The sequence below is a fragment of the Phyllobates terribilis genome, unplaced genomic scaffold, assembly GCF_046119375.1.
Source record: "Phyllobates terribilis strain yellow unplaced genomic scaffold, ASM4611937v1 Scaffold_2__4_contigs__length_985480577, whole genome shotgun sequence".
NCBI classification, from domain to species: Eukaryota; Metazoa; Chordata; class Amphibia; order Anura; family Dendrobatidae; genus Phyllobates; species Phyllobates terribilis.
Genome location: NW_027362762.1, coordinates 829,516,208 through 830,003,794, shown reverse-complemented (window position 1 = coordinate 830,003,794; position 487,587 = coordinate 829,516,208). Strand labels below are relative to the sequence as shown.

The 487,587-nt window shown below is 43.6% G+C and overlaps 2 protein-coding genes and 1 long non-coding RNA gene across 8 annotated transcripts; 2 read left to right on the top strand and 1 right to left on the bottom strand.

Annotated features, from left to right (window-relative positions):
- The first annotated feature begins 886 nt into the window (after positions 1 to 886).
- On the top strand, positions 887 to 217,991 carry LOC141231989 (3 beta-hydroxysteroid dehydrogenase type 7-like). Of its 5 annotated transcripts, none has more exons than XM_073667767.1 (8): positions 901 to 1,003; positions 17,864 to 17,960; positions 74,041 to 74,207; positions 81,118 to 81,273; positions 111,063 to 111,171; positions 140,290 to 140,389; positions 141,792 to 141,954; positions 215,432 to 217,991. In XM_073667767.1, the coding sequence occupies exons 3-8, from the start codon at positions 74,060 to 74,062 to the stop codon at positions 215,854 to 215,856; spliced, it is 1,101 nt and encodes a 366-aa protein (XP_073523868.1). In that variant the 5' UTR covers positions 901 to 1,003; positions 17,864 to 17,960; positions 74,041 to 74,059; the 3' UTR covers positions 215,857 to 217,991. The 5 variants fall into 5 exon arrangements, with proteins under 5 accessions (XP_073523866.1, XP_073523868.1, XP_073523867.1 ...); XM_073667768.1 differs by lacking the exons at positions 901 to 1,003; positions 17,864 to 17,960 and adding exons at positions 18,472 to 18,488; positions 31,835 to 31,915; XM_073667765.1 differs by lacking the exon at positions 17,864 to 17,960 and having other exon boundaries at positions 887 to 1,003.
- A 15,179-nt stretch (positions 217,992 to 233,170) lies between these two features.
- Positions 233,171 to 277,356, bottom strand: ORAI2 (ORAI calcium release-activated calcium modulator 2). Of its 2 annotated transcripts, none has more exons than XM_073670765.1 (3): positions 277,034 to 277,356; positions 243,630 to 243,868; positions 233,171 to 234,538 (listed from the first exon to the last, which is right to left on the bottom strand). In XM_073670765.1, exons 2-3 carry the CDS (start codon positions 243,852 to 243,854, stop codon positions 233,990 to 233,992), a joined length of 774 nt encoding a protein of 257 aa, XP_073526866.1. In that variant the 5' UTR covers positions 243,855 to 243,868; positions 277,034 to 277,356; the 3' UTR covers positions 233,171 to 233,989. The 2 variants fall into 2 exon arrangements, with proteins under 2 accessions (XP_073526866.1, XP_073526867.1); XM_073670766.1 differs by lacking the exon at positions 277,034 to 277,356 and adding an exon at positions 240,570 to 240,632 and having other exon boundaries at positions 243,630 to 243,742.
- A 52,096-nt stretch (positions 277,357 to 329,452) lies between these two features.
- LOC141253012 (uncharacterized) lies at positions 329,453 to 333,853 on the top strand. Its single transcript, XR_012314193.1, has 3 exons — positions 329,453 to 329,590; positions 331,004 to 331,162; positions 332,961 to 333,853. It is a non-coding gene; the product is annotated as an uncharacterized lncRNA (long non-coding RNA).
- Positions 333,854 to 487,587: the final 153,734 nt, after the last annotated feature.

Genomic DNA, 487,587 nt, shown 5'->3' with positions numbered 1-487,587 from the left:
TATCCAAATAATCAGGATTAAAATTTAAAAAAAATTAGCCATGGCCCCTGATACAGTATCTGGGGCTATGTCTACGGATATCTGTAACAGCAGAATCAGCCAGAACGTGCAATGGACCCTCTTGTGCTGAATACACTGCCACAAACCCTGCCTGCCTGCCTAACTCCTGCTATCACCACTGAATATATGCAGCTGGATTAGTCCTCAGAAGGATTGTTAGTTCAGATGGATATATATATACTCCTGGAGTACCACTACCTATATCTATTACACCGTCAATTCTGTCCCTAACACAGCAGCACCTCTCTCTACTCTGCCTGTTTCAGGATAGACTGTGACAAGCCTAGCGTCACCAGGTCTTATATAGATCCGATAACACTATGCGGCCAGTCAATCACTGTAATGCCACAACCAATATGGCTATGGCATTACAGTGCGTGGCAAGCAATCCCTGCATGTTCATTGGGTCTCTAAAGAGCGGCAAACAAGCATGGTGGGGACCTGAGTTCCCGCCCGAGCAACCCGGAAATACTCGCCGAGCTTGTCGAGCACCATGATGCTTGGGCGATTACCGAGCAGTGGCGAGTACGCTCGCTCATCACTAATCTTGACCTAAATTTACCACTTAAATGAAAGTTATTGCCACATAAAGTGGAAAAATGTCAGTTTGAAAAATGTTCCCTGGTCTGCAAAGCCAAAACTGGCTGCAGCGGGAAGGCTTTAAATCTCTGTTTATTCTGCACTTTGAAACTGCATAAGTGATTGACATTATCTGTGTATGAGTGTATTCAGCAAGGATGAGCATACTAAATAGATTACCATGTGCTGTTGACATTTTTACACAATTCCCCAGGGTGTTTAAAGTGCAAATAGATAAAAAAATAAAAATAAAAATGGAATCCTCCTTGTGTCAGCAGCATGCCCACAGACTGTCAGGAGAAGATAAATAAGCAGCCAGTCACATCTCTTATTCCCACTGTCTTATAGCAGAGATCAGCTATCGGTAAGTGATGTTTCCAGGAGCGTGATTAACTCCTGATTGCTACAGATTACAAACTTTGGCCACGGCCCCACTATCAGTATTTGGTCAGTATTCGGGCAGTATTTTTTCTCAGGAGTGGGAGCCCAAACCAGGAGTGGGTGATAAATTCAGAATTGGTGACTTGTTTCTATTATACCTTTTCTCTGATTGTTTCTCACCTGGTTTTGGCTCCCACTTCTAAGAAAAAATACTGATCGAATACTGACCAAATACTGATAGTGCGGCCGTGGCCTTTTTTTGCGGGATCCTTGCATGTCTTATAAAGTTTCTCCATTTTGCAGCAGCTTCCAGACAATCTAGGAGGGTTAGAAAGTACAGTAATGTGCTGTCTGACTATGAGACATATGTCACATTACGTTTTCCCTAGCACCTGTTTTCAAACCGTTTTCAAGAGCAAACTATTCTTTCCACAATGGTAACAGTGAAGCGGGTAACAATTCTAGTGGAAATGGTCATCAGAGCTTGTTACCTGACCCATCAGAAGGGAAGGAGGGTGCATTGGGGGTCCAATTACATTAGTTTCTGACCTATTGCTTTACATGGGGGCTGAAGGTTCATATGGGGGGCGCCATTGTCTTCATCTGCCTATGGCATCAAAATACCTTTCCCGACCCTGTGTGTATGAGATTGTGTATATATGTTTGAGTGTGCGAGTATTTGTATGTGTGTGACGCGCTGTAAGCCCTACCCTGGGAGATGGGGGACTCAGAGCCGGGTCCTATGTTGTCGATGGGGTGCAGCCGTCTCCCGGACCCGCTCCGTGCCCAGGGCCATCACATTAAAAAGGATGGTACAGGCTTATCCGGGTTGAGTGGCTGATCTCGACTACGCCACCTGTGGCACCTGGTGAAGGCCACCAGCGCTGCTGCAGTCCGCTGAGGCAGGGTGTTATGGCAGCCGTGGTTGGTACTACTCCCCACAGGCGGAGCAGGGCCTCAGGGCAGAGAGACAAGGATGGAGGGGGTTGTAGTGTAGGAGGCCTGGTGCTAGGTAATGCGGTGTAGTTCAGAATAAAGAGTCCGGAGGCCATAGGGGTTAACTTCAAGGGTTTTTACTCACGGTGGAGAGTGCAGTTGAAAGGCTTCTCCCTGCTCCTCGCGGAGTTCTGTGGTCACCAGAGACGGGGGGGTCCGACAACCTCCGAGTAAGTCCAGTGTTCAATCAGGACCCCGCACCACAGTGTGTTCCTAGACTTCAGACCGGGTCCTGTCTGTGTATGTGTAGATAGGCTGGGTCGCCCTCTGAACTTCACTCAGAAAAAGGGTACGGGTGGCAGCTCCGCTCCTTCCGTTACTCGGTGGGATCCTCAGGGCCTACCGGGCTTCCCTGACCAGGACATAGAGTAGCAAGGTCAAGTGTCGGGGGCTGGTACCCCTTTTTGCAGCCGGAATCCCTCTGAATAGATCATCTTGGCGAGGACAGGTGGCGTATACCGCTTCGTCTGCATCCCCCCCCGGGATCCATTTGCGGTGGAGCTACACTCCTGAGCTCCGGGCTTTCTTGGTCATGGTCTTTGACCGGGCTGTGACATGCATTATCTGCAACCTGCCCCTCGATCCAAGGCCAGGGTACGAGGGCCGTGTCTCCATCCGCTGCAGGTCCACACAGGATCCACGTTCAGGGTGGGAGATCACGATCAAAAGACGACCAAGAACCAAGATGGCTGTGTATTAAATATTAAATTTAAAGTGTCACTAAAATGTGAATCCTCCACCCTCACCCACTAGTTGGTTCCCCTATCTCTTGGTTCCCCAGTCTCCCAATTTCCAGTAGGGGCAGCACCTAGTGCCTATTGTGTGGTGTTGGATGTGAAGGTAGGGTCCTGACCATCGCGCTGTTCTTACCTCAGAGGAGGAACACTACACTCCATTAAAGAGGTGTAGCATCCCTGTGGCGGTCGAACCCTCAGGGGCGCCACATATGAGTATATATATATATGTGTATGAGTATATATGTATATGTTTGTATGAGTGTGAGTGTGTATGTAGATGTATGTGTACATAAGTGTGTATATGTATGTGTACATATATGGATGTGTGTATATGTTTGTGTTTGTGAATGTATAAATGTGTCTATAATTGTAAAGAGTAGGAGAATCAATCTGGCCCATACGAAAACTCGACCAGTCACATCCACAAATTGCAGAGGTGACTGGCTGTGTGTGCTTATTCGGGTTCGGACTGGCCCAAAGGAGAACAGGTGAATCTCCCTGATTTACTATGTACAGACCAAGACACTATCTTATCATTCATTCATTTATTCATTCATTCAATAATCTACCCAGTTTATTATTATATCGAAGCATACTATAGGCACTCCAGTCCAACACTGTGCTTATCTACATAGAGGACGGGTGCAGGAGCTGCCCGTTATTGATATGCAGACCAGACTAGTCCATGCTGCGATCCGTATGAAAAATCGCACACAGGACACTGGTTCTTATTGGATCTGTGCACTGTCTGTTGAGTACACTGACAGCACACTAATTTACAATAAGTGCATTTGAATGATCCCTTAGGCTCAGAGGCCTCTGTTTACCGTCTATACCAGGATGCATATGACGCGCCCCCTGGGCCAGTGTTGTTTGGGGGATACCCGGAGCCGGATCAGATGGGGGTTGTAGTCTCCGAGTGGCGGTGACCCGGTCCGTGCCCAGGGTGTCAAGCTCAGTGTGTGGCAGTCCTACAGATGTTGCTGGATGTTCTTTAGTGTCGACTACGCCACCCGTTGATTTGCGGTCAATACGGCCGCCGCTGCAGCAGGGTCCGCTGAGGCTGGTGGTGTGTGTGCAGCTTCTGGTAGTATAACCCCCAACGGGAGGGGTATAGCCTCAGGGGGTCAGTTGTAGAGGGTGGTGGTTGTGGTGGTGCAGTGAGGATGGTATTAAGACTCGGAGTCGGGCTGTGCAGTTCAGGGTGTTTACTTACTGCTGTTGTTCTGGTCACTCCGGCCTTGAGTGACCGCCCGAGCCGTGCTGCGTCCACCAGGTCCTGGACTCGGCCAACCCCCAGGTAATTCTGGAGCGTGATCCTGAGCTCCCTTTCTGACGTTCCTTTTCTCTGGCCTTCCCCACCAGGGATCCACCTATGTCCGGCTCCCTCGGGTCTCTTGGTGGGTACACCTCCTCTGGGTTCCCTGACCCTATACTTGGTCTGCCTTCCTGGTGGATATAGTGGGGGGTCGTGGCAGATCCTGCCCACAACCTCCGGTCTCTGGCTGAGGATTAGTGCCCTCCACCAGCTTGGGATCCGGTACCCTTGTGCCAACCCTTCACCCTGTTGCTTGTATTTGGGCTCTTGGGGTTCCCTCTTCTTCCCCTCTGGGTCCTTCTGACTCCTCTCTCTCTTCTTTCAGGACTGCTTGACCCTCTACAACAGACTGACTAGTAGCTGTCTGCCTGTCTGACCCTGATCTAAGATGGTTCCCACCTTATATACTCCCTCTATGTGTGAGCTCAGGTGACCAGCACCCAATGAGCTCCTAGCATTACCCAGACTGCTCCCCCTATCTGCCCCTACACTACTGGGATGTTCCACCCCCCTCCCACTCCAGCCAGGGACAGACACTATCGTACCTGCACATAAACTGGTGGGAGTACCGTCGATCTGTCCCCCGGAAATGGGATGTATGTAGTGTATGCAGCCTACTGAGCTCAGTTCCACACTCCATCCTTACCCGGGAGTGGAATACCACACCTCTGGCTTGAGGTGTAATACCCCTGTAGCAGCCGAATCCTCAGGGTGCTACATTCCCCCCTGGTAAATCACAGCACGTCCTCGGGCTGTAAGAGAATAAACATCCAAAACATACAATTTTTTTCATAAAACATAAACATATAAAACAATATATATATCAGCATAAACTTTTCATAAATAACATTCTTGTTCCTCCGGCCACGGTGCAACTTGTGACCGGGTAAAGTGCGACAGTCTCTTCAAGAAAAACAACAGTTTCCTATAAAACCGGTAGGGGGCGCCTTAGGAAGCGCAACTATATACAAGGGAAGGTATGGCCGCTCTCAGTCCTCGGCCAGTGGGGAAAAGGAAGGAATGACCGCTCTCAGTCCTCGGTCAGTTGGATTAAGGGAAACACAGGTTAACAGTTTACACTTGTCCCAACGGGGACATATTTAAAGCAGCAACAGTTCACTGTACCCCGACAGGTAACTATTTACAGTCTCTTTACCGTACTTTAACGACGGCGTCCTCCTGCTCCTTCTTTATCTTCAAACCCGTCCGGGTCCTCTTGCTCCTCCTCACACCGCAGCTCCTCCTCCGTCAGGCGATGCACATGGAGGGCGTAGGGTCCTTTGGCACACTTGTGCCGGGTGAACGTGACCTCGTCCCCTACGTACAGGTCACGACCTCTGTGTCCCTCTGGCAGATGGCTTTCTACGTCTCTGCGGGTTACAAAGACGTCGCCGGGGGTATGATGGTCTTTTATGAAGCCCCACCCATGCTGCAGGTTGAATTTAATCACAGTCCCGGTGGTACGGGGACCATGAGCTGCACGGGGGTTCCTCCTGGTCCGGCTCTTCTGCCCTGCGCTCTGTTCCTGCAGCCGCTGCTCTCGGATCCGCCTCTCTTTCCGCTCTTGCTCAAAGGCTGCCAACTGCTGGCGGCAGCACTCCACTCGCTCTGCTGCAGCTGCCCGCGTTTCTTGAGTGAACCCCATGAGGTCTCCTCCGGTGGGGTCCCACTCGAATTGTGCTTCTTCTAGCGGGAGCGGGGTTCTCCTGACGGGCTTCGGAGCCGGAATCAGGGGCTCGCACAGGGGCCTTGCTCTTTGGAGTTCCAGTTGGTAGTACTCCTGGGGCCATACAAAGGGCTGCCCATCCGGGCACGTGTGCTGGGCAAATAGATCTTCGCCCAGGTGCGGCACTCGAGATGTTGAGGGCGCGGTGGTGGAAGCGGCGCCCGGATTGACCAGGCCTTGCGACCAGGCCTGGGGCACCCTAAAGGTAAAGGGCACCGTAAGGACGGCGGTGCCCGGGGGTACTCGGCCCTGCGACCAGGCCGGTGGCTCCGCGGAGGTAGGGGGCGCTGTTGGAATTGCGGCGCCCGGAGGTACTAGACCTTGCGACCAGGCCGATGGTATTTCCTGTTTGGTCGCGCTCAGGGTCGAGGCGTGTGACGTCACAGGGGTCGCGGCCGCGGCTTCTGTTTGAGGCCTAGTCTGGCACGGTGACGATGCAGCGACGGGCACGGCAGGGGGAATTTCGGGCTCTGCGACGGGGAGCTGGGACAGGTACACGGTTTCTCGGCTCGGGGTAGAGACGTCCCCTTTACCTGCCTTCGTCCGTTCAGCTCCCTTCTCGGCGCCGTCTCCGGCCTTCACTCCTCCTGAACCATCCTCAGAGGCGGTCTGTCTCCTCGTCTCGGGTGGCGTGCTCCGCTGACGGGTTCCGGTCTGCTGGGCCATCTCACGGCTCCACTCCGCCAGCGTGTCTTGCTGCACCTGGGCCATCCTCCGTGCGAGGCCCTCCAGCGCGGTCTGTGCACACTCCCGGTCTCGGGGGAGCTGTGCCAAGATCTCCACTAAGCCTAGTGGGGTTGTTGCTTGCAACAGGCTCCTGACCACTGGGTCGGTGCTGCCTGCCTCTCCCTCCATCTCCGGGTACGACTTCTCCGGAGTCCTCTCCAGACTTCTTGTCTCCGGGTGCGCTCTCTCCAGACTCCCCCAGGCTGCACCCATCTTCGTTCTTTTGTTCAGTCTCCGCCCACATTGAAGGTGGTCCCGGGGCAACTTTGTGATTGTCAGTTCCAGGGGCAGTTCTCTCACGCTGATGGACACTTCCAGCATCACAGTCTCTGTTGGTGGGCGCGGTTTCCGCTTTTGGCGCCATTCTTCGACCTGGCCCACGATGGGAGGTGACCTCTTGCCACCCTCTGGCACGCCCATAATGGCGTCCGCTCTTCCAAGGCGGGAAATCTTTGGAAATGGCGGGAATCGTCTCCCAGTGGCGGGAAACTCCATGGATGGCGGGAAAAAGCTGCAAATGGCGGACAACCGGCGGGAAACGACCTGTGATGGGGTCCGTTGGTGGGGACCCTCCGAAACCGGCGGGAGACTCCTTTTTGAGGTAACGGTGAACTTTTCTTCAGGCACGCAGTACCCGGTTGTTGCGGGCACGTAATCCTGCCGACTACGCCAAAGTTGACGCGCCCCCTGGGCCAGTGTTGTTTGGGGGATACCCGGAGCCGGATCAGATGGGGGTTGTAGTCTCCGAGTGGCGGTGACCCGGTCCGTGCCCAGGGTGTCAAGCTCAGTGTGTGGCAGTCCTACAGATGTTTCTGGATGTTCTTTAGTGTCGACTACACCACCCGTTGATTTGCGGTCAATATGGCCGCCGCTGCAGCAGGGTCCGCTGAGGCTGGTGGTGTGTGTGCAGCTTCTGGTAGTATAACCCCCAACGGGAGGGGTATAGCCTCAGGGGGTCAGTTGTAGAGGGTGGTGGTTGTGGTGGTGCAGTGAGGATGGTATTAAGACTCGGAGTCGGGCTGTGCAGTTCAGGGTGTTTACTTACTGCTGTTGTTCTGGTCACTCCGGCCTTGAGTGACCGCCCGAGCCGTGCTGCGTCCACCAGGTCCTGGACTCGGCCAACCCCCAGGTAATTCTGGAGCGTGATCCTGAGCTCCCTTTCTGACGTTCCTTTTCTCTGGCCTTCCCCACCAGGGATCCACCTATGTCCGGCTCCCTCGGGTCTCTTGGTGGGTACACCTCCTCTGGGTTCCCTGACCCTATACTCGGTCTGCCTTCCTGGTGGATATAGTGGGGGGTCGTGGCAGATCCTGCCCACAACCTCCGGTCTCTGGCTGAGGATTAGTGCCCTCCACCAGCTTGGGATCCGGTACCCTTGTGCCAACCCTTCACCCTGTTGCTTGTATTTGGGCTCTTGGGGTTCCCTCTTCTTCCCCTCTGGGTCCTTCTGACTCCTCTCTCTCTTCTTTCAGGACTGCTTGACCCTCTACAACAGACTGACTAGTAGCTGTCTGCCTGTCTGACCCTGATCTAAGATGGTTCCCACCTTATATACTCCCTCTATGTGTGAGCTCAGGTGACCAGCACCCAATGAGCTCCTAGCATTACCCAGACTGCTCCCCCTATCTGCCCCTACACTACTGGGATGTTCCATCCCCCTCCCACTCCAGCCAGGGACAGACACTATCGTACCTGCACATAAACTGGTGGGAGTACCGTCGATCTGTCCCCCGGAAATGGGATGTATGTAGTGTATGCAGCCTACTGAGCTCAGTTCCACACTCCATCCTTACCCGGGAGTGGAATACCACACCTCTGGCTTGAGGTGTAATACCCCTGTAGCAGCCGAATCCTCAGGGTGCTACACATACATACAGATATAAATTAATCAGTTACTTCCTTAGGTTGCCATACAGTGGCTTCTGTCACCAATTGTAAAAAAAATAGTAAATGTTGTGTGCAGTAGTGCAATCTACTAGCCTTTTCTATACTATTATTTCTGATATACGATCAGATACCAGACACAGAGGACACATTTAGTGCTTGTTCAGACTGCCATATTTTCAGATTGCTTTCCATGTGCTCAAAGTGGTGCACACTGATCCAATAGTAACCTGTGCATCCCAATGATTTGTGCATGGGCAAAAAATTACAGCATGTACTGGTCAGTTAAATTTACGGACCAGACTAGTGCACGTCAATAACAGGCACCTCCTCGTTGTATCCTTCGACATCCTTAAAGGGAATCTTACAGCACAAAACGGCCGTATAAACCAATCACAGCACCTTATAGGAGACGCTGTTTTTGCTACTTGTTTTCCATCTATTTCTGCCCCCTCTTATTTAAAGGGGTATTGTCCATTTTGGAAGTAAGCCCTATTTGTAAGATATGGATTAACTTTCACATCACTCGGCGGCTTACCACTGGGACCCCCGCCAATACCAAGAACTGCGATTCTGCACACTATTGCTCCATTCATTGTAATGTGACTGCTGGAGATAGCCGAGCGTTGCCCTGAACTTAGCTGGTCTGCGGCACTGCCATACTAATGAATGGATCAACAACGAGCATGATCGGCCACATGGCTCTTCAGAGCCCTGGTTCTCGGGATCAGTGGTGAGGGTCCCAGCAATCAGGAAGTTGTCCCCTATTCCATGGATAAGGGATTAATTCCAAACTTGATAATATCCCTTTTATTGATTGTTCTGGCTTTACTGAAGTGAAAGGAGGGAAGAGATACTGTAGATGTTGAACGAGTAGGTGGAAAAGTGCACTGAACTGCCCAGTCATGCCAAGGATGCACCGAGCGACTCACTGGCGTTTTTGAATTAAAAATTATTTTTGGCAAAGTCAGCAAAGCATTTGGTATGATTTTTGTTAAGGCCTTAAGGCCGTGTCCCCTACAAGGTGCTGTGCTTGGTTTGTACAGTCACTTTATGGTCCTTTAATTTCTTTAGCGAAAGAGTAAATATCTAAACGGCTTGTCCCATGACTAACATTTATCACCTAATCACAGTATAGATGATAAATGTTTGACCACTGGGGGTCCAGTAACACGAACATCACTGAAATAAGTGGTGGGGTGAGGTAGAGGGTGTAGATTTGTTGCTGAGCTTTCAGAACTCTCATTTTTACTTGAGGAAGAGGTAAAATGGGAGACTAAGGCAGGCAGGATGCCTGAATTTATTTAAGAGGGGGGTAAGCTTGGTGTAATAATTTATTATTTAAAAAAATCAAACAAATTACAGTAAATATTCTAATAAAGAAGTAATGTATAATCATAGTGTAAGCACACATTACAGTTGGTTTGCATACTTTGGTAGTGGAAGTGGGGAAGTGGAGGGGGTGTCATTTGCCTTATCTGTGTAGGGCACCAAATGACCTTGTTCTGGCCCTGGATATGTTTTGATTGCTTCTTATTGCATTTTTTTGTGGTGACACAATTTATTTTCTCACTATCTTGTTTACCAATCGGGTTTATTTAATTTTAGATTTTGCTAGATTGCACTTTTACAGATGCAGTGATACGAAATAAGTTTATTTTTTTATCTCTACTTTTAATGTAGGAAAAGGAGATTAAAAAAAACATTTTTTTTTTAATTTTTTCATATTTCCATTGTTTTTCTCATTTTAGACCCCTTAGGGGATTTAAACCTGCAAATTCTGTCTGATCACTTCTACTACTGTATATATATTTGCACTATATATACAGTTGAATCCAGAAGTTTACATACACTATATAATAAGACACATATGCATGTTTTTTCTCAATATCTGACATGAAATCAGAATAAACCTTTCCCGTTTTAGGTCAATTAGGATTACCATCATTTTTAATATTTGCCAAATGCCAGAATAATGAGAGAGAATGTTTAAAGGCATTTTTATTACTTACTGCAAAGTCAAAAGTTTACATACATTTCATTAGTATTTGGTACTGACGCGCCCCCTGGGCCAGTGCTGTAGGGGATACCCGGAGCCGGATCTCGATGGGGGTAGTAGTCCTTGTGGCGGTGACCCGGTCCGTGCCCAGGGTGTCAAACTAAGTGGCAGTCTATGGCAGTAGATGTTACTTTGATTGTCGACTACGCCACCCGTTGAGTGCGGCTTTGACGCCGCCGCTGCAGAGCAGTCCGCTGAGGCCGGTGGTATATGTGCAGCAGTGATGGTATAACCCCCAACGGGAGGGGTATGGCCTCAGGGCAGCAGGTGTGGATGATGGGGGTTGTGATGATGCAGAAAGAGGACTCAGAGTCAGGAGATGCAGTTCAGGGTTTTTACTTACTGGTGTTCTTTTGGTCACTCTGGCCTTGAGTGACCACCCGAGCCGTGCTGCGTTCACCAGGTCCTGGACTCGGCCAACCCCCAGGCAATTCTGGAGCGTGGTCCTGATCTCCTTTCTGACTTTCCCTTTCTGCTGGCTGTTCCCACCAGGGATCCACTTATGTCCGGCTCCCTCGGGTCTCTTGTTGGTTGCACCTTTTCTGGGTTCCCTGACCCTATGCTTGGTGTGCCTTTCTAGTGGACTTGGTGAGGGTCGTGGCAGATCCTGACCACGACCTCCGGTTCCTGGCTAAGGTGTGCTTTGGCCTCTGCCAGCTTGGGTTCCGGTACCCTGGTCCGCCAACCCTTCACCCTTCTGTCTGTATTCTGGGGTCTTGGGGTTCTTTCTTCTTTCCTCTCTGGGTCCTTCTGACTCCTCTCTCTCTCTCTCAGCAGGCCTTGCTCTGGAGCTGGGCCCAGCCGGAGCCACAGCTCCCTGTCAGCCCTTCTGGCTGAGCTCCTCTGCTCTGCTCCTCAGGCTAAACTCTGACTGACTGACCCTGTTCTAAGATGGTGCCCACCTTATATACTCCCTCTATGTGTGAGCTCAGGTGACCAGCACCCAATGAGCTCCTATCTTTACCCAGACTACTCCCCCTATCTGCCCCTACACTACTGGGATGTTCCACCCCCCTCCCACTCCAGCCAGGGACAGACGCTGTCGTACCTGCACATAAACTGGTGGGAGTACCGTCGTTCTGTCCCCCGGAAATGGGATGTATGTAGTGCATGCAGCCTACTGAGCTCAGTCCCACACTCCATCCTTACCCGGGAGTGGAATACCACACCTCTGGAGTGAGGTGCAATACCCCTGTAGCAGCCGAATCCTCAGGGTGCTACATTCCCCCCTGGTAAATCACAGCACGTCCTCGGGCTGTAAAAGAATAAAAACATCCACAAACATACAATATTTTTCCATAAAACATAAACATAGAAAACATATAAAACATTATATATATCATCAGCATAAAACTTTTCATATAAAACTTTTCATAGTAAACATTCTTGTTCCTCCGGCCACGGTGCAACTTGTGACCGGGTAAAGTGCAACAGTCTCTTCAAGAAAAAAGTTTTCCCATAAAACCAGTAGGGGGCGCCTTAGAAAGCGCAACTATATACAAGGAAAATGGCCGCTCTCAGTCCTCGGCCAGATATTAGGAAAGGATGACCGCTCTCAGTCCTCGGTCAGTGGGAATAAGGGATATACGGGTAACAGTTTACACTTGTCCCAACGGGGAACATATTTTAAACGGCAGCAGTTCTTGTACCCCGACGGGTAACTATTTTACAGTTTCACTATACCGTACTCTAATGACGGCGTCCTCCTGCTCCTTCTCGCAAGTAGGCTTCAGACCCGTCCGGGTCCTCTTGCTCCTCCTCACACCGCAGCTCCTCCTCCGTCAGCCGGTGTACATGGAGGGCGTAGGGTCCTTTGGCACATTGGTGCCGGGTGAAGGTGACCTCATCCCCTACGTATAGGTCACGACCTCTGTGTCCCTCCGGTAGGTGGGACTCGACGTCTCTTCTGGTCACGAAGACGTCGCCGGGGGTGTGGTGATCTCTTATGAAGCCCCACCCGTGCTGCATTTGGAATTTAATCACAGTCCCGGTGGCACGGGGACCATGAGCTGCACGGGGGTTCCTCCGGGTCCGGCTCTTCTGCTCTGCGCTCTGTATCTGCAGCCGCTGCTCACGGACCCGCCTCTCTCTCCGTTCCCGGTCGAAGACCTCTAATTGCTGCCGGCAGCACTCCGCACGCTCAGCTGCGGCCGCCCGAGTTTCTTGGGTGAACCCCATGAGATCTCCTCCAGTGGGGTCCCACTCAAACTGTGTCTCCTCCAATGAGAGCGGGGTCCTCTTGACGGGCTTCGGAGCCGGAATCAGGGGCTCGCACAGGGGCCTTTCTTTTTGGGGCTCAAGTTGGTAATACTCCGGTGGCCATATAAAGGGCTGCCCATCCGGGCAAGTGTGCTGGGCAAACAAGTCTTCACCCAGGTGCGGCACTCTAGATGTTGAGGGCGCGGTGGTGGAAGCGGCGCCCGGATTGACCAGGCCTTGCGACCAGGCCTGGGGCACCCTAAAAGTCAAGGGCACCATAAGAACGGCGGCGCCCGGGGTTACTCGGCCCTGCGACCAGGCCGGTGGTGTTTCCTGCTTGGCCGCGCTCAGGACTGAAGCGCGTGACGTCACAGGGGTCGCGGCCGCGGCTTCTGTTTGAGGCCTAGTCTGGAGCGGTGACGGTGCAGCGACGGGCACGGCAGGGGGAATTTCGGGCTCTGCGACGGGAAGCTGGGGCAGGCACGCGGTTCCTCGGCTCGGGGTAGTAGCGTCCCCTTTACCTGCCTCCGTCTCTCCAGCTCCCTCCTCGGCGTCGTCTCCGGCCTTCACTCCTCCTGCACCATCCTCAGAGGCGGTCTGTCTCCTCGTCTCGGGTGGCGTGCTTCGCTGGCGGGTTCCAGCCTGCTGGGCCATCTCTCTGCTCCACTCCGCCAGCGTTTCTCGCTGCACCTGGGCCATCCTCCGTGCGAGGCCCTCCAGCGCCGTCTGCGCACACTCCCGGTCTCGGGGGAGCTGTGCCAGGATCTCCACCAGGCCTAGTGGGGTTGTCGCTTGCAACAGGCTCCTGACCACTGGGTCGGTGCTGCCTGCCTCTCCCTCCATCTCCGGGTACGGCTTCTCCAGACTCCTCCAGGCTGCTCCCATCTTCTCTCTTTTGTTCTGTCTCCGCCCACATTGAGGGTGGTCCCGGGGCAACTTTGTGATTGTCAGTTCCAGGGGCAGTTCCCTCACGCTGATGGACACTTCTATCATCACAGTCTCTGCTGGTGGGGGCGGTTTCCACTTTTGGCGCCATTCCTTGACCTGGCCCACGATGGGAGGTGGCCTCTTGCCACCCTCTGGCACGCCCATAATGGCGTCTGCTCTTCCAAGGCGGGAAATCTTCTCAAAATGGCGGGAATCGTCTCCCAGTGGCGGGAAACTCTGTGGATGGCGGGAAAAGACTGCAGATGGCGGGCAAATGGCGGGAAACGATCCGAGATGGCGTCCGATGGCGGGGACCCTCCGGAATTGGCGGGAGACTTCTTTTTGAGGTAAATGTGAACTTTTCTTCAGGCACGCAGTACCCGGTGGTTGCGGGCACGTGATCCTGCCGACTATGCCAAAAGTTGACGCGCCCCCTGGGCCAGTGCTGTAGGGGATACCCGGAGCCGGATCTCGATGGGGGTAGTAGTCCTTGTGGCGGTGACCCGGTCCGTGCCCAGGGTGTCAAACTAAGTGGCAGTCTATGGCAGTAGATGTTACTTTGATTGTCGACTACGCCACCCGTTGAGTGCGGCTTTGACGCCGCCGCTGCAGAGCAGTCCGCTGAGGCCGGTGGTATATGTGCAGCAGTGATGGTATAACCCCCAACGGGAGGGGTATGGCCTCAGGGCAGCAGGTGTGGATGATGGGGGTTGTGATGATGCAGAAAGAGGACTCAGAGTCAGGAGATGCAGTTCAGGGTTTTTACTTACTGGTGTTCTTTTGGTCACTCTGGCCTTGAGTGACCACCCGAGCCGTGCTGCGTTCACCAGGTCCTGGACTCGGCCAACCCCCAGGCAATTCTGGAGCGTGGTCCTGAGCTCCTTTCTGACTTTCCCTTTCTACTGGCCGTTCCCACCAGGGATCCACTTATGTCCGGCTCCCTCGGGTCTCTTGTTGGTTGCACCTTTTCTGGGTTCCCTGACCCTATGCTTGGTGTGCCTTTCTAGTGGACTTGGTGAGGGTCGTGGCAGATCCTGACCACGACCTCCGGTTCCTGGCTAAGGTGTGCTTTGGCCTCTGCCAGCTTGGGTTCCGGTACCCTGGTCCGCCAACCCTTCACCCTTCTGTCTGTATTCTGGGGTCTTGGGGTTCTTTCTTCTTTCCTCTCTGGGTCCTTCTGACTCCTCTCTCTCTCTCTCAGCAGGCCTTGCTCTGGAGCTGGGCCCAGCCGGAGCCACAGCTCCCTGTCAGCCCTTCTGGCTGAGCTCCTCTGCTCTGCTCCTCAGGCTAAACTCTGACTGACTGACCCTGTTCTAAGATGGTGCCCACCTTATATACTCCCTCTATGTGTGAGCTCAGGTGACCAGCACCCAATGAGCTCCTATCTTTACCCAGACTACTCCCCCTATCTGCCCCTACACTACTGGGATGTTCCACCCCCCTCCCACTCCAGCCAGGGACAGACGCTGTCGTACCTGCACATAAACTGGTGGGAGTACCGTCGTTCTGTCCCCCGGAAATGGGATGTATGTAGTGCATGCAGCCTACTGAGCTCAGTCCCACACTCCATCCTTACCCGGGAGTGGAATACCACACCTCTGGAGTGAGGTGCAATACCCCTGTAGCAGCCGAATCCTCAGGGTGCTACATTACCATCACCCTTAAACTGAATGACTTGGGTCACACGTTTGGGATATCCTTCCACAAGCTTCTCACAATAGTTGGTCGGAATTTGGACCCATTCCTCCTGACAAAACTGGTGTAACTGATACAGGTTTGTAGGTTGTCTTGCTTGCACCTGCCTTTTCAGCTTTGCCCATAAATTTTCAATAGGATTGAGATCAGGGCTTTGTGATGGCCACTACAAAACATTGACTTTGCTTTCCTTAAGCCACTTTGTTACCATTTTGGCTGTAAGCTTTAGGTCATTGTGTGGCACCCCAGGGGGTCTGGTTGCCACAGTGGTAGTAATACCATGTCTGGGAGCAAAACAGGAGTTTCCGGTCAGGGAGCACACTACATGCAACACCTCCTGCTCCAGACCAGAAAAGGGGAGGATCCTGCCCAATATAACTGGATCTGGAGGCAGGGTTAGCGAGTCTAGTGAGAGACAGAGTCTAGACAGTGTCAGGAGTCTGATAGGACACAGAAGCAAGGAGCTGAGGACTGGAGCTGGCAGAGCTCGTCCTAGCCAGAGTTCGTACAGAGAACCGGACACTGGAGTCCGAGGCTGTGGGACCCTTCAAGCCCAGCAGCAGAAACCGCACGGCAAGAGATTGTAGGTCTCCTGGCCAACAGAAGCCCGGAGGCTCAGCCACACGAAAGGACCAGTACCGCCACAGAGGAGTGAGGAATACACGGGATCCGAGTCGCCAGCCATACGGGTGAACAGCACGTCACACTCAGGGACATGGGCTACAACACGACTATAAGCGGGATAGCCAAAGAGTACGGTCAGAACGGCAGGCCTACAACTCCACCTGGCCAGGGGAATTCTAGGAATGCTCCCAGACTGACCAGGCCCTCATCCCTAGCGAGTACTCCCGTTGGGGCCTATATAATTACCACCAGTAAAGACCCCAGGACCACACTGCAAAGACTCCGTGTTATTATTACTGATCCAGGCACTATCACCACCATCATCCATACACGCTGCCCTGAAGCTACACTCTTCCTGTGGGGAGTTACACTACCTTGCTGCATATATCACCAGCTTCAGTAGACTGCTCCGCAGCGGCGGTTCCCAATAACCGCACTCCACAGGTGGCGTAGTCAGACTATACTGATACACATAAACTACCCTGGTTTGACCGCCCTGGGTCACGGACCGGGTTGCCGCCACGGCGACTACAACCCCCAGCATCCACGATGCCCAGCTCCGGGTATCCCCACGGCCCAGGGGGCGCGTCAATTGTCCATTTGGATGACTCATTTGCGCCCAAGCTTTAACTTCCTGACTCATGTATTGAGATGTTACTTCAGTATTGCTACATAATCTTCTTTTCTCATCTATTTTGTGAAGTGCACCAGTCCCTCCTTCAGCAAAACAAGCCCACAACATGATGCTGCCACCCCCGTGTTTCACAGTTGAGATGGTGTTCTTAGGTTTCCAAGCTTCTCCCTTTTTCATCCAAACGTAACGATGGTCATTGTGCCCAAAAAGTTCAATTTTAGTTTCATCAGACCGCAGGACATGTCTCTAAAAATTAATCATTTGAAAACATTTGTAAACATTAATCTGGCTTTTTATGTTTCTTTTGGAGTAATGGCTACTTCCTGGCAGAGTGGCCTTTCAGCCCATGTTGATACAGTACTCGTTTCACTGTGGATATTGACACAATCTTACCAGCTTCCGCCATCATTTTCATAAGGTCTTTCGTCCTTGGGTTGATATGCACGTCGGATCAAAGCATGTTCACCTCTGGGGCACAGAATCCGTCTCCTTCCTGAGTGGTATGATGGCTGGACATTTCCATCTTGTTTGTACTTGCATATAATTCTTTGTACAGATGAACGAGGCACCTTCAGGTATCTTGAAATTGTACCCAAGGATGAGCCACACTTGTGCAAGTCCACAATTCTCTTCCTAATATCTTGGCTGATTTCTTAAGACTTTCCCATGATGCTACACAAAGAAGCAGTGTATTTCAGGTGTGCATTAAAATACATCCACAGGTGTGTCTCTAATTAACTCAGATTTTGCCAAAAAATCAGAAGCTTCCAAACACATGACATCATCATATGGGCAGTCCAGAATTGTTTAAAGGCATAGTAATCTTAGTGTATGTAAACTTTTGACTTTGCAGTACGGGAAAGGTTTATTCTGATTTCATGTCAGATATTGAGAAAAACATGCATATATGTCTTTTTATACAGTATATGTAAACTTCTGGTTTCAAATGTGTATATATACAGATTGCCATAATAACCCATCGTTTCCCCATCATGTTGCGGATAGCCGGTGACCACATGCACTCCAGCCGTTGTAGTTACATACAGATGCCAGCTGTATATTACAGCTGGCACCTTCCTGGTATGATGTGACTTCAGCTCCTGAGCATACGCCATACGCGGGAACCTGACATAAGACGTACTATTACGTCTTGTTTCGTGCACAGGTTAAAGTTGGCCTCCTAACTCTCCCCCCAACAGTTTTACATTTGCTTTATTTAGGGGTTAATCATGTTTTAAATAATAAAAACATGCATAAAACCTCATCAAGACTGCATATTATAACATGTGGTTTTGCAATACTGTTATTCGCTTCACAGATTTTATGAATTAACAGGTTCCTCTTGAAATTGATGACACAGCACCTCCACTGATCTGCTGTTATTAGCTTCGGCCCAGTGTAAACATCAAACCAAGGTGAAAATTCAATGACTCCATTCAATGGGTAGCAGCCACTGCTGAGTAATGCAGATCAGCTCCTTTTCTTGTGTACGTAGTATGATATATGGACTGGTCACGGGTCTTCTGACCCAAACTCAGCTGCCTCATAGACAAATATGAATCTGCTGAATTTGGATCAGGAGATTCTCAGCCAGTCTGGACATTGTGGTCCACACTCAGAATGTGGAAGACACATGTGCAAACCTGGCTGTAGGAAGTTTTTGATCAGATTTTTGATACAGTTATCGTTAATAAAACCAGGTGTAGATCAGTCACATGACAGCTATTCCTACACTTTTCCATAGTAAGCACTGTGTTTCATGTAAATAAACCTATGGCCCAGCTTCAGTTCAATAACACTTAGGTTGAAGAACTTTGACTGGAGAATTGTTGCAAAATGCATATCAGTTCTCTGAAGAGCTGGAATCTGGAACTGTATTACCAGACAGGGAGCAGTCAGACTTTGATCACTGCTGATCTCATGCCAACCACTGACTAGACCAGGTAAGGATACTGTATATGCTGTTACTACCAAATATATTAGTTTGTGTTAATTTTGTTATTCATGTCATGATTCGTTGTTAGTGCTGCAATCCATTGTTCCTCCAGCTGCTTACATGTATATCTGGCATCAGCTGCGGCTATGTGATCTGATAGTTATATAGACTAAATAATGCTTAACCCCTGTACCACATCACTGACTGCGGTGGAACAAATAATAAAATATAACTTTTAATGATATATAAAATTGCAATACACTCAATCCACCGTGCTTTTGTGCAGTCTACCCAAGTGTGCCCGCAAAGGCAGGAAACACCATGGATATTAATAGACCTAAAAAGGACAACTATGGCTATGTGCCCACGTTGCATTTATGAAGCAGAAAATTTCTGCTGCATAAATGCAAGTCCTCTCCCGGAAAAACGCATGCGGAATTCCGCACGCGTTTATCGCGCATTTTTCGCGCGTTTATCACGCGTTTTCCACATGCGGAATTGCCTTGCGTTTTTTATGCATTAGACAAAGGCAATTCTGCTTGCGGAAACGCAAAATTAAATGACATGCTGCGGATTTTTGAACGCGGCATAAACGCTGCGGAAAAATCCGCAGCATGTGCATAGAACTTGCGGAATCCCATTGGGGAACATGGGGTGCGGATATACATGCGTTTTTCAAGCGTTTACGCTGCGGAAATTCCGCAGCATATACGCTTGAAAAATGCTACGTGGGCACACAGCCTAAGTGTCCAGCATCAGCTCATAGTATATAGAGGTGCTAAACTCACTAATGTCACCTTCTATTTAAAATCCCCAGCTGAAGAGAGAGGGCATAGAAAAAGGGAGAAAGGCTAAACCAAAAGGGGAAGAACACCCCCCTTCATAAAGTGCAATCAGTTGTATATTGCACAGTAGCCCAAATACCTATCCTAGAGCCTTATCACAGAGCTCTCTGTTATAACCCTTATTCATCTAGAGCACCTTAAAGTTTACTGCAGGGGAGCACATTCATATCACACCTCGACGCGTTTCATCCCTTTTTGTTACTCATAGGCATACATCAGGAGGCTTGTTAGAGTATGGTGCATTTATGTGTGCTTCAAATGTAACGGCCACAATATGAGCCCATATGTGCATGAATGAGCTCCCCTGCTATGAATGAAGCAGTGTGAGTTACACTAGTATACACTGGCTACCAATGAAGCAGTGAAATAAAAGATCTAATATTATCTTCCAGGCAGTAACCTCTGTTATAGACTATAATATTTGAGGGAGTCACCTGCAGTAAACTTTAAGGTGCTCTGGATGAATGAGCGTTATAACAGAGAGCTCTGTGATAAGGCTCTAGAATAGGTATTTGGGCAATTGTGCAATATACAACTGATTGCACTTTATGAAGGGGGTGTTCTTCCCCTTTGATTTAGCCTTTCCCCCTTTTTCTATGCCCTCTCTCTTCAGCTGGGGATTTTAAATAGAAGGTGACATTAGTGAGTTTAGCACCTCTATATACTATGAGCTGATGTGTGGCACCCCAGGGGTCTGGTTTCCACAGTAATGTAATGTTATGTCTGAGAGCAGGTGGGAGGTCCTTTGGTCAGGGATCCTGTGCATGCCACACCTCCTGCCCAGTCTTGGGAGGGGAAGAACTTCCCCTATATAAACCCGGGGCTGAGGCAGGGTTAGGAGTAGAGAAGAAGCAGAGACAAGAAACAGTCATGGGAAGAAACAGCAGAAGCTCAGTGGGAGCAATACTACTACAAGTCAGGGGCTGGCAGCTGCAGAGCTCGCCCTGACTGAGAAGCTTTCTTACCGGACCCGGCGTCCGAGGCTGTGGGGACTAACTCTTACCCAGCAGCAGAAGCCGACCGGCAGGGGATTTCAGGTCCTCAGGCCCAGAAACCCGAAGGCACGGTCACACGCGTGGGACCAGCACCGCCATCGTGGAGCGGAAGCCATTAGAAGGCCCCGAGTCACCGGCCATACGGGTGAGCACCACACGGTACACTCAGGGACGTGGGCTACTTATATCCGCTTCTAGCAAGGTAGCCAGAAGAGTACAGTCAGTTTGGGAGGCCTACAACTCCGCCTGGCCAGGGGAGATCCCATCTGCTCAAGGACTGACCAGGCCCCGTTCGCTAGCAAGTACTCCGGGAGGGTCTATCGTTGTTACCAGTAAAGACCCTGAATTACACCGCACCGTCTCTGAGTGGTTCCTGCTACCCCCATCTTCCACGTCGGCTGCCCTGAGGCCATACCCCTCCCGTTGGGGGTTATACTATCATGCTGCACAATTCTACATCGGCCTCAGCGGTCTGCCCTGCAGCGGCAGCTCCATAGCTGCAAATCAACGGGTGGCGTAGTCGACACTCAAATAACACCTATCAAGACTGCCACACACTGAGTTTGACTCCCTGGGCACGGACCGGGTCCCCGCCACTCGGAGACTACAACCCTCATCTGATCCGGTTCCGGGTAAGCCCCCGAGCGCGAGACGCTGCGCGACACAGCAGGCCCAGGGGCGCGTCAGATGCTGGACACTTAGTTGTCCTTTTTAGGTCTATTAATATCTATGGTGTTTCCTGCCTTTGCGGGCACACTTGGGTAGACTGCACAAAAGCACGGTGGATTGAGTATATTGCAATTTTATATATCATTAAAAGTTATATTTTATTATTTGCTCCACCACAGTCAGTGATGTATTATTATATTTGGTGGTAAATTTTGAATCGATAGGTCCTCTTTCAGTGATTACTTTAACCCCTTTACCACCAAAGGTGGTTTGCACGTTAATGACCAGGTCAATTTTTACAATTATGACCACTGTCACTTTGTTAGGTAATAACTCTGGAATGCTTTTTTTTCGTGACATGTTATACTTCATGATAGTGGTAAAATTTATTCGATATGACTCGTTTATTTGTAAAAAAAATCTGAAATTTGGCCAAAATTTTGAAAATTTTGCAATTTTCAAAATTTGAATTTTTTTTTAAAGAAGTTATAAGGCTGTGTGCCCACGTAGCATTTTTCAAGCGTATATGCTGCGGAATTTCCGCAGCGTAAACGCTTGAAAAACGCATGTATATCCGCACCCCATGGTCCCCAATGGGATTCCGCAACTTCTATGCACATGCTGCGGATTTTTCCGCAGCGTTTATGCCGCGTTCAAAAATCCGCAGCATGTCATTTAATTTTGCGTTTCCGCAAGCAGAATTGCCTTAGTCCAATGCATAAAAAAAGCAAGGCAATTCCGCATGTGGAAAACGCGTGATAAACGCGCGAAAAATGCGCGATAAACGCGTGTGGAATTCCGCATGCGTTTTTCCGGGAGAGGACTTGCATTTATGCAGCAGAAATTTTCTGCTTCATAAATGCAACGTGGGCACATAGCCTAAGGGTTAAAATTAGACCAGCAATTTGTCATTTTTACAACAAAATTTACAAAACCATTTTTTTTAGGGACCACACCACATTTGAAGTAATTTTGAGGGGTTTATATGACAGAAAATACCCAAAAGTGACACCGTTCTAAAAACTGCACTCCTCAAGGTGCCCAAAACCACATTCAAGAAGTTTATTATCCCTTAAAGTGCTTCACAGCAGTTAATTGAATCTGAAAGGAAAAAATGAACATTTAACTTTTTTCACTAAAATTTAACTTTAGACTCCAATTTTTTTATTTTCACAAAGGTAACAGGAGAAATTGGACCCCAAAAGTTGTTGTGTAATTTCTCCTGAGTACGCTGATATGTGGGGGAAAGCCATTGTTTGGGCGCCTTCAGGGCTCGGAAGGGAAGAAGCACCATTTGACTTTTTGAATGTAAAATTTGCTTGAATAATTAGGGGACGTCATGTCGCATTTGGGGACCCCCTGATGTGCCTAAACAGTGGGAACCCCCCACATTGCCATCTGTACGAAGTGCACGGTCAGCTTCTCGTACCACACCCTGGCCTTTCTCAAAGCACTGTATGGCTGGAGGACTTGATCAGAGAGATCAATGCCCCCATGTACTTGTTGAACCCCACTATACAGTCTGGTTTGACGACCTGTGTAGAGGAACCTCATACAGTCCTGGGGGTGCTGCCATCACCATGTATGGTGGTCAAGAGAAGGACATCCCTTATCCTTGTACTTGACCACCAGCAGGTGGTCGCTACATTGGCCTCTGCTCTGACCCCTTCTGAGCATTTGCCCAATTAGCGTATTCGAGAGGCCTCTCTGATTTTTGCGGACAGTACCGCAGGCTGCGGTACCTCACACATAGAAAGGGACATGAACAGTGGGATGCTGGTATAAAAGTTATCCACATAGAGGTGATAACCTTTATCCAGCAGTGGGTGCACCAAATTCCACACAATTTTCCCACTCACTCCCAGGGCAGGGTGGCATTCAGGGGGTTCAATCTGGAAGTCCTTCCCTTCATAAACTCTAAACTTGTGAGTGTACCCTGAGGTACTCTCCCAAAGTTTGTACAGCTTAATTCCATACCTGGCCCTTTTACTGAGCAGGTACTGCCGGAATTCAAGCCTCCCCTTAAAACGAATTAGGGACTCATCCACTTTAGGGCACGTACACTTCAGCAAACTTGTTGTTGAAGTGCTCGATGACCGGCCGAACTTTGAAAAGACGATCAAAGTTGGGGTCATCTCTTGCATTATCATCGTAATGCAAGAACTTGTGGAAGGCCTAAAAACATGTTCGGGTCATGACCATTCGGAACACTAGAGAGTTATACAAAACGTCAACACTCTAGTATTGCCGAGCTTCTGGCTTCTTCAGGATCCCCATGTGAAGGACCAGGCCAGAAAACGTTATCATTTGTACTGCGTCTACAGGACACCAGTTAGAAAATTATGAAGAGCGTTTTTCTACCAAAAATTGTTGAGCGTACAAATTAGTTCCTGTGAGGCCAGTGGTGACAAACTGGATTTCTGATTCCGCTACAAAATCAGGAATCAGTGGCTCATAATTTTCGGGAGGCGAGGTCCATACGGGGTCAGTAATGGGGAGTACTGGTTCAGCTTCTGTCCTGGGGCATCTTTGTGGTGGTTCCGCATCATCTGAGAAGGAAGAGGAGGAGGATCACGACGAGGAGTCAGAAAAATAAAGAAAGGTGGGATCCTCTCCCTCGCTGTCAGTGTTGGAGGCAATGAAAGCATATGTCTCCTCCACGGTGCACGGTGCAAGATCGGACAGCGTGACCATACTGTACAAAAGAAAGTCAGTGGAAAAAAAAAGTGTAAAACAACTAGTACGAGTGCTGATCAGTTATTTGAGTCAACGCTCGGCGGTTGATGAATGCATGCACGGAGGTGGTGCAAAGTGGGGGGCGAGAAAAAATGGACAGGGACAAAAAAAAGTCCTGGAAAACAGTGAGCATGGACGTGGAGCAGTGATTTGCATCACTGATCAGCGCTCGGCTGCTGCAGGACGCACTAAAAAATAAAACTGCTAAAAATCGAGCTATCAAGTACTGATCAGTGATAAAGTACTGAACAGCGCTCAGTGGCAGAAAGGGGGAGTGGGGAGGGGGGTAAAAAGAGGGGGGAAGAGGGGAGAGGGGATTGTGGTGGATGAGGAGAGATCAGAGATCTACTTACTAGTGTTGAGCGAGCACTAAAATGCTCGGGTGCTCAAAGCTCGGGCCGAGCTCACCGTGATACTCGGGTGCTCGACCCGAGCAACGAGCCCAATGTAAGTCTATGGGAGACCAGAGCATTTTTGCGGCGACACCCCCGGCAGTCTGTAGAAAGCCTAAAAAGTGCCCAAAACGATAGTGACAGTGTTCAAATGACATGGGGGCAGCACGGGGATAGCCCCAGGAAGCATTTCTCACCCCCTGATCACTGCTGTCAACGTGGTCAGAGGTATTAAGCCACTTTTACGGGCTCACAATAAAACATTCAAAAACGAAACTGAAACGTTTTTCCTGTGAAATATGTTAAGGAATTTCCTTTCCAGGGTAAAGACTTGTGTATAAGGTAAAATAAATAACCAAAAAGAAAAATACTCCTCCACACCTTGGGCTATGTTCACAAGTAGCATTTTTCATGTATTTTTGCACTTTTCTATTGCTTTCAACTGTGACAAATGCATTCACCGGGAAATGTCATTTTAACATTTTAGAACCATATCTGGCCATGTGCTGTGTGACACAAGCATACATGGGAACAGCATGGGGAAGACCCCTGGAAGCATCTCTGACTCCCAGGTCACTGCCTAAAAGTGTGCCCATCAGAAGTGATCCTTGCCGCATCAGAACATGCAGACTTGCAACTATCCCCGTGCAAGTCCTTGTCCCAGGGCAGTGTTCAATTGTACCTCCCCCCATTCCTTGCAATGGAAGCGCAAATATGCAGCCAAACACACACCCACCCGCAGGCTGCAATACCATACTTCTAGCTTTCACTTGAAATGGGGCCTTTTAGTTTGGAGGAGGCCGAAGCTGGCCAATACCTCATGGCTGCTTCGGCAGCGAGGTATCCATACTCAGTTCCCAGCCGCCCGGCGGCCGGGTGTCCACGCTCGGTTCCCAGCCGCCAGGTGTTCATACTCGGTCCCCCAGCCCCCCGCGGCCGGGTGTCCACACACGGTCCCCAGCCGCCTGGGGGTGGCCGGGTGTCCATAAACGGTCCACAGTCGCCCCTATTTCTCCTGTCACCTTCCCACACACTTTTCTTAGCCTGGCCTGCTTTAGGGCAACATTGGACGAGCACACCAGAGAACCAGACTCCTCCAGTGGGCCCTGGCTTCTCCATCAGGGGAGTTGAGAGTGCTAAGGTGAGGAGCATGATGATGATGATAGAAGTTAGCATCTACTTTGTTTTCTTGGAATGCAAGCGCATGTATGTAGTAGCGGCTAGGCCTGAGGTGGTCAGCGTTTTGCCGCATATCCTACCTCCTCCGAGGATTGCTGGATGTTTTCCTGCTTCTATCCCAGTTCTATGACGTTAAAACAAAGCTTCAGGTGATAAATGATGGATGAGGTAGTGGCAAAGGAGAAAGAGCAGGAGGAACAGGGACCATTCACATCAATATCAGGCCAGTCAGCCACATATGTCTTGTAGGATATGTTTCTATAACAAAAGGAGCAGTTCGGCTACACAGTTATAGGGCATACAGTGAGTGCAATGCCTACCAAAAATTTCGAGGCACTCCAATGCCCCTTGGAAATGACATGGAGATCAGAGGGCCTTAACTAAACCATTTTTTCCATTTATAGCAACTGGGTCTCCTGTACACTGTTGGCCTAAGCAGTGAATGGAAAGCTTTCTAAAAATTATGAGGCACTGCAATGCCCCTTGAAACAGACGTGGATTAAAGCATACTAAAAACCTTCTACCCATTATTGGTGAGTGGGTCTCACTTAGTTTTCGCCTTTGCAATGAAAAGCAAAAGCTGACTAAAATTAGGAGGAAATGTATTGACCGTTCGAAGAGTCGTGGAGGTTAGAGTTAATTAAAAACAACATTTCAATGCCCCTTGGAAGAGCTGTGGAGTTCAAAGTGGTATAACAAGACGCTTCTAATGCCCCTCGGAAGAAACGTGGAGGTCGTCGTAGCTTAACAAGGCGGTTTTAATGCCCCTTGGAAAAGTGGTGGAGGTCGCAGTAGCTTAACAAGACGGTTTTAATGCCCCTCAGAAGAGACGTGGAGGTCCCAGTAGCTTAACAAGACGGTTTTAATGCCCCTTGGAAAAGTGGTGGAGGTCGCAGTAGCTTAACAAGATGGTTTTAATGCCCCTTACAAGATCCATACAGTACAGCATCTTAAAAATATTATTCCCATTATTGGGGAGTGGGTCTCCCACAGTCTTTGCTTATGCCTTCCAAGCAAAAGCTGACAAAAATAAGGACGGGGGAACTTTTAATAATTGCAACACGGACCACGGTCACCCTGGTGGTATAGTGGTGGTGGAGGCTGAGGATAAGGAGAAGAACATAAAACAGCCGAAATGAGGAAGCGTATACCCATGTGTGGGTGTGAAGCGGTGCATGTGAATACACCTCCCGAAATAACACAGTGGATTTGACTTTATGTTACTCAGCTGTCATTTGGTGGTGATGAGAAGTCTGGCCCATTCCAGCCTTTGTTCATTTTGATAAGGGTCAGCTTGTCAGCATTGTCAGTTGACAGGCGAGTGCGCTTATCAGTTATAATTCCCTCAGCGGCACTAAAAACACGCTCCGATAATACGCTAGCGGCAGGGCAGGCCAGGACCTCCAAGGCGTACAGAGCGAGTTCATTCCAAGTGTCCAGCTTGGATACCCAATAATTAAAAGGCACAGAGGAATCACGGAGGACGCTGGTACGGTCGGCAAGGTACTCCCTCACCATCTTTTGAAACTTTCCACTCCTTGTGAGAGTACCCCGCGCCTCAGGGCCTGTAAGCTGGGTGGGTGTCAGAAAACTGTCCCTGAACGTTGACAGTGTTCCCCTGCCTCTGCTGGATTGGAGTTGCATCTCTCTCGCCTGTACGCCTTGGTTGGGCAACGAACTGTGACCTCTGCCGCTAGCGTGTTCAGATGGGAATTTTTTTAACAGTTCTGCAGAAATGGCCTTCTGGTACTGCCCCATTTTTGTAGACGTCTCCACCTCAGGAATAAAAGAGTGAAAGTTCTCCTTGTAGTGGGGGTCTAAAAGTGTCACCAACCAGTAATGACTGTCACCCAACATTTTGACAACGCGAGGGTCACGGTTAAGGCAGCGTGCGTGCCAGACTGGTAACGGGCAAGACTTCCGTGTCCTCACCAAGATGACGACTGACCATGCTCTCCACCTCCTCCTCCTCCTCCCCCCTGTCCTCAGGCCACCCATGCTGAACCGACGGTATGACAGTTGTACAGGTACTACCGTCTACAGCGCATGATACAAGCTCCTGTTCTTCCTCCTCCTCCTCCTCTCCCTCATTGTCCCCCAATGCACATTGGGATGAGATGAGGCTGGGCTGTGTGTATTCGACCGCTACGGCTTCTTGATCCATCTCATCATACTCTGGCTGCAATGACTCTTCTTTAATTCTCTGCAGAGAGCGTTGCAAAAGACAGACTAGTGGAATGCTGACACTAATGATGGCGTCATCGCCACTCACCATCTTGGTGGACTCCTCAAAGTTTGTCAAGATGGTACATATGTCAGACATCCAGGTCCACTCCTGAAGTCTTATGTGTGGAGTCTGACCTGAATATCAACGGCCTTGTTGCAGCTGGTACTCCACAACTGCTCTCTTCTGCTCACAAATCCTTTGCAACATGTGGAGGGTAGAGTTCCAATGTGTGGGGACATCACACACCAGTCGGTGTGACGGAAGCTGCAAACACTGCTGCAACACAGCAAGGGTGGCGGAAGCTGTAGCCGACTTGCGAAAATGAGCTGACAGGTGGCGTACTTTGACGAGCAGATCTGGCAACTCGGGGTACGATTTAAGAAACCACTGAACCACGAGGTTAAGCACATAAGCCAGGCATGGTACGTGTGTGATCTCGCCTCGCCTCAGAGCCGCCACCAGGTTACGTCCATTGTCACACACGACCATGCCTGGATGTACGTTCAGCGGTGTCAGCCACAGATCTGCCTGCTCTTTCACAGCTGTCCACAACTCACAAGCAGTGTGAGGTTTCTCACCTAAGCTTATGAGTTTCAGCACAGCCTGTTGCCGCTTGGCGGAGACAGTACTGAAGTGCTTCCAGCTTGTAACTGATGTGGTGATATCTGAGATGGAGGCTGAACATGAGGAGGAGGAGGAGGATGATGCGCAGGAGCTGTACACTGTGGGGGCAACTCTGACTGACATAGGGCCCGCAATCCTCGGTGTGGGGAGGATGTGTTCAATCCCAAGGTCCGACTGGGTCCTGGCTTCCACTATGTTTACCCAGTGTGCCGTCAGGGAGATGTACCGTCCCTGGCCACAAGCACTTGTCCACGTGTCCGTTGTCAGGTGGACTCTCCCAGTAACTGCGTTGTTGAGGGCATGGCAGATGTTTTGGGACACGTGCTTGTGTAGTGCGGGGATGGCACATCGGGCAAAATAGTGTTGGCTGGGGACCAAGTACCGAGATACGGCCACCACCATAAGGTTGCGGAAGGATTCCGTCTCCCCCAGCCCAAAAGGCAGGATTTCCAACACAAGCAGTGCGAATTTAGGACTGTGGCCCGTGGGGCGTTAGCTGCGAATTTACGCTTTCGTTCAAAGGTCTGGGATTTGGACAATTGAACGCTGCGGTGGGACGTGGACGTGGACGTTGATGCCTTTTCTTGAGAAGCTGCCATAACAAGTGAAGACTGAGAGGAGGGGGCATCTTTGCATGCAGTATGGACAGGGGATTGCCTTGCTCACACAACAGGGGGTTCTATTGCACGCACAACAGCTGAAGAAGCAGTGGTGACACCCGCTGACACTGGTCGTGGACCCTGGAGTTCGCCCCACAAAGTCGGGTGCTTTGCTGACATGTGCCTGATCATGCTGGTGGTGGTCAGGCTGGTAGTTTTGTCACCCCTGCTGATGCTGGCATGGCAGGTGGTACAAATGGCCTTTTTGGGGTTTTCAGCAGAGTCTTTAAAAAAAATTCCAGACTCTGGAAGACCTACAGGTTGAACTGGCAACGTCCCTCGTGTTGGTGTTACGGGGAACTGTTGCCTGCCTTCTGTGTGCGGCCACCACACTGCTTCTTCCTGCCTGTTGGGGTACTCTGCCTCCCTCCCCCTGTGTGCTGCTGGCCTCGCTCTGCATGTCCTCCTGCCACGTTGGGTCAGTTACTAGATCATCCACCACCTCCTCCTCTTCCACTTGCGCACCACGATCCTCCTCCTCACTCCCTGGCAATTGTGTCTCGTCATCGTCCACTTCTTGTGACAAATTGCCTGCGTCGACTTCCTGTGGCCGTGGCTGTTCAAATATTTGAGCATCGCTACATGGGATCTCCTCTTCCACCACTTCAAGCGGAGCAGGCGAGGGGCACAAATCTGGAAATGGACCAGTGAGCAGCTCTTCAGAGTGTCCAAGTGTGGGATCAGTTGCTGTCTGACGACACTCAGCATGGTGGGAGGAAGGAGCATCAGGGTGAGGAGGAGTATGCGGTCGAGACTCACGGCTACTAAGATTTGACCGTGTGAAAGACAGACCGGAAGTTGTGGTGCCCAGGTAACTGGAAGTATTATCTGCTATCCAATTAATAACCTGTTCAGACTGATCAGTTCGCAATACTGGTGTTGTTCTGTGCTTCCCTAGTAATGCGGTCAAGAAGTGGGAGCGAGAAGATGTGGCTGTTGGTTGTGGCACATTTTCACCTTGGCCACGGCCCCGTTCTCTGCACGCACCATCAACAGAACGTCCAGTTCCACGTCCCTTGCCACGCACCTTGCCCATTGTAAAGGAAGTAAAATAGCTTACACTTGCACTATCAATGGGAAAAGGGTAATAAAAAGTACATTAGAACCGTGGAAGAGGAAAACCACAGTTCTATTTCTCTGGCTTACACCCGACTCTTTTAAACAATCTGAACAATCAGGGAGAAACTATTACTGTTTTTCTTTACGGAAAAAATGCCAAAAGCTGAATAATAGAGATTTTTTACCGTGCAATGGTAAAACCACAGTTATTGTTTACTGGGGTATACCAGACAATTTTAAATAGATATATTTGCGGCTGAACAGTGAGCGACACACTCAAACTGTTTTTTTTTAGGTAAAAATGGCCCAAAAGTGGATAATAGAGGTTTGAACCGTGGAACTGCAAAACCATACTTCTATTTCTCTGGCCTTCACCAGACTATTTTCAACAGATATATTTGTGTCTGAACAATCAGGAGACACTATTACTGTTTTTCTTTATGGCAAAAAATGGCAAAAGCAGGATAATACAGAGGTATGACCCGTGGAACTGCAAAACCACACTTCTATTTCTCGGGCCTACACCAGCCTATTTTCAACAGATATATTTGTGTCTGAACAATCAGGAGACACTATTACTGTTTTTTTTTAAGGCAAAAAATGACAAATGCAGGATAATAGAGATTTTTTACCTTGGAACGGCAAAACCACAGTTATAATTTACTGGTGTATACCAGACTTTTTGAAATATATTTATTTGCGGCTGAACAGTGAGCGTCACACTCAAACTGTTTTTTTTTAGGTACAAATGGCCCAAAAGTGGATAATACAGAGGTTTGAACCGTGGAACTGCAAAACCACACTTCAGTTTCTCTGTCCTACACCAGACTATTTTAAACTGTCACAGACACACTTTTTTTTTGTGGGGGGGGGGACACCAAAAGGTTAATAAGACGGGTATTTGTACAGTGTGAAGGAGGAAAAAAAAGAGGATTTAGATGAAAAAAAAGGATTTTTCCTGGCCCCCCAGGACCTGGAGCTAAGTCCAGAAATTTCAGCAACAGGAGCACACAGGACTGTAATGCAGCGTTTGCTGGTATAACCACTGCGTCTCCTATACAGCCTGCCTGCCTGATATTTGGGATGGATATTAGTCCTGAGAAGGACTGTTTGTTTGATTTGACAGCCTTTACAGACCCTACACTAACTATTTCGCAGTATAAATCTCTCCCTAGCTCAGCAGCGCTTTCCCTACACTAGCTGATCTGGAGCGACTGTGTCCAAGATGGTGGCGCCCGGTTTTAAATACTCGAGGTGACGCTGTGTGGCCAGCCAATCAATGTAATGCCCACAACCAACATGGCTGCGGCATTACAGTGACTGGCTGGAAATCCCTGCATGTTCATTGGCTTTGTAAAGAGCGCCAAACATGCAGGGCGGGGACCCGAGCTCCGGCCCGAGTAACCCGGAAATGCTCGGTGCTCGCCGAACATCCCGAGTAGCGTGATGCTCGGGTGAGTACCGAGCAGTGTCGAGCGTGTTCGCTCAACACTACTACTTACTAGTGTTGAGCGAGTATGTTCTGTCCGGGTATGCTCGGGCCGAGCTCCGAGTATTTATAGCTGCTCGGTGATAAGGTTAAATTGCTCCCGTGTGCATGATTTGCAACTGTTTGACAGTTTTATTACATGTGAGGAATGTCTATTTCTTACACATTCCTCACATGTAATAAAGCTGTCAAACAGTTGCAAATCATGCACACATAGCGATTTAACCTTACCACTGAGCAGCTATAAATACTCGGAGCTCGGCCCGAGCATACTCGGACAGAACATACTCGCTCAACCTTACTCACATGTAATAAAACTGTCAAACAGTCGCTAATCATGCACACGGGAGCGATTCAACCATATCACCGAGCAGCTATAAATACTCGGAGCTCGGCCCAAGCATACTCGGCGAAAGGGTTAATAGAACATACTCGCTCAACACTACTACTTACCGATATCTTCTCTCTTCTTCTTGCAGGAGCAGCAGGGATTGTGGTGTCACAGGCTTTTGTGGCACCACAATGCCCAGCACAGCGCAGATCATGCAGGGCAGTCACAGGTGGGTCATAGGTCAGACACCACTCGGTCACAGGGCGGTCACCGCCCGGGTACAGCGCGGTCACGCTCTCTGATTGGTGCGATGAATGTCATTGTCAGTCGCACCAATCAGAGCAGGCTGGGGCCAGGCCTGGTGTTGCCAGTCACCAGCCTAGGATCAGTGCTCTTAGAGCATCGATCCCAGGCTGGACATCAGTGTTTCAGGCAATCTGATTGCCTGAAACACTGAGAAATGCTGTGATTGGCTGTTCAGAATTGAACAGCCAATCATTGCGATCATGGTTGCGGGGGGGCGGCGACATCCCCAAGGATGACAACGCCATCTACTCTGAGGTAAGATGGCGCAGGAACTTTAATGCAATCACTGCGACTCCGGTCGTGGTGCCTCATTAAACGTGAGGCGTGATAATACGTACCTGGTCATTAAGGCCCATGGCGCAGATACGTATTAGTACGCCTCACATCAGAAAGGTGTTAAAGGGGTTTTAAAGCTTATATTAGAATAGGTATAAAATAAAGAAATCACAACTACTTATGCCTTGAATCTTCTACCACTCCAGAAAAAATGCACTGGTGGCTCCTACCAGTCCTGTAACAATAATGTCCTGTCCACAATCAGCTGATTGCTGTAGGTGATCACTGGATTTTGCTGTGATGTTTGCATATTTGGCAAGGATGGGTCATTCACAAACAAGCAGTCACAATGAGCCAGCTCCTTAATACTGTATGTATGATAGGAGCCGGCAACCCACTTCTACTCTAGAGTAGTTTTCACTGGGGGTAAAACTATGCTGACCGGCTACAGGGTACGACCAAAACTCCATGCAGCAAAGTTGCTCATGGTGTTTCAACCCCATAACATAGTAACATTGTAACGTAGGTTGAATAAAGACCTAGATCCATGAAGTTCAACCTTCCTCCTCTAATTGTACATTTTGTATAATTTAACTGTAACCCACAATGTTGCTGCTACTTGACATTGAGTACTGCTGCTCAGCTTACTTGTGACCAGAATACCCAAGTCCTTCTCCTGTTCTGTATTCCCGAGTATACTCCTATTTAATGTATATGCAGCAATAGGATTACTCCGTCCTAGGTGTATTACTCTACATTTGTCTACATTAAACCTCATCTGCCAAGTGTTTGCCCATTCAATCATCTTATCCAGATCGTTCTGCAATATCGTAGTCAAGATTAGAGATGAGCGAACCTCTCAAGGTTTAATTCGTTTCAGATCGATGAACTTCCCTATGTTCTCCGAACAATTCGTCGAACAGTTCGATGAACATATCCGAATCCCATTGCATTCAATGGGAGGCAAACCCAAAAGCATACACAACACCTTCAAAGGGGCCCAAAAGCTGCCAAAACTGCTCAAATTAGGACCACACACCAGGAAAATTGGCATCAATTGACCCACAGTACAAATTTTATAATGGTACAGCAGCAATCAGCCATGGGTCATGCATGAGGTATCAGGGTCTGGGCCAGCTCTTACAGCTTTCAATTTAACTTCAAATTAAGATGAGGTGGGTGAAGGATCGGTGTAGGCCTGCTGTGCTGGGTGCCCTGATACCACATGCAACAGCTCAAGCTGCTTTTCTGTTCTTCCATATTCAGGTGGCACGAACATCAGTTTCATAGAGTATTATTGTTACAAAAATGTAAGGATAGTAACACAGGTAGTTGACTGAAAGTAACTGGAGGCCTGCTGGTCTGGGAGCCCTACTGCTACAGGCAACACATATGAAGGAGACCCAATCAGGAGTCTCCACATTTCCAAAAATTAGGGGCAGGCACCACCAAAGTGGCATCAATTTCACTAGAGTAGATATAGTATAATGGGGAACGACACCTCTTCCACTACAGCAAACCCAGCAGATGGAGACCCAATCAGGAGTCCCCACATTTCCAAAAATTAGGGGCAGACACTACCAAAGTGACCTAAATTTCACCAGAGTAGAAATAGTATAATGGGGACCAACACCTCTTCCACTACAGCCAACCAACAGATGGAGACCCAATCAGTAGTCTCTACATTTCCAAAAATCAGGGGCAGACACCAGCAAAAAGGCATCAATTTCACTAGAGTAGAAATAGTATAATGGGGGCCAACACCTCTTTCACTACAGCCAACACACCAGATGGAGACCTAATCAGAAGTCTCCACTAGTGTTGAGCGAGTGTGCTCGCTACTGCTCGGTTCTAGACCGAGTCTCTCAGTGCTCAAGATGCTCAGCGCTTGGCAAGTATTTCCGGGATGTTCGGACGAGAGCTCGGGTCCCCGTCCTGCATGTTTGGCGCTCTTAAGAGAGCCAATGAACATGCAGGGATTGCTTGCCATGCACTGTAATGCCGTAGCCATGTTGGTTGTGGCATTACAGTGATTGGCTGGCCGCATAGCGTCATCAGGTCTATGTAAGACCTGGTGACGCTAGGCTCATCACAGTCAAACCTTCAGACAGGCAGAGTAGGGAGAGGTGCTACTGTGTGAGGGACAAAATTGGCGGTGTAATAGTTAGATATAGGTACTATGACTCGCCCCCTGGGCCAGTGCTGTAGTGCGGCGCGCGTGCGCGCGGGGATACCCGGAGCCGGATCCGATGGGGGTAGTAGTCTTCTTGTGGCGGTGACCCGGTCCGTGCCCAGGGTGTCAAACTAAGTGGCAGTTATTGGTGTGATGGTATTAGTGTCCGACTACGCCACCCGTTGAATGCGGCTATGAAACCGCCGCTGCAGGGCAGACCGCTGAGGCCGGTGGTATAGGTGTGCAGCAATGTTGATATAACCCCCAATGGGAGAGGTATGGCCTCAGGGCAGCGGATGTGGGTGATGTTGGGAGTGATGGTGTGGATATCCCGGCACTAACGGTGCGACAAGGAAGCACGGAGACGCGAGGGTACAGTTCAGGGCCTTTACTGATGGTACAAGGCAAATTCCCCCGGGAGTACTGGCTAGTAGTTGGGGCCTGGTTAGTCTGCGAGTAAGCCGGAGTTCCCCTGGCCAGGTGGAGTTGTAGGCCTTCCCGTTAGTCTGTACCCTTCCTGGCTACCCTGCTTTCAGCGGTTACAAGTAGCCCACGTCCCTGGGTATACCGTGTGGTGCTCACCCGTATGGCTGGTGACCTGGGGCCTCCTGTTAGCCTCCGCTCCGGGATGGCGGTGCTGGTCCCTTCGTTGTGACTGAGCCTCCGGGCTTTTATGGCCAGAGGACCTGGAATCCCCTGCCGGATGGATTCTGCTGCTGGGTATATCTTAGTCCCCACAGCCTCGGACTCCTGTGTCCGGTTTTAGTACCTTCTCCCAGGGCGAGCTCTGCACAGCTCCAGCCCCTGGCGCTTCTCCTTGGCTCCTACAGAGCTCCTGATGTCTATCTGTCCCTGTTTCTGCGTGTCCAGACCAGACTCCGTCTCTGTCTGGAACTCCTCTCTCTCACCCTGCCTCAGCCCCAGTTTATGTAGGGGAAGTTCTTCCCCTCCCAGGACTGGGCAGGAGGTGTGGCATGCTTAGGATTCCTGCCCAGGAGACCTCCCACCTGCTCACAGACGTAATACTGCTATTACTGTGGAAACCAGACCCCTGGGGTGCCACAACTACAGGAGTATATATATATATATATATATATATCCATCTGAACTAACAGTCTTTCTGAGGACTAATCCAGCTGCATATACTCAGTGGTGATAGCAGGAGTTAGGCAGCAGGAAGGGTTTGTGGCAGTGTATACAGCACAAGAGAGTCCATTGCACGTTCTGTCTGCTCCTACTGTTACAGATATCCGTAGACATAGCCCCAAATATCAGGGGCCAAGGCTATTTTTTTTTTATCTTAATCCTGATTATTTTCTAAAAAAGTAGTAATGTCCAACATTTTACTGCTCCATTTGCTTGTTAGCACTGCAGAATATAGCCAGATCTTTTCCATCATCAGACGTGATCCCATATTACAGCGATAAAAATCCAGAAATTTGTAGTAAACGTGGAAAATATTATCCTTTATTTACTGTTTGGCAGCAGTGTGTCAGTGAAGCTATTCACATGTGGTCGCTGTGAATAATAGGAAACTACAAGCCGCTATTTAAAACCGTGGGCACCGTCAGACGTATCACATATAACTGCGGTACAAATCCAGCCATTTGTAGCGACTGTGGAAAATATTGTCCTCCATTTACAGTTTGTAGCAGTGTGTCAGTGAAGTTATTCACACGTGGTCGCTGTGAATAATAGAAAACTGCAAGCCCACTATTTAAAACCGTGGGCGTCCGCCAGACGTATCACATATAGCTGCAGTACAAATCCAGCCATTTCTAGTGACCGTGGAAAATATTGTCCTCCATTTACAGTTTATAGCAGTGTGTCAGGGAAGCTATTCACAAGTGGTTGCTGTGAATAATAGGAAACTGCAAGCCCGCTATTTAAAACCGTGGGCGTCTGTAAGACATATCACATATAACTACAGTACAAATCCAGCCATTTGTAGCAACCGTGGAAAATATTGTCCTCCATTTACAGTTTATAGCAGTGTGTCAGTGAAGCTATTCACGCGTGGTCGCTGTGAATAATAGGAAACTACAAGCCCACTATTTAAAACCGTGGGTGTCCATCAGGCATATCACATATAACTGCGGTACAAATTCAGCCAAAATATTATTCTGAAATTAAAATGGGAAGGCATGTGTCACGGGACGGGGAAGTGGATGTGATGGTGATGGTGTATGCAGAGGTCGAAACCGAGGTTGTGGGCAAGCTGAAATTGTGCCACAACAAACACCCACATCTGTCACCCGACCTTCCTGTCCCAATTACTAGAGGACCGCAGAACACCACTATTGAACCCAGAGCAGCGTCAAAAGGTTGTTGGTTGGATAGCAGATAATGCTTCCAGTCACTTTGCCACCACCACCACCCTGTCTTTCACACTGTCAGGTCTCAGTAGCCGTGAGTCTGGACCGCATATTCCTCACCCTGATCCTCCTTCCTCCCACCATGCCAAGTGAATGGAGACAACTGATCCCACACTTGGACACTCTGAAGAGCTGTTCACTTTTCCATTTATAGATTATTCTGGCCTCTCGCCCAATCAGCTTCAAACAGGGCAAGAGGAGATCGCATGTAGCGATGCCCAAATATTTGAACAGCCACGGTCACATGAAAGCGACGGTGGGAAAATGCAATTACTGTCACAAGAGGTGGATGATGATGAGACACAATTGCTAGAAAGTTAGGAGGAGGACCAGGGTGCGAAAGTGTAAGACAAGGTGGTGGACGATGAAGTCACTAACCCAACCTGGCAAGGTAACATGCAAAGCGAGGACAGAAGCACACAGGGGGAGGGAGGTGTAGCACCACAACAGGCAGGAACAAGCAGTGTGGTGGCCACAGACACAAGGCGGGCAACTGTTCCCCAGAACCCCAACACGACGGAAGTTGCCTGTACAACTGTTAGGTCTTCCTTAGTCTGGCTCCTTTTTAAAGACTCTGCAGATAGAGTGCAAATGGCCTTTTTGGGGTTATCTGCCAGGCCAGAATCAGCAGAGGTTGCAAAACTAGCAGCCTGACCACCCCCAGCATGCTCAGGCACATGACAGCAAAGCACCCGGCTAGGTGGGCGAAACGCCAGAGTCCAGAAACAGTATCTGCGAGTGACACCACTGTTTGTTCCGCTGTTGTGCGTACACGCCAATCCCCTGTCCATGGCACATGCCAAGATGCCTCAGGCCCTGCACCTATCATTGCATACTCGCAAATACCACCATCAGTGTCCAAGTCCACATCCTTGTCCCAGAGCAGCGTTCAGTAGTCCCTACCCCAGTCCTTGGTGCACAAGCGCAAATGCACAGCCAATGCCCCACAGGCCACATTACTAAACTCACACATTTTGTGAATGCTTGTGCTCAAAATGTTGCCTTTTAGGCTCGTGGAGATGGAAGCTTTCCGCAACCTGATGGCGGTGGCCGTCCCTCGGTACTCGGTTGCCAGTCGCCACTATTTCTCCTGGTGTGCCATCCCTGCATTACACAAGCACATGTCCCACAACATTAGCCATGCCCTCAACAATGCAGTTACTGGGAAGGTCCACCTAACCACGGACACGTGGACAAGTGGACAGGGACGGTACATCTCGCTGACAGCACACTGGGTTAACATAGCGGAAGTCGGAACCCAGTTGGACCTTGGGACGGAACACGTCCTCCTGTCGCCGAGGATTGCGGGCCCTGGGTCAGTCAGGGTTGCCCCCACATTCTATAGCTCCTGCACCTCCTTCTCCTCATCTTCAGCCTCCATCTCCGAAATGACCACATCAGTCACAAGCTGGAAATACTGCAGCACTGCCTTGGCCAAGCTGCTACAGGCTGTGCTGAAGCTAATATGTTTAGGTGACAAACTGCACACTTCTGAAGAGTTTTGGACAGCTGTCACCGCTGAACCTACAGCCAGGCATGGTCGTGTGTGACAATGGCCAGAACCTGGTGGCGGCTCTGAAGCGAGTCGAGCTCACACAAGTACCATGTCTGGCCCATGTGCTCAACCTCGTGGTTCAGTGGTTTCTCAAAATCTACCTGGATCTGCTGCATCTGCTTGTCAAAGTACTCTGCATGTGTGTCCATTTTAGAAAGTCAGCTACAGCCTCCGCCGCCCTTGCCGTGCTTCAGCAACGTTTGCAGCTTCCAGCTTACCAACTGATGTGCGATGTCCCCACACATTGGAACTCAACGTTGCAGATGTTGGGAAGGATTTGTGAGCAGCACAGGACAGTTGTTGAGTACAGCTTCAAAACGTCCGTCGGTATTCAGGTCAGCCTCCGTACATAAGACCTCAAGAGTGGGCAAGGATGTCAGACTTCTGTGCCTTCATCCAAAACTTTGAGGACTCCACCAAGATGTTGAGCGGCTATAACATCATAATTAGGGTCACCATCCCGCTTCTCTGTCTTCTGAAACAATTGCTGCTCACAATTAAAGAGGAGGCATTGCAAGCGGAGCACGATGAGATGGAGCAAGGAACCATACAGGGTCATTCCACACAGCCCAGCCTCATCTCATCCCAACATGGATTGTGTGACAATGAGAAGGAGGAGGAAGAACAGAAGCTAGTTTCCTGCGCTATAGATGGTACTACCCACACAACAGTCATAAACTTCTGTGAAGCACCTGGGGGTGCAAGGTGCTCACCACACATATAGATAAGTTCCCTAAGGGGTCTAGTTTCCAAAATGGTGTCACTTGTGGGGGGTTTCCACTGTTTAGGCACATCAGGGGCTCCCCAAATGCAACATGGCGTCCGCTAATTATTCAAGCAAATTTTACATTCAAAAAGACAAATGGCGCTCCTTCCCTTCCAAACCCTGCCGTGAGCCCAAACAGTGGTTTGCCTCCACATATGGGGTATCGGCGTGTTCAGGAGAAATTTCACAACAAATTTCATGGTGCAAATTATCCTATTACCCTTATGATAATGCAAAATTAAGGGATGAAAAACGTTTTTGTGGGAAAAATGTGAAAATTTTATTTTTACAGCTCAATATTATAAACTTCTGTGAATCACCTTGGGGTTCAAGGTGCCCACCACACATCTAGATAAGTTCCCTAAGGGGTCTAGTTTCCAAAATGGTGTCACTTGTGGGGGGTTTCCAATGTTTAGGCACATCAGGAGCTCTCCAAACGCAACATGGCGTCTGCTAATTATTCAAACAAATTTTACATTCAAAAAGTCAAATGGCGCTCCTTCCGTTCCAAACCATGCAGTGCGCCCAAACAGTGGTTTTCCCTCACATATTGGGTATCAGCGCGCTCATGAGAAATTGCACTACAAATTGTGTATTCCATTTTTTCCTGTTACCCTTGTGAAAATAAAAAAATTGGGTCTAAAGTAACATTTTTGTGAAAAAAAGTTAAATGTTCATTGTTTTCTTCCACATTCCAAAAATTCCCGTGAAACACCTGAAGGGTTAATAAACTTCTTGAATGTGGTTTTGAGCACCTTGAGGGGTGAAGTTTTTAGAATGGTGTCACTTTGGGGTATTTTCTGTCATAAAGGCCCCTCAAAGTCACTTCAAATAAGATGTGGTCCCTAAAAAAATGTTTTTGTAAATTATGTTGGAAAAATGGGAAATCGCTGGTCAACTTTTAACCCTTATAGCTTCCTAACAAAAAAAAATTTTGGTTCCAAAATTGTGCTGATGTAAAGTAGACATGTGGAAAATATTATTTATTAACTATTTTGTGTGACATATCTCTCTGATTTAAGGGCATGACAATTCAAAGTTTGAAAATTGCAAAATTTTCAAAATTTTCGCCAAATTTCCGATTTTTTCACAAATAAATGCAAGTGATATCGAAGAAATTTTACCACTATCATGAAGTACAATATGTCATGAAAAAACAGTCTCAGAATCAGGGGAATCCGTTGAAGCGTTCCAGAGTAATTACTTCATAAATTGACAGTGGTCAGAATTGAAAAAATTGGCCCGGTCACGAAGGCAAAAACAGGCTCTGGCGCGAAGTGGTTAAGGAAGAAAAAGCCTGGAGAAAGGCCTTCGACAATTTGGAAAAATCAGACCCCTTCTTAGTCATGTTAGTAAGGGGTTTCACAATTACAGAGTAATTTTGGATGAATTTCTGGTAAAAATTAGTACATAGTAACATAGTTTGTAAAGCCGAATAAAGACTTGCGTCCATCAAGTTCGACCTGTTAGTTCTGTAATTGCTAAAGTTGATCCAGAGGAGGGCAAAAACCCCAAATGATTTGGCCAATCTTCACCTGAGGAAAAATTCCCTCCCGACTCTGAAACCAGCAGTCAGAATAAATCCCTGTATCAACCTACTATTTTATTTTATTTTTAAGTATATGCTGAAATCTGCCTGGTATCTAGAAATGCATCCAGTCCCCGCTTGAACTGGTGTAGTGAATCCGACATTACCGTCTCCTCACTCAGTGAATTCCATATTCTCACTGCTCTTACCGTAAAGAACCCCTTCCTATGCTGGTGCTGAAACCTTTTCTCTTCCAGTCTTAGTGAGTGCCCTCTTGTTACCGTAATATCCCTCCTTTTGAACAAATCTCGGGCAAGATCTCTATTCTGTCCCCTAACATATTTGTACACATTTATTATGTCCCCCCTCAACCTTCTCTTTTCCAAGCTGAATAGTCCTAGTTTTGCCAACCTCTCTGGGTATTGCAGTCCCTCCATTCCCTTTATTAATTTTGTTGCCCTCCTTTGTACCTTTTCAAGCTCATTTATATCCTTTCTATATATTGGGGCCCATAACTGAGCACAGTATTCCAAGTGTGGTCTGACCAGTGCTTTGTACAGTGGAAGAACAATGTTCTCATCCTTTGCAGCTATACCTCTTCTGATACATCCCATTACCCTGTTTGCCCTTACAGCAGCGGCCTGACTATGGGCACTCCAATTTAGTTTGCTATCAATCAAGATGCCCAAGTCCTTCTCCATCTCTGAATTCCCCAATGATTTCCCATTCAGTGAGTACTGGTGACTTCCATTTTTCCTTCCCATATGTATGACCTTACATTTCTCCTCGTTAAACCTCATTTGCCATTTAATGCTCCACCTACCCAGCTTATCCAAATCCCTCTGTAGGTCTGCACTGTCCTCTTTTGTATTAATTGTTTTACATAACTTTGTGTCATCTGCAAATATTGATATTTTACTATTTATCCCGTTGACTATGTCGTTAATAAAGATATTAAATAACATTGGGCCTAGTACAGACCCCTGTGGTACCCCACTAGTGACGCTTACCCAATCTGAGTATATTCCATTTATAACCACCCTCTGCCTTCTATCCTTTAGCCAGTTAGCTACCCACTTGCAGACATTTTCCCCCAGCCCCATCATTCTCATTTTGTATACCAACCTATTATGTGGCACGCTATCGAACGCTTTTGAGAAGTCGAGATACACGACATCCACTGGTTCCCCCTGATCTACTCGAGAGCTAACCTCCTCGTAGAAGTCAATCAGGTTTGTTTGGCAGGAGCGATTCCTCATGAATCCATGTTGGTTCGGGATTAAAAGATTATTAGCATCAAGATGCTCCGTAATTGCCTCTTTAATGAAGCTTTCAAAAATTTTGCCCACAACGGACGTCAGACTCACCGGCCGATAGTTTCCAGCGTCACTTTTCGCTCCCTTTTTGAATATTGGCACTACATTCGCCTGTCGCCAATCAAGTGGCACAGACCCAGTCTCAACAGAGTCCTTAAATATAAGATATAACGGTCTGTCTATCACATTACTTAGTTCCCTTAGTACCCGTGGGTGTATGCCATCAGGTCCTGGTGATTTGTTTATTTTAATGTTACTGAGGCGTTTCTGTACCCCAGCTTGGGTTAGATTTGTCATACTTAGTGGAGGATTAAGTTTGTCACTTCTCATTTCTCCTGTTAGTTCGATTTCCTTTGTGAAAGTTGTCGAAAAAAAATTATTTAATAGATTAGCTTTATCCTCATCTTTCTCTATGATTTTGCCTTCCTCACTTTTTATCGGTCCAATATTATCTGATTTAATCCTTTTACTATTTATATACGTAAAGAACAGTTTGGGATTTGATCTACTTTCCCTAGCAATACGTCTCTCTGTTTCCTCCTTCGCTATTTTTATTTGTTTTTTACAGGTTCTCGTTTTTTCCTTGTAACACATTAGTGCTTCCTTACTGTTTTCCTGTTTTAATCTCTTGAATGCCTCTTTTTTGCTATTTAACGCCCCTTTTACGTTCTTGTTCAACCATATTGGTTTCCTCTTATTTCTGGCCCTTTTATTCCCATACGGTATATATCTCTCGCACTGAGTATTCAGAATTCTTTTGAAGGTTTCCCATTTACTATTCGTATTCCTTTGATTAAGAACTTTGTCCCAGTCAATAAGTTGAAGGCTTTCTTTCAGCTGATCAAACTTCGCCCTCCTAAAGTTTAATGTTTTTGTTGTTCCCTTATTGATAACCCTACTGAAGGGCATTTTGAAGTCGATAATATTATGGTTGCTATTACCTAGGTGCCCCCCTATCTGTACCTCAGTTATTCTATCAGGCCTATTAGTCAATATTAAGTCCAACACGGCCTTCCCTCTCGTTGGTTCCTGCACTAGTTGGGAGAGATAATTATCCTTAATATTTGTCAAGAACCTTTTACCTTTCTGAGATCTACAGGTTTCTGTTTCCCAGTCAATATCCGGGTAGATGAAATCCCCCATTACAATCACTTCATTATGTTTTGCTACTTTGTCTATTTGTCCTAATAGCAGATTTTCATTCTCCTCTGTTATATTTGGTGGCTTATAGCAGACCCCCAGTAATATTTTATTATTATTTTTAGTTCCCTCTATCTCTACCCACATGGACTCGACCCCCTCTTCTCCCTCTCCTATATCTTCCCTTAGTCTGGGTTTTAGACATGACTTTACATATAAGCAGACTCCTCCGCCTTTCCCCTGTTTCCGGTCCCTTCTAAATAAACTATAATCTAATAAATTTACCGCCCAGTCGTAGCTATCGTCTAGCCAAGTCTCTGTTATACCTACGATGTCATACCTCTCCTCCGATATAAGCGCCTGCAGCTCATCCGCCTTATTGGTCAGGCTTCTTGCGTTGGTCAGCATGCAAGATAAAACTTTGGGGTTATTTAGCATCCTATTCTTCTCTAACGATCTAACTGTACTATCCCCACCCCCCTCTCCACCCTCATTATATTCACTTCTCCCCTTCCCCCTTGCTTGCCTCACATCCCACCTATTTCCTTGGTTTCCCCCCCCTTCTCTAGTTTAAAAACTCCTCCAACCTATTAGCCATCTTCTTCCCCAGCACCGCTGCACCCTCCCCATTGAGGTGCAGCCCGTCCCTACGGTAGAGCCTGTAGCCGACCGCGAAGTCGGCCCAGTTCTCCATGAACCCAAACCCTTCTGCCTTGCACCAACTCTTTAGCCACTTATTCACCTCCCTAACTTCCCGTTGGCGCTCCTGTGTGGCTCGCGGGATTGGTAGTATTTCTGAGAAAACTACCTTGGAGGTCCTTGCCCTAAGCTTCCTACCTAGGTCCCTGAAATCATTTTTAAGGACCCTCCATCTACCACTCACTTTGTCATTGGTGCCGATGTGGACCATGACCGCTGTGTCTTCGCCAGCCCCACCCAGTAACCTGTCAACCCGATCCGCGATGTGCCGGACTCGAGCGCCAGGGAGGCAGCACACCGTTCGGCGATCCCGGTCTTTGTGACAGATTGCCCTGTCTGTCCCCCTAATAATAGAGTCACCCACTACCAGAACCTGTCTTGCCTGCCCTACACTTCCCCCCTCCCCCTCATTACTGGAGCATACACTCCCCCGGCGGTCAGAGGATCTGTCGTGCTCCAATAATGCCAGTTCTGAACCAGCCTTCCTATACTTCTTCCCTCTATCCCTCCTAACTGTTATCCAGCTCCCTGCCTGTTCAGCCTGCACTTCCCCTCTATGCTCCACCCCCAGTATTGACCCATTGAGTGTCTGCTCGGTGAGCAGCAAACTCCGTTCCATGTTGTCGATGCTCCTCAGTACCGCTATCTGAGCACTTAGATCCAGAATTTGGGCTTCCAAGTGCACGATATGCTCACATCTCTCGCAGTAGTATGGATCCTCGAGCGGTTGCTCACGGAATGCATACATTGCGCATGATGTACACTGCTCGGCTCCGGCCAACATGGACGTCATTCTAAATATGGGGATACAGTCAGTATATATATACAAGTACAAAACACAATTATTTATATATAGGTGTATGGACGGGGATCAATTAGGGATGTGCAAGTGTATCAATTAGATATCGGCGGGGGATCAGTTAAGTATCAAGTATGGACGGGGGAATCAGATAAGTAGGTCAGGTGGATTAATTAAGTAACCCCAGAAAACGTTGTAGAGCCTTCAGGTTCTCAGAACGGTCCCAATCAAGGACTAAACGGATCTTTTCCGTATCCACCCGAAAACCCGAAGATGACAAGTACCCCAAAAACTACACCTCCTGAACAACGAAAACACATTTTTCCAGTTTAGTACAGAGTCTGTTATCCTTTTAATATTTGGAGCATCTGTTTAACTTGCCCCCGATGTGTCTCAAAATCAGGTGAGTAAATCAAAGTATCGTCCAGATAGACCACAACAAACCTCCCCACCAAATGATGGAAAATATCATTTATGAAATGCTAGAATACCGCAGGTGCGTTGGTCAAACCGAAAGGCATAACCAGACTCTTGAAATGTCCTTCAGGGGTTTTGAACTCTGTTTTCCATTCGTTCCCTTCTCTGATTCTAACCAGATTGTAGGCTCCCCTTAAATCCAACTTGGAGAATACCTTAGCTCCTACAACCTGGCTGAACAAATCAGGAATCAGAGGAAGAGGGTATGGATCTTGGATGGTAATTTGATTTAATTCCGGGAAAGCAAAACAGGGACATAGACCGTCATCTTTTTTCTTCACAAAGAAGAACCCTCAGGTGAAGATGTCGCCACCACAGGTGAAGATGAGGGCTTAATGTGTCCCTTCTCCAGACTTTCCATAATGAAATCCTTCATGGCTTGTCTCTCAGGGCCAGAAAGATTATACAGTCTGGACTTCGCTAGTTTAGCTCCAGGAGTCAGGTTAATAGGACAGTCATATGCATGATGAGGAAGCAATTCTTGACACCCCCTCTCAGAAAAAATGTCCTCAAAACCAGACAGAAAAGCAGGTAATATTTCCTTAGAGACAGTAGCAAGGGAAATATCTAAACAGTTCTCATGGCAGTAATCTCCCCATTCAATGATCTCCATGGCTTGCCAATCCAACGGATTATGTTTCACCAGCCAGGGAAGACCCAAAACGATTGGAGTGGGAACACTGTCCAGGACATAGTATAGGATTATTTCACAATGAACCGATCCCACCCTCAGTTTTACATTATGTACAATCTGAGTAAATGCTTTCTGTGCAAGTGGCGCCGAGTTAATGGTGAAGATGGAAATAGGTTTAGCTAAAGTACAGCAAGCAAGACCATGAGTTTTCACAAACTCAACATCAACCATGCTGACTCCGGCTCCACTGTCAACAAACACAGAAATTTTCTCGGTTTTTCTCTCTAGCACCACCTCTGCTGTCAGGACAAACCGGGAATCGCAGGTAGGCAACAAAAGGTCCCAAAAAAAAGGTACCTTTTTCCCACAAAAAAACATATACCTTTTTTCTTGTGAATCTCGGAGAAATGTATGATGTAAAGGTCCCCCCCTAACTGCATAGGTTTCTCAACCTCCCCCAGTACTGGTTCACCGCGAGACCGCTCCCCCGTCAGAAGTACAAAACACCAATAAAAAGGCCCCAGAGAAGTTGGTGTCACCCGTCTATCCTGAAGGCATCTATCAAGACGTATGGCCAATGACATGGCAGCCTCCAAGGACTGAGGGGGTTTCATATACTGCCAAGGCATATTTCAACCTTTCTGTAAGACCCTCACAAAATTGGCTTCCTAAGGGCTGAGTCATTCCAGTTAGAATCCATTGCCCATCTACGGAATTCAGAACTGACCGATTCCCCTGCTCAAGGCGAGTTGCCTTGTCTCAGCCAAGGAGACTCAGTCAGGGTCATCATAGATGAGGGCCAGAGCCCCGAAAAACCCCTCCACAGATTGGAGACAAACCTAATCCTGCGGTAAAGCAAACGCCCACGACTGAGGATCTCCCTGCAGTAGAGAGATCAGAATTTCAACCTGTTGCTCCTCATTTCCAGAGGAGTGAGGATGAAGTTTAAAATACAGTTTGTAGGCTTCCTTGAAGACAAAAAACTTGTCCCTACCTCCTAAAAACCGGGAGGGCAACATTGAGTTCAGGCTGGACAGACTGACCTGCAGAGACCCCCACATTAGCGACCTGTAGCCACTGATGCTGTTGCTGAACCTCACAGCGGAGGTCATTCACCTCCAGAGACAGACTGCACAGCCGCTCTGCGGGCTCTGCAACTGAACTCATACCAAGGGAGAAAAGAAAAAAAAAGTCCACACCCAAAAAACACACGCAAAAAAACCCAAAGTGTCAGTTATTTTTTTTTTTTTTGCCTTTTCAAAATGTGCACGGCTGGCGATAATATCACGCAAGGTGTAGGCCATGGCTAGGGAAAGGAGGGGATGAGCGCTAGTCGATCCCCACTAACAACTAAATACAACAAGGGAGAATAAACAAGGGAAGGTAGCTTAGCTTTAGTCGACTTCAGAGAGATGAACACACGTTTTCTTAGCACCAAAGAGGAAGAAGTACTGCACTTGCTCCAAGCCTTCACAAGGGGTCATGTGAGTATCGCCGGCACCTCCCTTTAGCAAACTGCAAGTATTTATACACCCAGGCCAAGGTGTTAATTAGCAAGCGGAAGGTAGCCGCTGGGTCCTAGAAAGACAGCTTCTAAAGAAGGTGTTTGTAATGCCAAAAAAAGAGATTTCCTGCAACCAACTGCAGGGCTACTGTCTGTCACTTCTGACACACCCGTGACACAAGGAGTACAGGCGTGAGAGACACAGATACTATCCAGCAGAGGCAGGGGAACACTGTCAAGTGTCTGAGAGAGTTTTCTCAGACCCTCCCATCGCACAGGCCCTGATGCGTGGGGTAGTCTCACAAGGAGAGATAATTTTACGAAGATGCTGAAGAAGTACCTTGCCGACCATACCAATGTCCTCTGTGATTCCTCTGTGCCTTATAACTATTGGGTATCCAAGCTGGACACATGGCATGAACTGGCTCTCTATGCCTTGGAGGTCCTGGCCTGTCCTGCCGCTAATGTTTTGTCAGAGCAGGTTTTTAGTGCCGCCGGGGGAATTATAACTGAAAATGCTGACAGGCTGACTGTTATAAAAATTAGCAAGGGCTGGATTGGGCCAGACTTCTCAATACCACCGAATGATAGCAGAGGAATAGAAACTCAAATCCAGTGCCTTTTTTTGAGAGGTCTATTCCCATGCCCCTCTTCACACCCAGACATGGGTATACACTTCCTGATTTTGTCTATTTGCTGTTGTCCTCCTCCTTCTCCTCATCCTCATCCTCCACCACCATATCACCAGGGTGACCGTGATGCAACACCCACATAATTTTTTTAAGGGTGTTTATGATGCCAGTAGGAAATGTTTGTTATACAGTATGCTCATGAATACCCCCAGAGGTAAATTGTAACGGGTCTGGGAGGCGGAACCTCTGAGCAACTATACAAGGGGGCGGTCCTTGTAAGGAAGCGGGTGGCTCCCAGGGAAGATGGGCAGGTAGTCACGGCAAGTGACAGGGACAGTCTCTGGGTAGAAGGGCAGGTAGTCACGGCAAGTGACAGGGACAGTCTCTGGGTAGAAGGGCAGGTAGTCACGGCAAGTGACAGGGACAGTCTCTGAGTAGAAGGACAGGTACTCACGGCAAGTGACACGGTCCTTGTAAGGAAGCGGGTGGCTCCCAGGGAAGATGGGCAGGTAGTCACGGCAAGTGACAGGGACAGTCTCTGGGTAGAAGGGCAGGTAGTCACGGCAAGTGACAGGGACAGTCTCTGGGTAGAAGGGCAGGAAGTCACGGCAAGTGACAGGGACAGTCTCTGGGTAGAAGGACAGCAGGCAGGTGGCTGGTGAGCGCTCCCAGGTGAGCGGGCGAGAGTCTTTGGACAGGCAGGTGGTCACGGCAAGTGACGGCAGAGCCTCCAGGTAGGCTAGCAGGCAGGTAGCAGGTGAGCGCTCCCAGGTGAGCGGGCAAGAGTCTCTGGACGGGCAGGTGGTCACGGCAAGTGACGGCAGAGCCTCCAGGTAGGCTAGCAGACAGGTAGCAGGTGAGCGCTCCCAGGTGAGCAGGCAGGAGTCTCTGGACAGGCAGGTGGTCACGGCAAGTGACGGCAGAGCCTCCAGGTAGGCTAGCAGACAGGTAGCAGGTGAGCGCTCCCAGGTGAGCGGGCAAGCTGGTCCATAGACAGACTGACAGGTGTCGGAAGGCAGACCATCGGACCGCAGGCTTGCAAGCAGGTAGACGGATATCAGGCAGGTATCAAGCAGGAATCTGGCAGGTGACTGGCAGGTAGCAGGCAGGAATCTGGCAGGTGACTGGCAGGTAACAAGCAGGAATCTGGTAGGTGACTGGCAGGTAACAGGCAGGAATCTTGCAGGTGACTGGCAGGTAAATGGTAACGGGACCTGAGGGCTGAAGCAGAGTGAAGGCTTTGCAACAACATTGCTCGGGCACCTCCATTTTGGAGGAGGTGCCTTATATATGGTGAGGTCCTCCGGCCATTGGCCGGGGACTCCTTAGGACGGTTCGCGCGGCCCCTTTAAGAGAGGGGGAGCGCGCGCGCCCTAAGCACAGTGGCCGGGAAGCAGCGCGCGCTGCCAGCAGAGCGGGAGGAGGACGCCGGGCACGGAGTGGAGAGGTGAGGGGAACAGCGTCCCTGCCTAGCAGGAGGCAGGGACGCCGACGCTACATAAATGTTTTTCAGCCCATACACTTAGTGCATGGGCATTACAAGTATAGGAGACCCGCTCCTTTATAAAGGGAAATGTTTTTTAATGAGGCTGTCCTCTACGTCTTTTCCAAGGGGCATTAAATTGCGTCCAAAATTTTGGCAGCCCTTGCAGTTACTGCATACGCAAGAACAGTATAAGAGACCAGCTCCTTTATAAAGGGAACATTTTTTTAATGAGGCCCTCCTCTACGTCTCTTCCAAGGTGCATTGGAGTGCGTCCAAATTTTTGGCAGCCCTTGCAGTCACTGCATATGCAAGAACAGTATAGGAGACCTGCTCCTTTATAATGGGAACATTTTGTTACTGAGGCCCACCTCTATGTGTCTTCACATTGGTATTGAGTTATTTCCAAAATTTAGGCAGCCGTTGTAGTCACTGCATACGCAATAACTGTATGGTAGAACCGCTCCTTTCTAAAGGGAACATCTTGTTACTGAGGCCCACCTCTATGTGCCTTTAAATTTGTATTGGGGTTTTTCCTACATTTAGGCAGCCGTTGCAGTCACTGCATACGCAATAACTGTATAGCAGAACTGCTCCTTTCTAATGGGAACATGTCGTTACTGAGGCCCACCTCTATGTGTCTTCAAATTGGTATTGGGGTATTTCACTAATTTAGGCAGCCCTTGCAGTCACTTCATGGGCATTACCACTATAGGAGACCCATTTCTTTATAATGGGGACTTTTTTTTACTGAGGCCCTCCTCTGTCTCTTCAAAGTAGAATTGGGGTGCGTCCAAATTTTTGGCAACCCTTGAAGTCACTGCATACGCAATAACAGTATAGGAGACCCACTCTTTAATAATGGGAATAACAAAGCATAGCCGGCTGATGGCCCTCTAACAATATTGAGGGCCAACTGCTGGCCCTTTAAGAATAGGAAGGGCCGCCTGATGGCCCTATAAAAATAGGCTTTGTGACTTTCAGAGTCCCTCCTTCATAAATGAAACAAGATGCGTCTGATCATTTGTCACACACCACATGGGAAGATAAGGTAGTAAAATATTAAAATGACATTTACCGGTGAATGTATTATTCACCATTAAAAGCAATGCAAAAGTACAAAAATGCATCAAAAATGCTACGTGTGAACATAGCCCAAGGTGTGGAGGATCATTTTTGTTTTTGGTTATTTATTTTGCCTTATATACAAGTCATTACCCTGGAAAGGATGTTCCTTAACATTTTTCCCAGGAAAATCCATTTTGGTTTAGTTTTTGTATGCTTTATTGTGAACTCATAAAAGTGGCATAATACTCTGACAACATTGTTCACAGCAGTGAGCTGGGAGTCAGAGATGCTTCCAGGGGTCATCCCCATGCTGTTTCCATGTCATTTCAGCACTCTTCCCATCGATGTCGGCAATTTTTAGGCCCCCTGCAGACCTCCTGGGGGGGAGGGACAGCCGGAAAAATGCTTGAGTTTCCCATTGACTTACATTGGGCTCGTTGCTCGGGTCGAGCATTCCAATTCGCTCAACTCAAGCAACGATTACCTGAGCATTTTAAGGCTCGCTCATCGCTAGTCTCCACATTTCCCTAAGTTAGGGGCAGACACCACCAAAGTGGCATCAATTTCACTAGAGTAGAAATGGTATAATGGGGACCAACACCTCTTCCACTACAGCCAATCCACCAGATGGAGACCCAATCAGTGTCGCAGAGTGCATCTTCTTACAGTCACCGCTGTACTTACGAGAGCTTCAATCAGCAAGATATCTTGAGTAAACAGTATTTACTTCATACTGGATAAACATGAGATACAATTCAGTGTCACACAGTCCGTGTGCTGCTGACATAACACATTCAGGAAAGGAAAAGAAAAACACAGGAAGTAAGAACAACCAACAATTGAGAGCTTTCTCCCACATTTACAGCAAGCATATAACTATACACACTATCGCCATCTGCTGTCTGGTTAGTATAAAGTCCTCCTTTCACTTATAATAAGTTCTAATCTGTTGCATATGCCAACACCCTTTCTCAACAGTAAGGACTTATTCAATCAAACCCAACTTTTTTATTAGTCTCTAGTGTTTATCAGCATTCAACGCCTTTGTGAAGATGTCTGCTGTCATTTCTTCAGTAGGACAATACTCTAACTTCAAGACTCCTTGTTCCTGATGATCTCTCAAGAAATGATATTTCACATCAATATGCTTGGTTCTTAGATTGACTCTTTCCATCTGAGCAAGAACAAGACAAGACGTCCTCTTTCAGTTTTGTTGGTTCCCACTGTGGTTGTCCTAATTCTGTCAACAATTGTCTTAACCACAGTACTTCTTGACTCGCATGTGCTGCGGAAACATATTCTGCTTCTGTTGAAGACAGTGTCACAATTGACTGTTTCTTACTTGTACAGCTTATTGGTCCACCTGAGAGAAAAAAAATATGTCCACTGGTAGATCTTCTGTCAGTTGGATCTCCAGCCCAATCTACATTAACATATCCTGTTAAAATGCAATTATCACTTGTGGGTAATTTCAGCTTAACATTGCTAGTTCCTTTCAAATAACGCACTACTCTCTTCACGGCATTCCAATCAGCTTTATTTGGTTTTGATACCTTTCTACTCAGGATTCCTACTGCTGCTGCGATGTCTGGTCTTGTAACGGTTGCTAGATACAGTAGTTTTCCTATTGCTGTTCTGTATTCTTCATTATTTGGTAGAATATTTTTTTCACTGTTCATCTTTTTGAGATAATTAGTTTCCATTGGAGACTTTACTGTTTTTGCATCCTTTAATCCAAATTTTTCTGTTATGTCTTGAATCATGCGATTTTGATTCAGTAGGAAACTTCCGTCTTCTTTTCTTTCTACCTGTATTCCTAGGTACTGTTTTACATTTCCCAAGTCTTTGATTTCGAAATGTTGCTTCAGGATTTCTAGAATGTTTTCTTTATCCCTTTCTTGTTTAAAACAAATCAAAATGTCGTCTACATATATGAGTACATAAATCCATCTATTAATCATCCTTTTTGTGTATAAGCAAGGATCAGCTTTGCTTCTTTGAAATTTTTCATTTGTAAGTACTTCCGTGATTTTGTCATTCCACGCTTTAGCTGCTTCCTTTAAACCATATATGCTTTTCTGTAGTTTGCAAACTTTGTTTGGATTTCTTTCATCTTTGAATCCTGGAGGTTGTTCCATGTAAATGTCTTCTGTTAAATCTCCATTCAGAAAAGCTGTCTTTACACCCAGATGACTCAGTTCCATCTGTTTCATTGCTACAACTGTAAGTAAAGTTCTTATTGTAGTGTGTTTGACAACTGGAGCAAATGTCTCATCATAGTCTTCTCCATATTTTTGAGAATACCCTTTAGCTACGAGTCTTGCTCGGTATCTTTCAGCTGTGCCATCTGTTTTGTATTTTACTTTAAAAATCCATTTACATCCTATGGCTTTTTTTCCTTCTGGTAAATCTGTTAGTGTCCATGTATTTGAATCATGCATGGATTTAATTTCTGTTTCTGTTGCTTCTATCCATTTATTAGCTTCTTCTTCAGGAAGTTTAGATATGTCTTCCCAAGAGGTAGGCTCATAGATTTTTCTTATGCTTGTCTTGTATGAGAGACGTTTTGGTGGTTTTCCTTTGTTCTATCTCATTGAACGTCTTGGTTCTGTGTCTGTTTGTAGTTGTGATTCTTCACTTTCAGTATTTTGTTCTTCATTAATTTCTACTTCTTTCTCATCAGATATTTCTTCAGTTATATCACTATTGTTTTTCTCATTTTTTGTTTCAACTGAAATCATAATGTCTTCATTTAAATCTTCAATGAATGTCACACTGTTACTCACCGTAACTCTGTCTGTTTTGGGATCTAGGATTCTATATCCTTTGCAATTTTCACTATATCCAACAAATATTCCTTCCATGGATCTGTTTTGAAGTTTGGAACGTTTTTCTGTTGGAATGAATATAAAACTTTACATCCAAAAACTTTTAAATGATTGACACTTGGTTTCATACCTTGCCACAGTTCATATGGAGTTTTCGTCAGTTTTCTGGAAAAAAGTCGGTTCTGTAGATATGTAGCTGTCATTGCTGCCTCACCCCAATATTTCTCTGGTAGTTTGGAATCCGTCAGCATACATCTTATCATTTCTGTTAGAGTTCTGTTTTTCCTTTCTGCTACTCCATTTTGTTCAGGTGTATATGGATCAGTTTTCTGGTGTTCTATTCCATTTTGTCTTAAGTAGTCTTCTATTCTGTGACTGTAAATTCACCTCCATTATCACTTCTGATGACAATTGGCTTCCTTTGAAATGTGTTACTTGATCTTGTTACATAGTCTACAAGTTTATCAAAAACTTCACTTTTGTTCTTAATCAAGTATGTGACTGTGTATCTTGAGTAGTCGTCTATAAAAGTCAACATGCATCTATTGCCTCCTGATGTAGTCACTTTCATGGGTCCACATACGTCAGTATGCACCAAATCAAGTGGTCTTTCGCTTTTCATCTCACTTTCTTTTGGAATAGATATCCTTGTGGCTTTGGATTTTATACAACATTCACATCTTAACTGGCAAGTCGATGACCTGAGGGGTGCGAATGGCGGAAGTGAGCACACAGCTTCCGTGCTTTCTGTAGCAGCACATCCAGGCCGGGATAGTAGGAGAGAAATTGCTGTACCACCAGGTTGAGGATGTGAGCCATGCAAGGCACGTGTGTGAGCTTGCCCCGGCATAGGGCCACCACCAGGTTCACACCGTTATCGCACATGGCCTTCCCTGGCTCCAGGTTGAGCAGAGACAGCCATTGCTCAAACTCGGCCTGGATAGCTGTCCACAACTCTTCAGCTGTATAACTGCGATCTCTAAGGCATATTAATTTTAACACAGCCTGTTTGCAGTGAGCCCTGACTGTGCAGTACGGAGGTGGTGGGGTTTCCCTCTGCTCAGTTGGAATGCATGTCTCATTAAGGCAGAGGTTGAGGGAGCAGGTGGAGGCCCTAGAAGAGGTGGATGAGGCTGAAGCAGTGGAGGAAGTGTTAAATACAGAGCTTTGTCCTGCAAGCCTTGGGGATTACAAGATGTGTGGAGCAGCCTGCCCCCACAGCCACCAGAGTCACCCAGTGCCCAGTCAACAGGATGTAACACCATTGGTCATGCTTACTCGTCCAGGTGTCAGTGGTGAAATTCACCCTAGCAGACAAAGATTTTGACAAGGAACGGGTGATGTTGTCTACAACATGCTGATGTAGCACAGACACAGCTTTCTTAGAGAAGTAATGGTGATTGGGCAACTGGTACTGGTGGACTGCGATGGCCATCAGTTTTCGGAAAGTGTCTGTGACGCGCCCCCTGGGACATATTCCTTTTTGAGGGGAATACCCGGCACCGGATCAGATGGGGGGTTGTAGTCTCCGAGCGGCTGTGACCCGGCCCCTTGCCCAGGGCGTCAAGCTCAGTGTATGTGGCAGTCCTACAGATGTTATTAAGCTCTTAATGTCGACTACGCCACCCGTTGTGTTGCGGTCACTGTGGCCGCCGCTGCAGCAGGGTCCGCTGAGGCTGATGGTGGGTGCGCAGCTTGATGGGATAACCCCCAACGGGAGGGGTATAGCCTCAGAGGGGACAGGCGCAGAGGATGGGGGTTGTGGTGGTGTAGTGCAGACGGCAGTGAAGACAGAGTCGGGTTGTGCAGTTAAGGGTGTTTACTTACTGCAGATGTTGTACTGGTCACTCCAGCTGCTAGTGACCACCCGAGCCGTGCTGCGTCCACCAGGTCCTGGATCCAGCCAACCCCCAAACAAGTCCGGAGCGTGGCCCTGAGCTCTCTTTCTGTCCCGTTCTCTGGCCGTCCCCACCAGTGATCCACCTAGGTCCAGCTCCCTCGGGCCTTCTGTTGGGACACCCTTGGCCCTGGGTTCCCTGACCCTTCATGTGGTGTGCCTTCGGGGTGGATGTGATGGGTGACCGTGACAAACGCTGCCCACGGTCTCCGGTCTCTGGCTGGGGTGTGTTTTCTGCCCCCACCAGCTTGGGATCCGGTACCCTGTTGCCGACTCTTCACCCGGGGATTTAAGTTGGGATCTTGGGTCCTCTCTGTTTTCCCCTCTGGGTCTCTCTCTTCTCCTCTCTCACTCTGGGTCTTTCTTCTCCTCTGCTCCTGACTTTCTCTCTGCATCTGACTTGTTCTCTGCATCTGACTTGTTCTCTGCATCTGACTTGTTCTCTGCATCTGACCCTGATCTTAGTTGGTGCCCACCTTATATACACCCTCTATGTGTGAGCTCAGGTGACCAGCACCCAATGAGCTCCTATCTTTACCCAGGCTGCTCCCCCTATCTGCCCCTACACTACTTGGGATGTACCACCCCCCTCCCACTCCAGCCAGGAACAGACTCGGTCGTACCTGCACATTTCTAAGTGGGAGTACCGTCGGCCTGTTCCTCGGAAATGGGATGTGTGTAGTGCATGCAGCCTACCGAGCTCAGATCCACACTCCATCCTTACCCGGGAGTGGAATATCACACCTCTGGGTTGAGGTGCAATACCCCTGTAGCAGCCGAATCCTCAGGGTGCTACATTCCCCCCTGGTAAATCACAGCACGCCCTCGGGCTGTAAAGACAAAAACACCAAAACATACATTTTTTTTTTTTCATAAACATAAACATATAAAACATCATATAAAACTTTTCATATAAACATTCTCGTAGTCGTTTCTTGTTTCAGGTTCCTCCTCCGGACACTGTGCAACGTGTGTCCGGGAAAAGTGCGACAGTCTCTTAGAAAAACTGGTTTTCCTATAAAACCGGTAGGGGGCGCTTTAGGAAGCGCAACTATATACAGGGGAAAGTTGGCCGCTCTCAGTCCTCGGCCAGGTAGAGGGAAGGGAATGGCTGCTTACAGTCCTCAGCCTGTGGGATTAAGGGGTTAACGGGTAAACAGTTCACACTTGCTGGTCCCAACGGGGACTATATATATGTATCAACAGTTTCTTTGGTACCCGGTCGGGTAACTATTTACATCACTTGCTCTGCCGCACTCAACGGCGTCTTCCTCCTGCTCTTTGAACTTCAGACCCGTCCGGGTCCTCTTGCTCCTCCTCCTCGCACCGCAACTCCTCCTCCGTCAGGCGGTGTACGTGGAGGGCGTAAGGTCCTTTGGCACACTTGTGCCGGGTGAAGGTGACCTCGTCTCCGATGTAGAGGTCACGACCTCTGTGCCCCTCCGGCAGATGGGATTCCACGTCTCTGCGCGTGACAAAGACGTCGCCGAGGGTGTTGTTGTCTCTGATAAAGCCCCACCCGTGCTGCTGGTTAAACTTGATTACAGTCCCGGTGGTACGGGGACTGTGCGCTGCACGGGGGTCCCTCCTGGTCCGGCTCTTTTGCTCGGCGCTCCTTATTTGGGCCTGTTGTTCCCGGACCCGCCTCTCTCTCCGCTCCCTCGCGAACTCTTCGAGCTGCTGTCGGCAACACTCAGCGCGCTCTGCTGCAGCTGCCCTAGTTTCCTGAGTGAACCCCATTAGATCTTCTCCGGTGGGGTCCCACTCAAACTGTGCTTCCGCTAGCGGGGGCGAGATCCGTGCCACGGGCTTCGGAGCCGGAATCAGGGGTTCATCCAGGGGTCTTAGTTTCTGCTGCCGTTCCAGCTCATGGTATCCTTCGGGCCAGATGAAGGGCCGCCCGTCCGGCCATGTGAGCTGGCTGAACAAGTCCTTCCCCAGGTGTGGCACCCTTGGTTTTACGGGCGCGGGCGCGGTGGTGGTGGCGCCCGGGATGCCCAGGCCTTGCGGCCAGGCCTGGGGCACCTGGAAGGTGAAGGGCACCGTTAGGACGGCGGCACCCTGGGCTACCTGGCCTTGCGGCCAGGCCGGAGGCTCCGCGGAGGTAGGGGGCGCTGTTGGTGATGCGGCGCCCGGGGGTACTAGGCCTTGCGACCAGGCTGGTGGTATTTCCTGCTTTGTCACGCTCCGGGTCGAGGCGCGTGACGTCACAGGGGTCGCTGCGGCGGCTTCCGGTCGGGGCCTAGTCCATAGCGGTGACATGGCGGCTACGGGCACAGCAGGGGGACTTTCGGGCTCTGCGACGGGGAGCTGGGGCAGGTGGGCGGTTTCTCGGCTTGGGGTATAGGCGTCCCCTTTACCTGCCTCCATGCGTTCGGCTCCCTTCTCGGCGCCGTCTCCGGCCTTGGGTCCTCCCGCGCCACCCTCAGAGGCGGTCTGCTTCCTCTTCCAGGGTAGCGTGCTCCGTTGACTGGTCTCAGCTTGCTGGGTCATCTCCCGGCTCCACTCCGCCAGTATCTCGCGCTGTACCCGGGCCATCCTCCGTGCGAGGCCCTCCAGGGCAGTCTGTGCACACTCCCGGTCTCGGGGGAGCTGTGCAAGGACCTCCACTAGGCCTAGTGGGGTCGTGGTGTCCAGCAGGCTCCTGACCAACGGGTCGGTGCTGCTCTGCTCTTCTTCCAGCAGGCTCCTGGCCAGCGGGCCGGTGCTGCTCTGCTCTCCTTCCTCGGTCTTTAGCAGACTCCTGGCCAGCGGGCCGGTGCTGTTCTGCTTTTTCTCCATATCCGGGTAAGCTTCTCCGCTACTCCTCGTTAGACTTCTTGCCTCCGGGTGCGCTCGCTCCAGACTGCTCCAGGCGGCACCCATCTTCGTTCTTTTCTTTCGTCTCCTCCCACTTCGACGGCGGTCCCGGGGCAACTCGGTGACTGTCAGCTCCAGGGGTAGTTCTTTCACGCTGACAGACACCTCCAGCATCACAGTCTCTGTTGGTGGGGGCGGTTTCCACTTTTGGCGCCATTTTCTGTCCTGGCCCACGATGGGAGGTGGCCTCTTGCCCTCCTTTGGCACGCCCATAATGGCGTCCGCTGCTCTTCCAAGGCGGGAAATCTGCGGTTTTGGCGGGAAGCGTCGCCCAGTGGCGGGAAACTCTGCAGATGGCGGGAACAAGTTGGAAATGGCGGACAATCGGCGGGAAACGACTGGTGATGGAGTCCGATGGCGTGGACCCTCCGGAACCGGCGGGAGACTTCTTTCTGAGGTAAACTTGCACTTTTCTTCAGGCACGCAGTACCCGGGTGTTGCGGGCACGTAATCCTGCCGACTACGCCAAAGTTGACGCGCCCCCTGGGACATATTCCTTTTTGAGGGGAATACCCGGCACCGGATCAGATGGGGGGTTGTAGTCTCCGAGCGGCTGTGACCCGGCCCCGTGCCCAGGGCGTCAAGCTCAGTGTATGTGGCAGTCCTACAGATGTTATTAAGTTCTTAATGTCGACTACGCCACCCGTTGTGTTGCGGTCACTGTGGCCGCCGCTGCAGCAGGGTCCGCTGAGGCTGATGGTGGGTGCGCAGCTTGATGGGATAACCCCCAACGGGAGGGGTATAGCCTCAGAGGGGACAGGCGCAGAGGATGGGGGTTGTGGTGGTGTAGTGCAGACGGCAGTGAAGACAGAGTCGGGTTGTGCAGTTAAGGGTGTTTACTTACTGCAGATGTTGTACTGGTCACTCCAGCTGCTAGTGACCACCCGAGCCGTGCTGCGTCCACCAGGTCCTGGATCCAGCCAACCCCCAAACAAGTCCGGAGCGTGGCCCTGAGCTCTCTTTCTGTCCCGTTCTCTGGCCGTCCCCACCAGTGATCCACCTAGGTCCAGCTCCCTCGGGCCTTCTGTTGGGACACCCTTGGCCCTGGGTTCCCTGACCCTTCATGTGGTGTGCCTTCGGGGTGGATGTGATGGGTGACCGTGACAAACGCTGCCCACGGTCTCCGGTCTCTGGCTGGGGTGTGTTTTCTGCCCCCACCAGCTTGGGATCCGGTACCCTGTTGCCGACTCTTCACCCGGGGATTTAAGTTGGGATCTTGGGTCCTCTCTGTTTTCCCCTCTGGGTCTCTCTCTTCTCCTCTCTCACTCTGGGTCTTTCTTCTCCTCTGCTCCTGACTTTCTCTCTGCATCTGACTTGTTCTCTGCATCTGACTTGTTCTCTGCATCTGACTTGTTCTCTGCATCTGACCCTGATCTTAGTTGGTGCCCACCTTATATACACCCTCTATGTGTGAGCTCAGGTGACCAGCACCCAATGAGCTCCTATCTTTACCCAGGCTGCTCCCCCTATCTGCCCCTACACTACTTGGGATGTACCACCCCCCTCCCACTCCAGCCAGGAACAGACTCGGTCGTACCTGCACATTTCTAAGTGGGAGTACCGTCGGCCTGTTCCTCGGAAATGGGATGTGTGTAGTGCATGCAGCCTACCGAGCTCAGATCCACACTCCATCCTTACCCGGGAGTGGAATATCACACCTCTGGGTTGAGGTGCAATACCCCTGTAGCAGCCGAATCCTCAGGGTGCTACATCTGTATCCACCAGGCAGAAAGGCAGCATGTCTGTGGTCAACAGATTGGACATGGTAGAATTCAACTTCTCAGCTTTGTCATGTGTAGGAGGAATAATCTTTTACGTGACCACAACTGCAGGATTGATGGCTGGCTGCGGTGCTGAGAGAGGGCGGAGTAGTGTGAACACAACAAACTGGTGGACCGTGAGTGAGGTGCAGACGGAGATGTTATGGTGAATTGAGAAAGATGTGGAGTGCTCAATAAAGCAAAAACAGCAGGCATGTCCACTTCCATTACAGCTGACGGGCTCTCACTCAGCCTGACTGGAGTGGATAAACAAGTAGAGGCTCTGCGGTTATAGACCTGCGTGACAACACTTGGCACAGTGACACAGGAGGAGGAAGAAGCAGCAGATGTGGTTGCCCCGGATAGACAACCCTTGCCACCCCTGTGAGCTGCAGACCCGCGATCGCTGCTGGCCACAGCCACAGTTCTGGCTAAGAATGCAGTGCTCATCGTAGTTTTAAAATTCTGTGTCTGTGTCTGTGCAGTAGGCCGCAACGTAACCTCCTCGTCTTCCTCCTCCTCCACCTCCTCAGATGAGCTACTCAGCTGCGTGACTCTGGGTTCACACCAAGTGGGATCTACAACATCATCTTCATCCATCGTTCTCCCATTCCTCGGTCTGAAAGTCACCCTGCTCCTCTCCCTGCCCTGAAAGCACAGTAGTCTGCTCAGACCCTACTTCATTCTGCCTCGGATCCAACCTAACAAAAATTTGGGCATCGGCAGATGCTTTCCTCTTCTTAAGTCTGTGAATCTTTGGAGCAGACCTCTGATGCCCATGGCATAAAATGTGTGAACAGCTCAGCAGAGTCACCCATCTGTGGTTCCCTACAGTCAGCTGGGCGGTTGGAGAGTTGTTACACGGGGGGAAAAAATCGTAATTGAGATTCCACCTCTGAGGACTGTACTGTGTGTGATGTTGAGGTGGAGAAAGAGGAGGAGAGGCCACTTGATGAAGAGCTTGCCATCCACTGGAGCTGTGCAGCTGCCAAAGAAAGTGAGTGGAGTAGCCCGTCCATTAACAGAAGTTGTCAGTTGTCTTTGGATAGGACGTGACGGTGTTGGTTCACTAGAGCCCCACATACACCATGAATACCAAGCCTATTCTCCCTTCCACCATGACCTTGCTTTTTCCCACTCATGTTGCTCAGATAGTGTGGCTGGTGCATGTTATTAGTAACAAAAAATTAGATTTTTTACCGTGGAAAAGGCCTGTATACAGCAAAATATATCTGCCAAAAAATTTCAAGCTGAGATGTGACCTGCTGTATCATGTTAGTAACAGAATAAACTAAATTTTTTTACTTTGGAAGAGGCCTGGATACAGTAGAATATATATGTGTAAGAAAATTACAAGCTGAGATGTGGCCTGCTGTATCACGTTGGTAACAGAAGAAATTCGATTTTTTTTTACTGTGGAAGAGGCCTGGATACCACCATGACCTTGCTTTTTCCCACTCATGTTGCTCAGATAGTATGGTTGGAGCACGCTATTAGCAACAAAAAATTAGATTTTTTTACCGTGGAAAAGGCCTGTATACAGCAAAATATATCTGCCAAAAAAAATCAAGCTGAGATGTGGCCTGCTGTATCACGTTAGTAACAGAATAAACTACATTTTTTACTGTGGATAAGGCCTGGATACAGTAGAATATATGCACCAGAAAATTACAAGCAGAGATGTGTCCTGCTGTATCACGTTAGTAACAGAAGAAATTAGATTTTTTAATGTGGAAGAGGCCTGTATACAGTAGAATATATGTGCCAAAAAATTTCAAGCTGAGATGTGACCTGCTGTATCACATTAGTACCAGAAGGAATTAGATTTTTTTACTGTGGAAGAGGCCTGTATACAGTAGAACATATGCGCCAAAAAATTTCAAGCTGAGATGTGGCCTGCTGTATCACGTTAGTAACATAGGAAGTTAGATTTTTTACTGTGGAAGAGGTCTGGATACAGTAGAATATATGCGCAAGTATATTATAAGCTGATATGTGGACCGCTGTATCACGTTAGTAATAGAAAAAAATCTATTTTTTACTGTGGAAGAGGCCTGGATACAATAGAATGCATGCGCCAGAAAATTACAAGCTGAGATGCGACCTGCTGCATGTAACACGATAGTAACAGAAAAAATTAGATTTTTTTACTGTGGAGCCCTACATACAGCTGAATCTCAGAGAAAAAGAATTACAAGGTCAGATATGGCTTGCTTAATGTAGCATGGTAGGAACAGAAAAAATTAGAGCTTCAAAGGTGCTTTCATGGAGCACAATATAAGCAAGTCACAACAGTGTTCTATGCTGAAATGTGGCCTGCTGTCTCTGTCTGGACCTCACTAATAGCAAAAAACGATTGATCTGCTGGAAGGTCGATTTCCCAGCCACACAGGATCCTATCTATCTAAACTATCTGACTTAGAAGCAACCGCCTAGCTAACTATTTAACATCTCTCAGTATCCAGGACCAGGACAGCATCAGGAGCATCCTCTCTGCTCTGTTATATTAACAAAGTGGCACTAAAACAACTTGTCCACTCTTTATATGGAGAGGGACATGTGATTTCAGCAGCTAATGACAGAAGCCCTTGTGTTTGGACATTGTGGATGGTTCCTGTGCCCTGATTGGCTTGCCGGAATCTGCACACATTAAGTTAAGGAAAAAAATTAGATTAACAGCACGCCGCTCCTCTGACCTCTCCTAACCCCTTCCCCTCATCAAAGGTGTACTCCCCACTCATCATACAGCACCACTATCCTAGCCAAATTGATAAAAAATACTGTAGTGGAAACACAATAATTTCCCACACTTTTACAGATTTTTGCAGATTTTAAGGAAAACCGCTTGGGTGTCTGATCACGAATCCGAATGTGCAACGTTCATGCGGAATTTGAAATTGGAGAATGTTTTTTGAACATGTTCGCTCATCTCTAGTGATTTTAATATCCTACATAGTTTGGTGTAGTCAGCAAAGACTGACACTTTACTCTCAATCCCATCCACAAGGTCATTAATAAAGAGGTCAAAATAATCAGTCCTAGCACAGATCTCTGCAGTACCCCACTGATGACTTTATCCCATTTAGAGAACGTGCCATTTATGACGACTCTTTGTTTCCTATCATTTAGCCAATTCCCTACCCAGCTGCATATAGTTCCCCCAAGTCCTTGCTTCTGTAGCGTCAGCATAAGGCTGTTATGTGGTACAGTATCAAATGCCTATGCAAAGTCCAGATAAATCACATCAGCCGCATTACCAACATCCAGATTTGCACTTACCTCCTCAAAGAACCCCGACATGTTGGTTAGACACAACCTATTTTTCATGAATCCGTGCTGATTATCTTTTATTATATTATTCTCTGTGATATAACTCTGCAGGCCATCTCTTATGATGCCCTCAAAAACTTTGCACACTGCCGATGTCAGACTTACTGGATCCACCTTCTTACTTTTCTTAAATATCGGTACCATATCAGCTATCCTCCAATCCTATGGCACTACCCCTGTTACAAGAGAGTCTAAGAATATGAGATACAGCAGTATGTCAATTAATGAGCTCAATTCCCTCAGTATCCATGGAAGAATGCCATCTGGGACGGGAGATTTGTCAATGTTTAATTTGCTCAGACGCAAGTATACCACTTTTTGTGTTAAACTACTTATATCAGATGGTTAACTTTGATTTTTGCCCTGTTGAAAGATCCCTGGAACAGAGGGTTCGTTGGTGAACATGGATGAAAAGTGCCTGTTGAATATATCAGCCTTTTCTTTGTCCTCTATAATTATCTTGTTATTATCATTTTTTTAGGAGTCAATACCATCTGATCTTTTCTTTTTGGCATTGATGCATTTATTAAAAATTTTGAGATCTATTTTAATGTTGCTGGTGATTTGTTGTTCTGTAGATCATTTTGCTAGCTTTGTTTTGCTTTGCTTCTTTTTTACGTTTCTTATTTAGATCTTTATAGTCCTGAAATGCTATTTCTGTATTCGCGACCTTCAAGATTTTGAATACCCTTTGTTTTTGTCTTATTAAACTGTCTTATTTATCCATAATGGTTTCTTTTTATTCCTGGACATTTTATTACTAGAGTGTATAAATTTTCTACAGAATTCCAGCAGTATTTCCTTAAACATACCCCACTTACGTTCAGTATCCCCAGCTACCATGACATGGTCCCTGTTATGATCTGCAAAAGAACTAAGGAAAGATAGGGGAAAGCTGTCCCTACAGTAAGACTAAGCTGAATCCCTACGATGTAGTGGGCTGCCTGTTCCTAGTGAACAGACCCGCCTTCGTCCTCGGCTAGTCTGAACGAAGACCTATAGAATTAAGGGAGGGGTCCCTAAAAGAACTAAGGACTGGGACAAAAACAGGACACCTCCTAAACAGAATTTGTTGTAGAACACAAAAGACAAACTGACAAAAAGTACTAGAGGTCCCAGAGGACCAAGCAAACTGACAGAGAAAGGCACCGAAACACCAGGCTAGCAAAACAGTCAAACAACACTGAAGTCCAGCAAAGCCAGAAGGGCGGAGCTGGAATATATAGGCAGATGGTTACGTGACCGCAAAACACAAGATAGAAAAAACTAACAGGAGGGTTCTAACAGTCCCAGTCTACACGATTAAGCTCTTCCCTTAATTTGTTGAAATCAGCTTTCCTAAAGTTCCAGGTTTTTGCATTTCTTTTTTAAAATGTTTTATTGAATATAACATTGAAACATACCATATTATGGTCACTGCTTCCCAAATGCTCCCGGACCTGTAAATCTGAAATTGTATCTGGTCTATTTCACATAACCAGATCTGGCAGATTACCTCCCCTGGTTGGTTCATCTACCAGCTGAGAGAGCTAGTTGTACTGAACTGTGGATAAGAACTTGCAGCTTCTAGCACAACTGGACGATTCTGTGTCCCATTGAAGGTCTGTATAGTTAAAATCACCCATAATAAGGACCCTATTATTATTTGCTGCATTTTTAATTTGTTGCAGCATTTCATCCTTTACCTGTTAAAATACTGGATAATTTTATAGTTTACCATGCGTAAACTGTTTAATAGGGAGCTATTTGGGATCCAAAAGAACCAGCTCATTTTGGTAGCTGAGCCAAATTATTCTGATCACCAAAAAGATCCAAAATTACCATCACTAATGTTTGGAAGAACTCTAGAGAGGGTCAAAAGCACACAAAATAGAGCAGTACCATCTATAAAGACTGAAGGGGTGGTTGCGCTCATCTGTTGGTGTTGTGTGAATGCACACCTTTTTAAGCATGAATATCCGTTGCTGTCTCGTGGGTGGAGGAGATATCTTCCAGATGTGTATTTACCAGAATGGAGATAATCACGTTAGGTGAGCTGCGCTGTGGGAAGTGAGGAGCCTTGGATCTTCAGATAAGGTTTTTTATTAGTAACAATGCATTTTGGAGTCGTACCAGCGCCTCTCACAAGTTCAGAAAACAATCACTTTGATTATGGTTGGTTTACCTTATGAAAGAAACCTGTCCGGCGCCGAAACACGTTGATACTAATAAAAACATTATCTGAAGCTCCAAGGCTCCTCATTTCCCTCAGCACAGCCCACCTAACATCACTGATGTTTGATATATGATTGTTGATTAGCTGCAGTGGTCAGGTGACTGCAGAATCAACAGGAACCACCGTAGCTGTGGTTCTGGAACGACACGGAATTCAGTAGGAAATGTATTTAATTTCTTTATTTTATAACAATTCTTACTTCAGGGCACATTTTGTAATTTTAGGTTATTCTCCAATGGGGCATTTATCATAGTACAAATGTCGCAGTGAAGTCAGCAGAGATAAATACTGCTGATGATATCATTGTTAAATGGTGTGGTTAGGTCTCACACTTTTCTTTTTGCAACATATACATTTTACCCAACCCTTGCACTAGCGCTATTTCAATTATATTGATCATTATTATGTTCCAGGAGCGCTGCAGCCAATCAGTGGCCATTAATGAGTTTTCACATATCCACTGAATTTCCAAGAGGAAAGCCCCCTTTGCAGACATTTTGGTGTTGCTGGAATCCATCTAACACAGATCTGGGCATTTTACAGCCCTCAAGCCATATCCAGCCCTTTAGCTGTGTAGACGGGAGCACACAGGGTCGCTACCATCACGCTGTGTGCCGGAACTATCTTTTTTTCGTCCAATACCCTCTCTACTATTAAGGACTGAGACCAGAGTGTGTGCTGCAATGGAGGACTTGCTGTACTCACTGATACACTGTTCATGGAACCAACACTAACTTCAAGCAAGACAGATCGTATTTCCGGGTTAACAGACTCACTTTTACTGTGCAATTCTTCCATAACTCTCCAACCCCTCTTGACTCGAAGTCTTCATCACCCAGCAGCCGCCTACATGCCCCCACTACAGAACTTTGTCGTCCCCGACCATCCTACTTACTTGGTCGTCCCCGACCATCTGTCATGCAAGGTGTGGGAAAGACTTAGTGCAACACAGAGAGAAGAGGAAAAGGGAGCCCAGACACTAGACCTCCTGCTCTGGTCTAGTGTCACCCTGTCTCAATTACCATCCCTATATTGGCTCTTCAATCACCGCACGAGTGCACGATTTCTTAGCTTTAGAAGACTCCAGACAAATGCGCACATGGCCACAAGCTCCAGAGAGGACGAAGTACTTCTCTTGCTAAAGCCTCAAAAGTAGTAATGAATATCACCGCCACCTCCGTCTCAGACACACCAGGTATTTATACACCCAAGCCAGGGAGCTAATTAGCCAGAGGGAGGTAGTCGCTAGGTCCTAGAGACAGCCAGCCTCTAAAAATAAGTCTGTAATGTCAAATGTAGAGATCTCCTGCAACCAACTGCAGGGCACCTGTCTGTCACCTCTGACACACCCATGACACCATCCTACTTATATGAACATACTATTAAACTTTTTTTTTTTCTAAACTTATCCAAACCTCTTCTCCCATGAATGACATCCTGGTCTCTTAGAACATAGTGGACTATTACAGAATAGCCCGACTGCAGTGCCCACTGTTCGTGTGGAGAATACAGTGTCCTTGGCAGCAGGGCAACAAGCCTCCAGGTGGTATAATGCTGCAAGTGGCAACGGCCACTCAGGGAAAACAGGAACACTGTCCCGGACAGTAGAAGTGGAGGCTTGTAGCTTAGACTGGCCTCAAACTCGGCCACATGGAACGGCTTCCGGAAAATAAAAACAAAACTCACTTCCTCAGTCATCTGAAGTAGTCCTTCTGGAGCAGCCGGACCCAGGTGTTAGGAGAGGGAGGACAATCCCACTTCCACGGGGCATCGATGTATCTCTGTCTCCCTTTGTCTACTTCTTGGAAGTCAGTCCCGGTCATTACCACATTCGTGGCGTTTTTAATGTAGACACTTGAGACGGCCACTGGGGGTGCTGCTGATGCTGAAGCTCCAGCCTCCCGGGGTTGAGTTGAGGCCGGAGTGAAAGTTCCTGGTTCTGTGGTATGGGTGCCCCGTCTCCACGGTCCGAGATGGCTTCTGGGTATCAGAGGGCTGGTGTAGACGGGGGTAGATGCTGCCACTGGTGACGTTGCGCCCACTCAAATGCTGCCTCCTCTTCCCAGCGAGCGGTCTCCCATCACACCCACCGCATACCAGCCCTTCCTACACCAGACCTTCATACGGCAAGGTGTCTCTCTTAACCGTAGTGCAGTTCACATATACGTCATCGCCTGTTCCTTGCTCTTTTATAAAGCCGAATCCTCTTATCATGTTGAAATCCACCACCCTCCCCTCGATGCACTGCTCTTCGAACTGAGCTTGCCTCGGCCCGACAGCCATTCCCTCGCAAGTGCGTCAGCCTGCATGCACTCCTCCACCACGTCCGGTAGCTCCTGTGGCCAGCGGAAGCTGAGGGGGGAAGACCATAGGCAGGTAGGGGGGTCCCAGCGCCTATTATCTCAGTCAAACTCATTGGGCGTGGACCATGGTTGAGACTCGGGTTTTGGCAGCGGGATAGGAGCAGGCCGAGCTGTAGGGGCAGGCCGTGGAACGGGGACTGGCAGCGTGATGGGAGCTCTCAGGGGAAGCAAGGAGGGAGGGGGAAGCTCCTCTTCCTCTTCGGCCATCTATGGGGATGCAGGTGGCCCAGGGGGAGTGCACCGACCTGACTCTCTGATCCACTCTAATGGCGGAATCCTGTCCTCCCCGTCTATCTTGGTCCAGTAGGTCACACTGATCTCGTGCTGCAACAGACCCAGCTCCGGTCACGGTATGGCCTCCCAGTGTGCTGCGGCCAACATTGGGACCTCTTCCTCCTCTTCCAGTAAAACGTTCCTGGCTGCGGTCCAAGGGATTGTCAAGTAGATGAACTCCTCATCCGAGGTACAATCCATGTTCTCAGATCCCTTAGTAAAACACACGGTGCGACTCATGGTGTGTAGCGATGGCAGCTCCAACAACACGCCAACACGCTTGCTGTGCTGGAAGCAGAATGTCACTTCCGGTGCGTCTCCCGCTCGATAAACTCCACCTTTGCGGCGGTCTCCTCCTCTCGCTGCACCCACTGATCTCGTCGTCTCTTACCAGGTGAGGCTTCTCTCCTCCTAGTGCTCGCCTTCTTCCGTATGGATCCACCTCTCCTGGGCTGGATCTTGGTTCTGGAATACCTTGTGAGGGGAGGTCGTCTGGTGGGTCATACTCACCATCTTCGCGCCCTTGGTCTCTTAACACGCCCACGATGGGTTGAATCTCTCCTCGGACACACAGTCGTCGCCATCTTGGGAACCACGTTGCTGTCCGCCATTTTGGGAAACACACCACCACCCACCATTCTGGCCCTTACGTCACTATTCACTTTTAAGGTACTGAATTCTTCTTTTCTGTCGTTTAACTTCCCACCATCCACCATTCTGGAATCGCCAGCCACCATTCTGGGGTTTTTCATCTTTTCCTTCACCTGCACGGCACTTTTTTCTTTCTTTTTACTTGGTTTCCCCGCTTTCTTTATTTTCTTAATTTCCTTCCATTTCTTTACTTTCCACGGCCTCGTACCCTGCTCGCAGCGCCACTTATAGAGGGGAGCACCTAGGGCCACTACCATCATACTGTGTGCCAGAACTATCTTTTCTTCACCCAATGCCCCCTCTATAATTAAGTGTGCAAAATGAAGTGGTCAGTGGGGCGCCAGAAACTGAATAAGGCACACTGTTCACTTTTCCCGTTGAGAGTTGTGGCTCGGGGCTTAGGAGATCTGGATATATCTTTAGCTGCAGGACCTGCGATGATGTCACCACCCACGTGATCCGTTCCTGGAACCACGTGATTGGAAGTTCCGTCTGCTAACCCAGAGGACACGCTGAAGGCATCGTGGCAGCGCTATCAGCGCAAGTGGCTATTTAACCTGGGTTGTGCAATCTGCACAACCCACCGAGGTGAGCAGACCACTATATCTGTGCGCACACTCCATCTTCATACAGGTTCACACAAGCACTGCGCTTTTCCACCCTACCCCTTTTGTCCCTCTATAATTAAGGACTGAGACCGGAGTGTGTGCTGCAATGGAGGACTTGCTGTACTCACTGATACACAGTTCATGGAACCAACACCGACTTCAAGCAAGACAGGAGATCGTAGATACAGGTTAACAGACTCACTTTTACTGTGCAATTCTTCCATACATGGCTGCAGTATACAGATCAAGAAAAGTTCTTTGGTTAGTGAAGTACCCTTGGTAATGTGCCTTTCCAGTGTTTGCTCTCGTCCCTTCCTGAGACCCAACATAATCCGCTTCTTCTGCAACCTAGCTGAGAATCTCCTCTTTAGGGATATAGAGGCCTCGCCTTGAGCACCTCTGACAGGCTGTAAGCCTAGGACTGTGCCAGCATCTAGATTCAGTCTCAAATGTGTCCTCATTCTGTTCTGACAGCTTGCACTATTAAAACACTCCTTCACTGCTGCTACTGTTGATGGAGTCTGTTTCCCTCTCTGCTCAGTCTTCTTCCACACTCCGACTCTCTCTGTACATGGGACAGAACCTACACCAGTCTTGTACAATCGGATCTTGAACTCAGGAATGAGGTGGCCTGACACAGGCCTCCCCTAATGGCAGTCTCACTCTGCCTACTGCTCCTCACTACTCACTAGACTAGACTAGGCTAGATTTGACTGTCTGTAACCCAGAAATAGTTTTCTATAAAACAACTCTAAACCCCTCCCAGTTGATGATGTAAACCCCAGTATTAACTACCTAGTGTCTAAGCAGTGTAGTGCAACTGAATCCCTTACCTATTGTATGGTTCCCCTCCGGGCAGACCTCCCGCATCTCAGGGATGGCCTTAGGCAAAGCCTATGGAGAACCGGCATACAATAACGGCCATAGCGATTTCACACAAGAAACACTTTTATAAAATAAAGATCGATATAAAAATACAACATAACTCTACAACCCCTCTTGACTCGACGTCTTCATCACCCAGCAGCCCCCTACTGCTGTCCATGAGCAGCTATAGATCAAGGGCATCAGAGTCTCAAGTCCATGTTTTTTTTTAAAGTTTATTTCCTATTCCATCTTAGTGCATGGCACATACAGTTTTGCAGTAAACAGCCCAGTGGCATGTACAGTGGGTACGGAATGTTTTCAGACCCCTTTAAATTTTTCACTCTTTGTTTCATTGCAGCCATTTGGTAAATTCTAAAAACTTTATTTTTTTTCTCATTAAAGTACACTCTGCACCCCATCTTCATTGAAAAAAAACATAAATGTGGAAATTTTTGCAAATTTATTAAAAAAGAAAAACTGAAATATCACATGGTCATAAGTATTCAGACCCTTTGCTTAGTATTGAGTAGAAGCACCCTTTTGAGCTAGTACAGCCATGAGTCTTCTTGGGAATGATGCAACAAGTTTTTCACACCTGGATTTGGGGATCCTCTGCCATTTTTCCTTGCAGATCCTCTCCAGTTCCATCAGGTTGGATGGTGAACATTGCTGGACACCCATTTTCTGGTCTCTCCAGAGACGCTCAATTGGGTTTAGGTCAGGGCTCTGGCTGGGCCAGTCAAGAATGGTTACAGAGTTGTTCTGAAGCCACTCCTTTGTTATTTTAGCTGTGTGCTTAGGGTCACTGTCTTGTTGGAAGGTGAACCTTCGGCCAAGTCTGAGGTCCAGAGCACTCTGGAAGAGGTTTTCATCCAGGATATCTCTGTACTTAGCCGCATTCATGTTTCCTTCAATTGCAACCAGTCATCCTGTACTTGCAGCTGAAAAACACCCCCATAGCATGATGCTGCCACCACCATGTTTCACTGTTGGGATTGTATTGGGCAGGTGATGAGCAGTGCCTGGTTTTCTCCACACCGCTTAGAATTATCACCAAAAAGTTCTCTCTTCGTCTCATCAGACCAGAGAATCTTATTTCTCATAGTCTGGGAGTCCTTCATGTGTTTTTGAGCAAACTCTATGGGGCTTTCATATGTCTTGCACTGAGGAGAGGCTTACATCGGGCCACTCTGCCATAAAGGCCTGACTGGTGGAGGGCTGCAGTGATAGTTGACTTTGTGGAACTTTCTCCCATCTCCCTACTGCATCTCTGGAGCTCAGCCACAGTGATCTTGGGGTTCTTCTTTACCTCTCTCACCAAGGCTCTTCTCCCACGATCGCTCAGTTTGGCTGGACGGCCAGGTCTAGGAAGACTTCGAGTGGTCCCAAACTTCTTCCATTTAAGGATTATGGAGGCCATTGTGCTCTTAGGAACCTTGAGTAGTGCAGAAATTCTTTTGTAACCTTGGCCAGATCTGTGCCTTGCCACAATTCTGTCTCTGAGTTCCTTGGGCAGTTTCTTTGTGCTCATGATTCTCATTTGGTCTCACATGCACTGTGAGCTGTGAGGTCTTATATAGACAGGTGTGTGCCTTTCCAAATCAAGTCCTATCAGTTTAATTAAACACAGCTGGACTCCAATGAAGGAGTAGAACCATCTCAAGGAGGATCACAAGGAAATGGACAGCATGTGACTTAAATATGAGTGTCTGAGCAAAGGGTCTGAATACTTATGACCATGTGATATTTCAGTTTTTCTTTTTTAATAAATTTGTAAAAATTTCTACATTTCTGTTTTTTTTCAGTCAAGATGGGGTACAGAGTGTACTTTAAAAAGTTCATTTTTTTTCTTATTAGAGTTTACCAAATGGCTGCAATGAAACAAAAAGTGATACATTTAAAGGGGTCTGAATACTTTCCGTACCCACTGTACCCCTGCATAGCTCCTTCTCCTGGCTTTGCAGTCTCATTCAATGTGGCGGAGCCTTGAGTTGGCGCTGACCTGTCAGTGAGTTTTTGATGAGTTTTTGCTGCTGAGTCTTACAGTTTCAGCAAAGTGGACGGGATTTGTAAAAGTCTCATGCCAATTTCGCTTTTTTTTCCTGCAGCATTAACTGACCTGCAATGCATGTTTGATTGCTGCCACATGACAATGTAGCACCCTGAGGACTCGGCTGCTACAGGGGTATTGCACCTCAAACCAGAGGTGTGGTATTCCACTCCCGGGTAAGGATGGAGTGTGGGACTGAGCTCAGCTAGCTGCATGCACTACACTCACCCCATTTCCGGGGGACAGAACAACGGTACTCCCACCAAATAGATGTGCAGGTACGATAGCGTCTGTCCCTGGCTGGAGTGGGGGGGGGGAGGAACATCCCAGTAGTGTAGGGGCAGATAGGGGAGGGGCTCTGGGCATAGAAGTAGGAGCCCATTGGGTGCTAGTCACCTGGGCTCACACATAGAGGGAGTATATAAGGTGGGCACCATCTTAGGACAGGGTTCAGTCCAGGTCTGTTCAGAGAGGAGCTCAGCCAGAGAGGGCTGACAGGGAGCTGTGGCTCCGGCTGGGCCCAGCTCCAGGGCCAGGCCTGTAGTGGAGAGGAGGAGGAAGAAAGGCCCAGAGACGCAGGACAAGAGGGAACCCTGAGATCCCACAAGTTGACGGGTGAAGGGTTGGCAGAAAAGGGTACCGGATCCCAAACTGGCAGAGGCAAGATATCCTTAACCAGGAACCGGAGGTCGTGGTCAAGCTTTGGCACGACCCTCACCACACCCACCAGGAAGGCATACCACGAATAGGGTCAGGAAAGCCAGAGAAGGTTTTACCACCAAGAGGCCCGAGGGAGCCGGACAAAGGTGGGTCCCTGGTGGGAACGGCCAGTAGGAAGGAAGAGAGGGGAGCTCAGGACCACGCTCTGGAACTGCCTGGGAGTTGGCCGAGTCCCATACCTGGTGGACGCAGCACGACTCGGGTGGTCACTCAAGGCCGGAGTGACCGGGACAACACCTGTGAGTAAAAACCCTGAAACTGCATCACATGTCTCTGAGCTTTCTTGCTGCACCATCGCTACCACCATCATCCACACTTGCTGCCCTGAGGCCGTACCCCTCCCGTTGGGGGTTATACCATCTACGCTGCACAACCATATCACCGGCCTCAGCGGACTGTCCTGCAGCAGCAGCCCTAAAGCTGCATTCAACGGGTGGCGTAGTCGTACAACACCCTACTATTCAAGACACTGCCGCTCAGCTTGACTCCCTGGGCACGGACCGGGTCACCGCCACGAGACTACTACCCCCATCTGATCCGGATCCGGGTAAGCCCCCCCGTGCGCGCGATGCCGCGCGACGCAGAAGACCCAGGGGCGCGTCAACAACGTCTCTTCCAGGTAGCTAAGATGTGAAAAGTCTGCAGCTAAAAAATTAATATGCCTTATTATGCCTTTACAATGCAGAAACGCACTAGAAACACATTTAATCTGACTGTATCAATACAATTTTCTCAAAGCCAAATACTAGGAAGCATCAAAAGCAAAGAAACCTCTATTTAAAACATGACATATCAAAAAGAGTCAAAAACACAATAAAAAGGCATGTAAAATCACACTCAAAAGGTTAGTAAGAAAAGTAACCTAATTTAGCTAATGGATGCAGAAATGCTGCAGAAGAGTCATAGAGTCATTCATCAGGACTGGCGTGCGCCTCCTAAAGAATTTAGTGAATCTTTCAACTCCCATGCGCCACCACGAAAAATGAACTCCAGTCGGGGTCTGGCATACATTTCTGTTGTATTTATTGTGGCCTAAAATATAATGAATTTTCAGGCATGCTTGGTCACACCCTATCCCTCCCTAGTTCCTGGCTGGGACGGGTGTAAAAATGGCAAAAGTGAAAGGTGATTATTCATGCTTTATTGTCTGTAGATCTTTAATTTGATAGTGTATAAATCTGTCATTTTAATATATTCCATAGTTCATAAACTCTGGTTAGTATGGCGAAGGATCTGGTGTATCTGATCACAGGTGGATGCGGCTTTATTGGAGAATGGATTGTAAAACTTGTGCTCAAGGAAGATTATGTGAAGGAGGTTAAAGTTTTTGATCTCAATGAAAGTGAAGCTATTAAACATCTAGGAACAGGTAAATACAATAAATTACTACTCAAGATCAAAAGCCAAAAGGAAATCAATCTCATGCTTGTTTATTTTTCAACCCCTGCAAAGTGTACTGCTTGACTTTGATACTATACAACGTTGCAGGGGCGGACACTGACAGCTTGGGACCCCTGTGTAAGAAATGTGTCTGGGCCCCCCCTCCTTTTATGGCAACAAAGCTACAGATATATATAGCCACATATAAATATACAGTACAGACCAAAAGTTTGGACACACCTTCTCATTTTAAGATTTTTCTGTATTTTCATGACTATGAAAATTGTACACTCACACTGAAAGCATCAAAACTATGAATTAACACATGTGGAATTATATACTTAACAAAAAAGTGTGAAACATCTGAAAATATGTCTTATATTCTAAGTTCTTCAAAGTAGCCACCTTTTGCTTTGATGACTGCTTTGCACACTCTTGGCGTTCTCTTGATGAGCTTCAAGAGGTAGTCACCGGAAATGGTTTTCACTTCACAGGTGTGCCCTGTCAGGTTTAATAAGTGGGATTTCTTGCCTTATAAATGGGGTTGGGACCATCAGTTGTGTTGTGCAGAAGTCTGGTGGATACACAGCTGATAGTACTACTGAATAGACTGTTAGAATTTGTATTATGGCAAGAAAAAAGCAGCTAAGTAAAGAAAAACGAGTGGCCATCATTACTTTAAGAAATTAAGGTCAGTCAGTGCGAAAAATTGGGAAAACTTTGAAAGTGTCCCCAAGTGCAGTTGCAAAAACCATCAAGCGCTACAAAGAAACTGGCTCACATGAGGACCGCCCCAGGAAAGGAAGACCAAGAGTCACCTCTGCTTCTGAGGATAAGTTTATCCGAGTCACCAGCCTCAGAAATCGCAGGTTAACAGCAGCTCAGATTAGAGACCAAGTCAATGCCACACAGAGTTCTAGCAGCTGACACATCTCTACAACGACTGTTAAGAGGATACTTTGTGCAGCAGGCCTTCATGGTAAAATAGCTGCTAGGAAACCACTGCTAAGGACAGGCAACAAGCAGAAGAGACTTGTTTGGGCTAAAGAACACAAGGAATAGACATTAGACCAGTGGAAAACTGTGCTTTGGTCTGACGAGTCCAAATTTGAGATCTTTGGTTCCAACCACTGTGTCTTTGTGCGACGCAGAAAAGATGAATGGATGGACTCTACATGCCTGGTTCCCACCGTAAAGCATGGAGGAGGAGGTGTGATGGTGTGGGGTGCTTTGCTGGTGACACTGTTGGGGATTTATTCAAAATTGAAGGCATACTGAACCAGCATGGCTACAACAGCATCTTGCAGCGGCATGCTATTCCATCCGGTTTGCGTTTAGTTGGACCATCATTTATTTTTCAACAGGAGAATGACCCTAAACATACCTCCAGGCTGTGTAAGGGCTATTTGACAAAGAAGGAGAGTGATGGGGTGCTACACCAGATGACCTGGCCTCCACAGCCACCAGACCTGAACCCAGTCGAGATGGTTTGGGGTGAGCTGGACCGCAGAGTGAAGGCAAAAGGACCAACAAGTGCTAAGCATCTCTGGGAACTCCTTCAAGATTGTTGGAAGACCATTTCCGGTGACTACCTCTTGAAGCTCATCAAGAGAATGTCAAGAGTGTGCAGAGCAGTCATCAAAGCAAAAGGTGGCTACTTTGAAGAACCTAAAATATAAGACATATTTTCAGTTCTTTCACACTTTTTTGTTAACTATATAATTCCACATGTGTTATTTCATAGTTTTGATGCCTTCAGTGTGAATGTACAATTTTCATAATCATGAAAAAAGCAGAAAAATCTTTAAATGAGGAGGTGTGTCCAAACTTTTGGTCTGTGCTGTATATATCTTTCATAGTCTCCTTTATTGTATATATTGCCAACCCTTATTACACAGTACCCTCTCTTGTTATGTGCAGCACTGTCCCTTACATATCGGATAATATAGCACCCTGTTTTTTATTACATACCATCCTCTTTTGTTAGATATATAATGCAATGATGGCTGATGAAGCATGGGAAAGCTTCTTTTCTGATGGAGGTGACTGATGGACTGGTCTTCTGGTCCATCAGCAGTCACTTTATATCTAACATGAGACGACTATGTAATAAAAGAGAGCGCTGTGACTGACAAAAATAACAAGATTACGCTATGTAAGGGACAGCACTGTACATAACACCAGTGGAAGCTATTTAATAAGAGATGGCACCATATATAACTAGAGAGGATGGTACGTAATAAGGAAGGGTGTTATACATAATAAAAGTGGAAACTATGTAACTAAGGACAGCGCTATACATAATAAGTGAGTACACTATATACTAAGGGACTGTGCTATACATAATAAGGCTACATTCCTGCATCCGTGTGCAGTGTCTGTGTGCTGCCCGCTTTTACAGACACATTGAGAATGTCCTCAAAATTGGATCAGAACAAGACATTCTCTGGTCCATTCACGGGTGTGTGAATGAACCTAGAAAACTCTTCGAGTTCGTGTGCCGTCCAATAAGAAAATCTGGCAGCACATGGACATTTCACACAAATGTGAGAATGCAGCCTAAGTTATTTTACAGATAAGATTATCACTCCAAGTCACACAGTGCAGATACAGAATAATATTCACATCCAGGCACTTACTGCTGATGTCACATCTGATTAGAGTCGGTTTCTGCTGCTTCTCCATATGGTCAGACCTTCATGTTGACATCTCCTAGCCACGAGTCATCTTGTCACAATGATCACCGCAGCCCTGAAAATAGAAAGTTCACATATATTGTATACATACATGTGTCTCCCCCGCACTGCGCCCCTGAATACAGATATGTACACCACCATTGTTATACTATTAGCGACGCACCAATCAAAATATATCCATCAGTGTCCTCTCTCCCACCTCCATCATTGTCCTCTCCCCCACCTCCATCAATGTCATCTCCTCCAGCTCCATCATTGTCCTCTCCTCCACCTCCATCATTGTCCTCTCCACCACCTCCATCAATGTAATCTCCCACACCTCCATCATTGTTCTCCACCACCTACATCATTGTCCTCTCCCCCACCTCCATCATTGTCCTCTCCCCCACCTCCATCAATGTCATCTCCTCCACCTCCATCATTGTCCTCTGCCCTCCTCCATCATTGTTCTCCCCCACCTCTATCATTGTCCTCTTCCCCACCTCATCAATGTAATCTCCCACACCTCCATCATTGTTCTCCGCCACCTCCATCATTGTTCTCTCCCCCACCTCCATCATTGTCCTCTCCCCACCTCCATCAATGTCATCTCCCCACCTCCATCATTATTTTCCCGCACCTCCATCATTGTCATCTCCCTCACTTCCATCATTGTCTTCTCCCCCACCTCCATCATTGCCCTCTCCCCCACCTCCAACATTGTCCTTTCTCCCAAATCCATCATTGTCATCTCCTCTATCTCCATCATTGCTCTCTCCACCTTCATCATTGCTCTCCCCATCCCCATCACTGTCATTTCCCCCATCTCCATCACTGGCATCTCTCCCACCTCCATCATTATCATCTCCCTCACCTCCATCATTGCTCTCCCCACCTTCATCATTGTCCTCTCCCCCACCTCCATCATTGTCATCTCCCCCATCACCATCATGGTCATCTTCTCCACCTCCACCATTGCTCTCCCACACCTCCATCATTGTCATCTCCCCATCCCCATCACTGCTTTCCCCTATCCCCATCACTGTCATCTCCCCCACCTCCATCATTGCTCTCCGCCACCTCCATCATTGTCATCTTCCCCACCTCCATCATTGCTCTCCATTCCCATCATTGTCATCTTACCCACCTCCATCAATGCTGTCCCCCACCTCCATCATTGTTCTCTCCATCCCAATTATTACTCTCCCCCATCTCCATCAATGCTCTCCCCACCTCCATCATTGCTCTCCCCCATCTCCATCATTGTTCTCCCGCATGCCCATCATTGTCCTCTCCCCCACCTTCATCATTGCTCTCACCCACCCCCATAATTGTCCTCTCCCAATCTTCATTATTGTCTCCTGTACCCCCATCATTGTCATCTCCCCTATCTCCATCATCATTGTCCTCCCCATCTCCATCATTGTCATCTCCCCCACCTCGATCATTGTCATCTCCCCCACCTCGATCATTGTTCTTCCCCACCTCCATCATTGTTCTCCACACCTCCATCATTGTTCTCCCCACCTGCATCATTGTTCTGCCCCACCTCCATCATTGTTTCCCCCACCACCCCTCATTTTCCTGGCCTTCTCCCCAGTGTAGTAGTAAAAAAGTAAACAAAAAAAACAACACTTACCTATCTGCCCGTTCCCTCGCAGCATCGTCATTGTCAGCAACTTTATCCCTGACACAGGCCCGCACTGCATGCTGATGTCTTCAAGCCGCATGAGCCTGTGTCAGAGAGAAAGCGCCGGGCAGAGGACGGATTCCTGCAGCTCTGCTGCCATTTTCTCCTGTAGGCAGCGGAGCTGGAGAGACCGCTCCCTGCCCGCCACGTATAATGAGGGCAACCTGGCCCCCTGGAGTCTTGGACTCTGAGAAACAGGCCAGATTGCCCTCAGTATTAGCCGCCCTGCAAGGGACCCCGTCCACCTCCGGGCCCCGGTGTAACTGCACCGGCTGCACAGACAGTATGTCCACCCCTGCTACATTGGTAATGACAAAGCTTATTGTATCAAACAGAGAAATTTTCTAAGCAAAATCCACTAATTCTGGCCTAATGTGCACCAAAAAAGCCTGTCATACAGCATATGTATTAAGTTATGTTCCCATAATATGCTTTTGGTGAGTCTTTGACACTGAGTGCTTTCACTGCATTAAAAACGCAGCATCTTAAAGTTCCAGCAACGATGATGGGATGTCTAGAAATCACTGTGCTATTTTTTTAAGTAGCGGAAACTGACCTGCGGTGCGTGTTTAAAATCCACAACGTCAATTTTTCTTGCAAGTACGTTGAGTTTTATGTGAAGAATTCTCTCAAAGAATTGCATTAGATCTGGAAAATCTGCAGGTAAATGCGCAAATGCATTATTAGTGCCTTTACCCTGTGGAAACGCACTAAAAACGCATGTAATCCACACAAGACTATACCGATAAAGTTTTGTCAAAGCCAAATCCCAGGAAGTATCAAAAACAAAGCAGCTTTATTTAAAGCATGACACACTAAGAATAGACAAAAACGTCAGTGTCAAAAGCATAATAAAAACACATGTAAAAAAAACGCTAATTTATAAATTAGGTGCACAAATGCTGCAAAAAATCTGCAACATCAAAAACTCACCAAAAGCTCATCATAGGAATACAGCCTTAGGCCTTCTTCACACATCCTGATATTTCCAGTACTGGAAAAAACAGTTCTGGTGCTATTCGTTTCTGTGTGTACAATCCGTGTGCCATCTGTGTGTTATCCGTGTGTCCATATGTACCATACATGTGGCATCCGTGTGCCATCCGTGTGCACCATCAGTGTGACATATACTGGAATAGAATGTAGAATATAAATGACAGATGATTAGGTGTTAAATGTGCAAAGATATAGATAGATAGACATACAGATAGATAGAAAGATGTCCATGAGATACATAATTGGTCCAGTGTGTGTAGTTTACTATACATGTTTTTAGCTAGAAAGTAAATAAGTGAAAAAAATGGCATTGGTCCCCCTATTTTTAATAACCAGCTAAGGGAAAGCAGACAGCTGTGAGATGGTCTTATTAAGCTGGAAAGGGCCCAATAATGATTGAACTTGGAGAGTTGTCTGTCAGAAACCTCCATTACTAACCCCATACTCAAAAGAAATAAACACACGCACACAAAAGTCCTTTATTTGTAAAAGTCACTCCCCGATAATTTCCCTCACTAATTTATTTAAAAAAAAATAATTCACACCGGTCCGCAGTATTCCAAATGGAGGTCCCACGACGATCCCTGTCTTCTTCATCCAGCGTATGGAGCCCCATTCAGAGAATGAAGATCCACAGACTGGAGCAGCAGCCACTGCCGGTTCTCACGCTGCACTCCTCGAGAAACCAGCTGCTGTGATGAGCGGTGACGTCAGTAAGGTTGCCACATTTTACAGCATCCTGTTCACACAGAGGGCAGTGCGAGAGCTGGAATGATGAGCAACACCACTCATCATCCTGGTTCTCACGCTGCCCAGTGTGAGACCCGGTGGCTGTGAACTGTAACCTTATGGACATGTGCATGGCCCCATAGATTTAAATGGGTCTATGTGTGTAAGTGTCTCCAGTATGTGTGAAAACTGTCACCATATGTACTGGAGACACTGACCTGTGAAGGAGGCCTTATATGTTTTAGACACTTTTTCAGACGAGGCACAGCTTAATGGGAAAGGATGCATGATCTGAAATGCAACACTGTGGGTTAAAGCCGGCCCAAAATTTGGTTCAAACTATTGAGGCAAATTCTGAAAATCAATAAAAAATATATATATTGAGCTCACCAAGTTACTCGATTTTCAGGGCTGAGAAGACTGTCACCGGTGGGTGCTGATACTGCTGGTGAATCCAGCATTCAACGTAGACAAAAATAGGGTGATCTTCAGCACAACCATCCAGTAAGATCACCCTATTTTTGTCTAATATGTAAACCAATAGATGGTGTAAAAAGTCTGAAGATGCACCAAATTTATCAAACAGCATGAAACACTGATAAATTTTGCCCAAGTGTAGACTGTCCAGTTTAAGTATAATATGTGAAATATTCTTTCGTACACTATTTATTATGATATTTAATTGACTTATGTCAAATGTCCTTATTTTAGCTTATGTATCCTAAATAAAACAGTAATTCCTTTGTATTACAGTTGCCTTGAACGCTTTTTCATCCCCTACTTCACTGTCTTTCATTTCATGTTTGTAGCATCTACCACGGTTACTTTTATTAAAGGAGATATCACAGACTTTAATCAGATATTGTCAGCTGTTAAAGGCGTTGATGTCGTCATACACACTGCTGCCCTTGTGGACTATTTAGATATCTTTCCTTTAAAGAAACTAGAAGCTATAAATGTTGGAGGTAAGTTGGTGATTTGATATTGTTAAATTAAATTGACCTTGGGAACTGCTAATGGAGGGGTTCCAAATTATTGGGCTGTTAAAAATCAACACTAAAGTACAATTCTACCAAGCACTATACGAAAACATGATGTGTTATCCATTACTACATACAATACATTCCATATTTACACTGTCAGTATCTTCATTTCACACAGACAGACCTTAACATTCTCATTAGCAACTGGAAGAAAACATGTACAGTACTGTGCAAAAGTTTTAGGAAAATGTGGAAAAAATGCTACAAAAACAAGAATGCATTAATAAAAACATAGAAGTGTTAATTGTTTGTTTCCATCAATTAACAAAATGCAAACTGAATGAACAAATGAAAAATCTAAAGCAAGTCAATATTTGGTGTGACCACTCTCTGCCTTCAAAACAGCATCAATTCTTCAAGGTACACTTACACACAGTTATTGAAGGAACTCAGCAGAGAAGATCTTGGAGAACTAACCACAGATCTTCTGTGGATGTCGCTTGTGCAAATCCTTCTGTCTCTTCATGTAATCCCAGACAGACTTAATGATGTTGAGATCAGGGATTTGTGGGGACATATCATCACTTCCAGGACTCTTTATTATTTTTTATACTGAAGATAGTTTTATAGGACATTGACCGTATGTTTAGGGTAGTTCTCCTGCTTCAGAATAAATTTGGAGCCATTCAGATGCTTCCCCAGTGTTATTGCATGTTGGATAATTATCTGTCTTTATTTATCAGCATTGAGGACACCAATAACCCTGACCAAATCCCCAACTCAATTTGCTGATATGCAGCCCCAAACCTGCAAGGACCCTCCACCATGCTTCACTGTTGTCTGCAGGTGTCATTATTGTACCGCTCTCCAGCCCAGTCAAACAAACTGCCTTCTGTTATAGCCAAATATTTAAAATTTTGACTTATCAGTCCAAAGCACCTGCTGCCATTTTTTCTGTGCCCCAATTCCTATGTTTTTTTTCACATATTTGAGTAATTTTGGCCTTGTTTCCATGTTGTAAGTATGGTTTTTGGCCTCAATTTTTCCACAAAAAACACTTCTGGCTAGACTACTCTGAACAGTAGATGGGTGTAGCTGGGTTTCACTGGTTGCTGCCAGTTCTTACCTACAATCCTATCTAGAAAAAAAGAAGTATAAATGCCAATAAAAACATTAATATTTATTTCAATTCATTAAAACAATGAGTGTTGAAAAACAGTATTAAAGGAAGGAGAAGCAAATGGAAGGATCCCACAGACAGTCGATTGAGAATATCACAAGGGGTATAGGCAAAATGAGCAAGTATCAGCACATACGGTGAATATATTAAGGCACAATGATGTAAAAGGCCTGTCAACAGAGTCAGCAAAAGTCTATAAAATGTAGCATGCGGAAAATAATAAAGGGTAAGGCAAAATTTAGTAATATCAATGTAGAGACTCATGTTATAGGGTCATACAAGTGCTGTAAGTAAACTCAACGGTATAAAAACCTGTCAGGAATATAAAAATTCAGCACAAGCCTATAAAGTGTTGCATGCAATAAATAAAGACAAGACAAAGTCCATAGTTGATATATAGGGACTCATAAGATATGTATATGACAATGGGCTGAATAAAATGCAAACCTCAAATATGATAACACTTCAACAGGGACCCTAAAAAAACAGGAGTTATGACAAAAAACATATGGACAGTATAGAAGAATACTGAGTAAAAGTAAAGACTAGTGTCAAAGAAGTCAATTCAGCACAACATATCAAACAGTACATGAGAGGTAATAACACCACAGGTATAAGGAGAATGGAAGAAAGAGACAATACAACCTGGTGACTGTGAGGATGAGGACAACCCCAACACGCATTTCGCGTTCCGCTTCTTCGGGGGGGAAGGGTACATAGGGGGTAAAGAAGTTCTCTTATATAGGACTGTGCTCAGTAAACTCACATGTGGCTGCATCGGCGCTGCCGGAAGCTGCGGCGGAACAGAAGCTGCAGCATCAGCGTACCACGTCACCAGGCCCCACCCACCGGCCGACGCATCAGCCTGGGAGGAGGAGAGAAGTGATGGAGATTAGTTCTTACCTGATGGCATTGCTGGATATTTTTTCATTTTGAAGGGAAGAAAGCATAATGTGTCTTTCATCATCTCCATTTAGTTTCCTTGGCCAAACACTATGTTTATGGTCCTAAGCGTTGCCCATATCGTGGTGTCCTCAATGCTGAGAAATACACAATGGCACTTTTCCATCATGGAATTTTTTTTTCCAATTTTCCAGTACATTGTATGTTACAATAAATGATGTCATTCAAAGCTCCAACTTTGAAAAAAAAGACAAGCACTCATACTGCTATGTAGACAGAAAAAGATATGGCTCTTTGTGGAAGAAGGGGAGTTAAAAACAAAATCACAAACACGAAAATCAGAGTTTTAGGCAAAAGCAGATCACAAAACTATAGCTTTGCTATAGAGGATAAAGTCGAATACGACTTGTATCCAACTTAAAGGCTTGCAAAATCATTATTCATACCAGGTTCTTTCCACCAAGATTCAAATATACCTACATATCCACATATAGATATAAATCCACATATTTCCATAAACGACATTATACACATTATAATGCCAATCGACCCTTGAACATGTATCATTTATTTGAATAATACGTGTAAGTGATTGAACTTGCTAACAATAGCTGCTGTACACTGTGTGCAGAATTATTAGGCATGTGAGTATTTTGACCATATCATTTTTATGCATTTTTAACTTGAATGCTTATTGGATGAAATATATAAGGTGATGTGTATTTATGCAATTGAGGAAGGTGCGGCCTAAGGATACAACACCCTTTATCAAGGTGTGCAGAATTATTAGGCAGTTTGTTTTCCTCAGGCAGAATGGGCCAAAAAAGAGATTTAATTGACTCTGAAAAATCTAAAATTGTTGAGACAGATGGAGTCACTTTGGACTCCGCCTGGTCTTTTTCTGCGTTTTCTCATCATTTTAGGCATCATTTTAGCGTACAAGTGTGGTCGACCACAGTTGCGTACATGCCTAAAAGGATAGATACCACAGGAACAGATGCCAAACGGAGTCCAAAATGTCTCCATCTTCCTCATTATAGTGAGTGGTTCCATCAGGCGTATCATCTAAATTGCATTTTTGCAGGATTTGCACAGAAACCCCATCTTAAGTGCTCAGCGTAGAACACAAGAATGTAATCCTAGCCATATTTTGAAAGAGAGCAAAAAGTTTTTTGTACCCAAAAATGTTACTAATAAAAATCCTAACCTATCCCACACAAAACAAGTCACCACTCAGTTCCATCATATGTCATTGGAAATATAGGGGTTTTCAACATTGCTGGTAAAACAAAGATTCTGAAAATGCAACATGGCTCCCACCCCCTCAAACAAAATCCAGTGAAATCTGCACTCTCAAATCCAAATGCTTCTCTCCTTCTGAGCCCCACTGTGCCTAAACCGAGGTAAGCGGCCACATGTTTGGCATTACTGTAGCGGGGAGAGCCCAATTAACAATTTATGGGGTGTGTGGCTCCAGAAGAACAAACTGGGCACAATGTATAGGCACTAAACTATATTTGTAATTCTCCAGAAAAAAAGCATGGAGTGGATGCTATAAAGTGAAAACATCTGTAAGACCAAAGTAGTCACTGCAGCCATAGATGAATTCATTGAGAGGTGTAATTTCTAAAATAAAGTCACATTTAGGGTTTTTCTGCTGTTCTGGCACTTTAGGGGCCCCACAAATGTTATGTCACCCCCAAACTAGCCTAGCAATATCTGTACTCCAAAATCCAAATAGCTTGTCTTACTACTAAGCTCTGCCATCTGCCTAAGCATTTGGGAGAAATTTCGCAACTGGGGTCCAGTTTCATCTATTAACCTATGTGTAAAAATTTGCAACTAATAAAAAAATTACATTTTTACTTTTGTTATATTTCGACATCCCAATGTTATAAAATTCTGTTATTTACCAGTGGGTTCAACATACTCACTATACTCCTAGGTGAATTCCTTAAAGGGGTTGTGCCACCATAAAGAATACTTTTAACCTAGCAGAAAATGTGAAAATAAATGCTTTTGTAATTGACATTTCTTAAAAAATGATGCCGTTTTCAATAAATACCAAGCTTTTATCTGCTGAGGTATGCCCCCTAGCGCCCCCTTGCATTATTCATTTCCATCCTCGTAGTGGGCTATTAGCTGATCAAGTTTGCGCAGTTCTTGTCCTCATAAAAGGTCCCATCAACTCCCCACCCCCAGTGTGCACAATGTAGTCTCCCTCATACAAGTCTGACAGTGCAGGGAGCAGATTGCTATGGAAGCGTGTGAATGAGTCTTCCCAACCCCCCTCTGGGTAGGATTGTTCTGCTTGATAGAGCTGTGTGTGTCTCTCTGCAATCACGCTCACAGCTCTGTAAAACAGAACAACCTCACCCAGAGGGGGGTTGGGAAGACTAAGGCTATGTGCCCACGATGCGGAAAGGCTCCGGATTTTTTCCTGAGCGTTTCTGCATCTCCCTGGCAGAAAAAACGCATGCGGATTGTACATGCGGATTGTACATGCGTTTTTCCTGTCAGGGACATGCGGATGTGAAGCGTTCTTCACATGCATTTCCGCATGCGGGTTGACAAGCGCTTTCCAAGGGATTTTAGCATCACTTGGAAAGTGCTTGACAACTTGGTCACACTATATAAATCCATGCAAACGGCATGGATTTACAGTACAGACCAAAAGTTTGGACACACCTTCTCATTTAAAGATTTTTCTGTATTTTCATGACTATGAAAATTGTACATTCACACTGAAGGCATCAAACCTATGAATTAACACATGTGGAATTATATACTTAACAAAAAAGTGTGAAACAACTGAAAATATGTCTTATATTCTAGGTTCCTCAAAGTAGCCACCTTTTGCTTTGATGACTGCTTTGCACACTCTTGGCATTCTCTTGATGAGCTTCAAGAGTAGAGATGAGCGTTGTTCTACTCGAACTGTTCGCCAATCTCAAATTCGAGCTGTTTTGGGCGGTGTTCGAGCCGTTTGGCGAACACGAACAATTTGAGAAAAATTCGGCTGTTCGAGGTTATGTTTGATAACTGTTCGTGCACCAAAATCATAACTGGATTTTTTCTCAGTAATGATGAAAATTAATGTTAATGCGCAGTTTGAGTGTACAGCGGGGCGGGGGGAGGGGCAGGGGATGGATCTCTGCAGGAACAATGAAGATCTCCATTTTTTTTTTTCTCTTTCCCGCATTTACAGTGGGGAGGTGCAATCTGTCAGCCTATCAGCAGCGCACACACGGAGCGAAGTGCTTTTTTTCACACAAGCAAGGGCATGTGTCATTGGCAGTGTATGTCACATGTCCTTGCCCTATAAGACCAAGCCATTTTCCCCGTCGCCACCATTTTCTCACTGCTGCAGCTGCGTGTTAGACGGCACCGCTGTTGCTGTGTGCGCTATACCTTGTTAATTTCAAGCCAATTTTCGCACAAATCTACAGATAGCTTGGGAGTAGGGAATAGTTGTGATTGCAGTCCTTTTAAGGACTAGGTTACAGCATTTCCTATGACTTTTATCAGGCAGGTCTGTGCTCTTAAATAGATAGGTTGTGGGAGTAAAGACTAATTGTAATTGGAGTCCTTTTCAGGACTAGGTTACATCAGTTCCTATCAGTTTTTGCCAGGCAGGTCTGTGCCAGTGCTGTGCAAGTTTTTTTCACAGCATTTGGCTGAATCTAGCAAAGCTAATCCTTTTTGGCCTATTGCAGAGTGTGTTAGTCAGTGGAGTAGCCTATCTGTGTTGCAAGATATACCACCTGTGTATAGAATACCAATTTTTTTACTGCACCTAGTGAAGTAAAATCTTTTGGGCATAGCATCATTCTATTAGTCCATCTATACTGACCTCCATCAGGTTGCAAATTGAATATCATTTTTTTCTGCATCTAGCTCTGAAAAAATATTGGGCTTCTAGCTGTGTGTGGGACTTGTTGTATTAGTCCATCTATACTGACCTCCATCAGGTTGCAAACTGAATATATTTTTTTCTGCATCTACCTCTGAAAAAATATTGGGCTTCTAGCTGTGTGTGGGACTTGTTCTATTAATCCATCTATACAGACCTCCATCAGGTTGCAAACTGAATATATTTTTTTCTGCATCTACCTCTGAAAAAATATTGGGCTTCTAGCTGTGTGTGGGACTTGTTCTATTAGTCCATCTATACTGACCTCCATCAGGTTGCAAATTGAATATAATTTTTATCTGCATCTAGCTCTGAAAAAATATTTGGCCTTCTAGCAGTGTGTGGGACTTTCTCTATTAGTCCATCTATACTGACCTCCATCAGGTTGCAAATTAAAAATAATTTTTATCTGCATCTACCTCTGAAAAAATATTTGGGCTTCTAGCTGTGTGTGGGACTTGTTCTATTAATCCATCTATACAGACCTCCATCAGGTTGCAAACTGAATATATTTTTTTCTGCATCTACCTCTGAAAAAATATTGGGCTTCTAGCTGTGTGTGGGACTTGTTGTATTAGTCCATCTATACTGACCTCCATCAGGTTGCAAACTGAATATATTTTTTTCTGCATCTACCTCTGAAAAAATATTGGGCTTCTAGCTGTGTGTGGGACTTGTTCTATTAATCCATCTATACAGACCTCCATCAGGTTGCAAACTGAATATATTTTTTTCTGCATCTACCTCTGAAAAAATATGTGGCCTTCTAGCAGTGTGTGGGACTTTCTCTATTTGTCCATCTATACTGACCTCCATCAGGTTGCAAACTGAATATAATTTTTTTCTGCATCTAGCTCTGAAAAAATATTTGGCCTTCTAGCAGTGTGTGGGACTTTCTCTATTAGTCCATCTATACTGACCTCCATCAGGTTGCAAATTCAAAATAATTTTTTGTCTGCATCTAGCTCTGAAAAAATATTGGGCTTCTAGCTGTGTGTGGGACTTGTTGTATTAGTCCATCTATACTGACCTCCATCAGGTTGCAAATTAAAAATAATTTTTATCTGCATCTACAGTACCTCTGAAAAAATATTTGGGCTTCTAGCTGTGTGTGGGACTTGTTCTATTAGTCCATCTATACTGACCTCCATCAGGTTGCAAATTGAATATAATTTTTATCTGCATCTAGCTCTGAAAAAATATTTGGCCTTCTAGCAGTGTGTGGGACTTTCTCTATTAGTCCATCTATACTGACCTCCATCAGGTTGTAAATTAAAAATAATTTTTATCTGCATCTACCTCTGAAAAAATATTTGGGCTTCTAGCTGTGTGTGGGACTTGTTCTATTAGTCCATCTATACTGACCTCCATCAGGTTGCAAATTGAATATAATTTTTATCTGCATCTAGCTCTGAAAAAATATTTGGCCTTCTAGCAGTGTGTGGGACTTTCTCTATTAGTCCATCTATACTGACCTCCATCAGGTTGCAAATTAAAAACAATTTTTATCTGCATCTACCTCTGAAAAAATATTTGGGCTTCTAGCTGTGTGTGGGACTTGTTCTATTAGTCCATCTATACTGACCTCCATCAGGTTGCAAATTGAATATAATTTTTATCTGCATCTAGCTCTGAAAAAATATTTGGCCTTCTAGCAGTGTGTGGGACTTTCTCTATTAGTCCATCTATACTGACCTCCATCAGGTTGCAAATTAAAAATAATTTTTATCTGCATCTACCTCTGAAAAAATATTTGGGCTTCTAGCTGTGTGTGGGACTTGTTCTATTAGTCCATCTATACTGACCTCCATCAGGTTGCAAATTGAATATAATTTTTATCTGCATCTACCTCTGAAAAAATATTTGGGCTTCTAGCTGTGTGTGGGACTTGTTCTATTAGTCCATCTATACTGACCTCCATCAGGTTGCAAATTGAATATAATTTTTATCTGCATCTAGCTCTGAAAAAATATTTGGCCTTCTAGCAGTGTGTGGGACTTTCTCTATTAGTCCATCTATACTGACCTCCATCAGGTTCCAAATTGAATATAATTTTTATCTGCATCTAGCTCTGAAAAAATATTTGGCCTTCTAGCAGTGTGTGGGACTTTCTCTATTAGTCCATCTATACTGACCTCCATCAGGTTGCAAATTAAAAATAATTTTTATCTGCATCTACCTCTGAAAAAATATTTGGGCTTCTAGCAGTGTGTGGGACTCATTGTATTAGGCCATCTATACCAAGCTCCACCAGCTTTGAAATTAATAATAATTTTTAGCTGCATCTAGCCCTGAAAATAATTTTTCCCAATAGTGGTAGCAATAGAAATATGGGGCGCGCGCCTGGCTAACAAAAATATACGCTTCATAACACAATACACCAGCCTAGCGCACTGCATTAATAAGATGGCATCATCGTCTCTCCCAGTGCTAGGCCTACTACGCAGGCTAGTATTCCTGTGCCTAAAACACAATGTATGGGTCCGCGCTAGCCACTATGCTGAGGGGTATAAAGCTGCTGCTAACGCTTTATAACAATTCAATTGGCAGATTTTCACAGAGCTCTTCCACAACGCCCACCCATCGGGCAACAGTTGCCCACCCTCCCTATGGGATCTAGTGGCGAATAGTTGATGCCATTAATCAGAGCGTCAGTTGCCCCGTTAACGTGGCAAGCATACGGTAAGGCATGGGAAGAGTGGACACGACTAGTAGCAGGCAGACGGGTTGACCAATGTGAACAAGCCAGATCACAAGTCACCATAGAATTTCTCCACCAGCTAATGATGAGGGGCATATCAGGGGCGTCAGCGCAGCGGTGTCTGACCGGAGTAGCATTTCACTTCCAACTACTGAATTGGGGAGATGTGACAAAGATTCATCATCAGACAATCCATAAAAGGGTGGAAAAGGGGTCAGCCAAATCAGGAATGTAGACGTCCCGTCCCGTGTCACTAAAACTGATTTCTCACATCTTATCCCTAACACCATTAACATGACACTCACAATTTGAAGCAACACTAATGTCTACTGCATTTGTGATCGCCTTCTTCGGGGCGCTATGTATAAGCGAATTAGTCCCTCAATCCAAAATTACCACCAGTGGACGCTTATTACACCAGGAAGTAGTCATAGCCAATAATGCAATACGTGTACGCATACACCAATCGAAAACGGTTCCAGCGGGCAGGGGTACTTGGGTACTTCTACAACCCACAAACGGTACACTAAGTCGGGTAACAATAGTAAAAACATATCTAACCATCAGATCACAAAGTAATTTCTTCGTATCACACATTGATGGAACGCCATTATCAAGATACCTGTTCCAAGCTATATTTAATAAATGCATAACATCGGCAGGGAACCACCCCAAAGATTACGGGACACAGTCATTCCGCATAGGTGCGGCCACGGAAGCAGCAAGAGCAGGACTGTCAGAAATAGTGTTGAGCCACCCCCGTAGTGTTCGAGTTCGGTTCGGTTCGTCGAACACCCGTGTGTTCGCCGAACTGTTCGTCGAACTGTTCGTCGAACACCTTCGAACACCGTTAAAACCAATGGCAGGCAAACAAAAACACATAGAAACACATAGAAAACACCTTCAAAGGTGTCCAAAAGCTGACAAACTGCTCAGAAGACATAACTAACACATGGAAAAGTGACAAGTACATATAGTCATGCGAAAATAAAAGAGGTGGAGGAGTAAAAGGAGGGGGAGACACAGATATAGGCATGTCATGCCCTTCTAAAATCCAAAAAGTGAGAAGCCGACACGGCCAGTCCGCTCCTGCCCGTGCCACCTCCGTGTCGCCGGGTTTGTGCCAGAGCCGCGGTGAACCCTGACGGCCAGCCCCCCTCTCCCAATACTGGTGCCTGTCCGCTGGTGGGTCGAGCGAGCCCCCCTGTGGTGGAGGCAGCTCTAAGCTTTTTAATTTAAATTGTCTCTCTAATTTGAATGAATACACTTTAAATCCATTTACAAGGATCTATTGGAGGGCAAGTCTCATACCAGCAGCCGCGGTAATTCCAGCTCCAGTAGCGTCCACTAAAGCTGCTGCAGTTAAAAAGCTATTATAAGGATCGAGCTCGGCTGTCCACCGCAAGGCATCCTACTGCCAGTCCCAGCCCCTATGCCTTGGGGTGCCTCCTGATGCTCTTCACTAAGTATCCCATGGTCCCGAAGCATTTCCTTTGAAAAAATTAAGTGTCTAAACTACAGGTGGTGTAGCTTGCTTAACAGCCGGGATAATCCGCTTACTAGCAGACACTGCTACTAGGCACAAAGTATTTCCTGGGCTAGATGCAGTTAAAAATTTGTAATTAGATACTCTCGTTGGATGCTGAGAAAGCATTCCATAGAGTCTCCTGGCACGCCATATATGATTCTCTTAAAAAGCTTGGGGTAGGGGTCTAGGGGACCCTTTTATAGCCAAAATCACGGCCCTGTATCGCAATACGTCACCTAGGCTGAAGATAAATGGAACTGTAGCACCCTGAGGGCTCGGTTGCTAAAGACGTATTGCACCTCACCCAGAGGTGTGATATCTCACTCTCAGGTAAGGATGGAGTGTGGATCAGGACCCGACACCTGCATGCATTACACCACATTGCCATGGGGCAGGGCGACCAATATGCCCCTGAGATGGGCACGACAGTCCCTGTCCCTGGCTGGAGTGGGGGGAGGGAACACTGAGGAAGGGGAACCCTGTAGTGCAGGAGCAGGGAGGAAGCAGTTCCTGGGTGCATTGAGAAGGGAGTATAAAAGGTGGGCACCATCTTAGTTCAGTGCAGAGAAGTCTGAGCAGAAGTGGCAGGGAGCAGGGGCTCTGCATGAGCTCTGCTCCGGAGGCGGGCCTAGTAACAGAGGCCCAGGCCTGGAAGAGGGAGAAGGAAGGAAGAGGAGCGGAGAAGGCTCCAGGAACGAGGAATGAAGGGATCCCAGGGGTGCGGACGGGCGAGTCGCCACCGCACGCCCGAATCCACCTGCGTGGAGGAGTCAGGCCAAAGGGGGAGACCGGTCCCCGAACTAGTGGAGGCAGGAAACGACCCTCAGCTAGAAACCGGAGGCTCTGACATTTTATGTGGCGCAGCCCCTCGCTACACCCGCTAGGAAGGCACCACATAGGGTCAGGGAAACTGGCGCCAAGTTTACCAAGAGGAGGCCCGAGACAGCCGGACAGAAGTGTTGGTAAGAAAGGCCAGACAAAGGACACACAAAGGGGGTCCTGTGAAGTGCTCCAAAGTTATCTGGGAGTTGTCTGAGCCCCTCACCTGGTGAGCACAGTACGACGTGGGCAGCCGTTACCTGCAGACGTGGTCTGGATAATAAGAACTGTGAGTAAAGGCCCTGAACTGCATCACTGACTCCGTGTCGTTACTGCTGCTGCCCTGCACCATCACCCCCATCCTCCGCATACACTGCCCTGAGGCTATACTCCTCCCGTGGGGAGTTATGCTACGCTCTGCTGCACCCACAACACCAGCCTCAGTGGTCTGCCCTGTAGCGGCGGTTCACTCTGACCGCAATCCACGGGTGGCGTAGTCGGACATTTAAACATGAAAACCACGTAAATAGTTCCGCCACTGGTTTGACCGCCCTGAGCCACGGAACTGGGTCGCCGCCACGAAGACTACAACCACCAGCATCCACCAAAAAGGGTCCGGCTCCGGGTGTCCCAAGGCCCAGGGGGTGCGTCAGAACATTTTCATCACCTTTCACAATCACCAATGGGACAAGGCAGTGATGTCCTCTGTCCCCTCTCTTATACATCCTAGTGACGGAGCACCTGCTCTCATCAATTCGCCATAACCCCAATATTAGGTGGATTGAGGTGGGAGGCACCGAGTACAAGTGCTCTCTATTTGCTGATGATGTCCTAGTATATATCACTCAATCACATATATCCATCCATGCTGTTATGGCTGAAATAGATCACTTTGTTACATGGTAAAATTTTAAAATCAATGCAGCGAAGTCTGAGGCCCTCGATGTCTCCCTCCCCAAATCCATATAGGATTCCATCCAGTCCAACTTTCCCTTTGCCTGGCCCTCACAGGGTATCAAATACTTAGGAATTCCTATTCATAGAGACCTCTCCCATCTATGTTATCTTAATTTTGGGCCCTTTATTGAACAACTCCATACAGACCACGGTTGGCAAGTTAGAACTGTAAGATTCACTACGTGAACCACTGGTGTTTTGTGGAAAAGCACATGTACACCGCGTTCCAAATTATTATACAAAAAGTGTTTAGGAGTGATAAGGGAAGAATTTGTTTGTTTGTCAGTTAAACTCATTGATGGTGATGTGTGTCAGGGCTCTTTATATCACTGTAAGCAATTGCAGACACCTGTGCTAATTAGTTTGGCAGGTGTGTCCAATGAAAGGCAAGACTACTTAAGAAGGCTCTCTCACATTATTAAGCAGCCTACATTTTCTGCCAAAATGGGAAAGAAAAAGGATGTGTCGGCTGCTGAGAAGCAACAAATTGTGGAGTGTTTAGGTCAAGGCATGACTACAATCAACATTGTGCGATGATCAGGATGAAGTGTCCTGCCAATCAAGAAGTATGTAGCTGATTCACAGTACACACGTGTGCGTGCTGATAAGGGCAAATTGAGGACTCTTTCCTACAGGCAATTACGTCAGGTTGAAAGAGCAGCGGCAAAAAAGCCTTGTCATAGCAGCAGACAAGTTTTTGAAGCTGCTTGTGCCTCCAACGTCCCCCGAACAACAAGATGCAGGGTCCTTCAGAGGTTTGCAGCTGTGCATGCGCCATCCTGTCGACCTCCTCTATCCACTTCACACAAGCAGAAACGGCTCCAGTGGGCCAAACATTACATGAAGACTGATTTCAAAACTGTTTTGTTCACGGATGAGTGCCGTGCAGCGCTCGATGGTCCAGATGGATGGAGTGGAGGATGGCTGGTTGATGGACACCCCACGCAAACACGGCTACAGCGCCAACAAGGAGGAGGTGGAGTAATGTTTTGGGCTGGAATCATGGGGAGAGAGATTGTCGGCCCCTTTAGGATCCCTGAAGGCGCTAAAGAGGAACTCCATAATGTATGTGGATTTTCTCAAACAGCACTTCCTGCCATGGTTCAAGAAGAAGAACCGTGTATTTCACAGCAAGATCATTTTTCTGCATGATAATGCACCATCTCATGCTGCACATAAAACATCTGCATCTCTGGCTGATATGGGCATAAAAGGGGACAAACTTATGGTGTGACCCCCATGCTCCCCTGACCTCTACCCCATTCAGAACCTTTGGAGCATCATTAAAAGGAGTGTCTATGATGGCGGGAGGCAGTTCACATCTAAGCAACAGCTCTGGGAGGGTATTCTGTCCTCATGCAAAACAATTGAAGCAGAAACCATCCAAAACCTGACAAATTCAATGGACGAGAGAGTTCAGAAGCTCCTTTCGAACAAGGGGTCCTATGTGAAAATGTAACATCACCTAGAATAAAGTTTTGAGTTGAAAACTGTTTGATTTCAGTTTCTAACAACCTGCTAATGCTTATAATTTCAAAAATGACCATTTTTTTGGTCTTTATTAAAATGAAAAGGTTGATCGAAAAGTTTGGGGGATCTAAGAGTGTGGCAACCCAGTAGTCATGATTACTTCGAATTCTGACAATATGAGGGTCATGCTGCAGGTAGTGCAGCAAGAAGGCACTTATGTGCCTTGCGCATCTCGGAGCCCCAAAATTATTTTCCGGGCTAGATGCAGCTAAAAATTATTTTTAATTTTAAATCTGGTGAAGCTTTAGTATAGATGGCCTAATAGGATCAGTGCTGCACACTGCTACAAAGCCCAAATTATTTTCCAGTCAAGATACAGATAAACATGATTAGTAATTTGAAAGCTTAAAACGGTTGGTAGGGTGATTTTAACCAATCATCAAGCTTTTACTCTCCCCAGGATGACACAGGGGTAGAAAAGTCATTTCGGATCCATGATTTGTTCATCTTTATGAACGTGAGTCTGTCTACATTATCAGTGGAGAGCCGCGTGCGCTTATCTGTCAGCACACCACCAGCAGCGCTGAACACACGTTCAGACAGAACGCTGGCTGCGGGGCATGACAAGATCTCCAAGGCGTAAGTGGCTAGCTCCGGCCATTTATCCAGATTGGAAGCCCAAAAAGAGCAAGGGTTCAGTGACACAGTCATGGCTTCAATGTTTACTTAGAGATACTCCTGTACCATCGTCTCTAGGCGTTGACTATGTGTCAGACTTCTTGTCTCCTGTGGCCTTGCAAAGGATGGGCTAAAAAAGTGGTGAAATGATTCCGCAAAATTGATGTTACCAGCAGATACTGTGGTTCTGTTACGGTTTGAGTGCTGAACACTTGACGGTCCCACGGTTGGCAAGTTGGAACTGTGAGATTCACTACGTGCACCACTGGTATTTTGTGGAAAAGCACATGTAAGATTCTGCAACAGTCTCTGCTGATACTCCTGCATGCGTGCATCCCTTTCTATGGCAGGAATAATTTCTGCAAATTTACTTTTGTACCGGGGATCTAACAGTGTGGCAACCCAGTAGTCAGGATTATTTCTAATTCTCACAATTCGAGGGTCATGTTGCAGGTAGTGCAGCAAGAAGGCACTCATGTGTGTTGCGCATCCAGGAGCACCAAGTCCCTGTTGTGTTGGTGGCGAGGTAACAATCATGCTTCCTTCCTCTGTCCTCTCCCCCCAACCTCGCACAACAGAAATGTGATCAAGGTCTCCCTCATCTGATGAGTCTTCCATCAGTTCGTCCTCCACTTCTTCCTGGGCTCCTGCACCTTCCTCACTAGTTTGGCTGCTACCATGCGCCCTGGTAAAACCATCTCCCCCACCCTCACATGCCTGCCGCCTTGGTGCTGCCGACCGTCTGGACCTTGCAGATGTTAGCCCTTCCGCATACAACTCCTCCTCCTCTACTTCCTCCACCTCCTCTTGTGCCACCACCTGACTCCGAATTCTGTTTAACATGTGCTCCAGCATGTAAATCACCGGAATAGTCATGCTGATAATGGCATCGTCAGCACTAAACATCTTCGTCGCCATTTCAAAACTGTGCAGAAGGGTGCATAGGTCCCTGATCTGAGACCACTCCTCCAGCGTGATTTGCCCCACCTCTGAATCTCGTTGGCCCAGGCTATACGTCAGAACGTATTGCACCAGGGCTTGTCGGTGCTGCCACAGTCGCTGCAACATGTGCAGAGTTGAATTCCACCGGGTAGGCACATCGCATTTTAGCCGGTGAAGTGGCAGGCCCAACGACTTCTGTAGAGATGTAAGTCGCTGAGCTGCGGGATGCGAACGGCGGAAGTGAGCACACAGCGACCGTGCCCTCTGCAGAAGGCCATCTAGTCTGGGATAGTGGGCTAAAAATTGCTGGACAACCAGGTTCAACACGTGAGCCATACAAGGCACGTGTGTGACATTGCCCCGGCGAAGGGCCGCACCCAGGTTTGCAGCATTGTCGCACACGGCCTTCCCTGGTTTCAGGTCCAGTGGAGACAACCATTCATGAAATTGGTTCTCCAGAGCTGACCACAACTCCTCAGCTGTGTGACTCACATTTCCCAGACATTTCAATGTAAAAACCGCCTGATGACGTTGAGCCCTACTGCCAGCATAGTAAGGAGGTGTGCAGGATCCCTTCTGCGCAGTTAGAAAGCTTGTGGCATGACCAGACAGGCTTTGGGTGCAGGTGGAAGACCGAGAGGAGGTTGAGGAGGCAGAAGCAGTGGAGGAACTTTGACATAAAGAGGATTGACGCACAACTCGTGGGGACGGCAAGACTTGGACAGCAGCCCCTTGTCCTGCTGTCACCATAGTTACCCAATGCCCAGTCAGCGACATGTAACGCCCCTGTCCATGCCTACTCGTCCAAGTGTCTGTGGTGAAATGCACCCTGTCACACACAGAGTTTCTCAAAGAAGCGGTGATGTTGTGTGCGACATGCTGGTGGAGCGCAGGCACACCTTTCTTTGAGAAGTAGTGCCGACTGGGCATCTGGTACTGGGGCACTGTGACGGACATAAGGTCTCGAAAATCCTCTGTGTCCACCAGGCGGAAAGGCAGCATTTCTGTAGCCAACAGCTTGCAGATGGTGAAATTCAACCTCTTAGCTTTCTCATGGCTAGGAGGAAATGGTCTTTTACTTGTCCACATCTGAGGGACCGAGGGCTGGCTATTGTGCTTAGACGGGGTTGATAAGGGTGTCCCCGGCAAACTGCCGGTCTGTGAGGAAGATGCAGGCGGACATGTTAGGTTGCCTTGATCCAAAGGTGGTGCTCTCGATGTCGGAGAGCGCTCAACACTAGCAGGTGTTTCCACTTCCCAATGAACTGACGACCTGCCAATCACACTGGCTGTTGCGGGTAAAGAGGTGGCAGGTCTGCGTCCAAAAACATGTGTGACTGCTGTCCCCCCAGTCACAGAGGATGAAGAGGCTGCGGATGCACAAGATGGGGCAGACGGTGGTTGGCCCAGCCGACTAGGCCGCATTGTAGCACAGTGAGCTTCCCACTGCAACTTATGCTTCATATCCATGTGACGGTACATGCATGAAGTACTCAAACTATGTATTTTTTGGCCTCTACTTAGCTTTTGCTGACAAATATTACAGATAACACGAGTTGGGTCATCCTTATCGATCTGAATAAATGCCCAGGCTATGCAAGGCTTAGAGCCCATGTGACCTGAAGAGCCACTACGACTTGTGGTCAGAGGCAGAGTTGTGGTTGAGGATGCAGTTGTTGACGTGTTTCCAGTACTCCGTCTCTGTTCAGGAAGGCGCAACCTAACCTCGTCGTCAATAGCATCTGTGATGCCCCGCTGCGCTTGGTATCACAGATCCTACAAGAGTGCATTGATGGAATCCTCCACAAGAGGCCCCCATAAACATTCACACATCTCCACCTTCCACCTCAGACCAGCAGAGGGAGCCCGTTAGAGATATAAATAGGGAAGGTGGAGCTAGGCAGTTCAGTTCCTCTGAAGAGTTCCTGCAGTAGAGAAGCCTAAGAGAGGTCAGTCTGCAGTGGAGCTCAGTCTAGTCTAGAGAACGCAGTTAATAGTTCAGCAGTGGAGCACGAGGCTCCTGCTTGCTAGATTCAGGGAGCCCAGATAGAGCTTAAGGTGTGCCGGTGCCGTAAGATCAGTGAAGCGCGGCAAGCTGCCGTTAGTGTGTATAGCCTAGTGAGGGCCCGAGTAGGCCGAAGGCGAGTGGCGAGTTAGTACATAAGGGGCAGAGGAGCTTAACCAGCTCACCCTGAAGCATTTACCGGACACAGGATCCGAGCTTACCGGTATCTCTATGACCCAGTAAGGCATAACCGGAATCCCTGGAGAACTACAAGTCCCAGGATCGCTAAGGTGCTGATATGTAACAGAGCCAGGAGACGCTTAGGCCCCGCATACTGGGAGCGTGAACTCCAAGAGAAGGCCCTACCACAAGGTCAGCCAGCGCAGGACAGAGACAAAGTTAGGCCTAGCTCCAGGCAGGTCAGAAACTTACTACGCAGAGGCAAGAAACAGGAGGCCCTACACCCGCTCATTGGGGAGGATCCTGATATGCACCCTTCACCCTACAGTGCTCCGGGATGTGCCTGAATTTCCACCAGTAAAAGGTACTGAAGTGACTACCGTGTCCGTTCCCGTTCTTGCTCTGACCCAGCTGGGTCTCGCCTGTCCTGCATTCCCCCTGCATACGCTGCCCTGAGACCTAGCTCCACCTGTGGGGAGCTATACCATCGAGCTGCCTTATCACCAGCCTCAGTGGACTGCTGCAGCGCTGGTGCTTGTCACCAGATACCACAGGTGGCGTCATGAACTCTTATAAAATTAACAATTATCCACCCTTTTAAAGAGAGACCCCAGGGTACGGGCCAGGGAGCCGACCACCGCGACATCCCCAAGGCCAGGCAAATGCCCGGGTACCGAGTCATCCCCATCCCCAGGGCTAGTCACATCCTCCTCCACCTCCTCTGCTGACCTCATCGACTGTCTGACTGTGGGTTGACAGTAAGTGGGATCTCCAACCTCGTCATCATCACCCTGTGTGTTATCACACCCGTCGCCCTCAGAGCCAACCTCTTAACCGAAAAGTCAAGTTGTCTCTCCAATCAGGTATTTGAGTCTCATCATCGTCTTCATCATTGTCTCCACCAACAGGAGTTACAGTTTGGGAACAAGGGTCTACATTATGCTCAGAACCTTCTTCATCTGGTCCTGGATCCAACTTATAAAGATTCTGGGCATCGGATCAGATCATTTCCTCATCTGGATTAACAGAAGCTCTGGAGCAGACCTCCGTTTCCCAGGCTATAGTATGAGTAAACAGCTGGGCAGACTCAGCCATCTGTGTTACCCCATACTCAGACGGGCAGCTGGAGACTTGGGAGCTGTGAGGAAGCAAGTGCGATTGGGGTGACACCTCTAAGGACTGGAGTATTTGTGATGTTGAAATTGAGGTGATGGAGAGCCCACTTGAAGGAGCACTTGATATCCGTTGAAGCACCTGCTGTTTTTGTGCCTCATCTAGAATTTGTAGCGATGGGCGTGTCCGTAAGAATGGGATCGTATCACATTGTCCACGAAAAGAAGTCGACATCTTAGTTTGGCTGGAAGATGGTCTTTCTTCTGCAGATGTTACCCCCCCACCGTGGGGGGCCTCGACCCACCGGCGGACAGGCACCAGTATTGGGATAGGGGGGCTGGCCGTCAGGGTCCACCGTGGCTTTGGCACAAACCCGGCGACACAGAGGTGGCACAGGCAGGAACGGACTGGCCGTGTCGGCTTCTCACTTTTTGGATTTTAGAAGGGCATGACATGCCTATATCTGTGTCTCCCCCTCCTTTTACTCCTCCACCTCTTTTCTTTTCGCATGACTATATGTACTTGTCACTTTTCCATGTGTTAGTTGTGTCTTCTGAGCAGTTTGTCAGCTTTTGGACACCTTTGAAGGTGTTTTCTATGTGTTTCTATGTGTTTTTGTTTGCCTGCCATTGGTTTTAACGGTGTTTGAAGGTGTTCGACGAACAGTTCGACGAACAGTTCGGCGAACACACGGGTGTTCGACGAACCGAACCGAACTCGAACACTACGGGGGTGGCTCAACACTATTCAAGAGGTAGTCACCGGAAATGGTCTTCCAACAATCTTGAAGGAGTTCCCAGAGATGCTTAGCACTTGTTGACCCTTTTGCCTTCACTCTGCGGTCCAGCTCACCCCAAACCACCTCGATTGGGTTCAGGTCTGGTGACTGGAGGCTAGGTCATCTGGCATAGCACCCCATCACTCTCCTTCTTGGTCAAATAGCCCTTACACAGCCTGGAGGTGTGTTTGGGGTCATTGTCCTGTTGAAAAATAAATGATGGTCCAACTAAACGCAAACTGGATGGAATAGCATGTCGCTGCAAGATGCTGTGGTAGCCATGCTGGTTCAGTATGCCTTCAATTTTGAATAAATCCCCAACAGTGTCACCAGCAAAGCACCCCCACACCATCACACCTCCTCCTCCATCCTTCACGGTGGGAACCAGGCATGTAGCGTCCATGTAGCGTCAAATTTGGACTCATCAGACCAAAGCACAGATTTCCACTGGTCTAATGTCTATTCCTTGTGTTCTTTAGCCCAAACAAGTATTTTCTGCTTGTTGCCTGTCCTTAGCAGTGGTTTCCAAGCAGCTATTTTACCATGAAGGCCTGCTGCACAAAGTCTCCTCTTAACAGTTGTTGTAGAGATGTGTCTGCTGCTAGAACGCTGTGTGGCATTGACCTGGTTTCTAATCTGAGCTGCTGTTAACCTGCGATTTTTGAGGCTGATGACTCGGATAAACTTATCCTCAGAAGCAGAGGTGACTCTTGGTCTTCCTTTCCTGGGGAAGTCCTCATGTGAGCCAGTTTCTTTGTAGCGCTTGATGGTTTTTGCAACTGCTCTTGGGGACACTTTCAAAGTTTGCCCAATTTTTCGGACTAACTGACCTTCATTTCTTAAAGTAATGATGGCCACTTGTTTTTCTTTACTTAGCTGCTTTTTTCTTGCCATAATACAAATTTTAACAATCTATTCAGTAGGACTATCAGCTGTGTATCCACCTGACTTCTGCACAACACAACTGATGGTCCCAACCCCATTTATAAGGCAAGAAATCCCACTTATTAAACCTGACAGGGCACACCTGTGAAGTGAAAACCATTTCCGGTGACTACCTCTTGAAGCTCATCAAGAGAATGCCAAGAGTATGCAAAGCAGTCATCAAAGCAAAAGGTGGCTACTTTGAAGAACCTAGAATATAAGACATATTTTCAGTTGTTTCACACTTTTTTTTTAAGTATATAATTCCACATGTGTTAATTCATAGTTTTGATGCCTTCCGTGTGAATGTACAATTTTCAAAGTCATAAAAATACTGAAAAATCTTTAAATGAGAAGGTGTGTCCAAACTTTTGGTCTGTACTGTATATAGTGTGACCGAAATAATGTTAAAAAATAAAAAAATATCATACTTACCTTCTGATGGCTCCCGATGTCTTTATTTGATGCGTCTCGGCTTGCCGGCAGCTCGCGGTACACTAAAGGACCTGCCGACGTCAACGGTCTCATGACCCGTCACATGACTAAATGACGTCAGCGCAGGTCCATATATTTTAACTTGTTGGGGTTTTGCTGATCTAACACCTCAGGGGCTCTGCTAATGGTAGCTACAATCTATTCAAACAAAATCTGTGTTCTAAAAGCCAAGTTGCGCTCCTTCCCATCTGATCCCTGCCATCTATTCAAATAGTAATGTGCAACCACATATTTACCGTGGTACTGCCACGGTAAAAATGGCATACATTGTCCTGTCTATTTTCTCCATTTACCTCTTATGTGAATTAAAGCTTTGAGGCTAAAGTAAAAAATTTTGTGGAAAAAACCCAAATTTTTAGTTTTCACAGCCTGGAAATCTCATAAAATTCAGTGATGTAGTTTGTGGGTTAAAAATGCTCACCACACCCTAGATGCATTCCTTATGAGGTTTAGCTTGACAAATGCGGTCACTTGTTGGTGTTTCTGCGTATTGGCACCTCAGGGGCACTGCAAATGCAAAATGCAAAACAGTGTCCAAATTTGCGTTCCAAAAATTAAATAGTGCTCTTTGCTTTCTGAGTTTTGCCTTGCGACAAAACATTAGTTTTTGATCACATATGGGAAATTGCATAACAAATTGTGGAATCCATTTTCTCCTATTATCCTTTGTGGAAATTATAAATTTGGTGCTGAAACGGTATTTTAGTGGAAAAAAAAAATTTTTGGTTTTCACATCTAAATATCATAAAGTTTATTCCATCACCTGTAGGTTACTTGTTACCTGTAGGTTAAAAATGCTCAATAAACCCCTAGATGAATTTATTGAGAAGTCTAGTTTCTAAAATGGGGAAACTTGTGGGGGTATTCTGTTGTTTTGGCATATCAGGGGCTCTGCAAATGCTATATGGCAGTCACAATCTATTCCAGCCAAATTTATGCTCCAAAACTTAAATAGTGATCTTTCCATTCCTGACCCTGCCATGAGACTAAACAGTAGTTTTTGACTACATTTGGGATGTTCCCATATTCGAGAGAAATTGTGTAACAAATTTTGGGGTCTATTTTCTACTATTATACCTTGTGAAAATTACAGACTTGGGACTAAAACAACATTTTACTGGAAAAAAACCACAATTTTTCAAATCCATTTTACCTCATCCAAATATTATAAAATTCTCCAAATGCTAAATAGCACGTCTTCCCTCTGAGCCCAGCCGTGTGCCCAAACTGCCACATATAGGATATTGCCACTTTCAGGAGATATTGTGTAATACATTTTAGTGTTCATTTTCTCCTGTTACCACTTGTGAAGATGAAAATTTGCAGCTAAAGTAATATTTTAGTGAAAAAAGTAGAATTTTTCATTTTTTCATTCTACTTTGCCTTAATTCCTGTGTAAAACCTGAAGGGTTAACTAATATCCTAACAACAATTTACAATAATGCTACAGACTGTGTGCCAAATAGATATTGCCCCGGAAAGTAATAGTTTCCCATAAAAAGTATTAATGCCTCCACTGTGCAAGCTAGAAAGTAATAGATTGTGGGGCAGAAAGATAGTGCCCCTTCAAGCAATATCAACTTAAAAAACCTACAAGAAGCAAAATGAACATAAACCTTGCTGTAAATAAAAAGCAAAAGTGTGTTTCAATAAAATAGGGGTTTTGATCAAAAATAGCATGAAAGCTATCCCTCCACGGCAAGGGGAACCCATTTGGGATAGTCCCACTATGTCTAATATTAAAAACCTTACCATGTGTCAAAGTTGACCTCAGTGTGTGAATAAGGGCAGACAAAGGACTGGGTCCCGAACTGTGAACACTAGCCAAGGAAAGCTTTCTAGGAAGGCAGGCCACACCCTGGTTTGCACAGAATGCAAAAAAATACAAAGAAAAAACACAAAATTTGAGCTTGGTTTAAGTAGGTATAAATGCAGCACATAAATGCATGTTCAAAATGGCCACGAATCAGAAAAAAACTACAAGAAGCAAAATGAACATAAACCCAGCTGTAAATAAATAAAAAGCAAAAGTGCATTTAAATAAGATAGGCTTCTTAGTAACACTGTTTTTAATCAAACATAACATGAAAGCTATCCCACCACGGCAAGGTGAACCCATTCGGGATAGTCCTACTCTGTCTAATATTAAAAACCTTACCATGTGTCAAAGTTGACCTCAGTGTGTGAATAAAGAATATAGGTATCTTGCTACCAATTTTGGCAGATATACTTTATTAGCTATATTCTATCTATGGCTACTAGATAGACTGCATACCCATTATCATTCAGATTGTCTTATCCCATACATTTTCCACACTCATGTTAAATAGTTCTTGAAGTCCTGTATACTCTATAGGGACTACATTGTGGTTCTTTCTTGATTGCACCTCTATATGTCTTTTAATATTTATTGTAAATTGTATTTTTGAATAAAGATTTCATTCTATTGAGTGTATAGCTCCAGTGTTTTTTGTAGGCGATATGTGTGTATTTTATGCAGCGTTTTTCCTGCCAATAGATGTTTTTGGTGCAGAAATGTCTGCAGGAAATACGTAACATGTGCATATACCCTTAGGTTGTGGGCACACATTCAGGATTTGCAGCAGAAAATTCTGCAAATCGTGATGTGTTGGCAGGGAAAACGCTGCATGAAATACACTTGTTTTTGCCTCGTTTTTGACATGCATTTTTGTTGCGTATTTTTCCCCACTCATTAGTGTGGAAGAAAAAATCTGTAAGAATTGACATGCTGCAGATTTAAATCTGCTGCAAATTTGCTAGAGAAAAAAAGTGATGTGTGCATTCACTTTGCTGGGACAGCAAAACGCTGCATATTTTTTGTGCCAAATTTGTGCAGAAAAAAAAATGCATGAAACATGCAACATGTGAACATGGCCTTAAACAAGATTTGTACCACATTTTTAAATGTATCCAGGTCTACTACAAAGAAAGGATATACAGTGCCTACAAGTAGTATTCAACCCTCTGCAGATTTACCTGGTTGACACATGCGGAATTAACTTGGCATTGTGACATTTGTACTGTAGATCAGCCTGGAAGTGGGAAATGCACTGCAGCAAATTTTTTTTTTTTTTTAAACGTTAAAAGTTAATTCAGAGTGTCATTTATTATTCAACCCCTCAAACCACAAGAATTCTGTTTGGTCCCCCTAAAGTATTAAGAAGTAGTTCAGGCACCAAGAATAATGAGCTTCACATGTGTGGATTAAAGATCTCTTTTGCCAGCCTTTTCTGACTATTTAAGACCCTCCCCAAACTTGTGAACAGCACTCAGACATGGTCAACATGGGAAAGACAAAGGAGCATTCCAAGGCCATCAGAGACAAGATCGTGGAGGGTCACAAGGCTGGCAAGGGGTACAAAACCCTTTCCAAGGAGTTGGGCCTACCTGTCTCCACTGTTGGGAGCATCATCCGTAAGTGGAAGGCTTATGGAACTACTGTTAGCCTTCCACGGCCTGGACAGCCTTTGAAAGTGTCCTCCCGTGCCGAGGCCAGGCTTGTCCGAAGAGTCAAGGCTAACCCAAGGACAACAAGGAAGGAGCTCCGGGAAGATCTCATGGCAGTGGGGACATTGGTTTCAGTCAATACCATAAGTAACGTACTCCACCGCAATGGTCTCCGTTCCAGACGAGCCCGTAAGGTACCTTTACTTTCAAAGCGTCATGTCAAGGCTCGTCTACAGTTTGCTCATGATCACTTGGAGGACTCTGAGACAGACTGGTTCAAGGTTCTATGGTCTGATGAGACCAAGATCGAGATTTTTGGTGCCAACCACACACGTGACGTTTGGAGACTGGATGGCACTGCATATGACCCCAAGAATACCATCCCTACAGTCAAGCATGGTGGTGGCAGCATCATGCTGTGGGGCTGTTTCTCAGCCAAGGGGCCTGGCCATCTGGTCCGCATCCATGGGAAGATGGATAGCACGGCCTACCTGGAGATTTTTGCTAAGAACCTCCACTTCTCCATCAAGGATCTTAAGATGGGTCGTAATTTCATCTTCCAACAAGACAACGACCCAAAGCACACAGACAAGAAAACCAAGGCCTGGTTCAAGAGGGAAAAAGTCAAGGTGTTGGAGTGGCCTAGTCAGTCTCCTGACCTTAACCCAATTGAAAACTTGTGGAAGGAGCTCAAGAATAAAGTCCACATGAGACACCCAAAGAACCTAGATAACTTGGAGAAGATCTGCATGGAGGAGTGGGCCAAGATAACTCCACAGACCTGTGCCGGCCTGATCAGGTTTTATAAAAGACGATTATTAGCTGTAATTGCAAACAAGGGTTATTCCACAAAATATTAAACATAGGGGTTGTATAATAATTGACCCACACTTTTATGTTTAAAATTTAATAAAATTCAACTGAGCAACATAACTTTTTGGTTTGTAAGATTTATGCTTCTGTTCATAAAACCTACTCTCGTTTGCAGTTTGAAGGCTCTAACTTATTTGCATCTTATCAAACCAGCTAAATCTGCAGGGGGTTGAATACTACTTGTAGGCACTGTAACTAGAGATTAGTGGATCGATATGTGGGACTCCAGCATTCAGTTCAGTGGTATCTGGCATCTATGTAACATCCCTGGCGGCGAGCTTGCATAGTGCACCACCTCCCACTATGCAAGACCGCAATCTTACCTGTCAGTCCAGCCTGCAAACCTTGCTCCAGTTCATGCTGTGTGCATGTCTCTTGTCTGATTGCTTAGGGTGGCGGCCCGGTTACTTCATGATTCTTATAGCTGCTGTGGGAGCACTCCTAATGCGTCCCCAGCCTATTGCTGTGAGTCACTGGATATTTAAACCCCCTCCACCCAGAAGGAGGTGCCTGAGCCACACCTTCACTCAGTCTGTCTTTGCAACTGAATTGCCAGGTCCTGTCCTGTATCTTGTCTGTTTCCGCAACTCTGGAGGCTGCATACCCAGACCTGTTACCTGTGACTTCTAGTCTGTTTCCGCCACTCTGGGGGCTGCATACCCAGGCCTGTTATCTCTGACTTCTAGTCTGTTTCTGCCACCCTGGGGGCTGTATACTCAGGCTCGTTCTTGTATCTCGTTGTAGTAGCAGTTCCTGTCTGAACTGTATCCTAGCCTGTTACCTGTTTGTCTCTATGTCCGTACCTTCCCTTTACCTGCAGTATCTGAATCTGCACCTAACTCCAACTCGTTGTCTCTGTACTTCTGTTTGTGAGTTTTGTGTCCACTCGCTACTTCATAGTAAGAACCTTGTGTGTATCTGGTTCTGCTTGTCCCTTTCCCTTCCTCCGTATCTACCTCCTGTGTTCTAGCCATCTTCCTGTATTTTCCAGTCTGTTCCATGTGAACAGAGTCCTGTCCTCTCTGCTTGCACCTTCAGCCCTGTTCGGCTCTGCTTGCTCACCGCGCCAGCGGTTTCCCTCTGCTGTGACTTGCCCACCGCTCCGGCGGCTTCTCTCTGCTCAGCCTTGCCCACCGCTCCGGCGGTTCCGCTCTGCTCTGCCTTGTCCATCGCACCTGCAGTTTTGCTATGCTCTGCCTTGTCCTCCGCACTTGCGGTTTCGCTCTGCTCTGCCTTGTCCACCGCTCCGGCGGTTCCGCTCTGCTCTGCCTTGCCCACCACACCTGCGGTTTTCGCTCTACTCTGCTTGCTCACCACACCGGCGGTTCCTCTCTGCTCTGCCTTGTCCTCCGCTCCGGCGGTTTTGCTTTACTCTGCTTGTCTACCGCATCTGCGGCTCTGTTCCTGTCTCCCAGTCTGTACTGGACCCTATCCAGCCTGCGCTCCAACCTGCTAGTACCACCCTGTCTGCACTCCAGCCGTGCTTGCCAGTATCTCCCTGTCTGCACTCCAGCCGTGCTTGCCAGTGCCCACCTGTCTGCATACCAGCTGTGCTTGCCAGTGCTCACCTGTCTGCATACCAGCAGTGCTTGCCAGTGCCCACCTGTCTGCATACCAGCCGTGCTTGCCAGTACCCACCTGTCTGCATACCAACCGTGCTTGCCAGTATCCACCTGTCTGCATACCAGCCGTGCCTGCCAATACCCACCTGCCTGTATGCCAGTCTAACCTGCCTGTTCCTGCATTCCCCGGTGTGGGTCAACAGCTGTGACCGGGGTCTAACCTGGAGTAGCACCTGGTCCCTCTGCTCAGTTCCTCCTTGGTTCACGGAGTCGACTGAGCCGCCGTGCGACCTTGGTCGGATCGGGTTGATACTTAGTTACGCCCCTCCAGGCACTCCTCGGTTCATGGTACAGTGGGATCACTAATCACGCTTACGCCAGTCAGTCCGGGCGTGAGCGTAACAATCTAGATGGGAAGCCTGCAAATCTCTTATCTGACGTCACTTGTGGGCACGGCACTGGTCTCTGCTCACTCATTCTTTACTCACAATATGCAATGACAGTGCACTCTGTTGCTAGCTTATCACTTCTGATCAGAGATGGTGAGAGAGCGCACTGTGCAATGAGAAGAACAGTGACCGGAATCTACCGAGCATCCACCGGATTTGACAACCAACACATGCTTAGTAGAGCAGTGACCAGCCCAACCCCTGAAACGAAGGTCACTGATGACGCTTCATTTCACGGAGGGGACAAAGGCTGTGGCAGTGACCGCAGCCTCTGTCCCCTAATGACGATTCGTTTGAGTATCCCAACATGCACTGGGATTCTGAAATGATGCATCATCATAGAGAAAGTAATAGAAAAAAATAATGCAGAGGAGTGTGGGGAGGATAGTGAATTTTAAAGTAAAGTATATTAGAAAAAAAATCAGATTATTATTATTTATTATTATATTGCCATTTATTCCATGGCGCTTTACATGTGATGACATTAAATAGCTAGAGTTTTAGAAGTAAAAAGAAATTAAGTTTCGAACCACCCCTTTAATGAATCAGAACCAATAAGTATAGGCTGCTAATCATGGGCCACTGCTTTGTTCTTGCCCACCAGGCCAAAATTTCCCAGCCAGCCCCTGGCTGACAATAAAACATACTAAACCAGATTTAATGGATTTTACAGGAAAAAAATTTAGGGAACCTTCTTTCGGCCTCTGCGTGCACTGTCAGCAGTACGTCCTCTTCCCCGTCCCTTACCGCACGCTCAGCAAGATCCGAGACCCGTCACTACCCGGCGCCTGTGGATAGCGGTATACTGCTATTGACAGACGTCGGAGATATCGCGGAACATAGACTACGTTGGTCCTGCGTGGCAACATTTTGGGTAAAAAATTGGTGAACGAGGGCATCTATTGTCTTGTTATTGTTTTCAGGTTTCCATTTCTGGACTACTTTGGATTCGGTGGATTACTCCGGACCCGCATGGGATTTTTTTTTTTTTAATAAATTGGTGAACGAGGGATAGTGTGGGGGGAATCTTTATTCAAATAAAGTGTTTTTTTCTGTGTGTGTGTTTTTATTTTTTTCACACACAATGAGGCATACTTATCAAAATCATGTAAATGAACCTGAATACTGAAATCATTTGCAGCAAAAAACTTTTTTTAATGACTTGAGCCATATTTATGATAAGTTTTAGATACCTTTTACAACTTGCCAAACTGGGTGATTTAACATGTGATACAATTCACCAAAAATACTTCAACGTGGTGTACATTACTGGCACAAAGCCAACTAATAGGTTGTGTAAAACTGGACTAGACAATCTTAAAATTTGACCCATTAATCAAACAGCATAAATCACTTTGAGAAATTTGGCGCATTTTAAGGATGTCTAGTCTAAGTTTGCACTGTCTAAGAAGTAGGCAGTTTGGATAAATAATATATACACTGTGTTCCAAATTATTATGCAAATAATATTTTCTCAGATTTTCCCAAATTACCTATATGAATTGCAGTCATTGTAATTTTCCAGTCATATAACTATTAGAGTACAATTGAAAGGTTTTTGTACAAACTACCTATGATAACAGTATATTTTAAAAAAAATAAAAAACTCAAACTGCACTCAAAATGCATGTTCCAAATTATTATGCACAGCAGAGTTTTCAACCTTTTCATTTTAATAAAGAACAAAAAAAATGGTCATTTTTTAAATTATAAGCATTAGCTGGTTATTACAAACTGAAATCAAACAGTTTTCAACTCAAAACTTTATTGAGTTGAAAACTGTCTCATGCTTCACATAACACATCTGCATCTCTGGCTGATATGGGCATAAAAGGGGACAAACTTATGGTGTGGCCGCCATGCTCCCCTGACCTCAACCCCATTGAGAACCTCTGGAGCATCATCAAAAGGAGTGTCTATGATGGCGGGAGACAGTTCACATCTAAGCAACAGCTCTGGGAGGGTATTCTGTCCTCATGCAAAACAATTAAAGCAGAAACCATCCAAAACCTGAGAAATTCAATGGACGAGAGAGTTCAGAAGCTCCTTTCGAACAAGGGGTCCTATGTGCAAATGTAACATCACCTAGAATAAAGTTTTGAGTTGAAAACTGTTTGATTTCAGTTTGTAATAACCTGCTAATGCTTATAATTTCAAAAATGAACATTTTTTTGTTCTTTATTAAAATGAAAAGGTTGAAAACTCTGCTGTGCATAATAATTTGGAACATGCATTTTGTGTGCAGTTTGAGTTTTTTATTTTTTGAAAAATATACTGTTATCATAGGCAGTTTGTACAAAAACCTTTCAATTGTACTCTAAGAGTTATTTGACTGGAAAATTACAATGACTGCAATTCATATAGGTAATTTGGGAAAATCTGAGAAAATATTATTTGCATAATAATTTGGAACACAGTGTAGTATTGTTAAGTGTACCTACACAGCTGTTTGGTTTTTGTCATGTTTTTTGAGAGCAGATGTTTTTTTTTTTTTCAAAATGCAGCATGTTCTAGGTAAGACATTTTTTTCCCTTCATACAAGTATTTAAAGAATAGTTAAAAAAAAGTGTGTTACGTAGTCCTTATGGTAGAATTATATTATTATCAGTTGAAGCACTTGCCGTTTTTTCTTTTATCTCTCCAGAGCAAAAGTTTCAATTTAGCCATTTATGATGATTTGCTGTTTGCAATTGAGTTTGCTTTTAGGAATTCTAAAAAAAATGTAAGATGTCTTTGTCAGCAGATATAAATGATTTACTCAGCTATTTATGACCTTTTATAGTGTCTGATTATAGAGATGAAATGCATATAATGGTTTTTAATATGCACACAGGGACAGAAAATATTTTAAATGCGTGTCTGGCCATGGATGTGCCTTACGTAGTCTACACAAGTTCAATAGCAGCAGTAGGACCAAATGCGAATAACGATCCAATGGAGAGGTAAGAAGAATGTGTCTTGTTATAGAATGAATGTTTGGAAGCTATATCCTAGTAACAGAATGGAAGTGCAATCAGGTTACAATCAGGCCAAAGTCTGAAACAGCCTAAGTGCAAAGAGTAAGTGCAAAGAGTAAGTGCAAAGCTAAGCGTACAACAGTCACATGCAATGCATGAGAATTGATCAGAAGCATAATCAGAGATGTAACAATGATCTGATCATCTCCATAATTATTATATATGATATGATAGGGAACAGGGCAGGACACAGATAGAAGATGGCCCCTGTGTAAGAACCCAATATGGACCCTTTGAAGCCTAATAACTCATCAAAATGCACAATTCCACCAGCTTTGGAGGTGGTAGTTGAGAGCCAGGCTTAGGTAATAAAATGTTAATACATTAATTGTGGAAAAACACAAAATCATGAAATTTTAATTTGCAAATTGATATTTGAAACTGACATCATACTATTAAATTGGCAGTATTCTTTTAAATGAATATACACAGTATGTAGTATTATTAGTGTGAATGTCTTAGTGTAACCAATTCATATGGCCATAAGGTAGGGCTACCACGGCAAGCCACTCTGAAGAGGGGTCATGAGAAACATGTGGTTCACAAGCCATTGGTTGGAAACTATTGATATGGAACATCCTCTCTGTCACTACTGTTAAATGTTACAACATGCCATGTTTAAGCATTTCATCAATAATGCCCAGAATAATTATCTGTGATCAGATCAGGTTGTTAAAGGGCACTAAAGCTATTGTTTTGTGGCAAAGGGCTTCTTAAAAAAAATGTTTTCAAGGCACACTTAAAAAAACGGTACCAAAAAAAAAACGGGCCACTTCTACCACCAAAGCAGGTAGAATTGTGCAGTATGATAAGCTATTGGACTGTAAAGGTCCCATATACTGGTCTTGCACAGGGACCATCTTCTGTCTGCGTCCACTCCTGACACCATTGTAACTGGGCCTTACGTATCCAGCACATGAGATTAACTGATGCAATCAGTCAAGTATGACAGCAGTATTTTAAAGTCTTCCAACATTGCGGCCATTGCTTCTGATGGCCATCTGCCATCCTCATCACCATCGTGCGAAGTGATCTTTCAGTTGCCATGGCAGCTAGAGGTCAACAGATGGCTCCACTCTCTACCTTGTTGAAACTCCTATGAAGCCCCTGCCTGGGGAAATTGTAGGAAAATCATCAATTTTGGCAATTTCAAATGAGATTTTATGTTCAAACTCCCTAAAGGTACAAAATAAAAATGTAAAAATCATTAAAAAAATCTTTTTCAAAAATGATGAAAGTTTTAAAAAATGAAAGTTAAAAAAATTAACAAATTTTGCATTGGCGCATGCGCAATTGCCCAAACTGATAAAATATAAAAATATTTATTCATAAAATGAATGCTGAAATGGAAATAAAAATGCCATAATCATTTTTGGTCACTCTATTTCCCCCCAAAAATGCTATAAAAAGCAATGAAAATGTCACATGTACCCAAAATAAAAAAAAGATCTTGATGCACAAAAAACAAGCCCTCATACAGGTCCATTGATCATTAAAAAGTAAGAAAATAAAAAAGCTATAGGTCTCAGAAAATAGTGAGACAAAAAACTAATTTTTTTATCAAACATCTGTTTTTTTAACCACTAAAGTGTGTGGTGTGTGTATATATATAAAGTCTCTAGCTCTGTGGTAAAGTCTCTCGCTCTGCTGCTGTCACACTGTCACAGAATACTGGAGGTAGGGGGCCTAAGCTGACCCTAAACTGGGGCCCTGACTAATCCCTCAACCTGGAGGTACTGTTAAAGGTACAGAGGTCCAGGCCGCCAGCGTAACCCCTACCTCCTGAGGATCCCTGCACCTCAGTAATCTAGTCCTGAGAAGGACCCCGATCACAACAATTGGGAACCAGAAATAATATGCCCACACACAGTATTTAGACGAACGAGACAGTACAAGGGAAAAACCAAAACCACCTTGCATACAACTTCTACACAACTACAACAGAGGGAACACCAACGGGAAAGGAGATAAATGATAAAGCGAGGAAAGGGAAAAAACACTTCCAAATACACTTATCTCAGCAACTCCAAACACCACGATCCGCTCTGTAAGTCTGAATGAAAAGCTTTCACCGACACCTCCCAAACAGACCTGCAGGAATATGAAGGAGTCTCACTAAAGAAGCATTGATTGCAGCTGGGCGAGGCTGGACCTCAGCTAGCCCAGAGAGAGAGAATTAACTCCTTCACTGCCGAAAAAACACAAAGCACCAACAAGTCAGCTGCGAGAAGTCAGGCTGTGTACTCGTGACGATCTTCGTGGCAACACACCCGTGACAGTACCCCCCCTTCTACGAGGGGCCTCCGGACCCTCAGGGCCAGGTTTATTCGGGTGAGTCGTGTGGAAGGCCCGAACTAATCGGTCTGCGTTAATATCCGACGCAGGAACCCACATCCTCTCCTCAGGACCATACCCCTTCCAATGAACCAAGTACTGAAGGGACCGGCGATTAAAGCGTGAATCAATGACCCTCGATACCTGGAACTCCAAGTTACCATTGACAACCACAGGAGGGGGAGGTAAAAGTGACGGTACCACCGGCGCCACATACCTCTTAAGCAATGATCTGTGAAACACGTTGTGAATTTTAAACGTAGGGGGGAGGTCAAGACGGAATGCCACCGGATTAATAATAGAACTGATTCTGTACGGCCCGATGAACCTGGGACCCAGTTTCCAGGAGGGAACCTTAAGTTTAATATTCCTGGTAGACAACCATACCTGATCGTTCACACTTAGGTCCGGACCAGACACTCTCCTCCTATCAGCCATACGTTTGTATCGGTTCCCCATAGTATTCAGATTCTTCAGCACCCCTCTCCATACTGAAGCGAGAGATGAGGAAAATCGTTCCTCCTCCGGAACCCCCGAAGAGCCCCCCCTACTGAAAGTACAAAACTGGGGGTGAAAACCATATGCCCCAAAAAACGGGGACTTACCAGTGGACTCGCTCCGCCTATTATTGAGAGCAAACTCTGCCAGAGGTAGGAAAGAAGCCCAGTCCTCCTGGTTCTCTGACACAAAACACCGAAGATATGTCTCCAAGCTCTGGTTCATACGTTCCGTCTGACCATTGGTCTGAGGATGAAAAGCCGACGAGAATGACAAATGCATCCCCCGCCGTGCACAAAACGCCTTCCAGAACTTGGACACAAACTGAGACCCCCGATCAGACACCACCTCGGAGGGTACCCCGTGAAGCCTCACAATCTCCCCAATGAACACCTGCGCAAGAGTTTTAGCATTAGGGAGAGCCGGAAGAGCGATAAAATGTGCCATCTTGCTGAACCTGTCCACTACAACGAGTATGACCGTTTTACCCGAAGACGGAGGGAGGTCCGTAATAAAGTCCATAGACAGATGAGTCCAAGGACGCTCCGGGATCTTCAAAGGTAAAAGGGCCCCAGACGGACGGGTATGTGAGGTCTTAGAGCGCGCACAAACCCCACAGGACGCGACAAAAGTTACCACCTCTTTATGCAAGTTAGGCCACCAAAACCGACGCGAGAGGAGATCCACAGTTGCTTTACTCCCCGGGTGTCCTGCAAAAACTGAGTTATGGTGTGCCTCGATCACCTTTTGTCGCAACTGATCTGGAACGAACAGTCTCCCCGGAGGTCCAACAGGGGCGTCCCCCTGAGCCTCCAATATCTCCTCCTCCAGCTCAGAGCATACTGCCGAAACCACCACCCCCTCCTGAAGAATAGGAATCGGGTCGTCCGTATTCCCGGCCCCAGGGAAACTACGAGATAAGGCATCCGCCTTTACATTTTTAGACCCAGGACGATATGTAACGACGAAATTAAACCTGGTAAAAAACAATGACCACCTAGCTTGTCTGGGATTCAGACGTTTAGCGGACTCCAGATATAGCAGGTTCTTGTGATCGGTGATGACGGTGACCGGATGAACTGCCCCCTCCAAAAAATGGCGCCACTCCTCAAAAGCTAACTTAATGGCCAAGAGTTCCCTATTGCCGACATCGTAATTCCTCTCAGCGGACGACAATTTTTTAGAGAAAAAGGCGCACGGATGCCACTTACCAGGGGACGAACCCTGTGACAATACTGCTCCCACCCCTACCTCGGAAGCGTCTACCTCTACAAAGAATGGCTGAGACGCATCAGGTTGAATGAGTATGGGTGCCGAGGCAAAACATTTTTTCAAGGAGGAGAATGCTTGACAAGCCTTGTCAGACCACCTAGAAAAATCCGTCCCCTTTTTAGTCATGTCTGTGAGAGGCTTAACCATGGACGAGAAATTACGAATGAACTTCCGGTAATAGTTAGCAAACCCCAGGAAACGTTGTAGTGCCTTAAGATTCTCCGGCCGATCCCACTCAAGAACTGCCCGCACTTTCCCAGGGTCCATACGAAAACCGGACGCTGAAACCAGGAAGCCTAAAAACTGGAGTTCCTGTATGGCGAACACACACTTTTCCCACTTGGCATACAGTTTATTATCCCGCAAGATCTGTAACACCTGTCTAACGTGCTCCTGATGAGACACCAGATCCGGCGAGTAAATTAAGATATCATCCAGATATATGACAACAAACTGTCCCACCAGGTGGCGAAAAATATCATTAACAAAGTGTTGAAACACCGCCGGGGCATTAGTCAGACCGAATGGCATGACAAGGTTCTCATAATGCCCCTCCGGAGTGTTAAAAGCCGTCTTCCACTCATCCCCCTCCTTCATCCTAATCAGATTGTACGCCCCCCTGAGATCCAACTTAGAGAACCATTTGGCGCCCACGATCTGATTAAAGAGATCGGGAATAAGTGGGAGCGGATACGGATCTCGGACCGTAATCCGATTAAGTTCACGGAAATCCAGGCAAGGGCGTAGGCCTCCATCTTTCTTCTTAACAAAGAAGAACCCCGCGGCCACCGGTGAAGATGAAGGTCTAATATGCCCCTTAGCCAGACTTTCAGAAATATAATCCTTCATGGCCTGCCTCTCAGGACCAGAAAGGTTATACAACCTAGCTTTAGGTAACTTGGCCTCAGGGAGCAGTTTTACAGAACAGTCATACTCGCGATGAGGAGGTAGTTCCTGACACCCATTCTCCGAGAATACATCCTCAAAGTCCGCCAGAAATGGAGGTAAGACCCAAGGAGTAACCGCACCGATGACCGTGTTCATGCAGTTTTTATTACAGAATTTACTCCATTGGCTTATCTCTCTGGTTTGCCAATTAATAACCGGGTTATGCTTAGCTAACCAAGGAAGGCCCAACACTATAGGAGTGGGAAGACCCTCCAACACGTAGCAAGACAACAGTTCTTTATGTATTGCCCCCACTTGAAGTTTTACGCCATGCACAGCTTGCAAAAAACTTCCCTGACCGAGAGGCCTGGCATCGATCGAGAATATGGGGATGGGTTTAGCCAACTCACTCAATCGCATACCTTGAACCCGGGCAAACCGAGCATCAACCAGATTAGCCCCGGCCCCACTATCCAGAAGAACAGATATCCTCTCAGTTCTCGCACCCACCACCACCTCCGCCGGTACGAGAAACTGAGACGAACCTAGGGACGAAATACCTACTCCCAGATTGCCGTCCACCACACAACCTGGGATCAACAGTTTTTTCGACGACTCTTTACTCTGCAAGGGACGGGATGGACACCCCCCAATAAAATGTCCCTTTTTCCCGCAGAGGAAACACCTTCCTGTCTTATGGCGCTCCACCGGTCCCCTTCCCCGAAATGATGTCCCTCCTAATTGAATAGGCTCCTCCGGACTGACCAGGGGAACAACCATATGAGGGGACCTTGTAGGAGGTGGAGACATTACAGGGGGTAGAGTTATCCCGCACCTCTCCCGAAGCCGTCTGTCAACGCGAATGGCAAGGGCCATAGCGGCTTCCAGTGACGCGGGAGAGTCATACTGTGCCAACACATCCTGTAATTTGTCGGATAAACCATGACAAAACTGGCTCCTAAGAGCCGGGTCATTCCACTGGGTGTCCGTGGCCCACCTACGGAACTCCGAACAGAATTCCTCCGCCGGACGATCTCCCTGCTGAATCCTACGTAACTTAGACTCAGCAAGGGAGATCCGATCTGGGTCATCATATACGAGTCCCAGAGCAGCGAAAAACCTATCCACTGACTGGAGAACCGGGGAGCTTGGGGGAAGAGAGAACGCCCAAGATTGTGGGTCCCCTTGTAGGAGCGAGATGACAATTCCCACCCTTTGTTCTTCGCTGCCCGATAACCGAGGCCGCAGCCGAAAGTACAATTTGCATGCCTCCCGGAAAACAAAAAACTTGTCCCGCCCCCCAGTGAACCTGTCAGGGAGAGCTACTTTAGGTTCTGGTCCGGCTTGCTCCAGAGGATGCAAAACCTTGGACCTAACGTCCGCCAGCCCCATGGACAAACTCTGCAACTGCCGAGCTAGACCGGCTACTGGATCCATGGTAGCTGGAGAAAAACTAAGTTGGTCGGTGAAAATGTCACACTGTCACAGAATACTGGAGGTAGGGGGCCTAAGCTGACCCTAAGCTGGGGCCCTGACTAATCCCTCAACCTGGAGGTACTGTTAAAGGTACAGAGGTCCAGGCCGCCAGCGTAACCCCTACCTCCTGAGGATCCCTGCACCTCAGTAATCTAGTCCTGAGAAGGACCCCGATCACAACAATTGGGAACCAGAAATAATATGCCCACACACAGTATTTAGACGAACGAGACAGTACAAGGGAAAAACCAAAACCACCTTGCATACAACTTCTACACAACTACAACAGAGGGAACACCAACGGGAAAGGAGATAAATGATAAAGCGAGGAAAGGGAAAAAACACTTCCAAATACACTTATCTCAGCAACTCCAAACACCACGATCCGCTCTGTAAGTCTGAATGAAAAGCTTTCACCGACACCTCCCAAACAGACCTGCAGGAATATGAAGGAGTCTCACTAAAGAAGCATTGATTGCAGCTGGGCGAGGCTGGACCTCAGCTAGCCCAGAGAGAGAGAATTAACTCCTTCACTGCCGAAAAAACACAAAGCACCAACAAGTCAGCTGCGAGAAGTCAGGCTGTGTACTCGTGACGATCTTCGTGGCAACACACCCGTGACAGCTGCACTCGGAGGTAGATACAGGACATTGTCTCTTTAAATGACCTGGTGGTTTATTTGTAGGAAGCAGCATAAACCACGGTCAAGTGCATAACATAAACGTGGCCTTTCTGGCATAACAGGATGCAAAAAGGAAAAAAAGGTACCGAACAGTCTTTACTTCGGCCGAGGTCCAGCCACTCAGGATTAACAAGAGCACATGGTCCAGCTTAGCACAAACACAAGCTCCTCTCTCTCAGGAGCTAGCTTCCACACCCTCAAGACCACCAGTGAAAAGGCTGGCTATTTAAAACCCGAACCGCACTCTAGAGTGGAGATATGGTGGATGGCCTCCCACCCACACTACAGCCATGCACCTATAAAACATGCCCTTTTTAAATGGTTGTTTAACCCTCTCTGCACCTACTATGCAGGAGAAACTTCCATGTTTCACATCACTGAAGCTAACAGCCTCAGTGAAACATATCTCCCCTCCAGTATTCTGCCAGTGTCTTTGTCACAATATATATATAAAAACTTTAGAACTTTAGTATTATCATAATTGTACTAATTGTAAGAATCATGTTAGTTTTACTGCACAATAAATGCAGAATAAACAAACCATAAAAAACAATGGTGGAATTTTTCATTGCATTTTTTTTTTTTTTTTTCAATACATTATATGGTAAAATATAGCTTAACAGGGAAAATGGAAGATGGGGAAAAACAAAAATGCTTAAACAAAAAATCTCCTGATCCTTAAGGGTAACTAATAGTGTTGAGCGAGCACTAAAATGCTCGGGTGCTCGAAGCTTGGGCCGAGCTCACTGTGATACTCGGGTGCTCGACCCGAGCAACGAGCCCAATGTTAGTCTATGGGAGACCCGAACATTTTTGCGGCGGCTCCCCCGGCAGTCTGTAGAAAGCCTAAAAAGTGCCCAAAACGATAGTGACAGTGCTCAAATGACATGGGGACAGCATGGGGATCGCCCCTGGAAGCATTTCTGACCCCCAGGTCACTGCTGTCAACAACGTGGTCAGAGGTATTAAGCCACTTTTACAGGCTCACAATAAAACGTTCAAAAACTAAAGTGAATGTGCTGTCCTGTGAAATATGTTAACCCCTTAACGACCATGGGTCTTTCTGTTTTTGTGTTTTCCTTTTTTGCTCCCCTTCTTCCCAGAGCCAGAACTTTTTTAATTTTCGTTCAATATGGCCATGTGAGGGCTTATTTTTTGCGTGACGAGTTGTACTTTTAAACACCATCACTGGTTTTACCATATCGTGTGCTGGAAAATGGGAAAAAAATTCCAAGTGCAGTGAAACTGCAAAAAAAAATGCAATTCCACAGTTCTTTTTTGGGTCCTTTTTTTTACCACGTTCACAGATTGCTAAAACTGACCTGCCATCATTATTTTCCAGGTCGTTATGAGTTCATAGACACCAAACATGTATAGGTTCTTTTTTATTTAAGTGGTGAAAAAAAAATCCAAAGCTTGCTAAAAAAACAAAAAAAAATGACGCCATTTTCCGAAACCCTTAGCTTCTCCATTTTTCGGGATCTGGGGCCAGGTGAGAGCTTATTTTTTGCGTGCCTGGCTGACATTTTTATTGATACCATTTTGGGGTAGATCCGATGTTTTGATCGCCCGTTATTGCATTTTATTGCAAAGTTGTAGCGACCAAAAAAACTTAATTCTGGTGTTTACATTTTTTTTCTCGTTACGCCGTTTACTGATTGTATTAATTCTTCTTTTATATTGATAGATCGGGCGATTCTGAAAGCGGCGATACCAAATATGTGTATGTGGTTTTTTTTTATATATGTTTTATTTTGAATGGGGCGAAAGGGGGATGACTTAAACTTTTAAAAACTTTTTTTTTACACTTTCTGCTTGCTTCTATAGTCTCCAGAGGAGACTAGAAGCAGCAGTTGTTTGATTGCTTCTACTGTATACAAGCGATGAGCAGATCGCTTGTATGCAGGAGAAATGCTCACTTGCTATGAGCGCTGACCACTAGGTGGCGCTCATAGCAATTGAGACATGACAACCACAGGCGTCTGCTGCAGACCCTGAGTTGTCATGCCCACCCATTGGTGACCCGCGATCACGTGACTGGGTCACTGATGGGCGGGGCTTAGGACTCCCGGAAGCGCGAGTTAAATGCCACTGTCAGAGATTTAACATGTTAACAGCCGCGGGTGGATTGCGATTCCAATAATCAGCTGACATGTGCTCGCTTCAGTGCGGGCTCACCGCCGGAGCCGCCGCTGAACTGGCCTTCCCGACCTGGTGCGTACTATTACTGACCAGGTCGGAAAGGGGTTAAGGAACATCCTTTCCAGGGTAAAGACTTGTGTATAAGGTAAAATAAATAACCAAAAACAAAAATACTCCTCCACAACTTGGGCTATGTTCACAAGTAGCATTTTTTATGCGTTTTTGCACGTTTGTATTGCTTTCAACTGTGACAAATGCATTCACCAGGAAATGTCATTTTAACATTTTACAACCTTATCTGGCCATGTGCTGTGTGACACATGCATACAGTGCTAAAAAGACATGGGATCAGCATGGGGAAGACCCCTGGAAGCATCTATGACACCCAGGCCACTGCCTAAAAGTGTGCCCATCAGAAGTGATCCTTGCCGCATCAGAAGATGCAGACTTGCAAATATCCCCGTGCAAGTCCTTGTCCCAGGGCAGTGTTCAATTGTACCTCCCCCATAACTTGCAATACAAGTGCAAGTATGCAGCCTGCCACCCACCCACCCCCAGGCTGCAATACCATACTGCTAGCTTGCTTGCACTTGAAATTGGGCCTTTTAGGCATGTGGAGGTGGAATCTGGCCACCACGTCATGGCTGCGTCGGTAGCCTGGTATTCATACTCAGTCCCCAGCCGCCCGGCGGCCGGGTGTCCACGCTTGGTCCCCAGCCGCCAGGGGGCGGCCGGGTGTCCATACTCAGTCCCCAGCCGCCCCGCGGCCGGGTGCCCACACACAGTCCCCAGCCGCGTGGGGGTGGCCGGGTGTCCATAAACGGTCCCCAGCCGCCCCTATTTGTCCCGGTGCGCCTTATACACAAGCGCGCATACCAAAACATTACCTGTGCCCTCCCCAGTGCATTTAGTGGGAAGGACAGCCTAACCACAAACACGTGGACAAGTGAATGTGGCCAGGAATGGTCCATCTCACTGACGCCTTCACACTGGGTTAATATTGTGGAAGCCGGGACACAGTTGGACACTGGGATGCAACACGTCCTCCAGACATAGAGGATTGCGGGTCCTGGGTCAATCAGGCTTCAACACAAAGTTCAGAAGGTAGACAGCAGCAGTGGTCGGCCTCCTACACCACGAGTAAATTATTCATGATCATGAGGCCATCCACCTCCTTAGCTTTCTGTTCCTTGGAATGCAAGCGCATGTATGTAGTAGCAGCTAGGCCTGAGGTGGTCAGCGTTTTGGCGCATATTCTACCTCCTTCGAGGATTGCTGGATGTTTTCCTGCTACTATCCCAGTTCTATGACTCCCGTTAAAACAAAGCTTCAGGTGATGAATGATGGATGAGGTGGTGGCAAAGGAGAAAGAGCAGGAGGAACAGGGACCATTCACATCAATATCAAGCCAGCCAACCACACATGTCTTGTAGGATATGTTTCTCTACCAAAAGGAGCGGTTCAGCTACACAGTTATAAGGCATACAGTGAATGCAATGCCTACCAAAAATTTCGAGGCACTCCAATGCCCCTTGGAAGTGACATGGAGGTCAAAGGGCCTTAACTAAACCATTTTTTCCATTTATAGCAACTGGGTCTCCTGTACACTGTTGGCCTAAGCAGGGAATGGAAGGCTTTCCAAAAATTATTAGGCACTGCAATGCCCCTTGAAACAGATGTGGATTACAGCGTATTAAAAACCTTCTACCCATTATTGGGGAGTGGGTCTCCCTTAGTGTTCGCCTATGCATTGAAAAGCAAATGCTGACAAAAATTAGGAAGAAATGCAATGCCCGTTGCAAGAGTCGTGGAGGTTAGAGGTAGTTAAAAACAACATGTCAATGCCCCTTGGAAGAGCTGTGGAGTTCAGAGTGGTTTAACAAGACGGTTTTAATGCCCCTTAGAAGAGACGTGGAGTTCAGAGTGGTTTAACAAGACAGTTTTAATGCCCCTTGGAAGAGATGTGGAGGTCACAGTAGCTTAACAAGATGGTTTTAATGCCCCTTGGAAGAGACGTGGAGTTCAGAGTGGTTTAACAAGACAGTTTTAATGCCCCTTGGAAGAGTGGTGTAGGTTACAGTGGAATAAAAAGACAATATCAATGCCCCGTGGAAGAGACGTGGAGGTCACAGTAGCTTAACAAGACGGTTTTAATGCCCCTTGGAAGAGTGGTGGAGGTCGCAGTGGAATAAAAAGACAATATCAATGCCCCTTGGAAGAGTGGTGGAGGTTACAGTGGAATAAAAAGACAATATCAACGCCCCGTGGAAGAGACGTGGAGGTCACAGTAGCTTAACAAGATGCTTTTAATGCCCCTTGGAAGAGTGGTGGAGGTCGCAGTGGAATAAAAAGACAATATTAACGACCCTTGGAAGAGACGTGGAGGTCACAGTAGCTTAACAAGACGATTTTAATGCCCCTTACAAGAGCCATGCAAGTACAGCATATTAAAAACATTATTCCCATTATTGGGGAGTGGGTCTCCCATAGTCTTTGCCTATGCCTTCCAAGCAAAAGCTGCCAAAAATTAGGAAGGGGGAACTTGCAATGTCCCTTACAAGACCCATGCAGTACAGCATATTAAAAACATTATTCCCATTATTGGGGAGTGGGTCTCCCATAGTCTTTGCCTATGCCTTCCAAGCAAAAGCTGCCAAAAATTAGGACAGAGGAACTTGCAATGCTGGCAACATGGACCACGGTCACCCTGGTGGTATAGTGGTCGTGGTGGCTGAGGATAAGGAGAAGAGCATAAAACAGCCGAAATGAGGAAGCGTATACCCATGTGTGGGTGTGAAGCGATGCATGGGAATACACCTCCCGAAATAACACAGTGGATTTGACTTTATGTTACTCTGCTGTCATTTGGTGGTGATGAGAAGTCTGGCCCAATCCAGCCCTTGTTCATTTTGATAAGGGTCAGCTTGTCAGTTGACAGGCGAGTGCGCTTATCAGTTATAATTCCCCCAGCGGCACTAAAAACACGCTCCGATAACACGCTAGCGACAGGGCAGGCCAGGACCTCCAAGGCATACAGAGTGAGTTCATTCCAAGTGTCCAGCTTGGATACCCAATAATTAAAAGGCACAGAGGAATCACGGAGGACGCTGGTACTCCCTCACCATCTTTTGAAACTTTCCACTCCTTGTGAGAGTACCCTGCGCCTCAGGGCCTGTAAGCTGGGCAGGTCTCAGAAAACTGTCCTAGAACATTGACAGTGTTCCCCTGCCTCTGCTGGATTGGAGTTGCATCTCTCTCTCCTGTATGCCTTAGTTGGGCAGCGAACTGTGACCTCTGCCGCTACCGTGTTCAGATGGGAATTTTTTTAATAGTTCTGCAGCTAGGGCCTTCTGGTACTGCCCGATTTTTGTAGACCTCTCCAACTCAGGAATAAGAGAGTGAAAGTTCTCCTTGTAGAGGGGGTCTAAAAGTGTCATCAACCAGTAATGACTGTCACCCAACATTTTGACAATGCGAGGGTCACGGTTAAGGCAGCGTAACATAAAGTCAGCCATGGGTGCCAGACTGCCATGCCATGGGGTCAGAGGTATTAAGCCACTTTTGCGGGCTCACAATCAAATGTTCAAAAACGAAACTGAAACGGTTTTCCTGTGAAATATGTTAAGGAATTTCCTTTCCAGGGTAAAAACTTGTGTATAAGGTAAAATAAATAACCAAAAACAAAAATACTCCTCCACACCTTGGGCTATGTTCACAAGTAGCATTTTTCATGCGTTTTTGCACTTTTGTATTGCTTTCAACCGTGACAAATGCGTTCACCGGGAAATGTCATTTTAACATTTTACAACCTTATCTGGCCATGTGCTGTGTGACACATGCATACAGTGCTGAAAAGACAAGGGATCAGCATGGGGAACACCCCTGGAAGCATCTCTGACCCCCAGGTCACTGTCTAAAAGTGTGCCCATCAGAAGTGATCCTTGCCGCATCAGAAGATGCAGACTTGCAACTATCCCCGTGCAAGTCCTTGTCCCAGGGCAGTGTTCAATTGTACCTCCCCTATTCCTTGCAATGCAAGCGAAAATATGCAGCCAACCACCCACCCACCCGCAGGCTGCAATACCATACTGCTAGCTTTCACTTGAAATGGGGCCTTTTAGTTTGGAGGAGGCCGAAGCTGGCCACTACCTCATGGCCGCTTCGGTAGCGAGGTATCCATACTCTGTCCCCAGCCGCCCGGCGGCCGGGTGTCCACGCTCGGTCCCCAGCCGCCAGGTGGCGGCCAGGTGTCCATACTCGGTCCCCAGCCGCCCTGATTTCTCCTGTCACCTTCCCCCACACTTTTCTTAGCCTGGCCTGCTTTAGGGCAACATTGGACGAGCCCACCAGAGAACCAGACTCCTCCGGTGGGCCCTGGATTCTCCGTCAGGGGAGTTGAGAGTGACTAGGTGAGGAGCATGATGATGATGATAGAAGTTAGCATCTGCTTTGTTTTCTTGGAATGCAAGCGCATGTATGTAGTAGCGGCTAGGCCTGAGGTGGTCCGCGTTTTGGCGCATATCCTACCTCCTCCGAGGATTGCTGGATGTTTTCCTGCTACTATCCCAGTTCTATGACTCCTGTTAAAACAAAGCTTCAGGTGATAAATGATGGATGAGGTGGTGGCAAAGGAGAAAGAGCAGGAGGAACAGGGACCATTCACATCAATATCAGGCCAGTCAACCAGATATGTCTTGTAGGATATGTTTCTGTAACAAAAGGAGCGGTTCGGCTACACAGTTATAGGGCATACAGTGAGTGCAATGCCTACCAAAAATTTCGAGCCACTCCAATGCCCCTTGGAAATGACATGGAGGTCAGAGGGCGTTAACTAAACCTTTTTTTCGATTTACAGCAACTGGGTCTCCCGTGCACTGTTGGCCTAAGCAGTGAATGGAAGGCTTTCCAAAATTATGAGGAACTGCAATGCCCCTTACAAGAGCCATGTGTGGCACCCCAGGGGTCTGGTCACCACAGTAATAGAGATATTACGTCGGAGAGCAAGTGGGAGGTTTCCTGGTCAGGATCCCTTAAACATGCAACATCCTCCTGCCCCAGTCCTGGGAGGGGAGAATTTTGCCCTTATAAACTGGATCTGGGGCGGGGTTGAGTGAGTCAGAGAACAGTCAGAGTCAGAGTGAGAGCAAGGGAAAGTAACAGCAAGGAGCTCTGTAGGAGCTAGGAGCTAAAGACCAGGGGCTGGAAGCTGAGCAGAGCTCGCCCTGGCAGAAGACAATAGGAACCGGACACAGGAGTCCGAAGCTGTGAGGACTTATATATCCAGCAGCAGAAACCAGCCGGCAGGAGATTTCAGGTCCTCTGGCCATAGAAGCCCGGAGGCTCAGTCACAAGCAAGGGACCAGCACCGCCGTCGTGGAGCGGAGGCTAACAGAAGGCCCCAAGTCACCAGCCATACGGGTGAGCACTACACGGTACACTCAGGGACGTGGGCTACTTCTACCCGCTTACAGCAAGGTAGCCAGGAAGAGTGCAGACAGACGGGGAGGCCTACAACTCCACCTGGCCAGGGGAACTCCTGCTTGCTCACAGACTGACCAGGCCTCTTATGCTAGCCAGTACTCCCGGGAGGGTCTACCTTATAATCATCAGTAAAGACCCTGAACTGCACTGCAAAGACTCTAAGTCGTTCCTGTTGCGCTCGTGCACCATCACCCCCATCATCCACACTCACTACCCTGAGGCTATATCCCATTCTATGCTGCGCACACAACACCAGCCTCAGCGGTCTGCCTCGCAGCGGTGGTACTCCCTGACCGCAATCCACGGGTGGCGCAGTCGGACAATTAACCTCAAAACCTAAGAAAGACTGCCACTGGTTTGACCAGCCTGAGCCACGGGACTGGGTCACCGCCACGGAGACTACAGACCCCAGAGACCCGGCACCGGGTATCCCACACACGTGTACACACGGCCCAGGGGGCGCGTCACATGCAGTACAGTGTATTACAAACATAAGTCCCATTATTGGGGAGTGGGTGTCCCATAGTATTTGCTTATGCCTTGCAAGCAAAAGCTGCCAAAAATTAGGACGGAGCAACTTGCAATGCCCCTTACAAGAGCCATGCAGTACAGCATATTACAAACATAAGTCCCATTATTGGGGAGTGGGTCTCCCATAGTATTTGCTTATGCTTTCCCAGCAAAAGCTGCCAAAAATTAGGACGGAGCAACTTGCAATGCCCCTTACAAGAGCCACGCAGTACAGCATATTACAAACATAAGTCCCATTATTGGGGAGTGGGTCTCCCATAGTATTTGCTTATGCTTTCCCAGCAAAAGCTGCCAAAAATTAGGATGGAGCAACTTGCAATGCCCCTTACAAGAGCCATGCAGTACAGCATATTACAAACATAAGTCCCATTATTGGGGAGTGGGTGTCCCATGGTATTTGCTTATGCTTTCCCAGCAAAAGCTGCCAAAAATTAGGACGGAGCAACTTGCAATGCCCCTTACAAGAGCCATGCAGTACAGCATATTACAAACATAAGTCCCATTATTGGGGAGTGGGTGTCCCATAGTATTTGCTTATGCCTTGCAAGCAAAAGCTGCCAAAAAATTAGGACGGAGCAACTTGCAATGCCCCTTACAAGAGCCATGCAGTACACCATATTACAAACATAAGTCCCATTATTGGGGAGTGGGTCTCCCATAGTATTTGCTTATGCTTTCCCAGCAAAAGCTGCCAAAAATTAGGACGGAGCAACTTGCAATGCCCCTTACAAGAGCCATGCAGTACAGCATATTACAAACATAAGTCCCATTATTGGGGAGTGGGTCTCCCATAGTATTTGATTATGCTTTCCCAGCAAAAGCTGCCAAAAATTAGGATGGAGCAACTTGCAATGCCCCTTACAAGAGCCATGCAGTACAGCATATTACAAACATAAGTCCCATTATTGGGGAGTGGGTGTCCCATAGTATTTGCTTATGCCTTGCAAGCAAAAGCTGCCAAAAGTTAGGACGGAGCAACTTGCAATGCCCCTTACAAGAGCCATGCAGTACAGCATATTACAAACATAAGTCCCATTATTGGGGAGTGGGTGTCCCATAGTATTTTCTTATGCCTTGCAAGCAAAAGCTGACAAAAATTAGGACGGAGCAACTTGCAATGCCCCTTACAAGAGCCATGCAGTACAGCATATTACAAACATAAGTCCCATTATTGGGGAGTGGGTCTCCCATAGTATTTTCTTATGCTTTCCCAGCAAAAGCTGCCAAAAATTAGGACGGAGCAACTTGCAATGCCCCTTACAAGAGCCATGCACTACAGCATATTACAAACATAAGTCCCATTATTGGGGAGTGGGTGTCCCATGGTATTTGCTTATGCTTTCCCAGCAAAAGCTGCCAAAAATTAGGACGGAGGAACTTGCAATGCTGGCACCCTGGTGGTATAGTGGTGGTGGAGGCTGAGGATAAGGAGAAGAAGATTAAACAGCCGAAACGAGGAAGCGTATACCCATGTGTGGGTGTGAAGCGGTGCATGTGAATACACCTCCCGAAATAACACAGTGGATTTGACTTTATGTTACTCTGCTGTCATTTGGTGGTGATGAGAAGTCTGGCCCAATCCAGCCCTTGTTCATTTTGGTAAGGGTCAGCTTGTCAGCATTGTCAGTTGACAGGCGAGTGCGCTTATCAGTTATAATTCCCCCAGCGGCACTAAAAACACGCTCCGATAACACGCTAGCGGCAGGGCAGGCCAGGACCTCCAAGGCGTACAGAGCGAGTTCATTCCAAGTGTCCAGCTTGGATACCCAATAATTAAAAGGCACAGAGGAATCATGGAGGACGCTGGTACGATCGGCAAGGTACTCCCTCACCATCTTTTGAAACTTTCCACTCCTTGTGAGAGTACCCCGCGCCTCAGGGCCTGTAAGCTGGGCGGGTGTCAAAAAACTGTCCCAGAACGTTGACAGTGTTCCCCTGCCTCTGCTGGATTGGAGTTGCATCTCTCTCGCCTGTACGCCTTGGTTGGCCAACGAACTGTGACCTCTGCCGCTAGCGTGTTCAGATGGGAATTTTTTTAAGAGTTCTGCAGCAAGGGCCTTCTGGTATTGCCCCATTTTTGTAGACCTCTCCACCTCAGGAATAAGAGAGTGAAAGTTCTCCTTGTAGCGGGAGTCTACAAGTGTCACCAACCAGTAATGACTGTCACCCAACATTTTGACAACGCGAGGGTCACGGTTAAGGCAGCGTAACATAAAGTCAGCCATGCGTGCCAGACTGGTAACGGGCAAGATTTCCGTGTCCTCACCAAGATGACGACTGACCATGCTCTCCTCCTCCTCCTTCTCCTCATCTTTCTCCTCCCCCCTGTCCTCAGGCCACCCACGCTGAACCGACGGTATGACACTTGTACAGGTACTACCGTCTACAACGCATGATAGCATCTCCTGTTCTTCCTCCTCCTCCTCCTCCTCTCCCTCATTGTCCCCCAATGCACGTTGGGATGAGATGAGGCTGGGCTGTGTGTAATCGCCCGCTACGGCTTCTTGATCCATCTCATCATACTCTGGCTGCAATGCCTCCTCTTTAATTCTCTGCAGAGAGCGTTGCAAAAGACAGACAAGTGGGATGCTGACACTAATGATGGCGTCATCGCCACTCACCATCTTGGTGGAGTCCTCAAAGTTTGTCAGGATGGTACATATGTCTGACATCCAGGTCCACTCCTGAGGTCTTATGTGTGGAGTCTGACCTGAATATCGACGGCCTTGTTGCAGCTGGTACTCCACAACTGCTCTCTTCTGCTCACAAATCCTTTGCAACATGTGGAGGGTAGAGTTCCAACGTGTGGGGACATCACACACCAGTCGTTGTGCCGGAAGCTGCAAACGCTGCTGCAACACAGCAAGGGCGGCGGAAGCTGTAGCCGACTTGCGAAAATGAGCTGACAGGCGGCGTACTTTCACGAGCAGATCTGGCAACTCGGGGTATGATTTAAGAAACCGCTGAACCACGAGGTTAAGCACATGAGCCAGGCATGGTACGTGTGTGATCTCACCTCGCCTCAGAGCCGCCACCAGGTTACGGCCATTGTCACACACGACCATGCTGGGATGTAGGTTCAGCGGTCTCAGCCACAGATCTGCCTGCTCTTTCACAGCTGTCCACAACTCACAAGCAGTGTGAGGTTTATCACCTAAGCTTATGAGTTTCAGCACAGCCTGTTGCCGCTTGGCGGAGGCAGCACTGCAATGCTTCCAGCTTGTAACTGATGTGGTGATATCTGATATGGAGGCTGAACATGAGGAGGAGGAGGAGGATGCGCAGGAGCTGTACACTGTGGGGGCAACTCTGACTGACATAGGGCCCGCAATCCTCGGTGTGGGGAGGATGTGTTCCGTCCCAAGGTCCGACTGGGTCCCGGCTTCCACTATGTTTACCCAGTGTGCCGTCAGAGAGATGTACTGTCCCTGGCCACAAGCACTTGTCCATGTGTCCGTTGTCAGGTGGACTCTCCCAGTAACTGCGTTGTTGAGGGCACGGCAGATGCTTTGGGACACGTGCTTGTGTAGTGCGGGGATGGCACACCGGGCAAAATAGTGTCGGCTGGGGACCGAGTACCGAGGGACGGCCACCGCCATAAGATTGCGGAAGGATTCCGTCTCCAACAGCCTAAAAGGCAGCATTTCCAATGCAATCAGTCGTGAAATGTGCGAATTTAGGACTGTGGCCTGTGGGGCGTTAGCTGCGAATTTCCGCTTTCGTTCAAAGGTCTGGGATATGGACAATTGAACGCTGCGGTGGGACGTGGACGTGGACGTTGATGCTGTTTCTTGAGAAACTGCCATAACAAGTGAAGACTGAGAGGAGGGGGCATCTTTACATGCAGTATGGATAGGGAATTGCCTTGCACACACAACAGGGGGTTCTATTGCACGCACAACAGTGGAAGAAGCAGTGGTGACACCCGCTGACACTGGTCGTGGACCCTGGGTTTCGCCCCACAAAGTCGGGTGCTTTGCTGCCATGTGCCTGATCATGCTGGTGGTGGTCAGGCTGGTAGTTTTGTCACCCCTGCTGATGCTGGCATGGCAGGTGGAACATATGGCCTTTTTGGGGTTATCAGCAGAGTCTTTAAAAAAAATTCCAGACTCTGGAAGACCTACCGCTTGTACTGGCAACGTCCCTCGTGTTGGTGTTACGGGGAACGGTTGCCTGCCTTCTGTCTGCGGCCACCACACTGCTTCTTCCTGCCTGTTGGGGTACTCTGCCTCCCTCCCCCTGTGTGCTGCTGGCCTCACTCTGCATGTCCTCCTTCCACGTTGGGTCAGTTACTAGATCATCCACCACCTCCTCCTCTTCCACTTGCGCACCACGATCCTCCTCCTCACTTCCTGGCAATTGTGTCTCGTCATCGTCCACCTCTTGTGACAGATTGCCAACGTCGACTTCCTGTGGCCGTGGCTGTTCAAATATTTGGGCATCGCAACATGGGATCTCCTCTTCCACCACTTCAAGCGTATCAGGCGAGGGGCCCAAATATGGAAATGGACCAGTGAACAGCTCTTCAGAGTGTCCAAGTGTGGGATCACTTGCTGTCTGACGACACTCGGCATGGTGGGAGGAAGGAGCATCAGGGTGAGGAGGAGTATGCGGTCGAGACTCACGGCTACTAAGAGTTGACCGTGTGGAAGACAGACCAGAGGTGGTGGTGCCCAGGTAACTGGAAGTATTGTCTGCTATCCAATTAATAACCTGTTCACACTGATCAGTTCTCAATACTGGTGTTGTTCTGTGCTTCCCTAGTAATTCGGTCAAGAAGTGGGAGCGAGAAGATGTGGCTGTTGGTTGTGGCACATTTTCACCTTGGCCACGGCCCCGTTCTCTGCACGAACCATCACCAGAACGACCACTTCCACGTCCCTTGCCACGCGCCTTGCCCATTGTAAATGAAGTAAAGTAGCTTACACTTGCACTATCAATGGAAAAAGGGTAATAAAGAGTAGATTAGAAACGTGGAAGAGGAAAACCACAGTTATTGTTTACTGGGGTATACCACACTTTTTTAAATAGAGATATTTGCGGCTGAACAGTGAGCGACACACTCAAACTGCTTTTTTTTTAGAAACCAAAGGCCCAAAACTGGATAGTACAGCGATTTGACCCGTGGAACTGCGAAACCACACTGGGATGTCGGGCCTACACAAGACTATTTTCAACAGATATATTTTTGTGTCACAACAGTCAGGAGACACTACTGTTTTTCTTTACGGAAAAAAATACCAAAAGCTGAATAATAGAGATTTTTTACCGTGGGATGGCAAAACCACAGTTATTGTTTACTGGGGTATACCACACTTTTTTAAATAGAGATATTTGCGGCTGAGCAGTGAGCGACACACTCAAACTGCTTTTTTTTAGATACCTAAGGCCCAAAACTGGATAGTTCAGCGATTTGACCCGTGGAACTGCGAAACCACACTGGGATGTCGGGCCTACACAAGACTATTTTCAACAGATATATTTTTGTGTCACAACAGTCAGGAGACACTACTGTTTTTCTTTACGGAAAAAAATACCAAAAGCTGAATAATAGAGAATTTTTACCGTGGGATGGCAAAACCACAGTTATTGTTTACTGGGGTATACACACTTTTTTAAATAGAGATATTTGCGGCTGAACAGTGAGCGACACACTCAAACTGCTTTTTTTTTAGATACCAAAGGCCCAAAACTGGATAGTACAGCGATTTGACCCGTGGAACTGCGAAACCACACTGGGATGTTGGGCCTACACAAGACTATTTTCAACAGATATATTTTTGTGTCACAACAGTCAGGAGACACTACTGTTTTTCTTTACGGAAAAAACTACCAAAAGCTGAATAATAGAGATTTTTTACCGTGGGATGACAAATCCACAGTTATTGTTTACTGGGGTATACCACACTTTTTTAAATAGAGATATTTGTGGCTGAACAGTGAGCGACACACTCAAACTGCTTTTTTTTTAGATACCAAAGGCCCAAAACTGGATAGTACAGTGATTTGACCCGTGGAACTGCGAAACCACACTGGGATGTCGGGCCTACACAACACTATTTTCAACAGATATATTTTTGTGTCACAACAGTCAGGAGACACTACTGTTTTTCTTTACGGAAAAAACTACCAAAAGCTGAATAATAGAGATTTTTTACCGTGGGATGGCAAAACCACAGTTGTTGTTTACTGGGGTATACCACACTTTTTTAAATAGAGATATTTGCGGCTGAACAGTGAGCGACACACTCAAACTGCTTTTTTTTTAGATACCAAAGGCCCAAAACTGGATAGTACAGCGATTTGACCCGTGGAACTGCGAAACCACACTGGGATGTCGGGCCTACACAAGACTATTTTCAACAGATATATTTTTGTGTCACAACAGTCAGGAGACACTACTGTTTTTCTTTACGGAAAAAAATACCAAAAGCTGAATAATAGAGATTTCTTACCGTGGGATGGCAAAACCACAGTTATTGTTTACTGGGGTATACCACACTTTTTTAAATAGAGATATTTGCGGCTGAACAGTGAGCGACACACTCAAACTGCTTTTTTTTTAGATACCAAAGGCCCAAAACTGGATAGTACAGTGATTTGACCCGTGGAACTGCGAAACCACACTGGGATGTCGGGCCTACACAACACTATTTTCAACAGATATATTTTTGTGTCACAACAGTAAGGAGACACTACTGTTTTTCTTTACGGAAAAAACTACCAAAACCTGAATAATAGAGATTTTTTACCGTGGGATGGCAAAACCACATTTATTGTTTACTGGGGTATACCACACTTTTTTAAATAGAGATATTTGCGGCTGAACAGTGAGCGACACACTCAAACTGCTTTTTTTTAGATACAAATGGCCCAAAATGGATAATACAGAGGTTTGAACCGTGGAAGTGCAAAACAACACTTCTGTTTCTCTAGCCTACACCAGACTATTTTCAACAGTTATATTTGTGTCTGAAAAATCAGAGACACGCTTTTTTTTGGGGGGGGGGAGGGGGAACACACCAAAAGGTTAATAAGACGGGTATTTGTACAGTGTGAAGGAGGAAGAAAAAAGGAGGATTTAGATGGAAAAAAAAGGATTTTTCCTGGCCCCCGACACCTGGTGCTAAGTCCAGCAATTTGAGCAACAGGAGCACACAGGACTGTAATGCAGCGTTTGCTGGTATAACCACTGTGTATCCTATACAGCCTGCCTGCCTGGTATCTGGGATGGATATTAGCCCTGAAAAGGACTGTTTGTTTGTTCTGGCAGCCTTTACAGACCCTACACTAACTATTTCGCAGTTTATATCTCTCCCTAAATCAGCAGCGCTGTCCCTACACTGTCTAATCCGGAGCGACTGTGTCCAAGATGGCGGCGCCCGGTTTTAAATACTCGAGGTGACGCTGTGCGGCCAGCCAATCACTGTAATGCCCACAACCAACATGGCTGCAGCATTACAGTGACTGGCTGGCAATCCCTGCATGTTCATTGGCTCTGTAAAGAGCGCCAAACATGCAGGGCGGAGACCCGAGCTCCCGCCTGAGTAACCCGGAAATGCTCGGTGCTCGCCGAACATCCCGAGTAGCGTGATGCTCGGGCGAGTACCGAGCAGTGTCGAGCATGTTCGCTCAACACTAGTAACTAATGGTATGTTATAACTGCCAGAAAGAAAGTTCAACATGTCTACTACGTTACTATTGAAAATGTCAGTTTTTTGGGTGGAATGCCTATTAGTAATGAATTAAAGTGATGGAGGCGAGAATTGTGTCCCTAAAATATTAGCGTGTAATTGGTATTGGTGCAAAGCTATCTCACTAATGTACGTGGGCAACTTTCTCAGTTTATTTATTTTTTTGTGATATTTTGGATTGAAGATTGTAGTACATTACAGAGGCTACCTTGTTACACTACTTATCAGACAGCTGACATACATTGTATACATTGCTAACATCATTCACATAAAAGGTCAAGAGTTTGTGCGCTCAGCGGACTACATTCGTTAGTTATCACTGGGTCATGCACACATACTGTATGTTCACTTTTTTTAAGGTTATTGAACTTGGTGTCACTTTCTAGGGGATGATTCATTATGCGAATGGAGTATAACCCATTTCCATCAGTCTTGTCACTAATGCACATACATATTGTGCTGGAAGCAAGAACTGATATATCAAAACCTTTATAAAAGATGTTAGATGACCATAAATGTTTCATAACTCCTCTCTATAATTACATATTAATATTGTACCTCTATTCTTTATTTTATGGACCAGTTAACATGTAGATGAAGTTATTAATTACATTAGTAAAGCATAAAACAATAAGGTGATAAATACCTGTCTAAGCAGACGATTTAGAAGAAGGCAATTCTGAATCAGTAATGTGTTCAGAGCTTTATAGGGAACAAATGATGTAACCATACATGTGATGTTTCTTCACCCAAAATTAAAATCATACGAGGGGGTGGCCAAAATAAAACAGAAATCAACTCCCATGGGCGGTGCACTTCCAGAAAGCACGAATTAAATGCTGCTGTCAGAGATTGACAGTGGCATTTAACATGTTAACAGCCGCAGGTGGATCGAGATTCCACCTGCAGCTGTTAGGGGCACATGACAGCTGATTAAATCAGCTGTCATGTGACTGAAAAGATGCGGGCTCAGCGCCGGTGCCCGCATCAAATGCCCGGACGTGACCTATGACGTACGTAAATGTCATAGGTCGTGAAGTGGATAAAGACCAACACAGATATTACCGCCATACAGTGACCATATAGTACCAGACACCAGTACCCCAGAACATATGACAGATTAGAGTATAGTTGTAGATAGTGACTTACAGCTGATGTTCTCTCTGATTGAGTTATTCACTTTTCCCTTCTGTTCCATCTTGCCCAGACAGACATAATAACTGCTTCCAGCCACGACTCGTCTGCAGAGTTAACAACACGGACACATTTGACTTCTCAATTTTTCTGCACAGTCCACATATATTCCCAACGTGCACAAACTCCTCATCTTGCTGTCTCTAGATGGTAAAATTACCCCCTAGAAAATATTAATACCCTGTGCAGTTGCCCTAGAAAACAGTGCTCATATTTTGCCCCCTAAAAAGTAATCATGCCCCTTGTGCCCCTTTAAAAGTCACAATACCCTCAGTGCCCCTATAACAATAAGTTAAGTGCCCATGTAATATTTAATGTCTCCTGAGTCCCCCACTTGTACAGCTCCCTCTACACAATATGATGGCCGACAGCTCCCTTCTATAAAATGTGATGTCCCCATAACTCCCCTATACACATTATGATGTCCCTCAGCTCTCCTAAACAAAGTATGATGGGCCCACAGCTCCACTATGTACAGTTTGATGGGTCCATAACTCTCCTATACATAATATAATGCTGCCAAACTGTATGATACTCCTATAGTAGTCCCCACACTGTATTATGTGCCAGATAATAACCCCACATTGTATGTTGGCCCCACAGTAGCTTTCATGCTGTATAATGTCCCCTTAGTAGCCCACACACTGTATGATGCCCCCCACACTGTATGATGATACCACAGTAGCACTCACACTGATGGTCTTCACATTAGCCCCCACACTTATAATGGCATACTTAGTAGCCCCCACACTGTATGATGGCCTCCACAGTAAACCCCACATTGTATGGTGGTTCCCTTTGTAGCCCCCACATTTTATGATGGTCTCCACCGTAAACACAACACTGTATGATGGCCCCCTTAGTAGCCCTTACACAGTATGATGGTCCCCACAGTAGCCCACATGCTGTATGATTGCCCACACAGTAGCCCCCACAATGTATAATAGCCTCCATAGTAGTCCCCATGCTGTATAATGGCCCCCTTAGTAGACCTTACACAGTATGATGACCCCCAAAGCAGCCCCCACACTGCATGATGGCCCTCACAGTAGCGCCCGCACTGTATGATGGCCTCCACACTAAACTCAACACTGTATGATGGCCCCCTCAGTAGCCCCCACATTGTATTATGGCTTTCACAGTAAACACCACACTGTATGATAGTCCCGTTAGTATCCCTTACACAGTATGATGATCCCCACACTAGCCCACACACTGTATTATGGCCCACACAGTATACCCCACACTGTATAATTGCCTCCACAGTAGCCCCACATTGTATAATGCCACCATTAGTAGCCCCTACATAGTATGATAGTCCCCACAGCAGCCTTCACAGTGCATGATAGCCCATACAGTAGCCCCCACACTGTATCATGGCCCCCTTAGTTACCTCTACTCTGTATGATAGCTCTTTTAATAGCTGCCACACTGTATCATGGCCTCCTTAGTAGCCCCAACTCTGTACGAGGGCCCCTTTAGTAGCCTCCAACTCTGTATGAGGGCACCTATAATAGCCCCCACACTATATGATAGCCCTCACACAATATTAAAATAAAAAATAAATATATACTCACTTAACCTTGTCGAGTCCACTGGCAGACAGTGGTAAGGTGGGGGCTGACTGGCATGGTGATATCATCGCGCCAGGGCACACACAGGATGTCAGAGTCACAAAGCGATAAGATCATCATCATGACGCTGCACCTGGGACCTGCAGGCCTAAAGTGATAGCTACGTTACTGATAAGAGGCTATGACTCAGGCGGTCATTTTTAATTACAATATACAATAACAATTTAGGGCGAAAGAATGAACAACTCTTTGAAAAAAAATTACTGGACCCAAACACAGGTTTTCCCAATAATGTTGGCTGGCATTCTGACTCGAAAGGGTTCCCAAATATTTATTTAATGGTAGGGGCCCATACTACAAACACCCCACCCTCCAAACTATGAATCCTGTTTTTATTGCATACTCCCTTGTATTGTCTCACATTCTGGCCAGCTGTGCTGTTTAGTGCCCTGCAAAGGATGAATATTATGACTATGGACTTAGGTCTAGTAAATGAACAATTTCTAGTAAGAGTCAAATACAGAAAACTGGTTTAGAAAAAAAAAGATTTGGGGATTTGTTCATTGGTCTGTGCTTTAAAAAGGCAGTAGTTTTGTAGGAATAATGTAAACATGCCTCACAGTGCTTCTGTGAATATCATGTAAAATATTGGAAATATAACATTTTGAAAAATTAAATTGTTAATTTTAAGAGCATCCATCTCATAGGAATTCACAGCGTGAACCATCAGAATACAAGAGATAGATTGAATAAAAGAAATAAATGGTGTGAGGTCCCCCATATTATTCTTAACCAGCTGAGGGAAAGCCAACAGCTAGGGTCTGATGTTTATAGTCTGGGAATGGGGCAATAAACACAGAGATTCCCAGGCTATTAATATCAGCTGTCTACTAAGCCTTTACTGGTTATTAAGAAGACGTGACCCCCCCAAAAAATGACGTGCAGTCCCCCTATTTTTAATAATCAGCAAAGGCTAGGCAGACTGCTGCAGGCTGATATTAATAGCCTAGGAAGGGGCCATGGATATTAGCTTCCTCCCAGACTAAGAACATCAGCTCTCAGCCACCCCAGAAATGGCGCATCCATTAGAGGCGCCAATTATGGCGCTTAGCCCCCCCCTCTTCCCACTTGCCCTGGTGTGGTGGCAAGTGGGGTAATAGTATTGGGGTTAATGTCAGCTGTGTGTTGTCAGCTGACATCAAGCCCAGAGGTTAGTAATGGAGAGGCGTCTATAAGATACAGTTGTGCTCAAAAGTTTACATACCCCGGCAGAATTTTTCCATCTTGGCCTTGTTTCAGAGAATATGAATGATAGCAAAAAAGCTTTTTCTCCACTCATGGTTATTGGTTGGGTGAAGCCATTTATTGTCAAACTACTGTGTTTTCTCTTTTTAAATCTTAATGACAACCAAAAACATCCAAATGACCTTGATCAAAAGTTCACATACCCTGGTGATTTTGGCCTGATAACATGCACAGAATTTGACGCAAATGGGTTTGAATGGCTACTAAAGGTAACATCCTCACCTGTGACCTGTTTGCTTGTAATCAGTGTGTGTGCATAAAAGCTGAGTGAGTTTCTGGGATCCAGACAGACTCTTGCATCTTTCATCCTGCCACTGACGTATCTGGATTGTGAGTCATGGGGAAAGCAAAAGAATTGTTAACGGATCTAAGGGAAAAGGTAGTTGAACTGTATAACACAGGAAAGGGATACAAAAAAATATCCAAGGAATTGATAATGTCAGTCAGCAGCGTTCAAACTGTAATTAGCAAATGGAAAATCAGGGGCTCTGTGAAAAAACAAACCACGGTCAGGTAGACCAACAAAAATTTCCACCACAACTGCCAGGAAAATTGTTCTGGATTCAACGAAAAACCAACAAATAACATCAGCTAAAATTCAGGACTCTCTGAAAACTAGCGGTGTAACTGTTTCAAGATGCACAATAAGCAGGCACTTGAAGAAAAATGGGCTGCATGGTCGAGTCGCCAGAAAAAAGCCATTACTGTGCAAATGCCGCAAAGTATCTAGCCTACAATACGCCAAACAGAACAGAGACAAGCCTCAAAACTTCTGGTACAAGGTAATTTGGAGTGATGACACCAAAATTTAACTTTTTGGCCACAACCATAAACGTTACATTTGGAGCGACGTCAACAAGGTCTATGATGAAAGGAACACCATTCCTACAGTAAAGCACGGAGGTGGATCGCTGATGTTTTGGGGATGTGTGAGCTACAAAGGCACAGGAAACTTGGTAACAGTTGAAGGAAAGATGAATGCAGCACGTTATCAGCAAATACTGGAGGCAAATTTGCACTCATGGGCCCGGAAGCTGCGCATGGGACGTACTTGGACGTTCCAACATGACAACAATCCAAAACATAAGGCCAAATCGACCTGTCATTGGCTACAGCAGAACAAAGTGAAGGTCTCCTGACCTCAATATCATTGAGCCACTCTGGGGAGATCTCAAGTGCGCAGTTCATGCAAGACAGCCCAGGAATTTACAGGAACTGGAGGAAAAATTCTGCCGGGGTATGTAAACTTTTGAGCACAACTGTACCCCCATTACTAACCCCATAGTGAAATCTAATAAAGACAGAGACAGAGTAAAGTACTGTAATTGAAATAAAGACAGGCTCTTTTATTTGAAATAAACACTCCCCACTCTCCTTTACCCATTTATTAATGTAAAATAAAGAATAATAAACCACCATATTCCTCACCTGTCCAAAGATAATCCCTATGTGATGCTGTCCCACGAAGAACTCCAACACTGCAACATCCGGATGGTTTGTTGAGTGGTGGCATGATGCGAACGCTGAGCAAGCTAGCCGGAACGCATTGACACAGAAGTGTGAGAAAGCTCCTGCTGTGTCTAGCTCTCCATTACACCAGGGCAGAGCAAATTACTACAGTGCACATGCGCCGGGTCTCCATATGGGACTAACCTGGTGACAGGTTCCCTTTATCACCACGGCCCCACTATCAGTATTTGCTCAGTATTCGGTCAGTATTTTTTCTCAGGAGTGGGAGCCAAAACCAGGAGTGGGTGATAAATGCAGAATTGGTGACTAGTTTCTATTATACCTTTTCTCTGATTGTTCCTCACCTGGTTTTGGCTCCCACTCCTGAGAAAAAATACTGACCAAACACTGATCAAATACTGATAGTGGGGCCATGGCATAAGACTCAGTCTCCAAAACTTCTCTAATCGCTAATTGTAATGTTTTGTTTTTCATAACCCATGTATCCATGTTTTATTTTAAGAATAACAGAAGACACATTTTACCCTGGTGAACCCTTACTTTCATATGGAAAAACCAAGGCTCGAGCTGAAAAACTAATCCTGCTGGCTAATGGACAGAAAGTAATGCAATGCAAATATTATATATATGCTTGACTGTTATTTTTGGCTTTTACAATAGATTCACAGAGGACATTTATCACATGTCTACAGGACCACTAGTACATTGATCTGCAGTTTCCATGTGACCCGCACTCCATTAGAACTTCATCTCACTGTGGTCGTGAAGTGTCGAATAACTGGGACTTGGATCCTGTATATAGGTGATAAATAGAGATGAGCAGATCATGCAAAATTTGAATTTGCCTGTTCTTTGCATATTGAATATGCCTTATTATGCTCTGGGGTTTCTTGAGAACTCAGAGCATAATAAACGAAAGATGTAAAAAAAAACACTTATGGTCACCTTACCACTTACCTCTCCAGCCGCTTCGCTCCTCACCGTCACATGTCTGGTCCTCGCCTCATCTTCTTATCCCCACCACGAGTATGGAATCACCGAACCTCTGTCATGCTAGGTAGAGATTTCCAGCTCTGATTAAACTTGAGAAGGTTCTGCGCAAGTGTGCGTAAGGTTACAACATCATGACTTTACGACATGTGCTGCGACAGATCGTGGGTCTCATTAGAGTTGAAATTTCTAGCCTAGCGTGAAGAGGGATCTAGTGCCCAAAGTGGTGATAAGAAGATTCGTTGAGGTCCAGACACGTGACAGTGAGGAGCAGAAGAGCCGGAGAAATGAGCAGTAAGGTGAGTGTAAGTATTTTTTTATTTTTAATCTTTCGATGGCCCTTTATGGTTCAGCAAAATGAAGGTCTTTGGCTGCCATTTTGCTGAATCCAGACGGAAGCAAATTAGAAAAAAATTAGCATTTTGGCAAATGCGGATTTTTATAAAATTCAAGCAGAATTCAATTCCACTTAAATATATATTTAGCTCATCTCTGGTGACAAATGTACTTTGTGGGAAAACTCATTAAAGGGGTTATCCGGGACTGTTTTATTCTTTTTATTATGGGGTTAAGAACTTACAGGCAGGTAGTTGTCCGGCGTCAGCACAGAGCGGTCACAGACCGTTCCTGCCAGTGATTCTGCTGCTTAACATCAATAGAGCATCTCTTCCTCTTCTGTCGACGGGGCGTGACTGCCGACATCATGCTGATTGACAGCTAACTTCCAACAGTTATGCAAGCCATCTGTCAATCAGCATGACACGCCCCATCAACTGAGCAGAGTAGAAGAGAAGCTGCTGCTCTGTCAACGTGACATCACCTGAAGCCACTGAATTGCAAGCAGAATCTTGAACCTTTATAGGAGCCCCATGAGCCATATCAAGGCGCTGTACATGAGGTTTGAGGACTTAGATGAGGTTGTTTGCGTTTTTCCTAATGTACTGTACACACGTTAGTTACATCTAATATTTAAAGTCAGCAATTTAATAGTTTACTTTTTTTATTTCTTTACAGACTAGAAATGGAAATAAACTAACCACATGTGTAATTCGGCCAAGTAACATCTATGGTGAAAAGACACAAAATTTAATGGAAAGTTACCTATCTGCAAAATCAAATTCTAATCGCATGGACTACCTTGAACCTGATCATACAGAACAAAGCTTAACATATGTTGGTAAGACAAATCATAAAGTGGACGGGACTTGTTCCTGGCCACAATAGAGCTGAGAGTAAAGACCGCTTAATAAGAGAGATGGCATTGACATGTTTTCCTCTGAAAAAAGTCAGATACCTGAGGCGTTAGTCTCAATGAATGATCAACTTGATTCATTGCCATGTTGGAAAGTCCATGTGTCCCATTCACAACTTTCTGGCTGATGAATGCAAATATTTTTTAATAAGACAATGCATTCATCTTGTCATCAATATTTTTTTTATCACCCAACATTGCTTTATCTCACATACCCTAAAAACACGAGAGATCCACTTCCGTGCTTCACAGTAAGAGTAGTGTGCTTCTCTCTATAGGTCCGGTTGACTCCTATTACAATAAAACATCTATAGTTGTGATGATAAAAATCCATTTTAGTCTCATCGCTCCAAGCTTTGTTAAGTGGCGTATGGTCTCTTGTAAGTGGTTGATTTATGGCATTAGTGCAGCAATGGCCTTTCACTATCAATTCTACCATTCCAACCATTTTTGTTCCAGTATTTCTTTATTATGCATGCTGAAACAGGCTCACCAATCTGCTTCAGGCAGTCCTGGATTGGAAACCATGACCGTGGCTTTGTATTAACAGTCTAAATATAAATGACTGCCATTTTTGAATATCTGGACATGTTCTCTTACTACGTTTCCTGATTTTTAAAATGTAACTATTTTTGTTTACAGATTTTTTGATGGTTCTTTTGTTTTCCCTAAAAAATCCAAATTGTCTCTTCAGAGAGGAAGATGACTAGAACACTAGTAGCACCTATTGGAAGTAGCAATCCTAAAAGTCAATATTGACTCTAACGAGCCTTGCAATATGACTTAGGATAAAAGCCAGAACCAGAATCTCAATTTGCAGACACAGCATTGTGGGTTGTTGCCTCTCATCAATGCAAAGGATGAGATCTGATTTGGATAGGTGAGAGGCTCTGGACTGGGGTCAAAGAGGTAATGTTTCTCCTTGTGGAGAGTGACAAGCCAAGCCTGGGATTTCAGAGTGAGGAGACTTATAAGTCGTGCATAATCCTCTGGGAAATTAAATCTGCAAATTGTATTTTCTGAGAGGAAGAGGACTAGAACTCTAGCGCCACCTATTGGAAGCAGCGATCTTAAAAGTCAATCTTGACTCTTTATCGAGCCTTGCCACATGACTCTGGATAAAAGCCAAACGAGAATCTCAATTTGCAGACACAGTGTTTAATTTCCGAGAGGAGCATGCATGGCTAATAAGTCTCCTCACTCTGACATGCCAGCCAGGAGAAACGTTACCCCTTTGACCCCCAAGAAATCCAAAATGTTACTGCATGCTTGATAAAATGTACAAGGGTTTATCAAAAGCTTGTAAAAACATAAAGGGGCAATTTATCAAGCCATTTGAGCTGGTTTTGTAGCAGAAAAAAAGCCTCAAATTTTGTTGCATATGTTTTACACAGAAAGCTCTGAATTTTATTCTGCCAGGAAACTGGTGTAAATAGCTTCATAAATATCTCCAAATGTGTTTTGACTAAGGTAGGGTTAGAAAAGGGGACAATGCTTCTGTCAGTGGAGGGAAGGCACACAGTGCTGCTGCCAATGGGAAAGTGGTAGGAAAGTGTCCATGCCATGGCCACCTTCTTGCGGAAGGGAATAATTCAATGCTGCTCCCAGTGAAGAAGCTAATGCTGCAGCTAGTGGGGAAGGAGTGTGAAAGGCGACATTGTTGTTGCCAGTGCATGAGGGGTGGGAAAGGGGACAGTGTTGCTGCTAAGGGGGAAGGTGATTGTTAGGACACAAGAATCTCAGCACCACAATGCCTTCGATAGCTTGTCTTCTTCCCATAATGCACCGTGGTGCCATTTCTTTCCCAGTAAAGCAACCTACTGGTGATCCACATGATGTAGAGCAGGGTTCCCCAACTCCAGTCCTCAAGGCCCACCAACAAATCATGTTTTGAGGATTTCCTTACTATTACACAGGTGATGGAATTATTGCCTGTGCAGGTGACGTAATTATCACCTGAGCAATATTAAGGAAATCCTGAAAATATGACCTGTCGGTGGGCCTTGAGGACTGGAGTTGGGGAACCCTGATGTAGAGAAAAACATGATTTATCACACAGGCTATCTTCTTCCATTGCCCCATGGGCCACTGTAGGTGCATTCTGCACTGAGCATGGGTCAGCATCGGTACTCTGGCCCCATAAACAAAAAGAAGCAAAGTATGGTCAATTCTGTCACCTCTCTATTGTGGCCAAAATTAACTTCTTCAGCAATTAGTGCTACAGTAGTTTCTGTGGAATTGCATCAGTCGGACCTAGCCTTCATTTTTGCACATCAATTATCCTTGGTCGCCAATGACCCTTACACTAGTTCACTTTTTGTCCTGCTTTGAGAACTTTTAGTAGGTATTAACTACTGCATACTAGCAACATCCCACAAGACCTGCCGTTTTGGAGATGCTCTGACCCGGACTTCTAGCCATCACAATTTGGCACTAGTCAAACTAGCTCAGATCTTTACTCTTAGGCCATAGCCCCACTATCACTATTTGGTCAGTATTTTTTCTCAGGAGAGGAGCCAAAACCAGGAGTGGGTGATAAATGCAGAATTGGTGACTTGTTTCTATTATACCTTTTCTCTGATTGTACCTCACCTGGTTTTGACTCCCACTCCTGAGAAAAAATACTGATCAAATACTGACCAAATACTGATAGTGGAGCCGTGGCCTTATCCATGTTTCCTGGTCCCAGCACATCCACTTAAGAAGGTGGCAGTGATATAAGAAGGGTGAGCAAAAGCAGCAGCACCCCATGGTGACGATCAATTGAGGGAAAGCATATGTTTTATCAGTAATCTGTCCAGGGTTTTGCTACCTTATCTGAAATCAGGATGATATAGACGCAGAGACCCTGATTCCAGTAATGTGTCACTTACAGATACTCAGCTGAAATGGATGAAATGAAATCCACAAAAGGCTGACATGCCAATATATCGGTATCTTAAGATCAATGCTGATGTCATTTAGGGGGTTAAATAGCAGAAATGTTACTCTAATTTGAGACTGCAATTCCATAATAAAAAATAGTTAATCTATGTGGGTCAATCAGCGTCAATAAATCCAATTAATTTCAAGCATTTAATATTATTGTGTTGGTACATGTCTATAGACATGTAGTAGTCTCTATGAAGGAAGGAAAAGACATTGCTCAGCTCACCTGCCAGGTGCACAGCAATGTCACTCCAAGGCACGAAAGTACTCCAAACTAAAGCTGCATAGAGGTTACTGTAATAATTAGAGATGAGCGTTGTTCTACTCGAACTGTTTGCCAATCTCAAATTCGAGCTGTTTTGGGCGGTGTTCGAGCCGTTCGGCGAACACGAACGATTTGAGAAAAATTCGGCTGTTCGAGGTTATGTTCGATAACTGTTCGTGCACCAAAATCATAACTGGATTTTTTCTCAGTAATGATGAAAATTAATGTTAATACGCAGTTTGAGTGTACAGCGGGGTGGGGGGAGGGGCAGGGGATGGATCTCTGCAGGAATAATGAAGATCTCCATTTTTTTTTTCTCTTTCCCGCATTTACATTGGGGAGGTGCAATCTGTCAGCCTATCAGCAGCGCACACACGGAGCGAAGTGCTTTTTTTCACACAAGCAAGGGCATGTGTCATTGGCAGTGTATGTCACATGTCCTTGCCCTATAAGACCAAGCCATTTTCCCCGTCGCCACCATTTTCTCACTGCTGCAGCTGCGTGTTAGACGGCACCGCTGTTGCTGTGTGCGCTATGCCTTGTTAATTTCAAGCCAATTTTCGCACAAATCTACATATAGCTTGGGAGTAGGGAATAGTTGTGATTGCTGTCCTTTTAAGGACTAGGTTACAGCATTTCCTATGACTTTTATCAGGCAGGTCTGTGCTCTTAAATAGATAGGTTGTGGGAGTAAAGACTAATTGTAATTGCAGTCCTTTTCAGGACTAGGTTACATCAGTTCCTATCAGTTTTTGCCAGGCAGGTCTGTGCCAGTGCTGTGCAAGTATTTTTCACAGCATTTGGCTGAATCTAGCAAAGCTAATCCTTTTTGGCCTATTGCAGAGTGTGTTAGTCAGTGGAGTAGCCTATCTGTGTTGCAAGATATACCACCTGTGTATAGAATATCAATTTTTTTACTGCACCTAGTGAAGTAAAATCTTTTGGGCATAGCATCATTCTATTAGTCCATCTATACTGACCTCCAACAGGTTGCAAATTGAATATAATTTTTTTCTGCATCTAGCTCTGAAAAAATATTTGGGCTTCTAGCAGTGTGTGGGACTTGTTCTATTAGTCCATCTATACTGACCTCCATCACGGTGCAAATTCAAAATAATTTTTTGTCTGCATCTAGCTCTGAAAAAATATTTGGCCTTCTAGCAGTGTGTGGGACTTTCTCTATTAGTCCATCTATACTGACCTCCATCAGGTTGCAAATTAAAAATAATTTTTATCTGCATCTACCTCTGAAAAAATATTTGGGCTTCTAGCTGTGTGTGGGACTTGTTCTATTAGTCCACCTATACTGACCTCCATCAGGTTGCAAACTGAATATAATTTTTTTCTGCGTCTAGCTCTGAAAAAATATTTGGGCTTCTAGCTGTGTGTGGGACTTGTTCTATTAGTCCATCTATACTGACCTCCATCAGGTTGCAAACTGAATATAATTTTTTTCTGCATCTAGCTCTGAAAAAATATTTGGCCTTCTAGCAGTGTGTGGGACTTGTTCTATTAGTCCACCTATACTGACCTCCATCAGGTTGCAAATTCAAAATAATTTTTTGTCTGCATCTAGCTCTGAAAAAAATATTTGGCCTTCTAGCAGTGTGTGGGACTTTCTCTATTAGTCCATCTATACTGACCTCCATCAGGTTGCAAATTGAATATATTTTTTTTCTGCATCTAGCTCTGAAAAAATATTTGGGCTTCTAGCAGTGTGTGGGACTTGTTCTATTAGTCCATCTATACTGACCTCCATCAGGTTGCAAATTAAAAATAATTTTTATCTGCATCTACCTCTGAAAAAATATTTGGGCTTCTAGCTGTGTGTGGGACTTGTTCTATTAGTCCATCTATACTGACCTCCATCAGGTTGCAAACTGAATATAATTTTTTTCTGCATCGAGCTCTGAAAAAATATTTGGCCTTCTAGCAGTGTGTGGGACTTTCTCTATTAGTCCATCTATACTGACCTCCATCAGGTTGCAAATTAAAAATAATTTTTTGTCTGCATCTAGCTCTGAAAAAATATTTGGCCTTCTTCTAGCAGTGTGTGGGACTTTCTCTATTAGTCCATCTATACTGACCTCCATCAGGTTGCAAACTGAATATATTTTTTTTCTGCATCTACCTCTGAAAAAATATTTGGGCTTCTAGCTGTGTGTGGGACTTGTTCTATTAGTCCATCTATACTGACCTCCATCAGGTTGCAAACTGAATATAATTTTTTTCTGCATCTAGCTCTGAAAAAATATTTGGCATTCTAGCAGTGTGTGGGACTTTCTCTATTAGTCCATCTATACTGACCTCCATCAGGTTGCAAATTAAAAATAATTTTTATCTGCATCTAGCTCTGAAAAAATATTTGGCCTTCTAGCAGTGTGTGGGACTTTCTCTATTAGTCCATCTATACTGACCTCCATCAGGTTGCAAATTAAAAATAATTTATTGTCTGCATCTAGCTCTGAAAAAATATTTGGCCTTCTAGCAGTGTGTGGGACTTGTTCTATTAGTCCATCTATACTGACCTCCATCAGGTTGCAAATTGAATATAATTTTTTTCTGCATCTAGCTCTGAAAAAATATTTGGGCTTCTAGCAGTGTGTGGGACTTGTTCTATTAGTCCATCTATACTGACCTCCATCAGGTTGCAAATTAAAAATAATTTTTATCTGCATCTACCTCTGAAAAAATATTTGGGCTTCTAGCTGTGTGTGGGACTTGTTCTATTAGTCCATCTATACTGACCTCCATCAGGTTGCAAACTGAATATAATTTTTTTCTGCATCGAGCTCTGAAAAAATATTTGGCCTTCTAGCAGTGTGTGGGACTTTCTCTATTAGTCCATCTATACTGACCTCCATCAGGTTGCAAATTAAAAATAATTTTTTGTCTGCATCTAGCTCTGAAAAAATATTTGGCCTTCTTCTAGCAGTGTGTGGGACTTTCTCTATTAGTCCATCTATACTGACCTCCATCAGGTTGCAAACTGAATATATTTTTTTTCTGCATCTACCTCTGAAAAAATATTTGGGCTTCTAGCTGTGTGTGGGACTTGTTCTATTAGTCCATCTATACTGACCTCCATCAGATTGCAAACTGAATATAATTTTTTTCTGCATCTAGCTCTGAAAAAATATTTGGCCTTCTAGCAGTGTGTGGGACTTTCTCTATTAGTCCATCTATACTGACCTCCATCAGGTTGCCAATTAAAAATAATTTTTATCTGCATCTAGCTCTGAAAAAATATTTGGCCTTCTAGCAGTGTGTGGGACTTTCTCTATTAGTCCATCTATACTGACCTCCATCAGGTTGCAAATTAAAAATAATTTTTTGTCTGCATCTAGCTCTGAAAAAATATTTGGCCTTCTAGCAGTGTGTGGGACTTTCTCTATTAGTCCATCTATACTGACCTCCATCAGGTTGCAAACTGAATATATATTTTTTCTGCATCTACCTCTGAAAAAATATTTGGGCTTCTAGCTGTGTGTGGGACTTGTTCTATTAGTCCATCTATACTGACCTCCATCAGGTTGCAAATTGAATATAATGTTTTTCTGCATCTAACCCAGCCAATAGTTTTGGCCTAATACCACAGTTTGGCCACTCAGCTCTGCTCAGTTCCCATCCATTGTTTTTTTGTGCAAACAACTCCAGAGTTGTGAATTAGTTAACCACCAAAATGAGTGGAAAAAGGCCTGCTGCTGGTGGAAAGGGGAATAGGCGTGTTGGGAAGGGGAAAAAAGGTTGTGTCCGTGGGGTAGGTGTTAAAGCAACAGTAACATCTGCAGAAGAAAGACCATCTTCCAGCCAAACTAAAATGTCTACTTCTTTTAGCGGACAATGTGATAAGATCCCTTTCTTACGGCCACGCCAATCGCTACAAATTCCAGATGAGGCACAAAAACAGCAGGTGCTTCAACGGATATCAAGTGTTCCTTTAAGTGGGCTCTCCTCCACATCAACTTCAACATCACAAATACTCCAGTCCTCAAAGGTGTCACCCCAATCGCACTTGCTTCCTCACAGCTCCCAAATCTCCAGCTGCCCGTCTGAGTATGAGGTAGAACAGATGGTTGAGTCTGCAGAGCTGTTTACTCATACTATAGCCTGGGAATCAGAGGTCGACTCCAGCGCTTCTGTGAATCCAGACGAGGAAATGATCTGCACTGATGCCCAGAATCTTTATGAGTCGGATCCAGGACCAGACGCAGAAGGTTCTGACCATAATGTAGACCCTCATTCCCAAACTGTAACTCCTGTTGGTGGAGACAATGAGGAAGACGATGATGAGACTCAAATACCTGATTGGAGCGACAACTTTAGTTTTTTGTCAGGGCAGGAACAGGTTGGCTCTGAGGACGACGGGTGTGATAACGCACAGGGTGATGATGATGAGGTTGGAGATCCCACTTACTGTCAGCCCACAGTCAGCCAAGAGATGAGGTCAGCAGAGGAGGTGGAGGAGGATGCTAGTGACGACGAGATCAGGTTGCGCCTTCCTGGACAGAGACTAGTACTGGAAGCACATCAACAACTGCATCCTCAAACACTACTCTGCCTATCACCACAAGTCGTGGTGGCTCTTCAGGTCGCATGGGTGCTGAGCCTTGCATAGCCTGGGCAGTTTTTCAGATCGATAAAGATGACCCAACTCGTGTTATCTGTAACATTTGTCAGCAAAAGCTAAGTAGAGGTCAAAAAATACATAGTTTGAGTACTTCATGCATGAACCGGCACATGGACATGAAGCATAAGTTGCAGTGGGAAGCTCACTGTGCTACAATGCAGCCTAGCCAGCCGGGCCAACCACCGTCTGCCATATCTTGTGCATCCGTGGCCTCTTCATCCTCTGTGACTGGGGGGACAGCAGTCACACCTGTTTTGGGGCGCAGACCTGCCACCTCTTTACCCGCAACAGCCAGCGTGATTGGCAGGTCATCATTTTCTTTGGAGGTGGTAACACCAGCTGGTGTTGAGTGCTGTCCGACATCGATAGCACCACCTTTGGATCAAGGCAACCTAACATGTCCGCCTGCATCTTCCTCACAGACTGGCAGTTTGCCGTGGACACCCTTATCAACCCCGTCTAAGCACAATAGCCAGCCCTCGGTCCCTCAGATGTGGACAAGTAAAAGACCATTTCCTCCTAGCCATGAGAAAACTAAGAGGTTGAATTTCACCATCTGCAAGCTCTTGGCTACAGAAATGCTGCCTTTCCGCCTGGTGGACACAGAGGATTTTCGAGACCTTATGTCCGTCGCAGTGCCCCAGTACCAGATGCCCAGTCGGCACTACTTCTCAAAGAAAGGTGTGCCTGCGCTCCACCAGCATGTCGCACACAACATCACCGCTTCTTTGAGAAACTCTGTGTGTGACAGGGTGCATTTCACCACAGACACTTGGACGAGTAGGCATGGACAGGGGCGTTACATGTCGCTGACTGGGCACTGGGTAACTATGGTGACAGCAGGTCAAGGGGCTGCTGTCCAAGTCTTGCCGTCCCCACGAGTTGTGCGTCAATCCTCTTTATCTCAAAGTTCCTCCACTGCTTCTGCCTCCTCAACCTCCTCTCGGTCCTCCACCTGCACCCAAAGCCTGTCTGGTCATGCCACAAGCTTTCTAACTGCGCAGAAGGGATCCTGCACACCTCCTTACTATGCTGGCAGTAGGGCTCAACGTCATCAGGCGGTTTTTACTTTGAAATGTCTGGGAAATGTGAGTCACACAACTGAGGAGTTGTGGTCAGCTCTGGAGAACCAATTTCATGAATGGTTGTCTCCACTGGACCTGAAACCAGGGAAGGCCGTGTGTGACAATGCTGCAAACCTGGGGGCGGCCCTTCGCCGGGGCAATGTCACACACGTGCCTTGTATGGCTCACGTGTTGAACCTGGTTGTCCAGCAATTTTTAGCCCACTATCCCGGACTAGATGGCCTTCTGCAGAGGGCACGGTCGCTGTGTGCACACTTCCGCCGTTCGCATCCCGCAGCTCAGCGACTTACATCTCTACAGAAGTCGTTGGGCCTGCCACTTCACCGGCTAAAATGCGATGTGCCTACCCGGTGGAATTCAACTCTGCACATGTTGCAGTGACTGTGGCAGCACCGACAAGCCCTGGTGCAATACGTTCTGATGTATAGCCTAGGCCAACGAGATCCAGAGGTGGGGCAAATCACGCTGGAGGAGTGGTCTCAGATCAGGGACCTATGCACCCTTCTGCACAGTTTTGAAATGGCGACGAAGATGTTTAGTGCTGACGATACCATTATCAGCATGACTATTCCAGTGATTTACATGCTGGAGCACATGTTAAACAGAATTCAGAGTCAGGTGGTGGCACAAGAGGAGGTGAAGGAAGTAGAGGAGGAGGAGTTGTATGCGGAAGGGCTAACATCTGCAAGGTCCAGACGGTCGGCAGCACCAAGGCGGCAGGCATGTGAGGGTGGAGGAGATGGTTTTACCAGGGCGCATGGTAGCAGCCAAACTAGTGAGGAAGGTGCAGGAGCCCAGGAAGAAGTGGAGGACGAACTGATGGAAGACTCATCAGATGAGGGAGACCTTGATCACATTTCTGTTGTGCGAGGTTGGGGGGAGAGGACAGAGGAAGGAAGCATGATTGTTACCTTGCCACCAACACAACAGGGTCTTGGTGCTCCTGGATGTGCAACACACATGAGTGCCTTCTTGCTGCACTACCTGCAACATGACCCTCGAATTGTGAGAATTAGAAATAATCCTGACTACTGGGTTGCCACACTGTTAGATCCCCGGTACATAAGTAAATTTGCAGAAATTATTCCTGCCATAGAAAGGGATGCACGCATGCAGGAGTATCAGCAGAGACTGTTGCAGAATCTTACATGTGCTTTTCCACAAAACACCAGTGGTGCACGTAATGAATCTCACAGTTCCAACTTGCCAACCGTGGGACCGTCAAGTGTTCAGCACTCAAACCGTAACAGAACCACAGTATCTGCTGGTAACATCAATTTTGCGGAATCATTTCACCACTTTTTTAGCCCATCCTTTGCAAGGCCACAGGAGACAAGAAGTCTGACACATAGTCAACGCCTAGAGACGATGGTACAGGAGTATCTCTAAGTAAACATTGAAGCCATGACTGTGTCACTGAACCCTTGCTCTTTTTGGGCTTCCAATCTGGATAAATGGCCGGAGCTAGCCACTTACGCCTTGGAGATCTTGTCATGCCCCGCAGCCAGCGTTCTGTCTGAACGTGTGTTCAGCGCTGCTGGTGCTGTGCTGACAGATAAGCGCACGCGGCTCTCCACTGATAATGTAGACAGACTCACGTTCATAAAGATGAACAAATCATGGATCCGAAACGACTTTTCTACCCCTGTGTCATCCTGGGGAGAGTAAAAGCTTGATGATTGGTTAAAATCACCTCACCAACCGTTTTAAGCTTTCAAATTACTAATCATGTTTATCTGTATCTTGGCTGGAAAATAATTTGGGCTTTGTAGCAGTGTGCAGCACTGATTCTATTAGGCCATCTATAATAAGCTCCACCAGATTTAAAATTACTAATCATGTTTATCTGTATCTTGGCTGGAAAATAATTTGGGCTTTGTAGCAGTGTGCAGTACTGATTCTATTAGGCCATCTATACTAAGCTCCACCAGATTTAAAATGACTAATCATGTTTATCTGTACCTTGGCTGAAAAATAATTTGGGCTTTGTAGCAGTGTGCAGCACTGATTCTATTAGGCCATCTATACTAAGCTCCACCAGATTTAAAATTAATAATAATTTTTAGCTGCATCTAGCCCGGAAAATAATTTTGGGGCTCCGAGATGCGCAAGACACATAAGTGCCTTCTTGCTGCACTACCTGCAACATGACCCTCATATTGTCAGAATTCGAAGTAATCCTGACTACTGGGTTGCCACACTCTTAGATCCCCCAAACTTTTCGATCAACCTTTTCATTTTAATAAAGACCAAAAAAATTGTCATTTTTGAAATTATAAGCATTAGCAGGTTATTAGAAACTGAAATCAAACAGTTTTCAACTCAAAACTTTATTCTAGGTGATGTTACATTTTCACATAGGACCCCTTGTTCGAAAGGAGCTTCTGAACTCTCTCGTCCATTGAATTTCTCAGGTTTTGGATGGTTTCTGCTTCAATTGTTTTGCATGAGGACAGAATACCCTCCCAGAGCTGTTGCTTAGATGTGAACTGCCTCCCGCCATCATAGACACTCCTTTTGATGAAGCTCCAGAGGTTCTGAATGGGGTAGAGGTCAAGGGAGCATGGGGGTCACACCATAAGTTTGTCCCCTTTTATGCCCATATCAGCCAGAGATGCAGATGTTTTATGTGCAGCATGAGATGGTGCATTATCATGCATAAAAATGATCTTGCTGTGGAATACACGGCTCTTCTTCTTGAACCATGGCAGGAAGTGCTGTTTGAGAAACTCCACATACATTATGGAGTTCATCTTTACCCCTTCAGGTATCCTAAAGGGGCCGAAAATCTCTCTCCCCATGATTCCAGCCCAAAACATTACTCCACCTCCTCCTTGTTGGCGCTGTAGCCGTGTTTGCGTGGGGTGTCCATCAACCAGCCATCCTCCACTCCATCAAGACCATCGAGCGTTGCACGGCACTCATCCGTGAACAAAACAGTTTTGAAATCAGTCTTCATGTAATGTTTGGCCCACTGGAGCCGTTTCTGCTTGTGTGAAGTGGATAGAGGAGGTCGACAGGATGGCGTATGCACAGCTGCAAACCTCTGAAGGACCCTGCATCTTGTTGTTCGGGGGACGTTGGAGGCACCAGCAGCTTCAAAAACTTGTCTGCTGCTATGACAAGGCTTTTTTGCCGCTGCTCTTTTAACCTGACGTAATTGCCTGTAGGAAAGAGTCCTCAATTTGCCCTTATCAGCACGCACACGTGTGTACTGTGAATCAGCTACATACTTCTTGATTGCCAAGACACTTCATCCTGATCATCGCACAATGTTGATTGTAGTCATGCCTTGACCTAAACACTCCACAATTTGTTGCTTCTCAGCAGCCGACACATCCTTTTTCTTTCCCATTTTGGCAGAAAATGTAGGCTGCTTAATAATGTGGGACAGCCTTCTTAAGTAGTCTTGCCTTTCATTGGACACACCTGCCAAACTAATTAGCACAGGTGTCTGCAATTGCTTACAGTGATATAAAGAGCCCTGACACACATCACCATCAATGAGTTTAACTGACAAACAAACAAATTCTTCCCTTATCACTCCTAAACACTTTTTGCATAATAATTTGGAACACAGTGTACATGTGCTTTTCCACAAAACACCAGTGGTTCACGTAGTGAATCTTACAGTTCTAACTTGCCAACCGTGGTCTGTATGGAGTTGTTCAATAAAGGGCCCAAAATTAAGATAACATAGATGGGAGAGGTCTCTATAAATAGGAATTCCTAAGTAGTTGATACCCTGTGAGGGCCAGGCAAAGGGAAAGTTGGACTGGATGGAATCCTGTATGGATTTGGGGAGGGAGACATCAAGGGCCTCAGACTTCGCTGCATTGATTTTAAAATTTGACCATGTAACAAAGTGATCTATTTCAGCCATAACAGCATGGATGGATATATGTTACTGAGTGATATATACTAGGACATCATCAGCAAATAGAGAGCACTTGTACTCGGTGCCTCCCACCTCAATCCACCTAATATTGGGGTTATGGCGAATTGATGAGAGCAGGTGCTCCGTCACTAGGATGTATAAGAGAGGGGACAGAGGACATCTCTGCCTTGTCCCATTGGTGATTGTGAAAGGTGATGAAAATGTTCTGATGCACCCCCTGGGCCTTGGGACACCTGGAGCCGGACCCTTTTTGGTGGATGCTGGTGGTTGTAGTCTCCGTGGCGGCGACCCGGTTCCGTGGCTCAGGGCGGTCAAACCAGTGGCGGAACTATTTATGTGGTTTTGATGTTTAAATGTCCGACTACGCCACCCGTGGATTGCGGTCAGAGTGAACCGCTGCTGCAGGGCAGACCGCTGAGGCTGGTGTTGTGGGTGCAGCAGAGCGTAGCATAACTCCCCACGGGAGGAGTATAGCCTCAGGGCAGTGTATGCGGAGGATGGGGGTGATGGTGCAGGGCAGCAGCAGTAACGACACGGAGTCAGTGATGCAGTCCAGGGCCTTTACTCACAGTTCTTATTATCCAGACCACGTCTGCAGGTAACGGCTGCCCACGTCATACTGTGCTCACCAGGTGAGGGGCTCAGACAACTCCCAGATAACTTTGGAGCGATTCACAGGACCCCCTTTGTGTGTCCTTTGTCTGGCCTTTCTTACCAACCCTTCTGTCCGGCTGCCTCGGGCCTCCTCTTGGTAAACTTGGCGCCAGTTTCCCTGACCCAATGTGGTGCCTTCCTAGCGGGTGTAGCGAGGGGCTGCGCCACATAAAATGTCACAGCCTCCAGTTTCTAGCTGATGGTCGTTTCCTGCCTCCACTAGTTTCGGGGACCGGTCTCCCCCTTTGGCCTGACCCCTCCACGCAGGTGGATTCGGGCGTGCGGTGGCGACTCGCCCGTCCGCACCCCTGGGATCCCTTCGTTCCTCGTTACTGGAGCCTTCTCCGCTCCTCTTCCTTCCTTCTCCCTCTTCCAGGCCTGGGCCTCTGTTACTGGGCCCGCCTCCGGAGCAGAGCTCATGCTGAGCCCCTGCTCCCTGTCACTTCTGCTCAGACTTCTCTGCACTGAACTAAGATGGTGCCCACCTTTTATACTCCCTTCTCAATGCACCCAGGAACTGCTTCCTCCCTGCTCCTGCACTACAGGGTTCCCCTTCCTCAGTGTTCCCTCCCCCCACTCCAGCCAGGGACAGGGACTGTCGTGCCCATCTCAGGGGCATATTGGTCGCCCTGCCCCACGGCAATGTGGTGTAATGCATGCAGGTGTCGGGTCCTGATCCACACTCCATCCTTACCTGAGAGTGAGATATCACACCTCTGGGTGAGGTGCAATACCTCTGTAGCAACCGAGCCCTCAGGGTGCTACAGTTCCATTTATCTTCAGCCTAGGTGACGTATTGCGATACAGGGCCGTGATTTTGGCTATAAAAGGGTCCCCTAGACCCCTACCCCAAGCTTTTTAAGAGAATCATATATGGCGTGCCAGGAGACTCTATGGAATGCTTTCTCAGCATCCAACGAAAGTATCTAATTACAAATTTTTAACTGCATCTAGCCCAGGAAATACTTTGTGCCTAGTAGCAGTGTCTGCTAGTCAGCGGATTATCCCGGCTGTTAAGCAAGCTACACCACCTGTAGTTTGGACACTTAATTTTTTCAAAGGAAATGCTTCGTGACCACGGGATACTCAGTGAAGAGCATCAGGAGGCATCCCAAGGCATAGGGGCTGGGACTGGCAGTAGGATGCCTTGCGGTGGACAGCCGAGCTCGATCCTTATAAAAGCTTTTTAACTGCAGCAGCTTTAGTGGACGCTACTGGAGCTGGAATTACGCGGCTGCTGGCATGAGACTTGCCCTCCAATAGATCCTTGAAAATGGATTTAAAGTGTATTCATTCAAATTAGAGAGACAATTTCAATTAAAAAGCTTAGAGCTGCCTCCACCACAGGGGGGCTCGCTCGACCCACCATCGGACAGGCACCAGTATTGGGAGAGGGGGGCTGGTCGTCAGGGTTCACCGTGGCTCTGGCACAAACCCGGCGACACGGAGGTGGCACGGGCAGGAGCGGACTGGCCGTGTCGGCTTCTCACTTTTTGGATTTTAGAAGGGCATGACATGCCTATATCTGTGTCTCCCCCTCCTTTTACTCCTCCACCTCTTTTCTTTTCGCATGACTATATGTACTTGTCACTTTTCCATGTGTTAGTTGTGTCTTCTGAGCAGTTTGTCAGCTTTTGGACACCTTTGAAGGTGTTTTCTATGTGTTTCTATGTGTTTTTGTTTGCCTGCCATTGGTTTTAACGGTGTTCGAAGGTGTTCGACGAACAGTTCGGCGAACACACGGGTGTTCGACGAACCGAACCGAACTCGAACACTACGGGGGTGCCTCAACACTAGCAATAATCCAAAATAAAGCCGCATAGAGGCTACTATAATCATCCAAAAAAAAGCCGCATAGAGGCTACTATAATCATCCAAAATAAAGAAGCATAGAGGCTACTATAATAATCCAAAATAAAGAAACATAGAGGCTACTATAATCATCCAAAATAAAGAAGCATAGAGGCTACTATAATAATCCAAAATAAAGAACCATGGAGGCTACTATAATCATCCAAAATAAAGCCGCATAGAGGCTACTATAATCATACAAAATAAAGCCGCATAGAGGCTACTATAATCATCCAAAATAAAGAAGCATAGAGGCTACTATAATCATCCAAAATAAAGAAGCATAGAGGCTACTATAATCATCCAAAATAAAGCCACATAGTGGCTACTATAATCATCCAAAATACAGAAGCATAGAGGCTACTATAATCATCCTAAATAAAGCCGCATAGAGGTTACTATAATAATCCAAAATAAAGCCGCATAGAGGCTACTATAATCATCCAAAATAAAGCCGCATAGAGGTTACTATAATAATCTAAAATAAAGCCGCATAGAGGCTGCTATAATAATCCAAAATAAAGAAGCATAGAGGCTACTATAATCATCCAAAATAAAGCCGCATAGAGGTTACTATAATCATCCAAAATAAAGCCGCATAGAGGTTACTATAATCATCCAAAATAAAGCCGCATAGAGGCTACTATAATCATCCAAAATAAAGCCGCATAGAGGTTACTATAATCATCCAAAATAAAGCCGCATAGAGGCTACTATAATCATCCAAAATAAAGCCGCATAGAGGCTACTATAATCATCAATAATAAAGCAACATAGATGCTACTATAATCATCAATAATAAAGCAACATAGATGCAACTATAATCATCCAAAATAAAGAAGCATAGAGGCTACTATAATCATCAATAATAAAGCAACATAGATGCTACTATAATCATCAATAATAAAGCAACATAGATGCTACTATAATCATCCAAAATAAAGCCGCATAGAGGCTACTATAATCACCCAAAATAAAGAAGCATAGAAGCTACTATAATCATCCAAAATAAAGCCGCATAGAGGCTACTATAATCATCAATAGTAAAGCAACATAGATGCTACTATAATCATCCAAAATAAAGCCACATAGAGGCTACTATAATCATCCAAAATAAAGCTGCATAGAGGCTACTATAATCATCCAAAATAAAGAAGCATAGAGGCTACTATAATCATCCAAAATAAAGCCGCATAGAGGCTACTATAATCATCCAAAATAAAGCCGCATAGAGGCTACTATAATAATCCAAAATAAAGCCGCATAGAGGCTACTATAATCATCCAAAATAAAGCCGCATAGAGGTTACTATAATTATCCAAAATAAAGCCGCATAGAGGCTACTATAATCATCCAAAATAAAGAAGCATAGAGGCTACTATAATCATCCATAGTAAAGCCGCATAGAGGTTACTATAATTATCCAAAATAAAACCGCACAGAGGTTACTATAATTATCCAAAATAAAGCCGCATAGAGGCTACTATAATAATCCATAATAAAGCCGCATAGAGGCTACTATAATCATCCAAACTAAAGAAGCATAGAGGCTACTATAATCATCCAAAATAAAGCCGCATAGAGGTTACTATAATCATCCAAAATAAAGCCACATAGAGGTTACTATAATTATCCAAAATAAAGCCGCACAGAGGTTACTATAATTATCCAAAATAAAGCCGCATAGACGTTACTATAATCATCCAAAGTAAAGCCGCATAGAGGTTACTATAATTATCTAAAATAAAGCCGCATAGAGGCTACTATAATAATCCAAACTAAAGAAGCATAGAGGCTACTATAATAATCCAAAATAAAGAAGCATAGAGGTTGCTATAATTATCCAAAATAAAGCCGCATGGAGGCTACTATAATAATCCAAACTAAAGAAGCATAGAGGCTACTATAATCATCCATAATAAAGCCACATATATGCTACTATAATCATCCAAAATAAAGCCAAATAGAGGCTACTATAATAATCCAAAATAAAGAAGCATAGAGGCTACTATAATCATCAAAAATAAAGCCACATAGAGGCTACTATAATCATCCAAAATAAAGAAGCATAGAGGCTACTATAATCATCAAAAATAAAGAAGCATAGAGGCTACTATAATCATCCAAAATAAAGCTGCATAGAGGCTACTATAATCATCAAAAATAAAGCCACATATATGCTACTATAATCATCCAAAATAAAGCCACATAGAGACTACTATAATCATCCAAAATAAAGCTGCATAGAGGCTACTATAATCATCCAAAATAAAGCTGCATAGAGGCTACTATAATCATCAAAAATAAAGCCACATATATGCTACTATAATCATCCAAAATAAAGCCACATAGAGACTACTATAATCATCCAAAATAAAGCCGCATAGAGGCTACTATAATCATCCAAAATAAAGCTGCATAGAGGCTACTATAATCATCCAAAATAAAGAAGCATAGAGGCTACTATAATCATCAAAAATAAAGCCACATATATGCTACTATAATCATCCAAAATAAAGCCACATAGAGACTACTATAATCATCCAAAATAAAGCTGCATAGAGTCTACTATAATCATCCAAAATAAAGAAGCATAGAGGCTACTATAATCATCCAAAATAAAGAAGCATAGAGGCTACTATAATCATCCAAAATAAAGAAGCATAGAGGCTACTATAATCATCAATAATAAAGCCACATAAATGCTACTATAATAATCCAAAATAAAGCCACATAGAGACTACTATAATAATCCAAAATAAAGCCGCATAGAGGCTACTATAATCATCCAAAATAAAGCCGCATAGAGGCTACTATAATAATCCAAAATAAAGAAGCATAGAGGCTACTATAATCATCCAAAATAAAGAAGCATAGAGGCTACTATAATCATCAATAATAAAGCCACATAGATGCTACTATAATCATCCAAAATAAAGCCGCATAGAGGCTACTATAATCATCCAAAATAAAGCAGCATAGGGGCTACTATAATAATCCAAAATAAAGCCGCATAGAAGCTACTATAATCATCCAAAATAAAGCCGCATAGAGGTTACTATAATTATCCAAAATTAAGCCGCATAGAGGCTACTATAATCACCCAAAATAAAGAAGCATAGAGGATACTATAATCATCCATAATAAAGCAGCATAGAGGTTACTATAATTATCCAAAATAAATCCGCACAGAGGTTACTATAATTATCCAAAATAAAGCGGCATAGAGGCTACTATAATAATCCATAATAAAGCCGCATAGAGACTACTATAATCATCCAAAATAAAGCCGCATAGAGGCTACTATAATCATCCAAAATAAAGCCGCATAGAGGTTACTATAATTATCGAAAATAAAGCCGCATAGAGGCTACTATAATAATCCAAACTAAAGAAGCATAGAGGCTGCTATAATAATCCAAAATAAAGAAGCATAGAAGCTACTATAATCATCCAAAATAAAGCCACATAGAGGCTACTATAATCATCAAAAATAAAGCCACATAGAGGCTACTATAATCATCCAAAATAAAGCCGCATAGAGGCTACTATAATTATCCAAAATAAAGCCGCATAGAGGCTACTATAATAATCCAAAATAAAGCCGCATAGAGGCTACTATAATAATCCAAACTAAAGAAGCATAGAGGCTACTATAATCATCCAAAATAAAGAAGCATAGAAGCTACTATAATCATCCAAAATAAAGCCACATAGAGGCTACTATAATCATCCAAAATAAAGAAGCATAGAGGCTACTATAATCATCCAAAATAAAGCCACATAGAGGCTTCTATAATCATCAAAAATAAAGCCACATAGAGGCTACTATAATCATCCAAAATAAAGAAGCATAGAGGCTACTATAATCATCCATAATAAAGCCACATATATGCTACTATAATCATCCAAAATAAAGCCACATAGAGGCTACTATAATCATCCAAAATAAAGAAGCATAGAGGCTACTATAATCATCCATAATAAAGCCACATATATGCTACTATAATCATCCAAAATAAAGCCACATAGAGGCTACTATAATCATCCAAAATAAAGAAGCATAGAGGCTACTATAATCATCCAAAATAAAGCCACATAGAGGCTACTATAATCATCAAAAATAAAGAAGCATAGAGGCTACTATAATCATCCAAAATAAAGCCGCATAGAGGCTACTATAATCATCCAAAATAAAGAAGCATAGAGGCTACTATAATCATCCAAAATAAAGCTGCATAGAGGCTACTATAATCATCAAAAATAAAGCCACATATATGCTACTATAATCATCCAAAATAAAGCCACATAGAGGCTACTATAATCATCCAAAATAAAGACACATAGAGGTTACTATAATCATCCAAAATAAAGCCACATAGAGGCTGCTATAATCATCCAAAATAAAGCCACATAGAGGCTACTATAATTATCCAAAATAAAGAAGCATAGAGGTTGCTATAATTATCCAAAATAAAGCCGCATGGAGGCTACTATAATCATCCAAAATAAAGCCGCATAGAGGCTACTATAATCATCCAAAATAAAGCCGCATAGAGGCTACTATAATCATCCAAAATAAAGCCACATAGAGGCTACTATAATCATCCAAAATAAAGCCACATAGAGGCTACTATAATCATCCAAAATAAAGAAGCATAGAGGTTGCTATAATTATCCAAAATAAAGCCGCATGGAGGCTACTATAATCATCCAAAATAAAGCCACATAGAGGCTACTATAATCATCCAAAATAAAGAAGCATAGAGGCTACTATAATCATCCAAAATAAAGAAGCATAGAGGCTACTATAATCATCCAAAATAAAGCCACATAGAGGCTACTATAATCATCCAAAATAAAGCCACATAGAGGCTACTATAATCATCCAAAATAAAGAAGCATAGAGGTTGCTATAATTATCCAAAATAAAGCCGCATGGAGGCTACTATAATAATCCAAACTAAAGAAGCATAGAGGCTACTATAATCATCCATAATAAAGCCACATATATGCTACTATAATCATCCAAAATAAAGCCAAATAGAGGCTACTATAATAATCCAAAATAAAGAAGCATAGAGGCTACTATAATCATCCAAAATAAAGCTGTATAGAGCCTACTATAATCATCCAACATAAAGCCACATATATGCTACTATAATCATCCAAAATAAAGCCACATACAGACTACTATAATCATCCAAAATAAAGCCACATAGAGGCTACTATAATCATCCAAAATAAAGCCGCATAGAGGCTACTATAATCATCCAAAATAAAGAAGCATAGAGGCTACTATAATCATCCAAAATAAAGCCACATAGAGGCTACTATAATCATCCAAAATAAAGCCGCATAGAGGCTACTATAATCATCCAAAATAAAGCCGCATAGAGGCTACTATAATCATCCGAAATAAAGCCGCATAGAGGCTACTATAATCATCCAAAATAAAGCCGCATAGAGGCTACTATAATCATCCAAAATAAAGAAGCATAGAGGCTACTATAATCATCCAAAATAAAGCCACATAGAGGCTACTATAATCATCCAAAATAAAGCCGCATAGAGGCTACTATAATCATCCAAAATAAAGCCGCATAGAGGTTACTATAATCATCCAAAATAAAGAAGCATAGAGGCTACTATAATCATCCAAAATAAAGCCACATATATGCTACTATAATCATCCAAAATAAAGCCACATAGAGACTTCTATAATCATCCAAAATAAAGCCGCATAGAGGCTACTATAATCATCCAAAATAAAGAAGCATAGAGGCTACTATAATCATCCAAAATAAAGCCACATATATGCTACTATAATCATCCAAAATAAAGCCACATAGAGACTACTATAATCATCCAAAATAAAGCCACATAGAGGCTACTATAATCATCCAAAATAAAGAAGCATAGAGGCTACTATAATCATCAATAATAAACCAACATAGATGCTACTATAATCATCCAAAATAAAGCCGCATAGAGGCTACTATAATCATCCAAAATAAAGCCGCATAGAGGCTACTATAATAATCCAAAATAAAGCCGCATAGAAGCTACTATAATCATCCAAAATAAAGCCGCATAGAGGTTACTATAATTATCTAAAATAAAGCCGCATAGAGGCTACTATAATCATCCAAAATAAAGAAGCACAGAGGCTACTATAATCATCCATAATAAAGCAGCATAGAGGTTACTATAATTATCCAAAATAAAGCCGCACAGAGGTTACTATAATTATCCAAAATAAAGCCGCATAGAGGCTACTATAATAATCCATAATAAAGCCGCATAGAGGCAACTATAATCATCCAAAATAAAGCCGCATAGAGGTTACTATAATCATCCAAAATAAAGCCGCATAGAGGTTACTATAATTATCCAAAATAAAGCCGCATAGAGGCTACTATAATAATCCAAACTAAAGAAGCATAGAGGCTACTATAATCATCCAAAATAAAGCCACATAGAGGCTACTATAATCATCAAAAATAAAGCCACATAGAGGCTACTATAATCATCCAAAATAAAGCCGCATAGAGGCTGCTATAATAATCCAAAATAAAGAAGCATAGAGGCTACTATAATCATCCAAAATAAAGCCACACAGAGGCTACTATAATCATCAAAAATAAAGCCACATAGAGGCTACTATAATAATCCAAAATAAAGCCGCATAGAGGTTACTATAATTATCCAAAATAAAGCCACATAGAGGCTACTATAATAATCCAAACTAAAGAAGCATAGAGGCTACTATAATCATCCATAATAAAGCCAGATATATGCTACTATAATCATCCAAAATAAAGCCACATAGAGGCTACTATAATCATCAAAAATAAAGCCACATAGAGGCTACTATAATCATCCAAAATAAAGAAGCATAGAGGCTACTATAATCATCCAAAATAAAGCTGCATAGAGGCTACTTTAATCATCCAAAATAAAGAAGCATAGAGGCTACTATAATCATCAAAAATAAAGCCACATATATGCTACTATAATCATCCAAAATAAAGCCACATAGAGGCTACTATAATCATCCAAAATAAAGAAGCATAGAGGCTACTATAATCATCCAAAATAAAGCTGCATAGAGGCTACTATAATCATCCAAAATAAAGAAGCATAGAGGCTACTATAATCATCCAAAATAAAGCTGCATAGAGGCTACTATAATCATCAAAAATAAAGCCACATATATGCTACTATAATCATCCAAAATAAAGAAGCATAGAGGCTACTATAATCATCAAAAATAAAGAAGCATAGAGGCTACTATAATCATCCAAAATAAAGCTGCATAGAGGCTACTATAATCATCAAAAATAAAGCCACATATATGCTACTATAATCATCCAAAATAAAGCCACATGGAGACTACTATAATCATCCAAATTAAAGCCGCATAGAGGCTACTATAATCATCCAAAATAAAGCCGCATAGAGGCTACTATAATCATCCAAAATAAAGCCGCATAGAGGCTACTATAATCATCCAAAATAAAGCCGCATAGAGGCTACTATAATCATCCAAAATAAAGAAGCATAGAGGCTACTATAATCATCCAAAATAAAGCCACATAGAGGCTACTATAATCATCCAAAATAAAGCCGCATAGAGGTTACTATAATCATCCAAAATAAAGAAGCATAGAGGCTACTATAATCATCCAAAATAAAGCCACATATATGCTACTATAATCATCCAAAATAAAGCCACATAGAGACTACTATAATCATCCAAAATAAAGCCGCATAGAGGCTACTATAATCATCCAAAATAAAGAAGCATAGAGGCTACTATAATCATCCAAAATAAAGCCACATATATGCTACTATAATCATCCAAAATAAAGCCACATAGAGACTACTATAATCATCCAAAATAAAGCCACATAGAGGCTACTATAATCATCCAAAATAAAGAAGCATAGAGGCTACTATAATCATCAATAATAAACCAACATAGATGCTACTATAATCATCCAAAATAAAGCCGCATAGAGGCTACTATAATCATCCAAAATAAAGCCGCATAGAGGCTACTATAATCATCCAAAATAAAGAAGCACAGAGGCTACTATAATCATCCATAATAAAGCAGCATAGAGGTTACTATAATTATCCAAAATAAAGCCGCACAGAGGTTACTATAATTATCCAAAATAAAGCCGCATAGAGGCTACTATAATAATCCATAATAAAGCCGCATAGAGGCAACTATAATCATCCAAAATAAAGCCGCATAGAGGTTACTATAATCATCCAAAATAAAGCCGCATAGAGGTTACTATAATTATCCAAAATAAAGCCGCATAGAGGCTACTATAATAATCCAAACTAAAGAAGCATAGAGGCTACTATAATCATCCAAAATAAAGCCACATAGAGGCTACTATAATCATCAAAAATAAAGCCACATAGAGGCTACTATAATCATCCAAAATAAAGCCGCATAGAGGCTGCTATAATAATCCAAAATAAAGAAGCATAGAGGCTACTATAATCATCCAAAATAAAGCCACACAGAGGCTACTATAATCATCAAAAATAAAGCCACATAGAGGCTACTATAATAATCCAAAATAAAGCCGCATAGAGGTTACTATAATTATCCAAAATAAAGCCACATAGAGGCTACTATAATAATCCAAACTAAAGAAGCATAGAGGCTACTATAATCATCTATAATAAAGCCAGATATATGCTACTATAATCATCCAAAATAAAGAAGCATAGAGGCTACTATAATCATCCAAAATAAAGCCACATAGAGGCTACTATAATCATCAAAAATAAAGCCACATAGAGGCTACTATAATCATCCAAAATAAAGAAGCATAGAGGCTACTATAATCATCCAAAATAAAGCTGCATAGAGGCTACTATAATCATCCAAAATAAAGAAGCATAGAGGCTACTATAATCATCAAAAATAAAGCCACATATATGCTACTATAATCATCCAAAATAAAGCCACATAGAGGCTACTATAATCATCCAAAATAAAGAAGCATAGAGGCTACTATAATCATCCAAAATAAAGCTGCATAGAGGCTACTATAATCATCCAAAATAAAGAAGCATAGAGGCTACTATAATCATCCAAAATAAAGCTGCATAGAGGCTACTATAATCATCAAAAATAAAGCCACATATATGCTACTATAATCATCCAAAATAAAGCCACATAGAGACTACTATAATCATCCAAAATAAAGAAGCATAGAGGCTACTATAATCATCAAAAATAAAGAAGCATAGAGGCTACTATAATCATCCAAAATAAAGCTGCATAGAGGCTACTATAATCATCAAAAATAAAGCCACATATATGCTACTATAATCATCCAAAATAAAGCCACATGGAGACTACTATAATCATCCAAATTAAAGCCGCATAGAGGCTACTATAATCATCCAAAATAAAGAAGCATAGAGGCTACTATAATCATCCAAAATAAAGCCGCATAGAGGCTACTATAATCATCCAAAATAAAGAAGCATAGAGGCTACTATAATCATCAATAATAAAGCCACATAGATGCTACTATAATCATCCAAAATAAAGCCGCATAGAGGCTACTATAATCATCCAAAATAAAGCCGCATAGAGACTACTATAATCATCCAAAATAAAGCCGCATAGAGGCTACTATAATCATCCAAAATAAAGAAGCATAGAGGCTACTATAATCATCCAAAATAAAGAAGCATAGAGGCTACTATAATCATCAAAAATAAAGCCACATATATGCTACTATAATCATCCAAAATAAAGCCACATAGAGACTACTATAATCATCCAAAATAAAGCCGCATAGAGGCTACTATAATCATCCAAAATAAAGAAGCATAGAGGCTACTATAATCATCCAAAATAAAGCCACATAGAGACTACTATAATAATCCAAAATAAAGCCGCATAGAGGCTACTATAATCATCCAAAATAAAGAAGCATAGAGGCTACTATAATCATCCAAAATAAAGCCGCATAGAGGCTACTATAATCATCCAAAATAAAGAAGCATAGAGGCTACTATAATCATCCAAAATAAAGAAGCATAGAGGCTACTATAATCATCCAAAATAAAGCCGAATAAAGGCTACTATAATCATTCAAAATAAAGCCGCATAGAGGCTACTATAATCATCCAAAATAAAGAAGCATAGAGGCTACTATAATAATCCAAAATAAAGCCACATAGAGGCTACTATAATCATCCAAAATAAAGCCGCATAGACTACTATAATCATCCAAAATAAAGCCGCATAGAGGCTACTATAATAATCCAAAATAAAGCCGCATAGAGGCTACTATAATCATCCAAAATAGAGAAGCATAGAGGCTACTATAATCATCCAAAATAAAGCCGCATAGAGGCTACTATAATCATCCAAAATAAAGCCGCATAGAGGCTACTATAATAATCCAAAATACAGCCGCATAGAGGCTACTATAATCATCCAAAATAAAGCCGCATAGAAGCTACTATAATAATCCATAATAAAGCCGCATAGAGGCTACTGTAATCATCCAAAATAAAGCCGCATAGAGGTTACTATAATTATCCAAAATAAAGCCGCATAGAGGCTACTATAATCATTCAAAATAAAGCCGCATAGAGGCTACTATAATCATCCAAAATAAAGCCACATAGAGGCTACTATAATCATCCAAATTAAAGAAGCATAGAGGCTACTATAATCATCCAAAATAAAGAAGCATAGAGGCTACTATAATCATCCAAAATAAAGAAGCATAGAGGCTACTATAATCATCCAAAATAAAGAAGCATAGAGGCTACTATAATCATTCAAAATAAAGCCGCATAGATGCTACTATAATAATCCAAAATAAAGCCACATAGAGGATACTATAATAATCCAAAATAGAGAAGCATAGAGGCTACTATAGTCATCCAAAATAAAGCCGCATAGAGGCTACTATAATCATCCAAAATAAAGCCACATAGAGGCTACTATAATAATCCAAAATAGAGAAGCATAGAGGCTACTATAATCATCCAAAATAAAGCCGCATAGAGGCTACTATAATCATCCAAAATAAAGAAGCATAGAGGCTACTATAATCATTCAAAATAAAGCCGCATAGATGCTACTATAATAATCCAAAATAAAGCCGCATAGAGGCTACTATAATAATCCAAAATAGAGAAGCATAGAGGCTACTATAATCATCCAAAATAAAGCCGCATAGATGCTTCTATAATAATCCAAAATAATGCCGCATAGAGGCTACTATAATCATCCAAAATAAAGCCACATAGAGGCTACTATAATCATCCAAAATAAAGCCGCATAGAGGCTACTATAATCATCCAAAATTAAGCCGCAAAGAGGCTACTATAATTGTCCAAAATAAAGTCGCATAGAGGTTACTATAATTATTCGAAATAAAGCCGCATAGAGGCTACTATAATAATCCAAAATAATGCCGCATAGAGGCTACTATAATCATCCAAAATAAAGCCGCATAGAGGCTGCTATAATCATCCAAAATAAAGTCGCATAGAGGTTACTATAATTGTCCAAAACAAAGCCGCATAGAGGCTACTATAATCATCCAAAATAAAGTCGCATAGAGGTTACTATAATTGTCCAAAATAAAGCCGCATAGAGGCTACTATAATAATCCAAAATAATGCCGCATAGAGGCTACTATAATAATCCAAAATAGAGAAGCATAGAGGCTACTATAATAATCCAACATAAAGTCGCATAGAGGCTACTATAATCATCCAAAATAAAGCCGCATAGAGGCTACTATAATCATCCAAAATAAAGCCACATAGAGGTTACTATAATTATCGAAAATAAAGCCGCATAGAGGCTACTATAATAATCCAAACCAAAGAAGCATAGAGGCTACTATAATAATCCAAAATAAAGCCGCATAGAGGCTACTATAATCATCCAAAATAATGCCGCATAGAGGCTACTATAATCATCCAAAATAAAGCCACATAGAGGCTACTATAATCATCCAAAATAAAGCCGCATAGAGGCTACTATAATCATCCAAAATAAAGAAGCATAGAGGCTACTATAATCATCCAAAATAAAGCCACATAGAGGCTACTATAATCATCCAAAATAAAGCCGCATAGAGGCTACTATAATCATCCAAAATAAAGCCGCATAGAGGTTACTATAATCATCCAAAATAAAGAAGCATAGAGGCTACTATAATCATCAAAAATAAAGCCACATATATGCTACTATAATCATCCAAAATAAAGCCACATATAGACTACTATAATCATCCAAAATAAAGCCGCATAGAGGCTTCTATAATCATCCAAAATAAAGAAGCATAGAGGCTACTATAATCATCCAAAATAAAGAAGCATAGAGGCTACTATAATCATCAATAATAAAGCCACATATATGCTACTATAATCATCCAAAATAAAGCCACATAGAGACTACTATAATCATCCAAAATAAAGCCGCATAGAGGCTACTATAATCATCCAAAATGAAGCCGCATAGAGGCTACTATAATCATCCAAAATAAAGAAGCATAGAGGCTACTATAATCATCCAAAATAAAGCCACATAGAGGCTACTATAATAATCCAAAATAAAGAAGCATAGAGGCTACTATAATCATCCAAAATAAAGCCACATAGAGACTACTATAATCATCCAAAATAAAGAAGTATAGAGGCTACTATAATCATCAATAATAGACCAACATAGATGCTACTATAATCATCCAAAATAAAGCCGCATAGAGGCTACTATAATAATCCAAAATAAAGCCGCATAGAAGCTACTATAATCATCCAAAATAAAGACGCATAGAGGCTACTATAATCATCCAAAATAAAGCCGCATAGAGGTTACTATAATTATCCAAAATAAAGCCGCATAGAGGCTACTATAATCATCCAAAATAAAGAAGCACAGTGGCTACTATAATCATCCATAATAAAGCAGCATAGAGGTTACTATAATTATCCAAAATAAAGCCGCACAGAGGTTACTATAATTATCCAAAATAAAGCCGCATAGAGGCTACTATAATAATCCATAATAAAGCCGCATAGAGGCTACTATAATCATCCAAAATAAAGCCGCATAGAGGTTACTATAATCATCCAAAATAAAGCCACATAGAGGTTACTATAATTATCCAAAATAAAGCCGCATAGAGGCTACTATAATAATCCAAACTAAAGAAGCATAGAGGCTACTATAATCATCCAAAATAAAGCCACATATAGGCTACTATAATCATCAAAAATAAAGCCACATAGAGGCTACTATAATCATCCAAAATAAAGCCGCATAGAGGCTGCTATAATAATCCAAAATAAAGAAGCATAGAGGCTACTAAATCATCCAAAATGAAGCCACATAGAGGCTACTATAATCATCAAAAATAAAGCCACATAGAGGCTACTATAATCATCCAAAATAAAGCCACATAGAGGCTACTATAATCATCCAAAATAAAGCCACATAGAGGTTACTATAATTATCCAAAATAAAGCCACATAGAGGCTACTATAATAATCCAAACTAAAGAAGCATAGAGGATACTATAATCATCCATAATAAAGCCAGATATATGCTACTATAATCATCCAAAATAAAGAAGCATAGAGGCTACTATAATCATCCAAAATAAAGCTGCATAGAGGCTACTATAATCATCCAAAATAAAGAAGCATAGAGGCTACTATAATAATCCAAAATAAAGCTGCATAGAGGCTACTATAATCATCAAAAATAAAGCCACATATATGCTACTATAATCATCCAAAATAAAGCCACATAGAGACTACTATAATCATCCAAAATAAAGAAGCATAGAGGCTACTATAATCATCAAACATAAAGAAGCATAGAGGCTACTATAATCATCCAAAATAAAGCTGCATAGAGGCTACTATAATCATCAAAAATAAAGCCACATATATGCTATTATAATCATCCAAAATAAAACCACATGGAGACTACTATAATCATCCAAATTAAAGCCGCATAGAGGCTACTATAATCATCCAAAATAAAGAAGCATAGAGGCTACTATAATCATCCAAAATAAAGCCGCATAGAGGCTACTATAATCATCCAAAATAAAGACGCATAGAGGCTACTATAATCATCAATAATAAAGCCACATAGATGCTACTATAATCATCCAAAATAAAGCCGCATAGAGGCTACTATAATCATCCAAAATAAAGCCACATAGAGACTACTATAATCATCCAAAATAAAGCCGCATAGAGGCTACTATAGTAATCCAAAATAAAGAAGCATAGAGGCTACTATAATCATCAATAATAAAGCCACATAGATGCTACTATAATCATCCAAAATAAAGCCACATAGAGACTACTATAATAATCCAAAATAAAGCCGCATAGAGGCTACTATAATCATCCAAAATAAAGAAGCATAGAGGCTACTATAATCATCCAAAATAAAGCCACATAGAGACTACTATAATAATCCAAAATAAAGAAGCATAGAGGCTACTATAATCATCCAAAATAAAGCCGCATAGAGGCTACTATAATCATCCAAAATAAAGAAGCATAGAAGCTACTATAATCATCCAAAATAAAGCCACATAGAGGCTACTATAATAATCCAAAATAAAGCCGCATAGAGGCTACTATAATCATCCAAAATAAAGAAGCATAGAGGCTACTATAATCATCCAAAATAAAGCCACATAGAGACTACGATAATAATCCAAAATAAAGCCGCATAGAGGCTACTATAATAATCCAAAATAAAGAAGCATAGAGGCTACTATAATCATCCAAAATAAAGCCGAATAAAGGCTACTATAATCATTCAAAATAAAGCCGCATAGAGGCTACTATAATCATCCAAAATAAAGAAGCATAGAGGCTACTATAATAATTCAAAATAAAGCCACATAGAGGCTACTATAATCATCCAAAATAAAGCCGCATAGACTACTATAATCATCCAAAATAGAGAAGCATAGAGGCTACTATAATCATCCAAAATAAAGCCGCATAGAGGCCACTATAATCATCCAAAATAAAGCCGCATAGAGGCTACTATAATAATCCAAAATACAGCCGCATAGAGGCTACTATAATCATCCAAAATAAAGCCGCATAGAAGCTACTATAATAATCCATAATAAAGCCGCATAGAGGCTACTATAATCATCCAAAATAAAGCCGCATAGAGGTTACTATAATTATCCAAAATAAAGCCGCATAGAGGCTACTATAATCATTCAAAATAAAGCTGCATAAAGGCTACTATAATCATCCAAAATAAAGCCACATAGAGGCTACTATAATCATCCAAATTAAAGAAGCATAGAGGCTACTATAATCATCCAAAATAAAGAAGCATAGAGGCTACTATAATCATCCAAAATAAAGAAGCATAGAGGCTACTATAATCATTCAAAATAAAGCCGCATAGAGGCTACTATAATCATCCAAAATAAAGCCGCATAGAGGCTACTATAATCATCCAAAATAAAGCCGCATAGAGGCTACTATAATCATCCAAAATAAAGAAGCATAGAGGCTACTATAATCATCCAAAATAAAGCTGCATAGAGGCTACTATAATCATCCAAAATAAAGAAGCATAGAGGCTACTATAATCATCCAAAATAAAGCTGCATAGAGGCTACTATAATCATCAAAAATAAAGCCACATATATGCTACTATAATCATCCAAAATAAAGCCACATAGAGACTACTATAATCATCCAAAATAAAGAAGCATAGAGGCTACTATAATCATCAAAAATAAAGAAGCATAGAGGCTACTATAATCATCCAAAATAAAGCTGCATAGAGGCTACTATAATCATCAAAAATAAAGCCACATATATGCTACTATAATCATCCAAAATAAAGCCACATGGAGACTACTATAATCATCCAAATTAAAGCCGCATAGAGGCTACTATAATCATCCAAAATAAAGAAGCATAGAGGCTACTATAATCATCCAAAATAAAGCCGCATAGAGGCTACTATAATCATCCAAAATAAAGAAGCATAGAGGCTACTATAATCATCAATAATAAAGCCACATAGATGCTACTATAATCATCCAAAATAAAGCCGCATAGAGGCTACTATAATCATCCAAAATAAAGCCACATAGAGACTACTATAATCATCCAAAATAAAGCCGCATAGAGGCTACTATAATCATCCAAAATAAAGAAGCATAGAGGCTACTATAATCATCAATAATAAAGCCACATAGATGCTACTATAATCATCCAAAATAAAGTCACATAGAGGCTACTATAATCATCCAAAATAAAGAAGCATAGAGGCTACTATAATCATCCAAAATAAAGAAGCATAGAGGCTACTATAGTAATCCAAAATAAAGAAGCATAGAGGCTACTATAATCATCAAAAATAAAGCCACATATATGCTACTATAATCATCCAAAATAAAGCCACATAGAGACTACTATAATCATCCAAAATAAAGCCGCATAGAGGCTACTATAATCATCCAAAATAAAGAAGCATAGAGGCTACTATAATCATCCAAAATAAAGCCACATAGAGACTACTATAATCATCCAAAATAAAGCCGCATAGAGGCTACTATAATCATCCAAAATAAAGAAGCATAGAAGCTACTATAATCATCCAAAATAAAGAAGCATAGAGGCTACTATAATCATCCAAAATAAAGAAGCATAGAAGCTACTATAATCATCCAAAATAAAGAAGCATAGAGGCTGCTATAATAATCCAAAATAAAGAAGCATAGAGGCTACTATAATCATCCAAAATAAAGCCGAATAAAGGCTACTATAATCATTCAAAATAAAGCCGCATAGAGGCTACTATAATCATCCAAAATAAAGAAGCATAGAGGCTACTATAATAATCCAAAATAAAGCCACATAGAGGCTACTATAATCATCCAAAATAAAGCCGCATAGACTACTATAATCATCCAAAATAAAGCCGCATAGAGGCTACTATAATAATCCAAAATAAAGCCGCATAGAGGCTACTATAATCATCCAAAATAGAGAAGCATAGAGGCTACTATAATCATCCAAAATAAAGCCGCATAGAGGCTACTATAATCATCCAAAATAAAGCCGCATAGAGGCTACTATAATAATCCAAAATACAGCCGCATAGAGGCTACTATAATCATCCAAAATAAAGCCGCATAGAAGCTACTATAATAATCCATAATAAAGCCGCATAGAGGCTACTGTAATCATCCAAAATAAAGCCGCATAGAGGTTACTATAATTATCCAAAATAAAGCCGCATAGAGGCTACTATAATCATTCAAAATAAAGCCGCATAGAGGCTACTATAATCATCCAAAATAAAGCCACATAGAGGCTACTATAATCATCCAAATTAAAGAAGCATAGAGGCTACTATAATCATCCAAAATAAAGAAGCATAGAGGCTACTATAATCATCCAAAATAAAGAAGCATAGAGGCTACTATAATCATTCAAAATAAAGCCGCATAGATGCTACTATAATAATCCAAAATAAAGCCACATAGAGGATACTATAATAATCCAAAATAGAGAAGCATAGAGGCTACTATAGTCATCCAAAATAAAGCCGCATAGAGGCTACTATAATCATCCAAAATAAAGCCACATAGAGGCTACTATAATAATCCAAAATAGAGAAGCATAGAGGCTACTATAATCATCCAAAATAAAGCCGCATAGAGGCTACTATAATCATCCAAAATAAAGAAGCATAGAGGCTACTATAATCATTCAAAATAAAGCCGCATAGATGCTACTATAATAATCCAAAATAAAGCCGCATAGAGGCTACTATAATAATCCAAAATAGAGAAGCATAGAGGCTACTATAATCATCCAAAATAAAGCCGCATAGATGCTTCTATAATAATACAAAATAAAGCCGCATAGAGGCTACTATAATCATCCAAAATAAAGCCACATAGAGGCTACTATAATCATCCAAAATAAAGCCGCATAGAGGCTACTATAATCATCCAAAATTAAGCCGCAAAGAGGCTACTATAATCATCCAAAATAAAGTCGCATAGAGGTTACTATAATTATTCGAAATAAAGCCGCATAGAGGCTACTATAATAATCCAAAATAATGCCGCATAGAGGCTACTATAATAATCCAAAATAGAGAAGCATAGAGGCTACTATAATCATCCAAAATAAAGCCGCATAGAGGCTACTATAATCATCCAAAATAAAGCCGCATAGAGGCTGCTATAATCATCCAAAATAAAGTCGCATAGAGGTTACTATAATTGTCCAAAACAAAGCCGCATAGAGGCTACTATAATCATCCAAAATAAAGTCGCATAGAGGTTACTATAATTGTCCAAAATAAAGCCGCATAGAGGCTACTATAATAATCCAAAATAATGCCGCATAGAGGCTACTATAATAATCCAAAATAGAGAAGCATAGAGGCTACTATAATAATCCAACATAAAGTCGCATAGAGGCTACTATAATCATCCAAAATAAAGCCGCATAGAGGCTACTATAATCATCCAAAATAAAGCCACATAGAGGTTACTATAATTATCGAAAATAAAACCGCATAGAGGCTACTATAATAATCCAAACCAAAGAAGCATAGAGGCTACTATAATAATCCAAAATAAAGCCGCATAGAGGCTACTATAATCATCCAAAATAATGCCGCATAGAGGCTACTATAATCATCCAAAATAAAGCCACATAGAGGCTACTATAATCATCCAAAATAAAGCCGCATAGAGGCTACTATAATCATCCAAAATAAAGAAGCATAGAGGCTACTATAATCATCCAAAATAAAGCCACATAGAGGCTACTATAATCATCCAAAATAAAGCCGCATAGAGGCTACTATAATCATCCAAAATAAAGCCGCATAGAGGTTACTATAATCATCCAAAATAAAGAAGCATAGAGGCTACTATAATCATCAAAAATAAAGCCACATATATGCTACTATAATCATCCAAAATAAAGCCACATATAGACTACTATAATCATCCAAAATAAAGCCGCATAGAGGCTTCTATAATCATCCAAAATAAAGAAGCATAGAGGCTACTATAATCATCCAAAATAAAGAAGCATAGAGGCTACTATAATCATCAATAATAAAGCCACATATATGCTACTATAATCATCCAAAATAAAGCCACATAGACACTACTATAATCATCCAAAATAAAGCCGCATAGAGGCTACTATAATCATCCAAAATGAAGCCCCATAGAGGCTACTATAATCATCCAAAATAAAGAAGCATAGAGGCTACTATAATCATCCAAAATAAAGCCGCATAGAGGCTACTATAATAATCCAAAATAAAGAAGCATAGAGGCTACTATAATCATCCAAAATAAAGCCACATAGAGACTACTATAATAATCCAAAATAAAGCCGCATAGAGGCTACTATAATCATCCAAAATAAAGCCGCATAGAGGCTACTATAATCATCCAAAATAAAGAAGTATAGAGGCTACTATAATCATCAATAATAGACCAACATAGATGCTACTATAATCATCCAAAATAAAGCCGCATAGAGGCTACTATAATCATCCAAAATAAAGCCGCATAGAGGCTACTATAATCATCCAAAATAAAGCCGCATAGAAGCTACTATAATCATCAAAAATAAAGCCGCATAGAGGCTACTATAATCATCCAAAATAAAGCCGCATAGAGGTTACTATAATTATCCAAAATAAAGCCGCATAGAGGCTACTATAATCATCCAAAATAAAGAAGCACAGTGGCTACTATAATCATCCATAATAAAGCAGCATAGAGGTTACTATAATTATCCAAAATAAAGCCGCACAGAGGTTACTATAATTATCCAAAATAAAGCCGCATAGAGGCTACTATAATAATCCATAATAAAGTCGCATAGAGGCTACTATAATCATCCAAAATAAAGCCGCATAGAGTTTACTATAATCATCCAAAATAAAGCCACATAGAGGTTACTATAATTATCCAAAATAAAGCCGCATAGAGGCTACTATAATAATCCAAACTAAAGAAGCATAGAGGCTACTATAATCATCCAAAATAAAGCCACATATAGGCTACTATAATCATCAAAAATAAAGCCACATAGAGGCTACTATAATCATCCAAAATAAAGCCGCATAGAGGCTGCTATAATAATCCAAAATAAAGAAGCATAGAGGCTACTATAATCATCCAAAATAAAGCCACATAGAGGCTACTATAATCATCAAAAATAAAGCCACATAGAGGCTACTATAATCATCCAAAATAAAGCCACATAGAGGCTACTATAATCATCCAAAATAAAGCCACATAGAGGTTACTATAATTATCCAAAATAAAGCCACATAGAGGCTACTATAATAATCCAAACTAAAGAAGCATAGAGGATACTATAATCATCCATAATAAAGCCAGATATATGCTACTATAATCATCCAAAATAAAGAAGCATAGAGGCTACTATAATCATCCAAAATAAAGCTGCATAGAGGCTACTATAATCATCCAAAATAAAGAAGCATAGAGGCTACTATAATAATCCAAAATAAAGCTGCATAGAGGCTACTATAATCATCAAAAATAAAGCCACATATATGCTACTATAATCATCCAAAATAAAGCCACATAGAGACTACTATAATCATCCAAAATAAAGAAGCATAGAGGCTACTATAATCATCAAACATAAAGAAGAATAGAGGCTACTATAATCATCCAAAATAAAGCTGCATAGAGGCTACTATAATCATCAAAAATAAAGCCACATATATGCTACTATAATCATCCAAAATAAAGCCACATAGAGACTACTATAATCATCCAAAATAAAGAAGCATAGAGGCTACTATAATCATCAAACATAAAGAAGCATAGAGGCTACTATAATCATCCAAAATAAAGCTGCATAGAGGCTACTATAATCATCCAAAATAAAACCACATGGAGACTACTATAATCATCCAAATTAAAGCCGCATAGAGGCTACTATAATCATCCAAAATAAAGAAGCATAGAGGCTACTATAATCATCCAAAATAAAGCCGCATAGAGGCTACTATAATCATCCAAAATAAAGACGCATAGAGGCTACTATAATCATCAATAATAAAGCCACATAGATGCTACTATAATCATCCAAAATAAAGCGCATAGAGGCTACTATAATCATCCAAAATAAAGCCACATAGAGACTACTATAATCATCCAAAATAAAGCCGCATAGAGGCTACTATAATCATCCAAAATAAAGAAGCATAGAGGCTACTATAATCATCAATAATAAAGCCACATAGATGCTACTATAATCATCCAAAATAAAACCACATAGAGGCTACTATAATCATCCAAAATAAAGAAGCATAGAGGCTACTATAGTAATCCAAAATAAAGAAGCATAGAGGCTACTATAATCATCAAAAATAAAGCCACATGTATGCTACTATAATCATCCAAAATAAAGCCACATAGAGACTACTATAATAATCCAAAATAAAGCCGCATAGAGGCTACTATAATCATCCAAAATAAAGAAGCATAGAGGCTACTATAATCATCCAAAATAAAGCCACATAGAGACTACTATAATAATCCAAAATAAAGCCGCATAGAGGCTACTATAATCATCCAAAATAAAGAAGCATAGAGGCTACTATAATCATCCAAAATAAAGCCGCATAGAGGCTACTATAATCATCCAAAATAAAGAAGCATAGAAGCTACTATAATCATCCAAAATAAAGCCACATAGAGGCTACTATAATAATCCAAAATAAAGCCGCATAGAGGCTACTATAATCATCCAAAATAAAGAAGCATAGAGGCTACTATAATCATCCAAAATAAAGCCACATAGAGACTACTATAATAATCCAAAATAAAGCCGCATAGAGGCTACTATAATAATCCAAAATAAAGAAGCATAGAGGCTACTATAATCATCCAAAATAAAGCCGAATAAAGGCTACTATAATCATTCAAAATAAAGCCGCATAGAAGCTACTATAATCATCCAAAATAAAGAAGCATAGAGGCTACTATAATAATTCAAAATAAAGCCACATAGAGGCTACTATAATCATCCAAAATAAAGCCGCATAGACTACTATAATCATCCAAAATAGAGAAGCATAGAGGCTACTATAATCATCCAAAATAAAGCCGCATAGAGGCCACTATAATCATCCAAAATAAAGCCGCATAGAGGCTACTATAATAATCCAAAATACAGCCGCATAGAGGCTACTATAATCATCCAAAATAAAGCCGCATAGAAGCTACTATAATAATCCATAATAAAGCCGCATAGAGGCTACTATAATCATCCAAAATAAAGCCGCATAGAGGTTACTATAATTATCCAAAATAAAGCCGCATAGAGGCTACTATAATCATTCAAAATAAAGCTGCATAAAGGCTACTATAATCATCCAAAATAAAGCCACATAGAGGCTACTGTAATCATCCAAATTAAAGAAGCATAGAGGCTACTATAATCATCCAAAATAAAGAAGCATAGAGGCTACTATAATCGTCCAAAATAAAGAAGCATAGAGGCTACTATAATCATTCAAAATAAAGCCGCATAGAGGCTACTATAATCATCCAAAATAAAGCCGCATAGAGGCTACTATAATCATCCAAAATAAAGCCGCATAGAGGCTACTATAATCATCCAAAATAAAGAAGCATAGAGGCTACTATAATCATTCAAAATAAAGCCGCATAGATGCTAGTATAATAATCCAAAATAAAGCCACATAGAGGCTACTATAATAATCCAAAATAGAGAATCATAGAGGCTACTATAATCATTCAAAATAAAGCCGCATAGATGCTACTATAATAATCCAAAATAAAGCCGCATAGAGGCTACTATAATAATCCAAAATAGAGAAGCATAGAGGCTACTATAATCATCCAAAATAAAGCCGCATAGAGGCTACTACAATAATCCAAAATAATGCCGCATAGAGGTTACTATAATCATCCAAAATAAAGCCACATAGAGGCTACTATAATCATCCAAAATAAAGTCGCATAGAGGTTACTATAATTATCCAAAATAAAGCCGCATAGAGGCTACTATAATAATCCAAAATAATGCCGCATAGAGGCTACTATAATAATCCAAAATAGAGAAGCATAGAGGCTACTATAATCATCCAAAATAAAGCCGCATAGAGGCTACTATAATCATCCATAATAAAGCCGCATAGAGGCTGCTATAATCATCCAAAATAAAGTCGCATAGAGGTTACTATAATTGTCCAAAATAAAGCCGCATAGAGGCTACTATAATAATCCAAAATAATGCCGCATAGAGGCTACTATAATCATCCAAAATAAAGCCACATAGAGGTTACTATAATTATCCAAAATAAAGCCGCATAGAGGCTACTATAATAATCCAAACCAAAGAAGCATAGAGGCTACTATAATAATCCAAAATAAAGCCGCATAGAGGCTACTATAATCATCCAAAATAAAGCCGCATAGAGGCTACTATAATAATCCAAAATAATGCCGCATAGAGGCTACTATAATAATCCAAAATAAAGCCGCATAGAGGCTACTATAATCATCCAAAATAAAGCCGCATAGAGGCTACTATAATCATCCAAAATAAAGAAGCATAGAGGCTACTATAATAGTCCAAAATAAAGCCACATAGAGGCTACTATAATCATCCAAAATAAAGCCGCATAGAGGCTACTATAATCATCCAAAATAAAGCCACATAGATGCTACTATAATCATCCAAAATAAAGAAGCATAGAGGATACTATAATCATCCGAAATAAAGCCGCATAGAGGCTACTATAATCATCCAAAATAAAGCCGCATAGAGGCTACTATAATCATCCAAAATAAAGCCGCATAGAGGCTACTATAATCATCCAAAATAAAGCCACATAGATGCTACTATAATCATCCAAAATAAAGAAGCATAGAGGCTACTATAATCATCCAAAATAAAGCCGCATAGAGGCTACTATAATCATCCAAAATAAAGCCGCATAGAGGCTACTATAATCATCCAAAATAAAGCCGCATAGAGGCTACTATAATCATCCAAAATAAAGCCACATAGAGGCTACTATAATCATCCAAAATAAAGCCACATAGAGGCTACTATAATCATCCAAAATAAAGCCGCATAGAGGCTACCATAATAATCCAAAATAATGCCGCATAGAGGCTACTATAATAATCCAAAATAAAGCCGCATAGAGGCTACTATAATCATCCAAAATAAAGCCACATAGAGGCTACTATAATCATCCTAAATAATGCCGCATAGAGGCTACTATAATCATCCAAAATAAAGAAGCATAGAGGCTACTATAATCATCCAAAATAAAGAAGCATAGAGGCTACTATAATCATCCAAAATAAAGAAGCATAGAGGCTACTATAATAGTCCAAAATAAAGCCACATAGAGGCTACTATAATCATCCAAAATAAAGCCGCATAGAGGCTACTATAATCATCCAAAATAAAGAAGCATAGAGGCTACTATAATAGTCCAAAATAAAGCCACATAGAGGCTACTATAATCATCCAAAATAAAGCCGCATAGAGGCTACTATAATCATCCAAAATAAAGCCACATAGATGCTACTATAATCATCCAAAATAAAGAAGCATAGAGGCTACTATAATCATCCAAAATAAAGCCGCATAGAGGCTACTATAATCATCCAAAATAAAGAAGCATAGAGGCTACTATAATCATCCAAAATAAAGCCGCATAGAGGCTACTATAATCATCCAAAATAAAGAAGCATAGAAGCTACTATAATCATCCAAAATAAAGCCACATAGAGACTACTATAATCATCCAAAATAAAGCCGCATAGAGGCTACTATAATCATCCAAAATAAAGAAGCATAGAGGCTACTATAATCATCAATAATAAAGCCACATAGATGCTACTATAATCATCCAAAATAAAGTCACATAGAGGCTACTATAATCATCCAAAATAAAGAAGCATAGAGGCTACTATAATCATCCAAAATAAAGAAGCATAGAGGCTACTATAGTAATCCAAAATAAAGAAGCATAGAGGCTACTATAATCATCAAAAATAAAGCCACATATATGCTACTATAATCATCCAAAATAAAGCCACATAGAGACTACTATAATCATCCAAAATAAAGCCGCATAGAGGCTACTATAATCATCCAAAATAAAGAAGCATAGAGGCTACTATAATCATCCAAAATAAAGCCACATAGAGACTACTATAATCATCCAAAATAAAGCCGCATAGAGGCTACTATAATCATCCAAAATAAAGAAGCATAGAAGCTACTATAATCATCCAAAATAAAGAAGCATAGAGGCTACTATAATCATCCAAAATAAAGAAGCATAGAAGCTACTATAATCATCCAAAATAAAGAAGCATAGAGGCTACTATAATAATCCAAAATAAAGAAGCATAGAGGCTACTATAATCATCCAAAATAAAGCCGAATAAAGGCTACTATAATCATTCAAAATAAAGCCGCATAGAGGCTACTATAATCATCCAAAATAAAGAAGCATAGAGGCTACTATAATAATCCAAAATAAAGCCACATAGAGGCTACTATAATCATCCAAAATAAAGCCGCATAGACTACTATAATCATCCAAAATAAAGCCGCATAGAGGCTACTATAATAATCCAAAATAAAGCCGCATAGAGGCTACTATAATCATCCAAAATAGAGAAGCATAGAGGCTACTATAATCATCCAAAATAAAGCCGCATAGAGGCTACTATAATCATCCAAAATAAAGCCGCATAGAGGCTACTATAATAATCCAAAATACAGCCGCATAGAGGCTACTATAATCATCCAAAATAAAGCCGCATAGAAGCTACTATAATAATCCATAATAAAGCCGCATAGAGGCTACTGTAATCATCCAAAATAAAGCCGCATAGAGGTTACTATAATTATCCAAAATAAAGCCGCATAGAGGCTACTATAATCATTCAAAATAAAGCCGCATAGAGGCTACTATAATCATCCAAAATAAAGCCACATAGAGGCTACTATAATCATCCAAATTAAAGAAGCATAGAGGCTACTATAATCATCCAAAATAAAGAAGCATAGAGGCTACTATAATCATCCAAAATAAAGAAGCATAGAGGCTACTATAATCATTCAAAATAAAGCCGCATAGATGCTACTATAATAATCCAAAATAAAGCCACATAGAGGATACTATAATAATCCAAAATAGAGAAGCATAGAGGCTACTATAGTCATCCAAAATAAAGCCGCATAGAGGCTACTATAATCATCCAAAATAAAGCCACATAGAGGCTACTATAATAATCCAAAATAGAGAAGCATAGAGGCTACTATAATCATCCAAAATAAAGCCGCATAGAGGCTACTATAATCATCCAAAATAAAGAAGCATAGAGGCTACTATAATCATTCAAAATAAAGCCGCATAGATGCTACTATAATAATCCAAAATAAAGCCGCATAGAGGCTACTATAATAATCCAAAATAGAGAAGCATAGAGGCTACTATAATCATCCAAAATAAAGCCGCATAGATGCTTCTATAATAATACAAAATAAAGCCGCATAGAGGCTACTATAATCATCCAAAATAAAGCCACATAGAGGCTACTATAATCATCCAAAATAAAGCCGCATAGAGGCTACTATAATCATCCAAAATTAAGCCGCAAAGAGGCTACTATAATCATCCAAAATAAAGTCGCATAGAGGTTACTATAATTATTCGAAATAAAGCCGCATAGAGGCTACTATAATAATCCAAAATAATGCCGCATAGAGGCTACTATAATAATCCAAAATAGAGAAGCATAGAGGCTACTATAATCATCCAAAATAAAGCCGCATAGAGGCTACTATAATCATCCAAAATAAAGCCGCATAGAGGCTGCTATAATCATCCAAAATAAAGTCGCATAGAGGCTACTATAATCATCCAAAATAAAGTCGCATAGAGGTTACTATAATTGTCCAAAATAAAGCCGCATAGAGGCTACTATAATAATCCAAAATAATGCCGCATAGAGGCTACTATAATAATCCAAAATAGAGAAGCATAGAGGCTACTATAATCATCCAAAATAAAGAAGCATAGAGGCTACTATAATCATCAATAATAAAGCCACATAGATGCTACTATAATCATCCAAAATAAAGCCGCATAGAGGCTACTATAATCATCCAAAATAAAGCCACATAGAGACTACTATAATCATCCAAAATAAAGTCACATAGAGGCTACTATAATCATCCAAAATAAAGAAGCATAGAGGCTACTATAATCATCCAAAATAAAGAAGCATAGAGGCTACTATAGTAATCCAAAATAAAGAAGCATAGAGGCTACTATAATCATCAAAAATAAAGCCACATATATGCTACTATAATCATCCAAAATAAAGCCACATAGAGACTACTATAATCATCCAAAATAAAGCCGCATAGAGGCTACTATAATCATCCAAAATAAAGAAGCATAGAGGCTACTATAATCATCCAAAATAAAGCCACATAGAGACTACTATAATCATCCAAAATAAAGCCGCATAGAGGCTACTATAATCATCCAAAATAAAGAAGCATAGAAGCTACTATAATCATCCAAAATAAAGAAGCATAGAGGCTACTATAATCATCCAAAATAAAGAAGCATAGAAGCTACTATAATCATCCAAAATAAAGAAGCATAGAGGCTACTATAATAATCCAAAATAAAGAAGCATAGAGGCTACTATAATCATCCAAAATAAAGCCGAATAAAGGCTACTATAATCATTCAAAATAAAGCCGCATAGAGGCTACTATAATCATCCAAAATAAAGAAGCATAGAGGCTACTATAATAATCCAAAATAAAGCCACATAGAGGCTACTATAATCATCCAAAATAAAGCCGCATAGACTACTATAATCATCCAAAATAAAGCCGCATAGAGGCTACTATAATAATCCAAAATAAAGCCGCATAGAGGCTACTATAATCATCCAAAATAGAGAAGCATAGAGGCTACTATAATCATCCAAAATAAAGCCGCATAGAGGCTACTATAATCATCCAAAATAAAGCCGCATAGAGGCTACTATAATCATCCAAAATAAAGCCGCATAGACTACTATAATCATCCAAAATAAAGCCGCATAGAGGCTACTATAATAATCCAAAATAAAGCCGCATAGAGGCTACTATAATAATCCAAAATAGAGAAGCATAGAGGCTACTATAATCATCCAAAATAAAGCCGCATAGAGGCTACTATAATCATCCAAAATAAAGCCGCATAGAGGCTGCTATAATCATCCAAAATAAAGTCGCATAGAGGTTACTATAATTGTCCAAAACAAAGCCGCATAGAGGCTACTATAATCATCCAAAATAAAGTCGCATAGAGGTTACTATAATTGTCCAAAATAAAGCCGCATAGAGGCTACTATAATAATCCAAAATAATGCCGCATAGAGGCTACTATAATAATCCAAAATAGAGAAGCATAGAGGCTACTATAATCATCCAAAATAAAGAAGCATAGAGGCTACTATAATCATCAATAATAAAGCCACATAGATGCTACTATAATCATCCAAAATAAAGCCGCATAGAGGCTACTATAATCATCCAAAATAAAGCCACATAGAGACTACTATAATCATCCAAAATAAAGCCGCATAGAGGCTACTATAATCATCCAAAATAAAGAAGCATAGAGGCTACTATAATCATCAATAATAAAGCCACATAGATGCTACTATAATCATCCAAAATAAAGTCACATAGAGGCTACTATAATCATCCAAAATAAAGAAGCATAGAGGCTACTATAATCATCCAAAATAAAGAAGCATAGAGGCTACTATAGTAATCCAAAATAAAGAAGCATAGAGGCTACTATAATCATCAAAAATAAAGCCACATATATGCTACTATAATCATCCAAAATAAAGCCACATAGAGACTACTATAATCATCCAAAATAAAGCCGCATAGAGGCTACTATAATCATCCAAAATAAAGAAGCATAGAGGCTACTATAATCATCCAAAATAAAGCCACATAGAGACTACTATAATCATCCAAAATAAAGCCGCATAGAGGCTACTATAATCATCCAAAATAAAGAAGCATAGAAGCTACTATAATCATCCAAAATAAAGAAGCATAGAGGCTACTATAATCATCCAAAATAAAGAAGCATAGAAGCTACTATAATCATCCAAAATAAAGAAGCATAGAGGCTACTATAATAATCCAAAATAAAGAAGCATAGAGGCTACTATAATCATCCAAAATAAAGCCGAATAAAGGCTACTATAATCATTCAAAATAAAGCCGCATAGAGGCTACTATAATCATCCAAAATAAAGAAGCATAGAGGCTACTATAATAATCCAAAATAAAGCCACATAGAGGCTACTATAATCATCCAAAATAAAGCCGCATAGACTACTATAATCATCCAAAATAAAGCCGCATAGAGGCTACTATAATAATCCAAAATAAAGCCGCATAGAGGCTACTATAATCATCCAAAATAGAGAAGCATAGAGGCTACTATAATCATCCAAAATAAAGCCGCATAGAGGCTACTATAATCATCCAAAATAAAGCCGCATAGAGGCTACTATAATAATCCAAAATACAGCCGCATAGAGGCTACTATAATCATCCAAAATAAAGCCGCATAGAAGCTACTATAATAATCCATAATAAAGCCGCATAGAGGCTACTGTAATCATCCAAAATAAAGCCGCATAGAGGTTACTATAATTATCCAAAATAAAGCCGCATAGAGGCTACTATAATCATTCAAAATAAAGCCGCATAGAGGCTACTATAATCATCCAAAATAAAGCCACATAGAGGCTACTATAATCATCCAAATTAAAGAAGCATAGAGGCTACTATAATCATCCAAAATAAAGAAGCATAGAGGCTACTATAATCATCCAAAATAAAGAAGCATAGAGGCTACTATAATCATTCAAAATAAAGCCGCATAGATGCTACTATAATAATCCAAAATAAAGCCACATAGAGGATACTATAATAATCCAAAATAGAGAAGCATAGAGGCTACTATAGTCATCCAAAATAAAGCCGCATAGAGGCTACTATAATCATCCAAAATAAAGCCACATAGAGGCTACTATAATAATCCAAAATAGAGAAGCATAGAGGCTACTATAATCATCCAAAATAAAGCCGCATAGAGGCTACTATAATCATCCAAAATAAAGAAGCATAGAGGCTACTATAATCATTCAAAATAAAGCCGCATAGATGCTACTATAATAATCCAAAATAAAGCCGCATAGAGGCTACTATAATAATCCAAAATAGAGAAGCATAGAGGCTACTATAATCATCCAAAATAAAGCCGCATAGATGCTTCTATAATAATACAAAATAAAGCCGCATAGAGGCTACTATAATCATCCAAAATAAAGCCACATAGAGGCTACTATAATCATCCAAAATAAAGCCGCATAGAGGCTACTATAATCATCCAAAATTAAGCCGCAAAGAGGCTACTATAATCATCCAAAATAAAGTCGCATAGAGGTTACTATAATTATTCGAAATAAAGCCGCATAGAGGCTACTATAATAATCCAAAATAATGCCGCATAGAGGCTACTATAATAATCCAAAATAGAGAAGCATAGAGGCTACTATAATCATCCAAAATAAAGCCGCATAGAGGCTACTATAATCATCCAAAATAAAGCCGCATAGAGGCTGCTATAATCATCCAAAATAAAGTCGCATAGAGGTTACTATAATTGTCCAAAACAAAGCCGCATAGAGGCTACTATAATCATCCAAAATAAAGTCGCATAGAGGTTACTATAATTGTCCAAAATAAAGCCGCATAGAGGCTACTATAATAATCCAAAATAATGCCGCATAGAGGCTACTATAATAATCCAAAATAGAGAAGCATAGAGGCTACTATAATAATCCAACATAAAGTCGCATAGAGGCTACTATAATCATCCAAAATAAAGCCGCATAGAGGCTACTATAATCATCCAAAATAAAGCCACATAGAGGTTACTATAATTATCGAAAATAAAGCCGCATAGAGGCTACTATAATAATCCAAACCAAAGAAGCATAGAGGCTACTATAATAATCCAAAATAAAGCCGCATAGAGGCTACTATAATCATCCAAAATAATGCCGCATAGAGGCTACTATAATCATCCAAAATAAAGCCACATAGAGGCTACTATAATCATCCAAAATAAAGCCGCATAGAGGCTACTATAATCATCCAAAATAAAGAAGCATAGAGGCTACTATAATCATCCAAAATAAAGCCACATAGAGGCTACTATAATCATCCAAAATAAAGCCGCATAGAGGCTACTATAATCATCCAAAATAAAGCCGCATAGAGGTTACTATAATCATCCAAAATAAAGAAGCATAGAGGCTACTATAATCATCAAAAATAAAGCCACATATATGCTACTATAATCATCCAAAATAAAGCCACATATAGACTACTATAATCATCCAAAATAAAGCCGCATAGAGGCTTCTATAATCATCCAAAATAAAGAAGCATAGAGGCTACTATAATCATCCAAAATAAAGAAGCATAGAGGCTACTATAATCATCAATAATAAAGCCACATATATGCTACTATAATCATCCAAAATAAAGCCACATAGACACTACTATAATCATCCAAAATAAAGCCGCATAGAGGCTACTATAATCATCCAAAATGAAGCCCCATAGAGGCTACTATAATCATCCAAAATAAAGAAGCATAGAGGCTACTATAATCATCCAAAATAAAGCCGCATAGAGGCTACTATAATAATCCAAAATAAAGAAGCATAGAGGCTACTATAATCATCCAAAATAAAGCCACATAGAGACTACTATAATAATCCAAAATAAAGCCGCATAGAGGCTACTATAATCATCCAAAATAAAGCCGCATAGAGGCTACTATAATCATCCAAAATAAAGAAGTATAGAGGCTACTATAATCATCAATAATAGACCAACATAGATGCTACTATAATCATCCAAAATAAAGCCGCATAGAGGCTACTATAATCATCCAAAATAAAGCCGCATAGAGGCTACTATAATCATCCAAAATAAAGCCGCATAGAAGCTACTATAATCATCAAAAATAAAGCCGCATAGAGGCTACTATAATCATCCAAAATAAAGCCGCATAGAGGTTACTATAATTATCCAAAATAAAGCCGCATAGAGGCTACTATAATCATCCAAAATAAAGAAGCACAGTGGCTACTATAATCATCCATAATAAAGCAGCATAGAGGTTACTATAATTATCCAAAATAAAGCCGCACAGAGGTTACTATAATTATCCAAAATAAAGCCGCATAGAGGCTACTATAATAATCCATAATAAAGCCGCATAGAGGCTACTATAATCATCCAAAATAAAGCCGCATAGAGTTTACTATAATCATCCAAAATAAAGCCACATAGAGGTTACTATAATTATCCAAAATAAAGCCGCATAGAGGCTACTATAATAATCCAAACTAAAGAAGCATAGAGGCTACTATAATCATCCAAAATAAAGCCACATATAGGCTACTATAATCATCAAAAATAAAGCCACATAGAGGCTACTATAATCATCCAAAATAAAGCCGCATAGAGGCTGCTATAATAATCCAAAATAAAGAAGCATAGAGGCTACTATAATCATCCAAAATAAAGCCACATAGAGGCTACTATAATCATCAAAAATAAAGCCACATAGAGGCTACTATAATCATCCAAAATAAAGCCACATAGAGGCTACTATAATCATCCAAAATAAAGCCACATAGAGGTTACTATAATTATCCAAAATAAAGCCACATAGAGGCTACTATAATAATCCAAACTAAAGAAGCATAGAGGATACTATAATCATCCATAATAAAGCCAGATATATGCTACTATAATCATCCAAAATAAAGAAGCATAGAGGCTACTATAATCATCCAAAATAAAGCTGCATAGAGGCTACTATAATCATCCAAAATAAAGAAGCATAGAGGCTACTATAATAATCCAAAATAAAGCTGCATAGAGGCTACTATAATCATCAAAAATAAAGCCACATATATGCTACTATAATCATCCAAAATAAAGCCACATAGAGACTACTATAATCATCCAAAATAAAGAAGCATAGAGGCTACTATAATCATCAAACATAAAGAAGAATAGAGGCTACTATAATCATCCAAAATAAAGCTGCATAGAGGCTACTATAATCATCAAAAATAAAGCCACATATATGCTACTATAATCATCCAAAATAAAGCCACATAGAGACTACTATAATCATCCAAAATAAAGAAGCATAGAGGCTACTATAATCATCAAACATAAAGAAGCATAGAGGCTACTATAATCATCCAAAATAAAGCTGCATAGAGGCTACTATAATCATCCAAAATAAAACCACATGGAGACTACTATAATCATCCAAATTAAAGCCGCATAGAGGCTACTATAATCATCCAAAATAAAGAAGCATAGAGGCTACTATAATCATCCAAAATAAAGCCGCATAGAGGCTACTATAATCATCCAAAATAAAGACGCATAGAGGCTACTATAATCATCAATAATAAAGCCACATAGATGCTACTATAATCATCCAAAATAAAGCGCATAGAGGCTACTATAATCATCCAAAATAAAGCCACATAGAGACTACTATAATCATCCAAAATAAAGCCGCATAGAGGCTACTATAATCATCCAAAATAAAGAAGCATAGAGGCTACTATAATCATCAATAATAAAGCCACATAGATGCTACTATAATCATCCAAAATAAAACCACATAGAGGCTACTATAATCATCCAAAATAAAGAAGCATAGAGGCTACTATAGTAATCCAAAATAAAGAAGCATAGAGGCTACTATAATCATCAAAAATAAAGCCACATGTATGCTACTATAATCATCCAAAATAAAGCCACATAGAGACTACTATAATAATCCAAAATAAAGCCGCATAGAGGCTACTATAATCATCCAAAATAAAGAAGCATAGAGGCTACTATAATCATCCAAAATAAAGCCACATAGAGACTACTATAATAATCCAAAATAAAGCCGCATAGAGGCTACTATAATCATCCAAAATAAAGAAGCATAGAGGCTACTATAATCATCCAAAATAAAGCCGCATAGAGGCTATTATAATCATCCAAAATAAAGAAGCATAGAAGCTACTATAATCATCCAAAATAAAGCCACATAGAGGCTACTATAATAATCCAAAATAAAGCCGCATAGAGGCTACTATAATCATCCAAAATAAAGAAGCATAGAGGCTACTATAATCATCCAAAATAAAGCCACATAGAGACTACTATAATAATCCAAAATAAAGCCGCATAGAGGCTACTATAATAATCCAAAATAAAGAAGCATAGAGGCTACTATAATCATCCAAAATAAAGCCGAATAAAGGCTACTATAATCATTCAAAATGAAGCCGCATAGAGGCTACTATAATCATCCAAAATAAAGAAGCATAGAGGCTACTATAATAATTCAAAATAAAGCCACATAGAGGCTACTATAATCATCCAAAATAAAGCCGCATAGACTACTATAATCATCCAAAATAGAGAAGCATAGAGGCTACTATAATCATCCAAAATAAAGCCGCATAGAGGCCACTATAATCATCCAAAATAAAGCCGCATAGAGGCTACTATAATAATCCAAAATACAGCCGCATAGAGGCTACTATAATCATCCAAAATAAAGCCGCATAGAAGCTACTATAATAATCCATAATAAAGCCGCATAGAGGCTACTATAATCATCCAAAATAAAGCCGCATAGAGGTTACTATAATTATCCAAAATAAAGCCGCATAGAGGCTACTATAATCATTCAAAATAAAGCTGCATAAAGGCTACTATAATCATCCAAAATAAAGCCACATAGAGGCTACTGTAATCATCCAAATTAAAGAAGCATAGAGGCTACTATAATCATCCAAAATAAAGAAGCATAGAGGCTACTATAATCATCCAAAATAAAGAAGCATAGAGGCTACTATAATCATTCAAAATAAAGCCGCATAGAGGCTACTATAATCATCCAAAATAAAGCCGCATAGAGGCTACTATAATCATCCAAAATAAAGCCGCATAGAGGCTACTATAATCATCCAAAATAAAGAAGCATAGAGGCTACTATAATCATTCAAAATAAAGCCGCATAGATGCTACTATAATAATCCAAAATAAAGCCACATAGAGGCTACTATAATAATCCAAAATAGAGAATCATAGAGGCTACTATAATCATTCAAAATAAAGCCGCATAGATGCTACTATAATAATCCAAAATAAAGCCGCATAGAGGCTACTATAATAATCCAAAATAGAGAAGCATAGAGGCTACTATAATCATCCAAAATAAAGCCGCATAGAGGCTACTACAATAATCCAAAATAATGCCGCATAGAGGTTACTATAATCATCCAAAATAAAGCCACATAGAGGCTACTATAATCATCCAAAATAAAGTCGCATAGAGGTTACTATAATTATCCAAAATAAAGCCGCATAGAGGCTACTATAATAATCCAAAATAATGCCGCATAGAGGCTACTATAATAATCCAAAATAGAGAAGCATAGAGGCTACTATAATCATCCAAAATAAAGCCGCATAGAGGCTACTATAATCATCCAAAATAAAGCCGCATAGAGGCTGCTATAATCATCCAAAATAAAGTCGCATAGAGGTTACTATAATTGTCCAAAATAAAGCCGCATAGAGGCTACTATAATAATCCAAAATAATGCCGCATAGAGGCTACTATAATCATCCAAAATAAAGCCACATAGAGGTTACTATAATTATCCAAAATAAAGCCGCATAGAGGCTACTATAATAATCCAAACCAAAGAAGCATAGAGGCTACTATAATAATCCAAAATAAAGCCGCATAGAGGCTACTATAATCATCCAAAATAAAGCCGCATAGAGGCTACTATAATAATCCAAAATAATGCCGCATAGAGGCTACTATAATAATCCAAAATAAAGCCGCATAGAGGCTACTATAATCATCCAAAATAAAGCCGCATAGAGGCTACTATAATCATCCAAAATAAAGAAGCATAGAGGCTACTATAATAGTCCAAAATAAAGCCACATAGAGGCTACTATAATCATCCAAAATAAAGCCGCATAGAGGCTACTATAATCATCCAAAATAAAGCCACATAGATGCTACTATAATCATCCAAAATAAAGAAGCATAGAGGATACTATAATCATCCAAAATAAAGCCGCATAGAGGCTACTATAATCATCCAAAATAAAGCCGCATAGAGGCTACTATAATCATCCAAAATAAAGCCGCATAGAGGCTACTATAATCATCCAAAATAAAGCCACATAGATGCTACTATAATCATCCAAAATAAAGAAGCATAGAGGCTACTATAATCATCCAAAATAAAGCCGCATAGAGGCTACTATAATCATCCAAAATAAAGCCGCATAGAGGCTACTATAATCATCCAAAATAAAGCCGCATAGAGGCTACTATAATCATCCAAAATAGAGAAGCATAGAGGCTACTATAATCATCCAAAATAAAGCCGCATAGAGGCTACTATAATCATCCAAAATAGAGAAGCATAGAGGCTACTATAATCATCCAAAATAAAGCCGCATAGAGGCTACTATAATCATCCAAAATAAAGCCGCATAGAGGCTGCTATAATCATCCAAAATAAAGTCGCATAGAGGTTACTATAATTGTCCAAAATAAAGCCGCATAGAGGCTACTATAATAATCCAAAATAATGCCGCATAGAGGCTACTATAATCATCCAAAATAAAGCCACATAGAGGTTACTATAATTATCCAAAATAAAGCCGCATAGAGGCTACTATAATAATCCAAACCAAAGAAGCATAGAGGCTACTATAATAATCCAAAATAAAGCCGCATAGAGGCTACTATAATCATCCAAAATAAAGCCGCATAGAGGCTACTATAATAATCCAAAATAATGCCGCATAGAGGCTACTATAATAATCCAAAATAAAGCCGCATAGAGGCTACTATAATCATCCAAAATAAAGCCGCATAGAGGCTACTATAATCATCCAAAATAAAGAAGCATAGAGGCTACTATAATAGTCCAAAATAAAGCCACATAGAGGCTACTATAATCATCCAAAATAAAGCCGCATAGAGGCTACTATAATCATCCAAAATAAAGCCACATAGATGCTACTATAATCATCCAAAATAAAGAAGCATAGAGGATACTATAATCATCCAAAATAAAGCCGCATAGAGGCTACTATAATCATCCAAAATAAAGCCGCATAGAGGCTACTATAATCATCCAAAATAAAGCCGCATAGAGGCTACTATAATCATCCAAAATAAAGCCACATAGATGCTACTATAATCATCCAAAATAAAGAAGCATAGAGGCTACTATAATCATCCAAAATAAAGCCGCATAGAGGCTACTATAATCATCCAAAATAAAGCCGCATAGAGGCTACTATAATCATCCAAAATAAAGCCGCATAGAGGCTACTATAATCATCCAAAATAAAGCCACATAGAGGCTACTATAATCATCCAAAATAAAGCCACATAGAGGCTACTATAATCATCCAAAATAAAGCCGCATAGAGGCTACCATAATAATCCAAAATAATGCCGCATAGAGGCTACTATAATAATCCAAAATAAAGCCGCATAGAGGCTACTATAATCATCCAAAATAAAGCCACATAGAGGCTACTATAATCATCCTAAATAATGCCGCATAGAGGCTACTATAATCATCCAAAATAAAGAAGCATAGAGGCTACTATAATCATCCAAAATAAAGAAGCATAGAGGCTACTATAATCATCCAAAATAAAGAAGCATAGAGGCTACTATAATAGTCCAAAATAAAGCCACATAGAGGCTACTATAATCATCCAAAATAAAGCCGCATAGAGGCTACTATAATCATCCAAAATAAAGAAGCATAGAGGCTACTATAATAGTCCAAAATAAAGCCACATAGAGGCTACTATAATCATCCAAAATAAAGCCGCATAGAGGCTACTATAATCATCCAAAATAAAGCCACATAGATGCTACTATAATCATCCAAAATAAAGAAGCATAGAGGCTACTATAATCATCCAAAATAAAGCCGCATAGAGGCTACTATAATCATCCAAAATAAAGAAGCATAGAGGCTACTATAATCATCCAAAATAAAGCCGCATAGAGGCTACTATAATCATCCAAAATAAAGAAGCATAGAAGCTACTATAATCATCCAAAATAAAGCCACATAGAGACTACTATAATCATCCAAAATAAAGCCGCATAGAGGCTACTATAATCATCCAAAATAAAGAAGCATAGAGGCTACTATAATCATCAATAATAAAGCCACATAGATGCTACTATAATCATCCAAAATAAAGTCACATAGAGGCTACTATAATCATCCAAAATAAAGAAGCATAGAGGCTACTATAATCATCCAAAATAAAGAAGCATAGAGGCTACTATAGTAATCCAAAATAAAGAAGCATAGAGGCTACTATAATCATCAAAAATAAAGCCACATATATGCTACTATAATCATCCAAAATAAAGCCACATAGAGACTACTATAATCATCCAAAATAAAGCCGCATAGAGGCTACTATAATCATCCAAAATAAAGAAGCATAGAGGCTACTATAATCATCCAAAATAAAGCCGCATAGAGGCTACTATAATCATCCAAAATAAAGCCACATAGAGACTACTATAATCATCCAAAATAAAGCCGCATAGAGGCTACTATAATCATCCAAAATAAAGAAGCATAGAAGCTACTATAATCATCCAAAATAAAGAAGCATAGAGGCTACTATAATCATCCAAAATAAAGAAGCATAGAAGCTACTATAATCATCCAAAATAAAGAAGCATAGAGGCTACTATAATAATCCAAAATAAAGAAGCATAGAGGCTACTATAATCATCCAAAATAAAGCCGAATAAAGGCTACTATAATCATTCAAAATAAAGCCGCATAGAGGCTACTATAATCATCCAAAATAAAGAAGCATAGAGGCTACTATAATAATCCAAAATAAAGCCACATAGAGGCTACTATAATCATCCAAAATAAAGCCGCATAGACTACTATAATCATCCAAAATAAAGCCGCATAGAGGCTACTATAATAATCCAAAATAAAGCCGCATAGAGGCTACTATAATCATCCAAAATAGAGAAGCATAGAGGCTACTATAATCATCCAAAATAAAGCCGCATAGAGGCTACTATAATCATCCAAAATAAAGCCGCATAGAGGCTACTATAATAATCCAAAATACAGCCGCATAGAGGCTACTATAATCATCCAAAATAAAGCCGCATAGAAGCTACTATAATAATCCATAATAAAGCCGCATAGAGGCTACTGTAATCATCCAAAATAAAGCCGCATAGAGGTTACTATAATTATCCAAAATAAAGCCGCATAGAGGCTACTATAATCATTCAAAATAAAGCCGCATAGAGGCTACTATAATCATCCAAAATAAAGCCACATAGAGGCTACTATAATCATCCAAATTAAAGAAGCATAGAGGCTACTATAATCATCCAAAATAAAGAAGCATAGAGGCTACTATAATCATCCAAAATAAAGAAGCATAGAGGCTACTATAATCATTCAAAATAAAGCCGCATAGATGCTACTATAATAATCCAAAATAAAGCCACATAGAGGATACTATAATAATCCAAAATAGAGAAGCATAGAGGCTACTATAGTCATCCAAAATAAAGCCGCATAGAGGCTACTATAATCATCCAAAATAAAGCCACATAGAGGCTACTATAATAATCCAAAATAGAGAAGCATAGAGGCTACTATAATCATCCAAAATAAAGCCGCATAGAGGCTACTATAATCATCCAAAATAAAGAAGCATAGAGGCTACTATAATCATTCAAAATAAAGCCGCATAGATGCTACTATAATAATCCAAAATAAAGCCGCATAGAGGCTACTATAATAATCCAAAATAGAGAAGCATAGAGGCTACTATAATCATCCAAAATAAAGCCGCATAGATGCTTCTATAATAATACAAAATAAAGCCGCATAGAGGCTACTATAATCATCCAAAATAAAGCCACATAGAGGCTACTATAATCATCCAAAATAAAGCCGCATAGAGGCTACTATAATCATCCAAAATTAAGCCGCAAAGAGGCTACTATAATCATCCAAAATAAAGTCGCATAGAGGTTACTATAATTATTCGAAATAAAGCCGCATAGAGGCTACTATAATAATCCAAAATAATGCCGCATAGAGGCTACTATAATAATCCAAAATAGAGAAGCATAGAGGCTACTATAATCATCCAAAATAAAGCCGCATAGAGGCTACTATAATCATCCAAAATAAAGCCGCATAGAGGCTGCTATAATCATCCAAAATAAAGTCGCATAGAGGTTACTATAATTGTCCAAAACAAAGCCGCATAGAGGCTACTATAATCATCCAAAATAAAGTCGCATAGAGGTTACTATAATTGTCCAAAATAAAGCCGCATAGAGGCTACTATAATAATCCAAAATAATGCCGCATAGAGGCTACTATAATAATCCAAAATAGAGAAGCATAGAGGCTACTATAATAATCCAACATAAAGTCGCATAGAGGCTACTATAATCATCCAAAATAAAGCCGCATAGAGGCTACTATAATCATCCAAAATAAAGCCACATAGAGGTTACTATAATTATCGAAAATAAAGCCGCATAGAGGCTACTATAATAATCCAAACCAAAGAAGCATAGAGGCTACTATAATAATCCAAAATAAAGCCGCATAGAGGCTACTATAATCATCCAAAATAATGCCGCATAGAGGCTACTATAATCATCCAAAATAAAGCCACATAGAGGCTACTATAATCATCCAAAATAAAGCCGCATAGAGGCTACTATAATCATCCAAAATAAAGAAGCATAGAGGCTACTATAATCATCCAAAATAAAGCCACATAGAGGCTACTATAATCATCCAAAATAAAGCCGCATAGAGGCTACTATAATCATCCAAAATAAAGCCGCATAGAGGTTACTATAATCATCCAAAATAAAGAAGCATAGAGGCTACTATAATCATCAAAAATAAAGCCACATATATGCTACTATAATCATCCAAAATAAAGCCACATATAGACTACTATAATCATCCAAAATAAAGCCGCATAGAGGCTTCTATAATCATCCAAAATAAAGAAGCATAGAGGCTACTATAATCATCCAAAATAAAGAAGCATAGAGGCTACTATAATCATCAATAATAAAGCCACATATATGCTGCTATAATCATCCAAAATAAAGCCACATAGAGACTACTATAATCATCCAAAATAAAGCCGCATAGAGGCTACTATAATCATCCAAAATGAAGCCGCATAGAGGCTACTATAATCATCCAAAATAAAGAAGCATAGAGGCTACTATAATCATCCAAAATAAAGCCACATAGAGGCTACTATAATCATCCAAAATAAAGCCGCATAGAGGCTACTATAATCATCCAAAATAAAGCCGCATAGAGGTTACTATAATCATCCAAAATAAAGAAGCATAGAGGCTACTATAATCATCAAAAATAAAGCCACATATATGCTACTATAATCATCCAAAATAAAGCCACATATAGACTACTATAATCATCCAAAATAAAGCCGCATAGAGGCTTCTATAATCATCCAAAATAAAGAAGCATAGAGGCTACTATAATCATCCAAAATAAAGAAGCATAGAGGCTACTATAATCATCAATAATAAAGCCACATATATGCTGCTATAATCATCCAAAATAAAGCCACATAGAGACTACTATAATCATCCAAAATAAAGCCGCATAGAGGCTACTATAATCATCCAAAATGAAGCCGCATAGAGGCTACTATAATCATCCAAAATAAAGAAGCATAGAGGCTACTATAATCATCCAAAATAAAGCCACATAGAGACTACTATAATAATCCAAAATAAAGCCGCATAGAGGCTACTATAATCATCCAAAATAAAGCCGCATAGAGGCTACTATAATCATCCAAAATAAAGAAGTATAGAGGCTACTATAATCATCAATAATAGACCAACATAGATGCTACTATAATCATCCAAAATAAAGCCGCATAGAGGCTACTATAATCATCCAAAATAAAGCCGCATAGAGGCTACTATAATCATCCAAAATAAAGCCGCATAGAAGCTACTATAATCATCCAAAATAAAGCCGCATAGAGGTTACTATAATTATCCAAAATAAAGCCGCATAGAGGCTACTATAATCATCCAAAATAAAGAAGCACAGTGGCTACTATAATCATCCATAATAAAGCAGCATAGAGGTTACTATAATTATCCAAAATAAAGCCGCACAGAGGTTACTATAATTATCCAAAATAAAGCCGCATAGAGGCTACTATAATAATCCATAATAAAGCCGCATAGAGGCTACTATAATCATCCAAAATAAAGCCGCATAGAGTTTACTATAATCATCCAAAATAAAGCCACATAGAGGTTACTATAATTATCCAAAATAAAGCCGCATAGAGGCTACTATAATAATCCAAACTAAAGAAGCATAGAGGCTACTATAATCATCCAAAATAAAGCCACATATAGGCTACTATAATCATCAAAAATAAAGCCACATAGAGGCTACTATAATAATCCAAAATAAAGAAGCATAGAGGCTACTATAATCATCCAAAATAAAGCCACATAGAGACTACTATAATAATCCAAAATAAAGCCGCATAGAGGCTACTATAATCATCCAAAATAAAGCCGCATAGAGGCTACTATAATCATCCAAAATAAAGAAGTATAGAGGCTACTATAATCATCAATAATAGACCAACATAGATGCTACTATAATCATCCAAAATAAAGCCGCATAGAGGCTACTATAATCATCCAAAATAAAGCCGCATAGAGGCTACTATAATCATCCAAAATAAAGCCGCATAGAAGCTACTATAATCATCCAAAATAAAGCCGCATAGAGGCTACTATAATCATCCAAAATAAAGCCGCATAGAGGTTACTATAATTATCCAAAATAAAGCCGCATAGAGGCTACTATAATCATCCAAAATAAAGAAGCACAGTGGCTACTATAATCATCCATAATAAAGCAGCATAGAGGTTACTATAATTATCCAAAATAAAGCCGCACAGAGGTTACTATAATTATCCAAAATAAAGCCGCATAGAGGCTACTATAATAATCCATAATAAAGCCGCATAGAGGCTACTATAATCATCCAAAATAAAGCCGCATAGAGTTTACTATAATCATCCAAAATAAAGCCACATAGAGGTTACTATAATTATCCAAAATAAAGCCGCATAGAGGCTACTATAATAATCCAAACTAAAGAAGCATAGAGGCTACTATAATCATCCAAAATAAAGCCACATATAGGCTACTATAATCATCAAAAATAAAGCCACATAGAGGCTACTATAATCATCCAAAATAAAGCCGCATAGAGGCTGCTATAATAATCCAAAATAAAGAAGCATAGAGGCTACTATAATCATCCAAAATAAAGCCACATAGAGGCTACTATAATCATCAAAAATAAAGCCACATAGAGGCTACTATAATCATCCAAAATAAAGCCACATAGAGGCTACTATAATCATCCAAAATAAAGCCACATAGAGGTTACTATAATTATCCAAAATAAAGCCACATAGAGGCTACTATAATCATCCAAACTAAAGAAGCATAGAGGATACTATAATCATCCATAATAACGCCAGATATATGCTACTATAATCATCCAAAATAAAGAAGCATAGAGGCTACTATAATCATCCAAAATAAAGCTGCATAGAGGCTACTATAATCATCCAAAATAAAGAAGCATAGAGGCTACTATAATAATCCAAAATAAAGCTGCATAGAGGCTACTATAATCATCAAAAATAAAGCCACATATATGCTACTATAATCATCCAAAATAAAGCCACATAGAGACTACTATAATCATCCAAAATAAAGAAGCATAGAGGCTACTATAATCATCAAACATAAAGAAGAATAGAGGCTACTATAATCATCCAAAATAAAGCTGCATAGAGGCTACTATAATCATCAAAAATAAAGCCACATAGAGACTACTATAATCATCCAAAATAAAGAAGCATAGAGGCTACTATAATCATCAAACATAAAGAAGCATAGAGGCTACTATAATCATCCAAAATAAAGCTGCATAGAGGCTACTATAATCATCCAAAATAAAACCACATGGAGACTACTATAATCATCCAAATTAAAGCCGCATAGAGGCTACTATAATCATCCAAAATAAAGCCACATAGAGGCTACTATAATCATCCAAAATAAAGAAGCATAGAGGCTACTATAATCATCCAAAATAAAGCCGCATAGAGGCTACTATAATCATCCAAAATAAAGACGCATAGAGGCTACTATAATCATCAATAATAAAGCCACATAGATGCTACTATAATCATCCAAAATAAAGCGCATAGAGGCTACTATAATCATCCAAAATAAAGCCACATAGAGACTACTATAATCATCCAAAATAAAGCCGCATAGAGGCTACTATAATCATCCAAAATAAAGAAGCATAGAGGCTACTATAATCATCAATAATAAAGCCACATAGATGCTACTATAATCATCCAAAATAAAACCACATAGAGGCTACTATAATCATCCAAAATAAAGAAGCATAGAGGCTACTATAGTAATCCAAAATAAAGAAGCATAGAGGCTACTATAATCATCAAAAATAAAGCCACATGTATGCTACTATAATCATCCAAAATAAAGCCACATAGAGACTACTATAATAATCCAAAATAAAGCCGCATAGAGGCTACTATAATCATCCAAAATAAAGAAGCATAGAGGCTACTATAATCATCCAAAATAAAGCCACATAGAGACTACTATAATAATCCAAAATAAAGCCGCATAGAGGCTACTATAATCATCCAAAATAAAGAAGCATAGAGGCTACTATAATCATCCAAAATAAAGCCGCATAGAGGCTACTATAATCATCCAAAATAAAGAAGCATAGAAGCTACTATAATCATCCAAAATAAAGCCACATAGAGGCTACTATAATAATCCAAAATAAAGCCGCATAGAGGCTACTATAATCATCCAAAATAAAGAAGCATAGAGGCTACTATAATCATCCAAAATAAAGCCACATAGAGACTACTATAATAATCCAAAATAAAGCCGCATAGAGGCTACTATAATAATCCAAAATAAAGAAGCATAGAGGCTACTATAATCATCCAAAATAAAGCCGAATAAAGGCTACTATAATCATTCAAAATAAAGCCGCATAGAGGCTACTATAATCATCCAAAATAAAGAAGCATGGAGGCTACTATAATAATTCAAAATAAAGCCACATAGAGGCTACTATAATCATCCAAAATAAAGCCGCATAGACTACTATAATCATCCAAAATAGAGAAGCATAGAGGCTACTATAATCATCCAAAATAAAGCCGCATAGAGGCCACTATAATCATCCAAAATAAAGCCGCATAGAGGCTACTATAATAATCCAAAATACAGCCGCATAGAGGCTACTATAATCATCCAAAATAAAGCCGCATAGAAGCTACTATAATAATCCATAATAAAGCCGCATAGAGGCTACTATAATCATCCAAAATAAAGCCGCATAGAGGTTACTATAATTATCCAAAATAAAGCCGCATAGAGGCTACTATAATCATTCAAAATAAAGCTGCATAAAGGCTACTATAATCATCCAAACTAAAGCCACATAGAGGCTACTATAATCATCCAAATTAAAGAAGCATAGAGGCTACTATAATCATCCAAAATAAAGAAGCATAGAGGCTACTATAATCATCCAAAATAAAGAAGCATAGAGGCTACTATAATCATTCAAAATAAAGCCGCATAGAGGCTACTATAATCATCCTAAATAAAGCCGCATAGAGGCTACTATAATCATCCAAAATAAAGCCGCATAGAGGCTACTATAATCATCCAAAATAAAGAAGCATAGAGGCTACTATAATCATTCAAAATAAAGCCGCATAGATGCTACTATAATAATCCAAAATAAAGCCACATAGAGGCTACTATAATAATCCAAAATAGAGAATCATAGAGGCTACTATAATCATTCAAAATAAAGCCGCATAGATGCTACTATAATAATCCAAAATAAAGCCGCATAGAGGCTACTATAATAATCCAAAATAGAGAAGCATAGAGGCTACTATAATCATCCAAAATAAAGCCGCATAGAGGCTACTACAATAATCCAAAATAATGCCGCATAGAGGTTACTATAATCATCCAAAATAAAGCCACATAGAGGCTACTATAATCATCCAAAATAAAGTCGCATAGAGGTTACTATAATTATCCAAAATAAAGCCGCATAGAGGCTACTATAATAATCCAAAATAATGCCGCATAGAGGCTACTATAATAATCCAAAATAGAGAAGCATAGAGGCTACTATAATCATCCAAAATAAAGCCGCATAGAGGCTACTATAATCATCCAAAATAAAGCCGCATAGAGGCTGCTATAATCATCCAAAATAAAGTCGCATAGAGGTTACTATAATTGTCCAAAATAAAGCCGCATAGAGGCTACTATAATAATCCAAAATAATGCCGCATAGAGGCTACTATAATAATCCAAAATAGAGAAGCATAGAGGCTACTATAATAATCCAACATAAAGTCGCATAGAGGCTACTATAATCATCCAAAATAAAGCTGCATAGAGGCTACTATAATCATCCAAAATAAAGCCACATAGAGGTTACTATAATTATCCAAAATAAAGCCGCATAGAGGCTACTATAATAATCCAAACCAAAGAAGCATAGAGGCTACTATAATAATCCAAAATAAAGCCGCATAGAGGCTACTATAATCATCCAAAATAAAGCCGCATAGAGGCTACTATAATAATCCAAAATAATGCCGCATAGAGGCTACTATAATAATCCAAAATAAAGCCGCATAGAGGCTACTATAATCATCCAAAATAAAGCCGCATAGAGGCTACTATAATCATCCAAAATAAAGAAGCATAGAGGCTACTATAATAGTCCAAAATAAAGCCACATAGAGGCTACTATAATCATCCAAAATAAAGCCGCATAGAGGCTACTATAATCATCCAAAATAAAGCCACATAGATGCTACTATAATCATCCAAAATAAAGAAGCATAGAGGATACTATAATCATCCAAAATAAAGCCGCATAGAGGCTACTATAATCATCCAAAATAAAGCCGCATAGAGGCTACTATAATCATCCAAAATAAAGCCGCATAGAGGCTACTATAATCATCCAAAATAAAGCCACATAGATGCTACTATAATCATCCAAAATAAAGAAGCATAGAGGCTACTATAATCATCCAAAATAAAGCCGCATAGAGGCTACTATAATCATCCAAAATAAAGCCGCATAGAGGCTACTATAATCATCCAAAATAAAGCCGCATAGAGGCTACTATAATCATCCAAAATAAAGCCACATAGAGGCTACTATAATCATCCAAAATAAAGCCACATAGAGGCTACTATAATCATCCAAAATAAAGCCGCATAGAGGCTACCATAATAATCCAAAATAATGCCGCATAGAGGCTACTATAATAATCCAAAATAAAGCCGCATAGAGGCTACTATAATCATCCAAAATAAAGCCACATAGAGGCTACTATAATCATCCTAAATAATGCCGCATAGAGGCTACTATAATCATCCAAAATAAAGAAGCATAGAGGCTACTATAATCATCCAAAATAAAGAAGCATAGAGGCTACTATAATCATCCAAAATAAAGAAGCATAGAGGCTACTATAATAGTCCAAAATAAAGCCACATAGAGGCTACTATAATCATCCAAAATAAAGCCACATAGATGCTACTATAATCATCCAAAATAAAGAAGCATAGAGGCTACTATAATCATCCAAAATAAAGCCGCATAGAGGCTACTATAATCATCCAAAATAAAGCCGCATAGAGGCTACCATAATAATCCAAAATAATGCCGCATAGAGGCTACTATAATAATCCAAAATAAAGAAGCATAGAGGCTACTATAATCATCCTAAATAATGCCGCATAGAGGCTACTATAATCATCCAAAATAAAGCCACATAGAGGCTACTATAATCATCCTAAATAATGCCGCATAGAGGCTACTATAATCATCCAAAATAAAGCCACATAGAGGCTACTATAATCATCCTAAATAATGCCGCATAGAGGCTACTATAATCATCCAAAATAAAGCCGCATAGAGGCTACTATAATCATCCAAAATAAAGAAGCATAGAGGCTACTATAGTCATCCAAAATAAAGCCGCATAGAGGCTACTATAATAATCCAAAATAAAGCCACATAGAGGCTACTATAATCATCCTAAATAAAGCCGCATAGAGGCTACTATAATCATCCAAAATAATGCCGCATAGAGGCTACTATAATAATCCAAAATAAAGCCACATAGAGGCTACTATAATCATCCTAAATAAAGCCGCATAGAGGCTACTATAATCATCCAAAATAAAGCCGCATAGAGGCTACTATAATCATCCAAAATAAAGCCGCATAGAGGCTACTATAATCATCCAAAATAAAGCCGGCATTCCACTTGGTTCAATAAAAATTCATAAGTCAGAAACATGTTGCCTTTATTTTGTTGCTTTTGTTGCCATTTTTTCATCATCATGTTTTATGCTGTCTTTTATGGAGACATTAAGGTGTGTACAGCTTTTTAACTACGTATCACTTTTTATTGAAGCAAGTGGAGTGCCGGCTTTATTTTGGATTACTATAGTAGTCTCTATGAGGAAATGGAAACATAATAACTGGTCTGTGAAATTGGCTGGCATTTCCTTGCTTGTCCACCTGATGGCACTGTTAGCCACAAAATAATAGGCATGTGCCGCTTTCATCCAGGATTTTTCAGCTCCTGGTCAACTGCTAAAATAACTGAAGTGAACCAGTAACCTTGGAAAATACAATTGACTTGCAGATATGTATTTATTATGCCTTTCTCATATAGCATCATCATATTCTGTGGTGCTTTCCATTATCATCACTATCTCCATTGGAGCTCACAATCTAAATTCCCCATCAGTTTGTCTTTGGAGTGTGGGAGGAAACCCATGAAAAGACAAGTAGGACACACAAACTCCTTGCAGATGTTGTCCTTGGTGGGATGTGAACCCAGGACCCCAGTGCCACATAGCAACAGTGCTAACCACTGAGCCACCATGCTGTTCCAGATACAGCATTAATCTCCAGATAAATAGCATTGTAATGCGGTTTGGCTGTGTTACTGAAAGTTTGGCTGCTGGGACAAAATGAAGCTTTTCCTCCCATGAGCTTGTGGCTTTCAGTTATAGAGCGGCTACAGTCATCGCTCATTATACAGTGACTGTAAGCATGCCTTGGCCATTGATTCACAGCTCATTGTGCACAGATGTGCTCCAGAGCAGATGTCAATCAAAGTGTCAGGGCGTGCTTACATCTGCCGCTCACAGTGTAATGGGCAGTGACTGTAGCCGCTCTGTGCACATTCCCATTGAAATCCGGCACTCCTAGGAGGAAATAAGTTAGCTTATTTTGGTAAAGTGGTTGGGCAGCATTGTAATACTGTTTACCTTCAGGTTAATCCTATATCTGCAGAAAAATAGCATTTTCCAAAATGACAAGTTGCCTTTAACCCCTTTACCCCCTGAAGGCTGTTTGCATGTTAATGACCAGGCCAATTTTTACAATTCTGACCACTGTCACTTTATGAGGTAATTACTCTGCAACGCTTCAATGCATCCCACTGATCCTGAGAGTGTTTTTTCGTGACATATTGTACTTCATGATAGTGATAAACTTTATTTGATCTGACTGGCGTTTGTTTGTGAAAAAATCGGAAATTTGGTGAACATTTTGAAAATTTTTCAATTTTCAAACTTCGAATTTTCGAAGAGATATGTCACACAAAATAGTTAATAACATTTCCCACATGTCTACTTTACATCAGCATAATTTTGGAACCCAAATTTGTTTTTGTTAGGAAGTTATAACGGTTAAAAGTTGACCAGCGATTTCTCATTTTTCCAACAAAATTTACAAAACCATTTTTTTATGGACCACATCACATTTGAAATGACTTTGAGGGGCCTTTATGACAGAAAATACCTAAAAATTACACCATTTTAAAAATTGCACCCCTCAAAGTGCTCAAAACCACATTCAAGAAGTTTAACCCTTCAGGTGCTTCACGGGAATTTTTGGAATGTGGAAGAACTTTTTGCATGTGGAAGAAAAAAATGAACATTTCATTTTTTTTCACAAAAATGTTACTTTAGTCACAATTTTTTTTATTTTCGCAATGGTAACAGGAAAAAATGGACCCCAAAATTTGTTGTGCAATTTCTGCTGAGCATGCCAATACCCCCTATGTGGGGGAAAACCAGTGTTTGGGTGCACTGCAGGGTTCGGAAGGGAAGGAGCGCCATTTGACTTTTTGAATGGAAAATTTGCTTGAATAATTAGCGGACGCCATGTTGTGTTTGGAGAGCCCCTGATGTGCCTAAACAGTGGAAACCCCCCACAAGTGACACCATTTTGGAAACTAGATCCCGCAGGGAACTTGACTAGATATGTGGTGATCACCTTGCACCCTCAGGTGCTTCACAGAAGTTTATAACATTGAGCCGTAAAAATAAAATTTTCATATTTTTCCCACAAAAATGTTTTTCAGCCCTAAATTTTGCATTTTCATAAGGGTAACAGGAGAAATTGCACCATACCATTTGTTGTGCAATTTCTCCTGAGTAAGCCGATACCCCATATATGGGTGAAAACCATTGATTGGGCGCATGGCAGTGTTCGGAAGGGAAGGAGCGCCATTTGACTTTTTGAATGTAAAATTTGCTTGAATAATTAGCGGATGCCATGTCGCGTTTGGAGAGCCCCTGATGTGCCTAAACAGTGGAAACACCCCACAAGTGACCCCATTTTGGAAACTAGACACCTTAAGAAACTTATCTAGATGTGTGGTGAGCACTTTGAGCCACCAAGTGTTTGACAAAAGTTTATAATGTAGAGCCGTGAAAATAATCACTTTTTCCACAAAAATGCTCTTTTAGCCCAATTTTTTTTCAAAAGGGTAACAGGAGAAATTGGACCTCAAAAGTTGTTGTGCAATTTCTCCTGAGTACGTGGATACCCCATATCTGGGTGAAAACTACTGTTTGGGCGCACGTCAGGGCTCAGAAGGGAAGGAGTGACGATTTGGGATGCAGACTTTGATGGGGGCGTCATGTCGTGTTTGCAGAGCCCCTGATGTGCCTAAGCAGTGGAAATGCCCAACATGTGCCCCCTTTTTGGAAAGTAGACTCCCCAATGAATTCATATAGATGTGTAGTGAGCACCTTGAACACTCAGGTGCTTAGCTTCACAGAAAATTATAACGTTGACTTGTGAAAATAAAAAAAATCAAATTTTTTCCACAAAAATGGTATTTTAGCAAAAAAAAATTATTTTCGCAAGGATAACAGGAGAAAGTGGACCCCAAAATTTGTTGTGCAATTTCTCCTGAGCATGCAGATACCCCATATGTGGTCGAAAACTACTTTTAAGACTCATTGCAAAGCTTAGAAGGGAAGAAGCGCCATATTGGAGTTCATATTTTGCTGGGCTGGTTTGACGGTGCCGTGTCACATTGTCAGAGCCCCTAAGGTGCCAGAACAGCAGAACTTCCCATAAGAGACCCCATTTTACAAACTACACCTCTCAATTAATTCATCTAGAGGTGCAGTAAGCATGTTGACATATGTGCCTCTCAGAATTTTACGCCATTGGGTGGTGAAGAAAAAATAATTACATTTTTACCACCAAAGTTTTGTTGTAGCTCCAGATTTTACATTTTCACCCTGGGAAATGGGTGAAAATGGCACCAAAATTTGTCACCCAATTTTTGCTGAATGTAGAAATACCCCATATGTGGCTGTACAGTACTGTTTAGCCACATGGTGAGACTCGGGAGGGACGGAGCGTCATTTGCCTCCTGGTGCGCAGATTTTCCTAGAATAGTATGCAGACTCCATATACACAGCTGCTGAGTGCTAGAAAAGCAGAATCCCCCCTCAAGTGACCCCATTTTGGAAATTATACCCGTTTGGGAATTTATCTACAGGTGTGTTAAGGATTTTAACTACATGGGTGTTTTCCAGAAACAAGCAGCAGTGGATGTTGTGGAGTGAAAATTGCAAACTGCCGTTGTAGTGACCAGTACGTTATGCCTAGCTTGTGCTTCTGGAGACATGCACCTGTAAATTAGGCGGGCTCTCATCACTTCAGAAATGTCAAACATGTGGACGCTAACTGCGGTGTAGGCACTAGGTGTGGCTCAAAAGGGAGGCGGGCATTTGTATTTGGGAGCACAGAATTTGCTGAATTTCTTTTGGGGGGCAAGGGCCATTTCACTTTTCCAGAGCCTTTGTGCTACTAGTAACGTGGAAGCCCCTTATTTTTCCGTAAACAGATGATGGACCTGAGTGGGAACTTGCTTTTTTTTGTGGATTGAGTTGAAGCTTATATTGTGATCCAAAATGTTATGTAAAATGTTCCCATTTATCCTATGCTCTACACTGTATTTTTAATTTTATTCTTCTTTTTACACTAGGACACAGAGGGAGCAGAATACTACTCTCAACATTGTCCCTTACTCGCGCTGATCGCAGCGCCGGCAGGGGACAATGATTGGGGCAGCCTTCAGCACCCAGCGCTTGAGAACAGCGCTAACTGTACAGTTGATTCTCAGGCACCGGTATGTGTGCTCCTGATGCAGCACATGGTTGCCAGACGTATGCCACACAGGCGCACATGGACACACAGACATCTCCGGTACTGTTTTTTCCGGTACCAGAAATATCAGGATGTGTGAAACTGGCCTTACTCTGGACTCTGTCTGGCCTCTGTTTAGTGGTGTCCTTTTTTTCGGAGGTTCACAAAACTGTAGACAACGGCACTTTTATGCACACCTACTAAAAAGATGGACACTGTGGGATCACAGGCCAGGCGGCGTCCACAGTGCCTCCATCTGCCTCATTACAGAGAATCTTTCGCCGGGGAATATCCATCTGAATCACGTATTTCAGATATTTACACAGAAACCCCGGTGTAAGCGCTCAACGCAGAGCACAGGATAAATGTGAGCCGAGTTTTACTATGATCTTTGGGAGGCAGAATGAACAAATCAGCAGCAGGTGAAGAATTGGTTTTATTTATGTTTTACACTTTTCCTCATGCGGTGTAAGTGATTAGACGACTTTATTCTTCTGGTCAGTGCGATTACAGCAATACCAGATGTATATCGGGTTTTCATGTTTGGCAGCTGTGTCACACACTAAAAAACTTTTTTTTTGTTGCAAAGACTAGTTTTTGCATCGGCATATTTTGAGAGCTATAATTTTTCCATATTTCGGCCGACAGAGTCATGTAAGGGCTTGTTTTTGTAGGATAAGTTGACGTTTTTATTGGTACCATTTTCGGGCATGTGACTTTTTTTGATCGCTTTCTATTCTGATTTTTAGGAGGCAGAATAAACAAAAATCAACAATTCAGAAATAGTTTTTTTGTTTATGCCGTTCTGTGTGTGGTAAAATTGATAGGGCAGCTTTATTCTTTTGGTCAGTATGTTTACAGCGATACTACATTTATATAGTTTTTTTATATATTAAAAATATTAAATATTTTTTTTGCATGGATTTATTTTGAGAGCTATAACTTTTTTATTTTTCGTCGGATGGAGCTGTCTGGCAGCTTGTTTTTTGCGGGACAGGATGAGATTTTCAGTGGTATCACTTTTATTTACATTAGTCTTTTTGATCGCGTTTTATTCCACTTTTTGTACGGCGGTATGATGATGAAACATTGTTTTTTGCTTCGTTTTTTATTTTTTACCGTGTTCACTAAAGGGGTTAACTAGTGGGACTGTTTTATAGGTGAGGTCGTTCCGGACCTGGCGATACCAAATATGTGTACTTTTATTATTTTTGTTTTTTTTCCATAATAATATTTATTTATGGGTACAATATATATATACAGTGGTTACGGAAAGTATTCAGACCCCTTTAAATTTTTCACTCTTTGTTTCATTGCAGCCATTTGGTAAATTCTAAAAAGTTCATTTTTTTTCTCATTAAAGTACACTCTGCACCCCATCTTGACTGAAAAAAAACAGAAATGTAGAAATTTTTGCAAATTTATTAAAAAAGAAAAACTGATAGGACTTGATTTGAAAAGGCACACACCTGTCTATATAAGACCTCACAGCTCACAGTGCATGTCAGACCAAATGAGAATCATGAGCTCCAAGGAGCAGCCCAAGGAGCTCGGAGACACCATTGTGGCAAGGCACAGATCTGGCCAAGGTTACAAAAGAATTTATGCATTACTCAAGGATCCTAAGAGCACAGTGGCCTCCGTAATCCTTGAATGGAAGAAGTTTGGGACCACCAGACGTCTTCCTAGACCTGGTTGTCCAGCCAAACTGAGCAATCGTGGGAGAAGAGCCTTGGTGAGAGAGGTAAAGAAGAACCCCAAGATCACTGTGGCTGAGCTCCAGAGATGCAGTAGGGAGATGGGAGAAAGTTCCACAAGGTCAACTATCACTGCAACATGATAGTGTATCATGTTCACTATGTGAGTAAAAATTAGCTGGCAATATGATTCTCCATGTCAGTACGTGTACGTAGATACCAAAAATTTAAGTAGGGAAACAAATTTGAAAATTTGTGTGAAAATTTTTTTTTTACTTTGTCACCATTTTCCGAGACTAACGTTTTCATTTTTCGGGATATGGTGATGTGAGAGGGCTTATTTTTTGCACCCTGAGCTGACTTTTTTTTATTGATAACATTTCGGGGTAGAAACGATGTTTTGATCGCCTGTTATTGCATTTTAATGCAAATTTCTGGCGGCCAAGAAAACGTAATTCTGGTGTTTCGATGTCTTTTCTCTTTACATCGTTTACTAATTGGAATAATTTGTTTTATATTTTGATAGATCGGACATATCTGAATGCACCGATAGTAAATATGTGTATTTTCTTTTTTTTTATTGTTTTATTTATAATGGGCCAAAAGGGGATGATTTGAACTTGTGTTTTTTTTATTTTTTTCATATTTTTAAAAACTTTTTTTTAAACTTTTTAGTTCATTTAATAGTCCCCTTAGGAGACTTGAAGTTGCGATCGTCTGATCACCTGTGCTATACATAGCAGGGCTTCAGCACAGGCTGGCGTTCACAGGAAGATCGTAATGACAGGCAAAGGGGTCATCAGCAGATCCCTGGCTGTCATAACAATCCATCGGCGCCCCGCAGTCACATGCCAGGGGCGCCAATGGGCTGGATGAATGACAAGCTTCCTGTCGACGCGCGTTATAGCCCGCGACATTCATTTAACTGGTTAACAGCCACGGGCAGAGCATCGCTCCACCTGCGACTGTTAAAGGCAGATGATGGGTGATTAAATCTGATGTCATGTGTCGGTAAAACGGGCCCAGCGTGTGAGCCTGCATCAAAGTCAAGGACACAACATATGACGTAAATATACATTATATGTCATGAAGGCGTTAAAATATCAGATTTTAGGATAATATTTGCAATATATTAACTGATATTTAATTATATACCCGTAAAAAATCATCTGTGTAATGTGCTTATGGTTAATCACAAACAAACCATGCAATTGGAAATTATTGAATTCCTAAATATAGAAATGTGTATTATCTTGACAAATAAAGACAATATAAAGAGATTGTCCACTACTTGACAATCCTTCTTAATAGCACCAATTTGTTGCAGAAAATTAGAAAAAGAAATACTTTGCAAATCGACATTCGACACTACTCCTCCGCTATCTCTTTCGGTGGTATTGTGACAGGACTACAGTGTGCTGTGATCAAATACAGAAGACTTCAGAAGATAAGCAACCACCATGAGACATAGCAGGGTGATGTCAGGATCAGCACCAATTCATGAAGTACAAGGCTATGTTCACACATTGCGTTTTTGCTGCGTTTTTTTTCTGCAGCAAAACCTGATCTCTTGCCAAGAGGTTTGTTCGCGATTTTTCTTGCTTTTTTGCTTGTTTTTTGGTGCGTTTTTGCCGTGTTTTTTTCACTGTCCTTTTGTCTCTTTATGTATGTACATAAAGTTCAGTGAAAAAAAAAAATCTCATTCTGGTTTTGGCACAAAAACCTTGAAAAACCCCACACCTGCGTTTTCGGTGTGTTTTTTCAGCGTTTTTTTCACCACCTATTACTTCCAAGTGACATGCTCTATTTTGCAAAAAAACATGCAAAGTACAAAATCTTGATAAAAAAACATCCAAGATGTGTGCATGAGATTTCTGGAATCTCTTAGACTTTGCTGGTGCTGTAAAACGCAGCTGAAAATTTGCATAAAAAACGCATCAAAAAACGCTGATAAAACCAAGATATGTGAACATAGCCTAAACCTTTTTAATTTCTGCACCAGGCTGGAGCTGTTAAGGGTTTGTCCAGTAGTAGACAGCCCCTTGAAATAAATTACTGAACAATCATTAACTTTGGGGTTCCTCTACATGACTACATTGGTTATACAACCAATAAAGTCACACGATTAAAGATTCTATAGAAATGCATTAAGTCACACATTTTTTGACATATAGTACATGCTTCTGCATTTTTGAGTGCACCACAGCTGCACTGTACAAGCTGCATCGAGCCAGATGCACAAGATGAATGGTGGGACAGGGAGCTGACCATTGTATTCAACTGTATCTGCATTGTAAAGACGTAGAAACCATTGAACTTGGGATGCTGGGCAGAAGCAGGGCTGCTTGGCATGAAGCCTGCCCAACTCATGGGTCTGATCGTGGCTGTGTGGTCTGCTGCCATTGGCGGTATGGTCCTGATAGATGGGTTGTGTGGTCTGCTGCCATTAGCGGTATGGTCTTGATAGTGGCTGTGTGGTCTGCTGCCATTGGCGGTATGGTCCTGATAGATGGGTTGTGTGGTCTGCTGCCATTGGCGGTATGGTCCTGATTGTGGCTGTGTGGTCTGCTGCCATTGGCGGTATGGTCCTGATTGTGGCTGTGTGGTCTGCTGCCATTGGCGGTATGGTCCTGATAGTGGCTGTGTGGTCAGCTGTCATTGGCGGTATGGTCCTGATCGTGGCTGTGTGGTCTGCTGTCATTGGCGGTATGGTCCTGATCGTGGCTGTGTGGTCTGCTGTCATTGAGGGTATGGTCCTGATCGTAGCTGTGTGGTCTGCTGTTATTGGCGGTATGGTCCTGATAGTGGCTGTGTGTTCTGCTGTCATTGGCGGTATGGTCCTGATAAATGGGTTGTGTGGTCTGCTGTCATTGGCGGTATGGTCTTGATAGTGGCTGTGTGATCTACTGTCATTGGCGGTATGGTCCTGATAGTGGCTGTGTGGTCTGCTGCCATTGGCAGTATGGTCCTGATAGTGGCTGTGTGGTCGGCTGTCATTGGCGGTATGGTCCTGATAGTGGCTGTGTGGTCTGCTGTCATTGGCGGTATGGTCCTGATAAATGGGTTGTGTGGTCTGCTGTCATTGGCGGTATGGTCTTGATAGTGGCTGTGTGATCTACTGTCATTGGCGGTATGGTCCTGATAGTGGCTGTGTGGTCTGCTGTCATTGGCGGTATGGTCCTGATAGTGGCTGTGTGGTCTGCTGTCATTGGCGGTATGGTCCTGATAGTGGCTGTGTGGTCTGCTGCCATTGGCGGTATGGTCCTGATAGATGGTCATGCTTCATCACTATAAATATGACTTGTATTGCAGGTAACATCGCTTGGATGCATGTACTTGCAGCACGGCAGATGCAGCTCCATCCGGACCGTCTTGGTGGACAAGCCTACTATACCTATGATGATACTCCCTTCAATCAAAGGGTCAAGCTAAACTATGAGTTGTTCAGTGAAATTGACCCTGCTATCCAAATTGGGAAGCACATCCCTTACTGGAAGATGTGGATAATGGTTTCAATTTACAACTTAATAAAAACCATTGTCAGACCTTTTTGGAATCTGAAGCCATTTATGACAATACCTATATTGAAATTGTTGGTCATTATGTACAACCATGATACCGATAAGGCATTCAGACACTTTGGCTATAAGCCCATTTTCACCTGGGTGGAGAGTAAGCAAAGGACCTGTAAATGGATACAGCAGCAGCAGAAAGTAAAAAAAATTAACCGAAAATAGTAATTTATTACCAAACTTTGTTCCTGGAGCTTTTCTAAAATTACATTTATTGGTCTGATGGTTTGGGATTTGCTAGATGATGAAGCAACACTGTGATGAGGTCCTGAAAGCGCACTGCTTACCTTGTTCATTCTAAGGGCTCGCTCACACTGGCAAGTAGCATCATGTGAGAGAATTGGATGCTATATGTCAATGACCCTCAGCCCAAACTCTGCTGCGAGCGTGATCCGAGTGTCATTTACTGTGATCCGATTCTCTCGCATACGAGAATCGGATCAATGGTGCAGTGAAGATGGAGAACTTAATTTCTCCATCTTCTCCGTTCTGTGAGTCGGAGTATATCGGACTGCAGTCAAATGACATGTGAGTACAGTCCGATGTTTTACACGCAGCCATACTTTTGTATGGGTGTGCACCATCTGGTATACGCTGCCAATTGCAGCATGCAGCTTTTATTTTTCTCATGAAGCCTTGGCATGAGAAAATAAACGCTAGTCGGCACTGCTCCATAGTATAACATTGCAGCGAACGCTATCCGATGAAACATCAGATAGCCCTTGTCCGAGTTATACGTTGGCTACTTGCCAGTGTGAGCGACCCCTAAGGATGTTCGGTGGATAAGCTAGCAAATTATGAAAGGAAACTAAACTAAACTTTTTTATTTAATTATCCTCCTGGCATTCTAAAGTTCTAAAGTTTTATAATTCACTTCATCAACTTATTTTGCTTCAGTCTCTCCCAAACACTATGCTGCAGTGCTGATTCAATGTTCGTTTCATGCTCCTTTAGAAGCTTCTTTCAACTGCGGCTTAACAAAGATCAGTACACTACATTGATAGTCACTGTACAGGACATTCCCTGTCTGAGCCTCTCTGATTCCCATATACAGACTGTTTTAATATAGGGCATGGATATGGCCCATCAGCTGTTGAAAACATGAACTGGGCGTTGAAACAGCACTGCAGCATAGTGTTTGGGAAAGAAGTAAAATAAAGTAATGAAGGATTTTACAACAATTAATCCTGAAGGATAATTAAATAAAAACTTTACTCTTTCAAATAATTTCCAATCCACTTTTGTGCACTGAGTAGACATGAGCCAACACTCAAGTCAATCAACCAATGCTTATATGCTCTGTTAGGGTACCAAGTCAAAGCAGATCCCATTTTGATAGACTTGACACATCTATATACTACATGTATGGATTGTCTACTCATCTGAGTAGCCACCATATAATGCAACATTTCCCATGCAGTCACGGTGGCTTTTCTCTGACAATGGTTAATAAGCTTTGTGATTAGCTTATTATAGGGTACTCTTCTGACCTGTTGGGTTTGTCTAAAATGAAAAATACCTTAAAGAGGTTGTCCACTACTTTTTCATTGATGACCTATCCTCAGGATAGGCCATCAATGTCTGATCAGTCGGGATCCGACACCCGACACCCCCGCCAATCAGCTGTTCTCAGTGTCAGCGGCCAGAACTGTTCAATTGTGAAGCTGCTCCGTCGTCTGATAGCGGCCGCCGCTGGGTACTGCACATCTTCCTCCTATTGATTTGAATAGGATGAAGAGGTGTAGTACCCGGCCGTGGCCACTATCAGAACATAAAGCAGCGCTGCAATCAAGAAGTTCCAGCCAGCACCTGACACCGCCGACACCGATAACAGCTGAGCGGTGGGAATACCGGGTGTCAGATCCCGACCGATCAGATATTGATGACCTATTCTAAGGATAGGTCATCAAAGAAAAAGTAGTGGACTTCTTTAAACTTTATATAATTGTAACCTCTGGTCAAGGAACAACATAACTGCTTCTTGAATAGTATGTTCACTGATTTTCTTGTACCTGAACATAGTTTAACAAATTACGTACCTCCCCCAGCTTCTAGGACCTATTCTTATTCTTACTTCTGCTGACTCTGCAAAGTTTCTGTCAATAACTGTTTGATCTTTGTTTTAAGTCTCTGGAGCTCTTCATGTTTTCCTATTGCATGTCTGAGCAAGAATAAAGGAAACTTTTAGCTTTGTCATTATTTGATGAATATCCCTTTATTACATTTATGTCACAATGCCCTTTACTGTATTCTGTTTGAGTTTTTCTCTATGATCGAACCAATAAAATGAATCTAAGCAATTGTAGCATTCTTAACTCATTAAACATCATGCCAGGTATTTTTTGATTTATGAGCTATTTGATGATATATGAAAGGTATCTAAAGCAATGATTCAAAGTATTGGTCCAAATTATTATTTTTTTTAATCTCAGAACAGTCTGTTAGGATTAATTTATTAATAATGTATCTTTATAGGGTTTGAACCTTCCCAGTCATTCATTACAGTATATGGCCAAAAGTATATGGACACCCCTTTAAAATATAATAGGTGTTACAAACGCACCTATTGCAAGCAGAAGCATAAAATCAGGCACATAGCCATGTGATCTTTAGAGATAAAGATTGTTGGTAGTATGATGAGGACTTAAAGGGTTGTTCCCATTTATTAATTCTTGGCTGCAGGCTATTGTAAAGAAACAAACTGTGTTCTTCTCGCCTTACCAGGTCCAGCGGCGAGTCTTGCTCCTGCTCCCAGAGTCTGGCATTGGCTACAGCGTTGACATCACGTTGACAGAGGGGCCAATCTGTGAGCTCAGTGGCTCTGAGTGGGGCGTTGTCTACATGGGGAACACCACGCTCAGAACTGTTCTCATTGACTGGCTGCTTTGCAGTCGATGTGACGCCAGCGCCGCAGCCAATGCCAGACACCGGTGGACCCGAATAAAGTGAGTAAAGCGCAGCTTGTTTCTTTGCAATAGTCTGCAACCAAGAATTAACTTTTAATGAAATTGAACAACCCCTTTAAGAGATCAATGACTTTGAATGTAGAATTGTCATAAGATGCCAGCTTTGCCACAATGGTAGAAAAACTGTAGGGGAACAAAAGCGCACAAGACCATGGGGTGATTCCCTTTTGAGTGCAAAGGTAAGTAAAGGGAAGGTGCTCATCTTAGCCAGTTGTGTGCAGGCACAGCTCCCATGAACAACTGAATATATCAGCTGCTGCCGCCTCGTGGCGGGGGATGGTCTCCTCCAGGATAGTTGTCCAATTTGGATGATAACACATATCAGGCTGCGCTGCTGTAATGAAGAATCCTTAGGACCATGAAGAGTTGAACAGTTTTTTAGTTCCGCAACACGTTTCAACGCTGGACTAGCATTTTTTTCAAGTGAAAAAAAACAATTGCACCAAATGTGCAGGAGTAAGATGCGCCAAATTGATTAAAAGGTGTATGCCGCTTCATGAATTTGGCCCATCTTTTGCGTTATGCTCCAGTATCAGAAAATGTGCTCCATTTATATACTGGAATACATATATGCTATATTTATTTCATTTTTGTGGAGTAAATTATAATAAAGCATTCGGACTGCTCTAGATCCACCCCAGATGGTTCTGGAGCTCTAGGCCATGCTGTCTTTCCCTAAGCTCTGACAATTTTCCAAAAGTTGGCAAAGCTGGTGTAAAACAACCTAAATTTGCAAGATTTTTGGGCAACTATGTTTTAAATACCAAATTACTGGCATAAATACATAATGGGGTTGTCCACTACTCATACAACCCCTTCTCGCTATATAAAATTAGAACAGCTATAATCACCTCCAGTGTTGGCACCAGTCTAGTGACGTTGGTGCCCGGTTTCCCAGGACTCGAAGGATGTTATTATGCCATTAAAGTACTGCATCCAGTCAGCAGTCGCATCACTCTCAATTCCTTTGTACATAACTGACATCTGGTGGAAGTCTGCGAGCATCAGTAGTTCTCACTTCTTCCAGGTGTCAGTGTGATCTGAAAGTGAGAGTAAAGCTGCCGCTAATTGGCTGCAGGGCTCAAGTGACATAACGTCATGTAAGCCTGGGGAAAGTAGATGCCAACATTGCTGGAACAGTGCCTGCACCAGAGGTGAGTTTAGACTATTGTTATCTAATACGGGGGTATATTGCAATTGAGAAGTGATTGTCCGAGTGGTAGACAACACCTTTAATGAATTGACCCTTATATGTCCATCTTTTCCGCCACACACACATGTACTTTGTTATACTGTATATTCATCCCTTTCTCCTCCCACTTCAAAGAATAATGTATGTCACAATTCCATAATAGAGAAGGAAAACCTTTTCTTTGAGAAGTTTCTCTTCTTAAAAGGGATCCATCGCAGTTCTTCTCTGCCCAGCCAAAACTAATAAACAGAAGTTTGCTAAAAGAGTTTGTGTCTGTCTGAAAATATACCATGCAAATGAAACACAACACAGTCAGAACATTTAATATTGCTTTATATCATAGGAACATGTGAAAACAAGCAAGTAAAAAGAATGCAAAGTATGTATATTCACTGTTTTGCTTAAAAACCGTACAAAATGTGCAAATTCACAAATACATTGAAAGTGTTATTATGCAAATATAGTAAGACTATATAAAACAATAATGCATTCTCATTCTACCATCTACACATTTGGTCACAGTAGCAAAAAAACAATATAAAAAACAACAAAAACTGTTCAGTGAGCCGTATATTAGATTTTAAACTAAACAAGGAACTTAAAGGATGATTCATGCTGCACAAACTGAGATATACATTCAGTATTAGCCACAGAGAAATGTTCCCGCTGGTTTCTCCCTTCTCGGCTAGATTGATAGCTTTCTCGCTCCTTGTGAACAGGAAGAGATGTACCAGTCAAGGTGAGCGGAGCGGGGAGAAATCCGGGGGATGTACCTACATGATTAGTGATCCTAATCACCTTGTTCCCAGCTCCCATTCTGAAGAATATTTTCTATGAAGCATTTTAGAGTGAAACATACAGATTTGATACTAAGGAGCCTGTCTCTGTTTCCTGCTTCTCATGGCTCGGGCAACATGGATCAACTAATAGGTTGATCCAACACGATTTGACTGCTTACAGTACATTGATACATTTGGCTAAGAAATCCACTCTGTGGTTCTTCTTTAATCAGCATTCGAAGTTTTGTGCTAATTTGATTTCGGTGCACAAGGGCTGGACTGTGCACTAGGTCTTCTCCTCCCTTTCTGTGATTTCCCAGCGCCACCGCTTGTCTCCATTTTGTGAATGACAGGTCACTGCTGAGATTTCAAACAGAAGAGCCATTTCATTCACAGACCGGAGACAGGCGGAGGGGCCGGGAATCACAGACAGGGAGGAGAAGACCCCGTGCACCAAAATCTAAATCGCATAAAACTTCAAATGCTGATTAAAGAAGAATCACAAAGCGGATTTCTTCACCAAATGTATCAATTTAATCACTATTACAGAGTCATTTCAGCCATGTCCTTACTAAAATTGTGCCGACAGGTTCTTTTTAAAGGGAATCTGTCTGCAGATTTTTGCTATGTAATCTGAGAACAGCATGATATAGGCATAGGCACAAAAACCCTGATTCCAGGGATGTGTCACTTACTGGACTGCTTGGTGCAGTTTGATAGTATCCCTGTTTTCCTTGCTGTAGATGTAGCAGTGCTCAGAATGTATAACCCAGCCCATACCCATGACTGGCAGCTTCCTGTGTACACTGTGCATTATAAGCAAGCTGCCAATCAGTGGTGGGGCCGGGGTTACACAAATTAACTGAAATACCTTGCACCTGGGACCTAGTCCGGCAGTGATAATCTCCTGCTTATAAAACACTGATAGTTTCAATACAATGACACACATATTAGTAAGTGACCCATCCCTGGAATCAGGCTCTCTTTCTTTATGCTGCTCATATTAAATAGCCAAAATAAGCAAACAATTTCTCTTTAACTTTAAACACCCTAAAGGGCATGTAATCCTCTACAATTGATTTTTGTAGAAATAACCTACAAAATAGCCTTGATGAAAAATAATGTACCGTTTTGTGAAGTCTAATGGCGGTTTACTGTTTTTTTTAAAGTTTTGCTGCCTAATATGAAAATAAGCATTTTAGGAAAAGAACTGGACTATTTAAAAGTCTCATTTAATTACTAAGCAAGAAAACTTTCAAAAGGGATAATATAGCAATTAAGACATGGATTTTCAAAGTAAGTACACCATCCTCATCAGGTGTAAGACATCTATTTAATGATGTATATGCGGTCGGTATTGTAAAAGGTTTCGTGTTCTTAGCGCACCTTAGGCTGGTTTCACCTGTCTGTGAAGCATGGACCGTGATCACATCGCAATGGTTGAAGAGGGCGTTACGATATGAAAGCATGGCAACACTGGACATGTAAAACCGGCCTTAGATGGTTATTCAATTCAATCAATCCAGTGTTAAAATGCATGTCTGCCCCAAACAAGCTGTTTGAGGGGGGGTCTTCTAGTTGGGTTTTTTAGTAAGCATTATGAGGGTAGGCCACAGTTTGTCCTTTTCACATGTCTACCATTTATTAGCTGTTCCTGGCTTTGGCATCAAAAATTGGAATACGAAACCATGAACATTGGAATAAACTATTAAGAACGTTGTCCCGGACTACAATGCTGATAACCTATCCTCAGAATAGGTCATCATTACCATAAAATTGGTGGAGGTCTGACACTCGGCGCCTCCAATGATCAACTATTAACAGCCTGAGGCTGAAGGAAGTACACAGCGCATCACAGCGCCGTACACTATGTAGTGGTTGTTCTTTGGTACTGCATCCCAGATCCTATTGAGAATGGGAGCTGAGCTGCAGCAGTCCCGACATAGTGTATGGAGCTGTGGTGTTCTGGCTCTGTACACTGTGCATGTCTGCTGGCCAAGGCTATCTGCCAAAGCTGGCTCATCAATATAATAGTCCCGGACAAACCCTTTAGGATTTCTTTATTTCACTCATTTAAATTAAAGAATAAAAAAAATGCACTAGTTACCCTCATTTACTAAATTTTCACACGGCACAGATGTGAGAAATCAACTTGGGATGTTTATAAACACTTAAAAGGGGGTATGAACGATCTTCATAGCTCTGTGCGAATTAACTTCATTTAATTTTAAAATCACTGGATTTTTGAGGGGATAATGATGGCTCCGCTGACACCCAAATAATGCCGGGGCACAGGGTTACTCAGTCCCACTTTGTATCCAAAATAAATCTATATAATATGCCAAACTGTAAGCAAACACAAAGCAATGGGTGATACATAACGGTATATAATCATGAAAAACAAATCTACACAAATGCATGAATACATAAGTCCAATCTCTAACATCTAACCCACTAGATGACAAAAATCAGAGAAACAAGTTGTGATGGTTATCAATTATGAGGAAACAGGAAATCTTTGTATGCAATCTTAGGCTACGTTCCCATGATGAGCTTTTGGTGAGATTTTGATGTTGCAAATTTCCTGCACCTATTAAGTAGTATAGGCTACTTTCATTTTTTTGGAAATATGCAGTGTAAAAAGAAAACTCACCAAAAACTCATAGTGGTAACATAGCCTAATAAGAAGAAAAATAGTAAGACACTCGGGGCGACATTTGAATTTTTTAAGGCGTTCTCCTGAACTGTGGGTGAAGGGGATTGAGCTTGGTGCTTTCTTCCGTGAGTACATTTGATCCACAGATAAAGAATATACTGTACATATTGTTATCTTATTGAAAATGTTACGGTCACGACTAAATGCACAATTTTACATTGAGTACATTTATTTTCCATTATTTGGTAAATGTAAACATTTTAACTGACATTCTCACGTTTTTACAGCCAATTTGCATTCTTGAGCATGAAAATATATACATGATATTAAAAACAAAAAAAGCAAAAATATCTGAAATTGTAGAATGATACTGTATAAAGCACTTGCTTAGTTTAGGCAAGAATCTACTTACAAGGTAGAAAGCAACCAATAACCAAGTAATAACATATCAGAGCCGTGAGCATACATAAGCCATATGCCGCATTGCTTCTAGTGTAGAATACCTTCTTATTATGGTATGTAATAGAACATTATGGATCTGTGAACATTGATCCATAATAGTTGTCTATGTGCATGATACGTAAGGCCTCATTCACACATACGTGTTGTATCCGTTTTTATCACTCATTATGATCTATGGTGCTATTCACGTGTTCGTGTTTTTTTGCTGTGATATCTGGACCGGCTGCCGGTCTCCTGACCTGATCTCAACAGCCTCATAGCCGAATATTTCACCTCGTACATATAGTAGGTGAAATATTACCAGTTATGAGCAAGCTACACCCGAAAGCACAAGGGTGCAGCACCTCCGCCTGTAACCACTACAACTAACACCTTTAGTGTATAAATTGATGGAATACATTACACACATATAAAATAAACATTTTTTTTATATATATATATATTTAATCAAAATTACTTTTAGAAATGATTCCCTTTCACAATGCTTAAAGCTGTGCTTTTTTGCTGTAATATGTTCACAAGTTAAGATAACTATTGAACAATTAACCAGACAAATTCAAAAATGTTTTATTAAAGCATCAGAAACCCAAAAAAGCTCCACGAAATGTAACATTGAAAATATTTACACCAGAAAGAAAAGAAAACAAGCGCTCACATAGGTAGAAAAATAGATCCACTTTGCTGACAATTGTGCCATTTTCCTCTTGGTAACAGGAACATGAATTTATTTTACACTATTCATTTTAATGATGTGTGCAACAATACAACTGACAAGATACATCAGGACAAGAAGTGTGAACTTCAGATGGTTGTAATGCCTGACTACAAAATTCAGTGTAACTAGTTCAGTTTAAAGGAATCGATCACGAGGTTTTTGCCACGTTATATGAGATCAGCATAACGTAAGGACAAAGACACTGATCCCAGTGATGTGTCACTTACTGGGCTGCTTGCTGTAGTTTTCATAAAATCAATGTTTTATCAAAAGGAGCAGGAGATTATCACTAGAAGACTACTAAACCTGCTGTCATCAATCCTCCATATTCATGAGCTGTGTATAACCCCACCCCCACCACTGATTGTGCATAGATAGAAAGCGGCCAATGTATACACAGAAATCGGCCAATCAGAGGTGTGGGCGGGGTTATACACAGCTCAGGATTCAGAGAACTGATAGATCCGCAGCAGATAAAACTGTGATTTTATCAAAACTGCAGAAAAGAGCCCAGTAACTGATATATTACTGGAATCATGGTCTCTGCCCCTGTATCATCATGCTCTCAGCTGTGTCAGCAAAAAACTGGTTACAGATTCCCTTTAATCACAGGAGTTCCAGATATAGTGGCTGGAACATACCAAAAATATACAAGTGACCTTGTTTTCACAATTCTTCATAGGATACAATGTGTCGATCAGGGGTGACAGTAGTCACCAATATTCCATGACGCCTTTTTCTTTCAGTTGTGACATTTGGCCCAAGGAGCAGATGTTTGTTGAAAAAAAAAATCTCCAAATAAGAACCATAAATTCTTATAAAAGTTACAGTCTGTAAAGGGGTTGTCTACTACTAGGAAAACCTCTTCCCCATCTGAATGTTTGCCACCTTAAAATAAAAACAGTTATACTCGGCCTCCGGTGCCGCCGCTGTACCAGCGGTGTCAGCATTCATGTTCCCGGGGCTCATGTGCAGTTGTTACGCCATGTATAAGTAATCAAGAGGAGGTCAGAGCTACGGCTGGCCACTCACTAACTCTTGATTACTTATACATCCGAAGGAGGGGAGAGACGCCAGCGCTGATTGAGCGCAGGGCTCACGTGTATCATTTCAGAGTTTTTTTTATTACTCCATTTTTTAGCTCTCTGCATTTCATATATGTCTAACACGGCAAATTGCTTGATTTTATACCAGTGGACCCTAAAATCCACATGGTGAAGATTAAGGTGTCCGCCCAAGCTTTGCTCCCCATGGAGTGTTCCTTACACAGAAGGGACTGCAGGCTTCATTGCACCTGTAAGGACAGTAGAGCTCCCTATTTACAAAAGTACCTACACCTATATACAGATATTTATAACCATGTGGGAAGCCCTATTGAAAAATCTATGGATCCATTAACATATCCTTTTTAAAAAAAAACTAACACAACTTAAAAAATGAATCAAATAATAAAGGATAACTGAACGTGATATGTACATGCCCTAACAAACAATTTGCAACATAATTTCCCTTTTAAGGAATATTCCAAGAATCATCTATGCAAGCTAATGCCAGAAGCTACAAATAGCACTGACCCAGATGTAGGCATCACTTTTTGGCTTTCCTCTAAATTTTAACTATATATCTAGGTGTTTAGTAACTTTTTAGTGCCCATTGCAACCATTTATTTTTCAATAGCCAATTAAAATATTAAAGCAGTTGTTCCCTACTTGTATATTGATGACATATCCATTTAACAGATCATCAATTGAGGTCTGACACTTGGCACCCCCACCAATCAGCTGTCATCCACTTTAGCGGCGGACGAAGGTAGCAACAATATGACCTGTACAGTACATCGCCATACACTGCTTAATGGTTGCTGCCAGGTGCTGCAGATCACCTCCTGTGCCCTTCAATAGTAGTGGATCTGCAGCACCTGGCAGCCACCACTTAGCAGTATATGGAGAAGCGATATTCTGCTTTGAACACTTTTTACATCTGACAGCCATTGGAGGTGATAATGGCCGATCGGTGGTTTTCTGATTGTCTGGACCCCTTAAGGTAATTACCAGCAAAATTACACTTTCTATCTGCATTATTTTTATGATTGAGGCCCAATGCATATTTTATCATAATATATATCTGCCTTATGGTTATTATGAAAAATGCAACTGACCATTTTGACATTTTATACTCATAAGTATACCAGAATACTCTGATGGTACATGGCGTCATTGAAGTTCCTACATCTAGTTAAATGGCACACCATTTATATTAAAAAGACATTAAAGTTATTTTTTATTTGACCACTTCTTTCTTTCCAGGTCTTGAATAAGAGCATATGGACGGTATAAGAAGCAGCATATTACAGGCCATGCAGGTAATGGAAAAGCAGGAACTGCTGATTTAAGCAGAGACACTCATATTAAAGGGGTTGTCTGTGATGAGAGACATCTCCTTTAAATGGTATACTGGCAGATATCATGTACCATCTACATTTAATGTTGAATAGTTTTGTTTGTTTTGTTACTGAAGCTGATATGAAATTACATATTTTTATAGACTATTCACATACACAGCTCAATTCTGGGTTTTGTCAGCTGCCTGTCAGATCTGATTTTACATCTCTCATAAGCCCCTACATGCTTATTGTTTGCACTGTGTGGGATGCCTCCAGGGACTGTGCAGTAGTCTAGTGAAAAAATCAGAAATCTTCCATTATTCCATGGAGTAGATAGAGTAATGCAGTGAAAATGGTGTATCTAGTAACAGACTTAATGAATTCCATATAGAAAAAAGAAGTTGTGAATGCTAATTGAATAGGAGTTGTCTAAGAAGAAAGATATTACCCAAGATCATTATAGCTAAGTAGCGTAAACACAGAAAATGTTGAAAACACAATGCAAAACTACATGTGCTGAATGTGACTTTGTGTTGACAGTGTGACATTAAAAGGAAACCCCAATCCATTTCTATGTCTGTGTAGCCCTTTAAAAGATAAGTCAATCAATCCCTTTATGACCCCCAAAGCTCTGCTCCAGCAGTAAGAAATGGCATTTAGATGTTTTGTATAAATTGTTTCTGGAAGTGCGTTGAAGTGTGACGATACACTTCTCAGTCTGTATTCCCTGCCTAGCAATGGCGGATGCAGACAGAAGAGGACCCCAGTGCAAGAACAATATATGGGTCATCATAATGCACAATTTCACCTGCTTCGAAGGTAGATGTGGCCCCATTTCCTCTTGGACTCCATAGGGTGCACCAACGGTATCTCCACCCCTGCTGTCTAGCAACACTCTCTTCTTTTGATTGGCAGGTCATTGGCTTTTAAGTTAAAAATAAAATTTGGGGGATTGTGTCGCAATTTTCTGAGACCCGTAATGTTTTCATTTTTCAATCGATGGAGCTATGTGATGGCTTATTTTTTGTGGGACAAGTCAATGTTTTTATTGATACCATTTTATTTATTATTTATTTTACTCACTTATATAGCGCCATTAATTCCACAGCGCTGTACAGACATTATGGGCGCTGTTCCCATTGGGGCTCACAATCTAGATCCCCTATCAGTATGTCTTTGGAGTGTGGGAGGAAACCGGAGAACCCGGAGGAAACCCACACAAACACGGGGAGAACATACAAACTCCTTGCAGATGTTGTCCTTGGTGGGATTTTAACCCAGGACCCCACTGAGCCACCGTGCTGCCCGGTGGGCATAGATATGATGTTATTGATCGCTTGTTACAGCATTTTTTGTGGTATTGCAGCAACCAAAAAACATAATATTGAATCTTTTCATTCATGGTGTTTACTGATCTGGTTAATTATTTTTATATTTTGATAGATTGGACTTTTCAGAATGCGGCAATATCACATATTTGCATTTTTTTATTCGTATCTTTATTTTTAATGGGGGAAAAGAAGGGTGATTTGAACTTTTATGTTTTTTTTCAGCTTTTTTTTTTTTTTTTTACTTTTCACTATTCTTGTTAGTCCCCTTTGGGGACTTAAAGCTGCTATCATCTGATTGCTTGTGCTAAATGTAGCAATGTCATAGAATGTAAAATGTTGAATGTAAGCCTGCAAGGGCAGGGTCCTCTTCCCTCTGTACCAGTCTATCATTGTTAGTTTGTTTACTGTGAGTGATATCTGTATTTGGTATGTAACCCCTTCTTATGTACAGCACCATGAAATCAATGGCGCTATATAAATAAATAATAATAAAAAATAATAAAAAAGATAAAGTTTCTGACGAGTCCTATTTAAGTTTAGGTTTGGTATGTATGAAGTGGCTAGAATTTGTTGCAAGTAACGTGTAACCAAACTGAATAAATTGAAATATGTGGGATGTGGTTGGTTTCCTAAAAATCATTTTGAAAAAAACTAATGAGAAGAACAGATGTTTATATCTACACTCTACTCTTCCTCTAAACAGGGGATATATGTGGACAGGAAAAAAATAACAGTTTGGCGGTCTTCAACTGCAATTCTAAAAAAGTTGGGACGCTGTGTAAAATGTAAAAAAACATAAGAATGCAATGATTTGGAAATCTCTTATAGCCATATCATATTTCCAACAGAACATAGAGGACACATCAGAAGTGAACGATATTTTTTTTTAAATGAAATGGAAAAATGTCTAACTCATTTAGAAATTGATGGCAGCAACACATCTCAAAAAAGTTAGGACACGGTTAACAAAAGGCTGGAAACGTAAGTAAAAGTAATGAATAACAGCTGAAGGGTTAATTTTCAAGAAAGTCACATGACTGTGTAAATAGAGCATGTCAGAGAGGCAGAGTCTCTTAGGAGCAAAGATGGTCAGAGGTTTTCCAATCTGTGAATAACTGCATCTAAAAATAGTGGAATAATTACAGAAAAATGTTCCTCAACATAAAATTGCAAATACTTTGAATTTCTCACCATCTACAATAGAAAATAGCATCAAATATTCAGAGGTTCTGGAGAAATACATGTGCACAAGGAACACAGACAATGATCAATATTGGATGCTAGTGATCTATGGACCATCAGGCAGCATGGCATTAAATACAGGCATGAGTTGGTCTTGCAAATCACTGCATGGAAACATGAATACTTCCAGAAATCAGTGTCTGTGTACAAAGATTGTGGTGTAATCCTTGAAGGCAAGTAAAAGCTCCATCATGCAAAGAAGAAGCCATATATAAACACAATTCAGTAACACTCTCTTCTCTGGGCCAAAGCTCATTTAAAATGGACTGAGACAAAATGGAAAACTGTTCTGTGATCAGATGAATCAAAATGTGATTTTTTTATGGAAACTACGGACGCCGTGTCCTGAACACTTAAAAGGAGAGAGACTGTCCAGCTTATTATCAGCACAAAGTTCCCATGTCTCTGATCTCTGATGGTATGGGGGGCATTAGCGCCTATAGCCTCGGCAGCTCACATATCTTGAAAAGCGCTATCAATACTGAGCATTATATAGGAGTTTTAGAACAACATATGTTCCAATCCAGACAACATGTATTTTAAGCCTTGCATATTTCAGCAAGACAATGCTAAACCTCACACTGCATCCATCACAACAGATGGCTTCACAGAAGAAGAGTTCAGGTGATGATACAGCTGCCTGCTGGGTCTTCTTTGCTGGATTTTTTGTTGCCTTGTGCTCCAAATGTTTTCTATTTCTGAAACAGACCTTTCAGAAATAGAAAACATTTGGTGCACAAGGCAACAAAAAATCCAGCAAAGAAGACCCAGAACTGTTGAGCAGCTAGAATCCTACATCAGACAAGAATGCGACAACGTTCCTCTCCCAAAACTCCAGCAATTGTCTCCTCACTTCTCAGATGTTTAGAGACTGTTGTAAAAAGAAGAGGGAATCCTACACAATGGTAGACTTGGCCCTGTCCAACTTTCTTTGAGATATGTTGCTGCCATCAATTTCTAAATGAGTTGATTTTTTCAAATGAAATGGAAAAATGTCTAACTTTCACCTTCTGATATGTGCTCTATCTTCTGCTGGGAATAAAAATGATGATCAGTGATTTCCAAATCATTGTGTTTTCTTTAAATTTTACACAGTGTCCCAAAATTTGGAATACTGGTATTATCTAATGCCTTAAAAGGGGCAGTCCAATACTCAGACAACCCCTTCTGGATCCCTATATTTCCCCTCAGTAAAATACTAATCCCTATACTCCCCTCTCACCATTCCAGCGGTGTTGACACTGGCTCTCCCGGGGCTCGCGTACCATTGTTATGTCATGCGATCCCTTTAGCCAATCAGAACCGGCTTCACTCTCCCCTCCTCCAGACAAATCAAGACATCCAGAAGAAGTCAGAGCTGCGACTGCTCTCACTTCCTCCGGATGTCAATTATATCCATAGGAGAGGAGGGTGATAATAATGTCACGTTGAAGGTGAGTATAAGTGTTATTTTACTCGACGGAAACATAGGGATTCAGAAGGGGTTGTCTGAGTAGTGGACAATCCCTTTAACTTTGTAGATCGCTGTCAGGTGTAAGTTGAAGTTGTTGGACGCTCTGACACCAGGGTATCAGTGCGACACCTACATCTGAACCCCTTATTGATATGTCCTGCATTGCTGCTCACACTCCTTCCTACAGTATAATGATCTTATTCCTAATTTTGTTGCACTGCTCATACCTCATCATAGTATTCTGGTAACTTTTACTGCCTTCTGTTGGCTTAAGCTGCAACACCAGTCTCCATGAATTAAGAACTAAATTAAGAATATTAAAATAAATAGCTAAATAAAATATAAAATAGCACAGGAGGTATAGTACACAGGAACTATGAATGGAGTGAGTTTAGGATAAAATAATCCCAATGTGAATACAATATAAGAGATCATCCATATATCCAATATTTATTTTATATAATTAGCAATCTGAGAATATAAATAGAGGCAGAGTGAAACGTGACCGAAGCAGTTTGCTGCAGTACACACTTGGTATTTATATAGCCACATAGGAACTGATAACAAAGCTGTCCACACCCTGTCAAGGTCCCATATCCCACCAATCTTCACGGCTAATATATCAGTACAAAAAAATTACGATGGAACTTCCATTTAAAGGATCTCATTTAACAGAATAGATTATCACGTTTGCCTTTACTGTGATGATGAAAAACAAAAATAGACTAATTAATTTTTGACATTAGATGTCTCTGTAACCACAAAAATCTAACACTTCCAACAATGTATGTCTCAGAAATCAAAGTAATTCTGATATATGAAAGGAGAGTATCTGTTTACCTGTAAAAAGAAAGTGATCATCCGAATATATAGGACACATAACTGGACCTTTTAGTGTCCGATTAAAGAAATGTTACTGTAATTCTAATAAGTGTTACCATTCATTTGTATTTTAAAAAGGCACCATATTATTAGTTCAATAAGACTTACATTGTTTGTGTAAAGTGTCATATCTAAGTGTTAACCAAGTAAGTGAGCATAAGTTTCAAGTTGTATAAGCATAAGTTTCGCTGTAAGTTTCATTTGCGCCATATTCTTCTTTAAATTTGCATCTTTTATAAAGTTGATTATAAATATCTATGTTCTCTTGTTTTATTTTATGTTCACCTTTTTGGGCAGAATTTAGGTTTTCAAGATGTTTTTGCCTGATTTATTATTTGCAACTTTTTGAAAAGTCACAAAAGTTATGGCAAATGAACTCCGGACCCCCAGAGTTTTGCGCCATTTTGCAAAACATGCCCTAAAAGGTCACCAGAAATGGTTTAAGGCAACAATAAAGACTATATATGACTTTGCAAAAAGCGTATTAACTGTATGAGCAAAATTGATGAATTTGGCGCTAAAAAAAAAGTCAGCAAATGCAAAGACAAAAAAAGAAAAGTGACTGAGCAATCCTATTTTCATTAATTTCAACATTTGGATTCATATATTGTCAGGACCGCCTCTATTTTAGATCCCTTGCATCTTTAATGAGTACTCTACCTGGCTATTTCCTTCAGTCTCATATACTTTCAATTGAGTGGTACCGTGGATGCTCAGCTACTGCTCTAGTCAAACAATGGACTTGTGAACTCCCCAGTAATCAGTAACTTATCACCTATCCTTGAGATTGTACACAACTCCTTTAAGCCCCGATCATAGCGAGATCGCTGCTGTGTCACGGTTTTGGTGACGCAACAGCGACCTCACCAGCGATGTTGCTATGTGTGACACTTTGCAGCGATCAGGCCCCTGCTGTGAGGTCGCTGATCGCTGCAAAGTGTCCTGGACCATTTTTTGGTCGTTGGCCTCCCGCTGGTCAGCACACATCGCTGTGTGTGACCAGCGGGAGCAGCGATCAGGCTGGTAACCATGATAAACATCGGGTTACTAGGGGCACACACACACCTAGTAACCCGTTGTTTATCATGGTTACCACTCTGCTACAGTGAGCGGGAGGTTACCGCTCACTTTAGCAGGCTGGTAACCATGGTAAACATCGGGTTACTAGGGGCACACGCGCACCTAGTAACCCGTTGTTTATCATGGTTACGAGCCTGCTAAAGTGAGCGGTAACCTCCCGCTCACTGTAGCAGAGTGGTAACCATGATAAACAACGGGTTACTAGGTGCGCGTGTGCCCCTAGTAACCTGATGTTTACCATGGTTACCAGCCTGCTAAAGTGAGCGGTAACCTCCCGCTCACTGTAGCAGAGTGGTAACCATGATAAACAATGGGTTACTAGGGGCGCGTGCGCCCCTAGTAACCCGATGTTTACCATGGTTACCAGCCTGCTCCGGCTTCAGCAGGCTGGCAACCAGGAGCAGGACATCGTGTAAAGATTCTTTCCACGATGTCGCTGCTCCCCTGATCGTTGGTGAGCCTGCCTGTTTGACAGCTCACCAGCGACCACATAGCGACGCAGCAACGATCCCTGACAGGTCGTATCGTTGTCGGGATCGTTGCAGCGTCGCTAAGTGTGACGGGGCCTTTACACTGATAGTCCAGCATGAATGTATAATGCCTAATTTTCCCAGTGGCGACGCTGCAGGAAAGCTCAGTGCCAGGTATCCAGACACTATACAATGGTTTCGCTACAGGTTACAGCAGGGGTACTTTTTGGGATCAGCTTACCGTCAATGGGACCTTCCAAAGAGCGAATCCCTTTAATAAATCATTTAAAAGCACTCAGAGTAGTTACGCCAGATCTCTTCCACTCCTGAAGGTGATTTGCTGAAATTCCATGTACACATAAGCACCGAAAATGGACTGACAATGATAACAAACACAATAATAAAACCTTCAGTATTAATTTTGGTACCCACCAAAAAGTTCTGTTGTTTTTACACCATTGGTAAGTAAGCACTTCAGGCCCCATTTGTAAACAATACAACCTTTCCTTTTTAGACGTTGTCCCATTTCACACCCTTCAAAGTGACAATGCAGAAATAATCTGCAACTTTGAACAATTCAGTCTTAAAGCTCTACAGCTATGACCCAGAGGCTTGAAATACAGGCCAACCTCTGATAAGTGTTCAGTAATGGAGACTCATGAACTTGAGTCCATTGACCAATAAACTTCACACTACATTTACACCTCGGTCATGCCCATCAAGTTGGATTTTTAACTTGTGGAGTTCTTCGATCTCCCTGTGATGGCGCTCTGTTTTGTGCCTCACCAGTGTGCGATAAAAGTGAATCGTGAAGATGACAAAGATAATGCCCACAGGTACCATGATGATGGTGGACACCAGTGCGGAGGTAAAACCTGCATCTGAACTTTGCCTCTGGGATGTGGCAGTTTCATTGCGAACTTGTGGAGAGTCAATTGGTAAGAACTTTATCCAGCACAGAAGAACCACCTCCGCAAGAAACAAGAGGATCCCAAGAGCTGTGGAGAAGCCCCAAGCCAGTTCGATATAGGGATGCATACGGTCATGGGGTGATTCATTGACAGAGTTCAAATTATGGATATTACTCACTGCCTCGACATTGGGAAGTATACAAGTGCTGATCAGAAGTGCAAATAAGTGGACAGCCACCAGTATCGTGGTGCAGGCACTAAATGCAATGAGTAACGGTTTGGGGTAATCATATTTCATCTCAAGCTGGACTTCAACCATAGCCACCTAGGAAACAACATAAAAATAGAAAAACTTTTACAATGTTATAATAAAATGTCATCAAAATGTTGTAGATAGAGATAAGATAATCGATACAAGGGAGTTCAAATTAATGTTGAAGTTTTAAAAAAATATTAAGATTTAAGAGTCCTCAGTGGTTGATGACTTTTAATGGCTAACTGAAAAGATGGTAACAAATTGCAAGCTTTCTCTTCATCAGGTATAGCATAACACAAAATATGAAGAATCGCATACTGATGAAGTTTTAGGAATTTACTGAATTTGTCAAATTCGAGCAATATGCAAATTGTTTTGTGCAAATTATGTAAGACTGGTGCCGCCACACTGCAGAAGATTGTACCATCCAGATAAGGATCACTTGACTTTGGAAGCATCTGGATGAACTTCCCCATAATGCCTTGCAGCTATCACATCCCTTGGTATAGCACAGCCAATTAAGAGGGACTATCACAGCCTGTAAAAAAGCAAAGGCAGAGAATGCAGCAGCCATTTTGTGGTGAATCTGGATAGTGGGAGGATGTCACAACTTAGCCATAGAAATTGGGAGAAAAGGCCATAAAACACTGAAAAAACTGTACCAACAGTGTGTGACAGCACAGCAGTGATCAAATTAGTGTATACGGAAAAGAAAATATTACAAATATAATTGAAATGTAGAGAAAGGCGAGTCACTCTCTCTGTGGCTGGACCAGGGAGGGACACACTGCTGGCAGCTGCTGCTGATTAATCTGTGTGGCAATAGTGCCGCTCTAATTCAATCAGACATATGCAAATTGTCTCTTCAGAGAGGAAGAGGACTAGAACTCTAGTGCCACCTATAGAAAGTAGCAATCCTAAAAGTCAATATTGACTCTCTAACAAGCCTTGTCATATGACTTAAGATAAAAGTGTTTTGGGATACTGTCCCTTGTCAGTGCAAAGTGTGAGATCTGGTTTGGCTGGGTGAGAGGCGTCTGACCGGGATCCAAGGGGTCACATTTCTTCTTGCAGAGAGTGACGTCAGGCCTGATATGCCACAGTGAGGAGACTTAAGCTGCATTGCACTAACGAGGGGCAGTACCCCGAAACACAGTGTCTGCAAATTGAGATTATGGTTTTGGCTTTTATCCTAAGTCATATAGCAAGGCTCGTTAGAGAGTTGATATTGACTTTTAAAAGTCTCACTGTGTCGTGTCAGGCCTAACATGTCACTCTGTGCAAGAAGAAACGTTACCCCTTGGATCCCAATCAGACATATGCAGCTTTTCTGGGCACTTGGAAGTTTTGGAGTACTTTCAAATTTGCGGTGAATAGATTAGATGAGAATCGATATTCTGGCCAAAATTCAGCAAAGCTGTCAAATTTGAGTTTCAAAATATTCACTCATTTCTAATCATAGATTTTATTCAAAAGAAAAAAAAAAGAAAAGTAAACATTAAAGTATTCAGCCTCTAGAAATTTGCCAGTTTGTCATGTTTGCTAAACAACTGGACATGTTTCCAGCCCACTCAAGATTCTTTCCCATGCACTGGCATTTTATGTGGAAAGAAACAATGTTCCAGAAATCTTGAATGGACCAGAAATGTTTCCCTCTATTAAGAAACACATTATAAGAGCCTAACATTACAGTAGGGATTTTATATTTTTCTTCTACTTAATTTACTTAAGGCATAACAGTCGTTTTAATTTTTATTTCATAAATCAATAGTACACATGGAAATAAGCAACACAGTAACAGATCTTATCAGAGAACTCTGCTTCTTTCTATACCAGAATTGATCAGTCATTATCTAAATTCTCATTTCTAAGGTAAATTTTGTATTCAGTGAAGACAGATTGTTACATTACTGAGATAGGAGATGTCAGCATAGGCGGATTATAATGAGGGCAATCCGGGCTACCGCCCGGGGCCTCAGGTCTCCAGGGGGGCTATGGCCGGATTGCCCTCATTATATGTGTGGCGCCGCGGAACATACCGGCAGACAGTGGCGGGGGGGGGGGGGCCCGGACCACTCCCCCAGCAGCGGTGCACGGCCGCTGCTTCTTCTTCGGCCGGGCCAGCACTGCAGCAGTTAACTTCCCTGTTTGCTGTCCCAGCCGCGTCACTGCTAGGAGACACGGCCCTGTGCGTGGCCGTGTCTCCTAGCTGTGACGTCACGCAGTGCGCGCCCGGCCTGCACTGCTACTTACCACCGGAGAGGAGCAGGAGCCAGGACTGGAGCCGAGCCGGGGGATGGTGAGTGTGTGTGTGTGTGTGTGAGAGTGTGTATGTGTGAGAGTGAGTGTGTGTGTGTGTATGTATGTATGTGTGTGCAGGCAGATATCATTGTGTGATGTCTGTTTATATGTATTTTTGTGTTTCAAATGTGTTTATGCGTGTATGTGTATGTCTGTATATGTTTGTGTGCGTGACTGCGTGCGTGACTGCGTGCTGCCTCCTGCTGAGTATAGATGGCGCCGTGCGGCCCCCTGCTGTCTCTGGAGGGGGGGCCGTGCGGCCTCCCGCTGTGTATAGATGGCACCGTGCGGCTTCCTGCTGTGTATAGATGGCACAGTGCAGCCTCCCGCTGTGTCTAGATGGCTCCGTGCGGTCTCCCTGCTGTGTATAGATGGCACAGTGCTTCCTCCCGCTGTGTCTAGATGGCTCCGTGCGGCCTCCCGCTGTGTCTAGATGGCTCCGTGCGGCCTCCCACTGTGTATAGATGGCACCGTGCGGCTCCCTGCTGTGCATAGATGGCTAGGTGCGGCCTCCAGCTGTCTCTGGGGGGGGGCGCCATGCGACCTCCCGCTGTGTATAGATGGCACCATGCAGCTCCCTGCTGTGCATAGATGGCACCGTGCGGCCTCCCGCTGTGTATAGATGGCACCGTGCGGCCTCCCGCTGTGTACAGATGGCTACGTGCGGCCTCCCGCTGTCTCTGGGGGGGGGGCACCGTGCGGCCTCCCGCTGTGTATAGATGGCACCATGCGGCTCCCTGCTGTGTATAGATGGCTCCAGGCGGCCTCCCGCTGTGTATAGATGGCTCCATGCGGCCTCCCGCTGTGTATAGATGGCTCCGTGCGGCCTCCCGCTGTGTATAGATGGCTACGTGCGGCCTCCCGCTGTGTATAGATGGCTCCGTGTGGCCTCCCGCTGTGTATAGATTGCTACGTGCGGCCTCCCGCTGTGTATAGATGGCACCGTGCGGCTCCCTGCTGTGTATAGATGGCTACGTGTGGCCTCCCGCTGTCTCTGGGGGGGGCGCCGTGCGGCCTCCCGCTGTGTATAGATGGCACCATGCGGCTCCCTGCTGTGTATAGATGGCTCCAGGCGGCCTCCCGCTGTGTATAGATGGCTCCGTGCGGCCTCCCGCTGTGTATAGATGGCTCCGTGTGGCCTCCCGCTGTGTATAGATGGCTACGTGCGGCCTCCCGCTGTGTATAGATGGCTACGTGCGGCTCCCTGCTGTGTATAGATGGCTACGTGTGGCCTCCCACTGTCTCTGGGGGGGGCGCCGTGCGGCCTCCTGCTGTGTATAGATGGCACCATGCAGCTCCCTGCTGTGTATAGATGGCGCCGTGCGGCCTCCCGCTGTGTATAGATGGCACCGTGCGGCTCCCTGCCATGTATAGATGGCTACGTGCGGCCTCCTGCCGTGTATAGATGGTTACGTGCGGCCTCCTGCCGTGTATAGATGGCTACGTGCGGCCTCCTGCCGTGTATAGATGGCTACGTGCGGCCTCCTGCCGTGTATAGATGGCTTCGTGCGGCCTTCCACCGTGTATAGATGGCTACGTGCGGCCTTCCACCGTGTATAGATGGCTACGTGCGGCCTCCTGCCGTGTATAGATGGCTACGTGCGGCCTCCTGCCGTGTATAGATGGCTAAGTGTGCTCAATATTGAGTCATACAATTAATGTAAGGCTATGTGCCCACGATGCAGAAATGCTCCGGATTTTTTTTGAGCGTTTATGCATCTCCCTGGCAGAAAAAACGCATGCGGATTGTACATGCGGATTGTACATGCGTTTTTCCTGCCAGGGACATGCGGATGTGAAGCGTTCTTCACTTGCATTTCCGCATGCGGGTTCACAAGCGCTTTCCAAGCGATTTTAGCATCACTTGGAAAGTGCTTGACAACTTGGTCACACTATATAAATCCATGCAACCGGCATGGATTTATATAGTGTGACCGTAAAAGAATGGTAAAAAATAAATGTATACTTACCTTCTGATGGCCTGCTGACGTCAGCGGTCGCGTGACCCGTCACATGACTAAATGACGTCACGGCAGGTCCTTTTCAGACCATCGCGAGCTTCCGGCAAGCCAGGACGCATCGGATAAAGACACCGGGGGCCATCAGAAGGTAAGTATAATATTTATTTTTTATTTTATTCTTTTTTTTTTACAGGTTCTATGGTACCCGGGTCCGGAGGAGAGTCTCCTCTTCTCCAAACCCGGGTACCATAAGCACATTGAAACACATGGATTCTGCATGTACAGATGCAGTGATGCGGACTCCATGCATTCCAATGCAAGTCAATGGCGGCGAAAGCGCCGCGCTTCTGCAAAATAATTGCTAGTGCTGCGGATTTTTCCGCAATGATAATCTGCAGCGGAAATTTCCGCAGCATGTGCATAGCACATGCGGATTATCATTGGGGAACATGGCAGACATTTTACCATGCGTTTTTTAAGCGTTTCTGCAGCGGAATTGCCGCTGTGGAAACGCTTAAAAAACGCGTAGTGGGCACATAGCCTAAAAAAAATTATTATAATTAATATTGTGCCAAATTAATTTCACGTGAACTATCACATGATCTATCACAGGGGATCATGTGACATGTCACGTGATACATCAGGTGTGTGTGTGTGGGGTGGGGGGGCCTGCGCCTTCTAAACTGTCCGGGGCCCTTGCTACTCTTAATCCATCCCTGGATGTCAGTATCATGCAGCTCCGCCAAAATGGGCAGAGCTTGGGAGGAGCCCAACACCTCTGATAAGATGCGCAACATTCATTAAGTGGCAAGTGCATCTTATTTCTGCATGCCGCTCATTAAACTTCACTCTTAAGCCACATTCACACACCAATATTTGGTCAGTATTTTAGATCAGTAATGGTAAGCCAAAACCAGGAGTGGGTGATAAATACAGAAGTGGTGACGTGTTTCTCTTATACTTTTCCTCTGATTGTTCCACTCCTGATTTTAACTTACAAATACTGATGTAAAATACTGACTAAATACTGAACATGTGAATGTAGCCTTAATGATTCGTGACTTATGGATTTAGCCTTTAGCAGTATGGTGAAAATCCACTAGCGTATGGCATCCGATGCGATATGCTAACGACATTCGGCTCCTGCTCTGCTGAGAGCGGGAGACGAATGTCAGTGCTCTGTGCTCCGATCCTCTCGCACAGAGAGGATCGCAGCACAGCTGCGGAGGGGATAGAGAAATCAATTTCTCCATCTCCTCTGTTGCCGGCGTCGGCGGGTATCGCACTGCACTCGGGTGATATCCGAGTGCAGTGCGATGTTTCACACACACCCATAGGCTTATATGGGTGTGTGCAATCTGAATCCAGCATGCTGCGATTTTTTTCCAATCCGATCGGAGCTGGAAAAAAAAATGCCACTGAGCACAGAAACACAGGATTAAATTGGTCCGAATGCAATCCGATTTTTTATCGGATTGCATTCGTCCAATTTAATTGCAAGTGAGAGGGAGCCATCAAGGCTCTGTTCCCACAATGACCTCTTGGTGAGTTTTTGACACTGCGGAATTTCTGCACCTATTATTTAAATTATTTACGTTTTTCCATTGTGTTTTTGAATGAGTTTTTTTAATATGCCTTTTTATAGGGTTTTTGACGCTGGGTTTTTTGTCTCTTTGTGGTGAGTCATGCTTTAAATAAAGCTGCTTTGTTTCTTTATACTTCCTGGTATTTGACTTTGGCAAAACTTTACTGATACATTTAGGTGTGAACTACACGCGTTTTTGATGTGTTTCCGCTGCGGAAGCGCACTAAAAATGCACTTGCATTTAAATTATTACCTGCGAATTTTCCACATCTAATACCAGTCTATGGGGAAAATCTGCACCGAAAACTCAGCGCACCTGCAAGAGAAATTGACATGTGGATTTGAAACACGCACCGCAGGTCAGTTTACGCAGGCTGCTCTATTGAGGGCAGAGCAGAGCACTGCTCTGTGCATGCGCGGGGAAAGTCCATAGAGCGCCAGCGCATGCGCACTACATGACAGTGTGCTGCCCTCAGCAGGGCAGAGAGAAGGAGTGTGAAGGGGACACTGTGTGGATGAAGTAGTATGTGTCATCCACAAGAAGCAGAGAAGGAGGACGGCATCACAAGAAGAGGGGAGGATCAAGACCAACGACACCCACCGGACCAGACCGCCCCGTATGAGAGTATAAGAAAAAGTGTTTTTTCTGCCTTATAGGGCGAATTGGAGTGATATATACATTATTATAGAATGCGATCACATGGGGCTGAAAGGTGGTGGCCGAAGGATATATGGGAAAAAACTGATGACAGGTTCCCTTTAATCCTAACACAAATTACCGATGCCCCATTTTCCCAATTGTCCTCACAGACTGTACTTCATATCAGATAATTGCAGTACATATTGTCCTTTGTATCATTAAAAGAAGAACACACCGGTGACTCCTGCCCTTCCCGGTCTCTTCACATATCCAATACAGATACTCGTTCTCAAAACTGTTCTTTGTTAGGGGCTTCTGCTTTTGTCAGACATGAAGAACCGTTCACTTTACCATCCTTTGATATTTCTATGTCAGTTCTGCCAGACAATGTTCAAATGTACGGTGGAATTAGAGAAATATCACACAATGACTGGAGATTTCCATGACTCATTCGTTTTGGAATTTATTTATTTCATAAGCTTGAAGTATTATGTCAGCCTAGTAACAGAAAAACCTGTTTTTGGCAGGTTGTCACAATGTTAAATTGATCGTCTCAAACGTTCTTTTCAAAATCCTCGATGTTTTGTCAAAGCTTCAGAGACAACTCCAGCAGACAATGAAATTCTCCTTATTTAGTGAGGAAAATGAAACAATGTCTTCAGATTTTGTTACAAGTCCAAGATTCAAAACCACAATTATTTCTGTGTCTACAAAAGTGAGAATCTTGATGGGTTTTGAAAGATATTGTAAATCCTCAGATAAAAAAAATGGACGACTTTCCTACTGATCGATCGGTAAATTGCTCTTTCTACTGACTGCAATGTCAATCATGCAGTATATAAAGGGAATATGTCACTGGGTTTTTGCATCCCCATCTGAGAGCAGGATGATGTAGAGGCTGAGACCCTGATTCCAGAGGAGCATCACTTACTGGGCTGCTTGCTGTAGTTTTGACTAAAAACTGTTTTATCAGGGTCTCTGTCTTTAAATTATGCTGCTTTCAGATTAGGTAGCAAAAAACCCAGTGACAGGTTTCCTTTAATATAAGAGTAATGTCTAAATTGTCTGATCAAAAATATTATAGGAGAAAATGACAAATGTTATGTACTCCTAAAAAAAAATCTACCAAAGGAAAATCATTAACTTTATAAGGGCTCGCTCACAATCACGTATAAACCAGACTAGTGTAATCCAATTAAGAATCGGATAGCACTCAGTCCAGTGTTATACTATGGGGCAATAGCGTATCTGCGATTATTTTCTCATGCTGATAAGGCATGAGAAAACAATCGCAACATGCTGCTGGTGCATCCGAGAATTGGATCATACTTCCCATACAAGTCTATGGGTGCTTATGAAGCATCGGACTGCACTCGGATGTCATCCAAGTGCAGTCCGATTACAGCGGACACCGGCAATGGAGGAGATGGAGAAATTTTTTTCTCCATCTCCTCTGCACCTGTACTGCAATCTTCTCATGCGAGCCAATCGGAGCACAGAGCACTGACATTTGGATCATACTCTGACAGAGTTTGAGTCGACTGCCATTTGAATAATCGGCCCGATTCTCTCGCACGAGAGAACATACACCAGTGTGACCCCAGCCTAAGTGAAAGTATTTTATCAAATTTAGTACATTTGGTTTCGTCCCTTTAATTTATTCGTATATTGCTATATGTGTATGTTTATTTGAGTATTCATACTAATAAGAACCAATACTGTGCAAGTTCACTTTTGTTTTCTGATTTTGGGATTTATTCATGTTGTCATTTGGCGGTAGTCTGGCAACTAGAGTCCCCAATGATCTTGTATTTCCACAGGTCTGATACCACAATTTCGGTTAAGAGGTGTTTTATTCACCAGCTGGTCCTTGTTACGGAAATAACAGAAGCTGAGTAGTTGTGTCATGTCTGTGTTTGTAATGTCTCTTTCAAACCACCCTTTGGAAATCCATACTTTCTGCTTGCTCAGTGGGTGGGGGAGGCTCTTTCCGCTCTGATGCTAGTGCTGGGCACAGACTTTGGACTCGCCACCTCTTCTGCTCCCTCACCCATCTCATCACATGCAGCCTTACAGATACAGCACCTTCCTCCCCCTCCTCCCTTTCTTCTATATACTGTTTTAATTAAAGGGATTTTTGGAAGACTGAGTATGAGTAGGTTTCTAACCTGTTCCAAAATCCCTGCAAGCTAAGGAACTATAGGCTAATGTAGCGGCGGACACAGACTTAAAGGGGTTTTCCCCCGAACAAAAGTTCCACAATTGGATGTGCTTAAATAAAATGTTCCTGTGCTGAGATAATCTTATAAATATGCCCCTGCTGTGTACTGTGTAATGGCTGTGTCTGACCGTACTGGAATGTGGTCTGATCATACCACATCTCCTGGGCAGAGGAGGATGCAAAAGAGTATACAGACATTACAGCAGGGGATCACAGCTGATTGTTTCTTTGAAGTAAAACATTGCTTAAAAACAGGCAGGGAAATGCTTTACCTCACAAAAAGAATCAGCTGTGATCCCCGTGCTGTAATGTCTGTGCAAATAACCTCTTTAGTCTCCAGTGCCATCTATTACACTAGAATTTTTTAACACCTGATATGTCATGAATTTTAATTTTGAGAGATCTTATGACATTAAAACCTGTTTAAAAAAAAAAAAATGTATGAAGCTTACCATAGCAAATCCAGAGAGCAGAGCCGAGGTCCTGCTGGAGGCCTTTAATTTGGCTCGGCTTAGATACAACTTCCTCCAGGATAAGGCTTGCACCGAGTGATGATTGGATGTCACCAGCTCCAGGTAGCTGCGCCTGACCCAGTCTCTGTAGTCCATACCTTTGTTGCTGCGCTCAGAGACGGCCGGGGTGGAGGGATCCACTGGAACATTTAGTTCACTACTCATGGTTGCTAATAATTCTAGAAGCAAACAGAACCTCAGTCAGATAGCACACTGTAGTGACAATATGTTATGACACAGTGACAACTAACCCAAAAGGTTGAGGGCACGTTGTACCAAGACTAAGTATTAATTACAAAAGACAAAGAATGAATAATGTGTTATCATGAGCCGCCCTGGAGCTATTTGGATTGTGCACAGTTTTAATTATCATTATGGGATAAGGCCATGTCATTGCTCTAGAGTTTAACAATCTGTTTTCAAACATACTACTGAGAATGCTGATTTAAAGCATTTGGACTCCTTCAGGAATTTATTTTTACTTAAAGGGGTATTTCCATCTCTAAGATGTAATGAGTGTGATAAAAATATTAGCAAATACCTCCAATTAGAAATGTAGTATAGTTTTTCTGATTCACTATGTCGCTTCCCCCATGTGCATTGCAGTTGCTTAGATATCTATGATTATGACCACTAATAACTAACTGTCACTATTAGAGTGGTCGTAACCAGGGTCGGGCTGGGCCACCTGACTGCAATACTGCCGCGGCCACTCTCCTCTGCACACGCCCTCCCATCAGGGCGCGTGGCCTGACGGGAGGGCGCGTGACCTGACGGGAGGGCGCGTGGCCTGACGGGAGGGCGCGTGGCCTGACGGGAGGGCGCGTGGCCTGACGGGAGGGCGCGTGACCTGACGGGAGGGCGCGTGACCTGACGGGAGGGCGCGTGGCCTGACGGGAGGGCGTGCGGCCTCACGGGAGGGCGCGTGGCCTGACGGGAAGGTGCGCCGCCTGACGGGAAGGTGCGCCGCCTGACGGGAAGGAGCGCCGCCTGACGGGAAGGAGCGCCGCCTGACGGGAAGGAGCGCCGCCTGACGGGAAGGTGCGCCGCCTGACGGGAAGGCGCGCCGCCTGACGGGAAGGCGCGGCGCTAGTGAAAGGGGGATGGCTCCTGGGCCAACAGGTAAGTAGGGATGAGCGCTGGAATGACAGGGGTGAGTATTTATTTTTTTTAATCTGGGGCCATTATACTGTGAGGAGCACTATGCAGGGTCTTATATACAGTACGGAGCACTATGAGGGCCCTGTACACAGTATGAAGCACCATGCGGGGCCATATATACAGTATGTAGCACCATGCGGGGTTATATATACAGTACGGAGCACTATGCGGGGCCCTGTATACAGTACAGAGCACTATGCAGGGCAATATATACAATAAGGAGCACTATGCAGGGTCAAATATACAGTACGGAGCACTATGCAGGGCCATGTATACAGTACAGAGCACTATGCAGGGCAATATATACAATAAGGAGCACTATGCAGGGTCAAATATACAGTACGGAGCACTATGCAGAGCAATGTATACAGTATGGAGCATTATGCGGGGCCGTGTATACAGTACGGAGCACTATGCAGGGCAATGTATACAGTATGGAGCATTATGCGGGGCCGTGTATACAGTACGGACCACTATGCGGGGCCTAATATACAGTACGGAGCACTATGCTGGGCCCATTATTCTGTATGAAAGACTATGCGGGGACATTATTCTGTACGGAGGACTATGTGGGGTACATTATTCTGAATGGAGGACAATGTGGGGCCCATTATTCTGTATGGAAGACTATGTGGGGCCATTATACTGTATGGAAGACTATGTGGGGCCATTATTCTGTCTGGAGGACTATGTTTGGCACATTATTCTGTATGGAGGACTATGTGGGGCCCATTATTCTGTATGGAGGACTATGTTGGGGCCATTATACTGTATGGAGGACTATGAGGGGCCCATTATTCTGTATGGAGGACTATGTGGGGCCCATTATACTGTATGGAGGACTATGTGGGACCCATTATACTGTATGGAGGACTACGAGGGGCCCATTATTGTGTATGGAGGACTATTTGGGACCCATTATACTGTATGGAGGACTATGTGGGCTCATTATTCTGTATGGAGGACTATGTGTGGCCATTATACTGTATGGAGGACTATGTGGGGCCCATTATTCTGTATGGAGGACTATGTGGGCCCATTATTCAGTATGGAGGACTATGTGGGGCCCATTATTCTGTATGGAGGACTATGTGGGGCCATTATACTGTATGGAGGACTATGAGGGGCCCATTATTCTGTATGGAGGACTATGAGGGGCCCATTATTCTGTATGGAGGACTATGTGGGGCCATTACACTGTATGGAGGACTAAGTGGGCACATTATTCTGTATGGAGGACTATGTGGGGCCCATTTTTCTGCATGGAGGACTCTTTGTGGCCATTATATTGTATGGAGGACTCTTTGTGGCCATTATACTATATGGAGGACTCTTTGTGGCCATTATACTGTATGAAGGGCTGTGTGGAGATTACAGTTGGAGAATCATACTGTGATGGGGTCACCATTAGTGTTGAGCGAGTATGTTCTGTCCGAGTATGCTCGGGCCGAGCACCGAGTATTTACAGCTGCTCGGTGTTATGGTTGAATCGCTCCCTTGTGCATGATTTGCAACTGTTTGACAGTTTTATTACATGTGAGGAATGTGTAAGAAATAGACATTCCTCACAAGTATTAAAACTGGCAAACAGTCGCAAATCATGCACACGGGAGCGATTCAAACATATCACCGAGCAGCTGTAAATACTCGGAGCTCGGCCCGAGCATACTCGGCGAAAGGATTAATAGAACATAGTCGCTCAACACTAGTCACCATTCTTTGTTGGGGGGATTGAGGGAGAGGGGTACAGTAGGGTCTTCATACTGTGAGTGTGGAGGAATTCATTGTGGGGGTATCATACTGCGTTTGGGGCGCTTTTGCTTGCATCATACATTATTATCGGTTTCATTGAAGGATTTTTATCCTGTCTTAAATTACATATTTAAATTTTGCCATTGGGCCATATGCTTTTTACTGCTTTTACATAATATATTATAATATTCCACTATAATTTTTAAATTAATCGTTATATTTGATAAAGAAAAACTTCCTCAATTGTAGACATATTTTTTAATAAATATCAAGGTTGGCCCGCGACTTTGTCCAAGCTTTGAACTTTGGCCCTCTGTGTATTTGAATTTGACATCCCTGGCTTTAAAGGGAACCTGTCATGGCCTAACTACTATCTACACTGCCACCATTGCTTTCTTAGTGATTAGTGATGAGAGAGTATGTTCGGTTAACCCTTTCACCGAGTATTTATAGAATGCTCGGGCTTTAAGTTTTCGTCGCTCCGCTCCGTGAACATGATTTGCGACTGTTTGACAGATTTAATACATGCGAGGAATGCCTGTTTTTCCAGCATTCCTCACATGTATTAAATCTGTCAAACAGTTGCAAATCATGTTCACGGAGCGCCGAAAACTTAAAGCCCGAGCATTCTATAAATACTCCGTGCTCAGCCGAGTATACTCGGCGAAAGGGTTAACCGAACATACTCTCTCATCACTATTAGTGATGCAATGTGCATCACTAACAAGCTTTTTTCATTGAAATTGTTGGTATTATAATGATTTTATATACTTTGTCATACAGGCTCCTTTTCAGTCAGGGGCAGCGCCGCATTTAGTCACTGCTGGTGTCGTCCACGTTTTTGAATACTGCTCCCGGCAAGCGCTATTATTGTGGGGTGCATGCACATTCCTACATGTCCAGCCGCTGGTCCCGCGCATGCCCAGTGAGGCTGTGCCGCCGCTCATGGGCCACTGCTGTATGCTTGCCCCCTAGGCCAAAATTTGCCAGCCAGCCCCTGGTCGTAACCATTTATACCTAATCTACTGCAATGCCTGCACATGAGGTAAGCGACCAAGCGAATCAGAAGAAGGATACTACATTTCTAACTGGAGGTATTCGCTAATATTCTTATTATTACACCGACTACATATTGGGATAGGATCTTGGAGATGGGAATACCCCTTTAAAGTACAATTATTTGAGGTTAAAAATATTTTTTAGGTTTCCTGAAAATTTTTGCACCGCATGGCTTTTACAGCTAATTTCTCACACATTGTTGGCTGCAGAATGAGTTATCTGAGAATCAGTCAGTGAGCTTGTTCTGACATGGAGATTATAACTCTCAGACCGGTTTCACACATGTCCTGTGTGTCCGTGTGTGTCACACGTGTGGCAACCGTGTGCCACATCAGGATCACACGGACCGGCGCCTGAGAATCAGCGCTACAGTTAGCGCTGTTCCCAAGCGCCGGGTGCTGAATGTTGCCCTCATCGTGGTTCTTGCCGGCGCTGCGATCAGCACCAGCAGTGACAATGATGAGGGTAGTAGTAGTCTGCTCCTGTAGTGTTCCTGTGTAAAAATAAGATTAAAATAATAAAATCCTTATACTCACCTCTCCTAAGTGTTCCCCACTGTAATCCATGCGACTGTTCAGCAGTGAAGCCTGGAAGAATGACTCCTGCAGTGAGCGGGCCCGGAGCTAACCTCAGGATCGGTGTCCTGTCACTCACTGAGCGGGGCCCGCTCGCTGCAGGAGTCATTCTCCCCGGCTCCTCTGCTGAATGGTCGCATGGATTACAGTGGGGAACACTTACAACAGGTGAGTATAAGGATTTTATTATTTTATTCTTATATTTTTACATAGGGACACTGCGGGAGAAGACTACTACTACCCTCATCATTTTCCTTCTGGTACTGATCACAGCACTGGCAGGGAACCATGATGAGGGCAGCGTTCAGCTTCCGGCGCTTGGGAACAGAGCAAACTGTAGCGCCAATTCCCAGGCGCCGATCCGGGTCACACTGATGACACATGGATGTCATCCGTGTGTGCTCAGCGGATCTTTTGCGGATCGTGCATCCACAAAAAAACGGACATGTCAGTGTGTGGAGCACACGGACACAGAGTCCGTGGAAATACACTGACATGTGCAAAAACCCATAGATTTGAACTGCGTGTCAGAGTCTCTAGGACGTGTGGAAACTGTCACCATACATACTGGAAACACGAACCTGTGAAAGAGCCCTTATTTGTTTTTGGGTACACTCACACTGGCGTATGTTCTCTTATGCGAGAGAATCGGGCTCATTATGGTAATGACACTCGGCTCAAACTCTGTCAGAGATGATCAGAGTGTCATCTGAGTGTGATCCGATTCTCTCGCATGAGAGAATCATATCACAGGTGCGGAGAAGATGGAGAACTTAATTTCTCCATCTTCTCCATTGTCTCTGTGACTGTATATCGGACTGCATTCGAATGTCATCCAAGTGCAGTCCGATGTTTCACCTGCATCCATAGATTTGAATGGATGAGCGTGATCCGATTATCAGATGCAATCGGCATGAGAATAATATTGCAGATCTGCACTGCCCGAATTGGGCCGAATGCTATCTGATAAAACAACGGGTAGCACTGGACCGTGATATATGCTGTTGTGAGTGTACCCTTTTACTGAGCTCCTTTCTGCTGATTTAGGACCACAAACCACATCAAATGAGAGCTTAGCCTTCTGGTGGTCAAAAATCAGCTTAGAAAATCTGTATAAAAGACAGATAAAAGAATTACAAACTCTGTCAGAACTAGCTCACTGACAACTTCTTAGTTTACTCATTCTGCAGCCAGCAATAGACAGTGCAGCACAGATGCTTTTGATGAAACCCAATTGCAAAACTTATTTTTACACCAAAAATACATGCATTTAAGTTAAATAATAACATATTCAGGATTCTCATGTCTTGCTAAGAATAGAGAGCTGTCTGATAACAAAGAGCATCACTCGCTCTGGAAGACCTGTCCTGAATTATACAGACAATCTGCTGATTGAAATAAACACTGTGTAAGGCCACATTCACACATTCAGTATTTGGTCAGTATTTTACGTCAGTATTTTTAAGCTAAAACCAGGAGTGGGTGAGAAATACAGAAGTGGTGACGCGTTTCTATTATACTTTTCCTCTGATTGTTCCACTCCTGATTTTGGCTTACAAATACGGAGGTAATATACAGACAAAATAGTGAATGTGTGAATGTGGACTAATGGTTAATTTCCCCTTAGGTGGCTGTGAGGGGAGACAGAACACTTACTGCCAGGTTTCCCCACTCGTCACAGGGGATAGTATATCAGAGCAAGGAACACTTTATAAACTGATGGGTTTTGGATTTTTTTTTACTAATCTTTACTAATGTGCCTGTTCACATCACGTTTGACCCATATGTTTGTAACTTCGTGAAGGTACCTGTATGAACCCCTAAAAACCTGGATTAGCAGGAGCCCCTGAGGGAGCCCCAACACAGCCAGTCGCTATAATGAGGCAGACGCAGTCACTTTGTGCTCTGATTGGCCTTCATTTCAGTGGTGTTAATCTTTTCAAGACAGACACAATAGCGGCATGGTAGACCACGATATCCACCTAAAAAATGGACAACCCTAGAAGAAAGGCCATTCAGAGTCCAAAGTGACAGCCTCTACCTCATTATAGTGATTGACTCAATCTGGGCTCCCTCAACGGCACAGGCGAATCAAGTTTTTTCGGGGTTTTAAACAAGTCAAACAGGTCTTAGTAAGTATGCATTATTCAAAAAGGACAACTCCTTCAAGTGACATTGAAGGATAGACGAGACGTGTTTTGAGCGAAGACCACAAAGTGACTGATCCGAGATGAAGAAGATGAGAGATTAGGTCACTAATAAGGGTTAACGTATGAGTGAAGGCTTAAATGCTGGCCAAGGAAGGTGTCCCTTTTTAATTTACTCTAAGGTAGTCCCATATATCACTTTTCATCATAAAGCATTAGCGTGTTCATCTACTCTTTGTTTCTGTCGCTTACCTATTTTCTGAAGGCAACTTCTGTAATATGAACCTCGCTAATGTGCTCTTTCCATTCATGCAAAGCATAAAACAACACAGGAAAGAACACCAGGCCTTTACGGTATACAGACACACACAGACTGCGTTGGAAGGATTCCAGTGAAGGATGATACTCAATAATTCAGTATAACACCCAGATCTACACTTTAACGTGTAAGTTTCTTTATACTGTATGCTTAACACATGGTAAATTAGCCATTATTTTACAAACACTGGGTGTAATTGGACATTATGGGTAACAGGAGAACGGAAAAATAACAATGGCTGACAGCATAATAAACATAGTACAATATTTATTTTACTTCTTCCTTAGTTAAATAGCTTAGTAAACGCTCCAGTACCAGTATGTGCCAAATTCCACACATGAGTAAAGTGCCCACATAGCCGGTATGAGCAAACCCACCCACCCACTAAAAAGGAATGATTAACCTGAGCGTGGCAAGTATTACACAGTCAGACAAGGTCGACGCGCGGTTTACAGGGCTCCGCGGGAACTCAAGGAACAGACCTGTTTATCTAGAACTCATTGTAAGGCAGCTCTGTGCCAGACACAGTCAAAGGTGGGTTACAAGTTGACATAATGGTTAAAAAAAAGCCAAGCAGGCCAATCTAGATGCCAAATAGTTTTTTTTTTTTCAGTGGGTTTTTTCCTATTTCAGCGCTGGAGCGGTGCCACTACCACTGCCTAGTATTAACTTACCAGCCGCCGTCTTCAGATCTTCCCAGTGCTGCTCCAGTCCCGCAACTTCTGACTGACCGGAAGTCAGAGGTAACAGTCACAATCCCTCAATGTAAGTGTATGGGGGTCTCATTCTGGCTCTCATAGACTTACATTGAGATGTGACTTCCGGTGCGCCCAGCAAACAATAGAGCAATCCGGCAGGTCACAAACAACTGGAGACCAACCAGTGTGGCGCCGAAGGCAGAGGCTGGTAAGTATAAGATTAGGAGCAGGGAGCTTATATCAGTACCTCCGCTCCTGGGATAAAGTAAAATAAAATTAAACGCTGGATGGTGCTTTAAAAGTATATTAGGGCCTCTCTAACGTATTAAATGACAACGGTATTTTAAATTGCAGACGGTTGTATTGGGGTGTGGAAACTTTAAAATACAGTAACCCTGACTCTGTAAATAGAGAACTCCTTTGGTCTCTGATCCAGAAGTGCATTATAATATGGAATTTAACAGTCCCAACAATAGAAGACTGAGCAGAGGTCGCAGAGGCTTTATGTGTGTCGGGTACGTAGGGCGCTTTACTTGCCATACTGAAATGGGCAGCACTGTCTGTCATGGTCGCACACCTGGCGCTTGCACACTGAATCCCATAGATGGTTTCTGAACCTATGAAGAGGCACGGAAAGCGATCACTGCAAAGTCCCTGGCAGCCCAGCTCCACCACCTACCAACTCCTGACCAAGCTGCTCCACTCCTCACCCTGCCAGGGACTTTGCAATGAGGTACAATTGTTGTTCTAATGATGATTCATGCAGGGAAAAGAGACTTCCTGTCTCTACCTAGAGCATAGAAGTATTCAGCTGGTCAGTTTTTAATCACCTCGATGGAAAACAGAAGAATTATCTGGGTAGAAAGGCAAAATGAGCAATTGTAAGTACACAGTGCAATATAATATGATAACTGCACTATATTAAGAGGATAAAAACTTTGATGGGAGGAGGAGTGCTTATTTAAAGAAAATATGGCTATTCAGATTAAAGTCATGAGATTCCAATGAGGAGGAAGAAGTTTTTTCTTACTGTGGAACATGTGGATTTTCATGGGATTTTAAGTCAAAGAAACTTTTATGTGAATGTTTTCTTTTAATGTTATGTCACAATTTTGAGCTCAGCATTCTTTTCTGATTAAACTCTTAATATATCAATTAGGCTTTCATGCATCTATTTTTTATATGGAGCACTATCCACAGAATAAGTAATAAATGTATGAAAGCTGGGACCCCTCCAATGCTTGGAACCCCACTGATCATTAGAATGGGTGCAGGGGAATGTCACAGGGCTTGAGCATGGGTGGATATTCTCCATTCAAGGTCAATGGAACTGACCATGGCAGGTGAGTCAACATTCAGACGATTCCATGAGTCTCATAAATATTAAATGGAGCTGCAGGGTGCACGCTTCACTGATGTTCTATTCAAGCTCCTCCTCACTGGAGAGGTAAAGTGAAAAGTAATGGAGGGCTCAGACCCTCTCATCAAGAGATCTGGAGGCCTCACAGTGGATAGTTGATACATATCCATTGTGAAAAAAATCTTTAACCCCGTTTAGTCTCCCCCTTTTTTGTGCGCTGAGCCCGCACCTTTTCGGGCACATAACAGCTTATTTCATCAGCTGTCATGTGCTCCTAACAGCCGCAGGTGGAATCGCGATCCACCCACGGCTGTTAACATGTTAAATGCCGATGTCAATCTGACAGCTCTGTCCATTGGCGCGCCCATCACATGATCGCGGGTCGCCGATGGGTAGTCATGACAACCCGGGGTCCGCAGGAGACCCCTGTGGTTGTCATTGTCGAACTGCTGTGAGCATTTTGTTACATAGCAGATGAGCATTTTTGTTACACATAGAAAGGTTGAAGACCTGCTATGTGTAGCACAAGCGATCGGCTGATTGCAGCTTCAAATTTCCCATGGAGACTATTGAAGCAAGTAAAACAAAAAGTTTTTAAAAATATAAAAAAAATAAAAAAAAGATAAACGTTCAAATCACCCCCCTTTTGCCCCATTCAAAATAAAACAATAAAAAAAATACACATATTTGGTATCGCCGAGTTCAGAATCGCCCGATCTATCAAAATATGAAAAGAATTAATCCGATCGGTAAATGGCGTAATGAGAAAAAAAATCAAATAGCCAGAATTGGTTTTTTTTGGTCGCCGCAACATTGCAATAAAATGCAATAACGGGCGATCAAAACATTGTATCTATCACAGAATGATATCAATCAAACTTCAGCTCAGCTCGCAAAAGATAAGTCCTCACCCGGTCCCAGATCCCAAAAAATGGAGATGCTATGGGTCTCGGAAAATGGCGCCATTTTTAAATTTTTTTTTACAAAGTTTGGATTTTTTTTCACCACATAAATAAAAAAGAACCTATACATGTTTGATATCTGCAAACTCATAATGACCTGGAGAATCATAATGGCAGGTCAGTTTTAGCTTTTAGTGAACATGGTAAAAAAAAAAGAAAACAATTGTGGATTTGCACTTTGTTTGCAATTTCACCGCACTTGGAATTTTTTTCCCATTTTCCAGTACACAATATTGTAAAACCAATGGAGTTGTTCAAAAGTACAACTCGTCCCGCAAAAAACAAGCCCTTACATGGCCATATTGACGGAAAGATAAAAAAGTTATGGCTCTGGGAAGAAGGGGAGCAAAAAACGAAAATGGAAAAACCCAAGGTGGTGAAGGGGTTAATATTCTCATCAATGTATCATGTATACTGAAGCACTAAAAGGTTGGAAAACATAACCAACTTTTACCCTTCTTTTTGGTCAACCCAGTGTGATTCGATCATTTAGATGTACAGACATATTTCAGAATGTTTTGTTCAGAAAACATGCGATTGTAAGACAGCAGTCCCAAGAAACTAATCATCAAAGGATGTCAAAAGGAAAGGCACAAGAATGCTTGGAAGTTATTTAACTTCTCTCAATGCTTTTATCTTCTGCTATTGAATTTTTGTCTAAATAAATTTAGGGACATAATTTACATAAAACAAGGGGAAAAAAAGGACAATACAGTTGTGGGTACATAAGAATAATTTAGAAGTCATTAAATCATCACATTTTATATACTACAGTACATGGTTTGTTAGAATTAGCTACAAAATGAAAATATTAAAACCATTATACGGCTCATATAAAAGCTTTGTGACATTATACAGTTTATCTCTAATTTTACTATAGTACATTGTGACCTTAACAAATCCAAGCTGGGAAAAATATTTACTTCTGCACCCAGTAGATGAACTTTGGCTATGAATAATGTAGTCTTAAAAATTGGTATGTACTTTTAACGCAGAGTCTAACGCTAACATGCCTGTAGAGGTGCATAGGAAGCCGCAACATTACCCACTGGTGAAACCACTTTAATGACTGTAAAACACAAAGGGCTTTTAGTATGCCAGTGTTAATGATGGCAGGAAAGGGGTAAGATATGCCCAAGTCATTGAGAGGCGGAAACCACTCAATGGATTAAGTGCATCTTATCACTGTTGTGCGCGTTCATGTGCCTCCCCAGAAATGTAACTCCAGTCAGTGACAGGAGTACATTTCTGGTGTAAGTTATGTCACTAAAGTGGCATAACATCGGAGGAATTTGTTGGGCTAAATTTGCCAAGTCCTATCCCGCCCATCCTCAACCCCACTTTGGTGTGAAAATGGTAAAAGTCACAAAATTTTTGCGCAACTTTGACTTTCACAAAAGTTTTGCAAAATTTGCAAAGGGTTTAACACTAGTTATCTGGTGAAAACACCTTGATGAAGGTTAGTTTTTTCCCTATATTTTTCTAGCTCTAGCCCTAGAAACATGGGATTTAATAAAATGTTATTTCATGAAGCTGCGGTATGTAAATACCTGATAATGGTAAAATTATTGTCACAATTGTTGTTTTATTCCGACACTTTATTGGTTCACATACAGTGGGGAAAATAAGTATTTGATACACTGTCAATTTTCAAAGTTTTCCCACCTACAAAGAATGGAGAGGTCTGTAATTTTTATCGTAGGTACATTGCAACTGTGAGAGGCAGAGTCTAAAATAAAAAACAGAAAATCACATTGCATGATTTTTACATAATTACTTTGCATTTTATTGCATGAAATAAGTATTTGATACAATAGAAAAACAGACTTGGTATTTGGTACAGAAACCTTTCTTTACAATTACAGAGGTCAGACGTTTCCTGTCGTTCTTGACCAAGTTTGCACTGCAGCAGGGATTTTGGCCCACTCCTCTATATATAGATCTCCAGATATTTCAGGTTTCGGGGCTGACACTGGGCAACATTGAGTTTCAGCTTCTTCCAAAGATTTTCTATTGGGCTCATGTCTGGAGACTGGCTAGGCCACTCCAGGACCTTGAAATGCTTCTTACCGAGTCACTCATTATTTGCCCTGGCTGTGTGTTTCGGGTCATTGTCATGCTGGAAGACCCAGCCACGACCCATCCTCAATGCTCTTACTGAGGGAAGGAGGTTGTTGGCCAAAATATCGTGATAGATGACCCCATCTATCCTCCCTTCAATACGGTGCAGTCATCCAGTCCTCTTTGCATAAAAGCACCCCCAAAGTATGATGTTTCTCCCACCATGCTTCACGGTTGGGACGGTATTTTGGGGGTTGTACTCATTCTTTTTTTTTCCTCCAAACACAGCAAGTGGGAGCTGATACCAAAAAGTTCTATTTTGATCTCATCTGACCACATGACCTTCTCCCATCCCTCCTCTAGATCATCCCGATGGTCATGGGCGAACTTCAAAAAGCCCTGGGCATGTGCTGGCGTGAGCAGAGGGACCTTGCGTGCCCTTCAGGATTTTAATCCATGATGGCGTAGTGTGTTACTAACGGTAATGTTTGAGACTGTAGTCCCCGCTCTCTTCAAGTTATTGACCACATCCACCAGTATAGTTCTGGCCTGTTCCTGACCTTTCTCAGAATCATCCTTACCCCACGAGGAGAGATCTTGCATGGAGCCCCAGACCGAGGAAGATTGACAGTCATCTTGTGTTTCTTCCATTTAATAATAATTGCACCAACAGTTGTAGCCTTCTCAAAAAGCTGCTTGCCTATTGTCCTGTAGCCCATCCCAGCCTTGTGCAGGTCTACAATTTTGTCCCTGGTGTCCTTAGACAGCTCTTTGCTCTTGGCCATGGTGGAGAGGTTGGAGTGTGATTGATTGTGTTGACAGGTGTCTTTTATACAGGTAACGAGTTCAAACAGGTGTAATTAATAAAGGTAATGAGTGCAGAGTAGGAGGGCTTCTTAAAGAAAAACTAACAGGTCTGTGACAGCCAGAATTCTTGCTTGTTGGTAGGTGATCAAATACTTATTTCATGCAATAAAATGCAATTTAATTATTTTAAAATCATATGTGATTTTCTGGATATTTTTATATTCTGTCTCTCACAGTTGAAGTGTACCTACAATAAAAATTACAGATCTTTATATTCTTTGTAGGTGGGAAAACTTGCAAAATCTGCAGTGTATCAAATACTTATTTTCCCCACTGTATATTAACATGTTAGGGATGATGCACATATCTGCATTATGGCTCTTTAGTATAGAGGAATAGTGGGGCTCACATAGAGGTGCATGAGGCCTCTACTGTATTGTTCCAGAATATCGTACCATGTTCTATAGAATTCTATAAGTATTTAATGCTTCTATAAGAGAATATTTCTAGACATACAGCAGAAAATGGGGCTCAGCAGATAAATAATGCCATGTAGAAATCAGAAAAAAAAAATTCTCCAGTCTCAAAAGATAAATTGTTTTACAGAAAAATATTGCCAATAGCATGAATTGAGGCAGCCCATAAATATTCTAGGATCCTAGAAAATACAACATTTTGCAAGACAAAAGGCATGTCGAGGTGAATGCAACAAAATTGGGTGTCTAAGGGAATAAAATACAGTAGTTAAAACCTACAATTTTAGTGGTCACTGGTAGAGAAATAGTTAAAATTCACCTGGCTTGGTAGACTAAGGTATTGAACGGTTAGCAACAACATTTTTGGAGTTCTGGTGTTCAAGTGTAGTGAAAAGGTAATGCAACGTCGCCATTCCTGGAGCCTCAGCCTATAGTAGTGAACGGGTAATATATTATGCCTGGAATTGAGAAGTTCACTTATACCTTTTAAAGGGGTTTTCCATGACCATTTTATATTTTTTCATGGGGCTGAGACCTGAAAGGCAGATAGTTGCTAACTACCTGCCTCTCCTGCTCGGTGCCGGATCATAGCGGTCACAGACCGCTTCTGCTGGCGATTTTGCTGCTTCATTTGACCTCACGTTAGCAGAGCAGCTCTTCCCCTTCCCTGCTGCTCTGTCGACGTCATGCTGATTGACAGCCGGCTCCCTGCAGTTAGGCAGCAGAGAACCAGTTGTCATTCAGCATGACATCAGCAGACACATCCTGTCAACAAAGCAGAGCGGAAGAGAAGCAGCTCTCGGTCGATGTGAAGTCACTGGAAGTCGCAAAATCAACAGTGGGAGCGGTCCATTACCGTTGTGAGCCAGCAGAGATCGATGCCGGGAATAACTGGCAGGTACAGTATATACTCGAGTATAAGCTGACTTTTTCAGCCCATTTTTTAGGCTGAAGAAGCCCCCCTCGGCTTATACTCGGGTATATAAATTTATTGTATATACATTCCGGTGGTGGATAGTGGTGGGGGGGGGAGTTGCAGTGGCGGAGGAGCGGGGCACAGGCGGTAGCCGCTGCTGCAGCTACCACGTGTGTCCACTGCTAAAGGAAAATGAATATTCACCCTTCTCCACGCCTATGGGAGTAGAGAGGAGTGAATATTCATTTCTTTAATAGCGGGCGCACAGTGTCAGCAGCGCCGAAGCTACTGCTGCGGCTCAGTGATCCTCCGTGCCCGCTACTAAAGAGAATGCATATTCACTTTTCTCCACTCCCATGGGCGTGGAAAAGGGTGAATATGCATTTTCTTTAGTAGCGGGCACGGAGGATCGCTGAGCAGCAGCGGGAGCTGCTAACACTGTACGCACGCTATTAAAGAATAGGGATATTCACTCCTCTCCACTCCCATAGTCCCGGCGATGAGAGGAGTGAATATCCCCGCAGCTCACCTTGGCGTCTGAGGGTGCATGGCAGTGAAGTCATGCGCTGCTGGCAGAACAGGAGCAGTGCTGGAGTAGAGGGAAGAAAGGTGAGTAGGGGTGTTTATTTTTTTTTAATGTGTGCAGTGATGGGGGGCCATGCATATCAGGATAGGAGGGCCATACATAACAGGATTGGGATGAGGGGGCCATGCATACCAGGATTGGAGATGAGTGGGCAATACTTACCAGGATAGGGAAATTTACCAGTAGCTGCTGCATTTCCCACCCTAGGCTTATACTCGAGTCAATACGTTTTCCCAGTTTTTTGTGGTACAATTAGGTGCCTCAGCTTATATTCGGGTCGGCTTATACTCGAGTATATACGGTAGTTATAAAAGATCTGCCTGTAAGTTCTTAGGCCCATAAGAAAAAAAAAATGTCCCGGATAACCATTTTAACATTTAAACTCTTAGATGCCAGACATTTTTAATCCTTACTCTCATTCATCCAGGGACATTTACAAAAAACACCCATACTGTGATTTGCATAAGCTCTGCTCCATGAAACCAAATGGTTTGGAGTGGTTCATAGTGTGACGCTGTGAGGAAGGTGGCACTAGCAAGTGACACCAAAGTGACCACTACCTCGGTTCCAAAACTGTACTGTAATGGGGTCATCATCTTGCTAGGCCAGAGATAAAATGTCAAAAAATGACGTGATCACAGACCGCATTCATGTTTCTTGCCTATTTATCTAGTCATTCATTCTTTCCTGCAGTTTAAATAGCACTAGTGGGCTATCAAGGGTTGCATGCGCCTGAGGCAAGGCAAGAATTTTGCGCCCCTAATCCACAGACCATTTGCATTCCCTGAAACCCATCCACCAGTCCAGTATTGAATCCATTATCCCTCCAAGCACATGTCTTGTTTTTTTCAGAAAACACTGATGTAACTACAGTTTGTCCTTTGGTCCTCTAGTTTTTTTTTGCTTTTTTGCTGAGCTCCAAAACAAACTTTGAAAAAAAAAGGTTATACATTGCTGTATATATTTTTATATTACATTTTTGTGTTTTCATTTAACTATTTTATTACCCTATCTCTAAACCTAACCCTATCCCTAACCCTAGTTTTATCCATATCCTTAGTCCTATCAGGTTGGCAATCCTGACAAAGGGGACAAGCTCATAAACCCCTGTCCATACACCTGAAAATGTCAGTTTTCAGAAACATATACAAACTAGCCACAAATTATGTACTGCCAAAAAAAAAAAGAATACAGTTGTGCTCAAAAGTTTACATACCCCGGCAGAATTATTCATTTCTTGGCCTTGTTTCAGAGAATATGAATGATAACAAAAAAAAAACTTTCTCCACTCATAGTTATTGGTTTGGTGAAGCCATTTATTGTCAAACTACTGTGTTTTCTCTTTTTAAATTGTAATGGCAACCAAAAACATCCAAATGACCCTGACCAAAAGTTCACATACCCTGGTGATTTTGGCCTGATAACTTGAACAGAGTTTGACACAAATGGGTTTGAATGGCTACTAAAGGTAACATCCTCACCTGTGACCTGTTTGCTTGTAATCAGTGTGTGTGCATAAAAGCTGAGTGAGCTTCTGGGATCAGACAGACTATTCCATCTTTCATCCAGCCACTGACGTTTGTGGATTGTGAGTCATGGGGAAAGCAAAAGAATTGTCAATGGATCTATGGGAAAAGGTAGTTGAACTGTTTAACACAGTTAAAAAATTGCCAGGAAAATTGTTCAGGATGCAAAGAAAAACCCACAAATAACATCAGCTGAAATTCAGGACTCTCTGAAAACTATTGGTGTGGCTGTTTCAAGATGCACAATAAAAAGGCACTTGAAGATAAATGGGCTGTATGGTCGAGTCACCAGAAGAAAGCCATTACTGCGCAAATGTCACAAAGTATCTCACCTACAATACACCAAACAGCACAGAGACAAGCCTCAAAACTTCTGGAACAAGGTAATTTGAAGTGATGAGACCAAAATTGAACTTTTTGGCAACAACCATAAACGTTACATTTGGAGAGAGGTCAACAAGGCCTATGATGAAAGGAACACCATTCCTACAGTAAAGCACGGAGGTGGATCACTAATGTTTTGGGGATGTGTGAGCTACAAAGGCACAGAAAACTTGGTAAAAGTTGAAGGAAAGATGAATGCAGCACGTTATCAGCAAATTTGCACTCATCAGCCCGGAAGCTGCGCATGGGACGTACTTGGATGTTCGAACATGACAACGATCCAAAACACAAGGTCAAGTCGATCTGTCATAGGCTAGAGCAGAACAAAGTGAAGGTTCTGGAGTGGCCATCTCAGTCTCCTGACCTCAATATCATTGAGCCACTCTCAGGAGATCTCAAGTGCACAGTTCATGCAAGACAGCCCAGGAATTTACAGGAACTGGAGGCTTTTTGCTATGAAGAATGGGCAGCTTTACCATCTGAGAAATTAAAGAACCTCATCCACAACTACCACAAAAGACTTCAAGCTGTCATTGATGTTAGAGGGGGCAATACACGGTATTAACAACTGGGGTATGTGAACTTTTGATCAGGGTCATTTGGATGTTTTTGGTTGTCATTAAGATTTAAAAAAGAGAAAACACAGTAGTTTGACAATAAATGGCTTCACCCAACCAATAACTATGAGTGGAGAAAAAGTTTTTTTGTTATCATTCATATTCTCTGAAACAAGGCCAGGAAAGGAAAAATTCTTCCGGGGTATGTAAACTTTTAAGCACAACTGTATGCTATTTTAATCAAGACTAGATAATATTAGCTATAATCAAGGGTTCAATCTTTTTAGTGCAATGACAACCAGATTTTATCACTGAATTAATTTTCAATCCCTAAGAGAGGATTTTAGGAGTCAAGGATCCGCCCACATATCGTATCCATGTTTTAAGTCAAAATAAAAACTAAATTTAGAGTAAAAAATGATTCAGGACATATTCATACTATATAGATTTGATGTACCTTTCTTCCTGATTCCGCTTATACCAAATTACAGTGCAATGTTAGTAAAAGGAATTTTCAAAATCTCATTTTGAGAAAGGTTTCATTCATCCGACATTCATGGTTCAGATGTAGACCACAATGTCCAGACTGGCCGAGGAGCTACTGATCTGAACTCAGTCTTGTAAGGACTAAGAAGGACCTTGTTCGGGTCTGTGTAAGCACTAAGAAAGTTGATTATGGGAAAGGAGGGTTTTTCAATTAATCAACTTTCAAAAGATCATAGATTTCAGCATGAATTGCTATTAAAATGGGGAACACTGCAAATGGTAGGCAAAAATGTGTGCAAGGGATTCCGCGAGAAATCTGCCTAGTGGGAACATGCACTAACAGAGTATCTGGAATTTAAACATAGGTCTTTTTCCACTTTTTTTGCCATCTTTTATTTCTATGGCAGCAACCTGTTTTATTAAAGTGAAAAGATCTTCCACCATATTGATAGTTAGCATCTAAGCAACTGACACCCTGCAAGATATTAATAGAAATTCTCCTCCAACTAAACTAAGAAGTGCAGTATCAAACCTTTCCTTCCCAAGAAAAAAATCACTATATATTTATTAATCTGCGCACTGCCTTGTCCACTGAAAATATGCATATACATGAGTTTCATCAGACATCCAATTTTTTGTGTATGAGAAAAGACTGACTATTTTTATCAGTGTGATACGATTTTGATCCATTTTTGGTCCATACCTTCATTTTTACTATCCTTTTTATCTCATATTGAAAAAAAATAATCTTCTACTCATTAAATAGTTCAAATAAAATCAGCATGGACCCATTCACTAGAATAGGTGGTCTTGATCTGCAAAATTGGATCAAAAATAAACATGTCTCAGTTTTTTATTTTTTGTCGATGTGAAAGAAGACAAAACAAAAAGAAAAAGCAGACATGTGAACATGCCCAAAAACTATAGAGGATATGTGTCCTACCTATGGAAAACACAAGCAGGAGAAGCACATGAGACACGGACATCTGAATGAGACCTAACATTGTGTCTAAAAAGGGGGTGTAATGTCCAGTCAGCAAAGAGTTAAAAAAGAAAAACATTTTTGTAAGTTCAACAAATTATTTAGTTCTATTTATAAATGATCCTCCCCTGACCGAGTAAGCGATCGTCCAGATGGAGGGGATATGCACTGGATTCTTGTGATACGCACCAGCAGCCTTCAATCCCATGACATTACCATCACATAAAGGGCAGATATACATCAGACCGTGGCCTGTGATCAGGGAGATCAGTGGTGCCGATGCCGCTTTATGCCAGATCACTGTTACCTCCACAAACAAGCTTGGCTAGTAAATGTTTTAAGAAGCAGCAAACAGTCGCCATACTGAAAGTGAACTTTTTTGGGCTTAAAATGAGAATGAAGGGTTACACTTACCTTTAGGGCTCACACCAGCATATACATCGGACGCGTGCTAGCAGATGTTTTATCGGACTGCACTCGCACCAGTGTTATTCAATGGAGCAGTGCTGATGATTGATTTTTATCACTCACAGAATCTGCATTCACTTTGAAACCGGATGCCACTCACCCATTCAAGTCTATGGGTGCGTGGAAAACATGGGACTGCACTCGGATGACACTCAAAAGATTTTTGCGGACTCACAGAATCGAAAAGATGAAGAACCTTTGTTCTCCACCTTCTCCTCACATGTGCTCAATTCTATCATCCGATAAAAGTGGAGCATGCTATGCTGACACTCGGATCAGAGTATGATCGGAGTGCCAATTGTATAATGGGCCCGGTTCTCACACTAGACCATACCTTTAGGGGATAACTGGCCTATAACTGCAGGTGCAACCGCTGGCATTACCAGGGCAAAGGAATCCTGAAAACAGGGCTCTGCAGCTCCATCCTGAATGGAGTGGACTCTGCTCCATGCACTGTCTATGGGATTTAAAGGGGTATATTCCCATCTCCAAGATCCTATCCCAATATGTACTAGGTGTAATAATAATAATATTAAAAAATACCTCCAATTAGAAAAGTAGTACAGTTCTTCTGATTTGCTTTATCTCTTTCCTCATATGCAGGGCATTGCAGGACCTTAGGTATCCATGGTTCTGACCACTAGCAACTAGCCAACTGTCACTATATCAGTGGTCGTAACCATGGATACCTAAGGTCTTGCAATGCCTGCACATGAGCAAAGTGACATAGCGAATCAGAGAAGCTATACTACATTTCTATTTGAAGGTATTTGCTAATATTATTATTATTACACCTACTACATATTGGGATGGGATCTTGGAGACGGGAATACCCCTTTAATAAAAAAAAAATGAATATTGTACTCAGCAGTCCAATAGGCAATAAATGGAGAGGAGGCCAAGCATGCACATATCCACCTCATTTAGGACAGGGCTGCAGAGCCCTGTTCTCGGGGTTCCTGCTCCCTGATTTTGGAATTGCTGGTTATCAGTGGTAGCACCTGCAGCTATCAGCAAGCTATCCCCTATCCTAAGGATACAAGATAAGTTGATTTTTTGTGGAGCAAATAACCCCTTAAGGTTAACTGTTGCCCTTCATTCTTATTTTAAGCCATTCCTGGGATTCCAGAGCTGGGATTGCTGGAGGTCTGTTTGGTTAGACCCACAGGGATCAGCAAATTATTTTATTATTATCTTTATTATTTTGGAATAACCCTTTAAATAGGATTTCTGGGATTTTTCAAACCTTGAGCAAGAGAAGGAAATGTTACAAAATAAAGAAATAATCAATACTAGCCAGTTGAAACCCCAGTGTTCCACAGCTGTCGCTTTAGTGGGCCCCGCCAGCCCTACAGCAATCATACACCATAATTCGTTCACATGATTGCTGTGATTCACTGGTCCCAGTGGTTAGAGATTGGCTGCAGTGGTCACGAGTGATGGGATGGAACATCATCACTGCTGGACCACTAAAGAGAACATAAGTGGTGGTGCTGGAGATGTGGGTGATTCAACAGGAGGATAAGTTTTACAAAATCCTGGAAATCACTTTAAAATCTTGCCATACTGCGGTCATTATTTCATTAAGGCTGTGTGCCCACGATCCAGAGCCGCTGCCAGTTTGACGTTGCGGACTTATGCAGCCTCAAACCCGCAGAGGCCAGATGTTACAGCATAGTGGATGGATTTCTAGAAATCCCATGCCCACTATGCGTCTGTGCACCTGCGGATCACCCGCGGAAACTGACATGCGGCGCGTCTTTCCAGACAGCAGCATTTCAATTTCTCTGGCGGGTCCGCATGTGGACTTTCCCCATAGACCTATCTTTATAAGGAAAGTCTGCAGGTGAAAAAAAAAAAGGGCACCGGTCATTTGCATAGATGAGCAGAAGTCGTCGGCGGCTCTTCCGCAGCGTCAAACCCCCAGGCTGGTACGCATCATGGTCATATACCCTAAGGCATAGCTTTTTAAGTCAAAATAGGGGGTAGCTCAAAAATAAAGGGAAGGAAAAAAGGAAAGACTTAAGGTATGTTCACATGTGATGGATACACAGCAGATTTTCCATCTAAAATCAATAAATCTGCAGCATATTACAGTACCAGCATTGTGGAAGTGCTTTTATAAAATCTTATCCAAACATTACGGAGAAAATCCGTCGCAGAAATTGATGTACAATGCAGATTTTTACCACAGATTTTACCCCTTGCAGCATTTGCGCAATAAAATCAAATTGTTACTCATATTTCCACTGTGGATTTTGTTGTGAAAAGTCCATAGTAGATTAATCCTATATATTCTAATATTTCTCCCCTTTTTGGTGCCCAATCCTGTGTTAAATTGTCACTGTACTATCAGACAGCATAATCTCATTTGATAGACAATGTAAGGGTAAGAAGAATCATTTATTTCTTTTTTAAATGTGTTGGAGAAGAGCAGCAGAACAGAGGAAATAATTACTGAAAGGAGCCCCAAATGGGGAACATTATACCAGGAAGGGGCTCAGGACGGGGGATGTTATACCAGGTAGGGGCCCAGGTTGGGGGACATTATAGCAATAAGAGGCCCAGGATAGCGGACATTATTCCAGGAAGGGGCCCAGGATGGGGGCTATTACTACAGAAAGGAGCCAGGATGGGGGACATTATTACAGGAAGGGGCTATAATGTGGACATTATTACAGGAAGGGGCCCAGGATGGGAGATATTATAACAGGAAAGGACTTGGATGAGGACACTATTACAGGAAGGGGCCAGGATGGGGATATTATTACAGGAAGGGGCAAGAATGAGGCGCATTAATATAGGAAGGGGTCAGGATGGTGGACATCACAACATGGGGGGGTGAACACATATGTCTTTATAGGATTTAGAACGCTACAAGAGCCCATACATCTAACCAATATGCAAGTGGAGCCCAGGTCCAAATTTTGCACCAGGGCCCATTGGACTCTAGTTACACCACTGATTACAGGAAGTAGGGGAGGGTATATATCACTCTGCTCCAGCTCTCCAGTCAGATTAGAGAGGCAAGACATCATACAATAGCAAAACCAATGCATGATGGGATGTGAGGGGAAAGGCAGTTCCAGAAACTATAGTGCTAGCACAATGCTGATGAAGAGAAACTGCACAACTGAAAAGGTGTGGATGGCAAGTTCATTTGGGCTTTTCCCACTTGCGGTTACGTGCCGACTAGATTCTCATCCGCTTCTCTCAATAGAACAATCTCATGCAGGCAGTCACGTTATGACCACTCGGACCGGCTAGCAGAGGCGAACCCCAACACAGTGTATGTTACCCGCTGCCAGAATATAGCCGGCTGCACTGCTTGCAGAAAGTCTGCACTAGGGTGGAAAACCCCTTTCACAGAAGTGAGAATTTTTCTTGCACATATGGAGTGTTTGCACCTTGGTGGTTTCCTAAATCTTGCAAGTCATGGTTAGAATGAAATTCACAATATATGTGAGATGAACCACACTGATTGAGAGTTGCAAGGGGTAAACAGCCCATGGTGTCTACAACAATATATTGATGTAACAATTTCCTGTTTTGAAAATGTGTTTTGCTGTGTAGCTCACAGCTAGAAGCGAAGAAGCCAGAGTATAAGATCTCTAAGCAGCAGGACGTAGTCAGGGAACTCAGTAAATACAGTGGTGGCCAAAAGTATTGGCACCCCTGCAATTCTGTCAGATAATACTCAGTTTCTTCCTGAAAATGATTGCAAGCACAAATTCTTTGGTATTATTATATTCATTTAATTTGCTTGCAAGGAAAAAACACAAAAGAGAATGAAGCAAAAATGAAATCATTGATCATTTCACACAAAACTCCAAAAATGGGCCAGACAAAAGTATTGGCACCCTCAGCCTAATACTTGGTTGCACAACCTTTAGCCAAAATAACTGCGAACAACCGCTTCCGGTAACCATCAATGAGTTTCTTACAATGCTCTGCTGGAACTATAGACCATTCTTCTTTGGCAAACTGCTCCAGGTCCCTGATATTTGAAGGGTGCCTTCTCCAAACTGCCATTTTGAGATCTCTCCACAGGTGTTCTATGGGATTCAGGTCTGGACTCATTGCTGGCCACCTTAGAAGTCTCCAGTGCTTTCTCTCAAACCATTTTATAGTGCTTTTGGAAGTGTGTTTTGGTTCATTGTCCTGCTGGAAGACCCATGACCTCTGAGGGAGACCCAGCTTTCTCACACTGGGCCCTACATTATGCTGCAAAATTTGTTGGTAGTCTTCAGACTTCATAACGCCATGCACACAGTCAAGCAGTCCAGTGCCAAAGGCAGCAAAGCAACCCCAAAACATAAGGGAACCTCCGCCATGTTTGACTGTAGGGACCGTGTTCTTTTCTTTGAATGCCTCTTTTTTTTCCTGTACACTCTATATTGATGCTTTTTCCCAAAAAGCTCTACTTTTGTCTCATCTGACCAGAGAACATTCTTCCAAAATGTTTTAGGCTTTCTCAGGTAGGTTTTGGCAAACTCCAGCCTGGCATTTTTATGTCTCGGGGTCAGAAGTGGGGTCTTCCTGGGTATCCTACCATACAGTCCCTTTTCATTCAGACGCCGACGGATAGTACGAGTTGACACTGTTGTACCCTCGGACTGCAGGGCAGCTTGAACTTGTTTGGATGTTAGTCGAGGTTCTTTATCCACCAGCCGCACAATCTTGCGTTGAAATCTCTCGTCAATTTTTCTTTTCCGTCCACATCTAGGGAGGTTAGCCACAGTGCCATGGGCTTTAAACTTCTTGATGACACTGCGCACGGAAGACACAGGAACATTCAGGTCTTTGGAGATGGACTTGTAGCCTTGAAATTGCTCATGCTTCCTCACAATTTGGTTTCTCAAGTCCTCAGACAGTTCTTTGGTCTTCTTTCTTTTCTCCATGCTCAATGTGGTACACACAAGGACACAGGAGAGAGGTTGAGTCAACTTTAATCCATGTTAACTGGCTGCAAGTGTGATTTAGTTATTGCCAACACCTGTTAGGTGCCACAGGTAAGTTACAGGCGCTGTTAATTACACGAATTAGAGAAGCATCACATGATTTTTCAAACAGAGCCAATACTTTTGTCCACCCCCTTTTTTAGGTTTGGTGTGGAATTGTATCCAATTTGGCTTTAGGACAATTCTTTTTGTGTTTTTTCATTGAAGACAAATTCAATGAAGATAATAATACCAAAGAATTTGTGATTGCACTCATTTTCAGGAAGAAACTGAGTTTTATCTGACAGAATTGCAGGGGTGCCAATACTTTTGGCCACCACTGTTTGTCATAAATGCACTAAAATATTTACTGTGATCTAGTGCTCTTCAATTGATCCTATTTGTGCTATAGGCAGATCCATAGAGATCTCACATGAACAGGATCCATCACAATATTTTTTTATTATCAGTTTGTCATCAAACAGTTTCTATATGGGACATACTGAAAAAAAGTGTGAACGTCACCTTATACAGCATTTATATTAATCAGACGTAACTGATGACAAAATGCATAAACAAAAGCGTTAGTGCCAAGAGAAGTATCTCCCCCTTTAAATCTGCACTGTGGTGCGTTGTGTTGTCCAAGCTGAGATCTGAGTGAGTAAGCTTCAGTCAGGGAATAACAGGTCAGCATTTCTCGCCAGTGCTGTTGGATATTAACATTTTTCATGTTGAGGTTTGATCTAAATTCTTAGCAGAAATGCTCCAGATTTTTCCTGAGCGTTTCTGCATCTCCCTGGCAGAAAAAACGCATGCGGATTGTACATGCGGATTGTACATGCGTTTTTCCTGCCAGGTAGAAGCGTTTGTGAGGCGTTTTTGCATGCATTTCTGTATGCGGGTTGTCAAGGACTTCTTTAAGCGATTTTAGCATCACTTGGAAAGTGCTTGACAATTTGGTCACACTATATAAATCCATGCAAACGGCATGGATTTTATATACTGTAGTGTGACCAAGTTACGATGCTGCAAATGCAGCATCAATAGTAAAAAAAAAAGAATAAAGATGTTAAAAAATATAAAAAAAACATTATACTCACCTTCCGATGGCCCCCGGTCTCCTTCTCCGGTGGCTCGCGGTGCTCTAAAAAGGACCTTCCATGACGTAATTTGTGTCACATGACTAAATGACGTAATGGAAGGTCCTTTGACACCACCGCGAGCAGCCAAAGAGCCAGCAGTGCAACCGGGAGCAGACAGGGGCCATCAGAAGGTAAGTACCGTATTTTTCGGACTATAAGACGCACCCCAAATTTTGGGGTGGAAAATAGGAAAAAAAATATTTTTTATAAGATGGGGGTCCGTCTTATTGTCTGAATAGGTATCTTACCTGGGGGGCGTTGGAGCGAGGGTCACACGAGGAAGTGGATGAATGCTGTGGACTCTGGATGGGAGAAGCCGGTGCTCCAGCAGCGGGGAGGTGTGGTGGTGGTAGAGCAGGATCGCACGGCCCTCAGTTCCCTCCCTCAGAAACCTGGCGGCTGCAGCAGAAGAGGTGAGATGCTGCAGGCCGGGGCCTGTGGTGGGGCCTAGAGCCTGTGGTGGGGCCTGGGCCTGTGGTGGGGCCTGGGCGTTTGGTGGGACCTGAGGCCTGTGGTAGGGCCTGGGCCTGTGGTGGGGCCTGTGGTAGGGCCTGGGGCCTGAGGTGGGGCCTGGGGCCTGTGGTGGGGCCTGGGACTGTGGTGGGGCCTGTGGTAGGGCCTGGTCCTGTGGTGGGGCCTGTGCCTGTGGTGGGGCCTGGGCCCTGTGGTGGGGCCTGGGCCCTGGTCCTGTGCTGGGGCCTGGGCCTGTGGCTTGTGCTGGGGCCTGTGGTGGGGATGGAGCCAGGCTGGGGATTGTGGTGGGGCTGGAGCCTGGCTGGAGCTGGAGCCTGGCTGGGGCCTGTGGTCCGGATGGGGCCGGGTCGCAGGCCAGTGAGCAGCGTGGCCGCGGATGTGCAGCGGTGCGGCAGAGCGGTGGTGGGTGCTGCAGTGCGGCTTTCCGGTGGCCACGACCATCTTCATGATGCTGTGATCCACAGAAAAATGGCCATTTTCATGTAGATCACTGTGCACCCACCGCCGCTCTACCTCGCCCCCGCAGTGCTGCACATCCACTCTACCTCGCCGCCGAACCCACCACCGCTCTGCTGCATCGGCCCTGCAATTCAGCTATACCACCACCGCAAGCATCTGGTATGGTTCGGACCATAAGACGCACCCTCCATTTTCCTCCTAAATTTGGGGGGAAAAAAGTGCGTCTTATGGTCCAAAAAATACGGTATATGTTTTTTTTTTTTATTATTCTTTTTTAACTACAGGTACTATGGTACCCGGGGTCTGGAGGAGAGTCTCCTCTTCTCCAGACCTGGGTACCATCCACGCATTGAATCACATAACATTCGCATGTGTACTTGTATGCATGCTGATGTTATGCGGCTCAATGATAGTCTATGGCGGCCAAAACGCCGCGATTCCGCAAAATTAATGGACGTGCTGCGGATTTTTCAGCAATGATAATCTGCAGCAGAAATTTCCACAGCATGTGCAAGGCACATGTGGATTATCATTGGGGAATTTTGCAGACCTATTAACAAGTGTTTTTTAAGCATTTCCGTGGCGGAAGTTACGCTCCGGAAACGCTTACAAAACGTATAGTGGGCACGCAGCCTTAGGGGCTGCAGGTGTAGTATGGGACTAGGAATTATGGGCAAACATATATATACACACGATGCTTCAGCACACTACGATTAATGAATACATGAACTCCACTATTGCTGTAAGCGTTAAAAGCGTAAGGTACTTGGAGTTTTTTGCTCAAAGAGTGCAAAAGTCATCCAACCATGTCAAGGTGTACCTAAATATGGATGGTTGCTATCACTAATGTCCTACCTCTCCATGTGCCAAACCAACCTCATCTGCATGGAGAAGTGAAAGAAAACCATGCACAGCTCGTAATTACAACCTTGTGGGGGAAAGATGGGTGGATAAGGGTGCTGAGCCCTGAAGGGGTCATAGACCTCAATGTACATTATACTACAAAAAAAAGAAAAAATAGGGCAAGCACACCTTTAGTATTAAATTCAAATTTATTTTTTTGGGAGGAACTATGGGCAGATACAAGTTTATTTGGCACTAACAAATTACCACTGACTCCTATACATGAATTATATATACAGATAGATATATCTATATCTTTATGTATGTGTATATATATATATATATATATATATATATATATATATATACAGTACAGACCAAAAGTTTGGACACACCATCTCATTTAAAGATTTTCTGTATTTTCATGACTATGAAAATTGTACATTCACACTGAAGGCATCAAAACTATGAATTAACACGTGGAATTATATACTTAACAAAAAAGTGTGAAACAACTGAAAATATGTCTTATATTTTAGGTTCTTCACAGTAGCCACCTTTTGCTTTGATGACTGCTTTGCACACTCTTGGCATTCTCTTGATGAGCTTCAAGAGGTAGTCACCGGAAATGGTCTTCCAACAATCTTGAAGGAGTTCCCAGAGATGCTTAGCACTTGTTGGCCCTTTTGCCTTCACTCTGCGGTCCAGCTCACCCCAAACCATCTCGATTGGGTTCAGGTCTGGTGACTGTGGAGGCCAGGTCATCTGGCGTAGCACCCCATCACTCTCCTTCTTCAAATAGCCCTTACACAGCCTGGTGGTGTGTTTGGGGTCATTGTCCTGTTGAAAAATAAATGATGGTCCAACTAAACGCAAACTGGATGGAATAGCATGCCGCTGCAAGATGCTGTGGTAGCCATGCTGGTTCAGTATGCCTTCAATTTTGAATAAATCCCCAACAATGTCACCAGCAAAGCACCCCCACACCATCACACCTCCTCCTCCATGCTTCACGGTGGGAACCAGGCATGTAGAGTCCATCCGTTCACCTTTTCTGCGTCGCACAAAGACACGGTGGTTGGAACCAAAGATCTCAAATTTGGACTCATCAGACCAAAGCACAGATTTCCACTGGTCTAATGTTCATTCCTTGTGTTCTTTAGCCCAAACAAGTCTCTTCTGCTTGTTGCCTGTCCTTAGCAGTGGTTTCCTAGCAGCTATTTTACCATGAAGGCCTGCTGCACAAAGTCACCTCTTAACAGTTGTTGTAGAGATGTGTCTGCTGCTAGAACTCTGTGTGTCATTGTCCTGGTCTCTAATCTGAGCTGCTGTTAACCTGCGATTTCTGAGTCTGGTGACTCGGATAAACTTATCCTCAGAAGCAGAGGTGACTCTTGGTCTTCCTTTCCTGGGGCGGTCCTCATGTGAGCCAGTTTCTTTGTTGCGCTTGATGGTTTTTGCAACTGCACTTGGGGACACTTTCAAAGTTTTCCCAATTTTTCGCACTGACTGACCTTCATTTCTTAAAGTAATGAAGGCCACTTGTTTTTCTTTACTTAGCTGCTTTTTTCTTGCCATAATACAAATTCTAACAGTCTATTCAGTAGGACTATCAGCTGTGTATTCACCAGACTTCTGCACAACACAACTGATGGTCCCAACCCCATTTATAAGGCAAGAAATCCCACTTATTAAACCTGACAGGGCACACCTGTGAAGTGAAAACCATTTCCGGTAACTACCTCTTGAAGCTCATCAAGAGAATGCCAAGAGTGTGCAAAGCAGTCATCAAAGCAAAAGGTGGCTACTTTGAAGAACCTAGAATATAAGACATATTTTCAGTTGTTTCACACTTTTTTGTTAAGTACAGTGCCTACAAGTAGTATTCAACCCCCTGCAGATTTAGCTGGTTTGATAAGATGCAAATAAGTTAGAGCCTTCAAACTGCAAACGAGAGTAGGTTTTATGAACAGAAGCATAGATCTTACAAACCAAAAAGTTATGTTGCTCAGTTGAATTTTATTAAATTTTAAACATAAAAGTGTGGGTCAATTATTATACAACCCCTATGTTTAATATTTTGTGGAATAACCCTTGTTTGCAATTACAGCTAATAATCGTCTTTTATAAGACCTGATCAGGTCAGCACAGGTCTGTGGAGTTATCTTGGCCCACTCCTCCAAGTTATCTAGGTTCTTTGGGTGTCTCATGTGGACTTTATTCTTGAGCTCCTTCCACAAGTTTTCAATTGGGTTAAGGTCAGGAGACTGACTAGGCCACTCCAACACCTTGACTTTTTCCCTCTTGAACCAGGCCTTGGTTTTCTTGGCTGTGTGCTTTGGGTCGTTGTCTTGTTGGAAGATGAAATTATGACCCATCTTAAGATCCTTGATGGAGGAGCGGAGGTTCTTGGCCAAAATCTCCAGGTAGGCCGTGCTATCCATCTTCCCATGGATGCGGACCAGATGGCCAGGCCCCTTGGCAGAGAAACAGCCCCACAGCATGATGCTGCCACCACCATGCTTGACTGTAGGGATGGTATTCTTGGGGTCGTATGCAGTGCCATCCAGTCTCCAAACGTCACGTGTGTGGTTGGCACCAAAGATCTCGATCTTGGTCTCATCAGACCATAGAACCTTGAACCAGTCTGTCTCAGAGTCCTCCAAGGGATCATGAGCAAACTGTAGACGAGCCTTGACATGACGCTTTGAAAGTAAAGGTACCTTACGGGCTCGTCTGGAACGGAGACCATTGCGGTGGAGTACGTTACTTATGGTATTGACTGAAACCAATGTCCCCACTGCCATGAGATCTTCCCGGAGCTCCTTCCTTGTTGTCCTTGGGTTAGCCTTGACTCTTCGGACAAGCCTGGCCTCGGCACGGGAGGACACTTTCAAAGGCTGTCCTGGCCGTGGAAGGCTAACAGTAGTTCCATAAGCCTTCCACTTACGGATGATGCTCCCAACAGTGGAGACAGGTAGGCCCAACTCCTTGGAAAGGGTTTTGTACCCCTTGCCAGCCTTGTGACCCTCCACGATCTTGTCTCTGATGGCCTTGGAATGCTCCTTTGTCTTTCCCATGTTGACCATGTCTGAGTGCTGTTCACAAGTTTGGGGAGGGTCTTAAATAGTCAGAAAAGGCTGGCAAAAGAGATCTTTAATCCACACATGTGAAGCTCATTATTCTTGGTGCCTGAACTACTTCTTAATACTTTTGGGGGACCAAACAGAATTCTTGTGGTTTGAGGGGTTGAATAATAAATGACACTCTGAATTAACTTTTAACGTTTTTTAAAAAAAAAAAAAAAAAATTTGCTGCAGTGCATTTCCCACTTCCAGGCTGATCTACAGTACAAATGTCACAATGCCAAGTTAATTCCGCATGTGTCAACCAGCTAAATCTGCAGGGGGTTGAATACTACTTGTAGGCACTGTATATAATTCCACATGTGTTAATTCATAGTTTTGATGCCTTCAGTGTGAATGTACAATTTTCATAGTCATGAAAATGCAGAAAAATCTTTAAATGAGAATGTGTGTCCAAACTTTTGGTCTGTACTGTATATATATTTATTTAAATAAATTACTTATGCAAACTGCAGAGGACTTTTCAATGATACAACTGAGCCGGATGTATACAACCAAATGTATGCTATAGAGACAGCCACGTCATCTCCTTCTTTTCAGAAGTGGAACTCCCACCTATCAGGCATAAATGTCTCAGATGAGAATATCCCTTTAATGTTTATTGCATGCCCTGAGAGTGGCATAATCTAACAATGTGGCTATAAGACCACAACTTTGTACACTACTGTTATACATAACCGATATCTATTGCATTAATGAACTCCATATTGTCCATTTGAGTCTTCTTCGACAGTTATAGGTGCAGAGGGATGGAGACTGCGGGTTTCTTTATCACTTTTCCCCATGTTCTTGATGAACCGCTCTTTCATGTCAGTGACATGCGTGAAGCAGAAGAACGTTGGAGCAGTCCCTCAAGATCAAGGCGATGAGGTGGGGCAGAGATTACCGAGGATACACTAAGCACTTGGCAGGTTTGGGAATGCCCCCGGGGCACTTGTGACCTTATATGAATATGGATTAAAAGTTTGATTTCTCACTTCTCTCAAACACCACAGAGACATGTTCACACTTCTGATTTAGTCCCCTGCCCAGCACTATTAATGGTGTAATGAGCAGAACGGAGCTGACAGACCCCATTTATACAGAAGCGAAGTGCACAGACAGCGCCATGTTCTGCTGAAGTCCTGGACTGAACCCAAGAGCATAGTGTACAGACATTTATACATTTACAGGAATACTTTATAAATATTTACATCCTTTGATTTCCATGAGCTTAAGGACCATCACATAATGTGTTTGCAATCTGAAACACACCCAGACTTAAAGGGGTGTTGCACAAAAGACATTTGTCCCCTATCTGCAGTAATAAATATCTGATCGCGGGGGTCCCCATCAATCACTAAAATTGGCTTCTGTGTCTCCTGACAGCACGACAACAGCGTGGCTGAATTCAGATGTCCATATTTCCTAACCAAATTTTACAGTCTCGTACATGCCTAGTCCGGGTTAGGCGACCTGCGGCCAGTCCGGGCATTGAGGTCTGTATATGGACTGTGAAACAGAAAATATAAAGGAGGAATTTCAATAGAGGAGCAGTTTGGACTGATGAAAACTAAGTCCAGCGCTCAGGTATCTACATTCACTGCCATCTTGCAGGAATGAAGAATAGAATGGGTACTAAAGGCCCTTGCTCTAGTGGTCAGTGGGGGTCCCAGCACTAGCATCTAGTGATGAGCGAGTATGTTCTGTTAACCCTAGCAGCGAGCATGCTCGGGTGCTCGCCGAGTATCTTCAGCGTGCTCGGTGTTATGTTTTAGTCACTCAGTGCTCATGATTTGAGACTGACAGTTTTAATACATGTGAGGAATGCATAAGAAACAAGCATTCCTCACATGTATTAAAGCTGTCAAACAGTTGCAAATCATGAGCACTGAGTTACTAAAACATAACACTCGAGTACGCCAAAGAAACTCGGAAAACACCCGAGCATGCTCGTAAATCTCGAGTAATGAGCATGCTCGCTCATCACTACTAGGATCCACTTTGGATAGGTCATAAATATCATAAAAAGCAGGAAGACGCCTTTACAGACACTGATTAAAGAATGAGTTTATAGCCTTTTCCAACTGTATGCAAATAGCTTAATCAGAGAGGAAGAAGATAGGAACTCTAGCGCCACCTACTGGAGTTAACAATCTTAAAAAGGCAATATTAACTATTAAGGACCATGTCAACCGTTTTTTACTGTGTAATTTGAGGACAGCATGAGATAGCAGCTGAGATACTGAATTCAGCGATGTGTCACTTATTAGGCTGTGTGCTGTTTACTTACAATGAAGGTTTTATCCTCAGGACATTATCATTGCCCTAAGAACAGTGCACGCCCCCTCCTATGATAAGCAGCTTGCTGTCAATAGACAATGTACATACAGAGTCTGCTGTGGGCGGGATTAGCTTTCTCAGTTCTGCTTCATTGCTAAATCTAAGAACTCTGTGTCACAACTGCTGCACCCAGTAAACTGATACATCCTTGGATTCAGGGTCTCTTTTCCTTCATTATGCTGCTCTCAGGTGAGGTAGCAAAATCCTGGTGACTTATTCCTTTTAAACATCCTTGCCACATGATTTAGAATAAAAAGCCAAACCAGACACTCCATTTGCAGACACGTGTTTCAGGGCGTTTGCCTCCTAATCAGTGCAAAGCAGTAGTTCTGATTTGGCTGGGTGAGAGGCCTCTGAGAGGGGTCTAGTGGGTAAAGTTTCTCCTTTTGAAGAGCACCAAGTCGTATTAAGGAGACTTATAAGCCATGCAATGCTCCTCAGGGTATTTAAATATGCAACTATCCTCTTCAGAGATCTAATACCAATTAGTAAGAAAACAATAATAACAGTAGAAAAAAAGACAGAAATGTGCGCGGTGTGATTTATATATAAGAACTATTTCAGCAGGATGTTAATACAATCGTAGGCGCCGTCATTCTCACTAAATGCTGCTTATCGTTATGGTCATCTGCATCTACAAAAAAACCCTCTTCCTATAATTGCTTCCTGTTTATTATACTAATATAATGAGCTAATATAACAGGACATTGGAATAGAAAGTGGTGGAGGCACTTACCAGTCACACCAGTACAAGTAGTCAGCCCAGTGCAGCCAGTGAGGGGGAGGACAGGATGGAGGACAGGATGCCCAGCAGCTTCCCCTTCTCCAGTCCAGGCCCTGCAGCAGCAGCAGCATCACTACATGCCAGCCATGCCGAGCACTGATGCAGCAGATCACGTGAGCAGACAGCGACACACAGACATCGCCTCCTCCAGCTGTGTGTACAGTGTGTGCCGCACCGCCTGTAACCCGGGAGATGATTGGCTGCGGTCCTGTGCACGCCGCTCCTTGTCTTCTCCGTTCTGATTAGTCAGGGAGATCTTCATGTTTGGTGTCTGTGTATTCTCAGCTGCGCTCCCTCTAAGCTGAGCCCCCTGGAAAGGAAAGGGTTAAAGGAACAATCTAATAAAGAGTCCGTCATGGATAAACCAGCGCTGAGGAGACCAGCTCCCGACATGAGAGTGGACAGAGCTGCTGCACCTGAGCCGGCGATGCCGGCTGTGTCTGAGTATTATCCCGGGGCCTCCCTGCTCTGCTATGTGGCTGTTGTAATAAGATATTGTTTGCAGCCAGTTTACAGTGTCAGGGAGAAGAAAGCACTGGACAGGCTGTGATCGGCAGTAGATGCTTAGAGAGGGCCTGTGTGCAGACTGCAGCCGCTCACCTGCTGGGCCAGGAGCAGCTACATATACAGAGAGAGATAACAGAGAGATATAGATAGAGAGATGATAGAAATGGATAGATAGATAGATAGATATGGATAGAAAAGAGAGCTATAGATAAGAGAGATAAATATGGGATAGATAGAGATAGATTATAGATAGATAATACAGAGATAGAAATGGGATAGATAGAAAATTTATCCAAATAAGCGGTAGGAGGCGCTGGTAGGCTGATCACTGATAAGCAGCGAATCAAGGGACACAAACCACAATGTGTCAATGGGGTAGTACCGATACAAATAGGGGTATAATTCGCGCTTGGGTAGTGGGTAGAGGGAAAAATGGGGAGTTACCAACGTGGAGGCGTAACTAAGGACTAGTAGTAGATTGGATAAAATAAATTAAGCTTTATTTGAAAAAATAGATAAAACCAGTAAAAAGTGATAAAAGTGATAAAATCTCTGATCAGAGGTCAGTATATCTAGAGAGTAGGAGTAACGTATTATTTTGATAGAAGATGGTCCTTAATGTGGTCCAGAGGTGTAAGAACCTGTGGAAAAAGGGGTAAGGGAGGTTAGTTTAGTGGGATATTGGATAAGGTCAGGATGAGATAATTGGTGACCAATGTACCTGTAGTAGGGTCCTTGTTCTTATTGGTGAATAAGTATCAGGGACTATCTGTTAGGTAGGTGCTCTTATTCCATGGTGGGAGAATCTACAGGACAAATTAAGAGGTATAAGGGATAAATTAAGGTAGAGAGATGCGTAAAGTAAGTAAATTCTCTGTACCTACTGTAATCCGGGCGGATATTAGTTTCGGGTAAGAAGAGGTCCAGAGGCCTAGGCTTCCTGGAAACCTGGTGTCCTGGGTTGACTTTTTAGTCTACCTGCAGCGGAGGTAGAGGGTGGGTAGAAAACGATCTTTGCCCTAGTAGGGGCTATAAATAAGTAGTGGATATTTACCTGATGGTGCAGGTGTGTTCCATTAGGTCACCTGTAGCAGTCCAGGGAAGTCCGGTGGGTCTGTAGCAGTGGTGACCCTGTACGTCCTGGTGGTGTGATAATTGTACCTGTAGTGAGGTGAGTCACATGGGTCAGGTGAGGCAAGATGTCAGCCAGCCAAGGTATGAGAATCCTACCAGGTATACCTTGTCAAGGAAGTTTGTAGCACGGTGGTTCCCCTAGGTCCTAGAGCCAGTCGTGGCCAGATAGGAGAAATCCTACTTGAGATATGAGAATCCTACTAGGTATGCCTTGTCAGGGAAGTTTGTAGCACGGTGGTTCCCCTAGGTCCCAGAGCCGGTCGTGACCAGATAGGAGAAAATATTGGTAGGGGTAGTCTTAACGTATAGACCTGGTTCTAGGAGGGAAGCGGCCGGTTAGTCAATGCAGGGTAAAGCTGTGCAAAGTAGACGGAGCGGTCGCAGCATCCAGTTACTCACAGTTGGGGAAGTCTGCGTGGATCTGAGTCAGATAGTTGTCCCAGGGACGGGGGCGTCCTGTCGGCAGGTACCGTGACTGTATCCGGAGCGAAAGCGGAGTCCCGGCCGGAGACTTCCGCTCCTCGCGTGATCTCGGATAGGGAGAGCGCGCGCTTCCTGCAGAAAGCACGCGAGACTAGTGTGACGCGCTGGCACGTGACACACAGGATGCAGCGGTCTCTTAGCGCTAGTGAGCTGGGATAGGGCGGGTCCTACGCGTTTCGAAAGATACGTCTTTCTTCCTCAGGGATAGTCCTACCCAGCATCAGTGCCCTTATATACTCTAGTCAGGAGTGGTCTTGATGACTGCCTGTCAGTCATGTGTATGTTCTCTAAGCACACACAGGTCTGTCAGTCATTAAATGCAAACAGCTCGATGTCACTGTTTAACCCTTTGGGTTTAAGGGTGTTTAGTTGAAATATCCACTTACTTTCTGTTCTGGACATAGTTTTAATAAAATTACCAGATCTCCAGTGTGTAGGTACAATCTGGATACCTGTAATTTGAGTCCCATTTATGCATCCATTATGTTTTTCCATGTAATGCTTGGAGAGCGGGTGTTCCTTATATTTGTTTTTTATGTTCCTTAGATGTTCGTTTATTCTGACATTCATAGGTCTTTTAGTACGCCCTACATACATCTTTTGGCAAGGGCATGTCAGACCATATATTACTCCTGTACTTGTGCAAGTGATAAAGTCCTTAATGGGGTATGTTTCAGTTCCATGGCTGACAGTACTTTGTTTGCAGGTTTTAACCATTCTGCACATTTTACATTTTTTACATGGAAAAAAACTTTAATTTTTTGTTTAAAGGGGGTGTATATTTGATTGCTAACTGAAAAATTATTTGTTGTTGGTGCTAATATGTTTCTTAAATTCCGTGCCTTTTTATATATAAATTGGGGATTGACATGTATCTGATCTCCAATTATTTTGTCATCCCTGAGTATGTGCCAATGTTTCCCCACAATTTTCCTGAATAGATGGATATTGGAACAATATGGTATGATGATCGGAATGTTAAGTTGTTCTCTATCATACTGTGATATTTTATTGGTTTTTCTGGATGGGTTCAAAAGGGTTTCCCGTGGTATTTGAGCTACAGAATCTACTGTTTCTTTAAGAAATTTAGCATCATAGCCTTTCTCAAGGAACTTTCTTGTCAGTTGATCAGCCTCTTTTCTGAAATCGGGATTTGTCGAGCAATTTCTGTGTATTCGTATGTACTGGCTACGAGGTACATTGAGTAGCCAGTTAGGTAGGTGACAGCTGTCCAGTGGTATATATCCGTTTGCGTCTGTGGGTTTATAATAGGTACGTGTCCGGATATGATTTTCTTCAATATAAATATTTAAATCCAGAAAGTTAATGGTTTTGGTGCTGGTGGTAGATGTAAACTGTAGGAAGTAGTTATTGTTATTTATATCCTGTAGGAACTTCTCAAGGGAAGAATGATCACCTGACAATATGAATAATATGTCGTCAATAAATCTCCGCCACAGGACCAGGTTTGGGTGTAGGGTACCCCCCGGGTGTATGGTTAGAGATTCCCACTCCCCCACATACAAATTAGCGTAGCTGGGGGCGAACCTGGTTCCCATGGCAGTGCCCCATTGCTGGGAGTAGTAGTTCTCCTCATATGCAAAATAATTATGAGTAAGTATGAATGTCATACATTCTGTGATGAACTGGCTCTGTTCTATGGACATTTTTTGTTGTAAAAAGTGGCGGGAGGCCTCACATCCTTTTTGGTGTTGAATGTTGGTATACAAAGAAGTAATGTCTAAGGTCCCCAGGATATAGTTACTCTGCCAGGTGATAGTATTTAATATTTGTATTGCATGCTTGCTGTCCTTCAGATGAGATGGTAATACTGGTATTAGGTCTTGAAGGTGGTGGTCTACTAATCTAGACAGATTGGCTGTAAGACATTGTATCCCTGAAATGATTGGTCTCCCTGGGGGTTCTTTTTGGTCTTTATGTATTTTGGGTAGATGATAGAATACGGCTAGTCTAGGGTATGGAATATTCACATAGTCATATTCATTTTTAGTGAGAAAACCTGCCTCTAATCCCTTTCTGGTTAATGTTTTTAGTTCCTGTAGATAAATAGTAGTTGGGTTTGAAGGGATAATTCGATATGTGCGTGAGTCACTCAGAAGTCTAAGTGACTCTTTGTGATAGTAGTCATGGTCTAAAATAACTATGCCGCCTCCCTTATCGGCCGGGCGGATGACTATATCTTTATTTTTTTGTAGATTCTTTATGGCAGTTATTTCTGATTTAGTAAGATTGGTACTGAATTTTAAGCACTTCTTGTCACTGAGCCGGCGGATGTCGTCCGTGACATTTTTTTCAAATGTATTAATGGCCTCTGAATGTTCCTGGATAGGGTGAAAGTTTGATTTGTTTTTTAAGGAGGTATGTAAAGTTGCTGGGTTAGTTGGTGAATTGGTTAATGTAGTGGTTCTAATTTCCCCTTCTCTTTTGACAAAATATTTTTTTAGGGCTAGTTTTCTTATAAATTTCTTTATACCTATGAAGGCCTGGAATTTGTCGAATTTAGTTGAGGGTGCATATTTGAGGCCTTTTGTTAGTAGGGTGGTGTCACTAGCTGTTAGTTTATATTTACTTAGGTTGAATATGGAGTCATTGCTGGTCACTTTTTTTGAGTTGTTCTTTTTCTTTTGGGCGAGTTTCCCTCCCCTGCATCCCCTTTTGCGTTTTTTTTGGTGGCCTTCTGAAAAAAATCAACCTTACTGGTATGTTTTCTTATCGAGGGGAACGAAGTGGAAGTACCAGGTGGTGTTCGTTGTGTTTGCGGAGGCAAGGTTTCGTTAGCAGGAATAGGGGGGTTCCCTGTGAGTGGAACCATTGGAGGGTTTTCGGGCTCTTCTGATATATTACCTAATAATTGAAAACGGTTCTGTACCGTAATTGGGGTCTGGATTTCTTGTTGAGAGGGGTTTGGGTGGTCTGAGGTCTGACCATAGTTTTGGTCACATCCTGGGGGGGATCCATTGTCAGAGGTGGGATGGATGGAAATTTCATCTAATGAAGACCTGGAGTTAGTGGGACTCCCCACTACTTCATCCAGGATTTCAAAGAAGTTCCGATCCTCACTGCGTTGTTCGGGTAGAGGTACGGCATCTCTCCCGAACTTATTCCTTTTTCTTGTTATTATTTCCTGTTCCTTCTGGTTAATTCTATTTTTTATACTGTTGCTTAAGCTCACAATATCAGGGTGATTTTGTTGAGGCTTATCAGTGATCAGCCTACCAGCGCCTCCTACCGCTTATTTGGATAATTGGATCATTTCTTTTAACCACCTTAGAAGGCTGCTTAGCTGCTCACCTACCTCACCCACTCCTCTCCCCCCCCCCCCTCTTTCTCTTCCCAATTTACTCATAGATACTTATCCCCAGGCACTATGGGGGACCTCTGGTACGACAGGAGGGAACGTATTGAGAATATTCAACTATTCTTCCACAACTCCCAAAAAAAAACATCCAAAATTAATCCGGAAATAATTAAAGCCGCAAAGGACTCACTAAAAACGTTAGAACAACTACTCCTAAAAGAGATGAGAGACTTGTGGGAAGTGGCCACCTTAGAACACTATCTAGCCCATGATATCATACCCTCTGGCCTAATAGTTTCAAAAGCCCTATCAGGGGACATTGGCGATCCCACCACCCTGTCTGAATGGGAAACTATGTTTAAAGATTTTTCAAAACAAGCAGTTCAGTTTATAATTAACAAAAGAAAAAGACAACTCATGGAAAATAAAAATAAGATCAATATTCTATTTAATGAAATTAAGCCTCAACAAAATCACCCTGATATTGTGAGCTTAAGCAACAGTATAAAAAATAGAATTAACCAGAAGGAACAGGAAATAATAACAAGAAAAAGGAATAAGTTCGGGAGAGATGCCGTACCTCTACCCGAACAACGCAGTGAGGATCGGAACTTCTTTGAAATCCTGGATGAAGTAGTGGGGAGTCCCACTAACTCCAGGTCTTCATTAGATGAAATTTCCATCCATCCCACCTCTGACAATGGATCCCCCCCAGGATGTGACCAAAACTATGGTCAGACCTCAGACCACCCAAACCCCTCTCAACAAGAAATCCAGACCCCAATTACGGTACAGAACCGTTTTCAATTATTAGGTAATATATCAGAAGAGCCCGAAAACCCTCCAATGGTTCCACTCACAGGGAACCCCCCTATTCCTGCTAACGAAACCTTGCCTCCGCAAACACAACGAACACCACCTGGTACTTCCACTTCGTTCCCCTCGATAAGAAAACATACCAGTAAGGTTGATTTTTTTCAGAAGGCCACCAAAAAAAACGCAAAAGGGGATGCAGGGGAGGGAAACTCGCCCAAAAGAAAAAGAACAACTCAAAAAAAGTGACCAGCAATGACTCCATATTCAACCTAAGTAAATATAAACTAACAGCTAGTGACACCACCCTACTAACAAAAGGCCTCAAATATGCACCCTCAACTAAATTCGACAAATTCCAGGCCTTCATAGGTATAAAGAAATTTATAAGAAAACTAGCCCTAAAAAAATATTTTGTCAAAAGAGAAGGGGAAATTAGAACCACTACATTAACCAATTCACCAACTAACCCAGCAACTTTACATACCTCCTTAAAAAACAAATCAAACTTTCACCCTATCCAGGAACATTCAGAGGCCATTAATACATTTGAAAAAAATGTCACGGACGACATCCGCCGGCTCAGTGACAAGAAGTGCTTAAAATTCAGTACCAATCTTACTAAATCAGAAATAACTGCCATAAAGAATCTACAAAAAAATAAAGATATAGTCATCCGCCCGGCCGATAAGGGAGGCGGCATAGTTATTTTAGACCATGACTACTATCACAAAGAGTCACTTAGACTTCTGAGTGACTCACGCACATATCGAATTATCCCTTCAAACCCAACTACTATTTATCTACAGGAACTAAAAACATTAACCAGAAAGGGATTAGAGGCAGGTTTTCTCACTAAAAATGAATATGACTATGTGAATATTCCATACCCTAGACTAGCCGTATTCTATCATCTACCCAAAATACATAAAGACCAAAAAGAACCCCCAGGGAGACCAATCATTTCAGGGATACAATGTCTTACAGCCAATCTGTCTAGATTAGTAGACCACCACCTTCAAGACCTAATACCAGTATTACCATCTCATCTGAAGGACAGCAAGCATGCAATACAAATATTAAATACTATCACCTGGCAGAGTAACTATATCCTGGGGACCTTAGACATTACTTCTTTGTATACCAACATTCAACACCAAAAAGGATGTGAGGCCTCCCGCCACTTTTTACAACAAAAAATGTCCATAGAACAGAGCCAGTTCATCACAGAATGTATGACATTCATACTTACTCATAATTATTTTGCATATGAGGAGAACTACTACTCCCAGCAATGGGGCACTGCCATGGGAACCAGGTTCGCCCCCAGCTACGCTAATTTGTATGTGGGGGAGTGGGAATCTCTAACCATACACCCGGGGGGTACCCTACACCCAAACCTGGTCCTGTGGCGGAGATTTATTGACGACATATTATTCATATTGTCAGGTGATCATTCTTCCCTTGAGAAGTTCCTACAGGATATAAATAACAATAACTACTTCCTACAGTTTACATCTACCACCAGCACCAAAACCATTAACTTTCTGGATTTAAATATTTATATTGAAGAAAATCATATCCGGACACGTACCTATTATAAACCCACAGACGCAAACGGATATATACCACTGGACAGCTGTCACCTACCTAACTGGCTACTCAATGTACCTCGTAGCCAGTACATACGAATACACAGAAATTGCTCGACAAATCCCGATTTCAGAAAAGAGGCTGATCAACTGACAAGAAAGTTCCTTGAGAAAGGCTATGATGCTAAATTTCTTAAAGAAACAGTAGATTCTGTAGCTCAAATACCACGGGAAACCCTTTTGAACCCATCCAGAAAAACCAATAAAATATCACAGTATGATAGAGAACAACTTAACATTCCGATCATCATACCATATTGTTCCAATATCCATCTATTCAGGAAAATTGTGGGGAAACATTGGCACATACTCAGGGATGACAAAATAATTGGAGATCAGATACATGTCAATCCCCAATTTATATATAAAAAGGCACGGAATTTAAGAAACATATTAGCACCAACAACAAATAATTTTTCAGTTAGCAATCAAATATACACCCCCTTTAAACAAAAAATTAAAGTTTTTTTCCATGTAAAAAATGTAAAATGTGCAGAATGGTTAAAACCTGCAAACAAAGTACTGTCAGCCATGGAACTGAAACATACCCCATTAAGGACTTTATCACTTGCACAAGTACAGGAGTAATATATGGTCTGACATGCCCTTGCCAAAAGATGTATGTAGGGCGTACTAAAAGACCTATGAATGTCAGAATAAACGAACATCTAAGGAACATAAAAAACAAATATAAGGAACACCCGCTCTCCAAGCATTACATGGAAAAACATAATGGATGCATAAATGGGACTCAAATTACAGGTATCCAGATTGTACCTACACACTGGAGATCTGGTAATTTTATTAAAACTATGTCCAGAACAGAAAGTAAGTGGATATTTCAACTAAACACCCTTAAACCCAAAGGGTTAAACAGTGACATCGAGCTGTTTGCATTTAATGACTGACAGACCTGTGTGTGCTTAGAGAACATACACATGACTGACAGGCAGTCATCAAGACCACTCCTGACTAGAGTATATAAGGGCACTGATGCTGGGTAGGACTATCCCTGAGGAAGAAAGACGTATCTTTCGAAACGCGTAGGACCCGCCCTATCCCAGCTCACTAGCGCTAAGAGACCGCTGCATCCTGTGTGTCACGTGCCAGCGCGTCACACTAGTCTCGCGTGCTTTCTGCAGGAAGCGCGCGCTCTCCCTATCCGAGATCACGCGAGGAGCGGAAGTCTCCGGCCGGGACTCCGCTTTCGCTCCGGATACAGTCACGGTACCTGCCGACAGGACGCCCCCGTCCCTGGGACAACTATCTGACTCAGATCCACGCAGACTTCCCCAACTGTGAGTAACTGGATGCTGCGACCGCTCCGTCTACTTTGCACAGCTTTACCCTGCATTGACTAACCGGCCGCTTCCCTCCTAGAACCAGGTCTATACGTTAAGACTACCCCTACCAATATTTTCTCCTATCTGGTCACGACCGGCTCTGGGACCTAGGGGAACCACCGTGCTACAAACTTCCCTGACAAGGCATACCTAGTAGGATTCTCATATCTCAAGTAGGATTTCTCCTATCTGGCCACGACTGGCTCTAGGACCTAGGGGAACCACCGTGCTACAAACTTCCTTGACAAGGTATACCTGGTAGGATTCTCATACCTTGGCTGGCTGACATCTTGCCTCACCTGACCCATGTGATTCACCTCACTACAGGTACAATTATCACACCACCAGGACGTACAGGGTCACCACTGCTACAGACCCACCGGACTTCCCTGGACTGCTACAGGTGACCTAATGGAACACACCTGCACCATCAGGTAAATATCCACTACTTATTTATAGCCCCTACTAGGGCAAAGATCGTTTTCTACCCACCCTCTACCTCCGCTGCAGGTAGACTAAAAAGTCAACCCAGGACACCAGGTTTCCAGGAAGCCTAGGCCTCTGGACCTCTTCTTACCCGAAACTAATATCCGCCCGGATTACAGTAGGTACAGAGAATTTACTTACTTTACGCATCTCTCTACCTTAATTTATCCCTTATACCTCTTAATTTGTCCTGTAGATTCTCCCACCATGGAATAAGAGCACCTACCTAACAGATAGTCCCTGATACTTATTCACCAATAAGAACAAGGACCCTACTACAGGTACATTGGTCACCAATTATCTCATCCTGACCTTATCCAATATCCCACTAAACTAACCTCCCTTACCCCTTTTTCCACAGGTTCTTACACCTCTGGACCACATTAAGGACCATCTTCTATCAAAATAATACGTTACTCCTACTCTCTAGATATACTGACCTCTGATCAGAGATTTTATCACTTTTATCACTTTTTACTGGTTTTATCTATTTTTTCAAATAAAGCTTAATTTATTTTATCCAATCTACTACTAGTCCTTAGTTACGCCTCCACGTTGGTAACTCCCCATTTTTCCCTCTACCCACTACCCAAGCGCGAATTATACCCCTATTTGTATAGATAGAAAATTTAATTCAAAACAGCACCAGCAAATGAAAAAGCAATATGACGGGTGCACGTCCTCGAGGCATAGACCAAACCTGGTATATAACGTTCCAAAAATGAAGACAGCACTCCTTTTTCAAAAAATCCAGTGATTTAATCAATCACATATATAATTCATAATCTCATAATACAAACTTCCAAGTTAATCGGTTCAAAAAACAGGTGTGAACTATTAATCAAATACAGCTCACCACAGTGTATCATCAGCCGATATTCCGGAACAAGTTTGTGTAACCTGCCCCTCTGACATGCGCAGTAGATTAAGCATAACTCCGGGATTCGGCGGTTTTCTGTCTATTATGTGTATCACTGGATTTTTTTGAAAAAGGAGTGCTGTCTTCATTTTTGGAATGTTAGATAGATATGGGATAGATAGAAAGATAGATAGATAGATAGATAGACAGATAGATAGCAGGGTTGCCAATAGTCCAGAAATTCCAGGACAGTCTGTAAAAATAGGGCACTCTTTTTCCATGTCCATAAAAAAAATTTAAGACATCGTGATTTTTTTCATAGTTGAAGAAATTTATACAGATTATTTTGACTATAATTATCATTATTTTACAGTTTACAGTGAATGTAGATAATGTCTTCACATCAGAATTATGGGCTGTAGACATGGATCACTTGTAATCATAATGATTTATTCTGGTTTTCCAATGTGTCCATAAAAATATTGTCTGTCTGATTTTTTGATAAGTTGTCCAGAAAAAAATAAAAAGTCAAGTTGGCGACCCTGATAGATAGATACAGGGTCGGGGGTGTCTGGGGCCCACAAGAGGAATTCTAGGGGCCCACCCTACAGCAATATGCCAATAACTGTTAGCCGTTATCCCTATTATAGTGGAGCATCGACTGTAAAACACAGGAGGCTCCTGCACATCTACTGTGCACCACTATAACTGGGATGTACAATTACGGTAGTTTGCATTAAAGGGTTCTTTTTTTAAAACAAGTTATCACCAATCAATGGGCTCTACAGGATAAGTCATAACTTAGTGATCGGTGGGTTCCGACCATTGGAAACTGCACCGATCATAAGAATGGGGACGTTTTATCCATGACCGGACACTTTCACCTTAATTTGAAAATGGAGCAGCAGGTGGGATTCCTGACCACAGCTTCATTCATTCTCTTTGGGGCTTCCAGAAAAAACAAGAGCAGCGCTCGCAGCCACTTACGGAATGTATGGATCAGTGGTCGAGTTGTACATGCCACTTCAGTCTAATGGGGATAAAAGTTTCACATCTGCCGATTAGTGCAGGTCCCAGCAGTCAGACCCCCCACCAATCAATAACTTATCACTTATCCTGTGGAGAGGTGATTACTTGTTTTCACCGGAGAACCCCCTTTAAGTGTATCTTATTCCAAGTAATTAATCACTAATGGAAATAAAGAGTCTTCTCCTAATTAATATCAGAGAGAACAAATAACCACCATATACAATAGAATCCACTATACCAAGACAATCACCACATTCAAGGGAGAAATACAGCTACACCATGACTGGACTACATATTACCACCACATATTGACCAAATAATACTACATACAAGGCATAAATACCACCACACCGTGACCAGACCACATAATGAACGAATAATATTACACACAGTACAGACCAAAAGTTTGGACACACCTTCTCATTTAAAGATTTTTCTGTATTTTCATGACTATGAAAATTGTACATTCACACTGAAGGCATCAAAACTATGAAGTAACACGTGGAATTATATACTTAACAAAAAAGTGTGAAATAACTGAAAATATGTCTTATATTCTAGGTTCTTCAAAGTAGCCACCTTTTGCTTTGATGACTGCTTTGCACACTCTTGGCATTCTCTTGATGAGCGTCAAGAGGTAGTCAGGTTTAATAAGTGGGATTTCTTGCCTTATAAATGGGGTTGGGACCATCAGTTGTGTTGTGCTGAAGTCTGGTGGATACACAGCTAAGTAAAGAAAAACGAGTGGCCATCATTACTTTAAGAAATGAAGGTCAGTCAGTCCGAAAAATTGGGCAAACTTTGAATGTGTCCCCAAGTGCAGTTGCAAAAACCATCAAGCGCTACAAAGAAACTGGCTCACATGAGGACCGCCCCAGGAAAGAAAGACCAAGAGTCACCTCTGCTTCTGAGGATAAGTTTATCCGAGTCACCAGCCTCAGAAATCGCAGGTTAACAGCAGCTCAGATTAGAGACCAGGTCAATGCCACACAGAGTTCTAGCAGCAGTCACATCTCTACAACAACTGTTAAGAGGAGACTTTGTGCAGCAGGCCTTCATGGTAAAATAGCTGCTAGGAAACCACTGCTAAGGACAGGCAACAAGCAGAAGAGACTTGTTTGGGCTAAAGAACACAAGGAATGGACATGAGACCAGTGGAAATCTGTGCTTTGGTCTGATGAGTCCAAATTTGAGATCTTTGGTTCCAACCACCGTGTCTTTGTGCGACGCAGAAAAGGTGAACGGATGGACTCTACATGCCTGGTTCAAACCGTGAAGCATGGAGGAGGAGGTGTGATGGTGTGGGGGTGCTTTGCTAGTGACACTGTTGGGGATTTATTCAAAATTGAAGGCATACTGAACCAGCATGGCTACCACAGCATCTTGCAGCGGCATGCTATTCCATCTGGTTTGCGTTTAGTTGGACCATCATTTATTTTTCAACAGGACAATGATCCCAAACACACCTCCAGGCTGTGTAAGGGCTATTTGACCAAGGAGGAGAGTGATGGGGTGCTACGCCCGATGACCTGGCCTCCACAGTCACCAGACCTGAACCCAATCGAGATGGTTTGGGGTGAGCTGGACCGCAGAGTGAAGGCAAAAGGGCCAACAAGTGCTAAGCATCTCTGGGAACTCCTTCAAGATTGTTGGAAGACCATTTCCGGTGACTACCTCTTGAAGCTCATCAAGAGAATGCCAAGAGTGTGCAAAGCAGTCATCAAAGCAAAAGGTGGCTAATTTGAAGAACCTAGACTATAAGATATATTTTCAGTTGTTTCACACTTTTTTGTTAAGTATATAATTCCACATGTGTTAATTCATAGTTTTGATGCCTTCAGTGTGAATGTACAATTTTCATAGTCATGAAAATACAGAAAAATCTTTAAATGAGGTGTGTCCAAACTTTTGGTCTGTACTGTATATATATATATATATATATATATATATATATATATATATATATATATATATATATATATATATATATATAAAGTACATGCCCCCTGATTTCAAACTTTTCCATATTGCACCCCTGAAAATAAATATGCACCACACCATTATTAAATGTTCATCCTTCAACTAGCTGGCCTAGGGCCCTGTGACGTGCGGGGGGGGGGGGGATATGGAAATTAAGTTAACAGGCGGGGATTTCTTCGTTTCCCCCGGACGCGAAGCTTATAAAAACTAAAATGTATTTCAAAGCAAGCAAACCTCTACTATGGGTCATACAGGTAAGTATAGATTCACATTTCTATCACCTATATGCCCATATTAGAGGTCTGATAGGTCCCAGGGGGTGAGAGATTCCCTTTAAATCACCCCCCTTTCGCCCCATTCAAAATAAAACAATAAAAAAAACACACATACACATATTTGGGATTGCCGCATTCAGAATCGCCCAATCTACCAATATAAAAAGAGAATTAATCCAATCAGCAAACTGCGTAATGAGAAAAAAATTTAAACGCCAGAATTACGTTTTTTTTGGTCACCCAACATTGCAATAAAATGCAATAACGGGCGACAAAACCATTGGATCTAGGCCCAAACTGGTATCAATAAAAATGTCAGCTCCGCGTGGAAAAAATAAGCCCTCATCCAGCCCCAGATCATGAAAAATGCAGACACTGCGGGTCTCGGAAAATGGAGCCTTTTTTTTTTTTTTTTTTTTAGCAAACTTTGGATTTTTTTTTCACCAATTAAATAAAAAAGAACCTGTACATGTTAGGTGTCTATGAACTCGTAATGACTTGGAGAATAATAACAGCAGGTCAGTTTTAGCATTCGGTGAACGTGGTTAAAAAAAACCCCAAAAACTGTGGAATTGCACTTTTTTTGCAATTTCACCGCACTTGGAATTTTTTTCCCATTTTTCAGTACACGATATGGTAAAACCAATGATGTTGTTCAAAAGTACAACTCGTCCCGCAAAAAATAGGCCTTCACACGGCCATATTGACTGAAAAATAAAAAAGTTATGGCTCTGGGAACAAGGGGAGCAAAAAACAAAAATGAAAATATCGGAAAATGCTCAGTCATGAAGGGGTTAATGGACCGAATCTGCATGCAAAAACGCATCTTATCATGCATTAGTTTCTTCTGTAGGTCAGATGAGACTTGCCTATTTAAGTCTATGAGAGCGCAAAAAAACTGGATCCAATACGGATCTATATACATACTATATGTATGTACTATATATCCTACACTACTATATAGTGTAAGATTTTTATGGATACAAACAATTCTTTAACATAGGAAATTGTATTTGGTCATATAAATGCCATATGGATGAAAATGGAGATGAAAATCATCTGTTTTTCTGAATGAAATCAAATATATACAGTACACAGCCAATCTAATAGATGAAGGAGCCTGGCACTGACACTGTCTATAAAGCTGTCCAGCAGGTCAGAGATCATCCATCTCTCTTGGCATCGTCCATCTCGCTATCAGAGGATGTAGATCCGGACATCGCTGGTTCCTGGGCAGATTTTAGAAATATGTTTAAACATGTAAGAATGTCATATTCCAGAGTCACCAGTATAAAGTTACAAAGGGAGACCAGAATACAGTGAGGGAAAAAATGTATTTAGTCAGCCACCAATTGTGCAAGTTCTCCCACTTAAAAAGATGAGAGAGGCCTGTAATTGACATCATAGTTAGACCTGAACTATGAGAGACAAAATGAGAAAACAAATCCTGAAAATCACATTGTCTGATTTGGAAAGAAATTTTTTTCAAATTTTGGTGGAAAATAAGTATTTGGTCAATAACAAACAAGCAAGATTTCTGTCTCTCACAGACCTGTAACTTCTTTAACAGGCTCCTCTGTCCTCCACTCATTACCTGTAGTACTGGCACATGTTTGAACTTGTTATCACTATAAAAGACGCCTGTCCGCAACCTCAAACAGTCACACTCCAAACTCCACTATGGTGAAGACCAAAGAGCTGTCGAAGAACACCAGAAACAAAATTGTAGCCCTGCACTAGGCCGGGAAGACTGAATCTGCAATAGGCAAGCAGCTTGGTGTGAAGAAATCAACTGTGGGAGCAATAATTAGAAAATTGAAGACATACAAGACCACTCACTGATAATCTCCCTCGATCTGGGGCTCCACACAAGATCTCACCCCGTGGGGTCAAAATGATATCAAGAACGGTGAGCAAAAATCACAGAACCACACGAGGGGATCTAGTTAATGACCTGCAGAGAGGTGGGACCAATTTTACACAGGCTACCATCAGTAACACACTACGCCGCCAGGGACTCAGATCCTGCAGTGCCAGACGTGTCCCCCTGCTTAAGCCATTACATGTCCGGACTTGTCTGAAGTTTGCTAGAGAGCATTTGGATGATCCAGAGGAGTATTGGGAGAATGTCATATGGTCAGATGAAACCAAAGTAGAACCGTTTGGTAGAAACACAACTCGTGTTTGGAGGAGAAAGAATGCTGAGTTGCATCCAAAGAACACCATACCTACTGTGAAGCATGGGGGTGGCAACATCATGCGTTGGGGCTGTTCCTCTGCCAAGGGACCAGGATGAGTGATCCGTGTACATGAAAGAATAATTGGGGCCATGTATTGTGAGATTTTGAGTGCAAACCTCCTTCCATCAGCAAGGGCATTGAAGATGAAACGTGGCTGGGTCTTTCAGCATGACAATGATCTCAAGCACACTGCCAGGGCAATGAAGGAGTGGCTTCGTAAGAAGCATTTCAAGGTCCTGGAGTGGCCTCCAGATCTAAACCCTAAAGAAAACCTTTGGAGGGAGTTGAAAGTCCGTGTTGCCCAGCTACAGCCCCAAAACATCACTTCTCTAGAGTAGATCTGCATGGAGGAATGGGCCAACATACCAGCAACAGTGTGTGCCAACCTTGTGAAGACTTACAGAAAACGTTTCACCTCTGTCATTGCCAACAAAGGATATGTAACAAAGTATTGAGATGAACTTTTTTAATTGACCATATACTTATTTTCCACCAAAATTTGAAAAAAAATTCTTTCCAAATCAGACAATGTGATTTTCAGGATTTTTTTTTCTCATTTTGTCTCATAGTTGAGGTCTACCTATGATGTCAATTACAGGCCTCGCTCATCTTTTTAAGTGGGAGAACTTGCACAATTGGTGGCTGACTAAATACTTTTTTTTCCCCACTGTATTCAGACTAGAAATGTGCTGAGTAAATAAATATAACAGAGAATACAATATCTGAGTGCCCGACCACATAAGTACAATATACAGGATCAATGCACAAATCTGTATTCCCCTATGCCATGCAGTCAGAGGTGCAGACTTAGTTCACTTTCTGAACATGACGTATTTATTACTCATTTGATCCCAGCATTTTACACCAGTTATGATGTTTATTCAGTAACCACCAAAAAATAGACCCCTAAAATATAACCTTTAATGATTAAGTTAAAAACTCTCAAAAATATATATTATAAGGTGTGTACCCAATTAAGCCCCCGTCTCACATAGCGATATCGCTAGCGATATCGCTGCTGAGTCACGGTTTTGGTAACTCACCAGCGACCTCACCAGCGATGTCGCTGTGTGTGACACTTTGCAACGATCAGGCCCCTGCTGTGAGGTCGCTGATCGTTGCAAAGTGTCCTGGACCATTTTTTGGTCGTTGGCCTCCCGCTGGCCAGCACACATCGCTGTGTGTGACCAGCGGGACCAACGATCTGGCTGGTAACTATGGTAAACATCGGGTTACTAGGGGCACGCGCGCACTTAGTAACCCGCTGTTTACCATGGATACCACTCTGCTACGGTGCGCGGAGGCTCCCGCGCACCGTAGCAGAGTGGTATCCATGGTAAACAGCGGGTTACTAGGGGCACACGCGCACTTAGTAACCCGATGTTTACCATAGTTACCAGCCTGCTCCTGCTTGCAGCAGGCTGGTAACGGGAGCAGGACATCGTGGAACGATTCTTTCCACGATATCGCTGCTCCCCTGATCGCTGGTGAGCCTGCCTGTTTGACAGCTCACCAGCGATGTATTAGCGATGCAGCAACGATCCCTGACAGGTCGTATCGTTGTCGGGATCGCTGCTGCATCGCTTAGTGTGACGGGGCCCTTACACATTTAACATCCAACATATATAAGGGACCACAAAAAATATATTATACATTGACAGGATATGATATATAGGACCCTATTACACCCCTAATCTAAAGTGCAGCACAAGTAGTAGTAATCACAAAATCCTGGATGTGTGTCAATGTAACTAAATAAACAGCAATGCACTGTCCATGTTTGAAAAGACAAAGATGTTATACATCAAAGTGTGCATCAATCAATAAGTCCCTGACCCCTATAAGTATATGCGTCACCCCAGGCCTGGATGCCACAAATATTAAAGGCTGTGTCTGAGAGCAGGAGGGAGGTTCCCTGGTCAGGGACAATTAGCATACAGCACCTCCTGTCCTAGGCCAGTAGGGGGAGCTGGCTGCCCTTATAAAAGCTGGAACTGAGGGCAGGGTTAGGGAGAACTGGACGACCTAGCTCAGGACTGAGACTAGTCCCAGAGAAGGAGGGACAGTTCAGCTGTAGCCAAGGAGTCCGTGAGGCAGAGGAGAAGCTGCGAGCCAGGGACAGAGGCGACGAGAGCCGGTCCTGGCTGAGAGAACTACACTACCGGACATTGGGGTCCGAGGCTGTCAGGGTTGCAGCCCAGCAGCAGAGAACCAACCCGCGAGGGATTTCAGGTCCCTCGGCCTAAGAAGCCTGGAGGCTCCGCCACACAGAGGGACCAGTACAGCACGGAGAAGCAAAAGGTACCTAAGGCCCGAGTCGCAAGCCATACAGGCGAAGTACACGGCCAGCTCAGGGACGTGGGCTATTACACCACGAAAAGGGGGATAGTCAGCAAGGGCAGAGAGAGAACGGTAGGCCTTCACACTCACCCTGACCAGTGGGGCTCGCCCGAATGCTCTCAGACACCCAGGCCCATTCCTACCCGGTACTCCTGTCGGGTCATTAGTAATACCTACAATAAAGACCCTGGACTGTTTGAAGCGGATTCTGAACTCTTATTATTGCGGCCTGCACTATCACCCCCAGCATTCACATACGCTGCCCTGTGGCTACACTCTTCCCGTGGGGAGTTATCCTATCCCTGCTCTGCACACCAACATCAGCCTCAGCGGTCTGCCTTGCAGCGGCGGTCATCCCTGACCGCAACCCACGGGTGACGTAGTCGGACATTCATAACTCTACAAATAGACTGCCACAGCATTTGGTCTGACCACCCTGAGCCACAGGATCGGGTTGCCACTACTACCCCCATCATCGCACTAAAGCCCGGTTCCGGGTGCCCCACGGCCCAGGGGGCGAGTCAGCTTTGGCGTAGTCGGCAGGATTGTGATCAACCCGCCACAAACGGGTATTGCGTGCCTGAAAAAGACTGTACACGTACCTCAAAAGGAAGTTTCCCGCCATTCGGAGCCGTTTCCCGCCATCTTCAGTCGTCTCCCGCCATCTTCAGTCGTTTTCCCGCCATCAGACGACATCTTCAGGACGCCGCGTGGGAAGAAGAGGGGCGTAGACGTCCAAACCGCGCGAGACCTGAAGCCCCGCCCTACGCACCGACGCGGCGCAAGGTCCTGGAAGGAGAGAGAGCGACGCTGACGTCACCAGGACACGACGCAAGGTCCTCGTCCGGAGCAGCACCCGCGGAGCCGCAGCCTACAGAAGAGGATCGTCAGAAGGTAGGCCACGGTTAACTAGGGGGGAGGAAGATGACGGACGCGGAGGGGCCTTCTACCACCAGCGTGGCTGCAGCAGCGGTGATGCCGTTCTCCATGCCCTACATCCCCGGAGCAGCCTGGCTGCCCCAATACTCAGGGGAATCCCATACCTTAACTGACTTTAAGGAAAGACTGCACAGTTTATTTAAAGTTTATCCCCTGACAGAAGAACAGAAAGTGAGCATTCTGACGGGGCAGCTAACCGGTGCAGCCCAGCGGGAAGTGAAATCATGGTCAGATGAAGAGAAAAGGACTGTAAAGGACATTCTGACCCGGCTGCGGAGTACCTTTGTTACCCGTACCTCAGCAGAAATCAAAATGCGTTTCTATGACTGTAAGCAGCGAGCCCAAGATAGTATCAGAGACTATGCCCTAAATTTACAAAAAGCTTTGGGAGCAATCAAACAATCTGACCCTGGCAGCATACAGGACACCGATAAACTGTTGACTGACCAGTTCATAGAAGGTCTGCTGTCCAGCGCCCACAGAACCCAGCTGCGCCTCATGGCCCTACAGAACCCCGATTTGACTTTTGCGCAGTTTAAAGATAGGGCCATCCGGGTGCTCCGAGAACCCGCACCAGGTGGCGCTGTAGCTTCCCGGCGCCGTGCCATCACTTACCACCAGGGGGCAGCGCCCTACCCCGCAGACCTTGTGGGGGCTGATGCACAGGCCCTAAATCCATTCCAGCCTGCAAACCTGCACCATCAGGTCCAAGAGCTAACAGAGTGTGGCTGCATTGACCAGGAGCGTACAGTCGTTGCAGGTGGAACCGTCAAGACCAATCAAGCTGGCTTCCAGTCCGGAGGATGTCCCGTGGCGTCGACAGAGGAGGATCCCGTCGTTCAGATGGAGGCCCGCCGACCGTTACACTGAGGATGGACAGCCGATTTGCCGCCGTTGCAGTCAGCCAGGACACATAGCCAGGTACTGTACTTTAAATGGGTCCGACCTGGGGCAGAGGGCCAACCCCCAGGCATAAGGTCATCAGGCCCATCTAATTGGCGCGATAAGTACGTGGGGGGACGCCCGGTCTTACCCGTAGTGCTGGACGGTATCCCCATGAGTGCACTGCTGGACACCGGGTCTCAAGTGACTACTATCCCCTACGTACTTTTCTAGCAGTACTGGAGTGATGCTGATGTAACGCGTTATCCAGACGATGACTTAAGCATCATCGCCAGCAATGGCCAACCCGTGCCGCAGGTGGGGTACAGAGAGATGACTATCAAGATAGGTAAGGTTGACCTGCCGACACAGGGAGTGATCATTGTGGACATTGACCGTCGTGAAAGTCACCCTAAAATAACCTTGGGTACTAATGTGATTGAAAACTGTCTTTCAGAAGTAATTGTGATTTTGCAGCAGGTGGCGATGAATGCGAGCTCCAGCCAACAGAGGGTCCTCCAGAAAGAGATAAGAGCCCTGATGAGACGGCAACAGGTAGAACTGTCTGGTGGTGAGATCGGTAGCGTGAGGATGAGCGACCCGTTCCCCATTGCCATGCCTCCCAAAAGTGAAATGATGATCTGGTGTCGGACTGCAATCGGGTTAAGAGGGAGAGACTACCAAGCCATGGTAGAACCCGTGTACTCAGACAGCAGGCCCACCATTTTGACAGCCAGGGGGGTGGTTGATGTCCGCCATGGAAGGGTTGCCCGTCCGAATCTTAAACATCGGGGAAAGGGAAGTACACTTGCTCCGATACGCTACACTAGCCAAATTGTTTGCCGTCGAGCACAATGCTATCAGGGTCGTGGAACCCTTGCCTCCATCTCCCCCGGTGGAGGGTAATGGCTCCCAGAAACACAAGGAGGACTGGTGCCAGAAACTCCATGTGGGTGCTGACTCCACTCCCCTGCACCAAAAACAAGGAATCTACCGGGTGGTTCAGGAGTACGAGAGAATTTTTAGTAAGCACCCGCTAGACTTCGGCAGAGTAAAAGGGGTAGAACACCACATCCCCACGGGGAGCCACCCACCAATAAAAGAGAGACACAGACCTGTACCCCCTGCACATTATCAGAACGCAAAGGGCATGCTGAGAGAAATGAAAGAAGCTGGGGTCATTAGAGATAGCTGTAGCCCCTGGGCAGCCCCCTTGGTTCTGGTAAAAAAGAAAGACGGTACCATGAGAATGTGCGTGGACTATAGACAAATCAATTGTATCACCCATAAAGACGCGTACCCGTTACCTAGGATAGAGGAGTCTTTAGCAGCTCTAAAATCAGCTAATTTCTTCTCTACTTTGGACCTTACTAGCGGGTACTGGCAGATTCCTGTGGCAGAGGCTGACAAGGAGAAGACCGCCTTCACCACCCCGATGGGATTGAGCGAATTCAACTGTATGCCCTTTGGGCTCTGCAACGCACCAGGGACCTTCCAGAGGCTGATGGAATGCTGTCTAGGGCACCGAAACTTCGAGACGGTCCTACTTTACCTGGACGACGTGATCGTCTATTCAAAGACCTACGAGGACCATCTAAAACACCTGGCAGAGGTGTTCGAAGCCCTGGCAGGCAATGGCCTGAAGGTGAAACCCTCAAAGTGTCACCTGTTGAAACCAAAGGTCCAGTACCTAGGACACGTGGTGAGTGCTGAGGGAGTAGCCCCTGACCCCGACAAAGTTACAGCCATCAAGGGCTGGCCAAGCCCCTCTAACATCAAAGAAGTGAGGCAATTCCTCGGGTTGGTAAGCTACTACCGAAGGTTCATCCCCGGGTTCACAAAGATGGCAGCTCCAATGCAGGACCTCCTGATAGGCCAGTCTAAATCCAGAAGTCACAAGCCACCCTTCAAGTGGGACAAGCTGGAAGAGGAGTCCTTCTGCCAGTTGGAGATGGCCCTCACGGGCGATGAGATCCTGGCCTACCCCGATTATGGCCAGCCTTTTATCCTCCACACCGACGCCAGTAATGTGGGGCTGGGAGCCGTACTGTCACAAAACCAGCAGGGCAGAGAAAGGGTGATCGCGTACGCCAGCCGGAAGCTGAGGCCCACTGAAAGAAACCCGGAGAATTACAGCTCCTTCAAGCTAGAATTCTTGGCAGTGGTGTGGGCCGTCACAGAACGGTTTAAGCATTACCTGGCCTCCGCAAAGTTCACTGTGTACACGGACAACAACTCGCTGACACACCTGGACAATACAAGACTAGGTGCCCTAGAACAGCGGTGGATGGCCCGGCTATCCAATTATGACTTCACAATCAAGTACCGGGCAGGCAGGACCAACGCCAACGCAGACGCCCTATCAAGAATACCCCACCTACCTGAAGGAGAAGAAGACTCGGAAGAGCTGGAGGAAGTAGAGCTCCCTGCGTTCCACCAGTATGGGGCCACTCAGTATTCTCACCGGGTAAGAGACAAAGACCTAACCACCGTCATGTTCAACCCCTTACCCCACCACGGCTGGGCTGAAACGCAAGATAGTGACCCTGCAATACGCCTGGTGAAAGACCTGTTAACCCAGGCAGACGCTAGCCCTGGCCCAGATGCTCCAGAGGAAGCCAAGCAGATAAGGAAGGAGAAAAGCAGGCTATTCCTCTACGAGGGTAAGCTGTGCAGAAGGCTTGTCAACCACCGGACGCACGAGCTGACCTGGCAGATAGTGGTCCCAAGGCGAGATGCAGCGATGGTCCTGGAAGCCTACCATGACAGAGCGGGACACTTCGGGTGGAAGAAACTGGAGTTCCTACTGAGAGAGCGGTTCTACTGGATCGGTATGAGAGGGGCCATAGAGAAATGGAGCAGGGACTGCGGCCCATGCCACCTCAGAAGGAAGGACCGTACCAGCCAGAAGACACCCTTGAGGCCCATCGTCACCAGGCAGCCTCTTGAGCTAGTAGCTCTGGACCATGTGAAGTTGGCTCCAAGCTGGTCCGGCTACGTCTATGCCCTCACGATTGTGGACCATTACTCCCGGTTCCTGGTGGTGGTTCCTGTTAAAGACCTGACAGCCCAAACAGCGGCCAGAGCCTTCCAGCAACACTTCTGCCGTCCACACGGGTATCCGGAACAGGTCTTGACAGATCAAGGTCCAGCGTTTGAGGCGGAAGTCTTCCAGGAGTTCTGCAACCTCTACGGCTGTAGGAAGATTCGGACAATGCCTTACCACCCACAAACCAACGGGCTGTGTGAAGAAATGAACAATATCGTCATTGATCTCCTCAAGACGTTGCCCCTGGAAGAACGCAGCCTGTGGCCGGAGAAGCTGCCAGACCTGATTGACTTGTACAACCATATCCCGGTGAATGCTACAAAATGCACCCCGGCTTACCTGATGCGCGCAAGACCAGGTAAGCTGCCGATAGACCTGGAGATGGGAGTCCTGACACCCGAGGACACCTCCCCAGACGCGGACTGAGATACGGAACGGCGGCTACAGTACAAGAAGGTACAGGAGAGTGTGGAGAGGAGTTTGGCTCAAGCGAGAGAAAAGCAAGAGAGGCTCTTCAACCAACACGCCCCTGCTGGTCCCCTGGAACCTGGTGAGCAGGTCCTGAAGCGGAAGAGAAGGCTTCACAAGCTGGACGCCAGTGGGAGAGAGACCCATACACAGTACTGCCGTCCAACCACGACAACCCGAAGGTATGTGTGATTACCAAGTATGGAGGAGAAACCACTAGCACCGTCTCCAGAGACCACCTAAAACGGTGCCCCGAGCAACTGCAGAGTCCAAGTGAAGATCAAGATGACCTTGAACCCGCAGAGGACAAGGAAGAAATGATCAGCACAGTTCTCGGAGAGTTCCCCCGCACCTGGACTCGAGTAAACGATGCCATAGTGGTACCCTTCCTACACTTCCTTCAGCCTACCCAGCAAGAGCCTACAGGAGAGCAGGAAGAACAAGAAGAACAAGCAGCCCCAGAGGCAGAAGAACCCTTGCCAGCAGCCCAGGAGAGTCAACCCTCTGCTGACAGTGAGCCTGCCATGCCTGCGGTAAGCCAAAGAACCCGCAGACAGCTGCCTGCCCTGCCTGTAAACCCAGCTAGTAGCTGTACCCTTAATACTAGTGGGGAAACCCAGGTTAGACCACCACCAGACAGTGGGTTACGGAGGTCAACCCGGAGCACTAGGGGTCAAATGCCAGCTCGCTGGAAGATCTAAATGCACAGTGTATATATTTAATGTTTTATGTTTGTACCCTGGTTATTAATACTGTTTTCCCAGTTTTTCTAGATATATGGACAGTGAATAACCGGAACTACGATGTAGATAGTTGCACCTGGTGCCCTCTTTCGAAGATGACCACGGAAGAAAAACCTGTCCGGCGTGGCCCCCTTGTGATCCAAAGTAGTTCGCTTTTACCTTGCCGCCACGCCCAAGGCCAGGAACTTGGGGTTTATAGGGACAGGTCCCCACATTGTGGAAAACTACACCTAGTTGGGTGATATGGACACCCGGTCACGGAAGCGCCGTGACCTTAAGGACAAAATGCACTTGTATATATGTTATGTTATTGTTTTTACCCTGTATTTGTGTTTCCTGTTAGTCCCGGAGTACTAAATTTTACTAGGGGGGAATGTGTCACCCCAGGCCTGGATGCCACAAATATTAAAGGCTGTGTCTGAGAGCAGGAGGGAGGTTCCCTGGTCAGGGACAATTAGCATACAGCACCTCCTGTCCCAGGCCAGTAGGGGGAGCTGGCTGCCCCTATAAAAGCTGGAACTGAGGGCAGGGTTAGGGAGAACTGGACGACCTAGCTCAGGACTGAGACTAGTCCCAGAGAAGGAGGGACAGTTCAGATGTAGCCAAGGAGTCCGTGAGGCAGAGGAGAAGCTGCGAGCCAGGGACAGAGGCGACGAGAGCCGGTCCTGGCTGAGAGAACTACACTACCGGACATTGGGGTCCGAGGCTGTCAGGGTTGCAAGCCCAGCAGCAGAGAACCAACCCGCGAGGGATTTCAGGTCCCTCGGCCTAAGAAGCCTGGAAGCTCCGCCACACAGAGGGACCAGTACAGCACGGAGAAGCAAAAGGTACCTAAGGCCCGAGTCGCAAGCCATACAGGCGAAGTACACGGCCAGCTCAGGGACGTGGGCTATTACACCACAAAAAGGGGGATAGTCAGCAAGGGCAGAGAGAGAACGGTAGGCCTTCACACTCACCCTGACCAATGGGGCTCGCCCGAATGCTCTCAGACACCCAGGCCCATTCCTACCCGGTACTCTTGTTGGGTCATTAGTAATACCTACAATAAAGACCCTGGACTGTTTGAAGCGGATTCTGAACTCTTATTATTGCGGCCTGCACTATCACCCCCAGCATTCACATACGCTGCCCTGAGGCTACACTCTTCCCGTGGGGAGTTATCCTATCCCTGCTCTGCACACCAACATCAGCCTCAGCTGTCTGCCTTGCAGCGGCGGTCATCCCTGACCACAACCCACGGGTGGCATAGTCGGACATTCATAACTCTACAAATAGACTGCCACAGCATTTGGTGTGACCACCCTGAGCCATGGGATCGGGTTGCCACTACTACCCCCATCATCGCACTAAAGCCCGGTTCCGGGTGCCCCACGGCCCAGGGGGCGAGTCATATACATTACAGACCAAAAGTTTGGACACACCTTCTCATTCAAAGATTTTTCTGTATTTTCAGGATTATGAAAATTGTACATTCACACTGAAGGCATCAAAACTATGAATTAACACATGTGGAATTATATACTTAACAAAAAAGTGTGAAACACAACTGATGGTCCCAACCCCATTTATAAGGCAAGAAATCCCACTTATTAAACCTGACAGGGCACACCTGTGAAGTGAAAACCATTTCCGGTGACTACCTCTTGAAGCTCATCAAGAGAATGCCAAGAGTGTGCAAAGTAGTCATCAAAGCAAAAGGTGGCTACTTTGAAGAATCTAGAATATAAGACATATTTTCAGTTGTTTCACACTTTTTTGTTAAGTATATAATTCCACATGTGTTAATTCATAGTTTTGATGCCTTCAGTGTGAATGTACAATTTTCATAGTCATGAAAATACAGAAAAATCTTTAAATGAGAAGGTGTGTCCAAACTTTTGGTCTGTACTGTACAAGGGAGAAATATCGCAACACCGTGACCAGACCACATATTACCACCCCATAGTAACCAAATACTATAATACTGATCATGAATAAAAACCACAATACTAACGACACTGTTATTACAGGTAATACAGGGATCACCAGTGATATTATACACAGGAACTCTATGTATAGTGTCAGCGTACAGGTAATACAGGGACTCACTAGAGACATTATACACAGAAGCTCTATATATAGTATATAGTATACAGGTAATACAGTGATCACCAGTGACATTATTCACAGCAGCTCTGTATATAGTGTACAAGTAATACAGGGATCACCAGTGACATTATACACAGGAGCTCTGTATATATTGTCACTGTACAGGAAATACAGTGATCACCAATGACATTATACCCATGAGCTTTGTATATAGGGTGTTTTGTACAGGAAATACAGTGATCATCGGTGACATTATTCACAGGAGCCCAGTATATAGTGTATAGTGTACAGGTAATACAGGGATCACCAGTGACATTATACACAGGAGCTTTGTATATAGTGTACAGGTAATACAGTGATCACCAGAGAAATTATACACAGGAGCTCTGTATATACTATGCATACTACATAGTATATGTTACGGGTCCGGGTGGTGGAACCTCTGTGCTTCGATGCAAGGAGGGACCAGAGGGGCGTGACTAAGCGCCTACTCGGCCCGACCCAGGTCACACGGCGGCTTAGTCGGCTGCGTGAACCAGGGAGGGACCAGGCAGGTGAACCAGGTGCCACTCTGGGACCGACCTTGTGTGGGAGCAGGCGACTCCCACGGGTCAGATGACAGGAGCTGACCGGTACAGCGGATGAGCACGGCAGGCAGGCTGGCGGGTTGTCCAGGTAGATAAGCAGGCAGGTACGGCTGATAGCCAAACAGGCGCTCCGGGTAGGCCAGCAGGCGGGCACGACAGGTTACTTGGCAGGTGCTCCTGGAAGGCAAGCTGGCGGGCACGACAGGTTACTTGGCAGGGGCTCTGGGTTGGGCTGGCGGGCACGGCAGGAAACTGGCAGGTGCTCCGGGTAGGCAGGCTGGCTGGCGGGCACGGCAGGTAACTGGCAGGTGCTCCAGGTAGACGGGCTGGTGGGCACGGCAGGTAACTGGCAGGTGCTCCAGGTAGGCAGGCTGGCGGGCACGGCAGGTAACTGGCAGACTGGTGGGCAGAACTATAGACAGACTGGCGGGCTGGACTGTAGACAGACTGGCGGGCTGAACTGTAGACAGACTGGCGGGCTGGACTGACAGGCAGCGGGACCTGAGGGCTGAAGCAAGTGTTAGCACACGGAACAACAACCTTGCACAGGCACCTCCATTTTGGAGGAGGTGCCTTATATAGGAGAAGTCCTCCGGCCATTGGCCGGGGACTTTTTAGGACGGCGAGCGCGGCCCCTTTAACGGAATCCGGGGGTGTCGACCGTAGACCACAAAAAACGGGGATTTAGAAGAAGACAAGCTCTCATGGTTGTTATAGGAGAACTCGGCCCAGGGCAGGAGCTCAACCCAATCGTTATGGTGAGCGTTGACAAAGTGCCGAAAAAAGCTGGCAAGGATCTGGTTGATACGTTCCACTTGACCATTGGACTGAGGATGATAAGCAGAAGAGAAATCCAAAGAGTAGTGATGAGCGAACGGGCTCGCCACTACTCAGTACTCGCCCGAGCATTATGGTGCTCGACAAGCTCAGCGAGTATTTCCGGGTTGCTCGGGCGGGAACTCGGGTCCCCTCCCTGCATGTTTGGCGCTCTTTAGAGAGCCAATGAACATGCAGGGATTGCCTGCCATGCACTGTAATGCCGTAGCCATGTTGGTTGTGGGCATTACAGTGATTGGCTGGCCGCACAGCGTCATCAGGTCTATATCAGACCTGGCGCCGCCATGCTCGTCACAGTCACTCCGGATCAGACAGTGTAGGGAGAGCTGCTGCTGTGTCAGGGAGAGATTTGAATCGTGTATTAGGTAGTGTAGGGAGAAAAAACGTACATTACACATATCCATCTTAACAAACAGTCCTCCTGAGGACTAATCCATCTGCAGAGATATCAGGCAGGGTGTATAGGCAGGCGGTGTATATAGCAGACTGCAGTGCATACAGCACAAGAGGCTCCATTCCAGTTCTGTCGGCTGCTGCTGTTAGATATTTTTGGAAACAGACCCAGGTCTCAGGGGCCAGGAATAATATTTTTAGCATATTAATCCTCATTATTTGCTTAAAAAGCAATCCAGAAAACACGTTTTTTCTGCGCCATTGTTGGCACTGCAGAATACAGCCAGGTCCTTTCCATATTACAGCGCTAAAAATCCATCTATTTAAAACTGTGTTTTCTCCGTCACACGGATTACATATACGTTTTCAGAAAATACTGCCATTTCTAGCCTCCATTAAATTTTTTTTCAGTCTGTCAGCAAAGTTTTTGACACTGGTTTGCTGTTCAAAACAGTTACCTACAGGCCAGGTATTTAAAACTGTGTTTTCTCCATTACACGGATTATATATACGTTTTCAGAAAATACTGCCATTTCTGGCCTCCATTAAAAAATGTTTTCAGTGTGTCAGTGAAGCAATTGACACCAGATTGCTGCTCAAAATAGTTACATACAGGCCAGGTATTTACAGTTACATGAAAAAGTTTGGGCACCCCTATTAATCTTAAGCTTAATGTTTTATAAAAATTGGTGTTTTTGCAACAGCTATTTCAGTTTGATATATGTAATAACTGTTGGACACAGTAATGTTTCTGCCTTGAAATGAGGTTTATTGTACTAACAGAAAATGTGCAATCTGCATTCAAACAAAATTTGACAAGTGCATAAGTATGGGTACCCTTATCATTTTCTTGTTTTAAATACTCCTACCTACTTTTTACTGACTTACTAAAGCACTTTTTTTGGTTTTGTAACCTCATTGAGCTTTGAACTTCATAGCCAGGTGTATGCAATCATGAGAAAAGCTACTTAAAGTGGCCACTTGCAAGTTGTTCTCCTGTTTGAATCTCCTTTGAAGAGTGGCATCCTCAAAACAACTGTCAAATGATCTGAAAACAAAGATTATTCAACATAGTTGTTCAGGGGAAGGATACAAAAAGCTGTCTCAGAGATTTAACCTGTCAGTTTCCACTGTGAGGAACATAGTAAGGAAATGGAAGAACACAGGGACAGTTCTTGTTAAGGCCAGAAGTGGCAGGCCAAGAAAAACATCAGAAAGGCAGAGAAGAAGAATGGTGAGATCAGTCAAGGACAATCCTCAGACCACCTCCAGAGAGCTGCAGCATCAACTTGCTGCAGATGGTGTCACTGTGCATCAGTCAACTAAACAACGCACTTTGCACAAGGAGAAGCTGTATGGGAGAGTGATGCGAAAGAAGCCGTTTCTGCAAGCACGCCACAAACAGAGTCGGCTGAGGTATGCAAAAGCACATTTGGAGAAGCCAATTTCTTTTTGGAAGAAGGTCCAGTGGACTGATGAAACCAAGATTGAGTTGTTTGGTCATACAAAAAGGCGTTATGCATGGCGTCAAAAAAACACAGCATTCCAAGAAAAACACTTGCTACCCACAGTAAAATTTGGTGGAGGTTCCATCATGCTTTGGGGCTGTGTGGCCAATGCCGGCACCGGGAATCTTGTTAAAGTTGAGGGACGCATGGATTCCACTCAGTATAAGCAGATTCTTGACAATAATGTTCAAGAATCAGTGACAAAGTTGAAGTTACGCAGGGGATGGATCATTCAGCAAGACAATGATCCAAAACACCGCTCCAAATCTACTCAGGCATTCATGCAGAGGAACAATTACAATGTTCTGGAATGGCCATCCCAGTCCCCAGACCTGAATATCATTGAACATCTGTGGGATCATTTGAAGAGGGCTGTCCATGCTCGGCGACCATCAAACTTAACTGAACTGGAATTGTTTTGTAAAGAGGAATAGTCAAAAATACCTTCATCCAGGATCCAGGAAATCATTAAAAGCTACAGGAAGCGACTAGAGGCTGTTATTTTTGCAAAAGGAGGATCTACTAAATATTAATGTCACTTCTCTGGTGAGGTGCCCATACTTATGCACCTGTCAAATTTTGTTTGAATGCAGATTGCACATTTTCTGTTAGTACAATAAACCTCATTTCAAGGCAGAAACATTACTGTGTCCAACAGTTATTACATATATCATACTGAAATAGCTGTTGCAAAAACACCAATTTTTATAAAACATTAAGCTTAAGATTAATAGGGGTGCCCAAACTTTTTCATATAACTGTAAAACTGTGTTTTCTCCGTCACACGGCTCACATATACAGTACGTTGTCAGAAAATACTGCCATTTCTGGATTCCATTAAAATTTTCTTTCAGTGTCTCAGTGAAGCAATTCACAGCAGTTTGCTGTTCAAACTACTTACCTACAGGCCAGGTATTTAAAACTCTGTTTTCTCCATCACACGGATCACATATAAATTCGCTCCAAACTCAGTCATTTGTAGTGAGCGTGGAAGATACTGTCCTCCATTTAAAATGGGCGAGGCACGTGGCAAGGGACGGGGAACTGGACGTGATGGTGATGGTGCATGCATGCAGAGGCCGTGGGCAAGCCGAAATTGTGCCACAACAAACTCACATCTTCTCACCTGACCTTCCTGTCCCAATTTCTAGGGGACCGCAGCACACCACTATTAAACCCAGAGCAGTGTCAAAAGGTTGTTGGTTGGATAGCGGATAATGCTTCCAGTCACTTAGCCACCAACACCACCCTGTCTTCCACACGGTCAAGCCTCAGTAGCCGTGAGCCTGGACCGCATATTCCTCACCCTGATCCTCCTTCCTCCCACCATGTCGAGTACCCAGAGACAACTGATCCCACACTTTGACACTCTGAAGAGCTGTTCACTTTTCCATTTATAGATTCGGGCCTCTCACCCGGTCCACTTGAAGCGGGGCAAGAGGAGATCGCGTGTAGCGATGCCCAAATATTTGAGCAGCCACGGTCACACGAAGGCGACGGTGGGAAAGTGTAACAAGAGGTGGACGATGATGAGACACAATTGCTAGAAAGTCAGGAGGAGGACCAGGGTGCGGAAGTGGAAGCCGAGGTGGTGGATGATATAGTAACTGACCCAACCTGGCAGGAGGACATGCAGAGCGAGGAGAGCTGCACACAGGGGGAGGGAGGCAGAGCACCCCAACAGGCAAGAAGAAGCAGTGTGGTGGCCACAGACAGAAGGCAGGCAACCGTTCCCCGTAACACCAACATGAAGGAAGTTGTCAGTACAACTGTTAGGTCTTCCCGAGTCTGGTTGTTTTTTAAAGACTCTGCCGATAACCCCAAAAAGGCGATTTGCAACACCTGCCAGGCCAGCATCAGCAGGGGTGGCAAAACGACCAGCCTGACCACCACCAGCATGATCAGGCACATGGCAGCAAAGCACCCGACTTTGTGGGCCGAACCCCAGTGTCTAGGAACAGTGTCTGCGGGTGGCACCATTGCTTCTTCCGCTGTTGTGCATGCAAGCCAATCCCCTGTCCATGATGCATGCGAAGATGCCTCCTGCACTGCACCTGTTGTTGCACACTCTCAAGTAGCAGCATTAGGAAGCACGTCCATGTCCTTGTCCCAGCGCAGCGTTCAGTAGTCCATATCCCAGTCCTTGGAACGCAAGCGCAAATATGCAGCCAACGCCCCAGAGGTCACACTACTAAATTCTCACATTTCACGACTGCTTGCGCTCGAAATGTTGCCTTTTAGGCTCGTGGAGATGGAAGCATTCCGCAACCTGATGGCGGCGGCCGTCCCTCGGTCCCCAGCCACCACTATTTCTCCCGGTGTGCCGTCCCCGCATTACACAAGCACGTGGCCCAAAACATTAGCCGTGCTCTCAACAACGCAGTTACCGGTAAAGTCTACCTAACCACGGACACGTGGACAAATGCTTGTGGGCAGTGACGGTACATCTCGCTGACGGCACACTGGGTTAACATAGTGGAAGCCGGGACCCAGTCGGACCTTGGGACGGAACACATCCTCCCGAAGCCAAGGATCCTCCCGACGCCAAGGATTGCGGGCCCTAGGTCAATCAGGGTTGCCCCCACGGTCTACAGCTCCTGCACCTCATCCTCCTCAGCCTCCTCCTCCTCTTCAGCCTCCATCTTTGAAATGACCACATCAGTCACAAGCTGGAAGCACGGCAGCACTGCCTCGGCCAAGCGGTAACAGGCTGTGCTGAAGCTAATATGCTTAGGTGAAAAACCGCACAATGCTGAAGAGTTGTGGATGGTTCTGAAAGAGCAGGCAGATCTGTGGCTCACACCGCTGAACATACAGCCAGGCATGGTCGTGTGTGACAATGGGCGGAACCTGGTGACGGAGAAATGACAGCCGCGGTAGATATGGTTTCCCTCTATGCCAGTCCTTTCACCGATCTAAAGAATATGGCTGTGGTGAAATACAACTCCCACTGAGAAGCTGTTTCAGATTAAAAAACATTGTGCCCACCAGAGGATTTGATTCTGAGGGCTCACCTTTCTCCCCCGCTCAAAAGCCCCATAGCAGCTGCAAAGTTAGCGCTATCATGAACTCTCCTGAGGTAGAAGCCAAGGCACACCAGAGGATTCTCTGGTGGGACCGTCCAATCCTGCCAAGAAGCAGTCCTGGCTAAGAAAAGTGTGAGGAAAGGTTCCCGGACACTCTATGGCTGCTTTTTTACTGAGGAGGAAACACACGCAAACACGGAGAGAACATACAAAGTCCTTGCAGATGTTGTCCTTGCTGGGATTTGAACCCAGGATCCCAGCGCTGTAAGTCTTCAGTGCTAACAACTGATCCAATGTGCTGCCGTTCACAATTTAATATGTAACAGGCTGGAGAAACTTGCACCTACTGCCACTCTATCTTTGGCTGCTTTGTGAGAAAATGTATTTGGGCAGCCACTCAGTCTACCAAATAAAATTCCTGAGGAATTGGGGATGGCTTCGCTACTGGTACTGAGGGCAGTGCTAATACCATGGCGTCGTACCATAGTTTGCTGGAAATATTCCAGGCTGGTAGGAGACAAGCAAATTCCCACAGAAAAGTACCAGCAGTAATGTTCAGGGACCCGCGCTTGTAGAAGACGGAGACAACACCGGGAGAAATATGGCTGGGGACCGAGTATGGACACGAGGCATGAGGCATGTGGTTGTGAAAAGCTTCCACCTCCACGAGCCTTAAAGGCCACATTTCAAGTGAAAGCAGCTTTACAGGACTTCCTGTGAGAAATGACATGCAGGGTAGATAGGGTTTCCCTCTATGCCAGTCCTTTCACCGAGCTAAATACCACTGTCAGCAAAAAAAGTTGTGGACTGGCTCCGTACTGTCCCTGGCCACATTCACCTGTCCACGTGTTTGTGGTTAGGCGATCCTTCCCAGTAAGTGCACTGGGGAGGGCACGGGTAATGTTGTGGGACCCGTGCTTGTGGAAGGCGGAGGCGATACCGGGAAATATAGTGGCGGCTGGGGACCGAGTATGGACACCCGGCCGCCGCTGGCATAAGGTTGTGAAAAGCTTCCACCTCCACGAGCTTAAAAGGCCATATTTCAAGTGCAAAAAGCTGCCCAGAAATCTGGCAGTTTAGTGTTGCGGCCTGTGGGTGGGTGGGTGGCTGCATACTTGCACTTGCATTCCAAGTAACAGAAAACTAAGCAGATGGTGGCCTCTATCATCTTCATGGCCTCACCTCGGCACTATGAACTCTCCTGAAGGAGAAGCCAGGGCCCGCCGGAGGAGTCTCTGGTTCTCTGGTGGGCCCGTCCAACCCTGCCGAAAAGCAGCCCTGGCTAAGGAAAGTGTGGGGGAAGGTTCCCGGACACTCTATGGCTGCTTTTTTAATGTGGATCGGCCATGCTTATGCATGTTATTTCTCAAACCGCATTACAGATAAGGCCATTGTCCAACTCTGTATTCAAGAAATTAAATGCGCAAAGAAAGATGTGTGTGTGTCAAAGCACCACCGACAAGGGCGAGTTGATGTTGGACGGGCTGCCATTGCTTCTGCAACAAGCTGCATTCCAGGACTTCCTGTGAGAAATGACATGCAGGGTAAATAGGGTTTCCCTCTATGCCAGTCATTTCACCTAGCTAAATACAACTGTCAGCAAAAAAAGTTGTGGACTGGCTCTGTACCATCCCTGGCCACATTCACCTGTCCACGTGTTTGTGGTTAGGTGGTCCTTCCCAGTAAGTGCACTGGGGAGGGCACGGGTAATGTTGTGGGACCCGTGCTTGTGGAAGGCGGAGGCGATACCGGGAAATATAGTGGCGGCTGGGGACCAAATATGGACACCCGGCCGCCGCCGGCATGAGGTTCTGAAAAGCTTCCGCCTCCACGAGCTTAAAAGGCCATATTTCAGGTGCAAAAAGCTGCCCAGAAATCTGGCAGTTTAGTGTTGCGGCCTGTGGGTGGGTGGGTGGCTGGCTGCATACTTGCACTTGCATTCCAAGTAACAGAAAACTAAGCAGATGGTGGCCTCTATCATCATCATGGCCTCACCTCGGCACTATGAACTCTCCTGAAGGAGAAGCCAGGGCCCGCCGGAGGAGTCTCCGGTTCTCTGGTGGGCCTGTCCAACCCTGCCGAAAAGCAGCCCTGCCTAAGAAAAGTGTTAGGGAAGGTTCCCGGACACTCTATGGCTGCTTTTTTAATGTGGATCGGCCATGCTTATGAATGTTATTTCTCAAACCGCATTACAGATCAGGCCATTGTCCAACTCTGTATACAAGAAATTAAATGCGCAAAGAAAGATGTGTGTGTGTCAAAGCACCACCGACAAGGGCGAGTTGATGTTGGACGGGCTGCCATTGCTTCTGCAAAAAGCTGCATTACAGGACTTCCTGTGAGAAATGACATGCAGGGTAGATAGGGTTTCCCTCTATGCCAGTCCTTTCACCGAGCTAAATACAACTCCCAGTAAGTGCACTGGGGAGGGCACGGGTAATGTTGTGGGACCCATGCTTGTGGAAGGCGGAGGCGATACTGGGAAATATAGTGGCGGCTGGGGACCGAATATAGGCACCCGGCTGCCGCCGGCATGAGGTTATGAAAAGCTTCCGCCTCCACGAGTCTAAAAGACAACATTTCAAGTGCAAGCAGCTGTCAAAAATTTGGCAGTATAGTATTGCAGCCTGTGGGTGGGTGGGTGGCTGGCTGCCTGCATACTTGCGCTTGCATTCCAAGGAATGGGGTAGGGACTACTGAATGCTGCACTGGGACAAGGACGTGGACGGTGATTGTTGCAAGTCTGCAATGACAGGTTCATGGCGGGAGGCATCTTCGCATGCGACAAAGGATCACTTATGATGGTCACACTTTGAGGCAGTGACCTGGGAGTCAGAGATGCTTCCAGAAGTCTTCCCCATGCTGTTCCCATGACTTTTCAGCACTGTATGCATGTGTCTGATGATGTGTCACACACCACATGGCCAGATAAGGTTGTAAAATGTTAAAATGACATTTCCTGGTGAATGCATTTGTCTTGGTTGAAAGGAATGCAAAAGTGCAAAAACGCATCAAAAACGCTACGTGTGAACATAGCCCAAGGTGTGGAGGAGTATTTTTGGTTATTTATTTTGCTTTATATACATTGTACATGTCATGGAAAGAATGTTCCTTAACATATTTCCCAGGAAAATCCATTTTGGTTTTGCTTTGGTATGTTTTATTGTGAGTCTGTAAAAGTGGCGTAATACCTCTGACAACGTTGTAGACAGAAGTGACCTGAGAGTCAGAAATGCTTCCAAGGGTCTTCCCCATGCTGTCCCCATGTCATTTGAGCCCTGTTCCCATAGATTTGGGCAATTTTTACGCACTCTGCAGACCGCCGGGGGGAGCCGCCTGAAAAATGCTCGAGTTTCCCATAGACTTACATTGGGCTCGTTGCTCGGGTCGAGCACCCGAGTATTCCAATTTGCTCGACCCGAGCAACGAGTACCCGAGCATTTTAGTGCTCGCTCATCACTATCAAAGAGACATCCAGCAGCTTGCACGTAGCTCTCCAGAAGCGCGAAGTGAACTGAACCCTGCGATCAGACACAATGTGGAGGGGTAGGCCGTGAAGACGGAAGATGTGATGGATGAAGTCCTTAGCCAGCACAGATGCAGATGAAAGACCAGGCAGAGGGATGAAGTGGGCCATTTTAGAAATGCGGTCAGCGACCACCCAAATGACAGTACAACCGGCAGAAACAGGGAGATCCGTGATGAAGTCGATTGCAATGTGTTGCCACGGAGCGGAAGGCACGAGAAGAGGAAGGAGACGCCGGCTGGAAGGTGCCTGGGAACCTTGTTATGGGCACAACAGGAACAAGCCGCGACAAAGTCCGCAACATCCTTGCGCAGGGAAGGCCACCAGTAATGTCGGGCGATGAGCAGAAAGGTCTTCCTCTGGCCAGCATGATCGGCTAGTTTGGATGAATGGCCCCAGAGTAGAACCTTCTTTCGATCCGGAACCGCTACAAAGGTCTTACCGGGTGGAAGATGAGACAGGTCCAACGGAGCAACAGTCATTACTTTGGAGGGGTCAATGATATGTAGAGGCTCCTCCTCTTGGTCGGAAGACAGGAATGAGCGGGATAGAGCGTCAGCTTTAATGTTCTTGTCCGCCGGGCGGTAATGCAGAGTAAAGCAGAATCGGGCAAAGAATAGAGACCACCTGGCCTGATGCGGATTTAGTCTTTGGGCGTTCTGCAAATAAGCGAGGTTTTTGTGGTCAGTGTAGATGACCACCGGGTGCAGAGCCCCCTCCAGCAATTAGTGCCATTCCTCCAGCGATAATTTAATGGCCAGCAGCTCACGATCTCCTATGGAATAGTTGCGCTCGGACGAGGAGAAGAGCTTGGAGAAGAAGCCGCAGGTTACTATTCTCCCGGACGAGGATTTCTGGGTGAGCACCGCTCCGGAGGAGGATGCATCAACCTCCAGGAAGAACCGCTTGTTGCAATCCGGACAGTGCAGCACAGGAGCGGAAGAGAAGGCTTGTTTAAGGGAGACTAAGGCCTTCTCCACTTCGGAAGTCCATTCTCTGGGATTTGCTCCTTTACGGGTGAGCTCAGAGATGGGAGCAGTCCGGGAGGAGAAATGAGGAATGAAGAGGCGGTAATAGTTTGCGAAGCCCAGGAATCGCTGAATCGCCTTCAACCCCTCCGGTCGGGGCCACTTTAAGACGGCAGACACCTTCTCGGGATCCATCCGCAGACCAGTCTCGGAGATAATATAGCCCAGGAACGGTAGGGAGGTCTTCTCAAAGAGGCATTTCTCGAATTTAGCGTATAGGCGATTCTTCCGGAGTCTTAGCAGAACCTGACGAACATACTTCCGGTGTGAGGGCAGATCCGGAGAGAAAACCAAGATATCGTCCAGGTACACCACCACGCAAGAATACAGGAGATCACGGAAGATGTCGTTAAACAGCTCCTGGAAGACGGCTGGAGCATTACAGAGACCAAAGGGCATCACGCGGTATTTGTAGTGACCGTCCTGGGTGTTCAATGCTTCTTCCACTCGTCTCCCTTGCGGATCTGGACCAAATTGTACGCCCCACGAAGATCGAGCTTGGTGAAGATCTTTGCGCCTTTAAGGCGGTCAAACAGCTCCGAGATGAGAGGCGATGGGTACTTATTTTTTATGGTAATCTGATTAAGGCCCCTGTAATCAATACAGGGACGTAGAGAGCCGTCTTTCTTGACGAAGAAGAATCCTGCTCCAGCCAGAGAGGTAGATTTCTGGATAAATCCCCTAGCAAGATTTTCTTCTATGTACTCAGACATGGCCCAGGTCTCAGCCAGCGACAAGGGGTAGATTCTCCCGCTTGGAGGAGAAGCACCAGGGACCAGGTCGATGGGGCAATCATACGGCCTATGAGGTGGTAGTGTCTCCGCTTCCTTTTTGTCAAAGACGTCTGCATAGGACCAGTAGGGTGCCGGCAGACCAGATAGATTAGCCGGAGTAGACGGGGGTTGAGCAGGACGAACCGGAACCAGACAGGACTCATGGCATTCCTGACCCCAACGGTGCACTTCACCATATCTCCAATTCAGGACAGGCTCATGTCTTTGTAACCAGGGTAGACAAAGCAAGATGGGGTGAGAGAGACTGGACAGCACATGAAAGGAGATCTTGTCCGAGTGCAGCTTTCCCACCTGAAGGCTTACAGGTTCTGTGACGAGCAAGATGGTCTCCGGAAGAAGCCTCCCATCCACGGAGGGAACCACCAACGGTTCAGCCAGGCATACGATGGGAATCTGGTACCGCTCCACAACAGCCTGTTGAATGAGATTCCCAGCGGCTCCGGAATCCAGATGGGCAGTCTCGAATAAGCGGGTCTCACCACTGGAAATAGAAACAGACAGAGTCAAGGATGGAGAGGATTTACTCTTGCCTAGGACGACCTCTCCGAGCGGTCCTAGACACTGGAGTTTCCCGGCCTCACCGGGAAACTCTGGCCTCACCGGCAGGAACGGGTCGGATGCTCTATACTGCCACAGTAGAAGCAACTCCCCTCGGCTCGGCGTGTCTCCAGGCGAGACTTGACCATCTTGGTTTGGTCAATTTGCATAGGCTCAGGCAAACACGCCCGGGGAATTGCTGGTTGCGAGTCTGACCTTTGGAATGTAGGAGCGAGACGCGGAAATCTTCTCTCCCGGGCAGTCTCCTTAGCACGTTCCAGAAAACGGATGTCAATCCGGGTAGCTAATGACACCAGGTCGTCCAGGGTGGAAGGGATGTCACGACCAGCTAGCTCATCCTTGATCCGACAGGAAAGACCCTCCCAAAAGGTGGACACTAGTGTTGAGCGAGCAATAAAATGCTCGGGTGCTCGAAGCTCGGACCGAGCTCACCGTGATACTCGGGTGCTCGACCCGAGCAACGAGCCCAATGTTAGTCTATGGGAGACCCGAGCATTTTTGTGGCGGCACCCCCGGCAGTCTGTAGAAAGCCTAAAAAGTGGCCAAAACTATAATGACAGTGCTCAAAAGACATGGGGACAGCATGGGGATCGCCCCAGGAAGCATTTCTGACCCTCAGGTCACTGCTGTCAACAACGTGGTCAGAGGTATTAAGCCACTTTTACGGGCTCACAATAAAACGTTCAAAAACGAAACTGAAACGGTTTTCCTGTGAAATATGTTAAGGAATTTCCTTTCCAGGGTAAAGACTTGTGTATAAGGTAAAATAAATAACCAAAAACAAAAATACTCCTCTACACCTTGGGCTATGTTCACAAGTAGCATTTTTTATGCATTTTTGGACTTTTGTATTGCTTTCAACTGTGACAAATGCATTCACCGGGAAATGTCATTTTAACATTTTACAACCTTATCTGGCCATGTGCTGTGTGACACATGCATACAGTGCTGAAAAGACATGGGAACAGCATGGGGAAGACCCCTGGAAGCATCTCTGACTCCCAGGTCATTGCCTAAAAGTGTGCCCATCAGAAGTGATCCTTGCCGCAACAGAAGATGCAGACTTGCAACTAACCCCGTGCAAGTCCTTGTCCCAGGGCAGTGTTCAATTGTACCTCCCCCATTCCTTGCAATGCAAGCGCAAATATTCAGCCAACCACCCACCCACCTGCAGGCTGCAATACCATACTGCTAGCTTTCACTTGAAATGGGGCCTTTTAGTTTGGAGGAGGCCGAAGCTGGCCACTACCCCATGTCTGCTTTGGCAGCGAGGTATCCATACTCACTCCCCAGCCGCCCGACAGCCAGGTGTCCACGCTCGGTCCCCAGCCGCCCCGCGGCTGGGTGTCCACACATGGTCCCCAGCCGCCTGGGGGCGGCCGGGTGTCCATAAACGGTCCCCAGCCGCCCCTATTTCTCCTGGGAACTTCCCCCACACTTTTCTTAGCCTGGCTTGCTTTAGGGCAACATTGGACGAGCCCACCAGAGAACCAGACTCCTCCGGTGGGCCCTGGCTTCTCCATCAGGGGAGTTGAGAGTGCCAAGGTGAGGAGCATGATGATGATGAAAGTTAGCATCTGCTTTGTTTTCTTGGAATGCAAGCGTAAGTGTGCTGCCTGCCACCCACCCACCCCCAGGCTGCAATGCCATACTGCTAGCTTGCACTTGAAATGGGGCCTTTTAGTTTGGAGGAGGCCGAAGCTGGCCACTATCTCATGGCTGCTTCAGCAGCGAGGTATCCATACTCAGTCCCCAGCCACCCGGCGGACGGGTGTCCATGCTCGGTCCCCAGCCGCCAGGGGGCGGCCGGGTGTCCATACTCGGTCCCCAGCCGCCCCTATTTGTCCCGGTGCGCCTTATACATAAGATTTAGTGCGCATACCAAAATATTACCTGTGCCCTCCCCAGTGCATTTAGTGGGAAGGACAGTCTATTCCGCTGTAGTGTATGCATGCCAACCCCCTGTTCATGGCACATGCGAAGATGCCACCAACCGGGTGTCCACACTATGTCCCCAGCTGCCCCGCGGCCGGATGTCCACACATGGCCCCCGGCCGCCCCCAGACTCCTCCAGTGGGCCCTGGCATCTCCATCAGGGGAGTTGAGAGTGCCAAGGTGAGGAGCATGATGATGGTGATAAAAGTTAGCATCTTCTTTGTTTTCTTGGAATGCAAGCGCATGTATGTAGTAGCGGCTAGGCCTGAGGTGGTCAGCGTTTTGGCGCATATCCTACCTCCTCCGAGGATTGCTGGATGTTTTCCTGCTACAATCTCAGTACTATGACTCCCGTTAAAACAAAGCTTCAGGTGATAAATGATGGATGAGGTGGTGGCAAAGGAGAAAGAGCAGGAGGAACAGGGACCATTCACATCAATATCAGGCCAGTCAACCACACATGTCTTGTAGGATATGTTTCTGTACCAAAAGGAGCGGTTCGGCTACACAGTTATAGTGCATACAGTGAGTGCAATGCCTACCAAAAATTTCGAGGCACTCCAATGCCCCTTGGAAGTGACATATAGGTCAGAGGGCCTTAACTAAACCGTTTTTTCCATTTAGAGCAACTGGGTCTCCTGTACACTGTTGGCCTAAGCAGTGAATGGAAGGCTTTCCAAAAATTATGAGGAACTGCAATGCCCCTTGAAACAGAAGTACTAAAAACCTTCTACCCATTATTGGGGAGTGGGACTCCCTTAGTTTTCGCCTTTGCATTGAAAAGCAAAAGATGACTAAAATTAGAAGGAAATGCAATGCCCGTTGGAAGAGTCGTGGAGGTTAGAGGTAATTAAAAACAACATTTCAATGCCCCTTGGAAGAGCTGTGGAGTTCAGAGTGGTTTAATAAGATGGTTTTAATGCCCCTTTGAAGAGACGTGGAGGTCACAGTAGCTTAACAAGACGGTTTTAATGCCCCTTGGAAAAGAGGTGGAGGTCGCAGTAGCTTAACAAGGCGGTTTTAATGCCCCTTGGAAGAGACGTGGAGGTCGCAGTAGCTTAACAAGACAGTTTTAATGCCCCTTGGAAGAGACGTGGAGGTCGCAGTAGCTTAACAAAACGGTTTTAATGTCCCTCGGAAGACGTGGAGGTAGCAGTAGCTTAACAAGACGGTTTTAATGCCCCTTGGAAAAGTGGTGGAGGTCGCAGTAGCTTAACAAGACGGTTTTAATGCCCCTGGGAAAAGTGGTAGAGGTCACAGTAGCTTAACAAGACGGTTTTAATGCCCCTCGGAAGAGACGTGGAGGTTGCAGTAGCTTAACAAGACGGTTTTAATGCCCCTCAGAAGAGACGTGGAGGTCGCAGTAGCTTAACAAGACGGTTTTAATGCCCCTTTGAAGAGACGTGGAGGTCACAGTAGCTTAACAAGACGGTTTTAATGCCCCTCGGAAGAGACGTGGAGGTCGCAGTAGCTTAACAAGACGGTTTTAATGCCCCTTGGAAAAGTGGTGGAGGTCGCAGTAGCTTAACAAGACAGTTTTAATGCCCCTTGGAAGAGACGTGGAGGTCACAGTAGCTTAACAAGACGGTTTTAATGTCCCTCGGAAGAGACGTGGAGGTAGCAGTAGCTTAACAAGACGGTTTTAATGCCCCTTGGAAAAGTGGTGGAGGTCACAGTAGCTTAACAAGACGGTTTTAATGCCCCTCGGAAGAGACGTGGAGGTCGCAGTAGCTTAACAAGACGGTTTTAATGCCCCTTGGAAAAGTGGTGGCGGTCGCAGTAGCTTAACAAGACGGTTTTAATGCCCCTTGGAAAAGTGGTGGAGGTCACAGTAGCTTAACAAAACGGTTTCAATGCCCCTTGGAAGAGACGTGGAGGTTTTAGTAGCTTAACAAGACAGTTTTAATGGCCCTTGGAAAAGTGGTGGAGGTCGCAGTAGCTTAACAAGACGGTTTTAATGCCCCTCGGAAGAGACGTGGAGGTCGCAGTAGCTTAACAAGACGGTTTTAATGCCCCTTGGAAGAGTGGTGGAGGTCACAGTAGCTTAACAAGACGGTTTTAATGCCCCTTGGAAGAGACGTGGAGGTCCCAGTAGCTTAACAAGATGGTTTTAATGCCCCTCGGAAGAGACGTGGAGGTCACAGTAGCTTAACAAGATGGTTTTAATGCCCCTTGGAAGAGACGTGGAGGTTGCAGTAGCTTAGTAAGACGGTTTTAATGCCCCTTGGAAGAGACATGGAGGTCACAGTAGCTTAACAAGACGGTTTTAAGGACCCTTACAAGAGCCATACAGTACAGCATCTTAAAAACATTATTCCCATTATTGGGGAGTGGGTCTCCCATAGTCTTTGCTTATGCCTTCCAAGCAAAAGCTGCCAGAAATAAGGATGGAGGAACTTGCAATAATGGCAACACGGACCATGGTCACCCTGGTGGTATAGTGGTGGTGGAGGCTGAGAATAAGGAGAAGAGCATAAAACAGCCAAAATGAGGAAGCGTATACCCATGTGTGGGTGTGAAGCGGTGCATGTGAATACACCTCCCGAAATAACACAGTGGATTTGACTTTATGTTACTCTGCTGTCATTTGGTGGTGATGAGAAGTCTGGCCCAATCCAGCCCTTGTTCATTTTGATAAGGGTCAGCTTGTCAGCATTGTCAGTTGACAGGCGAGTGCGCTTATCAGTTATAATTCCCCCAGCGGCACTAAAAACACGCTCCGATAACACGCTAGCGGCAGGGCAGGCCATGACCTCCAAGGCGTACAGAGCGAGTTAATTCCAAGTGTCCAGCTTGGATAACCAAAAATTAAAAGGCACAGAGGAATCACGGAGGACGCTGGTACGGTCGGCAAGGTACTCCCTCACCATCTTTTGAAAACTTTCCACTGCTTGTGAGAGTACCCCGCGCCTCAGGGCCTGTAAGATGGGTGGTTCTCAGAACGTTGACAGTGTTCCCCTGCCTCTGCTGGATTGGAGTGGCGTCTCTCTCGCATGTACCCCCTGGCCTCAGGCCACCCACGCTGAACCGACGGTATGACAGTTGTACAGGTACTACCGTCTACAGCGCATGATACAAGCTCCTGTTCTTCCTCCTCCTCCTCCTCCTCCTCTCCCTCATTGTCCCGCAATGCACGTTGGGATGAGATGAGGCTAGGCTGTGTGTAATCGACCACTACGGCTTCTTGATCCATCTCATCATACTCTGGCTGCAATGCCTCATCTTTAATTCTCTGCAGAGAGCGTTGCAAAAGACAGACAAGTGGAATGCTGACGTTAATGATGGCTTCATCGCCACTCACCATCTTGGTGGACTCCTCAAAGTTTGTCAAGATGGTTCATATGTCAGATATCCAGGTCCACTCCTGAGGTCTTATGTGTGGAGTCTGACCTGAATATCGACGGCCTTGTTGCAGCTGGTACTCCACAACTGCTCTCTTATGCTCACAAATCCTTTGCAACATGTGGAGGGTAGAGTTCCAACGTGTGGGGACATCACACACCAGTCGGTGTGACGGAAGCTGCAAACGCTGCTGCAACACAGCAAGGGCGGCGGAAGCTGTAGCCGACTTGCGAAAATGAGCTGACAGGCGGCGTACTTTGACGAGCAGATCTGGCAACTCGGAGTACGATTTAAGAAACCGCTGAACCACGAGGTTAAGCACATGAGCCAGGAATGGTACGTGTGTGGCCTCGCTTCAGAGCCGCCACCAGGTTACGGCCATTGTCACCCACGACCATGCCTGGATGTAGGTTCAGCAGTGTCAGCCACAGATCTGCATGCTCTTTCACAGCTGTCCACAACTCACAAGCAGTGTGAGGTTTCTCACCTAAGCTTATGAGTTTCAGCACAGCCTGTTGCCGCTTGGCGGAGGAAGTACTGCAGTGCTTCCAGCTTGTAACTGATGTGGTGATATCTGAGATGAAGGCTGAACATAAGGAGGAGGAGGCGGATGATGCGCGGGAGCTGTACACTGTGGGGGCAACTCTGACTGACATAGGGCCCGCAATCCTTGGTGTGGGGAGGATGTGTTCCGTCCCAAGGTCCGACTGGGTCCCGGCTTCCACTATGTTTACCCAGTGTGCCGTCAGGGAGATGTACCGTCCCTGGCCACAAGCACTTGTCCACGTGTCCGTTGTCGTGTGGACTCTCCCAGTAACTGCGTTGTTGAGGGCACGGCAGATGTTCTGGGACATGTGCTTGTGTAGTGCGGGGATGGCACACCGGGCAAAATAGTGTCGGCTGGGGACCGAGTACCGAGGGACGGCCACCGCCATAAGGTTGCGGAAGGATTCCGTCTCCACCAGCCTAAAAGGCAGCATTTCCAACGCAAGCAGTCATGAAATGTGCGAATTTAGGACTGTGGCCTGTGGGGCGTTAGCTGCAAATTTCCGCTTTCGTTCAAAGGTCTGGGATATGGACAATTGAACGCAGCGGTGGGACTTGAACGTGGACGTTGATGCTGTTTCTTGAGAAACTGCCATAACAAGTGAAGACTGAGAGGAGGGGGCATCTTTGCATGCAGTATGGACAGGGGATTGCCTTGCACACACAACAGGGGGTTCTATTGCACGCACAACAGCGGAAGAAGCAGTGGTGACACCCGCTGACACTGTTCATGGACCCTGGGGTTCGCCCCACAAAGTCGGGTGCTTTGCTGCCATGTGCCTGATCATGCTGGTGGTGGTCAGGCTGGTAGTTTTGTCACCCCTGCTGATGCTGGCATGGCAGGTGGTACAAATGGCCTTTTTGGGGTTATCAGCAGAGTCTTTAAAAAAAATTCCAGACTCTGGAAGACCTACAGGTTGTACTGGCGACGTCCCTCATGTTGGTGTTACGGGGAACTGTTGCCTGGTTTCTGTGTGCGGCCACCACACTGCTTCTTCCTGCCTGTTGGGGTACTCTGCCTCCCTCACCCTGTGTGCTGCTGGCCTCGCTCTGCATGTCCTCCTGCCACTTTGGGTCAGTTACTAGATCATCCACCACCTCCTCCTCTTCCACTTGCGCACCACAATCCTCCTCCTCACTTCCTGGCAATTGTGTCTCGTCATCGTCCACCTCTTGTGACAAATTGCCAGCGTCGACTTCCTGTGGCCGTGGCTGTTCAAATATTTGGGCATCGCTACATGGGATCTCCTCTTCCACCACTTCAAGCAGAGCAGGAGGCGAGGGGCACAAATCTGGAAATAGACCAGTGAACAGCTCTTCAGAGTGTCCAAGTGTGGGATCAGTTGCTGTCTGAATACACTCGGCATGGTGGGAGGAAGGAGCATCAGGGTGAGGAGGAATATGCGGTCGAGACTCACGGGTACTAAGATTTGACAGTGTGGAAGACAGACCGGAGGTGGTGGTGCCCAGGTAACTGGAAGTATTATCTGCTATCCAATTAATAACCTGTTCACACTGATCAGTTCGCAATACTGGTGTTGTTCTGTGCTTCCCTAGTAATTCAGTCAAGAAGTGGGAGCGAGAAGATGTGGCTGCTGGTTGTGGCACATTCTCACCTTGGCCACGGCCCCGTCCTCTGCACGCACCATCACCAGAACATCCAGTTCCACGTCCCTTGCCACGCGCCTTGTCCATTGTAAAGGAAGTAAAATAGCTTACACTCGCACTATCAATGGAAAAAGGGTAATAAAAAGTAGATTAGAACCGTGGAAGAGGAAAACCACAGTTCTATTTCTCTGGCCTACACCCGACTCTTTTAAACAATCTGAACAATCAGGGAGAAACTATTACTGTTTTTCTTTACGGAAAAAATACCAAAAGCTGAATAATAGAGATTTTTTACCGTGGAATGGCAAAACCACAGTTATAATTTACTGGGGTATACCAGACTTTTTTAAATATATATATTTGCGGCTGAACAGTGAGTGACACACTCAAACAATTTTTTTTTAGGTACAAATGGCCCAAAAGTCTTTAACACAGACGTTTGAACCGTGGAACTGCAAAACCACACTTCTGTTTCTCTGGCCTACACCAGACTACTTTAAACAGATATATTTGTGTCTGAACAATCAGGGAGACACTATTACAGTTTTGTTTTTTTAACGGCAAAAAATGCCAAAAGCAGGATAATACAGATTTTTTACCGTGGAACAGCAAAACCACAATTATAATTTACTGGTGTATACCAGACTTTTTTAAATGTATATATTTGCGGCTGAACAGTGAGCGACACACACAAACTGTTTTTTTAGGCACATATGGCCCAAAAGTCGATAATACAGAGGTTTGAACCGTGGAACTGCAAAACCACACTTATGTTTCTCTGGCCTACACCAGACTATTTTAAACAGATATATTTGTGTCTGAACTGTCACAGACACACTTTTTTTTTTTGGGGGGGGGGGGACACCAAAAGGTTAATAAGACAGGTATTTGTACAGTGTGAAGGAGGAAAAAAAAAAAGGATTTAGATGAAAAAAAAAGGATTTTTCCTGGCCCCCGAGACCTGGAGCTAAGTCCAGCAATTTCAGCAACAGGAGCACACAGGACTGTAATGCAGCGTTTGCTGGTATAACCACTGCGTCTCCTATACAGCCCGCCTGCCTGCCTGATATCTGGGATGGATATTAGTCCAGAGAAGGACTGTTTGTTTGATCTGGCAGCCTTTACAGACCCTACACTAACTATTTCGCAGTATATATCTCTCCCTAAATCAGCAGCGCTGTCCCTACACTGTCTGATCCCAGCCGTCTGTGTCCAAGATGGCGGCGCCCGGTTTTAAATACTCGAGGTGACGCTGTGCGGCCAGCCAATCAATGTAATGCCCACAACCAACATGGCTGCAGCATTACAGTGACTGGCTGGCAATCCCTGCATGTTCATTGGCTCTGTAAAGAGCGCAAAACATGCAGGGCAGAGACCCGAGCTCCCGCCCGAGTAACCCGGAAATGCTCGGTGCTCACCAAACATCTCGAGTAGCGTGATGCTCGGGCGAGTACCGAGCAGTGTCGAGCATGTTCGCTCAACACTAGTTGTTTCCCCAAGGTATACGATCACAAGAACACCGGATGGCATAAACAAAAGATGAGCCACAGATAAAGACATTTTTGCCATGATAAATTTGACCCATACGTGGATGGACAGTATGATTACCCTTAAGGACATTGGAACATTGACTATAACTTGGGAACATGGGAAAGTCACACATTTTGGAGAAGAATTAGTAAATTGATGTGAAGTTGGTTTTAGAGGTCCTATATATCGGCTCTTACTAATGAATCACGAGGATTCTTACATTGCTTGTAACAAATTAAAGGAGGAGCTCAAGATTTTTTGGGGGTAAGATAATGAAAGGGTAAAACAGTGTTTCCATAAGACATCATTAATTTTAGACACTAATGGATGATAAGTATTAACCCCTTAAAAGCCTAAGGTGCACTAATACGTACCTGCGCCCTGGGCTTTAAGAGCCAGGTGCGTATTAGTACGCCCTGTTGATTTCGCCCGCACACAGGCTGTGTGGGTGCGATCTCCGCCGGGTGTCAGGTGATTGTCACAGCTGACACCCGGTGCTGTGTGCTGGGACGCACCGCTCTCGGCACATTAACCCCCGCAATGCTACGATCGAAGTCGATCACAGCATTGCGGAACAAGGGGAGGTGATTGCGATACTCACCTCTCCTGCCAGCGTCCAACGCTGTCTGCCGCAGCTTCCCGGATGTTGCCATGACGGCCCGATGTCATCATGACAACATCCGGGTCACCAGACAGCAGGAATATACTTTGGTCATTTACAGTGCATGACCAAAGTATCTTCTGCATCTGCAGTGCTGACAGCCTGTATAGCACAAGGATGGTGCTCCATCCCTATGCCATACAGGCGATCAGAGTGAAAAAAGTGAAAGTCCCAGAGTGGGACAAAGTATAAAAGTAAAAAAAAGCGTTAAAAAATGAAAAAGAAAAAAAATTGGAAAAAAATCAAAAAAATAATCCACCAAAAGTAAAAATATAATGTACCCATCAATAAATATTATTATGAAAAAAAAAAAAACAATAAAAGTACACATATTTGGTATCGCCACGTCCGGAACGACCTGACCTATAAAACTGTCCCACTAGTTAACCGCTTTAGTGAACACGGTAAAAAAATAAATAAAAAAGAAGCAAAAAGCAATGCTTTATCATCATATCGCCAAACAAAAAATGGAATAACAAAATGGGGTCACTTGTGGGGGGTTTCCACTACTTAGGCACATCAGTGGCTCTCCAAACGCGAAATGGCGTCCGCTCTCAATTTCAGCCAATTTTGCGTTCAAAAAGTCACACAGTGCTCCTTCCCTTCTGAACTCTGCCGTGCGCCCAAACACTGTATTTTCCCCACATAAGGAGTATTGGCATACTCAGGAGAAATTGCACAAAAGTTTTTGGGGTCCATTTTCTTCTCTTACCCTTGTGAAAATAAAAAAATTGGGGCTAAAACATCATTTTTGTGGAAAAAGTTTGATTTTTTTATTTTCACGGCTCCATGTTATAAACTTCTGTAAAGCATTTGGGGGTTCAGAGTGCTCACCACACATCTAGATAAGTCTAGTTTCCAAAATGGTGTCTCTTGTGGGGGTTTTCCACTGTTTAGGCACATCAGGGGCACATACGCTAATTATTCAAGCAAATTTTACAATCAAAAAGTCAAATGGTGCTCCTTTCCTTCCGAACCCTGCCGTATGCCCAAGCAGTGGTTTTCCCCCACATATGGGGTATCGGCTTACTCAGGAGAGATTGCACAACAAGTTGCATGGTGCAATTTCTCCTGTTACCCTTATGAAAATGCAAAACTGGGGGCTGAAAAACATTTTTGTGGCAAAAATGTGAAAATTTTATTTTCACGTCTCCATGTTATAAACTTCAGTGAAGCACCTGGGGTTTCAAGGTGCTCACCACACATCTAGATAAGTTCCCAAAATGGTGTCACTTGTGGGGGGTTTCCACTGTTTAGGCACATCCGGTGCTCTCCAAACGCAACATGGTGTCTGCTAATTATTCAAGGAAATTTTACTTTCAAAAAGTCAAATGGCACTCCTTCCCTTCCGAGCCCTGCCGTGCGCCCAAACAGTGGTTTTCCCCCACATAGGGCTATCTGCGTGCTCAGGAGGAATTGCACAACCAATTGCATGGTGCAATTTCTCCTGTTACCCTCATGAAAATGCAAAATTGGAGGCTGAAAAACATTTTTGTTGCAAAAATGTGAAAATTTTATTTTTACGGCTCAATTTTCTTAATTTCTGTGAAGCACCTGGGGGTTCAAGGTGCTCACCACACATCTAGAAAAGTTCCCTAAGGGGTCTAGTTTCCAAAATGGTGTCACTTGTGGGGGATTTCCACTATTTAGGCACATCAGGGGCTCTCCAAACACAACATGGCGTCTGCTAATTATTCAAAAAATTTTTTGAATTTGGACCGCAGAGTGAAGGCAAAAGGGCCAACAAGTGCTAAGCATCTCTGGGAACTCCTTCAAGATTGTTGGAACACCATTTCCAGTGACTACCTCTTGAAGCTCATCAAGAGAATGCCAAGAGTGTGCAAAGCAGTCATCAAAGCAAAAGGTGGCTACTTTGAAGAACCTAGAATATAGGACATATTTTCAGTTGCTTCACACTTTTTTGTTAAGTATATAATTGCACATGTGTTAATTCATAGTTTTGATGCCTTCAGTGTGAATGTACAATTTTCATAGTCATGAAAATACAGAAAAATGTTTAAATGAGAAGGTGTGTCCAAACTTTTGGTCTGTACTGTATCTCTCTGATTTAAGGCCATAAAAATGCAAATTTTGAAAATTGCAAAATTTTCTAAATTTTCGCCAAATTTCCGTTTTTTTCACAAATAAACGCAAGTGATGTCGAAGAAATTTTACCACAATCATGAAGTACAATATGTCACGAAAAAACAATGTCAGAATCAGGGGGATCCATTGAAGCGTTCCAGAGTAATTACCTCATAAAGGGACAATGGTCAGAATTGTAAAAATTGGCCTGGTCATTAACGTGCAAACCACCTTGGGGCGTAAAGGGGTTAAAGGGGTTGTCCGATCAAAAGTGATAAGTTTACAGTCACTCTGTGTGACTGCAGACTTCTGAATCCCCCCAGCGCTGGCACTGTGCGGTGCGGGGATTTGTTGGTATGAGACCCGGGACCGGAGGGTATGTATAAATTATACATAGCCCCGGCCATTCAGCGCCGCATCCCTCCATACCCCACTGGCCCGGGGGTATGTATAACACCTACATACCCTCCCCTACCAAGTCTCATGCCAGCGAATCCCCTTAGTACACAGTGCCTGCGCTGGGGGGGATTCATAAGTCTGCAGTCACACAGAGTGACTGCAGACTTGTCCCTTTTGACCGGACAACCCCTTTAATAAATGGTAAGCATGAAGATGTTGAACCTTGGATGTTACTGCCGTATTTAAGGAGTCAAACTTTAAAATCAACGGTGGGTACCCTTGATTCTGGAAACAAGTGGCCATCTCATTGAGACGTTCAACTTTAGTAAGACTATCACTTACTATGCGATCAATACGATGGCATTCAGATAGTGGTAGTGATGATTAAGTGGCCTTAGGGTGATTGCTAGTGAACAACAATAGACTATTATGATCCATTGGCTTCCTGTAAAGATCAGTTGACATACCAGAAGGAAACTTTTTAACCAAAACATCAAGAAAATTAATTTCAGAATTATCAGTATGAAGAGTAAAATGTATGTTCGAGTTACTATATTAATAGACTGAAAAATTAATTAAAATTATGCAAATCATCGTCTCAGATACAGAAAATATCATCTATGTAACTTAGCCAAATAATGGCTTGAGAAAAAAGGGTTTGGCAATAAAAAAAAGTGGGTGGCAATTAAAAAGAAAACCACAAAACTGTAAGAATAATTTTTATTTACAGAAGAAAGGAACTGCTATGAGTTCTAATGTGGCGCCATTAAACCCCATAGCAGTCCCTTTCTTCTGTAAATAAAAATTATCACCAAGCAAAAAATGATTATCATGTTATTTTAATGTAAGCAATTCAATGCAAAAGGATAGCTGAAAGGAAGAGATAGTGGTGGATTGTAATAACCGAGTAACAGCAGCAATACTCAGATTATGGCGAATAGATGTATATAGGCTATTTACATCAAGCGTAATTAATAAATTATCACACAGTACTGATCATACAATAATCTCTGATCACTTCTCTACCTCCTAGTAAATTTTATATAGTTACTGGGCCACTTAAATGAACAATAGCACTAAGAAAAACCCAGCAGTGTGATTGGTTGTCACTATGGAAACAGAGTGACACATTGCATCATGTGTATGAATAAGAATATCCTAGACCTGCAGACATAACGTTTCTCATTGTATCTAACACTTGCTACATCTGATTATAAAACTATGGCAGAGGAACAAGTGAGTGATGGCTTACCTTAAGTTGATATGTTTCTGCCTCTAGAGGGCGCTCACTGCATAGGGATTTATACAGCTCCCATTAAACTGTATAATAAATCAGTCTGTGGTGAACGCCCTCTAGTGGTTTATCCCTGCTTGCATAGAGTGCTCCAGGGGTGGAGGAGGGGCTGTTGCAGGCACTAGGATCTCCTCTACGTTTTCTCTTTTAATGAGTTTATTAATAATAAATTCTTATCTTTCTTTAGCAGCAGAAGCAGCAAAGAAAGAAAACATCCCTCAAAGTAAGTATCAAAGTTTCCTGCCTTATTAGAGCAAATAGAGGTAATAGAAGAGGGTTTTTACCTTCAGGTCCTCAATTTATTACTGAGTGCAAAGATACTCAAGCGTTTGAAGGTCATTTACCCTCCTGCAGTTAACACTTATCTTTCCCTGGAGAGTTTTCCTCCTGTAATAGCAGATGATTGTGGGAGGACTCCTGCAGTACTTACCAAAATCATCTGCACAACCTGTACTAAGACTGTACAGCAGTGATCCCTCCAGTAATCCCTTCTTCTCCCCAGTTTAGACCGTTCCCCGCAAACATTATTATCACCACCAGACCTGTCCATTCTCATGAAAGCCTCACCCCGGTCTTATCTCCTGCAGATTCATTAGTCACCTTTTATGTGGCTTCTGGATTGATTATTGCCAACAGGGGCTCACAGCGATTGTCTGCAGCTGTCAAACCCTGACCATGCCAGAAACAGAAGGAGAGACCTGAGGGGAGCACAGCCAGCAGAATTGAGGAGCGCAGGGGAATCAGTAGGTTTTCTGTGCTCTTATTATTTTACCACACTGCCCACATGTAAACTTAAAGAAAACCGGTCAGCAGGATTTTGCTAAGTAAACTACGGGCAGTGTCACGTTGAAGCTGCTGCTGCACTGATTAATATGATACCTGAGGTGAAGAAATCCGTCTTGTGGTTCTTGTGTAATCAGTGTTTGCAGTTTTGAGTTAATGATATGCCCTTGGTAAAGTTCATAAAAATTAACTTTAAAAAAAAGTCAATCCTTTTGGAACTGTATGATGGATTTATCTTTAGGGAATCAACAGGGAATAAAATAAGAGCAATAACTGGCTATTTTTGACCCTGCGCATGCCGATACAGTTAAGGGTATCTGTAGCTCTTTGTGGGCCCCTCTGAGCTCAGGGCCCGGGGCAACCACCCCTTCTGTCCACCAGGTTGCTACATTACTGGTTTGGATTATGGGATTGTTCCACCTTAATTGGTACATAAAGATAATAATGATCCCACATCATTCGTTAGTCACTGTACTTATTAATCAGTAGCCAAATGTTCTCACTGCTGCAGTTTTGTCACAGTGTATAAGCATAAGCATTCCTTATAAATCCTAAAGACGTTCACATGTTTCTTTGCCAATAGCTCTAACAAACCCTTTAAAAATGAAGATGTTTCTTTTTTTTTAGCATTCAAGGTTATGTTTTAAATAATTTTATATTTTGACAAGTCAGACATTTATAGATGCTGCGATACCAATTATATTTATTTTTATTATTAATACCATTTTATTTTGTTATATTTAAACTGGGAAAAATGGGGCTTATTTAAACTTCATTACTTTTTTATTTTTTATGTATATATTTTAAAACTTTATTTGGATTTTTAACTTTCTTTTTTTTGTAATTTCATTAGAAACAATAACCTAGTACAAGCGCCTAACAGAGAATACCACATTTGTCAATAACACTGTGACTGGGAATTTATAGGATTTATCAACTTGAAAACACTGCAAAATGCCAAAATCAAACAATTTGAGGAGCCCAGCCATCAAGAAGCTGAAGGAAGTCACAGGTAAGAAAAAATCCCAGAAGTCACTGACAAAAGATCGTGGAAAAATGACTTTTTTGGGGATGGAAATGTCAAACACCCTGTTATTATTTGTTTTGGTCAATTGCCTGAAACTCAGACCCTTTACAATCCAAGCATCTTTCCATTTTCGCAATCTAACTACCTGCCTTTCTTCTAGCATGTCCTTTCATTTGAATGTAATTTCTTTAGTGGTGGCTTTATAGGCACATTTATCACTTGCTCTTTGGTTCCCCCAATTACTGACTGCTGGGCATGCTGGGACTTACTATGAATTGACAATCAGAAAGCTCTTCCCTTTTTTAAATTAATTTACAAAATTTAAAGGGATTAACACGAAAGTAAAAATGGGAAGTGTGAAAATATAAGGGAAGGTGGAAGTAATAAGGAAATAATATTAAAAGGGTACAGTGGGGAAAGTGATAAAATGGAAGGTAAAAACAAAGAGAATAAGGTGATAACAATTAAAGGGATAAGAGTTAAACAGAAAAAAAGGGTAGGGAAAGATTAAGTGTGAATAGGGAAATAAGGAATTATACTTTAGTAGGGATTATGGGAAATTAAAAAATGTATATAATTAAAGGGATAAAGGGAAATTAAAAAAGGAAGATAAGGAAAGATTAAGGGGAAAGCTCCTCCCTTATGACTCAAATTTATCACAGATCAGCCAGATTACAATCCACCATTGGGAAGCACTGTTTAGTCGTACAACTTTGTTATACGTTGTAGTAAAACATGAGCTTCACTACATTTCTGGACCGTTATAGGTAGTTGGTACTGGTATTTCACCCATTATTAAGATCGTTACAGAAGTCCAACTGTACAATTAGTATTTCTGTTTTATCATTTGCGAAATTCTCTAAAATAAGTCAAATTGATTATGAAAACTGTCTTGCAATTTCCATCTTGCAAAATAAAAATTGTTAGGATAGGCCATTAATATCAGATTAGTTAATATTAATGTTAATCCAGTCGAAATTTATGAGGTCCAGGAGATTTCCTGCCGGGGAATGATGTAATTTTTTTTTTCAACTCTATATTGGGCTTGCGCAGTGTGGTTTCTGGGATGCCAGGCACTGCGAGCGATGCCCGCAACTGGCAGCTCACGCACCCATTATGCACAGGTGAGCTATAAGGAAGGAACTGCTATTTAAGATGGCTTGTGACATTTCCCCAGTACTCCCTGAAGAAGCTAAACGCGAAACGCTCGTTGGAGTACTGGGCTATGTGGTCCAATATTTGGCACAATAATAATGGTGTCTGTTGGTGGGTATTGTTGCTTTTGCACTACTGCACTTTAATATAAACAGTGTCTGTGAGGGTTTTCCTTGTGGTATTTGTTCTTATTTATTTATTTATATTTATTATTCTGTTTCTTCTGAGCTTTAGTGACGGGTCATTGTTGTATGAATTTAGATTTTTTATTATGATGATCATATTATTTACTCATATAATCATGTTTCTGGTCTGTTCAGAATTAGAAATCCCCCTTTTTGTTTTGATCAAATAATTGTATTTTTTAATTATTATAGTTTTTTTTGCCATGATGTGATATACCATTGACCACACTGCCTATTCTTTTTTCGGGTTTTATGGGGTGTTTTTATTTTTTTTTCTTCAAATTTTCTGTATATAATTAATTGTAATTAATACAATTATATTTATTTTTTTTTTGCTATTTTCTAATAGTAAAAAATTTTGGTGAGTTATTTATAGGTTTTGATACCCTTGTTGATAGATCCTTCACAGTCATTTTAATTGTCTTTTTCACATAATTCTTAAGGAAAAGCTAGAAGATATCTGCAGTGAGCAGCAAAAAGAGGCTGAGAAAATGATCCATACACAGTTCAAGATGGAAAAGAGAATTTACTGCCAGGACACATTTTACGGTGGAGCTCTGAGGAACGTCCAGGCAGAGGCAGCTAAAGAGGCAGCTATTATGGATGGTAGAGAATGTATCATGGGGTCGTCCCATTCCCAAAGTGGTGCAGCCCATGCCAAAGCATCGCAAGACAATAGCAAAAAAATATATGCCACTTTACACCAGTAAGAAGAGATAAATGATGAGGGCATAATTCAAAGTTTATGGGGCATTGATTGACAAAACCCCGGCATGCTTTAGGATCACCATTAAATCGTGCAGGCATAGGAAAATGTACAGCCGTTTCCCAAGCAGAATATTGCTGATTAGGGTTTGGTAGGTGTTGAAGGACTGGTGGAGAAACTGCAGGAGTCTGAGGCATTGTGTCCATACAGGCTAAGAGGTTTTGCACAGCCTGGACAAGCTCATGTTGGCTTACAGACAGTTGCACTACAAGTCCAAGCAACTCATCCATATTCCACGGCAACGGTGTTGTCACTGCTGCACATTTGGGATTCATGGTCTTGGTATTTTGTTGGATTCATCAGGTGAGATGGATCCTCCAAGCCCAAGGACTGGGTAGGCACACGGGATACGGGCGTCGGTGCAGCAACTAGGCACACGGACATCTGAGGGACTGGAAACTACAGGAAAACAGGTGGCAGGCTGGAAACCGCAGGCAGGCAGGAGACGTCCAGGAGACCACAGGCAAACAGGCGGGATTCTGGAAATCGCTGGTAGGCAGGAGACCTTCAAGGCACTGCAGGCAGGGTGCTGGAAACCGTTAGCAGGCGGGGGATGTCCTGGGGCCACACAGGCAGGAGGGATGATGGAAACCACAGGCAAGTAGGCAGGATACTGCTGGCAGGCAGGAGACATCCAGGAGACCACAGGCAGGCAGGATAATTTAGACCACATGCAAACGGACAGGATGCTGGAAACCGCTGGCAGGTGGGATATATCCAGGAGGCTGCACGCAAGCAGGCATGATGCTGAAAACTGCAGGCAGGTGGGAGGCATTCAGGAGACTGCTTACTCAGCTGAGCAGAAAAAGGTGTATCAAGCCAGTCAGAGTCTTATTAACACTGAAGTCTTAATACCAAGACACAGATGTGTGTCTTGGTGAGCCATATATAGACCCGGGCACAAGCTCACATGGGATCACGGTGGGTAATCTGCAAGGTCCGATGTGGAGCACAACACAGTCTAGCAGACCAGGGTGAGGGAAGCAAGGCATGAATCCGGGACAGGTGCATAACATAACATAAACGAGTTGTGGTTGTGGATGTAAATGGAACTGTAATCTCTTATGTGTTCTTCAGAGCTGGTATCTTACAATGTATGCTCACTATATACTGTACAGACCAAAAGTTTGGACACACCTTCTCATTTAAAGATTTTTCTGGATTTTCATGACTATGAAAATTGTACATTCACACTGAAGGCATCAAAACTATGAATTAACACATGTGGAATTATATACTTAACAAAAAAGTGTGAAACAACGGAAAATATGTCTTATATTCTAGGTTCTTCAAAGTAGCCACCTTTTGCTTTGATGACTGCTTTGCACACTCTTGGCATTCTCTTGATGAGCTTCAAGAGGTAGTCACCGGAAATGGTTTTCACTTCACAGGTGTGCCCTGTCAGGTTTAATAAGTAGGATTTCTTGCCTTATAAATGGGGTTGGGACCATCAGTTGTGTTGTGCAGAAGTCAGGTGGATACACAGCTGATAGTCCTACTGAATAGACTGTTAGAATTTGTATTATGGCAAGAAAAAAGCAGCTGAGTAAAGAAAAACGAGTGGCCAGCATTACTTTAAGAAATGAAGGTCAGTCAGTCCGAAAAATTGGGAAAACTTTGAAAGTGTCCCCAAGTGCAGTTGCAAAAACCATCAAGCGCTACAAAGAAACTAGCTCACATGAGGATTGCCCCAGGAAAGGAAGACCAAGAGTCAACTCTGCTTCTGAGGATAAGTTTATCCGAGTCACCAGCCTCAGAAATCGCATGTTAACAGCAGCTCAGATTAGAGACCAGGTCAATGCCACACAGAGTTCTAGCAGCAGACACATTTCTACAACAACTGTTAAGAGGAGACTTTGTGCAGCAGGCCTTCATGGTAAAATACCTGCTAGGAAACCACTGCTAAGGACAGGAAACAAGCAGAAGAGACTTATTTGGGCTAAAGAACACAAGGAATGGACATTAGACCAGTGGAAATCTGTGCTTTGATCTGATGAGTCCAAATTTGAGATCTTTGGTTCCAACCACCGTGTCTTTGTGTGACGCAGAAAAGGTGAACGGATGGACTCTACATGCCTGGTTCCCACCGTGAAGCATGAAGGAGGAGGTGTAATGGTGTGGGGGTGCTTTGCTGGTGACACTGTTGGGGATTTATTCAAAATTGAAGGCATACTGAACCAGCATGGCTACCACAGCATCTTGCAGCGGCATGCTATTCCATCCGGTTTGCATTTAGTTGTACCATCATTTATTTTTCAACAGGAAAATGACTCCAAACACACCTCCAGGCTGTGTAAGGGCTATTTGACCAAGAAGGAGAGTGATGGGGTGCTACGCCAGATGACCTGGCCTCCACAGTCACCAGACATGAACCCAATCGAGATGGTTTGGGGTGAGCTGGACCGCAGAGTGAAGGCAAAAGGACCAACAAGTTCTAAGCATCTCTGGGAACTCCTTCAAGATTGTTGGAAGACCATTTCTGGTGACTACCTCTTGAAGCTCATCAAGAGAATGCCAAGAGTGTGCAAAGCAGTCATCAAAGCAAAAGGTGGCTACTTTGAAGAACCTAGAATATAAGACATATTTTCCGTTGTTTCACACTTTTTTGTTAAGTATATAATTCCACATGTGTTAATTCATAGTTTTGATGCCTTCAGTGTGAATGTACAATTTTCATAGTAATGAAAATACAGAAAAATCTTTAAATGAGAAGGTGTATCCAAACTTTTGGTCTGTACTGTATATGTATATATATATATATATATATATATATACACACAGTTATATGAAAAAGTTTGGGCACCCCTATTAATCTTAAGCTTAATGTTTTATAAAAATTGCAATCATGAGAAAAGCTACTTAAAGTGGCCACTTGCAAGTTGTTCTCCTGTTTGAATCTCCTCTGAAGAGTGGCATCATGGGCTCCTCAAAACAACTGCCAAATGATCTGAAAACAAAGATTATTCAACATAGTTGTTCAGGGGAAGGATACAAAAAGCAGTCTCAGAGATTTAACTTGTCAGTTTCTACTGTGAGGAACATAGTAAGGAAATGGAAGAACACAGGGACAGTTCTTGTTAAGGCCAGAAGTGGCAGGCCAAGAAAAACATCAGAAGGGCAGAGAAGAAGAATGGTGAGATCAGTCAAGGACAATCCTCAGACCACCTCCAGAGAGCTGCAGCATCAACTTGCTGCAGATGGTGTTACTGTGCATCGGTCAACTATACAACGCACTTTGCACAAGGAGAAGCTGTATGGGAGAGTGATGCGAAAGAAGCCGTTTCTGCAAGCACGCCACAAACAGAGTCGGCTGAGGTATGCAAAAGCACATTTGGAGAAGCCAATTTCTTTTTGGAAGAAGGTCCTGTGGACTGATGAAACCAAGATTGAGTTGTTTGGTCATACAAAAAGGCATTGTGCATGGCGGCAAAAAAACACAGCATTCCAAGAAAAACACTTGCTACCCACAGTAAAATTTGGTGGAGGTTCCATCATGTTTTGGGGCTGTGTGGCCAATGCCGGCATCGGGAATCTTGTTAAAGTTGAGGGACGCATGGATTCCACTCAGTATCAGCAGATTTTTGACAATAATGTTCAAGAATCAGTGACAAAGTTGAAGTTACGCAGGGGATGGATCTTTCAGCAAGACAATGATCCAAAACACCGCTCCAAATCTACTCAGGCATTCATGCAGAGGAACAATTACAATGTTCTGGAATGGCTATCCCAGTCCCCAGGCCTGAATATCATTGAACATCTGTGGGATCATTTGAAGAGGGCTGTCCATGCTCGGCGACCATCAAACTTAACTGAACTGGAATTGTTTTGTAAAGAGGAATGGTCAAAAATACCTTCATCCAGGATCCAGGAAATCATTAAAAGCTACAGAAAGCGACTAGAGGCTGTTCTTTTTGCAAAAGGAGGATCTACTAAATATTAATGTCACATTTCTGGTGAGGTGCCCATACTTATGCACCTGTCAAATTTTGTTTGAATGCAGATTGCACATTTTCTGTTAGTACAATAAACCTCATTTCAAGGCAGAAACATTACTGCGTCCAACAGTTATTACATATATCAAACTGAAATAGCTGTTGCAAAAACACCAATTTTTATAAAACATTAAGCTTAAGATTAATAGGGGTGCCCAAACTTTTTCATATAACTGTATATATATATTATATATATATATATATATATATATCGGTCTTGGTTTTTATATAGTGAGTTTTATGTTTAGTAACAGTAGTCATCTGCTTAGGTTCCCCTTCACCCAATATGAATAGAGTGCACCACTATAGTTGTACACAAGGTTACCTAGGCTAGGGGCCCACTCAAATGTTTTGTCTTCCCCTGTGCTGAACCTGTAGGTACACCTCTGGCCCCCAGCATTTATAAGCCACAAACTGCACAGACAATGACAGTCCTGCATTATCAGTGCAGTTTCTGAAGTTGGATGTCCAGAAGGACCTTTGGTGAGATCATATGACTAATGATCTTTCTCCCTATGAGAGTATGGAGGAAACAAGAATGCAATGATCTGAATATCTCCTGTAGCCATATACTATTCACAACAGACCATAGGACACAGATCAGAGAATAAACATTGAGTTCTTTTTTTCAAAATAAATTGAAAAATGTCCAGTTAGAAATTGCTGGCAGCAAATCATCTCAAAAAAGTTGAGCCTGGTCCATGTTCACCATTGTGTAGCATCCCCTCTTCTTCTTACAAAAGTCTATAAATGTTCGGGAAGTGAGGAGACAATTGCTGGAGTTTTGGCATTTATGGTGCTTTTCATGTGTCAGCTGCCCATTCCATAGGCATTTATGTCCCCATACCATCAGAGATGCAGGAATTGTGTGCTGATAACAAGCTGGATGGTCCTTCTCCTCTTCAGTCTGCAGGACACGACATCCACGGTTTCCATAAAGAATTTCACATTTTGATTTATCCGCCCACTGAACAGTTTCCCATTTTGCCTCAGTCCATTATAAATGACTAGCTATTGAACCCGTTCTTCGCCCGGGTGGCGAGCATTTCTATTGGTATATGGTCTCCATCCTGGTATGTGCTGCTGCCATCCTGCGCTCCCATCCTGTGATGTGCTACCCCCATCCTGCGCCCTCATCTTGTCATGTGCTGCTGCCATCCTGCGCCCCCATCCTGTCATGTGCTGCTGCCATCCTGCGCCCCCATTATGTCATGTGCTGCTTCCATCTTGCGCCCCCATCCTGTCTTGTGCTGCTGCCATCCTGTGCCCCCATTCTGTAATGTGCTGCTCCCATCCTGCCCCCCATTCTGTCATGTGCTGCTGCCATCCTGCGCCCCCATTCTGTCATGTGCTGCTGCCTTCCTGCGTCCCCATTCTGTAATGTGCTGCTGCCATCCTGCGCCTCCATTCTGTCATGTGCTGCTGCCATCTTGCGCCCCCATCCTGTCATGTGCTGCTGCGATCCTGCGCCCCCATTCTGTAATGTGCTGCTCCCATCTTGCGCCCCCATCCTGTCATGTGCTGCTGCCATCCTGCGCCCCCATTCTGTCATGTGCTGCTCCCATCTTGCGCCCCCATCCTGTCATGTGCTGCTGCCATCCTGCGCCTCCATTCTGTCATGTGCTGCTCCCATCTTGCGCCCCCATCCTGTCATGTGCTGCTGCCATCCTGTGCCCCCATTCTGTAATGTGCTGCTCCCATCCTGCCCCCCATTCTGTCATGTGCTGCTGCCATCCTGCGCCCCCATTCTGTCATGTGCTGCTGCCATCCTGCGCCCCCATTCTGTCATGTGCTGCTGCCATCCTGCGTCCCCATTCTGTCATGTGCTGCTCCAATCCTGCGTCCCCATTCTGTCATGTGCTGCTGCGGGATTGTGGCGCCGGAATCAGCGCCTGCGCAGTCCGCACTTTCTGGCGCCATTTTGTTGCCCACACTGCAAGTGTGTCTTCAGTAAAACGGCGCCGGAAGCGTGCTATGCGCATGCGCCTTTTCCGACGGTGGATTCAACTCCTGGCCTCCGGCCCTCGGCCCGAAGAGACCCTGCGGCAATCCCGGATAGGTAAGTTGTTGTGCCAGAGATTAAGCACTGAGCGCATACCGCGATCTCCTGGGCCACAATCCTCATTTTCATTTAGGATGTGGATGCGTTCCTCTGTGGAATCCAGAGGAACGCAGTCTATAAAGGCTTTGGACAGAGGTACGCTCCCAGGATTATATTATAGATACTGCAAAGCTTCTCCTATACACTGCAATGTGCAAGCAGCAAGCACCACTCCAACATTTTATTTTTTTTATTTCAGCGCTGGAGTCCCTAAATGGTGTCCCTAATGTACGTTCCCTGAGCCTAGTATTACAGTATACTTACCAGCTTTAGTTCTTCCTGACGCCGCTCCGGTCCCGTGCCGCCATCTTGTGACCACGTCTTCTTACTGACTGGAAGTCAAAGGTAACTGTCACAAGCTCTCACTATAAGGGTATGTTCACACTATGCATTTTTTCAGCATTTTTTTTTCTGCAGCAAAACCTGATCTCTTGGCAGACAGGAAGCTTGTGTTTTTTTGCTGCATTTGTTTCACTGTCGATTTGTCTCTTTATGCTTGCTGTTAAAGTTCAGTGAAAAAAAATTACTTATTAGGCTTTATAAGGGTTTTGGCACAAAAAACGCAGCAAAACTTGATACCTGCGTTTTTCACAGCCCATTACTTTCAATGGGTGAAAAACGCTGCAAAACCGTAGAAAGAAGTGACATGCTCTATTGTGCAAAAAAACATGCAAAGCATAAAATACTGATGACACAAAAAACAATGTGTGTGCATGAGATTTCTGAAATCTCATAGACTTTGCTTGTACTGTAAAACGCAGCTGAAAATTTGAAACGCTGAAAAAATGCCTAGTGTGACCATAGCGTAATTCTATGAGATCCTCATTCTGGCCTATTTCTTTCCTTTATATCACTATGAGGTATGGTTAAACTGAAAAAAGCCAATGTACAAATGTTTAACTCTTTTACACACATTTTCTACAGACTCCTTACGACAGATTTATGGGATTGTGTAAAGGTGAGAAAATCGAGTGTGGATATAGATGGTTGGTTTTATAGTTCCTTTACAACACCATACACACAGTTTCAAAAGTACCCAGCAATTTTGTGTGAGTCTTACTGAAATAACAGTGTTGACTTTGTACTAAAAACGAAGTTCTGTTCAGTGTTACAGCTGTTTATTACTTTATAGTGACATATTTTATTGGAAAATATATTATGTAAAAGACCTTTCTGAAAGTAAAGGAAATGAGGTGGTGAGACATTGATCTTAACTGTAAGGAATGTTTTTAATTTAGACATAACAACCACCTGGAGAATTGTGGTTTTCGGTAATTTTACAGTCCACATTCAGTAGTGCTTAGCTTTGACAGACTAACGTTTTACGAGAAAACTAACTTTCAATACATACTACAAATATTATTCTTATAGCTTTGTGAAATGGACTATCACATATGTCATCTCATTGAAGTTCATTGTGTAACCTAAATGAAAAAAATGTGTTTAGTTTCGGAGAGAAATGCCCCAATACAAGACATTAATGCATTTAAATAACTGACTTTTTCAATTTTGTGAAATTGGTAAATGTTCTATTTGTTTTTAGCCATTTCTTTTTTAATAACTTTAGAGCCAACATTGAATAGGGTTGCAACTGTGACAGGGACTATACGTGGATTTTGGTAACTCTTAAGAGAGCTTCTTCAGCCATGGAATACAATAATACAAAATGGTACCATTACATAATTCCACAAGTTGGTACATGAGAAAAACCAAAGACAAGAAAAATACCCAAATAACTGGAAGTAAATGGATAGATCGCACAGTGCAAAAATAATAATAATAAATAATAAAGGGTATTTAGTTAACATAATTTTGATCAAAATAACGTAAATGCTATCCCGCCACGTCACGGCAACCCTTATGGGACAGTCCTAACTCTAATATTAAAAACCTTACCATCTGTCAAGTGGCATACATATGGAAAAGGGCAGAGAGACTGGATCCTTAGTATAAGCATCGACCCGAGGCAGAATAAGCGACTCAGCTCAGACAAAGGGCGGCCACACCCTTTTATATGCACTAAAGCACACTGAACTACAAAGAAACCTGGAGGTCTGAACTGAAACGTAAATTGATGTGCATGCAAAATGTAAATGCATGTTCACATAAGGCCATTAGACAGAGAAAAACCAAAGACAAGAAAAATACCCAAATAACTGGAAGTAGATAGATAAATCGCACAGTGCAAAAATAATAATAAATAAAAAAGGGTATTTAGTTAACATAATTTTGATCAAAATAATGTACAAGCTATCCCGCCACGTCACGGTACATGAATATGGTATCTCCAATAGTTTTATAAATATTTTACAACCCGAAGCGCATTAAGTAAGTCATAAAAAAGGCATACTAGTCCATACCTCTTTTTTTGGAATTAAATACAGTTAGAAAAGATACTAAAATTAAACTATTTATATCTAGATCATATGTGGCAGTGCTTAAATGGAAAGGTGAAGGTAAATCAAAAAGGAACAAATGAAAAAGTTTGGAAGAGGAGCTGGGTAGGTAGTATCGCAAAGAATTGTCTATTTTTCTTCCAGAGATTCCTCTAATTTCCTTGAAGACTTCATATAAAGTATCTCAAATCTATTTTATCAATCATCTTTATCTGACCCGAAGATGTATGCATGAAATTAGAGATGAATAGATTAGAGATTCAGCCAAATGCCAAAAATGTGACGATAATAATGAAGAAATGTTACACCTGTTTTGGAAGTCTCCTAAGCTACGGTATATAGATATTTTGCAGGTATTACATATAAGATAAACAAAGTGCTAGAAATAACAATTGATTAAGATTCTAATATTTGTTTACTATTTAGAGGCGTAGGGACATCAGTGCAAAATAATAAAATACTGTTAGGACATGTGCACACAATGTATTTTAGAGGCTTGTTAACCCACTGAGTATTTCTAGAGAAAGACTGTTCATGACAGTTGACATCTCTTGTCCTGGAGCATCTTTTTTTGGCATCTTTGTGGTCGTTTAACCACTTTGTGTTTTGGAAACCTGAAGCAGTTAACAGAAGCTCAAAAGTCTGAACATATGAACAGCAAGTTGTTTTTACATTGAAATGCATATGTTCCTTTGATTTTAGCATTTATTTAGCATATCTGCCTAAAAAAATGTCTGTTCACATAACCTAATTGGGGAGAATCTTATTCCTAGCCAGATTCTTGATAGCTAAAAAGTGGAAAATGGAGTCGGTTCCTCTGTAACAGTAAAAAATGCACCCATAGGAAGTAATGGATGGTGAAAAAAAAACCGCTGAAAAAATGCATCAAAAACGCAGCAAAATTTGCATCAGCGTTTTTGATGGCAAAATAGAATGGGGTTCTTTTTTTTCACAGAACTTTCTGTACATGCAAAAATAGACTCAGAAGGACAGTAAAAAAACACTGGAAAAAAACACAGCAAAACCTGCTTTTTTGACACAGCTGATTTCTTGCCAGAGATCAGTTTTGCTGCAGATTTGTGACATAAAAAAAAAACATGTGTGAACATAGCCTAAGGATTGAGCTGGACACACCTGTGTGAAAAAATTTCTTTGGACATGAACACAGTATGACAAATTTAAAAATCTTAATATTTAAAGGTCATTTTAAGGATGCCAGAGAGAGAAAACTCTGGGAATTCAAGCTGATAAGAGATGTTCACATCTTTGACTATAAGACTCAATCTAACACTCAATCTGGGATTTATCACTCACTACATGGACACTTCACACCTCCAGGAGAAACTTTTCTCCTTACACTGTCAGAAGTCTCTCAAACAGCCAAAGCAGCTCATCTGTTTTCAACTGATGAGGGTCATATTTAGTTTTTGGTTTGGCTTCTTATCCTGAGGCCCTTTAAAATGTCAATATCAACTTTTAGGATTACTACTTCCAATAGGTGGCACTATGGTTCCTGTTCTTTTCCTCTCTGCATAATTTATTTACATTTTGGTAATTTAGAATAATGCAGCCAGTACACAATGGGGACACTTTATCAGTGGGAATTTAAGATGTATACATTTCAGACCGGTAGAAAACAAAAATCTAAAACTTGCTAATAAAAATTGGCAAATTGTACACTTTATCTTTACTAAGCCCATTTTTTCTTGTCACTTGTCCAAACTCATAGAGTAACTGCCACTTCGTCCACACACGGCAACTTTCAGGAGACATAAAAAAGACACATTGCATGAACATACTATTCGTAATAAAAATTTAAAAAAGCAAGGATTAGGTAATTTGGGGTTCGACATACCCATTATTTTGTTCTCCTACATTTCACATCCCCTCTACCCTTTCTCCTACGGTAGTAAACATACTCAAACAATTCAAACCTGTATATCTAATAATCAGCCCCACCACTCCACCCACACACCCCAAAAAAACAAACATACTTTTTCCATTACATTTGTTATCAAATTGTAGAAATCCAAAAGTGTACATTTTTTAATAGTTTTACAGTAATATATAATATAGGGAATACTTTTAAATGTTGACTTTATCTGTGAATAATGGAGGGTGAATGAACCCTGCAGAGAGCGCCAACATGATAACTGCTGCTGATCATTTAATAGCCCCTCCTTTATTGCTGCTGATCACTTAAAAGCTCCATCCGATCGGCACAACACGATTGCAAACGAGTTGTGCTGATGATCTCCATGGTGACACCGGGCCAAAAGATGGCCCCGGGGTCACCCAGGTACGGTGGCCTATAAGCTCTTGCTCAGAGCAGGAGCTGAGTTGCCTTTTCCCTTAAGAGAGACGCTGATCTAATGCCCTGCAATGCAAAAGCACTGCAGAGTATTAGATCAGCGATCAGGGCAGGGAAAGTTGATGTCTCATCCTGGTACAAGGTCAAAAAGTAAAAAAAAAGATTTAAAAAATTCTAAAAATATAAAAAAAATTACAAAATCAAGAACAAAGAAAAATGAAAAAAATATTAATCCAATAAATACATATATTTATGTAAAACAAAAAATAAATAAAGTACACATATTTGGTATTGCCGTGTCCGGATTGACCTGACCTATTAAACTGTCCCACTAGTTAACCTCTTCAGTGAACACCGTCAAAAAAACCCCAAAAACCTCACAAAATAGTGCCAAAAACTATGTTTTTTCATCATACCGCTGAACAGAAATGGAATAAACTGCGTTCAAAAAGTCGAATGTAAATAAAAATGGTATCTCTGAAAGCGTCATCTTTTCCTGCAAAAAAAAACACCACTGTACAGCTCCATCAGCAAAAAAAAAAGCTATAGCTCTCATAATACAGCGATGCAAAAACAAGTAGTTTTTATTGTGTAAAAGCGCCAAAACATCAAAAAAATTATATAAATGTGATAATTGTACTGATCCAAAAAATAAAGTTGTCTTATCACTTTTACCACACGGTGAATGGCATAAAAAAAACAAAAAAAAACACAATTCCTGAATTGCTGGTGTTTGTTCATTCTGCCTTCAAAAATTGGAATGTAATGTGATCAAAAAACCTTATGTGATCTAAAATGGTACCAATAAAAACTTAATCTTGTCAATAATCCCTCACATGGCTCCGTCAACAGAAATGTAGAAAAATTATAGATCACAGACTGCACATGAGTCAACAGTGTGATGCAGCAGCAAAAAGAGGCAAACACAGTTCTGGGATGTATTAAGAAAAGCATAGAGTCTTCTTCTTCGTCAGGCTCCATCTGGAATACTGTGTCCAATTTTTTAGCACCACATTTTAAAAAAGACATTGAAAAACTGGAGCAAGTTCAGAGAAAAGCTACCAGGATGGTGAGCGGACTGCAAACTATGTCCTATAAGGAACGGCTAAGGATCTGGGAATGTTTAGCTTGCAAAAAAGAACTCTAAGAGGAAACTTAATAGCTGTCTACAAATATCTGAAGGGATATTACATTGTAGGGAGATAATTCTTATTCTCATATGCACATGGAAACACGAGAAGCAATGAAATAAAACTGAAAGGGAGAAGATACAGATTAGATATTAGAAAACGTTTTTTGACAGTGAGGGTGATCAATGAGTGGAACAGGCTTCCACTAGAGGTGGTGAGTTCTCCTTCAATGGAAGTCTTCAAACAGAGGCTGGACAGACATATGTCTGAGATGGTTTAGTTAATCCTGCATTGAGCAGGGGGCTAGACATAATGACTCTGGAGGTCCCTTCCAACGCTAACATTCTATGATTCTGTGATTCTATCTCTGAAAAGAAGAGCATCGCTGAACATAGGCTAGACGGAGTACAGAGTAACTCTGCTGCCTCATTACAGTGAATGTATCCCTCGGAGGTTTCATTTGAATCACATCATTCAGAGATTTAGATGGAAACCCCGATGTAAGTGCTCAGTGTAGAATGCAGGATAAATGTGATATAAAATGTTATGTACAATTTTTCCAATAAAAGCTTCAACTCAATCCACATAAAAATCAAGTCCCAACTCAGGTCCGTCATCTCTCAATGGAAATATAAGGAGCTTCCACGTTACTGGTAGTACAAAGGCTCTGGAAAAACGCTATGGCGCCTTACCTCCCAAAAGAAATTCAGCAAATTCTGCGCTCCCAAATCCATATGCCCCCTCCCTTATGAGCCCGACAGTGTGCCTAGACTGAAGTTAGCATCAACCTTTGGCATTTCTGTAGCGATGAGAGCCCGCTTAAATTTACAAGGTCCATGTCTCCAGAAGGCTGCGCTGGGCACAATGTATAGGTACTACACTGTATGGGCATTACAATGTACAGGCACTACAATGGCAGATTTGCAATTTTCACTCAGCAACATTCACTGCTGCTTGTTTCTGGCAAACACCCATGAAGTTTGTATAGGAAGTCCACTAATTATTCGAACTAAAATTTGTTCTCCAAGAGTCAAATAACTCACCTTCTGTTCTGAGTCACGCCGTATGGTCAAGCAGTAATGTACAGACACATATGGGGTATTTCCACGTTCAGCAGAAACTGTGTGACAAATGTTCACCCATTTTTACCTATTTCCCCATGTGACAATGTAAAATCTGGGGCTAAAACAATATTTTTGAGGTAAAAATGTCATTATTTTTTCTTCATCGCCCAATGGTATAAAATTCTGTGACCCACCTGTGTTGTCAATATGATCACTGCACCTTTAGATGAATTCATTGAGAGGTGTGGTTTCTTAAAATTAGGTCACTTATGGAGGAGTTCTGCTGTTCTAGCACCTCAGGAGCTCTGCCAAAGTGACATGGCACCCTCAAACTATTCCAGCAAAATGCGCACTACAATATGGTGTTCCTTCCCTTCTGAGCTTTGCACTGTGCCTCAAAAGTAGTTTTTGACAACATATGAGGTACTACCGTACTCAGGAGAAATTGTGTAACATGTTTTGTGGTTCATTTTCTCCTATTATCCATTTTTGAAAATTGAAAATTTGGGGCCAAAGTAACTGTCACGCCAGGTGTGGGAAAGACTAGTACATGACAGAGGGAAGTGGGAAAGGGAACCCAGACACTAGGGAAAGGGTGGAAGTTGAGACCTCCTAGTCTGGTCTAGTGTCACCCTGTCTCAACTACCATCCCTATATTGCATCTTCAGCAATCGCCGCACGCGTGCCTCGCCCTGTCTTTCTCTGGCATATGGCTAAGGCTAGGGAAGGGAGGAGATGAGCACAAATCGATCTCCACTAAACTCTATAGACAACAAGAGTAGACAAACAGGGGGAGATTGCTTAGCTTTAGACGACTCCAAATGTGCACTCGGCCACAAGCTCCAGAGAGGACGAAGTACTGCTCTTTCTAAGCCTTCACAAGTAGAAATTAATATAGCCGGCACCTCCCTCTCAGACACACCAGGTATTTATACACCTAGGCCAGAGCGCTAATTAGCCACAGGGAGGTAGCCGCTGGGTCCTAAAGACAGCCTCTCATCTATGAAGATGTCTGTAATGCCAAACGCAGAGATCTCCTGCAACCATCTGCAGGGTGACTTTCTGTCACTTCTGACATACCCGTGACAGTACCCCCCCCTCTACGAGTGGCCTCCAGATACTCAGGACCGGGTTTCTCAGGAAAAGAGGTGTGGAATGAGTGAACCAATCTCGGAGCGTTCACCTCTGATGCTGAAACCCACATCTTCTCCTCTGGACCATAGCCTTTCCAGTGCACCAAGTATTGTAGAGAACGACGTTGGAGACAAGAATCTACAATCCTTGAAATCTGGAACTCCAGATTGCCATCAACCATTACTGGGGACAGTGGTAGAGGTCAGGGCTCAAGAGGTTCCACATACTTTTTGAGTAAGGACCTGTGGAACACATTGTGAACCTTAAGGGCCTGAGGAATTTCAAGAAGAAACGCTGCTGGGTTAATGACGGCAGTTATTTTATAGGGACCAATAAACCTAGGTTCCAGATTCCAAAAAGGAACTTTCAATCGTATATTCCTGGCAGACAACCACACAGTCATTCACATTCAGGTCCAGACCAGGCAAGAGTTTTCTGTCCGCCATACGTTTATACCTGTCTCCCATGATCTTTAAATTACTCAGAACACCCTGCCATACCGAGGAGAGCGACAAAGCAAACCGTTCCTCCCCAGGAACACCTCAACCTCCTCCCCCACTAAAGGTACCAAACTGTGGGTGGTAACCGTATGCACCAAAGAACGGTGACCTGCCAGTGGATTCTTGCCGATGATTATTAATGGCAAATTCTGCCAGCGGTAAGAAGGATGCTCAATCCTCCTGATTTTCGGAGACGAAATACCTGAGGTAGGTCTCCAAGTTCTGATTGACACGCTCGACATTCGACTGATGGTGGAAGGCAGAGGAAAAGGACAGCTGCACCCCCAGTCGAGAACAGAATGCCTTCCAGAACATGGAAACAAACTGGGTCCCTCGATCTGACACCACATCTGAGGAAACCCCGTGAAGCTTCACAATTTCATCTATGAACACCTGAGCAAATGTCTTAGCATTTGGAAGTGCAGGCAATGCGACGAAGTGAACCATTTTACTTAACCTATCTACTACCACGAAAACCACCATTTTGCCTGCAGAAACTGGTAGGTCAGTAATAAATTCCATGGACAAGTGTGTCCATGGTCTACTAGGGATAGGTAGCGGAAGAAGAATATCAGACGGACGGGTATGCGAAACCTTAGAACGCGCGCAAATACTACAAGCAGCTACTTGTTCAATCACACTCCGATGCAACCCCGGCCACCAAAAACGACGAGAGAGGAGGTCCGTGGTTGCCTTACCACCTGGATGCCCGGCAAGCACAGAGTTATGATGTTCCTTAATTACTTTGCGCCGCTGATCAGATGGTACAAATAACTTTCCTGAAGGGCAGGAGGCAGGGGCGTCCCCATGTGCCTCCAACATCTCACCCTCCAGTTCAGGATAAAGTGACAAAATGACCACCCCATTCTGTAATATCGGGGCAGAGTTCTCATGGTCACCACCACCAGAGAAGCTCTGGGACAAAGCATCAGCCTTGACATTTTTGACCCCTGGACAAAAAGTGACAACAAAATTGAACCTAATAAAAAAACAGGGACCATCTGGCTTGCCTAGGGTTGAGGCATTTAGCTGACTGGAGATATGACAGGCTCTTATGGCCAGTAATAATAGTAATAGGATGGACAGCCCCCTCCAACCAATGTTGCCATTCCTCAAACGCCAATTTGATAGCCAAAAGTTCCCTATTACACACGTCATAATTTCTCTCAGCCGAAGACAATTTTTTAAAAAGAAGGCGCATGGATGCCATTTACTAGGTGACGAACCCTGAGACAACACAGCCCCAACCCCGACATCCGACGCATCAACCTCCACAATAAAGGGTTGAGAAACATCTGGTTGACTGAGTGTAGGTGCAGTGGCAAAATGATTCTTTAAGGAAGAAAAAGCCTGGAGGGAAGCATGCGACCATTTGGAAAAATCAGACACCTTCTTAGTCATGTCAGTAAGGGGTTTCACAATAACAGAGTAATTTTGAATGAATTTCCAGTAAAAATTAGTAAAGCCCAGAAAACGTTGTAGAGCCTTCAGGTTCTTGGGACGTTCCCAGTCAAGGACTGCACGGATCTTCTCCGGATCCATCCAAAAACCCAAAGATGACAACAAGTACCCCAAAAACTGCACTTCCTGAACAGCGAAAACACATTTTTCTAGTTTGGCATAAAGTTTGTTATTCCTTAATATCTGGAGCACCTGCTTAACATGGCCCTGATGAGTCTCAAAATCAGGTGAGTAAACCAAAATATCGTCCAGATAGACCACCACAAATCTCCCCACCAAATGATGGAAAATAACATTTCTGAAATGCTGGAATACCGCAGGTGCATTGGTCAAGCCAAAGGGCTTAACCAAACTCTCGAAATGTCTTTCCGCGGTATTGAACGCTGTCTTCCATTTGTCCCCTTTTTTGACTCTAACCAGGCTGTAGTCTCCCCTTAAATCCAAATTGGAGAATACCTTAGCTCCTACAACCTGGCTGAACAAATCTGGGAATCAGAGGAAGAGTGTACAGTATGGATCACGGATGGTACTTTGATGTAATTCTCGGAAATATAAACAGGGACGTAGACCACCATCTTTTTTCTTCACAAAGAAGAACCCTGCCGCAATGGGCGAAGATGAGGGTCTGATATGTCACTTTCCGCAATGAAATCCTTCATAGCTCATCTCTCAGGACCAGAAAGATTATACAGTCTGGACTCCAGTAGTTTAGCTCCAGGTTTCAGGTTAATAGGACAGTCATAAGCACGATGAGGAGGCAAATCCTGACACCCCTTCTCAGAAAAAACGCCCTCAAAACCAGATAGAAAAGCAGGTAATATTTCCATAGAGACAGTAGTAAGGGAAATCTCTAAACAGTTCTCCTGGCAGTAATTTCCCCATTCAATAATCTCCCCGGTTTGCCAATCCACCAGTGGATTATGTTTAACAAGCCAAGGTATACCCAAGACAATCGATGTAGGAAGATTGTCCTGGACGTAGCAAGAAATTATTTCACAATGAACTGACCCCATCCTCAGTTTTACATTATGTACAATCTGAGTAAATGCTTTCTGTGCAAGTGGCGCCGAGTCGATGGCAAAAATGGAAATAGGTTTATCTAAAGTACAGCAAACAAGACCATGAGTTTTCACAAACTCAGAATCCACCATGCTGACTCCGGCTCCACTGTCAACAAACACAGAAATTTTCTCGGTTTTGCTCTCTAGCACCACCTCTGCTGTCAGGACAAAGCGTGAACTGCAGTTTGGCCACAAATGCACTGCTTGTTTATCCAACTCCAGACTACCAAGGGTTAATCGAGTCTCCTTTTGTTTAGGAATCGATGGACAGGTCCCAACAAAATGTCCCTTTTTCCCTCAAAAAATGCGCCTTTTTTCTTGCGAATCTCCAGGGAGATGTATGACGCAGAGACACCCCCCAACTGCATGGGTTCTTCCACCTCCCCCAGCACTGGTTTACCTCCTGACCACTCTTCTGGCAGAGGTACACAAACCCTGGAGAAGGTGGTCTCACCCGTCTATCCCGAAGGCGTCTATCAAGACATATGGCCAATGACATAGCTGCCTCCGAGAACTGAGGGGTTTCATATACTGCCAAGGCATTTTCAACCTTTCAGTAAGCCCCTCACAAAATTGACTTCTAATGGCTGAGTCATTCCATTTGGAATCCTTTGCCCATCTACGGAATTCTGAACTGTACGTCTCCACTGACCGATTTCCCTGCAGAAGGCAACGTAGCCTAGACTCAGCCAAGGCGATTCGGTCAGGGTCATCATAGATGAGGGCCAGAGTCCCAAAAAAATCCTCCACAGACTGGAGACAAACCGAGTCCTGCGGCAAAGAAAACGCCCAGGACTTAGGATCTCCCTGGAGTAGAGAGATCACAATTCCAACCCGTTGCTCCTCATTTCCAGAGGAATAGGGATGTTTAAAATATAGTTTGCAGGCCTCCTTGAATACAAAAAACTTGTCCCTACCTCCAGAAAACCTGTCCGGGAGGGCAACCTTGGGTTCAGGCTGGGCAGGCCTACCTGCAGAGACCCCCATATTGGCGACCTGTAGCCGCTGATGCTGCTGTTGTACCTCAATGCGGAGGTCATTCACCTCCAGAAACAGCCTGTGCAGCCGCTCTGCAAGCTCTGTAACTGAACCCATACCAAGGGAGAAAGGAAAAAAAAAAAAGGTCCACGCCCAAAAACACACAAAGAAAAAAAAAATGTCAGTTCTCTTTTCTTTTTTTTTTTTTTCCTTTTTCAAAACATGCTCGGTCGGAAGTTGAGACCTCCTAGTCTGGTCTAGTGTCACCCTGTCTCAACTACCGTCCCTATATTGCCTCTTCAGCAATCGCCGCACGCGTGCCTCGCCCCTGTCTTTCCCTTGCATATGGCTAAGGCTAGTGAAGGGAGGAGATGAGTGTTATGATCTGCAACAAGTACTAAGGAAAGATAGGGGAAAGCTGTTCCTACAGTAAGACTAAGCTGAATCCCTACGATGTAGCGGGCTGCCTGTTCCTAGCGAACAGACCCGCCTTAGTCCTCGGCTAGTCTGAACGAAGACCTATAGCATAAGGGGAGGGGTCCCTAAAAGAACTAAGGAGTGGGACAAAAATGGGACACCTCCTAAACAGAGAAGTTGTTGCAGAACACAAAAAGACAAACTGACAAAAAAGGTACTAGAGGTCCCAGAAGGACCAAGCGAACTGACAGAGAAAGGCACCGAAGCACCTGGCTAGAGAAACAGTCAAACACTGAAGTCCAGCACAGCCAGGAGGGCGGAAGTGGAATATAAAGGCAGGTGGTCACGTGACTGCAAAACACAAGATGGAAAAACAAACAGAAGGGTTCTAAGCAGTAGTCGATCTCCACTAAACTCTATTGACAACAAGGGTAGACAGACAGGGGGAGATTACTTAGCTTTAGACGACTCCAAATGTGCACTCGGCCTCAAGCTCCAGAGAGGACAAAGTACTGCTCTTGCTAAGCCTTCACAAGTAGAAATGAATATAGCCGGCACCTCCCTCTCAGACACACCAGGTATTTATACAACCAGGCCAGAGAACTAATTAGCCAGAGGGAGGTAGCCGCTGGGTCCTAAAGACAGCCTCTCTTCTAAGAAGATGTCTGTAATGCCAAACGCAGAGATCTTCTGCAATCAACTGCAGGGCGACTGTCTGTCACTTCTGACATACCCGTGACAGTAACATTTTAGTAAAAAAAATTGTAATTTCCCATTGAATCGGCCCAATGTTATACAATTCAGTGAATTGCCAGAGGGTTAAAAATGCTCACTACACCGCTAGATGAATTCCTCAAGAAGTGTAGTTTCTAGTGATGAGCAAACGTGCTCGGCACTGCTCAACACTCGATTAAGCATCGGGGTGCCTGGGCACGCTCGCTACTCAATCCAGTATCCCTGGTGCTTGTGCACATGCTCGAGTCCCCTGCCCTTCAAGTTTCGCTGCTGTTTTTCAGCCCCTAGGCTTGCGGGGATTGCCTGCCAATCATGATAATGTTGTACTCATGTTGGCTACTGGCATTACTGTGATTGGCCGGTTGCATCACGTCATCAAATCTATATAAGACCCGGTGACGATATGTAAGACCCGGTGACGTGAGCAGAGTAGGGAGAGGTACTGAAGAAAGGAAAGTTAGCATTACAGGCCTTGTTGCAGAAACCTAAAACCAACAGTCGTTATCAGTACTACATCTATTCTATTCAATACCGCTATTAGCTATACTATTTAATGTAGGCCTATCTGCTGAAGATGGGCTAGTAGTGCATTACAGGCCTTGGTGAAGAAACCAAAAACCAAAACTCCTTATCAGGACTACATCTATTCTATTCTATTCAATACAGAAAGAACAACGTACCAAGAACATTGCATCTAAAAAAATTACTTTATTAATAAATATAAAAACAGTACACAAACAAAATTAAAAAAAATGGCAATAAGTACTCGATAGTGAAACCAAAGAAATGGCACCATACAGCAGCACACACTTAATCCAGAACAATGTTCATAGTTATACAGTAGGTTTAACCAATAGAGAGGAGTGTATAACAAAACCACTCCCCAGAGCTATAAGACACATTTAATATAGTATAAATACAGAATATTTCAACCTAAATTTACCACTAAGATAAAGTACAATGTGTCCCAAAAAAACTATCTTAGAATCACTGGGATTCGTTGAAGTGTTCCAGAGTTATTACCACATAAAGAGACACTGGTCAGAATTGTAAAATTTGGCCTGGTCAGGAAGGTGAAAACAGGCTTCGGGGCGAAGGAGTTAATAGCCCCCCCTTTATTGCTGCTGATCACGTAATAGCCCCCTTTATTCTGCTGTTCACTGAATAGCCCCCATTTATTGCTGCTAGTCCCTTAATAGTCCCCTTTATTGCTGCTAGTCCCTTAATTGCCCCATTTATTGCTGATGATCACTTCCTAGTTCCCCTTTATTGCTGCTGATCATGTAATAGCCCCCTTTATGCGGATATTCACTTAATAACTCCTTTGTATTGCTACTGATCACATAATAGCCCCCCTATATTGCTGCTAATTACTTAATAGCCCCCTTTATTGCTGCTGATCACTTAATAGCCCCCCTTTATTGCTGCTGATCACTTAATAGCCCCACTTTATTGCTGCTGATCACTTAATATTCCCCCTTTATGCTGCTATTCACTTAATAGCTCCCCTTTATTGCTACTGATCACATAATAGCCCCCCTGTATTGCTGCTGATCACTTAATAGCCCCCTTTATTGCTACTGATCACTTACTAGTCGAACTTTATTGCTGCTGATCACTTAATAGCCCCCATTTATTGCTGCTTATCACTTAATAGTCCTCCTTTATTTCTGCTGATCACTTAACAGTGCCCCTTTATGGCTGCTGATCACTTAATAGCCCCTACTTTTATTTTATTTGTCTAGTTCTTATAGGAGATGGGGCATTATAATGTTAATACTCCCAGTGTTGAAGCGTTCAGGCGCCCTGTTATTGAGTGCACTGTTGCCGATTCTATCAGGGCCAAGACTTGTCCTGACACAAACGTTTTCGGAATGACTGAGGTAGTTCCACCTCCATTCACCGTTGTTATGGGATGTTCTCACCCTGTAATTGGGTGGATGTTTGTTTAGTGTTTATACACATGCCGTATTGAGTTGAGAAATAGCTGGAACAAAATGTGATGTTATCCACTAACTTATCTTTATTGTTAAATATAGTCGTATTTCCATTTGAAGTAAAACCATAACAAACTGCTGTGAAAACTTCTTGCTAACAGATCAAGTGTTATCTGCTTTTTACTATGCAAATTACCTCTTCAGAGAGGAAGAGGACTCCAGTGCCACCTATTGGAAGCAGCGATCCTAACAGTCAATATAGAACCTTTAACAAGCCTTGCCATATGACTTAGGATAAAAGCCAAACCAGAATCTCAATTTGCAGACTCTGTGTTTCGAGGTATTGCCCCTCATCAGTGCAAAGTATGAGATCTGATTTGCTAGGTGAAAGGCTTAAGACTGGGATCTAAGGGGTAATGTTTCTCCTTGTGGAGACTGACAAGCCAGGCCTGGCATGTCAGAGTGAGGAGACTTGTATGCAATGCATGTTCCTCTGGAATCAGATATCATACTTTGCACCGACGAGGGGCAATACCCCGAAACACTGTGTCTGCAAATTGAGATTCTGATTTGGCTTTTATCCTAAGTCATGTGATAAGGCTCGTTAAAGGGTCAATATTGACTTTTCGAATTGCTACTTCCAGTACATTGCCCTAGAATTGTAATCCTCTTCCTCTCTGAAGAGGCAATTTGCATATGTAATTTCCCAGAGTCGCATGAATGGCTTATAAGCCTCCTCACTCTGATATGCCAGGCCTGACTTGTCACTCTCCACAAGGAGAAACGTTACCCCTTAGATCCCTGCTTTTTAGTGACACTTTAAACAAGTTTGTGTGGTCCAGGTACTTGCAATTTATGAGACTATGAAACGGAAGAAAAGCTGCCACTAGGAGTGTCTGACAGCGGATTACTGGCCAAGTGGAGTGTGAATGTGCATGATGTGGTGGGAAGACATAGCTGCTGGCCAAGAATGTGTTCGGCTAAAACATCATGAACCACAACATCATCATGTTGGTAAGAGGTGGTAGGATGACACCCCCTAATTGCTCTCAATCCCCTACATGTATTCACAGTGACATAGTCCGATTTCTTGTGTGATTGCTTGGAACTTATTGGTGACATCTTGTCTCCATAACATAAATGGGTAGGAAGAATTTTTTGCAGATTCCTTCACCATTGTGATTTAGGATATATTCACACTATATTGTTTTCAAAAAAGCATCCACACTTGCTTTCCACCATGTGCAAACATAGATCTGAATACAACAATACAATGTGTCTATCTCAAGACATAAATACAAATGGGGAAAACTAGAACAAAAACAAATTTAAATTATTTGACCTGTATTCATGTGGTGCAACAATCTCTACAATAACTTGCTTTTTTTTTTTTTTTTTTTTTACAAGTGAACGCATAATTTCCTAATATTAATATATAAGCTATCACGAGTGACTTTTAAAAGAACACCTTCAAAGTATATAATTAGCAGGCAGCAGGGCCCAAATATAAAATATTATGTTTTTCTGAACAATTATAGTGATTCTATAATATTTCAATTTACATTGTTTTTTAATTTTAGTGAGGCACTTTTTTTTTAAAAGATAATCTGCCAGCAGGTTTTTACTATGTAATCTAACAGCAGAAGGAGGTACATGCTGAGACCGATTCCAGCAATGTGTCACTTAGTTTTCTGGGTGCAGCAGTTGTGATAGAATCACAGTTTTCTCTGCTGCAGATCTTGCAGAGCTTAATTGTTAATCTATGTATAACCTCCTCCACACCACAGCTTTCTGTATACACTGTAGTGTGACAGAGAGCTGCTAATCAGTGCTGGTGGCTGGACTAAGAGGCATGAGGCCAGTTGTCCTGTACTGATAATCTCCTGCTGATAAAACATGGCATGTGTTGAAACAGCAAAACACAGCCCAGTAAGTGACACATCGCTAGAATCTGGCTTTCTGCTCCTACATTATGGTGCTCTCAGATTACATCGCAAATAACTGGAGACAGATTTTCTTGAACGAGTTTGTTTCTATGAATGTCCTCACAGTAACTTCCTACATGTATGTTACTGCATAACCTGACATAATTGTTAGAGGGTTTATCTAACCCCATGCAAATTTTCGGCAAGCACTGCAGCTTGCCAAATCCAAATAGTGTGTAATATACACACTGTCAGGATTGTACTCTCTCATTGTTTCGAGAAGTCATCACATTACAGCAAATATGAAGTTTGTATACTTCTATTGACATGTCAACTAGCTTTTTATCCACTTATCTCAACAGGTCATTGAGTGTTTATTATATATGTGCATCTCACTAAATTAGAATATCATCAAAAAGTAAAAATTATTTCAGTTATTCAATACAAAAAGTGAAACTCATATTATATAGAGTCATTACAAACAGTGATCTATTTCAAGTGTTTATTTCTGTTAATGTTGATTATGGCCTACAGCCAATGAAAACACAAAAGTCATTATCTCAGTAAATTAGAATACTTTATAACAACAGCTTGAAAATGTTTTTAAAATCCAAAATGTTGGCCTACTGAAATGTATGTTCAGTAAATGCACTCAATACTTGGTCGGGGCTCCTTTTGCATCAATTACTGCATCAATGCGGCGTGGCATGGAGGCGATCAGCCTGTGGCACTGCTGAGGTGTTATGGAAGCCCAGGTTGCTTTGATAGCAGCCTTCAGCTCGTCTGCATTGTTGGGTCTGGTGTTTCTCATCTTCCTCTTGACAATACCCCATAGATTCTCATAGTCAGGTGAGTTTGCTGGCCAATCAAGCACAGTGATACTGTTGTTTGTAAACCAGGTATTGGTACTTTTGGCAGTGTGGACAGGGGCCAAGTCCTGCTGGAGAATGAAATTTCCATCTCCAAAAAGCTTGTCAGCAGAGGGAAGCATGAAGTGCTCTAAAATTTCCTGGTAGACGGCTGCGCTGACTTTGGTCTTGATAAAACACAGTGGACCTACACCAGCAGATGACATGGCTCCCCAAACCATCACTGATTGTGGAAACTTCACACTAGACCTCAAGCAGCTTGGATTGTGGCCTCTCCACTCTTCCTCCAGACTCTGGGACCTTGATTTCCAAATGAAATGCAAAATTTACTTTCATCTGAAAACAACACCTTGTCCAGGTCTTTTTCTCCTTGGCCCAGGTAAGACGCTTCTGGCGTTGTCTATTGGTCATGAATGGCTTGACACAAGGAATGCGACACTTGTAGCCCATGTCCTGGATACATCTGTGTATGGTGACTCTTGAAGCAATGACTCCAGCAGCAGTCCACTCCTTGAGAATCTCTCCCAAATTTTTGAATGGCCTTTTCTTAACAATCCTTTCAAGGTTGCGGTTATCCCAGTTGCTTGTGCACTTTTTCCTTCCACTCAACTTTCCATTAATATGCTTGGATACAGCACTCTGAACAGCTAGCTTCTTTAGCAATGACCTTTTGTGGCTTACCCTCCTTGTCGAGTATGTCAATGACTGCCTTCTGGACATCTTTCAAGTCAGCAGTCTTCCCCATGATTGTGGAACCTACTGAAACAGACTAAGGGACCTTTTTTAAACGCTTAGGAAGCTTTTGCAGGTGTTTTTTGTTAATTATTCTAATTTATTGAGATAATGATTTTTGTGTTTTCATTGACTGTAAGTCATAATCATCAACATTAACAGAAATAAACACTTGAAATAGATCACTCTGTAATGACTATATATAATATATGAGTTTCACTTTTTGTATTGAATAACTGAAATAAATTAACTTTTTGATGATTCTAATTTAGTGAGATGCACCTGTACATTGTTAGGATTCAGCAAGCTGCACTGCTTGTCAAAGATTTACACTGTGTTGCACAAGCCCCTTTAATTTATAATTAGCTGAATATTATGACTAAATCGTGTTAGACACATTTAGGCATTGGTAAATATGTGCAGCATATTTATAATGAAGCTATGCAGACCTTCTGCATGCAATGATCATTAGTATATGTGCGCTTGTGCGGTATGAGCACTGATAGAATTATTGTCCTACAAGTCTAACATTTTATTTCGTTTGTTAATTTGTGCAAAATGTATTTGAATAGTGTGATAGAACCTTATAGTCATCTATTTGGTAATGTGAAAAATAAGAGGTAGGTAAAAGAAGTACAAACTGAACAACATAAAGAATAAATTAACATGGTACTTAAATATAAAAAATGTCTAATTTTGCTTACAATACCAAAAAAGGGCCACAAGGTGTCTCAGAGGGACTTGTACTATATGTACAACTGACAGCTTGTGATGTCCGGTATATCTCACATTCAGGTGCAAAGATTATACATGTAGCTGTAAAGCTTTTAGGGCAAGTTGTGGATTTTCATTTACAATCTTTTCTCCTTTAGTTAACGAAATATCAGGACTTATTCCTCTCTTAGGGCTCGCTCACACGAGCGTATAACTCGGACGAGTGCAATCCGATTGAAAAAAGGGATTGCACTCGGAGCAGTGTTATTCAGCGAGGCAGTGCAGATCTGCATATTTTTCTCAGCTGTATTCGGCATGAAAAAAAAGCATGCTGTGATTTCACTCTGAAATCGGATGGGTGCGAGAAAAAAATCGGATACGGACCATGAGTATGGCATCAGATTTTTACGAATACATTACAATTCTGTAACATTGGAAGCTGCAAATGGTCCTGTAAATAACTAATAATTGCTATGTAAAAAAACAGATTGTATACGGATGACAAGTGAAAAAAAAATCATCCCACTTTTCTGGATGAAAATCAGACCGAATTTTTATATGCTCATGTGACCCTAGCCTCATATGCATAGGAAATGAAAGACTTAATAGAATAAAAGAAATTCTATGAAAAGTTATTTATAAAAAGTGGTTTCTACTAACTGGATGATTCATTGCCCAAAGCAATCTGCCAAAATATAAGGAGATCACTGATGGTCTCATTGATGAAACCCCAGTGATCATGGGGAAGAGAGGAGCAGCCACACATATCCCCTGCTCTGGTTCTGTTCACTGACTAAGGCCCCATTCAGACGTTAGTTTTCCAACTTTTGAGAAAAACGGACCAATTATTATTTTGATAAGAATCTGGTCAGAGTGTGGTTCGAGTGTCATCAATTTTACTCGTACTTGGAGAGAAAAAAAAGTTTCTCCACCTTCTCCTTTCTGACAGTCTGTGAAAATTCTTTCATGCACCCATAGACTTTCATTGTCTAATTTGATCTGAACCGCAGATCAAAATTGGAAATGCCGCCTCGATTTTCTGCTGAACGAGAAAAATCACGGATATGTAAAAGGCCCCATAGATTATTTTTATTACAAGTGCTATCCAAGAAAACCACAGATAGCACTTGTACGTGAAAATCGGAAGTCTGAATGAGGCCTAAGGCTAGGATCCAATGATGAGTATTTAGCCACGGTCCCACTATCAGTATTTGGTCAGTATTTTTTCTCAGGAGTGGGAGCCAAAACCAGGAGTGGGTGATAAATGCAGAATTGGTGACTTGTTTCTATTATACCTTTTCTCTGATTGTTCCTCACCTGGTTTTGGCTCCTAATCCTGAGAAAAAATACTGACCGAATACTGACCAAATACTGATCGTGGGGCCGTGGCCTTTGGTGGGTTTTTGATGTTGTAGATTTTCTGCACCATTTCTGCACCCATTAAGTAAAATAGTTTACTTGAATTTGAAAAAAAAATATGCAGCATCAAAACCTTACCAAAAACTCATCGTGGGAACGTAGCCTTAGGCTGTGTGCCACGATGCGTTTTTTAAGCGTTTCTGCAGCAGCAAAAACGCTGCAGAAACGCTTAAAAAACGCTTGGTAGAAGGCCTGCCATGTTCCCCAATGATAATCCGCATGTGCTGTACACATGCTGCGGAAATTTCCGCTGCGGGTTATCATTGCAGAAAAAAACGCAGCACTACCAATTATTTTGCGGAAGTGCGGCGTTTTCGCCGCCATTGACTTGCATTGGAACGCATGGATTCCGCATCACTGTATATGTAGATGCGCATTCCATGCTTTCCAATGTGCGGATGGTACCCGGGTCTGGAGAAGAGGAGACTCTCCTCTGGACCCGGGTACCATAAAACCTGTGAAAAAAAGAATAAAATAAAAAATAAATGTTATATTTACCTTCTTACGGCCCGCGGTGCGCTCTTCCTCTCATGCCGGCAGATCGCGATGGACTGAAGGACCTGCGCTGACGTCATAGTCATGTGACCTGTCACGCGATGCTGACGTCGGCAGGTCCTTCAGTGTACCGTGATCTGCCGGCAGCCAGGAAGGAGCGAAGCAAGACTGCGGGGGCCATCAGAAGGTAAGTATAGATTTATTTTTTTATTTTTAAACATTCTTTAAGGTCACAGTATATAAATCCATGCCGATTGCATGGATTTATATAGTGTGACCAAGTTGACAAGCACTTTCCAGGTGATGCTAAAATCGCTTGGAAAGCGCTTGTCAACCCGCATGCGGAAATGCAAATGAAGAACGCTTCACATCCTCATGTCCCTGGCAGGAAAACGCATGTACAATCCACATGTACAATCCGCATGTACAATCCGCATGTTCAATCCGCATGCGTTTTTTCTGCCAGGGGACATGCAGAAACGCTCAGGAAAAATCCAGAGCATTTCTGTATCGTGGGCACATAGCCTTATAGTGTGCTGTCCTGACATCCATCTTGTAGGTCATATGGATATATAAAAGTTACTTGTCACTGGTAGTGTTCAGTAACACAGAGTACATAAGTGTCAGTTACAATAAGGCCCCAAATCCTGGGGAGCCCACAAGTTGTCCCTGCTACAGTGGAGGGACAGGATCAGGCGGGTGAACATCTCTGCTGCAGTCACTTTCCAGATAACTAATTAAAAAATTGGATCTGTTTAAACGCAGAAATACAAAGATGCAGCATTGGCTGCTAAATATAATGTGGTTCTTCATAATGCAGTGCAGCCCCATCTGCTGGTCACATTTTTAAAGTTTATATTAATCTTTGAAGTCAATTTTACAGTTTACTGTAAATTTATTTTTTAAAACAAAGAAGGACCTAAACTAAAAATAAAAGGAAGCCCTTCATCCAAAAAAACCATATGAAAATAATGGTAAACTCATCCCCCAACCCTCTGATACTGCCATAACTACAGTCACACCAGAGCAATAATGCATTCATATGGTCCAGCGCTACATTATGGACATTAGTATTGGGACACACCACTTAATCACTGTGTAAGGAGATGGACATACTGCTCATGTTCCCTTTTGAAGACATTTGTATTGTTGCAGTGTATTTTAATGTGAAATGTGTATTGTGACATGTGTGATTAGTGACAGTATTATGTTCTTCCCGACAGTAGGGAAAGTTAGATTTAATGGTTGGGACTAGCCCAGAGTGGAAGGGGAAAGGGTGAAGGGACAGAGACAGTTTCCTGTCATGAGGTCAGATAGGGCCCAGCCGGCAGAAGTAGACCTAAGGTCTGACTAGTCAGCAGAGGCACGTGACGTGCGTGTCCCTGACATGAGTGGAGACTGATACAGTGTATAGCGAGATCCGGAGTAAAGTAAGGAAAAGTGACCAAAGGACAGAGTGATGCATTGGAGACAGGTCCTGGGATAGGACGCCAAGCAGTACAGCACAAGTCCACAAGATAGGTAATTGGCCAGGATGGAAAAGGGAACGAGAGACGAAGAGAGTGTCCTGGGCGGGAGTTCCAAGGCATCAGCAAGCAGAGAAGTTAAGTACCAGCCATATTGGCAAACGACTTCCCCTAAAGGAAAGGAGGACGTGGAACCCGCGGGTTGAGGACATGACTCTCACTTACTGGACTGTAGTATTGTGCTCGGTAGTGGTGAACACAGAGAAACTTGAGGCAAAAACAAGTGAGCTTGGAAGAGTTAGAGAGACCGTGTGTGAAGATGCTTCACATGGTAAAGGAAACATTCGTGAAGTTAAGCCCCCCCTATCCATTCTACACTGTTCCCACCAAGTTAGTGTTAAGTAAAAGACTTCTGGTCCTGGATTATCAAAGTCAGCGGTATAATGCGGCCTGCAAGGGAGCAGTGCCCCCATTGACGAAGCCCACACACCCAGCCAGGACCCCCATTTTCATGGGGTGTAAAAGACGAGTACCTCGCCCACGACTCTCGCCCCACGCTATGTTACAACTGAACTCAGGTATATCGTTCAGACCCAATGAATGATACAATGTACTGGAAGAAAAATAAAAATAAAGTGCAGCGAACTGGTGAAAAAAAATGCAATTCCGTCAATGCTTTTAAGTTTTTGTTTTTATGGTGTTCAGTGTGTATTAAAAGTAATGTGGCACCATGATAATAATAATATTTTTTTTATAATAATAATCTTTTTATTTATATAGCGCCAACATATTCCACAGTGCTTTACAATTCTGACAATTGGGGCTCACAATCTACATTCCCTATCAATATGTCTTTGGAGTGTGGGAAGAAACCGGAGAACCCAGAGGAAACCCACGCAAACACAGGAAGAACATACAAACTCCTTGTAGATGTTGTCCTTGGTGGGATTTGAACCCAGGATCCCAGCGCTGCAAAGCTGCAGTGCTAACCACTGAGCCACCGTGCTGCCCATGATTTTCTACGTCAGTACGATTACAGCGATACCAGGATTGTATAGTTTGATTTATATTTAAGTGGTGAAAAAAATTGGAAATAAAATGGGTAAAAGAAAAAAGTTTAAAAAAAAGTTGGTCTGTGACGCAATTTTCTGACACCCATAGCGTTTTTATTTTTCTGTCAATGGAGCTGTGGGAAGGCTTGTTTTTTTGCATATCAAGATGTCATTTTTATTGATAACCTTTTTGGGTACATATAATATTTTGATCACATTTGATTACATTTTTAGGGATGCGTGAATATAAAAATGCATGATTCTGACATTTCAATTTTTTCCGCTCTCAACAGGTATTTACCATACGAGTCGATTAATTTTACATTTTGATAGATCGGACTTTTACTAAGGCAGTAATAACAAATATGCTTGTTTTTGTATGTTTTTATTTTTAGAGAGAAAAAAAGGGGTTATTCAAATTTTTTATATATATATTATTACATTTTTTTATTTTTTAGTCCCATTAGAGGACTTAACCTTTTTTATGTATACTGCAATACTATTGTATTGCATGCCATTACAACCCATGGCCCCCCGCGATCATTTTGAGAGGGAAAGGGGGGCAATGGGGGCCAATGTATGCTTGCACTGGCTATTGCGCCATTTAAATGTGGTTGTTAGTGATAGACAGCTGTATTAAAATTGTTAAACTGCAGCGATCAGAGCAAGCTCCACTCACTGCTGTTACAGGCAAATGTTGACTGTTTAAAGGGAACTTGTCAGGCGATGCATGTGTGGAACCCCAGGGGTCTGGTTACCACAGTAATAGCAATATTACGTCTGTGAGCAGGTGGGAGGTCTCCTGGTCAGGAATCCTGAGCATGCCACACCTCCTGCCCAGTCCTGGGAGGGGAAGCACTTCCCCTATATGAACTGGGGCTGAGGTAGGGTTAGAAGAGAACACAGACAGAGACACAGTCTGGTCTGGAGTGGAGCTGATACAGGGAGAGTAAGATCAGGAGCTCTGTGGGAGCAGTGATAAAAGGGGTCAGAGACTGGAAGCTGTAGAGCTCGTCCTGACTGAAGAGATCTCACCGGACACGGAGTCCGAGGCTGTGGGGACTGTTCCATACCCAGCAGCAGAAACCGACCGGCAGGGGATTTCAGGTCCTCTGGCCAAGAAACCCGAAGGCACGGTCACACGCAAGGGACCAGCACCGCCGTCCTGGAGCGGAGGCTACCAGAAGGCCCCGAGTCACCGGCCATACGGGTGAGCACCACACGGTACACTCAGGGACGTGGGCTACTTTTACCCGCTTCTAGCAAGGTAGCCAAGAAGAGTACAGTTAGTTGGGGAGGCCTACAACTCCGCCTGGCCAGGGGAGATCCTGTCTGCTCACGGACTGACCAGGCCCCGATCGCTAGCCAGTACTCCCGGGAGGGTCTATCTTTGTCACCAGTAAAGACCCTGAACTACACCGCACCGTCTCTGAGTGGTTCCTGGTGCCTGCGTGCAATTCTACCATCCCCATCATCCACGTCCGCTGCCCTGAGGCCATACCCCTCCCGTTGGGGGTTATACTACCCACGCTGCACAACTGTACCACCGGCCTCAGCGGTCTGCCCTGCAGCGGCGGTTTCATAACCGCATTCAACGGGTGGCGTAGTCGAACAATATAACAACTTATACTAAAATCCGCCACTGAGTTTGACACCCTGGGCACGGACCGGGTCACCGCCACGAGGACTACTACCCCCAACAGATCCGGCTCCGGTTATTCCCCAAGCATGGCCCAGGGGGCGCGTCAACTTTTGGCGTAGTCGGCAGGATTCCGTGCCCGCAACCACCGGGTACTGCGTGCCTGAAAAAGACTGATAAACTTACCTGTGGTGAAGATTCCCGCCATCCGACACCATCTTTTGCCTTCTTCCCGCCATCCGTGGAGTTTTCCCGCCATCCGACGCCATCTTTTGCCTTCTTCCCGCCATCCGTGGAGTTTTCCCGCCGTTGGACGCCATCACGAGGACGCCGCGCGGGAAGAAGAGGGGCGTGGACTCCGAAAGCGCGCGAGAACTGAAGCCCCGCCTCACGTCCGGACGTTGCGTAAGGTCCTGGAAGGAGCCCAGCAGACGCCGACGTCACAGGAGCGCGACGGAAGGTCCTCAACCCTGACGATCTACTGCGGAGCCGCGGCCTACGGAAGAGGATCATCGCAAGGTAGGCCACGGTCCACTAGGGGGGAGGAGGATGTCGGATACGGAGGAGAGCTTCACTGCCACAGCCACCGCCAGCACCACCGCTGCTGCGGTCATGCCTTTCACCATGCCCTATATCCCGGGGGCAGCCTGGCTACCCCAGTACTCAGGGAGTCACATACCCTAAATGACTTCAGAGAAAGGCTGGATAGCCTCTTCCAGGTGTACCCCCTCACAGAAGAGCAAAAAGTGAGCATCCTGGTGGCTCAATTAACAGGGGCAGCCCAAAGGGAGGTAAAGTCCTGGCCACCTGGGAGGAAGAGGACTGTCAGAGAGATACTAGCCCGGCTGAAAGACACATTTGACACCCGCACCTCAGCCGAAATAAAGCTTCGATTTTACGGGTGCAAGCAGCGAGCACATGAGAGTATAAGAGACTATGCTTTAAACCTACAAGAGGCCCTGAGAGCCATTAAGCAGGCAGACCCTGACAGCGTGGGAAATGAAGATAAGCTGTTAACTGAACAATTTATTGAGGGTCTACGGTGCAATGCCCACCGAACCCAGTTGCGGGCAATGGCCTTACAGGACCCTGACCTGGACTTTGCACAGTTCAAGGACAGAGCCATCCGGGTGCTCCGAGAACCGGCACCAGGTGGCGCTGTGACCCACAGGCGCCCTGCTATCACTTACACCAGGAGACGGCGCCCTTGTCTGCAGGGCCTGTGGGAGCTGATGCGCAGGCTTTAAACAGTGACCCGGCTACAGACCTGCACCATCAGGTCCAAGAGCTAACTAAAAGCGTTGCCGCGCTAACCCGAACTGTGCAGTCTTTACAGGTTTCTACTCCAGAGAAGATCCAGCTGGCATCCGGACCGGAGGATATCCCGTGGCGCCGACCAAGGAGGACCCCACCGGCCAGAGGAAGACCCAGCGACCGATACAACGAGGACGGACAACCCATCTGCCGCCGCTGCAATCAACCCGGACATATGGCAAGGTACTGTCCTTTAAAACTGGCACAACCTGGGGTAGAGGGCCAACCCCTAGGAATAAGATCACCAGGCCCATCGAACTGGCGTGACAAATACGTGGGAGGACGTCCAGTCTTGCCTGTAGTACTGGATGGCATTCCTATGAGTGCCCTACTTGACACCGGGTCACAGGTCACCACCATCCCGTACGTGCTCTTCAAGCAGTACTGGAATGATTCGGATATAACCCACTACCCAGACGACGACTTGAGTATCATCGCCAGCAATGGTCAGCCCGTGCCACAGATCGGATTTAAAGAGATGACCATTAAAATCGGTAAAGTCGAACTGGCAGCACAGGGACTGATCATTGTGGACATTGACAAGCGCGAGAGTCACCCAAAGATAACTCTAGGAACTAATGTGATTGAAAATTGTCTTGCAGAGGTGATTCTTATTTTACAGCAGGTTGCCAAGAACGCCAGCTCCGGCCAGCAGCGAGTGCTCCAAAAAGAGATCCGGGCACTGATGCGACGGCAACAGGTGGAACTCTCCGGTGGTGAGATTGGTAGCGTGAGGATGTGTGACCCTTTCCCTATTGCCATGCCCCCAAAAAGTGAAATGATGATTTGGTGCCGGGCAGCTATTGGTCTGAGAGGTAGAGATTACCAGGCAATGGTAGAACCAGTCTACTCAGATAGTAGGCCCACCATTTTGACGGCACGGGGGGTGGTTGATGTACGCCATGGGAGGGTGCCCGTTCGCATAATAAATATCGGGAAGAGGGAAGTGTACCTGCCCCGGTATGCTACGCTAGCCAAATTGTATACCATCAACCAAAATTCTGTACAGTCCGTGGAACCCTTGCCTCCATCTCATCCAGAGGAAGGTAACGGCTCTGAGCAACAAATGGAGGACTGGTGTCAGCAACTGCATTTGGGTACTGACTCCACACCCGTTCACCAAAAGCAGGGAGTCTACCGGGTGATCCAGGAATACGAGAGAGTGTTCAGTAAACACCCGCTAGACTTCGGGCGAGTGAAGGGAGTGGAACATCACATCCCCACGGGAGACCATCCTCCCATAAAGGAGAGGTATCGTCCCGTACCCCCTGCACACTACCAACACGCCAAGGGGATGCTTAGAGACATGAAGGAGGCTGGGGTAATCAGGGATAGCTGTAGTCCCTGGGCAGCTCCACTAGTCTTGGTTAAAAAGAAAGACAACACCATGAGAATGTGTGTAGATTACCGGAAAATCAACCGTATCACACACAAAGATGCGTACCCCTTACCAAGGATAGAGGAGTCTTTGGCTGCTTTAAAATCTGCTAACTTCTTCTCCACTTTGGATCTCACTAGCGGGTACTGGCAGGTTCCTGTAGCAGAGGCGGACCGGGAGAAGACCACATTCACCACCCCGATGGGACTTAGCGAGTTTACCTGCATGCCGTTCGGACTCTGCAACGCACCAGGAACCTTCCAACGATTGATGGAATGCTGTCTGGGACACCGGAACTTTGAGACGGTCCTGCTGTACCTGGACGATGTTATAGTTTATTCCAAAACCTACGAGGACCACCTGAAACACCTGGCGGAGGTGTTTGAAGCCCTGGCAAACTACGGTCTGAAGGTGAAACCGTCGAAGTGTCACCTGCTAAAACCAAAAGTGCAGTACCTGGGACACGTGGTGAGTGCTAACGGAGTGGCCCCCGACCCTGATAAGATCACCGCGATTAAGGAATGGCCAAGACCCTCCAGCGTAAAGGAAGTGCGGCAGTTCCTCGGGTTGGTAGGCTACTACCGAAGATTCATTCCCGGTTTCACCAAAAAGGCAGCTCCTATGCAGGACCTCCTGATAGGCCAGTCCAGGAAGGCCAAGAACCAGAAGCCGCCCTTCAGATGGGAGAAGCTGGAAGAAGAGTCCTTCCGCCAGCTGAAGATGGCCCTCATGGGGGATGAAATCCTGGCGTACCCTGATTACAGCCAGCCCTTTATCCTCTACACCGACGCAAGTAACATCGGGCTAGGAGCCGTACTGTCCCAGATCCAGCAGGGGAGAGAACGGGTAATTGCTTACGCCAGCCGAAAACTGCGACCCACCGAAAGAAACCCTGAGAATTACAGCGCATTTAAGCTAGAGTTCCTGGCAGTGGTGTGGGCAGTCACCGAACGCTTTAAGCACTACCTCGCCTCTTCCCGGTTCACCGTGTACACGGATAACAACCCGTTGACACACCTGGACACTGCAAGACTCGGTGCCCTGGAGCAGAGATGGATGGCCCACCTGTCCAACTATGAGTTCACGATTAAATACCGGGCAGGACGCTCCAATACCAACGCGGATGCCTTGTCCAGAATGCCAAACCTACCGGACGTAGGGGAAGATCCAGAGGAATTGGAAGAAGTTGAACTCCCCGCGTTTCACCGTCATGGGACTACCCAGTATTCCCACTGTGTAAGGGGTAAGCAATCCACTACGTTCAACCCCTTACCTCATTACAACTGGGCAGAAACGCAGGACAGTGACCCCGCCGTCCGACGGGTGAAGGAGATGCTGACTCAGCCAGATGCCCGCCTTGACCCAGACGCTCCGGAGGAGACCAAGCAACTGTGGGCTGAGAAGAGTCGACTGTTTCTTTACAAGGGGAAGTTGTGCCGCAGAATGGTTAACTCCCGGACGCATGAACTGGTCTGGCAAGTAGTGGTGCCAAGAAGAGACGCGGCTATGGTACTGGAGGCATACCATGACGGAGCTGGGCACTTCGGATGGAAGAAGCTGGAGTTCCTGCTGCGCGGGCGGTTCCACTGGGTAGGCATGAGAGGAACCATCGAGAGGTGGTGCAGAGACTGTGGCCCATGCAACCTAAGAAGGAAGGACCGTGCCAGCCAGAAGACTCCCCTGCAGTCCATCGTCACCAGGCAGCCGTTGGAACTGGTAGCCTTGGACCATGTAAAACTGACCCCCAGCAGAAGTGGCTACGTCTATGCGTTGACCATCGTGGATCACTATTCCCGGTTCTTGGTTGTAGTCCCCGTCAAGGACTTAACGGCTCAAACAGCAGCTAGAGCCTTCCAGCAGCACTTCTGCCGTCCACACGGATACCCAGAGCAGGTGCTGACGGACCAAGGACCTGCCTTTGAAGCGGAAGTCTTCCAGGAGTTCTGCACTCTGTATGGCTGCCTGAAGATAAGAACAACACCCTATCATCCGCAAACCAATGGACTCTGCGAGAAGATGAACCAGGTGGTGATAGACCTTCTGAAAACATTGCCCCTAGAAGAACGCAGTCTGTGGCCTGAGAAACTGCCTGATCTGGTGGACCTATACAACCACATCCCTGTAGGTTCTACCAACTGTACCCGGCTTACCTAATGAGAGCAAGACCTGGTAAGCTGCCTGTTGATCTGGATATGGGAGTCCTGACACCCGAGGACACTTCACCAGAAGCAGACTGGGACACAGAGAGGCAGCAGCAGTACCGGAAAGTACAGGAGAGCGTTGAGCGAAGTCTCCGTCAAGCAAGAGAAAGACAGGAGAAGACTTACAACCAGTATGCTCCCGCTGTTCCCCTGGTACCTGGAGAGCAGGTCTTGAAGAGGAAAAGACGGCTCCACAAGTTGGACGACCAGTGGGAGAAGGACCCGTACACCGTACTGCCATCAAGCCATGAAAACCCGAAAGTCTGCACAATCAGTAAGGATGGAGGAGAAACCACAGCCATTGTCTCCCGAGATCACCTGAAGAAGTGTCCCGAGCAGCTACGAAACCCTGAAGAAGATCAAGAAAACCCTCGACCCGCAGAGGAAAGGGAAGAGATGGTCAGTACTGTATTCGGAGACTTCCCTCGGTCTTGGACACAAGTAAATGGCGCTGTTGTGGTACCCGTCCTCACCTTCCTCCAGCCAGCACCCCAAGTGCCTACGGAAAAACAGGTAGAGCTGGAAGAGCAGCCGGTCCAGGAGGCAGAAGACCCCACACAAGCAGACCAGGAGAATCGACCCTCTGCTTATAGTGAGCCTGCCGTGCCCCTAGTGAGCCAAAGAGTCCGTAGACAGCTGCCCAGCTTACCTTTAACAGCTCCTACACCCTGTAGTGCAGGACCAGTTAGTCAGCTCCGTAGGTCCACTAGAGCCACTAGAGGCCAGTTGCCCGTACGTTGGAGGATCTAAAGTGTTTAGACTGTTTTATTAATATTTACCTGTTTACTGTTGCTTGTAAATAATTATGTTTTTCCAGTTATTTTATAGGTGTCTTTTGTGGATTTACTAGAACTCTATTGTATATATGTTTGGAGCGTAACCCAGGAACGGACTAAAGACTGGTAAAGACTCGGGGCAGAACAGACCCCTACCTGGTTACGGCTCCCTGTTCTTTGGTGAAATGGACACCCTTTTTGCTTCAAAAATTGCACCCGTTTGCGGACACGCCGTGACCACTTTAACATGTTTTTCCTTATTGTATTGTTCCTGTTAATACCCTGTTATGTTTTCAAAAATATGTTTAGTCCCGGAGTACTAAATTTTACTAGGGGGGAATGTGGAACCCCAGGGGTCTGGTTACCACAGTAATAGCAATATTACGTCTGTGAGCAGGTGGGAGGTCTCCTGGTCAGGAATCCTGAGCATGCCACACCTCCTGCCCAGTCCTGGGAGGGGAAGCACTTCCCCTATATGAACTGGGGCTGAGGTAGGGTTAGAAGAGAACACAGACAGAGACACAGTCTGGTCTGGAGTGGAGCTGATACAGGGAGAGTAAGATCAGGAGCTCTGTGGGAGCAGTGATAAAAAGGGTCAGAGACTGGAAGCTGTAGAGCTCGTCCTGACTGAAGAGATCTCACCGGACACGGAGTCCGAGGCTGTGGGGACTGTTCCATACCCAGCAGCAGAAACCGACCGGCAGGGGATTTCAGGTCCTCTGGCCAAGAAACCCGAAGGCACGGTCACACGCAAGGGACCAGCACCGCCGTCCTGGAGCGGAGGCTACCAGAAGGCCCCGAGTCACCGGCCATACGGGTGAGCACCACACGGTACACTCAGGGACGTGGGCTACTTTTACCCGCTTCTAGCAAGGTAGCCAAGAAGAGTACAGTTAGTTGGGGAGGCCTACAACTCCGCCTGGCCAGGGGAGATCCTGTCTGCTCACGGACTGACCAGGCCCCGATCGCTAGCCAGTACTCCCGGGAGGGTCTATCTTTGTCACCAGTAAAGACCCTGAACTACACCGCACCGTCTCTGAGTGGTTCCTGGTGCCTGCGTGCAATTCTACCATCCCCATCATCCACGTCCGCTGCCCTGAGGCCATACCCCTCCCGTTGAGGGTTATACTACCCACGCTGCACAACTGTACCACCGGCCTCAGCGGTCTGCCCTGCAGCGGCGGTTTCATAACCGCATTCAACGGGTGGCGTAGTCGAACAATATAACAACTTATACTAAAATCCGCCACTGAGTTTGACACCCTGGGCACGGACCGGGTCACCGCCACGAGGACTACTACCCCCAACAGATCCGGCTCCGGTTATTCCCCAAGCATGGCCCAGGGGGCGCGTCACATGCTGCCCAAACTGAGGAGAAGATTTACTTTATAGGTTCAGGGGACTATAGCTGAAGATGAAACTAGCCCATTCTTCCCGTCACTGCTAGAGGTGATTGATAGGTCTCTCCCTATGTACACACAAGGGAGACACCTGTCAATCACGTTCAGTGGCCCGATCTTTAAAGAAAATTTTCAGCTTAAACAATATAGGACCCAAAGTAATATAAAAACAGTATATAATCACCTCCTGCACTGGCGCCATTCCAGCGATGCTGAATTGATTAAGCAGGGCTTGTCTAGTAGTGGACTACCCCTTTAATTGTGTAAGAGACAACTGATCATTTTGTACTGAGATGACTTATGAGTTCTTATATATTGCACTGACATTAACACAGTAATCCTTTGGCATGTCCCACAAGTATTATATTTAGTTGTAGCTTATTTTTGGCAGCATTTTGCAGTAGTGCCACTAGATGTCAGTAATAAATCTTTCCAGGATAATCATTATTTTAAAATATATTTACTGTACTTTCTTTGATACAGTGTCCGTAACTTAATAACGTTACATTATTTCAATAACTTAGTGCTGTCTGATCAAACATATCACACATACAGTTGAAAAATAGGTGTTAACACAAGTCCTCTACAGCGAGTCTTGGATAATTCACGCAAGGAAAAACATTTGTGCAACATTTGTGAGGCTTAGACTGTGTGCCCACGATGCGTTTTTTAAGCATTTCCACAGCGGCAAAAACGCTGCAGAAACGCTTAAAAAACGCATAGTAGAAGGCCTGCCATGTTCCCCAATGAAATTTCCGCTGCGGATTATCATTGCGGAAAAAAACGCAGCACTACCAATTATTTTGCGGAAGCGCTGCGTTTTCGCCGCCATTGACTTGCATTAGAACGCATGCATTCCGCTTCACTAGATAAGGACATGCGGAATCCATGCGTTCTAATGTGCGGATGGTACCCAGGTCTAGAGGAGAGGAGACTCTCCTCCGGAACCGGGCACCATAGAAACTGTAAAAAAAGAATAAAATAAAAAATAAAGATTATATTTACCTTCTGATGGCCCCCGGTGTCCTTGTCTGTGCTTGCCGGCAGCTCGCGATGGACTGAAGGACCTGCTCTGACGTCATAGTCATGTGACTGCAGGTCCTTCAGTGTACCACGAGCTGCCGGCAGCCAGGAAGGAGCGAAGCAAGACTCCGGGGGCCATCAGAAGGTAAGTATAGATTTATTTTTTTATTTTTTACCATTCTTTCGGTCACAGTATATAAATCCATGCTGGTTGCATGGATTTATATAGTGTGACCTAGTTGTCAAGCACTTTCCAACTGATGCTAAAATCGCTTGGAAAGCGCTTGTCAACCCGCATGCGGAAATGCATGTGAAGAACACTTCACATCCACATGTCCCTGGCAGGAAAAACGCATGTACAATCTGCATGTACAATCCGCATGTACAATCCGCATGCGTTTTTTTCTGCCAGGGAGATGCAGAAACGCTCAGGAAAAAATCTGGAGCATTTCTGCATCGTGGGCACATAGCCTTAGAGCTGTGATTTTGCAGGAAAGTAACTTACAAGTCACAACTAGAGATGAGCGTTGTTCTACTCGAACTGTTCGCCAATCTCAAATTCGAGCTGTTTTGGGCGGTGTTCAAGCCGTTCGGCGAACACGAACAATTTGAGAAAAATTCGGCTGTTCGAGGTTATGTTCGATAACTGTTCGTGCACCAAAATCATAACTGGATTTTTTCTCAGTAATGATGAAAATTAATGTTAATACGCAGTTTGAGTGTACAGCGGGGTGGGGGGATTTTGAGTGTACAGCGGGGTGGGGGGAGGGGCAGGGGATGGATCTCTGCAGGAACAATGAAGATCTCCATTTTTTTTTTCTCTTTCCCGCATTTACAGTGGGGAGGTGCAATCTGTCAGCCTATCAGCAGCGCACACACGGAGCGAAGTGCTTTTTTTCACACAAGCAAGGGCATGTGTCATTGGCAGTGTATGTCACATGTCCTTGCCCTATAAGACCAAGCCATTTTCCCCGTCGCCACCATTTTCTCACTGCTGCAGCTGCGTGTTAGACGGCACCGCTGTTGCTGTGTGCGCTATACCTTGTTAATTTCAAGCCAATTTTCGCACAAATCTACAGATAGCTTGGGAGTAGGGAATAGTTGTGATTGCAGTCCTTTTAAGGACTAGGTTACAGCATTTCCTACGACTTTTATCAGGCAGGTCTGTGCTCTTAAATAGATAGATTGTGGGAGTAAAGACTAATTGTAATTGGAGTCCTTTTCAGGACTAGGTTACATCACTTCCTATCAGTTTTTGCCAGGCAGGTCTGTGCCAGTGCTGTGCAAGTTTTTTTCACAGCATTTGGCTGAATCTAGCAAAGCTAATCCTTTTTGGCCTATTGCAGAGTGTGTTAGTCAGTGGAGTAGCCTATCTGTGTTGCAAGATATACCACCTGTGTATAGAATACCAATTTTTTTACTGCACCTAGTGAAGTAAAATCTTTTGGGCATAGCATCATTCTATTAGTCCATCTATACTGACCTCCATCAGGTTGCAAATTGAATATAATTTTTATCTGCATCTAGCTCTGAAAAAATATTTGGCCTTCTAGCAGTGTGTGGGACTTTCTCTATTAGTCCATCTATACTGACCTCCATCAGGTTGCAAATTAAAAATATTTTTTATCTGCATCTACCTCTGAAAAAATATTTGGACTTCTAGCTGTGTGTGGGACTTGTTCTATTAATCCATCTATACAGACCTCCATCAGGTTGCAAACTGAATATAATTTTTTTCTGCATCTAGCTCTGAAAAAATATTTGGCCTTCTAGCAGTGTGTGGGACTTGTTCTATTAGTCCACCTATACTGACCTCCATCAGGTTGCAAATTCAAAATAATTTTTTGTCTGCATCTAGCTCTGAAAAAATATTTGGCCTTCTAGCAGTGTGTGGGACTTTCTCTATTAGTCCATCTATACTGACCTCCATCAGGTTGCAAACTGAATATATTTTTTTTCTGCATCTACCTCTGAAAAAATATTGGGCTTGTAGCTGTGTGTGGGACTTGTTCTATTAATCCATCTATACAGACCTCCATCAGGTTGCAAACTGAATAAAAAAATTTTCTGCATCTACCTCTGAAAAAATATTTGGGCTTCTAGCTGTGTGTGGGACTTGTTCTATTAGTCCATCTATACTGACCTCCATCAGGTTGCAAATTGAATATAATTTTTTTCTGCATCTAACCCAGCCAATAGTTTTGGCCTAATACCACAGTTTGGCCACTCAGCTCTGCTCGGTTCCCATCCATTGTTTTTTTGTGCAAACAACTCCAGAGTTGTGAATTAGTTAACCACCAAAATGAGTGGAAAAAGGCCTGCTGCTGGTGGAAAGGGGAATAGGCGTGTTGGGAAGGGGAAAAAAGGTTGTGTCCGTGGGGTAGGTGTTAAAGCAACAGTAACATCTGCAGAAGAAAGACCATCTTCCAGCCAAACTAAAATGTCTACTTCTTTTAGCGGACAATGTGATAAGATCCCTTTCTTACGGCCACGCCAATCGCTACAAATTCCAGATGAGGCACAAAAACAGCAGGTGCTTCAACGGATATCAAGTGCTCCTTTAAGTGGGCTCTCCTCCACATCAACTTCAACATCACAAATACTCCAGTCCTCAAAGGTGTCACCCCAATCGCACTTGCTTCCTCACAGCTCCCAAATCTCCAGCTGCCCGTCTGAGTATGAGTTAGAACAGATGGTTGAGTCTGCAGAGCTGTTTACTCATACTATAGCCTGGGAATCAGAGGTCGACTCCAGCGCTTCTGTGAATCCAGACGAGGAAATGATCTGCACTGATGCCCAGAATCTTTATGAGTCGGATCCAGGACCAGACGCAGAAGGTTCTGACCATAATGTAGACCCTCATTCCCAAACTGTAACTCCTGTTGGTGGAGACAATGAGGAAGACGATGATAAGACTCAAATACCTGATTGGAGCGACAACTTTAGTTTTTTGTCAGGGCAGGAACAGGTTGGCTCTGAGGACGACGGGTGTGATAACGCACAGGGTGATGATGATGAGGTTGGAGATCCCACTTACTGTCAACCCACAGTCAGCCAAGAGATGAGGTCAGCAGAGGAGGTGGAGGAAGATGCTCGTGACGACGAGGTCAGGTTGTGCCTTCCTGGACAGAGACGTAGTACTGGAAGCACGTCAACAACTGCATCCTCAAACACAACTCTGCCTCTCACCACAAGTCGTGGTGGCTCTTCAGGTCGCATGGGTGCTAAGCCTTGCATAGCCTGGGCATTTTTTCAGATCGATAAAGATGACCCAACTTGTGTTATCTGTAACATTTGTCAGCAAAAGCTTAGTAGAGGCCAAAAAATACATAGTTTGAGTACTTCATGCATGAACCGGCACATGGACATGAAGCATAAGTTGCAGTGGGAAGTTCAGTGTGCTACAATGCGGCCTAGCCGGCCGGGCCAACCACCGTCTGCCATATCTTGTGCATCCGCGGCCTCTTCATCCTCTGTGACTGGGGGGACAGCAGTCACACCTGTTTTGGGGCGCAGACCTGCCACCTCTTTACCCGCAACAGCCAGCGTGATTGGCAGGTCATCATTTTCTTTGGAGGTGGTAACACCAGCTGGTGTTGAGCGCTGTCCGACATCGATAGCACCACCTTTGGATCAAGGCAACCTAACATGTCCGCCTGCATCTTCCTCACAGACCGGCAGTTTGCCGGGGACACCCTTATCAACCCCGTCTAAGCACAATAGCCAGCCCTCAGTCCCTCAGATGTGGACAAGTAAAAGACCATTTCCTCCTAGCCATGAGAAAGCTAAGAGTTTCAATTTCACCATCTGCAAGCTCTTGGCTACAGAAATGCTGCCTTTCCGCCTGGTGGACACAGAGGATTTTCGAGACCTTATGTCCGTCGCAGTGCCCCAGTACCAGATGCCCAGTCGACACTACTTCTCAAAGAAAGGTGTGCCTGCGCTCCACCAGCATGTCGCACACAACATCACCGCTTCTTTGAGAAACTCTGTGTGTGACAGGGTGCATTTCACCACAGACACTTGGACGAGTAGGCATGGACAGGGGCGTTACATGTCGCTGACTGGGCACTGGGTAACTATGGTGACAGCAGGACAAGGGGCTGCTGTCCAAGTCTTGCCGTCCCCACGAGTTGTGCGTCAATCCTCTTTATGTCAAAGTTCCTCCACTGCTTCTGCCTCCTCAACCTCCTCTCGGTCTTCCACCTGCACCCAAAGCCTGTCTGGTCATGCCACAAGCTTTCTAACTGCGCAGAAGGGATCCTGCACACCTCCTTACTATGCTGGCAGTAGGGCTCAACGTCATCAGGCGGTTTTTACATTGAAATGTCTGGGAAATGTGAGTCACACAGCTGAGGAGTTGTGGTCAGCTCTGGAGAACCAATTTCATGAATGGTTGTCTCCACTGGACCTGAAACCAGGGAAGGCCGTGTGCGACAATGCTGCAAACCTGGGTGCGGCCCTTCGCCGGGGCAATGTCACACACATGCGTTGTATGGCTCACGTGTTGAACCTGGTTGTCCAGCAATTTTTAGCCCACTATCCCAGACTAGATGGCCTTCTGCAGAGGGCACGGTCGCTGTGTGCTCACTTCAGCCGTTCGCATCCCGCAGCTCAGCGACTTACATCTCTACAGAAGTCGTTGGGCCTGCCACTTCACCGGCTAAAATGCGATGTGCCTACCCGGTGGAATTCAACTCTGCACATGTTGCAGCGACTGTGGCAGCACCGACAAGCCCTGGTGCAATACGTTCTGACGTATAGCCTGGGCCAACGAGATCCAGAGGTGGGGCAAATCACGCTGGAGGAGTGGTCTCAGATCAGGGACCTATGCACCCTTCTGCACAGTTTTGAAATGGCGACGAAGATGTTTAGTGCTGACGATGCCATTATCAGCATGACTATTCCGGTGATTTACATGCTGGAGCACATGTTAAACAGAATTCGGAGTCAGGTGGTGGCACAAGAGGAGGTGGAGGAAGTAGAGGAGGAGGAGTTGTATGCGGAAGGGCTAACATCTGCAAGGTCCAGACGGTCGGCAGCACCAAGGCGGCAGGCATGTGAGGGTGGGGGAGATGGTTTTACCAGGGCGCATGGTAGCAGCCAAACTAGTGAGGAAGGTGCAGGAGCCCAGGAAGAAGTGGAGGACGAACTGATGGAAGACTCATCAGATGAGGGAGACCTTGATCACATTTCTGTTGTGCGAGGTTGGGGGGAGAGGACAGAGAAAGGAAGCATGATTGTTACCTCGCCACCAACACAACAGGGACTTGGTGCTCCTGGATGCGCAACACACATGAGTGCCTTCTTGCTGCACTACCTGCAACATGACCCTCGAATTGTGAGAATTAGAAATAATCCTGACTACTGGGTTGCCACACTGTTAGATCCCCGGTACAAAAGTAAATTTGCAGAAATTATTCCTGCCATAGAAAGGGATGCACGCATGCAGGAGTATCAGCAGAGACTGTTGCAGAATCTTACATGTGCTTTTCCACAAAATACCAGTGGTGCACGTAGTGAATCTCACAGTTCCAACTTGCCAACCGTGGGACCATCAAGTGTTCAGCACTCAAACCGTAACAGAACCACAGTATCTGCTGGTAACATCAATTTTGCGGAATCATTTCACCACTTTTTTAGCCCATCCTTTGCAAGGCCACAGGAGACAAGAAGTCTGACACATAGTCAACGCCTAGAGACGATGGTACAGGAGTATCTCCAAGTAAACATTGAAGCCATGACTGTGTCACTGGACCCTTGCTCTTTTTGGGCTTCCAATCTGGATAAATGGCCGGAGCTAGCCACTTACGCCTTGGAGATCTTGTCATGCCCCGCAGCCAGCGTTCTGTCTGAACGTGTGTTCAGCGCTGCTGGTGGTGTGCTGACAGATAAGCGCACGCGGCTCTCCACTGATAATGTAGACAGACTCACGTTCATAAAGATGAACAAATCATGGATCCGAAATGACTTTTCTACCCCTGTGTCATCCTGGGGAGAGTAAAAGCTTGATGATTGGTTAAAATCACCCTACCAACCGTTTTAAGCTTTCAAATTCCTGGCACACCAGCCTAACTAAAGAACTGCGACGGGCCTCCAGGGTTGCTGAACGTAGATGGAAAAGGTCCCACTCCCATGAGCACTTCATCGCATTCAAACAGTCCCTCACTACCTTCAAGTCCACACTCACTGCAGCAAAACAAACATACTTCACATCTCTCATATCCTCCCTGTCCCACAACCCCAAACAACTATTCAACACCTTCAATTCTCTCCTCCGTCCCCCAGTGCCTCCTCCCTCTCCTCTTATTTCAGCCTTTGCCTCATTCTTCAAGCAGAAGATTGACACCATCAGACAAAGCTTTTGCCTAAAGCCCCCACAGCCCCTCCCCACACCTACTCAACCCTCCTCCTCCAAAACTACATTCTCCACCATTTCTGAAGATCAACTTTCCTCCTTACTCTCTAAATCACACCTCACCACCTGTAAACTTGACCCAATCCCGTCTCACCTCATCCCAAACCTTACCACTATCTTCATCCCAGCCCTAGCCCACCTCTTCAACCTGTCACTAACAACTGGTGTCTTCCCCTCATGTTTCAAACATGCCTCAATCACACCCATCCTCAAAAAGCCCTCCCTTGACCCATCCTCTGTGTCTAGCTATCGCCCCATATCACTTCTCCCCTATGCCTCAAAACTACTGGAACAACATGTCCATTCTGAACTGTCCTCCCACCTCTCCTCCTGCTCCCTCTTTGACCGCCTACAATCTGGTTTCCGACCGCACTATTCTACTGAAACTGCACTGACTAAAGTCACAAACGACCTACTAACCGCCAAATCTAAGCGACACTTCTCTGTCCTCCTCCTCCTAGACCTGTCATCTGCCTTTGACACAGTGGACCATTCCCTCTTACTACAGACTCTCTCTTCTCTCGGCATCACAGACTTGGCCCTATCCTGGATCTCCTCATACCTAACAGACCGGACATTCAGTGTCTCCCACTCACACACCACCTCTTCATCTCGCCCCCTATCTGTCGGTGTCCCCCAAGGTTCAGTTCTAGGACCCCTGCTCTTCTCCATCTACACCTTAGGCCTGGGACAGCTCATAGAGTCTCATGGCTTTCATTATCACCTCTATGCTGATGACACACAGATCTACCTCTCTGGACCCGATATCGCCTCCGTATTAACCAAAATCCCACAATGTCTGTCTGCTATTTCATCCTTCTTCTCTGCTAGATTTCTAAAACTTAACATGGACAAAACAGAATTCATCATCTTTCCGCCATCTCATTCAACCCTCCCAACTGACCTATCCATCATAGTCAATGGCTGCCCACTCTCCCCAGTCCCTCAAGCTCGCTGCCTCGGGGTAACCCTGGACTCGGAACTCTCCTTCAAACCACATATCCAAGCCCTTTCCACTTCCTGCCGACTCCAACTCAAAAATATCTCCCGGATCCGCACATTCCTAAACCATGAATCTGCAAAAACACTAGTGCATGCCCTCATCATCTCCCGCCTTGACTACTGCAACCTCCTGCTCTGTGGCCTCCCCTCTAACACTCTCGCACCCCTCCAATCTATCATAAACTCTGCTGCTCGACTAATCAACCTGTCCCCCCGCTATTCCCCGGCCTGTCCTCTCTGTCAATCTCTTCACTGGCTCCCCATTGCTCAGAGACTCCAGTTCAAAACCCTAACCATGACATACAAAGCCATTCACAACCTGTCTCCTCCATATATCTCCGACCTAGTCTCCCGTTACATACCTGCACGCAACCTCCGATCCTCACAAGATCTCCTGCTCTACTCCCCTCTTATCTCCTCCTCCCACAACCGTATACAAGATTTCTCCCGTGCTTCCGCCCTACTCTGGAACTCTCTACCCCAACGTATCAGACTCTCGCCTACCGTGGAAACCTTCAAAAGGAACCTGAAGACCCACCTCTTCCGACAAGCCTACAACCTGCAGTAACCACCGCTCCACCATACCGCTGCACGACCAGCTCTACCCTCACCTACTGTATCCTCACCCATCCCTCGTAGATTGTGAGCCCTCGCAGGCAGGGTCCTCGCTCCGCCTGTACCAGTCGCTGTCACATTGTGTTCAAGATTATTGAAATTGTTCTTGTATTATACCCCCTTTTTCACATGTAAAGCGCCATGGAATAAATGGTGCTATAATAATAAATAATAATAATAATAAATTACTAATCATGTTTATCTGTATCTTGGCTGGAAAATAATTTGGGCTTTGTAGCAGTGTGCAGCACTGATTCTATTAGGCCATCTATAATAAGCTCCACCAGATTTAAAATTACTAATCATGTTTATCTGTATCTTGACTGGAAAATAATTTGGGCTTTGTAGCAGTGTGCAGCACTGATCCTATTAGGCCATCTATACTAAAGCTTCACCAGATTTAAAATTAATAATAATTTTTAGCTGCATCTAGCCCGGAAAATAATTTTGGGGCTCCGAGATGCGCAAGACACATAAGTGCCTTCTTGCTGCACTACCTGCAGCATGACCCTCATATTGTCAGAATTCGAAGTAATCATGACTACTGGGTTGCCACACTCTTAGATCCCCCAAACTTTTCGATCAACCTTTTCATTTTAATAAAGACCAAAAAAATGGTCATTTTTGAAATTATAAGCATTAGCAGGTTGTTAGAAACTGAAATCAAACAGTTTTCAACTCAAAACTTTATTCTAGGTGATGTTACATTTTCACATAGGACCCCTTGTTCGAAAGGAGCTTCTGAACTCTCTCGTCCATTGAATTTGTCAGGTTTTGGATGGTTTCTGCTTCAATTGTTTTGCATGAGGACAGAATACCCTCCCAGAGCTGTTGCTTAGATGTGAACTGCCTCCCGCCATCATAGACACTCCTTTTAATGATGCTCCAAAGGTTCTGAATGGGGTAGAGGTCAGGGGAGCATGGGGGTCACACCATAAGTTTGTCCCCTTTTATGCCCATATCAGCCAGAGATGCAGATGTTTTATGTGCAGCATGAGATGGTGCATTATCATGCAAAAAAATGATCTTGCTGTGAAATACACGGTTCTTCTTCTTAAACCATGGCAGGAAGTGCTGTTTGAGAAAATCCACATACATTATGGAGTTCATCTTTAGCGCCTTCAGGGATCCTAAAGGGGCCGACAATCTCTCTCCCCATGATTCCAGCCCAAAACATTACTCCACCTCCTCCTTGTTGGCGCTGTAGCCGTGTTTGCGTGGGGTGTCCATCAACCAGCCATCCTCCACTCCATCCATCTGGACCATCGAGCGCTGCACGGCACTCATCCGTGAACAAAACAGTTTTGAAATCAGTCTTCATGTAATGTTTGGCCCACTGGAACCGTTTCTGCTTGAGTGAAGTGGATAGAGGAGGTCGACAGGATGGCATATGCACAGCTGCAAACCTCTGAAGGACCCTGCATCTTGTTGTTCGGGGGACGTTGGAGGCACCAGCAGCTTCAAAAACTTGTCTGCTGCTATGACAAGGCTTTTTTGCCGCTGCTCTTTCAACCTGACGTAATTGCCTGTAGGAAAGAGTCCTCAATTTGCCCTTATCAGCACGCACACGTGTGTACTGTGAATCAGCTACATACTTCTTGATTGCCAAGACACTTCATCCTGATCATCGCACAATGTTGATTGTAGTCATGCCTTGACCTAAACACTCCACAATTTGTTGCTTCTCAGCAGCCGACACATCCTTTTTCTTTCCCATTTTGGCAGAAAATGTAGGCTGCTTAATAATGTGAGACAGCCTTCTTAAGTAGTCTTGCCTTTCATTGGACACACCTGCCAAACTAATTAGCACAGGTGTCTGCAATTGCTTACAGTGATATAAAGAGCCCTGACACACATCACCATCAATGAGTTTAACTGACAAACAAACAAATTCTTCCCTTATCACTCCTAAACACTTTTTGCATAATAATTTGGAACACAGTGTACATGTGCTTTTCCACAAAACACCAGTGGTTCACGTAGTGAATCTTACAGTTCTAACTTGCCAACCGTGGTCTGTATGGAGTTGTTCAATAAAGGGCCCAAAATTAAGATAACATAGATGGGAGAGGTCTCTATGAATAGGAATTCCTAAGTATTTGATACCCTGTGAGGGCCAGGCAAAGGGAAAGTTGGACTGGATGGAATCCTATATGGATTTGGGGAGGGAGACATCGAGGGCCTCAGACTTCGCTGCATTGATTTTAAAATTTGACCATGTAACAAAGTGATCTATTTCAGCCATAACAGCATGGATGGATATATGTGATTGAGTGATATATACTAGGACATCATCAGCAAATAGAGAGCACTTGTACTCGGTGCCTCCCACCTCAATCCACCTAATATTGGGGTTATGGCGAATTGATGAGAGCAGGTGCTCCGTCACTAGGATGTATAAGAGAGGGGACAGAGAACATCCCTGCCTTGTCCCATTGGTGATTGTGAAAGGTGATGAAAATGTTCTGACGCGCCCCCTGGGCCTTGGGACACCCGGAGCCAGACCCTTTTTGGTGGATGCTGGTGGTTGTAGTCTCCGTGGCGGCGACCCGGTTCCGTGGCTCAGGGCGGTCAAACCAGTGGCGGAACTATTTATGTGGTTTTGATGTTTAAATGTCCGACTACGCCACCCGTGGGTTGCGGTCAGAGTGAACCGCCGCTCCAGGGCAGACCGCTGAGGCTGGTGTTGTGGGTGCAGCAGAGCGTAGCATAACTCCCCACGGGAGGAGTATAGCCTCAGGGCAGTGTATGCGGAGGATGGGGGTGATGGTGCAGGGCAGCAGCAGTAACGACACGGAGTCAGTGATGCAGTCCAGGGCCTTTACTCACAGTTCTTATTATCCAGACCACGTCTGCAGGTAACGGCTGCCCACGTCGTACTGTGCTCAACAGGTGAGGGGCTCAGACAACTCCCAGATAACTTTGGAGCGCTTCACAGGACCCCCTTTGTGTGTCCTTTGTCTGGCCTTTCTTACCAACCCTTCTGTCCGGCTGCCTCGGGCCTCCTCTTGGTAAACTTGGCGCCAGTTTCCCTGACCCTATGTGGTGCCTTCCTAGCGGGTGTAGCGAGGGGCTGCGCCACATAAAATGTCACAGCCTCCTGTTTCTAGCTGAGGGTCGTTTCCTGCCTCCACTAGTTTCGGGGACCGGTCTCCCCCTTTGGCCTGACCCCTCCACGCAGGTGGATTCGGGCGTGCAGTGGCGACTCGCCCGTCCGCACCCCTGGGATCCCTTCGTTCCTCGTTCCTGGAGCCTTCTCCGCTCCTCTTCCTTCCTTCTCCCTCTTCCAGGCCTGGGCCTCTGTTACTAGGCCCGCCTCCGGAGCAGAGCTCATGCAGAGCCCCTGCTCCCTGCCACTTCTGCTCAGATTTCTCTGCACTGAACTAAGATGGTGCCCACCTTTTATACTCCCTTCTCAATGCACCCAGGAACTGCTTCCTCCCTGCTCCTGCACTACAGGGTTCCCCTTCCTCAGTGTTCCCTCCCCTCACTCCAGCCAGGGACAGGGACTGTCGTGCCCATCTCAGGGGCATATTGGTCGCCCTGCCCCACGGCAATGTGGTGTAATGCATGCAGTTGTCGGGTCCTGATCCACACTACATCCTTACCTGAGAGTGAGATATCACACCTCTGGGTGAGGTGCAATACCTCTGTAGCAACCGAGCCCTCAGGGTGCTACAGTTCCATTTATCTTCAGCCTAGGTGACGTATTGCGATACAGGGCCGTGATTTTGGCTATAAAAGGGTCCCCTAGACCCCTACCCCAAGCTTTTTAAGAGAATCATATATGGCGTGCCAGGAGACTCTATGGAATGCTTTCTCAGCATCCACCGAGAGTATCTAATTACAAATTTTTAACTGCATCTAGCCCAGGAAATACTTTGTGCCTAGTAGCAGTGTCTGCTAGTCAGCGGATTATCCCGGCTGTTAAGCAAGCTACACCACCTGTAGTTTGGACACTTAATTTTTTCAAAGGAAATGCTTCGGGACCACGGGATACTCAGTGAAGAGCATCAGGAGGCACCCCAAGGCATAGGGGCTGGGACTGGCAGTAGGATGCCTTGCGGTGGACAGCCGAGCTCGATCCTTATAAAAGCTTTTTAACTGCAGCAGCTTTAGTGGACGCTACTGGAGCTGGAATTACGCGGCTGCTGGCATGAGACTTGCCCTCCAATAGATCCTTGTAAATGGATTTAAAGTGTATTCATTCAAATTAGAGAGACAATTTAAATTAAAAAGCTTAGAGCTGCCTCCACCACAGGGGGGCTCGCTCGACCCACCAGCGGACAGGCACCAGTATTGGGAGAGGGGGGCTGGCCGTCAGGGTTCACCGCGGCTCTGGCACAAACCCGGCGACGCGGAGGTGGCACGGGCAGGAGCGGACTGAACGTGTCGGCTTCTCACTTTTTGGATTTTAGAAGGGCATGACATGCCTATATCTGTGTCTCCCCCTCCTTTTACTCCTCCACCTCTTTTCTTTTCGCATGACTATATGTACTTGTCACTTTTCCATGTGTTAGTTGTGTCTTCTGAGCAGTTTGTCAGCTTTTGGACACCTTTGAAGGTGTTTTCTATGTGTTTCTATGTGTTTTTGTTTACCTGCCATTGGTTTTAACGGTGTTCGAAGGTGTTCGACGAACAGTTCGACGAACAGTTCGGCGAACACACGGGTGTTCGACGAACCGAACCGAACTTGAACACTACGGGGGTGGCTCAACACTAGTCACAACGGCAATTGTTATGTGTGAGTTGTGACCTACGGAAAAAAAAATCCAATAGGTTTGCACACTGTACTGATAGGGTTCATGAGATCTTTGTGTAGTACACTGTGTTCCAAATTATTATGCAAATAATATTTTCTCAGATTTTCCCAAATTACCTATATGAATTGCAGTCATTGTAATTTTCCAGTCAAATAACTATTAGAGTACAATTGAAAGGTTTTTGTACAAACTGCCATATGATAACAGTATATTTTTTAAAAAATAAAAAACTCAAACCACTCAAAATGCATGTTCCAAATTATTATGCACAGCAGAGTTTTCAACCTTTTCATTTTAATAAAGAACAAAAAAATGGTCATTTTTTAAATTATAAGCATTAGCAGGTTATTACAAACTGAAATCAAACAGTTTTCAACTCAAAACTTTATTCTAGGTGATGTTACATTTGCACATAGGACCCCTTGTTCGAAAGGAGCTTCTGAACTCTCTCGTCCATTGAATTTGTCAGGTTTTGGATGGTTTCTGCTTTAATTGTTTTGCATGAGGACAGAATACCCTCCCAGAGCTGTTGCTTAGATGTGAACTGCCTCCCGCCATCATAGACACTCCTTTTGATGATGCTCCAGAGGTTCTCAATGGGGTTGAGGTTAGGGGAGCATGGGTGCCACACCATAAGTTTGTCCCCTTTTATGCCCATAGCAGCCAGCGATGCAGATGTGTTATGTGCAGCATGAGACGGGGCATTATCATGCATGAAATGATCTCGATGGTCCAGATGGATGGAGTGGAGGATGGCTGGTTGATGGACACCCCATGCAAACACGGCTACGGCGCTAACAAGGAGGAGGTGGAGTAATGTTTTGGGCTGGAATCATGGGGAGAGAGATTGTCGGCCCTTTTAGGATCCCTGAAGGGGTAAAGATGAACTCCATAATGTATGTTGAGTTTCTCAAACAGCACTTCCTTCCATGGTTCAAGAAGAAGAACCGTGCATTCCGCAGCAAGATCATTTTCATGCATGATAATGCCCCGTCTCATGCTGCACATAACACATCTGCATCTCTGGCTGCTATGGGCATAAAAGGGGACAAACTTATGGTGTGGCAGCCATGCTCCCCTGACCTCAACCCCATTGAGAACCTCTGGAGCATCATCAAAAGGAGTGTCTATGATGGCGGGAGACAGTTCACATCTAAGCAACAGCTCTGGGAGGGTATTCTGTCCTCATGCAAAACAATTGAAGCAGAAACCATCCAAAACCTGACAAATTCAATGGACGAGAGAGTTCAGAAGCTCCTTTCGAACAAGCAGTCCTATGTGCAAATGTAACATCACCTAGAATAAAGTTTTGAGTTGAAAACTGTTTGATTTCAGTTTGTAATAACCTGCTAATGCTTATAATTTCAAAATTGACCATTTTTTTGTTCTTTATTAAAATGAAAAGGTTGAAAACTCTGCTGTGCATAATAATTTGGAACATGCATTTTGAGTGCAGTTTGAGTGTTTTATTTTTTTAAAAATATACTGTTATCATAGGCAGTTTGTACAAAAACCTTTCAATTGTACTCTAATAGTTATTTGACTGGAAAATTACAATGACTGCAATTCATATAGGTAATTTGGGAAAATCTGAGAAAATATTATTTGCATAATAATTTGGAACACAGTGTAGAACAAAATTTGCCATAGGAACATAGTCTCATACAGGTCCCATTTGAATTCTAGCTTTGTAAATCCATATGTAGTCAGCGCCCCCTAGTGGCAGCTACACCAGACTAAATTGTATCAAATCAGAAAAACTGAGCTCCTGCATACAGATATACAATTAAATTAAGTGAATCTGTCACCAGATTTTTTACACTAATCTGAGAGCAGCATAATGTACAGACAGAGGCGCTGATTCCAGCCATGTGTCATTTAAACAGCTGCTTGCTGCAGTTTCGATAAAACCATTATTTTATCAGTTGATTAGCACTAGAGGACTAGAAAACCTGCTGCCATGTAGTCCTCCATATTCCTGAGCTTTGTAACCCCGTCCTCACCTCTGATTGGCAGCTTTCTGCCTATGCACAGTGTACACTGAAAGCTGCCAATCAGTGGTGTGGGTGGAGTAATACAGAGCTCAGCATTCAGAGAACTGATGGATCTGCAGCAGAGAAATTTTATTCTAAACTACAGCAAGCTTCCCAGTAAGTGATACATCGCTGGAATCAGGATCTCTGCCCCTACATCATCCTACTCTCAAATGGAGTAGCAAACACCTTGTGACAGATTCCCTTTAAGGCGACGTACTGTAAACCATGTTAATAGACACTATTTTGGCATATATTTGGCTATTACATGATCACATAACTGTTATAATATCATCTGCTCCATGTTCATTATTGCCATTTGCATAAGATCCTCTGCAGAGAACAAATAGTTAATTCCGCCACGCAAATGAAGCCTCGGTCTACAATCGCCGTGTTATTGACAGTTGCAGTCTCCATCTTAAACAGCGTGCTTATTAAGAGTCTATACTTTAAATCCTCCATGACGTCTGCCTTCTTTTTTCCGATGCATTAAAGCAATACTATATAATTATGGGAAGAACTTCTGCTAAATCTGGCATGTTTGTCTTATAGGCCTGGAGTTAGTGGTGACATTGCTAAATCGGGGACATATTAGTTCATTTTTATGATCAGAGTTTATCTTCGACAGATCCTTGCATGTTTAATTAGAAGATTTACTGGCTTCAGAAGTTGGTGGAGAACACTATGCCGCGCCTAAACCACAAACTTCCCAGAATGAAATTTGATATATTTTTTATTACTAAAGATTTTCTTGTTAGTGATGATTTACACAGGGACATTTATGGCAAAAAAGTGAAGCAGACATTTAATATAAAGTTTGAAAGTTTTGATACATTTCTGTTAAATTCTCTTTTCTAGGCCACATTTTTCCAAGTTGTAGGTTCCTAGGACTCTGCATCCACTATGGAACTAATTCTCCCTTGAATCAATTTCTGATGGAGTATTCCATAATTATTTATGTCGCATTTTAGATGAATCGTCAGTATACCACCATATGAAATTGAAGATATACAGAAATACAGTAGAGCCCTATACCATAGATATGGGTTCTCTATTACTGCACTGTATGACTTGGAAAAGAATCACAATAGACTCTCCTTAGTCAAAGTTTCTAAAGCTCTATGGCTGGGTGCCCACGTAGCGTTTTTCAAGCGTTTATGCTGCGGAATTTCCGCAGCGTAAACGCTTGTTAAACGCTAGGTAATCCGCACCCCATGGTCCCCAAGGGGATTCCGCATGTTCTATGCACATGCTGCGGATTTTTCCGCAGCGTTTATGCTGCGTACAAAAATCCGCAGCATGTCATTTAATTTTGCGGTAGCGCAGCGGAACTCCCGCCATTGACTTGCCATTGACTCCTCTAGACCTGGGTACCATTGTACCTGTAAAAAAAGAATAAAATAACAAATAAAGTTATATTCACCTGTCCGGCGTCTTCTCTCTGAATGCCGGCATCGCTTGAGGACCTGCGGTGACGTCACAGTCATGTGACCGCAGGCCCTTCACCGCTCTGTCTCGCGATATGCCGGCAGCCGGGAACCAGACAGGAACGAGCGCTGCTGCACACACCGGGGCCTCGGGGGTGAGTATAGCTTTATTTTTTTATTTTTCCGGTTCACACTGTATAAATCCATGCTGTTTGCATGGATTTATACAGTGTCACCTAGTTGTCAAGCACTTTCCAAGTGATGCTATCGCCTGGAAAGCGCTTGTCAATCTGCATGCGGAAACGCATGTGAATCCGCATGTGGATCCGCATGTATTCTGCAGGAAAAACGCATACACAATCTGCATGCATTTTTTCTGCCAGGGAGATGCAGAAATGATGCAGAAATTTTCTGCTTCATTTCTGCATCGTGGGCATATAGCCTAAGTAAAAGAAAAAACATCAGGGGCATAACTATAGTGGGTGCAGTGGTGGAATTGTGCCCAATAGACACTGACATATAAGACTATGATAATGCCAGTTTTATAATGACACTTGGTATCTGGAAACCTGTAACAGATGTTACTTTGGGTTCTGGGAGCTTATGCAGTTGTCTATAGATATATAAACTAAATGTTATTTTACATTTTTATAGTACAAGTATAATTTTTTCCCTCTGCTTGGTCTGAAAAAAATGACCCTTACTGAGTACCACATTTACAGTTATATGAAAAAGTTTGGGCACCCCTATTAATCTTAAGCTTAATGTTTTATAAAAATTGGTGTTTTTGCAACAGCTATTTCAGTTTGATATATGTAATAACTGTTTGACACAGTAATGTTTCTGCCTTGAAATGAGGTTTATTGTACTAACAGAAAATGTGCAATCTGCATTCAAACAAAATTTGACAGGTGCATAAGTATGGGCACCCTTATCATTTTCTTGTTTTAAAAACTCCTACCTACTTTTTACTGACTTACCAAAGCACTTTTTTTTCGTTTTGTAACCTCATTGAGCTTTGAACTTCATAGCCCGGTGTATGCAATCATGAGAAAAGCTACTTAAAGTGGCCACTTGCAAGTTGTTCTCCTGTTTGAATCTCCTCTGAAGAGTGACATCATGGGCGCCTCAAAACAACTGTCAAATGATCTGAAAACAAAGATTATTCAACATAGTTGTTCAGGGGAAGGATACAAAAAGCTGACTCAGAGATTTAACCTGTCAGTTTCCACTGTGAGGAACATAGTAAGGAAATGGAAGAAGACAGGGATAGTTCTTGTTAAGGCCAGAAGTGGCAGGCCAAGAAAAACATCAGAAAGGCAGAGAAGAAGAATGGTGAGATCAGTCAAGGACAATACTCAGACCACCTCCAGAGAGCTGCAGCATCAACTTGCTGCAGATGGTGTCACTGTGCATTGGTGAACTATACAACGCACTTTGCACAAGGAGAAGCTGTATGGGAGAGTGATGCGAAAGAAGCCGTTTCTGCAAGCACGCCACAAACAGAGTCGGCTGAGGTATGCAAAAGCATATTTGGAGAAGCCAATTTCTTTTTGGAAGAAGGTCCTGTGGACTGATGAAACCAAGATTGAGTTGTTTGGTCATACAAAAAGGCGTTATGCATGGCGGCAAAAAAACACAGCATTCCAAGAAAAACACTTGCTACCCACAGTAAAATTTGGTGGAGGTTCCATCATGCTTTGGGGCTGTCTGGCCAATGCCGGCACGGGGAATCTTGTTAGAGTTGAGGGACGCATGGATTCCACTCAGTATCAGCAGATTCTTGACAATAAAGTTCTAGAATCAGTGACAAAGTTGAAGTTACGCAGGGGATGGATCTTTCAGCAAGACAATGATCCAAAACACCGCTCCAAATCTACTCAGGCATTCATGCAGAGGAACAATTACAATGTTCTGGAATGGCCATCCCAGTCCCCAGACCTGAATATCATTGAACATCTGTGGGATCATTTGAATAGGGCTGTCCATTCTCGGCGACCATCAAACTTAAGTGAACTGGAATTGTTTTGTAAAGAGGAATGGTCAAAAATACCTTCATCCAGGATCCAGGAACTCATTAAAAGCTACAGGAAGTGACTAGAGGCTGTTATTTTTGCAAAAGGAGGATCTACTAAATATTAATGTCACTTTTCTGGTGAGGTGCCCATACTTATGCACCTGTCAAATTTTGTTTGAATGCAGATTGCACATTTTCTGTTAGTACAATAAACCTCATTTCAAGGAAGAAACATTACTGTGTCCAACAGGTATTACATATATCAAACTGAAATAGCTGTTGCAAAAACACAAATTTCTATAAAACATTAAGCTTAAGATTAATAGGGGTGCCCAAACTTTTTCATATAACTGTAGTTTTGATTTCTTTTAGTGTTTCTTAAAGCCCTAAAGTTGCCATTTGAAATGACTTTAGTTTTGTGCCATGTCTGTGATCTGCTTTTTTTCAACAACATTAAACTACTGAATGAATATCCTCCGAGCCCGATGATTCCATTATTTTTGACAGGGGTTGTAATATACAGTAATGTTATATACTTAGCAAATTTGGGGCAATTAGAGCAGGAGCATTACCAGTAGTGTTGAGCCACCCCCGTAGTGTTCGAGTTCGGTTCGGTTCGTCGAACACCCGTGTGTTCGCCGAACTGTTCGTCGAACACCTTCGAACACCGTTAAAACCAATGGCAGGCAAACAAAAACACATAGAAACACATAGAAAACACCTTCAAAGGTGTCCAAAAGCTGACAAACTGCTCAGAAGACACAACTAACACATGGAAAAGTGACAAGTACATATAGTCATGCGAAAATAAAAGAGGTGGAGGAGTAAAAGGAGGGGGAGACACAGATATAGGCATGTCATGCCCTTCTAAAATCCAAAAAGTGAGAAGCCGACATGGCCAGTCCGCTCCTGCCCGTGCCACCTCCGTGTTGCCGGGTTTGTGCCAGAGCCGCGGTGAACCCTGATGGCCAGCCCCCCTCTCCCAATACTGGTGCCTGTCCGCTGGTGGGTCGAGCGAGCCCCCCTGTGGTGGAGGCAGCTCTAAGCTTTTTAATTTAAATTGTCTCTCTAATTTGAATGAATACACTTTAAATCCATTTACAAGGATCTATTGGAGGGCAAGTCTCATGCCAGCAGCCGCGTAATTCCAGCTCCAGTAGCGTCCACTAAAGCTGCTGCAGTTAAAAAGCTTTTATAAGGATGGAGCTCGGCTGTCCACCGCAAGGCATCCTACTGCCAGTCCCAGCCCCTATGCCTTGGGGTGCCTCCTGATGCTCTTCACTGAGTATCCCATGGTCCCGAAGCATTTCCTTTGAAAAAATTAAGTGTCTAAACTACAGGTGGTGTAGCTTGCTTAACAGCCGGGATAATCCGCTGACTAGCAGACACTGCTACTAGGCACAAAGTATTTCCTGGGCTAGATGCAGTTAAAAATTTGTAATTAGATACTCTCGTTGGATGCTGAGAAAGCATTCCATAGAGTCTCCTGGCACGCCATATATGATTCTCTTAAAAAGCTTGGGGTAGGGGTCTAGGGGACCCTTTTATAGCCAAAATCACGGCCCTGTATCGCAAAACGTCACCTAGGCTGAAGATAAATGGAACTGTAGCACCCTGAGGGCTCGGTTGCTACAGACGTATTGCACCTCACCCAGAGGTGTGATATCTCACTCTCAGGTAAGGATGGAGTGTGGATCAGGACCCGACACCTGCATGCATTACACCACATTGCCGTGGGGCAGGGCGACCAATATGCCCCTGAGATGGGCACGACAGTCCCTGTCCCTGGCTGGAGTGGGGGGAGGGAACACTGAGGAAGGGGAACCCTGTAGTGCAGGAGCAGGGAGGAAGCAGTTCCTGGGTGCATTGAGAAGGGAGTATAAAAGGTGGGCACCATCTTAGTTCAGTGCAGAGAAGTCTGAGCAGAAGTGGCAGGGAGCAGGGGCTCTGCATGAGCTCTGCTCCGGAGGCGGGCCTAGTAACAGAGGCCCAGGCCTGGAAGAGGGAGAAGGAAGGAAGAGGAGCGGAGAAGGCTCCAAGAACGAGGAATGAAGGGATCCCAGGGGTGCGGACGGGCGAGTCGCCACCGCACGCCCGAATCCACCTGCGTGGAGGGGTCAGGCCAAAGGGGGAGACCGGTCCCCGAACTAGTGGAGGCAGGAAACGACCCTCAGCTAGAAACCGGAGGCTCTGACATTTTATGTGGCGCAGCCCCTCGCTACACCCGCTAGGAAGGCACCACATAGGGTCAGGGAAACTGGCGCCAAGTTTACCAAGAGGAGGCCCGAGGCAGCCGGACAGAAGTGTTGGTAAGAAAGGCCAGACAAAGGACACACAAAGGGGGTCCTGTGAAGTGCTCCAAAGTTATCTGGGAGTTGTCTGAGCCCCTCACCTGGTGAGCACAGTACGACGTGGGCAGCCGTTACCTGCAGACGTGGTCTGGATAATAAGAACTGTGAGTAAAGGCCCTGGACTGCATCACTGACTCCGTGTCGTTACTGCTGCTGCCCTGCACCATCACCCCCATCCTCCGCATACACTGCCCTGAGGCTATACTCCTCCCGTGGGGAGTTATGCTACGCTCTGCTGCACCCACAACACCAGCCTCAGCGGTCTGCCCTGTAGCGGCGGTTCACTCTGACCGCAATCCACGGGTGGCGTAGTCGGACATTTAAACATCAAAACCACATAAATAGTTCCGCCACTGGTTTGACCGCCCTGAGCCACGGAACCGGGTCGCCGCCACGAAGACTACAACCACCAGCATCCACCAAAAAGGGTCCGGCTCCGGGTGTCCCAAGGCCCAGGGGGTGCGTCAGAACATTTTCATCACCTTTCACAATCACCAATGGGACAAGGCAGGGATGTCCTCTGTCCCCTCTCTTATACATCCTAGTGACGGAGCACCTGCTCTCATCAATTCGCCATAACCCCAATATTAGGTGGATTGAGGAGGGAGGCACCGAGTGCAAGTGCACTCTATTTGCTGATGATGTCCTAGTATATATCACTCAATCACATATATCCATCCATGCTGTTATGGCTGAAATAGATCACTTTGTTACATGGTAAAATTTTAAAATCAATGCAGCGAAGTCTGAGGCCCTCGATGTCTCCCTCCCCAAATCCATATAGGATTCCATCCAGTCCAACTTTCCCTTTGCCTGGCCCTCACAGGGTATCAAATACTTAGGAGTTCCTATTCATAGAGACCTCTCCCATCTATGTTATCTTAATTTTGGGCCCTTTATTGAACAATTCCATACAGACCACGGTTGGCAAGTTAGAACTGTAAGATTCACTACGTGAACCGCTGGTGTTTTGTGGAAAAGCACATGTACACCGCGTTCCAAATTATTATGCAAAAAGTGTTTAGGAGTGATAAGGGAAGAATTTGTTTGTTTGTCAGTTAAACTCATTGATGGTGATGTGTGTCGGGGCTCTTTATATCACTGTAAGCAATTGCAGACACCTGTGCTAATTAGTTTGGCAGGTGTGTCCAATGAAAGGCAAGACTACTTAAGAAGGCTCTCTCGCATTATTAAGCAGCCTACATTTTCTGCCAAAATGGGAAAGAAAAAGGATGTGTCGGCTGCTGAGAAGCAACAAATTGTGGAGTGTTTAGGTCAAGGCATGACTACAATCAACATTGTGCGATGATCAGGATGAAGTGTCTTGGCAATCAAGAAGTATGTAGCTGATTCACAGTACACACGTGTGCGTGCTGATAAGGGCAAATTGAGGACTCTTTCCTACAGGCAATTACGTCAGGTTGAAAGAGCAGCGGCAAAAAAGCCTTGTCATAGCAGCAGACAAGTTTTTGAAGCTGCTTGTGCCTCCAACGTCCCCCGAACAACAAGATGCAGGGTCCTTCAGAGGTTTGCAGCTGTGCATACGCCATCCTGTCGACCTCCTCTATCCACTTCACACAAGCAGAAACGGCTCCAGTGGGCCAAACATTACATGAAGACTGATTTCAAAACTGTTTTGTTCACGGATGAGTGCCGTGCAGCGCTCGATGGTCCAGATGGATGGAGTGGAGGATGGCTGGTTGATGGACACCCCACGCAAACACGGCTACAGCGCCAACAAGGAGGAGGTGGAGTGATGTTTTGGGCTGGAATCATGGGGAGAGAGATTGTCGGCCCCTTTAGGATCCCTGAAGGCGCTAAAGATGAACTCCATAATGTATGTGGATTTTCTCAAACAGCACTTCCTGCCATGGTTCAAGAAGAAGAACCGTGTATTTCACAGCAAGATCATTTTTCTGCATAATAATGCACCATCTCATGCTGCACATAAAACATCTGCATCTCTGGCTGATATGGGCATAAAAGGGGACAAACTTATGGTGTGACCCCCATGCTCCCCTGACCTCTACCCCATTCAGAAGCTTTGGAGCATCATTAAAAGGAGTGTCTATGATGGCGGGAGGCAGTTCACATCTAAGCAACAGCTCTGGGAGGGTATTCTGTCCTCATGCAAAACAATTGAAGCAGAAACCATCCAAAACCTGACAAATTCAATGGACGAGAGAGTTCAGAAGCTCCTTTCGAACAAGGGGTCCTATGTGAAAATGTAACATCACCTAGAATAAAGTTTTGAGTTGAAAACTGTTTGATTTCAGTTTCTAAGAACCTGCTAATGCTTATAATTTCAAAAATGACCATTTTTTTGGTCTTTATTAAAATGAAAAGGTTGATCGAAAAGTTTGGGGGATCTAAGAGTGTGGCAACCCAGTAGTCATGATTACTTCAAATTCTGACAATATGAGGGTCATGCTGCAGGTAGTGCAGCAAGAAGGCACTTATGTGTCTTGCGCATCTCGGAGCCCCAAAATTATTTTCCGGGCTAGATGCAGCTAAAAATTATTTTTAATTTTAAATCTGGTGGAGCTTATTATAGATGGCCTAATAGGATCAGTGCTGCACACTGCTACAAAGCCCAAATTATTTTCCAGTCAAGATACAGATAAACATGATTAGTAATTTGAAAGCTTAAAACGTTTGGTAGGGTGATTTTAACCAATCATCAAGCTTTTACTCTCCCCAGGATGACACAGGGGTAGAAAAGTCGTTTCGAATCCATGATTTGTTCATCTTTATGAACGTGAGTCTGTCTACATTATCAGTGGAGAGCCGCGTGCGCTTATCTGTCAGCACACCACCAGCAGCGCTGAACACACGTTCAGACAGAACGCTGGCTGCGGGGCATGACAAGATCTCCAAGGCGTAAGTGGCTAGCTCCGGCCATTTATCCAGATTGGAAGCCCAAAAAGAGCAAGGGTCCAGTGACACAGTCGTGGCTTCAATGTTTACTTGGAGATACTCCTGTACCATCGTCTCTAGGCGTTGACTATGTGTCAGACTTCTTGTCTCCTGTGGCCTTGCAAAGGATGGGCTAAAAAAGTGGTGAAATGATTCCGCAAAATTGATGTTACCAGCAGATACTGTGGTTCTGTTACGGTTTGAGTGCTGAATACTTGACGGTCCCACGGTTGGCAAGTTGGAACTGTGAGATTCACTACGTGCACCACTGGTATTTTGTGGAAAAGCACATGTAAGATTCTGCAACAGTCTCTGCTGATACTCCTGCATGCGTGCATCCCTTTCTATGGCAGGAATAATTTCTGCAAATTTACTTTTGTACCGGGGATCTAACAGTGTGGCAACCCAGTAGTCAGGATTATTTCTAATTCTCACAATTCGAGGGTCATGTTGCAGGTAGTGCAGCAAGAAGGCACTCATGTGTGTTGCGCATCCAGGAGCACCAAGTCCCTGTTGTGTTGGTGGCGAGGTAACAATCATGCTTCCTTCCTCTGTCCTCTCCCCCCAACCTCGCACAACAGAAATGTGATCAAGGTCTCCCTCATCTGATGAGTCTTCCATCAGTTCGTCCTCCACTTCTTCCTGGGCTCCTGCACCTTCCTCACTAGTTTGGCTGCTACCATGCGCCCTGGTAAAACCATCTCCCCCACCCTCACATGCCTGCCGCATTGGTGCTGCCGACCTTCTGGACCTTGCAGATGTTAGCCCTTCCGCATACAACTCCTCCTCCTCTACTTCCTCCACCTCCTCTTGTGCCACCACCTGACTCCGAATTCTGTTTTACATGTGCTCCAGCATGTAAATCACCGGAATAGTCATGCTGATAATGGCATCGTCAGCACTAAACATCTTCGTCGCCATTTCAAAACTGTGCAGAAGGGTGCATAGGTCCCTGATCTGAGACCACTCCTCCAGCGTGATTTGCCCCACCTCTGAATCTCGTTGGCCCAGGCTATACGTCAGAACGTATTGCACCAGGGCTTGTGGGTGCTGCCACAGTCGCTGCAACATGTGCAGAGTTGAATTCCACCGGGTAGGCACATCGCATTTTAGCCGGTGAAGTGGCAGGCCCAACGACTTCTGTAGAGATGTAAGTCGCTGAGCTGCGGGATGCGAACGGCGGAAGTGAGCACACAGCGACCGTGCCCTCTGCAGAAGGCCATCTAGTCTGGGATAGTGGGCTAAAAATTGCTGGACAACCAGGTTCAACACGTGAGCCATACAAGGCACGTGTGTGACATTGCCCCGGCGAAGGGCCGCACCCAGGTTTGCAGCATTGTCGCACACGGCCTTCCCTGGTTTCAGGTCCAGTGGAGACAACCATTCATGAAATTGGTTCTCCAGAGCTGACCACAACTCCTCAGCTGTGTGACTCACATTTCCCAGACATTTCAATGTAAAAACCGCCTGATGACGTTGAGCCCTACTGCCAGCATAGTAAGGAGGTGTGCAGGATCCCTTCTGCGCAGTTAGAAAGCTTGTGGCATGACCAGACAGGCTTTGGGTGCAGGTGGAAGACCGAGAGGAGGTTGAGGAGGCAGAAGCAGTGGAGGAACTTTGACATAAAGAGGATTGACGCACAACTCGTGGGGACGGCAAGACTTGGACAGCAGCCCCTTGTCCTGCTGTCACCATAGTTACCCAGTGCCCAGTCAGCGACATGTAACGCCCCTGTCCATGCCTACTCGTCCAAGTGTCTGTGGTGAAATGCACCCTGTCACACACAGAGTTTCTCAAAGAAGCGGTGATGTTGTGTGCGACATGCTGGTGGAGCGCAGGCACACCTTTCTTTGAGAAGTAGTGCCGACTGGGCATCTGGTACTGGGGCACTGCGACGGACATAAGGTCTCGAAAATCCTCTGTGTCCACCAGGCGGAAAGGCAGCATTTCTGTAGCCAAGAGCTTGCAGATGGTGAAATTCAACCTCTTAGCTTTCTCATGGCTAGGAGGAAATGGTCTTTTACTTGTCCACATCTGAGGGACCGAGGGCTGGCTATTGTGCTTAGACGGGGTTGATAAGGGTGTCCCCGGCAAACTGCCGGTCTGTGAGGAAGATGCAGGCGGACATGTTAGGTTGCCTTCATCCAAAGGTGGTGCTATCGATGTCGGACAGCGCTCAACACCAGCTGGTGTTACCACCTCCAAAGAAAATGATGACCTGCCAATCACGCTGGCTGTTGCGGGTAAAGAGGTGGCAGGTCTGCGCCCCAAAACAGGTGTGACTGCTGTCCCCCCAGTCACAGAGGATGAAGAGGCCGCGGATGCACAAGATATGGCAGACGGTGGTTGGCCCGGCCGGCTAGGCCGCATTGTAGCACACTGAGCTTCCCACTGCAACTTATGCTTCATGTCCATGTGCCGGTTCATGCATGAAGTACTCAAACTATGTATTTTTTGGCCTCTACTTAGCTTTTGCTGACAAATGTTACAGATAACACGAGTTGGGTCATCTTTATCGATCTGAAAAAATGCCCAGGCTATGCAAGGCTTAGCACCCATGCGACCTGAAGAGCCACCACGACTTGTGGTGAGAGGCAGAGTTGTGTTTGAGGATGCAGTTGTTGACGTGCTTCCAGTACTACGTCTCTGTCCAGGAAGGCGCAACCTGACCTCGTCGTCACTAGCATCTTCCTCCACCTCCTCTGCTGACCTCATCTCTTGGCTGACTGTGGGTTGACAGTAAGTGGGATCTCCGACCTCATCATCATCACCCTGTGCGTTATCACACCCGTCGTCCTCAGAGCCAACCTGTTCCTGCCCTGACAAAAAACTAAAGTTGTCGCTCCAATCAGGTATTTGAGTCTTATCATCGTCTTCCTCATTGTCTCCACCAACAGGAGTTACAGTTTGGGAATGAGGGTCTACATTATGGTCAGGACCTTCTGCGTCTGGTCCTGGATCCGACTCATAAAGATTCTGGGCATCAGTGCAGATCATTTCCTCGTCTGGATTCACAGAAGCGCTGGAGTCGACCTCTGATTCCCAGGCTATAGTATGAGTAAACAGCTCTGCAGACTCAACCATCTGTTCTACCTCATACTCAGACGGGCAGCTGGAGATTTGGGAGCTGTGAGGAAGCAAGTGCGATTTGGGTGACACCTTTGAGGACTGGAGTATTTGTGATGTTGAAGTTGATGTGGAGGAGAGCCCACTTAAAGGAGCACTTGATATCCGTTGAAGCACCTGCTGTTTTTGTGCCTCATCTGGAATTTGTAGCGATTGGCGTGGCCGTAAGAAAGGGATCTTATCACATTGTCCGCTAAAAGAAGTAGACATTTTAGTTTGGCTGGAAGATGGTCTTTCTTCTGCAGATGTTACTGTTGCTTTAACACCTACCCCACGGACACAACCTTTTTTCCCCTTCCCAACACGCCTATTCCCCTTTCCACCAGCAGCAGGCCTTTTTCCACTCATTTTGGTGGTTAACTAATTCACAACTCTGGAGTTGTTTGCACAAAAAAACAATGGATGGTAACCGAGCAGAGCTGAGTGGCCCAACTGTGGTATTAGGCCAAAACTATTGGCTGGGTTAGATGCAGAAAAAAATTATTTTGAATTTGCAACCTGATGGAGGTCAGTATAGATGGACTAATAGAGAAAGTCCGACACACTACTAGAAGGCCAAATATTTTTTCAGAGGTAGATGCAGAAAAAAATATATTCAGTTTGCAACCTGATTGAGGTCAGTATAGATGGATTAATAGAACAAGACCCACACACAGCTAGAAGCCCAATATTTTTTCAGAGGTAGATGCAGAAAAAAATATATTCAGTTTGCAACCTGATGGAGGTCAGTATAGATGGACTAATAGAACAAGTCCCACACACTGCTAGAAGCCCAAATATTTTTTCAGAGGTACTGTAGATGCAGATAAAAATTAGTTTTAATTTGCAACCTGATGGAGGTCAGTATAGATGGACTAATAGAGAAAGTCCGACACACTACTAGAAGGCCAAATATTTTTTCAGAGGTAGATGCAGAAAAAAATATATTCAGTTTGCAACCTGATGGAGGTCAGTATAGATGGATTAATAGAACAAGACCCACACACAGCTAGAAGCCCAAATATTTTTTCAGAGGTAGATGCAGAAAAAAATATATTCAGTTTGCAACCTGATGGAGGTCAGTATAGATGGACTAATAGAACAAGTCCCACACACTGCTAGAAGCCCAAATATTTTTTCAGAGGTACTGTAGATGCAGATAAAAATTAGTTTTAATTTGCAACCTGATGGAGGTCAGTATAGATGGACTAATAGAGAAAGTCCGACACACTACTAGAAGGCCAAATATTTTTTCAGAGGTAGATGCAGAAAAAAATATATTCAGTTTGCAAGCTGATGGAGGTCAGTATAGATGGACTAATAGAACAAGTCCCACACACTGCTAGAAGCCCAAATATTTTTTCAAAGGTACTGTAGATGCAGATAAAAATTAGTTTTAATTTGCAACCTGATGGAGGTCAGTATAGATGGACTAATAGAGAAAGTCCGACACACTACTAGAAGGCCAAATATTTTTTCAGAGGTAGATGCAGAAAAAAATATATTCAGTTTGCAACCTGATGGAGGTCAGTATAGATGGATTAATAGAACAAGACCCACACACAGCTAGAAGCCCAATATTTTTTCAGAGGTAGATGCAGAAAAAACTATATTCAGTTTGCAACCTGATGGAGGTCAGTATAGATGGACTAATAGAACAAGTCCCACACACTGCTAGAAGCCCAAATATTTTTTCAGAGGTACTGTAGATGCAGATAAAAATTAGTTTTAATTTGCAACCTGATGGAGGTCAGTATAGATGGACTAATAGAGAAAGTCCGACACACTACTAGAAGGCCAAATATTTTTTCAGAGGTAGATGCAGAAAAAAATATATTCAGTTTGCAACCTGATGGAGGTCAGTATAGATGGATTAATAGAACAAGACCCACACACAGCTAGAAGCCCAATATTTTTTCAGAGGTAGATGCAGAAAAAAATATATTCAGTTTGCAACCTGATGGAGGTCAGTATAGATGGACTAATAGAACAAGTCCCACACACTGCTAGAAGCCCAAATATTTTTTCAGAGGTACTGTAGATGCAGATAAAAATTAGTTTTAATTTGCAACCTGATGGAGGTCAGTATAGATGGACTAATAGAGAAAGTCCGACACACTACTAGAAGGCCAAATATTTTTTCAGAGGTAGATGCAGAAAAAAATATATTCAGTTTGCAACCTGATGGAGGTCAGTATAGATGGACTAATACAACAAGTCCCACACACAGCTAGAAGCCCAAATATTTTTTCAGAGGTACTGTAGATGCAGATAAAAATTAGTTTTAATTTGCAACCTGATGGAGGTCAGTATAGATGGACTAATAGAGAAAGTCCGACACACTACTAGAAGGCCAAATATTTTTTCAGAGGTAGATGCAGAAAAAAATATATTCAGTTTGCAACCTGATGGAGGTCAGTATAGATGGATTAATAGAACAAGACCCACACACAGCTAGAAGCCCAATATTTTTTCAGAGGTAGATGCAGAAAAAACTATATTCAGTTTGCAACCTGATGGAGGTCAGTATAGATGGACTAATAGAACAAGTCCCACACACTGCTAGAAGCCCAAATATTTTTTCAGAGGTACTGTAGATGCAGATAAAAATTAGTTTTAATTTGCAACCTGATGGAGGTCAGTATAGATGGACTAATAGAGAAAGTCCGACACACTACTAGAAGGCCAAATATTTTTTCAGAGGTAGATGCAGAAAAAAATATATTCAGTTTGCAACCTGATGGAGGTCAGTATAGATGGATTAATAGAACAAGACCCACACACAGCTAGAAGCCCAATATTTTTTCAGAGGTAGATGCCGAAAAAAATATATTCAGTTTGCAACCTGATGGAGGTCAGTATAGATGGACTAATAGAACAAGTCCCACACACTGCTAGAAGCCCAAATATTTTTTCAGAGGTACTGTAGATGCAGATAAAAATTAGTTTTAATTTGCAACCTGATGGAGGTCAGTATAGATGGACTAATAGAGAAAGTCCGACACACTACTAGAAGGCCAAATATTTTTTCAGAGGTAGATGCAGAAAAAAATATATTCAGTTTGCAACCTGATGGAGGTCAGTATAGATGGATTAATAGAACAAGACCCACACACAGCTAGAAGCCCAATATTTTTTCAGAGGTAGATGCAGAAAAAAATATATTCAGTTTGCAACCTGATGGAGGTCAGTATAGATGGACTAATAGAACAAGTCCCACACACTGCTAGAAGCCCAAATATTTTTTCAGAGGTACTGTAGATGCAGATAAAAATTAGTTTTAATTTGCAACCTGATGGAGGTCAGTATAGATGGACTAATAGAGAAAGTCCGACACACTACTAGAAGGCCAAATATTTTTTCAGAGGTAGATGCAGAAAAAAATATATTCAGTTTGCAACCTGATGGAGGTCAGTATAGATGGACTAATACAACAAGTCCCACACACAGCTAGAAGCCCAAATATTTTTTCAGAGGTACTGTAGATGCAGATAAAAATTAGTTTTAATTTGCAACCTGATGGAGGTCAGTATAGATGGACTAATAGAGAAAGTCCGACACACTACTAGAAGGCCAAATATTTTTTCAGAGCTAGATGCAGAAAAAAATTATATTCAGTTTGCAACCTGATGGAGGTCAGTATAGATGGATTAATAGAACAAGTCCCACACACTGCTAGAAGCCCAAATATTTTTTCAGAGGTACTGTAGATGCAGATAAAAATTAGTTTTAATTTGCAACCTGATGGAGGTCAGTATAGATGGACTAATAGAATGATGCTATGCCCAAAAGATTTTACTTCACTAGGTGCAGTAAAAAAATTGGTATTCTATACACAGGTGGTATATCTTGCAACACAGATAGGCTACTCCACTGACTAACACACTCTGCAATAGGCCAAAAAGGATTAGCTTTGCTAGATTCAGCCAAATGCTGTGAAAAAAACTTGCACAGCACTGGCACAGACCTGCCTGGCAAAAACTGATAGGAACTCATGTAACCTAGTCCTGAAAAGGACTCCAATTACAATTAGTCTTTACTCCCACAACCTATCTATTTAAGAGCACAGACCTCCCTGATAAAAGTCGTAGGAAATGCTGTAACCTAGTCCTTAAAAGGACTGCAATCACAACTATTCCCTACTCCCAAGCTATCTGTATATTTGTGCGAAAATTGGCTTGAAATTAACAAGGTATAGCGCACACAGCAACAGCGGTGCCGTCTAACACGCAGCTGCAGCAGTGAGAAAATGGTGGCGACGGGGAAAATGGCTTGGTCTTATAGGGCAAGGACATGTGACATACACTGCCAATGACACATGCCCTTGCTTGTGTGAAAAAAAGCACTTCGCTCCGTGTGTGCGCTGCTGATAGGCTGACAGATTGCACCTCCCCACTGTAAATGCGGGAAAGAGAAAAAAAAATGGAGATCTTCATTGTTCCTGCAGAGATCCATCCCCTGCCCCTCCCCCCACCCCGCTGTACACTCAAACTGCGTATTAACATTAATTTTCATCATTACTGAGAAAAAATCCAGTTATGATTTTGGTGCACGAACAGTTATCGAACATAACCTCGAACAGCCGAATTTTTCTCAAATTGTTCGTGTTCGCCGAACGGCTCGAACACCGCCCAAAACAGCTCGAATTTGAGATTGGCGAACAGTTCGAGTAGAACAACGCTCATCTCTAATTACCAGTGCTTGCAGCTGCAGGTGCTGGACAGACGGGCAGGTACTGGACTGATCTTTCCCATGGAGAGCATTTGGGATGTGGTAAGTAACTATCTAAAGCTCCCAAATCATCTCTAGTAAAAGATTGTAAGTGGAGGCAAGTGGATGAGCTAATGTGCCACCTGTGGAGTGGATTTTGGAGATTTGTGGGGGGGATGCGTAGCAGACGCAGTGTAACAATATGAGGACTGGAGCCAAACATGAAAAAACAATGTTTTATGCATGCAGCTGGCTAGGACAAATCTTATATACAGTAGTGTGGAAAAGTTTTAAGCAGGTGTGGAAATGCTGCAAGGTATGAATGCTTTCAAAATTAGGAGTGTTAGGATATGTGCACACAGTGCTTTGGACGCAGCAGTACTTTATGCTGCGTCCAAAGCGCTGTGTTATATGAACGCAGGTGAATCCGCATGTGTTCACTGAACCATGCGGATTCACCGCATTCAATACATTGTAGTGATCTAATTTTTCTTGCAGAGACTAGCGACTCGGCAAGAGAAATTGACATGTTGCGGTCTGGAAAGGCATGCCTCATGTCTGTGCCCGCGGGTGATCCGCAGGTGCACGGAGACGTATAGTGGGCATGGGATTTCTACAAATCCCATCCGCTATGCTGTAACATCTGGCCACTGAGGGTTTGACGCTGCGTGCTTATGCAGCGTCAAACCCGCAGCGACTCCTGAACATATGCACATACCATTAATAAAAAATTTACTATCAATTAGCAAAGTGCAAAGCGAATGAACAAAAGTGAAATCCAAAGCAAGCTAATAAAAAGTGCTGAGGGATATGTTGGTTCTATATAAATAAAATTATTATTTATTTATTTTGTTTGGTGTGACCAACTTTTCCTTAAAAACAGCATTAATTCTTCTAAATCCACATTCACACTTTTAGTATTTGGTCAGTATTTTACATCAGTATTTGTAAGTCAAAATCATGAGTGGAACAATCAAAGGAAAAGTATAATAGAAACACATCACCACTTCTGCATTTGTCACCCACTCCTGTTTTGGGCTTACAAATACTGATATAAAATACTGACCAAATACTGAACGTATGAAAGTGGCCTATGTATATTTATACATAGTGTTTTATGGAACTCAGCAGGTAACAAAAGCTTTCAAAAACAGAAGTGTTAATACTTTATTTTTATCAAGAAACAAAATTCAAAGTGAATGAGCAAAAGAGAAATAGAAATCATATCAATATTTGCTGTGACCATCTTTTGCCTTCAAAACAACATAAATTTTTCTTACACGTAGTTTTTGAAGGAACTCTGCATGGATGTTGTTCCAAACATATTGAAGAACCAACCACAGATTTTCTGTGGATGTAGGCTTTTGCAAATCCTTATTTTCTACAACCAATGTCATTAAGAACTATCTTTACTGTTAAGCATAATAAGGAATCCCGGAAGTGAGGATATGGCCCACACAGAGCCCTGATCTCAACATCATTAAGTTTGTCTGGGATTACATGAAGAGACAGAAGGATTTGTACAAGCCTACATCCACAGATGATTGGTGGTTAGTTCTCCAAGATATTTGGAACAACCTCCCTGCAGAGTTCCTTCAAAAACTATGTGTAAGAAGAATTTATGTTGTTTTGAAGGCAAAGGGTGGTCACAGCAAATATTGATATGATTTCTATTTCTCACTTTGAATTTTGTTTCTCGATAAAAATAAAGTATTAACACTTCTATTTTTGAAACCATTTTTACTTTGCAGCATTTTTTCCCAAACCAGCCTAAAACTTTTGCACAGTACTATGTGTCTTGTGACTTTACAATTAAATTTTCTTTAAGTCAATTAATGTAATGTAGAGAGGGGTCCTGATCGACAAGTTATGATGACGATTATCTCTCATTCTTAAGTTTTCGTTCCCATATCAAACACTTCATACTAGAATCATACTGTAGAAATATCCTTCTATTTGCACATGTGTACAGTAGAACCACAAGAATCATGGTATTTTAGACCATTTTTATTATCCTTATACAAAGAATCATGAGCTGGAAATTTGTTTTTGCAAATCTACAAAACATTTTCAGCATGTAACCACATGGCGGCACTCTTTTATCAGTATAGATCAAAAGGACTATTGGCGAAAAAGTAAAATAATACCAGTTTACATTAAAATATGTAAATGTGCAGACCAATACTTTTGCAGGTTTGGAATAACATGCCGAGCTTGAATGGAAAAGTAAACAGAGCTTAAAGCTAACAAAATAAGAGATGTTTAGGTATCGTGTTTCTGTGAGTGGCGGTATACAATATGGCATCTGAAAAGCCATATTTTGAATATTTTAAAATGATTTTACACTTCCTTTTCAGGGCATAATTGACATTATTATCAAGTCAGAATTTCCACAGCTCAACAGTCTTTCACAGTCACAGGTGCAGATGGGCGCCAGGGTTCCGAGATGCTGAACAGATCAAATTTTCCATCTAAAAGGGCAGTGTAATTATAAGCGATTAGGCATACCTAAGCCAAAAAGGCCTTAGTAAAATAAAATCAATGGTGTAAATCCACTTACAGCACACACTTATAAGCCCGGCATTATGAGTCCACAGAGCTAAACGCTAAATATGAGCACATACTGTAGTCTAGAGGCACATTAAACCTTGCCGTAATTATCATATTTTAAAATGAAAGCGTCAGGGATGAACGATCGTACAATTTGCTTGTTTGGTTTTAAAGTCTAATATCACATAGTAGATTCCTTTTGTCTGTAAGAGTTTATTTGTCCTTTATTTTGGGGGGAAATAAATATAAAATAAACTTGCTAAAAATCTGGTCATTGGAAATCAGTGATTTTTTTTACTTGATATTTTATTTAAAAAGTGCTTTCAGACTTGTGAAAAACATTTTATTAATCCCTGTAAGGACACAATTTTGGCATCATGGGCTATAGGAATATTTTTTAAAAATTTTCATCAAGTCCAGGGATTATAACTTTTATTTTTATATTTTTGTCATAGTATAAAGAGTTGTAGTTTTTTTTTTAGGCGCCATAAAGGATATGTTTACATGACAATTTTTCAGGCCGGTTCGGAGCGGGTGCGCTTTGAAACCTCAAAAGAATGGACATATGCATTTCTATGTAAAAATGTCTAGGTATTCATATGTTTAGGCTTTTGAGTGTCTTTTAACTGCTTCAGGTTTCCAAACACACTAAGTGATTAAAAGAAGGGGCCTGACCATTTCTCAGGTGTTTCCACTCTGCAGGTGCTCTGAATTTTACAATACAAGTTAATGATAAGGCTTAAAAGATGCTTGGGTGTCTTTTTTTTTTGAATGTTTTGCCAGACTTTTTTTTTGCTTTAAATAATACTAGCTGTTTCTTCATTGTTGAGTGGACTTTAAAAAAAAAACATCCGGAAAACATAAGTACAAAAGACACCTTAAAAAATGCTGGAAAAATGCTGAAGGTCAAAAACATCAAAAAGCATTCAGTGAACAAACTCTGGCTATGTAGATGGAAAAATAAAAAAAAGTTATGGCTCTTGGAAGAAGGGGAGGAAAGAATGAAAATGAAAAAACGGAAAATCACCATGTCATGAAGGGGTCATTGTCTGCTAAAAATGGCTTGAAAACATGATTATTCAGGTCAATACAAGTAAGTGATGCCGCACTTGTTTAGTTTTTTTTATATATTTTCAAGGTTAAAAAAATTGATAACTTGTAAAAAAAAATTGGTTTCTGCCACCATTTTCGGTGATCCATAAAATTTTACATTTTCAATTGATGAAGGGCTTAATTTTCTATGTGGCGAGCTTGTAGTTTTCATTGATATAATTTTAGAATACATACAAGGTGCAGCATCTAAATAACAACAGTTCTACAGTAGAGTTTCAATTTTTTTTTCCTTGCAGCATTCATCATACAGGTTAAATATTTTTTTGCAGCATAAATTGACAGGCAGTGGATCTCAGACCTACAGCTCTTGTCATTTTACACTGTGGATATATTTTGTAGCATGACATGAGATTTCTTAGTATGACATGCAATTTGCTGGCACTATAAAATACAGCAAATTTTCTGCAAGTATGAATATGCAGCAGAAAATCTGCTGTGTTTTCATATCATGGGAACCAAGCCATACTGATGTGGACTAGGTCCTCCAAAACTATTTGCACCAACTCTAATGGCCATCTTACAGTTTTGTGCAGGAGCTGTATATTTAGTTTGAAGGATTAAATTGGATCCTGTCTTGGAAGACCGGGAAAGCCTTTCTCTGGGAAACGTTTTCCTGAACCCTCCATATGGGACTGTGCCCAGTCCATGACTCAAAGGCCACGGCCTCACTATCCGTATTTGGTCAGTATTCGGTCAGTATTTTTTCTCAGGAGTGGGAGCCAAAACCAGGAGTGGTGATAAATGCAGAATTGGTGACTTGTTTCTATTATACCTTTTCTCTGAGTTCCTCACCTAGTTTTGGATCCCATTCCTGAGAAAAAATAGTGACCAAATACTGATAGTGGGGGCCGTGGCCTAAATAGTGTCCATGTAAATGAGTCATTACAATGATCATTTCGTTTCGCACAGCTTGAGCAATAAAGTATAATAATGGCAAAAATAATCAAATTCTTCATAACTTCTAGAAACAGCAGAATGCAATGTATCTTGTAAAAGTGCAACTTTAACCCCATTCATGACGGGGCCAATTTCTTTTTTTGAATTTTCGTTTTTTCCTCCCCCTCTTCACAGAGCCATAATTCTTTTATTTTTCTGTCCACAAAGACACGAGGGTTTGCTTTTTGTGGGACAAGTTGTACTTTTGAATGACACCATTCGTTTTACACATAACATACTGGAAAATGGGAAAAAGTTTCCAAGTGGGAGAAATTGTGAAAAAATGCTATTCTGACATTTTGTGTTGAAAATTTTTTACAGTGTAAAAATAACCTCGCAATATGATTAGTGCATTAGTACAAGTATGATGATACTAAATGTGCAGTTTGTTTTATCATTTTAGTGGTTAAAAATAAAATTAGAAGTTTGCAAAAAAAAATTATTTTGAGGTCGTATCGCCATTTCCTGAGAGCAGTAACGATTTCATTTTTCGATTGATGGAGCTGTGTGACAGCTTATTTTTTGCAGGGCGAGATGATGTTTTTATTGATTCCATTTTGGGATAAATATGATATTTTGATCACTTGTTACAGCATTTCTTGTAAAAATGTAGCGACCAAAAAACTTAGTTTTGGCCTTTTTAATTTTTCGTTTGTGGTGTTTACCAATCAGGTTAATGATTTTGATAGATCGTACTTTTTTGAATGCAATGATACCACATACCGTATTTTTCGGACTATAGGACTCACCCCCCCAAAATTTGGTAGAAAAAATGAGGGGCCATCTTACAGTCCGAATGTAGCTTACTGTGGGGAGGGGCAGCGATGGAGCAGGGTCGCCACTGCAGGAAGACTGCAGCTGCAGGAGTGAGGCAATGCTGCGTGCCCTGGGTTGGGGAAAGGGGGTGTTCTGTCTGTGTGAGGCAGAAGCCATTGATCTCCCAGCGGTGGGCTTCAAGCAAATGTCGGTGGTACGAGGCAAATTGATCTCACATTGATCTCCCCTCAGCAGCGACCCTGCCTCCTGTGACCTCGCTCTGCCACCGCCCGGTAAGCTAAGTTTGGACTATTAGACGGACCGCCATTTTCATAATGTTTTTCATATTTTTCTCCTCTAAATTTCAGGTGTGTTTTGTGGTCCGGTGTGTCTTATAGTCCGAAAAATGCAGTATTATCTCTATTTTTAATGGGGGGAAAGGTCTGTGATTGGAACTTTTTTTAAAAAAAAAAAAACATTTATTTTACTATTCACTGTATTGGTTAATCCCATTAGGGGAATTGAAGCTGAGATAGTCTGATCACTTGTATTATAAACAGCGATGCCACAGCATGTATAGGAGAAATCATTGTCTCCTTTGAGGCTGTGTGCCCACTATGCGTTTTTTAAGCGTTTCCACAGCAGCAATTCCGCTGCAGAAACACTTAAAAAATGCTTGGTAGAAGGCCTGCAATGTTCCCCAATGACAATCCGCATGTGCTGTGCACATGCTGTGGAAATTTCCGCTGCGGATTATCATTGCGGAAAAAAACGCAGCCCTACCAATTATTTTGCGGAATCGCAGCGTTTTCGCCGCCATTGACTTGCATTGGACTGCATGGAATCCGCATCACTGCATCTGTACATGCGGATTCCATGCGTTTCAATGTGCAGATGGTACCCGGGTCTGGAGAAGAGGAGACTCTCCTCCGGACCCGGGTACCATAGAACCTGTAAAAAAAAGAATAAAATAAAAAATAAATATTATACTTACCTTCTGATGGCCCCTGGTGTCCTTGTCTCGGCTTGCCAGCAGCTCGTGGTGGACTCAAGGACCTGCCATGACATCATTTAGTCATGTGATGGGTCATGCGACCGCTGACGTCGGCAGGTCCTTTAGTCTACCGCGAGATGCCGGCAAGCCAGGACGCATCGGATAAAGACACTGGGGGCCATCAGAAGGCAAGTATAATATTTATTTTTTACCATTCTTTCGGTCACACTATGTAAATCCATGCTGGTTGCATGGATTTATATAGTGTGACCTAGTTGTCACAAGCACTTTCCAGGTGATGCTAAAATCACTTGGAAGGCGCTTGACAACCCGCATGCGGAAATGCATGTGAAAAATGCTTCACATCCGCTTGTCCCTGACAGGAAAAACGCATGTACAATCCGCATGCGTTTTTTCTGCCAGGGAGATGCAGAATCGCTCAGGAAAAAATCCAGAGCATTTCTGCATCGTGGGCACATAGCCTGGGGCCAAGCTTCAGGCTGGGTTTCAAAGGAGTTCCATAAGAACAAGCATGGAGGTCTTCAACAAGCATGGAGATCATGGCAATCCATCTGCGACCTGTGATCACATCACGGGCGTGCCGATGGGCGAATGAAATGATGTATACCCAAGCCAGTGAGTGTTAAATTCCGCTGCCAGAAATTGACGCGGCCTGTAACAGGTTAACAATCGCAGGTGAACCTCCGCTCCTCCCATGATTGTTTAAGGCAGATCCTGGCTGTTAGGCTGTGTGCTCACTATGCATTTTTTAAGCATTTCCGCAGCGCCAATTCCGCTGCAGAAACGCTTAAAAAACTCTTGGTAGAAGGTCTGCAATGTTCCCCAATGATTTCCCTGAGGATAACAAACTGACTAATAATTTTAGAGGGTCTTGTATCCTTAGTAGTGTTGAGCGAGTATGTTCTATTAACCCTTTCGCCGAGTATGCTTGGCCGAGCTCCGAGTATTTACAGCTGCTCGGTGATAAGGTTAAATCGCTCCCGTGTGCATGATTTGCAACTGTTTGACAGCTTTATTACATGTGAGGAATGTCTATTTCTTACACATTCCTCACATGTAATAAAGCTGTCAAACAGTTGCAAATCATGCACATGGGAGCGATTTAACCTTATCACCAAGCAGCTGTAAATACTCGGAGCTCGGCCCGGAGCATACTCGGACAGAACATACTCGCTCAACCCTAATCCTTAGGCCTCACCCTCCCTCATTACACAAATACACATCACCTGATCTGCTTCATCCAATCACCAGTCAAGGTTATACAGTTTGGCATCGGAAAATCTGCATAAAAATGATGATATGGTCAAAATACTCAGTTGCCTAATAATAATTCTGCATACAGTGTATTGTTTTCCGATAGCAACCTTCTTCCAGTGCATCTCCTTAAAAGCTTCATTGAAATTCCGATGATGATGGAATTTGTCAATGACTGAGGAAGAAAGGTCCAAAAAAGTATGATATCCAGCAGCTACGAAAAAAGTAAAAATGATCCTTTAATTATATAACATGGTTAAAAATAATTACAAAAAAGAAAAATGCTAAAAATTCCTGATATCTTACATGTTTCGGATGATATATAGATTCTTACTCCTCCTTACTAGTCTATAAGTAAAACCGAAGAGATTGGCTAGAAATTAACCCCTTTACCACCTTGGTTTTTACGTTTTTGCATTTTTTGCTTCCCTTCTTCCCAGAGCCATAATTTTTTTAATTTGCCATTAATATGGTCATGTGAGGGCTTGTTTTTTAGTGGGACGAGTTGTACTTTTGAGTGACCCTATTGATTTTACCATATAGTGTACTGGAAAACGGGAAAAAAATTCCAAGTGCGGTGAAATTGCAAAAACAGTGCAATTCCACAAATGTTTTTTTTTAACATGTTCACTAAATGCTAAAACTGACCTGCCATTATTATTCTCCAGGGCATTACGAGTTTGTAGATACCAAACATGTATAGGTTATTTTTTATTTAAGTGGTGAAAAAAATCCTAAGTCTAGAAGCTGTTATCCTCCAATCGCTTGCTGAAGCTCTGCCATGTGTAGCAAAAATGCTGATCTGCTATGAGCGCCGGCCACAGGGCGGCACTCATAGCTGTTCGGCAATGATAACCACCGGGGTCTCCTGCAGACCCCGGGTTGTCATGCCAACCCATTGGTATCCCAGGATCATGTGAAAGAGGCGCCAATGGGTTGAGCTTTGGATGCGCTTCCGACGCGGCCATGTTAAATGCCGCTATCGGCGTTTGCCGGCGGCATTTAACATGTTAAAAGCCGTGGGTGGATCACAATTCCACCCTTGGTTGTTAGGGGCACATGTCAGCTGATGAAATTAGCTGTCATGTGCCGGAAAAGATGCAGGCTCAATGCTGGAGCCAAACATGGGGAGACGACCTATAAGGTACCTTTGCGTCATAGGCCTTAAAGGGGTTAATGGACACTGTGCTGCGATTTGCTGCTGTGGGCAGAGAAAATTTTCTTGGGGCGATAACAATTTGATTAAGTAAATACTATATGCCCTAAATGCTTTAAAAATTGATGGCTTATCCTAAGGGCTCGTGCACACGACTGTATTTCAGTCCAAGTGCTATCCGTTATAAAAATGGATCACGGACGGACTAATGTTATTCAATCGGATAGCGGAGACTAGCGCTTTTTATCACTAGCTAAATATACATGTGAAAAATATTGTAGCATTCACTAGTTTCCCCTTAAAATGGATGAGCCTCACTCTTACAAGTCTATGGGTTTGAGCAAAAAACTGGAGCTATATGGAGCCACAGTATAGCATCCGATTTTTATAAATTCCAATTCTGCTGCTGCTGTAAAAAAATGGATTGTGTATGGCCTGTACACTGCTTATACCTCAGCGGTATAAGAAATGAAAGCTGCCCTGTGATTGGCTACTATGGGCAGTAAAGACAGATTTTTTTTAGTCACAGTTCATAACAGTGTGGTGGTGTCCATAGCAGCTAATCAGAGAACAGCTTTCATTGTACCTCAGCAGTATAAGAACTGTCAGCTGCACTGTAATTGATTGCTATGGGGAGCAAAGGCAGATTTTCTTTTCGACAGTTCATAAGAGTGTGGTGCTTTGCTTACCACGATTCCTTTCAGTATTTAGTGGTTGTGGTGGAATTGAAATGGCTACAAGAGGTGTTGTAATTCACCTGACAACTTTTGCTACATTTGCAGTTGTTTTGTATTGACGAAACAATAAAGGAACATTAAAGGAGTATTCCCATCTCCAAGATCCTATCCCAATATGTAGTCGGTGTAATAATAATAACAATATTAGCAAATACCTCCAATTAGAAATATAGTATAGTATTTTTGATTCAATATCCCTCTTACCTCATGTGCAGGCATCGCAGGACCTTAGGTATCCATGGTTACGACCATTAGCAACTAACTGACTTTATCAGTGGACGTAACCATGGATACCTAAGGTCCTGCGATGCCTGCAGATGAGGAAAGAGACATAGCGAATCAGAAAAAATATACTACATTTCTAATTGGAGGTATTTGCTAATATTATTATTATTATTACACCTACTACATATTGGGATAGGATCTTGGAGATGGGAATACCCCTTTAAGGACTGCATTAGAAAAGTGTATTATGCGTTCTTTGGTGTAAAATTAGATGATCAAGAAAAGTTGTGGGCTCCACATGTAGTGAGTTCTGTTTGTGTAGAAAAACTACAAGAGTTTTCTAAAGGGAAGAAAGAGAGCTTTTGTTTTGGCGAGCCTAGGGTTTGGGGGGGGAACCACAAAATCATAGTGATTACTGCTACTCTGTACATGCAACGTTGAGGGATTCGACCTTGAAAATATGAACAAAACTACCGTATTTTTCAGACTATAAGACGCACTCCCCTCCCAAATTTGGAAGGAAAATGGGGGTGGTGCGTCTTATAGTCCGAATGCAGGCTTACCAGGGGGGTTGCGGCGATGGTGGAACAGGGTCGCTGCCTCAGGAAGCCAGCAGCGGCAGAAGTGTGGCGATGCTGCGGGTCTGGTGTCGGCGGTGAGCAGAGTGGAATGCATCATTGCTTTCCCGGTGGCCATTTTCCTGAAGCTGTGGTACACCTCCGGCGGCGCATGCACAGATTGGGATCTTGGTCCGGCCGAGATCTCAATATGTGCATTCGCCACCTCCGGCAGCCATTTCCCTGAAGCCCATGGCCTTAAGAAAATGGCTGCCGGAGGCAGCACATGGGCAGATTGAGATCGTGGCTGAACCGAGATCTCAATCTGCGAATGCGCCAGCAGTGGCGGCCATCTTCCTAAAGCCCAACTTTGGGAAAGCAATGCACTCCCTCACCACCGGTAAAGCAACGCACTCTGCTCTGCTTCACCGCCGACACTAGGCCCACAGCATGGCACCTCTGAGGCACTGCTGGGACACTCTCTCCTCCCACCCAAAGGGCTCGCAGCATTGCCCCACTTCTGCCGCCACCAGCTTCCTGAGGAACGGACCATGCCTCCTGTGACCCTGCTCCATCACTGCCCACCCTTGTAAGATACCTTAATTTCGGACTATAAGAAGAACCGTCATCTTATAAAAATCTTTTTTTTTCCTATTTTCCACCCCAAAATTTGGGGTGTGTCTTATGGTTCGTTGCGTCTTAGAGTCCAAAAAATACGGTGTACCTGGACCTCCCATCAGCAATTTGCCCTGTGCCTCACAGTCCAGGAATACTTGTCCCTTCACCTCTGGAGAAACTTGAAAATACACCTGATTCAGAAGATCAGGATTTTTATGGGTCTGGATATTTGAAAACTCATGAAGGACAATGTGTTCAAAATGAAAATTAAAGCTGTTGAGAAAAGAGCTTGGGATTCTTTTAAATAAGTCATGAAGAAATTTCTAGGTAACACCAAACATCCAAAATTTATGTCCATCATGGAGAACATGCTGAAATGTTTGAATCCTTGGGTTGTCTGATGAATTTGAAGTTACATTTTTTACATTGCCATTTGGACTACTTTCCTGAAAACCTTGGTGCAGTTAGCAAAGAGCAAGGAGAAAGATTTCCTCAGGATTTCAAGGAGATGGAACGACGATACCAAGGTAGATGGAACGTGAATATGATGGAGGACTACTGCTGGATGCTTCACAGAGAAGATCTGCAAGCCTTCTATAAGAGAAAATGTATCAAGAGAAGCTTTGAAGAGAAAAGGAAAAGGTGCAAGAATTAATTTCCAATAATATTGCAGAATGGATGTTCAATAAATTTTTATATATAATATTGCGTACATTTTTGGCTACAATAAAGATTTTTCTCGTTTATCTCGCTTGTACATAATTTCACATGTGTTTTGTGCAAAATCCATACGTGATGGTTAAAAAATCCATTGCCAGAATTACGGGTTCTTGGTCGCTGCAACATTGCATTAAAATGGAATAACAGGCAATCAAAACATTGTATCTACCCCAAAATGGAATCAATAAAAATGTCAGCACAGCACGCAAAAAATAAGCTGTCACTCAACCCCAGATCACAAAATACAGAAACGTTACGGGTCTCAGAAAACTGAGTCGTTTTTTTTTTGTTTGTTTTTTTTTTTACAAAATTAGGATTTTTTTTCACCACTTAAATAAAAAATAACCTATACATGTTTGGTATCTACAAACTCGTAATGCCCTGGAGAATAATAATGGCAGGTCAGTTTTAGCATTTAGTGAACGTGTTAAAAAAAAACATTTGTGGAATTGCACTGTTTTTGCAATTTCACCGCACTTGGAATTTTTTTCCCGTTTTCCAGTACACTATATGGTAAAATCAATCGTGTCACTCAAAAGTACAACTCGTCCCACTAAAAAACAAGCCCTCACATGGCCATATTGACGGCAAATTAAAAAAATTATGGCTCTGGGAAGAAGGGAAGCAAAAAACAGAAAAACCCAAGGTGGTAAAGGGGTTAATTTCTAACCAATCTCTTTGGTTTTACTTATAGACTAGTAAGAAGGAGTAAGAATCTATATATCATCCGAAACATGTAAGATATCAGGAATTTTTAGCATTTTTCTTTTTTGTAATTATTTTTAACCATGTCATAATTTAAGGATCATTTTTACTTTTTTCGTAGCTGCTGGATATCATACTTTTTTAAACCTTTCTTCCTCAGTCATTGACAAATTCCATCATCATCGGAATTTCAATGAAGCTTTTAAGGAGATGCACTGGAAGAAGGTTGCTATCGGAAAACAATACACTGTATGCAGAATTATTATTAGGCAACTGAGTATTTTGACCATATCATCATTTTTATGCAGATTTTCCGATGCCAAACTGTATAACCTTGACTGGTGATTGGATGAAGCAGATCAGGTAATGTGTAATGAGGGAGGGTGATGCCTAAGGATACAAGACCCTTTCAAATTCTTAGTCAGCTTGTTATCCTCAGGCAAAATTGGCCAAAATTGAGATTTGTCTGACTATGAAAGTAAACATAGTGACCAATAGTCCATTATCCACCAGTGCTGTCAGATTCCAGAACTGCAACCTACCTGTAGTGTCCAGAAGTACAAGGTGTTCAGTGCTCAGAGACATGCTGAAGTAAGGAAGTCTGAAACCCTATCACCACTGAACAAGACACAGAAGGTGAAAAGTTAAGACTGGGCAAAAAAATATCTGAAGACAGATGTTTCACAGGATTTATGAAAGGACTGATGAAATGAGCGTGTCTCATGGCAGACCAGATGGATGGGCCCATTGTTGGATCAGTAACAGGCAGAGACCTCCACTGTGACTCTGACGTCAGCTAGGTGAAGGTGGGGCACTGCTATGGGCCATTATTATCAAGATGAGCAAGCTGAACATTTTTGAATTGAAGATTGAATTAAATCAACTGCCAAACATTCTGCTAGTTTTTTTAAGACACTTCAAGTTGTGGTATAAGAAATAATTAGCATCTTTCAACAAAACCATGATTTTTATGCAGGACAATGCTCCATCACATGCATTGAAGTCTCCACTTCTTGACTGCCAGTAATGGCCTTAAAGATGAAAGAATAATGACATGGCCCCTTCCTCACCTGACCATGAGAACATGTGGGCCCTTAAATGGGAGATTTACGCTGAAAGAAAACAGTCACCTCTCTGACCGGTGTCTGGGATCTGTGGTTGGTGCTGCCTAAAAAGTTGATTGTCAATAGATTAAAAAACTGACGGACTCCATGGATGGATGGCTTATGACTGTAACTTAAAAAAAGGGTGGCTATATTGATCACTGATATTTTTTTTTAAGTTTTTTGAGTTTGGAAATTATTATGACTTTAACAGATGAAAATAAACAATTTAGATGGGAAAATTTACTTTTTTCATTTAGTTGCTTAATAATTCTGCACGCTAATAGTTGCCCAATAATTATGCGCACATAGATATTCTCCTAAGACAAAACCACATTTTTACTTTCTAAATTCTTATTAATATTCTTGTTTATTAACCTTTTGGATTGTCTGACAGCATTGTAGTTGCACCATAATATAATGAATCATCAAAAATACAAATTGCCTAATAATTCTGGACCCAGTAGTGCAAACGTGTGTATTCAACAGCACAGTAAATGTAGATAGGATATACTTTAGCGTTAATATGTCTTTAAATTGGTTTTCTAGCATTTAAAAATTGATGGCTTATCTGTAGGATAAATTATCAATACTAAAATGGTAGGCACCCGGCTACAGTGCTGTGCTGTGCTGTGGCTTTTTCGTACTTGCCTGCATTGTATTTCTTTTCGGAACTGTTCAAGATTTTGCAGCATTGTTCCATTTGCTTTAATGAATGTCTTGAACATTGAATAAAACACAGTTCAGTCAAGTACGAGCCAGCTAGCAGCCGCACGAGTGTCACGGTCTATTCAAAAAGCTGATTGGAGGGGATGCCGATACCCAGACCTCTACTGATCTACTATTGATAGTTTACACTAAGGCTAGGTCCACGCAGCTATTATTCATTTACAGGACCATTTACAGATTCCTATGTTACAGAATTGCAATGTATTAAAATAGGATGCAATACTGTGGCTCTATATGGCTCCAGTTTTTTTCTCAAAGGCCACGGCCCCACTATCAGTATTTGGTCAGTATTCGGTCAGTATTTTTTCTCAGGAGTGGGAGCCAAAACCAGGAGTGGGTGATAAATGCAGAATTGGTGACTTGTTTCTACTATACCTTTTCTCTGATTGTTCCTCACCTGCTTTTTGGCTCCCTCTCCTGAGAAAAAATACTGACCGAATACTGACCAAACAATGATAGTGGGGCCGTGGCCATACCCATAGACTTGAATGGGTGAGGCTCATCCGATTTTAAGAAGAAACTAGTGAATGCTGCAATATTTTTCACATGTAGATTTAGCTAGTGAAAAAAAGCGCTAGTCTGCCCTGTCCCAGTGAATAACATTAGTCCGACTGTGATCTGTTTTTTAACGGATAGCATTTGGACTGAAAATACAGTTGTGTGCACGAGCCCTTAGGATAAGCCATCATTTTTTAAAGCCTTCAGGGCATATAGTTAGTTTACTTAATCAAATTGTTATCGCCCCGAGGAATGTAGTGTACATTGATAATTAACACAGTTCTAATTATTATCAGGCAATAGCAGCTATTTTCAAGTACTAATGATATTCATTTTATAACTAAAAATTAGGAATATGTTTCCATTTCTATAGTTCATGTAAATTATAGTTAATATAAATTGCCTTTCTACTCAGTTAATTATTCTCTTTTCTCTGCTCTGTGTAGGAACAGGATGTCATTTGTCTCTACAGAAATCATGCCCCTTTTCACCTCCTGACCCAGCTGCTCTGCTCTTCCCCCTGCCAGGGACTTTTGCAGTGACTGATGAGTCATACAGGAAAAAAAGACTTGCTGTTTCTACATAGAGTTTAGAAGGATTCATTTTATAGGAGGAGGGTATTCATTTTATAGATGGGGAAGATAGTGCACCTGGGCACAAATAAAGAAATTGGGGGTGGGGTTAGAAGAGGCAATATAGTGAGAAGGAATAACATGGTGGGGATATCTGAGACATGGCTGGATGAGAGCCATGACTGGGCAGTTAATTTACAGGGCTATAGTCTGTTCAGAAATGACCGTCCAAACAAGCGAGGGGGGGGGGTGTTTATATGTAAAATCATCTTTAAAACCCATTTTGCGTGAGAATATATGTGAATCTAATGAAAATGTAGAGTCCCTGTGGGTGGAGATAAGGGGAGGGGGAAAAAATAATAAATTACTGATAGGGGTTGTAGTTGTTATAAGTGTCCAAAAATAATGGAAGCAGCGGAGAATATCCTCATAAAGCAAATAGATGAAGCAGCGACTCAAGGAGAAGTCATTATTATGGGGGACTTCAACTACCCTGAAATACATTGGGGAACAGAAACCTGTAGTTCAAGCAAAGGTAATAGGTTTTTGACAACTTTGAGAGACTATTACCTTTCACAACTGGTTCAGGACCCAATAAGAATGGGGGCACTGCTAGACCTAATATTAACCAACAGGCCAGACCACATATCAAATATACGAGTTGGGGGTCACTTGGGTAATGGTGATCACAAAATAATAAGTTTTCATTTATCCTTTAATAAGATGTGTAGTAGAGGGGTTAAAAGGACACTAAACTTCAGGAAGGCAAATTTCCAACGGTTGAGAGCTGATCTTAGTGCAATAAACTGGGACGATATCCTGAGACATAAAACTACACAAAGCAATTGGGAGACATTTATTAGCATCCTGAATAGGACCTGTGCACAATATATACCCTATGGGAATAAACATGCTAGAAATAGGAGGAAACCACTATGGCTAAATAGATCTGTAAGGGGCGCAATAAGTGACAAAAAAAGCATTTAGAGAACTAAAGCAAGTAGGTAGTGATGAGGCATTAAATAAATACAGAAAATTAAATAAATTCTGTAAAAACCAAATCAAGGCAGCAAAGATTGAGGCAGAGAGACTCATTGCCAGAGAAAGTAAAAATAATCCCAAAATATTCTTTAACTCCATAAATAGTAAAAAACAATAGTGTTGGACCCCTTAAAAATAGTCTGGGTGAAATGGTGGATGAGGATGAGGAAAAAGCCAATATGCTAAATGATTTTTTTCAACAGTATTTACACAAGAAAATCGCATGACAGAAAACCTGATTAGTAATGACAAAAATTCTCCATTAAATGTCACTTGCTTAACCCAGCAGGAAGTACAGCGGCGTCTAAAAATCACTAAAGTTGACAAATCCCGGGGCCCGGATGGGATACACCCTCGAGTAAATGCAGGAATTAAGTAATGTCATAGATAGACCATTATTTTTAATCTTGAAAGATTCCATAATAACAGGGTCTGTACCACAGGACTGGCGTATAGCAAATGTGGTGCCAATATTCAAAAAGGGGACAAAAACCGAACTTGGAAATTATAGGCCAGTAACCTTAACCTCTACTGTGGGTAAAATACTGGAGGGTTTCCTAAGAGATGCTATAGTAGAGTATCTGAAGAAGAATAACCTCATGACCCAATATCAACATGGGTTTACGAGGGACCGTTCCTGTCAAACTAATCTGATCAGTTTTTATGAGGAGGTAAGTTCCGGACTGGACCAAGGAAATGCAGTGGATGTTGTGTATATGGACTTTTCAAAAGCTTTTGATAGTGTTCCACACAAAAGGTTGATACATAAAATGAGAGCAATGGGAATAGGGGAAAATATATGTATGTGGGTTAAGAACTGGCTCAGTGATAGGAAACAAAGGGTGGTTATTAATGGAACACACTCAGACTGGGTCACAGTTAACAGTGGGGTACCACAGGGGTCAGTATTGGGCCCGCTTCTTTTTAACATATTTATTAATGACTTTGTAGGGGGCATACAGAGTCGTATTTCAATATTTAGAGATGACACTAAACTCTGCAGGGTAATCAATACAGAGGAGGACAATTTTATATTACGGGAGGATCTATGTAAACTAGAAGCTTGGGCTAATAAATGGCAAATGAGCTTTAATGGGGATAAATGTAAGGTAATGCACTTGGGTAGGGGAAATAAAATGTATAATTATATGCTTAATTGTAAAACACTGGGCAAAACTGTCACTGAAAAAGACCTGGGTGTATTGGTGGACGACAAGCTCACGTTTAGTGGCCAGTGTCAGGCAGCTGCTGCAAAGGCAAATAAAATAACGGGATGCATTAAAAGAGGCATAGATGCTCATGAGAACATAATTTTACCTCTATACAAGTCACTAGTGCGACCACACTTAGAATACTGTGTACAGTTCTGATCTCTGGTGTATAAGAAAGACATAGCTGAACTAGAGAGGGTGCAGAGAAGAGCGACCAAGGTTATTAGGGGACTGGGGGGTCTGCAATACCAAGACAGGTTATTACACTTGGGGTTATTTACTTTGGAAAAACGAAGGCTTAGGGGTGCTCTTATTACTATGTACAAGTATATGAGGGGACAGTACAAAGACCTTTCTACTGATCTTTATTACTCTGAGGCCAGAGACGGGGACAAGGGGGCATCTTCTACGTCTGGAGGAAAGAAGGTTTAATCCTAATCACAGACTGGGATTCTTTACTGTAAGAGCAGTGAGACTATGGAACTCTCTGCCGCACGATGTTGTAATGAGTGATTCACTACTAACATTTAAGAAGGGCCTGGATGCCTTTCTTGAAAAGTATAATATTACAGGTTATATATACTAGATTCCTTGATAGGGCGTTGATCCAGGGAACTAGTCTGATTGTCGTATGGAGTCAGGAAGGATTTTTTTCCCCCAATGTGGAGCTTAGTGTTTGCCACATGTTTTTTTTTTGCCTTCCTCTGGATCAACATGTTAGGCTATGGGTTGAACTAGATGGACTTAGTTTTTAAGGTTGAAGGAAGACTATGTTACTATGTCATCTAGTCAGTTTTTAACCCCTTCCCGACATGCGCCGTATATATATGACACTGCGGGAGCTGCGTTCCCGCAAAGCGTCATATGCTGTGATCACTTGGGCTCACGCTGAGCACCGCCGCAAACAAGTGCGAGTGTCAGCTCTATCTCAGAGCTGACACCCCGCAGCAATGCCTACGCTCAATGCACTGATCACGGGCATTTAACCCCTGTGATGCCACTATCAATAGTGACAGTGACATCGCAGGGCATCGCAGACGGAGTGAACTCCCTCTGTGCTTCCATTAGCACAACGCGATGCGATCAAGTTGTACTGATGGTCTCCATGGTGACTCACGATCCCAAGATGGCCGCGGGGTCCTTCAGGGTCCTGCAGGAAGGTGGCCACTAAGCGCCTGCTCAGATAGCCGGAGCTGAGATGCCTCTTTCCTGCCTATCAGATGCTGATCTGATGCTCTGCAGTGCAGATACATTGCAGAGTATTAGATCAGCGATCAGGGAAGGGAAAGTTGATGTCCCATAGTGGGACAATGTGAAACAGTAAAAAAATAGTTAATAAAATTCTATAAATATTAAAAAAAAAAAAAAACACAAAATAAAGAACAAAAAAAAAAATATGAATCCAATAAGTACATTTATTTGTGTTAAAAAAAAAAGAAAAAAAAAAAGTACACATATTTGGTATCGCCACGTCCAGAAAGACCCGGCCTATAAAACTGTTCCACTAGTTAACACCTTCAGTGAAGACTGTAAAAAAATAAATGAAAAACAAGGCAAAAAACTATGCTTTATCATTATACTGCTGAACAAAAAGTGGAATAAAACGCGATCGAAATAACAAATATAAATAAAAATGGATTTGCTGAAAGCGTTATCATGTCTCGCAAAAAACAAGCCGCCATACAGCTCTGTTAGCGGAAAAATAAAAAAGTTACAGCTCTCAGAATAAAGGGATGCAAAAATTATTATTTTTTCTATAAGATAGTTTTTATTGTGTAAAAGCGCCAAACATAAAGAAACTATATAAATTTAGTATCGCTGTAATCGTACTAACCCAAAGAATAAAACTGCCTTATCAATTTTACCACACGCGGAACGGCTTAAAAAAATTCCCAAAAAACAATTCCTGAATTGCTGGTTTTTGTTCATTCTGCCTCCCAACAAACAGAATAGAAAGCGTTCAAAAAATGTCATGTGCCCGAAAATGGTACCAATAAAAACGTCAACTCTTCCCGCTAAAAACATGCCATCACAGGAATCTGTCGGCAGAAATATGGAAAAATTATAGCAATCAAAATATAGTGATGCAAAAACTTGTTTTTACAATAAAAATCGTCTTTTAGTGTGTGACAGCTGGCAATCATAAAAATCTGATATGAATCTGGTATCGCTGTAATCGCACCGACCCGAAGAATAAAGTCGTCTAATCACTTATACCGCACGAGGAACATTCAGTGGGAGGCAAATCCAAACGCATACACAACACCTTCAGAGGGGCCCAAAAGCTGCCCAAACTGCTCAAATTAGGGGCAGACACCAGAAAAATTGGCATAAATTGACCCACAGTACAAATTTTATAATGGAACAGCAGCAGTCAGCCATGGATCATGCATGAGGTATCAGTGTCTGGGCCAGCATTTACAGCTTTGAATTTAAGTTCAAATTAAGACAAGAGGGGTAAGGGATCTGTGTAGACCTGCTGTGCTGGGAGCCCTGATACCACATGCAACAGCTCAAGCTGCTTTTTTGCTCAGCCATACTCAGGTGGCACAAACCTCCGTTTCATTGAGTACAATTGGTAGAAAAATTTAAGGATGGTAACACAGGTAGTTGACTGAAAGTAAGTGCAGGCCTGCCGGTCTGGGAGCCCTACTGCTACAGGCAACACACATGAAGGAGACCCAACCACGAGTCTCCACATTTCAAACAATTAGGGGCAGACACCACCGAAGTGGCATCAATTTCACCAGAGTAGAAATAGTATAATGGGGACCGACACCCCCTTCCACTAAAGAAAACACACCAGATGGAGGCTCAACCACGAGTCTCCACGTTTCAAAATATTAGAGGCCGACACCACCAAAGTGGCATCAATTTCACCAGAGTAGAAATAGTATAATGGGGACTGACACCCCTTCCACTACAGTACACACACCAGATGGAGACCCAAAAAATGTGTGAAACAACTGATAGAAATTGCTTCTGCCACTTACGCTGCGGCTGCTAATATTTTTGCATTGGCAAATTGATGTTCCTGGGGTTGGAAGTCTAAAACTGCGATACACACTGTGTGCCTCACTGCTGTCTTGGGGAAAACCACTCTAAAGGTTGTCTAAAAGCGTGTTTCGATACTCCATCATGCGCAGGTCCCTTTCCATAGCGGGAAGCATCTGTCAAAATTTACTCTTGTACTGTGGATCTAACAGAGTGGCAATCCAGTAGTCAGCTGTTATGATCTGGAACAAGTACTAAGGAAAGAAAGGGGAAAGCTATCCCTACAGTAAGACTAAGCTGAATCCCTACGATGTAGCGGGCTGCCTGTTCCTAGCGAACAGACCCGCCTTAGTCCTCGGCTAGTCTGAACGAAGACCTAAAGCATAAAGGGGAGGGGTCCCTAAAAGAACTAAGGACTGGAACAAAAATGAGACACCTCCTAAACGGAGAAGTTGTTGCAGAACACAAAAAGATAAACTGACAAAAAGGTACTAGAGGTCCCAGAAGGACCAAGCGAACTGACAGAGAAAGGCACAGAAGCACCTGGCTAGCCAAACAGTCAAACACTGAAGTCCAGCACAGCCAAAAGGGCGGAGCTGGAATATAAAGGCAGATGGTCACGTGACCGCAAAACACAAGATGGAAAAAACAAACAGAAGGGTTCTAACAGTACCCCCTCTTTTATGAGGATCCTCCGGATCTCCCAGGCCTATCTGGACACCTCTTGTGGAAAGCTCTAACAAGCCTAGGAGCAGAGACATTATCCGCCCCTTACCCAGGAGTTATCTTCGGGACCGAAACCCTTCCAGGAGACGAGATACTGTAATCTCCCTCTATGCCATCTAGAATTCAAGATACGAGAAATTTCATATTCGCCATCTTCCACCACAGGAGGAACTGTGACAGTGGCATCCCTATCTGATACATCAGCTTTTTTCAAAAAGGAAACATGAAACACAGGATTAATCTTCCAGGAAGTAGGGACATCCAACCTAACCGCAGACGGGTTAATAACCTGAAGCACTTTAAATGGACCCACAAACTTAGGACCCAGTTTTTTAGAGGGAATCCTCAACCGCAAGTTCCTTGAGGACAACCAAACCATGTCACCCACAGTAAACAAAACCTCCTTGCGTTTCCAATTTGGAGAATGAACCAAAAGACGGATGTCTCCCAGTACAACAAAAAAAAGGAGAACACCCAGCTGAGGAGGATGTATGATTGTTAAGAGCAAATTCTGCGAGAGGCAGAAACTCAGACCACACCTCTTGATTGTCCGCCACAAAACAATGCAAAAACTGTTCTACATTCTTTTTCTTTCTTTCAGTCTGTCCATTAGACTCCGGATGATACCGAGACGAAAATGACAAATGGACTCCCAACCTGTCACAAAAAGCACGCCAATAGCGAGACACAAACTGAGGTCCTCTATCAGAAACAATATCCATGGGAACGCCATGGAGCTTGACAATTTCCTTAACAAACGCCTTAGCGAGAGTCTTGGTGCAGGGCAATTTAATGAATGGAACCAAATGACACATCTTACTAAAACGGTCCACGACCACCCAGATGACAGTAAAACCCTCGGACACAGGAAGATCAGTAATAAAATCTATTGTGAGATGCGTCCAAGGCGCACTAGGAACTTCCAGAGGGCAAAGCAACCCCGCAGCAGGAGTATGTGAAGCCTTTGACCTAGCACACACAGTACATTGACGCACCCACTTGATGACTTCTTTCTGCCATCCAGGCCACCAAAAACTGCGACTGATAAGTCTCTTAGTCTCAAAAATTCCTGGATGACCTGCCAACCGAGACTCATGACACTCCACAAACAAATCTCTCCTAAAGGTTTTAGGCACGAACAACCTCCCATGGGGAGTGTTAGATGGAGTATCATCTTGAGCTTCCAGAATCCCATTCTCCAAAACGGAGTCCAATGCCGCCACCACAACTCCTTTCTGTAAAATGCTCTCCTCCTCCTCCTCTGCACCGACCGTAGGAGAGAAGCTGTGAGATAAAGCATCGGCTTTAACATTTTTAGTACCAGGGATATTGGTAACAGAAAAATGAAACCGAGAAAAAAAAAATCCCAACCTAGCTTGACGGGCATTCAAGCGCTTGGCAGCATCCAGATAGATCAAATTCTTATGATCTGTGAACAACTGAATAGGAAATCTAGCGCCTTCCAAAAAATGACGCCAATGTTCAAACGCGAGTTTAATAGCCAGCAACTACCGATTTCCAACATCATAATTCAGTTCGGTTTCCGAATTTTTTTTCGAAAGGAAGGCAGAAGGATGTACTCCATTCCTGTTCTCCTGAGACAAAACTGCTCCGACCCCCACCGATGAAGCATCAACCTCAACCAAAAAAGGCTTGCTCTCATCAGGCTTCATAAGGATAGGGGCAGAACTGAACCTCTCTTTGAGATACTTAAACGCTTCAATGGCCTCAGTAGTCCACTGGACCGTATTCGCACCTTTCCTGTTGAGATCGGTTAGAGGCTTAACAATTGCAGAAAAATTCTTAATGAATTTCCTGTAATAACTGGCAAAACCCAAAAATCTCTGTATAGATTTCAAACCAATAGGCCTAGGCCATTCCTGAACAGCCTGAACCTTCACCGGGTTCATCTCCAAGCCCTCACTGGAGACAATGTAGCCCAAAAAACTAATTTTCTGCACAGCGAACTTTCATCTCTCCAGCTTAGCAAAGAGTGAATTATCACTCAATAACTGCAAAACTTCACGTACACTCTGCCAATGGGACTTCAGATCTGGCGAATAAATCAAAATGTAATCTAAATACGCAATCACTTTCTTACCAATCAAAGGTCTCAGGATGTCATTAATAAGGTTCTGAAAAAATACAGGTGCATTAAGGCCCCGTCACACTTAGCGACGCTACAGCGATCCCGACAACGATACGACCTGTTAGGGATCGTTGCTGCGTCTCTGTGATCGCTGGTGAGTTGTCAAACAGGCAGGCTCACCAGCGATCAGGGGAGCAGCGACATCGTGGAAAGAATCTTTCCACGATGTCCTGCTCCTGGTTACCAGCCTTCTGAAGCAGGAGCAAGCTGGTAACCATGATAAACAGCGGGTTACTAGGGGCACACGCGCACTTAGTAACCCGCTGTTTATCATGGTTACCACTCTGCTACGGTGAGCAGGAGGTTACCGCTCACCGTAGCAGAGTGGTAACAATGATAAACAGCGGGTTACTAAGGGCACACGCGCACCTAGTAACCCGCTGTTTATCATGGTTACCACTCTGCTACATTGAGCGGGAGGTCACCGCTCACTGTAGCAGAGTGGTAACCATGATAAACAGCGGGTTACTAAGTGCGCATGTGCCCCTAGTAACCCGCTGTTAATCATGGTTACCAGCCTGATCGCTAGTCCCGCTGGTCACACACAGCGATGTGTGCTGACCAGCAGGAGGGCAAAGACCAAAAAATGGTCCAGGACATTTTGCAGCAATCAGCGACCTCACAGCAGGGGCCTGATCGCTGCAAAGTGTCACACATAGCGACATCGCTGGTGAGGTCGCTGTTGCGTCACCAAAACCGTGACTCAGCAGCGATCTCGCTAGCGATCTTGCTATGTGAGATGGGGGCTTAAGTAAGACCAAAAGGCATCTCCAGATTCTCAAAATGACCTACCGGAGTGTTAAAAGCAGTTTTCCATTCATCACCCTCCTTCACTCGTAACAAATTGTATGTCCCCCGGAGATCAATCTTAGATAACCACTTGGCCCCCACTAACTGGTTAAACAAGTCAGGAATTAACGGCAATGGGTAGGAATTGCGTACGGGAATCTTATTAATTTCATGAAAATCCAGACATGGACGTAAACCCCCGTCTTTTTTTTTAACAAAGAAAAATCCAACTGCCACAGGCGATTTAGAAGGTCTAATGTGACCAGCAGCCAGGCTAGTCTGTATGTACTCCTCCAAGGCCTTTCTTTTAGGGATAGTCAGATTAAACAAGCGACTCTTGGGAAGAGTAGCTCCCGGAACAAATTCAATGGCGCAATCATAATCCCTATGAGGAGGTAAAACTTGCGACTCCTCCTCCGAAAAAACCCTCCAAAAATCTTGAATAGGTACAGGTAATTCCCCTTTTTCCACAACCGCAATGCGACCATTACAACATTTATCATAGCACTTCGGACTCCAAGACTTTATCATATTAGTAGACCAGTCCAGCAAAGGATTGTGCAGTTTTAACCAAGGCAATCCTAGAACGACCGGAGAGGGTAAATTATTTAAAACAACAAAGTCCAAAATTTCTTGGTGAAGTCCATTGATAGTGAGGGGAAATGCAGCAACCTTGTGAGTAATACATTTCAAGGGAGTGTTATCAATTGCAATCACAGAAATAGGGGATGACAAAGGTTTGTGTGACACTCAGGCCCTCCCTGGAATCTTGGGGTACTCAGAGCCGGGTCAGTGTAGGGGTCGAGGGTGATGCAGTCGTGGCCTAGACCCGGTCCGTGCCCAGGGCAGTCACATAAAAGATGTAATGGGCTTTCAAGTAAGAGTGGTATTTTGACTACTCCACCTGCGGTTTCCGGTGATGGGCACCAGCGCTGCTTCAGTCCACTGAGGCTGGTGATACGGGCAGCTAAGATGGGACAGCTCCCCGCAGGCGGAGCAGGCCTCAGGGCAGTGTGAGGAGGAATGGTGGGTGCAGTGCCGCGCAGGAAATAACGAGCTGAGACGGTGTATGAAGTCATCCGGGTCTTTACTCACTTGGGATAAACTTTCAGCCGCAAAGCTTCTCTCTGCTATCTCACGGCGTATTGCGGCCACCGGGAAGGGGGTTCAGCTCTTTCCAGGTAGATCAGGAGCACCTGTCAAGACCCCTCTGGTGTGTGTTCCTCTCCTTGGCAAGTTATCCCACTAAGTCTCCTCCTGACTGTGTGTGGTACGAACATGGTGTAAGGCCGGGTCCCACTGGATAAACGCAGTGTAAGAGATACAGGTGGCATAGGCCGCTCCATCCGTATCCCCTTGGGATCCACTAAGCCTCCGGGCTTTTCTGACCGAGACTTGAAGTAACAAAGTCGGATGTCGGGGGCCGGTTACCCCTTTTGCAGCAGGAATCCCTCTGGCTAGGCCAGAGTAAAGAATACAGGTGGCGACTCCGCTCTGTCCGTATCCCCCTGGGATCTTTTTGCCTGTGGAGCCTATCTCCTCCGCACCCCTCCAAGGCCTTCTTAGGTCAGGACCTTGACCGGGTAGAGACAGTGGTTAACTCTGACCCGCTCCTCGTCTCAAGGCCAGAGTACGAGGACCGTGAATCCTCAGTCAGCTGCTGACCTTTGCTGGATACTGGCAGAAGACCACATTCCAGACGAAGACCACAATCAAAGACGAAGATCACAATCAAAGACCTTGAACTTAAGATGGCCGTAGATTAAATATGAAACAATAAGTGTTTCCTAAAAGTGTGTCCTCCACCCTCACCCACTACATGGTTCCCCCTATCTTTGGTTCCCCCCATCTCCTCTATCCCGGGCCGGGGCAGCACCCTAGTGCATTTAGGCCCCCTACAGGACAGGAGTGGTGTAGTGTTGAATGGTGAAGTGGGGTCCTGAGAGATGCTCCATCCTTACCTGGAAGGGGAGATACCACACCTCTACTGAGGTGCAGTACCCCTCTGGCGACTGAACCCTCAGGGGCGCCACATTTGGATTTCAATTTAAGTTTTTCAAAAAACCCTTTATCAATCACATTAAGTGTTGAACCACACTCCACAAATACCTGAAATTCAATCAAATTTTCCTGCAAAGTAGTACTCACTGAAAGAAATACTCCTGCAGAGCGTAAACAAGCTATACGGGCGTACCTGACCTTTTTTTTTTTCTTTACTTAAACGAAGCTCACAATACTTAATCAAATTGTCAGCTTTACCACAATAAAGACACAATCCCTCGGCGAACCTCCGGTCTCTTTGCTGAGAGGGGAGCGACTTCGCCCCAACCTCCATCGGTCCACCGCCGTCTGAGCAGATTTTCTGGGGACTAGGACCTGGCATTGTAGGAGTCTTTACCTCATTCTGCCTAGATCTCAGCCTCCTATCCACACGAACAGCTAATTGCATGGCATCCTGCCGAGTCTCAGGTGCGGGGAATGCAATTAGCAAATCCTTAACCCTTTCACTGAGACGAGCAAGAAATAGACATTTCAGAGCAGGATCATTCCATTTGACTTCTCAAGCCCACCTTCTAAAGTGTGTGCAATAATTTTCAACATCACCTGACCCCTGATTCAAACGCCTGAGTTCTGCCTCAGCAGATGAGATTCGATCAGGATCGTCATATAATAGATCCTTAGCAGAAAAAAAAAATTTCTACAGACCTTAAGCATGGATCATTAGGTTGGAGAGAAAAGGCCTACCCCTGTGGTTCATTGCGCAAAAGTGACGTAATAAACCAATGCGCTGTGATTCATTCCCAGAGGACCTTGGTCTCAAACGAAAATATAGCAAACAAGCATTTTTAAAGGAAAAAAAATCTTGCTGTTTACCATAAAAAATATCAGGCAGTCCTACCTTGGGTTCCAGAAAATGCGCTCCAGAACAGCTACTCACGTGTTGCTGGAGCTCAGCCACCTCCAGAGGCAATCCCTGCAAGCGTTGAGCCAAAACTTGGACGGAAGCCATACTGATCCCCGAATTTCTTTCCTTTAGTTTTTTTTGGGCTGGACTTACTGTTATGATCTGCAACAAGTACTAAGGAAAGATAGGGGAAAGCTGTTCCTACAGTAAGACTAAGCTGAATCCCTACGATGTAGCGGGCTGCCTGTTCCTAGCGAACAGACCCGCCTTCGTCCTCGGCTAGTCTGAACAAAGACCTAAAGCATAAAGGGGAGGGGTCCCTAAAAGAACTAAGGACTGGAACAAAAATGGGACACCTCCTAAACAGAGAAGTTGTTGCAGAACACAAAAAGACAAACAGACAAAAAAGGTACTAGAGGTCCCAGAAGGACCAAGCGAACTGACAGAAAAAGGCACAGAAGAATCTGGGTCTCAAAACAGTCAAACACTGAAGTCCAGCACAGCCAAAAGAGCGGAGCTGGAATATAAAGGCAGATGGTTACGTGACCGCAAAACATAAGATGGAAAAAACAAACTGGAGGGTTCTAACATCAGCACTATTTTGGATCCTAACAATACAGGGATCATGTTGTAGAAAGTGCAGCAAGAAGATGCTCATGTGTCGGGCTCTTCCATGAGGTCCAAGCCTATGGTTTGTTGATGGCTGGGTAACACTGATGCTTGCTTCCTCCAGCCCCTCCCGCCAACCAACATAAAAAAATAGAATTTCAAAGATGTACTCCTACTTTGAGTACAATATCAGCACAACAGAGTTCTATGCTGAAATCTGACCTGGAGTCTCTGTCTGGACCACACTAATAGCAAATATGATTGATCTGCTGGAAGGTCGATTTCACAGCCACACAGGATCCTATCTATCTAAACGATCTGACTTACAAGCTAACTATCTCACTCTCTCACTATCCAATAGCAGCAGGAGCAGTTTCTCTGCACTGTTACACTGAAAAAATGGCGCCAAAACAACATGTCCGCTCTTTATATAGAGAGGGATATGTGACTTCGGCAGCCAATGACACAAGCCCTTGTGTCTGGACATTGTGGATAGTTCCTGCGCCCTGATTGGCTTGCCAGAATCTCCACACATTAAGTTAAGAAAAAAAATTTAAGAATAACAGTCCGCCGCTCTTCTGACCTTTCCCCACCCCCTCCCCTCATCAAACACATACCCCCTCTCATCATAGAGTACCACTATCCTAGCCAAAGTCCTAAAAAATACACAAGTGGAAACATGATCATTTACTGCACTTTAGGCCGAATTTTGCCGATTTGGAATAAAAACGCTCGGGGTCCGATCACAAATTCGAATGTGCAATGTTTGTGCCAAATTTGAAAAAACCAAACGTTTTCCGAAGATGTTCTCTCATCTCTACTAGTCACTACAACGTTTTGATCACTACAACGGCAGTTTGCAATCTTCACTTAGCAATATCCACTGCTGCTTGTTTCTGGAAAACACGCAAAAAGTCAAAATCGTTGCTACACCTGTAGATAACTTCAGAGTGGTATAATTTCCAAAATGGGGTCACTTGAGGGGGATTCTACTCTTCTAGCACGTAGGGGCCCCGTATATGGAGTCCGCAAACTATTCTAGGAAAATCTGCGCTCCAGGAGGCAAAAAGTGTTCTGTCCCTCCCAAGTCTCGCCGTATGGCTTAGCAGTACTGCACAGCCACATATGGGGTATTTCTACATTCTGCAGAAATTGTGGGACAAATTTTGGTGCCTTTTTTACTCATTTCCCAGTGTGAAAATGTAAAATCTGGGGCTAAAACAAAAACTTTTGGTGGTAAAAATGTAATTGTTTCTTCTCTGCCCAATGGTATAAAAGGATGTGACACACCTGTGGTGACAATATGATCCCCTAGATGAATTCATTGGGAGGTGTAGTTTGTAAAATGGGGTCACTTATGAGGGGGTTCGGCTGATCTCCGGGTTTCTACCAAAGTGACATGGCACACTTAAACCATTCCAGCAAATTCTGAACTCCAATATGGCGCTTCTTCCCTTGTGAGCTTTGCACTATGCCTCAAAAGTCGTTTTTGACCACATATGGGGTATATATGACGCGCCCCCTGGGCCTGTGCTGTGCAGGGGATACCCGGAGCCGGGCCTTCTGTAAGATGCTGGGGGTTGTAGTCTCCGTGGCGCTGACCCGGTCCGTGCCCAGGGTGGTCAAACCAGTGGCAGTCTATTTGTGTTGTAATAAGTGTCCGACTACGCCACCCGTGGATTGCGGTCAGTGGGGACCGCCGCTGCGCTGCAGACCGCTGAGGCTGATGTTATATGCGCAGCCAAGAATGGGATAACTCCCCACGGGAGAAGTATTGCCTCAGGGCAGCTAGAGTAGATGATGGTAGTGATGGTGTGAGCGTCCCAGTACTAATGGTGCTGGTGCGGCGATGAAACACAGAGACGTGTGGTTGCAGTTTCCAATGCTTTACTCACAGTTCTTTACTGGTCCTAGTCACCTCGGTACCGGCGGTGACTGCCCAAGCCGTGCTGCGTCCACCAGGCAAGGGGCTCGACCAACTCCCAGGCAATTCCAGAGCGTGGCACAGGACTCCCTTCCTTTCCTTTCTCTGGCCGTCCCCACCAGTGGCCCACCTTTGTCCAGCTTCCTCGGGCCTTCTGTCGGCGAAACCTCTCTCCGGTTTCCCTGACCCTATGTGGTATGCTTTCCTGGTGGATGTAGTGAGGGGTCGCACCAAGATGTGGTCACAACCTCCGGTTTTGGCTGAGGATTAGTCGCCTCCACCAATTTGGGTTCCGGTACCCTGCTCTGCCAACCCTTCACCCGTTATCTCGTGGGTTCTTAGGGTTCCTTCTTCACTCGTGTCTCTGGGCCTTTCTCTGTGTTCCTGTTCCTTGCTTCCTTTCTTACTGTCCTTTCTGTTCCTTCTCCTTTCTCTCTCTCTCAGGCTCCGGCCTCCTGACAAGGCCTGCCTGCGGAGCAGAGCCCATGCAGGGGCTCTGCTTCCTGTCTTCTCCTCTCACTCTTGACTTCTCTGCACTGCACACTGTTCTAAGATGGTGCCCACCTTATATACCTCCTTCTAACACCCGAGCCCAGGTGACTAGCAACCAATGGGCTCCTACCTATGCCCAGAGACCCACCCCTATCTGCTCCTACACCACTGGGTTTTCCTCCTCCTCCCCACTCCAGCCAGGAACAGATGCTGTCGTGCCTGCACTTCTGTCTAGTGGGAGCACCGTTGAGCTGTCCCTCGGAAATGGGGTGTGTGTGGTGCATGCAGCTTACTGAGTCCTGGTCCACACTCCATCCTTACCCGGGAGGGGAATATCACACCTCTGGCTCGAGGTGCAATACCCCTGTAGCAGCCGAGCCCTCGGGGTGCTACATATACATACTCGGGAGAAATTGCACAACAAATTTTGTGGTCCATTTTCTCATGTTACTCTTGTGAAAATGCAAAATTTGGGGCTAAAAAATATTCTTGCGCGAAAAATTAGATTTTTTTATTTTCACCATTCACTTTGCTGGAACGGTAAGACACTGCGTTTTTTTGCGTCGTGAAAATACACAGTGTCAAAAACTCACCAAAAACTCATTGTGGGAACTTAACCTAAAGGTGGATGAGCTTGCCACCACAGGCCTAACCCATAGATAATGTAGAAATTATGCTCTTGGTGGACAAAAATATAAAAATGTTTTAATTCTGGACATCTCATTGACATCTCTGTCAATCCATACATTTTAAAAAAGGTAAAGGTTAATTTTAGCTAATAGAAGCCTTTGGACATGGGGTGTCTCAATGTATGCGTCATGCTTACTGCTCCGATGCAGTTAGAACCTTGATCTGACATTTCCATAGAAATGTGTATTTGTTGCTCCCTAATGTGTCTGCATAAAGCCCAAGACCAGATTTGCTATATAATTAATTCTACCCAATAATCATCTATAGAATTTACAATGCTTCACTTCACATATCTATTGTACTCACAATTTAATTAGCTTGTTTTTAAAAAACTGTCTTCCCACATATAAAACTAATGTGACACATAATATTTACCTCAATGTGTTTCTAGGAAAAAATATAATTTTTCTCTGCCAGAGTAAGTATACTTAATTTCTCTTTTATAATATGTCACAGCCCAAACAGGATGATAAATGCAATCTATTTGTATTGTTATAAAAGAATCAATGGCTGCCAGCAGTTGTAAAAGTAGACATGTGGGAATTAGAAGGGTGGGGGAATAATTCAGGTTTCAGCAGGGTAAAAGCAAGGAACAAATGGGTTCCCATAGGGGTACCATTGATTTTAATATTAACAAAAGTTCTTACTACAAATATTGGGCTGTACAAATACCATGTCTGGGTGGCATCACCCCCTATGCTTTGTAAATGAAGACCTAAACCTGTCATCCACTGAGCCGCATAGAAAGAACGTGAAAGGTCTCTATATAGAGCTCTTCTATCGACTGTTTTGCACTTTACTGCTGTGTTTCTGTATTGTTACCTCTATATTGTTATGGATTATATTTTTTATTTTATTTGTGTTTTATAAAAAAAATTCCATTGGTATAATCACATGTATATTTGTACCGCACAGTAATTTTGTATATATTTCTATTTCTAACGATGTTTGAAAAAGACCCAGGTTAGGTCAAAACATAACCTATCACTTTTTGTCATGATATCCAGCACTGTGGTGAATTACTATTTCGTATTGAAATGAAAACAAGCATCACTTGCAATCTCCTGTGAGTGCGGCTGATTGTCTTCTATTTTACCACGTACAGTATGGCATTTTTGATACAGTAAATGTCTGTGTTGCCAATGAAGTCCCTTTTCTGCCATCTCTCTATTATCTTCTTCAAATTTTACAAATGAAGTGCTAAAGACACAAGGCCCGATGCATCAAAGCTTTCATGCCAGAATTTGGACGTAAAAGTTTTGAAAAGTCACAAATTTTTGCACAAATTGTAGTTACACTAAAATTTTGCAACTTTTGCGCCCCACGTTAGTGACGCGCCCCTGGGCCGTGGGAATACCCGGAGCCGGGCCTGTAGATGCTGGGGGTTGTAGTCACCTTGGCGGTGACCCGGTCCGTGACCCAGGGCTGTCAAACCAGGGTAGTCTATGTGTGTCCGTTATATATAGTCCGACTACGCCACCTGTGGAATGCGGTTATTGAAAACCGCCGCTGCGGAGCAGTCCGCTGAAGATGGAGATATGCGCAGCAAGGTAGTGTAACTCCCCACAGGAAGAGTGTAGCTTCAGGGCAGCGTGTAGGGATGATGGGGGTGATGGTGCAAGGTGTCGCGGTGCAAGAAGAATCACAGAGTCCAGATGATGCAGTCCCTGAGCTTTTACTCACGGTTAAGCAGTTCCACTTACAGGGCCAGTGTAAGAGCCCACAGTGTCCTGTGCTTGCGCAGTAAGGGGCTCGGTCGACCCTCGGGTATCTCTGGAGCATTTAGCAGGACGCCCTTCAGTGTGTCCTCTCTGGCCTCTCTCCTTGTATCTCACACCTAACGGCACCTCTGTCCAGTGTCCTCGGGCCTTAGGGCCAGGGGACGGAGCACACGTCGCCCGCTATGTGGCTACCTTCCTGGTGGCTGGTGTGGACGGCTTGCTGTACTTGAAGTGCTGCAGCCTCCGGTTCCCAGTTGAGTCCTGTAGTCTCTGCTGGTTGAGGGATCCGGTTCCCTTCTCCTGGCCTGACCCTCCTACCTCCTGGCAGCGGCGGGCGTACGGGTGGCTTGCTGCACGGCCCGTACCCCTAGGGTCCCTTCACACCTCGTCCTGGAGCCTTCCTGCTCCCTCTTTCCTCTCTTCTCTCAGGCTCAGGCCTCTTAACTAGGCCTGCCTGTGGAGCAGAGCTCGTACAGAGCCTCTTCTCCCTGTCAGCACCTCAGTCTGTCTGACTGGAACTGAACTCTTTTCACTCACTGACTGACTCCCTGAACCAAAATGGTTCCTTACTTTTATACCTCCTACACATGTGCTCCCAGGATCTACATTCTCCACCCATCCACTACATAGTTCCCCCTCTCTAAGTGGTTCCTCCCCACTCCAGCCAGGGATCAGGGACAGTTGTGCTCTCCCGTAGGAGCAATCACGCCCTGTCCCCCAGAAATGTGATGCAGTGGATGTAGTGTTAGGGTCCTGAGCCATACTCCTTCCTTACCTGAGAGTGAGATACCACATCTCTGGGTGAGATGCAATACCTCTGTGGCGACCGAACCCTCAGGGGCGCCACACTAGTTTCTCCCATATTTGACAGTATTTGTAAGTCAAAACCCGGAGTGGGTGATAAATACAGAAGTGGTGATTTGTTTCTATTATACTTTTCCCCTGATTGTTTCATTCCTGGTTTTGGCTTACAACTACTGAGGTAAAAAAACTCATCAAATATTCAACTTGTGCACATGCCTTAGTTAGGCCTCATTCATGCATCTTTTTTTTCTCATTCAAGAAAAAAGTTTTCATTCAAGGTGCTGGATTTGATTTTCATCGAATTTTGGTCCTTGTATCCGTTTTTACTGTCAGTGTGGCATTAATTTTTTGGATGCAAAAAAAGAAATGACTACAGTATAATAAGTATATTTTAAATAATAATATTCCTGGCTGCCATTGTGCAGCCAGACAGTGATTCATGCTACCGGCGATTTGGGCAGCATAAATCGCCTGACAGGACTCCTCTAATCGGGAATGTTTCCATTCATTGACATGTAGCAATGATGTTAAAAAAGTGGATAAATGGAAACTCAAGGTATATCAGATAGTGGCATAAAGAATGTCTTTTATACAATAAAATAGGTTTTCCACAGTAATAAAGGGAGGTAAATCTCGAGGACTTCAAAAAACTGATGTTGGCAATGGCCTCTGAGGTTGGATATTATTATAGCATACTCTAATGATATATTATAAAATTCTTAGATGAAAACAGTGGCGGACATATCAGTGGTGCAGCTTGTGTACCCAAAAGGTAAGGGAGCCCTCTCCCACCTCCAAAGCTGCAAGGAGCTTCTGTCATACCAGAACTATTGGACTGCAAAGGGCCCATATAGTGTTCATGAGCAGGGGCACTTTTCTGTCTGTCTCCCCCCTGGATGAAAATACTCTATTAAAACTTTTATTTTAAAATGAGTAGCCCACACCTTTAAACAACCATGTAACTACATGATACATAGCATGTAAGCAAGGATCATAAGTCCTAGTAAATTGCAGACATCAGCCAGAAAGATCGCTCGTCTTAGCACAATTCTTTCATTTTATAAAATAATTTATCAAAACGATCTGTTCCATACTTCTTATGAGAACTGCATTTAATATTTTTGTGGCGTTCAGGACATAAGCTTACCATCTGTGATATGGAGACGTTGACAACATATTGTCTTCTAATTGATTTGCCCACTCCATCTACAAGTGCTAACCATACAGTGACATGGTGTAATGAGAACGGGGGCGGCTGAGCTTTTCCCAGGCGCGGTTCCACCAATCATGGGTTGACTTTATTGTAACAGTATTTTTTAGGTTTTCGCTCCAGACGTTACATTCCTCCTCACTGGAGATAGTTTACATCACGGGGAGGGGGAGGGGTATTAAGTGACTTGCATGTCTGTTCAATTTCTTTTCCAGACACATTTATAGTGTATGATGCTATTAAAATGCAGTGCTAAATCTTCCAGAAAACTGCTAGGGTAATCACATTTGGGCTTGTGCCATCTTGGCAGATACAAATAAGCCTCAGGCATTTGGTTGACTATCAAACAGACATAGACATAAAAACGAATGCATTGAAACAGCCATTGGCGGCAATAATAATAAATCCTTCCTAGCGTTCCCAAGTCTTGTTACACAACGTTCACACTTTTAAATCTCTGTAGGAACTGCAGCGAAGGAGCAGGAAAACCATTACTATAATTGTATAATTACTCGCATGTCACACCTAATATTTAACAATGTTTGGATGTTCTGCTCCACAAACAAAATGTGTCATTGTTTAATAGGATTGGCTTATAGGCTAGAAACTGGTCCTAGTGTTCCCGAGTCATCCAGCTACCATTGTGATTAATAATAATGATGAAATCAGTGTACTAGGGAAAATTGTATAAATGTATATGTAGCTTCAAATACTGTAGAATATCTATCTATCTATCTATCTATCTATCTATCTATCTATCTATCTATATCTATCTATCTCATATCTTCTATCTTTCTATCTCATATCTTCTATCTATCTACAGTGGCATGTAAAAGTTTGGGCACCCCTGGTCAAAATTACTGTTACTGAGAACAGTTAAGCAAGTTGAAGATGAAATGATCTCTAAAAGGCCTAATGTTAAAGATGACACATTTCCTTTGTATTTTAGGCAAAAAAATATTTTTTCATCTTATCGGGGAAGTTGAAATAGGGTGCTGTGCAGGGGCGTAACTGCAGCCGATGCAGGGGTTGCCATTGCATCCAGGCCCTGGAGCCTATATTAAAAGACCAATGCAATTAAAGATTTTGAATAATTGGGGGCCCCATTAGAGCTTTTGCATTGGGGCGCATGGTGTTTAAGTTACGCCACTAGTGCTGTGATCTACCATTAGCTCTCAAACAAGACCTTGGCAGCAGCTATGCTTGAGAAAGCTTAAGGCTATGTTCACACATCATAGTTTTTTTTTTTTTTGCTTTCATTTTCTGCAGCAAAACCTGATCTCTTGCCAGGAGGTTGTTCAGGATTTTTGTTGCAGTTTTCTTGCTTTTTTTGCAGGTGCATTTTTGATGCGTATTTTCAGCGTTTTTTTCACTGTCCTTTAGTCTCTGTAATGCATGTACATAAAGTTCAGTGAAAAAAAAATCTCATTCTAGTTAATGTACAAAAACGCTGAAAAAAAGTTACCTGCGTTTTTGATGCGTTTTTTCAGTGTTTTTTTCACCACCCATTACTTTCTATGGGTGAAAAAATGCTGAAAGAAGTGACAGGCTCTATTTTCCAAAAAAACATGAAAGGTACAAAATCCTGAACAAAAAAACCCCATGATGTTTGTACTAAGAATTCTGGAATCTCATAGACTTTGCTGGTACTGCAAAAGGCATCTGGAAATTTGCATAAAAATCTGAAGCAAAAACGCTGAAAAAACCATGATGTGTGAACATAGCCTAATGGTTTGCCTGGAGCCGAGATGTTGCATATGATTTTATGATTATTACATATGACCCCTGTGTTGATGTAATCACTATGAGGATATGTTGGTAGGATAAGAAGGACATTAAAGGAAATCTGGCACTAGGTTTTGCTCTGAGAGCAGCAATATATAGGGGCATAGACCCTGATTCCAGTGATGTGTCACTTACTGGCCTGCTTGATGTCATTTTGATCAAATCCTTGTTTTTGCTGCTGCAGATCTTGCAGTTCTCTTGCCCCAATCCACAGTTTGACAGCTGTCTGTGTACACTGTGCATAGGCAGAAAGCTGCAAATCAGTGGTGGGGTGGGTTATACGTGGCTCATGAATATGGAGGACTACATAATAGCACATTTACTAGCTCTCTAGTGAGACTATCCTGCTAACAAAACAGTGATTTTATCAAAACTACATCAAGCAGCCCAGTTGGTGACACATCATTTGAATCAAGGTCTCTGCCCCTACATCATACTGCTCTCAGATTAGGTGACAAAAATCTGTTGATAGAATCTATTTGAAGCAGTTTGTTCGTGAATGCCCTATTAGCGCTGTCCCTTCTGAACAACCCTTTCTCCCTGCAGGACTGGGTACATCAGTGCATTACATGAACAGCCTGTATGCAAATTGCCTCTTTAGAGAAAAAGAGGACTTGAACTCTATAGCGCCACCTATTGGAAGCAGCAATCCTACAAGTCACAATCGACCCTTTAACGAGTTGTACAATATGATTTAGGATAAAAGCCAAATCAGAATCTCAATTTGCAGACAGTGTTTCGGGCTGTTGGCCCTCGTCAGTGCAAAGTATGAGAACTGAACACCCTCTTTAATTCAATGTATATGAACTTTGCATGAATAGCCTACTGAATTCGGTGCTTAGAGAAGCAGTGTTTTAAGCAACATATTGTTAAACATGAGTTTATAACCTGTAAACAGGCCTTTTTGGGCACTTTTGGTGAATTCCTTAAGAACCAAATGCTAGTATAATCTCTATGGGAAAGTGTTGGTGGGATAAGCAATATATTAAAATGGTTGTCTGATTTAGAAAACCAATTTTTGAATATCCTATTAGGGCTCTCCCTTCTTTAGGATTTCCGTAATTTAGTTAAAGCAGAGATTAGTTACAAAAGCGTCCCCCCTCTCTCTCTGGAGGACCTAGTACATAATGTTTGGGCACTTTGGGGCAGATTCATCAGGCCTGGAGTGGCGCAAGCAGCAGATCATTTAGAGTCTCAGAAGGGAAAAAACTATGATTAGCTTATTTCAAAGGGACCCTTCTAACAAAATGGGATTGAGTAGTACTTGGCAGGATGATCGCTTTGGTGGCCACTAGAGATCAGACTTGGGTGACAAGTGAAGCTACATACATTAATAAGGTCTATTCCATCAGGTATGTAGGATTGGCTCAGGATTAGAATTCCCACCCTCATCACATGACATTTTATGGTGTTCGTAATTATGTATCCCTACATTAATAACTTATCATTGAAGACATGTAGTAACTGGATGAATGATTTTGTGACTTCAAAAATACCAGCCAAATACTGAAGACTGAAGATAAATAGTAATTAAAACAATTATATAATAAAAAAAAAGAGGCCACTGATGGATGCGTCTGTGATCTGTCGTTTATTTCCTGTCTTCATGTGTAACAACATCTACTCCTTAAGTAAAAAACTCTATATTATTACCCAACTCACATACATAAAATTAAGATTGGATCCATAAAAATCAGATAGGAGAGGTCCTCATAAAACACATGCTACTTTTCACCCCGAATAAGATGCAAAAAAACTGACAAAAGCTTATACGTCACCGAAGGTCTGATTTTTTTTTTTTTTTTTTGAACGCAGTAAATTTTGCAATTTTCATCAGTGTTTTGGATCCAATTTTCATCAGTGTTTGGTCGGTTTGTCAGTTTTTAACATCATAATAAGTGATTTTCTCATATGAACAAAAAATTGCAACAATTTTTCGATCCATTACGCTACGATTCCCTGTGATTTTTCTATCCACTACAATGTTAATCATGGACAGGCCATGGATGGCACACATTTCTCATGGACCCATGGACATGCATGGGTAATTGATCATACTTTGATGGGACTTGGATTAAAAACACAGTCTCCAAGAAAGCTCAGACATGTGAGCAGCCCCATAGTTTATAATGGGTTTTGTGTTCTATCCATGAAAAAGACTCCTATAATGTATATGGAAGAACAGACATTGAATGAGGCCTAGGTGGTTTTTGACTCCAATATCTAAAAGTTTCTTTGTAAATATAAAAGATGGCATTATCCTCCTGATTATAAAACCCAAATCTTACACTGACCTCCAATGGTAGCTTGTTCATGCTCATGGTTAATAGTATAGGACTGATAGCACGTACTGTATAAAAAAGGGATTATTGAGGGTGCACAGATACAATTAGATTGCAAAGTTTGAGCATGTAAACTATTATAATATATATTATACTATTATACTCTATATTAAAATACTGCTCATGCAATACAACTGTACGTTAAGACAGGGCAGGTTCACGATACCCCCTGATCATGTACGCACCTCGGCAGTCTGTGGGGTAGTAGACATACTTGATAAAGACCGGCGAACGGTCGAAACGTTGTAATCTGGCTGAATAAACTACAATTTTGATATCTTGAACACCCTGGATTGGACGCGTTTTTTTCTTTTATATGCTGCAATTTTTCCAAGCTGATTCCTTGGCGTCAACGGGCGTCCATTTTGCTGAGTGCTGTCGGTTCCTTTTTCTTTGGGTAGTAGACTGCGTCTGAGTGTTTGCCTCCAATAGTCATATACGCCCAAAAATGATACATAGAAAATAAAACCACTGGAAAACTATACAAGTGTGGACACGTATTGAGATCCTGTCTTCGGCATGAAATGCAAATTATGGAAGTCAGCACAAGGACCATAGAACGGCAGACCATTTGGTAACAGTACATGAAAAAAGAGAACAACCGAATACACGGTCCCTAGGCCAGTAGTTTCACAGCACATTTGCACTTTACAATACATATTTCTTACAATTGCTAGACGACATATACCTATACCTTTGTCACATATTTTACACTAATTTCTCATCTGTATATACAGTATATCCCTCTTTTATATATTTTTTTCGTGTTTCTTTCTGCACTGTCACTTTTTGTGACTATATGGTACCGCATCCTTTATATCTTTTAATATATCCCCCAATAATCTAATTCATTAGGGGGGGTGTTTTGATTGATAATGGTTGATATCCATACCTGATGGACTGGATCGGGTAGTGCTCATGCCCCGTCTGTGGTCCGGTTGGCTGCTGCCCGTGTATCTCATGACGACCGGTCACTCAGATATCCGACATCATCGATCGTTTGACGCAGGGGTTGCTGCCTCCGGTCCCTCCTGACGGCGCATGCGCCACTCAATTCCCATTCCAGGGACATCACTTAGACATACACAATGTTCGACGCATGCGTACGCATCACCCCTATTAGCTATACACTCACGTTGTCATCATGGACACACCTCCTTCCGCTTTGCCGGAACGCAGGTTTCCGGTAATTGAACCGCAAAGCGTGATCCGAATATTGCATCATGATCCTCCCCTTACCTGTGCGATACACCATTCCTTTTTAAACCATGTGCACTCTATGGACACTACCCCCGACGAAGGACGGCGGTCTGAAACGTGCGTCGGGATATACGTAGCGCTGTCGGCTATTAACATACAGGTATGTCATGGTATGTCCAGAGGCAATATTTAAGATTAGCCTTCCTCCTACTCCTCCTTGCTCATGCTGTTTGTCCAGCGCTGATAGATTTGGGGATATATGTTAGTGCTTGTGAGGTACTTTATGAGATATATATATTGGATTACGGTGTTAGATATTTTTCCATGAGATTACACCGAATTTCCTATTATGTGCTGTGCACACGCGTACTACCCCCTTTTTCTCTCTGTGTCTGGCGATATGAGTCCGGACTCATTTAAAGCATAATGTTGATATCTATTTATATTAAGGAGGAGCTGATGGACATTGAGGCATGTTTATGATAGGACAAATTGCTATATATATATATAATATATATATATATATATATATATATATATATATATATATGTCTGCTTTCCTGTTAAGTAAATTGCTGATCATGCATTATTTATGCATGTATTATACGTCACATACTGCGCACGTATTTCTCTCCTTGTTGTATGGTGTACCATTTTTTCTATTTAATAAAGGTATTTTACTATTTATTCACTATACTCTGCTGTTTTCTACTGGCCTAGGGACCGTGTATTCGGTTGTTCTCCTTTTTCACCAAAAATGATACATGACAGAGCACACGGTGACTCCGTCTACACCATTATTGTCAATGGCAGTATCGGTGCCTATTTGTACAGCATTTGAGAATTCCCTTGGAGGTGTACACACCTGATAAAAGACTTGAATACTGTTTATATAGAGGCTAAACTATACTGGTTTAATATATGGAAAAATAAGCTTAGAAGAATCAATTCAGACAGCCAAATAGTAATACACCCATTCAATATAGATAACCACAAGCTGGAACACACGTACTGTAGCGACAGCTGGACACATTATCCCTAATATCAAGACTCTCTGCCATGGAGACAGGTGTCCAAGATCTCCGTTTAGACCCAAAGATTACATTGGAATTAGAGGAATGCATTAATAACAATGTGCTTTCTTTGCGTAAAAATAAACCTAGTTGGATTGCAAATGAGTGCACATCAAAAATATGTGAGAAGTGTTTTATCTGCCTTTTACGGTCCTGTTTCAAGCGAACTTAATCATATGAGAAATTGGTAACATCATTGGAATGCATTCTGCATAAATAGATAATTAATGTGTCAGAGGCAAAATACATATTTTAATTAAGAAGTGTATTACTGATTTATACTGTGGTGATGTATGCCGGCAATTACCAGCAATTCTTTGTCAGAGAAGTAATCAATAAAAAGATTTTTAATTTAGCTATTCAGTTTGAAACTCCGCAGCATCCGCTGAATTCCTCCAACAGTTGGAAGACATCAGTTAGTGGAATAGTTATGGGAGGTGCAGCCATATAGAGGGTGTGTGGGAGTATAGAACAGCTGCAGGCTTATGCTCTCATGAGTGGACATGGACAGCAGATGATGCTGTGTTGACTGTTACAGTTTGTTGAGATGCGCAGTAGTTTCTCCCTGTACTGTGTGGCTTCTCAGTGTTTTTTCCTCTGCACTGCATGTTGTTGGTGATGTGGATAATGGTTGCTGTATATCGCATGTAAAAAAGGAAATTCTCCAACTATGTCTGAGAGCTGATCATTCTGCTGAAAGCTGAAATATGCGGCAGGGTGCCTTTAAACCCTGGAGCTGAAGTGAGCCATTTAAGATAAGTACCAAGGTATTTTCATAACTTTCATAGCTTGTGTGAATACTCGAGATGGCTGAGTGCATTACTTTTCTGCTGCATATTAATAGATTAATATCCCAATAGTTAATTTTTAATCAAAACCGTAAGTGGACACAAAAAAATAGGAGACCTAGAAGCATGTCCTTTATTGTTACTGTACTCTTTTAGTTAAAAATGCATATAAAGAGCACTTAAACTTCCTGTTCTTAAGGAGTAGTCCCAATTCAGGCATTTATGGCATAACCACAAGTGTATTGGGCAATTTTTGGGACTGAATGAATGAAAATATATGTGCATGTGGCAACCCCTTTATTCCCGACACTACAAGAGGGGGCTTGCATGTGCATGAGATTTTAATCCCTTTGGACCAGACGTAATTTGGCCTTATCCCCTTCCTGACATATGACGTACAGTTATGTCATATGCTGGCTCCCTGACTTTCAGGTGGGCTCGCAAGCTGAGGAATCATCTTTACCAGCAGATGTTGGCTTTGATATTCAACCATCATCTGCCTCTACCAACCACGGTCGGAGCTCCTATTAACCTGTTAAATGCCACTGTCAATCTCTGACAGCATTTACAGCATGCCTGAGAAGCGAGCATGAGGCGGCGATGGGTTGCCATGATGGACAGGGGCCTCCTGAAGACCCCCTGTGCCTGTCATGACAGTACTTTTGTGAAAACTAGGCATTAGTATTATTATTGTTTATAAGAGACCGTTATTTTTGCCATACATAGCAGTACTCTAATATTGCTGTGTATAGTACAAGCGATCGGATGATCACAGCTTCAAGTCCCCTAAGGAGACTAGAAAATACAGTAGAAAGTGAAAATGTTTTTTAAAATATGAAAAAAAAATAGATATATATATATATATATATATATATATATATATATATCTATCTCAAATCATCTCTTTTACCCTATTAGAAATAAAGAAATAAAAAATACACATACAGTATTTGGTTTTGATTAGTGTTGAGCGATACCTTCCGATATCAGGAAATATCGTATCGGATTGGATCGGACCGATACTCAAAAAGTATCGGATATCGCCGATTCCGATACCGGAAACCAATGCAAGTCAATGGGACACAAATATCGGAATGAAAATAAACCCTTTCTTTCCTTGTAGGTTAATTCTACATGAAGTAAAACAACGAAGAATAATGTAGAATGTATTACGCGAAAAGCCGGCAATTCATCAGCGGCATACACCGGTACCCGACAATTTATAACAGAAAGAATAGAGCTTCACACATAGATTAGATAGATAGAAACATGTCAGTCACATATATATGAAGTACAGTGACAGTGTTGCTTACTGTACTTGTCATTTAGTGTAAAGGATTTATTAAAAAAAATAATAGTGTTTTCATGCACCGTCTCTTTAAAAAAGCCGGCCGGCAATTCAGCAGCGGTACCCGACAATTTAGAATCGAAGGAATAGAGAATCATACATAGATTAGATAGATAGAAACATGTCAGTCACATATATATGAAGTACAGTGACAGTTGATTACTGTACTTGTCATTTAGTGTTAAAATAAAGGATTTATTTAAAAAAAAATTGGCGTGGGGTTCCCCTTAATTTTAGTCTCTAGCGGAGGTTAAGCAGACAGCTGGGGCAGATGTTTGAAGCCTGGGAAGGGGGTAATACCCACGGAGCTTCCCAGGCTACTAATATGAGCCCCCAGCTGAATACCTAGCCTTTACTAGCTATTAAAATGGGGGACCCCCTAAAAAAATGACGTGGGGTCCCCCCTAATTTAATAGCTAGCAAAGGCTAGGCAGACAGCTGGGGGCTGATATTAATAGCCCAGGAAGGGAGCCATGAATATTGGCCCCCTCCCAGGCTAGAAACACCAGCCGTCAGCCACCCCAGAAATGGCGCATCCATAGGATGCGCCAATTCTGGCACTTAGCCTCGCTCTTCCCACTGCCCTGTAGCGGTGGCAGTGGGGTAATAGGGCTGGGGTTGATGTCAGCTTATAATGCCAGCTGACATCAAGCCCAGGTTAGTAATGGAGAGGCGTCTATAAGACACCTCCATTACTAACCCCATAGTCAAAGTTAAAAAAAAACACAAACACCCAGAATAAACTCCTTTAATTGAAATAAAGACACAATTCTTTATTGTTCTAAATTAAACCATACTTACCATCACACCCATTCCAGCTGAAGCCAACGATCTCCTGCAATAAAAGTAAAATAATAAAGCAACCTCATCCTTACCTTTCCATGGTTCCCACGATGGCTCCAGCTCTGCTACATCGAGATGACAGGCTGGACCGCAGCAGAACGCTGCCATCCAGCCTGTCACCCCCCAGACCCTGAGAAGCGCAGGCATGCTTGCGCTCCTCAGTGTCTCTCTGTGACGGCATCCAGATGAGCCGACAATGAACTCGGCTCACCTCATGCACGTCACTGACAGCGTGGGAGAATTCTCCTGCACTCAGCGCTTCAGCGTGAGAATTTTCCCACGCTGTCAGTGACGTGCATGAGGTGAGGTCATGTCCAATGAACTCGGCTCACCTCATGCACGTCACTGACAGCGTGGGAAAATTCTCACGCTGAAGCGCTGAGTGCAGGAGAATTTTCCCACGCTGTCAGTGACGTGCATGAGGTGAGCCGAGTTCATTGGACATGACCTCAACTCATGCACGTCACGGACAGCGTGGGAAAATTCTCACGCTGAAGAGCTGAGTGCAGGAGAATTCTCCCACGCTGTCAGTGATGTGCATGAGGTGAGCTGAGTTCATTGGACATGACCTCGGCTCATCTTTATGCCGTCACAGAGAGACACTGAGGAGCGCAAGCATGCCTGCGCTTCTGTGTCCGCGGGATGACAGGCTGGATGGCAGCGTTCTGCTGCGGTCCAACCTGTCATCTCGATGTAGCAGAGCTGAAGCTGTCGTGGGATCCATGGGAAGGTAAAGATGAGGTTGGTTTATTATTTTTCTTTTATTGCAGGAGATCGTTGGCTTCAGCTGGAATGGGCGTGATGGTAAGTATAGTTTAATTTAGAACAATAAAGAATTGTGTCTTTATTTCAATTAAAGGACTTTGTTCTGGGTGTTGTGTTTTTTTTAAATACTTTACTAGAAATTCATGGTGGTCATGTCTAATATTGGCGTGACCCCATGAATTTCGGGCTTAGGGCCAGCTGATAATGCCAAGCTGGCCCTAACCCCTTTATTACCCAGTGAGCCACCGCACCAGGGCCCTGGATGAGTTGGGTACAGCGCCAGAAGATGGCGCTTCTATGAACGCGCCATTTTCCGGGGTGGCTGCGGACTGCAATTTGCAGCGGGTGGGGCCCAGAAAGCTTGGGCCTCCCTGCGCTGCGGATTCCAGCCCCCATCTGCCTAGTTGTACCTGGCTGGACACAAAAATAGGGCGAAGCTCCACGTATTTTTTTTTTTAATTTCATGAAATAATTAAGAAAAAAAGGGCTTCCCTATATTGTTGTGTCCGGCCAGGTATAAATAGGCAGCTGGTGGTTGGTGGCAGCCCGTTCCTGCCTGCTGTACCTGGCTGGACACAAATATAGGGCGAAGCCCCACATCAATTTTTTTTTAATTATTTCATGAATTTCATGAAATAATTAAAAAAAAAAAAAATACGTGGGGCTTCTCCCTATTTTTGCGTCCAGCCAGGTACAACTAGGCAGCTGGGGGATGGAATCTGCAGCGCAGGGAGACCCAAGCTTTCTGGGCCCCCCCCCCGTTGCAAATTGCAGTCCGCAGCCACCCCGGAAAATGGCGCGTTCATAGAAGCTGGATGCTGTACCTGGCTGGCATACAAAAATATGGCAAAGCCCACGTCAACATTTTTGGGAAAAATTAATTAAAAAATAAATAATAATTTAGGGACTGCATCTTTATTAACTCCTCAAATGTCATTTAGTGTTAAAATAAAGGATTTATTTAAAAAAAATTGGCGTGGGATCCCCCATAATTTTAGTCTCTAGCGGAGGTTAAGCAGACGGCTGGGGCAGATGTTTGGGTCCCCCCTATTTTAATAGCTAGCAAAGGCTAGGCAGACAGCCCGGGGCTGATATTAATAGCCCAGGAAGGGAGCCATGAATATTGGCCCCCTCCCAGGCTAGAAACACCAGCCGTCAGCCGCCCCAGAAATGGCGCATCCATAGGATGCGCCAATTCTGGCACTTAGCCTCGCTCTTCCACGCTGCCCTGGTGCGGTGGCAGGGGGTAATAGGGCTGGGGTTCATGTCAGCGCCAGCTGCCATGAAGCCCAGGTTAGTAATGATGGGCGTCTATAAGACACCCCCATTACTAACCTACAAAGTGTTAAAAAGAAAAAACACACACTACACCCAAAAAAAAATAATTTATTTGAAATAAAACACACAATTTTATTTAATTCTTAGTTTACTAAAAAAAAAATAGTTACCTGTCCACGTTCCTGCGCTGATCTCCCATGCACAGCTGTCACATCTGGAGATGGTGACAGCTGTGCATGGCTGCTGTAAGCTCACGCTGCCGGGAACACGTCCGCTCCCGGCAGCGGGAGCCACTGACTGAGGTCACCGGAGTGCATTCAGGCAGCGCAGCTCCGGAGACCTCCTTTATGGCACTGCTGTACCGTGGGAATTTCTCACGATACAGCAGGGCCGTAAAGGAGCTGACCGGAGCAGCGCTGCCTGAACTCCAGCGAACCCGCTTATGCAATGACGGGACTGCTTTACGGCCCCATCATTCTAGCGGCGGCAGCGGTTCAGAGCGGTCACATTCTATGTGGCTGCTCTGAACTGGAGATCATCGTGGGACACTCGTGGACTACTACGGAGGGGTAAGGATAAGGTTGTGGTTTATTATTTTATATTTTATTACAGGAGATCGATGGCTTCAGGGCATTAGGTGTCTAGGTGAGTATAGGTGTTTTTTATTTTTTACTTTATTTTAGGTGGCGATCGGCGGGGACCGGTAATGTATGAACTAATTTATTGTAGGCAACCACTGGCCACCAATGACATGTATTTAAAATTTATTGGGGACACAGTAGGGCAATTTAAATGGCAGAATCAGGCTGATGGGAACTACTGCTCCCATCAAGCTGATCCTGCTGGCACGAGTGGACGGGGGACAGACATAGGCCAATGGGAGTAGTAGTGTCACATCGGCCTATGTCTGCCTGCACGCACACACCCGCACACATCGCACAGACACCGCGCACACCCGCAGACATCGCACAGACACCGCGCACACCCGCAGACATCGCACAGACACCGCGCACACCCGCAGACATCGCGCAGACACACGCACACACACCCACACACACCAATCATGACGGGCTGATGGTCTGGGGGGTGTGGCTGACCTGTGCGACCGTGGGAAAGTTCATGTGAGTTCATGCAATGCAGTCAAGCATGAACTCACGTGAACCCTCTGAGGGCACCGCGGCTACTTCAAATGAACAGCTGATCGACATCACCTGATACCTCAGCTGTTCATTTGAAATAACCGGCGGGAAAGCGCAGCACAGAACGGGAAAGCCGGCGGTGAAGTCTTTTCACTGCCGGCTTCCCCGCCTGGGTCCTTCGCTCCCCGCTCCTTGGTGCTGCGCTCCCCGCCCGGTCCTAACTTACGATCGGGATGGGAGGTGGCGAGGGGAGCGGAGGATCGGGGTGGGAGGCTGCGGGGAAGCAGTATGGGGCTGTGTGATTGTTTAAAAGCTGGCGGCTTTTTACCGCGCGCCGGCTTTTAAACGATCAGGAGAATTCTCCCACGCTGGGATGGCATTCTGATGACAGGCTGGATCTCAGCTGAGTGCTGCCATCCAGCTTGTCATCGTTCAGAGACACTGCAGAGCGCAGGCATTATGGGATCTTCCGATTCCGGTATTCGATATTGTAAAAGTATCGGAATTAAGTATCGGAATTCCGATACCGCGAATATCGGCCGATACCCGATATTTCAGTATCTGAATGCTCAACACTAGTTTTGATACGTCCATAAAAGTCCACTCTATCAAAATATTAAATAAATGAACCCGATCGGTAAACAGTATAATGAGAAAAAAATCTAACTGCACTGCCAGAATTACGTTTTTACAGCACCACAACACTGCAGTAAAATATAATATGAGGTTATCAAAACATCTGATCTACCCCAAAATGAAATCAATAAAAACATCAGCTCAGGATGCAAAAAATATGCCCTCGCATAGCCCCATGGACCAAAAATGTAAAATGTTATCAGACTCGGAAAATGGCGAGACAAGCTAATTTTTATTTTTATTAATCACCTAATTTTTTTTCATGACTTATCGTAAATAAAAAAAAAAAACTATGCTTGGTATCTGCTTAATCATACTGACCTGGAAGATCATATTCTCAAGTCAGTTTTACCATATACTGATTATGGTAAATTAAAAACCCTAAAAACAGTTGCGGAATTGCGCTTTGTTTGCTATTTCACAGCGCTTGGATTTTTTTTCCTGCTTTCCAGTACATTACATGATATAATGAATGGTGCCATTCAAATGTACGTGTCACGAAAAAGCCCTGATACAGATATGTGGATGGAACAATAAAAAAGTGATAACTCTTGGAAGAAGGGGCGGAAAAAACGAAACCACATAAATGGAAAATCGCCTGGTAGGGAAGGGGTTAATGTCCACACATTTTTTCGTTGTCACGGTCCAAAATGTTATGTTTTTGTTGATATAGCTGTATGAGGGCTTATTTTTTGCAGAAAGAGTTGTATATGTCAGTTGCACCATGTCCGGGTACACACAACCTAATACCAAACTTTTCTTAACTCTATATGGGAAGAAATGGAAACTAGAGATATAGCTTTAAAGTATCAGTTGATACGATTACAGTCAGGCTGTGTGCCCACGATGCGTTTTTTAAGCATTTCTGCAACGGCAAAAACGCTGCAGAAACGCTTAAATAATAATCCTCATGTGCTGTGCACATGCTGCGGAAATTTCCGCTGCGGATTATCATTGCGGAAAAAAATGCAGCACTACCAATTATTTTGCGGAAGCGCTGCGTTTTCGCCACCATTGACTTGCATTGAATAAACCGCATGCGGAAATGCATGTGAAAAACGCTTCACTTCCGCTTGTCCCTGGCAGGAAAAACGCATGTACAATCCGCATGTACAATCCGCATGCGTTTTTTCTGCCAGGGAGATGCAGAAACGCTCAGGAAAAAATCTGGAGCATTTCTTCATTGTGGGCACATAGCCTTATGCGCAATTAATAAAATTAATTTTTAGGTTTTAAATCCTACTACTTTTGCACAAGAAAATCACTTTTTTAAAAAAATTCAGTAACAAGCTATAGTTTTTATTGGTACCATTTTGGGGTTGATATGTCTTTACAATCATTTTTTATTTCATTTTCTGCAAGGCAAAATGGCAAAAAATGGCAATTCTGTAGTTTTCCATACTTTTGTCATCTACTAAGAGGGATAAAAATGATATACAGTCATGGCCAAAAGTTTTGAGAATGACACCAAAATTATATTTTCACATGATCTGCTGGCCTCTGGTTTTTATTAGTGTTTGTCTGATGTTTATATCACATACAGAAATATAATTGCAATCATATTATGAGTATCAATAGGTTATATTGACAGTTAGAATGAGTTAATGCAGCAAGTCAATATTTGCAGTGTTGCCCCTTCTTCTTCAAGACCTCTGTAATCCTCCCTGGCATGCTCTCAATCAACTTTTGGACCAAATCCTGACTGATAGCTGTCCATTCTTGCATAATCAATGCTTGCATTTTGCCAGAATTTGTTGGTTTTTGTTTGTCCACCCGTCTCTTGATGATTGACCACAAGTTCTCAATGGGATTAAGATCTGGGGAGTTTCCAGGCCATGGACCCAAAATCTCTGTTTTGTTCCATGAGCCATTTAGTTATCACCTTTGCTTTATGGCAAGGTGCTCCATCATGCTGGAAAAGGCATTGTTGGGCGCCAAACTGCTCTTGGACAGTTGGGAGAAGTTGCTCTTGGAGGACATTCTGGTACCATTCTTTTTCATGGCTGTGTTTTTAGGCAAGACTGAGTGAGCCAATTCCCTTGGCTGAGAAGCAACCCCACACATGAATGGTTTCAGGATGCTTTACAGTTGGCATAAGACAAGACTGGTGGTAGCGCTCACCTCTCCTTCTCCGAATAAGCTGTTTTCCAGATGTCCCAAACAATCGAAAAGGGGATTCATCAGAGAAAATGACTTTGCCCCAGTCCTCAGCAGTCCACTCCTTGTACCTTTTGCAGAATATCAGTCGGTCCCTGATGTTTTTTCTGGAGAGAAGTGGCTTCTTTGCTGCCCTCCTTGAAACCAGCCCTTGCTCAAAGAGTCTCCGCCTCACAGTGCGTGCAGAAGCACTCACACCAGCCTGCTGCCATTCCGGAGCAAGCTTGGCACTGCTGGTAGTCCGATCCCGCAGCTGAAACAGTTTTAAGATGCGGTCCTGGCGCTTGCTGGTCTTTCTTGGGCGCCCTGGAGCCTTTTTGACAACAATGGAAGCTCTCTCCTTGAAGTTCTTGATGATGCGATAGATTGTTGACTGAGGTGCAATCTTTGTAGCTGCGATACTCTTCCCTGTTAGGCCATTTTTGTGCAGTGCAATGATGGCTGCACGTGTTTCTTTTGAGATAACCATGGTTAACTGAAGAGAAACAATGATACCAAGAACCAGCCTCCTTTTAAAGTGTCCAGTGATGTCATTCTTACTTAATCATGACTGACTGATCGCCAGCCCTGTCCTCATCAACACCCACACCTGTGTTAATGGATCAATCACTAAAACGATGTTAGCTGCTCCTTTTAAGGCAGGACTGCAATGATGTTGAAATGTGTTTTGGGGGTTAAAGTTCATTTTCTGGGCAAATATTGACTTTGCAAGCACAGTAATTGCTGTTAAGCTGATCACTCTTTGACATTCAGGAGTATATACAAATTGCCATTACAAAAAATGAAGCAGTAAACTTTGGAAAAATTACTATTTGTCTCATTCTCAATACTTTTGGCCATGACTGTATTTTTATTGTACTTGTCATTACAAATGTAGGATATCAGTTATTTATCTTTTTAAAGTGTTTTTTTAGAATAAATAACTTTTTCTTCAGAAAAATTTTATTTTTCAGTTTTCAAACTTTTTTTTCAAAACGTAAAAACATTTAAACTTTTTTTTAAAAAAAATTTAGTAATCCCACAAGGGGACTTGAACACATTGATAATAATGTGTACTACATATACAGTACAGAGCATTATCCAGTCTGTCAGCATTAGGGCTCATACACATGACTGTATTTTTAGAGTGCTGTCCGTGGAAAAAACAACATTCGGACTAATGTTATTCGATGGGGCAGTTCAGATGGTGCAAATTTTTTCACTGACTGAATTTGCATGTGAAAAAAAATTGCAGCATGCACCAGTTTCTTCCATGAATCGTATGAGACTCACCCATTCAAGTGTATGAGGGCACAAAAAAAATCGAATGCCATACAGAGCTATAGTATAGCATCAAATTTTTATGAATACATTGCAATTCTGTAACATAGGAAATTGTAAATGGTCTTGTAAATTATTAATTGCAGCTTCTGTAACAAAGACGGATTGCACATGGACTGCACATGGATGGCAAGTAAAAAATCATCCAAATTTTCTGAATGAAACTCTGAACAATTTTTTATATGCTCACATGTGAACATACCCTTAGGCTGGGTGCCCACGTAGCGTTTTTCAAGCGTTTATGCTGCGGAATTTCTGCAGCGGAAACGCTTGTGAAACGCTAGGTAATCCGCACCCCATGGTCCCCAAGGGGATTCCGCATGTTCTATGCACATGCTGCGGATTTTTCCGCAGCGTTTATGCTGCGTACAAAAATCCGCAGCATGTCATTTAATTTTGCGGAAGCGCAGCGGAACTCCCGCCATTGACTTGCATTGAGACGCATAGAAACCACGACTGTACATTTCTACAAGCGGCTTCTATACGTCTCTATGTGCGGATGGTACCCAGTTCTGGAGGAGAGAAGACTCTCATCCAGACCTGGGTACCATTGTACCTGTAAAAAAAAGAATAAAATAACAAAGTTTATACTCCCCTTTCCGAAGGCTTCTCTCTAAATGCCGGCATCGCTTGAGGACCTGCGGTGACGTCACAGTCATGTGACCGCAGGCCCTTCACCGCTCTGTCTCGCGATATGCCGGCATCCAGGAAGCAGAGAGGAACGAGCGCTGCAGCCACGCCGGGGCCTCGGGGGTGAGTATAGCTTTATTTGTTTTAATTTTTACGGTTCACACTATATAAATCCATGCTGTTTGCATGGATTTATACAGTGTGACCTAGTTGTCAAGCACTTTCCAAGTGATGCTATCGCCCGGAAAGCGCTTGTCAATCTGCATGCGGAAACGCATGTGAATCCGCATGTATTCTGCAGGAAAAACGCATGCACAATCTGCATGCGTTTTTTTCTGCCAGGGAGATGCAGAAATGCTGCAGAAATTTTCTGCTTCATTTCTGCATCGTGGGCACATAGCCTTACACTGACAGGATGCCTAATAGACTGTGCATCAGGCATTAGGCTTTGATATAATAGGCCTTTATCTATGGCAGACCTAGAGGTCATCCATAGGTCTCTGATAGGCAAGCAATAATCTGCTTCCTGTGATCGCACTGCAGGGAGCTGATGGAGTGATAAGAGGGAAAGCTCTCCTTCTTCCTCACTCTATACTTGCTGTAGACACTTTGACCAGGGCAACTAAAGAGTTAATTGAGCTGCTAATTCTCCTAAGTCTCCTGCTAATTAAAATCGCCTGTGCCAATTGGGAGGAGTGCTGGTCCAAGAAAGGGGAAAGAATATGCAATGCATAAAAAGGGATCATTTGGCACAGGCGATTTTAATTAGCAGAAGACTGCAAAGAGGGTCTAGCCTATTTTTGCTCTCACTTGAGAGCTTGAGGAAGGTGAGTCACAATGCTCCCTTCATGTGGTGTTGGTGCTGTGTGTCAGCCATTGTTGCTGTGGTTTTGTGCTTGTGGGGTGGCGTGGCCTGGAGTCATGGGGACTCGGGCTTGCAGCATGGGCGCTGTGAGGCACCAGGCCGCCCACCCTGCTGGTGCATTGTCGCTGTGGCGGTGGTTGGCGCACGGCTCCGCTCCCGTTCAGGCAGGAAATGTTAGGACCCACTACGAGGTTTGCCGTGACATGGCAGTGGGCTTCATACAGTCTGATCAGAATGTTAAACTAAGAACCTCATGTTCAGTTATATATATTTTTGCCGAGAGGCATTAGATCAAATGTATGATTTTTTGGAGGTGCGGTCCATGCTCCTTTTTTTGCATTGAATAATCTCTGCCCGTTCACATTCTAATGTAAAGTGGCAGTGTCCATTAGGAAGTGAAAAGCCAGTGCAGTGATGGGAAGTGGTTAAGAAATCTTGACCACAAGCTGCAAAATATATCTGCAGCATAAACTGGCAGGAGCTGCAGATTTGAGATCCGCAGCGTGACTATCAATGCTGCTAATGTAGGTGCAAGTTTCTCCTTTTGCCATCCTTTGCCAGCACCATTTTTCTCGCAATAATATCAATCTTACCACAGGACTGGAGATCCACAAAAAATACATTCCGCGGGAGCGTAGCTTTAGAAATTCAAAAATTGTGTATTGTTGGCCCCAACAAAAATAATATAGGTGAAATTTTGGGAGAACATTTTTTTTCTACAGTATTTACCAATGAAAGTCCCATGACAGATGATACCACAAATTCTCCATTAAATTTCACCTGCTTAACCCAGCAGGAGGTATGGTACCACCTTAGACTAGACCAATCACTGGTTCAGATGGCATACACCCCCTAGTTCTGCAGAAATTAATTACTGTGATAGACAGACCATTATTTCAAGCATACCATAATAACAGGGTCAGTTCTACAGGACTGCCGCATAGCAAATGTAGGGCCAATATTCAAATTGTCACTGAAAATCACTTTGCTGTACTGGTGAACAACAAACTCAGCTGTAGTGACCTGTGGCAGGTAGCTGCTGACAAGGCAAGCAAAATTATGGGATCCATTAGAAGAGTCATAGTTTCGCCTCTATACAATTCACTCGTCAGGCTAAAATTGGAATACTGTGAACAATTTTGGACTCCAGTGTATAAGATGCACATAGTTGAAATATCTACAACCTACAATCCTGCATCTGTCACCACAACTCCATTGAAACTTTCTTAACCAAAATTACTAACAACATTTTGTCTGCCAAAGCCAACAGACTGTACTCTTCCTCCTTGATCTGAGCTTCATCACAACTGACCACTAACCTCTGCAGATTCTCTCTTCCCTTGGCATCAAGGATCTTGTTCTCCTGGATATCCTCATGCTTCACTAACCACACATTTAGCATCTACCTTTCTCATACTACCTCCTCATACCACCATCTTTCTTTTGGTGTCCCTCGAGACTCTGTCCTGGGAACCCCGCTCTTCTCCATTTATAACTTTGGCCTGGGACAACTCACAAAGTCCCATGGCTTCCAGTATTACCTATATACTGACAACACCCTAATATACCACTCTGACCCAGGTGTCACCTTCTCTGCTGCCTAGTATTCTAGAGTATAATAAATACCTCATAGAAAATAAATGCATGTTTCTAACATAATGAAATACTAGTATAGAAAATTACTTAGTTATATGCAGCATGTAGGACCTAATTATACTGGACAAATCCCTAATAACTATCACAAAGCAAAAGGAACAAAGAAAACAATCAAATATCCCAAGTGATGATAAAATACAACAGCGCTGCCGCCGAGTATCCCGGCTTTCATGGTGACACATGCGTAATTTCTGGTCGGTGCTGCAATATCATTGGTTAGAGACCTCTTTTTATACCTGTCTATCTTAATATGTGCCGCCCCCTGACGAAGGCTCTGCCGAAACGTGCGTCAGGGTGGGCGAGTGTCCACCAAGGATGCCACTACTCGTCCAGCTACATCTACCAAGGTATATATATTATTGTACATACTTAGCGTTTATTATCCACAGTACTATACCTTGGAGCGGATTATGTATATAATACATTACACATGTGTTAGGTTATATGGGATGTTGCAATTGTATCTGTGATAGATTTTAGTGTCTATACTTGAATAGATTATGTATATGGATATACATTGAATATTTCTTGTGGTTCCTGTGTTGGACTAACGCCCCCTGCTTGCATGTATGCATTTACTTCCCCCCTTCTCCCTTTATTTGATCATATTAATAAAGAATTTGTATTTTATCATCACTTGGGATATTTGATCGTTTTCTTTTGTTCCTCTTGCTTTGTGATAGTATTCTAGAGTGTCTATCAGCCATATCCTCCTACTTCTCATCACGCGTCCTAAAACTCACTTGTGAACAAAACTAAACTCATCATCTTTCCTTCATCTCACTCAACCTCCCTACCAGACCTATCTATCACAATAAATCATGCTTTTCGCTGTATCACAATTCTGCTAGCTGGGTGCAACCCTTGACACTGTAAATCCTGATAAAATGTACAGCACCAAGGAATGAGTAGTGCAGAGAAGAGTGACCAAGGTATAAAGGGAATGAGTGGACTGCAATACTAAGACTGGCTATCATACTTGAGGTGGTTCAGTTTGGAAAAATGAAGGCTTGGGGGCAATCTTATTACAATGTACAAATATATGAGGAGACAGTAAAGATATCTTTCTAATGATCTTTTTACACATAGGCCTGCAACAATGGAGAGGAATCATCTTCTGCATCTAGAGGAAAGAAGGTGTAATCATCACAGATGGCAATTTTTTACTGTAAGAGCAGTAAGGCTATGAAACGCTTGGTCACACAATGTTCTAATGGTTGAGTCACTACAAAAGTTCAATGAGGTCTGTATGCTTTTATTGAAAAATATGATATTTCAGGGTATGGATACTATATTCTGTGATGGGACGTTGATCCAGGGAACTTTTCTGATTGTCACAAAATAAATTTTCCCCTAATATGGGACAATTAGCATCTGCCTCATGGGGTTTTTGCATCCGTCTGGATCAACATATTAGGCTATAGGTTGAACTCGATTGACTTGGGTCTTCTTTCAACCTTAAAATTATGAAACTACGTTAAATATTTGCATCTTTCGTTATCTCTCGTTCACATTTTACCACTGATGGAAAGCAGGTCCCCCTGAACCAGTGTTTAATTCAGGAGAAAACTAAACTTCTTTTGTTTTACTACAATGACTAAAATATTTATATTTGCTCAGATGCAGACCCCTGTAACTAGATCTTATGCTATGATGTTTAACCCTATCATCAAATTTCCAACCAAATCATGATTGTGTAGTGATGTGCAAACAAGGTGACACGTCCTTGTAGGTTGAAGCAAATTGCCCATTAATGAAAACATTCTGCACATGTCATTTTGTGCTCACAAACCAATTCTGAAATGTCATGGATTATTTTTAAGGGCCCATATGAATGTGGTATTTTTTTTACATTTTTGCACAGTGTTCTCTGGTATAGCATAATATTATAATATATATATAGTATTTCAGATCTATATAATAAAATATAAGACTATTTTATGTTTACTTATTACTTCTGAAATGTTTAAATCAAGTTAATTTTTGTCTAAAATAATTTTTATGGCAGATTCCATAGATTTCATGATGACTTACTGCATTCACAGCCAGGAAAGTTTTGTCCCACAAATGTTGAAATACGTTGATTACTTTGCCCATGTTGGGTTCAATTTATTGCTTTTTTCCAATCAACAAATGGAGTCTGGTCTTAGATTTGTGTTGACTTTGCGATTTTCCCTGGGTACTGAATTATTTACAGGTCTGCTCCAGTGTCTGAATTAATTTTGAGGTCTGACTCTGAGTTAATTGAGTAGTTTGGTCTAAGATTTGAATAAACTTATTTGGGTCTGATCTATGCTCTGAATTAATTCGGTGGTCTTAATGTTTAATAATTTTTGGGAGTAATTGTATTTTCATTGATCATAATAATGTTCTTACACAAAATCACATTTTTTCTGGTACATTCAAAAACAACTACTTGCCGCCTAATATTTTTTTTAAAGGGAGACTATAAGGTCAAAATAACTGTTCAAATCAAGCACAGTCCCTCAGTGCACCCTTGTTGAGGAAAAACAGTTCTGTAAACTTTTCCACTTATATGTTTACCATCTATCTCTGCCCTTTATTCCTTGATTGACAGCTATGGATTTACCATAGCCAGAGAAGAGCAAAGATAGATTGAAAGCAAAGAAATGGGAAGGTGCACTGAACAGTAGTGTTGAGCCACCCCCGTAGTGTTCGGGTTCGGTTCGGTTCGTCGAACACCGGGATGTTCGAGGAACTGTTCGTCGAACTGTTCGTCGAACACCTTAGAACACCGTCGAACACCGTTAAAACCAATGGCAGGCAAACAAAAACACATAGAAACGCATAGAAAACACCTGCAAAGGTGTCCAAAAGCTGACAAACTGCTCAGAAGACACTCTCTTTAAAAAAGCCGGCCGGCAAATTCAGCAGCGGCATACACCGGTACCCGACAATTTAGACAAGAAGGAATAGAGCATCACACATAGATTAGATAGATAGAAACATGTCAGTCACACATATAAGAAGCACAGTGACAGTGTTGGTTACTGCACTTGTCATTTAGTGTAAAGGATTTATTAAAAAAAATATTAGTGTTTTCATGCACCGTCTCTTTAAAAAAGCCGGCCGGCAATTCAGCATCTGTACCCGACAATTTAGAACAGAAAGAATAGAGCTTCACACATAGATTAGATAGATAGAAACATGTCAGTCACATATATATGAAGTACAGTGATAGTGTTGCTTACTGTACTTGTCATTTAGTGTAAAGGATTTATTTAAAAAAATAATAGTGTTTTCATGCACTGTCTCTTTAAAAAAGCCGGCCGGCAATTCAGCAGCGGTACCCGACAATTTAGAACAGAAAGATAGAGCATCACACATAGATTAGATAGATAGAAACATGTCAGTCACATATATATGAAGTACAGTGATAGTGTTGGTTACTGTACTTGTCATTTAGTATTAAAATAAAGGATTTATTATTAAAAAAATTGGCGTGGGGTTCCCCTTAATTTTAGGCTCTAGCGGAGGTTAAGCAGACGGCTGGGGCAGATGTTTGAAGCCTGGGAAGGGGGTAATACCCACGGAGCTTCCCAGGCTACTAATATCAGCCCCCAGCTGAATACATAGCCTTTACTAGCTATTAAAATGGGGGACCCCCCCAAAAAAATGACGTGGGGTCCCCCCTAATTTAATAGCTAGCAAAGGCTAGGCAGACAGCTGGGGGCTGATATTAATAGCCCAGGAAGGGAGCCATGAATATTGGCCCCCTCCCAGGCTAGAAACACCAGCCGTCAGCCGCCCCAGAAATGGCGCATTCATAGGATGCGCCAATTCTGGCACTTAGCCTCGCTCTTCCACGCTGCCCTGGTGCGGTGGCAGGGGGTAATAGGGTTGGGGTTGATGTCAGCTTATAATGCCAGCTGACATCAAGCCCAGGTTAGTAATGGAGAGGCGTCTATAAGACACCCCCATTACTAACCCCATAGTCAAAGTTAAAAAAAACACAAACACCCAGAATAAAGTCCTTTAATTGAAATAAAGACACAATCCTTTATTGTTCTAAATTAAACCATACTTACCATCACGCCCATTCCAGCTGAAGCCAACGATCTCCTGCAATAAAAGAAAAATAATAAAGCAACCTCATCCTTACCTTTCCATGGTTCCCACGACAGCTTCAGCTCTGCTACATCGAGATGACAGGCTGGACCGCAGCAGAACGCTGCCATCCAGCCTCTCATCCCGCAGACACTGAGAAGCGCAGGCTTGCTTGCGCTGCTCAGCGTCTCTCTGTGACGACATCCAGATGAGCCGAGTTCATGTCCAATGAACTCGGCTCACCTCATGCACGTCACTGACAGCGTGGGAAAATTCTCACGCTGAAGCGGTGAGTGCAGGAGAATTCTCCCACGCTGTCAGTGACGTGCATAAGGTGAGCTCATGTCCAATGAACTCAGCTCACCTCCTGCACGTCACTGACAGCGTGGGAGAATTCTCCTGCACTCACCGCTTCAGCGTGAGAATTTTCCCACGCTGTCAGTGACGTGCATGAGGTGAGCTGAGTTCATTGGACATGACCTCGGCTCATCTGGATGCCGTCACAGCGAGACAGTGAGGAGCGCAAGCATGCCTGCGCTTCTCAGTGTCTGCGGGATGACAGACTGGATGGCAGCGTTCTGCTGCGGTCCAGCCTGTCATCTCGATGTAGCAGAGCTGAAGCTGTCGTGGGAACCATGGAAAGGTAAGGATGAGGTTGGTTTATTATTTTTCTTTTATTGCAGGAGATCGTTGGCTTCAGCTGGAATGGGTGTGATGGTAAGTATGGTTTAATTTAGAACCATAAAGAATTTTGTGTTTATTTCAATTAAAGGACTTTATTCTGGGTGTTGTGTTTTTTTTAAATACTTTACTAGAAATTCATGGCGGTCATGTCTAATACTGGCGTGACCCCATGAATTTTGGGCTTGGGGCCAGCTGATAATACCAAGCTGGCCCTAACCCCTTTATTACCCAGTGAGCCACCGCACCAGGGCCCTGGATGAGTTGGGTACAGCGCCAGAAGATGGCGCTTCTATGAACGCGCCATTTTCCGGGGTGGCTGCGGACTGCAATTTGTAGCGGGGGGGGGCCCAGAAAGCTTGGGCCTCCCTGCGCTGCAGATTCCAGCCCCCAGCTGCCTAGTTGTACCTGGCTGGACACAAAAATAGGGCGAAGCCCCACGTACTTTTTTTTTAATTATTTCATGAAATTCATGAAATAATTAAGAAAAAAAGGCCTTCCCTATATTGTTGTGTCCGGCCAGGTACAAATAGGCAGCTGGTGGATGGGGGCAGCCCGTTCCTGCCTGCTGTACCTGGCTGGACACTAATATAGTGCGAAGCCCCACTTCAATTTTTTTAAATTATTTCAGTAAATTCATGAAATAATTTAAAAAAAATTGACGTGGGGCTTCGCCCTGTTTTTGTGTCCAGCCAGGTACAACTAGGCAGCTGGGGGCTGGAATCCGCAGCGCAGGGAGGCCCAAGCTTTCTGGGCCACCCCCGCTGCAAATTGCAGTCCGCAGCCACCCCGGAAAATGGCGCGTTCATAGAAGCGCCATCTTCTGGCGCTGTACCCAACTCATCCAGGGCCCTGATGCGGTGGCTCACTGGGTAATAAAGGGGTTAGGGCCAGCTTGGCATTATCAGCTGGCCCTAAGCCCGAAATTCCTGGGGTCACGCCAATATTAGACATGACCACCATGAATTTCTAGTAAAGTATTTAAAAAAAACACAACACCCAGAAAAAAGTCCTTTAATTGAAATAAACACACAATTCTTTATTGTTCTAAATTAAACCATACTTACCATCACGCCCATTCCAGCTGAAGCCAACGATCTCCTGAAATAAAAGAAAAATAATAAAGCAACATCATCCTTACCTTTCCATGGTTCCCATGACAGCTTCAGCTCTGCTACATCGAGATGACAGGCTGGACCGCAGCAGAACGCTGCCATCCAGCCTGTCATCCCGCAGACACTGAGAAGCGCAGGCTTGCTTGCGCTCCACAGTGCCTCTCTGTGAGGGCATCCAGATGAGCCGAGTTATTGTCCAATGAACTCGGCTCACCTCATGCACGTCACTGACAGCGTGGGAAAATTCTCCTGCACTCAGCGCTTCAGCGTGGGAGAATTCTCACACTGAAGCGCTGAGTGCCAGAGAATTCTCCCACGCTGTCAGTGACGTGCAGGAGGTGAGCTGAGTTCATTGGACATGAGCTCACCTTATGCACGTCACTGACAGCGTGGGAGAATTCTCCTGCACTCACCGCTTCAGCGTGAGAATTTTCCCACGCTGTCAGTGACGTGCATGAGGTGAGCCGAGTTCATTGGACATGAACTCGGCTCATCTGGATGTCGTCACAGAGAGACGCTGAGCAGCGCAAGCAAGCCTGCGCTTCTCAGTGTCTGCGGGATGAGAGGCTGGATGGCAGCGTTCTGCTGCGGTCCAGCCTGTCATCTCGATGTAGCAGAGCTGAAGCTGTCATGGGAACCATGGAAAGGTAAGGATGAGGTTGCTTTATTATTTTTCTTTTATTGCAGGAGATCGTTGGCTTCAGCTGGAATGGGCGTGACGGTAAGTATGGTTTAATTTAGAACAATAAAGGATTGTGTCTTTATTTCAATTAAAGGACTTTATTCTGGGTGTTTGTGTTTTTTTTAACTTTGACTATGGGGTTAGTAATGGGGGTGTCTTATAGACGCCTCTCCATTACTAACCTGGGCTTGATGTCAGCTGGCATTATAAGCTGACATCAACCCCAACCCTATTACCCCCTGCCACCGCACCAGGGCAGCGTGGAAGAGCGAGGCTAAGTGCCAGAATTGGCGCATCCTATGAATGCGCCATTTCTGGGGCGGCTGACGGCTGGTGTTTCTAGCCTGGGAGGGGGCCAATATTCATGGCTCCCTTCCTGGGCTATTAATATCAGCCCCCAGCTGTCTGCCTAGCCTTTGCTAGCTATTAAATTAGGGGGGACCCCACGTCATTTTTTTGGGGGGGTCCCCCATTTTAATAGCTAGTAAAGGCTATGTATTCAGCTGGGGGCTGATATTAGTAGCCTGGGAAGCTCCGTGGGTATTACCCCCTTCCCAGGCTTCAAACATCTGCCCCAGCCGTCTGCTTAACCTCCGCTAGAGCCTAAAATTAAGGGGAACCCCACGCCAATTTTTTTAATAATAAATCCTTTATTTTAATACTAAATGACAAGTACAGTAACCAACACTATCACTGTACTTCATATATATGTGACTGACATGTTTCTATCTATCTAATCTATGTGTGAAGCTCTATTCTGTCTGTTATAAATTGTCGGGTACCGCTGCTGAATTGCCGGCCGGCTTTTTTAAAGAGACGGTGCATGAAAACACTATTATTTTTTTTGATAAATCCTTTACGCTAAATGACAAGTACAGTAAGCAGCACTGTCACTGTACTTCGTATATATGTGACTGACATGTTTCTATCTATCTAATCTTTGTGTTATTCTCTATTCTTTCTATTCTAAATTGTCGGGTACCGCTGCTGAATTGCCGGCCGGCTTTTTTAAAGAGACGGTGCATGAAAACACTATTATTTTTTTTGATAAATCCTTTACGCTAAATGACAAGTACAGTAAGCAGCACTTTCACTGTACTTCGTATATATGTGGCTGACATGTTTATATCTATCTAATCTATGTGTGAAGCTCTATTCTTTCGGTTCTAAATTGTCGGGTACAGGTGTATGCCGCTGCTGAATTGCCGGCTTTTCATGTTTCACTGTTGGCACTGTTCCCATCGATTTGGGCAATCACTGTAATGCCACAACCACCATGGCTGTGGCATTACAGTGAGTGGCAGACAATCCCTGCATGATTGGTGCTCTAAATAGCGCCAGACATGCAGGACACGCTTTTGGTGCACGAACAGTTATCGAACATAACCTCGAACAGCCGAATTTTTTGCAAATCGTTCGGGTTCGTCGAACAACTCGAACACCGCCCAAAACAGCTCGAATTTGAGATTGGCGAACAGTTCTAGTCGAACACCGCTCATCTCTACTGAACAGCTTTGACTCGCCAAGTGTGCATTGAGCGTTTGTGCTTTTATTCTTTCTTTTTTTTACAGGGGTTCTGAAATTCTGATATGGTTAAGAAACTATAAGGTAAACTTCAAATTGTCATGTGTGCTTGTTTGTTACATTGTTCTGTGACGCCAGCTACATGGCTGCAACAAGGTTTCTGGCTTTACATGTGCATCTGACAAATGGAAGTTTTAGCAAAATCAAGAAAGTTAGATACATCACAAGTGCGCATTCTATTAAAAACAAAATCCAAAAAGTTATCTGGTGTCACACACAAGGATTGCACAAAATAACATGTGCAATGTAAATTCTTAGCTTTTAAAGGATTGTCTCATGAACGCAAACTTTTTTTAAGTGATCTCTGCTAAGCCAGCTTCCCTACCCTTCTCTACTGGATTTGTCTGGTCTTCCCATTAAGTGCTGTTGAAGAATAAAAGTAGCATTACAAAGGGGTTTTTCATATGAATAGTCCACAATATGCATTGATGAACTAGTCTGTCTTTTAGGCTCATAAAGTGAGGGTCCCAAAGAATGCAATCCCTCTATAAAAATATCATACAGACACGACTGGCTTAATGAAACTCATCACTTAAAGTAGATCTCTAGTCTTCAAGTAATCAAAGCACAGCGTGATGATGAGCCCAAATATACTGTATGGGCAAATACAGTACAGATCAAAAGTTTGGACACACCTTCTCATTTAAAGATCTTTCTGTATTTTCATGACTATGAAAATTGTACATTCACACTGAAGGCATCAAAACTATGAATTAACACATGTGGAATTATATACTTAACAAAAAAGTGTGAAACAACTTAAAATATGTCTTATATTCTAGGTTCTTCAAAGTAGCCAACTTTTGCTTTGATGACTGCTTTGCACACTCTTGGCATTCTCTTCATGAGCTTCAAGAAGTAGTCACTGGAAATGGTCTTCCAACAATCTTGAAGGAGTTCCCAGAGATGCTTAGCACTTGTTGGCCCTTTTGCCTTCACTCTGCGGTCCAGCTCACCCCAAACCATCTCGATTGGGTTCAGGTCTGGTGACTGTGGAGGCCAGGTCATCTGGTGTAGCACCCCATCACTCTCCCTCTTGGTCAAATAGCCCTTGCACAGCCTGGAGTTGTGTTTGGGGTCATTGTCCTGTTGAAAAATAAATGATGGTCCAACTAAGCACAAACCGGGTGGAATAGCATGCCGCTGCAAGATGCTGTGGTAGCCATGCTGGTTCAGTATGCCTTTAATTTTGAATAAATCCCCAACAGTGTCACCAGCAAAGCACCCCCACACCATCATACCTCCTCCTCCATGCTTCACGGTGGTAACCAGGCATGTAGAGTTCATCCGTTCACCTTTTCTGCGTCGCACAAAGACACTGTGGATGGAACCAAAGATCTCAAATTTGGACTCATCAGACCAAAGCACAGATTTCCACTGGTCTAATGTCCATTCCTTGTGTTCTTTAGCCCAAACTTGTCTCTTCTGCTTGTTGCCTGTCTTTAGCAGTGGTTTCCTACCAGCTATTTTACCATGAAGGCCTGCTGCACAAAGTCTCCTCTTAACAGTTGTTGAAGAGATGTGTCTGCTGCTAGAACTCTGTGTGGCATTGACCTGGTCTCTAATCTGAGCTGCTGTTAACCTGCGATTTCTGAGGCTGGTGACTTGGATAAACTTATCCTCAGAAGCAGAGGTGACTCTTGGTCTTCCTTTCCTGGGGCGGTCCTCATGTGAGCCAGTTTCTTTGTAGCGCTTGATGGATTTTGCAACTGGACTTGGGGACACTTTCAAAGTTTGCCCAATTTTTCGGACTGACTGAGCTTCATTTCTTAAAGCAATGATGGCCACTCGTTTTTCTTTACTTAGCTGCTTTTTTCTTGCCATAATACAAATTCTAACAGTCTATTCAGTAGGACTATCAGCTGTGTATCCACCTGACTTCTGCACAACACAACTGATGGTCCCCACCCCATTTATAAGGCAAGAAATCCCACTTATTAAGCCTGACAGGGCACACCTGTGAAGTGAAAACCATTTCCGGAGACTACCTCTTGAAGCTCATCAAGAGAATGCCAAGAGTGTGCAATGCAGTCATCAAAGCAAAAGGTGGCTACTTTGAAGAACCTAGAATATAAGACATATTTTCAGTTGTTTCACACTTTTTTGTTAAGTATCTAATTCCACATGTGTTAATTCATAGTTTTGATGCCTTCAGTGTGAATGTACAATTTTCATAGTCAAGAAAATACAGAAAGATCTTTAAATGAGAATGTGTGTCCAAACTTTTGGTCTGTAATGTATATGACAGTAATGTACAGTCATGGTCAAAAGTGTTAAGTGTTGTGTTTCATTGCTGTACATTAAAAAGTCTTTACAGGCAAGAACATTGCTGCTTGTAAGATTGCCTCTTAACAAACCATTTAATGGATCACGAATACTTCAAAGACAGATTCAGTTTCTGTGAAGGGCAACAAAGAAAGATCAGCAACTGCCAGGACCATCTCTTAAAGATGATTTAGCTAGGAATTTGGTTCAACATCATTACAGAACTTGCTCAGGAATGGCAATAGGCAGGTGTCAATGCATCTGTACACACAATAAGGCAAAGGTTTTAGGAGGCTGGCTAGTGTGAAGAAGGGCAGCAAAGAAACCACTCCTTTCCAACAAAAACATCAAGGACACACTGACATTCTGCAGGACGTACAGGGACTGTACTGCAGAGGACTGGCAAAAAGTTATTCTCTCTGAAGAAGCCCCTTCAGACTATTAGATCTGGAAAAATGAATGTCCAAAGAAGGAAAGGTGAGCTCTACCATAAGTCTGAGATAATTCATGAGTGGGGTTGCTTTCCTTCCAAGGGAGTGGGCTCACACACAATTTTGCCTAAGAACACTCCCGTGAATAAAGTATGATTTCTAAACATCCTCCAAAAACAACTTCTTCCAACAATCAATTTGGTAATGAACAATGTTTTGTCTAGCGTGATGGAGACCATGCATGTCACAAGGTAAAAGTGATAACTAAGTGGCTCTGTGAACAAAACATTGACATTTTGGGTCCATGGCCAGGAAGCTCCCCAGATCTCAATTAACCAGTGATCAATCCTCAAAAAGCGGGCAGACAAAAAAAACACAGAAATTGTAATAAACTCCAAGCACTGATTAGTAAAGAATGGGTTACCATCAGTCAGGATTTTGTCCAGAAGCTGATTAGCTAGCTGCCAGGGAGAACTGCAGAAGTCTTGTGAAATAAGCATCAATGCCCTAAGTATTGAGTCTATCCATAAACTTGAAGTATTTGTCAACAAAAATGTAAAAACGTATGAAATGCTTATAATTGTACATCTGTAACCATAGAAATATCTGACTAAAAGATCTAAAAACACTGAAGCAGCAAACTATGTGAAAATCAAAATTTGTGTGTCTCAAAACTTTTGTCCATGACTGTATTGATTTTACATTACCACCACCGCCCAAACCTGAAGAGGCACTTTAAATAAAAGGTACTTCTTGGCAAAAATGTGTAATTCTCTAATGCAAAAAAAAAAACAATGCACTAAAAATTTTCAAATGGTGTCAAATATACTATTGTTATATGTATACAACCTATGCAAAACGATGGGGATGATCAATCAAAATTTGCGTAGCACACACTTGCGCTATGCCAGTCTTGCTGTAGTAGAAAGCGCCAAATTTATTAAGATGTGTACACCACTTAACAAATTGGCTGCCTCTTCTGAGTGGTGTGTGCCTCCGTGCACTGCGCCAGAAATGCTGCTCCATTTCTTGCATAGCACTTCTGTCGTACAAAACACCGGCCCATTTGAGGAATTTGATGGGTGGGCATTGCTTCGTCCATGTGCTGCCCCGACTTTTCCCCAGCTCCATCCATTTTGTCAGAGCTGATTGAAACTGGCGTGAAAAATAAAAATGTCAAAAGTCTCAAAAATGTTGCGCAACTCCCTGTTGCACAAATTTTTTACGCCTTTTCAAAGCATTTACGCACCTTTTCTGGAGTAAAAGCATTGATGAATCGGCCTCTGTGTATCATCATGATAACGACTACAAACTTCGTGTGGTCTAACCCTGCAGACATAATTGCTTACATCCATTATGTTTTTGCTGACAAACTTGCATTCAATTGGTCAGCAAAAACAATTGACAGAGAGCATGAATGCATAAACAGACTACACAGGGTTTGTTTGTAGTCTGTAGCCATGGCGTCACGTAGGTGTGCATAGAAGCTGTGTACTCAAAATGTGAAAAGAATAGTACTTAATACTTTTTGATGTAATAAAAAATATTGGCTCTAAAGAAGTATGTGTTTTCTGTTTTACTTTTAAAATTGATTTGCTTTTTTTGCAAAAAAAGATGTGAATCTTTATTATACATTAACTCATTTAGCTACATATTGCTGTAGGGAGTATTGATCTGCAATGTAAATTCAATTGCAAAAAGAACTTCGGCACTCCATACATGAATATATAAGAAATATTGTATCTAGACTAATGTCACTTTGAAAAATGAAGGTTTTTTGCGCATAATTTGGCCAATTTATGTGTGCCCATCACACATAAATTGGCCAAATTATGCGCAAAAAACCTTCATTTTTCAAAGTGACATTAGTCTAGATACAATATTTCTTATATATTCATGTATGGAGTGCCGAAGTTCTTTTTGCAATTGAGATTACTCTTTTCTTCAGAGCACCCGAATAGACCAGTGAGCGACCCCTCTCTTTTTTTCTATCGATCTGCAATGTAGTCACAGAATGGGGTTTGGAGCAGTCATCTAGGATTTGTGATATCGCAAGTAAATATTTGGAGAACTGTCTGGCTTTCGTCAGAGTAGGTCAAGGTTTAGTTTCGGCTGACATGTGCTGCCATTTAGTCATAATATTTTGATTCCATTAACTATATTGGCCAGAAATGTTAAATGCACAGTAAAGCATCGTTCAACGTACAACTGCTCTGAACTTTTTTCCTTACAACTTTTACATCTGTTTTTGGTTTAATTGAAAAGAAATCGCTCATCAGAAAAGAGACCGGGTTTATTTACACTAGTGTTTAATGCTTCACTAATCACTACTTGTACTCTCACCCAATAGAATAGGATGGAGAGTGCAAAACAAATGCACAATATAAATGTTGTCTGTTTATAGGTGATTCAGAATCTAGTTATTAGTATTTGCACAAAAAGATACTTATATAATATCTTTTAATATTAACATACTAATATACAGTAGAATATACAGTATTCTAGGTTTATTTTCTTAAAGGAAAACCAAACCTAGAAATGAATGTTTATAATAAACAAGAAATATAGTTGATCTCACTGTTTACTAATCTGCAACATTCTGAAATCCAGAATGGATAATATCATTGTCATTTTGAATGATCACTGGGTTAAGCCTCACTTCCTTAGCTGAGGGGATGGACTTAGCGATCTTTTGTCCTACTACACACAGAACAGAGGAGGAGAGGGGAGGTTTCTGCTGCAGCTAGTTGTCAGACCGCCACACACAAGCCAATAAGGAGAAGGGGGAACATGGCTGTGGGACACAGAGAAAATTTCATTATTATGTATTGTAATATGTAAAAAAAAATAGGTTATAAAAAGTAGATTACGTGAGGAATTGATTGTATATTTTGTGCATTTTCTGTTTTTAGTATTCTTTTAAAGGGACAATAATAAAAAATATATTTCACACTATGCAGGGTGATTGCGGTGTCTATAAAGAAAAGGATGCAAATACAGAGTTCACTACATGTTTCTTTAAAGTGGTTATCCAAAACTACTTTTTTAATATTGGCCTGAGAAGTAACAGTCAGGTAGTTAGTTGCTAACTACCGGCATGTTGTGCCCGGCGTCAAACTCTTCTGGCGCAGACCACTCCTACTGGCGATTCAACGGGTTCTGCTGGTTACATGTCGACAGAACAGCAGCCTTTCTTCCACCCAATTAAACTGTTAAAAGTAAGCACAGGCACCTTTGACATGAAAAACAGTTTAGTACACTGTCTTTTCATTTTAGACCAGTCTGCAGTCACTCTGCTCTGTTGACGAGGCGTGACTGCTGAAGTCATAGTGACTGACAGCTGATTCCCCACTGCCTAACAGTGGGGAGCCGGCTGTCAATCAGCATGATGTCAGCAATCTCGACCATCAACAGAGCAGTCCAGAATAGGAAGAGCTTCTCTGTTGACGTGGAGCAGCAGAATCACCGGTAGCAGCTGTTAATAACCACTCTGTGCCGGCGCAGAGTAGAACAAGCAGGTAGTAAGCAACTACCCGTCTGTTAGTTTTTAGGCCGTAGCAAAATAAAATAGTCCTGGATACATTCTTTAACTAATGTGAGTATGACTTTAGCAACAGTGCATAACATGCAGTTAATACTGAAATTTGTGCTTTTAACCCAAGTCATAGATGAAAATATTTTTCTACATTTCAAAAACAAATTACAATTAATTTCCAAATTAATTATGTAGAAATCATACAATGTGATTTTCTGGATTTTTTTTAGATTCTGTCTGACAGTTGAAGTGTACCTACAATAAAAATTACAGACCTCTCCATTCTTTGTAGGTGGGAAAACTTGCAAAATCGGCACTGTATCAAATACTTATTTTCCCCACTGTATATGCATCAATGCTGTGGCATTGCTGCATACAGCACAAGCAAACAGACAATCAAATCTTAAAGTCCCCTAAAGGGGCTAACTAGACCAGTAAAAAGTAAAAAAAAAAAAAAAAGGTTTTAAAAAATCTGAAAAAAAAAAACCTAAAAGTTCAAATCGCCCCCTTTTTCAACCCATTGAAAAGAAAAATATTTTGCATTCAGAAAAGTCCGCTCAATCAAAATATAAAAACAATTAACGTTATCGGTAAACACTGTACATGGAAAAGAATTCTAGAATGCCAAAATTACGGGTTTTTTTGTCACCGCAATTCCACAAAAAATGCTGTATCAAGCGATCAAAAGGTCAAATCTATCCCAAAATAGTACTGATGAAAACGTTGTCTCATCCCACAAAAAATATGCTATCACACAGCTCCACCGACTGAAAAATAAAAATGTTACAGGTCTCGGAAAATGGTGACACAACCCCCAAATTTATTCTTTTGCAAACTTCTGATTTCTTTTCACCACTAAAATAATAAAAAACTGGACATGTTTGGTATTGCCGTAATCGTATAGATGAGGAAATCATATCGGCTGGTTGTTTTTACCATTAAATGTACACTGTATAAACAATTCCCAAAAAACAATGTCAGAGTTGTGTTTTTTTTTCCACAATTTCACTGCTCTTGGAATTTTTTTTCCCGTTTTCGAGTACACTATGTGGTAAAATGAATGGTGTCATTCAAAAGTACAACGCGTCCCACAAAAAACAAGCCCTCATACGTCTATGTGGACAGAGAAATAAAAGAGTTATGGCCCTGGGAAGAAAGGGAGGAATAAACGGAAATGCAAAAACAGAAATTATCTGCGACGTGAAGGGGTTAAAGTATTCTGTACATACACAATGACATCAAAAGGAATTTCAGTGCTTTTGTTTTCACCTAACTGGAAAAAATGAGAACAAAAGAAGGAAATATTATCGCTGTGAAGCCTATGGTGGGAGAAGTTCTGATACTGAACTGCTTCTTCTACTTTCTGTGATACTATGAGAGGCAATCTGTCACCAGATTTTTGCCACCTAGTCTGAGAGCAGTATAATTTAGAGACAAAAACCCTGATTATGGTGATGGGTCTGGGCTGCTTTACAATAGTTTTCATAAAACTACAGCAAGCAGGAGATTATCATTAGAGCAAGAGATTATCACTACAGGGCTAGTAAACCTACTTCCAAATAGTCACCCGTATTCATGAGATCTGTATAATCCTTCACCAACCACTGAATGGCAGCTTTCTGCCTATGCACAGTGTACATAGAAATCTGCCAATCAGTGGTGTGGGCGTGGTTATACTGAGCTCAGCATTCAGAGAACTGGTAGATACAGTGCTGGTCAAAAGTATTGGCACCCCTGCAATTCTGTCAGACAATACTCAGTTTCTTCCTGAAAATGATTGCAATCACAAATTCTTTGGTATTATTCTCTTCCTTTAATTTGCTTGCAAGGAAAAAACACAAAAGAGAATGAAGCAAAAATCAAATCATTGATCATTTCACACAAAACTCCAAAAAAGGGCCGGACAAAAGTATTGGCACCCTCAGCCTAATACTTGGTTGCACAACCTTTAGCCAAAATAACTGCGAACAACCGCTTCCGCTAACCATCAATTAGTTTCTTACAATGCTCTGCTGGAACTATAGACCATTCTTCTTTGGCAAACTGCTCCAGGTCCCTGATATTTGAAGGGTGCCTTCTCCAAACTGCCATTTTTAGATCTCTCCACAGGTGTTCTATGGGATTCAGGTCTGGACTCATTGCTGGCCACCTTAGAAGTCTCCAGTGCTTTCTCTCAAACCATTTTATAGTGCTTTTGGAAGTGTGTTTTGGGTCATTGTCCTGCTGGAAGACCCATGACCTCTGAGGGAGACCCAGCTTTCTCACACTGGGCCCTACATTATGCTGCAAAATTTGTTGGTAGACTTCATAATGCCATGCACACGGTCAAGCAGTCCAGTGCCAGAGGCAGCAAAGCAACCCCAAAACATCAGGGAACCTCCGCCATGTTTAACTGTAGGGACCATGTTCTTTTCTTTGAATGCCTCTTTTTTTTTTCCTGTACACTCTATGTTGATGCTTTTCCCAAAAAGCTCTACTTTTGTCTCATCTGACCAGAGAACATTCTTCCAAAATGTTTTAGGCTTTCTCAGGTAAGTTTTGGCAAACTCCAGCCTGGCTTTTTTATGTCTCGGGGTAAGAAGTGGGGTCTTCCTGGGTATCCTACCATACAGTCCCTTTTCATTCAGACGCCGACGGATAGTACGGGTTGACACTGTTGTACCCTCGAACTGCAGGGCAGCTTGAACTTGTTTGGATGTTAGTCGAGGTTCTTTATCCACCATCCGCACAATCTTGCGTTGAAATCTCTCGTCAATTTTTCTTTTCCGTCCACATCTAGGGAGGCTAGCCACAGTGCCATGGGCTTTAAACTTCTTGATGACACTGCGCACGGAAGACACAGGAACATTCAGGTCTTTGGAGATGGACTTGTAGCCTTGAGATTGCTCATGCTTCCTCACAATTTGGTTTCTCAAGTCCTCAGACAGTTCTTTGGTCTTCTTTCTTTTCTCCATGCTCAATGTGGTACACACAAGGACACAGGACAGAGGTTGAGTCAACTTTAATCCATGTTAACTGGCTGCAAGTGTGATTTAGTTATTGCCAACACCTGTTAGGTGCCACAGGTAAGTTACAGGTGCTGTTAATTACACGAATTAGAGAAGCATCACATGATTTTTCAAACAGTGCCAATACTTTTGTCCACCCCCTTTTTTAGGTTTGGTGTGGAATTATATCCAATTTGGCTTTAGGACAATTCTTCTTGTGTTTTTTTCATTGAAGACAAATTAAATGAAGATAATAATACCAAAGAATTTGCGATTGCAATCATTTTCGGGAAGAAACTGAGTATTATCTGACAGAATTGCAGGGGTGCCAATACTTTTGGCCAGCACTGTATGCAGCAGATAAAAAAACAGAGATCTTATCAAAACTGCAGAAAGCAGCCCAATAACTGATACATGGTTGGAATCAGGCTCTCTACCCCTACATTATGCTTCGCTCAGATGGCGCAGCAAAAACTTGTGGCAGATTCCATTTAAAGCAGTTACTTGCAGGCATCGTTTCATAGCAATCTAAAAGACTCATATTGAGTTCACTGTTAAAGCTGCTTGTACATTTTAAAAGGAATCTGTCAGCACAAAATAACTGTTAAAAGTAAGCACAGGCACCTCTGGCATGATGAACAGTTTAAACAGTTTAGTACACCTTCCCACTTAAAGGGGTTGTCCGATCTAAATTGATAAGTCTGCAGTCACTCTGGTGTGACTGCAGACTCATGAATCCCTCCAGCGCAGACACTGTGCGCTGCAAGGATCCACCGGTTTTTGAGCCGGGAACGGCGGTGAGGTATGCGATAGGCACACTCCCGGACACAGCCAGTCTAGTACACTTGTATGGAGCGAGGCCACGCCCACTAGACGGCTTCTGTCTTATCAATTAAGATCGGACAACCCCTTTAGTTGTATTGCATCTATCTCCATCCTCTGTTCCTTAATTGATGGATCTGGCATTATTGGAGCCATAGAAGGTAAGAGATAGATGGAAAACAAGTAGGTAGAAAGGTGCACTGAAAAACTTGGCCATGCTAAGGGTGCACCAATCGCCTGTGCTTGGTTTGAACAGTCATTTTGTGCTGACAGACTATCTTTAACTTTTACAACTAACTCATTTGAAAATTATACCACAATCGACCATAGTGGCAGATGGCAGACTATAGCCTGCTAAGAGTGTAAACTGTCAGATTCAATTACGGTATGTGAATGGCATAAAATGCTGAATTTGGCTGATCATTTGCCACTTTGTCCATAGTCCACTGTGTTATTGTTTTTTATTTTTTTAACTGTCTCTATTCAGTTAGTTTACTCTGACATGTTGATAATACAAACTGTCAATCAACTGTTCCCGGTGTCGGTCAGAACTGAACATCTTCATAGTCTGTATAGTGGCCACGGCTGTGTAATGAACATCCACCCCCTATTCATATCAGTGTGGGGTGGATTTACAGCAATCGGCAGTGGCCACTATTGCGCCAATGGAGTTGTGCAGCTCTGTAACTGAGCAGTTCCGGCCTCCGCCGACACCTGGAAAAGCTGATCGGCGGGGGTGTCGTGTGTCAAACCCTTCCAATAAGACATTAATGACCTACCCTAAGGATAGGCCATCAATGTTGAAGTCCTGGACAACCTCTTTAAAGAGAATCTCTCCACCAGATTTTTCTGCTCTCTGAGAGCACCATAAAGTCGTGACCGTGATTGTATCTCTGTGTCACTTACTGGTTTGCATGTAGTGTCCGTGATATTCATAATCTTACAAAAGTATTTGTAAAGTGCTTTATCTTTCTGTGTAATTTAAAGCAATAAAAATATTCTGGATGTAGAATAAAAAGAACATCCACTACTGGAAACCCGCAGAATGTTGTGAATAAGCCTATGGGGGAAAATTGATAAGCCATAAGGAAGTATCCAATGATGATGAATGAGGCCTTTACTATTCTGTATAGTTTACAGTTTATTTGGATTTTGTTAACCAGCTGTGGTAAGATCCATATCATGCAAGGGGAAAAATCAAAGCACTAATGAGACAAGTGTTTAGATTTCTGTTTATACTTTATTGGCCTTTGTTCTGGTCTTCGATGACTCACATGGACGTTCCATTTTAAGCATTGTTGCTATTACACAGTAACATAACTGCAGAGAACATTATTACTTGATGTGGTGACCTTGTTGTATAATTGAAAAATCAAATCCTTCCAGGGATGTTTGGATAAGAATCAGATATAACGTGATTGAATAAATAGTTCCAGAGAAAATGACATTAACAATTTTTTTGTATCTTTATCCTCATATTATCACTGCTTTCTTTCTCTTTGTTCGTTAATATGTCATTATAACCTAAAGCAAGGGATACATGGCGGCTTGTGGTTGGCGATAGAAGACATTGCAAATAATGATACTGAATGGGATTGCTTTATGAGCTGCAAGTTACCGCAATTGCGACATGAGAGTCAGCAGAAATCCACACCTGCCGGATTTCAGTGTTTCCACATTCATTAGTTACAATTTAGCTGCACGACATTATGATCTTATATCAGGCACAAGTTGTTATGTCGCCATAGACCAAAGCAGAACTCCAGCAAATAAATGATCTAATTACCAGTGTTCCTCCTCTAACTTATAACTGTCCTGTTTTTCTCCTTGTAACCTCTAACTTGCTCTGAAAAATAGAATAATCCAGTTTCTGCCCTCAATGTAGGCAAATCGCTGCACGCCAAAGTTCTGCGTTTGGAATGGGATTTCTGTGTGTGGAGCTCATAATCAATAAATTGAGATGATTTAAACATTGTTTCCATTTTTTAATAATTTTCCTATCCTTAACATGTCTATTAATCCTGTGATTTCCATCAGTCCGTGACTTTTCCTTCTTGGTGTTGCAATTTCAATGTTGAGGACTGTATATGAATGTTTCATTAGCCCTAGGCTTCATTCAGACGTTCAATATTTTTCACATCCGCATAAAATGGTACGATTGTCATCAGTGCTTTGGATCCAAGTTTGGTCAGTATATCAGTTTTTACCATCAGTGTCATCAGTGATTTTCACGTATGGATAAATAAATTACAAAGCTCCTCCTGCCCATCATAATTTTAATCATGGACCGTACACGGACTGTACACTGATGCAATCTATGTGCTGTCTGTGATTTTCATCAACTCATAGACTTGTATTGGTACTCTTCATCAGTGATGCTGCTAAAAAAATCAGACCTGTCTCAGTAATTTTTACACCGTCATGCAGTCCGCAAATAAACATGGGACATGTGAACAGCTCCATAGACTACAATGGGTACGTGTTCTGTTTTCCTAGATTAGATGTGGACAGCATATTTTGGCTCAAGGGCCACACTGACATACTGAGCCACATCTAAGGGGTGAATTATAGCTTTACAGGATGTTTTGTATCTAACACATGTATGCCATATTTAAAGTATTTGCCATGAATGTCTCTAGTGAGACATTCATATCAAATACTTTCCAGGACTCCTAGGAGAATAGAGGCCCACCTTCTATCTCCAAAGAGGAGCAGACCACACATACAGTACATGTGGCTCTCTACATTGTAGATTATGGGAGTTGCGGTAACAGCCTTGCATATCACAACTGCCATAAACTGCAATGGTCAGATCCAAGGGCCACGTTCAAACGTTCAGTATTTGGTCAGTATTTTATCAGAGTGTTTGTAAGCCAAAATCAGTGGAGTGGAACAATCAGAGGAAAAGTATAAGGCCACGGCCCCACTATCGGTATTTTGTCAGTATTCGGTCGGTATTTTTTCTCAGGAGTGGGAGACAAAACCAGGTGAGGAACAATCAGAGAAAAGGTATAATAGGTAAAGGTATCATGTAGTATGATGTCCCCACACAACCCAGTTATACTGTATGATGTCCCCCCACAGCACCCATACATAGTATAATGTTCTCACTAAGCCCCCCTACACAGTATGATGTTCCCAAAGCCCCCCCCATGCAGTATGATGCCCCCACAAAGCCAACTTACCAAATATTAAATCACTACACTGCCCCCTTACACAGTATACGGTCCCCACAGAGCCCATCACACAATATTATGTCCCTTCACACAGTATGTCACCACAGAGCCACCCCACAAAGTATAATGTCTCTGCAAAGCCCCCTTGCACAGTATGATGTCCCCAAACGGCCTACCACACAGTATAATTTCCCCACACAGCCACCTTACACAGTAGTATGTCTCTACACAGCTTCCTTGCACAGTATCATGACCATGACCACTTTTTCTATCCATAACTTGTGCCTACAAAATGTAACACACAGACATATTTGACTTACTGCTTTCCAGCACCCCACTCACGTCTCATAACTGTACACAAACCACATAGTGGTATTAACTGTGTACTAGACAGTAATAATGCCCTTCTGTGCCCCATTTAGTAATAGTACTCTCCTATTGTGACCTATACAAAAACAGTGCTCCCTCTGTGCCCCTATATAGTAATAATGTTCCCTCTGTACTTCCACATAGTAGTAATGCTCCCTTTGCCTCCTTACAGTTATACAGCACCCTGTAGAAATATCTACCTCTGCTTCCTTATAATAATAATGCTCCCCTGTCCCTCCTTATGCATGGAGAGTTAGTGCACAGGAGACAAAAACAGAGCGCCGGGGGAACAGGAACAGGAACGAAGTGAGTAGTGAGCATGTGTTGTGTTTTTTTCATATATGTATGGGATGTTTACATGTGTATAGGGGGCTATGTGGGGGCTCAAACTGTATTTAAGAGGCTATTTGGGGCTCATGTTGTATATTGGAAGTTATGTGGAGGCTCATACTGTATATAGGAGGCTATATAGCGGCTCATACTGTATTTAAGAGGCTATGTGGGGCTCATACTGTGTATAGGAGGCTATGTGAGGGCTCATACTATATTTAAGAGGCTATGTAGAGGCTCATACTGTACATAGGGGGATATGTGGGGTTCTTATTGTATACAGGAGGCTCATACTGTATATAGAGTGGCTATGTGGGAGCTCATACTGTATATAGGAGGCTATGTGGGGGCTGATACTGTAAATAGGGGGTTACGTGGGTGCTCATACTGTACACAGGGGGATATGTGGTGCTCATACTGTATATAGGGGGCTATGGGACTCATACTGTATATAAAGGGGCTATGTGAGGGTTCATACTGTATGTAGGGGCGGTGTGTGTGGGCTCTTATGGCATATAGGTGGCTGTGTGTGGGCTCATAAGGCTGGTAGAGGGGCTGTTTGTTAGCTCATATGGCATATAGGGGGCTGTGCATGGGCTCCTATGGCAGATAGGGGGGATGTGCGTGAGCTCATACGGTATATAGGGGGATGTCAGCATACTTAATTCTGCTCAATATTAAGTGATACTAATTATAATTATGTTATATTATTATTAATTGTATGTTAATATTAATATTAACCAGAATTAATTGCCTACTCCTGATCTAGCTACAATGTCCCCATTCATATGACAGAGTCTTGTGTACATGTACGATCCATTTTTTTTTGCCTATAGCCCCAGTCACATGTCTGATGGTCCACACAAAAAGGCACCTACATGTCCCAGTTTGGTCTGACTTGTAGATCGAACTCATACATGTCAATGAATGAGTCCATGTTGTAACGGAGAGTAGAGATGAGCGAATGTTTCAATATTCGATTCGAATTAAGATCGCCAAATTTGCGATATTCGCCGATTTATTCATCGAATGTTCGTCAATTGTTACCGAATGCCATAGGATTCAATGGGGGGACAAAAAAACGCATACGCACACGCAACACCTTAACTGGCCCAAAAGCTGCCAAAACACATCAAATTAAGGGTAGACACCTGGAAAGTGTCAATTGACCCAGAGTACAAGTACTATAAATATTATTACTATTACAGCGACATTTATTCCGTAGCGTGTTACATGTCAAAAGGGGTCATTGACAGGTACAAGAGGAGAGAGGACCCTACCCGTCAGGGCGCACAAACAATCTACAAGGGATGAGTGAGGATACAGTAGGTCAGGGTACAGCTAGTCGTGTAGCGGTATGCTGGAGCAAGGCTTACCGCAGATTGTACGCTTGTCACAAGAAGTGGGTCTTCAGCTTCCTTTTCAAGGTTTCCATGGAAGGCGACAGTCTGATGTGTTGGGGTACAGCGGTATAACAATAGGGGAGATGCACGGGGCAAATCTGTTGAGAGCCTAAATCACGTTACGCTCCCAGGAGCTCACAACTGAGCAGATTAACCCCTGCACCGATTAATATGAAGGCGTAAGGCTTCTTTTTAATGACTGCAGGAGTGGGAGGAATCAGACGCTGCTGTCTTCTGGCTCCTCTCTGTCACGGTAAACCCGTGACACCTTGCAAGCTTCAACGCAATGTTCACAAGGTAGACAGCAGCAGTGGTCGGTCTCCTAGACAATGAGCCAACTCCTTTTTGATGATAGAGGACAACATCTGCAAGTAGTTTGTATGTTCTCCCTGTGTTTGGGGGGTTTCTTTCAGGTTCTCCGGTTACCTCCTCAGTAAAAAAGAAGTCCTACAGGAGTGTTCACAAATCAAAAAATTAGGGCCTGACACCACTATTTCCGTGGCCAACAGATTGGAGATGTTGGATTTCCACCTCTTAACTTTGTCATGTGTGCGAGGAAACTATTTTTTACGTAACCACAAATGCGGGACCGATGGCTGGCTGCGGAGCTGACAGAGGGCGGAGTACGGTGAAACGGAAAAACTGAAAGGACTGTGAGTGAGGTGCAGGGGGACTTGTTATGGTGTATTGAGAAGCGTGTGGTGTGCTCGGTGAAGCAAACACAGCATGCATGTCCCTTCCGTTACAGCTGACAGGCTCTCACTCAGCCTGACTGGAGCAAATAGAGAAGCAGACGTTCTACTGTGGGAGACCTGCTTGCCAATACTTGGCATGGTAATAGAGGAGGAGGAAGAAGCAGTGAATGCAGTTGATGGGGCAGCTGATGGTTGTTGAGGTCCGCATTTTATCGAGTGAGATTGCCGGAGTAACGCATGTTGATTGCGCATGTGAAGGTTCATGCATGTAGTAATCAAATTATTGCACTTTTTCCCTCTTCAGATAATGTGAGTTGGCTCATCCTTTGCGGTCTCAAAAAAGGCCCAGGCTAGGCAACCCTTGCCGCCCCTGCGCGCTGCAGGCCAGCGACTGCTTCCGGTCACTGCCATGGTTGTGGCTAAGGATGTAGTGCTCCTCGTGCTTGCATCACTCCGTGACTGCGCCATAAGATGCGTAACATCCTCGTCTTCCTCCTCCACCTCCTCAGATGAGCTACTCAACTGCGTGCCTCTGGGTTAACACCAAGTTGGATGTGTAACCTCATCATCATCCAATGTGATATCCCATTTCTTGCCCTCATAGTCACCCTCCTCTTCTTCTTGCCCTGACAGCACAGTACAATCGAGGATCAAGAAGCTGCTCGGACCCAACCCCCCCCCCCCCCCGTGTGGAGAAGAATATCTGGCACAAACAATTTTAAGCTGAGATGCAGTCTGCTTTGTGTACTCATGTTGAGTTTATCAGGTCTGTGGACCCCTGTGTGGAGATCAATATCTGCACCAAAAAATTATTTTCACATGAGTATAACTATCTTCCACTGCAAGCCAGACTATATTGTTGGCTGCGTAACACTGACGCATGTTTCCTCCGTCCCCTCCTGCCAACCACGTTCAACAGAGAGAAGATGATTATCATCTTCGTCTTCTGACTGTTGCTCACCCATCACCTCTTCCTACTCCATTTGTTCCTCGGCTCTTGCACCTTCACTTACAGTATGTCTGGTATCAACAAACCCCCTCGCATCGCAGGAAGCCACCGTCACTTGGAATCCGCCTGTGTGACGACAGTCTGGAACTTTGAGACATTCTTATCCCTTCCGCATCCTCCTCTTCTTCTGGGACAACCACCTCCATCCGCATGCTATTCAAAGTCTTCTCCAGCATGTAGATGACCGGAATAGTGATGCTGATAACGGCATTGTCAACGCTAACTAGTTTAGTAGCCATTTCAAAACTGTGCAGAGGTCCTTAATCTGTTCCCATTCCGTAAACGTGATATGCCCCACATCCGTACTGCGTTGACTTTGGCTATACGACATGACATACTGCGTCAGGGCTCGTTGCTGCTGACACAGTTTCTGCAACATGTGCAGAGTGGAATTCCACCGCGTCGGCATATCGCATATCAACCTGTTAACTGGCATAGAGAAAGACCTCTGTATCGATGCAAGTTGATGACATGAGGGATGCGAACAGCGGAAGTGAGCACACAGCTTCCGTACTTTCTGAAGCAGCTCATCCAGGCCGGGATAGTGGTGAAGAAATCACTGTACCACCAGGTTGAGGACGTGAGCCATGCAAGGCACGTGTGTGAGTTTGCCTCGGCGTAGGGCCGCCAACAGGTTCACACTGTTATTGCACACGGCCTTCCCTGGCTCCAGGTTCAGTGGAGACAGCCATTGCTGAGACTGAGCCTGGAGAGCTGTCCACAACTTTTCAGCTGTACGACTGTGATCTCCAAGGCATATTAATTTGAAGACTGCCTGATTGAGGTGAGCCCTGGCTGCGCAGCACGGAGGTGGTGTGGATTCGCTCTGCACTGTTGGAACGCGTGTCTCGTTAAGGCAGATGTTGATTTCGCAGTTGGACGCCCTAGAGGAGGTGGAGGACGCACAATCAGTGGAGGAAGTGTGAAATACAGAGGTTTGTTCTGCAAGCCTTGGGGATTCCAAGATTTGTGGAGCAGCCCCTTCCCCGCCTGTCCCCACAGCCACCCAGTGCCCAGCCAGCGAGATGTAATGCCCTTGGCCATGCTTACTCATTCAGGTGTCTGTGGTGAAATGCACCCTGGCAGATATAGATTTAGTCAAGGATTGGGTGATGTCTGAAACATGCTGGTGTAGCGCAGGCACAGCTTTCTTAGAGAAGTAATGGCGACTGGACAACTGGTACTGGGGGACTGTGATGGTCATCAGCTTTCGGAAACCATCTGTATCTACCAGGCGAAAAGGCAGCTTTTCTGTGGCCAACAGATTTGAGATGGTGGAGTTCAACCTCTTAGCTTTGTCATGTGTAGGATGAAACAATCTTTTACGTGACCACAAATGCGGGACCGAGGGCTGGCTGCGGTGCTGAGAGAGGGCAGAGTATGGTGAAACGGACAAACTGCTGGACTGTGAGTGAGGTGCAGGCGCAGATGTTACGGTGGATTGAGAAACGTGTGGTGTGCTCGGTGAAACAAACACAGAATTCATGTCCGCTTCCGTTACAGCTGACGGCTCTCACTCAGCCTGACTGGAGCGGGTAGAGAACCAGAAGTTTTGTGGTGGGAGACCTGCATGCCAATACTTGGCACAGTAACGGAGGAGAAGGAAGAAGCAGCGGCTGCGGTTGATGGGGCAGCTGATGGTTGTTGAAGTACGCTGGTCTGCATTTTAGCGCAGTGAGATTACCAGCGTAGCGCATGATGTGTGCACATGTGAAGGTTCGTGCATGTAGTAGTCAAATTATTGCACTTTTTCCCTCTACTGAGTTTTTTTTTTTGCAAGTGTGCAGATAACATGAGTTGGCTCATCCTTTGCGGTCTCAAAAATGGCCCAGGCTAGGCAACCCTTGCCACCCCAGCGAGCTGCAGACCCGCGACTGCTGCTGGCCACAGCCACGGTTGTGGCTAAGGATGCAGTGCTCGTCGTGCTTGCATCACTCCGTGTCTGCGCCGTAGGGCAGAAGGTAACCTCCTCGTCTTCCTCCTCCACCTCCTCTGATGACCTACTCGGCTGCATGTCTCTGTGTTCACACCAAGTAGAATCTTCAACCTCGTCATCATCATGCAATATGTTATCCCATTCCTCGCCCTCAGAGTGACCCTTCTCCTCTTCTTGCCCTGACAGCACAGTACAGTCCGCATGAGCCTCAGGTATCTGAGTCTCATCAGGATGGTTAACATCTGGTGACGAGGGTCAGGAACCTGCTCGGATCCCCCTCCATTCTGCCCCGAATACAACGTAAAAAAACTTTGGGCATCGGTGCAGATGCTTTCCTCCTCTTCTCGACTCTGTGAATGTTTGGAGTACTATTCATGGTATAGAATAGGTGAACAGTTCTACAGATTCGCCCATCTGTGGTTCTCTATAGTCTGTTGGGTGCTTGGACAGTTGTGACATGGGGGGGGAGAAGCAAAGGTAATTGTGGTGCCACCTCTGTGGACTGCACTGTGTGTGATGTTGAGGTGGAGGAAGAAGAGGAGAGGCCACTTGAAGCAGCGTTTGCCATCCACTGGAGCACCTGTTCTTTCTGGCCCTTATCAACAAGGCGTACCGCTGTGTGGCTGCCAAGAAAGGGAGTGGAGTAGCCCGTCCAATAACAGAAGTTGTTAATTGTCTTTGGATAGGACATGACCGTGTTGGTTCACTAGTGCTTTCACTAACATTGCCACCTACCCCACGTATACCTTGAACACCAAGCCTATTCCCTCTTCCATCACGACCTCTCTTTTTCCCACTCATGTTGCTCAGATACTGTAGTAGGAGCACGCTATTAGCAAAGCAAAAATAGATTTTTTTCCTGTGCAACAGCTCTGCACACACCTGAATTTCAGCGGCACTAAATGACAAGGTAAGATATGGCTTGCTGTATAACATTACTAACCAAACAAAGTATTTTTTTTTACTGTAGATAACGCCTATATAACATAGGAGATTTTCTCCAAACTATTTCAAACTGAGATGTTCTTGCTGTATAGTGTTAAAAACCGAACAAAGTATTTTTTTTTTTTTACTGGGGATGATGCCTGTATAACATAGGAGATATTCTCCAAACTATTTCAAACTGAGATGTCCCTGCTGCATAACGTTAGGAACCAAAGTATTTTTTTTACTGTGGATGAGGCCTGTGAAACATAGGAGATATTCTCCAAACTATTTCAAACTGAGATACCCCTGCTGTATAACGTTAGGAATAGTGTTGAGCGAGCACTAAAATGCTCGGGTACTCGAAGCTCGGGCCAAGCTCACTGTGATACTTGAGTGCTCGACCTGAGCAACGAGCCCAATGTTAGTCTATGGGAGACCCGAGCATTTTTGCGGTGGCACCCCGGCAGTCTGTAGAAAGCCTAAAAAGTGCCCAAAACGATAGTGACAGTGCTCAAATGACATGGGGACAGCATGGGGATCGCGCCAGGAAGCATTTATGACCCCCAGGTCACTGCTGTCAACAACATGGTCAGAGGTATTAAGCCACTTTTACGGGCTCACAACAAAACGTTCAAAAACTAAACTGAAACTGTTTTCCTGTGAAATATGTTAAGGAACTTACTTTCCAGAGTAAAGACTTGTGTATAAGGTAAAATAAATAACCAAAACCAAAAATACTCCTCCACACCTTGGGCTATGTTCACAAGTAGCATTTTTTATGCGTTTTTGCACCTTTGCATTGCTTTCAACCGTGATAAATGGATTCACCGGGAAATGTCATTTTAACATTTTGCAACCTTATCTGGCCATGTGCTGTGTGACACATGCATATGTGACACCCCAGGGGTCTGGTTGCCACAGTGATAGAGATATTACGTCTGAGAGCAGGTGGGAGGTCTCTTGGTCAGGGATCCTATG

Bases quoted from the DNA above. Each gene is read 5' to 3' on its own strand.
- LOC141231989 (XM_073667765.1), top strand. From the start codon at position 74,060: ATGGCGAAGGATCTGGTGTATCTGATCACAGGTGGATGCGGCTTTATT. The intron at 111,172-140,289 runs GTAAGAAGAATG...TTTTATTTTAAG, and splicing joins AATAACGATCCAATGGAGAG to AATAACAGAAGACACATTTT. The intron at 140,390-141,791 runs GTAATGCAATGC...ATTTCTTTACAG, and splicing joins TGCTGGCTAATGGACAGAAA to ACTAGAAATGGAAATAAACT.
- ORAI2 (XM_073670765.1), bottom strand. From the start codon at position 243,854: ATGAGTAGTGAACTAAATGTTCCAGTGGATCCCTCCACCCCGGCCGTC. The intron at 234,539-243,629 runs GTAAGCTTCATA...GTTGTTTCCTAG, and splicing joins TGCTCTCTGGATTTGCTATG to GTGGCTATGGTTGAAGTCCA.